Below are 576,716 nucleotides of genomic sequence, written 5' to 3'. Positions count from 1 at the left end.
TCAAAATGCTGACTACCTATAATATTGCCACAGACTCTAAAATTTTAAAGAAAGAATTAAGAAATCTACAATCATCACTACAATGTCAGCTCCATTTATCAGAATGCAAGTTCTGTATGCACAGGGTTCTGTACATTTTGTTCATTATTTTAATCCCAGCTCTCGGAACAGTGCCTAAAAAGTTCTCAATAATACCTATTGAATTAATAGGTTCTATAAAGAACACCTTCCTTCTTTTGGGATTACAGGGAGATGAGACCAGTGTTACTCTCATTTCACCAGGCAACCATGCTTACGTTTCAAAGGTCAAAACCCTTCCTGTATAACCTTGTGTTTAACCCTACTCATCTATTCTAATGGTCATGAAGAATCAGTGTGGTGCTGAATGACTGTTACACAGGGATATTTCAAAGAGGTATGCATGTTTTCCTAAATGAGTATAATCTAGGAATCATAAAATTCCCACTTATGGCATTCCATTCTTGATACTGGCTTTGATTTGTTTTGTTTTGTTTTTCAGTCTTTCTATTACAAGTCAAATGTCTTACTTTTGTTTCTCTTCTAAAGCAATGTAAAAACTGAGTCCTCCTGTTTGTTGACACTGAGAAGATGGTGCTGCACTGTTTAGTGGAGTTTAGTCCATCGGCTTTGTCACCTGTGCTCAAGAGTGTCCTCAAGTATGTCAGGCAACTTTCCTTCCGCCTGTACTATAACTGGTACTTTTTGTAGCTTGAGTACTGCAAGGAGAATGTGAGTAGCAGTGGACTGATGACTTTACAATGTTCTCAGCTTGCTCTGCTTTATCAAAGGCACATGTTTGAAAGGCTGGTTCTCTATCCCTGTGGTAGATAACATATGCCACAGAATATCACTTAAATCAAAAAGGTCCGTATAAGAGTATTGATTGACTCCAAAAGAAATGGAAAATAACAGCACTTTTCCTGTGTGTCTCCATTTATTTATCCACTCAAAGTCAAGGACTTTGCTACTTTTTCAACTTCTTTTTGTTTAAATTCACTTCCTTTTGTTCTGCCTTCAGTCTAGCCAGAGATCATTTGGGTTTTTTTTTTCTCTCACTTGAAGTCTTTCATGTTCTTTACCTTCTAACTCAAAGAACATTTTGTTTAAAATCAATATAGTACATGAAATTATAATAATAACCACAACCCAAAATTTGCATAGCAAACTCACAGTTCAAATGTACTGTCGTTCCTTTTTGGGGGGGTAAACAAGGCAGATTTTTCAGACAAACAAGCTGAGACTTTGTTTAAATGACACACTCAAGTCACATGGCTAGAATGGTGGAAAAGGGACTTTGGTCTACTCTCACAAATCAATTTGCTCTTTTCTTGACACCATTGTGCTGCCCTTGGCCTATTTGCAAGTCAGATGACTCATCTGCACATTTGTTCTCTCCAAGTACAGAGAGAAAGAATATTGAGTCAGGACTTAGAAAACAATGGCATTTTAATAAAAATGACACTTTAGGACTTAAAACATTAATCTTTTCTTTAAACCCACAACTTTGTAGTGTTGACAGTGTGTTAAAATAATGAATATTTTAAAGTTTTATTTTTTTAAATATGGAAATTTTTTTCACAGACTACTTTAAAAATTCTTGAACTTTGAACTCATTCATTCATTCATCCATCCATCAAAACTTTTTAAACCAGATGTTGTGCTAGGAATACAAAGAGGAATGAAACATGGTTTCTGGCAGCAACTCAGGCTCCAGGTCGCTTTTGACTTGCTCCCTGCTGGATTCTGCTGGTATCTTCTGAAGTCTTTTTCCCTTTATTTTTTCAGTCCAGACACTGGTGGTCCTCTGAATGAAGGATTTGGACAGAAATTCACATGCATCTCTAATAGCACTTAACTCAAGTTTTACTTCATTGTAAGCCATAACTGGGAAGCATACAGCACCCTCTGAATGATGAGTAATAGAGAAATATGATATTGACTGTAAATATTATTTTTAAATCAAAGAAAGGTAGGGATAATATAATTCAGAGAACTGTCATTTTCAGTAGACTGCTTTGAAAAATATCTGATTTATCTTCTCATTAAGATTCTAGAGAGAATGCATTTATATAACTTGAATAAACAATTATGAAAATCTGAAGTAATGAAGGATTGCTTGAATTTGAAAAACACGACTGCCAAGTCTAAAAGAGACAGAAATGGCCAATGGGAGGAGAATATTGCAGAAAATCAATTAATGAAGGAGAAAGAATTTGCAAAACTCTCCCACAACACAAAAAGAAATGGATAAAAGATTAAAGTGATGATGGAAATAATTTTAAAAACATGGGGAAAATATCATGGAGATCCAACCAAGGAATATAGAATTCCCAAAGGAGAGAATGAAATAGATGGACCAGAAACCAAGATCAAAGAGCTAATGGGAGAAAACTTTGCTGACTCAAAGGAATTCAGTCTAGACATCTAAAGATCAAAGTATGAATAATAATCCCAGTCAAATGCCATAGGAACAATATTCAATAATATTTGACAATTTTCATTCCCGATAAGGGTATGTAAAAATCCTACACATTTTCAGTCCTCCCACTACACACATACACAAATTAAAACCAACAACAACAAGTCAAGTTATCCAGTGTCAGTTGTGATACCTGTAGGAAACAGGAACAAGTTCTGATGGTTCAGTGAAGAACCTTTAATAAAGGCACCACTTACAGGGAGGATTCATGGTATGAAAAAGGAAGTTGAAGCACCCAGAGATTAACAACAATGGGAAGTTGTCAGTACCTTGGGCTGAAGGAGCGAGGGGAGAAAGTGAAGTTAGCAGAATCCAGTTAGCTGGAACCCTGGAGGAGGGACCCTATGTGGGTTCTAAAATTGCAATCGGATACAGCTACTACCAGAGATGCTGCACTGAGCAGTGGGGAATGGGAAAAAGCTGACTTTGACCTCTCCCCTCTGACCCTCTGACCTCCTGCTGCTACCTCTCATTGGCTAAACTCCATCAGGGAAACAGCCAACAAGAATACCAACAGAGGCAGAAAACAATTGTCAGAAAACAGTGATCAGAAATGGGTAGAAAAATAGAGTAGATGAAGAGAATAAGCTGAGGATGCAGAGAAGGAGAATGTTGGTATATCTAACAAGGATTAAATACTAGTGCAATCAAGAAATGTCCAGTTAGCTTTGTGGGGGAAGAAAGACTGTAGTACACAGATTCTAATTCCAATTAATTTGTTGTTCATGTTTTAATGAAGTGAAAAAATAGTCAAGGATAAACACAGGTTTTGGGAACCGTCTAGGAGATACAGTGAGTACAAGGCAGACTCAATCTCTGCTTTCAGTGGGCTTACCGTCATGTTAAAACCAACTTGTAATAAACAGTGCTATACATTGAGAAGAAAAACTTTTCTACCAACCTAGTCAGACTATTCAAGGGCCTGCAAATTAACTGATAACAGAAAGATTAACAGGAGAAAAATTATTATACATGGGGACGACCCTAATAAAGATAGCAGCTCCTAGAACAGCTAAGAGTAAAATTTTATATACCAGTTTAATAAAGGCTGGGATGGGAAGGAGTTTAAGAGCTTCAGGGGATGGACGCTCCTGATGATGCTTGTTTACACAAATTTTTGGAATATTCTGGTCCCCAGGGTCAGCGTCTCCCTGACTGGAGACCTCCCTGAAGGGGAGTATTTGTGGCACCTGACTCTCATAAAGTTCCATTCTAGTCAGATAAAGGAAGTTCAGATAAGAATTCTTTCTGCATCTTCTGTAATGCAGATTTTTTCACTTTGAAGTAATTTCAATACCAGTTTGGTGGGTAGTTGGCCTCTTCATTCGGCTTTGGAAGCAGAAGCCCAGGGAAATAAGGGAACGCCTTGGAGGGGAACAACCCAGTCCAGGATGATCAGGAAGACTCCTGGTCTTAGTTTAGACTCCAGGTCTTGGTTGAGACTGAAGGATGAGTAAATACTACTGAGGCAAAGCAACTCAGAAGAAGTCTAGGCAAAGGCATCAGATGTATGTACTATCAGGTTGGCACACAATAGGTATTGTGCAACCATGAAACAAGAGTTAATTAAAACAGCCTAATTAAAAGTCCTAAGAAAATGTTCATAGAGAACTGTCTTAGTCTGTGTGGGCTGCTATAACAAAATGCCAGAGATTGGGTGGCTTACAAACAACACACTTTATTTCTCACAGTTCTGGAGATAGTGAAGTCCAAGATCATGGCACCAGTAGATTCAGTGTCTGGTGAGGACCCACATCCTAGATGGCTATCTTTTCACTATAATGTCACATGGTAGAAGGAGTGAGCTGGCTCTCCGGGATCTCTTTTATAAGAGCACTGATCCCACCTCCAAAGGCCCCACTATCAAATACAACCACACTGAGAATTAAGTTTTAACATATAATTTTGGGGAGATAGAAACATTCAGATTATAGCTGGAACTGATGCTATATCTACATTTAAGAAACATTTCCTTTTTTGTTTGTTTATTTAGAATTTAAAATCCCAATTTATCCCTTCTCATCTCCTTCCCCTCCTGATAACCATAAGTTCATTTTCTATGTCTATGAGTCTGTTTCTGTTTTGTAAATAAATTAGTTTGTCTTTTTTTTAAGTGATATCATATGGTATTTTTCTTTCTCTTCTTGGCTTACTTCACTTAGAATGACAGTCTCCAGGTCTATCCATGTTGCTGCAAATGGCATTATTTTATTATTTTTTTATGGCTGAATAGTATTCTGTTGTATAAATATACCACTACTTCTTTATCCAGTCATCTGTTGATGGATATTTAGGTTGTTTCCATGTCTTGGCTATTGTAAATAGTAAGAAGCATTTCCTGATCATCCATCAAAGTAGCTGCCACTGGGAACCCCAAAACAAGTAAAATATATTCAGTTTCATGCATTTGACTGAACCGTCCCAAAGAGAAACAGGTAAGCATAACACCAAAGTACTCTGATGAAAGCTTGTGTGTTCAAAGTGCCATGGGAGAGTGTGAATGCTGGGAGGTACCCCCATCTTCTCACTCTTGTGCTGGCAAGGTTTGATTTGGTGTACTGCTCTTGGCCCCAGATCATCTTGTCCTCAAAACTTGGATGCTATGTTTAGAAGGACTCTAAATAAAATGTCACTAGTAAATTTCATGTTAATATCCTCCTTGTCAATGAGAATCATATTCTCCAAGTGTATCAGCGAGTTGGCAATACTGACTCTACTTTTTGTTCTCTTTTCACCACTGAGATTTATCACAGTAAGACAAACAGTACAGCTAACATTGTTAAGTTTCCCAGAAATTTTAATAAACAAAGTTACTGTGAGAATGCCTTGTCAAAAACATTTTTAACCATTTATTTAAATGAAAAAGACATTGGGAGTACTTCAAATATTTCTACATAAAAATATGCCATGCATTGGCACTTGTTTTAGTAGACGTTATCCTTAACAATTCTTTGAGGGATTTGCAAGGGAAAAAAAGCACAAAGAAAGCAAATAGTCAGAAAACTGTACTTGGTAATAAACTACACATAGCCTGAAATTCAGATCAGTAATTAATTAGAACTGTTCAAAGTATTTTGCTCCTGGACAAACAAGACTTTTATTATATTTATAATTCAATTTACAACAAATACTTTATGCATGTCAGGTATAAAGGCATGTGTATACAATGTAATTTTAATCATTTTTAGATTACTTCTCAATAAAAATAAGAAAAATGCAAGAGGGCTTCGGTGTTTAATATACAGAATTGTAGCTTTCACATGCTGTCACTTTTGTGGGAAAATGTAAACTGATTGGCTAAGAAATATGCTGATTTGGCTTAGTTTTAAGTTATGAGAATGTGTGATTTTTTGGTAGCTCTAAAAATGGAGTAATCTTTAATGAAATATATGCATGAAGGGAGCCATTAAGTCATACTTTATCTTCTTTATCTAGGCTTGTGATGAAATGTTCCATGGTAGAAAAAAAAAAGTGCTGTGAATTGAAGAGCTGAGCTCTCTCTATCAAGGGACTAATGATTCTTGTGCTAAAATGTAAATGGAGCAGTCTCGAGTGCTTTAAAATTTGTGAGGAAAGACTGTGGAATTGTCATTACTGGGTCATTACTGTGGTTCCCCCATGGGAGCTGTTGTAAAGGTGGGGGTGGGGGTTGTGTACTGAATCGCTAAGTGCCTGGGACTCTCTTCCTGCAGAGTCGAGACTCCAAGAGGATCCTGGCAGGATTTCTGAGGATTCGAGGATTCCGGAAGATGGCAAATTAGGAAGAAAGAACAGGGAACACATTTTAGAGACTCAGGTTAGAGAAAAATCAAAACTAGAGGCAGAAGCCCATGGCCACTGGCTGGGTGTGTGAGGCCAGGGCTGAAAAGATTGATTCTTTTGGAAGTCAGATTGAATCGGCTGGAGTTAGGCTCAATCCAGGAAGAATTTTATTCTTCCAGAAGCAGAGAGGAGCTCAGTAAATTGCCTTTGGACTGGGAAGTAACAATAGAATGAAAGAGAGTAAGCGGTCCATGGCTCTCTGGAATTGTGTATGAAAATGTGTGTGTCTCTGCATTTTTTCCTGGGGAAGAGCTGAGACCCTTAAGCAGGCATCAGATTCTCAAAGGAAACAATGACTCCTCCCTCCTCCTTTCCTTCTTCCTTTCCCAAAATAAACAAAGCCCAAAACAAAACAAAACAAAACAAAAAACAACAAAAAGCCACTTGCCTAGAAATGAAACTTTACCTGTAAAGAGTACTTACCATCTGAAAATGAAATGTCATCAGGGACCACCTAAAAGCATTTATTGTTTTAGATTTGTGCCAAGAAAACCCAAAATTATATTTGTGATTTTTTTTTCCTCTTCAACCATGTTGTTCATTTCTAAATTCCCTCACACCGTAGTGAAAGTCAATTGTGTATTTGAAAAGAATGTCTTAAACGAATGGATGAGTTGGAATGAAAGCATGTCTTCTGAGAAGAAATGAAAGTCCAGAGCTCAAAGATTAGAACTTCAATGCATCCTGCTCCCATTTTCCTCCTCTCTCCCCCCCCAACTCCCCCAGCCCAGGTGTGGTTCCAACACGAACCAGCTTTTTCCTACCAAACTGTCCTACCTACACTCCTTTAATCTTTATTTGTGAGATTCATTTTCCATTCCAGTACATATATATATATATATATATATATATATACATGGACCCTTCTCCCTCTGTCCTGTTTAATGTGGAGTGACAAAACCCAAGCACTACATTCGAACAAGATGTCATTTTCCGTGTGATATTTGCTGTCCATGACAAGTTGGGTTTGCTAGATGGCTTGAGGTCCAAGCATATAACAACTGCTCTTCTTGCAAGTTTGCATCCTTTCTCAGTTCTAAGCCACTTTCTTAGGAGGCATCAGAGGCCACTTAGAAATGGAAATGTTGGGCACTGAACTTGGGGACTGGGCTCCTTTTAGATCAGTTAAGGATTTATTCATCATCTAGCTGGAGGGGAAATGTATATGTGTTCTCAATAGTTATGAGTTAAATGCCAAAATATAGGCACACACATTGCTGGCAGTCCTTTTAATGATAGGATGAAAAGCTTTCAGAGATGAGAAGGTAATGGTGGGGAGCAAGAGACTGTGACAAAAATAGAGACTTCATAATTTGTCTCTCCTCCACACTCCTGAATTAGAATGTATGGGAAATTGACTCTGGGGTAAAGCTATTTCTGCTCTTCTCTGCTCTCATCCATTTGAAAATGGATGGAAATGCATTGTACAGATGAAAATGCTGAAAAATTATGAACCCAGAAATCTTAATGCACCATGACATAATGAAATATACAAAAAATGAGCAAGGACGTCTAAAAAATATTTTATTTGACACAAATCTGATACAACCAGGAAATTTGATAAGGTTGGAAATTAATCAGCATATTATTCTGGAAATAAAACTAGTTACGTTAAGGATCCAGTGATTAATGTAGAAAAAAAAGCCTTTTTCCCTGTCTGGAAATATTGTTATTCAAAATGGGTTTTCAAATTTTTAAAAATGAAAATTGATATTAGAATTTTATGTACACATATCCTTCCTGTTTAAGACTTTTAAAGCAAAAAAATTTAATATACTCCCTGAATTTTATATTTCTTACAAAGGATATTGAATTAAGTATATTTATTTTCAGTGGAATTACACTTTTCCAAAATCATTTGTGGTGTATGTACTTTTTCATTCTCTTTTATATTTCTACCAAATGTAATTGTATATTTATTTTAGTTTAAAATGATTTTGTACTATGGGCAGTTCTACTTTTTATAAATTCATTTGTAAGATTTTTAATATGTCTTTCAACTGATGAGTTCGTTTAAAGGAGGGGCCTCATATTAGAAAAACAATTGTTCAAAAGAAATTCTTTTCTCATATATGATCTCCCACTATTGTAGCTTGAAGTTTGGAAGTCATTAATAATGTCGCCCAAAAGTACATGTTAAAATATTCCAAAAATCAGACAGCTTGAGTAAAATATATGAAAAGCATTAACCATATTTGTCTATATTTGCAAAATAAATATATTTTTCATGCTCATTCTAGCTACTAAAAAGACCTAGAAACAGTGACTAATCCAATGGTAATGAACACCTCTGGTGCCCAGATTGTGGTCTCTAAATAACCATTTCCCACTAAGACGAACCAAGGCTTGTTGGAGAAATGGCCAGTTTCAAGTCAAGGGCAAGATAAGCCTGGCATATCATATATGACAGGTAGAGGGTTATTAAAGTCTATTGAAGTTGTATCAAAAAATCTCAGGAGCCAACTTATAGAAGCTCCCAACCATCCATGAGATCACTGGAATATCAAATATATTAGATGCTCAAATTAAAACACATCAAATATATTTAAATTCTTAAGTTCATAATGACACTGGGAAAAAAAAACTCATTGGGACAAAAACTCACCAGTCAACTTTGGAGACTAAGTAATCAATTTATTATTTTGAAAACTGGTAAATAAGAGGAAAGTGTCAAGCATATATTTTGATTCTTCAGGACAACCAAATGTTTGACGAGGGTAAGTTTCTTTTGACAAGATTGCAATCCATAATTGTAGAAGAAATAATAAAATTAGAATATCACCATTTTGCGATTCCTAATGAAATAGTAGGTCTAAGCAATGATTATCATGAGCTGCTGAAACCGACACTCAGATGCTACATGCCTCCTGACGGAAGTACACATCTCCAATCATGAAGTATTCCTGCCAAAAGCTGAACCTGAATCCAATTAGCCTCCATATACAGCTACCAAATTACAGGAAATATGTACATGTTAAACTGCCTCACAGGAATGCAATCAGCAAACTGAGAAACCAGGGTACAACAAATAAACCAAAGCTCAAAATTTATTTCAGTAAATAAATTGCAAGAGAAAAAGAAAGTTAGAAGCACCTATTAAAATAAATGAGAGGTTTGAGATACAAACCAACTGCAGTGCATGGACCTTATCTGATGCTGATTCAAATAAACTATTTAAAAATTTTTGGATAAAAGGAGAAATTTGAACACTAATAGATATTTGAAGATAGTAAGGAATTATCGGTAATTTTTAGCTGTGGTCATAGTATTGTTTTGGTTATAGTTTTTTAAATAGGTCTTATCTTTTGGAATCTTACATTTACAGACAAGATTTGCTTCAAAACAATCCTGGTGGTCAGCAGGGATTGGAGCTGTGAGTGGGTTTGAAATGAAACAAATCTGGCCATGAGTTGATGATCATTGAAGCTGGTTTCTTGTCCATGAAGATTCACTATTCTACTTTATTTATTCTTATATATGTTTGAAATTTCCCATAATTCAAAACTTACCAAATATTTTGAAGTTTTTCTTAAAAATTGTTTAAATACCTTTTCTTACCTATGTATACTGAATTTGAAAAAATATGACCAAGTAAGATGATCTCCAGAAGAGATGACTCAGAAATTTTCTTTCTGTTAAATAGTAAACAGTCAAAACTAAGCTCTATTTCTGAAACTCTTTTTCCTCTGCCAAGACTTCTGTCAGTCACTGTCAACCCTGAGCGGTTAGAGAAAGTATGCACTTTGCACTTTTTCAAAGGGAGACAAGCCTGGTTACAAAAGCAAGCTCTGTTCCTGCAGCATACAGAATATATCCTTTTACTCTTGTGTGGTTTCTCAGGAAGTACTGAACAGTAAGGATACTAATTTAATAATGTATGTTCACTTAATAAATGTCCATTTATTTAAAAGTCTTCAGAAGAACACTTTCAAAGGGAAATATAAATACCCTAACTGAACTCCAAATTTCAAAATGACATGAAGGAAAACCTTGTTTATGTATTTATTTATTCATATATCTAACCACAAACTTTCTTTGAGTACCTATCATATTGGGAAACGAGATAAAATCTCTATCCTCAAAGAACTGGAAGTCTTAAGGTTAAAAAAAATAAAATCAATGATTGCAACTTACTGTTACAAATATTATAATAGTGTCTACCTTTTCACCATTTTGCACCTAGCAATATCTGACACATGAAGAGTCTACATAAATATTTCATGGATGGGTGGATGGTATTATGCAGGGATGTGGTGGGAGATAAAGCAGGAGAGACAGAAGAAGGTCAGATCAGAAAGGGTCAGAAATTCCATGCTAGGAAAATAATCTTCATTTTGAAGACTATGGTTTGTTTGTTTAATAGACTTTATTTTATACAGCAGTTGGAGGCTCACAACAAAATTAAGCAGAAGGTAAAGAAATTTTCTGTATACTCCCTGCCTTACATGTGAACAGCTTCCCCCATATTCTGCACCACAGTGGTCCATTTATTGCAATCAATGAACCTACATCATTATCACCCAAAGGCCATAGTTTACATTAGGGTTCACTCTTGGTATTGTACATTCTATGGGGTTTGACAAATGTATAGTGACATGTATTTACCATTATTATATCATACAAAATATTTTCACTGCCCTAAAAATCCTCTGTGATCTGTATACTCAGTCCTTCCTCCCCTAACCCCTCGCAACCACTGATTCCTCCACTGTCTGCACAGTTTTGCCTTTTCCAGAATGTTGTATGATTGGAATCATACAGTATGTAGCCCTTTCAGATTGACTTCTTTCCCTTAGTAATGTGCATGTAAGTTTCCTCCACATCTTTTCATGACTTGATAGTTCATTTCTTTTTAGAGCTGAATAATATTCCATTGTCTGGATGCAACACAGTTTATTTGTTCACCTACTGAAGGATATCTTGATTGCCTCTAAGATTTGGCAGTTATGAACAAAACTTCTATAAATATCCATATGCAGACCTAAGTTTTTAACTGGTTTGAGTAAATATCTAGGAGTGCAATTGTTGGATTATCTGGTAAGAGTATGTGTAATTTTGTAAGGAACTGCTAACCACCTTCCAAAGCAGCTGTACCATTTTGCTTTCCCACCAGCAATGAATGAAGAGTTCCTGTTGTTCCACATCCTTGTCAGCATTTGGTGTTCTTAGTGTTATGGATTTTGGCCATTCTCACAGGTGTGTAGCGGTATCTCATTGTTGTTTAAAATGGCAGTTTCGTGATGACATAGGACGTTGAGCACCTTTTCACATCCTTATTTTCCATTTGTATGTCTTCTTTGGTGATGTGTATGTTCAGTCTTTTGCCAGTTTTTTAAATCAAGTTGTTCATTTCTTATTGTTGAGTTTTAGAGTTCTTTTGTATATTTTGGACAACAGTCCTTTATCAGATATGACTTTTACAAATGTGTTTTCCCACTTTGTGGCTTGTCTTCTTACTCTCTTGAAGATATCTTTTTCAGAGCAGAAGTTTAAATTTTACAGAAGTCCAGTTTATAAATTATTTCATTCGTGAATTGTGCCTTTGGTGTTGATCTAAAAGGTTATCTCCTTACCCAAGGTCATCTAGATTTTCTCCTCTGTTTTGTTCCAGAAGTTTTGTAGTTTTGCATTTTGCGTTTAGGTCTGGATCCATTTTAAGTTAATTTTTGTAAAGTGTGTAAGGTCTGTGTCTAGATTCATTCTTTTTGTATGTAGAGATCTAGTTATTCCAGACTTAGAAGGGATTTTTTTTTCTTTTAATTTTAGGGACAAGATGATATCTCTTAAAAAAAAAAAAAACAAAAGAAGAAACTTTTAAATGATCTTTCACTTAATGTTTCAGGGTAAAAATATACCCTACCATAATCAAATAAGAAACTAACATTAGTATTGGGTAGTAAAGCAATTTAGTTCTCTGTTCCAGTCCTCCCCAAATACTTATTTATATATTCTACTGTCCCTAAAACAGAGATGAACATCACAGTTTTCAGGTGTCATACTGGGCTGAAGCATATTATTATGACTTTAAAAAATATAATTGAATTAATAAAGAAACACTCACATGAGACTTTAAACTCAAAACCACAAAGACATTTTTTAAAATTAAAATATGGGAGAACTGTGGATTCAAAATATGATTGTTGTCTGTAGTAACTATTTCAAATAACAACATAAGATTTGTATTTTACTGTTTGAACAAAAATGCAAGCTATAAAGGATCATTCTTTCTAATAAAGTTACTATCATTAATAACATACAATTGTTGGTGCCACTCAAAAACTATAATAGAAGGGCTAACTCTGTTATTCTAAGCAGAAACAAAAACATTGCCATTAAATACAGTTCACATGGCACCTCGACCTCAGATTGCAGAACCTGAAGTTCACATTCACAGTTACTTAAGATATAATAGAAATAAAGCTAGTTCAGAACATGGCCAATTTTTTTCCACTAAGATTCGGGAACAAAAAGGAAAAGTAATATTCATTCATTGATTCGATATTTATTAGGTCCCTGGCACAACTAAATAAATGAAGAGACAGTATTAATAGTAGAGACAAAGATGGATTAAACAGAGATCCACTCTCAAGGAGCAAATATTCTACTAGGATAGATAAGAACCTACAGAAATGACTTACAGTTAAAATAGAAAATGATCTGGGAGATAAAAGAGACACAAATTAGTTGTTAGAGATTTCAAGGAAGAAAAGAATTATTGCCAGGTGGGCCAATCAGGATATTTTCCGTGGAGGAGAAAATATCTGAGTTAAATCTTAGAAAAGGAAGATGTCCTATCATCTCCCACAGCCCTTTCATGTGAAGTCTGCTTGTTTTCCAAATCCCAAATACACTGGTGTGAGGAGGTGGGGGTGATGCCCTCTCCTTGCATTCTATTCTCGCTTCTGCACCACTAGTACTCCTCCCTTTGTAAAGTTATGTTCCCCTGAAGCTCTTGCCATTGTATTTGTCACCCTCTCCCCCTCCTTGCTGTCAACTAACAGCCTCTGGTCATGATCTTTTAATCACCACCAGCCTTGGTTCCTGGAACATCTTCTCCCTCTTCCCCTGACCTCCTGTTATTCTCTCTGGATTCAACACATACAAACAAGGCTGCCACTTAGAGTTTCACAAGTCCAGCGGGCTGTCTCCATCAACATCTCTACCACTGATTTCCTTAGTTATTTTGACAAATTTTGGCAGATGATCTTAAAGAAGAAGAGGTCCCTTTTTCTAATTTGCACAAAGTCACCACATTGACTAGTAGCAGGGTTGTATATGGATAATTCATTCAGTACCCTGGTCCCTTTGTTCTCTGACCTCCTTCTCATCAATTACCTTGACCACCATTACATTTCAGCCATTTGAGCCCACAGTCACACCCTGGATTTTATCATCCTCAGAGATTAGACAGTGAATCTAGAGACCCTATTTTTCTACCATATCCTCCTGTCTTTCTAGCTCAATTACTCAAGTGTTTCTTTGAAAGAATCCTTCTATCTAGTTGATGTCATTAATTCAATCTCTCTTCAGTTTTCTCTCTGTTCTTTAGTGTCAGTCATCTCTTATTCTTTCCTATCCAGCTGAGATTTCATGCTCTATTGTGAAAACAATTCTGTTACAAAAATTCTCAACATTCTTGCCCTCTCTCTCTCTTTCACATTCCCTAGAGGAGGAAAAAACAATCCTAGATGAACTCAATATCTGCCTTCTGTGGGCTGGCACTCATGCAACTGAGCATTGCTGGAGAAGCCCCCCGCCCCCAGATGGTTATCTCCCTCCCCATCCTATAGCAGACGTCCCCTCACTCATGCAATTTCAGCCACACCTTTTGCTAGATCCTACAACAAACTGTGCTCTATTGCCTTTGTACATGCTGTTTCTTCTTGTTGGAATGCTTTCCCCCCAAACTCTTACCATGATTAACTCTTACTTGGCCATCAAACCTCAGCTTAATAGCAATAATAATTAGTAGCTACTATTTCCTGAGCATGTTCTTTGTGCCAGAAGTTTTGTATAAATTAGTTCAATCTTCTTGGTATCTTTAGGAGCAGATAGTGTTACCATCTTCATTTTATAGATGAGATCAGGTAACTTACTTAAGATCACACTTAGAGAGTGGTAACTACAGAATTTGGATCCATGCTAGCTGATACTGGGTCTGCGTGCTTAAGGAAACTCCTATTCTGTCTCCCAGTTCTGGGCTGTCTCCCACTCTCTCCTGTTACTCCTCCACAGATATGTCTTCCCAATGACACCGTAATAATAATTTTCTCAATTTGTTACCATCGTTTATTTACTTCCAAATGCCTCGCATTTTCATTGTCTCCCTCCTCTAACTAAAGCTCCATGGCGTCACGTGTCCATTTCACTCAACACCGTGTCTTCAGGGCCGAGCAATATGCCTGGCCTATAACAACCGTTAGTTAATGCTTGTTAAATAAGTGGAAAAACTGAGGACAAGCAAGCAGAGGAGGGCCTTCCTGGAAAAGCTAGGCATGAACAAAAGCCCTGCAGGAAGATTTGGGACATGCTGATGTGATGGCCTCATGTGGTTGGGACTTGATAGACTTGATAGATTTTTCCACCCTGTCTGCTGGCATTGGTGAGATTAACAAGGTGAAAGAATTGACAAATACTGTGAAAGAGTAAAATGTGTAAGGCATCTTCTCTTCCAGGGCTGAGGACCAGTTGTGAGGTCACTGTCATTGCTGGGGAAGACAAGGCCAGCTCACTCCACCCAGAGGCCCTCCTTCAGCCTCCCATGTGGGTTCCTGTGGAGACTCAAGGTACTTCCCCAACAAGTCAGAATGGAGCTATTGGGGCACAGATCGCCACAGTGGCACCTTCTGTAGACTAGGCAGTAGGCACGAGATGGATAAGAGAGGCAAGGTAAGTAAGCTGCAATAGGGTAGGATTTTATTACATTTGACCAAAGTCATTCCCACACACTTAACACAGTGAAAGGAAGGTACATGTAATCTTTAAAATAACTTACAAGGATCAAAGTGGAACAAAGCTGAAAGGAAATTCTGAGTGTGCAGAAAGGGGACACTGACAGCATTAACGTTATGAGAGGACTCTTCAGGGCAATCGTATATCACCAGGTCACTTTAACTGCAGTGTCCACCATAGATAGCTTGAACTATAAATTTTAAAGTAGCAGGTGCAAAAAGAGAGTCTTGAAAAGTTATGTACATTTTTACGTGCTACAATAAGTTTCTTATCTTTTCTGATCTTTTTAAAGAATTATCATGATTTTATGATGGCCCCAAGAAGACTGCAGCTTGCTACCATGTATATAGGGCAGAAAAAAAAAAAAGGTGCTGAGGATGTGTGAGCTCCACAGGGGGAAGGAAATGTAGACTTGAGCTGAAGTCATAGCAAACATGAAAGCAGGAAAGACGGCAGGTGTGCCTCATAGTGGATTAAACCAGAGTTCTCAGATTTCTACACACATTCTGTGCAGAGCAGCAGCTTCACTCTGGACTCCAGAGCCCATCTTGGCTACTAACAGTGTCTTCTGGGATGATAATGTCCTTAGGATTTTAATTTGCCTTGGCTTTTAGGAGGGGTTTGTGGAGAGAAGAGTCCAGGGAAACTTCCTGCAGGTCTGACCACCCACCACTGACACTGAGTACCATAGGAGGTACCTTCCATGTGGATGATTGCTCCTGAATGCTGCCTTTGGGCTGGTGTGTGCTGGGAAGATTACATTTGGAGCACAGAAGACCCCATCCGGTGTCACATCATAGCTTATTCCTGCAAGCGGCTACAACTCTCGACCACAGGAGTGTGCTTGGCCCAGGCAGGGCAGGCTAAAGTGTTGCGGAGTGAATACCCAGGGGAGCTGGGCGATGGTAGGCAAATGCATCTCTCTGGGACATCACTGAAATGTGTTATACTCCACGGGATTGAGCCCCACGCACCCCCAGCAATCCCCTCTCATTCTTTGGGCTGGCTTCCACGCATCCCTGTCCCTGTCTCATTATCCCAGTGCCCTGTCCGTGCTCCCTGAGATCACCTCCCAAACAGCCTGCACTTGAATCCTTGCCTCAGGCTCCACTTCTGAGAGAATCCAACCTAGGACAGCAAGCAAACAAACATGACTCTGAAAGAAAGAACCCCCGAAAAAAGTAGATGGGTTTGTCTTTCTAATTTTGCAAACAGTGGTGAGGTTCTAGTGATCTGTTATCACTATGGTTAGAGCGTACCTGTCTTAGTCCGTTTGGGCTACTGTAACAAAATACCATAGGTTGGGTGGTTTGTAAACAACAGACACTGCATTTTTCACAGTGCTGGAGGCTGGGAAGTCCAAGATCAAGGGGCCAGCAAACTCTGCGTCTGGTGGGAGCCCGCTTCCAAGTTCGTAGACAGCTGTCTTCTCGCTGTGTCCTCACACAGCCGAAGGGATGCTGGAGCTCTCTGGCTCTCTTTTATAAGGGCACTAATCCCATTCATGAAGGCTCCAGCCTCATGACATAATCACCTCCCCAAATCCCCACCTCAAATACCATCACATTAGGGGTTAGTTTTCAAGATATGAATTTGGGGGGGAAACATTCCTTTTCTAGCAGTGCCTTTCTTTCTTCTTTTCCTTCCTTCCTATCTTCCTTTTTCTTTGCTTTCCTTTTATTCTTTCTTTCTTATAGGTTCTACTTCAGTAGATTTGCAGTAAGCTGGAGCAAAGTCAGTGTGGTAGTTGTTTTGATATTTGAGGGTCAAGGTGATTTCCAGGGGTTCCTAAGTGAGAGTTTCAACAGCTGAGGAGGTTCAAGAGTAATTAGGGTAAAATGAACAAAAACTTACAAAAATTACATCAATCCTCTCCTCTCTCTTGGGTATTATCATTCAATTCTGCAAATATGAAAACTAAAGGTAAAGTAACTAAGTTTTTACAAATAGCTTTATTAGATATAATTCACATTCACATATATTGAGATACAGTGCACTCATGTAGAGTGCACAACTCAGTGGATTCTAGTATATATGCAGAGTCATGCATCCATCACCAGAATCTAATTTTAGACTATTTTTGTCACCCCAAATGGACTTTGTTTTTGCAATAATGAAAAAACAAGCATTTCAGCTGTGTGTGAAGTTCTGCACCAAGATGTGTGCCAGGCACTGGATCATGTGGGTGAACAAGAAAGACATTTTCCAACCCTCATACCCCTTAAATCCCAGCGGGAGGGGCAGACACTTATGTATGAAAATAAGGTAACAAGATAATTGTAGGCTGGGTAATAAACAGGATGAATGAGAAAAAGGGAGATGGGAACGAAGCTTTATGATATAGTGCCAAGGACAGTTCAGCAAGACCAAAAAATATTCAAGATGCATCAGGTAGGTGCAGACGGGGACAAGGATGTTCCAGACTCCGGCAACAGCAAGAGCAGAGGGTAGAGAGTAGAATTGTCTTTGGAGAAATAGAAAGAAGGCAGATTGTGCAGGCTTTTATACACCGCGAGAAGGAGTTTGGAGTTTATTCTAAATGCATGGAAATGCCCTGGAAATATTTTAATCATTACGTGTCATGATCTAATTTATGCTTTTAAAATATTTGTCTAAGTGATAACTAGACTTAATGTGGTGAACTCACTTCACAGTGTATACAATAGTGAATCATTATGTTGTACACCTGAAACTACCATGACGTTATATGTCAATTATATCTCAAGTAAAACAAAACAAAGTAAAAGGAAAATAGTTGTACAGCTGCTCTGGGGAAAATGGATATTAGGCAGGCAAGGGAGGAAATAAGAAGGTGGGATAGGAGGGCACGGCAATTGTCTGGGCAAGAGGTGATGTTGCATGCACCTGTGGTGGCAGTGGAGACCGAGGGCAGAAACTACAGGAGAGAAAGTCTATGAAGTACGTAGAGTTTTCCATAAAGTGGAGCAGAGAAATGTGTGGTAATCCGGAGTCAAGGCAGGAATGTGAGAAAGTGAGAGGTGCTTGAGTCTGTTTGTGCTGTCAGTGAGGATACTACAGCAGAGAGGGTGAGAGCATGCTGGTCCCTGGAGTGAGCAGGGGAGCTGGAGTAGGAGGGGTCCAGGTCAAGCAGCTGGGCAGTGTTAGGGCTGCAATGGGATCCAATCACACCCACAGCCATCAGTGTCCTCTGACGAGGTCTTGGGGGTCCTGGGACCTACTCAGAAGGAGCTGAACACGTAGGACTCTGCAGACCCTACTTCCACTTTAACCAGAGCCGTTCTTGTTTTGTTCACCTTATACTTTGGGCTTATGCTTAAGCTTTCATTTGAAGAAAGTGATCTGGGCTCCATGAACTTTGAGAACTGTGGCACTGCTATGCTACTGGCCAAGAAGTAATTTGCTTGGCTAACATCTCTCTAACTTTGAAGGTATTCAGAATCAACCCTTGAGAAAGCCGTGTTTTCAACAGTTTGTTTGTTTGTTTGTTTGTTTGTTTGTTTGTTTGTTTTTTGGTAGCTAGGGCATTCAGATCAGCCCAGAGTGGAAACACCAGCGTGGGACAAAGAACTCTCAAGAGCGAAGGCCATCAGACTCCAGCCAGCTTGGTTTGTTGGAGGAACTTAAGCAACAAGGTTGCTGGTGCTTCAGACCAGGGGTGTGGGCAAGATGCGGGGGCAGCTGGGGCAACCTCCACCTGGAGGCCATGGGATCCACTTTGGAGATCTGTAGTCCCCTTCAGGAAATGTCTGACTCCCTGACGACTCCCTCAGCAGGGGGCAGCTCTTTCCAGAGGCAACATTTCCAGATGTTACTGAAGTTACTGAATTAGCTTTTTCTTGAGTTCCTCTGTCTAGGCGAGTCAGACACGTGCAGTCACCAGGAGTAGGGCTGTCACCTCCTAGAGCATCCTGACTGTGACTTGGGTAGGCCCTGGTGAGGGGCTCCGCTCTACCCTGGCTCTGATGCTCTCCTCACCCTCATTCTTTAAAAGAACTCTGTCCTGGATTTGCAGGCATTATCAGAGCATACTGGCTGTTCTTTTATTCAATTCCATGAGGCAGGGGACGACTTACAACAAATAATCTGCACACATACACACACATTCCAGTGTGGTAGCAATAAACAAGAGCTTGTAGACCAAAGTTTTATTAACTCTCATAAATTGTATTATTTAGCAAACAAATACTTAATAATTTATTCGGCGAATATTTAAGAAGCACACCATTTGCCAAAACCTGCAAGAGGCAGGCAAAATAAAAAAAAGAATATGATCCCCAATGTCTTCTGGAAGAGACAGATAATTATGGTAGTGTGTATGCTGTAATGGAATTAATTATAGAGAGTTATGAGCGCAGAAAAGCAAGTGAATCACTCTGTCACAGAAACTCAGGGATGACTTCATAGAAGAGGGTTGACTGAACAGGACCATGAAGGGTGCATAGGAATTTGCTAGGTAGAGAAGTAGAATTATGAGGAAGTACCCAATGCCATGGAGACCTTAAAGGAGTCAATGCAGCTGAGACAAATACTTTAGCACACCCTGGTAATGGGGCAGGCTGAGAGACAGGTAGGCATGGGGCTGGAAAGGGAATTTTGGGTCTAGACGATACTCTGTACGTTGGGGTACCACTGAAGGTTTCTAAGCAAAGAGAGAAGCATGATCAGACTAGAATTTTAGGAATATCTCTGTGCAGAAGAGGCTTAAAGTGAAGCTGGGACATCTTAAGGAAATTTGCCCCAGTGGCCAGAGAGAGACATGAAGGTTCTAGGGAAGGCAGGACCTGCTGTATGCTAAGCACCCACTCTAGCACTGGCTATACCCTCTCCCCTGGCCACCATTGATTTTGAGTTCTTTTTCTAGAGATATAGATTTGCACTGAGTCTTCTCCATTCACCTGTCCTTCTCCTTTTGAATCACATGTGTGCAAAATCTGGGACCAAGACCAGGGCTACAATTCATAGAAGAAGAAGCAAGCCAGATGGAACCCCAGCCTTTGGCAGCATTCTTTCCCCCAGGGGTTAATTGACTATGGATAATATCACAAACAATGCATTCCTATTGCCACCGGATTTAAAAAGAATTACCCATTCTGCTATTTCCACATCAAAGCTTATAAGAAATAAGCTGTAAGTGGGTTTCACACCATTTAAGAAGCTCCTGACATTTTCAAAGTTCCCCTGGGGTTTACAATGAGCATCTTTCTAGGAATACTGATCTCTAGGAAATGAGAGGAAAATTCCTTGCAAAATTTTGTCTAAATGAAATAACAAAAGGGACATTCTGTATTCAAACTCTTCAAAGGAATTGCATTTTTTTTTAAAAAAAAAGAAAAGAATAATAGTGGTTGCAGGTTGCAACTTGCTTTTTGCTTTTGCTTTTGTGGCAATGTGCATGCTGAGTGGGGAATCTGATGAGGAGGGGTTGAGCATAAAGAGCAGAAAATTGCAAGTGATAGATCTGTTATATACAGGATCTCGGTGCCTAAGTGAAGAAGAGGGTAGTGAAATTATCTTTTGAAATCAAAACCATGCTAATCATCAATCTAGATAATTTTTCCAGAAGTATGTTTTGTATGCTTAATTATCTAAACTGGCCATCCAGTGACTTCAAATCCATTATGAACCACACAGCCCCCTGCTTTGTTCTTGTTGGGTAGACAAGTATTTCATCTTTCCTTTCAAACAGTGATGTGCTTTTGATATGTTCACTTAATACTTACCTGTCAGAGTGTGATTGAATAAGCAGAGAGCTTACAATGTTTTATCAAGTCTTTGAACTAGAAAAAAAACACGTTGAGAGATCATTTGATTCATGTTTGGTTTGTGTCTGAGAAATAGGTTTGTAGCTTGCTAATCGTTTTTCAGGGACAGGTCCAAGAGTGCGTCTGGGCTGCTCACGACTGTATACGCAGCACTTAACACAGTGCCTGGCATGTGGCTAGAACTTCAGTAAACCTCTGTTGAATGAATGAAGAAATGAATGAATGAAGGAAGGAATGAGTGATGACTTGCTACCCCTGTTCTCTACACCCCTAACTGCTCCAAATATTATCACCGACAAGAGATGTTCATTCGTTGATTTTAGTCCCGTAGTGTCTTAATAAGGTGATCATATCATTCACGGTCCAAACCAGGACACTTTTGAGAGGGAAAGGGATGCTGCGAATGATTACACCAAATCAACTGGCATAAACTGGACCATCTCAGGCCAACTGGGACATATGGTCAATCTATACACAGAGGACCAGAGAGCATTTTTCTTGCCCACATCTCATGTCTTGTCCATCTTCTTGACACCTTGCTTGGCTTGATATAATTGATCTGACCTTTTGAGCTGATTACTAAATATTCCCTAAACTCAATGGTTTTTCTTTTTTGCCTTTTTATTTGATTTTTGCTCTAAAGTGGCAGAAAAAAGTTTTGTGAGGAGACACAAAGAGCCTTTTGGGGGCACTGTTCTGACCCTCATGCTTAGCTGTGTTTAACACATGGTTGGCCAAGAAATTCTTGTTTAGAAAAAAAGAATACAATTCTGCTTTCGAAAGGGCAGAATGTATAACGAGTAAATACTGCTCCCTCATAAAATCCATAGAAATGATTAAACATGCAGAAAAATCAAGAGAAAGTTTTACTTGGTAAGGAACTAATGAAAACTTGAACAATGGAAAGCATGTGATTTAAGGTAAAATTGGAAAACGCTTCTCAGACCATGGATAGGAGTAGCGAAAGAACTCCAGAGCCAGAGGTGGTTAGAGGTAGAGGACAGAGAGGAGACAGGAAGCAGTTAGCAAGGGTACCAGAGTGGCAGCGTCCAGACAAATTGACCCCTACACACACACACACACACACACATACACATCCTGAGCATTTCTGTCTGCACCCAGGAACAGTAGGAGCTTGGGATAGAGTGGCAAGATGTTTCCGCAGGTGTCTAGTGCCCTGGAGAAATCAGATGTGTCTCTACCTCACTAGTGCCAAGGTTCATTCCTTCATCACTCTCACTGAAAACAAAGCAAGCCGCTCCCTCATCACGCTGTGCAAAGAGTTAGAAAATTTAATCAAGAAGCTCAGCTCCCAGAACAAACTTATAAGATAGATGAAAATATTCTCCAAGTTTGAAGAACACAAACACCTTAAAAGGGTGACTTTTCTCAAAAAAACTAGAAACTAGACATATAAAAGAATTTACCCTAGTGGAAATAGTGTAGGACTGTAACATAAGCTTATTTTATGTCATCAAGTAGATAAGGAAAAGTATCACATTCAAAAAACAAAGATGAATGATTATGAAAAAGAACCAATTAGATATTATGGAAGCAAAATAAATAAAACTCTTGAAATTAAAAAAAAAAAACCTCAAAAGTGGGCTGGATAGCAGAATAAACACAATTGTAGAGCAAATTAATGATCTGAAAAACTGCACCAAGAAATTATCCCAGAATGCATCACAAATGGAAAATACTAAACAAAAAAAAGTAGCACAAAAGAAAAGTTTAAAAGAAACCAACAAACATGAGGAACAGGGCTGGAAATCAACATCAATCCATTAGGGAGTCTAAATGGAGGGGATTTGGAAAATGCAAGGAAACAATACTTAGTGACATAAAAGTCAAAAAATTTCCAAACCTGAAGAAGGACTTAAGTCCTCAAATTGAAACGGCCTGCCAAGGGAAAAATGTAACAGCAGCAGCAACAATGGTGGCAAAACCCAATTCTAGACATTTCACAGTTTTATCAAGCCTGAATGAAAATCCTGAAAGCTGGGACAGAGGGAAAAGACCAGAATACCTACAAAAAAATTAGAATCATACTGACATGACATTCAGCAGCAGCATCATTGGACTTAGTATTAGAGCATCACCTTCAAAGAGCTAAGGAGAAACTGCCTCGAGTCTGTACTTTTATATTGAGCGAGATTGTCACTTGAATACGAGAGCAGAATAAAACATTTTCAGACATATAAGTCCTCAGAAAGCGTATTACTGAGATCTTTTTCTAAGAATTAATAGAGGATATACCCCAGGAAGAAGAAAATGAATTCCAAGAGGAAAGATTGAATGCATTAATTGTGTAATTTATAATTGATAATAAAAATGACTTTTTTTCCCTAGGGAAACAGTGTAATTTTTAAAATTGTAAACATGAAATTGGATGCAATTAGAATTCTGTAATTTGCTTCAATTATACAATATCTCACAAGCCCATCGAGGTATGAACTGAGGAATAATCAGTCGCTTGGAATCCTCTGATTAAACCAGACTCTGCTCTTATTGGAGGACCCACTTGTCCTGAGGCCAGAGGAGGGAGGAGGTCAGAGACCAGGACCAGAGCATTATCTAAACTCCCCACAAAGAAGACATGAAAGCTAATGTAGCAGAGAATCCCTGACACACAGTCACCTCTAATCTTTAACATAGCTTTGTGAAGATCTGTATTTCCAATTTCTGTCAACAGCTAGTTCATTCTCTATGCCATTTTCAAAGACTCTTCTAAGGGTAGCAGGATTTTTATAGACTGTACATTTGATAAATCAAATAAAACTGACTGTCAGCAGAATACTGAGATCTCAGAAGCACTTTGAGTTGCACCATAACTCTTTACCTAACTTTCCTCAGTCTTTCCACGTGAAGACATAAGGAGTTCTGAACTGAAACCACAGACAGGGCCTTGTGTCCCTGACCTTTGAAGTGAAAGTCTTTTGCTTTAGTCTCCCAGGCCTCCCCTTAGGTCTCAAAATGCTGGTTCAGAAGTTAATGGTTAGGAAATGTAAAGATGTAGAAACAAAGAATAACTGTTGAGCCAGGAAACTGATAGCAATTTAGACTATAAACCAGCAGAGTCACCAAACTCCCAGTTCCCTGGAAGACGCAGATAAAGGTCTGACACACACTTTTAAGTTGCTTTTATAGGAAGAAGAACCCCACCAGTTGAAAAATGCTGGCCACAGGCACGTAGACTCCAGACCGGTTGAAACCAGAAGATTAGAGGTGCTCGAAACTTCAATTTGATGCCAGCTAGTCCGAGAATTGTGCATGAGCAGGTCACGCACCCTGCAGCACCCTCTCTCACACTGCCTTTAAAAACACTTCCCTGAAAGCCATCGGGGAGTTTGGGTCTTTTGAGCATGAGCTGCCCATTTTTCTTGCTTGGCGCGTTGCAATGATCACTGTACTTTCCTTCACTACAACCGAGTGTCAGTAGATTGGCTTTACTACACACAGGAGAGCAGACTCCAGTCCAGGTTGGGTAACAGGATGACAGAATTTTTTTCCTTTGGGCCCCCTACTATCCAGGTGGCAGATGGCCTCAAGGGAGAGTTCTTTCCCTTGGCAGCACAGTGTAAGAGCAGAAGCTCAGTAAATGTGTGCTGCTTGTAACAACTACCAAAGTTGGGAGAATGTTAGGTTTCTTTCTCATTAATGCCATGCTTGGCATCATGCCTTTGGTGGACATTTGCTGTTTGGACCACCTGGCTTATCCCCATTTCCTGAAAGTGCTGCCCCACATCTTCTCCCTTTCTTACAGCAGGAGCTGCCCTCATCCTGCCTCCCTGGCCTCAGTGATTGGCCCAGGAGATGAGCTCATAATTGGTGGGCCAAAATTCTTCTCCAGAATTGTCTGTTCACCCTTAGAGTTGAGAGAGGTGGGGGCTCTTCCTGTCTGGAAATTTGTGAAGATGTGATCTTGGTCATGATGGGATCTTCAAGTACATGGAAAAAAGACAGTCTGCAGATGGAGGGAATGAAGCCAGAGAGACAGGGACGAGGGGGAGGGTGATGGGGCCCTGGTGGAACGAGCCCCTGGCTCCTGCAGCACTAGTTGCACCTCTACCTATCCTGGATCCTAGGACAGGAAAGTCGCCCCCGTGCCTAGCCAGAGCAAGCTGACTTTCTACCATCTGCAACCAGAAGAGTCCTGTCAAATTCAGTGCCTTCCCCAGAACAGGTGCACTATAACGGTCACTGGATCCAGGGGAGCAGGCCAAGAGCTAATTCAGCATGAGATCAGGCTCTGGAAGAGGAAGATGAGTGGGCCAGGCCACAACAGCCTTGCAGGCACACGTGTGTGGGGGCAGGGTTAGACCATGTGGGAACAATTTTGCCAACAGGAAGCAAATAACCCAGCACATGGCAGCAGCTCATGCCAACAGAGCACAGCAGAGATGACAGTAGGTCCCAGTAGGAAAAAGTCCTTTATCCAGAAATTGAAAGTGACATTTGGGAATTCTGTTTTGACTATTGTAGAATTTGGGACTGCTGTGATCTTTCTGTGGTCAAATGTTTTATTTGCATTACTTTTCCTTTCTCTTAATAACGCTGTCTTTCCTTACTTTGTGCCAATATACTTACGGGTAAGTTTATGTGTATAATTTCAGAAGGGAAGGAGAGAATAGATGTGTCGACATGGGCTTCTGGTGAAGAGATATTCCCAGGGTTCTGGATGAGGAGTCAAGCTAAGAAGAGTGTATCTGCCCAAAAGGTAATTCCAGGCTTTGAGGGCATAAGAATCTCTGACCAAGGGTCATCACTAACCTTTAGTGTTGCTCTCTTTGGAACTACAGTTTTCCCTTGTGACAATAACTAACACTTCCTTTATGCCAGTTTCAAGAATTATTCAAAGATTGGCAGGATTTTTATGTTAGGAACATTGTATGAATCAAATCAAGTTGACTATTAGAAGACTGTTTAAATTCTGGATGTCCTTTGACTTGTCATATATTTCTCTTGCACTCTTTTGGCCTTCACTTCTTCCTTTGTTTATAGGTATTAATTAGCTTTCATCTGAACCAGAAGCATCGTATAACACTGACTATTTAACATGATGTTTTAGGATGAGACTCCTTCTGCCTCAGTTTTGACTGAATTGCCAATAGAAAGCCAGAGTGAGTGTGAGACAAACCCTCATCTGCAGACTTTACAAAGGAAATGATGAAGAACTACGTCTAGGACTTGTAGAACCTCCCTACCAACTAAGAGACATAAATGGAGAAAGTGCATGAAAAGGGGAAAAATTTGGTGATGATATTTCTTCGAGAGTTGTTGCCACTCTGTTCTCTAAGAGAGGGAGTGGGTTCTAGCCTCATCATCTCAAGCTTGTGGGAAAGGCTTTTATGGAATAACTTGGAGAACTTTGAAATGTGTTTGGAATTGGGAGACACAAAGACTGATTCCTGAGAAAGTTAAAGCATCCTTGTGTCAACAGGTTTGGAGGTGGCTATACTGGAGGCAGCCTGAACTTCCAGAGTTTTCTGGGCCAACAGAGACATGAGGATTTCCTGTGGATCAGACATGAGTCATGTGGGAGACAGAATTTCTGGGGGTCATTGAACATCCTGTCCTAAAGGACATCAGGGGTGAGGATTCCTAGTATCAAGAAGCTGGAGATGAATTCAGAATCTCAGGGGCTTTAAGAGGAGTTGCAAGTGACAGCCTAGAATAGAGATGCAACCACCACGTGATGAAAAATGCCATTGGAGAGTTCGATCAGGGAACCTCTGAAGAGACCATGAAAGCATTCTTGGCACAAAGAGATGGCTTTTCTCATCAGCCTAACTCAGAGAACATGAAGATAGCTTACAACAGTACCAATGTGAATAAGACTCTTTTTCTTCTCCTACCGCTCATCCTTCTCCCCATTTCTCCCTTTAGAGGGTCAGGATTTGGCTAGTAAGTGGGGGCAAGGGAAGGAGAAGCCCAGTGTGGAAAAATGGAGAAAACTCCACCCTGCACCTCCTCCTACTGCAAGCTTCCAGCCTCAAGCAGCTCCAAGTTAAAGAAGGGGGGAAGATTTCAGGTTTAATGTTAAGTTGCGGTTAGTGATTTGAATAATATCTCACGCTGGAAGCTGTAATTTTTGATGTAATATTGTTTGGGGACTTCAAGTGACTTTAGGGCTGTCCATTACTTAAGAATGAGTACAAAGCCAAGGTTCCTGACCAAGTTTCCACCCTCAGGCAAGCTAAAATTAGCCCCACCTAGTACATTTAAGAAATAAAGTTGTATATTGAATGTATCACCCCTTAGGTTTGTTTAACGTGGCAGTTGAAGCAACACAGAAAAAACAAGTGTAATACTGACTGAGATATGTGAGCAATCTTGTCAATAAGCATGAAGAGGTCATTTTAGTTATTCTCAGAATTAGTCAGGCATTCTTCAAATGCAGTTGTTATTTCTGGGCTTTATAACTTAAATCGTAGTTTGCCTTTAGAAGCATGATGAAAGGACAGAAAATTAAGGCCAGAAAGAAAAGATAGAAGACTTGGCCTATTTAACAGAGAGAAGTAAAACTTCTAATGCCACCAAATCTTAAAAATTTTATGTCACCTAGAGTTGGAAGTACCAAAGCAATGCACTCATGTTGCAGATGAACTTTAATTACATTCCTAATATAGTGCTGCACTAAACAATCCAAAGAGCTTCAGGTAGGGCAGTAATGAGGAAGAAAATTAATAGAAGCATCAAGTATCCAAGGATCATAATTGACATCCTATGATTAGTTGGTTGCCAACATCTATTATGTATTTATTTAGCAACTATTATATATCAGGCTCTGTAGGTAAGGAGGCAGAGAGGTACAAAGTGACTGAAGAGTCAAAAAGGAATAAAAGTGAATACAAGAGGGGTGAACCTCTGTGGGCACTGGGACAGCTGTACAGGTGAAATTGCCTAAATCCACCTCTATTTAACTGAGCAGCTAGATTTATAGACCCTTTTTTTCCCTCCTCAAAACATACTGACTGAGGCCTTCAGCACTCTGAAATGCTTTCAGCTACTCTCTAATATGCTTGTGCACGTCTGTTCTCATCTGTTGAGTTTCTGTTGTTGACCAAGAGTTAGTTATGTTCATTCCCCAAATTTATTTATGCCAATTATACTTATTATTGTAATGAAATAATTTAAACAAATAATATATGATACAATAAAATAGGAATATAAAAATAAGTACACTTGTTGCTTTTGAAAATTGAACTGAATGCTTTGGAAAGATGCAATAGAAGCAAGTGACTAAAAAGATGACTGTTTAGTAGTCCTGATGATCAGCTAGTTCTTGAAAGTTTATGACTAAATAGCAGTGTGCCTGCCATTCTTTCAACTTTTCTACCCAAAATGCTATGTGAATGAGCCAACTTTGTAGCTCTGTTCAATGCCAAAACAGAACAAACATTGGCAGAGAACATACTGTCATTTTCTCTCATAGAAGAGCACTGTCAATTGCAAAGCCATTGTCTTGGCCACCAGCTAGGAAAAGTAATAACCTCCAGAAATCCTATTATATGTGTGCCAATAGGGCCATATGACCATTGCAAGGCAAGTCTTTCAGCATCACCCACCCCATACGTCATGTCAGTTCATTCATTTATTCAATTAATATTGATTGGACTCCCACAGGGAAACTGGCAGAGAGACAGTGCCTCTTATTAAATAAGCGGGAGAGAAGATCACGTGACCCACCTGACTCCATCAGTATGCTTCAGTGGAGGAATCCTGAAAAGGATGTAGCTTGTGGTGGCCTTTGTCTTACGATAAAGCTCATTGTGCTGAAAGGGTTACTAGCCCAGGACTGGCTTCTGGGGTTAGCATTCAATTATTTATACCCACTCTATCCCCTTCCTGGTAGGAAGATAGGCTTTACACAACACAAGGGAGTGTTAATTACACAGGGGCTTACACACCCCTGGGAATGGCCCCCAACCTGGTGGGTAGTGCAGAGCCAAGAAGCCCTGCCCCGGTAGTGGAGAGGTACCATAGGGACTCTGACTGTGCAGAGAAACAGCTGATTCTTATGCATAAAGCAAACTTCATCATCAACTTCTATGGCATTGATCAATTTCTACTGAATATGCTGACTTAATAACCTTTAAAATATTGTATGTTAATTTTCATGACACTCTATGCTTAAGTATTGAGAAATTCTGATAAATATTTATGATAGAGGCTTTAAGATTACTGACTTCTAATTAACTCTGTTTTTTAACAGAGTTAGAAAAATAATTTAGACATCATGTAAAATTATAGGTCACATCTTTTCCAATCTCAGGAAGGTGTTTTAAATACTGAGACCTTATTCCCATAGCACATATAAGTAAGTGAAAAATAAATTGGTGTATGGATTTGTAAATATTCTTAATAAACTTGGGAATTTAAAAATAATTTCCCCTCTGTGTACCATAAGTTTCTAACTATATGAAATACAATGTCTTAGATAGGCATTGAGGATACATCCTATTTATCTCACACGATGTGGCTACGAGTTTTCATTTTCAACAAGCATCATTAGGACGGGCGAAATTAGAATGGATATTCCACCACCTCTGTGTGTTGTCTCAAGTTAGCTGTTAAAGAAGAGCATATCAACTTGTCCTAATGTTTTCTTACTATTAATATTAAATTCAAATTTTCTTAGTGTTCCTTCTCAGTCTGTTGAATGCCAATCTATATAGGAATAAACTTTATTTGTAAGAACACTGAACTCTTACCAAACATGTACTTGGTGGTGGGAGGAAGGGATGAGTGGGGATATCCAGATACTGGATACTCCCGGTGATTGGCAATCTACACCGGCTCGCTCATCTGCTCTTTAACTGACTCATTCTGTGCAAGTTGTTGCTTATGGAAGAGAAATAGAGGCGCTGAGGAATTCCTTTAGCTCATTCCTGACTCAGTACCTCCAAAAGAGGGATCAAAAGGAAGAGTTTGCAAACATGAGCATGCAAAGTTAGGTTACCCTTTGCTCTGATGAGACATTGCTCATCTACTTGCCTTTGCCCTGTCTCTCCCGGGGGAAGCATCGGTTACCATAGAAATGCAAGTGTTCCTGTATTCCTCACTAGCCCCTCTTCTAGGCTCCTCCCTCCTCTGGGGTGAACTCAGAGGCACTTGTTGTGGTGTGGAGCTGTGAAGACGCCTGGGAGGGCATGTCTGTGCCTCAACTCTCCTTAAACAGAGGGGACCGTTCTGGTAGGAGCAAGTATCCTTGCAATACACACACAGACAACATAGAAAAGTTGATCAGGAAAACTCTCACTAGGCAGAATTTGGTTATAGACACGTGATTTTTAATGTGGTGTGTGGCAGTCAGCAGTAATTGCAAGTGAGAAGAAATAACATGTAAAACTACCATATGGGGGCATTTGACAGATGCCAGGGATGGTACTACGGGTGTTACATACACAGATATATTCTGTCCACACAGCATCCCTATGAGGCTGGTATTTTTTTTCAGTTTGGTATTATTTTTATGGCCACAAGGAAACTAAAGGCCAGAGAGTCTACATAAGGCCCTAGAACTAAGAAAAGGAGAATCTTGACAAAAGTACAGGACTATTTGAATTCAAAATCCACACTATTGCCCTCTACCAGGGATTGTAACTAAATGGGAGACACTCTAAAAGCAATGGTCATTCTTGAAAAGATTTTTCTAGTCTAAAGCAAAGGGGGTATTTATTAGGGTGAAACATATGAAACTGACAATATTCAACTGTTTGACCTACAAAAATGGCCATTTCATATGGTTCAGTCTTATGTATTTATAACTTCTGCAGAAGATACTCGCAGAAGGGGGACATACTGCAGAACATACTCATTTTGAGGACCCCCCCCACACACACACATTTCCTATGATTCACAGACTTTTATTGTTTAAAGGAAAAAGGAAAATAACCATAGCAACACAAATTCACTTAGTGAAATCTATATAATTAAGGCAGAAATTTTCTATGCATTAAAAAATTAAAGTTTTTCCATTTGCAGGTAAAAACTGGGAAGAGTTTGTAATGAATACATCAGTTCTGATAAAAGCTGACAGTTTGACAAGGAGTAGCCCGAAATACCAAAGCAGGACATCAAAACAAGATTATCCGAACCAGGCCTAGGAGAAAGATGTTTTTCTGGCCGCTATTAGTTAGAGTTATTTATAATTTGCTATGCATTTGTTCATGACTAGTTTAACTATTTGGTAACATGAATATAGTTCTTTCATATACAAATCTAGTTAATTTTAGTTAATGTTTTGTCCTTATAAGTTTTCAGAGTAATGGAGTCCTTTCAGGTACTGTGGTTGTCATTCATGCTGTTGGCCAAATATGTCGCTTTTCTCTCTCTCAGACACAAGAAAATGGGAATGGCATTTCCGAGGCCCCTGTGGCTGGGTGAGCCCTGTGATTAGTTCCAGCCAGTGAGTTGTGAGCAGAAGTAACATATGTCACTTCTGGGCTAAACACCGAATTGCTGGTGTGAGACCTTCCAGGGGTCTCTTTTCCCTCTAGCGTGGTGGTTGACAACATTTGATACCAGGCTGCTTTCTCAACCTAGATCCTGGGAGGAGGAGATTTGGAGCATAGATCTTAGCACATCTGTGATGGACATAGACAGAAGAGACAAATAAACCTGATTATAACAAGTCACTAGGATTTGGAGCTTGCTTATTATGAACGCTTACCTTAGCCTATCCTGATCGATATAGATGTTTTGAATGGGTTCAGATACTTCTGCTGGTTCTGAAGGACAGGAGTGCATTGCAACCTGGTATTTAATCATGCCTTTTTTAAAGAATGAGACAGGAGGGAAGGGGGCAGGGCACAACCATTGAAGGAATGACACAGCCATTAAGGACAGGACAAACTGGTTAGATCCAAGATGGCAGAAGATTCTACTTCCAGTAGACTTTGAGCGTCATGGCACACCCACAGGGCCAGGACAGTTCCCAGGCTGACCATAAAAAGTAAAAAAGTGGGTACGGGCCCGATTCCTGGAAATCCCTGCCCCTTCCCCAAAGTAGTTGGAATAATTCTCCTACTCATTTGCATGTGAAATTACTGAGCCCACAAAACCTACAAACTCCACACTTTGTGGTTGGTCTCTCTCTTGCCTTCTGAGACGACTCCCACACTATCTATGGAGTGTGTAGCTCTCTAAATAAACTTACTTGCACTTTACTACACCTTGCTCTTGAATTCTTTCCTGTACAAGGCAAGAACCTATTCTCCAACAACAGTAGGAAGAGTAGAAAGCTTTATAAGAAGTAAAATTTCAGAGGGAACAGAAGCTCCATCTGGGAAGGAATATCGCTCCCTCCCCCATCTACCGTGGAGACAGATCACCCCCATTCATGTCTCTTACTTAATCTGCAACATCGTTAGCAGAAAAGTGTGATAACAAAGATGATGCTTAGAAAGTTGAAAGTCCAACATAACGCCTTCATATATTAGCAAGAGTTGTTTGTTAACTGAAATCCAGATCATAGATGGAATAGGATATCTTATAGATAAATCTCAGTGCAAGAAAGAGCAACCAAAGGTTCGAAGCACCAGGGAACTGCCCAAATGAACTGATTCCACACTGTGAACAATGACACAGGAAAAACTGACTTTGCCAACTTCATGACTTCATCTTGGAGAAGAGTCAGTTTTAACATTGATCCCAAATGTGGTTTTTTCCTGAGAAAAGTCCCTATAATTGGAGATGTATATCAGTAACATGACAGAAGTGGGGAAAGAGTGTTCTGAGAAGATCTCTGAGTCTCTGTAAATAAATTTATATATTTTTAGTTTACTAAGTAAGATTTGCCTATTTATCAATTGTTGCCAGATATGGAGCATTAATTTCAATTTCTAGAAAATTTCTGTTATAATATGTGGCTTTCAGCCTGCCTCTGGAGCCTCCTCGTATCTCTGTAGAACAGTGTGTCTTGTCATAACACCTTGATATCTGCAAGATTCAAAGTACTGTTACAGGTCAGGTCATGCCTAGTCATCATGCGATGAATTGGAGCATTTCATACACAAAAAATTTTTTTACAAAGACAACATTCATCTCAAGAAAAAAGTAAGGGGTAAAACCTGACAACATATTTTGTTGACAAGAAAAATGGGAGTCTCTCCCTCTCTCCTCCCCCACACTCACCATATCTACCAGCGGGGATCTTTGAAAGGCTTGGCTATTGCAACAGATAACTTATGCAGTGCCTGTAACATCCAGACACTAATGCAAATTCCTTATTTAAAAATGCTGACCTTCATGGCACCAAGCCAGAGCCGGGGAACCAGAAATCTCCCTTCAATCTTGCATGGAGGAGTCACATTTTAAAGCCTGTCATTCTGCATAGGGAACTACCATTTAACTGTCATTAATATGGCTTTTACAATTTAAATTGAATAGCATATAAAATACATCTTAGCAGTGGATAATTGTAGTTTATAATTTGTTTCCTCCTTTGAACATTCCACCACAAGATTCTGAACCTTATGCATTGGTTTCGATTGTGAGTTCTCAGTTTTCAGGGATTGGTCAAGAAATATGATTTTATAAATGGTCAAAGGTTAAACCTTTAGGTCCTGAAACTTTTTACTTAAATCACATTGAATTTTTAAAAGATGTATGAAACTTGTTTTTAACTGCTTTGGTGTAATAGTTTGCTATGGCTGCCATAACAAAATACCACCAATTGGGTGGCTTAAACAACAGAATTTATTTTCTCAGTGTTAGAGGCTAGAAGTCCTTGTGTCAGCAGGCTTGGTTTTTCCTGAGGCCTCTCTCTTTGACTTGCAGAAGGCCACCTTCCCTCTATGTCTTCACATGGCCTTTTCTCTGTGCTTTCACGTCCCCGGTGTCTCTCTGTGTGTCCTAGTCTCCTCTTTTTATAAGGACACCCGTCAGCTTAGATTAAGACCCAACCCAACAATCTCATTTTAACTTAATCACCTCTTTAAATACTGTCCCCAAATACAGTCACATTCGGAGATACTGGGGTGGTTAGGGCTTCAACACATGAATGGTGGGGGGTGGTGCACAATTCAGCCCATAACACTTAGCAAATGGAATATATTGTAACCTTTTCTTGATCACTCAGGATCTGAGCTTTGGACATTCATGCATTTTTCTGGGTCATCAACATCTCTAGAAAGAGTTGGGGGCAGATTATAAAATGTACTTTTCTGAGAAATCCTAAGAACTCTTTGGTCACTTTAAAGTCCTAGGCTTTTGCTCTCCAGTACAGCCATCACCAGCCACATGTGATTATTTACATTTAAATTAATTAAACTTAAATAAAATTAAAAATTCACTTCTTCATTTGCACTGGCCACAATTCAAGTGTTCCGTGGCCATCTGTGGCTAGTGCCACATATTGGGTAGTGCAAATACTGAACATTTCTAAAATTATCACAGAATTCTACTATGGCTGCCCTTCTGGACTCTTGCTGTTGTCCTGTTGACAGGAACTCAGCCCTCCTGGTTCTGTGATACCCTTAAGAGACCTTGACACAGCTGGAGTCCTCAAGAACTGCACTGCTTTATTTGCTGTTTCTTGCCTCTTCTCTTCATCACATTCACCTCATTTCCTCACTGTCACTGTTTTTGGTCACTGCCTTTACTCTTCAGCATCTTTTCTCCTAATTCTACTTTCTTGCCTTTTAATCTCCTGTTTGTTTTCCCTTACCACCCATTTTTTTAGGCTTCATCTTCTCCTAGCCTTTTCTTTGATGCAATGGTAAATTTTGCTCTGAAAGATTTTGCCAGAGAGTGAGAAATCTCCTCTCTTCCAGTCAGTAAATGCCATTAATCTTCATGTCCATGGCCTCTCTTGGCATTTTTATTGGTGTTTCTTTCAGATACATCTTAATGTAAGTGGGTTTGATGCCTGAACAATGGATATGATGGAGCCACATAGTCTATCTGGAAAGCACAGCAATCACAGGAATTTTCCTGTTATTCTTCTAGTATCAGCTTTTGGGAGGTGGGTTAGTCTAATAGTTAAGGACTTTGCAGTCAGTCTGCCTAAGCTCAAATTGTGGTGTCATCACCTATTAGCTATTTGGTTCTGACCAAATTTCTTAACTTTGATTTCTTCACCTGTTTTTTGTAAGTTTTAAAACTTCATATTTTCCTGTTGCCTTGACATCCTCACAAACAGGCTCTGAGCACCTGCCTAGATGACCCCTGCAACCAGTTCCCCTTCCTGCCTCCCCTGACTCTGACCTATGACATTCAAATGCACCAATAAAACCCCCTCATGTCTTTTGCTCGTGTACCCACCCTGACCCCTAGGAAAGGCACTTGCTCACAGGCCCTCATTCTGTCTCAGCTTCCTTCCTGCATGGTTGAGCCCATTCCTTCGTGGTGTGCAGTGACTCTGTCCCTCTAGGACCTGTAAGTACAAAAACTTTCTTTTCCTGAACCTATCCTGTGTCATCTCTTGTGGCTGTGACTGACTAACTCAAAAATGTGTAGCATTTGATTAAATGAAAAGAAAAATACCATTCTTTTTGGTAGGGAAAACCATTATGAGTAGAGTACAGAGGCAAGAATAAGCCAGGGCTGTCCTGGATAGTATGAAAAATAGAGAACAGGGTCACACTGAGAAATCCCAAAAGATAAGGTTGTTGGATAGCAAGTTAAAATAGAACCTTCAATGCTAGATTAGTATTTGTTCTCTGAAACACAACTTCTCAAAAACTCTTTACTCCAGGTGCCTAAGCATGACTCCTTGACAAAGTCATTGAAACATTCCAAATGATTCCAAGTGCCTACTGGAATGCAGATATAAGTGGTAGGTGTCACAGTTTTTTAATGGGTGCCCCTTCTCAAAATTAGTAGTCTGTGATGGAGAACTGTACCTCCTAGAATATACTCCCCTTTGTGGCATCTCAGATACCAGTTAGTTTTACCCAATTTTGCTTTATCCATCTTAACATTTCTCTTAAATTCTTATCTTTTTCAGTTTTATTTTTCTATTTCTTTCTTATCAAGCTGCCTTTTTACCATATGTCTCCCTTAGCATCTAGAGATATCCAAGGACATGTTTAGCTCCAAACTAAAGATATTTCTTCTTCCTGATTCATTTATTCAGCAAATATTTATTGAACACCTACTGTGTTCTGAGAAACCAGTCTAGATGCTTGGACAGATTAGTGAACAAAACAGACAAAATCCTTCCCTCAGAAAGCTTTCATTTTGCTAAGTAGAGAGAGACAATAAAAGTAAACCATGAGAGATACTCATTATTCTCCCATTTTACAGGTAAAGAAACATTTAGAGAGCTAGATGAATTTCCCAAGGTTGTACATTTACTGGATGGTAAAATAACACTAACACTCTTAAGTCTTCGACCACAGGTACTCATTGTGAAATAATTGACTATTAAAATGTAGAGATACAGCTCTTCAGCTGGCTTTTGATGTCTAAGATGTACATCTTTTTGCCCTCACCAATTCTACTCATTCTCTATGTCCTGGTTTTGAAATACTGGAGCTAGTGTGTTTTAACGGCTAGAAGGGAAGTAGCATGAAGATCTCCTGGATTAGAGTCTATTACTAATCCTTATCCCTCTGAAAAACGTACATAAGAACAGGTGGTATTTTGAACTCTGATTGTAAAGTCATTGCCCACTTAGCTCCACAATTGTCAGTTCCTGGCTATCAGCACCATGGACAGCTGCTCTCCAGTCAGACTCATTTAAACAGATTTTACAGTAAAATATTGCAATCTTCTGTTCCTCTGCATTTTAAGTAGCATATGGCTATTATGACAATTATTTAAACATTTTTCTATAATTCATCATTCAGAACATTTATTACTTCTACTTTCTCAATTAGGAAGCTGCAAGTAATGCATAAGAATGTCATTTGAAATTAACATTCCAAACAGAGCATCTTCTGGGATTTTTGTTGTTGTTGTGTGTGTGTTATTGAAGTAGAAAAATTTTACACATTCTATAGGATATTATGCTATATTTTTATTAATATACTATTTCTGTTTATTGACCATAGTTTAAAATGAATTATCAAAATGTTACAGTTCCAAAGAAACATTTGGATGTAGATATCAGATGCCAAGGAAATTCCCTTATCTAAATATGCTCTATAAATATGAAAGTTCTCAGCATCATTTCACTGGCTGGCAAGATTATAACTGAGGTAACTTCCTGCAATGAAATTATTAAATAAGCCATTTCAAAAGGGAGACCAGTCTCCCAAAGTAGAAAGGGCTGTTCACAAAGAAACTCAGGAAATAAATGTAAGATAATCAGTCTTCTTCATTTTGACTTGGTGGTGGTTGGGGAATCCTTCATTATTTATAAGTGGAGAAGTAAACTTTCATGCTGGCATTTTGATAAATGGTAAGAATTAGTGGAAAGAAAGCCTGTGAATGCCAAGCAGGGATTTTTACCAGTTATCTATTCATTTCTGGAAGGAATACTTTTATGAACAACCCATGGTATGGTCTGACCTTTGTGACTGGCTGTGATGTGGCTTACACAGAGAAGAACTGATGTTAGTAACTAAACTTTTAGAATCAGTCACCTAAATATAAATCCTTACTAAAAGATAAATAAGTTAGTCAATGCAAAGAAAGGAAGGAAGGATCTTACCTTCCATTGTGGAGAAAGCACAGTAGCAAAATGAATGAAATCAATTTTCTAATTTCTGCAGTGTCATCTAACTTCATGTGCATTATGTGTACAACAAATGATTTTAAGTACTAATATGTGCCAGGCACTGTTATATAATCTGAAATGTTTTTGTAGCCTTGAAATCTGTTTCTTTCAAGTACTAGTTGCTTTGATAGACAATTGACTGCTTCCAAGGTTGGTGATGCCCCTGCATGTGATCAGATTCTCAGAGAGGGTCTCCAATCTCCTATAACCTAGAGAGACAATCTGACCATAAATCAGCTGTGGGATCGGTCACTAAGGTGTCATGACTGTGTCTATGCACTTGAATCTTCCTGCAATTAGTGCCAGTGAGGACTTGCGGCAATAATTGAGAACAGAAATTAGAGAGGATTGAACACTCAGGCAGTACAAAGTGCAGAAATGCCACCCACTGATTCATGGCGCTGCCCTGGGAGGGAGGGGGCAGATATGGACAGGAAAATCGTTTGGAAAGAGCAAATACATTTGGCTCAGTTTGGAATCGTGGCATTGTTTCTTCCTAGCCAAGGCCCTTTGAAGAGTCCCTAAAATTTCGTGAAGCCTCAGTCTCTTCACCTGTAGTCATGCCTACCTCCATTCATCACTGTGAGGATTACACAAAATTGTGTGAAAGCACTATGTAAATTCTAGAAACACTGTGAGAGACAGTATGTTCCTGAACGATGAGCAGAAAGGCTAAGATACAAATGGAATAATGTTTCTTTGCACTTTTTTGTTCCATTGTTAAATGCCATGCAAATCTAAGCCTCCACATTTTACCATGGCTTATATACAATATGCAATATGGGTGGAAAGTTTAGATATATCCGGACAAGATCTCCATTAGAGATTTTTGTTAATGCGTAAGTGGAGAAAAAGTAATAAAATAATAGAATATTCTGCTGAGTCCCTTTCACCTATTAATCTTAGGCTGACAAGTGATTGTGTATAGAAATGTGTGTCTGATGTTTGTATGTGGTGAACGTGTCATGAGTGTATAATGTACATGCGCATAAGTGTGTGATGTGTGTGTATAAGTATATATGTGTGTCTGCTGTGTGTGTGATTTGTGTGGCTGTGAGATATGTGTATGTGTGTGTGGTGAGTGTGTGCCTGGTATCCATGGCAGGAGGGGATGTGTTGTATGTGTTTGTGTGTGTTGGCGGAGGCCTGTGTGTGTGCAATGTGGTGTTGTGTGTGCACATGTCTGACTTGAGGCTCAGGGAATTGACATTTTAACTGAATTCAAATGCTTTCCAGGAGCAGAATTTTCATGAGTCCATATCATTTTTTTATTCTGGTGTCACAACTTGAGTTCCATTCATTTCCCATGTCCTTGGACATGAAGTTGCCTTGGCCCAACAACTATAAACAGTCAATCTCTAAATTAAACATGAAGTTTTGACCTTTCTTCTTCCATTTCATAAAAGACATATAACAGCTAAATGCTAAGATTGTGTAAATAAAGCCTTTCCAAGAAGCAATAATGATTTTGTGCACACTTACATATTTTTCCTAAATGTTCCTGTAAAAAACCCTAAGCCCTTAATGCCTTCAAACCACAGGAGATTTGGGGAGGGTGGTAGACTGTATGCTTAACATGCATGAGGTCTTGGGTTCAATCCCCAGTACCTCCACTAAATATAAACAAACAAACAAACCTAATTACACCCCCCCAAAAAAAAGTTTTTAAAAATCACAAGAGATTTAAAATAATTCACGCATGGTGAAAAACAATGGAGAGAATTTAGCAAACATTTGTTTGATGTGTTTTTTTCAAGTTTCTACCAAATACATTAAAATGATAAATAGCTCTAAATTTTCTAAAGGATCATTTCTTTTTTCATTTTCTTCCTCTGATTTATTTCCTGAAGTAGATAACTATTGATTGATAATCCTACAGCAGGAAGTAGTAAAATGATATACTTAACATTTCCAGCATTAAAGAAAGAGATTTAAGATGTTTCTTGATAGTAACCATTACCTCTTTCAATTTAAAAGTTGTATTTCTAAAAATTAGGCCATTCTGATATCAAATGGCATCCTATTCAGCACTTATGCCACAGTAAAAACCAAACTGAGGTAGAAAGGACATGTACAGAGTTTAGTTTTTATTAGAGATTTTAAAGGGCACTAAGTAGCCAACAGAAAATATGATTTAGATTCTGCATTTGTTTGAAACATTAGGCAAAGTAAATTGAACTGTTTTGCTGATTAAGCCATTGCATAGACTGGTGGCTTTACCCTTATTATATTTCAGGGTCTAAGATTGTACACTCTTTGGTAACATTGTACCAGTGACTGATGTAATATTTCCAAAATCCTTGCAGCATCAAGCAAGGTCAGAAAATGTACTCAAAATAGGCCAGTGAAAATATTCCTAGCCTAGGATTTCCTTTCAGTTATTGCAATATATATACACATTAATACATGTTCATTAGGAAATCAGATATTTTCTATGTGGAGCTGTCAAAAGGAAAGACCGAAAGATCATATTCCTTTGTCCTAATGCATTGCTGATTACCTGCTTATTTTCTGTGTGTGTACATGTGTGCACCCACGTGTGTATGCGTGTGTGTATGCATGTGCACATATGCATGTTTGTTGTATTATTTCACCCTTATTCTTTATTTTCAACTCTTACTACTGCCAAAGATATCCTCAGGTCCACACCCATCATCAAAAGCAAAAATGTTTTCAATATCTTTTGATAAGCAAATTGATAACTTCTCTAAACTCAGTAAGTACCTTTTCTTACCTTATTTAAACAACCAATTAAAGGATTAGAACAACAGAAAAGGGCTTGACAACCTGTGGTGTGTACACTAAGGCTAACATTCTGGCTGGTGAATGGCAAAAGCATTAGCAAGCCCCATCAATATAATACAATGTTCATTGCTTATGCCTAGTGGGCATAGATAAAGAATGTAGTCCATTAAAAAATGTTAAGTTTCCATTTTTATCATACTAGTCTAGGAGGTATTTCTTTCCATTTTCCCTGCCCCTCGTCCCCCCATCACTGCTCCTCAGGTTTTCCCTCAAAATAAAAATCTAATGATAAATACTCATAAAACTGTTGGAAAGAGGTAAATGAAGGTGGTTGCAAATGCCAAGGCACAAATGTAATGATTTGTCCTGTGGGAAACTGAGTGAAGACACTGGTTGCTGAACATATTTTACTCAAAGCCTTCCTCTACCTATACAAATTTTATAATTTCCACGTGTTCATGCTGACAGATGTTTCTTTGATATTTTTAATGCCTGGGGGTCGCAAGTGCTTTGGAGATTATAACATGATTACTGGTTGATTGTTATGAACAATCAGTTCTTTCTCTCCCCACCCTATTGTTTCCCCTAAATCGTGTGCACACATCTCATTTTTTTTTCTCTAAAGGATCCACATGGCAAAAACAGATTAGCTACCAACCATAATCCATTTCCCTGTCTCCTTAGGTTCCCAGATCAACTGTATTTCTCAGGTTCTCTTATGACTAAATAAGGTTATATGACTAAATTCTGGCCAAAGGAGTATGGGGGGAAGTGATGACACTCTTACTGGGCATGACCCATAAATACCTTCAGCCTGATCCTCCACTCTCTCTTTCCCCATCTGCTAGCTGCGTATTGATCCCAGGTCCATCAGGAAGCCATGTGTTGAAAATGGTAGAAAATTTTTCAACCAGTGTCTCAATAACTGTGTGGAGCAGAGACTCTTCTACCGTGACTGGATTTCATGTAAGCAAGAAATAATTATCAATGTTGAGGTGTCAGGTTTACTGGTGGAACAGCTAATATTACTTAACCTATATAATGGACTGCACTCAAATGAATTTAATAAATGGTTCACCTGGTGCTTGGTACATAGAAGATGCTTAATAAATTAAAATTATTATTTTATATAAATATTGGAAAATATTATTTTACCTATTTTGCTTGTATCGGCCTCTGTAAGATTGTAACATGCTATAACAGCAGGAGGCAGAGGCATGCAGTCATGTGGGCTCTGCTTTGCTGTCATACAGGGAAGTTTCGAGATCCAATACTCCTACGGAAAATGAGTACAAATGGGCATAGTCAGGGGTAATACCCAGCCCCTTCATGGTGCCCTTCATATTTTAAGATACTACTCATCACTTTCTCATTGCACTGATGAAAATAATAGCGAATGCCTCCACTGTGCTCCTGATTCCCCTGCCATTAGGTTGTGATGTGGTAACTTCTGCAAAAAACAGTTCAGAAGCTTGAATAGCTATGGTGAAGCTAGGAGCTTAATTAAAAGCAAGGGCTTCAAGTAAGTAAAAACAATTTTACATTAGTAGCAGAAAACAGTTCTATGGTTGACATCTAAGTCATATCTAATTATAAGACTCTAACACACAAAGTAGTATATCAAGTCATAATGGAGAAAATGTCAAAATTCATAGCTTATTTTCGCTTCGGAGAGGCATCTTGTCAAAAAAACTGAAATACATCTTTGAGATTTGGTTGTGTTAGATCTCTAACCTAAATTCACACAAAGTGAACATTCAGTATTAAAGCTTCCTTTCTTTGCAATGTATTACATTGGAAACACAGAGCAGTCATTGTTGTCTTAACACACCATCACTGCACATTCAAACTGTGGAATTAGACAATCGCCTTTTTGAACAGAAATTTTAAATGCATTGATTTGCTGACAGGAAGATTATTTTAGACAAACCAAGATTTTTCACTTAAAAAAGCAATTAGCAAACAGACTCTGCAATTATGCCATTATTTACACACATATAGAAAAATGCACCAATCATAAATCTGCAACTCAATGGATTTTGCAAAACCAGTTCACCAGCGTAACCAGTACTTGGATTGCAAATAGACCATTATCAGCATCCCAGAAGTTTATACCTCCTTCCAGTCACCAACTCTTTGTTCCAAGGATAACAACTGCCCTGACCTCTCAAACTACTGCTTTTGCTTCTTTTTGAACTTTATGTAAATGGCATCATATAGTAACTTTACTATATATTGACAGTTTTCCAAAATGGTTGTACCTAATTATACTCCTATCAGCTGTGCATGAGAGTTCCAGTGCACTCATCATTACCAAGACTTGCTGGTGTTCATGTATTACTTTATAATAACAACAGTAACTATGATGGTTAAAAATTAAAGACCCATCTCAATTCAGAGGAAAAAATATGAAGCCTAGACCATTTACAAGAAAATAGAGTAAAAATCATACACAAGACCCCAGACATTTTATTTGAATTTCTAAGATTTATATTATGGATATGTTTACACGTACAGAAAATTAGAGAAAATCACCTATATTCAATAATAGTTAATATTTTACCACAATGCTTCAACTTTTTTTGCTGAAATATTAAAGTAAATTACAGGTGTTGGGGCATTTCAACCTGGACATTTTAGTATACATCTCTAAAAAGTAAGAAAATGTTCCTACAGAACCACAATGCTATGATGACATCTGATGAAATTTACAATAATTTCCTTGTAACAGTCAATATCTAATCTCTATTCAGATTTCCCCTACTTAGCCAAAATATATCTTTGACAGTTGATTTATTAAACAAGGAATTACTCAAGGACCACATGTTCCATTTGGTTGTTATGTTTCTGAAGTACCTTAATCTGAGTCCATGCCCCAACCTGCTTCTTAATGACAACAGTTGATTTGCTAAGTAAACAAGGCCAGTTGTCCTGCAGGAAATCCCACCTGCTGATTAACCTGTTTCCTCACAGTCTCACTTAACTTGTCCTTCTATTCCATGTATTCTTGTAAATTGAAAGATCAGGAACGCTTCCTAGAGGGGCAGTGACCTGCAACATCTCATCATCTAGGAAGCAGACACCATCCAGTTTCTCACCATTGGAGATGTTAAGACTAATCAATAGATTAAGATGGGGACCCCCAGATCTTTTCATTGTAAAATCACACATTTATCCTTCTAATATTCCATTAATCTGGAGGATAACACCAGCTATTTTTAAATTAACAAAAAAATATTTTTAAGGAATATTAAGATATAAGATTTGCCCTGGCAAAATTCTCAGGAGCTTATCTACAGTATATGTTTCCCCAATTCTGTCTCTTTGACCCTTCTTTTTCTTCTTCCTCAACATATCCTCTGCTCCCTCCTTACTTCCTAGGTGTATAGTGGTGCTAGATGGAAGATGATAACTAGGTAGGAAAGGTAAACCAGAAGACCTCTGGCTCTAAACTCCTGAACACAACCTCCACAGGTTGGAAACAAGGTTATGAACAGCCTTTTTCATTTATCACCTATGCAGTAGCTTTCATTCGTAAGATGTTTTACAAACAGTTTTTGGAGCAAACAATTTCCCCATCTGTGACAATACTCTCTAGAAGCAATTTATTTTACAAATATGGAATAAGCTCTTGAATATTAAAAATAATTATTGTTAATCCTACAATAATATCAAAGTTTGAATAGACTAATAATAATACAAAACATAAGAGCATAAAGAGGGTAGGGTTTTTTTTAACAGTGTTTCAATAGTTTGGAAGAAGCCACAATAAGGAGGCATGATTCTGACTGTGCCAGTACTCATGAGCTGCACAATTACTCACTGAACATTTGTCTCTTTAATGCACTGTGTCAATTCCTGATGTTTTACTGTCCCATGAGGCATATTCTTGGGTCTCAAGGGTGGAAAAATGCTAGAAGAATATTAAGTCCAGAACATAAATGATGGACATTCACCATGTGCTGAGCAGCCTGAGCTGAGCTAAAATTATTGTTTAATATTAATTTATTAGATGATTGCTGAGCCAAAAGGACATAATATCCATTATGTAAATGTTCAGTCTTGGACACTGTGCCCCAAGACTTATTAACTCCAAGCTGAATACTGAATGGCATGCATCCAAAACTAAATATGTTCAAATAGACAAGTACTTTGTCAAGAAAAAGCAAGACCATTCCGTAAGGAGTACATGATGTCCTACAAACGAGAGAGTGGTTTTTCTTGAACAGTATTAAAGACTCAGGGCAGAAAAAGAGGGCAGTGAGGGAAGAAGCAAATAATCTGGTGGAAAGGAAAGAGTGGTCATTGCTCTACATTAGTTCACATTTTCTCCTGCCCCTATTTGAAAAAAATGTCTAAAGGTGCAGTGCAATTCTATGTACAGAGGGCTTACAATTATACTCTGCAAGTCTTTCAAGGGTTTAGAATAGAAATGGTCCTCTTTGTAATGTTTATGCATGACAGAAGGTGATTTGTGTAATTCACTGGTTTATCTGTTCACCTTCGTGTTTTCAAAAAACTGCAGTTGTGACTCTGTGATTCAATTTTTGTGGAGCCTTGAGTTTTATACAGCTGACCTGACAAACCTTTCATATATAGTTGCCCACAGAGAATAAAGAGATTTTTCTCTTTTATGAGCCTTCCTGTGGCTCTGAGGGAGTCCCTGTCACATAGAATTGCCCTCATTAGTTCAAAAACCTACACACCCTTTAAAGGACCAGTAAGGGAAGGACTTTTCACCCCTAGTTCCCATACACAAGGTTTAGCTTTCTTTTCAGATTCTAGAACAGTGTTTAGCATGAAACTGGTGTCCATTAAATGATTACTGAATGATTACACAAGAAAATGAACTGCTGTATTATGTCGATAAAGAGAATGTGTTCTGGGCAGCTTTTGAAGCTTACACGGCAAGAATGTAAACAATTTGGCCAATTGAATAATTTCCTGAGCAATTCAAACTATTTATTCCTTCAGATGATGCCTTTCAGTGGTAGTGGGGACAGGGTATATGAATAGAGTGCTCTAAGGGAGCTATCTCTATCATTCTGTTCTTTTGCTCTCAGAAGGAATCACGGCATATCTGTGAACCTCACATGGGCAATATATGTTTTCAGAAAACACGCAGTAACACGTGACCTAGCAGGAAAGGGCGGGCATAGGAATTTCTGTGGGTGGAGGAACTGGTTAGTAGATGTGGCAGCTAGATATGTGACTTTGCCACATCTTTCATGTGTTTTCTGGGGAGGGTTCTCCTATCCCTGAAATACAGTCCTGGATACCTTTGACTTTGTGCCTTGAAGACAGCTGACTTCTTTGTCTGCAAACTCTTGTGGCACTGTGTCTTACCTCCTGGAGAAGACTCTCTTGTTGCTTTCAGCTAGATCTCTCCAGGACTGGCTGCCTCCTTCTGGTTTTGCTGACAGCCATTCAAATCATCTGCCACAGTCCACCTCAGCCCTTTAGGTCCCAGCCAGCTGTCAACTTTCTAGATGGTGAATTGGCCAAGATGGGAGATAATGACCATTGTAGGAAGGAGCTACATTGTCACTATCTACCTTATTTGGGATGTAATTCCTACCTGCCCTGCATAAGCTTCAGCATTCCATTAACTTTGCTACACCTGGCCATGTTCATTAGCCCCTAACATCCACTCCTGGGCCTGCCATCCCTTGGTCAGAGACATGCCAGGGGCCCCCCAGTGAAAGGTATGCTCACCTGTTCAGGGCCATCTGGATCCTACCAGTCACTCAGCATCAAAGGGTGTTGGATTATGCATGAGGTCTGTCCTTCATATGTTGGATGTGATTGTAATAAAACCACCCCTTTCTGGAGATGAGCCTTCCAAAAGCAATCAAGAGAGGAGGAGAGAATGTGACTATAAAAAGCTTCCAAGACCCCAGAATAAATGATGAATTCAAGAACAAAAGGCCTAAATATTATTTTTAAAAATGCTTCATAGTAAAAGAGAAATCTCTTTACCAGTGGCCAATGTCTCTAAAAGTGAGCCCCAAAGGAAGAAGCAGTAGACAGGAGAGAAGCTGGTAGGGGGAAAAAATGGGAATAAATCAATGGAAATTAGCAGTAAAGGAAGTAGTGGTCAATTAGAAGTGGTGATGGTGGCCAGTCATTGGGAGAAACAGAGCTAATGGTTAGAGAGAGAGAGTTTGGGACCACTCAGGCTGAAACTTGGAAGTCTGAGAGCAGGCCTGGGACAATCTGTTAATCCCATGGAAAAAAAGCTGAAAATTTACCTCTACTTCATGATATCCAGAAAATAAATTCCACATGGATTAAGGACTTTAATGTGAAAGCTAAAACTTAAAAACCTTTAGAAGAAAACATAGGATAAAATGTTTATGACTCCAGGGCAAGGAGAGAGTTCTTAAACAAGTTATAAAAAAGTATACAGCTCTTACAGGAAAAGACTGAAGTTTGAGTCCATTAAAATTAAGAATTTCTGTTCCTCAAAAAAGAGGAGTAGAAAGATAAACCACCAACCAGAAGAAAGTATCTACAACTCATGTAAATAGAGATGTTATTCAAACTATTTAACAAGTGTAGCATAGGCATCACCAATTAGGATGGAATCCAACCACAAACTACTATCACATGAATCCCAGCTTGATACCCCCACATGTCACAAAGGATTAGTATCCAGGGTACATGAAGAACCCATACAAAAATACATGCTATACATTCAAGTAGTGAAGTGGGCAAAAGGTCTAAACAGGCATTTAATAAATAATATAATTTATTATTTATATATGAATATATAATATATGAAAAGAGTGCTACTTTCATTAGCAATCATGAAAATATAAATAATAACCCACAATAAAATCCCATTTCTCAGCCATCAGACCGGCAAAAAAGTTTAAAAGTTCAGTCAGCTGCAGTGCTAGCATAATGTAAAGTAACAATAACACTCTTTCAATTTGATAAAAATGTAAACTAGTTTGATCACTTTGGAAAATAACCTGGCATTACTGAGAATATCTGAACATGCCCAGTATTTCCACTCCTAGATATGAACCCAGGAAAAATTCTTGCCCGTGTGTCCTGTGCTCCATATACAGAACTGTCAGCTAAGGCATTGATTGTAATGGAAAACTGGAAGCAATTCAATTGTCCATTGGTATTAAAATGGACAAATAAACCATGGTATTGTGTGTTCATTCAGTGGAAGCTCCACATACAACAGCAGAAATGAATGAACGGTAGCTACATGAATGAGTCTCAACCACACAGTGTTGAATAAAAAAGTAGGTCATGGAAGACTATATACATTCATTCCATTTATATAAAGTCAAAAGCAACAACACCCAAATAGTTGTATACGGATATGTGCAAAACACAAACAAAACAATAGCTCAAGAAACACAATGAGAACAGTGCCTAACCCCGGGGGCAGCAGGGCAGGGAAGGAGGTAATGCGATCCGGGGGAGGCGGCACACAAAGTAACCTATCATTTGGGTGCAGAGATAGGGTGTTTTATTATTTTTTAAAATATACATATGTGATCTTACTCAAATTTGCATATGTATATTCAAATATACATATATGTGTACTTTAGAATATTCCCATTTGGAATTGTGCACATTTTAAGAGTAAAATAAAACACCAAAAGGTGGTTGTAGAAATATGGATCCAGCATAAACTACTAGCTGCTAAGTGGACCAGCAGTATGTACTCAATAACTTCAGAACACTGACTGCCTGCGTGAAGGGAGAGGTGGAGAACCGTGGGCGGAGACAAGGATGGGGTAGGTATAAAATGGACTTTGCCTGTGTCTATAAGGTTTTATTTCTTTAATAAACTCTGGAGGAAATATGGGAAAATGTTATGATTTTTAAATTTAGATGTGTGACTAGAGTGATGTTTGCTACATATTTTCTGCACTTCTCTTTGCATTTTAGTAAAAAAAGAATAGTTCCATTAAATAAAAGCCAATAACCTATCATGAAAAAGAATATGGAAAGGAATATATGTATGTATACGTATGACTGAAACATTATGCTGTACCCCAGAAATTGACATAACATTGTAAACTGACTATACTTCAATTAAAAGAAAAAAACCAATGTATGGATGTTTTGGCAATTGAACAATGAAGTCTCAATGATTTGGAAAACTCACCTATCTAAAATGACTTGAGATCAGGAAAAAGATCAGGAAAACTGATAGGGATTGGTAGAGGATAGTTTTACAGGAAATCAATTAATTTGAAATGTAATATGTATTTCACCATCACTTACTTAGAGTCCTGAATTTAAATAAAATTGCAGTTGGTTGAATTGAAGAATTTTGTTTGTTTTACACATATTCTATGATCCAAACAAATATGAATATCATTTTAAGAATCTGATTTGAATTATTAGATAAAATATACCACATTTACTAATGTTTGCCTTATAACTAATCTTTTTTATTATAATTTTGATTATAAGTTAAGACAATTAAAATTTTTTTATTTTAAATTGTAGTTTCTATGTTTTAAATATGAAAATAATTTTGTTTTGTGCATTGGGTGACTTCAGTATTTAATACATATAATTATATAACTAATTGGTAAAGGCTATAATTCCTCAGTTTAAAATTAGCATTTACAACTATATGTTAAAGCTTAACACATTTGTTCACAACTAACACAATTATTCCTAACTTAGTTTAATTAAATTTCTAGTGTTGAATATTTTATTGCTTTTATGAGATACTTTAGATTATTTTCAATTGGGTAAATCTACTGAAACATTGAACTTAGTTTTAACACTGAGAAAGTTTATATGCCAATGGCTGACATTTTTAATCTTTCTGTATTCAAACATGGAATAAACTGGCTTGATATAAGATGCTCAAATTGTAAATTGACTTATTAAGTATGAAATTAACATTTATTACATATCTATTAAAATAAGCTTCAAAATCTGTAAGGCAATTATTTTTGAATTATTATAAATCAAACAAAAATATGTAGACTAGAAACATATCCTTGTAATGTTTTTCCCACCTCATAAAAAAAGGTAAAGAAGGATGAGTATTGCTCTAATTAACTAACGTGTTTGAATTTTAGTTTTGATCTAGGATGAGGAGAAAGTTTCTAGTGCTTTCAAGATTTGAATACATTTATTCTACATTTCTGTAAAATATTAGTTTAATATTTTGTAATGAGTTATAATTTTCAATTTGCTAAAAGCATAGCATGCCATAAAATACCCACCTTTTAGTTTACATATGATTTTCTTACATTTATGAGACTTCGACCATTTGCAGTGCAGTGGCATTGTTATATATTTTTTTTAATGTTTTTATGATGAAAAGGCAATGACCACTGTGTTCTCAATTTTCCATTATCAGACATGTAATTTTCCTCTGGCTTTCAAGCATTGCATCTCTTCCAGAAGTGTTGAAAAACTGTCATGTTGTCCATGCATTTTATTCTTACTAAGTCTGGCATTTGGAAACTCCAGAATATACTGTAAGTGAAGCTTTTATCAAATGCAGAATTAACTCTCTATAGAAACAGATTGAGATCTGGGACAAGTGAAAGAAAGAAGACCTACCGTATGGAAATTAAAATAGTCTCTGAAAAACTCAACAATGAAACAGCTCAAATTACACTCCCAGGCAAAAACACCACAAATGGCTCCTGGCTCACAAAGAAAATCAATCCAAGAAGATGTGCTGATTTACATAACTGATACGGTTGGAAAATAGGCATGGGGAGACCATAGCTTTTAACACACAAAAAGGCAGGAGAAGAATTAGATTTGTCCTAGGAGATGCATAATGGAGAAAGGGCTCTTCAGAGTGAGCGCCATACAAAAGGGACGTGGGTCTGGAGCTCGGTCGGGCAAGGGCAGCTCTTCCTGTGTCCCAGCCTGAGAGCTGCTCTGAGAAACCTCCGGTGCAAATGATGCTGTAAGAGGGATTCATTAAGCTGCATAATGGGCACCAGAGGTGATCATAAACCTGCAAAGAAAGTCTGTCACTTGGTGCAGTCTTATTACAGTCTCTACACTCGGTGTTATGCAATTTCCCGTTCCGCTAACAGATTGAAAAAGCACACTTTGATGTCCCTTTTATTAATTTCTCTGGCTTTTAAATTGTCTGAACTGTGGAGACCCACGATAATGTATCAGCCTGTTCATTACAGTTCTTGTGCATTCACAGTTTCTGGAGAATGAATGAAATAGCCTAGAAATTTAAATATGTACAATTGTTAAACTACCCACGACGGCAGTCCTCCTGCATCAGTAAATGTACAGGTATATATATATGCAATGTGCTTGTCATTCCAGGGCAAGGTGGAGAGGGGTAGGACCCCCCACATTTTTTAAAGGCACACATGTATTCCTTTATTTCTAGCAATCCCAAACAGCATATAATGGCTTTTGGGTTACTCTTTTTTAGTTTCCTTTTTCCTTCTCTCCTTGGGAAAGGTAAAAGGGTGAGAGGCGACAGTAATCAGAGTGGGTGAAGACTGCCAACATTTCCAAAACAGCTGTCCTCTCTCCCTGTCACTCATACTGCCATCCAAAGACCAAAAGCCACGGGCCCTAATGTCATCTCAAAGTCTACGGATCAGGTAAAGAAGGGCCCACATGAAGCTTAGTCCCACATCCATAGACCCCATCGTCCTGGCATGAGAAAGACACCTCTGCATTTTCTGATTTTCTAGGTTCAAGTCCTAGACCTGCCATTTACCAGCCTTAGATAAGACACTCAATCTGTTTAAGCCTTACTCGCCTCATTTCCAAATGGCTAAATAACTGACACCCACTGCAGGATTTCTCAGCCTCGGTATCATCAGCATTTGGGCCCTGATGATTCTCTGTTGTGAAGGGCTGTCCCATGCATTGTGGGGTCTTTAGCGACATCCGTGGCCTCTGCTCACTATTGCTGGTAGCATCCCTCCCATCCCCAGCGTGACAACCAAAAACTGTGTCTAGACATTGCCAAATATCCCCTGGGGGAGAGGATCTCTGTTCTATTGAGTATTTTGATGAATGCCAGGCACTTTTCTAAAAGCCCTTAAGCGTTAATTTATCTATTCTTCCCAACATAGACCTGGGTGCTGTTATTAGCTGCATGTCATAGGTGCGGAAATTGAAGCACAGAGAAATTAAGTACCTTCCTGGAGGTTACACAGCTTTAGGAGGCTGAGCTCAGACAGTAAACAGGTATTGGTCTCCAAGTGTGGACATTAAGTGACTTGGTAACTGCACAGGCTATCACTTCTGGTGGTGGCGTCACTTTCAAGAGCACGACTTATTCATCCCACAAGGCAAGGCCTTATCTCGTGGATCTCAGAGCCAGTGGCGACCCCTCCACACCCCCAGCCTGTGCCTCAAGGGAAGGAAGGAGGAAGCATCCTCTCTATCTACCAATTTCCACTTCCAGTCAGTCCCACCGTCACATTTCCATCACTGTTTGATTCAAAGGTTCAGAGAAATCAAAAGAGACTCCATATTCAGAAGCAGAAAGGGACGTGATACAGAACCAGTGGTCCCCAAATTTGGCTGCATGTAGTAATTACCTAGGGAACTTCAATACCAATTGGTGCCCAGGACCCTCACCCAGAGATTCTGATTGAACTTGGGTGAGAGCTGGGTGTTGGGATTTTTCAAAACACCCCCTCAAAGGTGGTTCTGACATGCAGCCAAGGTTCAGAACCACCGACCTAAGACATCTTTGCTGTAATCATCTATTTGTTCATGTGATATTAATATAGTTTATTAATTAAGCATTATAGTTTACTGATTAAATTAAAGTGCTTTTAAAAAATGTCACTACAAGGCAACTAACTTAAAATTTGCTCAATAAAAATAAGCTGGCAATTGGCAATTGATAGGGTAGAAAAAGAAATGAATGCAGGAGAAAAGAATTAAGAGTTTAGATTTGTTGTTTTCATGAACGCTGCCCAGAAGGTGCTCCAATTTCAGATGAATAGCCCTTGTTCTCTGAACAGAAACTCAGCAATAGTGGACCAGGGGGGTTCACCAAGTGAAAAATTAAAATAGAGTCTTTAATGTCTAAAAATAAGGGACTGAATAAATAAAGGTCATATTATGAAATACCCTGCTCCTATCAAGGTGACTATTCTGAAGTAAATATACTGACATATAAAAATGCCCACAGTGTGTTATTCAATGAAAAAGTCAGGTTATAAAATAATATGTACCCAAACGTCTTTTTTTCTTCTTAGAAAAAAAAATAGATACCCACAGAGAACATCCAGAAGGACGTATCCCAAAATGTCAAGAGTGGTAACTGCTGGATGGTGGGGTTGAAAGGGGCTTATTTCTTCTTCATGCCTCTTGATAGCTTATAATTCCTCCATGATACTTCACTATGAGTTGTGTAACAGAAAATACAATTAAAAATAGTAATCCGACTCTCTTGTTCTGATTTCATGCTCATGAAAGCATTCTTCTGGTCTATAACCTGTCAGATTTGGTGGCTCTCGCCCCACACAAACAGCCTGTCCTAGCTGGTTTCCCTCATTCAATCTCAGGCCAGTTACAACTACCAGTAGAATTTTCACAGTGAATTTCCGTTGCAGTCAAGCTCGGGTCTGCACAAGTCCATGAACCAGGTCTAATCTCCCATCCTGCTTGTGGGGAAGCCTGTCTGGAAGCTGCTCTAAAACAGCTAGCGACCTTACCTTCCCTCCTCACACACTTGATCATATGCTCTTTCTGGGCTTTCTTTTAGGGACCTCACCCCAGCACCTGTTTTCCTGGTTGGAACATTTAAAGATTCAGGCCACTTCCGCAAGAGGTAGCTTTTGAGCTAGAGCTGTGCTTTGCCTTCTGGTCAAAGAAAATAGTAAAAGCAGCTGAAGACCTGTTGCTGAAACTGAATAGACACCATCAAAATATAGAAAGCCAGCTTCTGCATTAACAATCTTTTATTTTGAAAGCCAGGGCCTAATAAAACCATATCACCAACACAGAGCTGTGCATGTGATAAATATTTGATGAATGAATACATGAATGAGTGAACAAACAAATACAATCAAAAGGCATCCATGAAGAATGAAAATGAATCTTGCCTAGTGTGGGGCAGCTCCTCAGTGAGCCAGGCTGATCTTTTTTTCTTTGCACTTTTAGATTCAGACTTCTTCACAGATGAGTGACACACGGCTCCTGTGGTTAGAAGCAATTCACAGATTCCTGGTGCCAGAGTTCATACGACAAGCCATGTGAAAATTCCTCCTGAATGAAAGGGAAATGTGAGCAAAATTCCTTTTTCTACAATACGTGCATTTGTGGGATTGTTACATCCTTTTCAGAAGATGTTTTTGTGGTCTACTACATGAACATGCATCATTCTACAAAACGGGCTTAGTCACCACATTCAGGAATTAGAAATCTCTCCAGAAAGTCATTTATTTCAGCCAACTCCTGCCCTCACCCTCCCCTATCTATGAAGAAAAACACCTAACCTCTCATACACAGGATGGCTGATTGAAAGTCAAAGACCTCCAAGGAAGGAGAGCCTATCATTTTTCTTGGTACCCTTTACCAAAGTCTTATTTATCAAGGTGAAATTAAGGGATTATTAATTTGATCCCAGGTATCACAGTTTATAATCATCATAATATGTTTTCATCCTATTGGAAAAACTAAATATAATTTTCTTAATATAGTCTTTCTAATCTGAGGCAAATCTAAAATTAATCATCTATAATTATCAAACCTAATTTAATTAAAACTAGCTGTTCACCATCTGGTCTTATTTGTATAAATTTAAGAATCTACCATTTCATAAGAAATTCCTCTATTTAACCAATTATGTTAAGCCTAATTATTATGTAATTAATCTCAGTTCAAATTACATTTGTTGTCACTTGACAGAAAAGTAATTTATGTGATAAAAAAGTGGTTGACCGACTAATTACTCTGCCAAATTGAGGTCTTTTATCTCAATGTTTCACCATTTTTTTTTTTAAAAATGGTATTTATAGGAAAACAGTCTTTTTGAAATGTAACACTAGCCATTATCATTGCAAAAAAAATAAGACATAATATTTGGAATGAATCATCATTATGTTTTGTACTTTTAAGACCTTTATCTGGATAAATTACAAAGGGCGGGCATAAATAAATGGTGGAAACAGAACACAAATTACAAAGCTAAATGCGGAAGACTGAGAAAATTCTTAAGGGAATAGGAACTAGGTGAGAATGTATGTGCTCCCCAGAGTAAGCTTCTTGCAGGATTCTTGATTGCCCTCCTTGCGACTGAAAAACCTGCTAATAAAAGAGTTGAATAGTTGCTGATTATGAAAAAGATACCTCTATAAATAATGCTTATTTCTATGCATTTCCTTTTGAAGACTTCCAGAAAAATCAATGATGCTGTATCCTAAGGAATCTAAAGAATACATGTTGTTCACTTAAAATCTTATCCAATGGGAGGGAGTTTGATCACTGAAAGAATGGGTGAATTTCTGAATAAGAAGAAACAATCTTAAAGACAAGACTGACTTGTTTGAATAAGGGCCAGGAAGAGAAAACAGAAAGTAAGGCAGAAAAAATAAAATATTTAGTATTTTTGCTCTAGCTACAATCTTATACTAGGTAAGTGGGGCCAAAAAAAGGAGAGAAGTCAGAAATTGACATGCACCCAAATCGGAGAAACACTCTGTAGGACAAAAGAACTTTCTACAAGGTCAGTAAGGAGTCAAGTGTACAGTGTTTCTCCACTTGCCCCACATTTATTTTGTGCTACAAGTAGGCATAAGTGTACTATACATTCAAAACTTAGCAGGTTTCCATAGAAGAAGAGGCCAAGAACAGTTATAAAAATTTTTACCAACCTGATTAAGGGCAGAAACATGGTGGGAAATTTTTGTAATTTTACTTCTGGTTTCAAGTCTTAAAATTTTGACTGCATTTTAGAGAATAGTTTTATGTCACTGGTAAATCTCCTGAAGTTGATCATTGCACCGTGGTTATATAAAAGAATGTCTTGCCCTTAGGAAACAGACCCTGAAATATTTAGGGGTAAATGGGCACAATTTTTAAAATTAACCCCCAAATTGTTCAGGATAAATATATATAAAGCAAATGTGCCAAAATGTAAGTCATTAATGAGCCAGGTAAAGGATATATGGGCATTCTTTGTACAATTCTTGTAATTCAATCATTTGAAATTATTTCTGAATAAAACTTTAATAAGTAAAGATGATAACCTCTAAGAGTTGTCTGCAACTAAAAACCTAGAAATTCGTGACCAGTGTATTGAGCTAAAGACCTTTAGGTTCTGTGGTTGAAGTAGTTGTTTTCACTTCCTCTTTCTCCAACCCACATCCCAGCCCCACTCCACAGAGTGCAGAGGGCTTCCTAACAGTTCTGATAAAACAACTCAAACAACAAAGGTATAAGCTATGAGAAATTTGATACAAAGAACACAACAGCTGATGCTCTGTCCCTAATGGGAGCGGAAAATGTTCCATTTTTTTTCTCTGAACACGCATCTCAGCGGTAAAACATAGACCCCCACTTTTCCACCGGCTTCCGTGAAAACCAGATGGCATCTCTCGGATAGAATACTCATGACTACAAAGGTGGCATATGGGTCAGTGCCAAGATGATCACTTACACGGCATCTGCAGATGGTGGTCCACCACATCCTGAGGCAGGAATAATGAGAACAACATCCACTTCATCATCATCTGAATATCCAAACAAACACCAGGGGAAAGTTAATGAAAACAGCACCAGGGCAGGTCCCAGGAGGGGAGTGGGGGTCGGCTGGCCTACCTGAGATGAAATGAGAACCACAGCAAAACATATGTAAAATACTGAGTTTGGCTTTTAATTGAGAATCAAGGATGGCGGATCTAAAAAAATGTTGCAAACTGTAAAGCACTATACCAAAGGAAGAAATTACTTCTGTCTATGAAGCTGGAAAATGAAAACAAATACATTTCTCAAACGTTGCAGAAGTCAATATATCTTCTCTAAAATTAATAATAAAAACCTTCCATCAGGAGAGATAGGATGGATTCAATGTATTTTCAAAAGCTGAAGTGGCAGTTTCCATAATGTATACCACGAATGCAAAAGGTAAACAGAAAATGTTATTAAATTAAACTTGATAATTATAGCTGATGATCTTTAGTTCTGAACTGCAATGTGGTGAACTAGCTAGATGGCTACCAGGACCATATAAATTATACATCCTCTGACTTGCTGCAAATTACACACCAAAATGCATCCTTGATTTCCAGTGCTATTTATTCATACCTTCTGATTATCAATAAGCAATTAAATTTTGCTGGGGAGGAAAAATTAAAGGGATTATTGGATGAATGGATGGATAGAAGGATGAATGGCTGGATGAAGGGATGGACAGAAGGATGGTTGAACTGAAGGATGGGTGGGTGCTAAAATGGATGCATGAAAAGATGATGTGCAGGATAGAAAGGAGGGTAGATTATAGGATGGCAATCTGGATGGCAGAATAGATGAAAAGAGACTGGATCTAACACCAGCATAATGAAAAGCCTTTGGATTTTAACAAAGTATTTTTTGTGATGAAATACAGTTCTCAAATAATCCACTGTTTCTATAATTAAATAATAGAATTGAATCGACAGTCAACTCATTGAAGGGAAATGGCTACTGGTTTAGCAAAGGTCCTGCTTTTATCTTAATACTATATCAAATTTTCCATTTTCCTTGGTTTTCTTTCAGTTATCCAAATAATTTATTAAATACAACATTGATAACTGCTTTGTGAAAGTTCTATGCCAATGTTTTAATTTCTTCAGTTAAAATTATCCATTCATTTGTTCGTTTGCCATTGTATTCAGTAAATATTGAGTATTTGCTCTGTGCCAGGGACAGAGGTATGACAGCAAGCATGCAAAATCATCCCTTGCCCGCACAGAGCTTAGCTGGGGGTGGGGGCAGGTACGAATCAAAAATTCATATAAATGAAGGCTTAGTTACAAATTGTGATAAATGCTATGAAGAAAGGGCACAGTGAAATGGAATGAGGTAATGGGTTCCTGAGAAATCTGCTCGAGACATCAATTCACAATGAATCCAATGTTGTTTTTAACTAAGCCTGTCTTTGGTGTGCTGAATTTACACACCAGCTGAAATGCTAAATCGCTTCTCTTTTCCAGGGCATTATGTGTTACTGTGATGTCTTCCATGATTTCATGAGGGTTTAGGTATAGATTTTATTCATAATCATGAAGGTATCTATGAAAACAAATGTTACAATCAGCTAGGTCAAGTCAATACTGTTGTTTCTTGTGGCGTCCTGGAAAGGTGATCTAAATCGTCAAATGCGCATACTGCTTTCATGCCTGGCCCTCTCTTTCCCCTTGAAACTGAATCTGGATCTATTATTTTCTGGCTTTTCCAACCTCACTGGCAGGACTTCCTTTCTGAGACACTTGCTACACAAAAAATTCTAAGAGTCCTCTCTTACAGGTTTCCATTAGTTCTTAAATCTGCCTTTTTAATGGTGTGATGGAAAGAGCACAGACAGCATTAAGAATCTGGAGAAGAATGGGTTAAATCCATTAGTCACTTCACCTCTCTACAATTTACCTGTCAGATGCGGATATGGTCTTTCAAGGTGCTATTGTGATAAATGAGATAAAATATATTCAAATTCTGTGAAAAGAAATATGTCATTTAAGGCATTTGTAATGTAATTTTTATGTGTTTGCATTCCTTTCCACTGCCTTTGCCCATTTTGATTAAAGCAATTCAGCAGCCTTCAACAGTGCCAACCACATCATAGGCACTCAACCAGTATTAACTTCCTCTTCCTTCCCTAATAAAAATTTAAAGTGTCAACTCAAATGTAGAATAAACATAGATTAAGAGTTAATTACACTAATTTTCTTAAGATATCTTCTGGCTGCTAAATTTTTGCTCCTGGCAGATAGGTACGTAGCTATGGTGTTCGGTGATAGCTGAACAGGGTAGCTCCTAGCATACACAGCACTTCAGTGCAAATATCAAAGAGTCTCTTCCTCTCAGCTCAGCTCTGCGCTGATTTCATCATCACTAACACCTAGGTGAGTCTCGTTTTTGCAGTGCACAACCTTCACAATCACAGATGGCAGCCCTGTAACCACCCTGGAGCTGGGAGATTAGAAGCTTCTACCATTTAGCCATCCCAGTAATAACATTCAGGCTGAAAATATTGGCCCAGCTATTCCCAATCATACAGATTTTTCACAAACTCTTCTCTTTTACACATGTTGACTTAAAACCACTATAGATAGATAGATATCTCTATCTCTCCTAAGACAAACTTGTTGTCCCAACATGGAACTGTATCTTTTAAGATATTTCTCTCATCATTTTATACTATTATAGCAATCAAAATGGTGCCTTATTAAAACAAAATTAGCTAAGATTAACAACTGCACCTCTCACTTTATTGTTCTTTCAAAAAGTGAAAATATCCCCTCTATTGAAAATGCACAAGAATTTGCAGTGAAGGAATATCACATGGATACCTCTAGCTTGCAAACTTCCCACTGAAACTATTAACTCACAGGTCTGTTTGGTCTAAGCTGAAGGAAGGGGTTTCCTACCCAGAAAGAGCTTGAAAGGAAACAGACAGCATAAGCTCTTTAATTACGTCCTCTGGCCCCTTCCCCACAGGAGCTGCCACGATGGAGACATTCCCTAATGGCTCTATCTCCATTATTTATTAAAGCTGGAATCAAATAAGCATTTGAATACAACTACGAATTTATGGAAAGAGAGCTGCTGTAGGAGCAGCCAGTGTGGATGGGATTTCGGCACAAGGTTTACGGACTCTTTTCAAAAAGAATTTATTTTCAGGGACTCACCACAGCTTAGGCAGGAAATGCGAGTTGAATAGAGGGGAGATGAGAACTCTTAGTGCCATGTGTGCTGGGTGCAGGGTGGATATTCCAAGCAGCCATAGTTCGTTCTGATCGTGTCCAGGGGACGCGGAGAAGACATAGCTACAGTCTGAGGCTCCAAGAGTCCTTCCTCCAATGTTCCAAGCAGCAGAAGCATAAATGATCCCCACGCCTCTGAAGTCCCTCTTTTTTGCTACATGGAGAGATGCAAAGTGGTTAGGTCCGGGACCCGCCTGCGAGAGCCTAACATTTCCGTTACTTTGGGTAAAGTAGTCTCTACAGGCTACGCTGAGGACTTAACCACCACTGGTAACGCTGTTTCTAAGGGAGAATGTGCCATGTATTTCAAAAACTAATTTACAAGTGAATTTCAGAGCAGGGCACATGAGTCTATTGGAATTTACTTTAAAAAATAATCCCTGTTCAGGGTGGAATTAAATAAGCACTTGAATAAAACTATGTATTTATTTGCTATTCCTTACATATTATTTCTGTCAAATTTGTTTTTAGATATAAGTTTAACCAAAAGCACTAACTTTTGATTCCAAGCACCAAAAAAAAAAAAAAGTTAATACTTGCACAGATAATTTAGGATATTTTTAGTTCATGGTACCCTTTGATACCTGAAATTTTCACAACTGGGTAGACTTGTTAATCCCATTTTGTAGGTGAGGAAATTGAGACTCGGCGAGTTTGACTTGCTCAATGTTATACAAGCATTAAGTGAAGAGAACGGGAACCCAATCCCAGATTTTCAGTGGCAAAACCCATGCAAGCTTTTTCTACAACAGCCCACTGTATTGCACAAACCTTCTGATGATAAGAAAGAGAGAAATCAAACGATGCTGTTTGTCTAGAGGAAAGTCCTTGATGGCTTTTTCCAACCAGAAAACTGTTAGCAGGTTGCTTCATTAACTATCTGGAAGACTTCCCCTTTTCTTATAATCAACACTTGGCTCTCTTGTACTATATCCTTTCTTTAGCAATCAGCAGCTTGCCTTTGATGCAGAGCTTGGGCATATTCTGAAAGCAGAAGTATATTTTCAAAAATGAACTATTCAAAACAGCACTTAAACAAAAACTTAAAAGAGTTTTTCTACAGAGTCTTATAGCCACTTACTTCCCTTTGAGTAGTATCCACAGCCTGGTTACCAACAGGCAAAGAAAATAGAAGCCTTGCCTCCAGCAAATGTACTCAGTGGTCACCCACAGACGTGGATCCCAGTGTGAAAACCAATTGAAACAAGACAGACTAAAGCAATCAGGTCAGGAGGTACACTGACTCTCATTAGCATGTATTTTGTTTTGGTCCTGAGTCTAGTGTTTATTTCATGAATAATCAAACTTAAAAATATTCAAGAAAGGAGACTATAAACAAATGTAATATCCTATTCCATTATTAGACAGATGTTGCCATTAACAAGTGCTCCTTTACTGCATTTATTTCTCCACAAATAAAATCATATTTCTCAATCTTTTTATCTGTGAAGTTAGCAGATCAGAAATTCAGAATTCTTCTTTAAAAAAAACTTGATAATCCTTCCTTAAACCATAAGAGCCTTTATTATTCCTTTACCTCCCCTCACCTTTGCCAAGCATATAGTAGGTACTGGATAAATAATTGTTGATTGAATAATGTTGATATTATTTACTAATTCAGTAAATATTTATTCATATTATGCTATCAGTACATTCTATACAAGATACTGGAGTCAGAGAGAACAGTTAAAGTGATTGTTACAGAAGCTTCAACAAAGTGGTGACAATGACAGTCAATGGATGTGAGAGATACTGCAAAGAGATATTGAATTTAGAGAACAGAGAAAAGGGAGAAATACAGGATAGCCAATCTTTTTGAGCATGGGTGACTGGGATGATTAGCAGTGATACTAATAGCCAAGTCGAGGAACATAAGATGTGAAGCAGGTTTTGTGATGAGGAGAGAATACTTTTTTAAACTCCTTAGGCTTGACAGTGGGACATCCAGGAAGAGAGTTTTGTGGACCAATGTGAGGACGGAGCTTGGGAAAGGAGTCAAAGCAAGGCAATGATTTGGGCCCCTCCTCACCGAGGTGTCCGACATGCTGAAATTGTATAAGACAGCCATGTGAAGGAGAGAAGAGAGATGGTGACACTGATGTTGAGGGGCCAAAGGAGGAGGAACGGCCAGAGAAGAAGGGAAAGGAAACAGCAGAGCTGAGGGCCACAGAAACCAGAGGTGACAACCACACCCAGGGGTTGCTAGTGAGCAGTAGCCAACAGAGAACTGAGTGAGGAAAAGCCACTGGGAAAGTGGTCTGGGTAGCTTTCTGTAGAGTGATCTCCAGACATGACGGAGGCTGAAACAGAAGACAGGGAGTCGAGGGTGGGGAGGGGAATGGAGTGTAGACTCTGCTGTCCCATCACTCAGAGATTCAGGGAAGAAGATAAAGGCCATCTCAGAAACCTCAGTTGCATCCATTACTCTAAAGGTTTGCTTCGCCAAAGTTCCAATGTTACTTTTACTACATCCTCTTCTTAAATCTTTTTTTAAAGTCTCCTCTTACTGTTACAAACCAAACTTGAGTCCGCTGGCCCATGCACTGTAAAGCTAATCCACTGTCACCGGGCTGTGGTGAAGGAGGTGCCATGTTTACTGCAGGGCGCCAAGCCAGGAGTCCAGGACGGCTAGTGCTCAAAACCCCCAAACTCCCTGATGGATTTCAGGGAGGCATATTTAAAGGCCAGGTGAGGGAGGGGAAGTCTCAGGGCATGTGATGAGCTCTGATTGGCTGATGGTGAGGTAACAGGGTGGAGTCACAGGGGTTAACATTACCCATCCTTAGGCACCAGTAGGTCTGGGGGGCTACATGCTCATTTCTTCCATTTGGTGGTGGCGGGGTGGGGGCAGATTCAGCGTCAGTAAAGCAACTCAGGACATGTGCATCAGATACTGCTATCTAGGTACTTCAGAGACGAGCTAAAGCAGAGGATGTGGGGGTGGGATCTGTCTGAGGAGGCCCCACTGGGTCCTGGTGGTTACATTATAATCCCTTAAAAATTTCCCCTTTTCTGTTCTCTTTCTGAGCAATTGCCACATTTGCCATCGCTTTCCTGTAGTACTTTCTTCCTCAGCCTCACAGCCAAGACGTTGTTCTGCCCTTGTTATTTCTCGCCTTGAGTAGTGCAACCTCCTGCTCTGTTATTTTTTTCCTGCTCCAGACTCTTTTCTATGAAAATCTGCCCACCTCTTCGGGGATGGATTCTACTTCCAACTACACCCCTACTTAAATCTGGGTTTGTACATTAAATCCTATTCGTGACCCATCGAAGTTTAGCCTAAAAGCTCTAGAAAATGGTAAAACTGATTATTGACCTTCCTTATCATTTCATTTGCTTTCTAGCATTTGCAGAACCAGCATAATAAATATTTACTAGGAATAAAGCTTAGGCAAGTACAATCTCACAAGTGCATCAGTGGTGAGCTCTGACATTCCACATTTTCTGAATTATCTGACTTTATCTCCTTGAGAATTATTTGTAGGAAAAAAAGCCCACATGGTAGTATTATTTAGCTTTTGGTGTAATTTTTACCCATTCTTTAACAAAAAAATAAACTAGTAGACTTACTGTTTGAGCAAACTTACCAATCTATCGGTATTGAACCTTGCAGCATGTAGCTTTCTTTCTTTAAAGACATATGCATGGGCTGTGTATTACAGGACCAGGAAGAGTGGGGTCAAATTTTTACAACTGAAATATTTCATACTTTGACTTTTCTCTTTTGTAAAAAAGATGATATTTGAATTTTGTTTTAAATAACAACTTCATTGACTATTTTGTCTTTTGTAAGCACTCATGATTTTTCTTCAGTTTTCAGTAGATTTTAGGCCAAGCCACGGATAATGGTGATTAGACATAATCTTGAAATATTAAGAGTATGGCTAGTGAATGCAGTATGTTAATAAGCACAATGAATAGCTGGATTACATCCATATTATGTAAATTCAGAAGTCTTTTGTGAATTTTACCTCTGGGGAAAATTTCACAAAAGGGCCCTCCCCCTACTTTGGATTAGCACTTAACAATTGTAAAAGTTGGTTTTCCCCTTGTAAATGATTCAAAAATCTTCTTTACTTTTGCATCCCTGGAGATAGATAGAAAAGTGTTTTATTAAAAAGAATCAGCTGTAGAATTTATTCCAGGCTAATTATGACTGCAGGATTTTCTGAAGAGTAACTTGCTGCCAGGGTTATCATTGGTTCACAGTTTGCTCTTAGCATACGCTAATAAATTCGAAATAAACCTAGCCTAAACCTATTAAGAGACAAAGCTCCATTATTACCCAGCTCTACGCTATCATTTATTCACTGGGAGAAAAAAAAAAATACTTGAGGAAAAGCTTGCCAACGAACCAGATGTCACCATCAGTAGACAATTATGTTCCACAGTTTGGCACCTGGGGCCCACAGTCATCATCCAAGGAGGAGGAGAAATAAAAAGTAGAACATTCTGGCAGGCTATAGATGAAAAGATTCCAAATGGCTTGTAGGGAAAATGGAGGCTGAAGAGCTGTGTCTTCCACCCTCAACAATAAGACCCCAGGACACAAACCTTCTCTGTTTTACCTGTTGAGGATGTTATGAGCCTGACAGACACACAGAGTCTTAAAAAGGCATCCAGTGCTTACCAGGGCTGCCACTAAACAGATAGGTCAGTGTTTCACACCCCGGAAAATTTGCCACCTCATATAGAAGACAGCTTTTTTGGGGCAGATTATCAGTGGAATCCAAGAGGTTTCCTTCTTTGATACAGTTTAAGGCATGGAAAAGGAGTTGTGGTTTGGAACTGGTTTCTGTAAAGTTTTACCCCAAACCTGAGGGACTGCACTGTGTAAAGTATTTCATTTTTAATAAAGACTGTCTCATTCCATAATTAATCTATAATTAAGAAATCAGAGGTTTAGACTGAGAATCTCTTCGAGGCCTCCCATAGGTTCAGTCGAGAAAAAGAAAATGAATTTCCTCTTTGGAAATGTGTTTCAATCTAGAATAGACCCTTTAGTACTCTACCGGGGCTCCAAACGAACACCCAGGTCACCTTATACATATATCTTTTTTTACTTTTATGTAACCTAAGAATTAAATAAGTAAATAAGTTGAAATTATTCATTTTTCTCAAATTTCTGCTTAACACACTTCTTGGGGGTGTGTGTGTGTGTGTGTGTGTGTATTATATATTTTATATATATATAAAATCAGTTTACCCTTACATGCAAACTTCCCATCTGCCTACATTCAGATAAAAATGAAGAGTTGCCATTAGATGTATTGGTTACATCTGCAAGTAAACAGAATGAACAGAATCCTGGGCAAGTTCAAACTACTTGTTCTGTCTTTCCTTGCTTTTATAAGTCACCAAATTCTGCATAGCATCCAAAAAAGTTATAATTTAATTTAAAGATTATGTTTATTGTGCTTATTAGGTGGTTATCATATATTTTCATGATCAGAATCATTTTTTATAAAGTTGAGGACATATTTTTGCTAATTTAGAATAATTCTTAATATTTTCTTTGGGTAGAGCTAACCGGCCCACTGAAATTAGTCTATGAATTCACAAATAGTTCTTTTCCACAAATGAATCTTCCCATGTTTCTTAAGCTGTGCTGCACTTTGGACAAGGGACTAGATTTTCCTTTATTGTATGATATGTATAATGCTAAGCATCTAGTTAATTAATATGTATTAATTAATATAAATAAATAAATATATATTATATAGTTAATATAAACAATGTAATTAATTATTTATGAATGTATGTCCAAAAGTCATGGTTCCAGAGTATAGCTTTCAGACTTTCAATAATTATATTTGTTAATTCATGACGAGGTAGCACATTAGTTTGCTCCTGGAAATGCCATGCTTTTAATACAGTGGTTTTCAAATGCTTTGGTTTGTGAATCATTTTATCAAGGGTTAAAAACACAGCAGTGACCCACAAGTCCCACTCTTACTGAGTCCAAACTCGTTTTGCTCACCGCATGACAGGCCAATAAATTGGGAGACGAGGTGTTGGGGCAAAGAATAATGACTATTCAGAAAGCCGTCAGACAGAGGAGATGGCAGACTAATGGCCGGGAGAACCATCTTCCCCACGTCAGAATTCAGGCTCCTTTTATACCGAAAAGGGATGGGTGTGGTTGATTGTTGCAAACTCATTGGTGTCAGAATCCTCTGTTCTTGCAGCTGACACCATCATGGTGTCCCTGCAAACTTCCAACAAGACAAATGTTATTTTCTATTCTGCAACTTTTTATCTTTATATGAGTGGGAAAGTGTTACACTCTTTAAGATCAGAGCCTTGAGAATGGGCTATCCTGTATATTTCAGGCTATAGGCAACCCTCTTACAAAAGTTGCAGAACCAACATGAGAAGGCACTGGAAAAAGAGCACAAGGTTAGAGCTAAAGGAACAGATCTAATATGGAGTCAGATTTATTCTTCCCTCTGACACCACTGTTACCACCACCTCCTACTTCCTTTGCCATCAGCCCTCCCAACTGAAACCCTTCATGAGCATTACTAAAAAGAACATTGCTGGGTCTTTAAATCATACACATGAATTATATAATAAATAATTTTCTAGTTTGTAACTGATGTGCATAAACATTATGATTCTCTGACAGTTATGAACATTAATGCTATCAGCCTGTGTGGCACGCTTGATAAATGGGAAATTGTTTTCCTAGTGACTGAAAACAAGAAGCTGAGAATCAGAAATCCCCTGTTCTACAGCAGGATGTGCACGAGTTGGTCCAGAGCCTTTCTGTGCATCACAGTTTCCTCAATTTACACAGAGACTTGTTATTCCTGCCCCTGATTCACAGCACAGAAATAATGACCCGCATTCTCAGGGCCGTGGAGAGCGATGCTCCTCCCGCAGACCTGTGGAAGCTGGGAAGGCTTTAGTGACAGCCCCGCAGCAGTCCCTGGGTCTTGCTGCCGAAGCGTCACATCCCCTACTCCCTCCACACCTCCCTATCCTATTTCTAAAGTGAAGGAAAAATGCCTGGAGTTAATGGCCACACTCATGACCAGCTCCAGCTGAACGACTCTTGGAACGGATGGAAAAATAAGAGAGGCAATGCGTTTGCTCCTCCTCAGCTCTCGCGGGAACTCTGTAGCACTCTCTCAAGGTCAAGGAGAGTACAGAAGTGGGTGGAGAATTTCTGCAAAACACTTCAAGGCCCGTTGAAAACTGAAAAGAACATACTTTTATAATAGCAAATTCAGTATTGTAAACTCCTCTGCCAAGTTTCTTGACAGAGATGACAACTTTGATTGCTACCTCTCTGATGTATAGTCTAGAAAAGGTAGGAAGACGGCTAAAATAGAAGAGAAAAATATTATTTAGCCATTCATGTCAGCTTTTTAAAAATTAGTATATATAATCTTTGATTTAAGAAATTCCTACCCTTAGTTTGAAGTTCTGTGGTGAATTTCTTTATATAATTTACCATCTAAAATGCTGTTGGAAGCGCTGCCTCCCTACAGCTGAGTAGCTTTAGTGGAGGAGGGGCAATCCAAAGGAAAGTTTTAAAAGCCTACATAGAGCTAACTATATGGTACAGTGTTTCCTGCCATTAAGAGGATGATTTTCTCAATGTCTCAGTTCCATATCTTGTAGAATGGAAGTAATTGGGATAAATGCAGGGAATTCTTCATAGGACAGCAGAAAGCAGTAGAAATCAGGAGACTTGGATTTTGCTTCCAACATCATCATTGACAATCCGTAGACCATTGGAAAAGCCTTAAACCCCTCCAGACCCTAGTTCATTACTTGGTAAAATGAGTGGCTCATTTATTCATTCCTGTGAAAACATTTGCTAGGCACTCACTATATTGAGGCACTATGCTAGGCTCTGGGATTAAAAAGCCAAATAAGATGCTTTCCTTGCCTTCAAAGAGCATGCAGCCAAGCAGGAGGCGACAGCAACATAGTCAAGTACAGGAAAGGGTTAGGTACTCTCATGGAAAAGTTGATGGGGAGCCAGGGCAACCCAGGAGACACATGGGTTGGAGTGGACATAGAGTCATTTCTAGGGTTGGTGAGCCTAGGAGTCAAGGCTTTAGAATAGATAGGATTAGTCAGCAGACCTGCAGTACAGTGGTTTGGGGGATGCCAAAGAACTTTGCAAGTACAAGAAGCAGTAAGGAGAAGGGCACAGAAGTATGGAACTGTATGGCCCCCTAGGAAATCCACACAGCTTCAGTGCAGCCAGAGAGGACATTAGAAGCCAGATGGCAGAGCATACTAAGGAGTTTTAAGATTTCGTCTATGGGCATAATTTTTCAACATGGTCGAGCAGCGATCTGCATTAGGAATGATAACACTAGCAGCAAAATGGAGGAGACTTGAAGGGAGAATTAAAGGGGCATGGCCTTGCCTCATCTTCTGCCATTCTAGGAGAAGCTGTCCTACCCACTGTCCCTGCTGAGGGCAAATTGGCAATGTTATCTACCATGTGACTCCACCCTTCACTAGCTACACACAATTGGACGAGGTACAAGCACTTGATCCAAGAGTGGCTTATTTTGGATCTGGATGAACTGCCTTGGAGAAAGCTATGTTGCAAGCCCACTTTGGCAAAACACAGAAAGCACTATCGTAAGTATTCATGAGGAAGTAGGAAATGGGAATCCTCAAACACTGTGCATAGGAATATAAATTGGTAAGTCATTCTGGAGAGTAAGTTCACAATACTTAGTAAAATTAATTATGCACATATCTGGCAATCTCACTGCTATATATGTAAAGCAGAAGATTAATGTCACCCATCAATAAATGGACATATACAAAATTGTTTGTGCAGCATTATTTTGGAAGCAGGGAGCTGGAGGCAACCCAGATGTCTATCACTATGGGAATGGATAAGTAAAATATGATAGATGCATACACTGAAAAAGCCTGCAGCCGTCAAAACTAGATGTATATGCAGAAACATGAATTTTAAAAACAGTGTTGAGTGAAAAAAGAAATAGAGAGAAATAATATAGCATCATTTATATATCTTTCAAAAACACATACCATTCAAGGACATCTATTATATATATGAGAGGCAATGCTTTTGATGCATTTCCATCAAAAGATGGAAAGAGTGAGGACAAGAAATGAGAGAAAAAAATTAAAACAATTAATTTGGCCTTGCATAGACAAATTGTAGGGTGAGTAAGATTAACTCAATTCCATACACTTGAGGTCAGGAAAAAGAAGTAAAATGTGAATTTAGAGAGTCACATTCTCTCTTAAGAAACTAAGAAATATGGCAAGAACTTGCATTTTTAATAAGTTTAAAAGGGGGTGTAGTTAAGTCCCATTTATGATGGGACATCAGAATGAAGATCTGCCAATTTGCAAACTCTTGCTTCTAACCTGCAGAGCCTTCTTAAATGCAGAACCACCCTCCAACTCCTATCTCCTTGAGGGCCTTCCCTGCTGTAGCTTCTGTTTCCTGAACTATTTTGAGTAGTTCTCTGTTCCTGCTCTGAAAAAAAGCCAATATAAAATAAAAAGGTACATGAAGATGTCCATAGTCAGAGATACCTGCCAAGACTTTGCTGAATCCAAGAAAGAAAAATGAGTAGCTAAGGAGAGGTCAGTACTAGAGTTATAGATCTGAGGATCAACAGATTACAGAAGATTTTTGAAATCCTAGAAGAATGAGTTAAGACCATGGTTATAAATGTAAAGAAGAGAGTAGTCTTTTAAGGATTGTATCTATAGAGAGAAACCAGCCAAAGAGACTGAAAGGGAACAGCTGGAGAGTGAGAAGAATTAGGAAGGAGCAGCATTATGGAAACCAAAAAAGAGAAAACAAGTGGCCAATTTTCTTCACTGCTAAGTCACCAAATATGTTGAGAAGTCAAAAGATTCCATTGATCTTCCAATTGCAAAAGGTCATCAATTGCATGGTTGACCTTTTCCAGAATAGTTTTTGTGCTGGTGTAGTAGCAGGAGTCCACTAGCCCCCAGTCCAGGGGGTCAAGAACAAATGGCGTGGTCTTGGTATTCATGTTGGCTTACTCAATCCCAAAGGGCAAAATCCAGCCCCTGGCTTTCCTATGATGACACAAGGAAAAAAATTACTGACAGTAAATAAAACCAAACAAGATTAAATAAAATAAAGATACTTCTAATAAAAATGAAGTCAGAATTATTTTAATTGTGACCAGGAGGTAAAACATGGGAGGCAATAAATGTAGACTACTCCATTAAAGGATATGACCAAGAAAGTTGCACTTGAAATCTAAGTCCCTTGCGATTCTAATAGTGAATGATTATAGCTCATAAACTATAGTTCATGCATACAAAAATGACCTTAAATATGTTAATAACTAGAACAGCAATTTACTTCTTTATTTCAGAGTGCTTATTGTAAAAGGAATACATGCTTATGGTAAGTTTAAGCAACACAGAAACATATAAAGTAAAAATTAAGTTCTCACTTCCACTTTTACCCCACCCACACCTCACTCCTGTGAGAAACCACATTTTTCGAGGCACAAACATATATGCATATGTACACAATATTTTATGAAATGGACTCAATCATTCCATTAAAAATATAATACTTATAGGCATGAGTGACATTGAAAAGTATTGTTTAAGTCAGTGTGAGGGGGCACCTACTAGTTGGAGTGGACGCCAGTGGTAAGTGGCTACGCTGGCTGGTGCACCATATTTTCTTTAACCAGTCTCAGCAGAGACACCAGAAAGGCGGCATGGTGGTGAGAGCTCAGTGTCCGACCGTTCTGGTCTCTCCACTGGAGCCATCCTCTGTGTGGTTTGGACGTGTTCCTGGTTGCACATCCTCCCAGCTTCACTCTTTGGTTCTCCAAGATTTTTCTATGTCACACATGATGTGCTTTAATAAATTCCCTTTCTGTGTAAATTAGCCACAGCAGTTCTTTCTTTTTTGCGAGCAAAAACAGAGGTATATTAAGACAGTTAAAAACCAGATTCTCAACGCATTTAAACCAAGAGTTTTGAAGACCAGCAAACTTTGTGACCTGTGGCCATCTGCAAGGAAGTGACTGAATCCCTGAGATTTGTGCTCCTCTTTCTTTTCCACATAAAGAGTTGGCATATGGGAGCTGTTGATTGCCAGACCCTAGCTGGAGACTGAACTATGATCGGGACAACTATTTTGAACAAGACAATTTCTATCCTTTAGTTTAAAAATTTTTTTAAATACGTATTACCTTGTTTTAGATTTTTCTTTTGTAATTTAGAAAGAAAAAGCAATCAAGAGAAAAATAAGGTAAGATTTTCATTTGCATTTGTCTGTTCTGGAGGAAAAACATACTCTTTTTCCTTTTCTTTTTCTTGATTACATCAGCAAAAGGCATTCAGAATACAGTGTTTTCAAATTACTGCTTCAGGTCCTGATTATTTTTGAAGTCTCCATGAAATATTAGTTAAAGAAAAAGTGAAGAAGGAAAATTTCCAAATTTTCTCAAATATACATATGCAATGCATATGTTCATTAAAATCAACTTTTTAATTTTGGATGTAATATAATACATTGAGAATTGTTTTGTATATGAAGAAACAGGGAAGGGAATATTCTGGGCACTGAAATATATTTCATATGTTCGTTGTCTTTGATTTTGATATATGCTTAACTGTATTGCATTCTAGGAGCAGCTAATTTCCATACAAAGTGTAGCTACTTTCAATTTTGCTATGTCTTGTCTGCAGTGGAGGCTTTGATTTGTGTGCCCTAGGCTAGATCAGAGCAATGCATAATTTTTTTTTAAGTTCCTCTGTCATGCACAATTGCTGAGTTCCAACACCGATTATAACATGGACATTTAGAAAGACATGACCCAGAAGGGATCAAGAAAGGTTAATAAACCAAAGCAAAATTATCAGAGAGAACCTGATGGCATTTGTCATGAATTGTATACATTTGGGCCTCAGCCCGCATGTATCTTGGTCTGTTTTGGTGATTATAACAGGTATTTCAAACCTAATAGCAGAAGGGAAATTGTACAGAGTCATAACAAAGAATCTGCCATCATTCAGTCCTTGTGTGACGGTCTGTGCATTGCTGGTAAGGATCTTCTTTGTAGAATGGACTGTGGTGTGCACACAGAATCATCAGGTTCATATGAGGTGTGACTTGAGCAAAAGCATGAGACCTCACCCCCAAATACTTCCCCATGGTGCCCTTTCAGTCAATTTGTTCCTTCAGTTCCCTTTGAAGATGTGCGTTTTTGAAATAGATTAAGGAATTCTATTCCCTGGAGGAACAAAATCAACTAGGCACACAATATCAGCCTATGCCGTAACTTAATAACTTCTCATTACCTCTTAATGGAAAGAGCTCCAAGCTGGGCATCAGGAGACCCGAGCTCTAGTCCTCGCTCTGCAGCTATGCACCTCTGAGCAAATCCCTGGTCTTCTTTGGGTCTCCGCTTCTCCATCTTTAAAATGATGAGATGAACATGAAGATCTCTTATGGTTTGGAAATTCTGACTTCGTGACTAAATTATCACCCTTGTTATTTAGCGCCCTGAAGGAATGGGAATCAGAAGAGTTCAATTTTGATGGATTTGGGCACGAGAGAGGGAAAACAGGAGATAAGTCATCCCCAGGTCAGGAGCAAGTAGGGATTTGTTAAGAAAGAGACACAAACACTGAAAAAAATTAACAGTGGGGAAGAAAACGAACTTCCCTTGCTTCTGAACCTCGAGTTGTCATATATTTTTGAGGTATCTTTCCTTTTTGATAATAGTAATAGCATTGGAATCTGATTGCTTTTCCTTTTAAAAATCTTTATTGGGTTGGATTTATTAGTATTATTATTTTTTTAAAACCTGTGTGTTCCCATCCTGATGACTGTATATCCTCCAAGATAATCATTGTTAATGGTTTGGAGTTTCTTCTTGCAGACTTTCCTTCATGCCTATACAACATGTTAGGAGATATATTTCCACACTCCCCCACCTCATAACTTGGTCCTTTTCATTTAAGACGATAGCAGTACGATTCTCTGCCTGTTATAAGGAATACTGCAGACACACATCCCTGTACATATACTCTGACACATTTTAGTAAACTTGTCCACAGAAATGATTCCAGAAAGTGAGAATGGCAGGCGAGGCACACACACTGTATAGCATACTAGCCAGTACCTGCCTTAGCTGGGTGTCCACAGAGCTTAAGAAAAGGTTTCCTTGTTAGTACTGTCTGAGGAATACGACCCCAGAGAGCAGGAATGAGAGAAAAGAGTGAAGTGGGGAAGGTGGAAAAGTAAGATGCCACTGTAACAGAGGGCAGGTTGCTTAAATACACAGAAATTTCTGAGACACCATATGAAATGTATTTCAAGACCATCCACTTGGACCAGGGGAGGACAGAGTGGGAAAGGGAGAAACATTTATGCATCAGCTCTGTCCCCCACTGGTCAGAGACTTGCCTCATGGGATGGTCACTGCCCAGCACTCTGATTTGCAGACGTGTTGACCCTTGTGCTTGTTCCTGTGGAGTCCTGAGTTGTGGGTCGTCCAAGAAGCCCTCGGGTGAGGCAAGAGATAGGTCAGCTTGCCCCTGAGTCCACACTAAGTCACCACAACCATGGCTAGAATAAGATGCAGGTGAGGTGAAGAAGACCTGAAGTTTCAGATACACTAACAACCTGTCACAGGAAAATGTGCCAATTTACCCCTCCACCCACCATGCCAAAGTGCTCTTTCTTTTAGCTACAGTGGCTTGTCAAAATTTTTTCCAATATGGCAGGTGAACATTGGTGTTATTTCCTTTTCTTCTGCGTTTCTGTGTTATTGATTTGAGGCTCTTTGCCTGTGTCTGTGTACTCTGTCTTCTGTGGGTGATCTACCACATCCGTTCCCTTTGTATATGTTGGGCTGTTCTACAGGGCTTCATTTTTTAAAACAAGAAGCCTACTTGATGTAGCTCATTTTCATGGAGCTTTGTAAGTACTCTCCTTTATAACCTAAAACACGAATGTACTGCCTCCCACTTGCCCAGTTTTTAGCATCTACTGTGAACAGATGACAGTACTTAATCACATACACATTTTTGTATCAGCAAAGTTACTACTATTTTTTTCAGTATTAGAATCAGAACACATAGCACTTCATCTGTAATAGCAGATATGGTTTTTATTTAAGGATGAATGCATTCTACTTACAAATGCTTTCCAGAACCAAATCGTAATGTAGGTTCCTCTTTATATTTTTTTTTTTGTTCCTTGGGATAATGACTGCATATCCTTTTTTTTTTTTCCCTCCTGGTAGAGAAATCTATTATCCTGTCATCTTCCAACTCCACTCCTATTTGCTACTTGTTAAATGGCTTCTGAAAGAATACAAGGACTTTTCTGTAACCTGCTCATGATTTCACTTCAGATCTAATAGAGCAACTGCCACTTATGATCTTGTCATCCAGTTATCAGCCAACCAAGCAGGGTCTTCTTGGTTTTATTCTTTATTCTACAAACCTAATTTTTTGTTCTCTTCTGCTAGTTCCATTGCCATAGGAAAATGTTAAGTGCTTGGAGTTTCAAGCGAAACACACTTATTGCAGTAATGCTATAAAAGATAGAAACAGGGGGAGCCACCATACAATTTTATAAACTGTGTGTTTGTGTGTGTGTGTGTATGTGTGTGTAGTTGTAGGAATATTATATGATGAACCTGATTTTCTAACTATGGGTTAGAACAAAACACCAGAGAGAATTGTGTAGGTGCCATTTTTTAAAAAGTTAAGTACATTCCGATAACACATCTCCTGGTAAATCTTCCTTTGATAAAGAGGATCTATAAATAATCCCTTTTCCTGGCCTAAATAAGTTGGTTTTGACTCAGCGGAAGATGACTCCACCTCCAACTCCAGGTGTGAGAGTAATTCCATCTTCCTTGCCTGTTGCTGGTTCAAGAGTGAGTTTGTTTCTCAACTCTAATTTATAAGACAAAAAAGTGAAGTCTTGCTGAGGGACTTCTGGGGAAATGTTCCTTCTCCCTGAGACAGAACCACAGACATTTCCTTTCTCCCTTCTCTGTGCTGTCATTCTGGATGTTTTGCCTGATGTGGCTGGACTTGACTTGCTACCAGTTTGAGGATGAAGCCGATATTGAGAATAGCAGAGTAGGGGGCATGGAAGGTACCTGATCTCTGATGGTGTCAGTGAATCACTGAGATGACCTGGAAAGCTGCCTTCCCTCTGGGTTTCCTGTGAGATAATACATTTTCTTCTTGCTGGAGCCAGTTTGAGTTGTGGTTTCTGTTTCTTACAACCAAAAGCATCTAACTAAATCAGCTCCTTTCCACACTGGGTCAGAAGGGATATAGGATTAGTCATGAGAAACATCTAGGTGCTCTATTTCTTTTGAGGTCCAGAGAGACCACCTGGGGAAACTGACATATCACAAGGCTTGCAGAGGATAGAGTCTTCACACTTTTCCAAGATAAGACCGCAAGACTCACACTCTGTTATACTGAAGGACTGTGTTACCTTGGGCAAATCACTCTGAGCTTCAGTTTTTTCAGTTGCAACATAGACATAATAGTCATAATAAATATAATTTTCACACCTTGTTATTTATTTTATAATCATATTTAACATATGAGTTTTATGTGTGCTATGATTATTTCTCAATTGCTATTTATGATAAAATCATAAATATTAAGATAATAATATAATAATAACAATAAAATAAGAGATGTCATAAATGTCTTACAGGTTTGTGAAGAGGATCAAATAAGTTAGTATATATGAAAGAAAGACACAAACCCAAAGCACTCATAACTTAATTATCAATGTCATTCATAATAAAGAAATGTTTCTTTAATTCTAAGATTCCATCAATTATAAGGCACATTCCTAAGAGAGCTAACATGCTCCCAATTAAACTATGCCTTTATGTTGTGAAATCAGCATCTTCTGACTTTGACTTTCTTTTTCATGGATTTGGCACTATCTCCTTCAGTTGCCCTGGTTGGCATGTAATAGGCAATCCTTTTGTATGTTTCTCAGGTGAGGAAAAAAAAAACAAAAAAACTTAGCTTCATCTGTTTGTGGGTTCTCCTTAAGTCCCATAAAGCACTTGGCCATTGCTTTGCAAGTAAATGGAACTGTGGTTATTTCTCCAACAATGAATATTTGCTTCATCAATATCAAATTTATGCCCTACTGTTTTCTTTCCATTCATTTCTCTGCACACAAAACTTTCTATTTCAATCTCAAATTAGAATGTTATCTTTAAAAATTCATTTAAAATGACAAACTCAACATGTGTAGTACCAACTGCCCACCATCAACTGTAAGGTGACAAAGGTGACTACGTATCTCCGAATTGATGAAATAGGGTATTCATGAAGTGACTACAAAAGAAGTGGAGGGGCCAAGTAGCAGGGAGGGACTCGAGTTTTTCCCATTGTCTATTTTCTTGAAGGAGAAAATTTAATTGTGTAAAGATGTTAAAACAAATACGAATAAATGATGCTTTTAAAAAAGTTTTTTTAAAGAAAGATACCACTTTCCCCTCTACTAAATTAGCAAAAATGGAGAAAATGAAAAATATTCATTTTGATGCAGAAAAAGAGAAAAGGACATTTCCATGCAAGTATTAATTTTTACAGAAGAAAGATCTGAAGCCTGCCTGACTTTCTTTTGTACTTTGATACCTGACAGAATAATTTCTCTGACTTTAATTTCTTTCTCTAATAGAAAATACAGAAAAGTAGAAGTAATGAGGTGGAGAAGAATATTAACAAGTGGTACCGATTCTCAGGGAGAAAACCAACTTCTGAAAGGTGCTCCAAGACACGTGTGTGGCAGGAGATGCCCCACCCTCACCCCACGTCCTGGGTGCAGGCAGGTGCCGTGGCTTTGCAGGAAGGGAGAACTACTCTTGGCTAGGCAAGGGGAGGAATTTTTTATTTGTTCTTGAAGCTCCCTGCAAGAGGGGAAATGAGGCAGACAGAAATAGAGAGGGAAGGGAAGACGGAGAGAGGCAGCGAGGTGGAGAGTGGCTGGAAGGTGAAATCCACCACGATGAGAGCACAGCGCTTGAAGAGTGGGGACTCATGCTTCCCTGAAGCTGTTTACTTTTCCTCTCCACTTTCCCCAGGAAAGCCTCACTAACGTCAGCTAAACCCACAAAGGCTTGCTGTCGGTGATTTCGGATGGCAGTTTTTTAGGAAACTGAAAAAGAGCCCTAGGAGGTATAAAGGATTGCCATGGTGGGAGCCACGTGCAGGACAGAACCCGGCGATTAGGAGTTAAAGCCCAACACCCCCCCCCCCCCAACCGGCCAGCACTACGCCCCTTTCCCAACCCCTCAGGCAAAACAAGGTCACTGGGTTTTATTCTGAATGTGAGGGAGGAATTAGAAGAGAGGAATGAAGGGGTCAGATTTGCCATTTTAGAAGACCACTCTGGCATCACATGGAGAAGGAATTTAGGTGACACAGGTGGAAACAGGAGGACCAGAGAAGATGATAGAATGATGGATTAGGCATGGATTAAGGGGTAGGCAGAGGAGGTGGTGGGGATAGTTACTCCCTCCTCTGGAGGAGGAACTGACAAGCCTTACGGGTGGATTAGATTTGAGACAGGAGATATGAAAGAAAGAAAAGAATCCAGAGCTATACCTAGGTTAGTTTCCTTTTATTTTTAAAAGAATAATTTATGTTTTAATTACAGTTATAAAAGCAACACACATTCTCTAGAAATCTTAAAGAAGAAAAATTGAAAGAGAAAAATAAATTACTCATAATCACAGCACTTAGAAACATTTTAGGGTGTATCAGGGGTGTGTGTGTGTGTATGTTTGTGTATATATATTTGTGTGTGTATATATGTGTGTGTGTGTGTATATGTATATATGTGTGTACATATATATATATATATATATATATATATATATAATGTATGTACAGATATATATATACATATATATGTGTGTGTATATAAGGGTAATCCCAATTTTCTAACTGTATTTTGTCCCTCTGTAGTTAAAAAATCTGGATGGTGATACTTTGAGGCTACGAAAATCCTGTTTCTCCTCAAACTTTTGCTCTTTAATTTTAACATCCATCAGTGGATAGTGTGTCTGCAAAAATTATTCCTGTGGTGTTTGCCTAATGGTGATTTTTTATTTCTATTCTGATTTTCTTCTTTCCTTCTATATTTATAATTGAAATTCTTCTATAAGGAAGATCTATTTCTTCTACCCCATTTATTTATTATTTATTTACATCAATTCAGATTCATGGATATTTATTTTATTATGGGGTTAAAATTCAATACTGTCATTGTTTATTGTATGGCTCAAATTTTTCAAATTTTTTCTTTTAGGAGTTCCTTTAGGTTGGTTCTTTGTTCTTTAGAGAAGCCCTTAGACTTCTATCTAAAATTATGAAATATTTTATATATACAAAAATAATTAAGAATATGTATAATATATATGATATAAAGAACAATATAATGAAAATTTGTGTATCCAACTCCTAGATGTTTAATCTTAGCAATTGAGTGAAGATATAGGAAAGTGGGAGACAAGCAGGGTACAAGGAAAACCAATAGTTTGGTTTCAGATATGTTAAGTTTGAGATAATTGTTAGCTACCCAGTGAAGGATGCTAAAGAGAGACTGGGGGCTCAGGGCAGTGGTCAAGGCTGATCAATGAAACTGAGGAGCCCAGGATGCAGAAGAAGAAAAACATCACACACAATGCCACCACTCAAAGATAAATGCTCTTAATTAACATTTTATAGTAATTTCCTTCCAATTTATGTTGTTACTTGACTAAGATATATGATGTGTGCGATTTTGCATCTCTTTTTAAAAATTTTAACATTTTAAGGTAATGTTTTCTTATTTTTAGTATATATGTGTGTCTGTTTATAAGGTACATAGTAATATAAACATTTTCCATTTTTTTGCAGTATATATATCTATGACATAATATTCAAATATGTTCACATTCCATCATCTATTCTTAAAATTCAAAAATTTTAGCCCTATATATCTTGGTTTTAGATTTTTTTCCAGTTGTATTGAGAAATGATTGACATACATCACTGTATAAGTTTAAGGGGTACAGCATGACGGTTTGATTTTCATACATTGTAAAGTGATTATCACAGTAGGTTTAATTAGCATCCACCATCTCATGCAGATTCAATAAAAAGAAAAGAGAAAAAAATTTCTCTTTGTGATGAGAACTCTTAGGATCCAGTTTCTTAACAACTCTCCTGTATATTATACAGCAGTGTTAACTACAGTCATCACGCTGTACATTACGTCCTTGGTACTTATTTATCTTGTAATTAGAGGTTTGTACTTTCAGACAACCTTTCTCGATTTCCCCCTTTGGTTTTAGATAATTTTCTCTAAATTTTCCTGACCTCTGGTGGCCCTTTTCAGCTCTAGTCTCATCTGAATGTCCTTTTCTTGGGTTGCTGCTTCGGCTCGTTTGCTCCTGTGTTCTTCTTTGGAAGTGTCTACCATCTGCAGGCTTCACCTCTGTTAGTTATCCTTCAGGGTCATTGTCTTGCCTTTGTTTCCATTTTTTAAGGGTTATTTTGTGTTAACTTTTCTCTTCAGCTCATCTTTAGTTTTTCTTCAAGCCTTGCTAAAAGATCATAAATAATAATTATCAGATATAATTGGTAATACAAGGAAGAGATTTTCTAAGATATTTTTTGTCTCATGGGGTAGGACTGATCAGTAATTTGGGTTCTACCATGGCATTTTTAGATTCCTTTAATATATATACCTCATCTCATCACATCCTTTCTGCTGAAGCCAACACTTAAACCTTTTAGCTTTGTGTCAAATTCAGCCATCTTCTTATTTCAACTCTTCAGAGAAACCGTATCTTTTTGTATTTACCTTTCAGCCAAGTAAAAATAGCTGGAAAAAATTTTTTTGGCTCCTTGTGACTAATCATTTTCAGAGATTTACGTTCTTCCTCTTAGTTTTTAGAAAATGCTCCCTTTCTTAGGACCCATGTCTTCCTCTTTCTTTGCTTCTTTCTTTTTTCTAATATCAGTAACTCATCTTTTTAAAGGGGTGGGGAGTCCCTACATAAATCCAGTTTTGTAGGCGGACATAACCTGTGCATTGCCCTCGCTCTCACTGACTGCTCTCTCTGGACCAGAATGATTGATCTGGAAAGTATGTGCACAGCCTCTCTCCCAGTTCTGTTTATTTGCAGGCTCTGGAGGGCTGGATAAAATTTGCCCCTTACCAGAACCTGCCTATTAGAAGAAAAAGTATTTATATATATATATAAAAGGTTCATAAAAAAAGCTGAGACTGTATTTCCTCTTCTAAAAATCACTGAATGTATAAGTAATTATAATATACATTATAAATACATTTATAATTATCCATAAACAGAAAATATGCTCCTATTATTAAAAAGTATAAATAAAGGCTATATTTTCTGATCACAGTTCAATACATGTAGTTAGTAATAATGCATTCTAAACAAATATCTCACCCTCCTTTTAGGATGTCTTATGAGATACTTTCTATGAAAGTGTAAATTCCTAAGTTCCATTCAGATACAGTTATGGAGAAAAATTCAGATCTAAGTGCTCTGAAGTTCTTTCTCCATAAGCCCATCTTCTTTCCTCCTTAACCTCAACAGGAGAGATACAGGCTAGGATTTAGACTAAACCAGCAGATTCTGAGACACGTCCCCTGGAAGATTAACTGATGCCACCAGAGGAACATGAGGTCTTGGGAGAAAATAATTAGACACTGGAGGATTACAGCTAACATAAAAGAAAAACAGCACACACTCTTCCACACCAGACAGAAATAACAAAACAGGAAAACCAATAATTTAAATGAAACATAATTTTTGCCCTCAAAAGGATGAGGAAAGATATTGGTAAGAAAAAGTAATAACAAGAAGTAAAAAAGATGAACAGGGCAATATGAAAAATTTAATAGGTGAAACAAAAAAGACAATAGTTGGGCAAAATAGCACTATGATTATCATTGATGAGCCAAATGATCAGATTGAAGAACTAACCTGAGAGCAGGGAGGGATGAGAGAGAGAATTTTTTTTAAGTTAAAACACATAGAGAATAGAAGTAGAAGTTCCCATAGTCATATTAATGGAGTTCCTGAAAGGACAGAGGAGAAAGAAAGACACGAACAAGCAAAAGGGAGGAACTAGACAGTAATAAATCTCTCAGAAATGAAGAAAGATGAAGACTCTCCGACTGGAAAGGTCCATAGGGTGCCAAACAGGGTAAAGATAAACACATTATCACTGGACGTATTATGATTAAATTTGATCATCTCCCTTTAGAATGAAATTTAGTAACACCTAAAAACTTCCAGAAAGAGTATATCACTTCTAAAAGGACAAGAATCAGGCTGATGTCTGACTTCTCAATAGCAACACTGACTATAGGGGGACAATAGAGTAATATTTTTTAAAAATATTGATTAGAAAGTGATTTTGCTAGATTAATACCCAGTCTATCAATAAAATGCAAGCATATGTTTAAAAAGAAACATGCTTGATCTTATTCATATGCATTAGTCTATTCCTACTTAGTCTGGAGTCTTAAAAATGTAAGGATGCATTTTTAAATTATCTCAAATTGCATTTGAGATGACAGTTTTATTTTTTCATTTTAAGCACTGGTGAATAGATCTTTAATTGTTGCCAGCAGTTGGATGAAGAAACCAAAGAACCTGTGGCATTATCAACTGTTGTAACTAGCAGAGACACACTTTGATCAATTGTCTCCCAAATGTCAATCTCTTTGAAAACAAGCATATTTCTGTGAATGCAGACTTAGAAAATAATGCAATGTAAAGGAAAAAGGGTAAGCTAAAAACTGGTCATCACAGTAAAATATTCATTCTGTATCATTATTTATACTATCTAATCTGACCCATTGAAACTTCCATAAAATTTATTTAAAATAAATAAATACAATGCAAGGATAAATATCAAGCATATAAAAGTTCAAAAGTTGCCATGTGAAAACACATTTTTAGAACACTCTTTGAAGCAGTGTTTCAGTAACAAAAGAAACAAATCTAGAAAGATGCTACAAGAGCTATGAGGGCTTAAAGCAATGAAGAAACAAAAAAAATCTATTATCTAAAAAAGCAAAGATCAAATGGATAAAAACAAAAACAAAAAAATTCACACAAAAAAATAAACAGGACATCCATAATAACCCAGAGCTTAGGTTCTAGATAATAACATCTGGGAAGGAGGTTTGATAGAGACACCAAAGTAGATGACAGAGGGTTAACCCACTTGTTCTGCCTGGGGAAGGAGATGAGATGGATGGATTAATTAATGCATTTAAGAAATTAAAATTTTAAATATGCGTAAGTCTTAAGTAGTTGGGCACAAACATGAGAATGACAAAAACAGAATGTATAGCTTTCAAACTAAAAGAACAAAAGTTGATCTAGACAATGGAAGTTTTCAGAGAAGGTAAAAAAAAAAAATGAAGTACAGTAAATGTAAAATAGGCGAAGGTCATAGAAACAAACACTAACATAATAATACTTAAACACAGAGGGGAAGTTATAGCTCAACTGGTAGAATGCATGCTTAGCATGCATGAAGTCCTGGGTTCAATCCCCAGTACATCCTCTAAGAATAAATAAATAAACCCAATTACCTCCCCCAACCAAAATAAAAAAATAATAAAATAATACTTAAACACAAATGAGTTAAATTCATTCTGAGTAAAACAGAGAATCTCAGCATGGATTTAAAAGTAAGGTCCAGTAATACACTGTCTGTGAGAGACATACTGTTATAAAAAGAACATGGAAAAGTTGAAAATCAAAGGACGTGAAAAGAGACACCTAACAATTGTGAAAGGTAGAAACTTTAGGATGTAACAATAGAATTCAAGACAAATACAAATCATAGAGAACAATAAAGAAACATTATATTGGTAGAAGAACAAATACATCATGGGAGGTGTAGAAATAGAGATGGGAAGTGTAGGTAACTCGGGCAGTTTGTCCCTACAAGGAAGAGGAGGATTGGGTGGTAACTGGAGGAGGAAATACAAAGGTATTTTTAATATATAATGGTAGATGCTTCTTGAGAAGTGAAAAGGGCCGAACATTGGAAGAGAGATGACTTTTCCAGAAGAAAGAAAAAAGGATAGAAGGGCACACAGAGGGGAACCTACAGATTTCATGGTAGAAGAGGGTGGTCTTCTGTTCTGTTGAGCCTGGGTGGGCTTGTTACCTAAAAACTGGGTTTGCTTCTTAGTGGGTGTGGAGTCAAAAGACGCAACCAAACCAAAGAGTGGGAGAAGGAAGTATTTATTATTACTTGCAGCAAGTAAGGAGAACACTGGGGATCTTTCCGAGAGCAGTGTCTCCCCGAACAGCAAAATTGGGGAAATTTTTTGTTTTTATTTTGTTTTGTTTTCAGTTGAAGTCTAGTTGATTTACAATGTTGTGTTAGTTTCTGGTGTACAGCATAGTGATTTAGTTAGTTTCTGGTATACAGCATAGTGATTCAGATATATATATATATTCTTTCTCATAATATGCTATTACAAGTGATTGAATATAGTTCCCTGTGCTACACAGTAGGACCTTGTTGTCTATCTACTCTGTAGATAGTAGTTTGTATCTGCGAATCCCAAACTCCCCCACATTGGGGAAGTTTTAAGCCAAGGGTACATGCATATTCATGAAGTAACTTGAGCAAAGAATTCAGCACAGAATTGGGGCACAGGTCGTCAGAGTTCAAGCTTTAGTTGATTGAAGTCACAAAGGTTAACACCATCTTTCCATCTTCCTGCTGGGTGGGTGGAGAACTTAGGTTCCTCAAGAACTCAGAGACCTGTATCAGACTGTTATGTGTATCCCCTGAGGAGGGACTAGGACCCTGCTTTATGGCTGAGCTATTGTTTCTTGACTGCTTTTCTTCATTCCTGCCTTCCCTCCCTTCCCTTCAGATCACTGAGAACTGTTCAAGGGCAAGCACAGTGGCCAGGCTTAGATCACAAAATGGCTTAGGTCAAAAATGGCTTCTTTTATGTCAAGAAAGCCACGCCCAGTTCTCTTACTCTGGGACCCCCACCCTATCTGTTTACAGGCTCGCTCATGCCTGTCAGCCCAGCATTTAGATTTGCAGACAGTGGAAGCCCGTGTGCCATACCCCATACACCTATGATGTTCACAGATGAGCTCAAGGAGTCTAATTTACTCTTACCTTGAGCAACAGGTGAAAGAAAAAAAAAAGTTTTACAGTCCACAACCAAAACGCTTATCACGTCTCAATAAACTCACAAAGCTTGCTTTTTATCTCCTTTTTGTACATATACTTTCCCATCACTCTGGTCTCTCCGATATGGTTAAAGATAGAAAAAAATTGAATGTTTAAAATGCTGGCTTAGTCAAGAAGTATAAAATACATAACCCAGGTTTCTGATCCAGTTTTCAAATCCCAGAGACACTGCCAAGCTTTGAAAGCTTGGATATACATGCGAACTAACCCTTTGAAACATCTGATGTTTGCCATCTCTGATGGAAATGGCCACCTCAGGAATGTGCCTTTATTACACTGAGAATGAAAACCATCCGTTACCGTAAGAGGCCTGAAGTCTTCATGAGAGATTTCATAAAGTACATGAAGGAAATCTTGCCCAGTGAACCACAGAATTAGGGGAGCCAGTGCTGAGACACAAAGAGTCAGAGACATTTGGTCTGGCTTCCTTGGTCTAAAAAAAAAAATGGAGTTTTTTTGTTGTTGTTTTGTTTTTGTTTTTGTTTTTTTCCTGGAAACAAAAACCGGTGCAACATGTTGTGCCTGGAGGAGAGAAAAAAGGTTGCTGTTTTTCCTTAATGACAACACTGGGTTCTGAAATTGAGCACAGCAGGTAGGAAGAGTGTGTGTAGATTTCAAAAGATCCTCCCGTAAGAATGAGCAGCACAAAACATCTTAGCAATTTTCTTTATTTTTCAACCCCAAACAAGACATTCTAATTAAAAAAAACCCTTTTCTTGCCTCTCTCTGCCTCACTTTACTGTCAGGAAGGAGAGATTTCGCTCTGATGGAAGCTGGGAGCTGGGAAAGGCTAATCTGCCTGTTGTGGTGAATTCCTACCTTCAATTACTCCCAGCCTAGAGGTGCCTCTCCTGTTTCTCTCTTTGTTTCTATAATTGTCACCATTGTTTGCTAAATGAATCCCTCTGTGCTCTTTACTGCAATACAGTGTTTCGGGATCATAGTGGATTTCTCTTCTCTGGGACATTTCACAAACGGATCCTGGAGACTGAGAAGTGCTGTCTCCCAATCCTGATGCAATTGGACACATTTGTAAGGGACGCTAAGAGAAAAGTTTTTTTTTCACAGCTTTGATCAAATATCCAAAGGATAACCAAAAAATAGGCAACAAGGTAATATTTTTAAAGGATGTTTGTGACAAGAAAATTTGATCTGCATAAATTGGAAACTAGACAGAAGAGAATGGAACTTTTAAAAGTAGATACAGAGGAATTCAAGAGGGACCTGAGAGTCTCTACTGGACGTAAGAAACCAGAGACTGGACCTCAGCAGCGCATCAAAAGACTGTATTGATAGCTGGTGCAAAACTAAAGATAAATATTCAACGCTATGTCATGACTGGTAATGTAAACGTGGTGCTAAAAGGCATAATTCCAGACGTTAGATACTTAAGAAAAGATTTTTTGCTTTATTTATTTGTGGCTAGATTGGCAGACAGATGATGAGTTTTGGGGGAGGGAAGCAGCATGGCAAATGCTTCCCTGAAAGTCATGGCAGAAAGGGGTTGTAAAGGGTGAAGGAATGAAATCTTTCGGGTTTAGCCTAAGAGAGCACATCATTCTGCCAAGGAAGTACATAAACAAAGGTTTCCAAGTGAGGATGGATTAATTTTGCCACAATCAAATGAAATTAAATCATGAAAAATTCTGTTCAGATAAGGGTGAGGTGGATAACAATGAAAACGTGGGGACAGAAAGACAGGTGGATGAAGCTGATCACCAAGATAACCAAAGTAGAGAAAGTAAAACGACTGGAGACGTCTAACACAACCTGACAACTGCGTTTGTGGGATGACCTAGTGCTCCTAGGCTAGTAAGCATCCCTCCTCTCCCCGACCCCCAGAAGTGGGAGAGCAGTGTGAGTGCCCAAGACGTTCTTACGATCCCTGACGATTTTGTGACCTCTCTGTGCACTATAGATATACTTCTTTTTCTCAGCATTGCACTGAGAAAATCCAGTGAGGTTGAATTTCTGACCTGAAGTTTACATCCTTGGAATTGTGGCGATCAGATTCCAGGCTGGCTGTCTCTGGCTGTGTGGATATTAATTGCATCTGTAAACCCCACTGAAGGAGGGTGATGGGGGTGGGGAAGTGGAGGGAGATGTTTGAAACGGTGGTGCCCAGAGGCAAAGTGCTAGGACAGGAGGTATCTGATCTCCAGGAGAACTCTTCAGCATAATCTGGCCTCCTTTATGTTACCCTATTTTCTTTTTCATCTGTGAGCTTTCTCAGATGAGGCAGACAGATGGTATAATGGGAAAGAGGCTGAAATGAATGGGAAAAAAAGTGGGTGGTACTTCAGTAGAAGGTGAAAAAGATGAGAGACTAAAGTAGACCAGATTCCCAGTCTCCTAGATATCATGTCAGCAGCATCTGTTTGTTTTAAAGTCAATTTCCTTCTTATTTCTTCCTCAATGAGACTTTGCTGACTGCTTTCACTTTCGTGTTCAAGTGAAAAAAAAAATAGCATGTGAGTTACCTCATACCTCACCTTAATGAAAAAATATTGCCTTTAATATTTCCTCTGTGTTAACTGACTAACTTCGTTCTTGACATGATGAAAACCGATTATCCAAAGAACCACTCCACTAAACGCAGACACCATTGGACCAAGTGTTCATTCTAATGATTCAACAGCTCAGTTTGCCTCCAGCAGAGGTTAGAACTCACGTAACAGGAAGAAAAATGGTAGTAGGGGTGGGCTGACAATTGTAGCTCCTGCCCAGTGGTTGACATTTCTCAGAACACTGTCACAGGAGAACTGTTTGCTGGGGTTATGATGGTAATATCAAGATTTGACTTAAGACTAAAAAATTACAATAATTTCTATTCTTCTCTCCCAGGGAGCCAGCTAGGTAAACACTGTCATCTATAAAGCAGATGTAACCTTCTGAAAGAGAGAAAAGCTATAGTGGCGAGTATAGGACAAAGGGGTTCTCTGGAATTGAATGTTGAGTGTTTTTATAAACAGAAGAGAAAAAAACAGTTAAAGTTCCCCCCAAAGCCCGTGGCTGTTCTGTTACCTGCACCCCATGGAGAAAAAGAGCACCAGGAAAAGAGCAGAAGACAGGACAAACCAAGAGTGGAGGAAGGTCCGGAAAGGGGCGGTTTCCCAGTGCAAGGTGCTCTTAGGGTCACGGAGAGGACAAGGCTCCTTTGTGCCAGAAAAGAAGTGGGAGGAAATGGGAGGGGGGAAGGGGTAAATAAGGAATTTTAATGCATAAAGGAAGGGGGAGGGGTGGGTTGTGCACTTTTCTCCTACCCCATAGCCTCAATACATAAGGGAAAGGGGAGAGAGGAGGATAAAGATTTCCAGTTGCATTAAATAGAGCTTTTAGATTAAGGGGAGAAGTGAAAGGCAAATAGGGGAAAGGGTTAAAAAAAACATGTACATATATTCATATATATACATGTGCATGTGCCTGACACCTACCCTGTACGGTGAGGGCAGAGTGGCCAGTTCAGCAAAGGGACAACTCTCTTATTCCTCCCACTAAGGATGCTTCACAAGCTGGCCTTTGGTATCCTATTTAAACATGGTACAATTACTCTGATTATGTTTCTGAAAATGGCTTAAAGAACCATCTTCCCAATGACACCCATCAACTGTACAAAGCCAGGAAATAGAAATCCCTCCAATAACTGGTCCTGTTCAGAACTGAATGAGTCTTCTATGGTTAGTTTACCACCTGTAATTAGCTTCACTCTTCTGCTTGTCAGCAAAGGCAAGGAGCTGGAAAGGAACTTGGATACCTGGTAACCATCTCCAAAGGAGGCATGGGATTAAATAGCACTGGCATTGACGTCTTTGCTCCTTAGATCCAGAAGAGGCACAGCTCCATTCTGGAAGGATTTGGAATCAGTAATTTGAGAGCCAGCTTTACCTTAGACATCTTAGTGAATATTCTCATTCACAGAGGCAGGTGGTTATCCCTATTTAAGAATGGCTGATAGCACAGGGAAATATATACAAAATCTTATGGTAGCTCACAGAGAAAAAAATGTGACAATGAATATATATATGTTCATGTATAACTGAAAAATTGTGCTCTACATTGGAATTTGACACAACATTGTAAAATGATTATAAATCAATAAAAAATGGTAAAAAAAAAAAAAAAAAAAAAAAAAGGAATGGCTGAAAAACCAGCTGAATGATCACCAGCTAACTTAGGCAGTATTATGAGTTGAATTGTGTCCTCCAAAAAGATACACTGGAGTCCTAACCCCCAAGACCTCAGTCATGTGACCTTCCCTGGAAGTAGGGTATTTACAGAATTAATCCAGTCAACATGAGATCAGTAGTGTGGATCCTGATCCAGTACAACCGGTTCCCTTATAAAAAGGGGAAATGTGGCATTATGAGTAGCCTGAGAAGCTACATCTGGCTTAGATTTACAAAGAAGGGACATGACATCACAGAATTTCAAAGAAGACTGCATGATAGCACGATGGAAAAAGTGGAGCGACAATACCAAGGAACTATTTAGGCATCAGATTAGTCATCCCCTCATTATTGCACATACTACTCCTCCTGTACTTGGGCCTCATTCAGAAACCAGACTGCTAACAAATTTAAAATAAGCGTGAAGACTTTGGCTTCCACAGGAGTGCCTCCCCTGGGTAGCACATTCTCATCTGTGTCCCAAGGCCACTGATTGCATTTTTTCCCTTAGGTCTTTACCTACTAATGCTCAACCACACAAACGTTGAAAGCACGATTGTATGTGTTGCATCAAACAATTCAGAGATTTAGGAAAAGAGAAATCAAGAGGGAAACCCCAGGCTGCTGGAGGGATTATTTGTGGGGTCACAAATATTGACTTCCTTGGTCACTTGCCTTCCACAGTAACGTATAGACTGAGTTCACCCAACCTGATGCCAATGAGCATGCTCTGCAGGCATTCAGGCACGGGGGTTTTGGAAACCATAATAATAAAAGTCAAACGGTCTTTATGAGTGTGGGGAGAAGGAGTTATTTCTTGAGAAAAATGGCAGTTTTCCACTTCTATTATTCTTTTCATGAGTCAGCGGGCTATAATATGTGGGGGTTTTTAAATTATAGAGAAAAGTAGTAAAAAATAATATTACCAAGAGAAGAAAGCATATTTCAGCTTCAGATTTAAATGTATGCAACAAATATATTTTGTTGTTATTATAAACACAAGGCCATTATTTCTGGCAAAAGGGAAAAAAAATGCTTACCGTTTGTGCTAAGATTAAAAGCAAAGAAGGACTGAATTGTATTATCATTCAGTGAAAATTGGTTGCTTCTCTTGATTGACCTCCAGCATTTTCCCTACAGCTTGTTCAAAAGTAACTTGAAAGCAGTAAAATAGATAAGCCAAACTCTCAAGGTGAAGAGCAGAAGGTTGCAAGTTGAGTTTGCATACTGTTCCGATGCCATCTACTTTCATGGGACTTAGATTCAGCAGGTATCAAAAAAACAAACAAAAAAACAAAACCTTTGTCTCAGAGATAAATGAATCAGCATAAGTCATGCAAAGAAATAAAAGATAAAAGGCTGTCCTGCAGAGAGCACGGGAGAGATGCTGGGGAACCAGGGTTTTAAACCTATTCATCCTGAGACTTCCCTAAGGCTGCTGAAAACTCCCTGTTGTCCAGGTTGCCTCTGAACACAGAGGCCGAACAATAGTTACCGAAATGTCTTGCTTTGAGAAAGAAGGGCTACAGTAGCTTTGTTCTTTGTTCCCGTCCCAGGAGAGAAGGAGGGATCGCAGGGAGGCCCATGTGGTGAGCACGTGATTACAGATAAGCTGCACCCAGCAGGACGAGATCCTCCCGTCACTTATTGGCCAGAGGAAGAGGAGCTAGAAGCGGACCTGGGCTCAGAAATGTGCTGGCGATCTGGTGCAGTGACTGAAACTCAGAAACCCTGAGAGGTAGGTCAAGGTCTATTACTACCAGGCGTGTGACCTTGGGCAGGTCACAGCTGGCTTTCAGCCTCAGTCTCCTCTAAGTCACCACACTCAGAAGTAGTGGTGAGACTGGGCCAATGAAGACTTGCAGGAACATGCACATGCACACGCACACGCACACGCACACGCACATGCACGCATGACGGTGGCAAACAGAGCGGAGACCACTTTATTGTGTGCCGGGTTAGTGCCTGTATCCCATAGTAATCTGGACTGCAGCAAGCTGCGTAAACTCAGCTAAGCTTAGTAGGTCTTCTTCCTCTGTTAGAAGACCAAATTTTACTGCCATCCAGTCCCTAGGGACCAGAACGTTCAGAGTTTACACCTGAAGAAGAAAGTAAAACTAGAGAAATGGCCAACCTACTTCCCAAATCCAGACCTGGCCAAGCTGGCCACCCAAGGCTGGATGAAAAAACCCAAGAGGTAGCATTCTTCTAATGCAAGTATCTTTTAAGACATGCTTACCCTGATCACCAGTAATCGTGGCCCATGCGGTATGGAGATAAGGGAGACAGGAGATAGAGAGGGCAGGAGATTTCTCATCCACCTTCATTCTCCTGCATACTTAAAGAACTGTGGTCCTAATCAGGTCAAACAGTGAGGCGAAATCCCTTTGTAAACTGTAAAGTACTATTAAAAATATCATGGATTATTATTATTATTAGAGGGAGGCATGGGAGAGATTTTGCTAATGAACCACCACGACAAACCACCACGGCAGAAACATGCCTTGAAATGCTGTTGAGCCTCCTACTTTGGGGAATGCCGATCCAGGCTTAGAGGTGAGCCTCTGAAAAATGTTGGATGTTCAATTCTTGGCCATACTAAAAGTAGGAGGTGATTACTTGAAAGCCCAACTCCATACAGAGACATTGATAATAGTATTAACTTGGACATGTAAATTAGAATTCTGGGAACTGGGACCTGGGACCTGGCTCTAGGTCTTGCCTGCTTGCACTTGAAGGGAGGCTGTTGCCATATATGGATGGAGAAACACCATCTGCAGAGAAATGGAAATCAGTGGTTTCTTGGGTACTTTACTTTGAGGAGTAATTCTAATTTACTATTCAAATTTAGGGGTATTCAAATTTAACATTTGAATACTGTGTTCTCTCTCATCCCCTTGGCTTCCTCTTTTCTTTGTTACCAAAAAATCTTAAGGGAATAAGAACCAATCCAAATGTTGAACAACATAGAAGTGGGTAAATACATTATGTCATACCCATACAATGGGACATCACGCAACCGGATATAAGATGATTGCGTTGTAATAGACCGAGTGAGAAAAACATCCAACAACACAGTGGGTAGGCTTTGATTTTGTTTAGTCAGACAAACAAAACCCATAGCTGGATGGAAAAAACTAAAACTATATACATTCCCACAAATGTTAACAGTAGTTACTTATGGCTATGAAATATTTATTTTCTTCTTTTCACTCTTCCCCATCTTCCATATTTCCTTTAAAGAATATATAGCATCGCTTTATTATCAAAAAGAAAGAACTGTAACCTTATAAATCATAAAATTTACAAAGGACTTACAAATCTTTGGTTTTACTTGTTAAAACTTAATTTCAATTGTAAAGTGAATCTTGGGGGAGGGTACAGCTCAGTGGTAGAGCGCCTGCTTAGCATGCACAAGGTCCTGGGTTCAATCCCCAGCACCTCCATTAAAAATAAATAAATAAATAAACCTAACTACCTCACCCTCAAAAGTAAAAAATAAAAATAATTTTAAAAAAAAGTGAACGTGAATCTTGGCAAATGTGGCACCTTAAACCATCAATTTTTTCAGATCAGTTTATATTGACCTGAAAAATACATGGTCATCGCACAAAGAAGTCCTGCATGGTGGGGCCTGATGACTAGGTCTGAGGAGGAGCAGTGAGGTGTGAGGTATCTTCTGGAGGCTGGGAGCAGCCTGACCTGGAAGCCTTCAGCATGACCTCCAGGGAGAGCCAGTGGGGTTCTCCCTTGTGCTGTGAGGGGCTTCAGAGTATGACACCTGAAATATACCACTCTGGCGTAAGGATTATTTTGAGCTGAAGGCAATGAGAAAAAGCAGATACAGGATGAGCGTTCTGTCCCTGACCAACCCCCAACCCCGGCCTGAAAACAGAACATAAATTCCCCTTGGGAGAGTGTCCCCGGCAACTTTCCATACCAGGAAAAGGATAAAAACCTTATCACTGGGGACAGAATGACACTGAAACATGATCTACACACACAAACCTAGCTGACTAGTCCTTACCTTCCATTAGTTGCCGTGTCTATTTAACTTCCCACTATTTGCCAGCCCCAGAAGCTCAAAGTCCTTTTCTGTTGTCTTATCATTTATCTACAAATTTATTGTTTTTTGCTGAGATGCTATATAAGCCCCGCTCTAGCTGCCTTTCTGAGATGCTCATCACTCAGTTCTCCCATGTGTCTGTGTGATGCATGCCTTAATAAACTTCTAGCTGATTTTCCCTCTGGGTAATCTGTCCTTTGTAAGTCTGACTTGCCAGTTCCCATCAGAGAACCTAAGACAGTAGAGGGGAATAGTTTTTCCTCTCATACAGCACCAGGATACAGACATCTTTTGTGAAAACAATGCATTCTTTCATATAACAGCAAGTCCAGAAATAGTGAGTTTGACATGACTGTTGGTTTGGTCAAGAACCCAGAACCATCTCATCTCTGAGCTCTGCCATTCTGTGCTGGGAGCAAGCTGACTGTAACAGCTCCAATCATCATGTCCAGACATGACTCAGTCAGAGGAGAACCGGTAATGTCTGACCCTGTGGCTCCCTAGGAGTGAGGAAGACTTTCTCAGAGGCCCTCCAGCAGGCTTCCTCTCTCACCTTATTGGCCAGATTGGATCACCTGCCTATTCTGCCTCACTGAAAGGGGGACTGGGGTCACCCTTAGACCTGTCGGGCCCCTTAGTTTTCCCTAAGGCATCTTGTGGCTACACAAGAGATTGGCGGATGCCTAACAAAACCAGTGTTCACCAGGAAGGATGAAAGGGTAATTGATTCTGGATGGATAACAGAAGTGTCAACCACACCCCACTCAATCTGAACTCTTTGGATTCTCATGGTGGGTGGGAAACTGTAAGCTTCTATCCACTGGATGCGGATGCTATGGCTTGAAAGCTGGGGACTCTTGCTCCAAAGATGGATGGGAACCTGGCACTATTTTTTTACATGAAAAATTACACATGTAATATATTTTTATTGTTAATGATTCACACAACAGAGAAGAATGCAGAATAAGGCATAAAAATACCTGTGCAGTAGGCTTTCCACTTGCTCCTCCAGACCCACTCTCCGCCCTTTTCACCTGATCTCTGCTCTGTGCAGGCTACATCAGTGGGCCCCCTTACCTCTGACTTCCAGGAGAAAGACAGGAAGAGACTGTAAAGGAGGAGGACTAAGCAGTTGGTCAGAGTATTTATTCTCCTGGCACCTCCCTGAGTGATCCTCATAGACTGTGTCCCTTGACCAAAGGTCGTAGCTCCCCTCAAAGCAGCCCTCATCCCACCACTCTTCCCTACTGGGTTCCAGGGACTACTATTTGCCCTGGTCCCTTGAGACCTTAAGATGGTGACAGTTTTGCTGATTCTAACCCCAGAGCATCATACTAACCCTGAAGTTTCCATACAATCTGCCTATAGCTTAGTAAACAATTAAAGACCCCTCAAATTAGTCTAATTTAAGGGCTTTAAATTAATTTAAGAAAATTAAATTGAATTAATTTCCTGTTAGAAAATTGATACTGCTTCATTCACACTGCCCACTCTTACTCCAGTTACCTATCAGAGGAAACTATAGATGTCAGTTTAATAAACATCCTTCCAGACTATCGTTCTTACATTTACAAATTTATACATGTATATGTGTATGCATTAATATATGTGTGGATATATATATGGAAATACATATATACATGTGTATATAAACCTGTAGATAAATGTGTGTATGTATACATATATATAATTGTTTTGTACTTTAGTAAATTACCATCATGTTATACATATTGCTACTTGCCTTTTTGCACCATAATCTATTAGGAGATAGTTCCATGTTGATGCATATTGATTTATCTCTTTTTCATGGCTGAGTAGTATTCCTTCATGTGGATTAGTATAATTCCTTTAACCACTTATCAATAAATATTTATCTTGCTTATAATTTTTAATTAATACAAACAATATCATAGTATAATCCTTACACTACATGTTTATGCACTTGTATAAGTATTTCTCTAGGAAGGATTCCTAGAAATGGAATTGTTGAGTCAAAGGGCATTGCTTTTAAATTTTGATCAAAACTGCCAAGTTGTCTTCCAAAAGGGAGTCACCAGTTTTCACCCCTGCCAACAGAGGAAGAACGGGCCAATTTCTTCATACTTGCTTAAATTGATATTATCCATCTTTTTCAATTTGGGCATTTTAATGGGTGAAAACTATCTCATTGTTGTTTTGATGTGCATTTTCCTGATTACTATTGTGGTTGAGCATCTTTTCATATGTTTATTGGCCATTTGGGTTTTTTTCTTCTGGGAATTGCCTCTTCAGATCTTTTGTGCATTTGTTTTCTACTGGTTTATTTGTCTTTCTTTTTGATGTAAGGGAGTGTATCAACCTACTTTAAAATATTCTGCACATTAATTGTTTGCCATGTTGCAAGTATTTTCTCCCAGTGTGTTGCTTATCTTATCTTTCATGTTATTTTCTGGCCTAGAGAAATTACTAATTTTGTAAAATCAAATCAGTAAGGGTTTTTTGTTTTTTTTTTTGGAAAGCTTTTTAATCCAGGAGTGTAAGAAAAAAATATTTAAAGAGATGAGTTAAAGTCTCCTAACCCTGCTGTGTATTTATTTCATTTTATTTTAAAAATCAGCATAATGTAAAATGGACTCTTTTCCTTGATGTGCAGCCCTATGAATGTTAACACACACAGAGATTTGTATAACTGAGGCGGAAGGGAAGTGGGTAGGACACAACCGTTAAAAGAATGACATAGCCATTGAGGATACAACAAAAACTGGTTAGAATCTACTAAGCCCAAGATGACCAAAGATTTGGCTCCCAGTAGACCTTGAGCTTCATTATACACTCATTGTAATACATTATTAGCATGCTAAATGACACACCCACAGGCATCATGGCAATTCAGAGGCTGACCATAAACGACCAAAAAGTAAGAAGGAGGCCCAATTCTTGGACATGCCCACCCTTCCCCAAAATAGTTGGGATAATCCTCCCAATTTTTAGCCTATGAAATTACCCAGCCCATAAAAACTAACAACCCCATAACCTGGGGACCTCCTCTCTTGCCTTCTGAGATGGCCCACAATCTGTCTATGGAATATATATCTCCCTGAATAAATCTACTTTCGCTTTACCATGGCTTGCTCTTGAATTCTTTCCTGTGCAAAGCCAAGGACCTCACTTGGTGGGGTGAGTCCCAAGGACTCGCCCAAGACCTGGGACATGACCATCCTCTTATGCCCCATTTTCCTGCAACATAACTACCATCATATTCAGGATAAAAAAATAGCTCTATCACCTCCCCACCCAAATATGTCTGTGCTATCCCATTTTAATCATACTCTTCCCTCACCTCAGAGCCCTGGCAACTTCTGATCTCTTCTTTATCACTGTAGTTTTATCTTTTCCAGAATGTTATATAAATGAACTCGTAGGATCTGTAACCTTTTGAGACTGCTTTCACTGAGCATAATGCCTTTGAAATTCATCTAAGGCATTGCATGTACTAATACTTATTTCTTTTTTATTACTGGGTAGTAGTCCATTGTACGTATATAATCATAGTTTACCTGTTTACCTACTGAAATTTCATTTGAGTTAACTCCAATTTTGGGTGCTTATGACTAGAAGGACCACAAATATTCCTATTTTTAGGAAAAATTTCCTATTTTATTCCTGATTTTTGTGAATATAAGCAGGAGTTTTAAAATTTCATTAAAAATTAAAATTTTCTGATTTTTTCTTTTATGGATTGTGTTTTTGCTGTCATAACTAAGAAATCTTTGCTTAGCCCCTGCCTAAAAATGTATGCTCCTATGTTTTCTTTTAAAAAGCTTATAATTTTATTCTTTACATTTAAATCTATGAATCATTTTTTCAGTTAACTTTTTCTGTAAGTTGTGAAGTTTAAGTCAAGGTTCATTTTTCTGGATTTAGATGTCCAATTCTTTTTTTAAACATTTTTTTGTTGAAAAAATTGTTCTTTCTCCATTGAATTATCTTTGAACATTTATCAAACTCTATTAACTATAATTGTACAGATATATTATTTCTGGACTTTTTTTCTATTTTATTGATCTGTGTTTATCTCTTCAGCAATACACACAGTCATGATTAGCTTAGCTTTACAGTAAATCTTAAACTCAGTTAGTGTGATTCCTTTCACTTTCTTTTTTTCTCCAAAACTATTTTGATGATTCCAATTCCTTTGACTTTATGAATAACTTTTAGAATCAACCTGTCTATATCTCCAAATATTTCTGCTATAGATTAGTATGAAGAGTATTGATATCTTTTATGTTGAGTCTTCTAATCCATGAACACAGTGTTGTTTCTCTTTAATTGAAGTTTAAAATTTTTTTCTTTCATATGCATTTTGCAGTTTTCATGATATAGATTTTACACATGTTTTGTTAGACGCATACCTAAGTATTTCTCTTTTTTTGTTTTTGGAGCTACTGAAATAATATATTTAATCTTTCACTATTGACTGTTAATATGCAGATTATATTGACAGATTTTCAAATATTGGACTAGCCTTGCATTTGCAGATAAACTCCTTTGTCATAGTATATTTTTTAATGTATTGATGGGCTTAACTTGCTAATATTTTATTGGGGACTTTTTACTCAAAAAAATCTTTTTTTGTTTATGTTTACAAAAGATGTTGGTGTGTATTTTTCTCTTTTTTTGAACTGTCTTTGTCATTTTGGTATCAGTGTAATGCTGGCCTCATAAAATCAGTTAGGAAGTGTTCTTTCTCTCTTCTATTTTCTGGAATAGAATGTGTAAAATTGGTGTTATTTATTCTTTAAATGTTTGATAGAATTTGCCATCTGGACCTGAGGATTTCTTTTTCAGAAAGTTTTAAACTACAAATTCAATTTCTTTAATAGTTATAGTACTACTCAAGCTATCTATTTCGTCTTGGGTAAGTTTTGGTAGTTTGTGATTTTTGAGAAATTGATCCGTTTCATTTAACTGGTCAAATTTATGAACATAAAGTTGTTCATAATATTAAATTATTATCCTTTTAGCATATGTGAGGCAGAGTGATATCCTCTCTTTCATTTCTGATAGTGGTAATTTGCATTTTATCTCTTTTCTCCTTTGTCATTTCTGCTAGGGGTTTATCAATTATATTACACTGATACCAAAATGACAAAGAATAGAATAGAAAACAGTAACCAGTTTTTGGTTTCTTTGATTTTCTTTGTCAATAGAGCTTACTGTTTTTTATTCATTGAGTTCATCTCTTTTCTTTATTATTTCCTGTGTTCTGCTTGCTTTGGATTTGTTTTGTTCTTATTTTTCTAGTTTATAAAGGAAAAATCTTAGGATTGTTGAATTAAGACAAGTTTTATTTTAAAATATTTTAAGCATTTAATGCTATAAATTTCCCTTTAAGCTATATCTCACACATTTTGATACTTTTAGTTTTTAATTTTGTTTTATTCAAAATATTTTCTAATTTTCTGTGGCCACCTCTTTGATCAGTGGATTATTTAGGTGTATTTTGTTTAATGTCCTATAATTTATAGAGTTTCTTTTACCTCTTTGCTATTGGTTTCTAGTTTGCTTTCATTATGGTCAGTGAACTTACTTTGCATAATGTTGAATATTTCTAATTTATTAGAATTATGGTCTATATTGGTGAATGTCCCACATGTACTTGAAAAGAATGCTTAGTCAGCTGTTGTTGGGTAAATAACAATTACATTTAGTTATTTGATGCGGTTGTTCAGTATCGCTATAGCTCCACTGATTTTTCTGTGTCTACTAGTTCTATTGATTACTGAGAAAGGAGTACTGGAGTTCCCAAATGTAATTGTAGATTTGTTTATTTTTCCTTTCAGTTCTGTCAGTTCTTGTTTCATTTACTTTGACGCACTGATGCCAGCTGTACAGATATTTAGGACTCATTGTGTCTTATTGAATTGACCATTTTTGCATTGTATCACCTTCTTCTTTATATCTGGAAAATTTATCTGTCTGATATTAATATATGCACACAGTTTTCTTCTAATTAGTGTTTTCAAAATGTGTTTTTTATCCTTTGACCATGATTTACTATATCCAGTTATATCACTTATTCAAAATATGTTTCTTATCTGCTTACTTTATTATATCTAAAGTGTGTATTTTAAAATCAGCAAATAGTTGGGTCACACTAAAAAAAACACAAACTATTCTGACAATATCTGTCTTTCAATTGGTGTATTTTTACCATTTGTATTTAATGTAATTGTTTATATCTTTGTATTTAGATGTGCCACTTTATTGTTTTCTGTTTTTTTCCTCAGTTTTTCATTCATCTGTTTCCCCTTTCCTACTTTCCTTTGGGCTTCTTGAAAATTTTTCTATTCTTTTTTAATTTATCCATTGTGCTTTTTTCTGTATTTCTTTGTATAGTTTTTCAGTGGTTGTGCTTAACTTTTCATAATCTACTTAGAATCAATACGTTACCACTTCAAATAAAAGGTAGAAACCTTACCACCCTATGGGTCCCTCCCCCACTTTATGTTGTAGCTGCATCATATACGACATCTGGATACATTGAAAACACCATCTTTAACAAACGTTTAAACTATTCTTATGTACATATGCTTCCTTATCAACTTTATAATCAGCTTGTCAATATCCTTAAATATTCATCTGGGGTTTTAATTAGAATTGCAAAGAAATTATCGATATTTGGTGGGTGAATTAACATTGCTTAATAAAGTGCTTGGCACATAAGAGATCCTCTATTAATATTTGTTGAGTGAATGAACAATTTGTATTACTGAAAGTTCCCATAGGTGAACATGATATGACTTTCTATTTGCTCTTATAAAGTCCCCTTTTTAAGTATTTAAGTCTATTCTTATGTCATAGTAAATAGTCTACACGTGAGTGCCTCAAGTTAAACCTGCCATAATACTCTGCCTCCTTTGACCATAACTGATTTGTCCAAAGATGGACATCTGACCCATGTTGTGACAACCAAATTTCTCACCAGATTTAAAAATTCAGGACCAGAGAGAAATAGTTGTAGTTTCTCTGAGGTGGGGGGTGGAGTGAAGTGCAGAGCCCTGCCACTGAGGACAGACATGGTGTAGGGAAGCCTGCCAAACACAGGAGAGGGAGCTCTGGGGTCATTCATTCCTTTCTTGGTTCCAGTTATTCTAGAAGCCCAGCTGAATTTTACTCTTCCTGCAAGAGTGTGACAAAATCATTCTTTTTAACCTAATTTTATTCAAGTTGAGTTTCTGTCACTTAAAACCAAAAGAATCTTAACTATTATAAATGTCCATAACGATTCAAAGAGGGTTATCTCTTAGGTGTGAAGTAAATATCACTAGAGAAATTTCCTTCATGAATAAGTAATGATGATTATTATTATAATTATCAACTAAGTATTGATATAAAAGTGGCAGCTTTTAGGGTATTTAAGAGTACTTGAAAACTATTTTCAGAAGTCATTTAAGCATTTTCCTTACAATCTTGCCCAACTTAATTGGTAAATGATAGATAATGCAAATCAGTCAAAGAGAAACTTCAAGCTATTCCCCGTCAAATTATCTAAAATTATGAATTAATTAAATATTATAGTGCTGATTTTTTAAGCTGCTGGAATAAGTAACCATCATTAGAAACCACAAAGATTTTCTAAAAATATGAAAAGTCTTACAAACATTTCAATAGTCACAGACAGGACTGCCAAGTGACTTACTACTGATATTATTCCAATTATACCAATATCATTAATCAAAATAAAATGCTACAAAAAAACCCAATCCAAAAATGGACAGAAGACCTAAACAAGCAATTCTCCAGTGAATATATACAAATGGCCAATAGGCACATGAAAAAATGCTCAATAGTGCTAATTATCAGAGAAATGCAAATCAAAACTACCATGAAGTATCACCTCACACACCAGTCAGAATGGCCATCATTCAAAAGGCCACAAACAATAAATGCTGGAGAGGGTGTGGAGAAAAGGGAGCCCTCAGGCACTGTTGGGCAGCCATTATGGAAAACAGTAGGGAGATTCCTCGAAAAGCTAAAAATAGACCTACCATATGATCCAGCAATCCCACTCCTGGGCATATATCCAGAGGGAACTTTAATCTGAAAAAATACATGCACCCCAATGTTCGTAGCAGCACTATTTACAGTAGGCAAGATATTGTTACAGTAAGAAACAAACTAAATGTTCATCAACAGATGACTGGGTAAAATTGTGGTATATTTATACAATGGAATACTACTCAGCCATAAAAAAGAATAAAATAATGCCATCTGCAGCAACATGGATGGGCCTGGAGATCATTATACTAAGTAAAGTAAGCCAGAAAGAGAAAAATACCACATGATATCACTTATGTGTAGAATCTTAAAAAAAGACAAACAAACTTATTTACAAAACAGAAACAGACTCACAAACATAGAAAACAAACTTACAGTTACCAGAGGCAGAAGGTGCTGAGAAGGGATAATTTGATAGTTCAAAATTTATAGACACTAACTACTATATATAAAATAGATAAACAACAAGTTTATTCTGTATAGCACAGGGAACTATATTCTATATCTTGTAGTAACCTATAATGAAAAAGAATATGAAAACAAATATATGTGTATTTATTCATGACTGGGACATTATGCTGTACACCAGAAATTGACACAACATTGTAAACTGAGCATACCTTAATTAAAAAAATTAAAATTAAAATTAAATGCTAAGTAAACCTTTAGTAGTTAATGTTCTAGGAGGACAAGGAAGAGCCCAGTGAATTACCTATAATGACATATGGAGACTTACTGACTGCCTCTGCTCCCTATAGCTGGGGCTTGTTATTACCTCCTACAGCCTCTGCCTCGTCCTACACCCACACTGACTCAGATTCCAAAGCCAACCCTCTTGCTGCTCAATTTTAAGACAGAATTTAGAAGCCCCTCACCAGAAGAATGGAGGCTCATGCTTATGTCAGTTTTAAGGCTATTCTTGCTCTGATTTGTTCCTTATGATGAACTTAGGGACGAGCTTTAACTACCAAAAACTCTTGCAAATTTCCATCGACTTTGAAGATGAGGACCTGGATTAACTCCTCAGGCTTTTAGGTTCAGGGCCTTGACTCTGAATCCTGGTGCTTGTGTCTGAGCCCCATTGCCTTTGCTACAGCCCTTAGATGCCAACCACCTGCCTGCTGCTTACCCATGGCCAGACTTCCTTGTTGTCGTCCTCACCCACCTGCCAGGGCACCTCCCTGATGCAGATTAACTTGTGTCCTTTACATTCATCTTCTGTCTTCTTCTGGGATCTCCCCAGCTCCTTCACTTTATGTATTCTGATGGGAGCATTTAGATTCCAGAATCAAGCCTTCAATCAGCTGCCTGGAGAGCTACCACCACCACCCTAGTGCCAGCATCCCTGAAGACCTGTTCTTCACTGACAATGCAGATCTTTCCTTGACAATTTGGCAGAATTGTATCTACACCTGGAACTTATATCACTTTCTGTGAGCCTCATAAGATTTAACAAATGTCATTATAATTGTTTACCCAGCGGCACCTTCAAGGTAGACAGAGCATTCTATTCAACCTTACATTCCAAGTGCCTAGGCATACTTCTAAACCTTACTCAGTACTCCATAAATGGGTATAACAGTAAAGCTGAAATGTAATAATGCCTCAAAATTTTTCTCTAGTTACTCAGAAGAACTATTGATCACTTTTGTGATTGGTAATCTTATATGATAAAATTCTCTCCCCCTCCTAAGCACCATGGCATCCAAGAAAAAGAAACAAGACCTCTGTTTCACTCCATTTAAATCTGTCTTGAATACCTGTAATAGTGCCGGCATTCTTCAGACCACAGTGGTAGGGAATTCAAGGTCAACACTGCATTCTTCCAACCTACCTCAGTGCAGGTCTTTCCAACCTACCTCAGTACATGCCTTTGACCTTTTGCTTATGAGCATTCAGCAATTCTAACAATGAATTCTGGCATGTGGGATAACACAGTGATGATGATAAAGCATTAGCACTAAAATGTCAACAACCATTAAAATGATAGGAATATATAATATAAAGTCTAAGACCACCTGTGATAAACTCCGAGTCTGACTATGTAATATTAAGCTCATATGGACTTAACCCCTGTAAGGCTCAGGCTTGTCCTCTTCAGACAGAGACTTGACTAAATGAGGTAATGTGTTTAAAATGTCAAGCATAGTGCCAGGCCAGGCACATAGAAAGTGCTTTAAAAAAAAAAAAGCTATTGCTTATTGTTACTAGCTATTATAGGCTTTTAGAAGCAGTGGAGATTCTTTTCTTCTTGCCTTGGCATTTTCAATTCATAACTGACCACCTTACCAAATGTGAAACACTAAGCAAAGAACTATGGGGAATATGAAGCTATAAAACACATGTGTCTGCTTGCTGGAGTTGATAATCCAAGGCAAGAATAGTACATGGGTGAAAAACTACACATGAGGACAGGCAGTAAATCAGAGGTGCCCCTCCAAAAGCCACCAACCAGATGCTAGGAGAGTTTAACAGATGGAGGGAGAGGACACACATCTCAGAGAGAAAGCGCTTTCTGTGCCCCATGCAATGATATGCACGTAAGAGGTGTCCCTTAAATGCCTGCTTTTTGCCCAATACCAGGAACGTTCTCGACTTGTAAAAAGTAGCTGCTCTAAAAAAAAAGCCAATTGGAGTAACTTGAAGGATTTTTTTTTCTGTTTCTGCTATTTATGATTCTACCAGAGCGATATTTAACTGTATGGTATTCTTTCAGAACATGTAACAGGATCCTTGCAAGTCTGCTTAATAGGTACTCATTAATTCAGCCAAGCTAAATGAACTGTAAATGGAACTGACAAATGCTATTATCCCACTTGCTATATTTTCTATATTTTTCTTTTTATATCCAGCAGAAGACAGTTTGAGGATCTCAAAGCTCCTGACACGGTGCAGGGAGCCAAAGGGCCACAGATAATTAACTTGGACTGGTGCTGAATCCATTTCCCTTTCATCTTTAATGTGCAGTAAAAGCCTCTGCACTCTCAGTCCAGAGGCTTGGATTCAATAGTCTTGATGTCCCTTGAAAGACATGGGATTTAACTATCCCATCCCTGTATCTTCCTCTCCTGGCCTGCTAGCTTTCTGTTGCGGCTTGCCCTCGAGAGAGGTGAAACTTCTGCTCATGGATGAGCAGGAGGAGAGGTTCTTCCCAGAGGTTTATGTCCTTGAGGATGAAAATGACTATTTTAGTTCATACCATGATTATGAAATCCATGCTGGGTTAATATAGAATCAGAGTTTGTAGATGACCATGTGACAAGTTTGGAGGACTTAGAGCTGGTCCCCCACCCGTCTTCAAATGTCAGGGCCTCAAATTATGCCATTCAACATTTATTCTAGGTTCTGCATATCTTCTGTTTGTAGTCCTTGTTTTAAATATGAATGCTTCCCAGGAAGTCTACATTACTGCAGTATTGTTATGCTTTATCAAGTATTTGTCAGTATCCCTCGAAGCATCTCCATCGTGTCAGCCTCATGATCACCACCATCACTTATCCAATGCCTGTCTTACCCCAGGCATACCATATCTGGGTTAGAAATGTTGAGTAAATAGTTTTAAAATCATAATTTTAAAATCATTTGTAGGGAGGTGGGTATAGCTCAGTTGTAAAAAACGCATGCTTAGCATGCACAAGTTCCCGGGTTCAATCCCCAGTACCCCTACTAAAAATAAATACATAAATAAAAATTGTTTTTTTAATTAAAAAATTATTTATAGCAGTTATAGGTGGAGCAAACAATTCTAAAATATTTATCGAGTTTCTTCAAGCCCAGCAAGTTGTTTTTCACTACTAAATTTCTAAATATCCAGTTCTGAAGATTAGCACAAAATAATTTATATTTGGGCTTGAATGCACCTTGTGATTTTGTTTCAATATAAATGTGCCCGTTATTCTGGGAATTCAGGAATATTTCCCCCATGGTTTGAATGTTTGTGAACCCCTTAAAAATCATATGTTGATGTTCTAATACCCAATGGGATGGTCTTAGGAGCTGGGGCCTTGGGAGTTGGTGAGGTGATGAGGAGTGGAGCCCTCAGGAATGGGATTAGTGCTCTTATAAAAGAGACCCCACAGAGCTCCCGAGCCCCTTCCACCATGTGACAAGTTGGCAGTCTGCAACTGGGAAGAGGGCTCTGACCTTGCCATGCTGGCACCCTCACCTCCCTCCATCTTCCTGCCTCCAGAACTGTGAGAAATAAATGTTTGTAAATGTTTGTTGTTTATAAGCCACCCAGTCTGTGGCTTTTTGTTACAGCAGCCCAAAAGGACCAAGATGACTTCTAAGCAAACAAGAACATTGCACTCTATGAATGTTTCTATCCAGAGGAGCTGGGGAAACTGTCCGGGTTCCAAACAACCTTCACAATGCCGACTGGCTCACCACTCCACGTTGGCAGGGAAGAGTACACTGCCTTCCAGACTGGCACAACCTCCCTTCTTACTTGGTTGTCCATGTGGCACACTTCTGGATGCCTGCTGGTGGGAGGTGGGGGAGTGAAAAGAAAAGAAGGAGGGCAATCACACTTTCCCAAGGCAGGCAGGTATTTTGAATGGATGACTATTCTGTCATCTATCTTATCTACCTATCTTTCTTTATCGAGATATATGCTGCAGTGCAATTATCTGTTCTTGTCATAAATCCTTGAGCAGAGATCATAATTGAAATGGTACTTAATACAGTCACAACTGAACAGCCAAGGTTCATTGCAGAGCATCCGTTGGGCTCTTGGCACTTAGGTCCCCATCTAAGCTGCTTTCCATGTGTGCCAGAGATGCTGCCTTTTCTGATTATATGATGATTCCTTAGTTACAGAGTTCTTAAGAATGATTTACTTCTTGAAACCACCTGTGACCACCAGCAAGGATTTGAAATTCAAACACACTCAGTTGAAATGTATACATTTAACCAGCAGAGAGCCTTCTCTTATTTAAAATTGCACTTCCTTCCAGTCCCTTGCATACTATCTCCCTTCCCTGGTTTTCATTCTTTTTTTCCCCCCCAAAACATGCATTACCATCTGACACTGGTTTTTTGGTTTGTTTTCTGTGCCCAACTAGAAACAAGCTCTGAGGTTAAAGGAATTGCCTTGTGTTTATTATTGTGTTATTAGCTTTATCTGGCACATGATGACTGCTCAATAAAGAAAGAATTACTGAGGGTGTAGAATAGATAAACAAGATTGTACTGTGTAGCACAGGGAAATATATACAGGATCTTGTGGTGGCTCACAGCGAAAGAGAATATGACAATGAATGTGTGTATGTTCATGTATAACTGAAAAATTGTGCTCTACACTGGAATTTGACACAGCATTGTGAAATGACTGTAACTCAATTAAGAAAATGTTTAAAAAAAGAATTACTGAGGAAATAAGTAAAAAATTTTACAATTATTTTTTCTCTGAATACAGAAGTAGTACAAGATGGGTGGGAATTTTTAAAAGTACAGAAAAACACCAAGAAAAAAAATAAAACCACCACTCAAAACACTACCAACTAGAAATGTTAATATTGTGGTATAAACACGCACAGCATTTTTTTTTCTGTTTTTTTCTGGACAGGATTAAGATTGCATTGCACATATTAGCTTGTAACTTGTTTGTCTGTGTGAACACTTTCTCATATGATGTTTTCTTCTTCTGCACAGTATTAATGGTTGCATAATATTCCATAGCATAGCCATGCCATGATGTATTTAATTAATCACTTGTTGACTATTGTCTTATTATGGGAGATGTCTTTCAGAATCCCCTTTGCTGTCACGTATCTAATTCTACTTCTCTATAAGAGGCATGTGGAATGAATAAACTGAGACGATGTCTAATATTCTTAAGTAAGATGTACCATAGATGATGTACCATAGACTATGTACCTCTTCCTGGAGGTGCCATGAATTAAGAGAATGTCTACAAATCTCATGTGTTAGAGTTCCTCTTTGTTTAAAAAAGTTTGCTTGTTCACTTGATTGCTTACCTTCAAGATTTTTTTTTTCTTTTAATAAAAGAGGGGAAAATCTTCCCTTGGATTACTAAATGAGGTAAGTAACTTCCCCTTAATTTCTGTCTGAGGAAAAGCAATATCTTCAGTCAGGGGATCAGATCATCCCCCTCTGCCCGTTGCAGGGCACTAGAGGCTTGTAGAGAACCAACGGAGCCTCAGTCAGCAAGGTCAAGGTCCCCTCCATCACTAGGCGAGGCTACCTAGGGCATACGACCACAAGGGTAGGATAGCCTCACACCTTGGGCCAAGGGCAGAGACAATGGGGATGAATTATATGTTACCGGAAATTGCTGGACACATCTTACAAGGGAGTAAAAGCTTTCAAGGGGGTCTATGTCTGCTGGTGTCCTGCAATTTCCATTTGTTTCTATACCAAAAAATGTGATCTTATCCAGAGAAAAAATTATCCCTAATTTTAGCAAACTTCTAATGGGGTGGTTTCTAACTTTTCACATTTATAAATAGTGCTGCATGATTTTCTTTGTAATACATTTTTGTGCACATCTATGATTGTTTTCTTAGGGTAGATTTCTAGAAGATGAATTAATAAGTAAAAGGACATTGAGGTTTTCCAAGCTCTGAATCATATGCTGATGTGCCCCTAGAAAGGTTGGACCAATATTCCCAACCACAGCAGTTGAAGAATTGCCTCTTTTCTTTCACCTTCACCAATATTGCCTGTTATCATTTCAGAAAAAAAAAAAAATTTAAGCCTATCTTTTGTACATATTTAAAAGGTTTGTAGACAGGTTTAAACTCATTTCACAGCATCATTTCTCTGAGTGTGGGTTTCGCAGACCTCAGACGGCACTGTGGTGAGACTAGACCGTGCTACAAATAGCATTCCCAGAGAAATTCCTTAGAGTGCTTTTTCTCTGGCCTCAGGATATATCTTCAAAATGGTTCCCTCATATTTTTCATCTATTTCCAAGGTAGGTAAAAATCAAAATATAAAAGTAGTAGGTAACTTTAAAAGAGAACAGAAGCATGGCCATGGTATTATAGTTAAGCCCAAATCTAAGAATGTCTCTCTATGGACATTGCTACAGGGCTCTTCTTGACAATCCTGAAGGAAGCCCTCTATTTGTAGTCCAATTTTCCTGAACAATTTAGCCAAACACAACATTTTAAGCAGCATATGTGCATTTCTTTTTCTGGGAACAGCCCAAGAACTATGAATCTCAGTTTTTAAGTGGGGTGTGTAGATTCCTGGTGTTCTTTTTAGCTTGGTGAGGTCAATACTGATTGGGTGAGCAGAGAATCTGTTTGCTCTTTCCTTGCCTTCTTGGGAGTTGGTGGGGAGTTCAAATTCGTCCAGCTCTCTTGTTGCTTTTTGGCATATACCCATGCTGACGGCCCTTCTCTCTGAACATTCGCACAAGGCTAACTTCTCCCCATACATCCCATGAGATGGTCTGAACCAAACTGGGCCTAATTTAAGACTTACTTCCTCTGTGAAACAAGATTGCACATCTCAAATCCTGTATTATTGGATTTGAATGAGTAAACCTTTGACATCTCTCATTTGGTTTGGACCTTTGATGTATCATGTTATGGAGGATTAAAGGTATTTTTAATGTGTGTGTCTGTTGCTACATTTCATTTGGTTTTCCAAATTTTTAACCTGGCTTGTTTTCCTCCAGAACCTGCAAGGCTGTCCTTTATATGGTGAGCCTCTTGGTTCTACCAACTTTGGTCTGGGAATGCTGTATAAAAAGTTAAAAGTGTCTATTTCCTGACTCACAACCTCAAATTCACAAAAAGTCTCTAGCAATATTGTGATTTGAAAGGTGTTGTCCAACCAAAAACCTTGCCCCTTATTTGACCTGAAATTCCAAATATGCTCTTTTTTTGTTTTGTCTAAGATATTCTCACCAGAAATTCTTGTTAAAAATGAAAATTTTACCTTTGATGATAACATATTAGTATTTAATAGATTATCATGTTAATTTAGCAAAAACTAGGGCCCTAAGGGAAGGCGGGAAAATGTGAATATTTTGAAGAGGGAGGAGCCAGAGTACTGGAAGCAAGGTCCAAATGGAAAGCTGCAATGAACCCCCCAGGAGAACCCCCCCAGGCAAGAGTATAACAAATGGTAACTAACCCCTTCTACCTTTCACTGAGAACTTTGTATGTTTCAGGAAAGCTACATAATTATTCTATTTATTCAAATTCATACAGCATTACGACCTCTCTGGTATCCATGTGTGATTACTCCCTAGTTAGAAGGGAAGGGAGTAGGGCTCAGCAAAGCCCAGGAAGTGGCCCAGCCTTGAGGGGCGGGTAAGTGTGGAAGTTGAACGGGGGGTGGCCCTGCCTAGCCCATCACCACCATGTGTCCTTTCCATTTCATCACTGGTGCCCCAAATGGGAAGAGAGAGGAAAGGGGGAAAGGGAAGCTTCTGGAGATAAATAAGCAGTTCGCAATGCCTAGTGTCCTCTCTGCCAAAGACTACCTTCCGGGACATTTAGCATCCAAAGAAATATTTCTAAATCAGCTAAAAGCAGGGATTTAAGCCATGTGACTTTCAATGCTTTATATATCCCAAGATTTAGTGTAACCTAATATAAAGTGCAATTATATGTCCTTCAGAGCCAATATTCTTTTGGAGGCAGGTGTAAGAGAATGAACTTACTTAATATTATTGCATCTTGTTACAAAAAGGATTTAAGGCAGATTCAATAGACTGAACATAACATCAACTAGAAATACATAATGACATAATTTGGAGTCACTAATGAGGTTAATACAAAAATAGGACACCATCAGTCTGATAAACTTGTTACAGGTAGACTCAGCTTGCCAGCACAAGACAAAAAAGGAAGCTTGATAATATATTAATTCAATGTGCATAAAATAATTGCTTAGATAGCAATCAGGAAACAAATGTCCATTGGTCCCTTAAATGAAGGAAAAAGTGTTCCAAACAGTATTGACATTTTCCATTAAGACCTAGAAGATAATATATGCTCAATAAATGGCTAGTATTAACATGACCATAGTTTTTTTTTTTTTTTTTTTTAAATGTTGCTTGTGGCTTCTGGTTTACAATGACATCTCTCCATCAGTGACAAAAATAGCTAGGAAGAAGGAAAAATTTTGTATACAAAAGTTTCAAATACTAAAAACTAAATTGACATCTAATCCATTGCAAGTAACAAGAGAACATACCAATTAAACATAAGCCCTGTGAAACTAAATTGAACAAAGCAGTCAGTGCCCACTGCATGCCATGTCGCCAGAAACAGCAAATCAGATGCCCAAAAAGAAAACAAAGATCCGTTGTCTGCTCCCAACTAATTGCCTCTGGCTCAGAATTATAGTCTATGCCAGATAATAACCTAGCAGTCTACTGTTTTAGAAGGGATCAAAATACTATAGTCCAAATAAAAATATCAGTGCCTCAAATCCTAGAAAACAACAGGTGAGAAAGCAGGAGTTGGACTGGCACAGTGCATGGTGCCCTACTAAGTGTAGCTCAAACAAGTCAATATGGAACCAGAAACCATGAGCAGAGAACAAAGAGATGACCAGCAGCCAAAGACGTAGGCTTGGGGAACCCCAGTTACTCACGGCTCAGAAAAACAGTCAACAGAAGTTGAAGATAAACCTATCTCAGTCTGGAAGCACCCACCACATGAGAGGATTACCAGCCAGAGTCTGATGAGAAAGCTAGAACTGGGCATGGCAAGATGACCACCAGCTATAGACTCAAGGACAGTCCCAGGGAGAGTGGGCAGAGCCCAAGGAAGGAGTGTCTATTGTCAATGTCGGGGTCTGGATGGAGGTTGAGGAAGGAAAAGATAGCTCCAAAAAATTACAGAACCAGGAGGATTTTAATAAAAAACAAAAGGAAGAATGCGCTTCTGAAACAGACTCCTAAAACCAGAAACAACTAGAAAACTGGTATGCTCAGTCATACTCTAGGCGGCGTAATCTTTATGACGAAAGAGCAGAAAAGGTTAAAAAAGACCAATTATCAATTAGAACAAAAATAAATTGGTTTAAAAATGTCCTGTTCAAACATAACTAAACCCATCTGCTTAGGTTAAGGGGGGAAAAGTAATCAATTCTATCTACTTATAAAAGATACACCTCAAAGAAAAGAATACTGAAAGGTGAGAAATTATGTACCACAAAGATGAAAGGAGAAAACACACAGAGTATATATATTACGGCAAACAAATGACAAGGCAAGGATGAAAAATATAATACCAAAAAATTCAAGACAAAAGCACTGAACAAGTGAAAAATAATCATTTATGTTGATGAAAAGTAAAACTCATAATAAAGATATTATATATATTAGTCTACAAGCCCTAGATAATATAACATCATTACAAATTCTAAAAACTATTAGATATTCAAAGAAAAAATGCCATTAAAGTGATTTTTTGAAGTTTTAAATGAAAAGCAAATCTTGTACTCCTTAAATTTTTTCTCAAATATCATGCAAATTTTATAAAAATTGTCATATATTCTAGTATCAAAAGCCTCAATAGTTTCCAAAAAAAGAAATTAAAATAGGCTCACCTGCTTACTCTGTATTAAAACAACAAATTAATCACAAAAGTTTAAGCAACAATAAAAACAAGCTTTTTTTTTAACAATGAATACATCTTTTCTTCCCCTAAATGACATTCTTTAAAAGCTACCCAATCAAAACAAAATACAGAATATTTTTTAAGCTACAGTAGTTGAAACAGTAGTTTCAATGTTAAGAAAGAAAATGGATTGAAAATAAATAATTCAACATTATAGGGAAGAATACCAAAAAGAAAACCAAAAGGGTAAAGAAAGAATTAAAGTGAATAAGGTGACTTTTAAATAAACAAACAGGCAAGCTGAACAAAGGAAGCAGCGCAGAGCTGACGGAGCCCTGGCCAGCTTCATCAGGAGAAAAGGGCAGCAGGTTAATAGACATATGTAGAAATGGTAAGAAAATGTGTTGTTAGTCCACATTCATAATAGAAAATTCCAGTGAAATATAAGTTTGTCTTAAAAAACTGTCACTAAAATTGATTCAAGAAGGAGTCCAAATCCAATAGACACACAACCACAGATGACGTGGAAAAGGCGAAAAGAAGAGCTGGCTCTGAAACCAGATGGAGTTTTTTTTTCAAATGTTCAAGGAACAGCTAATGCTACATAAATTGCTCCAAAGAACAGAAAGATATAGATAGCTACAGAATTTGTTTTATAAAGCTAACATATCTCTGATACTCAAACAAAAAGAAGAGTCAATCCCTTTTTGATATATTCAAAAACCTGAAATGAATTGCTAGCAAACCAAATTCAAGAATGTGTTAAAAATCAACCAAGCGAGATTTATCCCCTGAATTCACAGGTCTATTAAATAGATTCAAAAAGAAAAATATTATTGGCTAGATAATAGATACATGCTGAAAGAGATTTTGATACAACCCATTCTTATTTTTTTAAAGATCAGGAAACTAGAAATTGAAGACTTTCTGAAAATTATTAAATCATCAAAGAAGGAACCCAACATCATACATCAGGATAAAACATTTCAGGTACCTCCATTAAAATCAGGAGCAAAGCAAAACTCCCTGCTATAAATGTTATTGTACAAAATTCTACATGGAGTTCATGCCAATAAAATAAAATGGAAACAAAATATGAAGTGTAAAAACTACTGGGAATATAGGAGATAATATTATTATTGCTTACCCATGTGACTACAGGCCAAAAATTAAACAAAATCATGTTTTTAAAATAAAACCTCTTGGAATTAATGAGACAGCTCAATAAATTAGTCAGAAGAGGGAAAAATATGTTTTTTAATATCATTGGCTTTCTCTTACATCAACAATCCCCAGTCAGAAAATGTAATGGAAAAATATCCACTCATTAGTACCACACTAAACTCATGACCTTCAGCCTCAGCTTGACCTCCAAACTCCTGAGGAATCCTATTCCCATGGTCCACTTCCTCTCTCATCATGGTTGTCTCCCCTCATCATGGTCATCACACCTCTGCTGGTGAGCAGGTGCTGCTTCATCAGATGGGAACCCTCTCAGCTTCGTGCCACTCATCCTACACACCTACCCGCCTCTGATCCATCCTCTTCTTTCTTTTCCATGAAATGCTAGTGGTCTTACCCTTTTCCCTATCAAAAGCCAAGCCTCTGTCTGTCCCATCACTTCCCACCTTCTAGGAAACCCCTTATTGACTACCCTCTCTTTCTATTGTACCATTAACCTCTCCTGCCTCTTCCTCTCTGTTTCTGTTCTATTGCCGTTTAACTATGATAAAATCTCTCCTATCTTTCTGCACTCCCTGCTCCTTCTTTTCTAGTTCCATTTCCTCTTCCCCTCCACAGTCTTTTCTCCTTCTAAATAAACCTGGAAAAGTTACTTTCACCTATCACCAGGGAGATCTATTCAATTGGCAAATTGGATCATGTAACTTCTCTCCTTAAAAGTTCTTCCTGGAACGCTACCCCTTTACCCCAACCTTTCACCTGGTTAACTCCTATGCCTTCTTCAGCTCTCAGACCACATGGTGCTGCCTCACATAGCGCCATCCAACATCAAGACTTGAATACATGGAGAAATTATATGCTCCAAGATTGGAACACTGAATACCGACAGTTGGAACTTTTAAAAAAATAATTTGTTAAGTATAACACAAGTCCAGTCAAAATCCCCCAAATCCCACTGTCTTGTCTAATATCAAAGAACAAAGCAACAAGGCCGAAAGAAAAGGAAGGACGTAAATACTGGAGAAGAGGGGATAAAATCCCTGTGGTATACTGATGATAAGGTTGTCTCTCTGTAAGACCAATGAAAGTCAACTGAGTGAGTTCTCGTAAACAGAGTAAGACCAATGCCTTTATGATATGCCATTAAATTCAGTTAAAAGAGTTAAAAAGATTCATTCAGAGTGGAATCAAATATATAGACTATCTAAGAATAAACTTAACACGTAATGTACTACAGCTATATATTTTTTTAAAAACTACAAACAACTTTACTGTGAGGCATAATAGAAGATTTGAATTAATGTAAAGATATATTACATGCCTGAAAGCTTTAATAATACCAAAATAACAATTCCTTTCCAAACAAAATCTCATACAAAAAGAATTTGGCAAGAGTAAAACAGTTTTCTAAAGTTATCTAAAATAAATTTAATGAAAGAGAATAGCTAAATATTTTTGAAAAATAAAATGAGGAATGGGCCTTCCCCTGTAAGAATTTAAAATATATTACAGAATAAAAAAATAAATAAATTTTAGTAGAACTGGCATAGAAGTAGGTTAAAAAAATCAATGAACTGTTATAGAACATTTACAAAATTTTTGTATGATAAATTTCCTATTTCAAAATCATTGAGAAATGATACATTATTTCATAAACAGTATTGAAATAGCTAGCTACTCATTTGAGAAAAAATATCATTTCCACATCACAAAATCAAATAAACCTGAGAGATTAAAATGTTTAAATAGAAAAGTATTATAAGAATATTTACATAAAATTGAAGGAAAGAAATTTTCTAAGCAAAGTGAGAACTTCATGAAAGAAAATATTGGAAATTTAAATACCTAGAAATTAAAAGTGTTCATACATTTAGAAGACAAAAACAAATATAAGGGAAAGAAACAAATAAGAAAGAAATATATGCAACATTTATTACAGGAAGAGTATTTTTCTGTAAAAAGAGACAAAACTTACAAATAATAAAAAGATGAATGGTCTTAAAAGAAAGGGAGAAGGAAGATAAATATACAAATATCCAAAATATTTAACATCACTAACAATGAAAGATCCTAATTGAAATAGCTTTGACATAACTTTATCCATATTAAACTGGCAAATACCTACATAAATTTTAATAATCAATTGTGATGAAGATGTGGTGAGACTAACATTTGATTACAAAATTATAATAATTTGGTAACTTGATATCAGTCCTTTTAAATTAGTTTTTACATTGTATTTCATAGTTTTGATGATTTTTGAAGGAAATAATTTAAAATGTGGGAATAGTTTACATGTTGTTTACATATATTATTATAACATTATTTTTGTTATTGAAAACTCTTAGCAATCATGACCAGTTATAATGAAATGATTAAATCTGTGTGAAACATCCACCATGTATGTATCCATTAAAATTCACATTTTTGAGAAATACGTGGTGATGTGTCAATTGAAATAGTTTCAGTTCAAGTAGTAGAATCTGACTCTATTAATAACCACCATGCTGGAGGGAAACTAGGCTACCTCACAGAGCCAAAATAAACACTGAACAAGGAAGCTTCAGGAAGGACCCAAGCAAGGAACTCCCTGAGGTCCCCAGCAGCAGGACCTAGCAAATCTCGTGAGAGCACAATCATCAGAAGTGTCTGCTCTGACATATTCCAATTCCGAATGGCTCCATGCAATTCTCATAAGAAGATCTGGTTTGTTCAGTTTTGGTAAGTTTTCTCTCTGTTTGATTCAATCAGTCTGGCAATGGTTCAGGGCGGAGATTTCTCTATGAAAAGAGAGCCACTCCAATTTGTGTCTCTTACAACCTATGTAATTTTTCAAGACAGAGTCCAAAAGTGTACTGGCGTTGTTTTATGTGGGTGTATATGTAAGAATATTAGAAGGATACTTGGAAGAAGAGACTTCAAAATGGTGACATTTTTGTCTATGGGTGACCAGTTTTTGAGTGACTTCGGTTTTCTTCACACTTCGTGGATGTACAGTAAAATTCTTCATGCAACAATATGGATTTGGCTACAATGCCATTTGCAATTGGCTATACTCCTCAGCCAAGTCCTCATTTTGCTAAAATTTTTGCATTTTGGGAGTTGGGGGGATAATAAGAAAATTGAAGGAAGAAAGAGTCTGCTAAGGAAATGACAGATAATCCCTTCCTGAGAAATCAAAAGCTTTCAGTGTTCATCCTATTGTCCTGGGGAAGCTCATAGCCTGATTTCTCCAGACTGAATTGACAAAATGGTTATCAGCTCATTAGGAGGTTCCTGGAAGTTACCGCCAGCAGTAGGACCCAGAATCATCCTTGTCAATATTTGTATCGGAGTGGTCGTGTACCACCAGATGGCGCCAAACCACATCTGGGACAAGATGGGATTTGGGTAGCCTGCCTGGTTGGACTTCAGAGTACTAAGTGGACTAGTTACACAAGCTTGCTCAAGCCGTTTTATACGTCTGATTTTTTTTAGAGCCCACTTACTACATTGCAGTGGGTCCTGCTGCATTATTTTTCTGAATTTTTAAAAATTCTCTTTCATTCATTTTTTGAATGGATGATTTATTCACTTAGCTCAGATCCCCTGTGAGATAACAGATTTAGACAAGATTCAGTAATCTCTGTGAATATCACACACAAAAAAAGAAAGATAACTGGGCATTTTGTGTCTCCTGATGGAAGAATTAAACAGCTTATATAAACTCTTCTTGTCAAAATATCAAACCTGTATCTGCTCCAGAACTAACTTTGAGTTTATAGATATGCTGGGGACAGTGGAACATGTAAAGTGACACCATGGAAGCAATCAGAAAATCTAGAATATAGGAAACTGTACTGATCTCTCAAAAAATAAATTTCAAGGGGAAAATGAAAAGAGAAAGGGATAATGCAGATTAAAAGAGACTTAAGAAATTGAGTAATCAAATATCATCCAGGAACTTGCCTGGATCATGACATGAATGAACCAACTGTAAAAAAAAAAAAAAAATTATGAAAAAAGGAGGACATTTTGAAACACTATTTTATGGTATTTGAAATTACTGTTAAAATGTTCCTATGTGATAATAACATTGTGCTTATATTTTTTAATGTGCTCTTGTATTTTAAAGATAAATACTAAGTATTTGTGGATAAAATTGTATGATGTCTAGAGTTTGCTTGAAAACAATCCTGTGGGGGTTGGGAGTATAGATAAAATATGATTGGCCATGAATTGATAAGTGTTAAAGTTGGGTAATGGGTACATGGGGGATTCACTATACTATTCTCTCTACTTTTTCTGTTTTAAAATTTCTGTAATAAAAAGCTGAAAAAGAAACTATAAAGTTTCCATTCTATTCTCCCATCTGCCAAGTTCCCAATTCTCCCTATGTAATAACCATTTGTAGTTTCTTGTGCATCCTTTCAGAGGCTTTATGCAATAAATTATTTTCATAATTAGGAAAACATTAAAATATGTATGTTTTAAAGACAGGATTCTTGGGAAGTATCTGACTTTCAACCTATCAATTGACAGTTATTTGAGTTTGTTTCATAAGACTGAGGCTCATTTCCTTTCTGACTTCCATGGACACAGCACCAGATCACTGGGACCAGGGTAAATGCTTGAAAATAATGACAGCAGAATCATTCCTGGTGACTGTTTCCATGGGAATGGGAATGAATCAGCGGCAGAACACTCAACTTTCAGCCTGAGGGTCACAGAAGGCCATTCTATTTCAAAGGGTTGTGGCTGTTTACAGCTTTTATGTTTGGGGGGAGTGAAAAAATATCAAACATAAATTTATTTTATTGAAGAACATTACCTAATCTTACATATGAAAACCCAGCCATTATTCAGGGAGGTCTGATGAGCATTCTGCCCACATATAGCCTTGGTTGTGAGTGGCTGCATATACCATCATCTTCGATTTGACTCTGATTGTTCTGAAATTTGCCATTCCCATTCCGTAGCATTTTGCAGTGAAGGGTAGATTTATAGAGGCCTTAAAGAGAACTTTGTGTGGTAATGAGTGCACTTTCTGGGGGCTGATTGGAATGCAATGGATGTAAAGCTGAAAATTGGGATTCACTCAAATTAATCTTTGATGAGATGCCATACACAAAGAGTTTGAGGGAGGACTGCCATGTCATAAATTCTTAAATGGAAATAAGTTTTTAGAGAAGCTATTTAAGGATATTTCAAATAATTTAAATAATTATACTCAATCCAAAGGCTGTGTGTACATCTGTCTCTGTATTGTTTAATAATACTAGATTGTGGTTGCAGAACAATACACGATCTCTTCCTTATGCACAGCCAGCAGCATGAATCTTGGCAATTCATCATCTGGGAAAATTGTTTTTTGGGTGATGAATTGCCAGGTTAAGAGTATTATATTCCTGCTATCATGCCTTCATTATCAGAGCACTTTTAGAAAATATGTTTTTTATACGATACAGGGGCCCCATTGTGATAAGAAATAATATAACACTAAGCAAACAGCCTCAGAAAGTCAATGTGTAGTAGCTTTAGATTAGAACTCCACAGTATTATATAGTCAATGTAACTAGTGATATTAATAGCATCTTTAAAAAAAATGCAATTAACACCTATTTCTAGAAGTGGAACACAACCATAGGAACAATATGAAGGCTTTTTTTTTTTTTTTGCTAATTCATTAAAATAGATAAAGGATAAATGAATTTTATGTGTAGCACCAAAGACAATAAAATTAATTTCACTTTCTTGGCTTTGGGAAGTGTGTGTGTGTGTTAAGAAGAGGGGTCAAAGGGAAAAATGCTGCATAAAAGAAAATCATCAACTCATTAAATTTCTTACTCCGGTGGAAAGCAGTAAGTAATCCAGTTATGCAGTGACTGTTTATGTAGGTAAACCTTCAGGACCTCCTTTGAGGCATGAGACATTTAAAACTAATTAACAGTTATTAATACTGAAAAATTCCTTAAGCATTAAAAACTATTTTCTTGTAGAAACACGTAGTGAAGACATGTGTTTGAGAAGAGTGCACTGTTTTCTCCAAGTCAGAGACAGAAGACAACAACTAACAAACAAATGAAACAAACTAATGAAATAAACAGGTAACAGACTCTGGGCAGAGGGACACCTAGGAGCATTCAACAACAGGCTGGCACCACGAAGAATAGGAATGTTTGAAACATGGCATAAACTGGCAGCGGTGTTTCTTAGATTATTGTGTCATTTCTCCATGTTTTCTTATAGTTCCATGTATTTCATTTGGAAAGCACTATACAAATATAAACAAAAGCAATATTATATTTTGCCTTTTATTTACTTGTCCTGAGACTTACTCATAACACATTTTCACAGCCAGCAGCCAAATGTTGTTAAACTGCAAACAAAAAGTATAGAAGTTCAAAATTTACTTACAAATTTTCAAGGTCTTCCAAGTGCATATTTGCATATTTACATGCCTATGTTTAGAGTATTGTTTTTGAGTATTGTTCTGGTAATCTTTGCTTTCATACATTTAAATGTGCAAACTAGGAATTGGTTTGGGGTAGCATTTGAGTTACCTTCTATCAGGAAATAGTCATTTTTAGTCCTTGCCATGTACAATAGAAAAACACCAAAACCCTGGATATTGAGTGGCGGCTGTGTTTCAGTGGGCATTGTCTATGTGAACCCTACAACAGCCCTTTCCTGCAGGCACTTTATTTCCCTGTCTATACAAAGCCTGACACTGGGCTAGCCTGTTGTAGCTACTTGATAAATATTTGTTAATCTGTTGAAGAAACTAAAGCCAAGAATTACATAATTCATCCAAAGTCATCGTCAGTGGCAGAACTAGGATCCAAAACTCAAGTTTCTGACTCCAAACCCATGTCTTTATACTCTCTCGAGTTCCTTGAGAATCAAAATGTGTGCCAAGTATTGGAATGGAGTCCATTTAAAAACAACAGAGTCACTGGAAGAATTGTTTACGAAGGTACTATATCAAAAAAGAAGCAAGGTTTTTTATATAAATGGGACCTATGAGTTTGTCTCTGACTTTGGCTTTAAACTTCAGCAATCACAACTCCCCATCCCAGGAAATCAGTAAATTACCAGTCAACCAAGCTACAAGATCAGGCTTCTTTATGAGAAAATTGTTCAGTGGCATATTACAGGCATATGTCTGGAGTGTGCTTTGGAATCAGAAGATGGACTATGATAATGGAAATGGAAACCTTCTCCAGATCATAAAATGCAACAGTTTATGCCAGAATAACATATGGGGCTGGTGGCCTTCCTCCAGTGAACTAAATTCAGAGGGATATTTCAGGGCCTTATTCCCAGGGAGAGGACTGACTTGTTGGGCACTCATCCATTTCTTATCTTTCATTCAATAAATATTCGTTAAGTGCATTTCAGTGCATTTAATTATGATTTAAGTAACATTTCCCCATAAGGTGTTGGGGGGTGGGCAGAGCCTAAAGCCTGTCTCATAGAGTTGTGAGAATTGCATGAGAGTGTGTGCAGAGGACTTAGACCAATACCTGGCATACAGTAACTCCTCAAAAAATGTTAGCTGTGACTATTAGATTCTTACAATGCCCATTTCACTGTGCTGAGTGCTGCACATTCAAATGAATTTGACATTAGTCCTCTCCTCCAGAAGAGAGAGTTACGTGAAAACTAAAGTCATTTAGACAAACCAGTAGATGGTTCTGTAGGATGCAGAGGAAGCATAAAGGAGGGAGAAGCCACATGCATTGTGGGGTTTAACAAAAACTCCATGCAAGAGGTAACACTGTGAGTCTTTTCTTTTTCTTTCTTCTTTCTTTTTAGTTCTATTCAGTGGTGGATAACTCTCTGTGAGGAATATGTTTTCCTTGAACTTAGTTTCAAAAAGAAGTACCTGGGTTACCCTAGCTGGAAAACACTGGGAAGATTTAATTATGTATGTACAAAATTTATACTTACAAGTACTTGCTTAATTGGAAATTAAAGGAAATCTCACCCTAAAAATGGCCACACTGGTGCTGTTTCAACATTTCAAATTTTGTGTGTGTGAGCACAGCTGGAAAAATCAGGCTTGATAAAACATCTTTTCAGAATTCTGACCTAGAAGGGAAGAAAACACCCTCCAGGAGGAACAAGCATTTCTCTCCCTTTGTTGTTTTGTTTGTTTGTTTGTTTGTTTTTTGAAGTATAGTTGATTTACAACGTTATGTTAGTTTCAGGTGTGTAATTGTGATACATTCCTTTTCAGGTTCTTTTCCATTATAGGTTATTACAAGATATTGAATATAGCTCCCTGTGCTATACAGTAGATCTATTTTATATATATATAGTATATATGTTAATCCCAAACACTCCAAGTCTTGAAGCATAAGTAGATATTCCACAGGCAGGACCGGGAGTGGGGTGGGGATTCCAGACAGAGGGATCTACAGTAGCAGGAACAGTCTCAGAATCATGGAAAGCCTGGTCTTGGGGAACTGCTTGCTTGAGTCTGGCCGAAGATGGGTGCTTCTTGGAGAGAGGAAAGAAATGAAGCCAGAGATTAACCAATTCATGAAAGACTTTGTTCTGTCAGCAATGAGAAACCTCTGAAGCTCTTTCAACAGGAAAGTATTATCAACAGATGTGTGTTTTAGGAAACGCATGAGTGAACATAAAGAAGATAGACTGAGGTGAGGCAGAGACAAAGGTATGAGATGGAAGGTGAGAAGAACAGTCAGGAGACATTGAAACAGATCAGGCAAGATATGAAAATGATTTGAAATAAGAGCAGTGACAGTGGGCTGGGAGAAGATGACAGATTCAAGAGACATGAAGAGAGCAAGATACGCAAGAAGACAAAAAAAGGTAGGATGGGCCCAATTGGGCAGGGTGGCAGTGAAAAACAAGATTGGGCACCAATGTTTCTGACGTAGATGCTGACGCACGTTCAGCAATGGGGGAGTGGAGGAGGAGGAGGAGCAGATGTGCAGAGAGTTAATGAGTTCTGCTCTGAACACAGGAAATTCAAGATGCCAGTAGAACATCCTGGTGAAAATGTGCAATAAGCCATTGGGTGACTTTTGAATGTAAGGGCGAGGTGAGGCTGGAAATATAGATTTGGATGCCATCAGCATATGGGTGGACCTGGAAGCCATCAATAAGAGTCCTCAGAGAGACCAGGTAAGCAGAGAGGAGTGCTAAGGGCCAACCTTTGGAGAACCCAACATGGAAGTGCTGGTGGAGAAAGAGAAGCCTGAAAACAAAGCTAAAAAGAAATAAATAATCAAAAGATGGAGGTTGAAACAATGAAGAGAGGTGTCACCAAAAGCCAAAGGGAGCCTAGAATCCCAAGTTCATCAGTAGCAAACACTGTACAATTACAAGAACCCTAAAAGATGCCTCTAGACTTAAAACTTATGGATATGCAGCTGTTGTTATCTCAGTCTTTACTGGGCAGTTTCAGTGGGAGCCAAACTGCACTAGGTTGCCTGGAATATGTAGTCACGTGTTTGTGTGTGTACATGTGTGTTTGTGTGTGCTTGCATATGTACGTACATATACTTTCTCTTACGTGAATTGCTGCCTTCATAAGACTGCTTAAATATTTCTTATTGTATGTGTCCCTTCTACTCATGTTTTTGTAAGTTTCTCATATATCTCCACCTGCTTTGATTGTCTAAGAATTCATATGTTGAGTTACAAATTTTAGGAGACTAAATGTCAAAATTGGCAGTGTTTTTTAAAGTTTCAGCTGTCAGAAATTTAGACAAGTAAAAGTACTTCCCTCAGGGTGCTTCTTCCTAAGGAAAATGACTTTGAGGAAAGAGCTACTTTTTATGATTTCCATCACATCTACCCTGAAAAGACCCTGTCTTAATAAGAAGATCTGGCACACCTGTTAAGTGTTTGTCAAGTCAGTTCAAGATGATGCAATGTCTTCCAACTTCTACCACAGTATGAGCTGTTTCAAAAAACTGTAAGAAATTCTAAAGAGATGATTGTGGTGTAGATTTCTCCATAGTGGGAGCAGACTCTCAGTACCGTAGACCTCTAGACTCCAATTTAACTCATACAAACTCAAAAAGTTTGTGAACAGAAAATCCACATTTGATTTATTTTATTTTATTTTTTATTAACACATTTGAGTTTTTAACTTTTTAAATAATTAGAGAAGCACTGGAAGTGGGAAAGACAGTCTAGTCCCAGAGAGGTCCCAGGTAGATTTACCCAGTGTTTCCCAATAGTCGCATTTTCCATAACAACAGTACAGTATCAAAACAAGAAAGTTGACTTGGTAAGATGTGTGTGTGTGGTTCTGTGTGGTTTATTACAGGTGTGAATATGATGACACTGTAACTACCATGGCAATCAAGATACAAAATTATTCCACCACCGCAAAAAACTCCCACCCTTTTTGTCATTTCAAAAATGTTACATAAATGGAATCTTACAGTATGTGATCTTTTGAGATTGGGCTTTTTTTTTTTTTTTTTTACTGAGCATAAAGGACTTGAGATGCATCCAAGTTGTTGCAAGTATCAACAGTTTATTCCTTTTTATTCCTTAGTGGTATTTCATGGTGTGGATGTACCACAATATGTTTCACCGTTCACCTGGAGAAAAACATTTGGGTTGTTTCCAGTCTTTCAGCTTTTATGAATAACGTTGCCATGAATGTTCATGCACAGATTCTTGCATGCACTTAAGTTTTCATTTCTCTGAGTTACATGCCCAGGAATGCGACTGCTGAGTTGTATGGTAAGCATATACTTGGTTTTCTTAGGAAACTGAGGAAGTATTTTTCAGAGTGACTGTGTACACTTTACATTCCCAACAGCAGTGTGTGAGAGATCCAGTTTCTCCACCTTCTCAGAAACATCTGGTATTGTCACTATTTTTCATTTCAGCTGTTTGGTTAGGTGTGTGGTAACAGATCACCATGACCTTAATTTGCATTACTCTGATGGCTAGTGATGTTGAACATCTTTTCATGTGCTTGTTTGCCATCTGTATATCTTCTTCAGTGAAATGTCACTTTATGCCTTTTGCTCATTTTCTAATTGAATTGCTAGAGTTTTTTTTTTTAAACTGTTGAGTTTTGAAGATAGATATAGAGATATCTGCATAACCTTTGTCACATTTATCATTTGCAAGTATTTTCTCCCAGTATGTAATTTTGTCTTTTTATCCTCTTAACAGGATCCTTCACAAAGCAAAATTTTTAACTTTAATGAAGTCCAATTTATCATTTTTTCTTTTATGTTTCATTTTTTGGTGTCATGTCATGTTTGGATTTTAGGATGGAAAATTCATTTGAATTTCTGGAGGACAATTAGATGATCAGTGTTGCATCCAAAATATTATTATACCTGAAATGACAGATGGCTGGGATTTGCTTCAAAATACTCCAGTTTGGAAAATGAGGTGGGAAAAGAGTAAATGTGGGTATTAGATGATCAAGATTGGCCATGAGTTGCTCATTGTTGGAGCAAAAGGATGGGTACATCAACTTCATTATGTTATTCTTTCCACTTTTGTATACATTTGAAATTTTCCATAGTAAAAAGTTTTTTAAAAAACAGTGCATATATTTTGACGAAATAATCCAGTTTGGGGAATCTTGCCTAAGGAAAAGATGGAAATGATAGAAAAAGAAAGCTTTTTATACAGAGGTGTTTATAGCAACATTATTTGTGAAAGTGGAAGGAAAAATGAGAAATACAAATAGCTAACGATTAGGGGATGGTGATATAATCTATGGTAGATCATCTCAGGGGAACATTATGGAGCCATTAAAGTGATAAACGTGGAGCTGAAGACACATGAAAAGTTTTTTTTAAGAAATGATCTTAGACAGAAAAACCAAAACACCATCCTTCAACTGCAATTTAGCCAGCCATAGTATTAGAATAATGCGATTTTATATTTCTATAGCAAAGTTTTAGATTATCCCCCTTAAACAATTTAATGATAATTCTGATTGCTATAAATAAAAGAATATGGCAACAAGATTCAGGCCCTTCTAGACAGACTGTACCAGCGGGTCTAAGCAGTAAGACAGGCAAAGGGGTCTATTTTGCTCCATCTCAGTTTGAGGGTAGAAAGCAGCCACACACACAGAACTCACCCCTCAAATATACACCCTTAAGCATCTTGATAATATGTTGAAACTCCTAGCAGTTACATAAGCATCCTACTAAAGCTTGGAAAAATTAAACAAAGGGAAATGCAACTCCAAAAGACATTAAATTTTAAGCCAATAAAGGGCCAATTTAAAAAACTTGCTAAAGAGATACAGTTTACTTTGTAACTCGAAGAAAAAAATATGCCTTAGAGTATTGTATTTCCCACAAATACTTCCTGAATAAATATGGTGAAGAAGAACTCACCAGATCATGTTCTTAAAATCAACAAATCAACTTCGTGTTGGAAATTTTGATGATTTTAAAGATGGCCTCACATTCTTTAATTTTCCTTCATTGCAAAGGCGGAGCCCAATTCTCCTCCCCTTAAGTGTGGGCTGTACTTAGTCATTTGCTTCTAAAGCACAGAAAGAGGCGGAAATAGAGGGATGTGACCTCCAAGACTGGAACGTCAAAGGCATCTGGCTTCCTCCTTGCTCTCCCTCAGACCATTTGCTCTGGGGAACCCAACTACCATTTTGTAAGGATGCTCAACACCCTACTCAGAGGCTCTTGTAAAGAGGAGCTGAGGCCACCAACCAACAGTCACATGAGTGATCTTAAAACCAAATCTCCACACCCAATAAAGCCTTCAGATGACTTCATCCCCAGAAGACATCTTGACAGCAACCCCACGAGAGACCCTGAGCTGGAATCACCCAGCTAAGCTGCTCCTGAATTCATGACCCACAGAAACTGTGAGATAATAATTTGTTCTCTTAAACCATTAAGCTTTGGAGCAACTTGTCATGCTGCAGTAGACAATACAGCAATTTCTAGAAATCTTCTGGAAATTTTACTAAACATAGTTCTTAAGGATATGTGGTTAGTGGAATTTTATTGATTTCTCCTAATCCCTGATAGTCTCCTGTGAGACTGGGATTTTACCAGCAGAAGTTTTGTCAACTAGAAAAGTTTTCAGAAACATAATTCCACAAAGGCAAAAACACTTCTTTATCTGAAATCTATATACCCATATGATATGGCCTGGAAAATGTCAGTGATCTAAACAATAATGTTAGGGTGAAAAGGATTTGTGAGTACGTTTAAGTTGTTTAAACATTAATAACTTAAGGCATCTTTTATAATGCTATTAGCTTCAAAAAATTTTGTCTATAAAATGTTTCACAGTCTGAAATCTGTTTTATTTAAAGTTTTGCCTTTAGTATTTATACTGAAGAGAAGGAAAGAAAAAAGGAAGATGAATAGATTCTAAAGCCTGGGGAAAAAAATCAGACCCTTCAATTGTGAGACTATTTCTCACATGGCTAGTACCACACCTTCTAAGATGCTTAGGACAATGTCCTTCCTTTTCTGAGTGACAAAAATATTATTGTCTAAAATGTGTACCAGCTTTAAATTATTCATTTTTAAGAAAACAACCCAATGTGAAAGTCTTAGCTGTGATCTAAGAATAAATCCCTTTCAATGCTTTCTGTGTCTGTTGGTCAAATTTACATTCCTTCCTTTCATCAGAGTTTCAAGTAATAGTTGAAATGCCAGAGAAGTGTTCTGGGTCTTGAAAGAAAGGCTACCAATCTCAAAGTCTTTGATTCCTTCATACTAGATCATGACCTGGCAGGCTAATTCCAGAAGGACACTGTATTCCACAAGAGAAGCCTTGAATTTCAGCTTAGGAAGTAGTTCAGTGAGAAACAGACTCTCTTTCAAATACCTCCACAGATATAACCTGACGGAAAGTCTTCCCGCTGGGGATGTGAAGATGGATATTCATCCATGTTGGGTTGGAGGAGGGAGGGTGAGATTTGGAAATCAAGATTATGCACCACCAAAGCCAGACTTAGTTAACTCAGGACAAACAAAAGCCTTCTTGATGCTGAACAACTGTGAAAAGGATAAATTCTAATGACAAAAACCAAGCCTGATCAATGTCACTGGGATTAAGAAGCAACTTAATTAATGTAACTGAGCTATGACAGAATAATAAAATGGATAGTGCCAGAAATTATTACATAACTTACATTAAATAACCTAGAAGATACCAGAGTAACTTCTAGAAGAAGGAACATCAGCTTTTGATTCCTGGACTTTGAAGAATACAAAGGTAGGAAAGCCATGCATTGATTGATAGGATGGTGGGGTACCTCCTTGCTGAGTGCCTTTTATTAGTGAGTGAAACTGTGCAGAACATAGGCTTATGCCCACAGATGTTTCCTAAACAGCTTCTATGTCATTGAAATTACACTAATTAAACTTGCAAATAGGTGACTTATCATTCAAAGCATAGGTTTAAACCTCACAATATGGGAGAATTAGAAGCCAATGCAGATTGTCAATAAAAATAATGTAAGCCTCCTTGGGAAAAATAATTAGACACAGAAATAGCAAATGTAGTGTACAATGTGAGGTTTGTCAAGGGCAAAAATATAGGATTAATAGTTGATCAAAGATCACCCTAATTTATTGTTTTTTAAGGAGAAAATACTGGTAAAATGCAAAATTAAGAATGGAACATTTGACACAGCCTTACGATTATATTATGTCTTAAGTCACCCTCAGTATTCTTGTTTGCCAAGCAGTACCAAGCATGCAATACTCTATATTCTATGCCATACTTAATAAAAACTAAAATACAGAGCTAATCTTAAAAATTAGACATAGAAAACAGTGTTTTACAACTGCAGCTTTATAAATTCACATAGTACTTGAAGCAAAGTTCCAAGGAGTAACTAAAATGGCCCCAGGCAGCCTTTTATCCAGGAAGATGATTCTATCGTCCTTCTGTGGGGAGGCTGTGAACTTTGTGCTGTTCCCAGGAGCGGTGTTGGCTTCTCTGGGGTCTTTCTTTTGGCCTATGTCCTGTTTTTATTAGCTGACTGATGAGGTGGAGATGAAGGTCAGCCGTACAGAACAAATGGAGGCCAACTAGGTCCTACCAGGGCCATGTGCCTGCATATTTCACAGAGTTCAAACTAAAGTCTTTGACTGGTAAGGGAACTCTGAAGGAATTGGGTTTACTGAGTTTGGACAGTAAAAAGCCAGGGATGTCCAGATGACCATCTGAACAGTGCATCTGAAGCTGCTGAATAAATATTGCCTTTATTCAACATAAGAGCATGACTTACACCAGAGGAGATGATCTTTAAAACTGTAGCTGAAGACACCCCAGGTGCAACATGAGTAATTATTGCAATGTAGAGGTTAATTTCTTGAAAATGAAGGCATGAATCTCAAGTAACTCTATAATGTCCAGAAGGGCAGACTCCTGCTGCTAAGAGCAAGATGAAATAAGAAGCAACGTTGCTATTGATTTCACACCCTAAAATATCAAGACGCCAGGTGACTTTATGGAAGCCATACTAGTCGTATACAGAGTTTTGTTTTCAGAGTATTTTATTATCTGAAAAATAATTGCCATTTTAGCCATATTGGTTAACATTTTTTTTTTTAAATTAGGCTTTCCTTCCCAGAAGTTGCCTTATATATCTGAATTAGTGGTGATCATTTGGTCGTGGGTGGACACAGATCCCAAAGAGGAAAGGACCTAAAAGAACACCCTGAGAATGAGGATGGCCTTTTCAAACTACCTCCCCACATTCACCCTAGCCCCTTGAAATTCTCTGTAGGGTGAAAAAAGAAATGATGGAACACCACTGATGTTGATCAGTGTCAGATGAAATTTGATTAAGAGCTCAAGCTATGAGGGTGGACAACCTGAGTCCAAATTTTGACTCCACTGCTTCCCAGTTGTGTGACTTTGGGAAGTTACTTGACCTCTCTAAACCTCACTTGCCACATTGGTAAAATGGGGATAATAAGAGAAATGAGCTCTCAAGTGAAGGCAAAGTTCTAGATAAGATAAAGTAAGAAAAGCACTCAGCATTGTGACCAGCATACAGTAACTAGCACTCAATAAGCAACAGTGCAGTTATTGCTCTCAAAAGGATTCAAAAGTTCTCCTAGCTGAGAAGAGAGATTGCTATTCTAAAAATTGCATCTAGGAAGTGTCTACATAGGGGATGAATTATTGGCATTTTCTCTTGGAAACTGTAAAGGAGAGGCTTCTATTGGGTGAGTTTTGACTAAATGGTCTCTAAGTTGGCTTGTTACACTCCGAGATTCTTTGAAATTCAGTAGAATATAGGAACTTTTGCCCCTTGGCAGCATCTACAAAATGAGCTCTGTGTGAGCGAATCATTATGTACTTAGTAATTTCAGTGGACTGCAGAGGTCACGGTCAGGGTCATGCCTGCAATTCCTTATCTCATTCGTCCTCAGCTGGCCTGATTCTCATTAGCTGTGAAGACTCACATGGAATGATGTATCAAACTGAAAACTCCTAAAGGATAGCCAGCTGGTTGAGGAGAAACATCCTCTGCTGAATTTTATTCTGCCTAAAATATCGCCACCCATGCTGTCTTCTTGCCATTGAAGGAGTTCAAAGCCCTTCCCAAGCTGGTCCTAAATTACGTGGCCACATTCACTTCCCTGACTATTCACTCAAGGCTCCAGAACACACCTCGATCCTGTTCCTTCCATCTTCCTCTCTTCATCTCTCTGCTCTTCCCTTCGAGGCCTTGCAAGGGGCAGTGCAAATTCCCTGCTCTGACCTTACATTTTCTTCCTCCATCTCTCCCTTAGTCTGCTAGGGCTGCCGTAACAAAACAGTGGAGACTTGGGGAGCTTAAACAGTATACAATTATTTTGCACAGTTCTGGAAGCTAGAAGTCCAAGATCAAGATGCCACCATGGTCAGTTTCTAATGAGCGCTCTCTACTTGGCCTATGGACGGCCACCTTCTTGCTGTATCCTCACAGAGCAGAGAGAGAAAAGAGAGGATTCTGTGGATTGAATTGTGTCCTTCCCACCCCTGGCTCAAGATTCATTATGTTGAAGCCCTAATCTCCAATGTGACTGGATTGAGCAGTGGAGCCTGGGAGGAAGTGATAAAGGCTAAATGAGGAGGTCATAAGGGTAGAGCCCTAATCTTTCTCTTTCTTCTCTTCTCTCCTTTGAGTTTCCATCGCCTCTATGATCTGTCATATCCCCTTACTGCTTCTGAATACTTTTTTTATGGCTGGATAATTTATTTTATGTCTGAATCTTATCTCCTCAGCTAAACAGTACATTGCCTGAGGAAGGCACTGCAGTGTTTGGCTTCCTCGCAGTCTGGTCAGGTAAAAGAACTGCAATATAGATGTCACGTTGATGACTCATTAAAGAATAACTTCAGTGAAACTATCCACTGCAATATCAAAAAAAAAAAACCGAAAAACTATTACTGGCATTCTTTGGAGCTTTATTATGCACCAGACACTGTTCCAAGTGCTTTAAAAATATTAATTTGGCTAATATAGTAAATTCATTTTATTTAAATATGAACTAAATGCTTACCATAATAAGCCGGGTGTTTTGCATACATGTCTCGTATCTGATTTAATCCTCACCACAACCCTGTAAAGTAGCTATTACAGTGACCATTTTAGAGACGAGGAAACTGAGGTTCAGAGAAAGCAAGTGCCCAAGGTTACGTGGCTAGTTAGAGGTAGACCTGAAAGACAAGGCAGGTGGGTCTGATTCGGAAACCCACATGGTCTCCACTCCACCAGACCGCAGTAGGAGCTACACTATCAGGGAACACAAGCCAGCAATGAATTGACTTCCGGAGAGCTTTGACAGCGCCATCTTGACTGTTCCTGGGACTGAACCATTATTTACACATTTTGGGCTTTTGCCGCTGGCAAAATTCTTGTACAGTATTGAATGTTTTAAACAATCCCACAGTGCATGAGAAATTCATGCTATGCTTATGAGGCTGCCTTCAGTGGCCAAGTTGATTTTTGTCTGATGTGCAGTGTAATTCAGCTCTTCATTAGGAATACTACATGGGGATAATTAGCATTCTGCTGGTTCTGGCACAACAGAATCCTAAGGTGTACAGAAAGAGTGTGTGGAGCCTGGCCATGAGCAGGGATTTCATGCAGAGATGCCAGTGGGCCATCAGGTTGTGAAAAATCCAGTCTGTGTCCAGGTAAGTTACTACCAAACTCCAAACAAAAATGGCACACTTCTGAGTATTGCTCAGTAATTTTATCTCCAAATAATGTAAAAGAAATAAAAAGATAAGTCTAGGGGGTGCAGGGAAATAGCTTCTCTCAATCTTTTGCTGGTGGTTGGATAAATTGGAACCACCTTTCAAGAAACAAATTGGAAATATATATTGAAATCATACTTTGGGCTAGCATTGCAAATGGCCCCTAAGCTAACTAGAGGGAAGGAAACTCACAGAGGAGAGAAACTCATCTCTTTCAGTGGCCCTGTGTCCACCCATGACCAGTCAAATTGAGCACTTATCTGCATATTTGTTGAACTGGAGTTTTGAGAGGGGAGGTATATTTTATGTTATTTTTTATTGTAATGAGCAACTCAAAAAATCAAAAGGATACACAGTGTGTAATGAAAAGTCTCCTGCCCACACTCCATAGCCATTCAGTTCCTCACTCCAGATGCAACCAGTTACTGGCTTTATGGATCCTTCCAGAAATATTCTATGCAAACATACACACACATTTGTTATCCAGGTGATTTATGTTTTCTTCTGTGTTACAGTCAACAGGGATCACAAGAGAGGTGCTAAACTTCAATGTGAAATTTTATATTACAAATGGGCTTCATTGTCTAATCATTGTAGATTTCATCGACCCACTGACTTTCACTATGTCTACCTGGGAAGGGTGACCATGAATACGAAGCCTTATGCAATCTTTGGCCACAAAAGTTTGAAACTTTCCAGGCTAGGTTAGCTGCCCTCTGTCTGGGATCCCTGTTCACCAGTACCCGTTTGCCTCTCCTCTGTGTTTGTGTGCTTTGTTTCCTGTACTGCATTTTCCACTCTCAATATAATTTCTCCTTTTGCTACAGCACATCCTCCAGTAGCCTCTCAAGAAAGTATGAGAGCAAAATTTTTGGATGTCTGAAGATCTCTTTAGTCCACCCTGCCCTTTGATTGACAGTTTGGCCAAGTATAAAATTGTAGGTTAAAAATAATTTTCTTGCTGACTTTCAAGGCATTGCTCTAGTGTTTTCCAAAGTTGCTGTGGAGAACTCAGAAGCTATGCTAATTTCTGATCCTTCACAATCCTCTGTCTGTTAAGAACAAGAACGAAGAAACTAAGCTGCATTCACATATATGCTCGCTATTCTGCTCTAGGTCACAAGGCAAGATGCTCGTGTTCTCCCTCGGGATGGAAACAACTGATAATTTGTGAGGTTTCTTCTAAGCTAGGATTCCATTGAAGAGATAGAGACGGGACCATTCTGAAACCCTCTCTGGGTATGCGAAGTGGGTGAAGTGTATCATCACTGGTCATGCAAAATAATGGTCATGGAAAGTGTTGCTCTTACCCTTCTTAACTTTTTCCAAAGCTCTTCTTGACTCTGTCTAACTTGACTTGGGGGAAATACATTGATTTGGGCTAATTGACCTGACAGGATTAATGAAAAGTCTAAATTACAAAACATATTAACACTGTTACGTCTGTGTTGCAGTGAAGTGGACTTTGGATTATGCATCTGAAAACCTGTATTTAATTAAGTCCCAGTTTTGCCACTTACTAGTAATGTGTCCACAAGCTAGTCTATTAACCCTTCTGAGCTACTGTTTTCCTATCTGTAAAATGGGCATAATGCCTAGCTCACAGGGTAGCTGTGATAATTCAATGTATTATAGGTAACTTTTCAGTAAAGTGTACAATAAAGCACTATACAGACAGAAGGTATCCTTACAGTAGTTTAAACTAGATAAATAATGTTGCCAAGAGTCCCTTAGGAAGCGGTTTTAATGTACAGAAGAGAGTGTGTTATTTGCATCTTTATTTACATTAAAGTCCTTCCAGATTGCTGAGTAAGTGTTGTTCTACATAATTAAAAATTTTGCCATTGTAAGTGGCTTAACAGATCCTGTCTTCTAAAGAATTGTAAAAAATAAACTTTAGCCCAGTTCTTTGTCCAAATTATTAGATATTCCAAATAGGTTTTTTTAAACAAACAAGTTTATTAACATATTTATCTCATATATGCATTGGAAAAACTCAGGCAGGAATAACTCAAAGGGTTGATTAGAACTTGGGGTTAGCAAGGGAATAATGAATTTTTAGAGAAGTTAAACTTATGAGTAAATTCCAAATAAGTTTTATTGCAGTTTTACTTTTTGTTTCATTTAGAAAAACATAAAATTGTCACTTTGAAATAGTAAGACTTTTCTAGGAATAACATCACTGAAATAACAGTGGAGTTTTGGTGATTTAAAATAAATGGAAACCTGTTATTATTTGAAGCTGAATTGGATTTTTTAATGGAAAATAAAATAGGACAGAAATGACTTTAAGGAAGAAGTGACAATTTTATTTTACTTTTTTAGATAGAATTGTACAGACGTTTCTTATAAAAAGTCTCAAACAAGGAAACAATAACTAAACATCCAATTGAGACAGGTTTCGCATGCCAGCTACATCTGACATTGTACACCAAGGACGCTTGCCCTCTCTGTATACTGCTGTTTAGGTCAAAGAAATAAACAAGAAGCATCCGAGAGGTCTGACATTCAGGTAAAAAATTACAGCTGAAAACAGGCAGACCGTGTTTTGTTGCACTTTGCAGATACTGGGCTTTTTACCAATTGAAGTTTTGTGGCAACCCTGCGTTGAGCAAGTCTGTTGGCACCATTTTTCCAACAGCATTTGCTCACTTGGTAATTCTCGAAGCATTTCAAATCCTCCAACAGCTAGAAGATTGACTTGCTGAAGGCTCAGATGATGGTTAGCATTTTTTAGCTATTAGATATTTTTTTAATTAAGGTATGTACATTTTTTAGACATAATACCATTGAACACATGATACACCACACTAGAGTGGGTAAATGCAACTTTTATATGCATAAGGAAACCAAAACATTCATGTGCCTCACTTTCATGTGACATTTGATTTATTGCAGGGGTCTGGACCCAAACCTAAGATATCTCCAAGGTATGCCTGCACTGCTAAATGTATAACAGGGGATTCATCCAAAGTTGAAACCACATGGGAAGGGTATAGGAGTTGTCTTTTTTCTTCCTATCACAGATTTCTCCGGTCAAAATTGCTACTATTACCCCAGATGTATGAAAAGAATTTGGTATAGCTCAGTCTTTGATCAAATCATGTCATTCATTCGTGCCACATGTTTACTGAGCACCTTCTACGCACCAGGTATAGTTCTAGATGCTGTGGGTGCTACAGTGAATGAAATGAACAACATTTCCTGCCCTCCTGCCTTCGGAGCTTCCATCCTAAAAGCACTCAGAGTTGAGTCAGAGGAAAAGCATCAGAGGAAATGATATGTTACTTCTTGAAAGTAGGATCTTTCGGTGCTAGAGGGAACGGAAAGCCTTGGGAACCCTTTGGCTTCAGACCTGATTCCAAAACTTCTACTCCTGCCTACAACTGAAAGGCAAGGAAAAGACCCACGGCATGGGGTTCTGAAGAACCTGGGGGAATATGAAGAAAGCAGCTGATTTAACTGGAAGACCCGCTGGTCCTCTCCTTTCTCCAAAGAATGACAAGTTGCTGAATGGACCTGGTGTAGCCTTAAGTTCTAATTAAGCCTTCATTTCTAATATTCTGTCCTATGAGTAGATTCATAGTTGTCACACCATGTTTCCCTACATTTTGGTTGGGAAGTATGGCCTCTGTCACCATAAAGCAAACACTGGAGCCGCCGCTGAGATATTGTAACGCTGCTCTGCCAACACAGCGCAGCAAGGGCGAAGAGGGGAACAGACTGATTAACAGAGGCCCGAGATCATGAGGCAAATATCCGTAACTCTTAATGTGTCAGGAAGCGCAGTGGTCTCTGGTGAGAAGGGATAACTCTGTGCTTTTGAAAAGAAAGGAATTTCAAAGCATTGCAGACAATACAGAGCTACCTAAAAAGTAACCTTGTCTTCCCGTTTCCTGCGGCTTCCCAGATTGGGCGAGAAAGAACTCTGACCTTCTTACTGGGACTCTCCAGGAGGAATTTCTGGCCCCATCTAGGCTTGTCCGCCCTGCTGATTTCCTATTGCAAACTCAGCATGCAGATTCTCCACTAGGGAATGAGGTCGCAGAGGCGGGACCACAAAAAACATTTGTCCAGTCAGAGAAGCTCCTCAACCTAAAACGGAATCTCTTAGCTTTGTCTCATTTGACTGAAGGCTCCATTTCCTTTTAACAACAAAAATGACAATGTATTTCTACATACCTTGGATTTTTGAAGTCCACTTTGGTTTGTCAAAGAGGGAGATAATTTTGTTCTCCACTCTCCTTGCTGATCACATCCAGAGAGGTGAAGTCTTACTTGTTCAAGTTTTTTGATTCCATTAAGCACCATGTCACAGATGATACAAACAAAAACAGACTTTGCAGGTCACCTAGCCCAGACCCTCATTTTACAGATGAAGAAACTGAGACCCAGGGAAGTTACATGACTCTCCCCTGCTGTAAAGCCAATCAATAGCACAGGCGGGGCCATTGACTCCTACCCCATAGTTATCCCACTAAATACGAGAATACACTCAATAGCATTTCCAACAGACTTCTTGTGTCCCTGAGGCCCTCTACTGCCTTGAGGAGGCATTAGAGTCCCTCTGAGAACACAGTGGGGCAAGAAGCGTCAAGGGCAAGATGCCCCCTGAGGGCCCCTGCAAGCTTGCCATGGCATTGGAGGTGTTTCTGACCACGTTCAGAGCGTTTCTTCAGCCTGCAGACGGCACAGCTGGGCACAGAGTGATGGAAGGCAATCGTCTTTATGACCTCCTGTGTTTGAGGACTTTGATTCCTGTAAGATGTAATAATAATTAATCAGGCTGTAAAATGTCTGATTTCTGATTCTTGACACATATTATGGTCCTAGCCAACAGCGAGGACCTGCTGTCACATGGGGTATAGACAGCTTAACTTGGACAAGTGCGGACAGATATCCCTGTTCATTACAGTGGATTTCTAAAACTGATTTGGTGTAAAGATAACTGCAATGAAATGGGCTGTAGTTACCATAGGAACACAATCTCTGGTGCTTGGTGGCAGTGTTAGTAGTGTATGTGTGTGTATAATTGTGTGTGTAAGGCGGGAGCGGTGGTGGGAGAGAGTATTCTCCACCAAAAAAGAGCCCCAGTAGATGGGTAGCATCTAAAACGAAGAAAGCCGATTTGCTTACACAGTAGTCCTGGATCATTCATCTTAGAGATGACCTATTAACTCTAACATGAATTAATTAAAGGTTTAACTTTTGCCACTGCTTGATTTGCCTCCTTAGAATTTAGAAGGACTTTGAGGTGTTAATCTGAATAGCCTAGTTCTCTTTAATGTGCTGCCCACCAACTTTGAGCTGCTAACTCTTCTGCCCTTGGAAAATGTCTCCATAACAAACAGAACTATTAAAAAATAACTCTGTGGCCCAGATTTTCTTTTAAAGTGGTGAATACTCCACAAATTTCTCTTGGTGATAATAACTGAAAAAGATTTCTGAAAAACATGAGTTAATCGTACAATTCTCCCGATCTTCTTCTCCTGCCTCCTCAATTTATTTACGCTACAAGTTAGGGCAACCCTTCACCAATCAGTCAAAAAGCGCCGTGATCTGGAAAGCGCAAGAGTCGCTGAGTGTCCTTCCTTGTCATAGGACCAACCTGACATTTTATAACTGAGCTTTTTGAGTACTTCACACCCCACTGAACAGCACCAAACCAATAGCCAGACTTTAGAATGGGCCTTTTATAAAAGAGTTCCCACAATCATTAAGACAGCCATAAGCAACAGTCAGGCATGCTACTTTCTTCCAGAGTGGATACATCGTCACTGGAAATGCTGAATAAAGGGGTGCAAACATGGAGAGTTTAATTAAGGGTGTGATTAGGCACCTGGATAACTGAGACTAACTAAAGAGTCTGTACAGCACAAGACAGGAATCAGCCTGGTTGATGTAAAACTGCTACAGTTTGCTGGAAAACTGCTACAGTTTGCTGGGTTTTCTGTCTCTGAAGATCTGAATTATGACAACAATAGTCAAATATGTCCCCCCAGTTGTATGTCCTGTCTATAAATGTATCTGGAAGTATTTTTATCCAGGGATCTCATGAATGCCTCAAAACGTAAATGGTTAGTAAACTTGAAAAGAGGTCAATGTAGTACCTAATAAAGAATACAAATAAAAACAATAATGCTCTAGCTTTTATTCTTACCCATCCAAATACTGCCAAGGATGGGGTTAGCAGGCACACTCTGGTGCATAGGGTACAAATATAAAGAAATATACCTTATTTGCTAAGCCGGGAGAAATGTGTAATGTTTTAGCCAGTATTCACACTTGATACTAGTATTCAGCAATCTGCATGTTTATTATTCTAGGTGAAGAATTACCCTCTCCTCATTAACAATTCAGAAGAACATCATGTTCTAAAGCAGAGTTTCTCAGATTAGGTTCCACAGAACACTCGCCCTGTTCTTTTGACTAGCCATTGGTCAGAAAGAGTTCTGAGCAATATTGAATCCTGGGGACCCTCTATGGACATTCAGAGTGCGTTCTCAACAAATTAAAACTCTAGGAAATCCTGCAGTAAAAACAACTTGACTAATATCATGTAACTTTTTCCCCAAACTTACTTGGCCATGGAATCCATTTGTCAGATTACAGCTACCAACCTCCTCAGGTACTGTGTAAAACCCTATCCTACAGCAGAAAGTCATAAAACGTTGTCATGGAGGGTTTGGTCATCTGGTGCAGTATCAACAGAGGAATCAGCTGACCTTTTGGGGTGATTCATTTAGAGTTGGCCAAGTTAGAGTGAGAAGGCTGGGCTTTTACACCACCACCCCCCCCAACATCATCAGTAAGTTACTGAATGAAGGTCATCCCAGAAAGGGGGACATCTTCTTGGGAAAGGCAGCTCTTTTAGTTGAGGGAATCCCCATAGAGAACTGCCAGCTCAGGACTGGTCACAGGCCACATTCCCAGCAGTTGGGAGAATAAACTTTTTTTTTTTTTAATTTTGTTTGTTTGGGGGGAGGAAGGTGATTAAGTTTTCTAGTCTAATTATTCATTTAATAGAGGTACTGGGGATTGAACCCAGGACCTCATGAATGCTAAGCACATACTCTATCACTGAGGATATCCTCCCCACTAAGCCGTCTATTGTTGAAGGGTATTCTGGGCAGCACATGATGGCATCCACCACCCAGCTCCATCAGGACTTTATAAACTTTGATTAGCACTTTATCCTAAATGCACCTGAAAACCACTGAAGAGTGTAAAGTAGAAGAGTAACATGACTGGCTTTGCATTTTTAACACCTCACTGAGGCTAGTATATAAAAAAAATGAAATGGAACAAGGCTAGAAGCAAGGTGACTAGTTAGGAAGCTCCTGCAGAAGCCTGGATGAGAGATGGTTATGGCTTGACTTCAAATGAATGCAGTGAACATGAAGAGAAGTGACCACAATTGAGATCTATGGCAGGGGTAGAAGATTAGGTCTTGGAAATGGATTGAAGTTAATGTGAAGAGAGGGATGGAGTTAGACATGACTCTGAGGGTGTTGGAATAGCCAGCTGAGTGAATAGAGGTTCTATTCACCAAGATAAGGAATACAGGATGAGGGTCCATAGGGGATAAGGGTAGGTAAGGGTCATGCTAAGTTTGATGAGCATGAGACATCCAAGTCAAAATATAGAGTAAGCAGCTGTAAATACAGACCTGGAGCTCAAAAGAAAAGTCTAGGTTTGGGAGAGTATGTATGCTTACTGGGCCCATGGAAGGAATGGAAACTCCAGAAAAAGTCTATAGAATGAGAAGGGAAGAAAGAGAAGACCTGGGACAGGCCTTGAAGGACCCAGCATTGATGAGATGGATAGCAGAAGGTGAAATACACAAGAGACTGGGAAGGAAGGAGTGGTAAGAGGGACACAGGGGGAAGCCAGAGAAAGAGAGTATTGAAGAAGTGGGAGTTCCTGGAGGCATCAAATGCTGCTGAAGGAAAATGATGTAAGGATGAAAATGGTCAAGGAGGGTTATAGTATAATAAGCATATAGTATATATTCCTGTATGTATGTGTGTATGTGTGTGTGTGTGTATATAGCATATATATATAGTATATATATATACAGTATATATATATAGGTAAGCACTGCTTCTGACAGACATAAAAGATATGTAAGGGAGAGTAGAAAGTGTTTTCACCTTACTTTGTTGTTCTTTTTGTTTTTGTTTGGGGGGATTTTTTGTTTTTAATTATCTTACCAGAACTGCACACATGGTTTTGGTGATGCGTTGTCATCACATCTCAGGTTGGCTGCCTCTGAGATGGCATGGGAACCATGCTGTGCCATTCCCCTACTGTATTAGTTAACAACTGGGTGGCTTAAAACAACAGAAATGTATTGTGTCACAGCTCTGGAGGCCAGAAGTCTGAAATCAAGATGTCAGCAGGCCCACGCTCTCTCTGGAGGTCTGAGGGAGATATCTCTCCTTTGCCTCTTCCAGCTTCTGGTGGCTGTTGGCATCTTTTACCTGTATCTACATCACTCCAATCTCTGCTTCTGTGGTCACATTACCTCCTTATCTTCTGCATAGGGGTCAAATCTCCCTCTATAAGGACACCTATGATGGTGTTTAGGGCCCACATCTTGCTCATTTACATTCAATATTTACACAATCTATTTTTCACTAAACTGTAGGACACAATTCAGCTAAGTTGCTGCCACTCCATAACAAAGACCACCTTTCCTCCAGTTTCCCGTAAAATATTGAGCCCTTATCAGACGTGCCTTTAATATTCGTATTTCTACCATTATTTTGTTCAAGGCGATAAAGCTTTCTTTGCTATCATGCACCTCAAATTTCCCCTAACCTCTGCCTGCTATTCAGTACTGAATCCACTTTCAAATTTTTGGTATTTGTAAGCAGCACTCACTTCCTGGTACCAAACTTTGTATTCGTTTCCTATAGTTAGACTTCTTCTCCAGTCATGGGACTGGTCTGAAGAGAAGACACATGGCCTTAGGGATCTTCTCTAAGATTTTAAAATCTTTACTTCAATAGTGAAAATCCTTATTTATTCTCTAGTTAGGACTGTTAAGCTATCTATCTAGGTCGTGGGCATCCAGATTCCCTGTAATGCTAGATAGAGACAGTCTATCCTCACTGGAAAAGAATGAAGCCAACACACTAAAAACATTGATAAGGGACAGACATGGAGGGAGAAGTGTCATCCTGAATTCTAGTTTCCACATCCTTTTGCCCTTGAGGTCAGGACCAAACAATCTAACTCATTTAGAGGTTGGATAAAAGATGGGGGATCAGCTAAAGAGACTGAAAAGGAGTGGTCAGGGGAGCAGAAGGACACCTGGAGTACATGATCTTTCAGATGCCAAAAGAGAAAGTGGCCCATTAAGAGGGAGATGATGGGGTGGGTCAGCTACCACCCAGAGATCTAGAAGGGAGGACAGGAAAGGCTCTCCTGGCTTCAGCAATCAAGAGTGGCTGCTTAGTACTCAGAAAGCCCATTTTAGGGGATGGTGAGAACTGAGACAGGACTAGAAATGGCTGAAGAGTGAGTGGGAGGTGAGGAGGCAAAGAGGGATCGAGAGCATATGTGGAGAGATGAACTTTTTGGTAAGAGAATGAAGAAAATGGAGTAAATGCTCGTAGGATTGGCAATTTGTTGGCAGGAATATGAAGACTTCTATTTTTTCTGGAACATATGAGGCCAAGTCTATTGTGGGTGAAAAAGAGAAAAGCAATGGATGGAAAAAGTTTGATGGAATAGGAGAGAGGGTGATATACAGCATCTCAGAGAGATTCCCATCCATTTTTGAAGAAAATGGAGAAGATATTAAAGTTATTGAGGATGATGCAAATGTACCTTTCTCAAAAAACACCCAAAATTGCCTAGAAATTTCAAGAGCCTGACTGAGTCACTCTGTAAGCCAAGTCACACTGCTGCTCATGTTAAACTAAAGTCAGAGAAAATCTCAAGGTCTCAGCAAGGGTCATTCATCTCAGCCCCCTTCAACCAGAGTTCTTTCAACTAGAGGACTTTTTCAGATTCCTATTTTTCCTTAACTAACAACCATCTGGGGGCAATATTAGAGTTCTGAACCCTTGGGAAAGGAAGACAAGAATGAATAGAGGACAGAAAAGGTAACTTGGAGGTGCTGAAGACATCCTTAGTTAGGGACAAAAATTCCTAAGATGTGAACGTTCTCAGCCTTTCCACCCTGCTCGCTAAAGAAAATCTGGTCTTGCCATCTCTGTCCTGAGTTTTTGTGATGTTGAATGGAGACTGAAAGAGATAGAGGTGGGGAGATGAAGGCAGAGTTGAGTGGTATACTGTTGAGATTTATTCTTGGTCAAGAATAAAGAATAAGGGCAGAAAGAAAAGGAAGGAAGACCAGAAGTCCATGCTGGCTCTTACAGCTTTGGGGAGCTGAGAGTAAGGAGGATTAAGGGTGCAGTTGCCTGCCAGTGGAGGATATTAAGAATGAAAGCAGTGGAGAGAGATGAGTTTTAAGAGGTTTCATTCTGCATTTAGAATGTATGCCTGTTGGGAGACTATTTTAGATGGATCTTGCATGTTTCTGCATTTCTTGCAGATGTTCCAGGGTATCTTTTCAAGGATGGTTGTCTAGCAAAGAGCCTTAGAGATGGCATCTCCCTGCCTCCCTCCAGAGCAATGAGGAGGCACGCTTACTCCCCAGTGAAGCCAGCCCTTCATAATCGCAGATTTTGACAGGGAGGATATGGAGGGTGGACTATAATGGTCTCTGAGCATCTTCAGACTTTGATATTCACAGGGGGTCCAGAACCAATCCCTGCAGATACGGGGGGATGACTGTATAAAAGATTCAGATTCCTATCCTGTAATGCAGCCCACTGTTGTCTGTAGGTGTCATTTAGCCCTCTCTGCGTCACCAGGTGGGAACTGAAACCAAGGGAACTGGAGTAAAAATGCTAATAGTCTGGCCGCTGCTGTTGCTGAGAGTAATAAACTGCTCCTCCCCTCTGACCCAGGGATCACACGTCTTCTACTAGCACCCATGAAACCTGACAAGTTAACTTGTTAGCTTGCAAGTAGGTTAAATCCCAGACATCTCTCAGTGTTTGACAATAGCACCTATCCATCCATTTGTCAGCTTCTTAAAAGACCAAAGCACAAATTTGAATTTCTTAAGTCATATTTTTCTGCGAAAAGCTATTTCTTTGAGTTGACATCATGAAGAGGCCAGGCTATCCCAGCAATGCTCAGTGGGCCCCACTTATGTTCAGGTTATAGCCCACCTCAGTCTTTCCCTGTAGTCAGATCATATTGGTCCTTAACAGCAAATGATCACCGCAATGTGCTTTTTTATTTCTCTCTTTATGTTTGCTCTGTCATACTCCAACAGAGGACTTGAGGTGCCTTACAAAAAAATTCACCGAATGCAACAAAATAAAAAACAAGCAAGTGAGGAAATCAGGTTAACAGAGAAAATCAGGCCAGGAGAAATCATTACGAAGCCAGGTGTGCCTGCTGTCACATCCTGGAGATGGGTCACAGATTCGGTTCTCAGCCTTCTTGCCATCATTGCAAGGATAAAAATATGTAAGATTCAAATGTGCTTGTTTTTCATGGGCTTCCGTTAATTATCAGATCTTTCCTGCACAAGTCTTACATCTTCAAAAGTCTAGTTTAAGTGTGAATTGCTAAATCCAAAGACTGCTTCCATTTTTCTCACATAAGCATGATTGGAGATAGGAAAACTAGCTCAAGACTTTACTACTTACTATTTACATGAACTTGGTAGAGTCCCTTAGCCTTTCTGAATTGCTATTCTGTTATCTATAAAACTGGGATGGGGCCAAACTCACAAAGCTTATTCATTCATGCATACACTAATACAAATATTTAATAAGTATACTGTGTGTGACTCTGTTCTGAAAACTGGAGGTAAGGAGTAAACGAAGCAAGCGTTCCTGCCCTCATGGAACTTACATCAAGCAGGAGAAATAGGCCATAAACAATATAACTAAGTAAATACAGATTATGCCGGATAATGTTACTGGGGAAAAAAATAAATCAGGGAGAGGGACAGCAAGTGCCAGGAGAAGGCAGAATGGCTGCAATTTTAAACAGAGTGATCAGGAAAAGCCTTATTGAAAAGGTACAATTCATGAGAAGTCTGAAGAAGGGAAAGAGAGAGCCATGTGGATACATGAGGAAGAGCATTCCATGCAGATGAAACCATCAGTGCAAAGGCCCTGAGGCAGGAGAATTCCTAGCTTGTTTGAAAAACAGCCAGGAGGCCAGGGCTATTGGAGTGGAATCAGTAAGCGTGAAAGTTGGACAAGATAAAAGTCAGAGAGGTAACAAGGAGCCTCGTTACATAAGGCCTTCTAAGCCATCATAAGGGCATTTGTTCTGAGTGAGATGGAGAGTCAAGGAGGGCTTTGAATAGAGGAGTGACATGATCTGATTTTTTTTTTAATGGAATCACTCTGGCTGCTGTGTTGAGAATGAAATGATGTGGGGATAAAGGTTGGAACAGGAGGAAAGGCAAAAGCAAGGAGGTCAGTTATGAGGCAACTGCAATAATCTAGGCCAAGACAAACTGGTGACTTGGTCCAAGGTGTCAAAAGTAGAAATGCGGAGACGTGGCAGTGAAGAGCTGGTGAAAAGATTAAAATGAGATGATGCATATATAAAGAAATTTGAAACCTATGAATTCCCATGGAAAGATCAAGAATTATTTTTACATTGTATTTTGAAGGAAACGTCTCAGTAGAGTCACGCCAAGAAGCGGCATCATCAATGTGAATGTCTTTGGGGGGGATTTTTTTTCAAAAGTAAAATTTTGCATTCTGTTTTTGTACATAGCTTTATAGTGAGATCATTTTTATATGCAAGTGTTAAAAATCAGAAGTTAGTGGTAGAAAGGTGAATGAAAGGGGAACTTGGTTGGCTGAACCCAGCACCTTTGGCAGGGGATTGATGGGTGCCGTGAGGCATAGCCATGGAATAGGGGTGGTGGCAGGGGGTGGATAAAGATGGGCCACAGGCGTAACCAAAGACTAGGAGCTTCTAAAATGGACAGACGGGATGAGAATACTTCCCCAGTTGTCCACCACATGGCTCAGTCCTGACTAGGCTCTGAGCAAAATCCCACATGCCCACTTGGTAGTCTGATGCTGTTTCTAAATTAATCTGCTGTCCAACCTTTTCCTGTGGGCTGTCCAGATAAGATTTTATTGTTCATTGCTATACAAACCTCCAGAAGTTGGATTTATGTTTTTGGCTTCACATAGTTCCTCATGTGAAACTCAAAGAAAATAAAAAGCTAGACGGTGTGGGAGGGGAAATGAGATAAGCTTAGAGATTCTCTATTCCGTGAACAACACCCTCATTTTCATTGACTTCAAGGTTCTATTCACTTTCATAGATCAGGAAGCTGGTCTTTACATCGGGACTGCAAGGCAGGCTGCACTTATAAATTAGTAAAATATATGAGTCATGGCAAAGTTGTGTTTGATCCAAGAGTCAGCTACCAGCCTAGCATAACACTTGACATCTGTCCTAAATTCACTGAGCCCTTCATTAAAACACCATTCCTGGAATCCAACCAGTCTTGGGGTTAAACTACAGAATTTTTATTGCTGTCTACATTAATGTTCAATCACTTAAAATGCTGGGATTTTGTTAGAGTTATGATTTGAGACTGTGTAGTCAATGTAAATGCATGGTTGGGTTATTAGGCAGGGCTTACCCAAGGACAACAGCAAGTGTAGTTTTTTAAAAATGAACTTTAGGTAATAACCTTAACCCCTATGTTCCAAAGACATTAGCAAGATGTGAACCACAGTGATGTGTGCTTGTGGCTTTTGGAACAGAATCAATCCATTAGGAATGATAAGGTTCAAGTGGGAAAATCAAGAAGTACTGGATAATTTGGTGGAAAACATTCAGAGACGGGCTCCATTAAACCAGTAGAAAGTTTCTTTCAGTGATAATTAACCTCACAGATCATAAAGGTTATTAAGTTGAATTATTTATTCAAAGGATAATACTCTAAAAGGAGAGGAAAAAGATCTTTAAATGACACTGCTTTGTACAGATTTTAGACAATTATCTAACTTCCCAAACAATTTCACTTATTAATGGCTTAACTTGTGTTAGACGATCAAATCAAGTAGAAGACGGCATATTCCACATTTGGGGCTGAGCTTATGTGTACATTATTGCATTCATGCGTGTCCCTACTGGTTCAGGAAGAAAAGCACGTTTCACAGGTAGAATAATTTTCCAGCTTTTAGTTCAAAACTGACACCAGGCTGACACCAAGAAAATTGGTAGAATATCACTGAAGCTTAAATTCTGTAAATATCAATCTAAATGGTGTGTTCCCTTTGCATCATGTGCAAAAAGAAGGGCTTCTCAGAGATTAGGGTCTGCAGCAGGGGAGTAGGTGGGAGCTTGAGATTGGCAGTTTTGTGCTTTTGTGCAATCAATATTGTTTATGGATTGCTCTGACATGGCTGCATTCATTTGAAGGGGAGAAAAAAGAAACTACAAACACATACACTTGAGGATTTCAGGAAATTACCCAAATGCTCAAATCCTTCCCCGGGGGCGACAGTTTTCAATAGGAGTTTACATGATAAATCCACACGGTGAATACATTTAAAAAATAATAATCTGGCAGCCAAGTGGAACAATAGAACACCCATATCGGCTGCTTACTTTGAAAAGATTCTTTAGTCCAGAATGTGTGTGAAATTAGGCTATCAATAAGGAAACAAGACAAAGGAGGCCCAGAATGACTGAACCAGGCAAGGCAGCTTATCCACCAGTCGCTGACAATGCCACGCACAATGTGGAAACTACTCGGAGCAGGCTTACAAAGAGGCACACAAAGCCAGCGTGGAAACAGGTGATAAGCAGAGATCTGTGGCAATCAAAAAGGGGAGAAGAGGAGGCAGCTGCAAAGACAGGAGGCCGGAAATGATAGAGTCAGATTGTCAATAATTGCATCAATAGTAACAACCCTGTGCGGGCCAGAATTTGCTTGCTGGGTGTCACTGCCCTTAATTTGCTTCTTGCCATCACCACAGCTCATGCACTGCTGACAAACAAGGTCAGCTTCCATGGCCAAAGTTGTGATAGAGTTTTGAACAAGAGAAAAAAGCTATTGCAGATTCTAAATGCGATCTAACAAAATATCATGTCTGAAACTAGAGTAAACACCAAAGGCTAAATTTTCAAAAACAAAAAGCTAGGGCCAGCATTTGTGAGAAAGCCCATTCACACCCACACGCTGGCTGGCACAGGAGATGTGGGCATAACTTGCAGGGAAGATGCTTCCGAAGTGAGAGCCCACTGCCAGCCGTCAGGACTGAGTGCAAGATCGCCATGTTTTCAAGAAATTTTTTTTTTTAACACCGGAGTCATTTCTTTACCACAAGGGACAAGTGTTCCCACAAGACAAATGACATTCAAGGTATAAGCAAGAGAAGATATTTTTTAAAACACTAGGAATGTGCAAGAATCTTATTTCCAAAATCTCTCTGTATTGACACTCTCCATTTGCATGCCTGCAATTTTCTAAAAGTTGCTTGAATGCTCCATTTAAAGAAACTTGCCAGCAAATCCATTTGGTTTTTTTTTTTTTCTCCCCCCACTACTATGGATGGATGAAAAAGCAGGTATAAGGGGGGAGGGTATAGCTCAGGGGTAGAGTGTGTGCTTAGCATGCACAGGGTCCTGGGTTCAGTCCCCAGTACCTCCATTTTAAAAATAAATAAATAAACCTAATTACCCCCCAAAATAATAAAAACAAAGAAAAATTGGTATAAAAAAAGTAATCATTAAAAAAACAAACAAACAAACAGGCATAAACCATCACTGAAGAATCAAGGCCAAAGCACTAAATCAGGACTGGTAGGTACAGCATCAGCCACCCCTTTTGGATTCTCAAATTGATGTGAGCATATGGCAAGTTACTTTATATTTTCGGCGGTAAAAGAATAATCTAACAAAAGCACTGTGAATAGCACAGTTCATTAGCTGGTCAAAAGGTTAAAGGAAAGGAGTAAAGGACTTGCCCTTAAGAAAAAAAGTCTCCCTGATTCTGGTTTTATAAATTGATCCTTAGTGCCAGCACCAGAGAATGATAGGGGAAAAACTGATAAAGAGCATTGTTTTCTTCCCATTATGTCTCACTCCCGGCTCCATATTTATTTGGAGAAAATCTCCTGTTTTATGGCTCTGCGCTGAGTCAACGTCTGCAGAATCACGACTGTGCTGAGCTTTCCCTGCTCAGAGGACGGCAGGGGCATTTAGAGGGGGAGGGGAGAGCATCCCTAATTCAGGAAGGTGGCCGGTCCGGGGTGGGGGGGGGGTGGAGCCGTGTGGGGAGACCTGTGATTGTTGCTTCATGTGCTCAGAGTAAGAATTGCTCTTTGAAGCTCAGTCCTCTTTTCTAAGTGAAAGGCAGTCTTTGAGAAAAGTGTCTGTGTAAGGTAGTCTCCTCTTAACAGCAGGAAATTATTTCCACAGTATTTGGGGCTCTGATGAATTCTACGACATCTCCTCCCAGTTCAGCAGGCCCCATCCGTCCTTGGGATTACAGAAAAGGTGATAGCAGGTCTGGCCTCATTATAACAAGACCCCAGGGGGTGGTGAAAGAGCTTTTCCCCAGTCTATAATAATCGTGTCAGCAGTAAAAGTGTGTTAGGACACCCCCCCCCCTTTTTTTAAAATCTAAGATCATATTGTGATGAAGAGGCATCTTTCTTTCTTTGTTGTAGATTTATCCTCAGCCCTAGAAGAAAAGACTTCCTCGTGTTGTTACCTTGAGGGGGACCTGTGCCGTTAATGACATATTAGCCCAGCCCGATTCTAAACGTTCATAGCCCGGCTGGCCTGGGGGAAGCGGTTCTCGGTGGCCGGGTGGAGAAGTGGGCTGGCAGCGGTCCATCCTGCAGCATTGACTCATGCCTGAATCACAGCCAGCCTGGCAGGATGTTGTTTTGGGGAAGTTCGCAGGCCTGTCAAAAACCTGCTGTTGCCATTGGTTGATATTATGCAAGATGCCAAATGATATTTATTTATATTCTCCTTTTGGGTTTGTTGTGTGGTTTTTTTCTCTCCCCTCTCCACAGACACTAGAGCTTCAAGTGACAATAAATAAATAAATAAATAAATAAATAAATAAATAAATAAATAAATAAATAAATGAATGAATGAATGATAGGCAAGAGTCCATTAAAAATAAAAGGGATTTTTTGCCCCTAGCTCCCTTCAGCTTTCAGGTCAGAGCAGTGCCAAGCAATTTGCTCTAATTCACTAAACCCCTCTCCTCCCTCCTCCAGATGGAGGCAGTTGGGAGACAGGGCTGAGCCTGAATGAGGTGAATGAGGCAGAGCCCCCATTTGGAATTCCATTGATGGCAAATGGAATTTGGCCATGTCCAAGCGCATTCCTTTCCACACTTGGAGAAATCTTTCTAGCTTGCTGGACTAACAGTTTCTTGCATTAAACCTGTAAATTCCCTGTTGAAGTTTGGCTTAAGATTAGGAGGATTTCCTTTGTTGCGTGTCTGACTGATGATGGGGGTGGGGGTGGGAGCAACTTGCAGCTCTTAGAAGATTGAAGGAGACTTAAGCTTTTCAATCTGAGTTGCTCCCACTCCCAGAGTCTGTAGGAGTTTAACTGTAGAGCTGAGGAAATTCTCCCAACTGTATCATGTAGCGTCGATAAGTTCCTTTGCAGAAACTTGGTAGGCAGAGAGAGTGTGAGTGAATTCATTTATGTGCCTAATTTAAGACACAATCGAGAGGCACAGTGTTCTAATAGATGTAGTTCTGGCTGCGGAGTTAAGAAACCTGAGTTCCATTCTTAGCTCAGATGATGGCTCAGCTCCTTGAAACCGAGGATTGGCACTTTGCAGAAGACTTTGAACTCCAGAGACAGTCAATTCAGGACAAAATTATATATAAACACAGCCAAGATCCTCATTACCTAGCACTTTCAAATGTTCTGATAAGACCCAAATTTTGCTCTCCCTAAATTCTTAGATGAGTCCTAATGAAAGATGTTCTTTGAGTTGAACCTCTAAGGGAGAAAGAAGGAATTGTTTAGCATTCACTGAGCAAGGGGGAGATTTCTTTGGAATGTTGTTCAAAGCAGACCTGTGGTGCAGGGGAGGGGCACTCCCCCCACCCTGGCAGAAGAGAGACAAACAGGGTTCTTTCAAGTCCTGCCTAGGGCACTGGACACAGCTGTATCGCTGCCTTGCTGGAGAAAATGACCTTGGCCATTAGTTTGAGTGCTGGGTGGTTGTTTCCATCTGATAACACACTCTGGGAAGATTTTAGATTAAGAAGACAAAACAATCAATGCCCGTAGTTTCACTGACCTTACATCCACTGCCATCTGCTCACTGGCTGAAGTTTACTCTCTCTTTACGATGCCACCATAATGACCTAAAAATCGAAATGAAGTATGGATATAACCGAATTACATCACCAAATTTTCTCCTCAAAATAATGATTATTCAATGAATTAACACAATGCCCCAGTTAATAATACTGTAATACAATGTTTCACTCAATGTAGTCATTCCCTGCTCCAGCATTAAGAACATCCTTTCCCCATGCATTTTCACTTTTTTCAACCATCCAAAAAAAAAATCTGTATTGGTATCTTGTTTGATTTTACCAATGATAAATATTTTATTTTTGTTATGATTAATTGATTCGCTCATTCAATTAATACATATCGACAACTATGGGTCATGCACCTTGTTAGGTATTTGGGAAACAAAGATAAATGTCTGTCCCTGACCTTAAGAAGCTGACAGTCTAGGTGGGAAAACAGACCAATCAGGGTGGGACTGGGTCGCAGGTGTTCTGATACAAATCCGTGCAGGCTCAGGGGGGTGTGCAAAGGCAGGAGGGGATGGAAAATGGGTTAGGAGAGAGGAGTTAATGAAAAAATATTTTCTAGGTGGAGAAATAGGTATTTTCTAGAGCTTGGCTTTCTAAGACTATTCAAAGCATGGTACAGTATGAGGTGTTAGGAGAATCTCAGTGGTTGATGCCAAGGCAGAGTGGGGAGCCAGTGGAGAGGAGATGCAGAACATGAGATGTAGGCAGAGGTCAGATCTTGGAGTGTCGCTCATGCATTCCTAGACTTTATCATGTAGGCAGTGGGAAATTATGGAAGGATTTTATCAAGGGAAGGATGTGATTCAGTGTGCAAAAAAAGATTGCTCTGGTCCCTGGATAGAGCTTGGGTTGGAGAAAGTTTTAATGGACATTTACTCCCAAGTACACATTTCTTTTTCTACTAACAAAACCCCTGATTTTCTTGAGGAACCAACTATTCCCCATGCCCAACTGATGGGGTTTGTGTGGGATGATTTGACCCTTCTCCTGGCTCAATTGGGCATACAACATGGTAGGAACCAAGGAGACCTGATCCCAGGACTTCTGCTATACCATCTAAGCAAGTGGCTGTCTCTGAACTGAGGTTGCTAGAGGAACAGACCTAGAGCTGAGCTGCCAGCACAGTCCACATTGAGATCACACCTGAGAGCCTGCCTGAGAGGGAGCCACAGAGGAGAAAGGAAAGTATAAGACTGGAGCAAGACAGAGATCTAAGTAAGTCTTTCAGACCCTGGATTGAGCTGTCCCTGAGCCTTCTGACTTCTATGTTGCATAAGCCCATTTAGTTGAGTTTTCTGTCACTTGCAGCCAAAAGGTTCTTAATTAATGCAGTGAGGCAAGGAGATCAGTTAGAAGATTAATTCAACAGTCCAGGTGAGAGATGAAAAGAAACTGAACTAAGGCAGTAGAAGCAGGTATGAAGAAAATTAACTTCATTAATTTCATTAATTAAGTTAATGAAATTAAAATTTCATTAACTCCTTTCTCCTAGCCCTTCTTCCATCCTCTCCTGCCTTTGCATATGAAAAAAGTGAATTAAACCCAAGAGGTAGAATCCCAAAATTTAGTGACTGATTAAACGTGAGGGTGAGGAGAGGAAGGCACCTAAAATGATTCTCAGGGTTTTTTTTAACTTGGCTACATGTCAGTACCATTTGCCAACACAGGGGATAATTGAGATGAAAAAGACTGAGCAAGAAGAGGACGAGTTTGACTTTGGACATGCTGAATTAGGTCTTCTGGGATATCCAGATGGACATGTACAGTAAACAGTTGGATAATGACTCTGGAAGTCAGAAAAGAAAAATCTGGATGATCTTGAGATATGAAATATTGAACATAGTTTACAGATTCCTGCAACTCATGACAACTACTAGACACTCAGTGATCCCAAGATGGGAACAATCAATGGATATGAACCAAATAGCTGCTTCTCAAAGAGAGAGCAATTTACATTTTTGGCATGACAACTCTTATTTGTGCAGAATTGTTCAGGATGTTGCTGAATTTTTAACACCCCCTGAAGCAAGGCAGTAAGTGCTGGGCACCTTCCGTCCTTCAGTCAATGTGGCAACTGGAAATGCCCCCACATGGTTCCGAACATCCCCCTGGAGAGGCGGTGTCATCCTCCATACGCTGTGTGAATTACTGTACTAGAGTGTGGATCAGTACACCAGCGTGTGGGTAGTCATGTTCCACTACTGGATTATTCACACAAATATAGATGAAATGGCTTATCTGTAAATACAATTGAAAAGCTACACAGTGACTCTCTGAGTAAGCTGAGCGTTTCCCCACTGTGTCATCCTGCTTGTGTATTCTGTCTTCTCAAGATTTCAGTCGTCTGAGACCACTCAAAAGATCTGTCTCCAGCCATTCTCATCTTCTCTACCACTGGAATGCATCATTTTCAAATGCAAAAATGACCATACATATACAAGTGTGCAAGCAAGCACTGTGATACAACATGCATCTGACTTTGTGTTTGCAGGCGGGCATCCATTTATGGCTTACTCGACGCATTTTGAAGTTTGGGGAAATGAGTAATATCTTTCAAAGCCACACAGTATGGCAGCACGTTCTGAAAGTGAGATTCTAGTAATGTACAAGTCACTTTCTGGCAAATGAGTAGGTTTCCATGTGTGATAGTAATGTACTTATGTGTTGGGAGTGACATGTAATGTGGGGCTTATGGAAACCTCTGACAATGATAAATATATGAAAGATATTACTGAAGTGTGCTATGATTGGCTCCTTGATTCAATGAATAATAGGTGCCTCTCAGACTAATTTGAAAGCCTTCATTTTTTTGACAAGCCCTTTAATTTGCACAGTACCATGAATTAGCTTGTATGTAAACACTGCAATTTGATGAATTAAATAAAATGCATTGAATGCATCCTATTTTATACACTTGCTCTTGAAGTAAGAGTCTCAAGGAAATTAAGATGTCTTTATTTTTTAAAGCAGAAGCAGTGGGAGGTTAATTTTTTCCTCCATTTCTATTGGACTAAGAGAGCCTGAAAATAAAAGCAGAGAAAGAAAAAAGGAAAAGTAACAGAGTGACAGAATTCTGCCAGTGTAGACCCCAGCTCCAGGCTAACAGTGGAGGAAGTGTCATTGTCTGTCAGTGCTGTGTCTACACAGGCTAGAGAGCAGTTTTCAGGCCCAGAACCCGTACAAAACAAAGGACATGAAGGGGGAAAAGAAACCCGACCCAATATGCTTGTGAACAACCTAACATCCAGCCAACATTTGACAGTGTCTTCACTTAAAATTACCATATTGAGTCACCTGTACAAGTGGCTGATTTAGACTTTCCGTCCCAAATCATTACCACTGAAACAAGGACAATGGGTGGAAACAGAAAGCAGAAAATGTCTTCTTTCCGTCAGATTTGGTAGGGTGTGTTCTACAACGTGGCAGAGAGACTGGAGCCAAATACACTTACTTCCGGGTATAAAAAGGAAGCGAAGAAGAGCAAGGCATTTCCTCTGATCCTTTATTTCCAGGTGGGGAGTTCTCCAAGTGCAGAGCCACTTACCAGAAAAGAGGATGGCTTATAAGTGAGAAGTGGAGAGAGGTGGGCAACTCTTTGAATCTTGCATCTACTAAAGCATGAAAGAAGGCCAAAAAAATAGGGGTGCAAAAATGGTTTTGATGCACGCTCAGTCATTTTCTTCAAAGATTGTTCTTGCTCTTTATTCAGCAGTGTCATCTTCAAAGTCCCAGGACATGCTGTATGTCCTATGCCGAGCAGAATTTTATTCAGGATAAGTTGCCACATGGCAATGTTCTCATCAACAAGGAAAGCTTCCCATGAATGGACAAAGCCAGAAATATTTTTAAACATGCTTCATGACTAAATAAATGGAAACAGTTCCATTTTTGTGACATCTCATAGACCAAAGAGAATTCTTAACCTCTCATTTATTTCAGTGAGAACTAGATTTCCAAATCTCATTTTATTTATAAAATGATTAACTACAGCGATTGTTCTTATTTATTGTTGAGAAAACTCAACATTCAAATCAAGAGACTTGCCCAAGATTATCCAACTAGGAAGTGGCAAAGCAAGGATTAAGGCTAACTCCAAAGACTGTATTTTTTCTGCTACAATGCTTCCTATGCCAGTGGTTCTCAAACTTGAGCGTGTATAGTAATTACCTAGAAGACTTGTTAAAACACAGGTTGCTGAACGCACCCCAGAGTTTTTTTCTCAGTAGGTCTCATTGGGGACCCAAGAATTTGCATTTTTAACCAGTGTCCCAGTGGTATTGATACTTTTGGTCCAGAGATTGCCCTGCACTTTGAGGACTGCTGACTTATTTCCTATGTATTTTTTTTTTTTTTTTGTCATCCTTTGGTTCTTTGAAAGTTGGCTGCCCTTGTGTCCAGAAAGCAAAAGTACTAATTACTACCTGGAATTGCTTCCTCCAATGGAATCTGGGGACAAAAATAAAATATGAGTCCATACTAAATACGGAAAAGTGTTTGGGAATAAGGCCCTACCAATAATAAATGTCTCTGATGTTTACCACGTACCTAGACTATGAAAGGCAATTGGATATATGAGTCTCAATAAAGTTGTTCCTTCAAAGAAGTCCTTTGGGAAATACATGCTAATTCCAAAGATAATGTTATTGAATATCCTATAATAGTAAATCTGTATCTTTTGAGGAAAAAAAACCAAAAACCACTTAAAGTCTAATGTAGTAGGTAAATAATCAAAACAGTATATATCATTTTGGATTTTTAAAAAGATCTGTTTCCTTGTATGCCCCTTTGACTAATCATGAATAAAATTTTGAAGGAAGAGGCTCAAACACCCATAGAATAATAGCAGGTTTCCAAAGTAACTGCTTTGTGTATGTAGAAGGATTTTGGCCTAAGTAACTGTTAAGTTTCCTTCAAACTCTGAAATACTGTGCAATCCAATAGCAGGCTAGCTCAAAATTTCTTGATTTTTATTGCTTTTCTCTTGTCAATTGCAGGATCCACAAATTTCATAGGAAATCAGTTTCTTGGAATATTTTATTTTATTGACATTTGGATGATTTATGATGTATTAATTTTTGGTGTACAGCAAAGTGATTCAGTTTTATATGTATGTATATTCTTTTTCATATTTTTCATTATAGGTTATTACGAATTCTTGACTATAGTTCCATGTGCTATACAGTAGGACCTTGTTGTTTATCTATTCTACATATAGTAGTTAGTATCTGCTAATCCAAATTTATCCTTTCCTCTTCCCTTTCCCCTTTGGTAACCGTAAGTTTGTTTTCTATGTCTGTGATTCTCTTTCTGTTGTGTAAATCAGTTCATTTGTATCATTTTTTAGTTTCCACATATAAGTGATACGTGATATTTGTCTTTGTCTGGCTTACTTAGTATGATTGTCTCTAGGTCCACCCATGTTGCTGCAAATGGCATCATGGAATATTTTAAAGTAACCAGTTACTGAAGCAAAACATACATATGGAATGTAAGCAAATTATAAGTGTGCGGGTCAATGAATTTTCAGAATGAATACATCCGTGTACCCAAAACCAGGTCAAGAATAAGCTTGCATCACTAGCATCCTGGAAGTCTCCACTTTTGTGTCTGCTGCCTGTCACAGCTCCTCTTAAGGTAACCTCTCTCCTGACTTATCACAATTGACTAATTTTGCTTATTTTTGGACTTTCAGTATTCTTTCGTGTCTGATTTATACCACTCAATATTATGTTTAAGAAACTCATCCAAACTGTTGATGTAGCAGTAGTGGTTCACTCTCGTTGCAATATAGTATTCCATTGTATGTATATACCACAATTTATTTATCCTTTCTGCTGTTAAAGGGTATTTAAGTTGTTTCCAGTTTGAGGATATTACAAACAGCACTTCTAGGAACATTCTTGTGCATGTCTTTTGGTGCCTACTCCACACATTTCCCACCCAAGGATGGAGTTGTTGGGTCTGCATATGTTCAACTGGAGTGGATAATATTAAACAGTTTTCCAAAGAGTTGTATCAATTTAGCCTCCCTTCAGAAACAGTGTACAAGACACGACCACACATCCTTGCCAGCACATGACGTTTTCTGCATTTTTAAGTATATTCATTCTGATAGTTGCATGATGGTATCTTGTAGTTTCACTTGAATTGCCCTGTTAACTAAGGACAAGTAATCCTTTCATATGTTTACTGATATTGTTGGATATTCTCTGTTGTGAAGAGTCTCTTTAAAGTCTTCTGCCTATTTTTCTACTGGTTTTTTAATGCCTTTTTCTTATTTACTTTTAGGATTTTCTAAATATGTTTTGGGTATGAGTCTGGGTCAGATACATGTTTTGAAAATATATCTCAGCTGCTTGCCTTTTCGCTCTCTTAATGGCGATTTTTAATAATCAGAAATCTTTCGTTTTAATATAGTCCAATACATTATTCTTTTCCTTTATGATTTGTGATTTGTTTATCCTATTTAAGACAGCTCTGTCTATCCTAATAGCAGGAAGATACCTCCTAGTTTGCTTTCAGAAGCCTTAATATTTTGCCTTTTACATTTTAATCAATAGTCCATCTGGAATTAACTTTTCCTTGTGGTGTGAGATTGGGGGTCAATATTTGATTTTTTTCTTCATTATGATACCTAATTGATGCAGAACCATTTACTGAAAAGATAATTTTTTTCTTTACTGCACTGCAGTGTTACTTTTGTGTATATACAAGTGTGTCACTTTTTGGATTTTTAAATTGGTCTTCTCAACCACCCTTTTGCCAGTACAGACCTTCCATGACTTTTGATGGGATGTGTCCCAATAAACCCATCATAAGTTAAAAATAGCTTTAAGTTGAAAACACATTTAATATGCTTAGCCAACCAAACATCATGGCTTAGCCTAGCTTACCTTAAACATGCTCAGAACACTTAACATTAGCCTACAGTCGGGCAATATCATCTAACACGAAGCCTACTTTATAATACAGTCCTGCATATCTCATGTAACATTGTATACTGTACTGAAAGTGAAAAGAAGAATGGCTGTATGGGTGCAGAATGGTTGTGAGTGCATCCGATTTCTATCCCTGGGATCTCATGGCTGACTGGGAGCTACTGGCTTGTTGCTACTGCAACGAGAAAATCACAAGGGAATATCACACCACCTATTGCTAGCATGGGAAAAATATCAAAATTCAAATTCTGAAGTACAGTTTCTACTGTATGTATATAGCTTTTGCACCATTATAAAACTGAAAAATCATAAGTCAAATCATTTTAAGTCACATACCACGTTGTTTTAATTACTCTAACTTTGTGATAAGCTTTGCCACCTGCAAGTGTAAGTTCTTCAGCTGTTTTCTTTTTCAGTATTGTCATTGGCCACCCCTTGTATTTGCAGATAAATTGGAGAATCAGCTTGTCGGTTTGGATTAAAAATATTATCCTGGTAGGATTTTAATTTGTGATTGCAATGAATTTATGGGTATTTGAAATGGAGGGAAGAACTAGTATCTTAACCATTTAAACTTCCAACTCGTGAATATGTTATGCCTTTTATTTATTTAGATCTTCTTTAATGACGTTTAATAATATTTTGTAGTTTTCTGTATGGAAAACAAAAGCCTGTCTTTTTGTCAATTGATTTGTAGGAATTTTTTTCTTTTTTAAAGGCGTTTATAAAAAGTACTTTTACTTAATTTTCATTTTTGATTCTTATATGCTGCTATATAGAAATATAGTTGACTTTTGCATATTGATCTTGTATCTGGCAACATTAATAAATTTACTTATTAATCCTAATAGTTGGTCTACAGACTATTTTGGAATTTCTATATACTCAGTTATGTTATTTGCCCATTTAGGCAATTTTGTTTCTTTCTATCTAATCCCTCTTTTTTTTTTTCCCACTTGACTTACCGCACTTGCTAGAACTTCTAATACAACACAGAAAAGAAATGGTGATAGCAGGCATTCTTATCTCATGTCAGATCTCAGAAAGAAAGGTATAAATATTTCACCATGATATGTTATTTTTATTAGAGATTTTTAAAATTATATTAAGGACATTTGCTTCCATTTCAAATCTGCCAAGAGTTGACGATGATCTTGGTGGTGATGATGGTGGTGGTGATAATGATGAATGGATGCTGAATTTTTCAAATGCTTCATCAGTAATTCTTGAAATGATTACATGATTTTTCTCCTTTATTTGGTTGCTATAGTTAAGTACATTGATTTTCAAATGTTAAACAAATCTGATATTACTGAAATATACTCAAATTAGTTAAACTTTTTGCCTCTTTCATTTATGGATGGATACGAATTGCTAATATTTTGCTTTGGATTTTTGTATCTAAGTTTATGAGAAAAACTGACCAGGTTTTATCAGGTTTTAGTATCAAGGTTATATTAACCTTATAAAATGTTTTCTCTTTCTCTGTTCCCTGGAAGAGTTGTGTAAGATTGAAGTTACTTCCTCCTTAAATGTTTGGTAGAATCCACAAGTGAAATCTTCATGGACTGGAATTTTCTTTGTTAGTAGTTTTTTAATTCCAGATTAATTTAAGGCATATGTCCTTCAGATGTTTTGCTAAGATGTGCACTTTTAGGGCGTTGACAATTTCATCTGAATTTTCAAACTTATTGACATTGCTTATATTTTTATCCTTATCTTACATGCAGGATCTGTAATGATGTCTCCTTTTTATTCCTTATGTTTGTTATTTGTGCCTAATCTCTTTTTCCCTGTGTTGAAAGTTAACAATTATATCAGTCTTTTTAAGGCTTCAACTTTTGTCTTTCTTCGAAGGATTTTTTTGTGAACTGTAGTATGTATTAAACTATAAATTCTGTAATCACAAAGAAAAATGCAGAACAAGAGAAATCTCAAACTACGAACATTAAAGAGTAAAGCTGAAGGGACACCATGAAGTGGGTTATAGACAAGAGTCAAGCTGAAGTTATTAGTTGCTTTCTTTATATTTTCATTTCAGTACCTTTACTATAAAATGGTTGTTATTCATCTAAAATCCCAAATTCAAATCTATTATCACATTAAATTAAGCTTTCTGTCCATTACTGATGTCAAATGTCTCATTTCTCTCTTTGTTCTGTTTCCTTATATGAATGATAATTTCCTATTGAATGCCAAAATTTGTGATTGAAATACTGTAGAGAGTCAATGTTACCTTCCTCCACAGGGAATCTACTCGCTCCTTTGCCAGGAAGTGAGCAGACGATCTTTGCACTCTGACAGCTTACTCTATTTAGTCCTTACGGTGTGGTCAACTCGGAGCCTAGGGGATTGACTAGTGCCCACATTTCTGGCAGGTCTTGGATTCCAATTTTTATCTCCTTAGCATCAAGAGACTGTTAAAACAAAAATCAAACAAACAAAGAAAACCCTTTACTCTATACTTTATCTGATTTCTGCTCAATTTCATAGCCCCTGACCCTGCTCAGTTTAAGAATCAGAAAATGCCTCAAGGGGAAGACTGGTGCAACATGTGAACTTACTTCTCTGTATCTCCTTGCTCTCTGGGAACTTGGCCCTTCAAAACCAAGCTGCTTTAGGAGGCCCAAACTCTAATTTGCCATCCCAGCTCTATGAGATTGCCTACAGCCTGCTTAGCAACTCAGCCTCTTTCTCTGTCCCAAGAATTTAAAAAATGCCCCAGGAGAAAATCAACATGCAGAATATTTGGCTGTCCATGGTTAACTTTTCTTCCTTTTTAGATATTGGTCCCTCAAATCTTGGCTGTTATGGCAATGTTTTTGTTTTTTCCCCCACTCTAAATTTTCTAGTTATTGTCAATGGAACCATCAGCCTTTTATAAACCACTCCATCATACCCAGAAACAAAATCCTCAATTTCATAGAATATTTTTGTTATGTAACACCTGCCTTCCTACCCATGCTAACTCCAACACTTCCATAGAAGATAAGGAGTTGAAATATATCTATAGCACAGGATAATGCTCTACATACCTCTTCTGACAACATGGTTACCCCAGATTTATGATGAACTAACCCTTATGAAATAAATACAGAACTATAAATATAGTAAATTTTAAGACTGGAACTTGCATAAGGAAGCTGAGTTTCCTACAAGGCAGCCATGTAAGTGTGTCTTCAGGATCTACTGTAGCATTTGAATTAATGACACATGCAACCCTGGACAATGACAGATCATGACAGGTGTACCAGATCCTGGCCATTTCTACCCAACATGGGATTTTTCTGCAGAGAATCTTCCATTAGCCTAGACACTCTTAAACACCCGTGTCTTAGGCACGTCCTATACAAACATCCTTCCTTTCTTTTATTGTTTCACAGCTGTCAAACCTGCATTGCAGTCTGAAGACTTCTCCTGTCTACTCCTGGTCCCACTCCCTTTATCCTTCATAGGTGTTACTCCAAAAAAGCGTTTGTACTTCTGACTCCATCTTGGTGTCTGCTTCCTAGGGGACTTGAACTGACACACACTTACATAAATCCCCGTCTTGTAGCTATGTCTCCTTAACTTGTTGATGATGGATGAAGAAGTAGAAATCTTCTTGGTTGTGCTTTCCCACTGGTTTTTGTTGCATGGAGTATGGTGAGATTTATCTCACTTCTCTGGGAACCCAACGGTGAGCACTTCTCAAATAGTAACGTCTCTTTTCTACATAGTTTATTGTGTTGTTGTTGCTGTTGTTGTTGTGAATAAATGTATATATTAATCTGTTCTACCCTTTATTCTCTCATTAAAAAAGAGATCTTCTTGAGTATCTAACACATGCTAGATGCTTTGCTAGATTTTCTTCTCGGGAAAAAAACACCCTAAAAATACAAGACAAAACTTACTAGCCAGGGGGTCATGTTCACTTCTTTTTGATGTCTCTCTTATCCATCAGACCTAGGCTCCTCTATTCTTTCCTATCCATGTTACAGCTTTTGTCATCCTGAGCTTTTAGTCTATAAGTAGGCTTACTATTTACAGCCCAGTGGAAGCCATGTTTCAGAAAAAACACCTCAAGCACTTTTCCTGAAGCTATGTGAGTGGTTCTGGAAGTTTGAGTATCACTTCTTTCTATTGTCAAACAGCATCTAGCCAGTCCTGTGTTCCTTTGCTCTTATGATGCTGATATGAATTACACAGTCAGGGCAGTGGAGGGATGTGGCTAAGAAAGAAATTATAGGACAACTGCACCAACAGAAAATCTGAGAAAAAGCCTTGCCAGGAAGCAGGATTTAAAGGGAAGGAAACATCAGGCAACTACCACAAAGCTGGTCATTTCCACAGTACTGGCATTTCCCCTGGAAGTGTAGCCGGGGAGAAGGCACCTGATGGCCTGTGGGACACCCATAATGACTTCCCAGTTCCATTCCATTACCCATGTTAAAATGACTCTCATTTCAGAAAACACTTTTCTGTCATTCTCCTAAAATCCATGGGAATCAGGCTGCACAGCTTCATTATCATTATGTGGCAGAGAGGAAAAATAGGTCTCTGACTAAAATGCCTGCTCTAAGGCAGTCGTGAGCACAAATGGGGCAGTGACAGAACTGAAAAGAGAGTGATATTATTCTAACACATTGTACATCTCGAGGCTTCCCTATCCCTCCCGTGGTCTCATGGCCAACTCCGCACTACTGAATAATTTTAACAAAAAATCTGGGCTTTGACAGCCCAAGTAAGATGAGTTTTCGTTCTTTCACAGTGTCTAACACCAGCATTTCAGTTTAGATTGGCTTACCTGGATCATTAATTTCCTTCCTTCTTAACAGGGACCCCACACTGAAGCCTGCTAAATTGTACATGGTCAAGTGTGCAAATACAAATCCAATAAACTCCAATGAGAAGACTGAAAATATAGCTGAGAAGTTGAAGGATCTCAAGGTAAAGAATTGAAATGCCACAAGGAAATGAGGATTGCAGAAGGGCTACATATTTAGAAGACCAGCACTGTTTAAAGTTCATGGATTCATTTTCCCAGCCCCGAAAGGACAATAAATCAGAAATATTCCAGACACTAAAGATGAGAGGATACTGAAGCAATTTCACAGTCTTAGTTACAGTGAAGTCTTTCTTTTTTCGCCTTTCATTCTTCTGTAGATGAGTGAATGCTTCTTCTGCCTTTTAAATTCAGTAGGAAATTTATGATCAAGCTAGATGAGAAAAGCGTGCAGGATTTGTCTGTTTTACCACTGGTGTTTGCGTTACTAGAGAGAGTGTGTGTGTGAGGGAATACTCCCTACCTAACAGTGAGGTAACCATGTGTGGTACCTTTTACCCTCCCTTTCAGAGCTCCTTCTGGTGAAACACCCAGGTGTTCCCACCCCAGGGAACCAATTCTGTGTGCTCTTCTTACTCTCCACTCCATATAATCCTCGACCTGCTGAGGTGTTAATTCTACCAAGCTGTCAGATCAGAGCACCACATTTTGGCCTCCAAACCTTGGCTCAACCCCCTCCCTGCCTAGAATTCCTCCCCATCCTCTCCATCTGTTTAATTTCTGCATTTTCTTAAAGGCACACATATTGGCCCAGACTCTTTTGATCATAAGTTGCTAAAATCATACTCAGCTTAGGTCACAAGGGCAATTCTTGACCTCAGCTACTCAAGCCATGGGCAGAGTAGCATCTAGGTGGGGGGCCACACGGTGTCTGGAACCAGGCCCTCAAATGCTGTCAAGACCCACTATCTCCATTTTCTGTCTTCAATACCTTCAAGAATTTGGTTTCATTCTCTTAACAAAGTGTTCACATAATGTGGGAGACATGGTCTTCTGCAGTCCAACTCTTCCCAGCTTTGCCAACAGGGGATAACTGCTTCCTTTCCTTAGGTCAGTTTTTAAAATTCTTTAGAAGGCTACTGGGTGGCCTAAATTAGATCACATACACACATTCATGCATGTGGCAACAGGTCAGTGTGGTTTTCAGCCCTTATTAGGGCTACATGGTTAGAGAAGACTAGAGGGAGAATTCCCTAAAATAATTTCCTAAAAAGATGGAGCTTTTTGTTTCCAGAGGAAGGAAAATGTGATGGGTGAATCAGAAAAAAAAAAAAGAGCATCCTCCTATATCTCAGTTTAGCTCTGTCTCTCTTCAAAATAGTAGCCTTAAATGAGTCACTTTGACTTTCTTGGCCTCAATCTCTTCATCTATAAAATTAAGAAGTTGAGTTGAATTGTTTTTAGGACACTGTAAGCATTAAAGTTTTATAACTCTGTGTTTCTAATTCCCTCTTGAGCATCTTATGTTACTCTCTCCCTTCTCTGAATCTCAGCATTGCTGATATAATTTTTATGGACTATATAAAAGAGTTTATGTTGAACTTTATAATAAGCCTGAGTTAACTATTTGGAGTGTTAATTTAGGATAATAAGAGTGTCAAATGTATATGACCTCTGAAAAACAAGTTGATAAATCACTCAGAGAATCTGTAGAGGCAATAGGAGTTAAATAAAAACAATTAAGATAAAGCTGCCACCATGAAAAGAAGGAGTTAGAGAGAAAGGAATTCCTCTTGCAATCACAAAGTAGGAAGGCACCTGAGTCCAGGTATTAAATTGCTCCCCAGATCATCACCATGTTCAGAATGGAATAACCAGTGGAATGGAGGGGATAGGGATATGGAAGAAATTTCACCTCAGCCATGGAAAAATTAAAATTGGACTATCTATGAGGCACAAACTCCAAAGAATGTTAGCTAGACATATTGCAAATAGTAACAGAATTTTGAAAGATATTGACACCTTCCTGATAAAGCAATGATAAACTGTAAGAAAAAAAAAAAGAAGAAAGATCAGAAAAGTCCCCACAAACGTCATAATTTTGGCTAAAAGCTAGTAAAAAAATAAGAGATAGATAGAAATCAATTCTTTGGGGACTCATTTCAACAATTTGGGTCAGCAATATCCAGTAGTATTACCTTTACATGCTACTGAATAAAACTGATGGAAGCTTATAAGAGGAGCTGCTTAATGAAACAAGATTTTCCTGTGAGGTAGCAGCTAGTAGAACTAGGGTACAGGCAGACAATCTTATCCTGAGTATCGGGAGTGGAGACTGGGACAAAATTGGGAACTAGATGCAATGAGCCAGTTCCCAGTGTTCTAGCGTCACTAACAGAGATGCTATACAGAGATAAAGCTTATCATTAGAAAATGCAGAGGAAATGGAATTAGAGATAAAAAGAACTAGATAGATACTGTGGGCAATGAACAGAAATCAGAAAACAGGTACAAGTGCTCATGAGAATCCACTAGAAAAAAAGAATAAAATAATTAGTAAAGATATAAGCCAGAAAGAGAAAGAAAAATACCATATGATATCACTTAAATGTGGAATCTTAAAAAAAAAAAGACAAACGAACTTATTTACAAAACTGAAGCAGACTCACAGACATAGAAAACATACTTATGGTTACCAGGATGGGAAGTGGGTGGGAAGGGATAAATTGGGAGTTCAAGATTTGTAGATACTAACTAATATATATAATACAGATATACAACAATTTTATACTGTATAGCCCAGGGAACTCTATTCAATATCTTGTAGTAACTTACAGTGAAAGAGAATATAAAAATGAATAGATATATGTGTATGTATGATTGAAGCATTGTGCTGTACACCAGAAATTGACACAACATTGTAAACTGACTATACCTCAATATATATATATATGTAAACAAAAAATGATATAATAAGAGCAAATTTAACGAAGATGAAGAAAGTTGAATTTAGAGACTAAAACAATTCTTCATTACCAAGCAGAATCCATGAAAGGGGAATCACATTTAGACATGTTCTGGTAAATTGTTGAATAAAAGATAGAAAAAAACTATGACTGTCAAGACAAAAGTGATCATCAAAGTGACAAAATAATGTCTTTTTTTTTTTTTTGTACATGGACATTTAAAGATCCAAGAATAGTAAAGGCATTCTCAAACGACTAGTCTGGAAAACTTATGACAGTAGCTATCAAGATTGATTATAAAGCTACAGTCATGGTACAAGGATATGCAGATAGACCAAAGGAACAGAAGAGAGACTACAGAAAGAAACCCACTGTTATAGGGTCATTTAATTTATGGTAAAAGTGAAACTGCATAAGAAGATGGTCTTTTCAACATAGAGAAAAACAAACAAATCATGACTTCACATTGTACTTAAAATCAATTAAATATCATTCCCAGATGAAACCTAGATCTAAATGTGAAAATCTATTAAAAACCTCTACATTTTTAGATTGGATGATAATAACATGGAATAAGCAAAGCTTTTTTTAATAACACAAAAAGCCACAAAAATAAAGGAAATAATTGATAATTATGGATATTAAAATTTAGGATCTTTGTTTATCCAAAGGCACCTATAAGAGAGTCAAATTCAAGACAAGGTATAGAAGAAAATATTAATATACATCTATCTGACAAATGACTCCTACTCAAAATATATAAAATTCCTAACAATAAACTTTTAAAATGTGTCCCAGTAGAAAAATGAGCAAAACGCTTAAACAGTTACCTCACAAAACGTATCTAGTCATAAATATATGTATATGTATATATTTAAAGTGCTCTGTCTTTTCAATCTCAAGGAAATACAGATAACCACAATAAGATGCTAACACACACCTAGCATAATATTAAAATCACCAAGAGTTGATAACGATGTGCAGTGACTGAAAATCTCACACAGCACTTCTAGGGGTATAAACTGGTACCAACACTTGGGAAAACTTTCTTGGCATTATCTCCTAAAGCTGAGCATGTGCATACCTGTGGCCCAGCAATTCCACTCCTTAGTATATAGCCAACAAAAATGCATACATATTTACTCCCAAAGACATGTATGCAAATGTTCATGGCAACACTGTTTATAACAACCCCAACTGGAATTACACCAAATATCCATTCATGGTAGAAAGGATAAACAAATGGTGGTGTAGTCAAACAATGGAATACTGTGCAATAACAAAAATGAACACTGCTAACAACAATGATATGGACGAACCTCACAAATCCAATACTGTACAAGAGAAGCTACCACAAAAGGATGCACCGTGCTTGGCTCATTCACATCAAGTTCAAAAATGGTCAAAGTTAATGGGTAGTAGAGAGGTCAGGGGTGTGGTCACTCAGGGGAGGGAACTGGTTGTTCGGGGTCAGGGGGTGCATGGGAGGCCTCCAAAGAGCTGGTAATAGTCTTCTTTCTACTCTGCATGATGGTTACCCAGATGGATTCACTTCATGAAAAATTAATCAAATTCACACTTATGACTGGTATATCTTGTTCTATACATCAATATAAAATTACTTTAATCAGCTTGTAGTATAACATCAGTTTTAAGGACAGAATGATGATGTGTATACAAGAAAAAGAAAAGTCAAAATGTGGTTGTTTCTGTGTATCAGAAGTACTGAAGAATTAATTACTTCAGATTTAGTTGCTTTAGAATTAATTTAAATAGTACCATTTTTTTTCATTTTGTTTACTGTGTCGTTCTCTATCTTCAATTTTTCTGCAGTGCCCAAGAATCACTCCTCTATTTTAAAAGAAAATTAGAAGTATTTTTAATACAGGAAGAAGACCTCTTCAGTCTGGACCCATCAGATGGCTTGACCGAGAAGGCTGTAGTTAACAGATGGATCTAGAAAAGAGGGTGCTTCTCAAAGAAATTACCAAGTGGAGCAGGAATGACTGATGAGCAAATAAAAAAATGAATCCAACCAGATAAGTATAAAACATTGTACTTCAAGTTAAACTCAGTAAGAAATGATAACATCTCATATTTCAGTGGCTCTTTCTGGTTTCAATGTCCTTTCATGTCCATTTTCTAATTTTAGCCTCACAAAAGTCTGTGAAATAACTGGGACAAGGACTATTATCATCATTTTGTGAATAAGTGAATCCTAGAGAGATAAAGTAACATGCCAAAACCTAGAACTTGGTAAGTGACTGTCTGAGGGAAGATAATAGTGACCCAGAAATTTTTGTCCCAATTAAATCGTCTTTCATGAGAAATGGTGATTGAAACTTTTAAATATTCCAAGACACCTAAAATATACCCCTCAAGTAGCCATTCCAAAAAAGGACTCAAAAACCAATTCTACACAAAAAAGCAGTAAGTAATAGTTAAAGAGCAGTAAGTAGTAACAAGAATTTAGGCACTAAAAAGTAAGCATTAAAATTACTGTGAAAAGACACACATCAACATTAAAACCAAATAAACTTACGGTGTTAAATATAAATAACTATAATAAATATTAACAAATTGAATCTAGAAAGTTTTTTAAATTCTTAATAAGCCTTGTATTTGTAAGTATATAATAGTCTGAGTCCATAACCATTCATATACTTAATATTGGCATGTGTTTGACATATCAGGACATCAACATTTACTCCTTTATTTTTAAACTTTGAAAATGAAAGATATGCTTAAGGTATTTTCTAACACTTTTAAAAAATTACAACAGAATCTGAAACAAGATATCCTCTTTATTATATTCTGCATGGAGTGAAAGAGATAAAAGAAAAAGCAAATGCAAAAGGCACAAGAAACATAAAGCAAGGTGACAGGAATGAAAATGAGTGGCTCACCTAAGTCAATGCAAATGACTTAAACTTTAAGTTAAAAACCAAAATTCTAAGATTGGATTAGAAAATAAATTCTACACTCAAAAATGATGTTGAAACTTTAAAAAATTTCAAATGGGTTTATATCAGGCAAAAAAAAAAAAAGTCAAGAGCAGGTTATCAATATGTACAAAGTAGATTCCAAGCCAAAGACACTGAATGTAGTAAAAAGAATTATTTTACCGTGAAATATCTTCATAATGAATATACAGCAGTTTTAAAATACATAAAATGAATCAAGAAGTATATATAATAAAGCCTTTTTGAGAAAAGAGATTGTCAGAGAGGCAATTACAGTGAAAGGTTTAACACAGCAGCCTTAGTCTCTGACAGGATAAAGAGGGTAATAAATAAAGACATGAAGCTTTAAATAATTTAATACTAACCCAGAACTAATAAATCTATAACATTTGTTCCCTAAAGGTAATATACTATTTTTTTTAACTGTCTATGGTTCATTTACAAAAATTGACTACAAACACAACTTTTGAATTTAAAAAGTAGACTTTCTATGACCCACATATTCAGGAAGTCAGGGCAATATGTCAACAGCCAGTAACAAATGCTTAAGCCAAAAATCTCAAACAACCTGAACATTTTTTCTCAACTCTGTCCTAAATAAGTATTGGGTCAACAGGGACATCAAAATTAAAATCACAGACTTTTTAAAATAGTAAAATTGAAAACATTATCTTTCAGAATTTTGGAAATGGGGATAAGAGCTGTACTTAGTATTTTAAAAATTAAAGAATTTTTTCTCTATGTCTAATAAAAGGGGTAAACCTTTTTTTTAAAAGATCTGCATCTTTCTGATTATGTTCTCTTAACTGATGGGATTTAAGCTCACTCACCTAATTGTCACTAATAAAAGTTGGAAAATGAGACTACATTCTCTCAGAGTATCTGGATCCACAACTGAACTGAAGAGCCAACTGGACTTTTGCAATTGGGCTGTAAAGCAGGTGCTGGAGATGACCCTGTACAGAGTTTGTATCCAGTGACTAGAACAGTCATCCCTAATAAAAATGCTCTATGCTCTTCACATAAGTTTCTTAGCTGCCTACAAAACTTGAGAGTGACACCTGCCTTTCTTGAAATGATGCTCTCAGAAGACATCGTCAGGGGGATGGCAGGGAGGAGGGGAGAAGGGGAGTATTGTCTAGCTGAGGCTAGTTTAACGCCACTGGTACCAGATTCACCTGAGCAGCAGGGCTGCAGTGGCCCGTGGGGTCCCGCTCTGGCCAGGCAGTGATAATGTACATGGGGCAGAGAGGAAAGATGGTACATCCAGCTGGATGGCTCTGATAACCGAGGAAGTCAGCTCTGGCGTGTGGCCACCCGTTGACAGACATAACAGTCCTGTAATGAAATTCACTAAGTACAATGATAAGCAAGTTTCATCTGCTCCATTTCAAAAGAGGAGTTAGGAAATCTGAATCTAAGGGACTCTTTCACACTCCATTGAAGGCAATAATCTCAGTATCAGACAGGGCCAAATTTTCTCCATACAATTTGGAATGAGAAAATGCTTCTGCTTCTGGAATATCTAATATCCCTATGCTTGCTTAACGTCTACAAAACACAGGTCACTCGGGGCCATTTCCATAGTGATCACAGCAAGAGGGCCCCTGAATCCAAAAAGCTCCCAGCATCTACCTCCGGTTCCCTTCAAGGGACAGCTCAGAGTTATTTCTTAGTGTGACTGAGAGATTGCAGAGTAGAAAAGAGTCTGGACATGTCCCTTAAAATGTGACCTGCCTTGGGAACCCTGGGTCAAAAGTCAAAAATCGAATTAGGGTATTTTACTATCAAGGCTAAAAATGCTTTTAGATAGTTAACAGACAGAAGGTAAGTAAAGTGATTATGAAACTACAGTTTGTAAAGTGCCTCCAAATATTAAGATGTGAATGGAAATCAGTGTCCCTTCATTGGGGAGAGAAGGGGCGACGCTGTTTTTGCAGAAACCCCTAGTTTGCTGTCCAAACATTAACCTGGTTTATGACCTGGTACTGCTAAGTACAAAACCAAACAAAACTTGGTTTCCTGTGTAATACTCGTACCTCTTAGCAAACTCTCTCCCATTTACTCATTAAATATATAATTTTTCATCGGTAAACAGTGTGACATCATGCCTTAGATTTTCCTACCCATTTTATTCTTGACTTTCATGGTTTATATGAATTGCACTATTCCCTTATCTCCCTTGAAGACAAGTGTTCTGACCCATCCTCATTGTTTTGCTGAGCCTGCTGGGATGAAAGTCCCCAAAAGTTTTGAGGTGATTAGCTGTAGTCACGGGAGGGGGGAGAGTCTGAGTTTAACCTTGGAGCAGTTTCTCTTCCAAGAAAACTCAGTTGGCTGGTGTGGGCACTGAAGGAAGATTCTGAGCCTATGAATTTCTCTTGTTGTGTTCTGACCTGTAATTCCTTTCATTATTTCTTCTATTGCACTTGGAATTCTGTAGAAGGTGGTTTATGGTTCACTACACTTGTAAAGTTGTAAAATTACATTGCAAAGTAAGATAACTATGGATGAATCGAAAGTTCTACATAGTCTCATGGCATTGAGAGAAAATATATTTGTGTCATGAATTCCTAGAAATGGACACTGTCTAACAAGAGCCGTATGGACCTCTATAACTTGTGTGTGAAAAGTGCTAGACTCTTGGAAAGTATTTGCAAAAGTAATTTTATTTTTGTCTTCCACTGTCACTTTAAATTTATTCTATAGAGAATTTCCCTTTTCTTTTCCCTTGATTACTATTGGGCCAGGCCCCGTGATCTTTCTGTTTGCTTTTTAAAATAGTTTTATTAAAGTATAATTTACACACCATAAAAAGACCCATTGTGAATGTACAACTCAATGACATTGTTAGTAAGTTTTAGCGAGTCATACGTACATCATGACGAGTCAATTTTAGAACATTTCCATGACTCTCTCAAAATTCCTTCAAGCCCATTTGCAGTGAATCCCTGCTCCCTCCCTAGCCCCAGGAACCACTGGCCTACTTTTGATCTCTATAAATTTGCCTTTTCTGGACACTTTATATACATGGAATTATACAACTTATTGTCTTTTGTGTCTGGCTTGTTTCATTTGCCACAGTGCTTGCAAAATTTACCCATGTTGCAGCATTTATTCTGTATTTCATTTCTTTTTATTACTAAATAGTATTTTATTCCATGGATATGCCACAGTTTTGTTTATGCATTCAACAATCATTGGACATTTAGTCTATTTTCATTTGGGGCCATTATGAATAATGATACTATGAATATCCATGTACAAGGCTTTATGTGTTCATAGATTTGCATCATCAATTGACCATAATAGAATTAATTTTTGGAGCCTCAATTCTTTTTTTTAATTGAAGTATAGTCAGTTACAATGTGTGAATTTCTAGTGTACAGCATAATGTCCCAGTTTTTATATATATATATATATATTTGTTTTCATATTCTTTTTCATTAAAGGTTATTGCAAGACACTGAATATAGTTCCCTGTGCTATACAGAAGAAATTTGTTTTTTATTTATTTTTACATACAATATTTAATATTTGCAAATCTCAAACTCCCAAATTTATCCCTTCCCACCCACTTCCCCCCAGGTAACCATAAGATTGTTAACTATGTTTGGACCCTCAATTCTGTCTTATACACCATCCTTACACCCATACCAAACTTTCATAATTACTGTAACTTTATATTAAGTTTTGCAATTGGGTAATATAAGTCCTCCAGTTTTGTTCTGTTCTAAAATTGTTTTGTCTAATCTGAACTCTTTGCATTTCCATATAAATTATTTTATCAGTGTGTCAGTCAGAGTTCAACAAGAGAAGCAGAAGCAGTAGGACAGATCTATATTAAGAGATTTATTACAGGAAATTGACTTAGAGGATTGCATGGGCTGACTAAGCAAATCTGAAACCACAGGCAGGCAGGAAAGTCAGCCTGGAACTCATGGACATGGGCTGAAGCTGCTGTCTGCAGATAGAATTTCTTCTTTTTCTCAGGAAAGCATCAGCCCTGATTTTGAGACTTGCCAACCAACTGAATCAAGCCGACCAAAACTGTCCACCATAATCTCTCCTACTTAAAGTCAAACCAGTAAGGCATCATTTACATCTGCAAGTTTCCTTCACAGCAACACCTAAATTACTGTTCTATTTGAGTAGCTGGAGACTATAGGCTAGCAAAGTTTACACATCAAAAAAAAAAAAAAAAAAACGAAAAATCTACAATCTGTCCATTTTTACAATAAAAGTGTGCTAGGATTTTGAAAGGGATTGTGTTGTTTCTATAGGTCAATTTGGAAAGAACTTCCATCTTAACAATGTGAGTCTTCCAAACCAAAAAAAAGGTCTCCCCACTTATTTCTGTCTTTGTAATTTATCTTAACAATGTTTTGTAGTTTCCCATGTGGGATTTGTTTTATTTGTTTTATTTTTGTTTTAATTTTTATTGGTTTATAACATTATATAGGTTTAATATGTACAATATTATATTTCAACTTCTGTATACACTACAGTGTGCTCACCACCAAAAATTGTTTCCATCTATCACTGTACAGTTGATCCCCTTTACTCATTTTTCATTCTCTTCACTCCTTTTCCCCTCTGGTAACCACTGCTGTGTTCTCTGTATCTATGGAGGTTTTTGGTTTGGTTTGGTTTGGTTTGGTTTATTCCTTTATTTGGGATTTTGTTGTTGTTGTTTTATTCCTCATATGATTAAAATCATACAGTATTTTTCTTTCTTCATCTGACTTATTGCACTTCACATAATATCCTCAAGGGCCATCCATGTTGTTGCAAATGACAAGATCTTACCTTTTTATGGCTGAGTAGTATTCCATTGTGTATATATACCACATCTTCTTTGTCCATATATCTACTGATGGGCACTTAGGTCATTTCTGTATCATGTAATCATATTGTAAAAAATGCTGCTGTGAACATAGGGGTCCATATGTCTTTTAAAATAAGAGTTTTTGTATTCTTTAGATAAATACCCAGAAATGGAATAGGTGGATTGTATGGTAGTCCTATTCTTATCTTTTTTGTGGAATCTCCATACTGTTTTCCATAGTGAGCACACCAATTTATATTCCACCAACAGTGTATGAAGGTTCTCTTTGCTCCATGCCCTCTCCAACACTTGCTATTTCTTGCCTTTTAGATTATAGTCATTCTAACTGCTTTAGGTAATATCTCATGGTTTTGATATGCATTTTCCTAATATTTAGTGATGTTGAGTATCTTTTCATGTACCTGTTGTCTATCTGTATGTCTTCTTTGGAAAAATGTATATTCAACTACTCTGCCATTTTTTAACTGAGTTATTTGGATTTTTGTAGTTGAGTTGTATGAGTTCTTTATGTATATTTGGATATTAACCCCTTAGCAGATATATTGTTTGCAAATATCTTCTCCCATTCAGTAGGCTGCCTTTGTTTTGTTGATTGTTTCCTTTGCTGTACAGAAGCTTTCTAGTTTGATGTTAGTCCCATTAGTTTGTTTTTGCTTTTATTTCCCTTGCCCAAGGAGATATATCCAGAAAGATATCTAAGATCAATGTCAAAGAGCATACTGCTTATGTTTCCTTCTAGGACTTTTATGGTTTCAGTTATTACATTCAAGTCTTAATCCATTTTGAGTTGATTTTTGTGTAAAATGTGTGATAGTGATCTAGTTTCATTCCTTTGTATGTGGCTGTCCAGTTTTTCCAACACCATTTATTGAAGAGATTATCCCTTCTCTATTTTATAGAGAAATGAGCAAAAAGTTCTTTGTTCTTTTGTCATAAATTAATTATCCATACATGTGGTCTTTTTTCTGGACTCTCAATTCTGTTCCAACGATCTGTGTGTTTGTTTTTCTGCCAATACCATGCTGTTTTGATTACTAAAGCTTTATAATTTAATTTGAAATCAGAGAGTGTGATGCCTGCAGCTTTGTTCTTTTTTTTCCAGGATTGCCTTGGTTATTCAGGGTCTTTTGTGGTTTGACATAAATTTTAAGATTTTTTATTCTATTTCTGTGAAAAATGTTATTGGGATTTTGATAAGTATTGCACTGAATCTATAGAATGCTTTAGTAATACAGACATTTTAACAATGTTAATTCTTCCAATCCATGAGCACAGACTATCTTTCCATTTCTTTTGTATCTTCTTTGATTTCTTTCAAAAATGTCTTACAGTTTTCAGTACACAAGTCCTGTAACCCTCTTGGTTAAATTTATTCCTAGGTACTTTGTTCTTTTTGTTGAAATTGTATAAGGGATTATTTTCTTTCTTTTTTTAACATTTTTTATTGATTTATAGTCATTTTACAATGTTTGGGATTATTTTCTTAATTTCTCTTTCTACTAGTTCACTGTTAGTGTACAAAAATGCAACAGATTTTTGTGTATTGATTTTGTACCCTGCAAATTTACTATATTTGTTTATTATTTCTAATAATTTTTGGTGGACTCTTTAGGATTTTCTGTATGTAAAATCATGTCATCTGTAAATAATGACAGTTTACTTCTTTCCCAATTGAATGGCCTTTATTCCTTTTTTTGCCTGATTGCTCTGGCTCGGACTTCTAACATCAAGTTGAATAAGGGTGTCAAGAGTGGACATCTTTGTCTTGTTCCTGATCTTAGAGGGATAACTTTTGGCTTTTCACCTTTGAGTATGAATGTTAGCTGTGAATTTGTCATATGGACTTTATTATGTTAAGTTATATTTCTTCTATTTCTATTTTATTGAGAGTTTTTATTATAAATGGGTGTTGAATTTTGTCAACTGCTTTTTCTGCATCCATTGAGATGATTATATGATTTTTATGTTTTATTTTGTTAATATGGGGTATCACATTGATTGATTAGAAGATATCAAACCATTCTTGCATCCCTGGAAGATATCCTATTTGATCATAGTTTATAATAGTTTAACCATGTGGAAAGATTTTTAATTACTAATTTAATTTCTTTCCTTGTTATAGGTCTATTCAGATTTCCAATACTTCTTGCATTAGTTTTGTTAATTTGTGTTTTTCTAGTGCCTAGTCCATTTCATCTAAGTTGTCTATTTTATTGGCATAAAATATTTTATAATATTATCTTGTAGTCATTTTAATTTATATAGCACCAGTAGTGAGTTCCTCTCTTTCATTTCTGATTTTGGTAATCTGTGTCTTCCTTCTTATTTTCTCTGTCACTCCAGCTACAGGTTTGCCAATTTTGTTCATCTTATTAAAGAACCAAGTTTTGGTTTTATTAGTTTTCTGTACTTTTTTTTCTTTCTATTTCCATAATTTCTACTATACTCTTTGTTATTTTCTTCTGTTTGCTTTCAGTTTAGATTGCTCTTCTTTGTCCAGTTGTAAAGGTGGCTCTTTATCAGTTTTCTGGTTAACATTACTTTAGATTTTTTTTAATATTTTTATGTGTTGTGTTTTTGTTTCATTCAGTTCAAAATATGCTTACTTTTCCTTTTGATTTTTTTTTGACCTATGGGTTATTCAGAAATGTGTTATTTAATTTCCAAAGAGATTGGAAATTTACTAGCTATTTTTCTGTTGTGAATCTTCCATTTAATTCTGTTCTGCTTTAGTGTATGATCTAACCTAGAGAATGTTGCATGTGCACTTGAAAATAATTTGTATTCTGAAGTCTGTGATGTTCTATAAATGCCAGTTAGATCAAGTTGGTTGATAGTGTTGTTCAGGACTTATAAAACCTTGTTGATTTTCTGTCTAGTTGTTTTATCATTTATTGAGAGTGTGCTGTATAGATTGTAACTATTATTATTAAATTGCCAATTTCTCCTTTCTTTTCTGTCAATTTTTACTTCATGTATTTTGAGGTTCTGTTATAAGGTGTATATATACACTTTTTTCTATTGCAAACTTTTTATTTTTATTTTTTAATTGAAGTGTAGTAGATTTATAATACTATATTAGTTTCAGGTATACAGCATCTGATTCAGTATTTTTACAGATTATTCTCCATTAAAAGTTATTATAAGACAATAGCTATAATTCCTAAACATTTTTAATCACTATATCTTGATATGTTGATCCTTTTATTATTATGAAATATCCCCTTTTCCTTCAATATTTCTGGCCTTAAAGTCTATTTTATCTAATATCATTATAGCCACTTCAGCTCTCTTATAGTTACTGTTTCACAATGTATTTTTTCCATCCTTTTCCATCCAAACTATTAATGTCTTTGAAACGAAGGTGTGTTTCTTGTATAGAATATACAGTTAAGTCTTGCTTTTTTGTCCAGCCTGACAATCTCTGCCTTTTGAGCAGGGTGTTTTAGTTTATCCACATTTATGTAATTACTGATATCACTGGTATAAGTATATACAACTTTGCTAATTGGTCTCTATTTGTCTCAGGTTGTTTTTATTCCTCTGCTCTTCCTTGCTAACTTCTTTTGTATTAAATAAATATTTAATTGTTCTAACCCAAGAGGAAAATACTTCTGGACGTAGAGCTAGGTTAAGAATATTAAATATGAATCCAAAAACATAGTTCCTAAGAAAGAAAAAAATAACAAATTTGACTTCCTTGAAATTAAAATCTTTTCTCTGTGAAATACCTTTTTAAGAGAATGAAAAGTTAAGTTACAGACGGAGAAAACATTTGCAAACTATTTGACAGATAACTTGTATCTGGAATACGTAAAGATACCTCAAAATTCAACAAGTGAAAAAAACAATCTAATTAGAAAATGGAAAGACATGAACAGACATTTCACCAAAAAGGAGATATGGATGACAAAGAAACACACAAAAAGATGTTCAACATCATTAGCCATTAGGAAAATGCAAACTAAAACTACAAGATGTTACAACACACTTATTAGGATAACTAAGCTAAAAAATAATAACTCCAAATGCTGACAAATATGCAGAGATACTGGATCTTTTATACATTGCCAGTAGGAATGTAAGATGATGCAACTACTCTGGAAAACAGTTTGCCATTTTCTTGTAAAACTAAATATGCACTTATCACACAACCAAGCAATGTTTGGGCATTTATTCCAGAGAAATGGAAACTTATGTTTATTTAATAACTTGTACATAATGTTTATAACAAACATGAAAGTTTATTTGTAATGGCCCAATACTGAAACAACTCAAATGTTTTTCAGCAGGTGAATGGTTACATTGGAACAATCATACAATGGAAAACTACTCAGTAATAAGAAAGAACAAGCTATTGATATAGCCAACAATTTGGATGGATCTCAAGGGCATTATGCTTAGTGAAAAAAGCCAATTTCATAGTGTAACATACAATATGATTTCATTTATATGCTATCCTCAAATTGACAAAGCTATAGAAATAGAGAACAAATTAGTGATTTTCAGGAAACAGGATGGTATGGGGACTCAGTGACTATAAATGTGTAGCACACAGAGTTCCTTTATGGGGTTAGAACAGTTCTGTATTCTGACGTATTTTTATTATGATGGTGAGGACACACATTTATACTTGAGGTCAAATTGCACAGAACTACACATAAACACGTATACACATGAGTTATGAAACCCAGTGAAAACCAAATGTAGTCTATAGTTTAGTTAAACAATATTATGCCAATGTCAAGTTCTTGGTTTCTCACACTGTACTAGTTATATAAGGTGTCACCATCGGGGAAAGCTGGGTGAAGGGTACTATCTATGTACTATTTTTGCACCTTCCTGTAAGCCTAAAACAATTCAAAATAAAAAGTTAAAAACAGAACACACACACGTATACAAGAAGCATCTTGTCCAATGTATTAATTTATACTTCAGTTTTCATTCTGATCACACTTCTTGGAGGTTTTCCTCTTCTCCTGGTTTGCTAAACTGATCTCTTCCTCCAACAGAGTCAAAGTTAGGGGTTAGGGAGGGTTGTGGGTTCAGAGTAGGGAGGAAAGCAAGAAGGGAAGAGAGGAGAGGACAGTTCCTATGGGACTGGAACTGCAGTAGGATGGCCTCATCTTCTTCCCTGGGTTGGCATATTTGAAAGTGGATGCTGTCTCATCTGCGCTTCCATGGGTTCTGCGGAGACTCCCCTGTTGGGTCCTCAGACCATGACTTCCTGAGTTAAGGCAGAGTCTCTTCATTGGCTGCCCAGCCCAGTCCCTTCTCTGCCTTGGCTCCCACTGATACATCCACAACTTCTGAGTGCGGACCCCTGGCAGCTCACTCCTTGGGGTCCCTGTGCCAATATTCTTTGTGGTTTTCACCTCAGGTAACGGACTCCCATACTTGCGATCTGCTGAAAAAAGTGGGTGAAGTTACCGCCCAAAAGCTGTGTCGACTGTGTGGCCACAGGCCTCTTGAGCTTTCTCAGAAGTGCATCGGTCATGGAAGAGAGATTAAAATTTTTTTAATGTTAAATGACATTTTATATTTTCAGCTTTACAGAAGATTCACAAAACACTCTTCCAGGAGTCCTCATGTCTTAATACCAGGTAAGAGAGAGCCATATTTTTATTCTTACCACTCTGGTTAAGATCTTCCTAGAATTCTCATGGAATACTCATAACAATGTGAACATGAGATACCACCAGTAACTCAGCAAACATCCGTATCACTTCTCATATCATGACTGCATTTGGTCTTAAAAACAAAACTCAGGGGCTTGGTTGATTAGTTTTAATGGCAACTTGTCTGATTCATTTCCCGTACCTGATAGAGAAATAGGGCAACATCTTGAATTCAGAGTGTGTGGACCATTTTTTTCATACTATGAAACATGCCACCAATCCTGAAATGCATTTCTTGATCAGTGTAACTCTGCAGTTGAGCAACCAATTAAACACACAGGCATACACATCAATGTTAACCAGACACACTGTACATAAGCAGAGATCTTTGCAGAGCCTGAAGACTGCATGGAACTCTGAGGCTTGAGCAACACTCTGTAAAATGACACACTAATAAGGAAAAAGAAAAGGGTTACAGCGAACGATCCAGCAGAGCTAGGGGGAACTAACAGGCGGAGCCCTAAATTGGATATGTCACATTTTGGCAATAGCAGCCACTTATGATTAGTGTGAAACAAGGTGCTAACAGGCTAATGGGCCCACAAGAAGCCAAAATAAGTGGAAAACAAATGAACCTCCAACAAAGGATGAAAATGAAGACAACTCAATCACTGCAGGCTTCCTTTTCTTGTCAGCAGTTCCACGACTCCCCAGTATACAGATTTAAACTTGTTTTTTTCGTTCTTTCCTCACCTTCACACTGTGCCCTGAATTTACCGCCTCAAGCCCACCTCCTGCCCCTCTACTGGGGCTTGTCCTTGCCAGCCTGGTCTCTCTGTGTTTCATCCACTCCCTCTGATTTCTCCTGTACAAATCATCAAACATTCCTCAAATGCCACGTTTTCATCATCACTTCTGGGTCAAGAACTCACACTTTCTCATTGCTACCCTACCTAACTCTGAAAAATTCTTGAACTCAATTTTAGGAGAAAAGCAGATTTTCTCTACGAGCGTGTTCATTTGCATTAAGGCACAGACTCATGGAGAATACGTGAAAACTCAAGAATATTTGAATGCTGTTTGGTATTTTGAAGACCCAATCAGGGAGAAAAGTAAGCTGTCTAGCCAGAGGGGGTGTTTAGGGCTTCAGAATCTCAGCATCCTAGGCAAGATGCAGCTCATGCTGATGGCACAGAAGGACATGGGCATGGTTCCACCATCTGGGTCCTCCCCATCCAGCCCTTGTGCTTTGCTAGCCAGCTCCAGCAGCACAACAGCAGCAGCACAAGTGTCCAATGTTTGTTCTACTGTCTCAGGATGTCTTCAAAAGTTGGCCAACATAAGCCTCCTTCTTGTGGCTCAAGAAGCTTGCATAGAGACATCAGTCCAGCTGTCCATAGCAGCAGTATTTACAGTCACCCCAGTGTCCACCAACAAATAAACGGGGAAACACAATGTGATATGCATATACAATGGAATGTTATTCAGCCATAAATAGGAAAGAAATCCTGACATATGGATGAACCTTGCAGACATTACACTAAGTGAAGTAAGCCAGTCACAAAAAGATAAAAACTCTATGATTCTGCTTACTTGAGGTCCCTGGAGTTGTCAAATTCACAGAGACAGAAAGCAGAATGGTGGTTGCAGGGGTGGGTGGAGGTGGGGACAAGGAATTACCGTTTAATGGGGACAGTTTCAATTTTGCAAGATGAAAAGAATTCTGGAGGTGGGTTAATGGTGTTGGTAGCGCAACAATCGTAATGTACTTAATCCACTGAACTGTACACTTAAAAACAGTTAAAAAGGTAAACTTTGTGTGTATTTCATGACAATTTTAAGAAGAGTAGAAAAGAAAATCCTATTGCCCCTAAATGAAGACTTTTCTGTCCAAACACTGACAATGTCCAATCATGTGCAACATTTTCTCTGTGGATTTCTGAACACTCTCATAAAGAACAGAATATGTTTATATAGCCAAAAATTTCACTTTATCCTACAGTTTCAGCCTCATTCTCCAAAGAGTTTTGGCCAGGCCGGTAACTGATAGCCTATGTAGAGTGTTCATTTCTGTCTTCCTCCTAACACCGCTAAACCAATAGGGCCATGAGGACTCCAGTTAGAAGTCTGGAGAATCAGCAAAGGGCATGAAAAAATGCATAGTCTGACCCAAAGTCACAGAAAATGGATTCAATCACTTCCTGGGTAATGACGTCTTCTGGATCACACCTCTCCTACAAGGCCCTGACAACTTAAGCTATGAAAACTGGGTACCTGCAGCCATCGGTACTTGGTGGATCACACCTACATCTACTGAAATGTGTGCATACCGCAGCAGGAATGCATTCTCAGCCCATGTGAGCAAACAGTGTGCCGCCTAAGTTCAAGCTGTGTGACTGTCTTTCCTGGTGTGTCTGAGAAGACTAAAGGCCAGGGATGGCCAGGTGGAACAAGAAGTCCAGAAGGTGCTAGAGGGACTTCCCCAGAAGTAAAAAGAGCCACAAGGACACCTAGGAGGCTCCCATCATCCTGCACTTTGTATAGGTTTTGACCCAGTCTTTTCCTACTATTTAAAAACTGAGTCAAGTGGTATTGGTTTACTTTACAAAAAGTAGAAGAAGGAGGAAGAGAAGGAGGAGGAGGGTAAAATAGGAGGAGGAGGAGAGGAATGCTTTGGTAGTGACAGTGAAAAGGGGAAAGGCAAAAATAACATCAATTTTACTCTTTCAAATATTGGATAGGTAAACAAGGAAAAAGGGACACTATATTTCTTGGTCTCCTCCTAGATTTGCAAAATAGCTTTTCTTGAAGGAGAGTAAAACGCCTTTTAAACGTAGGCTGAAAGTAGATTCTCACGTACTAATGAAAGAGTAAGATGGAAACTCATGGTGCCAGACCTATGTCTTCCTTTCCTGTAGTCAGTGGAAGAGGGTGATTTCACTAGGACCCCCTGCAACCCTTGATCTACAGAAGTGTGAACTCAGGGGGGAAAAAGAGTTATTTCCATCTTTTGTTTTTCTTGAGACTTTTTATTTTACAAAGCATGATATTTGAGTAATACTTAGAGGAAATAAAAATACTAATGATCATATATAAGAAAGTAAAAACCACTCATAATCCTACCACCCAGATATTGTCAATATTTTAATGTTCAATATTATTTTAGAAAGAGATGGACCAATCCTCTACATGCTATGTGATTTCATTTTTCTAGCATTTTAAAATTAAGGTGTGTGTTGTATACAAAGCACATCATTTATCTACTGCTGCATTAAAAATAAATGCCCCCAGTGCAGGGAGTATAGCTCAAGTGGTAGAGCGCATGCTTAGCATACACAAGGTCCTGAGTTCAATCCCCAGCACCTCCTCTAAAAATAATTAAATAAGTAAACCTAACTACCTCTCCCCACCACAAAACAAAACAAAAATTTTTTAAATGCCCCCAAAATTTAGCAGCTTAAAAAACAAAAAACATTTATCATCTTACACAGTTCCTATGAGTCAGGAATCTGGGAGTAGCTTAGCTGGGTTGGTTCTGGCTCAGGGTCTCCCAGGAGGATGCAGTGAAGACACCAAGGGACAGTCATCTGAAGACTGGCCCAGCCATTTCCAAGCTCCCTCTCTGGGCATTGGCAGGCTTCAGCTACTCACTGGTTTTTGAACTGGCGGGGTTAGCTCCTTTCATTTACCTGTTGACTAACATTGGGTGTCTGAAGTTTGTGGCTAATATGAATAAATGTTATGCTTATAGTTGGTGCTTCTGTGACTTAAGATTAAGAAATCTTTGCCTCTTCCAATATTGCAAAGATATTCTTCTATGTTTTCCTCTGGAAGCTTTATGGTTTGGGCTTTTTGGTTAGGCCTTTTCATCCATCTTGAATAATTTTTTTAGTGTGTGGTGTGAGGGAAAGACTGAGGTACATTTCTTTTTTCATAAGGTTATCTAGTCCTTCTGGCATTATTTATGGAAAGGCTTTTCTTTTCCTTTTCATGTGCTCTGTGCCTTTTTTGAAAATCAATACACTGTCTATATGTGAACGTATATCTGGTCTTACACGACTTACAATCAGAACGTGTATCTACTTGTCTTACACCACTACCACACATGCTCCTGATCACTATAGCTTTACAGTCTGTCTTATTATAATCTGGTTTTAACACAAAACAATAAGTCATGGATATCTTCCCAGGACAACAATTCTACTGTGACATTTCAGCTTTCATGAATGCATACATAGTATTCTGTACTATGGATGAATTACAATTTAGTAAAGAAATTCCTCATTGTTGTACTTTCTTAGCCTTTATATTTTTAAGACTCACTTAAGATTCTGCAGAGAACATCCTTTGCATTGTTCTAAATTATTTCCTAAGAATAAACTCCTAGAAGTGGAATTGCTAAATTAAAATGCGTATGGATTTTTAAGGATTTTCATACATATTGCCAAAATACTCTGTAAAAGCTGTGTCAGTTTATAGCTGCCAGCAGTAGAGTATGAAGGAACCAATGCTGTGTATTATTATTTTAAATAAAAATTACTGTGTAATTTTACTTGATAGACAACACTGGTATATCATTCATGTTTTAATGTGCATTTGTAATTTGTAATTTGTATTTCTAGTAAAATTGAAAGAATATTTTATGCATATTGGCCATGCAAATAACCATGCAAATACAAATTTCCTTCTTTTTGAATTGCCTGTTCATGCCATTTAGTCTTTTTTCTATTGCCTTTACCTCCTTTGTAACGGACTAATGGTCAGAGCTAATTGTAGCTTCAGTGTAGAAGTCCTTTCAGGCCAATTACAGGATAAATAAATATGTCGCTTTTTCTAGAAATAGCATAAATGAGATGCAGTCACAGGAGAAGTTTTATTAAATGCAGCTATTAAAATAATTTATTCATTATAATTATATTACCACCCTGTCCCAAGTATGAGCTCATTCTCTTATCTTTTGAGTGGAACTCAGGCTGTGCCACTTCAGGGCTTTGGCAGCACACTCAGTCTGTCCAGATGGTTTCTGACTTCCTATTTTGCCCTTGCTTTGCCCTGAAAACTTGTCATTTCTGGACTTTTGGCCTATTCCTTGTCGATGTGCTTCTTTGCCAAACCCTAGTTGTCCCTTTCAAATTCCCCCTAAAATTAATTTTTTACTTACCCAAGGTTTTGACCAATATGACCTCACTGCCGTCTTTTTGTTATTGAAAAATAGAATGGAGAAAGAAATACAAAAATATCTCAAAAACATTAAAGGGGAGAATTGTATGTCACTTATTCAACTGTTGTGCCTGCTTCTCTTAATCACTTGAGTGTCATTGTTTAGAACAGAAAATTTCTCTCTGATCTTACTGCCAAGAATAGTTATGCTTTTGAGCAGTTGGGGTTTTTTTACGTATAGACTTCGTGAATCATTTAACCGACCATACTCTCCTGAGCTGGCTGCTAGAAATCTCAGAGTCAGATTTCAGTCCATCTGTAGCAAGAGGATTGCATCTCAAGACATACTTTCTGGCTATTAATTCCACTCTTGTTTTTCATCATCTTATTTTTTCTACTTTTCTCTTATTTTTTCTACTACTTATTGTCCACTTACCCTGATTTTTTTTTACTGAAAAAATTAGTCTTACCTAGTTTGAACACTGACTTAAAACTCAGAATAATAGGGAGTATCTATAAATAAACATTTTCTATTTTCTAAGAGAAAAAAAGGAAAATTTGCTGTAGCCTAATGCCATAACTCATGTCTCATCCATCACAGGTTAAATGCTCCTCAAAGCAGCCCCTCTTGCAGCCCAGTCTTACCCCCATTTGCAAATACAGAGGTGGCTGTTAAGAAGTTAAGTGAACTGCCCAAGAGCACAGATTGAGTCAGTGACAAGGATTCATAATGGACCTTCACTTCCTCACCCAACACAGTGTTTTTGAGTCCAACACTCCAGCTGCACTCATAACTATTTAGAGTAGTAAATTACTTTGAAAATTTATTCGAAGGACATCAGTCCGTGGTTTTCAGATGTATAGGTTTTAGGTTTATGGAGATATGGCCTAAGGTTTTTACAAAGATAATTGTTTTGAAGTTGTTTTTTTTTTTTTTTTTTTTGAGTGGCCATAGTGAAGCAAAAAAAATCATTCTGTCTTGACTTTTCTATCACTCAGAATTAGAAAAAAATTACTGTGATTTTGTTGGTTCTCACTGCTCAAAGTGCAAAGTACTGATATTCCAAAGGAAAAATGCTATTGTATGACCTAAAGTGTTAACCTGGTATGTTAAAACATACAGAGATGCTTAGGAAATTCAAAAGTTAGGCCAAAGATGACTGGCGTTAGTTGTCAGGGGAGTGTACTTGAGTTAGGATTTGAGATAAGTGAAGGACTTGAGTTATTTAAGTCAGGGGAAAAGTCTTCCAGAAGATAGTGAAGGAGCAGAAACAAGAATGAAGAGGCATTTTGGAGACTTAAGAAGGACATCATTTGGCCAAAGTGGAGGGACCATTTGGGGGATTGTGGGTTTGAACTGTATTTCCCACCTTCCTGGGGCAAAATGAAAGGCAAGGGACTTATCCATTTTCTCACAGGAGCCTGAAATCACCATAGGTTCCTGAATAAGACAATAAGGGGCTGACTTTTCTGTCGTTGGAAAACACAGCTCAGAGCAGAATGGGAGGGGCTGTGTTCATCAGGATTTCCTCACAGTGACCCTGTGAATGGAAGAGGAATGTTCAATGTCAAACTCATTGCCCAGAAGAACTAGAGAGAACTTAATGACTGAGTAGATGAGAAGAAAGTGGGAGAAAGATCATTGTAAGGCCTCAAATGCTGGCAATGAGACAGTTTTGAGATGTTTAGAAAGCATTTGGAGACATGGGCCTGGCGACCTGATACAAAGTCAAAACTGGATGTGATGACATGACATTTTGAAATCATTCAATTTGGCAGTTCAGCTGCTGAGTTTCCCCTTAATATGTAATCCTATGCTAGACACTATAGAAGGTAAAGAAGAAAGGTAAGATGGTAAGGCCAGGCTTAAGTACAAACTGGTGTGCAGATGAGAGTGAGGAACATGGATCTGAATTAGGAGTCAGCTGAAGTATGAAAAGACATAAATAGAAGAAATCTCTGGGCAGCAAAGAAAACAACCAATAGAATGAAAAGGCAGCCTACAGAATGGGAGCAAATATTTGCAAACCATGTATTTGACAAGGGTTAATATCCAGAATATGTATTTTTAAAAACTCCTAGAATTCAGTAACAACAACAACAAAAAAACCAAATAACTCGATTTGAAAATGGGCAAAGGACTTGAATAGCCACCTCTCCAAAGAAGGTATACAAATGACCAATAAGCACATGAAAAGATGCTCAACATCCCTAATCATCAGGGAAACGCAAATCAAAGCCACAATGAGGTATCACCTCACACTCATTAGGATGGCCACTACCTAAACGGAATGAAACAGAAAATAACAGGTGTTTGATGAGAATGTGGAGAAACTGGAACCTTCGTGCACTGTTGGAAGGAATAGAAAATGGTGCAGCTGTGTGGAAAACTGTGCAGATTCCTCAAAAAAATTACAGTATGACCTAATAATCCCACTTCTGGGTTTATGTGCAGAAGAATTGAAAACATGATCTTAAAGGGGTATTTGCACATTCATTTTCATTGCAACGTTATCCACAAGCCTGAGATAAAGGCAACTTACAGGTAAATTGGCAGATGAATGGATACAGAAAATGCGGTGTCTATATGTAATGGAATACTATTCAACCTTTAAAAAGAAGGAAATCTTAATGTATGCCACAACATGGATGAAACTTGAGGATATTAAGTTAGGTGAAATAAGCCAGTCACAAAAAGACAAATATGGCACTATTTCACTTACATGAGGTATCTAAAGTGGTCAAACTTATAGAAAGAGAAAGTCCAGTGATGGTTGCCAGGGGCTGGGGGAAGCAGGGAAAGAGGAGTTATTATGCAAAGAATATAGACTTTCAGTTTTGCAAGAGGAAAAAGTTTCTAGAGGTCTGTTGTGCAAGAAGGGGGAGTTTTTACTGTTTGTTTTTTTTAGGAAAAGTGGTATGTAAATATTTGGGGGGTAAAGTTTTATTTTCCTCTCCAGGAAGAGATAGAGGGAGCTTTCAAATGGGAGGGAATTATTACAGAAGCAAAACTTCCTTCAAAAAGAAGTAAAAATTGAAATTGAAGACAGAGTTCAAGATAGGAAAAAGGGAAAAATGCCTTCCTTCCTCCAGAGACCCCGGGGTAAGATCCAAGAATAAAACCGTGGCCACTGATGCCTGCTTTCAGCATCTGCTTCTATACAGCTAACCCAAAAAATCTATATATAAATACAAAGTCAGACAGTATAGATTCAACTCAAATAGGAGACAGATGGTCCTAGAAGTCCATAGGCATAGATAGATATTTGAGGTGATTCATTAGGGCCAAGGAAAGGAAGCTTTTAGTTGTCGACTTAATAAATTACTACAGGATCTTTATAAAACCTTAGGGTTGACTAGATATGGGTTTAATAAGTTTGGTAATCATCACAAGGAAAGGAGAAATGGTTTGATCTCCTTTTTCCTTAAGGCTTCTAAAAGGATTGAAATCATCTTAAAAGAAATTCAAAATGAATACTTCATAATAATTTAGAAAGTTCACAAACACACTAGGATATATTAGCAGAATGAGTCTATGGGAAAAATCATGCCAGGTAAAATTAAAAACTCTAAGAAAAACCAAAAACCACACTGTGACTTAAAAAAATGTTTGAGAGATTCAAATAATATTTGACCATACTATTCAACATTAGGAATTTAGTTTAAACAGTCTTAGGATCATGGCCCTTCTGTCCTGAAAAGTTTTGCCGTAAACAAGGTACTTCACATTTGTGATAAATAGGCAACACACGTCTTGAAATTGAATGTGCAGGCTGGTTTAATTGACTAAAGCTAAGACCCAATACCAAAAACCATTAGAAAAAAGGACAAGGAAGATGAGAAACAAAGTAACAGCATAGTGTCCTTCTGTCAACCACAGTGCAATACCTACCAAGTATAAGAATGACTCTTGGTACTGTTAATACCAGCCTGTAACTTCATTAATATTTGTTTAAATTGTGAAACATAGCATCCCTACAAAAAGATGCATAAAACATATATATGCAGTTTAATAAATGGTCACCATCATGCTCCCTTCTCTCTCCCCTCAGGGATGACTGCAATCCTGAATTTTGCATTATCCATTCCTTCACCCTTTTTTATAGAGTTTCCACCTACATAGGCGTTCTCAAATAGCATATGGTTTCACATTAGCATTGGATGAGGGATCCTGTTTGATCTACGTCCTGCTGTTGACCAACTTTTAGATCTTGACCCTTCCTATGAGTGAGAAATTTTACCTCATTATGGTTTTAATTTGTATTTCTCAATTACTGAGTTTGAGCATCTTTTTACTTCTTTTTAGGGACAGTTGAAATGACTCTTCTGATAGTAACTTGTCTCATTTTCATATGGGCTGCTTACTCTTTTCCTTGTTGATTTCTAGGAGTTATATGTCTTGCAGATGTCTTCTCCTAGTTTTTGACCTGCTTTTTCACTCTCTTTTCGATGTATTTCAGTAAACAGCCATTCTTAGTATTACTGTAGCCAACATTTACCAATTTCCCCCTAGGGTTTTAGGCTTTTCTAATTCTAACTTAATGCATGAGGTTCAGAGGACAATTACAAATTGTTAGGTTGGCTCTTGTCCTAGCAAGAATTCAGTTTTTATAAATGTTATATGTGGGCTACACATTAGTATATAGAATGTGTGTTTTCAAACCATTAAAAGTACTGCTTTTTAAATGTTCACAAGATCAAGCTTAATTGTTCAGTTAATATCTCCTATATTATTACTAATTTTTGTCTACTTGATCTATAAGTATTTTAGAGAGTACTATTGTAGTAGGTTTGTCAATTGTTTTTTGTAGTTGTCAGCTTTTGATTTACATATATTGAAACTATGTTATTTTGTGCATAAATCTTAGATTTGCTATAACTATAGAGTAAATTAAAATTTTTAGTGTTATGTTGTGGCTCTATTTCTTATTTCCTTCAGTTGTTTTTATCTAATATTAAGATAGCCATCCTAGGTTTTCTTTGATTATTTAGCTAATATATCTTTTTTATATCTCTTGGTTCAAATATTTATGTATCTTTGTCATGCATGTGGTCTATCATAAATAGTATATAGCAGGATTTTTTTTAAACCTGTCCTAGCCATCCTTATATTTTACCTATAGTGCTTAATACATTTACATTTATTGTAGTTAATCATATAAAGGATGTATCTATCTGTCATTATCCATCGACATAAAGATATTTATTATAAGAAGTTGGCTCACATGATTGTGGAAGCTAAGTCTCAGAATCTTCTCTCTGCAAGCTGGAGGACTAGGAAAAGTGAGTGGAGTAATTCAATCCAAATCCGAAGGCCTAAGAGCAAGAGTAAGTCTCAGTCCAATGGCACAAGACCAGTGTCCAGCTCAAAAGGTCAGGAAGGAAAGGTAAATTCTACCTCCCTCAGCCATGCTGTTCTATTCAGACCTTCAACTGATTTGATGATGGCCACCTTCATAGGGGAGTGCAATCTACTTTACTCAGTCTACAAATCCAAATGCTAACGTAACCCAAAAAGATTTTCACTGATGCATGAAGAAATAATGCTTAGCCAAATGTCTGGACACCCTGTGATCCAGTCAAGTTGACACAAAAAATTAACCATCATACCTTCTAATGTCAATAATACATCCCTAAAATATCTGATATTTTGCAGAAAACACTGAGAGTCTATTTCCTGGTAGTTTAAATGAGAAAAGTGTATAATGTATTTTATGTTAACCTTACCTCCCAACCAATTACCTTTTTTTTTTTTAACTGAAGTATAGTCAGTTATAATCTCTGGTGTACAGCACAATGTCCCAGTGATGCATATACATACATATATTTGTTTTCATTTTTTTTCCATTAGAGGTTATTACAAGATATTGAACATAGTTCCCTGTGCTATACAGAAGAAACTTTTTTTAATCCATTTTAATATATAGTGGCTAACATTTGTAAATCTCAAATTTCTGTTTTGTAGATGAGTTCATGGTGTCCTCTTTTTTTTTTCAGATTCCACATATGAGTAATATCATATGGTATTTTTCTTTCTTTTTCTGGCTTAGTTTGCTTAGAATGACAACCTCTAGGTCCATCCATGTTGCTGCAAATAGCATTATTTTATTCTTTTTATGGCAAAGTAGTATTCCATTGTGTAAATATACCACAGCTTCTTTATCCAGTCATCTGTCAATAGACATTTAAGTTGGTTCCATGTCTTGGCTATTGTATATATTGTTGCTATAAACATTGGGGTGCATGTATCTTTTCGCATTAGAGTTCCCTCCAGATATATACCTAGAAGTGGGATTGTTGGATCATAGGGTAAGTCTATTTTTAGTTTTTTGAAGAATCTCTATACTGTTTTCCGTGGAGAGTAGCAAGCAACCAAAGGAACCATAAGTGATTTAATGAGCCATTCACAATTTCACTGTACTGGCCATGCATACTTAGACATGCATGGCTTAATCTTTGAGAAAAGCATATGCTACTGGCAGAATCAACCAGGTACCAACCAATTTTCTTAAGTAAAATACTTAAATACAAATAGCAAACTATCATACAGGGATGTAAAATGCTTAAAACATTGTTTTGTGGTTACCAAACATGAAAGTCTGCATGCACACCATAAACTTCTTGCTTGCAAGATGGCAAAACAAAAGACTGCAATAAATAAGTTTGTTAGGAAAAAATGCAGTGAAAATTTTCTAATAAAAACAAGACAATTACCTGTAGTAAACTGTAACTCACCTAGTGAAGAGAAAATGTAATACTCTGAAGAAAACTGAGAAGGCAGCAGGACCGAAGCAGTAAATGTCACTGGTTATTAGAGAGTGCTGATATGCATGAGTGGGTTGATAACTGGTAATTTCAAGCAAACTATCCAACTCAGAAGCTGATAGAATTTCTCTATCATTTAGAACTGCTGAAGAGGCTCCTGAACAAGAAAGCCGTGAGAAATTTTCAAAGGAGGTGTTCTCCATTCTCCACACTTCTCTTCAGTGCTTTTATAGATTGTGTGTGTGTGTGTAACTCACTCATCACTAGTCCAAAATGTGGGCTAAATATGAAAGTCACTTTGGAAATGTGCTCCAGGCAAGCACACAATGGCGACGGGTGGTTCCCACTGAGCGTGATGCTGTGATGTTCACTTAGGGCCAGCATCCCTTTGTTGGAACTCTGCATGCTTTTCAAAAAATCTTCCTGTGATTCTGATGATTTAGCCATTGTACTTGGAATGTAACCTGATATCTTTCCAGCACATCATTTTGTTAAAAATAGATTGACTAATTTGGAACGTAATTTGACATTGCTCCTGTATAACCACTGGCTGATAAAAAAATGTATTCAAAGATATGTAAGTAAGTTCTGTGACATTTGGCTATTAACAACCAAAAGGTATTCTACTGGAAAGATGTCAGTTAAGGACAATTCTACAATGTATACTTGTATTTTAACCTTACTTTCACAATCTTACTATTTTTCCATTTATATCTCAATTCTCTGTTCTCCTCCCTCCCTACTTCTTTCTTGCCTTCAGAGCCCAAATATGGAGGATGGGGGGGTTATAGCTCAGTGGTAGAATGTGTGCTTAGCATGCACAAGGTCTTGGGTTCAATCCCAATAAATAAATAAAACTAATTACCTCCCCCCACCAAAAAAAATGTAGGCTGGTTTGTGGTGATGAATTATTAGGGAAGATGCTAGACATTGTTTTTCTCATTCCCAACACCAAATTCAAGTCAGTGAAATTACCCTGTTGCCCCTTCTGCAAGGCAGGCTTCATTTCCCATTCTCCATTGCCTTGAAAGAGTAGCGTTTCAATTCCTGGCTTGTTTGGCATCACCTCTTAAAATTTCCCTAGCTCTCATCTGTTTCCTGCATCCGCACCTTGGCCAAAACACAAATACAGGCTCTGAGTACAGAAGCCAGCCTGGATGCTCCCATGCACCCAAGGTTTTGCATTTATTTCAGTCCTCACCTTGGAGAAGCCCTGACTTCATGCCAGCTTAATAATGGATTTTAGAAGATTTTTAAAATTACTTATTATGTAACTTGGTTCCATTAAGAGGGCTGTTCAGGGCATCTCATCTACCAGTGCTGGGGGAAACAGAAGTCACCCCTCCTTTTTTAACATAATTATTTTTGTCCACACCCAGGGACTCAGAAGGCTGTCAGTTAACATCTCAATTGACGCTAACTAAATGCAGAAAATAAACCAAACAGGTCAAAAAGGGCCACAATGTTCTAACATGACAAAATGTGACTTAAATCATTAAGAGTAAAATTAAGGTGAATACATACCCAACAGTCACAGATGGCTTATGTGCTTAGAGGGGCTTGCTGTTCACCAAACCCAGCAGGTTTACTGCTCCTGGGAGTTGGAATAGGACTGCTGGTATTTGGGAAGAAGTCTAAAGAAATGTTATCCTGTGTTTGTTTAAAATAAAAATCCTATGGGCATAGAAAACAGGCCAGAAAAAGACAGTGACCTTTTGGTGATGGGAACTATAGCTTATTAGTTATTTTATTTCTGCTTATCTTTTTTTTCTACAATTTTTACAATAAACACTTTATTTTGGTTTAAAAATGGCAATAAGTTTTTTTAAGGCAAAGATAGATGAAATACAGCATTTAAAGGACTAGGAAGCAAGGTCTACAAAGGGGCTTCAGAAGGTCACTGATTTGCTGTAGACATGACAGTGCAGACAGGTGCCTTTGATCAGAAGGAGCAGAAAAAAATGATAAAATTACTTATGGGAGTAAATGGTGTGAAAAAGTTTAAGTAGGCAAACATGGCAGAGAATGGTTTCTAAATGTTAAAGGTCTAAACACTTAGGACGACGTATTCCTTTAACTCACAATGAAATGCTGTCACTAGAAAATGTAAAATGAAAGCAGTTCTTTTGAAGGCTAACAATGGAACATAAAACACTTCCTGAAATTGCCCCAGATTAGAAAATACATTTAAATTTTAATTAGGATGATTAATCAGCTCAATATTCTTACACATGCAGGAAGGTGCAGAAAGAAAAGCAGGCTTTTAAGGATGCCCATGCTGATGTCAGCAAAGAAGTTACTGTAAACAATTCATCCATTCATTCAATGAGCAAACATCACTGAGTACCTACTATGAGCCAGGTACCATCGTAGAGCCTGGAATCCACAGACAGCTAGTCTACCATTTTTACCCTCAAGGATCTTAAGCTCTTTTTAGGAAGACAGATTTGTACATGAGCTACAGTGTAGCATGTTCACTGGGGACAGAATCCTTTCACAAGTTTGCTTCACCCATCTCTTACCAGGCTGTCAAGGGACCAGTTTCTAGTCTTGGTTATCTGACCTATATTCTCCCATCCAGACCCACAGGTTTCATTTTACTTGGTATATATTTGCTGGAAGCAATAGAAACAATCCTGTCACCTATCTCATGAACAAGAGGCTTTAACTAAATTTACATTAGGGGAGCTAGGGTCCCAGTTTGTGGTAGATTTCCCTAGTCCAAGCCCTGCTGTCCTAGCTATACTGCACAGTCATTGATGGTTAAAATATTTGGTCCCCAAATGCGGCCAAGAAAGAGAACTCAGATGCTGGTGTTTTGAAGTAGAGAACGTAACAGATTGACAGCCTCTGACCTAGAAACTTCCAGAGACTGCTTCAATTTAAGTTTCTGCAGAACTGAAAAGCTGTAAGTCCATGGCAGCTGGGTGTTTATTCAAGAGTACAGGCATATGATATAATTGCTCCTATTTCCAAAGTAGCTTGAAGAAGTCATTCCAAGACAAAAGACGAAGTCAGAGTAAGCTCACGACTTGTTGGGTTTCATGGTCTGTGCTTCTTAGGGCCCCCTCTAGAGAACCTGCTCTGTCCGTGGGTCTTGGAAATTGCATCCCTGAGGTGACATCCCCATGGAGAAGGTAGGCCAACCAGATGCTCAGGAGAAGAGTTTGAACTTAGCAATGGAGTCCAAAGTGAGGTACAGGTCATGATATAGAGTTGGAGTTGTGACCTTATTGGGCCTTGGGCAAGATGAGTAAGAGAAGAAGCTGGCCAAAAGAGCAAGAGGAGACAGAGGAGAGTCCTGAGGAACTGGGGAAATGTTGGCTTTTCATGTCAGTCCATGAATCCATGCATAGCCATGGAATGACCTGACATTTTTCTGTAAGAGCTCCCTCTTTACTTGGGCTAGCTTGAATGGGTTTGATTTCTTTGGACTCTAAAGAGCCTTGTCTAAGACAAATCAGAACACAGTTGAGCAGAACCATTTTATCACTTGGCGTAAGTCACGTTCAAATGCTTCAGTGGGTAAACAAACTCTATTAGTGAAAATCAACAGAAGACTGCAAAGCACATGGTGAAAAATGTACTACTAGCTCCCGTGGTACCTAAACATGAGGGTGAAATGGATTGCATGTTCAACATGAGATTCAATAGGGAACCAAAAGACATGCCACGGGGGACATCTGAAGCCCTCATCTCTGATGGAAGTAACAGCCTGAGTGCCTTGATCGACTACTGGGCTCAAAAATATTATGAAATCAGCTGCTTCCCACAGTGGCAGTAGTGATATTAATTTAAGGGTAATTCGTAGCTCAGGCCAACAGGCTGGGGCTTCATGAAAGTCCTCTGGATTTTCCAAATCATGGTGTGGTCTAATGGACTGAATCCATTAGTGTCTGTTGTCTGCCTTACCTGCCAATATCAGAACAGTGCTTATGTGCCTGAGTCATGAATACAGTTACACAGTCTTTTTTGATACTTACAGCTCATCCATTAAATGGTAATGGTCTATTCCTCCAATAAAGGCAAATTGGCCTTTCGCTTAGGAGATAAACCTATAAAGTGGTTTCTTGTCTACACCATTCATCCATTATAGAACGTGTGCCTGCTGAAAGATGAATAATTACAGTCCCTGAGGAGATTTGCTATATATATATATTGCTGTGGTAGTCATCAAATTGGAAGGCGGGTTGATAGGTGTGGCCAACCATGATAAAAATGAACAGCCCTCTTGTCTGTCAGGCAGCAAAGTAAATCAGTAAGAACAGCCCTCATTACCACAATGGGAGTGGGGTGGGGGGACGTGTGGCCAACCCATTTCTGGACATGTGCTCTCTCTCTTTGATAAAATAAATACTATGCCATAAAGACTTACTCACCATAAATAAATTCATCTAATGAGTAAGTAAAAGAAAGATCATATATGACTTATGGATGAGTTCATTTGAGGCTCCATTTTATATAAATAGCCTGCCCTTTAAAATAAAATAGCCATATTATTTTTGCCACACCCGGAAGTCTCTATTCCTTGGGGGGAAATGGCAGATCAGAAATCAGAATCTAACAAGCTGTGCATAATAAATGTGTAGCATATGTTACGGCTGAATTCATTCCTACCGTTTGCAGCATATACATTCTACCTAGAGTGGCAGAAGGGCTTGTTATCTTGATGGCGCTGAGGCAGGGAGAGAAGATGACAAGAAGAATGTCATAGACAGCTCAAGATACCGCCTCCTGGGACCACGTCAGGATTTCTGGCCATAAATCCATGGGAATAGATTCAGGAATCACTAGAGTTTAAAATTGCCATATCCTAATTACAGGCTGTTCTTAGCAGTCCCATAGGTTCTGTGGATTCATTTTATAAATTATGCTGATTTCATGATAACACATATCCTTTACAAAATGTCGATTACACATGATCTGCACTTCCTGTGAATTCAATATATTCTTTGGATGATTCTGTCCTACCAGTTCTTACTGGTAAAGCAAATCCTTCTCTCTCCTGCTTCAAAATCCCCAGTTTCTTCTCTTTAAGATGTCTGCATGATTTATCATCTTGTCCTTCATTCAGCAAATATTTATTGACTGCCAACTATGTGTATAGCATTATGCTCAACACTAGGAAAGATGGAAAGATGTATAATGCGTACTTGCAGCCCTCTAGAAAATTCATCTCTTTCAGGCCAAGAAGACATGCACACATGAAAGGTTAAAAAACAATGCAGAAGTTAAAATAATGCAAGACAATAAAACAGATATCTCAAAGCAGTACATTTTGAAATGCCAAATAACTGGTATAGACAAAAAATGAAAGAGGAGAGTAGAAGAAGCAATCATCATTCAGGGCTTAGTGGTCAGAAAAGGCTTCCTGGGAAAGGAGTAGAGAAGATCTGAACCATTGTAAAAGAAGGAGTCTGAGCATGGACAAGGGTTTGGGTCAACACACAGAGGAGACAGAGGCATGGAATGTTGGAAGAAAATGGACCACTCCTCCCAATGGGGGCATGTCTAACTGAAATGCAGGAGAGCAGTTGAGGGTAGTCTGTAGAGCACCTTGACTAGCAGCCTGTGCTTCATCTTAAAGGTAACAGGTACCCATAGAAAGTTCAATTATTAAATCAACTGTATTGAGCGTACTTTATATACAATCAAGTGCACACATTTTGAATGTACTGTTAGTTGAGTTTTCACACATGGGTACCGTCATGGAACCATCACTGCAAATAAGATGCAGAACATCTCCATCACTCCAGAAAGTTCTCTTGTGAGTCCTTCCAGTCGATTGCTCCCAAAGCCCTTCTTTTTCGTTAACACACCCTAGTCCACTACTTACCCATCACTGGACATTTTGAATAGTTCCATTTTTAAGAGCTAATAATTAAAACTGCTCTAATTTTTTTCATGCAGCTATAAACACTTTCAAACAGAAGGTTTTTAAAAAGTTTTGAGAATTGTTTTCTTAAGCCTGGGCCTCGCCAGTGGTATTTCTGGATTAAACCATAGGATACTCCATTCACCTACAAGGTTTTAAGTGTGGTGTGGCAGCCGATACCAGATTTCTACCTTGACTGGACTCCAAGCTTCCCAGGGGACATGCTAGGTTTCTTCGTTGGTATTATTATCAGCATCAATAAGCCTTCAAGTTCAACACAGCGGACTGATTATATACATATGCCTCTCACTCTCAAGACCCTGAAAAAAGGAAAAGAAAAGAATAAAAGTATAGATAACTTATTTATCCAGAGGAATAAAGAGAATGGAGGATAAATTATGAGCAGACAAAAAATCACAACACGTCGTGGGGAGACAGAAGGCAGATAGAGCCACAGTGACTGATTCAGCAGAGAAAGCCACACCTGAAAGAGCCTTAGGGATGAGAAACCACTTTATCCAGAGAATCTCTGAGATTCTCAGACTGTCAGTTGGATACTGCACAAGTAGAGGCAAGGCATAGGGTAGGGTTAAAAAAAGACTGGTTGAAAGTCTGCATGTTTGGAGTGGCTACATCCCCGGGCTCTCTATCCCATATTATTTTGTCAAACAATTAAGCAACATCTATCCACCCCAAATTCTGCCTCAAGCAGGAGAAGGGAGATTTAATTTATTGAAAACTTAAAGAAGAAACACGGAAGTCACAGATCCTAGACCTAGGGGAGGACAAAAAATGAAGGAATTAAATGAAGGAGAGAATACTGCATGGTGGGCGGTCCTTATCTGCTCGCTCCCATGACCTTGGCAGCCAGGCGCGGGGCTCACCACAGGAAACTGAAGGACTCTTCTTACAGAAACCAAAGCCCTCAGAAAACAAAACTCCAGAGAACGGCTGTCAGGTTTCACTTCAAACTCAGATGGTCACTACTGCCGATCTTCCTGCGAGGAAGCCTTCCTGCTGACAAATCTCACCTGTGCATACAGAACTTCCGAGAAACTTCATTGCTTTCTTTTTTATAGAAATGGACGTGCCATTATAGGGAGAGATGAAAACAAAGAGTAAAAAGGAACTCAGAGGAAGGAAAAGAGAGTGCAGAAAACAGAGGAAATTTTCCCCTTAAGAAGTAAATATCCTTAGAGAGATAAATGAATATGTTGCATTAATAAAATAAGAATCGAAGATTTTCAAAAAGGAATAATTAAGCATCAGAAAGTACTCTTGAAAATTAAAAACTAGATAAAGCCAATGGAATCTCCCAGAAAATTAAGCACAAAGGCAAAGAGGTGGAAAAATAAGAGAAAAAAAATACGTTAATGGTTCAACCTGGGAAGTACATATGAGTTCTGGAAAGAGGAAACAGACCAAATGAGAGGAAGAAAATTACCAAAGAAATAATGTGAGAAAATTGTGTGAATATCTATTTGGAAAGAGCTGCTTAATAAATTGCAAACAGACTCCTATTAACACATGCTAACATATTAACATAACTCATATAACATAGTAATTGGAAAATTCCAGAATGCCAGAGATGAAGAGGTTAATGTTAATTTTTCAAAAAGCTTTCAGAGAGAAAAACAATACCATAGACAAAGGAACACCGATCAGAATGGCATTGGATTTTTCAATAGCTACACTGGACACCAGAAAATAACAGAGCAATCTCCTAAAAATTCTGAAGGAAAACTATTCCGAATCATGCGATGTATACTCAGTCAAACTGTTAATCAAGGGTCCGAATAAAAGGAAGATATGGTCAAAAGGGTGAGGTCTCAAAAACTGACCTCCTGGGCACCCTTTCTTAAGAAACAGCTGCAGGACGTTCCTGGTAGAAATAGGGAAAATCATCAATATAGTGCAAGACTATTCAGAAAATAGGGGAATTCAACAGGAAAGTAGTGAATGAAATTCCGAAGATGGTGTTGAAGGGAGGATCCCTTTGCCTGCTGAGCGGGATGTCTGAAGACCAGCAAGCCCAGGGTGGGTCCGAAGCACCGATGGTTCCGGGAGGGAGTCTCCAAGAAAAGGAAAAAAAAAAAAAGAAAGAAATAGATGGGCTAGCTGAAATGTTGACATGTCTTTATAGAAAGTTATACAAGAAAAGAAAGGAAGCAGTTAATAAATTCAGGTCTAGGGTACGGCAAGGGCAAGTTAGAAATTAAAGTGAAATAACCAGGCGAAGGAGGCTTTAAATAAGGGGACCTGCAGTGAGTGGGGAGTGGGAGTAACGGCAGATGCAGGTGTGGAAATGTGCCCGCACGCATGCGCAGACGTGTGTGTGTCACAGGAGAGAGAAGTGAGGACAAAGCAAGAAGGGAGAGATGACACTGTATTCAGAGGTCTTATTGCTGACATAAATCTCAGGTTCCTAAATAGAATTGTCCTTCCAGTGATTTACGTGTTTTTTCAGTTTGCTGTAAGGTTAGAGGTCGCTGCTCATTCTGCCAAGTGGCCTGCGCTGTGTTGTGCCTCCTGGGAGCTGGGATTCCCCGAGCGTGCCACCCCAACAGCGCAGCCCCTGACTGAGGGCTGGGGGACTGATGGCCTTCCGGAGTCTGCGGACACGAAAGGGCTTCCCAGAGGGCCCAGAGCACAGCCCTCATGCAGAAGTCTGTTGTCACATCCACATCCTGGAGCTCAGTTGTGTAAAGGAGAGTAAGTCAGATCTGTCTCAGATGCGACCTTTTTAAAGCCTCCATGTGGTGCGTCCACTGGTTAAAAGGATTTCAGTGAAGAGTACAGGAGAAAGGGAGGCTTCCTGCCGATTTTGTTTGAAAACAGACGACTCTGCCTTTTTAAAGTCTGGGCGCAAGCCACGGTGGGAATGCTATTCTGCGAAAGTGTTTGCTTTTTTTTTCTTTCACTCCCTTGACTATGATTACTGATTGTTGTTATTTGTCATGAAGATCTGGGACACACACAAACATAAACTCTTTAAACTATTCTTTATTTCGCACAGCATAATCTTAGGGGATGACAGAGATGATGACACCAGGATGGAGGTGGGAGAGCTGCCTGGCCAAAAAGAACAGAGGGCATGTGGAGGGCATTGGCCTCCGGATGGCACCAGACAGCTGAGGAGGGTCCTAAAAGGGTGTGACAATTGAGAAGTGTCCCCTGGAGCCTGGGATCAGAGACCTGGGTTCAGGTCCTGGCTGTGAACACAGCCTGGGCCTCAGTTTTCTCGCCTGTAAAATAGAAATAATTACTTGTAGCATGAAATTCATTCAAGGATGGCATATGTGAAAGATTTTTAAATGTAAGGAACCATGAAAGTACAATTTATTATTATTATAATTTGTACCAATAATACATTATATAATATATAATTGATATGATATGTGACATATAATTGGTATGATATGTAACATATAATTAAGTCATATTTTATAACATTGTATATTGCATATATATTAAGTATCTTCCCATTTTTCAGAATTATTTTGATGCATTTTTCTCAACATGGAGATGAACTGTGACTGGTGTATAACTGGAACCACGAAGGTGACAGTTCTTTTATGATGCATTTGGTGCAAAGACCAATTTCTCAGCTGAGTAGTGAGCAAAGAGGAGCTACCAAGTAGTGAACGGAATGGAGCACTGGAAATCCTCAGGCTCCAGGACCAGTCACCTTGATTCTGCTCCACAGCCTGGTCAGGTCACCCCTCCACTCTGAGCCTGAGCTTGTACCTTGTACATCTGCACAATGAAGGAGTTAGATGGATGGCCTCCAATGTTCTCTACTAGCTCAGAAATTCTGTGTCTCATGTGAGGCATCTGGGCTAGGCACTAGGATAGTGAGCAACTGTGTTAGTCATCAATCACTGCACCACAAGTTATCCTAACACTTAGCAGCTTCAGCAACATTTATTATCTCGCAGTTTCTGTGGGTCAGGAATCCAGGCTCAGCTTAGCAGAGAGCCTCTGACTCAGGATCTCTCCCAGCCTTCCATCAAGCTCTTGGCCAGAACTGAGGTCACCCCTGTACTCAATGCGGGGAGGACCCACTTCCAAGCTCACTTCTGGGACTATCAGTAGAATTCAATTCCTCCAGGGTTGTTGGACTGATGGCTTCAGGTCCTTGCTGGCAGCTAGCCAGAGACACCCATCCCTTACCACGTGGGCTTCTCCATAGGGCTCTTCAAAACAAGGCAGGTGGCTTTTTCCAGAGTGAGAGCTGTGAGACAGAGAGAGAGTAGGGGAGAAAGGGAGAGAGAGAGAGAGAGAGAGAGAGAGAGAGAGAGAGAGAGAGAGAGAGAATGTGCTCAAAATAGAAAACACAGTCTTTTTGTAACCAGATCTCAGAAGTGACGTCCTATTGCTTCTGCCAAATTCTATTCATTAGAGGCAAGTCAGTAGGTCTAGCTCACATTTAAGGGGAGGGGGTTATACAAAGCCACATCCAGGGGGAAGCAAGGACCAGTGGCACATTTTAGAGTTGGCCAATTGCAGCAACTAAGGTGGAATCATCCGAGAATTGCCACAGAGCTGGAATTCCATGATACTGTTTATCCATTGGTTCATTCCTGCAATGAACATTCTTCATTGCCTTCTATGACAAGGCCTTGTGTTTGTGTTCTGAGACAGCAAAGACAGCCACTAAGAAAGTCCTTGTCCCCCTCCTCTTACATTTGTTCTCAGTGAAGTGGAGGTGTGACCTGGAGCTGCTTCTCGACTGTGTGTGCCCAGAGAGCCCTCCACCCACACTGATTCTCATATGCTTTCCTGTGAAGAATGACTAGGAAGAGAGAAGCTAAAATTGGTTCTCAAAGGACCATTGGATAAAGTAGAAATGGAGAAGGACTGTAAGGACTCCTGCTGCCAGATCTGGAAGTGCTCCTTCCAGTGGCTGCCCCTGAGAGATGCTACTGGAAGAAGCAAATGCTTTATGTGTAATGCCAGTTTCCAATAAGGAACCAGGTGGCTGCTTCCTAACCAAACACTCCCAGTGTCTTCCCTATTTCATTGTCTTCATTTATCATTTTCTATGCCCATTTTCCCCAACAGATAGCAAACTCTATTAAGGACAATGTCTCAGCCATTTTTACATCCCCTCCCCCATCATCCCCCAGCCCTGCCCCAATGAGTCTCCTTCTGGTCAGTCTTCCTCTTTAGCTTATTTAGATTAATGTTTTGCATGTGGTACATGTTCAATGAATTGATGTTAACTTTCAAAGTAAGATAAAATGAGAAACAAAGTACTAGAGGATTTGAGAGGAGGTAATATACTTAACTGAGAATATCATTTGAAGTCTTTCCAAGAAAGAGATGGAATTTATATTTGGTTTCCTTTGAAATTCATTTTTGCCAGTGAAATTTTGTCACCAATCTCTGTTGGGAAGTGAGCTCCTTATGAAAAGCAGTGGTGTCAGAAGGGGACAAGTGCTGCTTATTCTTTCAGTTTTAAGCATCCTGACCTTTGGGGTTTTCTACCTCCCTTTATCTTTCTTGATGCCAAGACCCAAAGGAAAAATGGTGTCTTCATCAAACACTAATTCCGGTTGTTGAGGGGAGAGGGGGGCATGTGTTAACAGCCACATGAGAGGGTTCTTCATGGCACAAATGTCCCTAAGTGGGTCAGACAGTATCCTCCCCCCCACAAAAGAATTCACGTCCACCCAAAACCTCAGAATGTGAAGTAGAGTCTTAGCAGACATAATCAGTTAAGGATCTAGAGAGGAAATCAGCCTGGATTTAGAGTGATTCATGGATCACTTGGTGATCCACTGGTGTCCAATGGATCCATTGGTGACCAATCCACTGACTGGTGTCTTTAGGAAGAAAAGAAGACACAGAGACATAAAGGAGGCCTCGTGAAGACAGAGGCAGAGGTGAGAGTGATGCCCCCATGAGCCAAGGAATGCCTGGAGACACCAGAAGCTGGAAGAGGCAAGGAGCGATTCTCTTTTACAGCCTTTGATGGGAGAGCAGCCCTGCAACACCTTGATTTTATTCTTCTGAACTCCAGGCCTGTGAGAGAAGAATTTCTATTGTTTTAAGTCATCAAGTTATGATAATGTGTTACAGGACCCTCAGGAAACTAATACAGTCCCCAAACATTCACAGAACTCTGGGTAACTCAAGGAAAAATATATACATCAATAATTATCTCCGTGGAACAAGTGAAAACTTTTCAAGTCCTCCTAAACCCCAGGTGGATTGTTTTCTGCTTTGGGGACACTGCACAAGAAGGGAAGAGGAGCAAAGACAAGTGAAGTGTTCGCAGAGCTTTGGTGTTCTGGCCGAGGGCGTGACCGGGTATCACCCTGCCCTGCTGCTCCCAGGAGGTGTGGTCACGGCAGAACATGCGGGGATCACTAGAGGGCGCTGTGCAGGCGGGACAGTGAGCTCATGGGGCCAGTATGTCCCGGTTAGACCTAGAGGGTTATAGGTGTGAGGAGGGTTATTCCTTCACAGAAATGGAAGGATTAGCCAGTTTTACAAAGCGTCGGCTATCTATGTGATCACAGAGGATCAGAGAAGGAGCTGATTGGGTAAGCTTTTGGAGGAATACGGACGACGGCAGATCAGCGGCCACGGAGAGAGGAGAGGCAGACAGCGCCTGTGCAAGTTAGCCGCGCAGACCTCGGAGCCAGATCAGCTCTGGCTTTGAATCCCTAGCTGATTTCTTACTACCTGCATAATCTGAGCTGACTCTAAAACTTTCTAATCTCCAAGTTTGGGAGAGTAGTAGTGCCTATCTCACCTTTTTACTACAAGAGTTGATTTAATAATGTTCAGAGAATATAGGATTATGTGTTTAATACATAGCTGAATCAATTAATCATCATCATCATTATTCTTATGAACTAAGACACAGTATTAGCAAATCAGAGCTTTCCTGACACACGTGATTAATGAGATGAGAAATGCTGCATGGGCCAAGGCCCTTCAGGCTCAGGAATGAGATTTTGTTTCTTTGGACCCTAAACTATTCCCTTGAAATTCACTCAGTTGAAATACAAACAGGTATTTACTTTTGCAAAACTGAAGTTCCGAAATAATTGATAATTCAGAAAACTGTTTTATGTGTAAAACAATTATTAAGAACTTTCAAATAGTTAAATAGGGAAATAGAGGCAGTCATTTTATTTCATAAGACAATGAGCTAGCTAGCTTATTTTAGAAAGAATGTAACTTTACTTTTGGGACAACATGTTGCAAAAATTGAAATACAAGTAGAGGCAGACCACAGGTCTGCACCATCCAACACAGTAGCCACTAATCACCTATGGCTGTTGAAAACTTGAAACATGGCTTGTCTGAATTGAAAGGTGATGTAATTGTAAAATTCACTCTGGAGTTGGAAGACTTACTATTTAGAAAAAAAAGAATTTAAAATATCTCAACTTTTATATTGATTACATATGGAGACTATTTTGGATGGACTGGGTTAAATGAAATAGATTGCTAAAGTTAATTTCACTTGTATCCTTTTCCTTTTTTATTGTGGCTACAAGAAATTTTTAAATTACATACATGTCTTGCATTGGCATTTCCCATTATACCTTTATTAGCTATCCTTGCATGAGAGTATGAGAGGCAGAAGCTCCATCTGCTTATTCATTCATAGATTTATTCTGCCATTATCAGTCCTTTGTACTGGGTGTGCTCAGATAAGCGGGGCAGTCTTTGTCCATGGTACAGGGTTTAGAGTTTATTGAAGTCGGGTAGGATGCATGGAGCCTGCAGCCCCAGACACCTGTGTGCTGGGCTGGGTGAGCCACCCCTTGTCTCATCCCTGTTCTTGGCCCCACCCCACCCGTTCTTTGTCGCCGATCTTGCTCTTAATCTTGATCACAGACATTTGTTTCTTTATACTCCTTTCTCTACCACTGCCTCTCCTAGCTCCTGCGGGAATTTGACACTCAGATCTGTACTCACAGGAAACACACACACACAGAACCACCTTCATTCTTCTGTAAACCACTCCCAAAGAGCCAGGGGTCTTCCCTGCTGCAGTTTAGTCTCTATAGTCTGTAGTTCTTCTCACAGTGGGGAAAACAGCCTCCCCTGTCAAGTTCTAGCCACTCTTCTGTGTTTGCAAACAGTGATTTCCTCTTTCTCCTTTTTTCATGGCGAATAAATACAATATTTTTAGTGTTTCTTTGGTTTTTTGTTTGTTTCATTTTGCTTTCTTACACCCTCAACTTATTCAACATAGGTTTTGAGATGGTAAGTTATTTCATATACTTTCAAGTTCTTATCTTTCTAAAACTTCTAATGTTGGTCTTTTTAGAGCCCCCATCCTTCCCTCCGCAAATGTCTTAATATTCCATTAAATAAGTGAAAACGGTGCTTTAAAGTGCGGCACATATTGTGAAAAAAGACCCCCTGGCTTCCACTCTTTATACTTTTCTTTTTCTTCACGCAGTATTCCCTATTGTAGTAACAAGGCTACAGTCTTGATTCATGTTTGACTTCCCGGCCACCCCCACCCCTGTCTGTCATTCCTGTATTATCTGCAACTCCCAACACAGTATTTGCTTCGCTGTTTTTTCCCTGTTACCCTGCAGTTTTTTCTTATCTTAGATTCCATTCTACTTGCTTTAAAATTGGCAAAGAAAAAATATTAAGAATGATTGTTTTTAGGTTTTAAGTGACATTGTGTAAAATGGGAGCTCTAATGTTTTTTGTTTAGCTTATCTTATTCCCCAAAGTGAAAAATGCACCTGCTACTTAAATTATAATTCTTTTGGCAGTGATTTCTTGGTCAGAATCAAATTCCTTCCTTTGCCTTCAAAAATAGCAAATACATCAAAAGTGTTGTTTCACTCTATATATTGAATTGTGGAATGCTCGTATTTCCTGGCCCTAAAGATTTCTTGATGTTTGCAGGATATAGTTCCAGAACACTGTTGTTTCCAGACAACTCAGCAAGCGAGACATAAAGAGCATGTGAAGTTGGAGTCAGAGAAAGACACTGATATACACTGTTTTTATTTTCAGCATGTTGATACATAAGGCCAATTTTTGAGTTGTAGCTCACAGGCTTTTACTGTGACAGAAAATGAAATTGATCATTAAAATAGCTTTGGCTAGTTGACAAGAGTTTTTCGATCAAAAGGTAAATTACAAAAATGTTAAAACCATACATAAAACAAAGATGAATTTTTTAAAAAAAAAAAGGAAAGAAAGGCAACTCAAGACTTTACATCTTTTAATAACCTTAATTGAAAGGTCCTAGCTTTAAAATATATATACATCTCCATTATAGAAAATATGACCAGGTAAAGGCACAAAAAATAAATAAAATGATTTTAATGATTTTTTTTACTTTTATATTCTTAATTTCCAAAGTGCTTTCAGTGTCTGAGAATCCTTCTTGTTTCCATTTCCCCTTTTGCTCCGAAACCTGTTCTTTTTTTAAGAGATGTCATATACTTTCAACACTGCTACTTGGATTTCTTTTCAATCCTTTAATATCCACCATTAATTCTCTTTCCCAGGAGCAATTACCCTGATTGTCCAGCTAGATTTTCTTCTAGACTAGCTACTGATTCTCCTCAAATGCCTAGTGATTTTTCTAATAATTGTGCATATTCATAGATTTTAGTGTTAGTGGAGAGTGTGAAGTGGGTCCCTCTGGTGACTATGGAAATCGTGCTGGTTAACTTCCCTTGGCTGGCCTATGCCCAAGTTTATTTTCACAGGAATGCTTTATTTCTAGAAGCAGACAAGATCTGGGATCATTTCACACATCCCAAACCGCATTACAGCTCTGCCTCAGCCAGCTTCCGTGTAACTCTGACAGGGATTCAGGGAATCCGTAACTTGCTGCACCAGTTGGGTGGAAACTCATCCAATCTAACAAGCTAGTCTTTTAACCACCATCACCCTTCCCCACACTGTGAACTTGAGAAAGTCCCAGAAAAACTAAGGTGCTGCCAGGGTGCTATAAATGCAAATACATCAGTCAGCTCTACTTTTAAAGAGAAACTAGAAAGTCAGTCACCAAGTAGCAATGCTAGAGCGCTTGAATTCAACCTCACAGTCACGATACCCCTGTGCAGCACAATGAATTGGCACCAGAAATTCAAAAGGAAAGCGTGTACTTGTCAGGAAATTCTTTACACCTTGACCTCCAGTGAGGTCATTCCAAGAATACTGGTAATGCCATTTCCTGCCAAAGATAAATGTAAGATGATGTCAACATGAAGCCTTACATCGCAGTGGGGAGAGACACAAGAATTTTAGTTACACGGACAAATGATTGTATCAAAATGGCAGCAAACACCCAGGAGGCTCTGTTACTCATTTTTCAAATGTATTTTTGTCAAAAGTTACAAAGACTTTGTGTCTCACACCTTTGTTTTTCCCCCCACATCTGTCTTCTCTTTGAAGACATCCTGCATTATCTTCCATTGCATTGTCAGCCTGACTCCACTGCCCTCTTGATCTCTGTTCCCATTCTGATCCTGCTTTTGAAGAAACAAAGCAAAGCTCGCGTTGGCCGGGCGAACACAGAGCATGGGTTGGGAATCTGACGTATTTAGGTTTCCATGGCGGCTCTATCCCTTACAAACTGCGTGACCTTCGGAAATTATCTGACCTCTCTTACCCTCAGTTTCCTCATCTGTAAAATGTTAATGATAATGCGCAAGGTATGGGCAACAACGTGACCAAAGAACCAGGAATAGGGGCCCAATTAGAGACGAGATGAGTATGAATCCTCTAGTCTTTGACTGGAGCCTTTAGAAATGGGAGAGTTCCAGAGGTTCCTTTCATGTACAACACCCTGCATGGGTGCTCGGAGGAGCACTAAACCTCCAGCCTGATCACATCCCTGCTCTCGAGGTGGGCACATAAGCCCAGCCTGATCAAAATGGAGCTGTGAATAGAAGTGGAATAAAAGTTCTTTTTGCAGAGACAGCTCTCCTGGAGACGGTGCTGAAGCTTAGTGCCAAATCTTTTCTGTATTCCTCTGCTGGAGGCCACGGCAGGTGGCAGTTTGGCTGAGCTCTGAAAGCCATTTAATCTCCTTTTGGGAAGTATTTAAGGTGACCTTGCTCCGTCGCCCAGGCTCCTCTCTGGGGGACATGGGTATTCAAGGCTATCTTCTTCTAGTTCTGAAAACTCCTGGCTCTGGAACACACCAGGGCCTCCTTTGCCACGGGAGAGAGTCTTCTTCAAATGATGTCTTCTTCAAATTAGAATCTGATTCACCAAGCTTGGATTTCTTACCAATACTCATAAGGAAGTTTCGATACAAAACTAATTCAGGTACTATATAGGGCAGGGGTTGGTAGGGGGATTACAGGCTTCCTTCTTAATTTGACCCTGCAACTTCTGCTTTTTGATTTAATATTGATTATACTGAAATGAAACACACATCCATGCACCAGAACATGAAATAAACAAAACCCAAATATAAGGCAAAGAGGAATGTTGACTTCTACTAATTACTTCCCGCCTACTTCTATGACTCCAAAAAAGATTTTTCTTCAGCGCCCTTTGCTATCAAATTGGGACCCTCCCACCAGGTTATAGTCTGAACCAAAAAAAACAAAAAACAAAAAACAAAAAAAAAAACGGTTCCAAATTCTCCCTGTGCTGGTATTTGGGAGAGGTTTGGCAGACTCACATTCTGTTGGGTGACAAGTGATTTCAGGGAAGTGGACCTCTGGTCTTGTGTGGTTGGCCTGACAGAGAAACCAGGGAAAGTGTGAGAGGCCTGGAGACAGTCACTGTCCCTCCAGCTGCCTCGAGTCCTGGTGGCTCTTCGTGTCCATTACCGTCCAGTCCACGTGTACGTCACTCTCTGCGGCAAAGCCAATACTCTCAACAGAACCAGCTGTTCTCTGCGCCCACCTGAGCTCCCCAGCCATCTCCATCTGGGCAGGGCCCTGGGACGGTGTGTCTCACTTCTGGGCAGGAGGCGCGGCACTCCTTTCTCTCCTGCCTTGCTCCAGCGGCCTGTGCCGCGCCAGCCTTCCAGAGGACAGCACCTCTAAGTGACAGCAGCCAGTGGAGTCCCTTCAGCCACTACCACCCTTCTAGTTCACAATGGCTTTGTCATGTGTGCAAGCAATAAATCTTTGGGACTGCAGGCTGTTTTGTTACCACAGCATAACCTAGCCTATCCTACCTAATATATCCTAAAATTCGAACCTTTGTCCCTGCTCCAGACTAGGAGAATTTCTGTGCCTTAGAGCCAGCAGTCTAAGCCACCCAACCACCACCAAGAGCTGACAGTCACAAGAGTGCTGAAATAACACCTGAGCAAAATGCGTATTGTGTGTGAATTAGTGGTTGGGAATGTTCACAAGAATGTTGTCTGGATGGTAGGATTATGGGCAAATTTTGTTTCTGGTCTTTATACCTTTCTGTATTTTTCCAGTTTTGTTCAGTGGACGAGCATTCCTTTTATAATCAGAAAATAATGTTAATTAATATTTTTTAAAGAAATTTGTTGCCTTCATATTGGCAAAACATATTAGGATAGATAGTCATTAAAAAAAAAAAAGGTCCTTCACTGCTGCTGACACCATTTGCCCACCCCCTCCCTGCCCTGGCTTCTGCCTTACCCATTCCTTGTGTGCGCTCCCTGCGTGGCCGTGGGGTCTCACCACTCCAACTGTATGTCACATATTTGTCTCTGCCCTGAACTAGACCACAAGCTCCTTGAGGGATGACCAAGATCATGTGTTGAAACACAGAGTCAGCAGGGCCATACCCCCTCCGAAGACTCTGGAGAGAATCTGTCCCATAGCTCTCTCCTAGTTTCTGGAGATGCCCAGCATTCTTTGGCTTGTAATCACATGGCTCCAGTCCCTGCCTCTGTCTACACGTTGCCTTCTCCTCTCTTATAAGGATACGTGGGATTATTTTTAGGGCCCACTCAGATAATCCAGGATGAACCTCCTCTCACGATCCTTATCATAATCACATCTTTTGCCACATGAGGTAATATTCAGGGGATTAGGACATAGACATATAGTTGGCAGGGCTACCATTTAGCCACTACATCTAGCATAAGGTGAAATTGGCATTCCACGTTATTTGTTAAATGGATCAACAAACTATAAATAAGTAAATGACTCCTCCAGGCTCAACCCCCTCCGTGAACTCTGGCTTATTCTTCCCCAGGCTTCACTAAGCACATCTTGCCTACTCCATATGCACTATGCCAGCCCTCCCAACACACACTAGAATAGCATGTCGGAAAAAAAAGTGCATTTGGACCTGAACCTGGGGTCCTTGACTGGCTAACCCATGGTTGGCACAATTCTCTTTTGGAAGAGGAAAGGTCTTGTTTCCCTTTGTCCAGTTGGTTGTTTAAAAAGCCGGGAGCATGCTGAGCAAATCTACATGAGGTCTGCAGCCCTGTCTCTCAAGGCAATGGGAGGATTAATCTCCATTGGTGATACTTCTTTCTTCTTCAGTCAAGCCGGTGGGAGCTCTTGGCCCAGAATCTCACCAGATGGAAGGCTGGAGGTCCAGGAACTGCCTAACACAGAACTAACTGTATTACTAGTCACACTGAAGAATCAGTCATTGAGTCGAGAGGCCTGCTATGGAAACCAGTATGAGGACAACCAATGGAGGGAAAGAATGCACTTCTCTTCATTAACATTAAAACCATTCTCCTCCTCCTAGGTGAATCAGAGCTCATCCAGGATCGTGGATCCAGATAATCAGAGCTGATCCAGGGCCCTCACTTCTTCTGGGACCTGGGAGCCCCTCCGGCATTGTCCAAGATCTGCATTTCTGATCAGGCTGGTTCCATTATAATGTTAATGTTATCAACTCAAACCATAGATTGCATGTAAGACATATCTCTCCCTGTGTCAAATCTCAAATTTTATATTAGTGTGAACTCTCATCATCTTTGAAACATAATAAGTCAGTAAATAATGAAGGAAGGCTTGTGCAAGAGCCAGAATCGGGATCCCGCTTCTCCCTGCAGTGTCCGGTTGAGGACAGAACGGGTGAGTTGGAGCGCTGACATTTGACAGCTGTACATGCACCCCCCTTGTCCAGGCAGACGTGACACAGAGACACAACTGCTGCTGACATGCGTCCTCCCTGAGGAGTCCCCGTGTTCGGAGATCAAAGCGGAGGTCAGCACCCCTCCTGTCAGGGGAGTCAGGACCACTGAGAGGAAAACACAAGCGAAATGACCTTTCAGCAGTGAGACAGCTGGAGAGAGCTGCGCTTCTCCACATGCAATGTGATGGCCAGGGCTGTGCAGAAACCCAGGGGACACAGGGCAGGGAGGAAAGAACCCCAGGGGAGCAAAGGGGTGCTCCCCAGTGAATGTGACCATCCCTGCTGATTCCAGGCAGGCTCCAGATCCCACCCTCTGATGAGAGGGCTGTGCCATGGATGTCCCCCCACCATTAAATGCGAGGGTGGCTCGCGTGTCCTCCGGTCACTTTCATTTCCATTTCATGACTTTGGCTCCTGCCTTCCTGCACATGCTCACTTGTTAAGAAAGCTGTTGCACATGGATGAACCCGAAGATTGTCATTCTAAGTGAAGGAAGCCAGAAAGAGAAAGAAAAATACCATATGATACCACTTATATGTGGAATCTAAAAAAAAATGAGATAAATGAACTTATTTACAAAACAGAAACAGACTCACAGACAGAAAACAAACTTATGGTTACTGGAGGGAAAGGGGGTGAGAAGAGATAAATTGGGAGCTTGGGATTTGCAGATAAACACTACCATATGTAAAACAGATAAAGAACAAGGTCCTCCGGTGTAGCACAGGCAACTATATTCAATATCTTGTTGTAACCTATAATAAAAAAGGATAGGAAAAGGAATATATGTGCATAACTGAAACACTTTGCTGTACACTAGAAATTAACACAACATTGTAAACTGACTATACTTCAATTTAAAAAAATTTGAAAAACAACAACAAACTCAGGTCTTCAATTTAATATCCAAAAGTTGTCCACTTACTAGTAGTTTTGTTATTTTTGTGTCTTACAAAAATATTTCTATTCATTTTAAAATGAATTGACTTCCTATCTTAAATCTACTAATATAACAAATCTATATCATTGGGTAGCATTACACTGAAAACCTCACTATAATAAAAATATTTCCAAATCTCAAAAAAATAAAAAAAGCTGTTGCAGCTTCTTTTTGGCTTCCTGTCTCTTGCTTCATCCATCATAGCAGCAAAGCCTTGTGCTGCCAAGAGAAAAGAAAGTGATCTCCACTAATCCATCGCGTCAAAACTACTTGTCAGTTATGTTAGCCTGTCATCTGAGTTTTTAAAAATTAAAATACATATTCTTTTTCGTATAGATTTAAGAAACTAGAAGAATGTACACTAAAATGCAATCGGTGGTCCTATGATGAGGGGTTGGGAGGAGAAAAAGAGCGGACTTTTTACAATGTTCTTGTTTTGCTTGATTTTTTTTTTTTTGCCATAATTCTGTATTACTTTTGTAGTTAGAAGAAATCAATAAAGATATCTTCTATTTTAAAAAAGTCCCGAGCAGGTTCATTTTTGCTCCCTGCTTTGCGCAGGGAAAATTGGAAGATCGCATTGAAATTGCTAAGTGTGAAGAAACGGGTGTGTTTGGATGTGTGTGCACACTTGCTCTGCACAGAATGACAAAGTGAGCACGCACGAGGCACTGGGGACAACAGAGCCACTGAGGGCGGCCGCCTCCCGTCTGTAAGAGCCTGAAGTGGGACTGCTTCACCCGCCCTCCCCTGGAGGTGCCGAAGAAACAGTCAACACCGCCTCTGCCTCTCACAGCTGTGCAGCAGGGACCTCTGTGCCGCCAGGGAGGAGCGCTCCTTCTGGTGAATGCCGGGGCCTTCACGGAGAAGGCAGTGCCTTGCGCCTGATGACTGGCGCCATACAGATGTAACAAAAATGACCCATGGGGACGCGCAAACACACACACATTTACCCAACCCAGTCAACTAACGCATATATGGAAATAAAACATTAAAACAAGGAAATGGAAAAAAAGTAAAGCGGGACTAGATGGAGTTGATCTCAAGATGCCCTAGTGTTAAGGAGGATGAGAAAAGAGGTAGGAAATGGGAGGAGGGCGGGCAGAATTTCCCCTTCCTGATTTCTTGCCCTAAAATCATGGCTTGGAAATATAACAATTCTCCAAAAGCCATTGCTATTTCCAGTTGCACGTTGGACACCTAGAAAGCTGGAAAGAACCGTGCAGTCACACTTAGAACAAGAAAAACTGGGACAGAAAAAAAAAATTGAAAACTTTTCCTGAACCCATGAGAGAACTGTGGTCACAGGGCAAACATCCAACCTAAAGTCTGGGGAGAAACAGGCCCTTACAGGGAGAAAGGAGAAACAAAGCCAGGTATCTGTCTGCCTGGGGCAAATACTGCCGTCTGCCAAATAAGCCGATAAGAAGGTTTGGTTGAATTTTAAAGAATTACTAAAGGCTGAGTCTGGGCTAGTTGGACAGTGTAAAGTCTCTGGGAGCCACAGACCTGGGCAAATCCCACAAATCCCACAGTTCCCAGCAGACACTTCCAGGGAAGGCTGGGGAGAACCCTGAGAAAGCTTTTGTCCAAATGCTGGCTGGAATTGGGGGACAGCAGGCACTGCTAAAACTCCACCCAGACCCATTTTCTCCATCTCCCCTGTGGAACAAAAGCTTTAATTTGCAGGGGGAAGGGCAACAAAGTTTGACACCTTGCATCACTGGTAGAAACCTGCTGCAGCTGTGAGACGGGGATAGATGTTTACCACACTCTGCCCTCGGGGGAACAGCAAGGTCGTGTGCCGGCACCTGCTCTGCTCCTAGGAGGACAGGAGCACTCGTGACAGCCACCCTCCCAGGCTCACAGGGCCTGCCTAAAACTGAAGCTAAATCAAAACCACAGAAAGCAACCTCCGTCCCTCACCCAGCAGAAGGGTGACATCCTAGTGGTGCACTGGAAGGTCACCGACATCATGGTAAAGATACATACCAAAAGCTGGACATTTCTGGCTCATTCTGATTGAATTATGGCAGAATATTGTTCAGTTCTTAATTTATGGTGTGTTCTAGTATTTTTCTCTCCTGTCTCCCATCTGAGCAGGTAGACAGACTTTTGTTGGCCCTTGTCTCAAAGGAGGTTGGAGCAGGGAAGTGCAGAAGCAGGCTGAAGTCTTCCTGGCTTTGGTTTGCTGTTGCCTGAGCCAAATGTGGGTACAGAACTCAGGGTCAGGGGTGATAGGGAGCTGTTCGAATTCCTTTGGAGGGAACAGCATCGGTCAGAGGAGAGGAGAGGATGCAAACTGTCAGATTCCAGCAAATGACGGCCCGTGGCCAATTGCCTTCCAGGGCCCAGAGGTGAATTTGGGATTAAGGGGAAAACCTAACATATCTGAGGAGGCAAATTTTTAGCACTGGCAGTCCTAATCACCCCAAAGCTTTCCAGATCCAAGGAAGCAACAAACTTCCAAACATATAGGAATCATTCTATCTAAATAATGGTGTTGTGATGACCAGGGTTCTCCACATAGTTTGCATGAGTTTCCTGGAAATTTTGCCCAGCCTTGAAAACAGTCAGGATGAATTCTATTAATAGGTGACTTTTTATTTTTTGACAGGCTAGCTAGATGAGGGCTTGGAATTAGGTTAAATCTCAGTTAAAGAAAATGAAATATTGTAACATTTCTCAACTACATCAGGGCTATCAGGACCCCACCCATATACCTTTAGCACGTACGGATTCTATGCTTGCTGGCCCAGTTTCTGTCCAAACCCCCAAGCCTATGCCTAAGAGCTCTCTGGCTGCAGGAGACAGCTCTGCCTGCATGAGGCATAGGCTTGAAGTTCCGAAAAACTCAATGCTGCCAATAACAACCTTCACTCAATGGCTAGTGGATCAACACCCTAGCTCCCTTTCCCCCGGAGGCAGGATAACTCCAAAGCATGTCTTTATATTGTTTCTCAGAGTTCTCTAGTAAGATTAAATGGCAGTTGCTCACAGTGGTAAATTTCTTGATAAAACACCCACATTGCCTTCCTTCCTTCCTTTCTCTGTCTCACTTCCCCAGCATTTCTTGAGCTCAATTCCTAAATGCTATATATGCTAAAGTTAATACGCCGTATGTTGAGGTTTGATCCCCTTCAAAATTCACGTGTTAAAACTTAATTTACCATGTGATGATATCTGGAGGTGGGGGCCTTTGGGCGGGGGTGGTTGCGTCATGAATAGGATTAGTGTCCTTAGAAAGGAGACCCCAGAGAGCTCCCTCACCCCTTCTGCCACACGAGGGTTCAGCAAAAAGATGGCAGTCTATGACCCAGGAAACAGGCTCTCGCCAGACACTGAGTCTGCTGGCACCTTGAACTTGAACTTCCCAGCCCAGGAGAGGTAAGTTTCTGTTGTTTGTAAGCCACCCAATCTCTGGTGTTTCATTTCAGCAGCCTGAGTGAACTAAAACACCATATAAACCACTTACACTCAAATCCCTGTCTCACAGTCTGCTTCTAGACAGCGCTAAATGAAGACTTCCAAGGTTTGGCTGCAAATTATTACCAATTACATTTCTTTCATTTAAGAATATGATCTTTTTCCTGATTGTTAGTGGGGAGAACATTAATTCCTCCACGACTCCTATTTCCATAGGTGGAAGGAGAGTCAAAACACTTGCGGGTTCTTGTTGTCCACACACAGCTCTATACAGTAGGAGCAAGTTATCCAGCTGTTGATTTCAGGAAAAGGAATTGACCATGTTTGGCTCAATTCAGCCCATCTGGGCTTTGTCATCTTTTCAGATCTACCTGCCCTCAGAGAGGGTGACTTCTGGTCTTCTGGTCCAGCCCAGTGGCAATTATCTGGGCATCATATGCCCATCACTGCACAAGGGAGGTGTCTCATTCAGAGGTGAAGGATTAATACTTAACCCAGTATGGTATTGATCCAAGCCATTCTCTAATTCTCTAATCAACCTTATCGGTAATAGAGCTCATTACTCATCTCTATCTGTCTACGTCTTGTGTTTTGGTTCTTAATTGAGTCCAAATTTAGGAGCGGAAGAGAGCAAAAATGATCTGTAATTGTTTTTTTAAATGTTGTCCCAACTGTTGTTGAAAAGAATGCATTTCATTTGTTTACTGATAATTTGTATCACTATAGAATTCTAGGTTGACAGTGTTGGTTTTTTTTTCTTTCAGTTCTTTAAAGACGTTGTTCCACTGTTGTTTCCGGTTAGAAAACTGCCATTATTCTTAATTTTTTGTTCCTTTTTATGTGTCATGTCTCTTTTCCAGCCACTTCTAACAGTTTCTAAGTTGCTGGTTTTGAGCAATTAGAATGGTACGTATCTTGGTTAGACTTTTTTCATGTTTCTTGTGCTTGGAGCTTACTGAATTTCTTGGACCTATAGATATAATTTTTGACAAATTTGGAAATTTTTCGGCCATTATTATTTCTTCAAATTATGTTTCTGTTCTCTTCCCTCCTTCAGAACTCTAATTACACATTCATTAGACCATTTGATGTTATCTCATAGCTCACTAATATTCTTTTAGTATTTGTTGGGTTTTGGGGGTTTTTTTCATCTTTTTAATTTTTTTTATGGAGGTACTAGAGATTAAACCCAGGACCTCATGTGTGCTAAGCACACACTCTACCTCTGAGCTATACTCCCACCACCTTTAGTGTTTTTTAATCCTCTTTTTTCCTGTTTCATTTCGGGTAGTTTCTATGACTGTGTCTTTAAGTTCACCAGTTTTTCCTTCTGCAGTGTCTAATGTAACACCAGTTCCATCTAGAGTCTCTTTCATCTCAAACAGTGTAGTTTTAATCTCTAGAAGTTTAATTTGGGTGACTTTTACATCTTCTGTGACTCATTTAATGTTTTGAACATCTAGATTACTTATAATAATTATTTTAATGTCCTTGTGTGCTAATTTGAACATCTGTGCCAGTTCTCAGTTGGTTGTTCTTGGTCGATTTTTTTTTCCTCTTCATTGTTGGTTGTATTTTCCTGCATCTTTGCATGCCTAATACTCTTTGGGTACCAGAGATTATAAATTGTTCCTTGCTGGGTGCTGGATATTCTTATATTCCTATAAATATTCTTGAACAGCTTTGCTCTGGAATGCAGTTAAGTTTCTTAGAAAATGATCCTTTTTCCCCTTAGCTTTACTGAGGAATAATTAACAAATAAAAACGTGTATATTTAAAGCATACAATGTGCTGATCTGATTTACAGATACCTGTGAAAGAATTCCCCCATCAAATTAATTAACACTCCTTCGCTTCACATATTTATCCTTTTTTATTTTTTGGTAAGAATATTTAAGTTCTATTCTCTTAGCAAATTTCAGTTACACAATACAGCGTGGCCAATTACAGTCACCATGATGTACATTAGATTCCCAGAGTTTATGCATCAATCGTATAACTGAAGTTTTTTCATGTCTTTACACTTCTCCCTATTTCAATCCCTCAACCACTTTTCAACTCTCTTTTTATGAGTTGCACAATTTTTTTTAGATTCCATATCTAAGTGAAGCCCTGGGAAACTGATTCTTTTGGCTCTTGCTCTTAAGACTTTTTAAGTGGGTCAAGAGTAGCTTTTAAACAAGTGCTTATAAATTCCCACAGCTGCGGCAAGACCCTTCTGAGTCCTCTCTCCCATGAATTGTGAGTTTTCCCATCCGGCTTGTAGGAAGAGGCTTTGTGCCACCATTCTCGCTTGCCCTTTTGGGCACTTTTTCCCAGGTCTTCCAGTATTTCCTCATGTATGTGTGCTGATCGGTACTGTGCTGAAGACCCAGGGGGCTGCTCACATCTCTAGAGTTCTCTCTCCAGCAGTCCTCTCCTCTCCAAGGCTTTGTTCTGTGCACAAAGAACAAAGCTGGTCTCCCCAGACTTCATTTCCAGGACACCTTCCGGGTCTGCTTAGGTTACCCTCTTGTGTTGTGGCCTGAAAACTCAAGACTGTAAGCTAGGGCATTTGTAAGTTTCACCTGGCTTGGTTCCCATCTGTCAGGGAGTACTGTCCTTTGTTTCAAAAACAAAGATGGAACAAAGACTTTGTCAGGCAAAAAACAACAATAACAACAAAAGCTGAGAGAACTCAGCAGCAGCAAATCTTTAACAAAAATGTTAAAAGAAGTTCCTCTGGCAGAAGGAAAATGGTACCAGATGGAAATCTGGATTTACACGAGGGAATGAAGAATGTCATAAATGGTAAATATCTGGGTAAATATAAAACCCTTTTATTCAAATGGATAGCCAGTCCCAGTACCACTGACAGAGTAGTTTATTATATTCCCACTGAAATGAAATGCCTCCTTTATTATATGTCAAATTCCTTAAATATACTCGAGTCTGTTTGCATACTCTGTTTTATTCCAGTGACCTATTTGTCCATAACTATATAATGGTACTATTCTGTTTTTATCTCAATCACTATATCATTTGTTTATTTGTTAAGGCCAATTCACCTCGTTGATCTTCATTTTCAAAATTTCCTTGATAATTTCCCCATGTTGGCCCTATGATATATACTTTAAAATCAACAATCCACTTCCCACCCACCTCAAAAAATAACTGTAAGTTCCCATTGGGATTTTGACTAGTTATAATAAGTCCTTATGTTAATTTGCTTGCAAGCGTTAGCTGAGAATTGGGAGAGACCCTGGATAGAACCATGAGATGCTACATTTCATGCCGAAGCAGCGGCAGCCCCTGAGAGTCACTTGGGAAATGCTCTGTGGGATCCCCGCTGGGCAGGAGATGGTGCTGAAGGGGGTGCATCAGGGCAGCCAAGGGAGTCGGGATAAAGGAGGGTGCGCATGTGAAGGTCTTTCTGGTTGACCCAGTTCAGTGCTCTCTCTTAGAATCTTGGTCAGCTTTCCTTTGAGGGCTAACTTTACTGCTGAAAGATTCATCTAAGGAAGAAATGCCATGAACCTAATTAAGTACGTAAACCCAGAGAGAAAGGCTTCAATCCTTGGTCATGAACTCGCCTGTGGCTCTGCAGCTCATGCTGTATCACTGTTGACATTCTCAGGTAAAGATAAAAGAGAACATGAAACCATGATTTTTGAAGAACAGGTGAAGAAATGTATATTATACTATAAATATATTAATAATTTTTAAAAACAAACAGCTAAAAAGATAACGTGTTCCAAGATTTTAAATGTCCCCAGTGTGCATGGAGTGCCCTTTCAATCAAGGAGCTGCAACCTTCCCCATGGGTAGATAAACTGGACCAGCCGCTGCCTGCGGCTACCTGGGGGCCGGCTGCCGTGGTGAGGAGGGCGCGCACCGGGCTACCTGAGCTTCTGGGCAGGTGTGGCTGAGCTCGCCACCTTCGTGAGAGGAGGGGCACCTAAAGTCAACCCTGCTTTAGTCTTAGCTGTGCTGAGAGCTGACAGTCCTCCATCCCTAAGGTGATTTTATTTCCCAGCTGAAACTAAACTGTGAAGTCTCTGAGATAAAAGCTTATAACACTCTGTATAAATAGGCTCATATTTTGCCTAAATCCTTTCATACAAGGATTTCAGAGCACTAGAAAAACTACGAGGTGTCAGGGTTCACGCCTTCCAGTCTTTCATGTGAAGGAACAGAGAGGAGAGGGAAACGCTGAAGTCGCTTTGAGCTGGAGGATGACTCGAAGCTGAGAGCGGAACTTACACTTGGAACATGCGCTTGGAACCTCCCCGCTCTGACTGCAGCTCTCACCCAGCTTGAGTGGCAGTTCAAAAATATTCTGTTTGGTTTGGAGCTGTGCCCAGGAAGTGGCCTGGTAACTACAAATATCAAGTATTCCTTGAGCTGAAGCTCAGCTCTACACTAGTTACTGGGCAGATTCAAAACAAGGGGCTTATAGCCTGGTATTCAAGGGAGAAAAGACATAAACACATGTAAAAATTAGTAAACAGAAACCCAATTAAAGAGAGGCAGGAGACCAGAAGGGGGAGCTGTCACATCCTGAGACCACTGCAGAGCCCAACAAGAAAAAGAAAGACCCCTCTTCTTTCCTGACAAGGACTCAGCCAATGAAAAGCCACAGACTCTTTGTTTACTACAGCCCTTCCTACTTCCTTGTCTCCTCTATAAAAGCGCTCTCCTTCCCTTGCTGTAAGGGGAACTTACACGCGGCTCACCATGATTGCAGACCGCCAGTTGCAGTTCTCTACTGATGCCAAATAAACCCATCTTTGCTGGAGAAATATCTGGCAGCCTATTTGTTTCAGGTCATGTATAACGTAGGTGTGTCTCACCATGGGGTCCTTGAGGGTGGAAACTGTTTTACTCAACTTTGTCCCCCCAGAACCTGACTCCCCCCCAAAAATGAGCAAGATGGGTAATCAATGCTGAATGGTCCCAAAAATCCATGGTTCATGCTAGATTAAGTGGAGAGGGAAGCCTGCAGGTTAGAGGAAGGATGTGACCCAAACCGTGAAATTTTTTGACTATGAATTCCTCTGTGACTATTGATCTTAAATTCTTCCTTCTCACTCTGTTATGTGGAATACAAGTGGGAGACTGATGTCCCAATGGACTCTTCTCTACCCCATGAGAACCAGCTTGTTCGTTTATTCTACAAGCGATTTTGAGCACATACTATCTACCTGGTGTTGCCCCAAGGCCTAGAAATACAAAAGCGAGGAAGTCAGGCAGTTCCTGCCCCTGACACTCCAGGCAGCCACGGGGCCATGTGCTCAGTACGCTGGCCTCCCCTGGCTTCTAACCTACCTCTTGTGTTGGGCTACAAGACCATCTTCACATCAGAGGCTAATAGATCCTTTTCTTTCTCCTTCTAGAGAAAGAAAGAGAGAAGAAAGCCCATAGGACCCCTCAGTGTAGTGAGAAGGTTAGCAATGACTGTAAACAGCACATTATTCCCAGGCCTTTGGGAATTTCTAATGAGAAGAAACTCACGCTCAAATTCTCTGGTGTCAGTTTCTTTGGGGAGCTTCCCTTAGGAAATGTTGACTGGACAAAATACACTTTTTGTACTATGCCTAATCCATTACTCCCAGGAGAAAGGTGCAGCTGGAAACAGCTCTAGGACACGATAATCGGCAGCATGGTTCTCACAGCAACAAGGAGATCAGATGGGGAACCCAGTCCCAGCGGCTCGCCCCCGCCTTGTGCCTTCCTGCTTAGATCTGAGCTCCATCTTCACTGCCTCCCCTCTGAGTGTCCCTCCCCGCTTTATGAGTCCTGTCGTGTCCCAGATCCATTCTGTGACTTCATGGACTGCAGACCTGGCCTCTGACCTTGTTCACTGAAATCCAGCATATTCTCAGATTACCATGGAATAACGTCACCATAAAGGAGGAACTGGAAGACTATGCCACACAGTCCAACTCTGGCCAACTGCTTATTTTTGTACATAAAGTTTTATTGGAACACAACTGAACCCATTCATTTATATATAGTCTAAGGTTGCTTTTGCACTACAACAGCAGAGTTGAATAGTTAAGGGGACTCATGGCCCAAAAAACCCAAAATATTTACTAATTGGCCCTTTACAGAAAACATTTGCTAACTCCAGCTACAGAGTGAGAGAAATTTAGGACACACATTCTGTGCTTTCCATTGTATCAAAAATGCAATTGACTGTGTAAGTAAAATTGTGTTTCTGTCTAGTCTTTTCAGATAACATGAATTTTATACATAGTTTTGGGTAATTTATCTTTTAGCATAAGAATCCAGTGGGATCTGTATTTCCCAGGGTGACTGAGGCTAATGGGTGGGCACTCCTCCCACTGGTAGTCACTCCAAAGCCCTGCCTCCTAGGACCTTTTCCATCAAGAAATCATTCCACTCCACTTAGTTCTTCTTCTGGAGTTTTCCCTTGTTCCTCTGTCTGGGACCTATTTCTCTGTCACTGCATTTTTACCTAACTTGCTGTTATTATTTTTATGTATCTGGTAGGTTGGTTACGTTTCTCGTCCTTGGAGAAATGGCCCTTTGTAGGAGATGTCCTCTGTGTCCCAGCAGCTTATATGTGGAATCTAAAAAATTGAACAAATTAGTGAATATAACAAAAAAGAAGCAGACTCACAGATACAGAGATCAAGCTAGCAATTACCAGCAGGGAGATGGAAGGTGGGGAGGGGCACGATAGGGGGAGCAGATTAAGAGGAACAAACTACTATGATTAAAATAAATAAACTACCAGGATGTATTGTACAGCACAGGGAAATATAGTCAATAGTTCATAATAGCTATAGATGGAGTATAGCCTTTAAAATTTGTGAATCACTATGTTGTTCACCTGAAATTTACATAACATTGTATATCAACTACACTTCAATAAAATTAAAAAAGAAAAAGAAATCATTCAACTGATGCTGCCTGAGAGCACAGATGCAAAGGAGGGCACTCTGCCTGTAACTGGGGCTTCCATTTGTTTGTCATGCTACTTTGTCCCCTAAAAAGGTTGGCAGGGACTGCTGGTTCACAATGACAGACTAGACACATATATTTACCTGCCATCCCTCTTGGGAGACTCCCTATCACCAAAACATAAATGTGCCAACAATGTCCCCCTCCCCGAGACCGCCAGCAATGTGATGCAAGAACGCGGCAGAGTGAGAGAGGAACCCACTTGCCAGGGGTCCTTACAGAGTTTTGTTAGGGGAAGACTTAGAGTAGAAATTAAAGAGCATGGTTTAAGGGGGGAACACAGAACAGAACAGAAATGGAGAGTCACCAGTAAATGAGGCATTGCAGCAAATTTCTAGAAAACAAGAACAAAATGAGAGTGGTTTAACAGATGAAACAGGTGGAGAAGAGGCAGCCTAGAATACTCTGGGTAGAGTTACCAAAGAGAGACCACCTTCGTGTGCGACCAGACATCAGCTAGTAACAGCTTCTGTGTGGTCAAGTGCTTAGGGGGCCACGTGCTTGCCACACATCATCTCATTTAATCCTTGCAATCACCTGATGCAGTTGGAATTACTGCCCATATCTTACAGGCTGAGAATCTGAGACTCAGAAAAAATGAAATAACTGCCTAATTTCTCACAGTTAGCAAGTGTCAGAGCTTGGAGTCAAACTCAACAGAACTTGACTGCAAGCTCTACAAGGCAAGGATTGCATCTCTGGCTCATTACCACATCCTTAGCTCTCTCTCTATTTTTCTCTCTCTCTCTCTAGATATATATCAATATATGGATCTATCTAGAGAGAGAGATCTAGAGAGAGAGGGTATTGGAGTATTGGATGGAAGGGTGGATGGATAATTGGACCAACCCAAATCCGAATGACTCCAAAGCCACCACACCGTATTGCCTCCCCAGGGCTCTCAAGTGCCATGTAAATAAGACTATATCCAGAGAGGTTAAAGCCAGAGGAACCCAGAGACTATGGGACCTTAGAAAGCCAAGTCCAGACATGGGGTGAGGAGGAGGTGGGCAACAGGGAAGCAGGACACAGGAGGTTGTGGTTGGACAACAAGGGACTAGGCATCGCAACCAAAGTGTTTAAGCAAAATGAAGCCAGGAATTGAGAGAAGTCCCCAGCGGCAGGCCTGGGGCACCATTCCTGCGCAGGAGCAAAGCGTATTGCCTTGTGCTTGGATTGAGCCAAAAGGCCAAGGAGCAGCGAAGCACAGTACGGAGCCAGAGACTGGGGGAGCCAGGTGCTTGCTTGTATTTATTCCTGTGTTTATACCCTGCCTGGCTCCAGGAAAAACATAAGGCACCTTACAAGGACACAGAAAGTACAAGGTAAGACAAACAAGAGTTGAGTGAGAGAGAAGAAGGCAAATGATAAGGACTGGGGCATAAGAGGAGGCCAGGAGGGATGCAAACGTGCATGCCTTAAAGCCCTGTGCACTGACTGGGAGACAATCTCACGTCTGCCTCGTCACTTTCTAAAGGAAAGGTCTCAGGAGGAGACCCAGTAGGCCCTTTCTTCCCTACCCAGGTATAGAATTACTTAAGATACAGACGTGGAAATCAGACAGAGAGAAATGAAAATGACAACAGCAGTAGCGTACATAGCTAAGGTGTGCAAACCAATCAGCTGGCCAGCGCTCTCCACCCGCACGCCTCCCCTCCAGCCGGGCCCTCGGGACTGCCCTCTCGTGGGAGAGTTTGGGTCTGCAACAGGCGAACTCAGCCAAGAGGTCTGGGGCCCAGGAGGTGGGTGCAAAGAACCCAGATGCTCACAGCCCTTTCCAAGGTAAGCTTTACCCAAACAGGAAACATTAACTGCTGGCCATCCGTCCCCCCACCAGCAGCGACTCCCCTACACTTGGAGGGAGTGAGAGCACCCACCTGGTCTGTGAGATGGAAAAAAACCCACTGCTCAGGAGAAGCCCAATTCTGGTACTAAAACCAGACAAGACTGTATCCCTTGGGAAGACACTCTGAATGTCCTCAGACACATCCTTGTGAAAGCGCTCACCCCAAGTTCCTCATCAGCCCAGGCTCGGCTCTGGTCCCGGGCACATGGTTCTCCCCTGACTGAAGCAGCAAGACAAGGCAAGATTCCAGGTCTTTCTGCACGTGGTGCTGAGGAGAGTCACGGTGGCCCTTCCGCACGGAGCCAAGTCTCTCTATCCCAGATGGGACCAAACCAGCTTTTCCCAATGGACCCTGGTGCCCATTTACTGCCAACAGTTAGAAGGAGAGCAGGTGAAAAAAGAACAGAGAAAAGAACAAAAAAAGATGAGAAAGTGAGCAAGCCCCTTCACTTATGGGCCTGTGGGGCATGTTGACAGCAAGCGCATAGCCCCATTCCTTGTGTCTGCACATGGGGGACGGCCACTGGAGGGGTGCTCTGGGGTCGTCCCCCACTCCTCTCTCTCACTCTCTCACAGTGTAGGAGGAGTCGCTGGCTGCTGGGGGGATGGAGGGTTACCTGATGGTAATGTTTCTTCCTTGGATAAAGCTCACCTTCAGCATCAAGGATCTGGGTACTTTGCATCTCTCTCCTCCGCCCCAGACCTCTTGGCTGAGTGCACCCGCTGTAGATGCAAACTTTCCCACCAGAGCGCAGTCCCAAGGGCCAGGCTGGAGGGGAGGGGTGCCGGTGGAGAGCATCGGCAAGCTGATTTGTCTGCACTCCTTAGCCATCTACTCTACTGCTGCTGTCACTTCATTTCCATCTGTCTGAGTTCCACGTCTATATCTGAAGTAATTCTGTACTTGGGCAGGGACGAGAGGGTCTATTGGCTCTCCTCAAACCCCTGCAAGAAGATGAACAAGATTTCTCTATCTGAAAGATGTTAAACCCAAGAACGAGCTACTCCAGGATGGGCGCCATGCTTTATTTTTGTATTGCCGTTGATTATCAAAGTGCCATGCACCTAGCAGTGTTCAGTTGCTCTTCATTTCAACCCCCTTGTGATTTTCTGTGAGCTGTTATACTGTATTTAAGAAACATGGCATCTGAGAGTTACCCAACTTTCACCATCAAACTCTAAGTTTTTGTGCATCCCATCCCTGAAATACCTGTGGTGAGGGTAATGGAGACAACACAGCAGGTGAGAGGAAGATGGTTCTGCATGATGGTCAGAGCTTAAATTATATGGCTCCTGGTATCATGGATACTTTTCCATAAAGTCTGACTCAGAACATTAAGGAACATTTCCTAGAGTAAATGCAGGAGCTATACTTAAAATCTGCGGGGGGACAGGAAACTGGAGTTCTTAAGCATGAGACAAATCTCTCTCTCCCACTGCTTCTCTTGAGAAAACTCAGAGATCCTCATTTGACCTGAGTTTTTATCTATTTCTGGATCCATGTAGAATACCAAATCTGCTCATAGGGAGCATTATCATTGTGTTATTTTTAATGTATTGGCACTAAAACTTCCCTGACTAATCAATTATTTGCAGCTCAGCAAAGCCTCCCACCTAAGACTCTCCAGCTCTGTTATCTGTCAGCCCTCCTTGCTCTGTTGCACCTCAGAGCCCGTAGAGCAGACAGGAAGCGTCGGCCCTTCATTTGTGAAGTTCTTCTCCCAAAGAGAAGAGCTAAGAGGAACTTCTGGAGGACAGGGAGTAACTTCCCACTCTACTACCAGCTTTCCTCAAAATCTTTTCTTAATTATCCCCTCCCTCAAGGAATTATAATCATTAAGCTGATTTAATGAACACATTGTTTACTACCACAGGGGGGAAATTAAAAAATAGTAAAGTCGAGTCAATTCCATACATACAATTGAAAAAATAACAAATGAATATCTACCTACCACCCAATAAATGGTTGTGCCACCAATTTACAAATAAGGAAATAGAGGCAGCAAATTAACAAGGACAGAAATGCTTGCCTCAACAGCAGTGAAACAGGTGCCAATTTAAATAACTTCAGGTTATCATTACTCCTCTGTTTAAACAATCATTAAGCCTTGCTGATGGATCTGTTCAGAAACAGATATTCTGGTGTCTTTTGGGAGAGCAATTCATCAACACTGATCAAAAGTGATGAAACTTTGATGCCACTTAATTCCACTTTGTGAAATTCACCACAAGCAAAAACTAACAAAAACCAAAATAATGTCTAAAATTTTTACAGGAGTGTCATTTATAATTGTAGAAATTTGTAAATAACCTGATTCCTAGCAACGAGAGAATGGCTGGGCAAATAGTGACAAAGCATCACACTTGCGCCCCTACTACCTCAAAGCTCTTTAAAAATATGTGTTTAGTCATCCACATTTGACATGATCATTGATAAGCAATTTGTTTCTCTGTCTTGTGTCTTTCATCATTTCTCTGTTCCCCTCTTACTGCTCTCTCTTGTGTTAAACAAACGTGTCTTAGTGTTCCATTTTAATGCCTCTGTTGTTTTTATAGCTATATTTTTTAAGTTATTTTATTAGACGTTGCTCTTGGGATTATAATGTGAATATTTACTTTATCACAGTTGACTACAGATTGATACTGACTTCATCTGGGTTTAAAAAAAGCAACTCTATTCCAGTGTAGCTCCATTTCTTCCCTCTTTGTGTGATTATTGTTTTATATACTACGTATTGTTATAGGTATCATATATACTGACATATAGTCATACATAATATATATATAACCTTATATGAGATATATGCTCTTATATCATAAGTAATCATATATTATATATATCATATTATACATGGTACATCACATATGTTATAAATGCAATAATATAGTAGTGTAATTATCACTTTAAGCAGTCATTCTTTTAAAATTAAGAAATGAAAAGAGAGAAAAAACTATTTTACAGTCCTTTGAAATACTTGTGCAAGTTATACATTATCACCAACTTTCTTAAGAAACAAAAATTCAATATTTAATATTTCATAGCACATGCACTTTTGTTTTTTTAAACTCATTGCCAACAACAGTTTATTGCAAAATTAACAGGTAACCCCAAGCAATAAAATAAAGTGATATGTACATACAGTGGAATATTATTCAGCCTTAAAAAGGGAAGAAATTCTGTCACATGCTACATGGATGAAACTTGAAGACATTATGCTCAGTGAAATAAGCCCATCAGAAAAGGACAAACATTGTATGATTTCACTTGTATGAAGCATCTAGAATAGTCAAATTCTTAGAGACAGAAACAATGGTGTTTGCCAGGAGCTGAGGGGAAAAAAGGAACAGAAAGTTAGTGTTTACTTGGGTAGAGTTTCCATTTAGAAAGAAGAAAAAAGTCCTGGAGCTGGATGGTGGTAATGATTGCAGAACAATGTGAATATACTCAATGACACTGAACTATACACTTAAAAGTGGTCAAAATGGTAAATTTACGTTACATATATTTTGCCACAATAAAAAAAAGTAAATAAATAAGCTGATGTGTATTTATTCCATATACTCAATGACAAACCATTGTTAAAGAGAGATTCAGAATACGTGTCCTGCGGAAGGACTGCTCTGTCCCCATATCTTGTACATATTTTGCTTGTTACACATAACCTGTAATTTTCTGAGTTCCCCACTGACCCCAGCAAATGGAAGCCTGGTGGCTTTATGAAACCGACTCATACGAGCAGCCAGTTGGCACACAAGGTCACTGGTCAGAGTCAGTAGCAGTACCAAATACTTCTCCCATCAAGCTGGAGAGAGATGGCCATCTCTAGAATCTGGGTGCACTTTGTTATATTGGCAAGCATGTCCTCGTTGGGCATGCTGCACTTAAAAGGGGGGTGTTAGGTACTTTGCATCACGTCTGGGTTAGGAAAAAAGAAAAGTATTATCACTGTTCATCTTTCAGATTTAGCACATGTTAAGGTGAGAATTCTGTTTCCTGTACATGTTCCTTACCCACTATTAGACAGGACCATGACAGAGGTGAGAAGTGCTCCACGGAGATGGTACCAACCTATACCAGCTTATTTTAATGCAACTATTAGTAATAATGCTCTCTCTAAAAATGAAAATGTGGGGAAAATATTAAATGGAGGAGGAGGGGAATTTGGACAATAGCATCACACAGGACTGCCCAGGGATACTGGAACTTATGGGCACCCAAAAATGGGGATAATAATAAAAACATACCTCATTATAAAAGCCATTATAAGAATTAAATGGGATAATGATGCAAAAGCACCTTGTATGAAGTAATACATAAATATCTTTCTATAGATTGATGCATATATGCATTCTCATCCACTGATTACTTCAAAAAGAGTGTTACCATCATTTTGTAAATTTCCATGAAGTATCTTGCTGTGACTTTAATAGGCATGGCATTAAATCCACGTATTAACCTAGGGATTGTTGTCATTTTCACTGTTTTTACTCTTTTAAATAAATGGTAGAGTATAGCTCCCTATTTACTCAAGTCTGCCTTTACTGTCTTCATTAGAGCTTCATAGATTCTTCAAATCAATCTCTTTGTCCTGGATTATATTAATAGCCAAAGGTTTAATATCCTGTTGCTATTTTAACAGAGTCTACATTTTCATTGCATTTTCCAGCCTTGCATCACTAGTGTATAAGATGTTTTCGGTGTGGTAAATTAATCTGACATCCTTTCCTCACATTTACCCCATTTAATATCTTTTGCCTCCTATGGTTCCAATTCTAAAGTTTCTACCCCAAGTTTGTTCCCTGAATGTCAAACACATCTATACAACTCCCTGCTGCCTAGACATCCCACAGGCACCTGAGACTTATTATAACAGAAGAAATTCATCCTCCTCCCAGAACCTCCTCCTCCTCCTCCTTTGGTATTCCAAATTTCAGTGAGCCACATATCCTGTCGTACTTGTTGGAAACTCAGAAGTCGACCTTGACCCTGTCATCTCTTTCACGATCACATCTCATCGCACACCAAGTCCTGTGCCCTCCACGTCCTTCATAGGTCTTGAATCCAATGTCTTCTCTCTCTCCTTCCAAGTTCAGGCCTAGGAACAGAGATAATTTTTGCTTGTCTGTTTCTAACGATTCTCCCTCCTTCCATTTTTGTCTGACTCTCCCCTTCCCCCAATCCCTCCTCACCCTTACACACACTTAAGTTATGCTTCATACTTCAGCCGAAGGGATCTTTCTGAAACCATGCCACTCCTACACTTAAAATCCTTCCAAAGTTACCCATAATTTTTAGGAGAAAATACAAGCTTCATCCTCCTCTTAGGAGGATACACAAGACCAGTGGCTTGGTGCCAGCCTGTATCTGCATCTTCATCTCTCAACCCTGAAACACCTGGCCAGCCCTCATCCTCTTTATCACAGTCACATTGGCTTACTTCTGCTACCCAAAGCAGCCATTCTGTTCTCTGGGCTCAGTGTGATACCCCTTTCCTCCATCCGGGAACACCCAAGTTCTTTAGGTCTCCTTCACAAGATATGTGTAAATCTGCTTACTTGTCTTTCTCCAGAAGCAAAACTCGTGTGTGGGCTTCCCTGAGGTGGGTTTCCACCGGGGACAACCAATATGCTCTCTGCTCTTGACGTCTTGACACCCCAGAGGAAAAGCAGATCACAGCTGAAACAGATCAGACCTTGAGACTTGACGGTACATGGAATCGACTACCAACACTGGGAAGTGCAGATTACTTTTGTATTTGTTTGACATGCATGGCAAGAAGAGTGGTCTTATTTGTCACCGTGGACTGAAAGCAAAGAGCAACTATGGAGACAACCCTCGGTTCTGCGTGCCAGATCAAGGCTCCTCCCAACGCTGCCAGAGTTGCTGATCAGGGAAACAGATGGTCAGTATAGCCGACTATGAAATAAGGATCAGAGGGTCCGTGACATACCCTCGCTGACAGGGGAAATCCATTGTTTGTTGCTCATCCGTTCATTTTTAATTACCAGCTTAAAGAACAGGGTATATCATTCCGGGGTTATCATCTCCAGCAGTACAATGATTACTCGTGGTTCAGAGGGAATGAGCCCAGGGTAGTCAACTGGATTCCAGGGGGGTCACGATGGAGGGTGGGAGTAGCAAAGATGCTAGCGAAAGATGTTTTTAACTTGATTTTTGTAGTGAGCTTCTATATTTAAATGTTTTAAAAGCAGAATGCATGAACAAACCCTAGTTTCTCTGGTTATCTATCAGTTTTCCAGCTAATTCTAGCATGGCATTGGGAGAAAGGCCACTAATATGTTACATCGTAATGTTACATTCCCCTTGGACCACTTACTATTACATTTCCTGTGCTGCTGACCTCTGCCCTGACAAAGCAAGGGTGGTCAGGGAGGGCAGCTCATTTTATTCAAACCACCACATGCGCTTGCTTGAGACTGCATTCTAACTTGCCGTCTGTGTTAGTTTTGAGAGTATTCCTTGTATTTGGCTACATGCTTGCTACTGAAATTGTCATCGCTGTTGTTTAAACCAGCAATCAGCCCCACTTTTTCTATACTAATGGCTCCATCTGATTAAGCTTATGTAATATTCTCTATATTGCCCTATAAACGTCACCATTTAAATTTGTTTCTCTTTTTATTTTACATAGACAGAATGCAAAAATATGTTAGACTCTGTTTTATTTTACAAATGGAGTTGGAATATCATCTCTTTTTTCTAACCTAATCTTATTACTTTCACTCCTGTTAAGTAAACATCTGGCAGAAATAAGGCATGTAGCTGTTTGAATTTCTACCACTTTTCACTTTCCCTAATTGCCTCTTGTGATTATACCTTTTTTGAAATTTTATCTTAACACCTGTTAGTTTTCAAAGCATGTAACCTAATTCAGTGATTTACAAACTCAGTCAAGTGGCAAGCCTTTTGTAAGTAGTTATGATTTTCTTATATTCATCATCATATTTACTGGCTGGAGTCTGAGGGTAAGAAATTGTCCAGGGCCCTCTATTTCCCTCTAATTCTGCTTCTAAAATAAAGAGTTCCTTCTTCAATTCATCTCTTTCTTGCAACATTTCATTACGTACATCGAGAAGCACCCTGACCCTTTCAGGTTTCTGTCTGAAAATCTTCTGGGCCACAAATCCTTTCTTTCCCTGTATCCAGGTCCTTCCAATGGGACTATGTAGATCCAGTTGACCCCAGATACATGAACTAGCTCAGGAGAGATCAGCTGAGGCAACCCAGATCAGAACTGACCCGCACACCAGAAATAATCAATGTTTGTTGTTTGAAGTCTCTAAGTTTTGAGGTGGTTTGGTTTACAACAAAAGCTGCATATGTTACTGCAATATGCAAAGTAATATGCAGTGGTAGGCAAAACAGACCTTCCAAAAATAATTGTATTAACCAAAAATGTAGACAATATAAAAATCACAAAAAAAGAATGAATATATGTCCATAAGAATTAAACCGTTCAATTTAATAATGATTGTATTTTCCTGAGACTTTTTCCAATAAGATTTAATTCCTATCTATTCTCTCACGTAGCAGGAATGGAAGTTTTAACAGAGAATTTGACGAGGGAGGGAAGGTGAGCGTTAAATTCATGAATGTATGTTCTTTAACTTATTTTTCTGCACGTTGGAAAAATATTGTTTTATTAGTGGGACACATTTATTTTAGAGTAGGGCATTTGAGAGTGATATGTCTAATTTACTTATTGATTTCATTTTATAACACTAATCTTGCCCTTTGGGGAAGTTCTGGTCTACTTACCGCTTTTTAGTGTCTTTCATTTACTTTCAAATCCATAAAACCTTCTGTAATGACCTTCCCACTGTAAAACTTTGTTGATAACCCACGTGGGCTTCTCTAGCCCTTGAAATCATCTTCTTCTACTCTAAGAGAGTGTTGTCATTGTGATGATAACCCTAGTTCTCTTTATTTGCAGAGGTCATTTTCCCCTCAAGCCCTTCTTTTCAACAAAGCTGAGGCTCAATAAAATCATTTCTATTTTAACATATTTAGAAGTTTTTCTGTTTTCTTCTTAACAATTTGTAAATGCCCTTTAAAGTTTTTAATATTGTGACAAGGGCGTGTCTGCTGAGTGGAATGCTGGGCTCCCCGTGAGATCAGAAGGGTTTTTTTCCCACGCACTTAATTAACAGGTATTCATTGAGCATCTACAAAATGAAAGACATTTTGCTAGACATGTGGGAGTCACCAAGATGCCTTGTAGGACCCTAACCATATGACCACACGCTTATTCTACTGACTCTTCTGTTTTTTTCTCATACTCTGATTATTCATAGATTCTACCTTTTGTGTCTATTTTCTTTGTACTAGTTCTCTCCTGAAAACGTAGCTCTGATGGAGCTTTGCTGAGTTGTGATATTGAACATCATCAATTCTTCATGAGGCAGTGCCTGTCTCTGCTACTCTTAGGGATTTTTTTCTATTATCATCGAACATAATTTGAATTGCAAATGCCATTTCTGTTGTAACAGAATGGTGAAGTGTTGACTATTCACTAGAAGAGCTGAGCACTAAGTTTTAGAAAGGCTCTCTAGGCTTAAGTCCTAAAGAGAATATAGAGTGTATGATCCTACCCAGAGGCAGGAACATGACTACAGTCCTTTCCAGGAAAAGAAAAAAAAATTTTTGTTTTAAATTTTATATTGTATTAATGCTTACACTACTGTTTCCCAAGCTGGTTGACAATGATAACACTGCAGTTGAATGCTGAGGCTCTAGAGTTCAAATTTTAGTTTCATTCCTTGCCTGTTATATGATACTTGCTTTCTAAGTCTCAGTTTCCTCATCTGTATAATGGGGGTGATCATGGGATCCAGTTTAGAAGACTGTTGTGAGGAGTTAATGAGATAATCCTTGTGTTGCGTTTAACATTGTACTTAAGATGAATTAAACATTTAATAAATAATAATTACTTCTATGTCTGCCCCCAATACTGGCCTTTAATAAATGAATGTCATTTGATTTTTTTCAGAAGTGTTTCATTATAGATTATGAATTTGGCCTCATCAACTAGTCTCATAATATATTCATATCTCTGATCAGGAGGAATTCATGAATGACTAAGCTTTGAGAATGTAAATATGAAAAGAAGTCAAGTATTTAGTCCATCCATATTGTGAGCACCAGTCATTGTTTAGCCGCTGGGCACATAAGTCTTTAACTGAATGTGAATAGTACTCCAAACAAAGACATAAATATTCATTACTTGATAAATGCTATTTTATAAATCATTTAAAAAGTAACATCCCAAGAGTCATATAATAAGATGGAAGAAAATTCTAGCATTTCTGATTTGCTTACAGATCTTTAGAAACGAATCTGGAAAGAGCATGATTTTCAAAATTCACATGAAAAACAAAATGATGACAATATTTAGCTTTTAGAATTTGGACTGAAAAGCTTTAATACAATTTACAATTCTTTTTTTTAAAAAAAACAACATTATTGTACACAGAGATAATAAGCTTATAAAACCGTAACAGTAAAATTAAATGGCCAATATAAATTCTGAGAACAGCCAAAGAGAAAATGAAATGAAACAAAAATTTGTATTACTGGGTTTTCTCATTCATAGCAAAGCTGTTCAGTTTCTGCAATATTTGGAAGCTATGAGAACGTTTTTCACACCAGTGTTTTTCCATTTAAATATGCAAAATGCACCTGACAAATCCAGAGGAGACAGAGAAGACAGAAGTGAGTTTACTGAGAGACAGAATTCCCCTCCCAACCAAGTGGCTAATCCTACGGTTTTACTAAGGTTTCTGTGCCTGAGGGAGGAGTTTAACGCTGCAATTTCCCTCAAGTCCCCAAATCAAGTCTGAGGTGAAGCACTGAAGCGTCTGCATGCAACTGCAGGGACATAGTTTCTCAGAGAGGAACACAGATGTAGTTAAGAACTTTATCCCCCAGTGGAGTTTGAAAGAGAAGACCTGATGTTTGAAGACACTAAGAAGATTAAAGCCTTAGATTTTTTTTTAAGCTCCAAAACACTATCATCCAGATGGTCCTTATTTAGAGTACAGAGTTTGTTGGCTTAAAATGTATAAGAAAAGAAATCTTTAGACTCCCAGAGCGTGACCCTCACCGAACATGACTTTTATTTTCACTTCCTGGGCAAAGCTCTTGTCTGTGTCCACCAGTGCAGACTGAAGCCTCAGAGAAACTCCACACGGAGTCCCCCACTGTCTGGAGGAAGGGGTGCCGTACCCAGAGGGAGGCCAACATGTCAAGCAGTTGTCAGCGATTGTCAGTGGGATTCAAGAAGCTACCACCAAATTCAAGACATGAAAAATAAACCCCATCATCACTCCCACTGATTCAATCATTGTTCTCTTTGCCAGTTATCTAGGCCAGAATGGAGAGGAAAGTCTGCTTTTATTCATGTCTATATAGGACAAAGGTCCAAAGGCCAAGCTGTCTATGCGTTTGAGGTGGGGCTTCTATCCAAGGAGGTGAGGAAGGAGATGACTTCAGGTACAGCGAAGAACAAAAAGAAGACTGGATGTGAAAGGGGCTTTCATCAGTGTAATGTAGGACATGGTGACTAAAGTTGATAACACTGTATCATACCATCTTAAAAAACTTCATTCAGGTCTCTCCTCAGAGCAGACCACCGAACATAAGATAGTAGCGCCCGTCACTCTCTGCACTTTTGCCCTGCTTAGTATGTCTCTGTACCACTTATCACTCCCCAAGTTTTATTATGTAGTATTTGTCTATTGACTTTTTTTGTGTCCATTCATCAGTCTTTAATAGACCAACTCTGGCAGGTGAATTCTAGGCACTGAGAGATTGCAGCACTAAATATCATAGACCGAGTGCCTGCGCTTATGAAATTTACATCCCAATGAGGAGCAGGGAGAAAGACTGACAATGAGCAAATAAACAAGTAAATAGATAGTCTGCCAGATAATAATAAATGCTCTAGAGAAGAAAGAATGCAGGAAGAATAGGGCATGATAGCACAGAGAGAGTGGCAATTCAGACAGAATCATCAGGGAAGACCTCCCTGAAAATACAACAATTGAATAGTGCTACAGGAAGTGAGAGAGAGAGACACATGTGACTGCCTGGAAAGGAAGAGTATTCCAGGCAGAGGGAACAAGTGCAAAGGTCCTGAGGCAGGAATGTGCTTAGTACATTCAAGGCACCCCAAGAGGGCAGTGGGTAGGGAAGAGGAGGCAGCCGAGAGTGATGAGTGATGAGATCAGAGAGATACAGGCAACCAGATCATACAGAGCTGCTGCAAGGACTCGATCTTTAGCTTTGAGTGACATGGGAAATCCCTGGTGGAGGGTTACAAGTTAAAACACAGGACACCTAGTAAATGTGAACTGTAGGTGGACAATTTTTTTAGCATAATTATATCCCAGATATTGCATGGGGCATACCTATATTTTAAAGAATTTATTGTTTATCTAAAATTGGAATTCAATTGGTCATCCTGTGTTTCCATTGGCTAAATATGGCAATCCTACACACCAGACAGTTTTGAGCAGAGAGGACTGACACAGTCTTATTTAAGTTTCAAACAGGATTCTGCTGGTTGCTGAGGTGAGAATAGACAACAGAGGCAAAAATGGAAGCAGAAGGACCTCTTAGGGGCTATTGGATCATTTGAGAAGATGAGGCTTTTCCGAACGTTGAAGGAACGAACCAAGGCATGGGTGGATAGATGGATGGTACTTTAGCTTGACTAGAGTGTGGGGCAAATTAAAGTGGGCAATAGAAATCATGCTGGAAATGTCCAGAAGAGCCACATCAGAGTGGGGAACTTTTAGTTTCAGGGAAGGGATTTGGACTCTGCATTTTAGGGAATGGGAAGAAGACCTTAGAGATTCTGGAGCAGGTAAGAGATAGCAGAGCCAGGTTTTAGAAGGACCCTCTGCTCTCACTGCACTGAGAGCGATCAGTTACAGGACACTTGCATCTCTGGCTTAGAGACATCCAGGGCGTGAGTCAGCGTGGGGCCTGCAGGATTATTATTCAGTAACTCTAAAAAGATGTTCTTCCCTACAAATAGGCCCAATACCAAAAGCATTAAATATGTCTGGGTTTCTGCAACAAAAGCAAAATATTTCAAGAATTCATCAATCCAAGTAATGGGAAGACCTCCCCCCATAAACACACACCCTTCCATGGGTATACACCCATCTGTACACCCCAAATGCCCTCATGGCTGCCCACAAATGCCAACATTCCCTCCCAGATAAGGAATCAGACAAGGTGAAATAGGGGATGATTTATGAGAAACCGTTTGTTGATCTGCCCCTAATATCTGTTTCAAAACCTCCACTGGAGAAGGAAGTTCTGAAGGTTGACGCCAGGGCTGCCGGAGGCCAGGCATGTGCCCACTTTCTAATCTCACCCTGGCTGTGTGCTGGCCTCTTCTCCCTTCCCCCGCGTGGCCATGGTCTTGGGGAAGCAGCTCTTATCCCAGCCCTAGGGGAGGGGCTGCCTGGTCTCACGGCAGTTCCACTCGCCTCGTGTGTGATGGAGGAAGAGTGGGAAGTGACTGTTTCTCACAAGCAAGTTAACAGGAGGGTAGTTCTGGGAAAAGTGTCCTTCTCAAACAGAGCTTCAGGAAGAGGCACTCCGCTTTGATTCTGGACAGTGTAGTGTCTGGAGGTGAAGAGGCCAGCTCAGAGGAGGGTAGGATGGAGAGAAGGAAAGAATCTGGTCCTTGACAAATGGCTAGGCCCCTGACCCAGCAGCCCGGCAGTCATCCTGCCCAGGCGCTCCCTGCTGGGTGAGACACTAAATGCCTTGCCCTTTGTACCGCTAGGTTCGAAGTCCTAGACTTGCCGCTACCAGCGTCTTTACCGCTAGACCCAGGTTCTGAGCCCAGCAGCTCTCAGATGCTGGTCTAGACCCACCAGGACTAGACCTCACTGGTTCAATTCCAGCCCCTGTGCCCACTGGCAGGGCACTGGCCACGTGAGAGGGGGCGCCCTGTTCTCCACATCTAGGAGGGGCCTCCATGATGGGACACCTCCTCACCTCTCCCCACCTACCTCTTACTGTGCCCCAGGAGATGGAGAATGATCTGATTGGGGAGTTTGGGAGAAAAAAAGAGAACTCTTGGCTCGGCCTCTTCTCTCCCTCCTGGGGGTACTATCCCCGCCCCTGTGCTGTGCGGGGGAAGAGGTAAGTCTAACTCAGGAGTGGAGTATCAGCAAGGCCACTTGGCCACAGTTTAAAGCCACTTCTCCAGCCTGTGTCAGAGGCACAGGTAGTATTTTGACAAGCATCTGGGTCCAGCACCCCCACCTCTCCACTGAGTTTTGGGGGGTTTTTTAATGGAGGTACTGGGGACTGACCCCAGGATCTCGTGCATGCCCCACATTCGCTCTACCACTAAGCTATGCTCATCCCATCCCCCCTATCCTGGTTCATAGGTTTTACACTCAGGAAAGGAAGACAGGGCTGTGGTTTCACTCCTTTGTATTAGTTACAGTAAAGGCTAAATTGCTGTAACAACGCCACCCAACAGAACAGTGGCTTAAATACAGGCGATTTCTCTCACACATAGGACAGGTGAGTGCTGTAGATTTCCATCCATTTGGGGACCCAGGCTCTCCCACCTTGTGGCTTTGCTGTCCCCCATGTTAGTCCCACATGCATAATGGAAGCTGTGTCTGGCCCTCATCAGCACCTGCACACAGGCCCCCAGGCTCTGGGCCCCATGGCTCTTGGTGGTTGAGCCCCAGCCACAAGCTGTCACAGGAGCCATAGTGAGGCTGGACTCAACAAGACACCCTGTCTTTGGCCAGGTGCTCAAGACAGAGAGACAGAGAGACAGAGACAGAGAGAGAACCCCCTAAGCAGAGTAACAGAGAGGTTCCACTCCAGCCAGCCAGCCGAGACCTATCAGAAGATATTCCTCCATTAATTTGAGATAAACTAGTCATTCATCTCATTGATTTTCAATGAATTGACAAGAGCCCTCCATCAAAACCCCCGTACGTTATCCTGGCATCCTGTCCCCTCTAAGGTGGAGCACAAGTCCTGCTGCCCTGTGAATGCTCCTCACTTCCATCCTGCAGTGGACTGTGAGTCTTTCAAGGGAAGGGGCCCCCTTCCACTTTTGAACCTCCAACAACCAACACAATAGCTCTCTTATTATTAGGGTGACCATAACATTTATCACTCAGCCCAGGAAACGTTGAGGGTAGGAAGGGGGGCTAGCTCAGTGGAATACTAGGACAAGTGGCATCAACCAGGAGGTCCTGAGCAGTAGGCATCACGGTCGCTCTATTCGTAGTAGACCCTCAAATACTGGTTGGATTAATAAAAATCACTCAAATAAAAGACATTCACAGGATTGGCTACTTCCTGTCAATTGTACCATCTGGGGGTCTCTCAGTGGAAACAGTGCTTTCCATGACAAACTGTGAGTGCCCCCCAACTGAGTGCTGAAGGAACCTACTCCAAATCTACTCCCTCTGCCCAGTTTCCACTGAAAGGCTGATGATATGGTGCCCAGCACAGAGCAAGTACTTGTTGAATTGAATTAACACACTTAGTTAAAACATTCATGTGGTTGAGGTCAAGGATGGTGTGGTGGGTTGAATTGTGTCCCCTTATAAGGTATGTTCAAGTCCTAACTCCTGCTAACTGGAAGTGAGACTTTAGTTGGAAATAAGATAATAGGGTCTTTGAGGATGTAATCAAAGTGAGATGAGGTTATACTGGGTTAGGCTGGGCCCTGATTCAATGACTGGCATCCATATAAGAAGAAGGAAATTTTGAAAGAAAAATACCATGTGATATCACCTATATGGAATTTTTTAAAAAAAGACGCAAATGAACAAATTTACAAAATAGAAAACGACTCACAGACAGAAAACAAACTTCATGGTTGCCAGGAGGGAAAGGGGGTGGAAAGGGATAAATTGGGAGTTCGAGATTTGCAGATACTAACTACTATATATAAAATAGATAAACAACAAGTCTCTACTGTACAGCACAGGGAACTATATTCAGTATCTTGTAGTAACCTATAATGAAAAAGACTATGAAAACAAACATATGTATGTATACGGATGGCTGAACTATTATGCTGTACACCAGAAATTGACACAACACTGTAAACTGACTATACTTCAATAAAAAAAAAAAAAGAAGGAAATTTGAACACTGACATCTACCCAGGGGAAGATGCTATGTGAAGACAGAGGCAGAGATGGGACTAATATATCCACAAGCCAACCAATGCCAAGGATTGCCAGCAACCACCAGGAGCTGGAACACATTACCCCTCAGAGCCTCCAATAGGAACAAACCCTGCTGACATCTTGATTTTTTATTTCCCGCCTCCAGAACTGTGAAAGAATAAATTTGTATTGTTTTCAAGCCACCTAGTTTGTGGCAATTTATTTACAGCAGCCCAAGGAAACTAATATAGATGGCACACGGTCGCTGTGAATGAGAATAAAAATGGCAGTACAAACAGCACCTGGCATACACCATTTTTCACACTCGTACCCACCACCTACCTCTCCCGCCTCCTTTCCTCCTACTACACTCCTCTGGGCATCCTCTACTCCAGCCTTGTGGACTTGCTCGTGGCCCAAGGGCACGCTCTGCCATTTCGTAATTCTGTGCCTTCTCACATGCTGCTCCCTCTGCTCTGGTATTTCACACCCTAGCTGGACAGCTAACTCCTCTAGAGACCTTCTCTAGGCCTCTCAGGGAGAACGAAAGCTCCCTTTTTGAAGCCCTGCAGGATGTTCTTGTCCTCCTCCTGCTGTCCCTCGTCATGATCTCTATTCTTGCCTATTTACCCCCTTTGGGTGCTGAGTGCTTCCAGGAGCTGGGCCCTACTCCTTTCCTAGCAGAGTGCTTGGCATGAGTAATAGCATCACAACATTTCAAATGACAGACAGGACAGAGTGGAGAGTGCCATTTTTTGAGGGAAGGTAAGGCTAGAAAGGTCGGTTGGAGCTAGACTGGGATGGGTCTGAGACGCCACAAGGAGGACTTCAGACGTCATCTGCAGACTTCTTGGAGCCTGTGGAAGTGCCTTATCTGTGTCCTGAAAGGATCTGAGCTATGCAGCACTGGCTCCTACAGGATAAAGAAGACAGACCAGCATGGAGGCCATGGAGGTGCCCAAAAGCTGGGCTGGGAGGCCTTTGTCCATCCAGGTGAGAGATGGCTAGTGAACGAACGAGAGTGGAAGCGGTTCAGATGGAGTCCAGAGATAAGTCGGAGATACCACTGGGAGTCTTCATGGCCAAATCTTTGGGCAAAACAGTACAGAAAAGGAACCAAAGAGAATTCTGAGGTCTCCAGCCTATGAATACGGTAGGCGATGCTCCTGTCCATCATGAGAGGGCCCCTCAGGAGAAGAGCATGTTTGGGGACAGGACTGAGGGTGTCTGGAAAGTGAGTTCTGGACATGCCTGGGGACTCCCAGGAGGCTGATGTGTAAGTGGTTCTGGAGCTCGGGGTGACAGCTGGTTGGAGATACAACCGTGGGAGGTGCCGAGGTACAGACAGGGGTTGGGAGAAAGAGTAGGTGAGGTCCTCCAAGGAGAGTGTACACTGAAAAGGCAAAGACGGTTTCCACAGACCCCTGAAGACCACCAAGAGCCCTTCCATTAAGGCATCTCCTGGATTTCCCTGCTCTGAACCAGCAAGGAGGCTGCCTCATGGTTCTGCAGCTGTCTGTCCTCAGACCCTCTGGGCCACCTCGGAAACAGCTCTCCAATGAGGAACCAGGCTTTCAGTCTGCCACCTCTCTGAATTATTTTCCCATTTGCTAATATTCAGGCACAAAAAAAATCTCTGGCTCACAAGCTGGGTTTAATGTGATGAAAATCCATATTCACCTTGAACAGGCTGTGTCAGATAACAGACATTTATTTGATCGGACTCCATTATGCCCTCAGCACTATTCCTGCCTACAAGGAAGAAGGTTTAGCCCAAGGTTCTGGAGACCATTGTTTGGGGTCCTTCAGTCCCTGGAACATAGTAACCACAAGAAGAGACAGATGAAAAATTAATGAATGTGCTATGCTAGATGTCTTGCAGTCAAGGATATTTATGTAGATAAAAGAGCAGAGGGGAGGGAATGATTTCATTGCTTATGTTTTTTCTTTATAATTATTAGGTCGGGGAAATTGGTGAAGAAATTGGGGGAAGGGACAGGGTGACTGAGACAAAATTGAAGACCTGCAATAGGAAACAAGACAAGCAGAGATGAGGCTGTGCAGACACGTGATCTTTTTAGGCTTGTGTCGCGTGGAGGGCAGTACAAAATGAAGTGTGGGGTACTTCAGGGTAAGGAAGGAAAAAAGCTCCCACCCAGGCAGATTTGCCCAAAGCCTGGCCAGCCCTGACTTGAGCAATGAGGTTGTTTGGACCAGCCCGAGGCCAGTAGCAGGGACTTACGTAACACAACAAAGTCTTGGCTTCTCTACCTTTCTCAAAGAAAATCTGCATTGTAATTTTTTGTGGCCATGGAGTAGTTTTGTGCAGGTGCTGTGTTGTGGTTACCACCAAAAGAAATGTGTGTTTCCTAATAAAAAATGAATTAAAACGCCAATAAAAAACAATTCCCCTCTACACACACACACACACACACACACACAGTCTTGAAACAAACCAACACTTTCATTTTTATGAACTGCAAGATGAATAGATTTTCCCCCAAAAGAGTGCCTAGTGAATTAGAAGCAAATCTACATATTTTCTAAAACGACTGAAGTATCACAACCCCAGAATATGAAGAAGCTTTCCAAAAGCAAGCCCAAAGCAAAGATTGCATTTAGTTCAAGTCGTGCATCACAAAACATACTACTATGCTATTTTAAGGAGATGTCAACTGAAAAAAAATGCACAACCTACAAGTTGAGAGTTGTGTTTTATTCAGTGGACTTTCTGAGGACCTCAACCCAGAAAGCAGCCTCTCAGATGGCTCTAAGAGACTGTTCTGCAGAGGCAAGGAAGGAGCCAGGATATATAGTTTTTGCAACAAAGACCAGGTAGTTGGAATATTTAAATATTACTGTTAGTTAAAGAAAGCCAGATAGCTCAGGGTAAGGAATTAGTGCTTTTCTATGTATGCGAAGGTGCAAAGGTCTGGGCTCATTGAAATCATTCCTTTGATATGCACCTGGCTCTCTACGTCCAGTATCCTGTGATTCCAACCTTAAGTCCCCTCAGGGGGCACCGCTGGGCGCTGCCTGCTTGTCTGCATCCTGAATTCCCTCTGCTCACTGTCAGGGATGGCGGTAGTGGCTAATGACTTAATGGCCACAGCATTCCTTGTTTACTGATATGGCTGACAATATTATTCATTCACAGAGATAACTGAAATTGTATGGATTAAATCTCTACAGAAAACAGAATATACTTATCTAGGATGAGGAATCAGTTCAACGTTAAAACATTATCCATGAGACAGAGTAGCTTTTGGCAGGTTAGATCAATGGATACAGCTCACAGAGCAGCAGAGCCAAGATTAGGGCTGTAAGGGCCACAGGGCCAGCTGGTCACTGTTCTGTTTGGGACCATGAACCAAAGGACCACCAGGGCGACTGGCCCTGTGCTTCCCACGAGGTGGGGCTGGTGTGAGTGCCCTGTTCACAGCACATAATCCGTCCCAAAGTACAGAGCCTGCTGGGTCCCCCAGCACAGAGGGTTGTGACGCTCCCTGATCATCAGAATCACCCAGGGGAGCTTTGTAAAGCTCCAGACACTCAGACCTCACCCAGAGACCAAGACCCATGGCTGGAGGCGGGTGTGCAGCTCTGGCGTCTGTGGCGTCTAACCCCTCTGTACCCACGTGCAGTCACCACGAGAGCCCTGCCTTGGCCCATCTGAGCTCGTGGTTGAGTCCTCCTCCTTCGATTACATCTCCTCCTGGGTCAGGGGACGCCTTAAGAACCCCTCCTCCTCCACCAAGTGTCTGCAGATGGTGCAACACCCGGTTACACTGAAAGCTGGGAGAGATGGCCATTGTCCCTAAGTGAGGAGTCCTAGGATCAGATTTGTATTTTAGGAAAAGACGCTGTAGGCAGGATGGCAGGAGTGAAGAAGGGGAGCCTGAGGCCAAGGATATGAGTCGGGCAAGTGACCCAAGCGAGGGGAGAGGCCAGGGGGTGGAGTCTCTGGGAGGGAGTCTGAGATTGAACCACAAAGTGTGTTGACTGTGTCAGCGAGGGCGAGGGCAAGGAAGGAGTGGAGGGCAAAAATACGAGAGGGGAAAGTAAGGTTAAGAGTGACAAGATTAACTAAGAAGACCAACTGCTCTGGGGAAGGAGAAAGCGCATCCTTCTACCCGGAGTGTCTGCCCTCCTTTCTCACCCACGGCCCTGGAGGGGCTGGAGCAGATTACACAGAGCTGCCACTAGACCCGGTGCTACGGACTTGGATTGCAATCGTCTGGGTTTGTGTCTTGACTCTGCACTGCTGAAGGACAGAGACTGGTATTGTTCATCTTTTTTAAGTCTCAGCACCTAGCATAGTAAGCACGGAATAGGCATGTAACACATTTTTTGCTAAAAAGATGAGTGACAAGATGGGGTTGGGAACAGCCTCCTTGGGAAATCTCACTGGTATCAAGACAGCCTGATGACAAAGACTGTTTCACATAAAATGTAGCCAACATGCCTTATTCACCTGGGCTGCAAATGGCTTACATGACACGGTGATTCCAGCAACGTCCTTTGGGAGGAGGTGTTAATGAGGAAAGGTTTTTAGGCTCGAGTTGTCATATTTTGATGCAGTGTGTGTCTTCCAGAGCGGGCGCCCTCTGACAAAAGCTGTTGTCCATGGGAGATGCTGTCTTTCTGAATGTAGGGGAGGAGGCTGCAGATGGGGGAGCCAAGACACAGCGGGGGTGGGGGTGGTGATGATGGGGGACGAGGAGGGGCAAGAAGTGAACTTGACCAGCATAACCTGGGGAGACGAGAGATCCGCCGCTCAGCTCAATAATAGAGAAAACTCCCTTAGAATGGGAGGCAATGATGGTAATGATAGCCAGAGACAGGGAGCAATAATTTCCTAGAGCACAGGGAAAGAGATTCTATGGCTCTTTGTCAGACTGCCATTCTTTGCTTTCAGATCTCCCTGCAATACTCTTTCCCCAAGTTCCCTGAAATGACACAATGAATATGGTTAATTAAGCAATCAATAGCCAGGGATATTCAGACGGCTGCTAGATGCCTACCAGAGAGGAATCCACCAGCTTGAGAACCGGGGGGTAACCCAGACATGGGCACGTCTGACCCCAAATGTGCCTGGGGCAGCATTTAACCAGCCACCCCATCCCATCTCTCCTTGCAGATGCTTTCTATGTAGTTAGATCCCTCTTGCACCAAGAAATTCTTCACATCAGCTACAGTTATATTTTTTGTGTAAAATCTCCCCATGTGACTTTTTACTGCGAGCCATCTCCCTCTCCCCACCATCACCCACCCATGGCAGTCCCCGAGGGGGACAGCACCGCATTGCCAATTAGAAGTATGCTCTCTGGACGTCTTTGTCTGCAGTGCTGTGAAGACTCCATTTTCACATTTCTCTTTGGCAGGAAGTGTTAACTCCTAGTTTCAGAAGTTCAAAGTGGGTTTTCCTGTCCATTTCTATGAAATTCAGTACAAATGTGGACTCGCTTTCCCTGCCCTGCTGGTTTTCCTCTTCCATTTCTTATTTCCCTCATCACCAAAATTCTGTGCTAGGCAGTGTCTCTGGCACTGTTGTTGGCAGCTTGGGAAGGAAGATAAGAAAAAAAAGAAGAGAAGTAAAGAGACCAATAGGAAAAAGGACACTTGAGGCCGAAGGGAGTTGTCCAAATGGTTTTGGAAACAACCCCCTGCCTCCTGTTGTCTGCCGTGGGCTTTTGCTTTCAGTGTCTTGAATTCAGTCGCCACCTTATTCATTCAGTTCTGAGAGCCTGATTCAGCTTTAAAATTATCTGCTACATGTCTAGCACACTTTACCAAGGCATCCACCGTGGAAATGAAGCCATGTTATGGGAAAGCACACTAAAGAACACTAAACTAAAGAAAGAACACCAAAACGGAAGGGGCGAATTTAAGGTATGAGACAGGAAAAAACATATAAATATTCAGAGCCTTATCGTCTACCCCACCTGAAATAGTCCTGGGCTTTTTCTACGTGGGAAACAGAGGCTGCTGGAGGACATCCTTGAAGCCTGGCCAGGTTCGCTTTAGAAAGAGCAGAGAATAGGTATTTAAAGGTGCAGGGAGTGAGGGACCCAACCAGTGGTTTATAGCACAACTGGGGAGAGAGGCCGGGGAGAAGATGTTGTACTGGGGGGAATGGAGAAAAAAAGAATTTTTTGAAATTTTCTGGGCATTAGGGCTATAATCTGCCCTCGGCATTTTTTCAATAAACTATAGTAAAGATGCAAGTTACTTTGAAGTATTTTGGGGTAATGGTCAGATTTTACCTTGAAAGTGAGCCCACACGGCAACTCATCTTTATGTAGGTTACAGACAGGCATGTCTGACAGTGTTGTGGAAGCTAAGGCTGAGTAAGAGCTGGCAAGGAACGTGGTTGGTCCAGGACGGGTGTCCAGGGAAAAAAACAGTGGGGGAAGTAAGACTCTCAGAATGGTATGAAGAAGTCAGTCAATGTTTTTACCAGACAGTCCTTGAATACTAAACTGTCATGGAGTAATGCCAGTCAGCAAAGAGCCCCAAGGCCCCAGAACTCCTCTGCGTAAAACAACCTCCTTCTTGTTCCCAAATACTAAATGTTATTTTGTGGTTTCCTGTGTGTCCACAGTAGCAATGCTGACCCCAATCAAAGGCTAATTGGAGACCTCACAGCAGTGAGGACAGGGCTCGTCTGCCCGCAAGGCTGTTCACCACACTTCACGGGAGATTAGCAGCGTCCGCTCTGCTCTCTCTTGGCAGTTTGTCTGGATGTACCCACCATCTTGAGGGCTAAAGGGAACCTCTGAGAGACCTAGAGTGTATTGAAATACTAACAAATTACCACAGGTGAGAAGTCACTTGATAACAAAAAGAAATGACCAGGGGGGAGGGGATAGCTCAACTGGTAGAGCACGTGCTTACCATGCATGAGGTTCTGGGTTCAATCCCCAGTATCTCCTCTAAAAAAATTAAATAAACTTAATTACCACCCCCTCACTGCCAAAATAAAACAATTTAAAATATAATAACAAATAAAAAGAAATGACCAGTTTCCAAAAATCACCATTCAGGATATTTGAGAAAAGAACTGGGAGTTGCTGGGGAGGTGGGCAGGGATGGTGTCTGGCCTTGACCCCACAATTCCAGGTTCCTGATTTTGAAAACTGCACACGTGGGGTTGTATCCTGGCCCGCTGAGGGGGAAAAAAAAAAAGCCTGCCCTGCAGGAGGCAGGGAGCTGTGGAAGCTGGGCGGAGAGCCCAACCCAGAACCTGCAGGCTCCAATCCTCAGCCCTGCCCCCGCCACCTCAGGAGCTCCTCCACCCCACGGGCTGTCATTTTGTCAGAACAGTCACTGCAATCCAACCCCACACTAATCTCAGCCCCCGGAGTGGTGCTGGGAGCCCTGAATTTTCCCTGAGGTCTGGGATCAAATCTTGGTGCCCAGTATTTAAAACTGTATAATCACCATGATTTCTGTTCAACTCTGTGAAATAGATGCACAACATAAAAGATTAGAAACACAATCCGCATCCACGTTAGAGCTATTCCTATTTTCTCCATCAAATAAAACTTGTTCTATTTTCCCAATTTTCAGCCACAATCATTTGTAACTTTTATGACCAGAAAATACCTCTTTTAATTGTGAAAATAATTACAAGTTACAAGTCCTTGCTCTCCCCCTGATTACCTCCAGGCAATAACCTCTCCAAGCCTTGGTTTTCGCATCTACAGAATGAGAAGGCTGTGTGTGTGACTTGCTCACTAAGGTCCCATTTAGCACCAATGGTCTGGAAATCTGTGAGAAATTTCATTACATGTTATACTAATTTAGCCACAAGAGAGTACAGTCTTTACAAACCTGTTAGGAGTTCCAAGTATTTGTATCTAGCTTGAGAGAACAAAATTAAACCTGGCTTGACATAAGGAAAAATCATCATATGTACTAATTCTATTTTCTCTTTTGGAGAACTTAATGGTGCATTAATTTATCAGACTGTGTTAGGGCTTATTATGCACCAGGAACTCTGCCAATAGTTGTTATAATCTGCACAACAGCACACACTTCTATGGGAAGTTCATTAGTTAAGGTAATGCTAGCTGCTGTAACAGAGAAACCCCCAACTATCAGGGGCTTACTACAAGAGACGATTATTTCTCACTTACTTGAAACCCCAAATGGCTGTTCCTAATTGGGGCAGAAAGAAATGCTCTTCCAAGTCATGATTCAGGGACTAAGGCTCCCCCAACTTATGTCTCTGCTGCCTTCGAGACACAGCTTATTTGTCACAGTTTTCAACTACCTTAATCTGACAACGGAGTGAAAAGCACACAGGTTTTCTTAAGGGCCATCATTGTAAGTGTACCTCATAACTCCTGCTTGTATTCCATTGGCTCTCCTCAGTCACATGACCATGCACCACTGCAGGGGAGGCTGAGCAATACAATCGCACTGCGTGCCCAGGGGAAGAGGAACAAGTCTGGTCATCAGCTGTCAGTCTTTGCATCCACAGGTGTTATCCCCATTTTGAAGATGAGGAAACTGAGGCTCAGCAACTAAAGTGGCAGCTTCAGAATTTGAACCCAGGACCCTTGACTGCAACACAAATGCCACATTCGCATAAACAGCAAATGGACTATAATTGTGAATGCTGTGATAGTGGCAAGGGAAGGGAAAATGACAACGAAGCTTGTTGGGGAGGGAGATTACCCTTGCCTGGTGGAGGATGTGAGGGACAGAGGATCAGAGAAGTTAAGTAAACTGTTAAGACCAGACAAACAACCAGTGGCTAAGCTGAGACTCCAAGCCCAAAGCCCTCTCTCTGCTGAGCTGCCAGACTGCCTTAAATTCCATCTTGAAGGAGGAATGTGTGTTTGCGGGCCCACAAGAAGGGGCAGGGCACTGTGGGCAGAAGGAACGTCAGGGATTTAAGCCTACAGGCAAGATAAAGCCTCCAGAGACAGAGCAAGTCACTTCATGTGGTCAGTTACCTGTTACTAAAGCAATCAAACTATCTACAGCCAGCCCGAAAGTAGATCATGTCTGTGGAATATTATTTCTTGAATAGCCCAATTGTTATATTGCCTGTCATTTTTACTTTTGCATAAAATTGAACTTTATGGTTCTATGGTAATAAAATTCTTTCATTTATACCATGTTCCTACCCACTAAGCTTTTACTAAGATATATTCTTTTATGTTACAGCTATATACTTTGATTAAAGCAGTTACAGATTCATCTAATTCCACATTCAAATAACTGCCCTGATCAATTTTTATTTTCCATACTTTCCCTTTTGATCCATTATCTCATTTCTCCAAAATGGCTCTAAGATAATTTAAAACGTCTGATATTTCACTCTATGTATAGGGATTGACCTATCTGTTTAATAGTTGTGCAAATCAGCGTGGCTTGATCTGTGCTATTCGTCATTATTTGCAGCCTGATTAAAGTCATGAATCTCTAAAGTATAACCATGTTTTCAAGATTGTCATCTAAATTATGTAAATAACTAGCCCCATAATTAGCTCTCACTTTTGATGAGTTTCTGTGCAGGTTCAAAGTATGTTCATCTATATTTATGAGGTTCAAGGTGTGCTAATCTCCCAGACAGGCAAGTCTCTGCAGGAAGTGAGCCTCCCGGGAAAGAGCCACGTCCACATCCTGACCAGGATGGCCGGGCCACCGTCCCTCATCTTCATGCTCAACTCACACACTTGAGTCCTCAGATCTGGAAGGTTCTTCAAGGCATGAAAAACAGCTGAATCCTTTTTCTTCCCAACTACTTGTCAGGATCCTAAAGTTGACCACTGTGTTTCTTTTTCCACATTCTTTCTAACTCTGCCAGGGATAACTTTTCAGATCCTTCTAGAGAAAATCTTCATATTTCTTACCTTCACTTATAAATAAGAAAACCACTAAGCAATTTCCCCTTAAGAATCAGAGGCTTTTCTTTCCAGCTGGATAAGAACTGAGGCTTCCAGGTTGACCTTTGGAAGGACTTGGTCGTTGGTTCCACTCTTGGCAGCATCTTGAGCATGCTTAACCTGGGTTTGAATCCTGGCTCTGTCACCTGTGAGTTTACATGATGGCTCATCTCTCTGAGCACTGAGTTCCTCATCAGGAAAATGGGGTGATTTTCACCTTCCAGAGTTGTCCAGAGAACTAAGGGAGGTTCATGTAAGTCAGATCACCTGGCAGTGTTCCCCAGGGAAGTGGTGTTATGCAATGGATACACACGCAGGTTCTGGACCAAAATCCCACTCCACTACTTTTCAGTGACCTTGAGCAACTTAATTAATTCTTCTAGGTCTCAGTTCTTCATCTCTAAAATGGACATAGTGATAGCATCTATCTCATCAAGTTGTTTTGAGAATTAAGCGTGTGTAATTTTCATGCCCACAAGGCACTCTTTGAGGCCCAGGACAGATCAGCCAACAAACCATATTACTGTCCACTAAGTGCTGGCTTGAGTGCTTGATGGGAAGGGGTCTGCCCTGGCAAGCTCCTTCTGCCAAAGAAGAACTGCCATGCAGCTACAGCTGTGATTGGCTCCACAACTGGGAGGAAAAGCACCCTGGGGGGATGGTTAGACCATTGGACTAGAAAGGAAGCCAGGGAAGGCTTCCTGGAAGAAGAGAATCTTGAGTTGAACTTTAAAGCAAAATTAAAAATACCAAAAGGGGAAGAGAAGTTACTGGGTCAGAAGAAGGGACTCTGTCCACATTAGCTATTAGGTTTTCAAGCCTAATATCTCACCTCTAAGAAAGGAGCTCTATAAATCCAAAAGACAGAAAGGAGATGAGTGGTTGCCAGGGACAGGAAATGGGGTGTGACTGCTTATGGGTATGGAGTTTCTTTGGGAGGGGAATGAAAATGTTCTAAAATTAAATAGTGGGAGTGGTTGCACAACTCTGCGAATATACTAAAAACGACTGAATTGTATACTTTAAAAGGGTAGATTTTATGGAATATAAATTATATCTCAATAAAGCTGTTACTTACAAAATAGAAGAAAAATGGAGTCTTAATAAGATCCTATTGCGGAGAGGTCCCTCTGTTCTGCCAGTGCCTCCGTCCCCCACCCCCAGGCCTGGGAGCTGCTGGGAAGCAGATGTTCTCTTGATACGATGCCACAGACCATGAGGACGAGCACAAATATTAATTGATGATAGCATTTTTTCATCTAGCTCAGTAATTTTCAGTTGTGTGTGATTTTGTCCCAAAGGACATTTGGCAATGTCTGGAGACATCTTTGGTCGTCACGACTTGAGGGTAGAGGCCAGGGAAGCTGCAAAGCATCCTGCAATACACCAGCCAGCTCCTGCACCCCTGCTCCCCCAGCAAAGCTCATCCAGCCCAAAATGCCAATAGCACCGAGGTTGAGAAACTAGATCCAGCCCAACTTCTACAAGTTCCTCTTACCATCTCCCCTTTAATGCAAAAATTTTAAGGCCCAGAAATGAATATCTAAAACAACTCAAAAGTTCTCTCTCCAAAGAATTTTTTCCTATACATAATTGTAGCAGTAATAATCCCAATTTCAATTTGTTCCAGATTCATAAGGAAAACAGTCTTTTCCTGTAATTTCCTGGTTTATTTCTCTCTTGAAAGCAAAACTAGGTAACATCTTTACAGGAACATGATATTTTCACTAAGTTAAAAAGTTTGTGGTTTTGATTCAATTATTTTCCAAAGTTTCCTGGGTATTTCTCTGGACACAAAACCACTTTTACTTAGCTGAATGACAACAATAACAAAAATCTGCTTTTCCCTTTAAATGAAATCTAGAAGAAAACTATCCTATTGGAAACATGGGCGGGTGTGTTCATCACCAGTGGGGTGTCAGGTCCGAGAGGTAGGGGCACAGGAGATCCGAGTCAGCCTGGGTTTGGTTCAGCCGTATGGGCTGGGCTGCTCACTGCTCTCTCTAAACCTCAGTTTCCTCTCCTATAAAAACTGGGATGTAATGCCCATCCTTCCAGGTTATCGTGAGTCCATTGTGTTTGGTACTCACCCAATGCTTGTCCCCCACACCCTAGAGCAGCCCTTGCCTTGGGCCAGCCTGGACCACCCCACCCCCAACCCACCCCACACATTAGTCAATACAGGGCCCTTTGCTCCTTAGCAGACACGAGTAGTAGTTTCTAGAAATGCCAAGGAAATAGGTTTCCGTGGCTCTGTCTATTGCCAGGCCTGGAGTAGGGGTGGTTGGTGACAGTTCCTGTTTCTTCCAAGGCCCGGTGTCCGGGGCTCAGCCATCCTTTCTCTGTGGTCAGTCAGGTATCCCCGGGTACCTGCGCCGTGTCTGCTCTGAACGCACAGACATTGTGTCTCTCAGGTCCTTACTTCAGACTCCATATCCGCTGGGGGTGCCTTCAGGAAGGGGGTGTTAACCCTTGTGGAGCACCTACCAAGTGCTTGCACCCTGCTGGGCTCTTCACATCATCACATGTCAGTCTGCAGTGAGTAACTCTAGTCACGATCATGACCTTTAATGATTGCTTGATTATGTGCTCAGCACTTGACGTGTACTGACTCATTTTCATTTTATAGCAACACATGAAGAAGCCACAATCCCCATTTTACAGGTGAGATAAATAAACACAGATGGGTCACATCATTTGCCCAGCGACACAGGAGAGGTGAGTCAGGACATGCACCTTGCACACCGTGAGATGTGACATCATGCCAGCAGTATCTGTTTCCCTCACCCTGACCCACCTTACTCTAACCCAGCTCCTTTCTGTTTGACAGTGACCTACTTTCAAGGTGGAAACTAAAATTAACCTTCTTTGGCTTAAGTCAGCATAGTTGGAGTACTGTCCACAGTTCTAATGTCTCAGGACGAAGTCTGTCTGCCTCTAGTTGGATTGTGCAATGCCAGGAATTAAGTGCAGGTGCTTAAACTCAGATGCCCAAACCACCTTAAGTCAAAAGCATACATTTCAAAATTGAATAATACCACAGTCTCAGCCTTCAAAACACTTTTAACTTTAAAATGAGGCAGTCATACTAGTTTTCCACTCTCCTTGGGGCAGAGAAACTGTTACAGTCCTCCATGGGCCAGTGCACCTTAAGAAGAATCTACTGGACCTTTCTCTGCATATTACTAGAGCCTTTGAGTGTCCTGATCTGTGCCCCACGATCCCAGGAGAGTTCTGAACCTAAGTCTGCATTTAATGGACCCAGGGGCCCTGCTCTACTTAGAGAAAAAGTACTTCGTACTCTTCCCTTCCAGCAAGTCATGTATCCATGGGCAGTCCTAGATTCAAGATGGTGCCTCTGTACCTCCCAGACCAAGGAAGACCACACCTCTTGGGACAGCGCTGGGCTATAATCAGTTCCCGTGCTCACCGCAGTCCAGACTTCAAACCCAGAAATGACCTTTGGGAAAATGGAATGTAGGTAATGGAATGCACTGAACAGTCCAATATTTCATCACATGTCACAGGAGCAAAAGTAAGTGCAATAAACGATAGCTCACTGGTGAATCATCCATCAGAGATCCATCCCAAATGACATTTTCCTTCTGCTTCGAGAGCCTGTTCCATTTTCCTCCCATCTTCATCTCACTCATGCTTCAAGACATGCAGCTCAAATGCTCCCACCTCTGGGGAAATCTCCCCATACACCCACTGAATTAATTGTTCCCTCTTCTGGATTCCCACAGCTCTTTGTACTGACAGCAACTCCACACCTACTGTACTTTGAAATTACCTACGTAGGTCTGTCTCCCCCACCAAGGAGCTGAAGGCAGACCCCATGTTGACCTGTCTTGAAGTCCCCCTGCATGAGCAGAGACAATAGTGAAGACCTTTGGGAGGGAAGGGGGAGATGGGGGAAAAGAGAGGGAAGGAAGGATGCAAGGGGAAAGAAAGGAATGGAGTCCAGTAGAGTGGAATCCATGCAGCTGGACGTTTTCTACAAAAAGAAGATGGCAAGATGGAGACTGCATTAGTGTCCCAGGGCCACCACAACAAATTACCACAAACCTGGCAGCTTCAAATAGCAGAAATTTATTCTTTCCCATTTCTGGAGGCCCAAACTCCAAAGTTAAGGTAATGGCAAGGCTGACTTCTTCCAAAGACTCTCGGGGAGAATTCCTTCCTGCCTCTTCCAGCTGGCATTCCTTGGCTTGTGGCCACATAACTTCAGTCTCAGGGGTTGAAATGTGGACATATCTTTGGGGAGGAGGGGGACACAATCTGACGCATCGCAGAAATCAACTCCACGTCTTCAACACCCCCAAATCCCACCACCCAGGTGTTCCCAGGGGGAGGCATTCAATTCCAAGGCTTCCCAACTTGGTTCACCACCAAGCGCACATTAAAAACGATCATATTTCAGCATTGCACCAGAGCGAGGATGCGGCCGCTCATGGCCTGAGCCCCCCATGGGGATCTGGCTGCCCCAGGCCTGCCCCTTGGCCCTGAGCTGAGGGGATCATTAGCTCACAACCCTGTGACCCATCCCCGGCAGCTGCAGCCCACCAGCAATGCTCTGTAAACACATAAGAGCCACAAAACATGGGGTCACCACCTCCAACCTCCTATTATCTAAAGCTGGCAGGAGGCACCAAAGCAACGCTCCCCTCCCAGGAGCCCCTTCCTCTTCTTCCACATCCACCCACCAGACTTTCTCACGCTCCTCTCTCGACCTCTGAACCAGAGAGACGAGGCAGGCCAGGCTCCTCCTCTGACTGTGAAATACCAGGAAGGGTCAGGAGCACCCCGTTTTGCCTGTGAACTTTCTCCTCCCAAGTGGCATAGATCTTACCTCTGTGGCCGCAAGCCCAGTTTCGAGCCTACACATCTTCATCTTCTCTCATCACGCCAAGTGGGTTTCTAATTATGAGCAGGGCACGCCCAGGACCACGCAGGAGACTGATACGTCCTCTATTCTTTGGCTTCTGTGTGTGTGTTGAGTGGGGGCTGTTCCTCAGCAGGGATGTGGGGGTTTTGGCCTGAGGTCACGGGGAGAGGAAGGTCTGATTTCTCTTTATGTAGAACAGTTCTGCCCAGCCCCGACACGGGCTTCCTAGATAGAATTCACTTCACATCTCTGTTTTGTATTCTGACGGTGAATGGAGTATAATCTGTCCTTCCTGAAACACCCTAATCAACCAACTTGGCCAAGTTCTTTTCTAAACAAGCCCTGTGCAGCTTCCAGTGCTTTTTCTGCAAGAAATACCAAATTAGCTGCTTTGTGGTTTGCTGGTGAGCCCTGGGACCTTTATTTCATTATTAGGCACTCCCTGGCCCACAGGGAGAACTGCCTGGAATATCTAAAACTGTCTATTGTTGAAGTTCATTTCATTTCACTCCTGTGCCTGATTCCACTGGTGATCTCGAACATGGGCTGTATATCAAAACGGTACCAGATAGGGAAAAAATACATGAATAAGATGATTATGATGGCAAAAGAATTCAATTCATTTAAAATACCCCCACACTTCCTTTCAGGTTTAATCATTCATTCTTTCATCTGTGCAAGGATGGTAGTCAATGTTGGCTGATCTTAAAGACAATCAGTGAAATTTTCTGGAAACACATCCTCAAACATGCTGCAAAATATACGTGGCTCAGCTTTCCGTATTCGAATGGGAAGGTAATTTTTATGAAAGCAATTTTTGCAGAGAATATTCCAAGTCTCATTTACAGAGCTGAGGAGGTAATTTCGGTGAGTCGAAGTCAGTCTGCCCTGGCTGGGCTCACATCTCAGCGAGGACCCTGACACCCTGAGAATTTGACAGGGTTCATTTGCAGCTTCAAAGACAGGAACAATTTAAATACACAGCATTCATAGCAGCTGGAGGTAAGGAATTGTGATGCTGACATTTTGCCCCTTAATTCAGCTCTGAGTCAGAGCACAAAGTATCGCAGCACCAAAATTTTCAAGGGGTGACTTTAATATTCCTCATTGGATTAAGACGGGCTATAGACATGCTTGTCCTATGCCCCATGACCCTCTGGGGCAGTTATACAATTTATTATCCAAATGGAGACACTCCTGAGAATAAAAGGGTCTACACTTTTAATAATTTACCGGGGTCTGGTACCTATAAATCAGATCTATCCCAGGCAAATTGGGAGGTGTGGTCAATCTCACTTCTCACCCTCCCTCCAGGTCCCCATTTAATCCCCACCTCGTCCGTGGACATTTACCCGTCCTCCCTCACCCCCCAGTGACTTTGTGGATAGCAGGGTTTGTGGGGGTAGGGGTGGGAGGGGGCTACTGCCAACCATCTTCACAGCACCTCCCCTCAGTCTCTCATTCAGATTCTGCCATTGTCAGAATATGAGAGCACATGAGGATGGCTGAAGAGTAGGTACGGAATGTATGGACACAGGAATGTATGTGGCTCCCAAATGTACATAGGAAACAATTCTCCATCCTCAGTCTACTCCTCAGTTGCCAGCACCTGCCTCCTTGCACCATGACTCACCACCACCAGCTCCTTCAACCCACTCACATCATAGAACCTGGAAGCTCCCAGACTTACACTAGGCAAACCATACCTAGTAATTCTTCTGGTTAACCAGTGTTTGGCCTTGATGGCAGAGAGAGATTTAGAGTCACAGATTTGGGAGAGCCCTGGAGGACATGGCTGCCCCAGTCACTGACCTCAAAGGAAACGGTTTCAGTCACATAAGAGTAAAGTTTGTTGTTAGAATTTGTCTAGAGATGAAGCTTCCAAAATCTATTTCAACAAGTCTATTCTTATATTTGCCAACAGAAGGAACCAGAAACTCCTTGTGTTTCACATGCTCTGCAGTTTAGGGCTTATTTCCTCTTGTCCACCAGTGCAGAGTATCTTCTGTAGGACAACCCCTTCTCTGTTCTTTTCTTTCTGGCCTTTAATTGTCTTTCTTAGTTCCAAGTGTTCCAAGTGGTTTCATAATCATTTCTGGTTACACAGACAATCAGAGAGATGACTTAAGAGGGCTAGTTTTCCTGCCTGATGCTTCTAGATCCTGAATCTCTGACTGATAGTGACAACACAACATTCGTGGTTTTCCACCAGGACACCTCAGTGCTGTTCTTCCTCGCTTGGCCATAGTGCCCCTTTACCAGTTATGTTTAAATTTGGATTTCCCATCTAGAGAGTTCAAGGCTATCGCGTCCTGGGGTTTTTTCCCACTTGGTCTTTGGCTTCCAACCCCTCTTCCGGGGTATCAAGGACATTTGGGTTCATTATTACATCTCCATGCCTTAATTAAACCAGTTAAGAGGAAAGGTATCAGGGAGGAGGGTATAGCTCAAGTGGCAGAGCACAAGCTTAGCATGCATGAGGTCCTGGGTTCAATCCCCAGCACCTCCTCTAAAAATAAATCAATAAGTAAACCTACTTACCTCCTCCCACCAAAAAAAAATTTTTTTAATTTAATTTAATTAAAAAAAAGATATTGGACAGAGCTCTTGGCTGGGGACCCAGCTCTGTAACCTTAAGAAAATCACTTCATTTCTCTGGGCTCTGTGTCTTCATTCATAAAATGTTGAGTATAAACTAGACTCATACTCTTATCTCTCAGGTCATAAATTCCATGATCCTATCCTTCTGTTCGAGTAAATAATGCAATTCTTTATATTCTTTTTAAAAAATTTGTTCACATGAAACATTTAAAATATACAAAATTACAAAAAGCACTATAACAACTATTTACCATCCACCCATTTTTAACACATCTTAAAATTTTGCCATATTTCTTTAAAATTTTCTCTTAAAAAAAAAAGAAATAAAACAAGGCAAATACATTTGAAGCCCTGTTTGAAGACTTCCCTGATCCCCTTCCATACCCTCTCCCCAGAGCAGAGCGCTAGCCTAAGACTAATGTGCTTTTTGTTTCCATCTTTTTTGTTGTACTTTCATAACATGTGTGATACCTCACATGTCAAATCCCTTATCCTCACTAATCATTTTTGTTGTTCTCTTGGGAGTTCATTTTGATTTCTATTCAACTTCATTTAACTATTTGTTCTTCCTTGTCACTATCTAAAAGTATGCATTCTTGAAAGGGGAAGAAAAATCCTCATTCAAAATTCCAGAACTTAACTACTAAATGAGAGTAACAATTACAGGATATTAGACCATTTTGTTGTGCCATTTCTCTAAAGAATCCTTAGCAACCTCTCCCAGTTCACTTGCCCTCTGGAGAAATAATTTCTACAGGGTACAGACAAAAGAATAATGGTTTCATTTCATTCAAAAAGCAAGGTCCTTTGGGAAGGCTCACAAAAAGACGTGCTAAACACTTGGATGGACTGGTAAATTTCTCACACTTACTCACCAACCTTGTCTCTCTTACAAGGTAAGCGCAGGGGAAACCTCTGTCTTGCAGAGTGCTGCAGAAAATACCAGCGTGTAATAAAAGTTCTGCAATAAAAGTGATGACAGTCACTGTTCTGGATATAAAGCACTGGGGAAAAAAGGACTGACACAAATCAAGACAAATATTAACCTTTATTTGGACTAGAATCACATACCCTATAATTATCAGACCAAAAGAAAATTAGAGTCAGCATTATTAAATCCCCTTCTGCTAAAAATGGGTGAGGGTGGTAATAATCACTTACTTGGGAACATTTTACATTAATATCAGAGTACAAAGCAATATTCCAATATCCAGTGGATAATATAACTTTCTGCATTTTATAAATATTGTTACTGTAGGGTACCGAGAGTCTGAGCCATTTGATAAAATTATGTAAGTCAATGAATGGTCAAACCAGGATTTGAACTCTGATGGGAAGAACAATATTAACTATTCAAAGAAGATCTTGCTGGTAAGCAACAGGAAATATTTCTAAAGCAAATGAACTACCATGCATCTGAAATAATGAGCAAATTAATTTCCCATTTGGGGAACATTTGCCAGGTTGGTTGATATCCACCTGGGAAAATGGTCTTGTCTACAGTCCTAAGAGAATGAGGCCACATGAGAAAACTCAGATTAGTATACAGTGAAGTGTGTCTGACTGGAGCATCTTGTTGTTATGATGTCAAACTATGTGCCATCCTGCATCTGATACTCCAAAATCAAAATTCAAAAGAAAAGCTTCTCTGAACACCTTTTCTAGCTTGAGAAGAGGGTCTGACAAAAAAAAATCAGAGATGATGAGAATTCCTTAAGCATGAAAAAATAATCTTTACCCATGAGGCGCTGTTATTGATCCTCTAAGAAATAACAAAGGAAAGTCCGGCATCAGAAGTAGACCTTGGTATATTTCCCTCCTACTATCCCGGTTCTCATCATTCATTACTGCACAGAACAAGCATTTCACAGCTTTTCTTAACTGCTGGAAAAAACTATCACTTAAAATGTTTAAATTGATTTAATCTCTTTCTACCATCACCCTAATAATAGCTAACATTTATTGAGTAATTCCTTCATGTAAAGGCACTGTGTTAAGCACCTCATGTGCATTTCCCTTGTCATCTTTATAACAACTTGCATAAAGTGGTATTTGGGGAGTGGAGGGATAACCCAGTGAAAATAGATCTAAGCGAAAAAAGTATACCGCTAAAAGACCACGTAACAAAAAGCCCTGGGCTAGCTTTAGATGTAGCTCGACGCAGGGCTCAGTGGTAGGACCCACCTTCCTCTCTCACCATTCCCTGGCTCCACTCTCTCTGGGTTAACCCTATTCTCCACATGACTTGTGTCTCATAATTTCAAGATGGTAGCCAGTAGCTCCAAATCTTTCTTCCACTCACCTTCAGTCTCAGAAGGAAGTGCCCACCTCTAATCCAGCATTCTCAGCAAAAGTCTGTGAGTTCTGAGGGGGTCCAGTGCTGATCCCTGTCCCAGTGACTGAGGCCCAGGAAAGTAGGATGCTGTTTTCTTAGGTCCAGGTACCATGATGCATCCTGAGTGGTCAAGTGAAGTCCCGTCCAGAGCACCTGGGCTGAGAGCAGGGAAGGAAAGGTGTGGTTCCTCAAGGAAATTTCCAAAAGAAGGGTAAATGGATACTAAAAAAAAAAAAAAAATAACTGATACATGCAAAATGTATAAGATAGGACAGAAAAGTCAAAAATATTCTGGGTGAGAGAAATAGTGTGATGCAAAAGTGGGGAGGAAGATAAATGTGGTTTCTGTATAAGAAGACAGAGTTCCTTACCCCAGCAGAATACAGCATAGAGCAGTGGAGACAACACTGGAAATGTAGGATACATCCAAATGGTGGAAAGCCTTCAGTTAGACCTGGATGTTGAGACTGGATTCAATAGGCAATAGAGTCATTGTATAGACTTGGGGAAATAAGATGAAAAGTAATTGTGAGGAAATGGGCTTTCTGGAATACCAGAAAATTGGATGCAGAGATGTGATTCAGAAATACCTGGATATTAACTCTGCTTTCATGAACACCCTACCCTGCAGTCTGAGCCTTGTTAATGCTGGGTTTGGCTTAGGAACAAGGGAAAACTTAGGGATGTTTATAAACCTTCTCTTAAAAGGAAGCACCTAAACTATTAGTGTGAATTTTCCTGGACTATTGATACAATGCTTGAGATTAAAGGAGCAAGGTCTTAATAGAAAACAAACTTACGGCTACCAAAGGGGAATGGGGTGGGAGAGAGACAAATAAGGAGTTTGGTATTAGCAGATACAAACTACTATACATAACATAGGTGAACAACAAGGACCTCCTGGACAGCAGTACAGGGAACTATATTCAATATCTTGTGATAACCTAAATTGGAAAAGAATCTAAACATGTGTGTATATATATATATATATATATATATATATATATATACACACACACACACATATATAACTGAATTACTTTATTGTACACTTGAAACTAGCACAACATTGTAAATCAACTACACTTCAATTTTTAAAAAAAGAGCAAGAACCTAGCAAGAATTGTGCTTTTGTGATCTAGAGTAAACTAGACAATACTGCTAGAAACTTCAGGGCCCCGTTAAGTATTTCAGGGGCCAAGAGAAGCTATACCAAGTTATGTTTTATGTGTTCCTCCCTTGCATGGCCTCGGCCTCGCTGATTGCAATAGAATTGTGTATCTATTGAAGTGAGGGACTTAACATAACATTACAACTGACGGTAGTGCGGGGGAGTCTGTGGCAGGGGGAATGCATGCACGTATGAGGACGGTCTTTTTCCACCAATCCACACCCCCAACAGCAACATCACAGTTGGTGTCAAAAGTAGGATTGGTACAGAGACTCCTGTTACCATATTGAACTTTTAAAGGGTTGTTGAGAGGTTGCAGGAAGGGGAAAAAAAAGAGCAAAAAATATCTGGATACAGACTTCATAGTCCTTAATATGAGACTGTAAATGTTTTGAGGGGCATTTTGAGGGAGAGATGTATTCCTGGAATTCATCAATTTCTTTACCACCAACTAGTCAGCCCCAGTGGATAATTTTCAAAGTCATTTCTCAGGGTAAGCTATTCCAAGGCATCATTCTCTGGCTTTTCCTAAATACGCCAGCCCTGGCACTGGGGAGGATGGAAGATCAACAGAGATAAGGAAGGACTAGGAACCAGCAGGATTTCTCTTCTCTGTCATCTGGGACTATAACCTTAAGGACCCCCTTGAGATCCCACCAAGCAGAGATTGGAAAATGGCTGAGGTTTTAGAAATAAGAAGGAGAGAGCATGGGGCAGAAAGGTACTTTAACCCTGGCTCACTTAACTGTCACCGTAGAAAGGGCGACAAAACCAGGGAGGATTAAGTCCACTCAAAAGAGTTTAAACACCTCTTTGCTGACCTTTCCAAAAAAGTGGCCAAGGAGAATGCAGGTTCTGATTTTAAAATCTTTACCGTGAATTTCTTAAAGAGTGTGTAAATAGTTCCCGTAGCATGAAAATCTGACCCTGAGACAGATTTGGACAAATATCCTAGAAACGAATTGGATTAAATTTTGTGTTCTGAAGTTTTACATTTTTCTTAAACAAGAAGATAGCATTTTTAAGAACAAGAAAACAAATATATGTATATATGCATGACCGGGACATTGTGCTGTACACCAGAAATTGACACACTGTAACTGACTATACTTCAATTAAAACTAAAAAAGAAAGATTGAAGAACATAGCATTTTTATTAGGAAAAAGATAAGCCATCACTTTCTGAAACTTCTACTTGAAACAACTATGCATGGTCATGTGATGCAGCAGCGTATTTGCGTGTCCAGCGAAATGCAGAAGAAAGAGAGTATAAAGCATTGCTTTCACGATGTTCATGGTTTCCAAGAATACTGAATTAAAATGATCTCAAGGCAGGAGGGTATAGCTCAGTGGTAGAGCACATGCTTGGCTTACACAAGGTCCTAGGGTCAATCCCCAGTACCGCCTCTAAAAATGAGTACATAAGCAAACCTAATTACCTGCCCCCCAAAAAAATTAAAAATAAATAAATCCATCATTATTTAAAAAAAAACTCAAGATAATTTAGCTAAAGCATTAAATATCTAATTTCTGTGTTTCAGACGTTATTCTGTTTGGGGCATAAATAAACTTTCTGGACCAGAGCCAATGAAGATGAGGGAAGCAGACCCTGTGCCCGGCATCTCCAAAGAGAGAAATCATAGGAAAATAAGTGTTTTTCCTTTCTGTGAGGTCACCTTAGAATCTTGACTTGAGGTCACAATTTCTTTGGTAGCTAAAGGGGGTGAGGTGCAAGTGCCCCCCTCCTTCCTTCAGTAAAATGTAGGGGACGCTGTGGAAGATGAAGTGTGTAGAAGTTGGGGGGCTACAATTGGCTACAATTGAATAGAGGGTGCAGTGCGGAGCACAGGAAGAGAAAAACATCAAGGTTTTTTATTAGAAAATATGTATTTTAAGGAGAGAAGAACTAAAGGGAGTTGAGAAAGAGGTAATACACAGAGACTCTCCGGAAAGACTGTGCGTCGTTGCTTTAAACACTAGTACTAGGGACAGAGCCAGGCAGATAGGGCGACAGGAGGGGCGTGGGTGGGGAGAGCCCCTGGTCGCTGCCCGCAGTAGAATCCACGCCCACCCCACCTCCCCATCCCGGAGAAATCAAGGTGGCAGCCCGTGCCCAGCCTGGACCTACACAAGCTGGATGAGCCAGGCAGTGAGAGGGAAAGGAGTCCCCTGAGACTTGAGTGGAACAAGGAGATGAAGAACCCAGCTTTCCAGTGAAAGAAAGTGCAGGGTAGAAAGCTGCCCTTAGACCCGGGTGAGATGTGCCCCTAGGGCCCACACTTTAGAGGCCCTGGATATTGGCTCGCCAATGCATTGCCTGAGATACACTGTCTGATGACAGCAAATGCAAAAACCAACAAACAAATCTCTAGCTAGCTACCCAGGCTCAGGGGGTATACTTCAGCCAAACAGATTTGTAATCAAGTCCTCAGACCAAACTATCAAAACACCACAAAAAGGAACATACTCAGAGTCAGAGGGTGGCCCAGTCTGTGTCCCTAAAAGGCTGGAAGCCAAAAGAATGTCAGGGACCCCAGGGCCCTGACTCTGTTCTATAAGACAGCAGTCTTGGAGATTATATGTGACTGTTCCTTAAAGGGAATGCATGGTTGCTTGAGTAACACCTTCTGGAATGGTGATATGAACTCTGGTCTGATGTCGGTGCAGCAGCAGGAATGATGGGGATCTGGATGTGTGGACAGTGTTGCCAGGTGCTGTGTGTCCCAGCAGGAAATCCAAGGACACAGGAAGCCAGTCCTGCGTGGCCCTCTCCTCTGCCCTGTGTCCCCTGCCATCTCTTAAGACTTTGTGTTCTTGGCTGATCAAACCAAGAATCTAATGGAACCTCACTGTGAATGTGAGTGGGGTGGGGTGGGGTGGGACCTCTTTCAGCCCATCTCTAACCCATGTGACATCTTACATACCTTATCTTGAAAAAAAAAAAATGCTCCCAAAACAAAATGAGTGTCATTTTTGGAGCAAAAAGTCAGACATCTCTGGGATTTATCTTCTATCTGTTTCAAACTTCAACACTCCTCCCCAAGTGCTTCTGTTTCTTAGACTGAAAAGTAAATTCGAGCTTACAAATATTTTCCGCTTCCAGCTCAAAGAAGGCTGTGAAATTTAACTAGAAGAAATTTAGGATCTCTAATGAAAGGTACCCATTAAATATAATTGTTATCATTACCTGAGTCTATTTTTACTTTCCTCATGTTTTATATTTAGAGATGGCATGATGTGGTCCAGGAGAACAAGCATCCTTACCCACTCGCCTGCCTCAGTGCCTGTTATTTCAGAGCCCCAGGTCTCTGGGCACCGGGCCTCAGGGCAGCCCTAGATCCCGTGCTCCTGTGGGTGGTACTCTCTGACAAGCATCAAATTTCCTTCCAAAACAAATGTGCCGATAGTTGGCTTGCAGTGGGTACAATTAGTCACTTTTTCAGAATGAGGAGCAAAGGGCTAATTGTTCTGCAAGTGGACAATTGCTGCTGTAATTATTAGCCCCTGTAATTTCTCATCTATACATAATTGCGCATGCAGATGAGGAGATCTCGGACTGTCTTCTTGCATTTCCACCCATGAGGCTGCTCATTGTTATGCTCAGGTTTTTTTCCACTTGTATCGGTCACAGTTGGTTACGCTTTTCCATGATTGTCTTTTCTTACTCCATAAATTATCAATGCAAAGGCAGTTTTTAAAGTTTTTCCAGAACAATTTAAATACTGAATCAGCCTTCTAGTCACTGGGCTTGTGTTCAATGTAACTTGAGGATTTACAAAGGCAAGAAAGTTTCTGGCTGAACTTGATGAAATCAGAGAAAAGAAGGAAGTGGCAGTTGCCCCTCGCCTCCCCCGTATCTGCTCTCCCTTGCAGTCTCTGCTCTTCTCAAAGTCTCAGAATTTCGTGGCCTCCCTTTGGAACTTCATTTCAGTGTATGTCTCCAACGAAAATCTCCAAGCCTTGTATGTTTCCAAACCAAACTCAGCAGTTTGAGAATCACCATGGTGGCAGTAAGTTCATCGTTAGTTTCTTGGGGCACGGTGGAACCAAATTTGTTATACCTACTCTAGTAGCCAGAAACCATCTTGAGAGGTAGACGAATCTCTTTTAGGTTTCCAAGTGAAGTTTTAAAGAAAATGCTTTTGGAAGCAGCCGATCTTTTTCCTGAGGCTTTTGACCAAAATCCACCCAGCTTTATTTCACCTACATCAGCAAACCCTCAGCTTGTGGCAGAAATGTATCTGGATGTCAGAGGAAGTTATGTAGAAGACTAGCCTCCTTCCAATTTGCAAAGCGGCTTGAGAACTCCGTGTACCGAGGGGCACCCCACTGCTCCCCTGTTCCTGGAGCATGGCTGGGGGTCCTAGACAAACATGTTTCTCTGACACCCCTGGTGCTTCGGCGGCTCTTCAGATAAAATCCCTGAATACTCAAGAAAATTCTTTCCAGCTTTATGAACTCTCATAATGCAAGAAGTCACAAAGCTTGGTAATGCTGGGAAAGGCAAGACTGATTTAAAGGATTTGGGGAGAGTCACATCATTAGGCAATGCTTTGATTTTTCTTTTTTGTGTGCTTTCGCGGGTTCCTAATAAAAGTGAAACTCCCTGAAAAATATAATATCTACCTGCTGAAGTTGAGAAATAGGCTCCGGTGAAATCATTTGCTATTAAATGTAAATCTGTCTGTTTGCAGACAGCAAATGTGTGCCTCCACGCCTACAGAGCCTTCCAGAAGCTTCAGAAAAACTTCAGCTGCTCCCTACCTCATGATCCCTAAGAGCTGAGGCCCAGACCACACCCCCAGCCATCTAAGAATATTATTAACCACTGCCCGGATCATGCATTGCATTTCCAGTGCCCAGATACCCCTTTCCTTCTGCTCAAAGTGAATAGCATCCTAAATGCGCCCTGGGAGGGTGCCTTTGCCAGTCGTCCTCAGTGCAAGCCCGAGTGCTTCAACAGCATTAATAAAGGGGTGGTGCTCTGAAGAGCCTTATTTTTGTCCCTCACATTCACCCCCAAAGAAAATGTGCTTCTTACTAATAACAGAGGATGTGACCAAAAGCATTCAGTATATTTATCTGTTCCTAGTTCATTTGCCAAGGCTGATATTTCCCATCAGAGCTCTTTGAGAAAGGCTGAAACAATCACCCTCTTTCCCACTTGTCCTGCCAAGCACCAAGGTCTGGCCGTTCTTGTCTAGGAGATGTAACTGGAGTCCAGCCCCTCCTCCCCTGACCCACAAACCAAGTTAATACATTGTAGTGTTTAGGAGTGAACATTGACAGAGCGAGGCGCCAGGCGCTGTGTAATCCTTTACAAAGGTTAACTCAACTAATCCTCCCAACAACCCTGTGAGGCTGGTCTCAGTAGGATCCCTGTTTATCATGTGGTCAGTGAGATACAGAAGCATTAAGTAACTTGCCCAAGATCACACAGCTGATAGGTGACGCTGCCTGACAGACACTGCCCTCGGCCACTATGTGACTGGCCTCTGAGTGGATGCTGCTTTACATTTTATGGTGACATAGGCTGACCTGTTGCCCTCCAGCTGGTATCCAGGAGCCGGAGGCTAAGAAAGGGCAGAACTGGCTCCCCTCATTCCTTAAAACCCATGACCCCCTTATGCCGCCTACTGTCATGTAGCTCATTTGTGGTTTGGCTGGATTTCTGACTTCCAAATCAGATGTGCTTAAAAAAAAAAAGCCCTGGGCCCTGGTCCAATACAGATTCTTCCAGATTCACTTAGAAGTCTCTGAATCAGTCTACAATAGAGCACGTGTATCAGACAGACAAGCTCATTATCAGACTTTGTGTCTAAAGAAATAACGAGCAACACACTAGAGCCAGTCACATCAAATTTATAACCATCAGCCATTTGTCAGTGACAGTCACCAACTCCAATGCTCACTGGTAATCTTCCATGAACCGTGCGACACTAGCAAACAGGAAGGCAGCTATACATAAGCCTTTTTGCCATGCACTTCAATCTTTTGTGATCTGGCCCATCTCCACATACCATCTATTAATGACTTTTTTGGTTAATCTGTACATCAATATCTCTATTATTTTTAAATTCGCTTTCAGAAGCTATTAGCCCTTGTAATAATTTGAAGGGCACTTGTTTGTCACAGTTTTGTTTGCTTCTTAAACGAAAGCTAAATTTAAGAATTTTTTTTTCATCCTGATGAAAGTTTTACACCCTCATTTTTAATGCCTTCAGCCAGCTCTGTATAGGCAAGGAGCTGAAAATAGAATTTGGCACTGAACAATATTCTAGAACATGAAAATGCTTCCCTTGGGTTAGAAAAAAAAGTCACAGGCAACTTTTCTCCACATTCAATTTGATAACTGAAGTCCAAGAAAATGCAAACGGGAAGATAGATTTCTGTTGTACATGATTTACTGGGTGTGTGTCCCCATCGCGGTCCCTTTCCTCCTCCTCCTGCCAGTCAACCCACTGCCGTGGCTGACCCACTCCCAGCTCAAAATCTGACTGAGAGGAGGGGTGGGTTCAGGAAGACCCCCAGCTCTGAGTGAAGAGCGCGTCTCTCTGGGTTGAATTCACAGTAGGTTTTATAAATGTCCATAGTGGGTGAGTTCATCGTGCTTTTTTTAGGCCACAGAATGTTCTCCTCCTCGTAAGAAGCTTGTAAACAATATGTAAACATGCTTCCAGGTCCCTAGCCCATGGCCTTCCAAGCCTTCTTCTCATGACTGGTATTGTTTCTCCCTAGAGTAATTAATTCAAGGAGAAACCAGCAACCTGCCTTTAGTTTCACCTTCACTGATTTCCAACCAAAACCAAAAGGAGAAGAATCCAGCCTTTGGCCAGTGGCCCGGCCAACCACTTCCCTTGCCAGAAGGGTTTTCAGCAGGTGCCATCCCCCCATCCTGCTCTCTGAGAGCCTAGAGATGCGAATTTTGAGAAGAAAGCCCTGTTTTCTTTGTGCCTGTGGCTTCCCTCTGGGTCCTGAGATGACTGTGTTTAACCCGAGACTTACATCACAGAAGATTTTTTCCTCCACTCTGAGCAAAAAAAAGCACCAGCCCAGGTTTATCAAAAAGGCAATTTCCAGCAGCACTTTAATTAAATGTTAACCTTTCTGTGAAGATTTATAAATTGCATTAGAACATAAACGTCAACTGATGACATTTGAGACCTGAACTGAACTTCTGTAACGTTTCCAATAATAAGTGTGTCTATTTCAGATGTCACTTAAAAGTTCAAAACTTTGATATGTGGGCGCCAACCAAGAGAACCGTGAGAACCATTCCCTGGGGTCTTCAGGAAGAATTTCCAGAAAGCTGATAGATTTTGACCAGAATTGAAGCATACTTTTGGCTTACAGATCTGTTTGCTTTCTGTTCTCCTGGGCCTCCCAGATTGCTCGGGGAAAATCTTAATAATACTAGACGTGTTTACAAGTCAGACTCAGCCCATTTTAGATTCAGGATTTATAATGCTCTTTTCCCTTGCCTTAACAAGCTGATGGGTGACATACCTGCTCCTCCGAGTGACGCTGGCGCTGGTTCTGATCTCAATTCCTCTCAGTCCGTGACTGGCCAAAGATGACTTTCCCTTCCATCAGGCTGACAGATGCCATAAACTGCCCATTACTTTGTCAGCCCTGAAGCCAGGGCATCGATAACTTCCATGGGGACAAGGTTGATAATAATCTCTTGGTATAAAATTGTCTTTGAGAGAATTAGATAAATGTGAAACTCTCCACAATGTCGGAACATCACTCAAGGCTGCTTCCCGCATTTTGACAGCCCCGATGGCCAGACACGGTGAGCACCTGAGACAGGGATGTTTGTTTTCAGGTCTGTACTTCTAGCAACTGGTCTCCCTCTGCTTCATCTCAGGCACCAAACTCAGCTGCACAAAGCCCCTGTTGGCCACATCCTTATACCTGAGCAGGGTGGAGCCCTAGGCGCGAGGGACACCTGCATCTCAGGGTCTGGCCTTCACATCCTGCTCTGAAGTCTGCTGACTCTGCAGAGTAAATCATGCATCTCACTCTGCTGGTATCTCTGTTTACAGAGATTTCTGTGGTAGAGCCTTGGCAGTGGCCGTGTTCATCCTGATAGTTAATCCAAAGAGAGAAGAAGGACTGGGGAGGGGGCTAGCATTCCAAAGTCCTGTCACCGTCAACATTGGAAATTATTTTCCCGAAAGGAAATAAATGGATTTATAGGGCTTCTGGCCTGGCAGTTGCTGGAAGAGTCTGTTTACACTACTCCAGGGCTCGGGCAGGACCGTGCCCTGGCTGGTCAAGAGAGATCCTGGCCTTCTAAATACCCTTTCAGCAGCTACTTCTGGTTTTTAGTCTTCCAGAAAGTGGTCTCTTTCCAGTGGGTCAAAACTCTGTCTCTTGCTCCAGATGAGGTTTCACGCTGGAGGTTTGTCCTTTTCCGTGCCCTCCAGGAGCTCCTGACCCGTCCCCCTCCCTTCCCTCCCTCCCTCAAGTATCTGAAGTGTTCAGGGAGCCTGTGCCACCTGGATCCCTCAGACCCCGGCCTTGCCGGTGGGAGCTGATCAGCTGAGATTTAAGATCTCGTGGGTTTACAAAGATCCCAGGGCAGACACAGCAAAGCCTTGCAATGGTTCTTCATTTCACCCTCAATAAAACCAAAGTCCTGGGAGGGAAGGTATAGCTCAGCGGTTAGTGTGTGCTTAGCATGCACGAGGTCCTGGGTCCAATCCCCAGTACCTCCATTAAAAATTAAATAAAAATTATTTTTTAAAAAAAGTTCACAAGGCCTGCATAGCCCACCACCAACCCCCCAACATACACACAAACTGTGACCTTATCCTTCTCTCCAACCTTCTCTCCTCACTCACCTGGCTCTAGACCCATCACCTACCTGCCTCAGACCAACGCTCGCCTCAGGGCCTCTGCACCGATGCTCCCTCTTTCTGGAACTCTCTTCCCCAGGTGGCCACTTGGCTGACCCCCTCCACCTCCTCCACCTCCCTCAGATCTTTGTTCAACTCTCACCTTTGCACTGAGACCCAGCCTGACTCCCCTTACTCTCAGACTGTGACCTCACCACATCCCACAACCGCACCACGCTCCTGACCCTCTGACTTGGCTCTGTGGTCTGACACAGTATACTGTTTACTTAGTTATTATGTTTCTTCATAGCCAGTGCTTCCCCCAGCTAGAATATCAGCCAGGAGGACTGAGATTTTTGTTTGTTTCCTTCACTGCCATAACCCCAGCCCTTACAGCGGTGCCTGGCACATAGTAGGTCCTCAGGAGATATTTGCTAAATGCATGGACAGGCACACATCAGACCAGTGATGCCTTCTCAGCTCTGGCAGGGGAGGCCAAGGAGCAGATTGCTGGGGGAGACAGCCTTCCAGCCCTGTTTGCTGGGGTGGAGGGAGCCGAGAGCCCTGGGCACCCTCTGCAGAGACCCTGAGCCTCCAGGAGGCCTCGCCCCCTCCCTGCCAGCTCCAACACAGCGGTTTCTGAGCTCCTCACACTCTGGTCTCTCAGAAGCACTTCTCCCAGCTTTGCTTGTGGGCCCCACCCAGCATCTGTCCAACCGAACTTTCTAAACACAAATCGAATCATTTCCTCCGCAACATTCAGGGAGCTCCTACTGTGTGCCAGGAATGCTCTCTGTGCTGGGGATACTGCAGTGAACCAAAGGGACAGAACTCCTCAAGGGAAGCTTCCTGGAAGGTGTGGGGAACAATCAGCAAGATAAGGAAGGAAAACCTATCCTGTTAGATGATGCTGTGGAGAGCTGTGTTCCTCGCTTGGTTCCCTGCCGTCTCCAGGATAAACCCAAGCACCTCACATCCAGGGGCAGACAGCTCTTCCACGCCCGCTGCCCCAGTGCAGTGCCTGCTGCACGCGCTCCACCTTCCAGGCAGAGTGAACTTGAAGTCACCTGTTGTGCCTTCTCCTCTCACAATCTGTGCCTCTGCACATGCCATTCTTTCCACCAGCAGCCCCCTTCTCCCTTCCCTCCACTTTGTCTGCCAGTTTAACTTGCACTCAGTACCTGCCTTAAGCATTGTGTCTTCTAGTGGTGTTTCTCTGTCACCCCCATCCCACCACCCCACCCCATCTCAGTGGGGTGCCCTTTTTCTGATCTTCATCTTCTCACTGGAATGCCCCATCCCGGTCCTCTCCCAGCCAGGTTATAGCTGTCGATTTCTGCGCTGTCTGGGGCCATCTTTGACATTTATATCCCTATTTAATCAGTCAATAAATATTTGCTGAATAGATCAATGGATGAGTGGAAGGAAGGAAGGACAGGTAGATGAATGGAAAGGGAAATGGATGGAAGGAAAATGTTAGGGACTGAACTGTGTCCCCTCAAAATTTATGTGTTGAAGCTGCTCTGACCTCCAGTATCTCAGAATGTGACCATATTTGGGTCTTCAAAGAGGTAATAAAGGTAAATGTGGTCACACGTTCAGTATGACTGGCGTCCTTCCAAGAAGAGGAGGTTTGGAGACACACAGAGATGAGTCCTTGGGAAGACGCGGGAGAGGAAGGCCATCTGGAAGCTAAGGAGACAGGCCTCTGAGGAAACCAGTTCTGCCGACCTTAGTCTTCCAGCCTCCACAGCTGGGGAGAAGGTAAGTTCCTGCGGTAAAGCCGCCCGCCCCGCGGTACTCTGCTGCGGCAGCCCTCCAGACTCACACAGGAGGATGGATAGACGGACGAAGGGGTGAGTGAAATGACGGAAGGAAGGAGTGAGTGGGTGGAAGTTACCCTCCCCACAGTCACTGTGGCTCCAGCTCAGTGTCTTTTCTCAAATTTCTGACCCTGCCGGTGACACTGACCCTTCCCAGTAGGTCACAGCTCTTCTCAGGGCGCAGTATAGAAGACTCAGTCTTTGGCCTCCACTCCTCACCCCTCTCTTGGTCCTCAGCCTCCTCTTCTTTCCTGGATGTCTTCCCTAAAGCATCTTCTCCTGTTTCCCCAGCATTGTCTCCCCATCCCCAAAGCCCTGTTCCCTTGTGATCCCTTTTCACAGCCTCCTCAGCCCCAGATCCCAGGCTCCTGGAATCCCCAGAAGACTTTAGCTCCCTCTTTACCTCCACTGGGTCCCATTTCCAGCACTTCCCTGGTCCTCTGCTGCCATTCCAGGACCCGGGCACTTCCGATGGCTGCACTGGCCCTGCCTGTGAGGCTCCTGGGGGCCAGGCTTCTGCTCTCTCTCCCTCTCGTCCTCTTAGTGCTGGAGTGGGAGTGTGTACTCCAGAGTTGGACAGCCTGAACCTGAACTCAGCTCTGTTACCTCCTTAACTGTGTGACCTTGGTTGGGCTGCTCACCAATCCCTCTGCCTCGACTCCCATATCTGTGTAATGGGGATGAGAGCTGTACCTGCTTCGTAGCATCATGGTGGAGACTGAGTGAGTTCACATGCCGAGCGCACTCAGAACGGCACCTGCACGCGGTAAGAGTCCTGTTGACACCCTATTATCAGGATCCATCCCAACTTTTCACAAATGCCCTCGTTGCCCCTGAGCCCCCTCACTGATGCCATTTTTTGCATCTCCTCCCCACATACCTCCATTTCTCCTGCTTCTTTTAGCTTAGGCAACACGAGGGATTTCTGTGGGCTCACATAACTGGAAGGAGCCCAGAAGCACATGGTCCCTCTGCCCCTACCTTGCTGCCTATATGCTGCAGCCTCTTTTTCCCCAGCCCAGCTTCTGCCCTGAGATGAGAGACTGGCGTGGCCTCTGATTTTTCAATTACCTCCTCACAGCTTTGGTCCCAGGGCCTGCCTGGGAATGGTCTGCTCCGACTGTCCCCAGGTTTTTAGAGGCAGCTCTATTGCCCAGCTAAAAAATGCACAGTGACTGGAAGGCAGGCGATGAGGCTGGACCACAGAGGGGACGGCTGCTTTCCAGCTCAGCACTATTTGGCTATTTAGACTGGGGTGCAGGTATTATTGCCATGATAAAGATTTAAGTAAAATAAAATGTTTCCTCTCAACTGGCAACAGTGAAAAGACAACCTAACTGAAAAGCATGGCCGGGTCATCTTTCTGGTTTTTAGTGATGGTAAAATACACAGAACATAAAATTTACCATCTGAACCATGTTTTAGTGTAGAGTTCAGTGGCGTTAAGTATATTCACGTGGTTGTGTAACCATCACCATCAGCCATCTCTAGATTTTTTTTCATCTTGCAAAGCTAAAACTCCGTACATTAGACAATAATTCCCCATTCTTTGCCCACCTCCCCAGCTTTCTGCCACCACCATTCTACTTTCTGTACCTGTAAATTTGACTAGTCTGGGTATAAGTAGAATCATACAGTATTCATCTTTTTGTGACTGGCTTATTTCACTTACTATAACATCGTCAAGGTTCATCCATGTAGCGAGTGTTAGAATTTCACTCTTTTTTAAGGCTGAATACTACTCCATTGTATGGATATACCACTTCTTGTTTATCCACTCATCTGTCAATGGACACTGGGTCCACCCTTTGGCTGTTGTTCATAACGTTTCTGTGGACATGGATGTACAACCAGCTCAGCTTTTAAAAGTACATTTTTAGGGGCTTCTCTTGTTTTTATTATGAAGATTAGGAAGCAAAGGGAGGCCAGGGAGCCTGGGAAGTAAGTTATCCCTCCATCACCTGGCCATCAACGGGCTCCATTTTGTGTTGTTTGGGTGTCCTCTGAAGCAAAGATTTTTATCCCCATTTCATGCTGAGACATGAGGCTCAGAGAGGTTAATTAAGTTGCCCAAGGTAACACAGCTAGAAAGGGGCTGAGATTCAACCCTAGTCTAACTCTATGGCCCAAAACTTTTGTGCTGTCTTGTGAACCTGGTGTGCTTGCAAATGGGGGAAAGGCAGGAGACTGAAACTCTGTCCCTCCCTCCCCTGTACCTGAGGGACAAATTTATTTTAGAGCCAACGGAAAAGAGAGAAAAGTACAGCAAAACGGAGCCTATAGGGTACAGACAGGAAGCCTGATTCTCAGACCAGAACACACTTCGCTACTTACAACAATGCTGATGGGGGTGGGGGGCGGTGGTTCTCAGAGGAACTGTTGAGCAGAAGGGATCAAACCACAAAAAATATTTCAAAGCCAGGAGTGGACAGTGAAACTGCAGGTGAGTTTTAGGAGGGGAAAATGCCTGAAACTGCCCTCAGGGAAAATCACCCAAACCGGACTAATAGGTTGCTCTGAGCGAGTAAAGCAGCTTCAGTGCAGGTCAGGGTTGATGTGGGCCGAGCTGCTGAATGGCTCCTGGCTGAGGAAGGCAGCAAAAAATCCGGATATCTTTGGGAGAACATCGTTCACAAAGTAGAGAGCAAAAATAATCCAATAGTAAAAACCCTTATCAAGATGGAAGAATAAGGCTTGCATTAGGTGAATGAGTAGATTCCACCATGTATAAGGGGCAAAGGGGAAGGAGGAGTTCTCCTCTGACAATATCGGGGCTGCCTGTTGTGGGCACCAGAAAGATCAGTAAAATCCTGAGCATCGTCAGAGAGGGCTCCCTGGGCAACCTGAGAGCCACCACCTCGCACACCCTTGGACCACTGCCAGTGCCTCCCTGTGGCTTCTCAGGAAAGTGGCATGGATGTGACGAGGGTGCAGGAAAAGAGGTTTGGCCGCAGAGACTCAGGCTGAATCATATGAATGAGCTCAGGAGTCTGGGGTTTTCACAGCCCCATGGCCCTCCTCGAAGGTCTGACCATGAGATGAGGGAAGACGCCACTGTCCCTGGACAGGTTCCATCCAGGAGCCCTCCTGGCTCAGGCTTCATTTTCATTTGCCTGTCTTTGTGTTGTGAGGGCAGAGGAAAGGGAGGGGCTTGGGGTAGATATTCTGACCCATTATTGGGTCTTAAAGTATCTTTGTGGAGTGTCTCTCTGAGACAGACCTGGGCCAGGATGTGGCCAGACTCCCAAGACATATTCAAACCCCCCAGGCCATTCCTCGCCCTGGCTCCGGGGTCCATAGCTGCTGGGGGAGGGGCCCCAGGCTGAGCTCAAGGAGGCAGAATAGTCCAGGGATCTTTCCTTTGAGACATTTTGCTGAAATTTTGAAAACCAAAGTGATGCCTCTGCCACGCTGAGCAAGACTCTCAGGTAAGGACAGTGATGGAGGCTGTGATTTCCTGGGTCCCACTGGGTCCACGTGTCAGTACCACCACCACCCTTGCCACCGAGCACTCAGAAGCAGGGCTTCCCTGCTCCCCAGGTCGGGCGCACGAGCCCCACAAAGCCCTGATCCAGGGGCCAGACCCTAAGCTCAGCATTAAGTAGCCTCACTCAGGGCATCCACAGGCCCCTCTGAATTGTACTCAGCCCCCAGGGAAGGGGCTGCCCATGACCTGGTGGGGCTCCAGTTTGGGGAAAGAGAAGGGAGTGCGTGCAGGAGACAGGAGGGCATGAGGATGCACTGGGGAGTGGGGAAAGCACATTGTGAAGGAAAAAATCCTAGGCAGCCAGTCACAGTCCTCCAGTGCTAGTAGTGACTGAGGGGGCCCAGTCCAGTAGAGCAGCTCCCGCACTGCACAAGGCGCCCCCAGAGGAGGGGAGCGGAGGCGGAGCTGCGTGTGGAGGCTGCTTGCCCAGACCTTGGCCCTACACAGGGCTGGGTCCACCAGGAAGATAGGGACTCTTTTATTCACCTGCATGCAGATTCAGCCCACACAAGTGGACAGCCCCAGGCTTCTCACAAAGGGGACACTCAGTACACGTGGCTGGAGTGACTGTGAGATGGTTGATGAAAGCACACGGCCCCCCTTCCTCTGGGGAACGGGTTACACACAATAAGCTGCATCTGCCCAGGCTTTGCTCAGCTAGCTCTGGCTCAACAAAGCCACATCCTTGGCTGGCAATGGGGGAAAACATTATACGTGAGCTCGGCTTGTCATCCAAAGGGCAGGTACCCACCGGACGTTAGCCCAGGGGCTGGGCATCAGGACTTTGCCTTTAACCGGAGTCCACTCAGCAGGACTGAAGCATGCAGAACAGAGCAACGTGCCCCTGACGAGAGCAGCCTGCCCCCTCCTCTCCCCACCCACAGGCATAAGAATCCGTCACTGCCATTAACCAGCAGGCTCCCAGGGGGCAGGGGTAAGACCGTCCCTGTGGCCGCCCCATAGGGATGACATATAAGAACCATCCAAAGTGCGAGGGGATTGACCCTGCTCCGCAGTGCTCTTCCTGCTTAATAGGAACAGCTGGTCAGTGAAGTGTTTGCTAGCAATTTAACAAGGCTCAAACAGCAAGAGGCATCTGCCGATAAATCAAAAGGGAGCACCCGGCTAAATGAGGTTTAATTTAAATTCTTCTCTCAGGCTGAGAGAGGAGCGTGGTGAAGCTTTCCAGTTGTATGAGCACCAGCAAGGCCCCAGGCAGACCGAGTGTGGTTGGAGCTCGCCCCTAGGCCACCTTGGGGTGTGATGGCCCCAACAAGACAGAGTTGGGAAACCCAGCCCACTGCCGAGAGACAGAGAGGGCAAGAGAAAGGAGATGAGATGTCATTTCTTCTCTTGCAGAAGCCAAACAAAACGAACAAATCTCCACACCATTTGGAAGCCATAGAACTCATCATAAGCCCATCCTCTGTGGTGCCCCAGGACAGCAGAGGGCGGGAGCCCACGCAGGGAAGTGCAAATGAGCCTGGCAGGGAGGAGGACTTGCTCAGTGGAAATGTCACCAGTCAGAGCTACAATGACACCTGGGGAAAGAAGAGCTGTTTCCTTCCCATTGTTTCCTTGCACAAAGGGCTGGACACAGACTTTGCAGCCTCTCTGCAAGTCCTCTGCCTTGAGCTGTCTTCAGCCTTGCACGTCCATATGTAAATGCCCAACCCCCAACGGGCCTGATCCTTCCCTCCCTGCACATCCTATTTCCTTTTAAAATCAGAGCCCTGGACTTAATGTCAGGCAAAAGCTGCCTGCTGCCTGTCACGCCCTCCCTGCGAGAGCCCTGGGAAGTTAAGCAGTGAGTCACCAAGGATTCGTCCTTCAAGGAAGCCTATCCCAGCTGCCCTTCTCCCACATTTCATTTTCCAGGGGCCAGAGATGCCTTTCCTACAGGGAGGGCCTGGAGAGTGTTGCAGAGCTCAGTTCCCAGGGCCTGTTCCATGGAGGGGTGACTCAGAAAGCACTGGGACGGAGAAGAAGGAGACCCCCTCCTCACTGATGCCCAGAGCGTGGCTTAAAGTTCATGCACATTCAGTTAATTCTCACTCCCCCCTCTTCCCAGGGCAAAGGCTGTCCTCTCCTCCTTCTCCAGGCTCCTGTCTGCTATTCTTCCAGGACGGTGTAAGGTTACGCACCCCCCCCCCCACCTCCGTGGGGCTTGTCTCTAGCAGCTACTCCTTTTCCGTCCAGTGACTTACACTGCCAAACCAGTTAGGCAATAAAAAGAAATAAAGGCGTCCAATTTGGAAAGGAAAAAGTGAAATTATCTCTGTTCACAGATAATACGATTTTTATGTAGAAAACTCTTAAGGATTACACACACACACAAATGTTAGAACTAATAAAAGAATTCATGAAAGTAACCGGATGCAAATGCAACACACAAAAATCAGCTGCATTTTTAGAAATTTATTTTTTGGGGGTAATTAGGTCTATTTATTTATTTTTTTTTAATGATGGCACTGGGGAATGAACCCAGGACCTCACGCATGCTAGGCATGTGCTCTACTGCTAAGCTATGCCCTCTTCACTTCAGTTACATTTTTCTATGCAAACAATGAACAACCTGAAAATTAAATTACAAAAATAATTCCATCAAAAAGAATAAAATACCTCGGAATTAACTTAATCAAGGAAGACAAAGATTTGAACAATCAAAACTACAAAACAATGCTGAAAGAAATTAAAGACATAAATACATGGAAACACAACCCATGTTCATGGATTGGAAGAGTTAATTTTATTAAAATATCAACACTACCTGAAATGATCTACAGATTCAATGCAATTCTTATCAAAGTCCCAATGACTTCTTTACAGAAATAGAAAAACCCAATCTAACATCATATGGAATCTCAAGGGACCCTTAAAAGCCAAAACAAATCTACAGTAATCAAAATGGTGTAGTATTGGCAAAAAGACAAACATATGGACCAACAGAAAAGAATCAAGTCCAGAAATAAACCCTCACATGTACGATCAAATTATTTTTGGCAAAGGTGCCAAGACCATGCAATGGGGAAAAATGGTCTTTTTAACACACACACACACACACAAACACACACACACACCCCTCACCTCTGAGTTATTCTCAAATCCCCAGATCTGTCCTATCTTCCTTCCTGCATCTTTCAGAGTCCTCTGGTTGTTAGTGCCTTGTATTTTGGTCCAGGGTTTTTAGTTGTAATTAGCAGGAGGAACAGGTAGAATGCTCTTAGTCTCTTTTGTCTGGAATCAGAAGCCCCTGTTGAGTTTTAATGGGAAGTGCTGTGCTCGGGCACCAAGGTAAACTCAACTTTGTAAACAGATGCTCTCTGAAGCAAGGCTTAATCTGCAGACTCTGAGCCAGGGCAGCCTCCCCGTCACAAAGGATATCCCTGTTGTCTGTGAGTCACATTTGGTGATGACTGCATCTGCTCTTACTTCTCTACCAACCGAAGAGGATCACTAGGTTTTGGCTTGGGAGTTTTGTACATCACAATGAGAAGAAAATTAATTCTCCTTGTCAGACAGCATCAGGGCACAGACTAGCTTTTGGTGAGATTTGGGGGATGATGCAGTTACAGACAAAGCAGTAACAAACCCACGGAGACTTTGCTGTGCTCAGAGGAGGATGCGTGAAAGGAGCACGTTTGCAACTTCCCACTTGCACATGTTGGGAGCAGGCGAAGGAGCACAGTGGGCGCCGCTGCGATGGGAGAGCTGTGGCTCTAGCTGGTACGCGCCACGTCCAGACCATCTCTGAAGAGAGGACCTGTGTGACAGTGTTACAGATGGACACACGCTTTCCCCCTTGCCGAGGGAGGCCAGCTTGGCTTTGAATTTGAATACAGATTGGCTCTAGTGACTCACCACAGGCAGTAAGCAAAATGAAATAAGCAAGAGCAGAAAACGTGATAGGGGGAAGCCAGTCCCTTTGTCCCTGCAGATTTGTAGGGAAGGAGAGTGGTTTGAACAACTCAGCCCATCACGCCAGGGGCTGATCACCACACCAGAGCCAGGTCTCTGGGGCTGCTGAGTAAAGATGTCCAACCTTTAGGGGACCAGCCCCTCTGACAAAGCACAGAGCCTTCCTGAGCTGCGAGGCAAGTGCCGCAAACTCTGCTGAGAACACACAGGGCGTCCTGACTTGGCATCTGAAGAGAGGTGGTTTTTCTTCTCTCTCTCTCTGCACTTGCAAGTGGATTTGCATTTCCACTGTTGATGTGTCTGAAAAGCCAACATCTTCAAGTGTGTTTTCGGTGTGGAAAATGATCATCCCACAATTGGCACGGTGAGATTATTTCCCAGGCGAGGCATTTCCTTTGAGACTGCACTGCCATTTGTACAGTTTCGTTATTTAAGACCACACATTGCCTGGGTGCTCGGGAACAGAACGTGAGTAAACTGACAAACTTTCTCAGGAACGTGAGAGCCAGTCTCAGCGCCTGGTGAGAGTGAGAGCTGGATCTGGGTGAACACCAGGCAGAGAACACCCACCCGCTTCCCTGTTCCCCAGGTTCTATCCACGTCTGCACGGCACCTCCCTGGCAGGGGTGACGGTGGGGTGGCTGCGTGTCACATGTGCCCCTTTATCCCTGCTTGCTCCCAAAGACGGCTTCCTGCTTGGGCCACTGACAGCAAAACTGGCTCAGAGTCCAAGGACAAAAAATGGCCTTTTCTTGAGCCAAATCTAAAAGAACTCAAACTCTGTGCAAAATATGTGGGCACATTTCCTGTTTTAGTCACCCAGGGAGGTGTTAGTGCTCCTCTCACACATCCTTCATGCCTCTCCCCTTCCCTTCTTCAATCTTCATGGCTTTAGAATGTTTTCCTGAGGAAGACAGTTAGGCAGTAAGCTTAAAAGTACAGACACACTCAACAGTGAAAGAAATAGAGTTGGGGTGTGTAAGCTGCAAAATGAACTTCTTGTGTCATGTTTGGTGATAATATCCCTACAGGTGAAAGCATAAACTCAGGGTATTGGAGGATTTTTACAAAATAGATAGATGGGTGGGTGGGTGGATGGATGGATGAGTGGATGGATAATGGGTGGGTAGGTAGGTGGGTGGATAGATAGATGAATAGGTGGGTGGATAGATAGATGAATGAGTGGGTGGGTAGGTAGATGAATGTATGGGTGAGTGGGTGGATGGATGGATGGTTGTGTAGGTGGATGAGTAGTTGGTTGGGTGAGTGGATAAACAGATGGGCGGATTGATGGATGGGTAGGTGCGTGGATGGGTGAGTGGTAAAAAGGGAACCACAGCAGGCTCCATGGCCCTGTGAAGCCCCTGTCCAGTGAGTGATGTGGGGACCCTACCAGCACTCCTGTCTTCATTGTTTGGTAGGAAAAGCCACTTCTTTCCCAGCCTCGGCCCTGATGACCAGTGCATAAGTGGCAAGCAGGACTTGGCACACGCTTTGCCCACACTGGCATCCGTGTCTCTGCCTTGGCAAGAACAAGGTTTCTCCCAAGAAAGGAATATAGTAATAGGAAAAGGCCCTCAGCTGACTAAAGACACAGAGCTATTTAGTTTCAAGGCCAAAATCAACCAGCTACCACTGCCCTATTCTTATTTTATTTTTTGTTTGTTTTTCACTTTTTTTAATTGAAGTATAGTCAGTTTACAATGTTTTGTCAATTTCTGCTGTATAGCATAATATTTCAGTCATACAAATACACACATATTTTCATTTTCTTTTTTATTATAAGTTACTACAAGATATTGAATATAGTTCCCTGTGCTGTACAGCATAAACGTGTTTATTAGTTAACAGAGGCACTCAGGATTAAACCCAGGACCTTGCGCATGCCGAGCATGCGCTCTACCACTGGGCTATGCCCCACAAACCCCCACTGCCATCTTGAGCTATGTCTTCCACAGCCTCTTGGGTCCCCAAGGCGTGTCTCTGCATGCTTTTCTCTCCCCACCCTGCACCCATTGGGCACCAGGCCCTGTTGACTCTACATCTCAAATTTCTCTAAAATTCTCTGCTTCTCTCCATCCCTTCTGCCACTGCCTTGTCTGGGCCTCCATTGTGTCCTCTGGGTCACTGCCAACCTCCTTCCTCCCTCCTGGGGCACTCGGGCCACCACTGGAATGCACCTCAGACCATACCATGGCCCTTCAGTTTCCCAGGTAGGAACCTGAGTGCCAGACAGCTGAAGGGGCTTACCCAAAGTCACACAGCTGCCTGGAGCCAGAGGTGGGCTAGACCTCAGGGCTGCTGGCCACTGCGGCTGGGCACCTTCGTCCACGCTCACTGTCTTGAGGATGAATCTTTGGCTGTTCTTGGAAGGCATTCTCCCATCAGAGGCTTGGGACAGTCTCTGCCTCTTTATTCCAGGCCCAAAATATGGTCTTGATTGCTGGATTTTGCAAATAAATTATAGCTAGAGAAATAAATGACTGCTTTTATTATTTTTCTTTATTTCAATTTTACCAATTTACTGTTTAAATAGGCATTGCCAGATCTCTGGGTGTCATCATCTCATGAAGGAACTATTCTTGCGGTTAAGGAACTTCCATTCTAAAATTATACAAGACACAGACAGAGAAGATAGACACAGAGAGAAAGACACTAGGTTTTTCTTTTTTTGGTAAGGGCTGGGGGAAGTGCAGGGAAAGGAGAGAAAATAGAAAAGGATAGAGAAAGATCAGCACTGTTTGGTGGATGAAAATAGCTTGAGAGACAGCAAAGAACTTAGCGGGATCTGTCCCCAAGAAGAAGGGATTTCGAAGCTGCACAACTATTTATTTATTTTTGCATATGGAATCAGCCATTTTATGCAACTGATAAAATCAAGGACAATTAGACCAAATTGAGCTTTAATTTTGGATTGAAAGTGTGATTCTTCCACCAAGAACTCCCTCCCACAACATCTGAAATTACTGACTAGCTGTGGAAAGCACCCGGAGCCATCAGCCCAGATAAGTGTGGGCTTATTGCTTGTCAAAAATGTAGACACTGATAAGATCCACGTGCTCCTGCAGGGGCATTAGAAAGTCTAGACAGGATGCAGATTAAGGTCACACCTCAGGGAGCATTATTTAAAGCACTTGCTTGTTTACACTTGATTTAACTTTGGAACCGAGAAAGAAAAAGTCACCCAGAACCCCTGGAGTATCGAGGCTGCTGGTTGTGTGGGTTTGGGAGCAAGGCGGTTGGGGGGAGTGTTGGTGGGACACACTCCAACCAAAACCTAGATTTCCCTTAAATTTCATTCTCCAAAATGTGCTGAGTGTCCCCTAACCTTATTTAAAAAAAAATGCTAGAACCTCTTTTCTCCTCCCTACATCTCCCATCCTTTACCAACCTGGTCCACAGAAGCATACCATCTAAGTTAAAAGTTCAGAATCTTTGAGGCCAGACAGTCCTGGGTGAGATCCACCTCACCTAACAAGGGAGTTCTCTCTGAGCCTCGGCCACGTCTGCCAGGCGCCCGGAGACGACAGCTTCTGCCTCACAGCCTGTTGGCAGGATAATGAGATGTTGAATGTAAGGTATTTAGCGCCATGCCTGGCACAAAACCAGCCTTCAAAAACCACTTGCCATCATTGTATTTCTTACTGTGGTCCTACGGCCTCTGGCTCCCTGTCTCCTGGGCCTGCTGAGGGCAACTTCCGGCACCTCAGCTGGACTGCCCTTCGAAAGGCTCAGTCCCTGCTGGGGAGCTGGCAGGCAGGGCTGGGATAGGTGACCCCATGTGAGGAGTGGGAGGACCCACCCCCTCCCCTGCGAGGGCCCTCTTGGCCAGACAGAGGGCAGGAAGAATCTTTCCCCAGGTGCAGCAAGGCTGGGCCTGGTAAAGGCCAGGGAGAGGGCAGACAGAGTTCATAGCTGTCAGTCCCTCCACCCCATACACCCACAGGTGTGGTGTCAGGCTTGCGGCTCCCTGAAAGGGCTCAGGGAGCACAAGGGGCCTGTGTCATGAGAGACCCCTGAGTGGGGGACGCATAGGCAGGCCTTCAAAATCTTCCCGTCTGCTCTAGGCTGGTGTCTGGGCTTGAAAATCCGGATGGAGTCCAGCTTCACAGGGCTTCCCTCCACCCTCTTTGAGATGCACCTGACCCCCCTCCCCGCCCCGCAGTCGGTCCTGATCCTCTCCTGCAGGGGAGGGAGAGGCAGGGGCTGAGTGCACTCTTGGTGACCACAGGGGCCTGGCTGGCCAGAGGAGCTGGACAGAGGGAGGGAAAGGAAGACGCTGCAGGGTTTGCCCTCAGCCTTTAGACAGTCCCTGGGGTGGTCGTATTCACTTACGCAACTTGTATTGGGCGCAGTTCCTGCCCCAGGTTCCCGAGGTGGGGGGAAAGGGTTCTAGAAAACAAGAGAGAGAAGCACCGGGTGAGCTGGGAGCCCACGGGAGGAGGGGTCCGAAAAGGCTTCAAGGTCATTTGCAGCAACACGGATGGATCTGGAGATCATCATACTAAGTGAAGCCAGAAAGAGAAAGAAAAATACCGCATGATATCACTGATATGTGGAATCTTAAAAAAAAAAAAAAAGGTGGGTGGGGGGTGGGGACACAAATGAAGTTATTTGCAAAACAGAGACAGACTCTCAGACACAGAAAACAAACTTATGATTACCAAGGTGGGGAAGTGGGTGGGAAGGGAGAAATTGGGAGTCCGGGATTTGCAGACACTAACTACTATATATAAGGTAGATAAACAACAAAATCCTACTGTATAGCACAGGGAACTAACTATATTCAAGATCTGTAATAGCCTGTAATGAAAAAGAATGTGTGTGTATATATATATTTATATATATATAAAAAAACTGAATCACTATGCTGTACACTTGAAATTAACATTGTACATTGACTATACTTCAATTAAAAAAGAAACACAGGGGGGAGGAGGGTGGGAAGGGATAAACTGGGAGTTCGAGATTTGCAGGTACTGACTGGTATATATAAAATGGATAAACAAGTTTATACTGTATAGCACAGGGAACTATATTCAATATCTTGTCATAGCTTATGGTGAAAAAGAATATGAAAATGAACATATGTATATTCATGTATGATGAAGAATTATGCTGTACACCAGAAATTGACACAACATTGTAAACTGACTATAACTCAAAAAAAAAAAAAGGAAGGAAGGAAGGAAGGAAAGAAAGGAAGGAAGGAAGGAAGGAAGGAAGGTAGGAAGGAAGGAAGGAAGGAAGGAAAGAAGGAAGGACTTTAGAAGGAAAGGTGTGAACCCAGATGTCAAGGGAGATGAGCAGGAGTTAGGGGTTAACCAGGTTTCAGGTGTTAGAAGAACAGGCCGGCCTCGTGGGTGTGTGTGTGCAGCAGTGCTATGATACATTTAGGGGTGCGATGGGGTGAATGTTAGGAAGTGGAGAGGCTGGCAGGAGCCACATCACAGAGGCCCTGAAGGCCCATGTTACAGAACTGGGGTTTTCTCAGATAGGTGATGGGAAGCCAGGTGGGGCCCCTGCTGGACTGTATCTGAGATCTGCCAGCGCTGCCTCTGTCCCGTGTCAACCGAAATAAATGCACAACCTAAAAGTTGAGAGTTACATTTTATTTGGCAGACATTTCTGAGGACTCAAACCCCTTCGAGCCCGTGATGACAGCCTCTCAGATCACTCTGAGGGACTGCTCCAAAGAGGTTGGGCAGAAGCCAGGATATATAGGAGTTTTACAACAAAGACCAGGTAGTTGGAACATTAAAGATTACTGTTAAAGAAAACCAGACATCTCAAGTTAAAGAATTTAGCGCTTTTCTGTGTACAGGCAGGAGCAAATGTCTGGGCTCACTGAAATCATTCCTTTGACAAGCACCTAGCCTTGTAGGGCCAGTGTCCTGTCCTTTCCCATCCTGAGTCCCCTCAGGGAGCACTGCTGGGGGCGGCTGCAGAGGCGAGCTGCCTGTTTGTCTACATCCTGAGTTGGTGGCAGCGGCTGATGACTTGAAGGCCACAACGTTCTTTGTCTGCTGATAGGGCTTGCAGTATTTTTCATTCACACCCAGGAAGTGGCACCTGTGCCTGCCTCTATGGTCACACGCCCGGCTGCCACATTTCTGCTTTGCTAAGTGCAGGAGACAGAAGGCAACGTTTTTGCTGTTGCTCTTCATGCCTTTGTTTAGCAGTGGAATTAAAACAAACTCGCCTTCCCTGTGATCACAGGCACTTTAAAGTGCATTCTTATGTTTTGTCGAAGTAGCACGGGTACAGAGGTTAGGAAAGTCCCACGTGACTACAGGGTGTATGGCAAAGAGCAACTGTCCCTGCCCCCTCGGTCTCCCTGATTCTCATTCCCCAGATTCAACATCTTTCTTCTTCTGGTCCTTACCGCCCCGTGTGCATTTTTTTCAGTTTTCAATTCACTGTGGACGACCCTGCCATCCCTCCCATATACGTGCAGTTGCTGTCTCTATTTTCAAGGTACAGTGGTGTCCTGCTTTTAGCCAAATCAGTGGCTAGCTTAGTGTTTCCACACAACTGAGCCACTTTGTAAACTAAAACAACATTTCCTTTTGTTGTCTGTTTTCCTGAAGTTAGTTGTCATTTTGCTTGGTTTTGCCATGCAACTGTCACTGATTCATTCCTAGCCTCTTCTTCCGAACCCCAAATCTCCTTCCATAACCTCAAGTAAAGCAAGCCTTCCGGAGGGGCCCTTGTCCTGGGCCTTTCCTCCTGGACCCTCCGTCTCCCACTCTGGTGGGAGATCCAGCATGCAGGGGCTCCTCGCTCTCAGCCTGGAAAGCCCCTTTGCCTCCAGGGAGCCTCTTGGGGGCCATCTGGGGGCCCCACTTTCTCAGTAGAAGGAGCTATACAAAACTTAAAAAAAAAACAAAACAGAATTAGAACAATGTTGGATTTTCCTTTGTAACTACACTGGAAACTACCGTGACCCACATGCCTGCCTTGGCTTTTTGAAAGTGCAAAATCAAATGTCTTTTTTGGTTTTTAGTTCACTAAAGCCTCTGCTCCGCCTGCCTGATTCCTACAACAGCACACAAGACACGCCGAGGAGGCGAGACACGCAGCTGTTATTTTTTCCAGGTGCACACACAGTAATTTAACTAAACGCTCTCATAGCCTTTCTAGGTAAAAAGGCCTCCGGGGCTTGTTGTAATGAATAGATAAAGCTAATTTGTAATTGGTGCATTTAGTTGTTAATATGCAAAAGAGGCCTGCTGGTATCTGTAATTAGCACCAAATTCTTGATTGCTAAGGATGCCGCCAAAATACTCAGGAAAGTGTCATCCTCAACGTCTCCAGGCACCTGAGGCTTTCCTGCACCTCGCCTCCAGCCCAGCCTTCCCCTCTGTGCTCCCCTGCCGGACCCCTTGTCTCTAGGTTCCAGAAGCACCTTGGACTAGTCTAACGCTGGATGCATCAAAGTCTGCTCCCTCCCAACACTCACATCCCTTTCTAAGGAGGCCAGTCCTGGGTCTTCCCCCCCCCACCCCCACCCCGTCCTCCTCCATCCCCAGCAGGCTCGCCCTGTCGAGGAATAGACAGCACCAGGCAGACCAGAAACACGGGCCTCCTCATGAACCCTCTCCTCTCGCTGCACACCCTGCCCATTTCCAAGGCCGCTGCCTCTTCCACGCACACGCCCTCGCTCGGTCAGGCCACACCACCGCCTCCCTGGGGACCTACACGCCTTCCCACGGTCTCCCCTCCTCCCTTCTCGGCAGCCCCAGCCATTTCCTGTGTTGCACCCAATAATGATTTTTCCAAACCATCTCTTCACTTTACATTTCAACATGGTGTCCAAGATCCTCCTTTCTCCAAGGCCGAGGCAAGCACCCTTCCCACCAGCCCCCTCAGCACCGCACGGTATCTGGTGTAGCATTTAAGCACTCAGCGTGGTATTTGTGCGTTCATTTGTCTGCTTCACTCCTTCATCACAGGGATATGTGTTGCTACCGTCATCAACTGACACAGTAGACCATCAACAAATACTTTCAAGAGAATGACTTGAGTTTGTCTTCATAGATTATTTTTAAAAGTTCTCCATCAATTCTTGTCATTTGATTAATTTGCCGGCAAAACGACTCCTACACTCTGCATGCAAAAGAAACTTTTGTGTTGACTTTGATCGACTGACCGATTGACGGTGAGCACCAAATCAGGAAGGCGCCAATGGGCTCTGGTGTCTGGTCTTAGTGCTGCCCCCAGGCAAACGCACAGTCCGCTCTGGGAGGCTGGGTGGTACAGGGGCCAGTGCCTTGCCTGGAGTCAAGAGAGTAGGATCTTCCCCTCTGGGCTGTGACACCTTGGACCACTGCCCTCCCCTCGCCCCCATCTGGCCTGGGTGGCTTCAGTGATGCGGGCAGGGGGCCGGCCAGCTCTAATTCTTCTGCCTCCCCTGCTCACATCTGCAGCCACGGCCCCAAATGCAGATTAAGTCCATTGACGGCCGGCTTTGAAAACAGGAAGATTTTCTTTCGGTAGGAACATTTGAAATAACATCTTTTCAAGTGTGTGGAAGATCAGAATATGAATAGGATGGGGGTAGGGTAGGAAGGGGTTGTGAAAGGAGGGGGCTGGGGCCTGCAGCTTGGTCTATTCTGAAAGGGGCGGTGGTGAAACTCACTTTCTTTTCTCTACAAAATGACAAAATCACTGTAGGGACATTTACAGCCAGAATCTCTCTGACATTTTTAAATCTTCAAAATCATCAAAAATAAAGCATGATAGCACGTGCGTTGGCAAGGGAAATGCTTTATGTCGGGGGGTTGTATAAAAGGCTTCGACAGATCCTGGTTAGTTAGCTTCCTCAAGACTGTCTGAGTTTTTCGGTGGTTGAAAGGTTGGTTAGTTTCCTGGGCAGTGTCTCTGTCATGTGGAATGTGGGGGGGGGGGGGGGACCAGCATTGACTTAAAAGTCATGCAGACAGCGTGTCTGGTTCACATCGTCCCTCTTGGAATGGAGGGGAAGGGATAGAAATGGAAATATTTGAGGTGCAGAACACTGTCCAACCACCATTCACTGACTGAGCCCAGCCTTCTCGGTTGGGTGTTGGAGGCCAGTCCTTGACCCACACCTCACCCTTAAGAATCTAGGAAAATAAAAGAGCTTCAGTTTCTCACTAGGCACAAGGAATTGAGCCCAGCAATCCTTGGTGAAGCCTAGAGCCTTTGGCTCCACCCCTTCCACCCCTCTGGACCCTTGGGGTGCTGCCTTATTGGGCAAAGCTCATGAACAAGCACTTGGCCCAGAAGGCAAAGAAACGATAACCCTGGAGTCCCAGTGAGGAGGCATTTGGATGCCCATACATAAATCACCTGCTTCCCCCATTCTCCACATGCCGGTCCATCACAGTATCAGTCTCAGCCCTTGTTGCCCAGTTAATTGTCCTTTAAGGTCTGAGACAGGAGGGAAGGGGGCAGGGCACAGCCATTAAAAGAGTGACACAGCTCTTGAGAATACAATATAAACTGGTTAGAACCAACTAGGCTCAAGATGGTGGAAGATTCAACTTCCAGTAGACCTTGCGCCTCATTATACACTCACTGTAATAATTAACATACCAAATGACACATCCACAGGCACCAGGACAGTTCCCAGGCTACCATAAAAGGCCAAAAAGTGGGTGGTGGCCTAATTCCTGGAAATCCCCACCCCTTCCCCTAGATAGTTGGAATGATCCTCCCATGTGTTAGAATATGAATTTACACAACCCATGAAAACTAACCCCACCCCCCCATTCCCAAACACTGGGGCCACTCTTCCTTCCGTCTACGGAATGTGTCTCTCTCTAAACTTGCTTTCGCTTTGCTATAGCTTGCTCTTTAATTCTTTCCTGCATGAAGCCAAGGAACCTCACTTGGCTGCCCATCCCATGGACTTGCCCAGGACCTGGGATGTGACCATCCTCTCACCCCCTGTTCTCCTAACAACAGATCCAGTGTGAAGTCAAAACCTAGCAACCCACCTGCACTTAATGACAACTCCCAGCAAAGATGCTGACAACAGGGGACACCTTCTGCCTTGCTGAATATGCTATTCCTTGCATGGAAGAGACAAAAAGGAGGGAGAAGAGGAGCCAGGGCCTTGCAACTCCAACCTCAGAGGATGGGCCAAGATGGGCAGTGCAGCTGGAGCCTGAAACAGACTCTTCAGCACAGCTGGACCCTGGACTGTACCCTTTTAGGGAGCCCCTATTATGGGCTGGTTCTGAAGCAGCAATATTAAACCAACCATGCTAGAGCTTTGTATTTTCAGAATCATAATGTCTAGTCTAAGAGGGGCTCTGAGTGGTGTAACCCTATGTAATGAATGTGGGTTGGTCATTCCATTTGAAAAGCTGGAGACAAGATCAGCTTTGTATGTGGGATTCCTTCTCTGTCGTCTCCACAAATGAACACAAACAGGGCTGACAACTTGCTAGGTGCCAAGAATAAGGGAGTCACCTGACTGGAATTGTTTCGTGGCTGCCACCCGTATAAGGGACAGTTCTGACTTCTGGAACAGGTTGGCATGAATATCCCAGCTCCAAACTTGTCCCCAAACTGCTCCTGGTCCCTGAGCTTTGAGGGACTCTAGAAAAATTTGAGTATTAATTAGGCAGAATCTCAGGACCCTCTTTCCGGAAAAAAAAGTACACATATACAAATTTTGCCTCTAATTTCCCTAGAAAGCAGGGAATCTTTGGAGCTCATTTAGAGCCTCCAGTTTAAGAGCATGGTTTAGGAGTTGACAAAAGAAGTCCCTCCACGGAGAAGATTCTTCACTGTGACGTGCAAAATCCTGCGTTCTCTCTGAATGCTGTAACGTTATAAACACATAAGTGATCGGTTTTTACCAAAATTCAAATTATTTACATCTCAGGAATATCTCTGCAGATAAAGCAATATACACCTGTGGCATCAAGAGAAAGGTTGTCTCGGGGGAACAGCCCGGAGGGGCCCGGTTTTCTCCAGCACACACACCCACCCCAGTCCTCACTGACTCAAGAGACTGTCTGAGTTGGAGCATGTCACAGGCATTTTCTTCAGCATCCCGTCTGCTTCTGATAATTGATTTGAGCGGTGTTTGTCGAGGGTGTGTTAGTGATGGGTTCTGGGCAGGTTTGCTCACCCGGCTGTGATTTCTTGCCAACTAGCTGAGTTCTGACTCGGTGTAGCTGCAACAGGCCTGGGGTGGGCAGGGACTGGCTCCCGGTGTCCATCTACTTGGTCACCACCTTTTCCTTCCCCAGCACCACAGAGACACTCTCCATAGTGGTCACCCAAATGAGAGCTTTTAGGAATCACGGTCCAATCCAAATTCTTAGCCAGGATGTTGGAAGGGCTGGGTTTGGGGAGAACATTTCTCCCGGGACAATGGGAACACTGAGCTGCTTTGCGGGGTGTCGGCTGGCTGGCTCCAGGGAGAGCTGGGTGGGGTGGCCGGGTCACTCGGTGCCGCGCAGTTGGTGCCCTGCCAGGGCGCGGGAGGGCCTGCGAGCCCGCTGACTCTCGGCTTAGAAGCTCTGCAGGGAGGCGGTTTTTCTAATCCCCACGGAGGCACCCAGTGGGTGAGCAGGGCCCCAGGAATGACCCCCTCCTGAGGGGTAGACGCTGGGCCCAGGTCAGAGGTGGTGGAGGAGGCTCCTGGGCGTGTGTCCCTGTCTGACTGCCGTCCAGGACCGAGGCCCCACAGATAGGACAGGCAAGACAAGGCCAAGCCATCTGTTCTGCATTAGTATTTGGGACAGGTTTGCTGTCACATCAAAAGCACTGAGGCCTCTCCAGGGAAGGCACTGCCTTCTGCCAGGAATCCTTGAGTTAGTGGCAGATATGAATCAATAGTCTTTCTGCTTACAAGTCGCCGCAAATCATTTTCCAGAGTTTTCCTACTGGGCGTCTTGTCTTCTCAACCATGGGATAAGTTCCAGAAGAACTGTGGCTTCTATTTGTCTAAGGTCCACCCATGATTCTAAGCCTGGCCTTGAACTTGTGGAATTCAGTGTCTCTGGGCACTTGCTTTTGCTCATGTAGTCATGAGTCCCCCGAAAATGTGTCTGTGTCCACCAGCAAAGCATGAAATGACCAGAATACACCTGACCGGGAAGACTCACCTCAACCGGCACCACAAGGCCAGGTGGAGAAAGAGAAGGAGGGACCAGGCCCCAGCCCCACCCCCTCCTTACCACGTGACCTTGAGCAAGTCATTCAGATGCTCTGAGCCCCAGGTGACTCCCCTGCACAATGGGAGTAACGATGACCCCTTCCCAGAGCTGCCGCAGGGGCTGGATGTGGTTGGCCAAGTTCTCTACAGTGGTTGCTCAAGATTCTGGCCTTTCCTCCAGGAAGCAGTTTCCTGAAACCAACCAAAGACCCTCCCCAGCCTCTCTCAAACCTTTGTAGCAATTCGTACCCTCACATCTCACACTTCTTCTGTCTGGTATTGTTACTCAACTGTGCAGTATATTCTTGCTGTCTACCCCCACCCTGACCCTTGGCTCTAATACATCTTCACTTTTTAAATAAATTTTTTCTTTATTGAAGTATAGTTGGTTTACAATATTATGTAAGTTTCAGGTGTACGACACAGTGATTCACAAGTTTTAAAGGCTGTTCTCCATTTATAGTCATTATAAAATATTGGCTATGTTCCTTGTGTTGTACAGTGTATCCTTGTAGCTTTTCTATTTTATACATAGTAGTTTGTACCTCTTAATCCTGTGCCCCTCTGTCCCCCTTCCCACTTCTCTCTCCACTGGTAACCACTAGTTTGTTCTCTATATCTGTAAGTCTGTTTCCTTTTTGTTATAGTCACTAGTTTGCTTTATTTTTTAGATTTCACATATAAGTGATACCATACAGTATTTGTCTTTCTCTGTCTGACTTATTTCACTTAGCACACTGCCCTCCAAATCCATCCATGTTGCTGCAAATGGCAAATTTTCATTCATTTTTATGGCTGAATAGTATCTCATTGTATGTATAGACCACATCTTCTTTATCCAGTCATGTGGATGGACATTTAGGTTGTTTCCATGTCTTGGCTATTGTAAATAGTGCTGCAGTGAACACTGGGGTGCATATATCTTTTCAAATTAGTGTTTTTGTTATTTCTGGATATATGCCCAGGAGTAGGATTGCTGGGTCTTGTGGTAGTTCTATTTTGAGGAACTTCCATAGCAATTTCCATACTGGCTGCACCAATTTACATTTCCACTAACAGTGCCTGAGGTTTCCCTTTTCTCCACCTCCTCACCATAAACATTCACCTTTGTAAGCTTCTGAGGGCCAAGTTGACAGCTAGTTCAGATTTACACACACTAGAGCCTCCAGCACACATGAGGATTAAAGGAACACCACCTAGATTGAATCATTTAGTGCTGAGGGATAAATATTCAAGTCCTAAGAAGAAAGTCACACCGACTCACACAGTGGTGAGGTTTCAAACTTGAAGATTTCCTCTACAACAAAACTCAGTTTTTCTATCAGCAGCAGGCTTAGCCAGTCATGTGAATAATTTTAAACAGCCTGAAAAATTACCATTGATTTCAAAGCATTGATTTTCCACACCACAGTAACATATTAAATCTCTTTTCAGAAAAAGACAAAAGAGAACTGAAAGAATAAACTTTCACTCCAAAGGGTGGGGGTAAGGGAGTAATTCTACAGCAAAATTAATTTAATACGTTGCCTATTTTTATAGTGGAGGACCTGCAAAGGACATCTTGCTTCTATCCAGAAAATCCTGTTATGTAATAAGTGAAAGCTCAGCTGTGCCCCCAAAGAAGGAGGCAGCTGATGTGTCACTGGCCACCAGAATGACACTATGTGACACAGACAACGGGGTGGAGGCTCTGGAACCCGCAGGCTGGCAAGGGAGACTTGAGACCGCCTGCCTGGGTCCAAGCCCCCGGGGTTCGCATCCACATGTGGTTACCCCGCCCCATGGCAGATGCTGCACTTCCAAATCCGAGTCCTGGGAGTCAGGTAAACTCTGGGTTTGACTTGTTTTGTTATTGAAATTACAGGTTTAAAATGGGAGTGTTGGTTTCCTACTCAGAAGAAGAAATCTCCTCAGGCATATGTGTGCCGATCTACACGTATAACCACCATTCATAATTTTCCCCAAGCCAACCTTGTTTCTGTGACCTTTAGTAACCTTGTTATTCCTGGTAGAAAACACTCAGAGCTCAGTCTCGTTATAACTCAGTCTTTACACTGAGAAAAAAATTTTTTCTCACCATCCTTTACCTCACTGTCCCCTGAATACCCCGCCACACCAAAACAAACAAATAAACAAGAGACCCTGAAACCTCTATACTTGGTTTCAAGCTCCAAGCAGATTTTATTTATTTATTTATTTTTAGAACGCATCAGTTAAATTTGTTCATCTTTTTTGAGTTGAGGGACTGGAAGAAATCACACATCGTTTCTGATGTGATATACCCATGGGCGGTTCTGCATCCTACCCAAAGATAGCTCAACTTCATTTTAAGATGTTTTGCCTTCTATGGCAATCAAAATCAAAACTTTTCTAAGTAGACGTGGGTTTGCGGGTTATGCAACTCCCGCCAGCGGTGTCTGTGGTCTTTGTCTGACCTTGGATAAACGTCTAAGCCTCCTCGGAGTGGGCTGTGTGCTCCAGAGCTGTCCACGGCAGACAAGGGTCCCAGGTCACTCAAGCGCCAGGATGAGAAGAGGGTAAAGGGCAGTCACCTCTGGGCTACATACGGTCTTTGTGAAAGGTCACACTGTCTGCCTAATTGAAGGCAACTTCTTTTCACCTCCGTTTTTATCTCCACGAGGAGTAATGCCAAATGAACTGGGAAGCAGGAAGTCGGGGGACCAGCTGTGCAACCTCGTTGAAGTCACCTCATATTTGGGGGCTCACTTTGCTCACCTCTAAAATGGGACCAGATGCTTTCAATGGCAACTGCCAGCTCAGACTCAGCCTTGCTTTTCTTCTCTCTGGGAAGATCCCAGGAGGGGATCAGGGTCCAAGAATTTGCTCCCTCCTCCCCAAACTTCATCCATCTAGCCGCCCACATGTTGTTACATTTTTCCTGCCACGAGAACAGCATCTCTGTTTCTCACCCCAGGGCAGTGTCTTCCCATCTGCCCACACCTCCCTGGGCTCCCTCTAGTCCTGGCAACCCCATGAGCAGCGCCCTCCACTGGATCCCATCAACAAAATATCTGGGGTAACATATTTGTAACCAGGACAAACTTCAGAAAAAACTTTGTCACTGTTCCAGGAAAAGGTGACTGTGTTTATCATAAACTCCCTTAGAGTCTTACCTGTTTCCTCAAACTTTCCACTTACCTCTTCTCCTTAAATGAAACTTGATCTTTCTCCAATGTAATATTTCCTGTGCAGCCCTTTTAAAGGAGGCCACTTCATTGCATTCATTCAAATAAAATTATTTAGGACCTACTATTTGCTGGGCTCAAGAAATGATTGCTGAGTGAATAAGTGAATGGACAAATGGACCTGGTTGGGCACTGTAGGAGATTCAGAAACAAACAAGACCTCTTTCCAACTTTAGAAGGGTGTCTGTGGGGGTGGAAAGGATTAAACACACAAAAATAATTGAAAACAAGCAGTGCCAATATTCGTGGTATAGCAACACTGCTTGTTAATACTGAAAGCCAATACCAGCTGAATGTTAGATGGGAAATAGCCACTTCCCTAACCACCTCCTACAAGTGTCTTTCTCCTCCCAGCTATCTTGCCTCTTCCTTGGAACCCCCAGTTCTCCCCAAAACCTAGCAACCAAGAGGATTAACACCTGGCTTGGCAGGGAACCTCTAGAGCTGTTCCAATTTGTCAGTACCTGTGCCCATCAGTTAATATTTAGACTCTCGCTACTGAATGAGTAAAGATCAGGTAACTGCCAAAAAGAAACGATAAAAGGAAATATTGCGGGAGCTGGTTCCATTCTCTGCTATGGCAGAAGGCACGAGCCATAAGAGGGTATTACATTCCCTGGCCACAGTGACTGGCTCAGCAATGGGCAAATGACCCAAACAGGTGCAGTAAGATGGAACAAAACTTTTGCTAGGAAGTTGGTAGAGAGATATTTGTTCTTTATGATGGATGTGAACTGAGATGTAATTTATTTTTTTGGTTGGGGGAGGGTATACTGTTTTATTCACATTTAAATTTCAGCATCAAACACTGAGCTCAAGTATGTACTGGCCTTAAGTTTAGATTTTTGAAATAAAGATTGATGGACAGTTTTAAGCGTTCAACATGTTAAACACTGCACAATATATTCAACAATCTGAAAAAATCTAGAGGGTGGTACAACTATATATACCCTTATACATTTAGTAAACAAGAATAGGGACAAGCCCTGCAACTTGAGAAAAAAAACCATTCAAGACTGAGAGGTCCTTGGCTGCTGACAGAATCTCCCCTTGACTTTCAGACAAGACAAACCAAAGAGTCTGCCAGTATACAAAACCTGCTGAATTCAGAAAAGTAGCAACAGGAGAGATAAAGCAGTTGGCTCATGCCAATTTAGATTGTGGGGACCAGTCTGAAGTGAGCGAGGTTGTCTGGAGGCAGGAAGTGTTGCAGCTCAAGTCCCAGATCTATAGAATAGACCAGCAGTCTAGAGACAGAATGGTTAGTGCAGTCTTCAAGAATCCCTGGTTTTCCAAACAAGCTCCTAAGATGCTTTCCCCAAAAAGGGTGAGATGCGATTCTTGAGGGACCATGGACTGCCATGTGGAGCCTGACAATGCTAGGAATTGAGAGATGGGAAGCTCCTTGATCAAGCCATACCTGAAGTCATGCCTGTCTTCTGGACTATTCAGTTATCTAGAGTATGTAAGTTTGTTGTTCTGTCATTTTATAACAAAAAATCCTGATACTGGGGTGAGGCAGCCGAGAAAACACAAGAGTAAGAGAGATGGAAAATGGTGCCCTGTCAATCTCAATTCCCTTTTTCCTCAGATTTTTGGAGCCAGCTCTACATGATCCTGGGATCTGGTCCCCTTACTTTCTCTTTCACCCAGGCCATCATCCTCTTCTGACTTTTACTTGATATCCTACCCAGTAAGAGGTAAAATCCCTCAGCTTTTCAAACTTCCTTTGTTTTCACCTTGCCAATTTCCAACCCTGGGCCAACAGAACAACTCTCCTTAGCTCTTTCCACATCATGGCAAACCCAGAATATGACAATCTTTGAAGGGCACCCTGGGGTAAACTAGAGAAGTAGGGTATTTTATAGGTCTTGGGGGCAGTGGGGAAAGTACATTATATTTTTTTTATATTATGAAATTGTGATTAAAAAAAAATAAAATACAAAGTCCCAGGGAAGAGATAGCTTTGTATGAAACTTCAAAATAAAATCTGTTGAATCTTGACAATTCTCGCTGCTGAATGCCTGTCATATCCACCTCGATTTCGGTAGATGCCACCGTTTGCCTTTACAATGGTCTCCCAGCTGGCCCCCTACCATCTTGCTTTTCTTTCTCTTGCCACCTTTGACAGATTATTACCAGCTTACTCTCACACACACACACACACACAAATTCCCTTGTTTAAAAGCTTTCAATAGTTCTTTATTGTTGCCCAAATTTAGCTTAACGTCTTAGCCGGACATTCAAATCCCTTCATAATTTGTCCCCAGCTTGTCTAGGTAACCTGAGTTCATTTATAGATTCTAGAAACGTATTTACTGAACTCCTACACTTTGTGCCAGACTGGCCTCGGTGCTGGAAAAGCAGCAATGAATGCGATCAAATTCTCGGTTCGCATGGAACTTAAATTCCAGAGAGGAGAGTCAGACAACAGGCAGACAAACACGTATGTTAGATCATAACTCTTTGCAGAAAAAGAAATTTCAGTGAGAGAGGGTAGATGCTGATGGGGGTGGCATTTTAGCTGGGATGGTCAGGAAGGACTTGTTAATGAGGTGCCCTTTGTCTAGAGACTTGAATGAAATGAGTGAGCCTGACAACTATCTAGGGGAAGAGCATTTCAGGCAGAGGGCAAGAAAGTTCAAAGTCCTTAAAGTCGGAGCCTGCTCGGCAAGGTGGGGAAACTGCAAAGGGGCCCGTATGGATGAGCTGAGTGAACAAGGAGGCGGACGAAAGATGAGACCAGAGGTGGCCGGGGCCAGGCTATGTAGGCCTAGTGGACGGTGGCAGGCATTTAGGATTTAATTCTGAGTGACACAGACATAGAAAACAAACTCACGAGTTACCAGGGGGGAAGGGGTGGGGAGGGATTTGGGACTTGCAGGCACTAACTACTCTATATAAAATAGATAACCAACAAGGACCTACTGTATAGCACAGGGAACTGTATTCAATACCTTGCAATAGCCTATAATGAAAAAGAATATGAAAAGGAATATATATATATATAACTGAATCACTATGCTATATACCAGAAATTAACACAACATTGTAAATCAACTATTCTTCAATAAAAAAAAAGAGAAAGAAAAGTGCTAATTCTGAGTGAGGTGGAAGGCACTGGAAGGTTTTGAGTAGTTAGTGCTGTTCTGAAAAATCCTACAGACAGCTGTGGGGAGAACAGCTCGAGGAGGGGTCGAGGGAGAGTGAAGACTGGGACACCAGTCAGGAGGCTATTGAGATAATCTTGGCTAGAGAGGAGATGAGAGGCTTGGAGAGGTTGAGAAGTTGTCAAATTCTGGTTCCAGTTGGGAGGTCGTGCCGCCGGCATTTGCTGATGGATTGGATGTGAAGTGTCAGAGGAAGAAAAGAAAGATTCTGAAGCAACTGGAAAAATGCGATTGTCATTAACAAAGCTCTCTAAGAAGACTGTGGGGAGAGTAGGAAGTTTGGAGAAGGGAGAAGGTTCAGTCTGGGGTATATTCAGTTTGGGTGACTATCAGACATCCAACTGGAGACATCAAGTTGTCAGTTGAATATCTGAGTTTAGAATTCACGAGAGATCCAGGCTAGAAATAAATGTGGAAATTGTGTGTGGATGGTATCAGCGTTCAGAGGTTAGGAGAGATCTCTTAGAGAGCACAGATGGAGGCCAGCAGACTGAGCCTGGGTCCTACAGCATGGAGAGGTTGAGAAGGTAAAGAGGGCTCAGCAAGGGAGACCAAAAGGGAGGAGGAAGGAAAACCAAGAGACCACAGCGACCTGGAAACCAAGAGCAGAAAGGGTTCAACAAGCAAGAGTGCAGCTTGTGATTTGTTTAAAAATAATCATGTCTGTGTGTGCATCTGTGCAAGTGTGTGTACACACATGCGTGTAAAGGAAGGTGGTAGGTAGCTGGTGTATAAACAGGAATTGCCACAGATCAACCACCGTTGAATCTGGGTAGGTAGGAATTCATTTTTACCATTTTCCTTATTTTTGTACATGCTTGAAATATTCCATTAAAAAGAAGTAAACAAAACAAAGCAAAACAGGGGGTGAGACACACTGTGCGAGATGCTGACAGTGCTGCTAAGTCAGTTAGGAGAGCGGACTGGACCCTATAGAGGGCACCCGCCGTAGTAACAGGAGCAGTCCCAGTAAACACGAGAACCTGCATGCAGTGGGTTCAAGAGACTAGACGGAAAGGATGTGGAGCCGGCAAGTACAGTCACTTCCTCCTAGGAATTCTGCAGGAAGGGAACAGAGAAATGGGTCAGGAGCTGGAAGGCGATCAGGAGACCAGGGATGGGGTGGGTGGCTGGTTAGCTTAGGAAGGAAGGAACCACCATGGTTCACTGTAGACGCACCCTTAGAAAGCACCCTTCCCTGTGTTGTCTACCCCCCTCTCCTCCCCCATTCATCCCACCCACCCAGCGAGGCCTGGACCACCTCCCATCTCCTGCATCATCGCAATTGTATGTGATGTTTCCAGGTGTACAGCTTCTACCTACAGGCAGAATTTTCAAGAACAGATTTTATAGGAAAGTTTTGGTTGTGGTGCTCAGTTCAGGTCTCTGCAGCCTTCATCTTGGGGGTGCATCAGAGCACACCATGGGTTTATACTGTGGATCAAAATGATACAACTCCCCTGATGGCCTTCAGAGGGGGAGCAGAACTTCTACAGAAACTGTCAAGTTTCGTATTCCTTTAGATCCTGGAAGATAGCATTCGATCATAGCAACAAGAATAATATCTTTCACTTGCCTTTCCCACTCTTGGAGACATGGCTAGAATTCACGCTAAGGGATCACGGACTGGTATTTATTTTTAAAACTCACTGAAAAGCCTTGGCTGTTACCAAAGGACTTCCATTTGAAAACATCAGAAGTTGAGTGGAAGTAGGTGGGGAGGGGGAAGGAGGCTTCCAGTGTAAGATGTGGCAAGCTTGGTGAAACTGCACGAAAAAGTAAGACGTGATTAAGGACATATGAAAATAGATTTTAAACAACTTTCTTCTGTATAGCACAGGGAACCCTGTTCAATATCTTGTAATAACCTTCAATGAAAAAGAATATGAATGAATATATGTATGCATATGCATGACTGGGACATTGTGCTGTACACCAGAAATGACACATTGTAACTGACTGTACATCAGTTTAAAAAAAAAAAAAGACGCTGCTCTCCTCACACCTGCCTCAGAGTGTATCACAGCCAGGGGACCAGGGCACTTTCTTCAGATTCTTCCTGCTGAGAAGTTTCCCTCAGAAGCACTCACTTTCAGTGCAAAAAGCAGAAGCTGAGAACAGACGAGATGCTTCTAATCAGGATTAAATACAAGATGCATCAGAGATGGGCACTGAAGAAATTCTTAAGAAATGAGATGTTATCAGTGCTTCTGTTACGATGAAAAGGCTAGAGTGACAGAAAGTGGATGCTCCTATTTAGCTACACGGAGGGAGACAAGAGCAAACACATCTTGACTCTCAACAGCTAATACAAAAACGGCTTGTGAACCTCCTACCCTGATGACTACCGAGCGCCCACCACTGCCAAGCCCTGTGCTGTGGGCTGGGGTCCCTGCACCCACCAAGCCCAGGGGAACCCAGCACAACGCAGTGTGAGATCTGCAGCAGGAAAGCCTCCTTAACCTTAGAGTAAGGGAGACTGGGGCTTTCTGACACCGAGCAGTGGTCCCTGGGTGTAGAGAGCCTGGAATTCTGATATGTCCGGGAGTCACACCTCTGTGAGACCCACACCTGGATGGATACACAGGCAGAGTCTGGGTCATTGAGGGACTTTGATGTCATGGGCCAGGGAGCTCTTACTGGAGGAGTTACAGGAGCAGGTCTGCAGTTTTGAAAGCTCATTCCGGTAGCAGCAATCTGAAGGGAAAATAGACTGTATGGTGACTTCAAAGTTGTGAAGATTGGTGACTCTGATGGTCTGATTTGTTGCCAAAGCCAAATTCTGCTTTTCTGTTTTGTATTTGGTTGTGCTTATTTTTGTACCTCAAATAGCTGAGGTTTCCCTTTATTTGGGTATTTTTAAACATTCAGATAATTTCATTGTTCCCCTATATTCCGTTCTATCACAAGAGCACAATATAATCAACTATTGTGAGGTCACTGGACTATGGTCAACTCTGGCTATGAAAACAGCCTTTAGCTCTGGAACCAGGGCCTGCTTCTCCCCTGGGGTTTTCTTTCTGCTTTTTTCTTTTGTTCAACAAGAACATATTGTACAGCACAGGGAACATAGCTAGTGTTTTCAATTTACTTATTTTAATTGCAGTATAGTTGATTTATAATGTGTTAGTTTCGGGTGTATAGCAAAGTGATATATATATATTCTTTTTCAGAATTTTTTCCATTTTAGGTTATTACAAGATAATGAATAGTTTCCTGTACTATACAGGAAGCCCTTGTTGTTTATCTATTTTATATATAGTAGTGTGTATTAATCCCAGATTCCTCATTCATCCCTCCCCCAGGCATTTTCTTGCCCCTCTCCCCACGTACAAGGCCCCGTCTGGAATTTCACCTATGCAACGATTCCAAACAGTGGTCCATGGAAAAGTTTCCACTGGTTTGGGGTTAAATGTAGAAGCAAAGGACAGTGTAATGAGTCTTTAGTAAAACAAAATTTGTCCTATGTAAATGAATGTCTTTGTTTCGTAAAACAAAATTTGTCCTACGTAAATGCATGTCTTTCATTTTATTTTATGAAACAATGGCAGTGTAGCTTTATGAAATGGCCTTTCATGGCAAAACAGTTGGCAACCCCAGATGACGGCAATGACTTTTTTGAAATGTGAAATCTTAGAAGCCTGGGAGGCACCTACTTTGAGTGTCCTCCATCACCCCTTGCTCGGCAGGCATGAGGGTCACCTGAGAGCTGAGTCCAGGGAGGGGAGGGGCACATCTGGGGTAACCAAGGCTGACACTGACCTGCCAGAGCATCTGAGTTGACAGCTAACTATGCGACAATCAGGGAATGGTGGCCCAGTGTGTGATTCAATCACTTATTTCTTCCTAATTGCATCTTTGGAATTTAGCATCTTAATGAGAATTAAACTTCTTTTCACGGCCTCTGTGTCACTCACATTTAAATACTGTTAAATAACTAGTTAAACAAGATCCTAAAAATGAATTTACTTTCCTGCTCCCACATTCATCTTATTTTGGAGAGAGATGCTTGAAGCCTATTACCTGTTAGCATCAAAGAAACAACTTAAATAGTCTGGACCCTCACACAGAATCAGTCCCCCAACAGGGACCCAAACAGAGCCTTTCAACGAGTACTTAATTTAGGTGTTGGAGTCGGAAAGACCTGTGTTTGGATCTCAGCTCACAACTAACTAGCTGTGTTACCCTGGGTCAGAGCTTCCTTAACTCCAAAATGAGGTTAATGATGGTACCCACCTACACAGAGCGGTTGTGTTCAGGACAGTCTTGGTGTTTGATGAACGGTCAGTAATGGTACTGTTGCTATTACTATGAATACACGACATTCACAAAGCACTGGCTTTTACACAAGAATCAGGTCAGACCTGAGAAGATTCTTTTTGATCCTCTGGCCCAATCCTGGCATTTTATGGATGGAGGAGGGGAGAAAGGAGTTCTAGAAAAGGACAGAGAACCAACAGGAGGTAGAGCCTAGACTCGGGACTAGCCCAGGGTTTTCTCCACCACCTTAGTTTCCCCGCCTGGAAGTATTTGATTCTTAACTTTTAAGTTTCTTGGTTTCCCGGTTAGAAAAACAGGATTTTCCAAGTCTTTATGATAAGCTCTAGAATGCAACAAAGCCAGATGGATTTTGATGGGTTCAGCTGACAGCAGTGGGATCTGATGCCAGCGATAAAAGGGACACAAAGGCATCACCAGTAAAACAAAGCAGATACACTTTGTTATTTTAAATCAGTAGTTTTATTACAATGCGCACTGACACACAATTAGAGAAGGAATGTCCTGACATCTTCCGGGCAATTCATGGAAAGCAAATGTAACCATCCAGGCAGTCGAGTCAGCCATGTCTTTTCCGAACACAAGGCAGAGCTTTTATACGTGATAACTCTGGAAAGTAAACTTTTCTTATTCTCGTCTACAGAACTTCAGTGTCAGAAAATAGTTATTATGAAGTGGGCTGAGAAAGAAAGAGTTTCCTTCATGATCTTCCAAATCCCACCTCGACATTTCCAACCCCCTGACTTTCTGGATGACTTTTTATGATAACGCAGATGGTAATGTGTCCAAGGGCTAGATAGCATCTACTTATTATTCTTCGCTACAATTGAAAGGGAAAAGATAAATCAAGAAAATTAAGTCCTGGAAAATGCACAAAGGCAAGGAGAAAATATCTGGGTGTATTAAAAATGAGATGCTCTTTTCACGAAACTCATTTAAAAGGTTACAATTACCATAAACATTTTAACTCCATTAAAGATCATGGACAAAAGCTTGCTCTTACATCTGCAAAAGGCTTCTGCATTACACAGGCTTGGAAGAAAGCACTGGACTGCGTGAAAAGAGCCACTAATCCCGGTGGCGCAGGCATCAGGCTATTTGGAGTTGCATAGGCATTTTTTTAGATCCACTCTGTACAAGACACCATGAAGCCTTACCAATTTCTGTCTTTCAACAGCCACTGTGGCAATCAGATGTTTTAATTCCTGTAGCACTCACACCCACAAAAGTACTCTAGGAAAGAAATGCTAAAATGGCCTTTTGAATAAATTCACTGTACATTCCAGAACCTGGGACCAATAAAGAAAGAAGCCCGAGCAGGACTCTAGTATTTCATCTAGAAAAGCACTGCAGGAGAAAATTTTGCTTAAAAACACAAAAACTCAGGTGCATATAAATACATTTTTGGTTAATCTGTGCTATTTCAGATAGAAATCCTATCAGATATCCAGTCTACCAGGTGACTCATTTGGATTTTCATGTCTATTAGTAGAAGAATATACACTGTTGCATATACTCACATGTATATGCATATACATATATAAAATTCAGATCATGAAAATTTGTTTTAAATACACACACTTAAAACCTGTACCTCTAAAAATAAATACGTTAGCCTCTAGTAGGCTAATTCTCAGAGTTCCTTCTCAAACCAATCAGAACACGGTTTCTCGACAATGGCTTATGACCAATTAGCTGCTCTTTCAATCCATTATCTATCAGTAAACGTTTTAAAATTCAGATGTACAACAGAAATAGCACTCCCAGAATAGAATATGATAGAATTCTGGCTTTGAAAATGAATGTCTTGGCTTCCTTGATGTTCAGTTCCTACAGATGTCTAGTCTTTGCCTCTGCATTTATCTAGCAGTGGGAGAGCATTTTCTGGTGACAGCACTCTCTTGCGTTGACATTACCTTCTAATCAAAGGAGTCAGTTGGCATTTCCTTTGCTGTTTTGTGCAAGGGAACTAACACAACACTGTGTGTATTTGGTATCACTCCCATAATCACAGTGAGCTGTGTGTTTCAACGTAATTGACAATGCGCTGATAATGCTGAGGTAAAGCAGAAGTAGCCCTGGCACTGGGAAAAAAAAAAAAAGTCTTCTGGGAGAACAACCAATAACAGGACCGGGCAGTGTGCCTGTAAGTCCCATGAAGTAACTCGAGACCACTGCCAGAGTGGACACACTGGCTACCTGATACTGTATCCCAAACAACAGAAACAGATGAAAACACTCAACATACTTTCTTTAGAAAGGATGAAATTCACAAAAATGGAGCTTTACTTTTTTGCTTTTACATTTCCAAAAAAAAAAAAAAACTTCTTAAAATGATATAAGCCAGACCAAGCTGTTTAGTATAGTACAATATTTAACAACCTTGATACTTGTTTTTGAATACAAGAATTTCAGAAATGTAGGAAAAATCCATGTTAAATGACAGCAAGAATGTTTAATGCCATTGCCTAAATTTTGTAAAAGGAAAATTTACCATAGTTGAAAGACAACTTCTAAAAAAGACAGTGTTCTATGTGCTCACAGTTCCAGATTGCTAAATTTATAAATTAAAGCGAAAGTTACCCATATATAAACAAGGCCTCTTTTTCATTGATTTCGATCTCATTTAAACCTTTGGATATTTCAATCTTCAGATTCCACAAGGTAAGGCTGAGTTTATCAGATATAAATAAAATGTTTAAGTCCATGACGTACTGTAGCACTGAGGAAACAAATGCATCAAATATTTACAGGCTGGCTACAATACTTTTCTTTTTTTTTTTAAAAAAAAAGTCAAATGTGTATCAACATTAAGCTGCACTCTTTTTTGAATTTCTCTGGTTGCCAAAAAATGGGGCAACTGTATTCTTCCTCACTCATCTTTCCTCTCAGTCCTGAAGTCAGAGGCAGGTCTTAGGTCAAAGGGCGAGGTCTTTTGGGAGGTGGTGGAGGCATGAGCTCTGTGTCCGGGTCCAGATGATGTCTGCGCTTCTGTCCTTGAGAAGCTGCCGCACATCTGTCGATGAACTCAAATAGGATCTCCTTGGTGACAGGGTTTGAGATACTGTTGCACACAGCTGGACAAAAGGAGACAGGCGTCTCACGTGAGGAGGGTTCCTTAAGGGAGCTGATTCACCTCAGGGAGAAGACGATGGGGAGAGGTTTCCCTCCCAACACACTAAACACTCCCACCTTCCCTGACTTGCTTGGAATTAAGCCTCCCCCACCCCGATGTGAGTGGCCATCCTTCACTATTAATTCTAGACCAAAACTTTAAGCATTTGGGTTTTCACTCTGCATGCACTGAGCATGGCTTCACTCTGGTTTTTTATCCCACCACAACAGTTTTCACGGGGTATTATTCAGCACAGCGCATCACATTATGCTCCATGTCCAAACACGATTTCTAAAGAAGACGTGTACCCTAGCCCCTCAGCCTTCCTCTGCGAGGTAACAGCAGACTGTGACGCGTGCGACACAGAACCGGCCACCATCCCCCTGGAAGGGCAGGCTTCGCTGTAGCTGGCAAAGCATCTTAGTTTTTATTTTAATAACCTGTTCAAAGGCATTATAACAAAACTACTAATAAATAAAATATTTTACATGGTCAAAATTCTATTTACTTATTTGGTTTGGGGGGGAAAAAAGACACTGGCTTAATTAGTTCTCCTTCAAAATTAACTCATCTTATTTGAACACAGAAGTCAGTTATCCAACAAGAAACTCTGAGTGTCCAATAGTAACTTTTAAGCCGCAAAACTCAAAATGGCAATTTCTATATCTTCTTATCATCATCTGATCATCATCACCACCGACCGAGCACTCAAGGTACACACTACTATAAACCTTTAATCTTGGTTTTTATCTAGTTTTTGTCCCCCAATTCCACTATAAATGCAATCCAGAACTGTTACTAGTAGCAGTTTCCCTTATAAGCTTAGTTAATATATGTTGTTCCTCATGAAAGAAACTTCCTCTTCTCAATTCCCAAAGCATTCCTTGTACGCAAAGCACACCATGAAGCATAGCGGGGTTTAGGGTTTGCTTTTTTTTTTTAAGGTTTTCATTTACTTTGTTCTCCACTGTTTGTAAAACTATTTTAGGAGCTGGAAATTACATTTTCCCCTGCTAATTTTGTCTTTTACCATCTGGCAAACAATGGTTTTTATAGTTTTGAATAGATCTGAAATTATCATGGCTTTTGTTGTTGTTGCTCAACAAATTCAACTTGCCTTTGGCCCATTCTCCTGCCCTCCAAGCTCCCCTCCTGGGCGCCCAGGTCGAGAGAGGACTGAAGCCAAACAGGGCCCAGACCTGACACCCCCAGAGAGGACGGGGGTTGGGTGATTCTGCCCTGCAAGCTGAGCAACGAAAGATAGCACGTTTTGGTTCTAACACCTTAATTTTTTCTTTTTCTTTTTTTTTTTACTGTCACATCCCCTGGGAGGCTGTCATACTCACCCATGGCAGTGTTGTAGGCATTAGGAAAACTTTTGTCTGTTCTCTGTCTCATAAAGACCCAGCTGTTGTTCTCAAATTTGCATTCTATAATTTTGTTGTCATACTGTTTTAGCTCTTTTGTCACCTGTTTTAAAAGAGAATTGAGGAAAATATTTAAATCATCTGACAGGCTTTTCGCCTCCATGACGTGACAGACGCACAAGGGGATGCCAACAACACCTCGGTGACTTCGCGCAGCTCTGTCATCTGAGGCGTCTAATCAAGTCCACGGACAAGGTGCGCACTCCCTGTACGCAGGCTCATTACTCTGACATTTTATAAATAGTCGTGAAAACAGCTGTCAATATATAGCAATTAAAAGAAGCTAAGCAGAAACCAGCCACTTCTGGGCCAAATGCAAATATGTTACCATAGGGACCAATGCCTTTGATACTGTCTGTGTCCCTCTGGCTTTCAGAAACTCAGTGTGCTGCTAAGGTTTCCACAGTTTTCAGAAAGGTCTCGCCATCTAAATTCAAAACCTGAGAAATTCCCTTAAAAGAAAAACTTACACATAAAGAGTAAACATTAGGAGCAAATTCAGGCAATGTGCATCCTAAATATTTTGCTTTTCAAGCAGTGATAATTAAACAAAAATCCAATCTTCAGGCTATTTATCCTTTCCATTTTCAAACCAGTAAGAATTTAGAAGTGAAGCTACTTTTGGTATTAGTTGGTATGTTTTTTTGGCTACTTCACCTCAGATGATTGAATATACATTACAACTTACTCGATCAAAGCTAACAAGTAGCCATGGTAACTAGAGAACCTTTTAAAAGATATTTCATCAGGCTGTGAGGATGGTTTTTGTAAGTAGGAACCTAAGCTTATCTTTGCAGTATTCAAATCAAATGCTAGTCATGGTAATATTTTAATTCTGTCCCCGTCTTTCACAGCTCACAACTTTTCTTCACAATATGGTAGATTGCAATCATTTAACTTCATTAGCATTATTTGAAATGCACTCGTTTTTCTACCCACATATTCACTACCACCTAGGAATATGAAGGGAAGCAAATTTTTAAAAGATGCTTTCAATTCACAGATTAGGCAGTGCATGTCTTCGTAAAAACTTTCAAATTGTATTCCTTTTCCCTTCATGAGTATTATTACACTTGATTGGACTATTTGCATTTTCATTCAACAAATCTGACAGGACCAACACATTCAGTGTATTGGAACCAGATCTGCCCCCAAAAGTGATGTTCTACTTATCAAACTTGCTAAATTTATTCTTAAATATTCATTATTCTGTCTCAACTCCCCTCCTTTCCTTCCTAGGGGTCTACTTCCTTTCACTTAAAAGAAAATTTTCAGTCTCTTTTTATTTTTGATACATTATCTACATCCAAGTATTAGGCAATTCGTGCAATTAGGTAACCACTTACGTTATACCATGTGTAGAGTCTAATAGAGATAACTTTCTAAACCTTTCAGATTCCCCATTTTCTTACTGCTCAAAGGGGCAAAGGAGTTTCTAACTTACTGGAGCAATAATAAATGAAAGTGCCCAGCACACAGTAGCCACCAGTACAATTCTTACCTGAATATAAAATTAGGAACTGAAAAATTGCTTATTTTAAAAAAACTTTACCAGCAAATTCACTAAAGAAACCAAGATGACATGGAAAGGCAAACTTTGAAAACAGCTCTCAAGAAAATCATACCACACACATTGCCTTGCTAGCAATAACGTGCAGTCTGTACTTTTACTGACTAGCAAATGTAGTATGTCTTTATCATACATCCGATCACTCTTGTGTTAGAATTGCTACAAATCATGGTTGTGCAATCTGACTACAGCAATTAGGTAGTATTTTTTAAGTATCTGTGTATCTACCTGGGCATGCATTAACAATCCAGGAAACAGCTTTCCAGAAAATGCATGCACCTGCCATAGTGCCAACCTAACCATACTGCCATGTTCAAGAACAGTCTACTGTTCTTCATTGATCACACCAGTTTTATTCCCAAGAGAGACACCCCACAAGGCACTCATCTGGTTAGGTAATAAAATATATTTAACTGATAAAAACAATACCTCTCACATGTGTACAAACTAAAGGCAGTTTTCACTAATGGTCAGATCGAGAGAATGACTGGCATACCGGGGAGGAGTTTAATTTAATATCCAAATTCTAATTTGTTTCTATGACAATAATCATCCCCAGCCGATCACATATTATTATTTACTAAAACAGGATCTGGTTAGGCCTTCTACAATCAGCCCTGTTATCCTAGTTTTAGTTAATGAGAGTTTGAAAGTAGTAAGAATAAAATATTTATAAATCAGGATTTCACATCTGTACCCATAATTACATTGAATTATTGAGGTTTTACTATTTTTGGAAAAAAGAAGAGAAAAAGAAAAAGAAAATACAGTGTATTTTATATAGAAAATGTTTTTTTTTTCACATATCCTTCTTACTGAGTACCACACACTTGTTATACCATTTGAATCTGAATCTACTGATAATCTGGGGTTAAGAGACAGTCAGATGAAACCAGGTCTAGTCCCTCTGAGGATTTTCGATTAGCAGGTCAACGATAATACCTGAATGAAGGGCCCAAAACGAGAGGCAGGCAGAAGCACGGCTGCTCCCCTCTGCACTTTTTTTTTTTTTACAGAATACGTTTTGTAACCCAAATGCTGGCCACACCACCAAGTCACAAAAGGCAAACCCTCAGTGTTGGCTGAACCGACCTGCACAGAGCAAGCAAAGATGCATTTCTGTGTCTAGTGGTGGGACGCAAGTCTCTAGAATTTACTGTCCCTGCTCCGTGAAGGCTGTTGTGTTACCCAGAGCTCTTCTTTCTTTCACAGAGGGATTTACAGAGGCCTGGGGGAAGGCGATTTCTCTGAACTAATCTGCTCTGGAGACACTTTAACAAATATCCTTAGATTGAGAAAGTATCAGTAAGTAGGGTTTTTTAAAACTTTTAATATTGAAATAATTTTAGATCCACAGAAAAGTTGTACAGATAGTAGAGCGTTCCAGTATTCCCATCACCCAACTTGCCCTCATGTTCATACTTTATATGGCACGTTTATCAACTCTAAGAAATCAACACTGGTACAACACAATCAGCTAAGCGACACACTTGATTCAGACATCATCTGTTTTCCACTAACGTCTTTACCCGCGCCAGGATCCAATTGAGGAAATGGCACTGCACTTAACTATTAAGTCTGCTTAGCCTCTTCTGATCTGTGACAGTTTCTTAGACCTTTCTTGATACTTTTGAAAAGTGCTAGTCAGATATATTGTAGAATGTTCCTCAATTTGGGACTGTCTGATGTCTTCTCATGATTAGACTGAGGTTATAAATTTGGGGAAAGAATGTTAGAGAGGTGAAGTGCCCATCTCACTGTGTAGTATCCAGGGGAAGATGAGATCAACACAGTTTCTTCCTGGTGGTGGTAACCCTGATCACTTGGCTATGGTATCTGCCAGGTTTCTCTGTGATAAAGCTATCATCTTCCCCCGTCCATGCTCATTAGTTACGAGTCACTATGTCCAGCCTCACCCAAGGAGAAGGGAATTAAGCCACTTCCTGGAAGGAAGGGTACCAAAGAATTTGTGGACATTTATTAAAACCACCACAGAAATCAATACATTTCCTGGGAGAGAGATTTTAAGGCTATACAATATACCTTCGCTTCTTAAAGTTTCGCTTATTAATTTTAGCATTCATCCGTGAACCCTGCCTGCAGCAACTATCACTGTGGTGTTCTAATGCAAGTTTCTATTTTCTCCATTCCTTCTACATTTTTTATCTGGGCTTCTTCTGTAAGGAAGATTTGTCCCTTTTCCCTCATTGATTTATTTGCTTGTTTGTATGAAGAACTCATGGATATTTATTTTATTCTTTGGCTTATAAAATACTATTGTCATTTATTTTCTTGCTCAAAATGCTCCAGTTTCAGCCACTGGGAACTCTCTCAAGTTGGTTCCTGTGTCCTTTTAACTTGCCTCCACTTTCACTTACTTATCTTTAGCATTTCTGGCAACAAAAGATACTACTCCAGGATCATCTTGTATTTTCTCTGCCTCAGCTCTAGAGTCAGCCATGGGGTCCTCTACCAGGATTTTATAAGAAAAAAAAATGACTCTTCAACAGTCCAGGCTATGCTAAGAAAGTATTAACACACACCACTTGTGATGGTCATAATTTTAAACTATTATTGAGAGAAAGAGGGAGGGAGAAAGAGGAGGGAGTATGAGAGAGAAAAAGAATCATAATCAGACTCTAAATGTGAATATCTGTATATACTTAGAAGTTTCTAACCAATCTTTTGTGAACGGCTATCTGGAGCTAAACTAAGTGGGCCACTTTTTTTTTTTTTTCTGAACTTACGATTCTGCTCAAGCTCTAATTCTGTAGTGTGACATAAGGTTAATTTTTGAAACATATTTCAAGTAGATGAACGGAAAAAAAATCTTATTTCCGTGTAAACAAATTCAGTCTGTAGTACTTACGAATGAAGGCAGAGAAAACAAAACAATAAATATAACAGAAGTGAAATGGAATTACAAAACTTTTCCTTGTGGTGTCAGAATAACACGAACAGCTTAAATTTTTAATTTATTACTAGATAAATAATCTTTTAGAACTACTATCTTATAGTAGGGCCTTGATAAACCACTCTTGGAAGATGCATCCATCTACTGGAGGAAGTAAAACCCTTGATAATTTACCCTTTGCAAAAATATGCTAGACTTAACCACTTTCCTTCACTAAAATCCATTTGTGTTTGTGCCTGTGTAATGAAGAACTACTGTGTAAATAACACGCCTCACGTTTGCGAGGTTAGAAGCACGGCGGCAGGAAGTCTCTCTCTCGTGAATGGTGGGGTCTTCAGGCCCTCCAATCTGGAGCTCAACTAATGAAGGTGGCCGATAAAAAGAAAGCAGCCAGAACTCTGTCTTATTTATCGCAAAGGTCATCACAGACAAGTCACAACTTCAGGTTACAAAATTCCCGCTGAACTACAGAATATTACCTTTTAATGAAAGCAGAGTTAGTTACAGTTATTATTCAAAATACAATAAATCTTCATATAAAATAACTGGGCAGATAAAACAACAACATGTTAGTAGTGGCTATTGGTAGATGGTAAAATTAGAAATGACTTTTATTTTCTTCTCTGTGTTTTGCTGTATTTTTCCAAACTTTCTACATAATACATGCTTAACTTCCATAATAAAAAATTTCCTAAAGCAAACTTTGTTTCATAAAAGATGACAAACATTAGATTGGTTTTTAATGTAGAGGTACAAAAAATAAGAAGAGATAAACATTTAAATAGAACACAAAAAGTCTTGGAACAAGTCCACAGTTCCCAAAGGGTGCAGTGAGGCACCCCCGGCCATGGCAGAGAACTCACAGAGGCACTGTGGGGTAGTTCACATTTCTAGGAAACTCGGTGGCATGTGCTGGACACCATGCAAACTACTATTTGGAGGAAGTTCACAGTTTCAACATGAGATTCCTTTGGGTAACATATCTTTGTGAAGCTGAAGATCCCACAGTTATTGTTATTGATAAAAACCAAGTATCACCACAATCAATGTGGAAAGTAGATGAGGTCAGTGGTGTATAATCTGATTCCAGGGTTTAAGAATTTATGCAGTCAACACATGCTAAGCTGTTAGGACATAAAAACAAACACTTATTGAGTAGTTTGGATCAATCCACTAAATAAATGGAATTGTTATGTATTTCTTTTGGATTAGAAGTGTTGTGTAGGAGGCAAAATGAACCAAGAAAGTCTGATGTCTGCCCTATGTCCTTTTCATTCATCCTTCCCCAGATCCTAGTCTCTAAATCCACGCATAGGTTTACATCTAGCACTTAGTGGAAACCAACCAGAGGAGTGAAAGGCTTTGCTTGAGGTGCAGAGAACAGAGGATGGTACAGGAGGAGAATTTCTATCAAGTTAATTTCATTCGTCTTGACCTAGATCACTAAGATATGTACTCCTCATTGATCTCACATTGTCAGCATGGTACTCAATCCAGGGTAGATCCTCAGGGAGGATGTTTACTGAGCCTCAGCTTATCAACCAGTTTGCCCTGTGGATGGTGGCTGAGTAAAGTAAGTCACTACTATCTCTATACTTGTCGGCCTCCTTCCTCCTTCCCACCCTTTCTTTCTTTCCCCCCAAACAAAACAAAAGGTTGTAAGGCTGAAATATCCACAGTTTTTCATCTGAATTAATATAATGCATCCGTACTCTCCTTCTGCGTCCTAAGGTGCAGGTGATGTTGCCGTTCATCTTGCTCTCACGGTCTAAAATGCAGCATTTCCCCCTTAGACAGCGAAGGACAAGCAGAGGAAAGGGAAATATAAAGGAAGATTTCTTGGTGCTCACCCTCCTTTATTGGTCAGGCAACAGCAACCATTTCTAGAACTGTATGATTCACCTTTATATAAATAAATATTAGTAGCTTCTTTACTGAGTACTTAGTATGTGTCAAGCATTATATCCACATATATAATCTCATTTAATTTGTACCACAATCTTAGGAATTAGATCACTCCCTTTTGGCAGGCTCAGGAAATGAAACTTAGAGTAGTTAAATATTTCACCCAAAGTCAAAAACCTAGAAAATGGAACAGCCAAGCCTCAAATATAGGTCTCCCTGTCCAATGTCACAATGCCACTTCATATCACACCAGCTATTACAGAACTTGGCACTCTGTGGACAACAAACGTAGAATGAAACAAGTTATCTTCCTGCTCAGATTTTGGCTGAAATTGCGTACAGAAGCCTCTGCACATGTAAGTGTAAAAAAAGTCAGTCTTAAGAAAACACAGAGACATTTTAACTTGGCCACAGCACTGAGTGTAGATTCATCCTTTCTGCCATCTGGTAAGTATTACTGAGCAGCCATGCACCAGGCACAAGGTGCTGGGCTGGTGATACAGACACTGTCCCTGCCCTTCGAAGCGTGCAGCCTAGGAACAGCCAAATAAATAATTACAAATTCTGTTAATGGCTATGAAGAAAACAGATATGTAAGAGCGGCTAAAGTAGGGAGAAAGACACCTGGTTTTAGGCTGCGTAGTCTGAGGAGATGACAGTTCAGGTGAGACAGGATGATAAGCCAGCTTACAGAAAGAGAGGGAAAAAAGGGGGGGGGGCAGGGAAGGAGAGAGACACACCCTTCAGGCAGTGATGAACTGCGTGTCCAAGGCCTAAGGCGAAAAGATCTTATGATTTTGGCACGTTATAAAGGAACTAAAAATAAACAATGTTCCTTACAAGCCTTTGAAGGGGGTCCCATGTAAGCCTGACTTATTCCACACTCTAGCTTTTATCTGCTGTATGCTGTAATTTACCCTTTCATACCATACAGAGCCTGGTGCCTGCTGGACACCTTTGTGTGAAGGTCCCATAGATTCCTCAAGCCCAGCATGTTCAAAACTCTACTCTTTACCTTCCCCCAAATCCATTTCTTCTCTCTCTCAGTAAATGGTTAACTCCACTCACCCAGTTCCTCCTGACGGAAACTCTGGTGTCCTCCTGTTCCCGTCCCCTTTCACTCTCCCTCAGGGTCAATGCATTTCCAATTCTACCTCCAAAATGCATTCTGAATATCTGACTTCTCCCTCACTACCATCATCATAGCCCAGGCCCTCACTGTCTCTCAGATTCCTGCAACAGCCTCCACACTGCTCTCTTCTTCCACATTTTCCCCATCCAATCAATTCTTTACAAGGCAGCCAGATTGGTCTTTGAAAAATGTAAATCCAATCAAATCATTCCCTTGCTTAAAAGAAAAACAAATAAGACAGGTGGGTTGGAAAGGGAGAAAATAAGACTGTCTATTCACAGAAGACATGATTACTTACATAGATGGAATCTGCAAAGATGCTCCTAGAACTAGTAAGTTTAACAATGCTGCAGAATACAAGGTTAATATACTAAAACCAAGTGTATTTCCACATACTAGAAATTTCCAAAGAAGAGTTGGAAATTTAAAAAATTTAAAGTATCACTTACAGTAACATTCAAAAACATGACATAGGTATAAAAATATGCAGGATATGTATGCTGATAACTACAAAACAACAATGAAAGAAAGCTATCAAAGAGGATCTAAATAAATGGAAAGATATACCATGGTCATGAACTAGAAGATTCAATACTGTTAAGATATTAATACTACAGATTCAACATAATCATAAGCAAAACCTCAACAGGATTTTTTATAGATATAGACAACTTGATTCTAATATCTACATGGAAAGCCCAAGACACTCAAACAACCAAAACAAAAAGAACAAAGTTGGATAACTGACACTGATTTCAAGACTTAGTATAAAGCTACAGTAATCAAGACAGTATGGTATTGGTGAGTAGACATACTGATCGGTGGAACAGAACAGAGAGCCCAGAAGTAGATCCATAATTATAAGATCAATTAATATTTGATAGAGGTACAAAGGCAATGCAACGAAGAAAAAACAGTCTTTTCACCAAACAATGCTAGAACAATTGGATATTCACATGCAAAATGATGGACTTCAACCCTATCTCTCACCTTACACAAAATAAACTCAAAACAGAAAATACACACAAAGATAAAACCTAAAAATATAAAATTCTGCTCTGCATTAAAAATGATGTTAAGAGAATGAAAAGGCAAGACACAGATTAGGATAAAATATTCACAAATAATGTATCTGACAGAGGACTTCCATCCAGAATACATAGAGAACTCTTAAAACTCAATAATAAGAAAACAACACAGTTTTTAAAATGGGCAAACAATCTGAATAGATATTCCACCAAAGAAGATATATGAAAAAAAAGAAGATATATGAATGGCAAATAAGCACATGAAAATATGCTCAACACATCATTAGTCATTTGGAAAATGCAAATTTAAATCACGAGATACTACTATGCACTTATTAAAATGTCTACAATTAAAAATACTAACAATATCAAGTGATGACAACAATGCCAAGCAACAGAACTCTTACACGTTGCTGGTGGGAATGCAAAATAGTATAAACATTTTGGAAGACAGTTTAGCAGTTCCTTTATAAAGTTAAGCATACACTTACCAAAAGTGCCAGCAAACCCACTCTTAAGTATTTACTCAAGAGAAATGAAAACGTATGTTTGCATCAAAACCTGAATAGAAGTGTTTACAGTAGTTCTACTCAAAGTCACCCCAAATTGGAATGAACTCAAATGCCCTTCAACCACTGAAGAGATAAACAAATTTTGGTACAGCCTTAGCTAAATTAAAGGAGGCAAAGGTAAATTAACACTTGCGGAAGATTTTACTTCTAGTTTAATAAACCATAATTTAAGGAATTATTTTCAAGGATTACTTTTCACCCCGGAGTGGGAGATGTGATGGGTGACAGATGAAGGGCAGAAGAACATAACATTGGCTTGAACCAAGCATGATGTCTATCGAGTTTCTTTTCCTTCACTTTCCAAATGCACGCCACTCTGACCTGCATCATCTCTGCTGTTTGCTATTCTGGTTGTGTGAGCACAAACCACAGATCATAGCAAATTGCAGAATTTCTCAATCATTAAGGATTTACAATAGGTTAATTTTAAAATGGGCTGCACTTCACAGCTGCAAAGCTTTTGTCTGATTTCTAGACCAAATGAGAAGCCATTATTGGACTGAAGACCTTTCCATGGGCACGACTAGCAAAAGGAAAAGGTCATGTGGGCAAAACAGGCAGTCTGCCAGGTAAGGTGAGGTAATGACAATGGCTTGCAAAACAGAGCGCCAAACTCTGTGGCACAATGTATTGCTCTGTCTGTTTTGTACCAAGCATGATAAGAATTATAAGCAGCTCATGGGTTCAGTGCATGCTTGGGATAATAAAAACGATACACAACCAAGGAAAGCTTTATAATCTACAGGCAGATCTCATTTGTCTGCACTTCACTTTATTTCACTCTACAGATACTGTGTTTTTTACAAATTGAAGGTCTGTAGCAACCCTGCTTTGTCAGAGTTTGGTTAGTGTTTATTAGCAAAAAAGTATTTTAAGTTAAAGTATGTACTTTTTAAAAGACATAATGCTATTATTGCACACTTAATAAACTACAGTTTAATGTAAACATAACTTTTGTATGTACTGAGAAACCAAAAAATTTGTTGACTTGCTCAATTGCGATATTTGCTTTATTTCTGTGGTCTGAAACCAAACCCAAAATATCTCGGAGATCTATCTGTACCATCAACATGGGGAAGAGACTAAAATACAACATGCATGTCTGACATTTTTGTCCTTTTTAAATAGCTGTAAGAATGATGACAGACTAAACTGATGTTGCCTTTTTTAAAAGATGTCTGTCTCACAGCCAGTACAAACAATTCATAAAGTATATTTGTCAGATTGAATTTAATAAATGGTCTATCCACTGGCAGTAACAAATACCTAACTTAAAATCATTTGAAGCATGGTCATTAAATATCTATGCTTAACAAAGTTCACGATATACTGGATCTAATGTTCGAGCTAGGCAATTCATTAAAATGCCAATGCATAGTTCAAATTTACTTCAGTGAATCCTTTAGCTACTTTCTAAGGGCTTGCTAACAATTTAGATCCAATAATATTCTTTTTTTATTCCTTTAGCAATTTGTGCTGTTTACGTATAACTTTATGTTCTTTCTCACACCCATTTTAAACCCAACTATTCAACTATGCACTTTTTATAGAGAACTAAAAAAACGGTCCTTTAGATAGATCAATGTGGCACATGGCAATAAACCAAAATGCTACCATAATAAACGAAGATTTCCTTCCCACTCTACCTACCATTTAGAACACCGAGGGGGGAAAAAAAAAGCTGAACTTCTTCCCTTTGATCATCTCCTAGAGTAAACTTTCTTTAAAAATGATGGTTTGCTCTAGTGGCACTAACAGGCACTGAAACCCACAGACCCACAACACCTTCGAATCATTAGCTTAGGGACACAGAGCTCCTTAGTTTAGTGACAATGCTCTTGTGACAACTGGGACCCATCTGAGCAAACAAGGCTTTCCGGGATTCCCTTCTTACAAGTCTGTACCTCAGGTCAATCCAATCAGCCATTCAGAGTCATTCTCTCACTCGATGCCATGCGCACTGCATTCCACTTTTATACACGCTTTCTCAACAATTCTTATGTCTTCTTCTTTGAGTAAGAAATCCTAGAGTTGTTGACAAAATCATTACACAAACAGTGACAATACACTGCTCAGAAGTGCAGTTCTGTTTTGTATCCCTAAGAATCCTTTGAATGATATTCATCAGGAATTTATTTAAATCTGCCTCAACAGCTCCAGGTATTGGGGATATCAAAACCACTTGGAAGAAGCTGAAAGTTTGAAACTAATTACAATAAATTATTTGCATCAGATGTCACAGTCTCTAAATACCTTCCTCAAAAAAAAAAAAAATTTCCCTCAAACACACTACAAATACCTTTCATAAAATCCAGTATTTTGAAGTTGATAGGAAACTTGAGATCATCAAATCAAATACTTTTATTCTGAAATACCCAAGTACTAAAGTGTGTCCCCCACTATCTCTATTAATGTGTCTTTCTAGGTGTGACCATATGTATTGTATGTGTGTTGTAGATTGCATATGTACATATGCATTGAGGAGATTATAAAACCAAGAGAAATAGTAAATTCATTACTTTGATAACATGTACTCAGAACTAAATGTTTTTACTTAAGATATTTACTTTCATTCAGAGATATTTACTTTAAAGATAACTAAGATTTTTTTTTTCCTTCATAGGGAAGGGAAGGGGAGGGAACTAAATTTTTGAATATCTGCTATGTGCAGGGTACTTTTTATATATTATTGTCCTTTTTATGCTAATGAGGAAATTATAAGGATCAGAGAATTTAGCTAATTCTTTAAAGGTTGTGTTTGGATCTAGAGCTCTTCATCACACTGTCTCTTGGAAATACCTAGGAAATTCAACATGCTAGAGGAAAAGGAAAATTTTATTATTGTTCACTCCTAATCAAGAAATTACTAAGTAACTAAACCAAAGAGCTCATGGAGTATCCTCTGCAGTCACCATAAACTATAGGCTACGTGTGGATGCTTTAGGTCATGTTAAGTTTAATGAAATACAGTCTTCTAAAACAGAAATGACAAGAAACACAAGCTGCATGTGAAAAAAATAAACAAAAACAGACAAAAAACTCACCAGCCTCAAGTGCCACGGGTGGGCCAATACTAGTGTGGAAAAAAGAGGCCAGGAAAGAAGTCAGGAGGAACAAAGTGGGAGAGATCTCAAAAGTGGGCACGGAAAAGATGTGGAGGAGACAAAGGAAGTTCCCAGTGTCCTAAGCCACATCTGTGAAATGAAGATAAAGTGCTTTCAGCTAAGTAACATACAACAGCGAGCGATGTCAGTGATGATTAGAGCTCTTTAAATTTTTAGTAGGCTCCAGTGATTTAAAAGTCTTTCCTGTCCTGGCAACTGGTTTATCTGCTTTTATTTGCAAACTTGGTGGGGTGGTGGGTGGGGAGGATCTTTGCAAAGAATTATGCACGCATGTAAAATGCACAAAAATACTATTATCTGAAGATTTCTTCATTTAGAAGTCATCTGATTGCCTGGTTTTTGCGAGATCAGAATTGTCACAATTTACAACCCCTGAAGATTACATTTGGATCCAGATTAAATATCTCATTTAGCCTCCACCACCCCACCCTCACACTCTGTCAGGTGTCTGTTCCAGCCCTGTCCTGGTGAGGGTAACGGCAATGTTGTCTAGTGGGAATAAAGAACAAAAACCAACATTACGTGGGCACCCCCCGCCCCCCTATCTCTGGACATTCACCACTCAGCTGCTCTTACCAAGCCTCCAGAGACTCTATTCTGAAGAAGGAAGCTGTGGTTACCTATTAGGAAGGAAATTATTTTGTGGGCTATAGCGCTGAATTATTTGGAATTAAGTCTGAAGATAAATAAGCTAGGGGGCTTTTCATACTTCCTCTAAAAAGTATCTACCACAGCCTTGGTGCTTAATAAAAACAATGTATCAGATAAATCGCATGCTTGGCAGGAACACTTGTAAGTCATCTATTACAGGACACTGTCACACTGGTGTGCCTCCCTCTAATTTGGGGCTCTGTGACTTTCGGAAATCACTCAGTGAGTTGTCGATGATGTACCTCCTACAAGTGCCAGGCTGTGCTCATGCCAACCTTCAGGCCAGGACACCCACTACCCTGAGCTCCCATGGCTTCCACTGCAGGGCAAGCAGCATGCTCGCTACATGCGGGTCTGCCCTGGCCACACGCTGACACAGGAAGGATGTCTGTTTGGGAGGAAGGGTTTATTCAGAACTGGAGTGTTAGAAAGGAACAAGCTGAGAACACACCATCATCTGCCTGGCACGCCAGCTGCCAGCTGCCGCACAAGACAGGGTGATCACCTCCTGGTACTGTTCTGTGCCCAGAGGCTCCAAATTATCACTGCTTTAACTGCCTTGCCACCAGACTTCAGATGTCACCACCATCATTTCCATTTTTGCTTTTGAAATATTTCAGGAACAACAGAATCCTATCCATCTAATTGGTGCTAAATTTACATAGAGTCATGCTCCCTGTGCTCTGATGTTAAGTGGACATTCTAGTCTTTTTCTGTCCATAGGAAGGAGTGTGTGGTGGTGGTGGTGGTGGTGGGTCATCCCATTTTAACTACCGCACAGCACAGCCCAGAGTTTCACTAGCGGATGAATGCTGTGTAGCCCTACTCCGGAGCCTGCCGAAGGCAGGGAGAACAGCTGAGTTTAACCTCAAATTAATCATGAAATATGAACTCTGCATTGAACAGGTTGGCAATGATTTGGTAAATTGGGGGAAGTGGCAGAGTGAACATCTGGGACTTTTTTTTTAATCTGATATGATAAAAGGAAGAGAGGCTCATTCTTAGTTACATTTCTTTTTGCCTTTTTTTTTTTTTTTTGCTTAAATAACTTTTCAGAACTCAAAATCCAACAGAGAATGATTATGTTAATAATGCCAGGAAATTTGTTTGCTTTGTTAAATTGAGCTTCAAAAGCACTTCAACTGAACATACATTTGTGATCACAAGTAATGCCTATTCTTCTATCCATTTAAAATGTTTACTTTATTATAGCTCATTATAAATGTGAATCTGAAATGCAGTGCCATGGCTGCTCAATTTCCAGGCCACAATTTTCTGCTAATCATATGAAATGGATTCATGTGTCAACAGAACTGCCTAACAATGCCCCAAATGGGGCTGTTCGCAGTGCGGTGTTTCCGATGGCCACACAGTTCTTTGCTCCATGACCTTAAGAAACTGCTTTGAGAATTTTTGAGAATTTTCACTGCGTTTGTAAAATGTACTATGTTTCTACACTTAGCTCAGTTTAATTACTATGATCTCAGAATACTGTATGTGAGCTCCTACAAGAAAACTAAACCTAAATGCCCAAACATATGACTGGGAAAAATGGGTTCTGTTACTTTGTGTTAAGGTTGGATTTTCTTTTTAGTCAGCCTTCAAGTCCCAGAGAGGATGAGACCGGAGAATCCTTCTGTTCTTGATACCCTCTACTGCACGCAGTGATAAAAACGTACCTGGAAGATACCTTTTGTCACCCTGGCATCTCGCAAAGGAGCAAGGAAATACGTGTAACATACGCAGATCCAACAACCAGAAATGGATAATGGGTCGGGAGGTGCCCCTGGCTCTCAAGTATTGGTTTCTACACGTTCTTGCCTTCCTCACTTTTGTGACAAGTAGCCCATATAACTATCTAGTGTAGGAGCTGAGATCTCAAGCAACATTTTCTCAACTCACCATTTTTAGGCTCTTAAAGTTGACAATTCACTTTTTATACCCAACTGCTTTAGTAAGAGTACCAAGTCCAGAACTGTGGTTGGAAGGAAGCATAGGAGCTCACCTAGGCCAATTCTCTTTTTAGACTGAAAACACTGAGGTTCACAGAAAGCCTGTAAGTTGTCCAAAGCATATGCCTCCATAGGGGCAGAGTCAGAACGAGTGTCCAGACTTCAGGCATTTCAGTCCAGTGCACTGACTCTGGTCTACAAGACAATCCTTCATCAGCAAAATGGATAACTTTGCAGGCCAAGTTCTTATTTGTAGTCATACAGGTTTCACCAAGAGAAGAAAAATGTTTGACCCAGTTTATCTAATACAAGAAAAATAGTTTATATCTCAGCCTACTATAGACATACACACGTTTCATAAAACGATTTATTTCCTGACTTGGTGCACTTTGCTATTTTCTCTTCTATTTGATTTCACTAAAACAAAAACAAACACAACTAGTTGAGATCCACTAAAATGCTTTCAAGATCAACCACCAAAGTTAGAAAAAAACTTCACAGAGTATACTAAGAATAATATGTCAATTTCAAACAATTTGCAAGGAAGTGGAGGGGGCATTTTAACTTTTCTGGTCTTGAATTATGTGAGAAATGGAGGTAGACAACTCTCAGAACACCAAGCTAGACCCCAGCTCACATCATCTCCTTTCCCAGAGTGAATATGCTATGAAGAGGCAGCCCTGGGCCAGGCAAACACTCTCACCCAACCCTTCATAATTCCTTTGGTACAACATGCTGAAAGAACAGCTGGTGCTTGACTTTAATAATTTCAGATGACATTTTTCTCTAGAGAAGTGAGTCTATCTTGTCAGCTCCTGAAATACCACATGATCTATTATTTCAGACTGTGAGTTCTTCCTTCTGTTTACATTCTCTCCCATTAGATGGTAAGCTCCTTGAGCACAAAACAAGGGTCTTTGTTTTGGCCACTGCCAGAGCCCCACTGAATACATAATAGGTGTTCAATAAATATGTGTTAAAAAAGAACAACTTGATGAACATTATACAAAGAAGTTACAGAAATGACATCAGATGTTGAAACATTCCAGCCATTATTAAGTGATTTTCATCCCCTGGACTGATCAGGCTCTCCCATCATCCTCTCTTCCCCTCTGGCTAACTACTTCTCTTTTACCAGGATCACTTTCTCTGGGAAGCCTGCTCTGATTCCACAGATTCTCGTGTTTCACTCTTATGCTTTCACAATACCTTCTTCTTTCTTTATCTTAGAAAGTGGCCTATTGAATTCTCTACATCTCCCATTTGACAACAAACTGTAGGTCAACAATCAGGATGGAACATTAATACAGTGTCTCACACATAGTATGTGCTCAATAAAAATGATTGCCTGCAAACATGCATGAAAGTTATGTCCTGGCCTGAAAACAGAACCAAACCAAAATAGGATGAACCCAATCTAATGACCCAATCATATGGGTAATCACATTAACCACAGCTTTCGGAATAGACGTCCCTTTAAACCATGTTGCCACATAAAAGTAGGCTTCTCCTTTCTGGATGTGGGTATGATTTCTAGTGAAAGTGGAAATAGGATGTTAGCTCTTAGGGAGAACTGAAGGGGCAAACAGGGAGGAGAAAGTAAGCAAGCAAACCATCTCCCATGCATTTTTATGTTAGATGGAAAACATACAAAATAATTAAGGCATCCCATTGCATCATGTTCATTATAAACCAAGAATTTTCTGCTTCTTAAAATCTGAAAGATAATGATGCATCCACCCAGTAGTTATCAATATTGTTCACAGCAGGAAAAAAGAGAAATCTATCATTCCCTTTTGTATCAAGTGTACAAATAGGAGAAGCAGGAGATAATACACACTGTAAATATATAAATTTTAAATAAGTAACTCATTTACACAGCTTACTGACTGGAACTCAAACATCTCTCTAAACATTAACCCTTCACATTCTTGTGAGTTAGTTTTGCAAGACTCCTGTTTTAAATAGTGACTTAGGACCCATGTAAATAAGGATAAATTAAAAATAGGTTTCTGCCTTCTTGTCTGCCACTCTAAAATGAGCCTCTGTTTCCTTCTTAAAATAATTTTCCATGTATTTCCCACAATAAGTCTTAAGAAATATCTTCATCAAAATTTCCTACCAAATCTGCAGATAGTAGGATCAGCAAATTCTCTCAAAAAATAAGACTTGTCAAATTAGTTCAAAATGTCCTCGATAAAAATATTAAGTAGGACTACATAAAGCTGAAAGGCTACAGACATATGAAAAGCCACTGAGAGTCTGCCTTAAATGCACAAAGGGTTGGCTTCAGGTCTCTAAAAATTTATCACTTTACTAATGACCCATAGAGGACTTAATGAATAGCCTACTAATAAGGTCTAAATTCAAATTTGAAGGTTCTTTTGAATATCTATTTTAAAAAGCAATAGAATGTAAGAATTTTAGAGGAGGTATTTTGGGGAGGGGGTAAATTTACCTACATATCTATCTATCTATCTATCTATCTATCTATCTATCTATCTATCTATCTATCTGTCTTATTGAGGTGCTATTAGGTATTGAAACCAGGACCCTGTGCATGCTAAGCATGTGCCCTAATCACTTGAGCTATATTATATTCCCTCTCCCCTTGAGGAAGAACTTTTGCCAAAAAAAAAAAAAAAAAAGGCAGAAAATGAAATACAACTTGGAAAAAATACAAAAGATGAAGTTCTGGTAAATATTTAATATGTAAGAGAAAATGGAAAAGCTGTAATCACTGTGGAGAAAGACATGATAGTTGACAGATTATCAGAAAAAGATTTAAAATGAGAAATTCCATTATTTTTATATACTACTATTATTAATAGTTCTCACCCCCAGAAAGAGTCTTATTACTGTAGCAGGAGGCTGAATTTGAGGAAAGACTCTTGAAGGAAGTATCCTACTGATGGATGAAGAACTGGGGTTAAGTTTGAGTAGTTTGCTAGACTCTCTTCCTTCCTCCTCTCTATATTTACCCAGAAAACAAAATGCCTAGAAAAAGTAACAGGGCAGAAATAAACACAGAAACATTCATTCCATTTATTTGTTTTCAGTGTTTGTGTGTGTGTGTGTGTGTATGTGTGTGTGTGTGTGTGTGTATGCATACATACTTGCAAATATGTGTGTATGTATATGACACACATGTATATATGTATTTTTTTTCAGATTTTAAATATCAAATCCAGAGCTTTTAGAAAGAATTTAGTTCATATTTGGATACAAAAAATTTTTAAATGTAGCCAGAGTAACAAATCAAACTGCAGTTGAGGACAGGCTAGGAACAGAAGGCTCCTCTGTCATTTTTGAACCTTCCAAGGCCTAGAAAGATGAACAAATCCCAGCCCTCAATGCACATTTACACAGCTGCCTGTGTAGTCAGAAAATGACACATTCAGGAAGAGAATCCTTTCTTGATGATCAGTTCTGCAATCTTCCCTCTATACCGCATGGACCAACATATAATTGAACTTCATCATTTGGATGTATGTGATTATTCTTATTTATAGCCTCTAAATCCACAGATATAGAACCTGTGGTTTCTAGTACTTACTCTAGCTGAAGATTCAACCCTCTCCTGCTCTTCGGCATGGGCATAGGGGCACATTCTCCTTTTAAGAGATACAGGCCATTTACACAATGAGTATTTCTTTAGCTCGTATTATTATGCAATCATATTCTGATGAGTTCAAAGAGCTTCCCCTATCCCCACCTCAGAGGGGGAGGTAGGTGTGAGGACATTTTTATCAGAAAGAGACCATACCAACCACAATTCTTCTATGGTCGGGGCCACCTCTGGCACCTGCCCTGCAGGATGAGACAGAAGGCCTCCTCTGACCGTTTGCTGTCTCTGATACGCACGGTGCTGAGCACCTTAGAGTACATCCAGTTCTTTTAGGAAAGCCAGCATGACTGCAGCAGCTTAGAGACCTAACTTCTTCTGAATTCTGTTCTATGAGGTAGACTGCTTTAGGGTAACTCTAATTTATTGTTGCTAATTAATGTATCATCCTTTGGTAAACTAGATCAAATTTATAAGGAAGAGCAGGCATGTGTTACCATGAGGTCAGACAGTGTTTACAAAATTCAGACAGCTAGTCACAGAACGTTTCAAGCTTACTTTCCCTTGGCTCCAAAGCTCTTAACCATATAATCCGAATATAATTCTCAAAGTATTTATTTGACTTGAAATATTTTCACCTTTCTTTTATAAATCCTTACAGTCAAATCATCATAAATGACTGTATGTTAGCTTTGGTTAAAAAAAAAAACAACAGAATGGATGCTAGACATGATTTAATTAAAACTGTATTTTTTTAATTAAAAAAAAAAAACTATTTTAAGACAAAGAGGAGAACCCCCAAATCTCATATCCAATTCTGAGCTCCTCTCAACATACCACGCTTCCTTTTTACTTCTTCTGAGCATACAGCATGCAATTTAAGGACAATCTTGTAAAGCATCTTCCTCATCTTGCTGGATTACTGAGACAATTTAGGAAAGAGCACTACCAAAAAATAAAAGGAATTGTGGAGTAGATAGAACCAGATAAAAACCCCGACTCCAGTGCTGTTGAAACGTGCACTGTGCTCGTGCTGCACAAGCCGTAGGCTCTATGCTACAAAGCTCCGTGCTGTTCAGTTTTTAAGCCACATTGTAACCTGGAGCACAATGCTTGGAACCTGCCAGATGGCTGCTGTTGGGTCTGAACGAGTTAGCCTGTGTAAACCATTTGGTAGACATTGGGGGACGCAATTCTGTTAGCCTGCTTTCCTGTTATTTCCTGGGGTTATTCTGCACTCAATTTACATAGGAAAATATGATAATGTATTACATAAACACAAGAAATCTCCTGCCATTCTGTTTCTGTTAACTTCCACTTTAAACAACAAGAATATAAAACTAAATAAACTGCAGAAACTAAACCCTATGCAGTTCACCCTGACTTACTCAGTATCTGCTTTAGCATAAAACTACTAACAGCAATAAATGAAGGCAAATAATAGACTATTTGATTTACTTTCATTCTTTGTCAACCTGAATTGGAAAAGGCTGGCTAGTCCATGAGGTTATTTATGAATTAAAACCAAAGTGATACGTGGCTTTGAAACAATACTGTGAGCTCAAAATCAAAATGTCTCCTGAAATTAGAACTCTGCATCACAGACGTGAGCTCCTGAGCTCAGCACTTCACGTGCTCTACTTTTTCAGGAGAGACAAACCATGTTTTAGGTAGCCCAGTTTTCTATAACAAATATCCAATAAACATACCTGCAGCTTTAGTTATTTGCTCACTCAGTTTCTCAGGTCACAATTTCTCACATAAAAGGAAAGTGTAAAAAGAAAGTACATTAGAAGATCCTCATGATCTGGGAGCCCAAGGTGATGAAAGATTAAGGCAGCTATTTGTAATGGCTTATTAAATGCTTTGGAGAAGGAGTGATACTTTATCCACACTGTTCTATTCAATTCCTACAATAATTCTAAGAAGCAGACATTGTCATTCCCATTTTATAGATGAAAAACCAAGGTACACAAACTGGATGGGAATCCTACCAGGTTTGTCTAGTTCTAAAGTCTATCCCAAGATTCAAGGATTAGTTTGTTTTTCAAATTGAATGGCAAATCATCCTTGTGCATTTTAATAGATTCATGAAAAAATTTCCATAAAGATTTCTAAAAGCTAATTATGAAAGTTAATCCCACACCCCATAAAGGACATAAACATGTCTCACCCACCAGCCTGCCACATTTCTCACAAACACATCTCAGCAAAAAAGCACAAGAGACAAAACAAACGAAAAAACCAAAGGGTTCTATTCTTTTGGATAACATATACTTTTTCTCTTGTCTGCCAGATTTCTCTACTGGTTACGTAGCATGAGCAATTTTCTCACAGGAAATCTCTTGTATTTATAGCAAGCTAATTACTCTCTAGAAGTGACTGTCCTAAGTATGTGGATGGTTTCAGGATTCAATTTTGTCAAAAGCTGAAAAATTAATTCATGCCCCATCCCATGCAAGCCTTATGTTTTAAGAGATTAAAAGCTACTGCAAAGACCTATTACCAGAGCATTTCTGAAGACTACCCTTAATTTAAAAATCCATTAATCTACATTTTTGGGATGATATAATCTATGAGACATATTGTTTGACATGTTTAAGTTCAATGTTCTACCTAATAAGGAAGGCAATATCTGATTATTAGAAATTAGTTCTATACTCTAAAGTTTAGGCCCCCAAAAGCTTACATTTTAATCATGAATGTGCTATATTAAGACACAAAAACAAAAGATTCTAGCAATTAAGATGCTCACTAATTTTATATACCAAAAGCTACAATATGCTATTTACTACACAATAACAGTTTTCTCTCAAGAAATGTAAGCAACATTCTGAAAACTTCATTTTGTTGAAAGATGGAACCGTCTGCTGAGCTTATTTTGTACCAGCCAAAGTGAATACGCTGCTTTTGCTACCATCAAACAAAAAGCATTTAAATGATTACCAATTCTGAGTCTCTTGTTAATAATTTTTTCAGCTAAATATGGTAATATGTTTCAAAATGATGTCAAGGATGCCACTTTACTACAGCAAAATATTAAAACAGACATTTGGCGTTATCAACATATGGTGCATCCCTGAAGAATAATATGGGAAACATTTTTTATTTGAGAGGAGGCAACATGTATTTCTTAACCTATATTGAGTCCCTCTAAAGCATGTGATAATATACAATTATAATAAAGGTCTCCAGCAGTTACAAGGCTTTTGTATAAGCAACTCTAACAAGTTTAGTAGGTTTCCAAACACCATTCACTAACATACAGAGCACCTACTATCCATATACTTCAGTCTGTGAGATACATGCTTTCTTGATTCAAGCGTGACAAGTTTCAGTGGCAAGTAAAGAAATACGCACGTAAAATTTTAGAAGTTAAAAAAAGGATCTAGGAAAATATAAGATTTCACAGGCAGTATATGATTATTTGCCAAATAAGTGACACAAATCATATCCCACTCCCAGAAAGACAGGATTGCTCCTTCCCAGAAATTGTCTCATATCTCCCTTATGGCTCTTACTGTATTATTTGTTTTTTAGCAATTTGTATATATCACTTAAGTTCCTTGAAAAGGTAGATTTTTTATTTTTTAATTTCTGAATCCCACCACAGTACTGAAAAATACCTAGCACTTGGTACATGCTCAATCAATGTTGATCTGAATACCTGAATTGATGAATGACTTATGACGATGATAAGAGTGATGAAGGCAGCAGCCACACGCGGGGCCAGGCACTGTTCTAGGTGCTTCACATGCATCAACTAATTTACTGTTAGTTTTCTTGTCGTACCTCCACCTTACACACGAGGGAACTGAGGCACCAGGAGAACAGTTTGCCCCTACACATCTAACTCCTTTACACCCTTCAATTCTGGGCTTAAAGGTGACTTCATTAGGGAAGTCTTCCCAATCCACTAGACAAGGCTATATACACTTGCCCTCCATCCATACAACCCCCTTTATTTCCCCTATCATTATAGTCACCACTCCTGAACAACTTTTCCAATCAGTAGTCTTGTACACCACACAGTCAGCTCCACGAAGGCAGGGCCATGTCAGCCTTACTCACTGCTTTATTCCCAGGGCCTATCAAAGTCTGTGGCACAAAATTCATACCTCAATAATTTAAGTTTAATGATTGAGTGATGCCAGTATTCATTAAATGTTCATTTAAAGAATAAGTGACAGAAATGAGTGAATCTGGGGTGATACTGAAATAATCAATGTAACGGTCCAGTATGCATCTGAAGCTACAAAACTGTGGTTTAAGAGAAGAATGAGTATCAGAGGTAAAGATTTAAGAGTCATCTGCAGACTGTTATTCCATGGTTATAAGTGATTATGCCAAAACTGTGGCATTCTGGTTGACCCACTTCTGAATACATATTATCTATATATTCAGGAGAACCCAACATCATATGTTTAAGTTGCAAGCCTCCAAAATAAAAATTCAGAAAGGAGTCTTATTAATTGTAAATGTAACAAAGATGAAGCCATTCTTTAAGAGGTTCCTCTTAATAATAATATAGTGCTTTTATGAGAGTGCCTGGAATCTGCCATTAGCATATTTCTAGTTGGGAAGAAAAGCTACTATGTGTTTTCTTTAAGATGACCAAGGTGAAGCTGAAATACACTGCTACCATGATTATGTACCATAGCACTCAGGCATTAGATGAGCTCTCTGTTGTAGAGACAAGCAAAGCATCCAAATCTGCATTTGGACCTAAAAAAGGCATATGGATTATAAACCACACTGCACTGCTACTGCGACAACAACCGTGAACACTCCTCCAAGGCACTGAATGACAAGAGACTAGAAAGCAGAACTGGTTCAGTCACTTTGCTTGAGAAACTTGAATACACATGTGCTCTAGGAAAAGTATTTTGAGTTTCAAACCTGTTTTACATCACTACAGCTGTGAGTAGCAGTGACAGAGACATCAACTACTGCCACAGTGAAGAAAGAGAGACTGTGAATAAAGGCAGCAGGTTCATTGAAGAAAAGAAACCACCGCCAGTGAAAGAACATTCTAAGCATAGCTGCGGATGCTTTTTGCCTTCCTGGCAGTATGCACACATACACAGCCAGGAAGCAGAATCGCATTCAAATATTTAGGATCATGAGAGCAATGTACGTAATTAAAAGAAATAAAGGGTAAGTCTGCAGGATCTTTCAACAAACAAAACATGACCAGCAGTGTAGTGCTCTCTTAAGAAGAATTTGCATCTCCTTTTAAAAAATAGAAAAAAACAGGAATGCAGTAAGTGAAAGTACTACACTTTTCTAGGAGGATGTAAAGACACTTTTAGGCCCTCTGGTCAAACCTTATAGATATACATAATAGGGTGCAAATTAAGGTTACTGATTTAACAAGTTTAGTCATCTGATTTTCCCTAGAAATTTTGGCATTTCTTAAGTTTTTGGCAAAAGAATAAATGAATGAATGAATGAATAAAAGCAGCAATAAAGGAACTGCCTGAATTTGACTTTAAGGAATAGCAGCTAGCAGCAAATCACCAACCCCAAAGCACAGTCATCTTGGGCCACTCTCAGAGGTAGTAACTGACTTAAGGGGTATTAACAATTCCTGAGGCCATCATTTTATTAAAGCCCAGGCAAACAGCCCAAGAGGATACTCAAAGTAAAAGTTACATAAACTATAGAACAGTTTAAGAAGGTAGGGATACTTATAACAAAGGAAAAAAATTACATAAATGCTTGCTTAGAAAAGCTACATAGGAAAATTTCATTAAATGATGATGATGCTGGGTAACTGAAATCCTTACTGTCGTACGTTTCTACAGAGCTTTTTCTCTTCAATGCATTGTTGTAGGGGCTGACTCCCTTGAGATCCTTGAACACCACCACCAATGGAAAATTTAACTTAGCAATATTCACACAAAAATAGTGTTATACAGAACAAAGAGAGTGGGCTTAGGTAGTCAGAAGAACTGGGTTCCAATCCCAATTATGTCATGTACTGCTTGCATGACCACAGGCAAGTTATTTAACCTCTCTGTGTCTCAATTTTCTCATCTGTAAATAATATTTACTTTATAAGACTGCTATAAATACTAGATGGTATAATTTGTCCTGAGCACATACTATGCGCTCAATGAAAATTATTTCTTTTGCTCTTTATAAAAATACCTTATTTTTTCTATTCCTAGTATAAAGTTATATGTTACCATTCCATTTATGTCAGTGCTGTTGTTTTAAATTGCCATTGATCTTAACAAAAACATCTAACTTTGAAAATAATGCCAAAGGTTCTTATTTCCAAAAGGAAGAATACATATTGAACCAGAATATGCAAATTCTATTATTGGACAGTATTATCACTAGAGTACAGGTTTCTGCCTCCAGATTACCACGCAGAAACACTGAAAGAAATGTTGAATGAAAATGGTATACCATAGGAAATAGATACTTAGATTTATTTACATATTATTTATGATTACTCTATTTTTAACTCAATAGGAGAGTCTTGATGCTATGTTTTCAAAGTCACAATTTTGAAGATAATTCTCTAAAAAGCTGTGACTGCAACAACAAAGAGTAGTTATCACTTTCAGTGCAGAAAAGGGTGTAATGAACTGATTTCTTTTTCACAATAAAAATCTGCACTGAACAAAGATGAACCAATCAATCCGTTGTCTTTTTACAGAATACAATTCTCCTGGAAAAACTGTATCTAACTGTCTTAGGCTTAATCTTAACTTCTCAAAACACAGAAAGAGGAGATGAAAATAACTGAAATAACAGCTATGGAAAGGCAAGATCTTCATGACTTGAACTGTTAGATTCAAAAGCCTAACTAGTCCCACTAAGAAAGGTTCTCTAGTCACAAATAATAGTTCAACTTGAGCAGCAACAGAATGTCAGAAAAAACAAATAGAAACATTAATTTGAACTGTTTTTATAGTAGTTCTACTTCTTTGCTTCTCTTAGAAACTAACACTTCAAATAATATGAAGAAATATAAAAATATTTTACTACCTGACAGTTCTGACTTCAGGAATCCAGGACCCTTCCGTCATTGTCCGTGGCAGTGAGCACTAGTTATTAGCTAGACCTAAAGAAGCCATTGCAAACACTGATATGAATCACCAAGAAAATGTCAGGTCTTGAGGCTGAGTTTGGTTCTTACCTAAAATTTTGATGTTTCACTAAAAAAGGTTTTAAGGTGCCCCTCCCCACCCCAGCTCCAAATCAGAAATTACTAAAGTGGTCTGTATAGTCTTGATGTTAATAAAAGATGTTTAAAAAATTCTCGAACACCAATTCACCTCTTCAATCATATCTCATATTATTTCCTTACATAAACGTTTGCTCTTATACTTAAGGCAAGTCTTTATAGCTCCACTCCACACTTTTGTGTTTTCTGTTTTCCTAAAACACCTGTTATCTTCCCACTCCTATGGGGTTAAACAGAAAGACAAAGTCTCTCTCTCTCTCTCTCTCTCTCTCTCTCACACACACACACACACACACACACACACACACACGACTAATCCTCCTAATTGGAAGGACAACACAGTTCTTACTTCCTTTGTGAATCCCACTTCAACTGCCCAAGTCCACAGCTCTTCCTCAGCTTCTGACATCTGGAGCTAATTCCAAGTATCTGACACATCATGTTCTACCTGTGTTGTTACTTATCTTTTTACAAAGAGATTTCTTTCATCTCACCAATCAGAGTATAAATAAGTTGGGGGCAGATAAAATATCTTATTAATCTTTATATCCCTGTCTTCACCAAAATACCTTGTACAGATATACCTAATCAGTGTTTCTTTTTATCTAGTAGGTATGTTTTGAGATAAATAATGGAAGAGAGAATACAGTATGCACAGTCAAAAGAACAGGGAATTGTAAACAGAGAGGAGTGGGAGTTAGGGAAAGTAAGAGTACAGGAGGTGGGAAAACCCGATGGAAAGAATTTACTTGCAACATTGGGCAATAGGAAACCACTTGGTGATAATTTAAAAACAGACAAACAAACAAACAAAAAACCCCAGCAAACTAGTGCAGGATAAACTTATGAAAGGCTCTGAAGGCCAGAAATAGGAGGCTGAATTCATGCTAGAGAGGGTCAAGATGCCCAACACAGAGACTATCAAGGAGCATAAGATTTGAAGGAAGAAAATGACGTAGCTCCATCTCCAGTCACTCAGAAGAGGTAGCCGTTAACAGTCAACAGAACTGAGTGAAGCAGAGACCTGGCCTCAAGAAAGGCCGATCTATTAAGGACATTTGGGACTCCACCAAGAATGAGAAGAATTCAAAAGAACAGACTTGCCTTTACTTTTTTTCTCCCAAACTATAATTTTTCATAATTTTATTGATTTAATAATTCAAGCCAGTAAAGGCATTTGAAAATCCTGAACAGACTTAAGATTTTATTTATTATGGATAAGAATGACCCCCATGACAGCATAGGAGTCTATATCTTTTAATAAGATACAAGAAAATGAAGGTGTTCATCACTAAAAGTAACTCACCCTCACCAATACAATTTCTACCTTTTCCTTGTGTGGCTCTATTTCATTCCAGAAATCTCCACTTTGTGATATCCAATGACCTATATCATATGCATACTACCTTATTTCATTCATCCTTTTGCTAAACCATAACCACCCTGAGAACACCTCCTTGCTTATTTTCACTGTTACAGCCTTGTACATCATCCAATTACCCCTGTGCTATGCAACCAACCTACTCATCCAGAAACTTAGAAAACATCTGTTCCTTCTCCGTGCAATTCTGCTGCAGTTCTTTCTGCAGCTAAAACCAGTCCTGAGTCATCAAAATGCCTCCAGCATACACTAGTCTTGAAAAACATTTAAATGTTTTAATTCAAGCTATGCTCACAGAGCATACTCAACTTTCAGCCAGAAAATGAGAAACTGTTTTTCACTATATCTAGCAAAACTCACACCTGGTTGGAAAAAAAAATCTTGGAAAAGAGGTATTAACTTTTTCTTTCTGAGCTAGTCAGAGCACACAAAATGCTCAGGTGATTTGTTTATATACCTAATTTCCTACCAGCTGATTCTTTCTTAAAGAAATAGATTTCTAGAGACTGTTTCAAATTAATAACCATATGATACTCTCACCCAGATCTCTTGGATATTAAGAAGTAATAAAAGTAAATAAAGAGCATTTAATTAATACAAAAGGAAAAACAACAAGGAGGGTTGGCCCTTCTAAAAAATGATGGCTGAGAGAAATAGATAACAGAATAAACTTTAAAATACATGCTCTGGGAACAAAAAGGAAAACACTTCATAACGATATCAGAAGATACCGTAATTAGAAGCCTTTTAATATCTCAGAGATTCACAAATGTTCCCAGTACAAGAACTCTCAGCTCTTACCATTAACAACTAGTGAACACAGACACTCAACAATGACTAAATAAGCAGCTGAGGTAAGATTATAACCTTGAGCTCTTTATCCTCCCATCTCTCTGCATATAAATAAACCACAATAACTCTACCTTGATCCTTGTGGTGGAATCACATTTCCTTTGGTCAAGTCACTTAGTCCAGTCAGTGTCTTAACTAGTACTGTATCAATTACACTGATAATTTTGGCCTACTGTACAAGCAACACTCAGAAGGGCTTCAAGAATTATAGTCATATGCTGTATCTGATAATGCAACATAAATAGTAACTAGTACACTTAACAGTATACACTAAAGTAATACTCCATAGGAGGCAACCTAATGTAAACTACCTGTTGGCAGTGTCACCTTGGGTTTGTCACTCAGTCTTCGATGTCTTCCTAATCTGCAAAACTGGACATGCTAAAAGTGCCTGTGTTTTACAGGTTGTTTGGGAATTAATTAGAAGAGTGCTTGGCACATGGTGCTCAACAAGTGCTGGCTATGATACTTGCTTGTTTAATAATGGTACTAACTGAATGGTTCACGCTTTTGGTTTTAAACAAGTAAATTATCCCATTTTCCTTTTTCATGTTAGAAAGTTTTAAAATACTGACAAAAAAGAAAAAAAGATGAGATATCCAAAGAGCTATCAACGTGGTCATCACATTTGATGATAAAATGAAAAAGATATATATTAGGGGTACATTTAATTTAAATATCCTTTTACACCATTTGTTTTTCAAAGTCTCAGCCTCCTTTGACCAAAAAAAAAAAAAAAGTCATATTAAGTGAGTTTTCCACTAGATAACTGCTTTTATTAGTTGACTTAGAGAGTTGAATCTGATTCTAAAATACTGCACTCTATTGAGATGAAATTCTTGACTGTCAAATAACCTAAAATATCACTTTATGTGTCTATCCACAGACTGAATTGATATACATATGTGTGTGTGTGTTCACTGCTAATATTTTGAGTATTACCAGACTTAAAACCTAGCAGACAACAATTAAAAGTACTTTAATATCAGAAAGAACATATTATTTTAGCAAGTGAAAGATCACTTGTAAAGCTATTTCCTGGGTATCACAAATGTTCTGATCTGGTGACATTATAAAAAGAATTTAAATAGTAACAACTAAAATATTTTAGTAAAACTGTAAATCTCCAAATGGCATCTTAATGCTAACTTGTATTTGCAATGTAAAACTTAAATTTATAATAGTTTTCCCAAATCTTATAGTTCATTGCATTTACCACAGTTTGTGAATTTCCTCAACTACAAACTTGTCATTTTTACTTACTGGAAAATAATTACATAGAAAATGAAATTTGGGGATATGAAGAAAACAAATAGCTCACTACTTTAAAAAACTATTTTAAGAACTAATAAGATTTACTGGACTGTATTTTTAAATTCCCGTTGTAGAAAATTAAAGATCCCTTCTACCCACACCTTACAATACCTATCTATGACAGGGTATCACATACTGCAATAGTCTCAAACTTCTAAAGGTGCTTGAGGTAGCAACTTTAATAGTTTCGAGTACAATTTTGGCAACATTGATGGATTTGTATTACCTAGAGTCAGTTTCATAGCCCGCTACAGTTCTTGAAGAGTCAACAAAGAGAACACCAGTCTGGACCTTTCCTAACAGCCTGAATCATGGCCATGGAACACTTGAAATAGGTCTTTAATGCCATCTCTGCGTTAGCAGGTGGGGGAACAGGGGTGGCATGTTTTTGAAACTTTATTAAGGCAAGAGGACAAGTAAATATTCCTTCCTAACTATTTACAGGGGAGATTACTTTTCTCCTTTTGTGGGAAGAAAGTGAAATATGTAACTTCTAGATGTCTTATATAAAATCTAAATCAGAAACTGTGGCATGTGTCAGAAATATGACTTCAACAATAGTCATTTTAGATGTACACTCTTACATTTACATGGTTATCAGTGCCTTTGAAATTCTTTTTAGAAGTAAAATATTGGTAGGGAAAAAAAAAACCAACAAGATAAGAAATACCATATTATTTCCTTTCACCAAAATAGGATGTCCACTGCGTTATAAATATCTAAGTGAGCATAACACCACTGTTATTTTCGAGAACATTTCAAAGTTACAAAAAATAATTGTTTAGTCTTTTTCTCTCCAAACTTCCTTCAACAAGAACTCAGCTTCATATATAAATCTGGTTTGCAAAAAGAACTAGAATATGCTAAAATTATTTCTAATATTTTTCTATAAAGTGTCGAGCTCAAGAGAGATTGAAAGTAATTCAAATTTCCAGCTAAGAAAAATGCTAACTTTCCTAATTGGAAAATAATTTGAGGACTATATTTAAAATGTTTTCAGAATAATGTATTCACAAAATCTACATTTCAAATAAAGCTGCTGGTGTTAATAATAATTTACAACCACAATTTTATATTAGAAAATAAAATTAATTTATATTGCCTTGAAGATATCCCACCTCAAGATGTAATAGAGATCAGAAAATAAAATTTTAAAGCAGTAAATATGTATGTAATTAGAACCGGAGTTTTAAATACTTCGATGAACTTCATAGTAAATACTTATTGGTTAAAAATACAAAAACAAAACCAAAACAAAACCAAGCCTGTAGATACAGAGAACAGATTGGTGGTTGCCACAAGCAGGGGGTGAGGGTGGGAAAAATGAATAAAAGGGATCAAAGGTACAAACTTCAATTATAAGGTAAAGTCCTGGGGCATAACATAACGGCACGGTAATTACAGTTAATAATACCATATTGTATATTCGACAGTTGTTAAAAGAGTAGATGTTAAAAATTCTCATCACAAGAGAAATATGTTTTGTAACTGTAAGGTGATGGGTATTAACTACATTTATTCTGATGATCATTTTGCAACGTATACAAATATTTGGATCATTATGTTATCACCTGAAACGAAAAGAATGTTATGTATCAACTATACCGCAACTAAAAAACCAAATACTTGGTTGTCTAAGCGTTCTTCAATAATAATGTTAGTAAATATTTATTTAGTGCCTTTATGTCTCAGGCTCTAGGCTAGTTGCTGGGGATACTGAAGTACACAAGACACAGCCCAGCCCTATGGGACTTATAGTCTTGTAGATAAGTTTTTTAAGAACGTGAAGAATACTGAAACTGAAACATGTATGACTAGAGGCCTTAAGTGTTACTCAGTTTTGGCAATGACACTGCCAAAAGCGCCTTGGTAAAAATGGCAGGAAAACACTACTACTGAATACTTTTTGGAACCTTACGTCTGCAGTTACTATGCGACTTGTTGGAAACAATGCATGACTTTTAACACCCAGAGAGTTACAGTACTGGCTCATGAAAGAGCCAGTGGTGGCCCTGAAGCACTCTGTCAGCAAGTGTGCAGGATAAAATGTTGTCAGCACTTAACAGCTACTATACAGAAGTAGAGAGACTTTCGGCTTCTGTAACAGTTTGTGGGTATTTTTTAAAGCTTCTTTCACTTTTTGAATCTGCTTTCAACAAAGAAATAACCACGTCTGCCCCTACTACTGCAATATGAGACAATGAAAATCTGCCTCTTCATTTACAGTACTACAGAAAATTCAGCCATTATTCAATGAGTATGTCACACAAATCTAGATCCACGTCCACTACTTTCTCTAAAGTTTGCACCTCCATTTCTTTCTGCTTTTTCATCTAAGGGGCTCTTACCTTTCTTTCTTTCTCTGTCCTCAAAATACACAACATCACTTGGAAGACAGAGTAGGCGTAGAAGGCTCCCTTCTGTTCTTGAGAATTAGGATTTTTTGAAACAGAATATAGCTTTGCTTGGCTCCATAAAGCATCTTAATTCACTTCTCATTTATCTTCTCCCATACCCTCTTCCTCTCTCTCCCAGCAACTATGCCATCTCATCGTCTTCCCCTCCAAAGTCACTCGGGGGTTTATCCTCAACTCTGGGGCAGGTAAGCCTTCTCATCGTCACTTGCACTGCACAAACACGGCATATGGCAGCATCAGCTGGATGGTCCTACCCTGCAGCAGTGTTTGCCGAACTGTGAGTCGTGGCCCATTTTCCAAGAGAGAAGTTAATTTAGTGAGTTGTGGACAGCACTTAAAAATCAACAGGAAAATAAACAGAACAGAATGGAAAATATAGTTGTTACATCACTCTTACTTTGAAACTTTGGTTTACATTGTGTGTGTGTAAATATATATATGTGTATGTGTATTAGAACTCAGTGAAAATACACTTACTTCTTACACTTCTACAAGTCATGGTGAAAAGTTTGGAAGTCACTAAACTAGAACTCTCAGTTTTAGAGCCTGCATCTTTATCTGATGTAACACTTCAGGTATTTTAGAGATTTAAAATATGGGCGTTAAATAATTTCTTTCAGTAAAAAGTTCTGATCTAATAAGCCACATATTTTCTAAAACATCATCAATCAGTAAACAAACCAAATCAGTTTCCCTAGTTTTTTCAGTATTTCATAAAAGACCCCAAATAAATATTTTATCTTTAAATTTAATTTACCCTAAAAATTAAAATTGACGAGCTATTTGCCATTTCAAAAATATTTTTAAGTAACAAATCACAATCTAAGCTCAATATATCTATAAAGGAAACAGTCTACATTTTTCCACTGAAAAAAGTCTGAGGGAATGGTATGACGGATTTTCAAATATGATTTTAAAAATGGAGAAGAGATCATTATTTCTTTGCATCCATTGCATAGGCATATGGGTATAAACGCCGATCTTATATTTCCTTGGCTGTAAAGAGATTTTTTAAATGTAAGCTCAGAAAGCTTAGAGTCTGAGGCTGTGACTAATGGCACCAGCCCCTCAGAAGGATGGGAGCAGGCTCTGAGGCAGAGAATAATTCAGCTGCACTGACTGTAAAAGAACTGACTGGGAATAATGGTTATACTCCTTACTTTTCACATACAGCTACTGCATGGAATTCAGAGTTGAAAGACAGGAGGCATTTTTTAGCCGTTCTGCGGTGTCAAAGTGGAAACTGTCTGTGACTCAGCCTCACAGCTTTGCACACTTCTTGGGCTGTCAGAACTGCAAGAGACAACTCATACCACGCCCTGCAGGGAGGGCCAGCCCTGTGGCCTTGAGACTTTTCATAACAACCCCTGAGTTGATTAACAGTGATGCTGACAGGCTTCAGTCCTACTTGGCTTTATAGATTCTGGCTGCTAAGTGGAGCCTCTGGGACTATAAGCCCATGAGAATAGCATTAGGATTTTTACTGGACTGTAAAATGCTTTCAAAAACAATGCAGAATAATAGGTATAAAGTGTAAACTACTGTTTAAACTTGACCATCTCTACAAAAATAAGCTATGAATAATACTGTATATATACACTGAATTAAGATAAAGGTATAATGCAAAGATATACAGAAATAACCACCCCTCTGCCCCAGAAAACTCCTGACAACTTGAAAGCATACAAATAGGAATTAAGCAATTTATTTAATCAAAACTTTTTAATTTCAAAGGCTGCATATGAAGATATAGTGAACCATATCTCTTACTTAAGAAAACCCGAAGTCACATACAGCCCAGTTATGTTTAATCTTAACAAAGTTGAAAGAAATCGGTCTTGGATGAGGATGAAATCTGCTTCATTTACTGCACTAGACAATAGCTGTGGATATGTGAGGCAATTCTTTCCTTACTCTGTATTACAACTCATAAAATGATCAGTGTTTTATTTAGTTTATCATCTTTTAGGATAAAGTAAAAGAATCATCATGCATGCTTAAAATCAAGTTCTTCAGATGACAAATTTCCCTTGAAAACTTAAGGACTAAGCTTATTTGAAAAAAGAGCCTTCCAATGACTTATAGAAGATGTTAAGAGATAAAAGGTAAAGTTGAAAGTAGAGAGACTTCTGCTTCCATGATGGTTTCCATAACTTCCCCTAAGAAACCTGAAACGAGCATAAAGATGTACTAGCTAAGATCATAATGAAGTCCCATGTTTGCACATATTTGTATCTTTATCTAAGACTTGGACAGAAAACTAAAACTAAAAGATGGGTAATAATAAGAGAGGCAGGGAGAAAGAGACAGAGAGAGAAAGAATGGTTGTAACAACTCACATTATATACTAATAGTACAGGTATCTACTGTAATGCTATAGCAGATTCTGAACTCATTTAACACTTGTCCAAATATCTATCATCCTTCTTGTGTTTTTCTCTTTCTGATATTTATAAATTGGAGCTCCTTTTCAGGAATACGACTGTAAAATGCCTCTTAAACAAACACAGCCTCTAACATCAAGCCACTCACACACTTAGTCCTGTGATATTAATGAATGAGAATTCCTTTTCCTAAATATTCAGACAACTTCCTATCTTGATTTGTTAAAAAAAATCTTTTTTCAACAACCAATATTCTTTTAAGGAAAGGAAAGAAGTTTCCATTTATTAAAGTTACATCTGATATCTATGCCACACAACAAAGTATCATTATACTTAGTTTAATGGGAGAAAAATGAACATAATAAATACTGGTATTTCATGTCCAAAGCAAGTCAGATGCAAGGCAAGGGGAGGGGAATAAACCTTAAATTTCTAGTCTAATCTTAAGCACTGAAACTATGATTTTTTTACTGTTTTCCGATTAATTTACAATTATCCTAATTAGGTAGGGATCAATATAGCATTCTCATAAAAGCCACAGGAATTATAAAAGAACTTCAATAATTAATGAGGATAAGAAATCTTTCCACAGTATATGAGAAAAACCTTTTCTGCAGCAACATCAAAGGAAAAAGATGACCTAAAATAATAGACTTTTTTCTACTGAGTTGATCATCCAGGCATAAAGGGTTGACAAAGGATTGACCTCTGTCACTGGACTTATTAGAAGGGGCCTGGATAAAGAAAATGTTATGTTAATGAATCAGGTGAGTGATGGAGGAATCATCCTCATACATCCACTTACACATTTTTGAGACAACTTGTAACACGCGCACACGCACACGCACACGCACACACACACACACACACATTCTACCCTTCCCTAAACATATCGGAGAAGCCTGTCACTTTTTCATTATTTCAGTTCTAATACAGAGAAACAGGATTTTCCAAACCAATGGACAGAAAAAAAAATTGGGCTTTCAGAAATGTTCCTGCTGAAACTTATTAGGATTCCTGGCTATACTGTTGAATTTGGTGAACAGGATAGTGAGGGAGGTTTGTGAAGAGACTCTTGCCAACTCCACTTGTTTTCCAGGGATATTAAAAATAGAAACAAAAACATATCTGAATGCTTGTCATTACTTAGGGAATCAGAAAAGTTCAAGAGGATCCACAACTTAAGCTGCTGATGTGGACTTAAGAGTATCTTAAGTAAAATTAATGAAGGTATTTAAAGAGATGCTGATGCTATGGTATCTAAATAAGATTTTTCATTTTAAAATGTCAATAATATGACTAAACCTTCTCAGTGTTAAATATCTTGTATGTCCTCTTCAGGCTTAGTCTATTCTGAAAAATCTTTGTTTTTCAAAGCATAAAAATGTCATACACGCAGGTGGAAAGGAATTTAAAATCACATCCTACAAATGAACATGAGAAAAATAATTCATGGCGCCAAGAAACAAACGTGAAGAAAAAGCAGAAAACTAAACAAAAAACACAAAATACATTCTACAGGTCTGTCAGAAAACATTAATAAAAGTTACAATAACAAAGAAAAAGGATGACCGCAAACCTTTCTTTTTATTTACTGCCTTGAACGTTCATAATATTACTCCATTTTTAACAAGAGAGCCTAGTTGGAATCTGTGATTCAACCCTCAACTATTACTAATACTAAAAACTATTTTTGATGAAAAATTGGATGCTTTCCCTCTATGATCAGGACCAAGGCAAGGATGCCTATTCTCACCATTTCTATTCAACTCTGTACTGCGGGTTTTAGCCAATGCAGTAAAGGAAGAAAAAGCAATACAAGGTATTCAGATCAGAAAAGAAAAAGGAAAACTGTCTATTAGTAGGTGACATAATCATTTATGTAGAAAATCCTATGAAATCTAAAAAAAGGTTCTAGAATTAATAATTGAATATAGAAAAACTATAGATTTTAAAGTAGGCACATAAAATTTAATCATCTTTTTATGTACTACCAATGAACAATTAGAAACTAAAATTAAAAAATACTTTATAATAGCATCACAGATATAAAATGTTTACAGATAAATTTATTTTAAGTGTACAAGACCAACACACTGAAACAACAAAATATTGCTGAGAGACATTTAATATCTAAATGAATGGAGAAATATGTGGTCTTTATGAATTGTAAGATTCAATATTGTTATGATGTCACTTCTCTTCAAATAGATCTACAGATTCAATGTGATCCAAACCAAAATTCCAGGCATTTTTATAAAAATTGACAAGATGATTCAAACATTCACATGGAAATTAAAGGAACCTACAGTAACCTAAGCAACTCTGAAAAAGAACACAGTTGAAGGATTTACACTACCTGACTCCATGACTTACTCTACAGCTACAAAAAGTCGAGATAGTGTGATATTGCTAGAGGGACAGACACACAGGTCAATGCAACAGAATAAAGAGTCCAGAAATAGATTCACACACAAAGGATGAACTGATTTTCAACAAGATGTAAAGGCACTTCAACAATGGAAAGAATAGTCTTTTTAACAAGTGGTTTTGGAACAACTGAATATCCATGTGCCAAAAAAGGTTGGGTTGTGGGGGGACAACATTCCTCTATACCTTGAACCTTGCATCCTATACAAAATTGAACTCAATTGGATAATAGACCTAAATAAGGCCTAAAACTATAAAGATTCTAGAAAAACACATAGGAGAAAAATCTCTGTGACTTTGGGTTAGGTAAATATTTCCTTAGATCAACACTAAAAGAATGAGCCATAAAAAAAAATGAACAAACTGAACTTCATCAATGTTAAGAATTTTTGCTCTTTCAGGACCCTGTTAAGAAAAATCCCATATCTGATAAAGGACTTACATCCAGAATATAAAGAATGCTCAAAACTCAACGGTAAGAAAGCAAAATACCCAATTAAAACACGGCAAGTTTTGAATATGCACTTCACTAGAGATGTACAGATGGCAAATAAGCATATGAGAAGATGCTCAACATTCATTTAATTCATTTAATCAGAAATGCAAATTAAAACTACAGTGAAATACTCTATACCTATAAGAATGGCTGAACCCTTAAAAAGACTGACCACACCAAATGCTGATGAGGATATGGAAGAACTGGCACTCACTCTGCCGGTGGGGAAACAGTTTTGTAGTTTCTGAGAAAGTTATAACATACAACTGCCATTTAACTCAGCCATTTTGGTCTTAGGTATTTACTCAAGAGAAATGAAAGTATATGTCCATCCCGAGACTTGTATACAAATGTTCACAGCACCTTTTTTTATAATAACCAAAAAGTAGGAACAACCCAAATGTCCACCAATGTGTGAAAAGGATAAAGAAATTGTGCTATAACCATATAATGAAATACTACTCGGCAATAAAAAAGAATGGACCACTAAAGTGTAACAACATGGGTGAATCTCAAAATTATTACGCTGAATGAAAGAAGCTGAAAGAGAGAGAGAAAGAAATATTGTATGATTCTATTTATATAAAATTCTGGAAAGTGCAAATTAACCTATAATGATTAGATCAGTGGTTGCCCTGGGAACTCAAAGGGAAGAAGGAGGGGCAAAAGGAAGGTACTCAAAGGGCCACAAGGAAACTGTTGGGGGTGATAGATATGTTCATTATCTTGATTGTGGTGATGGTTTCACAAGTATAAGGGTAACAATGTCAAATTGTACAGTTTAAATATGTACATTTTATTGTATGACTATTATATCTCAATAAAGCAGTCAAAAAATTCTATTGTCAAAAGGGTAATGTGGTTCTAAATTGTACTCTTCTTAACTAATCACTGAAGTGCTTTGGTCAAAGTCAGTTCTACTATGGGCAAGATTATTAAATTAATCAATTCACTGAAAAAATGAATTACTTTTTCAGCAGATATGCAAAAGCAAGTGAAATTAATAATTCACATTCACAGTATTTTCGAGGTAGTTATTTGCAGGGTTTGGGTGGGTTTTGGACAAGTGAACTATATCTAGAAAAAGTATATTGGAAAATAAACAATCATACCTTGATTTGCGCAAAGGGTCTGTCATAACCTCCAACATAGAGAAGGCCAATGTTTTGAGGAAGTAACCTACAAAGGAAAAAAAAAGCATTACTTATAAAATACTCTTCATTAAATATAAAGTTCTATAATTATCAAAATTTGTGTAACATAATTTCTATGAAAAATTAATCTCTATGTAATTATTCTTGTCTTCTGCATGATGGGATAGTAATAAGCAAAGAAATAATTCTTATATTTCAGAAAATATTGGGTAAATATTGAGAATAGCAACTTAAATGTAAAACAACCTAACATATTAGTAATTTTAGTAAAATTACTACATAGGGGAGGATTAAAAGAATAATGCATAAAATCAAAACTACAATGAGGTATCACCTTACACCACTCAGAATGGCCATCATTAAAAAAACTGCAAACAATAAATGCTGGAGAGGGTGTGGAGAAAAAGGAACCCTCCTGCACTGTTGGTGGGGATGTAAATTGGTGCAGTCACTATGGAGGGCAGCATGGAGGTTCCTTAAAAAATTAAAAATAGAGTTACCATAAGATCCAGCAAAACCACTCCTGGGCATATATCTGGAGAAAATATAATTTGAAGATATGTACACCCCAATGTTCACAGCAGCACTATTTACAATAGCCAAGGCATGGAAACAATCCAAATGCCCACTGACAGCTGACTGGATAAAGAAGACGTGGTATATGTACATGTACACACACACACACACACACACACACACACACACACACACACACACACACACTGGAATACTACTCAGCCATAAAAAAGAATAAAATAATGCCATTTGCAGCAACATGGAAGAAACTAGAGATGGTCATTCTAAGTGAAATAAGCCAGAAAGAGAAAGAAAAATACCATATGAATCTTAAAAAAAGGACACAAATGAACTTATCTAAAAAAAGGAAACAAACTCACAGACATAGAGAACAAATACATGGTTATCCAGGGGTAAAGGGAGTAGGAAGAAGACGAAGAAGTGCATTTGTGGAGTGTGGAGTTGTGCAGGGTATGAGAAGGGCATAATTAAAGTTATTACTCAATGGTATCTTATAATCATTGTCACCAGGTTATAGTGTGAGGTGATTGTGTGATTACTGAGGGGGAGGACAGGCCACCCCAAAATATGCCACTTTGACGTTGATTATTTTGAGCTGAAGGCAATTAAGATCCAGCAGACTCAGAAAAAAACTTTTACCTCTCCCTTAACTTAGAATTTAGATAGGGGGCCTGGTTCAGAAGAACTATTCCCAGAGATAACTTTTTTATCTGAAAGACCTATCTGCACAGCAGGGCAGACTTCTAATCACCAAACATCTGCTCTTCTCACCTCCCTTGTGAAGACTGGGCCCCATCCCACTCCTTAGCTCGGGATGGCACATAAGCCCAACTTGCCTTTGAGCCTCTTCTCTTTGGGGACACCATACATACTAAATTACATTTGTAATTCTTCTCCTGCTAATCTGTCGTATGTCAATTTAATTATTAGACTAAAGAACCTAGAAGAAAAGAAGGGAAAGTCCCCATCCCACCCTACATTACCTTCTATTGACTTGGTCTTGTAAGATTAGTAAAGCACACTCTTAAAGCACCTCAGATTTTATGAAATAAGATAGATAGATATTCAGTTTCCCAGGAACATCCTCTGTGCCCTGCATTCTTTAAAGGCCTAGAAAGCATTAAAGGCCACTAAATGCAAATAGATGATAAACACAATAATAAATTAAAATTAAACCAATTTAGCAAAAAGCTACTTAAGTTTGGAATGTGATACCTGTAGTAATGTATTTCAGCATGTTGCTAAAGGTTATAAACATGACTAAAGGCACTTGTTCACTGGATGCAAGTAGAAAGTATAAGAAAAGTCCCCAAATCTCAACTGTGAAATGGAGAGTTTCTTAGCCATCATTTGACAAATAAGAAATTAATCCAACCAACAAAACTTCAAATCTCTCATAAATTGCTAGTATCACAAATTTAATGTTAGCTATATATAGCAGTGGTAATTTATTCCCTACATAACAAATGTTCACAAAAAGCTTGATAAACCCCTTTTAGAAGTAAGAATAGTTGCTGTTCATACAAATAGACACTCAAAAAGGAAGAGAATAAAAGCTGGCTGACATTTAAAAATCAATATGCCTCTAATTACTGTGCATATGCATTTTAGGCAGCTTGCCAATATACTATTTAGTGTGTTCTCCTTCCTCCACTTGCCTATCTAATAACTACCCTCTAAACAAGAAATATCTTAAATACATCAGTTACAGAGCATACATACATTTCACTTTTAAAATACTGCTCTTTCTCATTCATGTCCGTATAATTCCTTACCATCAATTATATTACCACCTTCATGTGAGTAGGTTTTAATATGTATCATAATTTAAAGGCCCGCTATGTTGAAAATAATACTTTGAGAATACAAATTTCAACTTTTAAAATGAGACACTTCTTTATATGTTTTTGCCTTTCAAAAATTATTTTGGCAAATTGTATACATAATTATTGTCAAACAATAGGCAGGCACCATTTTATTATGACAGGGTACTTACATGGAATATAGCAATCACACATTTTAAATCCCCAGAGTAAAGGCATTAATTCAGCACTAATAGTTGCATTTATACGTGTATGTTAAAATAGAACCCATGGCTCACTAACTACCAGGTAACTGATTTCCCTTCCGTTAAGTGAACATTAACTTAACCTTTATTCATGGGCTAATAACTCTCAAAATATTTGCTTGTAGCTAAATGCTTCTATAGTGTGACTACCAAAGACATTTTTGGAAAGTAGCAATAAGAAGGCACTGCTAGAAAAAAAAGAAAATATATTAGAGCTTTTGAAGAAAGTAAAGATAGGCAAGAATAATGTTCATTTTGCTTCAATTTCCCAAATACAAATATCAGTAAGTATCTGCCCTGCAAAGAAAGCCACAAGATTATTTCCAGAAAAGTTTCTCACATAAAGGATAAATAAAACTTGCCAGGTAATAGAATGAACATTATTTAAAAGAACCTCATTCACCATCATTCACTGATGATATATGGGGCTTAGAAAAAACTGCTTTAGAAGGAAATTGAGTCTATAATTATTTCAAATTAAAAGTTAAAAAAGGCAAAGGGGATCTTTCTAAAAATAAGCTCAATAACTCAAAATTAACTGTTCTGTCTACGGGCCATAATTACATTACCCACTAACTGATATGTTTTTCCACTGCAACAAAATACTTTGAAAAAACTTGCAGTATCTTGAACACTGACTGACTTAAACAAAATCCTACTTCTACACCAAAGAGCAAGTTCTCCAAAGAGCAGACTCTATCCAATACACTTACTACTAGGAAAAAAAAGAGAAAGCAAATGCACTTAATATGGGATCAATAGGGCTCTTCTGAATTTGAGAAAATGCACATTATTGAGAAGGCCTGCATTATTCTGAGACTTCTAGTCAAATGTAAGTAAAAGCAGCATATACTATTAGGCCCTGATGAAACTCGGATGAACCAATGAGTTTATTATTATCCTTACAGACTTTTCATAGCCTATACTTTTCTCTTTTGGTTTGCTTTCTAAACACTGGTGCAAGAATAACAAAATGCTCTAGATTTTCATGAAGAAAAAAAAAAAAAGCAGAAAACCACCATCAATAGCAATAACATGCTTAAATAAAGAATCTGTGTGCCAATAGGAATAAATTACCTGAAAGTGATGCCTGTGAAATATACATTGGGTGAAATAAATAACAGAAATAATAAATAAGAAGGATAAATACAATTCTGAAGTAAACAACAGAAAGTTAAATCATTTTGCAAAGGTATGTAAGAAATGTTGAGCAACCAACACTCAGAGAATTAATGCCAACATAATGTGTAACTAGATACAAATGAGTAATATCCCACATTATTAAGGAGGATGGGGATGAAAAAGAACTAACTTGAGTAACTTCAGAAAACAGAATTTTGATGATAATCTGTAAGGCTACAGATAAAAAGAACTGTACACAAATATAGTCCTTGAGTTTGTAAACTTGTTTCTCACAGGGTTATGGGTTAGTTACTGAAAATACTTCATTGTACGCAAGGATTTAACAAACAAGTAAATATATCATGGATAAGGAGATGCAGATTGCTCACTGTACAAAGGACTCTAAATAAGAAAAGGGGAAAGGATAGAATTAACATGATGATGCTGGGATACAATCAGAGCTATTAGTAGGAACTCCTGGTTTTTAATATAGTCACAGATAAAGAAATATATATAAGTGTGTGTGGAGGTGCATGTCAGTATATGATACAACTGTGAGGGTCTGTAATAGCCCCTAGCAGCAACGACCAAGCCTAGAACCTAGATCTGTGCTTCTAACCATCATTCTCCAATTAAAAAGGGGAAGAAAAAAACAAAACAAAACTGGGCTCCTTGGAGAAAGGGCTGATTCCTAGACACAGGGAAGGAAAGTTTAAGATAAGCCCAGAAGATAAGCCCAGGAGGTATGAAACGTGAAGAGGGTACGTCAAAAAGACACAGAAACCAAACTGAAGGTGCTCCCAATGACCTAAGTCAAAATAGCAAAATAAAATCACAGTGCTGGGTTATAACCCATGGAGTAAAATATTCCTAAGTCCTTACTAATGTAAATAAATATAGGACGAAGAGGGGACAGTTGTTCTTTACAGTTCAATCCCAATTAATGCACTGAAGAAAATGAAGGAAACTGAATTCATCATATTTTAAATATTCATCAAATTGAAACTGAAAAACACCGCAGTAATGATTGTTACAGGCAAAAACCATTGAAAGACAAAGGTAGGATGAGAAACATGTTATTTGCCTAGCCTCATAGTTTCTCCCCAGAAAATACTCATTGATTATTACATATATATTATATATATAGCAACTTTAGAGTACAGAAACTCAGCAGACTAACTTAACTGAATAATCAAAATTACCAACAAGACCCTTCCACCCCCTAAACACCATATAATGCACCTAGAAGGGCACATTATCACATCCATTGTGTTCCTGCCAAAAAATATCCTCCCCCCAAAATCAAACTGAGGGGCATTCCATACAATAACTGACTAGTATTCTTCAAAAAGTGTCAAGATCATGAAAAGCAAAAGTGAGATACTGTCACAGATTATATTAAGGAGACGTGAAAACTAACTAAGTGCAGTGTGGGATCCTGGGTTGGATCCTTGAGAAAAAGGATATTAGTGGGGAAAGCAGCAAAATTAGAATAAGGAATGTAGAGAAGTTCTTAGTATTGTAGCAAGGTTTATTTCTCAAAGTTAACAATAAGGGAAACATATGTGAGATATACAGGAATACTCTGTACTATTTTTGCAACTTTTCTATATGTCTAAAATTATTTTAAAATAAAAAATACCACATCACCTCACTTATTTATATGTGGACTCTAAAAAGACCAAAGTCATAGAAAAAGAACAGATCAGTGATGGTCAAAAGTGGGGAGTGAAGGAAATGGGTGAAGGCAGTCAAAAGTCACAAACTTTCTGTTAAAAGACAAATAAATTCTAGGGATGTAACATACAGCATGGTGACTACAGTTAACAATATTATATTGTATATTTGAAAGTTGTTAAAAGATTAGATCTAAAAGTTCTCATCACGAGAAAAAAAAAACTGTAGCCATGTGAGGTGATGGATGTTAACTAAACTTATTGTGGTGATCATTTCACAATATCAAATCATTATGTTGTACACCTTAACCTAATACAATGTTATATGTCAACTATATCTCAATAAAATTGGGGGGGGTGAGGGAGATAGAATTTTTTTTAGAGAGACATTATAATGACACTGAAAGAAGCCACCAAGTAGAAGAAATCTATAACACACATTATCTCCTAAGCTGAATATACACATACCCTAGGACCCGGCAATTCCAATTTTAGGTACCCAACAGACATGTGCGTGCACGTGTCCTGAAGCTCACATACAAATATGACTGGCTATTGTGAGTAATCACCCCCAAGTGCCATCCATCCAAATGCCTATATATAAAATTGTTACATATATATAACAGTGAAAAGAAATGAATTCCATACATTATGGATGATTTCAAAATCATAACACTGAGCAAAAGTCAAATATAAATAGGGTTGCATTCATGTAAGGTTAAAAACCAGGCAAAACCAAACCCTAAAGATTAGAGATGCATATCTAAGTAACAGAAGTATAAAAAAGAGCAGGAAATCAAAAAAAAAATCATGGAAGTACAGATAACTGGTATATCTTTGCTGGAAGAGAGAAGTTTGTGAATAAGAAAGAGCATAATGGAGGTATTTAGGATGCTGGCAATATTTCCTTTCTTGTTCTGAGTAGTGGTTCAATGTGTGTTGGATACATGAAAGTTCATTAAGTTGTACATTTATCATTTATGTTTTATGTACTTTTCTGTATGTGTATTATATTTCATAGTATAAAAGGTCTTAATATAAAAAGCACAAAGACCAACATAAGCAATCAGTAAGAGAGTAAGAGTGACTCCTAAATGAGGGGTACAATATTAATTGGTATATTAACATATTTTAATATTCCTTATAAATAGATGAGTATTTTAAGAAATACTTAAATCTTTAAAGAAAGCTTCTAGGGAATCCACAAGCCACTCATCCCCTTCTTAGTAATAGAGCTATATAGTCTACGGCATAAAGATAATACGAAAATACAGAACTCACATGTCTGGGCATAACGGTTTTAAACAGAAAGGCATTAAAATTGCAAAAAGAAACATAAGTGCATTAAAAATGTATAGACAAATTTTCCACTCCGAGCCAACATATGAGTAACAAGAGCTGACCTAGGCCCTACTCCCACTAAACAACTAAAACTATAACGTCATACAATGGTTTTCAGAAACCAGACAAGAGGTAGCACAGTGGTACCCGAGAGAAGGGAAACAAAAGAAGTGGCTCTGGGACCACAGTGCCCATAAAGCCTGAAATATTTACTATCTGGTCCTTTAGTGAAAAAAAAATTGCCAACCCCATTTCAAGACAAATGAAAGCATATGTCTATGGAAAGACTTGTACCCAAGTTTCACGGTGACTTGATTCAAAATAGCCAAAGACTGAAAACATCTCAAATGTCCATTCACACACATTAGAATGGATAAGTAACCTGTGATGTATCTATACGACAATAAAGAAATGGACTACTAACACATGTAACAACATGGATGAATCTAATGTTGAAGGAAGCCAAAGTGGGAAGAGGGGAGGGACACACACATATTGTATGTTTCCATTTCTGTGAGATTCTAGAAAATGGATATCCAATAGCAGTAGCTGCCAGAAAACAGAGTAAAGGGTGTAGGAGGAGACAGGGAGGGAGGGCTTAGGGCTTAACAAGCAGCAGGAGGCAACTTTTGGGGTGATGGACATGTTCATCACCTTGTTCTGGGAGTGATGATTTCACACTTAAAAATCAAATGTATACTTTAACTATCTGCAATTTACCATATATTAATTACTCCTCAATAAAGCTATAAAAATACATAAACTTCATCTTCCAAATTTTGTTAAACATATTTTTTAAAAAAGAAAGTCTACAAATGTTCACAGGCCATATTGTAAACTGAGTCTACAAATAATTCTAAATCCATCCACCCTGATCATTCTAAATGGATAGCTGAGTTCTTATTTGAAGAATTGTCTGTGTAAACATGAAACAGAATAGTTTGAAAAGTGGATTTTAACAGGGAAATCGTTAAACATATTGAGCTCCATACCTAGTTTTTTGCTTTAGCTTATTTCTACCTACAAAAGAAGAGAGGGGAGAATGATTTATGTAGGGATTAGCTTCCAATCTAAACACCTGAAATCACCTGAATCACCATCATACCCATAAATTTTCATCTCCTTGACACTGATCCCATGATGTATGTGTAAAGCGTATTTGTTAAAAGGTTAATAAAATAAAATAAATAAAATGTTCATTTCCTATATTGGGAAATTCTGAACCTTATTTTATTTTTCCCCCTCTATTTTTATTGTATGAGTTTCCCTTGAATACTTTGAACAAGAATTTGACTGTGAAGTCCTCCTTTTCCCCTGGGAAAATGTAGGAACATTATGTTAAGAAGCCATTTCTGCAGAAAAGTATAAAAGATGCTGCAGAGACTAGAAACAGAAGTTTTAAGCTGAGTGGATACAATTCACAATTTCATTTTTTTCAGTCTAAATTATAGCACCATGTCACATGTTACCAGCTATTTCAATAATAGCTATGATCAATCAAAGAGAAAAATGTTGTTTTTTAAATCACACATCCCAGAATGACTGAGGCTGTTATATTCCACGTTGAAAAGAATTACTGCAGATCTGAATTTCAGCTTCACAGAACTCTCCACAAAATGATGACTGACACATGAACCATAACCGAAACTACAGAGAACTGCCTCAGTGCCTCACTGATAGGACTACACAGTATACCGAGCTTCCCTCTACTATTAATTTTAATTTGACAACTCCCCTAGTAAATATTACATATGCATCCCTCTTCTTAAAATATAGATTACAGCAGGTATTGAATTAGTATTTTTTCATTGCTGGTCATGTACTAGCTATCATTATTTTTTAAAGTAATTAATTCTTTATCATTTTCAGGACTCTATAAATATGAATGAGCCTATTGTGAGTTAACGGACAGTTCCTGCCTTAAGTCAATCAGTATGTTCCTTTGTTCAAAGAAACTGTTGACTGGTTTAGTTTGTAAAGCCCCTGAAGGAACTTTTTACCTAGCTGAATAGCTCATGTAAAAGAATCTGAACTATGACAGTTCATTTTATCCTTTATTTTGATATCTATTCAAAACATATTGATGACAAATGACATAATATTAGAACTATTTTTAATGACTTCAGATTTAAATGTGACTAGAACACTGAATTGCACATAAATTACTTTGCTTATAAATCACTGTATTTATCCTCTACATATGCCTTGATCAACTAACAAAAGTTAACATAACGTGCGAGACAGTTCAACCTCAGTAATGTAGCAACTATAATCTAGTCTAAGTATTCAAGACAAAGGTCCAGAATCTCACGGCTGATTCTAGGAAATCATGAGATATCTGTAAGAAAGATACTTTCACTAGACAGTGCTGGCAGTGCTATAAAATATGATAATTTTAACATTTCTTAAAAACCACAAATATAAACTAAAAGTTACCAAGCTGTCTAGGACCACATTTTATAAATGACTGAAAATCCTCATATCCTTATTGTGAAACTAATTCAGTTATTCCCAAAAAGTGGGATGGAGGTTGCCTAACAATCACAATACTTTTCCATTCATTTTTTCCACTCTGTTAAGTGACTGATATGAATTCAAGTGGGTTATGGACATTATAACCTCAGAATGTGCTCAGCAAATCCATGAGGGGTTGTCATACAATGCTATCTCTTCCTCAAATAATCTAACCAGGTTTTCAGAAAGAGTTAAACAGTATGGAAGTATAATTAAGTAGTCATTTCATAAGATTTTTTAAGATGTAGTTTTAAAACCCATTCCTTTCTGCACCAGTGTTCACAGCAGCATTGTTCACAACAACGTTATAATCCATACGACCATTAACAACTGAAAAACAAAATGTGGTATATATTTTGTTTATGGAATATTATTCAGTCTTAAAAAGGAATGAAATGAAATACCAACATGCTACAACACTGATGAACCGTGAAAACCCTATGCTAAGAGAAATAAGTCACAAAAGGACAAATACTGTATGACTCCACTTATATGAGGTACCCAGCACAGTCAAAATCATAGAAAGGAATAGTGGTTACCAGAGACCAAGGTGAAAAAGGAACAGGGAGTTATTGTTTAATGGGTACAGAATTTCTGTTTGAGACGATAAAAAAAGCTCTGTAAACTGTTGCACAACACTGAGAATGTACTTAGCATCACTGATTTGTACACTTAGAAATGGTTAAAATGGTACATTTTATGCATGTTTTATCACAATTTTAGAAAGCTCCAAAATATCTATTCCTAAAATACAAGTCTGTCAACAACTTCAAACATTCTTCTCTTCTTGATTCCGCCAGAGCTTGTTCCAGACCTCCTCCTCTCTCTAAATTTCTCAGCCCCATTCTTTTCTCTTCTCACTCCAAAAAACACTTTCGTTTCCCACTGGATGGAGAAGATCCAGTCTTGAGGGTACAAGTTTATCCACCTTTCAATTCATCTGTATTGCTATACATACATTCTTGAGCTCTCCTAGTCTCCTTGCTAAAGCTACCTGGCCCTCCATTTATCTGATACCTTCCCAACTTCAACACTTTTTCTTTTCTCAGAGATCTGTAACTTTTTATTTTTTCCCAACTCTGCCCGTTAACAAGAAGGGTTACAAGGTTAGGAATGATCATTCTGAAGTTGAATCAACTAAAAATCACTAGAGAATGGACACTATTTATGGAAGTAATCTACTCTCAGACAGATGACTCACCAATGAAGATTTCTAGGTCCTTTTTGTTCAGGCTGTTATGATGCTGTGTAAAGGGTGGCTTGAAATCACACTGTAAGTCCGATCCTTAACTGCGGTGCTTATTACTTGCATAACCTGAGGCAACTCACTTAACTCCTCAGTAGCTTCAATATTTTGTTGGGCAAATAGTTATGACTTACTTCACAGAAATCTTTTGAGGATTACATGAAATAATGTATTCCTTAATTAATGTCTGCTCAATCTAAATCAGTTGAATACATTAAATTACCAAGGTATATATTTCCAACACACAGGATGTTTTAAAAAAAAGAAAACATTAATTGCCTTTTACAAAATACTGAAGTTTTTTTAATGACAAATAATTGAGTTAAAAAATATAAACCTGTCAGAATGTGTGTCTGCATGTATGAAAGAGGGAGAAAAAGAGAAGTGGATCGTCAGAGGGGGAAATAGAGACCAACTGACATAATTAGCAGAGATGAGTTATCTGGATGCTATAAAAGTATCCACTAACGTGGAAGTTATAATTTTCCAAGCTCTATTACAGCCTGGGTGAAATATCTCTCAAGAAAACCTAACTCTTTTTCTTTGATCACATAGTAACAAAATAATCTTCTGAGGAGTAAGTAAATCTCTGAGTAGTTAGATTAGAAATGAGATGCTGTAAATAGTGAGCTGAGTATGTACATATTTGTGTGTATTACAGGTGTGTGTGTATACACATATACATGAAATGATACACAGTTGACCCTTGAACCACACAGAGATTAGGGGCACCGACCCTCAACAAAGTCAAAAAGCTGAGTATAACTCACAGTCCACCCTCCCTATACATATTCCTCATACACAGATTCAACCAACCATGGATCCTGTAGGATGGTAGTATTTACTCTTGAAAAAAATCTGCAAATAAGTGGACCTGGGCAGTTCAAACCTGTGTTGTTTAAAGGCCGACTGTATTACTATAAATTAGTGCTGAGAGTTACAATGGCAACAATAATAATAATAATTACAGTTGTTATTCCCTGAGAACTTCAGTGTGCAAGGCCCTTGTGCTAAGCTCAATTTTACATTACATTGGTCTTCTCTCTGGTATTAATTTTAATTTGATTACTTCTTTAGTGTTAGGAATTTAGAATTGTCATTTAATCTTGTCATAGAATCCCATGAGTTAGGTACCATTATTATCTCCATTTAATAGATATGGAAGCTAATATTAATTACTAATTTGCCTAAGGGTACACAGCTTGTAAAAGGTCGAACTGGGAATCAAACTTCTCTTCCTATGGCTCTTTGTTCTTAATTCTCATGCTGTATAGGCACCGTTTTAATAATTAAGAAGTTTGGTTAAGGATAATTAATTCCCCACATGATCAACTCTGAGTGATAAAATCAGTTCGGGGCTTGCAAAACGCTATCCAACCTCTTCAGGTGTGCAGAGTACCCCTTAAATCAACATGGCCTACTTCTTTGAAAGGAGGAACAAGAAGGGAAAAAAGAGAAAGTCAACAAGAGAAGAAAATTAGGTCAAACCTCTATTCAATGTTGGCTCTTCCCTACCTTCTTTCTCTTTATAAAATTGAATCGTTTCTTATATATCATGTATTTATAGTGTATGCCAGACTCTAGGCCAGCTATCAGAGACAAAAAGATGATCCCTGCCTTGGGAACCCATAGTCTTAAAAAGGCAGCAGGTGTGAGGCAGTTAAACCACGAGAAACTGAGACAAACTGGCAAATTCTACAACAGGCTCACAGGAACTATGTAGTGCAGTAATCTTCTGACTACTGAAGACTTTTCAATCCTGAAAGTAGAGGCTTGCATATTAAGTGCAAACTCACATGCAAGTATTCAGGGAATTTCTCCAGATGTGTGCTCTCAATATACAACTCAACATTGGAACCACTGATAAAAGTTTTCATATTTTAAGACTCTCTTATCAAATGCCATGAAATGTCACCATATAACATTTTATATTATAATCCCAAGCCTCTAGTACAGTGCCTGACACAAGGTGAGTGATCAATGGATGCTTGGTAAGTAAAAAACAAAAGGAAAAAAAAAACAGAAGGAAAAAACCAAAAAACAACACACCTCCTTAGGGAAGAACTAATCACTGATATTAAGTCAGCTTAAAAAAATACTGAGAAATATCATGTAGAGTTTTTAGTGGATATGAAGCAAATTTATATGTAGATTACTTTGCCATAAAATAGTTTGATATGCAAAACCAAAACCGACAGCTGAAGTTCTAGCTCGATCTAAACAAGATAAAGATTACCCGGTCTCGGAAAATTTAAAGTAGGATTTCTACAAATGAGATGACAGATGAGGCATAACAGAAATAATGAAGAAGCTTAACAGCTTCCTAAAATTAAAATTCTTCTTCAGTCTAGTTTCAGAAAAATAAACTTGAGGTATTCATGCAAATTTTAAAAGTATTGCTGTATTACACCCTTAGCTAGAACTAAAACACCTGAAAGCATCTGTGCCACAACAGTCAGCAAACATTGTTTTGTAAATGTTCTGATTATGATTAGTAGAGCCCAAGTGAATTTATTTCTAAGATCAAACTTAAATATTTCACTTCACTGCCTAAAGTCTGGTTATTATTTTAGAGCTCACAAGTTCAGAGTCTCCTTTCACTTTCTAGCAAGTGATACTCAAAATAATTTTAATTTTAAAATAGCCTCTTTCTAAGACTAGAATTTCTGCATCAGGAGTCTGATTTGATACGTGAATTACCGGGATGAGAATAGGAAGGATGAGAGAGCAGAGAAGACAAGAGAAGTCAACAGAACAACATAAGAGAGTCCAACAATAGAAAGACTTCAGTTAACCAGCTAAGAGAGATTTAACCTGCTTATACTCGCTGACTGCAAAAACATAAAAGTTGTTCTCATGACTTTTTCTTTAATTAAGAAAAGCAAGGCGGCAGCTGCAGACAGGTAGCATGAGGCAAGTCTTAGAACTGTGATGAATATTGAGATATGAACATGGACGCACTGAAAAGCCCTTTTTGTGGGGAGAGAGAGGAACAGTAAGTCTTCTTTGGGTAATTCAATGAGGTAAAGCAATGTACTGCCTCTGGGACCAGATAATTTTATAAGAAAGTGTTGATGCCTTCACATTTTATGTTGCAAGGTACAATGCTTACAAGAATAACAATCTTTACCATCAGGGAAAATACATAGCTAATGAGAAGGAAAGGATGCTGTGGATTTATCTATTATATATACATAACCTAGAGATGGATGTAAAGAAATGTTATTATATATGAGAAACAGCACTCAGATTTCCCAGTCGGGTATCAGGTAAGAAGGGCATATTAGTACAATTCTTTAATTTAAATGGTTCCAAGCAGCAAACTGAAAGCTGAAAAAACATTTTCAACTAGTACTGGTTTTAAATAGAATTTTACCAAAATACCTGAAAAGGGCAAGCACATTTCAACTATTTTATAAGGTAAAACATAATTTAGTAAGGCAAAATCAAAGTAGCTTAAAATAAAGTAAAACAACTCCGTATGTGTACATGGCATGAATAAAAGTAAAACCTAAAGATGCATAGCTACTAAGGGAAACTATTTCATAAGTACTTAAGTTAAATTTCAACAGTTTGTCATTCATTAGAGAGGTACTCAAAAGATTATAAAGTATAGTAATCTAAAGTGAAGACATCCTGAAAAGAAATGGCAAATTAGATTTTATTTATCTGCTACTGCCATTATTGAAATCACCCAAAATACCTTGCTTCATTTTTTCAGAGTCCACATAATGTTGTTTATAAACTACCTACCAATGTTGCTTATAAAGTACATAAATAAATTTATATTTATTGAAAATTTTAACTATAATTTTAAAAGTAGTCTGACAAAGTGAAACTCAAATTATGCAGTTGCTTATCAACTAGGAAGAGTTCAATACTTTCAATTATCACCATTCTAGGATATGAAGAACACTATTATAAAAATAACCTCATACATGTAATACAGTTTGAAATGAAATTTCCAATGGATCAAGTGTATGTTAATACAAATAACTGACTATAAATACAGTGGTTCACTTTAAGCTACTGATTCTTCATATCTCTCTGTATGAAGGGAAGGGAGAGTTGTTGGGTGTCAGGAGCACTATGAAAGGAAAAGAATCCATTTAGACAAGGATTCTTTGTAAGACAGTTAATATATTAGAAATAACATTATTTATAATTCACAAAATTTGCTGAGTAGAAATTCATTCAGGAAAAAGAGCCCAGTGGTCATATCAACTAGATTCTTTTACCTTAAAAGTTAGAATTAGATTTTTTTTTCATTTATCAAATGTTCTGACCAATAAAAATACTTTAAAATACTAAGTTAGTCATAGGTATTAAAAAAATTAGGAATTATACCTGACTTATAGGACATATAAGATGTAAAAGATATAGCTTATATCTGCTATCTTTGTATTCCAAACTAAGGTGTTGACTGGTTGTGCTAGAAAGAAAGAAATCATATTTCAGGGACCATTTATCATTTGGTTTAAGCAGAATTAGATCAATAGGAGTAATTTCATCAAAGAATTCAGAAAATTATTATAGTGAACTCTTTGACTTCTTAGGGAGAGAGAGGGTGAGAGGGAAAGGGCGAGTGCAGAAGTCTTAGGGTTTTCATTCTCTTGAGCAAGGAAATAGGTAAGAAGTGTTTCTCAGAAGATAGTTAAACAATTCTCTGAAATATGAAGCTACAAACCAGGGGAAATCCTAGTTGACACCACTTTATCTTAATTTAGAGAGATTTTGATGGCAGTCCTTTTCCAAATCATGACAAATGCTGTTATCTAAAGTATTCACCCCCTCTCCAAAGTGCAAAAGGTCTTCAAGGCCATGGGTACTATGTTTTCTGCTGGAACAACAGACTCTATCCTCAAGAACAATTTTTTAGCGAAAGACACCAAAAAACCAAGCTCCATCATTCAAGGTAATATGCTGAAGACACAGAGGACCGATGGACTCAGGTACAAGGAGTCCACCACGTAAGATTTCATCTGCCAGTACAGTTTGCTTCTCTTTCTCATGTTTTTTTCTTTCCTCTTTTTTACAGTAGTATGTTTGAATTGATGCCATATCAGTACATTTTGTAATTTGGGTTGATGGGCTCAGATTTTCCTGGACCAGGCAGGAGGTTCCAGAAGGGCTGGGGAAAGGAGGAAGTCTTTCAGATTGTGCAATCTAAAGGCCCTCTCTTTCATGCCACAGTGACAAACTATTTCTTTCAAATCCTTTTTTTGTATCACTGAGTTCCAGAGGGCTTCTGCAGACAGCACAGTTCACCTTGGTTGCCTGGTTACCTTACTGACCACTATCCCAAGGGTAAAAGACCTACTTTCTAGGCCACAAACTAAGGAAGCCCATGTGAGGACACAATAAGGAAGAGGGCTCTCACCGAGAACCCAACCACACTGGCAACCTGATCTTGGTCTTCCAGCCTCCAGAATGGTTACGAAATAAATGTTGTTTAGGCTACCCAGGCTGTCAAGTATACTATGGTAACCTTAACTAAGACACCCTCAGCAAGATTAAATATACTTTTAAAAATGTATTTATAATATGAATTTTTTAGGTAATAAAATTGAACTTCTACTCAACTTGTGTACAAACTACATCCAGAATCCTAAAAGAGCCTAATCTAAAATAACGAAGTTTTATTATATGTATGTATTTAAATGCACAATATATGGGCTAAAGGTTAAGACTGCTGCCTTTATCCATCTGAAATCATAAGTAGGTTCTTTTAGAAAAAAAAAGGACCAATAGATTTATTATTACGATAAAGTGATCAAAATATAAATAAAAATGATATTTGCATTAAAATGGCTATTTTATATATTAGACACCAGATTTTAATTATCCTTCATATTTTCCAAGCATGATATTTAAAATTATTTTTTAAATGATGCCTTGCAGCCATATTAATCTCAATAGTTAAGTACAATCTGTTCATGACTGCTGGTAAAATAAAGGTCTAGACAACAAAGGATCTCTGAAAGGACATGTTTCCTTTGAATAATAAGTCTACAGTACTTTGTACTATCCTATTACATACAAATGTTAGGGGACAACAAAATAACATCAGTGAAAGAAAAATTTTATAGAAAAAGGTATACTCCCTCTCCTTGTACAAGTTAAGAGAAAAATTATGTAGCCTTCTAAAGATTCAAAATTATAACCTAAGAAACAGAAGATTTCACAGCGACTTTTTAAAGTCAGATTATTCTTAGTAAATTACTTTTGGCTTAAAAGAGTCAGATATTACTAACATACTTAAATGTTTTCTTGGGTGGAATTGGAAATCTTTTTCAATGACACAATACATTTTCATCTAGAAAGAAACTGCTCGACTTGTTTCCTTCATTGTCTTACTTAAAATAAACAGAAAAATCTAGCCATATTCTTGAATAATCGCATGACAAGTTTTAATCTTTCAATGTTCAGCCTTTCAATATTTTGTACAAATAAAACCACACTACTAATGTTTAATCCAAAATGATTTCCCTCAAAACTTCAATTACAAAAAAAAGATTTCAATTATAGCTTTGACATTGAGAAATTTGTTTTCTAATAATTATCTATCAAGATTATATACTATATAGTTATTCTTTGTAATTTTTCTTATGATTGCATATTTCTAATTATTTAGGAACACCTAAAGACATCTTGCCGAGAATAATATATAGCTTAGCCTATATCTTGACAATCTATACAATCCAGTATATATGCTCAAATATACATTGCATTTTCTAAGAAATGAAGTTATAGTACAGTAGTATTATTTAGCATGTATTACTGGTTCCATTTTAATAATAAAAGCTTGCCTAATAAATGAACTACACTTTGCATAGTCATTTACACTCTGTAGACTCCCTTCACACATGTTATATCTCATTAACAATTCTATGCAATTCTGTTCAATGGGGCCTAACCTATCAACCCACTTTGGATAACTTTAGATGTAACAAGTTAATAGTTAACAGGCTTCATGTAGCATGTTCAAGCAGAGAAGCAGCTTTTAGCACCAGGGAGTATAAATTAAACTTAAGAATTTTTAACAGATAACTTGAATATGATCTTACCTATAAATAAGTGGACAAACCATTAAACAGAAAGGTTATAAGAACCATTCGTTAGTTCTTTCATTCATCCAATTATTCATTTTTTGAGCACCTACAATGTGGCAGGCACTCTTCTGGATGAACTAGTTATTTAGATGGCATTTGTTACAGTGGAATTTATATTTTAAAATAATTGATTAATAACCATCTGATTTTTCACCATGCAAATGAAAAGATTATTGGAGAAACAAAATCTTATGATCCAACCAGGTGAAATAAACTATGGATAGACAATAAAGCTAAAAATGAACACGTAATTTGACAGCACAAAAAGAAGCAAGGGGAATAGAAAGAAAATCAACATACCCATATTAAAACCTAGATATCAGAAAGGAGTCACGTGCTTATCATGTCTTTAGGGAAATGAATTTGATTCAAAATACGTACTTGAGAATAGGCAGTATAAAACAATGTATTACGTACTGCAAGGCTAAAGTTAACAGCTCACTATAATACGAGACAAAATACAACAAATTTTACTAACAAAAAAACGTAAGGAACTTCAAAGGTAGAGGGGAATTAGTTTGGATTTGAGGAATAAAGTTTTTAATAATTTAGTTTTGTTATAGGCATTCCTAATCTTGGACAACTGAGACACAGACTTTAATTTTGAACTTTTTTAGTATCACCTTGAACTGAGCCATTTTAAATAAAATACCCACTGTGAAAAATATAAGCACTGAATGGGAAAGCGTACATTATTACCCAGTTTAACCAGACGTTGGCTAGAATTTTAATAATAGAGTATAAAAGGAGAATCTTAGGAATAGTGGAAAAGGTGAAAAGAAAAAAAAAATTGCAGAGAAAAATTCTCCATGGTGCTACATTATCAATAATGAACTGCGACATGAGGATTCCAGTTTCCAAAGACAAATCTGTAAATATGCTTCCATGATCAATATATTTAGCAAAATATGAGCTAACTCAAGAACCTAGACTCTTAATGTTTAGTAATAAATTCTTCCCAACATAGTATAACAAACTACTATAAGATATTTTATACAAATATTTAAAACTAATAGAAGATGAATATAGAATTTAATTTTAATAAACCAGTTTCCATGTTCCAACTTAATTTTATAGTTAGTAGTTTTTAATATGATAAGCATTGATAGTTTGTAAACCTACCATACATTTTGAGTAAGTGTTATATTGCATATGTACAATATGTTAAGATGTAGATATGTAATATATTTAATGGCAAGTATATATACTACATTTACATGTTTGTTATACATATCACTTTTCAGTATTTCTTTAAATTATAAAAAATTCAAATAATGATCATATTTCTTGCTAAGGAGAAATCCGTATTTTCTTGAAATTACTGTCTTGTATTATGGACTTTTTATTATGCTGCATATGAAAAAGGGGATATGATAATGATGAAACATTCTTGATGCATCAGACTGAAAAATTAGATATTTACGAACCATGTCTGAAGCTAAAGTTCTAAATGGATAACCTTTTTCCCCTCTTGCTCTCATTTTGAAAGATATATAAATTTAATTTGGTTACCGGCATGGTCTATTGGGCTGAGCACAAGATGGTGGTAAAAAAAATATTTAGCGTTCCAGTTTTGGCCTCTTACTCCAGACTAATCTCAATTCACTGAATGCTCTTGGATAAGTCATAAACTAAATGATATTTCTCAATTTCCCCATCTGTAAAATGGAGATAACTATCCTACCTCATGAAGACATTATTTACTTTAACTGGGTAAAATATTGTGAAAATAAAAAAATGATCAAAATGCTCAGTCCAATTAAAATTTAAACTTAAGTCATTATTCAAACTGAAATTCTGAAAATGCACCTTTAAAAATCTACACTGAATACTCTAACAGCATTTGATGAAAATTACCTGACTCATCTGCACCTTCGTCTTTCAAAGGATATAGAGTAGCGTGAAAGTAAGTGACAACTTATAATTTAGAATAGATGCTCTGGCCAGCTCACTGGCTCCAAAGGTGATCTGTGGTTATGTAACAAAAGCCCAGAATCCACAGAACAATTAAAAGATAAATGATCATCCAAGAGAAACTGAATGTAACAGAACCAGTTTCCGGAGATAACAATGAAAATTATAGGAAAAGACTGAAGTTATTGTCAGTATAATACACTCTAACTTTCCTCATCTAAATCAAAAACTATGTTTACTAAGTAGTGTAGAAACTGATACAGTTAAAAACTAACTTGGCATAAATGCATCAAGTGTTTATCTTATTTGCACCTTCTTTTTCTCAATTCACAAAGCTCTTGGCTGGAAACAACCTTTCTAAAGAACTATGCACCACTTTTAATTCAATAAGTAATTAGCAAGCAACTACAGCGTCAATTCTTCTTAAAAGTTACACAAAATTAAATTTTGTAAATTAAACTACATGTTACTGGGACTTCTGCTTCCAGGAAGACGGTAGACAAACTTTTCCCTATTTCTCCCACTAAGTACAACTAAAAACCAGGGGCATTGTATATATGAACAGAAGAAGACATTAAAGGGTAGAGAGAACAAGGTATACCAAGTAGGGAGCTTAAGACCCAAGGAACATGGTAATAAATACCCTAGGTGTTTTTATTTTTTGCTTCATGCATTTTAGACTGGGAACAAGAGAAGCCAATAAGCCAACGGGAGAAGACCAGAAAAAAGCCCCAAGAAAAGCCTGCTCTCTCCATCCAGGAAATGGACAGCCTAGCAAGACAGAAAACTTTTAGGTAATCACCACTCTACTCTAGCAAACCACCACAGAAAAAACTTTGTGCCATCCCCAGCCCTAACAGCAAAGCCCAAGTAGGGGGCCTGGACGTCCATCCTCACCAGACTTTAACAAGGAGCTCCAAACCTTTGCCAGGATGTGGACAGAGAAAGCTGACTAGGGAGCCATGAGAGACATCCTCCTCCACAACCACAATGATAGTGAAGACCATGGAAGAACTAGACTTCCACCCCCATCCACAAGGGGATTCTGAACTTAGACCCCTGATCAGCAGAAATAAGGAGCATCTCCCAGTCTTCCCCACCAAACGCTGCCCCCTCCCCACACCATTCTACAGAGGTCAAGAGGGGAAACTGGGCTTCCACTTCCACCTGGCAGTAACAAGGCAGCACCTCCTTCCCCTTGATGGACAGGTGTCAGGGAGGAGTCTACTTTTAGAATGACAAGCCATTGACTTATCTAGGTAACTTAAGTACAGTTAGTTATTAAAAGGTTTAATATCTATGCTTCTGCTAGACTGTATAGTGAGGGTCAAAAATTCTGGGTTTTAGAGCTTTCAATGAGCAGAAATACACAATGCATCAAAACATTCTAGTATGTATAATACAAGATATACATGAAAAATGGACTTAAAAAAAAGAAAACCAAATGACAGGTATACTTTGAAAAAGTTCCAAGGAGCAACTTACATAATTATAAATTAGCCAGTGAAATTTTGGCAGACAAACATAATCACAGGGAATTTTGCCAGAACATTTCTAATGCTATTGTTTCAAAAATACTTCCAGGACTTTTTGTCAGCATAAGGATTCCAAATCTAAGGTACTTTCAAAATGACATCTTTGATCTCACAGAATCATAACAATATTCTAGGACATTAGAGGAAAAAAAGTCCCTTCATCAATAACAATGGTATCTGTCTGTATACAGCTCTAAAACGCAAAGAAGTCTAATCTTATTTCTTAAATACAACAAAATAAAATTCTAAAATGAAAGTAACATTCTAGTCTAGTATCTTTTGTAGGCAAATATAAATTATTCAGTACTAATTATTCAACAAAAATGTACAGTCCCCACTTGGTATCCCCAGGGGACTGGTTCCAGGACCCCCCCACCCCATGGATACCAAAATCCAAAGATGCTCGAGTCCCTCATATACTATTTATGGCACAGGACAGTCGGCCCTCCTCAGGATGCAGAACCCAGGGATGCAAAGGGCCGACTGTATTAGTCATCTATTGTGTGAGAGACATGAAGATTCATTTATTCAGTGAACAGGTATTTATTAAGTGTCGCCAATGTGCAGAATGGTAGATCCTAGGGAAAAAAGAAGAGCTTATTATTCCAAGGAGCATAAGGACAAGGTAAAAGAAAAAAGTATTCAGTCCTTCTTGTCATTCTCAGTAGTTATGTTCTATAAAATCACCAGGAACACTGAATTAGTGAATACTGAACCATTGCTCCTGGGGGAAATAAAGCATTTATGTTCCTGCAATCCTCTGATCGTAATGTTTTTGTCAACCAAATAACATATAACTTTGCTTTCTGTGTGTTTTTGTTTAAAGATTTATTATTTAACATATATTGTTGATCCATTAACATTGAACTTATGGCCAGTAACGCTGTAACTCCTGCCTGAATGAAGCTTATCTAACATACATGTTTTCTCTGGAAGGCACATCATAGCTTTCTTGCACTTCAGAACACTAGACAGCACTTTAGCACTATAGTTTGGAGGCCATTTAAACAGTGAAACCACACACACAGACACACACACAAAGCACCAAAATGTGAAAAACACAGCACCACAAAAAAGACACTTGTTTACAGTATGAGAGTTAAAACAAGAAAGCAGAGCAATGCCTTGTTCGACTTCAGCTGGGAACATGTACATCAGATGACTCCTAATTTTTGTCACTCTATGCATACCCATGAGTGACTGTGAAGGCATTGCAAGTATTAATTTTGAGATTACAAATAAATTGTAGCTAGTAGGTGAACCCACAAGTGCAGAATCTGTGAATAATAAGCATCAATTGTATATACTCAATCATGCAAATGCAGAGCAGAAAGTTACTTTACAAGTGATCTTTCCAAAGCTCTCAATGTTCAGACGTGAAAAGGGGTGGAAGAGCTGCATGACACAGACTAGGTCAGAATCTAACTAATGAACACCCCCAAACCCAAAACACGGGCACTTCAGAGAATGAAGACTATCAGGATAGCTTAACTGCAGTAAACTAAAGCCTTATTAAATGCTCACAATCATTATACACTTCATTATGTGGCTAGGCTTACTTTCCACCACTCCTTTTTCTTTAAATATTAGAAAGACTGCTGTATAAAAAGCAAAATGTTCCATTTAAAAGACAAAATATAACCAAAAGAGAATCAATCCAGCTAAGTGCCGTTTACAAGACATAAATCTAAACTATGAGGAAAGAGAATTACTCAAGTTAAAAGGTAAAACAATATATACCAGGGGTATTGGTTTCCTAGGACAGCCATAACAACGTACCACAAAGTGGGTGGCTTAAAACAACGGAAACATATCGTCTTACAGTTCTTAGGGCCAGAGGTCTGAAATCAAGGTGTTGACAGCATCACGCCCACTCTGAAACCCATAGGTGAGAAATCCTTTCTTGCCTCTTCCTAGCTTCTGGTAGTTTGCCAACAATCCTCGGCTTTCCTTGGCTTAGAGCTGCAGCACGTCAACCCTAGTCTCCCTCATCACATGGAATTCTCTCCTCCTGTATCTCTGTGTCCTTTCTCCTCTTACCAATCTCTCTAACGACACCAGTCTACAGGATTAAGGGCCCACCCTATTCCAGTATGACCTCACCTTAATTTACACTTTGATTCCATCTACAAAGACTATTTCCAAACAGGGTCACATTCATAGGCACCAAAGCATTCAACATACCTTTCTGAGGGAAACTTTTCAACCTACTGCACCAGGCAAACGCTAACCTAAAAGGGGTGCGGTGGGGGAGAGGCGATGGCAGTGGTGTGGACAGGGTTCTAGTAATGCCTACTAATGTCAGACAATGTACTAGGTGAGAATAAGGGTAGTACAATAAGACCGGTAAGAGGCTACTGCGGTAGTCCAGGAAATACAGTGCTAGTCTGAACTGAGATCATGACTATGGAACAAAAGAAAGTCTGCAGATTTAAGCAATATCTAAGTAAAACTAACAGGACTTCATTGTATAACCTAGGTAAGGGAGACAAAGATGATTCCTAGGTTTCTGGCTTGTAAAATTGACTAGACTACGTGGGTGATCTCTATCTTCTAGCCAGCTACTTTCTAAAGCAGAGATAATATCAATTCTTCTTATTGATCGCTAACTCTCCAAGGTCAGTCCTAATTCTCTACTCTGGTTTTCTTGATCTATCACAATCTGGTCCTGGTCGACTTTATTCAAGTCTCCACTACCATACACTCTAGTTATTTAATCAATATATCGTGTAATTTCATGACTTTTTTCAGACTAAATATCTTGAATGCCTTGTTTATATATTTACAAAGTTCTACTCAAATGAACCATCTTCTATGGAACCTTCTTTGTGCTATTACTGACAAAATATTTTACACGTAATATAAGACTCCTGCAATACCTTATTCACACTGATAGTACAGCATCTGTCACGCTGATATGTATCTGTATCTGTCTCTCCAGTCAAGATACTCTTACCTTCAGAGTAGGGCTTATCCATCTTTTAATTCCCAGCACCTAACAATGTGGTTTGCACACAGATGGTTTTCAAGAAACGGTTACTGAATAGTGATTAATCAGTTTTAACTACCATAGCTACTTACTATGCTGAAAGTCTAAAAATAAATGGAGGACAAGTAGGATAGCGATTTTTTTTTTCATTTTTATAAATTAGATTCTGAAAAAGATGAATAAAGTCCTTTGTTTCTTAGTAATGAATTCATGTAATTTACAGTTAATGTATTCTTAAATCCCTTGAGATTATATAATATGGTCTATACTTTCTATAATAAATCCATATTTAAATGCTGAAGCAATTTTAAAATCTGAATAATACAAATTCCAGCTCTTGTTATAAAAATTAAAACATTACCCAAAAGAGGTAAATTTGATAATATTTGAGGAACTTGTCTAAATGTATAATGGTTAGTAAAAATATTCGATACTAACAAATATTATTAATTTGTTAATTAATTTGATACTAAGATGTTAACATACAATTTACCTACATACAATTTAGATCATCAATTTTCAAACAGTTAAATAAAAATAAAATGTACTTTTTTAAAAAGCTGCATAATCTAGACTTCCTTTGATGACTGAAAACATGTTTATGAAACCTCAATGACTTTTGTTTATCAATAGGAACATGAACTATCTTTGAGCTGCAGTTGTAGAAAACATCTAGTTGATAAAGGTTTCTAATTAAAATATTGTAAGGTGGTAAATTATTATAAACATAACTGTTAAATCTGTAGTGTTTACATTGAACAATGCTGGTATAGTGTATGAGCGTTTAGAAAACCTAAAGCTTAAGTTGCAATTACACAGTGAAATATGTTTCCTATGATTAAGAATAAATTTTTTAAACAAAAGTCATATGTAACAGGCACCAATATAATAACATTAAAATATTAAAAAAAAAACCACTAGCAATACTGCTACATGAAGCTTAGAAAAAATGATGGGTCATAATTGTTCTTACTATCCCATTATTCAACACTTGGAAGTCCAGTTTGCCAAGACAGTTTTCTTATGTATACAAAGAACAAAATGAGCTCCTTCCATACCCTTCCCCCATATTCTTTCCCCTGAGATTCAAAGCTTAATATGAGTTCCATTTTCCAGAGATAAAAGGACTGCATTAACAATGATGTGCCCGAGCTTTCTTCTTTTTACAATAAATTACCATATTTATATTTTGAAGCTGTCATATGCTAGAGGATATTAAATATCCTCTTGTCATAATTAACTCTTTAAACCAAATTAAATGGCTTGGTTCAAAACAGACTGTGAAAGTTAAAAGAATATAATTTTATCATTAATTATTTTGCAATTATTTTAATAATCAGAGCTATTTAATTTATTCCATAATAGATTTTAACAGAGAAATGCACTGTGGCTAAAAAGCTCAAATTTTTCTTCCATTTACCCTTAAGAAATAAGCAAGAATTTGAACTTGGGATGTTTACCAATAAATGTATAGTAACTTCATAAATACTTCAGGCCAAATCCTAACACAGCAAGCTATAACAAATTGCTAATTTTTAAAATTCCATCCATAATTGTATCAAATGAACCCCAGTAGACTACAACATAAATACTTCATTGTCTGAAGGCTTAGGTAATATTTTTGTTATAAACACTATTTTTTCTGCAGCAGACTAATATAATGGCATGGAAAGTAACTCTCCTTCACGTATACAATACAAACTCAAGAAGGTCTACAGTAAAATACTGGGTTCACAAGTTACCTAGATTAGTTTGAATCTCATTCTCTTCAATGTGATTCAAAGTAGGAAATGCACTAGTATTTAATCTACACAAAATTCTTCAGAGATATCCACAGGTAACAAGCTTCTTATAGCACAAAAGCTAACTTAGAAAAACTGCAATTAAGGAAAACATGTTAAATTAGAACAAATGATACAAGCAAAAGATTCTCGTTTTAAAGAATTTTAAATGAATAAATATGAAAGTTAAATTCCAGAGAACCAAATGATGAAACAAAGGTGATACCAATTTCTCCTTAGTAAATTAACAAGTGAAAAGTATTTTGACTTCAGTGAGGTTGTAAATACACGTTTTGAGACCACATGCTTCTTTTCTCCTAGGTGTATTGAATATGGTATTTATTTTTGGTAGATGGCCCAAGAAAGATTTTCTGTAGGAAGTAGGGAAGATAAAATGAAAGCGTTAACAGGGATTACCAGTAACTAATAGACAGCAGGGCAGAAGAATTGAAAAGCCAGCTACAGCTCCTCTTTCCTCTCCCAGCCCACATTGGAAATGAAGTATAGACAAGAATTTGACAGAGTAACCACTCAAAGGACTGAAACCTAAGGAAGCATTTGTCTTAAAAAATTTCTGCGTGGTGAGAATATTTTCAAATAGGATAGCCAAAGCAGATACCATGGGCCATTTGCTAAAAGATAAAAGTGGCCATGGTTATACCCCTGAAAATATAACCAGCTATATGCCAAATCACAGTCATTAAATGTACTACATAATAACATAGGTTATACTACTGTTCTTACCTCTAATTTCACTTATTTAAAATAATTTTTTAATGAAATGTAGATAAAAGAGTGAAGCATTTCATTTTAAAACAGAGCAGATGGGGAAAAAAGAAAAAGAAATAAGATTTTTTCCCCCAATAGTTTATTACCTATATTCTTGCTGACTTAATCCTTTCTTGTATAAGAACTTTTTTCCAACATTTGGAATATTTTACCAGTATAATTTCTTTCTTAAAAATAATAACACTAGTTCAAATAAGCATGAGAAATGGAATTAATCATTCTTCTCTAAAAACAAATCTAAGCAAAAGGAAAATATACACTTTAGTCAGCAGAATGAGAGGACTTCTTTATACATTTTCAAGTAAAGTAGAATCGTGTGGTTGATTCTACTTACTTCATTGTGCTTATTACTTAGCTAGCATTTCTCAACTTCAAATGCCCAGACCTGAAATGCATCATTTTATTTAATCCCTACAAAACCTCATAAAGCAATAATTTTTTTTTGCATTTTAGCCCACTAGCTTGTAATCGCAAAGTCAATAAGGGCAGAAACCGTATTTACTTTGTTCACTTCTACAATTAAACACAGGGTCTGAATAAATCTTCCCAATAATCTATGTGCTAAGCACTATTACTGTGGACATTTTACAGATGAAGAAGCTTAGAAAATTTAAGGAACAAGACTACAACAGCAAGTTAGTAGCAGACCTAAGATTTGGTTCTGTGCAGTCTTGGCCAATAATCCATGTTCTTAACCACTATACGTACTGTCAACCACTATTTTAAGACATTTGTTATCAAAAAATTCTATAAATAAGTTTTGTGACTTTGTTATGTTCTTGCTCTCCAGGTGTTTTAACAATTTATAATTAATTACACAAATAAATTGAAGATATATGCATTTTAAAAGGGAAAACTTAACAGAGATTGGAATCAAACAGGAAATGATTCACATTGAAAAGTGAATTTACACGGTTCAGCAAACCACAGAATTACAGGACCGGCAAAAAGGGAATATGGACTTTTAAATCTATCTTACTGAAAACAACAAAAATAATAGCAAACAGAGAAACACTTACCATGTGCTACCTGTTCTAAAATATTTTACATATATTAGTTCATTTAATCCTCACAAAAGTCTTGTGAATCCCATTTTCCTGATGAGGAATTAGAGGCACAGAAAAAAGGAATGTGCTCAAGGTCACACAGCTGACAAGATTTAAACCTAGAACCTATGCTCTAAACTATGCTACACAAACAGCAAGTTTATCCTGCTCACTGTAAGTCACTGACATCGTACTCTAGAGTTTGCACTTTCCAGAACACAACCTTTGTAATCCTAGCTTCTGACAATGACCACAGGTTTTGGTTGTAGATTGGTTAATATAAAGCCACAATACTTTTAAAGCAATGTAAAGCTCTCAGATGAAAATCTGTATTGTATGTCTATAAAGGTCAACACAATGTAAACTGCTAAGATATACACAAGTTATTTCAGGCCATGATAAATCAACATTAAATAAACACACCTCAAATTTTCAGAAATGACACTACAAGAAGTGAAAAGAGCAAACTTTAGATTTTAATTGCCACCAAAAGGGCATTTAATAGATTTTTTATTTGCATTAAATTTTAATCTAACAGGAATCTATACTACAATCACCTTATTATACCAGCTGAGGGAGGTTCAAAACTATACTTTGAAAGCCTAAAACTGCATTTAAAAAAAATCATTGCAGATATTTTCAAAGATTGGTATGTATATCTTTCAAGACATTCCACTCTATACTAAGCCTTGTAGAAATATTTAGAAGTACAATCAAGAAAAGAAATTAGCTTCTCTCATGGTATTTCAGTATCCTAGTCCCACTTCACTAGGCACATGCTTGGATTCTTATCATTCAGACACATAGATACTCTGCTTTCAAACTACTACAGGCATGTTTCTTATTATGCTCTCTAAAAAACCGCACCTAACATAAGCATTAGATATAAACTCATTTATTTTGTGAAAACTGCTATAATACATAACATTCTTTACATGAAAAAAAACACATTACTCAGGCTAACTGAATAATACATATTTTATGCAATAGTTATCACATTATATTTCATATTAAAAACCCCATTTTTGAGAACTGACACTCATGTTACATAAATTAATCATGTGCCTCCACCAATGTAACTTGCATATTCATATCCGAAAAAAATCACTGTAAATGCTGATATTTCAGTGTGTTTTAAAGATTTAAAGATACAGTAGAATAAAAAATGATTCATTTTTATAAGACATTTAAATTGGTAAAGGTTTTAAAAAATAAAATACACTTAAAAATGTACTAAGAACAAAAGCAAATGACAAACTATTGAACAGAATTACATTTTGCTATACTTAATTGCAATGGACAATTACAAGGAAAAAATTAATAATATCATTTTTACTACTTAGAAAAATGGACATTCTACATTTAGCCTCGGGTAGCTTTTAAGTCCTGCTAAGAATTACAATCCGTAAAAACCAAAACAAAATCATCTTTCAAAACTCAATGAAGCAATCAATAAAAACACACAAGAGTTTATACTCCTTAATGAAATACCATAAATAAAGCATTAGGCAAATTAGAAGATTTAGTAATGAAGCAATTTAACAAATTTTACTTCAGCTTTGAAGTCTTATTTCCAAAGAACCATATTCATCTGTGTCTTTTAAGGAAAAAAAAAAAGATGCAGGCAGCCCCATTCAAATTAATCCCTCAGCCACCACCACTAGAAGTGAAAATGTCTCTAAGACATTTTCATAAAAACACACCAGGCCTACACTCAGCTTGCATAACTACTGATGTGGAGGTTTCACTGTGAACCAGCAACCCAGAATACCTGTACACCAAGTACTTTGTCAGGAATAATGATCTGGAGCTTACTACTTGTCAATACTTATCCAAAGATATTATGTAGGGAACCACAGTTTCCAAAAATATTGATTAATAATATTCAATGATTCATCTAATTAATAATTAATAGTATCACATTAATATAATACATTATATTGATGATATTGCTTAGTAATTAATAAATATTGATATTAATATTGATGCCAATGCATAGCTAGGATTAAATTAAAGAAATAATATTTTTGGCTAAGAACTGGTAAGTAGTAAACCCAACACTATTCTTCGTGACAAAGTATACAGATATTTGGTGTACAGATATTCTGGGTTGCCAACATTATTTCTCTTATCTGATCTTTGTTATTATTGTATGGAACATATATATATAATATAATGTTATTATTATTATTGTATGGAATATATATTTATATATTTTATATATATATATATATATATATATATATTCCATACAATCCTATACAGTCGAAAGTTATCCATCTATCCTTGGATTAAACCAGACTAATACAGAACAAAATACCTAAAACAACACTATTTGGGACCCCAGATAACTGTTCTGCCTAAACTGTACTTTGTTATTAAGTCACAAATTCTTATTTAAAGATAAAAATACTAACTACTCTATTTTTTGAAAACTGATACCCATAAGATTTAATAAACTCCTTTTTGTAGTTAGGACTCACCACACTACACAGTGTCCTTTATTTAAGACAGTACAGTCTCTTAAGAGACTTAATCCTCTGGAATTTGGATTCATATAACTGATCATACATCCTTCATTACAAAAGACCAAGTCTATAGTTCATCTTTGGCAAGTAAAAAGTATTTCATGGCATGCACTGGGAAACTTTTAATCTCTCTGACAGCATTACCTTATTCATTTTCTCTTTATGATTTCCTTGATTAAACATCTGTTTTGTTGTTATGTATTCACTCATATACGATGCCATAAAATATTGTGGAACAAAGTAAAATAAAACAAAGCTTTGGAAAAATAATGAAAATATTCATGCTAAAGCATCTTTTATTCTAAAATAGCAACCAATGAAGTCACAAAAGATTAACCAATAAATGAAAAAACTTAACAATTAATGAACATTATGAAAAAATCTTAATGAAATTCAACAATTAAAACCTTATCCCAATAATATATAGATAAATGTTTGCTATGCAAATGTAAACGTGAAGTAGTTCCCTTCAAAGGAAAAAAGGCTTGTTTCAAAACATTTTAATAATAATAATAATAATAATAATAATAATAATAATAATAATAATAATAATAAATAATAATAATAATATCTTAGGCTTATTATTCACTTGACAGGATTACTTTCAAGTAAAATTTATTTTCACTTACAATGTAACAAAGTTCATTCTCTATTTACTAAAATTAGTGAAGATTAAAGGATGCTACAAAATGTTAGCTGTAATAGGTCAAAGAAGTAATCCATATTTTGGAGTACATATATAAAATATATAATAAAAATATGTTTACTTTTTTTTAAAGTGTATGTAAAATACCTAGTAAACAGTGAAGCCTTATACAAACAGCATTATTTCATGTAAAAAATGATGGGGGAACAAAAGTGCACACTTACCCTTCTCCTCCCATTCTTGTTATTTTTAGGCGAAAATCCACAGAATTCAGACTGGGAGGCTTCCATTTCAAAATATCATCACATCGACCAGGTTTATATTTCTGAAGTGATTAAAATCATAATAATAGTTAATAATAAGCTGAAAATTTAAACATTTGATTTATTAAATATTAATTATTTTTATTAAGCAAAATCACTGCTTCTTTTCTGAATATAATTTTTGTTATTTTCAACGGATGAGTGGAGTTGGATATCTGCCATCTTACTGAGGACTGTTCTCCTTTTTCTGCCAGAGGATGCAGACCCTTGCTTGTGAAAGTCTCAAAGAAGAATGAAACCTATTATTTCCCTCTGATCCCACTATGCCTTAAAGGAAGTTAAATCATTTAAATTCTTTTTGTTTTTTCTTATTCAGTTTTACTGTGGAATAACTGACAACGAATAAAATTAACCAACGAATTTTGACAAACGGATACAACCATGCAATCATCACCAAAATCATGATATATATAGCACTTCCATCACCCCAAAAAGTTCCCTCTTGTCATCTGCAGTCAATTCCCTCCCACCAATTCTCTGGGAACAGTGACCTTCTATCACTATAGTTATGTCCTTTCTGGAATTCACAAGAAATTCTTAACACAGGTTCTGCAATAGGTTGGTGCATATATTAGTAGCCTGTTCCTTTGTATTAAACTGAGTAGGATTCCATTCTACATCTATATAACAAATTGTTAATGCATTTACCAAGTTGATGAATATCTGGGATGTTCCCATTTTAAGGTTATCATGAATGATGCTGCTCTGAACATCTGTGTGGACACATGTTTTCAAAACTTTGAGGTAAACAGGAGTAGGATGGCTGGGTCACATGGTAATGTACGTTTAACTTTATAGGATACTGTCAAATTGTTTTCCAAAGTGGCAATAACATCTTCCATTCCCACCAGTAATATATGAGAGATCAATCTGCTCCACACCCACCCTCCGAAGCACAAACTAACAACTGTGTAACCAGTGAACTTTGGAGTGAAGACCAATCTTGTACTTGGTGAAGAATGCACTCTGGACCCCAAGGCAGAAGCCAGTTACCTACTGGCTAAAATGCTCCTGCACAGGCCACTGAGGAAGAGGATTTGGCAGACACTGAGGGAATTATGTGGCTTTTATGCTTCTTGATCACAGAGGCTGTGCTTTGTCCCTTCAGCAAGGAGGATCCTGCCAATATCTCCAAGGGGCAGGATGCAGTAGCCTATATTGTCCCCAAGCCTTTGGCTGAAAGGACTCCTTGAGCTCATCGACTCCTTCAGTGGTTACTGGGTCATATCCTCTCATTTCTGTGATTAGCTCAGAGCATCTCTATGAAATCTAACCCTTTCCCCAACGATAAAGAAATTTCCCTGCCAATGGTGTAGCCAATGAGAAAGGCAACCATAGGAAGAAAACTTCCAACTAAACTAACATGAAACACATTTGTTAATTGTGGGGGAAAATAAAGCTTTTAAATTAATTTTAAATAAATTTTCACTCTAAATTTTTAATTCTAAAGTATGTCTCATAACTTTAATATGCATTTCTCTAATGATAAAAGATGCTGAAGATCTTTTAATTTGCTTATTGGCTATCTGTGAATCTTCTTTAGTGAAGTGTCTGTTCAAAATTTTACCCTTGTTTTTACTGCGTTATCTTCTTATAAAAAGTTGCTTGTATATTCTGGATAAATAGCTTTGTTTGGATATATGCACTGCAAATTTTTTCTCCTAGTTTTTGTCTTACCTTTTCATTTTCTTAGCAATTCTTTGAAGATATTTTAATGAAGTCCAATTATCTATTTTCTTCCAGCCTTATTGAGGTATGGTTGAGAAATAAAAAAATTTAAGGCATACAATATGATGTTTTGATATATGTATACACTGTGAAATGATTACCACAATCAAGCTAATTAGCATATCCATCATCTCACAGTTACTTCTTTGTGTGTGTTGTAAGAACATTTAAGATCTATTCCCTGAGGAAATTTCAAGTATACTTCATTATTAACCACAGTCGCCATGCTATACCTTAGGTCTCCAGAACTTATCCATCTTATAACTAAAACTTTCTACCCTTTGGTCAATAGCTCCCCTCTTCCCTTAGCCCCCAGCCCCTGGTAACCACCATTCCACACTCTTAAGTTTGACTTTTTTTTTCCTCACATTTCATACATATGTGAGATCATGAGACCTTTCTAGGTCTGCTTATTTCACTTAGTATAATATATTCCAGATTCATTCATGTTGTCACAAATGGCAGAATTTCCTTCTTAAGGCTGAATAATATTCCTCTGTATATACATACAGTATTTTCTTTATCCATTTATCCATTGACCGACACGTAGCTTGTTTCCATATTCTGGCTACTGTGAATACCTCTGCAATAAAGATGGGAATGTAGATATCTCTTCGAGATGCTGATTTTACTTCTTTTAGCTACAAGCCCAAAAGTGGAATTGCCATTTTTTGAGGAACCTCCATACTTTTTTTTTTTTTGTAAGAGCAGTATCAATTTACATTCCTACTAACAGTGCACAAGGGTTCCCTTATCTCCACATGCTCAGCAGCATGTTATCTTTTCACTTTCTGATAATGGCCACCCTAACTGGTGTGAGGTGATAGCTCAGGGTGGTTTTGATTTGCATTTCCCTGATGATTAGTGATGTTAAGCATCGTTTCAAAATCGTCAATTTTAAACTTTTATAATTTGTGCTTTTTGTGCCCTCTTTAAGGAATCTTTGCCTATCCTAAGGTCACTGCAATTTTCACTACATTTTCTTAAGGAAATTTTATAGTTTTACCTCTTATTTTTAGATATATGATCCATTTGAGGTTAATTTATTTATATGGTGTGTTAAAGAGACAGTGACAGTGATTGTTTGGCAGATGGATATCAAATTGATCCAGTATCATTTGTTGAAAAGATTTTACTTCCCTCACTGAATGAATTGCCTTGGCATCTCTGTCAAAAATCAACTGTTTATAGATATAGATATATTTCTATTCTCACTAATCTGTTGCATTAATAAATATGCCTTTCTTCCTGCTAATAACATAGTCTTGATTACTGCAGCTTTATATTAAGTTTTGAAACCAGGTTGTATATTTCAAATTTTGATCTTTTTCCAAACTTTCTTAGCTATTGTAGCATTTATATTTCCAGATATATTTTAAAATCATGTGGTCAATTTCTATGAAAAGTAAGTCTACTGGGATTTTAAGTAAGAGCACACTGAATCAATAGATCAATTAAGGGAGAAATAACATCCTAACAATATTGAATCTTTCAGTTCATTAACTGCAAATCTCCATTTATTTAGCTCTTCCTAAATTTCTCTCAGCAATGTTTTGTAGTTCTCAGTGTACAGGTCTTACACAACTTTTGTTAAATTTATTCCTAAAAATGTAATATTTTGGTGGTATTATCAACACAGAAAAATCAGTTGTTTCTATACAACAGCAATGAACAATTCAAAAAAGGAAATTAGGAAACCAATGATATCTACAATAGCATCTGAAAGAACAAATACCTAAGAAAAAATTAATCCAAGGAAATGAATGATCTGTACACTGAAAATTACAAAACATTACTGAAAAAGTTTTAAAAGACCTAAAACTAGGAAGACATCCCATATCCATAGATAGGAAAAGTGACATTGTGATTTATAATAAATATATATTTGGTCTTATTCCCCATTTCTGGCGTAGAACTCCTAAAACCCTGGAATTTCCAAAATGATAAGAGTGATAATGGTCTTTTATTATATTAATTAATAAGGTGACTCTGGGGAAACACCTAAGAATGACGGCTGGTTGTCAGGTGAGCCAACCAAGTAATAAGAGGGTTGGAACTTTGATTCCCACCCCTCTGACCTCCAGGGAGGGGAGAGGGGCTAGAGGCTGGATCAAATGCCAATGGCAGTGATTTCATCAATCATGCGTGTGTAATCAAGCCTCCATAAAAAACAAAAAAAGGGGGGGGGTGAAGTGTTTAGAGAGCTTATGAGTTGGTGAACACATGAATATTCGAGAAGTGTAGCACACCTGGAAAGGCACGGAAGCTCCATACTCCTCCCTCTTATCTTGCCTTATGTATCTCTTCTCTCTGGCTGTTTCTCAGTTATATTCTTTTATAATAAACCAGGAAACTAGTAAGTCTTATGTTTTTCTGAATTATGTGAGCCACTCTAGCAAACTAATCAAACCTGAGAAGGGGGTCATGGGAACCTCTGATTTATAGCCAGTAGGTCAGAAGTACCAGCAGCAATCTGGACTTTAAGTAGTGTCTGAAGTCCAAGGAGAGGGTCATTAGAATCTCCAATCTACAGCTGGTCAACTAGAAGCACCTGAACTTACGACTGGCATCTGAAGTTGGGGATGGAGGGGAGATGGAAGAGGGACAGTCTTCAAGGCTGAGCCCCTAACCTCTGGGATCTGATGCCATCCCTGGGTAGATAGTGTTAGAATTGAGTTGAATTGTAGAACACTAAGCTGGTGTCAGAGAATTGCTTGTTAGTGTAGGGAAACCCCATCCTACATTGGAACTGGTTTCAGAACACCAATTAGGAAGAATTAGTATTGCTAAAATGTCAATATTAACCAAAGCAATCTACAGAATCAATGCAATCCCTATCAAAATTCCAACAGCTTTTTTTTTACGTAAATAGAAAAGCCAATCCTCAAATTCATATGGAGTTACAAGAGGCCCTGAAGAGCCAAAACAATCTTGAAAAAAGAACAAAGTTGGAAGACTAACACTTTCTAATTTCAAAACTTACTATAAAGCTACAGTAGTTAAAACAGAGGTGTTGACATGAGGACAGACATATAGACCAACGGAATAAAATTGAGAGTATAGAAATAACTCATACACCAATAACCAATTTTTTTCTTTACAAGGGTGCCAAGTCCATACAATGGGGAGAGAATACTCTCTTCAACAAACGATGCTGGGACAGCTGGATTTCCACATGTAAAAGAATGAAGATTGGAACCATACGTCCCACCATGTACAAACACTAACTAAAAATGGACCAACAATCTAAATATAACAGGTAAAATCATAAACTTCTTAGAAGAAAATATAGGGATAAATTTTCATAATCTTGGATTTGGTGGTAGATTCTAAGATATGACATCAAAAGCGTGAGCAATAAAAGAAAACAAAGATAAACTGGACTTTATCAAACCAAAAAATCTTTTGTGCATCACAAGACATCATCAAGAAACTGAACCTACAGAATGGGAAAACATATGCATAAATCATATATCTGATAAGGATTTAATATCCAAAATGCATAAAGAACTCCGACTCCAACACAACAACAAAAAGATAAACAACTCATTTTTAAAAACTGTAGAAGAATGAGAATAGAAATTTCTTCCACAGAAGAGATACAAATGGTGGATAAGCACATAAAAAGATGCTCACTATCATTAGCCATGAGGGAAACGCAAATCAAAACCACAGTGAAATACCACTTCATATCTACTAGGGTGCCTGTAATTTAAAAAATAAAAAGGAAAATAACAAGTGTTGGAGAGGATGTGAATAAATTAAAATCCATGTACATTGCTGTAAGGAATGTAGTGATACAGACACTAAGGATCACAGTTTAATGGTTTCTCAGAAAGTTAAACACAGAATTACCATATGATTCTGCGCATGGTACACAGCAAAAAAAGAGAAAACAGGGACTCAGATATAAATGTCAATGGTGGGGAGGGGGCATGGAGTAGGGGAAAGAGGGGTTACTGCTTAATCGTTACTGAATTTCTGTTTGCAGTGATATAAAAGTTGTGGAAACTGTTCTGCAACATTGTCCATGTAACTAGACTACAGCGTAGGAAAAACATGTTTTAGTGTATTCTAGGAATATCGTAAAAAGAGAAACTATTTTACTTGAGTGGCTTTGGACATACTATACAGGAATGAACACTGTAATCTTTGAAAAAATGGGTAATATCCACCGATGCAGACTTACAGCACGAAGGAAATATCGGCATAACACAGGAGTAGAAAAATATAGCATCTCCCAAAGGAGAGGAAAGTATGTGGAGACTCAGCGAGGGCGTTATGGGGAACGGCGCCTTATTATGAGAGAAACACTCAGGAAGGAAAAACTGGTCAGTGTTCTCACTAATAATTTTTAAAATTACAAGTAAATAAATTTGAAAAAAAAAAACTTCAAAAACCCTAGTCACAGGATCATGTATTTCAAACAGAAGTCTATATAATGACAAATTTAGTATAACAAGGTTTGCTAAGACAACAATTGGAGTTGACAAGACATTTTATCTGCAGCAAATTTAAGAACATAACATACACTATTTTCCCCCAAGCCTTGTGTTTAACATGAATGAATATAAAATCAAATATATAGTATTTCAGTAAGTTTCTGTCCATTTATTTGCCCCAAGAGATTCATGTAGGTAACCTATATCCTTCAGGATGATCACAAGTAAATCTCTTTAAACTTACTAAGTATAAATGTTTTTATAAATGTTAAAACTGCTAAATTTTCCAGCAGTGAATCCATTAAGAAAAAGAATCATAAAACTTAGTCTTTTTTGTAATAAAGCGTATCTGACAGAAGCATCACAGACCTTTTACAAGAGCAGTTCCCTATGGTAAGGAGGGATAAAAGCGACGGGGGAAAGGAGTGTCAGCATCCCACGTCCACCCCTGTACGTCCCCCCAGGGAAAGGCGTATGTTCAGACAAACCATCACTTACTTCTGCTCCCCATTTATTTATATGACTAGGAGTATGAGACCAGTTAGCAACCGTATCAATCTCAGTTATTAAACTTAAGAAATGTTAAAGATTATGCACCTTGGACAAATTCTAAAAATAATTTTAATATAATATTATTTGTAAAGTAAATATTAACTATCCTTCACATTCTTTTCTCTAAAAATCAAGACTCAATCTTGTCCAGTGGAAAAGAGCAGATACTAACTCTTCTGTTTTTATACAGCAATAATTCAGAAGTGTTAAATCACTCCTCATCTGACTGTACACCAAACCATTTATATTAATCTGAAATACTAGACTTGATATGATTGAGAATTTCAAAGTAACTTCATGAAAATTAACAAAATGTCTGACAAAATTTTTTAGAAAATTGTATTTTTAAAATAGCATAGTTCTCGATGACTGAATGTAAATAAAACAATGACAGAGATTCCATGAATAAAATGTGTTTAGATACCTATTAGAATGTAAATAAATAGAATGTCTCAGGTGTACTTAAATTTATATTTTTAAATTTAGATTATGAAATGACTTAAATTAGCACTAGTCACAAAAGACTGTATATAGCAATAACTATCAAAAAATACCCTTTTTCAATGATCCCGAAAATAATAAGGGCAAAGATATTATATACTTCAGGAACTTAAGCCTTTTAAAAATAAATATTTGTAAGATATCAAACTTGAAATACATAATCTTGCTGAATATAAACAAGAATATAAAAACATCCTCTCAAGCTACATGTTCTAATGTATAATTAGGGAGTAACGCATTTTAATTTCATTAAATTCACCAGCATGTACTGACTAAAATAATTATCACCAGCATGTATCTAGACTAAAATAATTATCAAAGCTATATTTAATTGATTCGTATAATACTTAGTTCTACAAAAATAAATCTGATTTTACCAGGTGAGTTATTAAATTAAAAAAATTAGGGATCGTTTATGTCTGAAAGCAATTACCAGTATAACCTGAGATGTCCATTATCATCTTAAAGAGAAAATGTAAATGAATGCAGATGTCAGGCAACAAAGTAAGATGTTTAGTAAAGAGTTTACCAAATGAGAGCAGAACCTGGCTTAAAGGTGGAGGATGGCCATCTGCCAAAAAAGTCCTCTAAAACCAAAATACAGAGAAAATGAAATAGAGGCAAAAGTGGTATATCTGTTGAATAAAGCAGTGTTCTCAATTAGGGATTTTACCCCCCAAGGGCTATCTGGCAATGCCTACATTTTTGGCTGTCACACGGGAGAGGGAAGGGTGAGCTACTGCCATCTAGTGGGTAGAGGCCAGGGATGTTTCTAACATCCTACAATGCACAGGGCAGCTGCCCACAAGAGAGAATTATCCAGCCCAAAATGTCAGTTGTACCAAAGTTGAGAAACTCTGATGTAAAGGAAGCTAGCAGTCATAACAGTAAAGAGGACAAGGTCTCTGGTTCTTATTTGCCTCTACTAACTACTGACTTCTTGATTTTAAGCAAGTTCAAAATGTGGGCATCATCCATCTTGCTTACAAAAATGCAATAGCATCTTGCTTGCTTAAAAGAGCACATCGATACCAGAGATATCTAAAATGTTTTGCAGCCCCATGCTACTTTGTGATTTCCACTAGTAAAATGTGAGCAGTTATGTTATCACAATACATATTCCAGGCCCTACACTAAAACCTGAGACATAATGCCCTCTTCAGAAGGACCACATGCTGAAGAAAGATCCTTGGCCTGACCACATATTAGTTTACTTTTTGTTGTTGTTCTCGCATTTAGCTTTCAAGAAAGCAGAAGAAATCCTATTTGGTAATTCTACCAGACAGAAGAGTAAAACAACTGTCGATTTAGTGACTTGATTAGATCCTCTGTCCACGTTTCACTGAGAAGCAGTTAACAAATACCTATTGTGCAAAATAAGACATATAAATACGCTGTATGGAGGGAAAGTTCTTCATCACCAAGTACCTACTATGTGCCCAGACCCATGCTATTTGGGGAAGATACAAAAACTAACAAGACAGTGAGTTTGACCACAATGAGGTTTTTAACAGTCTCCAAGGGACATGAGAGAGGACCCCAAAGAACATAAACAAGAGTTGCTGAGGAACTACCGCAGAGAAACACCAAAATCAGGGGGTGAGGGTAAAGGAAGTTTTCTTCAATGAGAAAAATGCATGAATTGAATTTTGAAGAATAACTGGGTTACAAGAAAGTTCTAGGCAATGAGACCACAAATATACCTGAGCTAAAGGGAAGTCTGCCCAAGTTTTCTAAGCTGGCTCACTGCTCTACACTGTTCTTGCTTATGTAGAGGGAAGAGCTGATCTTTTACAAAAATATCTCAGGGCAACCACTTGGTATTCCATTTCTGAAAAGTCACAAACGTGGTAGAGATAGCAGGGAGTGATATCACAGAAAGAAGCAGGAGAAGAAAAGAAAATGGAGAACTCCATTTTAAAAAGCTTGCTGACATTTCTTGTTTACTTATAAAAGTTTTACTACTACTTATGGAAAGTGAAGTTGTGATTTGAAGTAAAATTTAACATTAGAGAATTAATGTAGTTTCTTGGCTTATTGGGGTTGGAAAATTACTCAAAAACACAGTTATATTACTATTTCTAATATCTAACTCACAAGGCTGATTAATTTTTTCTTGTTGTTATTTTAGTATTAAATAACCTAATGAAAAATTTCTGAAAAAATTATAGTTACACAAAGACTTCTGAAACTTCAGCTTTAGTTTATCTGGGCAGTTCCACAGAACTACTAGTGATTTTAAATTTTAACCAATAAGGAAACAGAGATAAAGACAGATTACATGAAAATATCCAGTTAGTATCAAGATCAGTTAATACACTGAGTAAGAATACTAGAAAGATAAGGGACACTGAAAACAAGCAGTAAACTCCCTCTTTTTACAGATACACAAATTGATAACCAAATGGTTAGACTTGTCCAAATAATTCCCAAATCACAATAATAGTGAAATCTTTCTACCATTAACAAAATAAAATATATCATTTGTCCAAAAGCAAATGATGAAAGGTTGGGTTAGATGACTTCATGAGATATTATAAACTGTTCCAAAGGGAACCAATTTTAAGTCAGTTGTACTTTTAGTCTAATTCTGTTTGGCGTGGTGAGTAGGCGGGGAAGCAACTGGCAAGGCCCTGGCTAGTGGGAAAAGAGAGCTCAGACAACCTAATAAACTTCAGTGCCTAAACCAAGACTTACCTAATCTCGACCACTCAGGCACCGCGGAAGTCTATTGAATCAAGTTCCCTGTCCTATCTTGAGCACAGACCTTATCTCCCAATGCACCCTGGTGTACTCTCTGGACCCACCAAAGTGCCTCCATCATCCATTGGCCTGCACTCATCTCACCTTGCTGCTGTGTTAAGGGTCTTCATACAATGTAAGCCCTTTGAGGGCAGAAACCCTGCCTTTATCCACTTTTATTATTACCAAAACTCAGCAATGTGTATGACACATAGCAGACACCCAATTTATTAGATGAAGGAATGAGCTAATAGATTCTAAAAACTCAGGAATATCCGGGACTACTGCCATCTGGTATAAAATTCCATTAACTTTTAGAGCTAGCAGATTCTCCCAGAGTTACTCCTCTTCCCTGGCAGACACAAGTCTGAATAAAAGCAGTCTACTGATAGTGGATCAAACTCTAGATACAAGTAACATCTGCAGCCTCATTACTTTCTATATCAACTACGATACCCTCTCTTTTTGCTAATTTGTGCTGCGGAGTATCACTGAAATAATTTTCAATGCTCCTAGTGCCGGTATGAAGAAGAGCATTGTAAGAGCACAGGGGAGAGTCACACTCACCTAGTCAGCCGGGCTTCCCCAAAGAAGCCATACTTAATTTGATATTCAAAGGATGAATGGGAGTAATACAGGAAGAAAGAAAACAGTTTGCTGCAGAAGAAACAGCTTGTGTCAAGATGTACTCATTATAGAATATTTCAATTTGCAGCTTTTACAAAATGAATTGGTCTACCAGTAAAAAGCGCCACTAAAGTTATCAATGAACTTCGACAACAAAAGGAAAATTCATTCTACATTGACAAAACGTATGTTTTTAAATATGTCCTTCTACAAGTCCAAACTGCCACAAGCTTAAGGGATGGGAGATATCAATAATAAGCCCCATCTTTCTGCTGATTCTAAAATGTCTCGTGATGCTCAAATTAGAACACTAACAAAATACACATTAAAATATTTGGCTGGACAAGTCCTGAAAAGCACAGTGCAAAATAATGTGCTACCTTCCTTGAAAAGTGGAGTGGAAATAATAATGTATTAACAAATTTGTATCTGCCTATAAATGCATAAAGAAACTATGAGAAGATAAGTTAAAATTAAGAATATACCACTGTAAAATACAATTTTTAAAAAATATCTACCATTAACGTTGCAACATTAAACGTAAGTTATCAATAAAAAGGAACTATCCTTAATTCACTGTGTTTAATATGTATTAATTAAATGAAAATTGATTTTTGTACTTTATCCTCTTGGAATTCACAGATTCTTTCATTTTTGTAGAGTCTTTATTTATACTTATTTCTCCTTTTCTATGCTACCAATACAGCATCATCATCAGTGTCTTTTTGTTGTACAGTAACATTATGTATCTACATCCAGTTAAGAATGATTACAAGTTATTCATCTTTAGCTGTTTATTTTGTCAATGAAACTTGATGGAAAAGCAAATGCTTTATTTATTAAGAAAACCAGAACAATAATATTCTTCTGCTTTCTCTTCCTTACACAAAGCAAGCTAAGAATATTTTGCTGTCTTCCAAAAGTTGAACAAGAAAAAAATTTTTAAATAAACAAGGTGTATTTTCTTTCTTGGCAGTTCACTATTACAATTCCTTGGAAATTATTATTTATTTTTCAATAAAAAATAACATACTTGGGGAAAAGATAGAATGACACTTTTCCAGTCTGCCAAGAAACAGAGCCCTTCTTCAACTGAAGACCTATCAAAATATGCAAGCAAATGTCATGGCAACAGAAGCTCTCACCATGGTAACATCATCTCTGCTACAGAGGAAAACCACTCTAATTCGTCATGTACTTCAAGACAAGGCATTAGACTAATTCCAATTTTCATTTTACAATCTATCCATAACATTCAATATACCTGGCAGTAGTAAAGATTTAATAAAAACATTAATATTTCACAAGGAAGCAATATTAAAATCAAAGCTGACTCAATTTACATGCAAACTGATTAATGTGTGAGACATAAAATCAAGCTGACCCACCTTACAGAAAATCAAGATAGTGATGAAAACATAAAAAAAAAAAATCACTAATGCTTGAGAGTAAATAGTCTAGACTCAATATAGCAACAATTATATGCTTTACTAATCACAAAATAGCTGGCAGATAAAACAAGAAAAAGTCTTTTTTAATAAAACAAAGAAAATATTTCAAGTTTTATTACCACCTCTATTTTATAATTCATTACATATAATTCACTTTTTATTTCATAGTGAGGGATTATTAATGGCACAAAAATTCCTATCTAGAAACATGTGTCTCCAGATGACAAAAATAAAAACAAATATGATTTTTAAAAGTTAGAAATTAATCAGTTATTACCACAAATAAAAATTTACCATGCTACATAAATCATTAAAACCCTCTTCTAAAAGCTAGTAAACCAATAAGTATTATCAACTTTGTAAATTAAATTGAAAGATCTAATAGCTGTCAAGTAAAAGATCTACTACCTATAGTATATTAAAATGCCAAATGGCCATCTTAAAATATTCATTTTCAGGTTGCAAACCACAAAAGATTAGCAATTCAAAATGTCAATAAAATGTAAAACTGAAAACCTTATATATAAGAGTCTAATAAAACTTATCTAGTTTATGGTATAGACTAATAACCAGATGGAAAATTCAATTTGAAAATGCTTCTTTTTAAAGATGATCACTTCAGTTTGAACTAAATTTGAGCTTTAAATCTTAGAAAGAATATAGGTTTATAATATAATAAACCACCAATTTCTTCTTTGAAGAAAATACCCAATTTTCTCAAAATATTTAATATTAATATTTAATATTTGTCAAGTATAACTTACAGTTCAATTTTTTAAACACTATTTATGAATGAAGTAATATAAGTAAGTCACCTTTAAATAAAAATGAGTTATTTTTGTATCAACAGCAAAACACAAGGGGAAACCAAAAGGCAGCATGTAATAGAGTTAACTGGTTTCTAATCTTTGGTCTTTAACCTGAAAGCAAGGGGAAATTACCAGAGATTAAGAGCAACGATCACTCTGGATGTAGTATGGAGATAGGACTGGAGGGTGACAAAGAAGGATGCTGCAGGACCAGTTAGGACGCCACTCCAGTGGTCCAGGAAACAGGCAATGAATGACAAGTCAGACTGGAGTTGTGGCGGTGGTAGTGAAGAGAAATGGGAATAATTTAAGAGATATTTAGGAAACAAAGCAAGACTTGGAGATGGATTAAAGGGATAAAAGAGGGGAAAGGTGTCGAAGATGACATCTGGACTTCTCATTCAAGTAACTGCATTTAAGTAACAGAGGTAGAAAATGTTGGGAAAGGACTGTTTTGTAGTTTGTGTGTTGGCTTGTTTGGGGAGTAGAGATGGAGTTCAGCTTTCAAGGATATTGAGCTTCTGGTGTTTTTGAGAAATGTATAAGGTAATATCAGGGTAGGCAATTAGATATACAAATCTGGAGCTTAAATAGAAATCGAAAATCTGAGGCACAGGCTGACAAGAGATAACTAAAGCCACGGGTGTGGATGAGATTTCTAGGGAGAGAGCAGAGCAGGAGAAAGAATTAAGGTCCAGCACACTGAGCCTTGAGAAACTCCAAACCTCAATGGCTAGTAGAAGATGCAGAGCCTGAATGAGACAGAAGAAACGGCCCAAGACTAGAAGTAATCAGGAGCCTGTAATATCACAGACGCCATGTAAGAGAGTATCTCAGGGAAGCGTGGACAGCAGGGTAGACTGCCATTTAGATGATCAAGTGAGAAAGGGGCTGAAAAATTATCTTGATTTTGCAATGAAGAAAGATCACTGGTGACCTTTCAAAAAAGCAACTGATTCCAATGGTATTTACTTGGGTGAAGCCCTTTTTAAACCACAATCTTATCTAGAAGTATACTACATAAAAGAAATAAATCAGGGCTACTGTGATATAAACAGAATGCTCCCCTAGTAACCTATCCCTGCACGTGGTCCCAAGGCAGTTCACGGAAACCCAGAACTTTGAAAATTCATGTTTTGAAACCACTGGGCTAGAGAATCTTCAAGTGCTTTTCAGCTCCAATTTTCCATAATTCTATAAATGCAATTTAACCTACTTTTTTTTTAAACTGAGGCTTTCATGATAATTAATGGCTGCTTTGCATTTTAGTAAATATCAAATTTTGGTACATTTCTTTATAAACACGAAGAAATATCCTAAACTTAATTTTCCTGAATATATCATCGATCAACTTTGCTTTTCCTTTTTCTTATAAAAGTAACAAGCTAAGTGACATTCTGAATGTGTTACAAGGTTGTCTCTGAAAAACTGAACTTTAAATCAAAAGGTAAACAAAATCTAAGTTGGTGTTTGGGGTTTTGCCCTCTACAGAATCATCACTTCAATATAGCACCTTTATCACTGCTCTTCAATATTTTGCCAGGATATTTTTTCCTTTTTTTTTAAATCAGCAGTAATATCTTCTACCTTTTGTTCAACTTTAGTTCACTCACTGTAATTAATATAATGGAGCAGAATTAACTTCTTGCTAATTTTTATGTAACCAGCACCAAACAAATGTAGGCCAAGGAGTTTTTTCACAAGTAGATGTACCAGGAATCCTCATTTTTTGCCATTCATTTGTTTTTGGAATATTTCTGTGGTATTAGAGAATGGACTGCGATTAAAAATCAAGCTTTGCCCACCCCTGACCAGGACTTTCTCTCCACTTTATATAGACTCACTCAGATCACTGGTGAGTCTGGTCACTCAAAATAGTCCCTTTCTTCATTTATTTGAATTGTTGGCTCAAGGAAGCCAACAGATGCAACACCACATTGTGAGAAGTCTGGGGGATTTTCTGATAAATGTGGTGAATTAAACATGTGCGTTTATATCCACTCTGATTTGAAATCTCCCTAAATGGGACTTACAGAAAAGAGGTACCAATAGAAAAGGAAAAATAGGAGAGAAGACAACAGCAAAAAACAGCATGTTGAATTTTTGAAAGACAGAAAGTAGATGCAGAAGTTAACAGAGAAAAGAGCAAAGAAAACTGGATACTAAGTGCCTGCAGAGAAGGATGCCAAGGCAGAGGAATGCATGCTGCGGTCACAGAAGAACGGATACAGACAAGGCTGCAAGGGACATGGGGTGGGGGGTAGATTGTGCGCCTCATACTGGAAATAGAAGACTGGGTGAAAATCTGTATAAGGAGCATTTAAACCTCTAGGTTCCCTCCCAACCTGGGAAAAAGGCAGGAGGTATGTTTCTTCTATGGAAAAACTGAAGGACAGAAGCTCCATTCCAGAAGATTCAAGAATCACAGAAGAGGAAAAGTGAAACTTCGGAGAGCTAAATGAAGAGTTTACCTACAGAAAAGCACACACTTGCCCCTTTATCTTCTCAATTCCAAGAATGCGAACACCCAGGCAAATACCACCAAGCAAAGACTAGAGGGTTGGTCTCTGCACAGGCTGAAAAATTCCAGAGAAAAGAACTATAGATTCTAATACTTGGATATCCTCCAGTTCAAAAATAAAGGGTGGAAAAAATTATATTTTAACATGACAAAAAACACAGGTTACCTCTAATACACTGTATTTTGTCGTAAGAGTCTATTACTTAACCTGCCTGCACTTAATTATTAAAGTTGAGTCCATCAAGATTTTAGACTTCCCCAGAAGAAAAATTTAGAAATGTTGGTAATTTTTTACATTAAAAAGTTCTTGGACTAAACAAGGGTCCTAAATTTCTCATTCAGAACTTGCTTTTAAATAGAAACCCTATGGAAGGAAGGTAACTTACAAATCTTACAAGGACAGAATAAGACATTACATGGGGTATTAGGGTCTATGACTATTAACTGGAAATGCCATATAAAGCTGGATAATTGTGGTAGGCTGAAAAATGCCTCCCCCCTGCAAGATATTCAGGAAACTTTATACCAAATGGTATACATATACCATTTACACCAAACATAGAAAATGGTATCCTTTACCCTAAATAAGTAGTCTTAAATATTAGATACGATGGAAATGAATCAACCCAGCAGAGAATGTTGCCTTTTGAACAGTGTAAAACTAAGTTCACACTCATCTTGTTGAAAAGGGAAAGATTAGCAAGCCTTAGATATTAAAAACTAGAAATAAATACACTTTCTCTTTATAAACTGAGAGAATGAATAAAAAAACTGAAACAGGACTAAATTCTCATCATGTAATGCAAATATCATTAATGCCCTGTCTCTGGACCATTTAAAATCGTATCTCCTCCCACCACTGGAAGCTATACCTGTCTGTAATCAACTGTCTTCTCACCTCCTCACACAGAAGACTTAGAGTGGCTGAAAAGGAAAATTAAGGTCTTTCTTTTGAACATGCAATAACAATCATAAAAAGTCCATTTCACTTGGTAAAGAAAAGGAACTTGATGACAACATCTAAGTACAGTGGTTTCAATTTCAAAGAATGAGGTGAGAGAAAAGCTTAAGTATTCTTTTTTTGAAAGTCACAAATAGAAATTGTAAGAGTCATGAATTATTAAAAAAAAATATCTTAAACTCTACTTTCTTTAGCAGGATATCATAAATATGGTGTTTAACATTGCTAGTCAAGATCATTTATTTAATCACCTCATATCAGTCAGAATGGCCATCATTAAAAAGTCCACAAATGATAAATGTTGGATGGAGTGTGAAGAAAAGGGAACCCTCCTACACTGCTGGTAGGAAGGCAGTTTGGTGCAGTCGTTATGGAAACTAGTATAGAGATTCCTCAAAAAAACTAAAAACAGACAACCATATGATCCTGCAATCTTACTCCTGGGCATATACCTAGAGGAGACTCTTATTTGAAAAGATACATGCACCCCAATGTTCATAGCAGCACTATATACAATAGGCAAGACATAGAAGTAACATAAATGTCCACTGACAGATGACTGGATAAAGAAGTTGTGGCATATATTTATCCAATGGAATACTACTCGGGTCATAAAAAAGAATAAAATAATGCCACTTGCAGCCACATGGATGGACCTAGAGATCATCATTCTAAGGGAAGTAAGCCAGAAAGAGAAAGAAATATACCATATGATATCATTCATATGTGGAATAAGAAAGAAAGAAAGAAAAAAAGGAAGAAGGAAAGAAAAAGAAAGGAAGAAAGGAAGAAAAGAGAAGAGAAGAGAAGAGAAAACAGAAAAGAGAAAAGAGAAAAGAGAAAAGAGAAAAGAGAAAAGAGAAAAGGGAAGGGAAGGGAAGGGAAGGGAAGGGAAGGGAAGGGAAGGGAAGGGAAGGGAAGGAAAAAAGAGGACACTAATAAACTTACCTACAAAAGAAACAGACTCACAAGACACCATAAACAATCTTATGGTTCAGGCAAAGGGGTAGAAATGGATAAATTTGGGAGTTTGAGATTTGCAAATGTTAACCACTATATACAAAAATAGATAAACAAATTTCTTCTGTACAGCACAGTATCCTGTAATAACCTTTAATGAAAAAGAATATGAAAACAAATATACATATGTATATGTATGACTGGGACATTGTGCTGGATACCAGAAATTGACACATTGTAACTGACTATACTTAAATTTAAAAAAAGATCATCTATTTAATGAAAACTTTTATTTTCACTTTTTATAAGAGGTAGAAAAGTCATAAATCTCTCCACAGAAGCTAGGTACAGTCTCACCGCTGGCTTTGGCAAATCAAAAGTTTGAAAATGGAATACACAAGACCACTCCTGTGATGGGGCCTAAAGTCAGGACACAGTAACAACAGAAAAGTCAGGCTGAATTGCAAAAGCAAAATCATGAAAAAATAACAAAGGCTACAAAGCTGAATATAATGAAAGTCTGTGTATGAGTGAGAAAATTGCCTCCTGCTTACCCAGAACGGAGTCATGCTAAAATGAAGCCCGTTCTGGAGGGCAGCGTCAATATATCATATACTCAGAATACCCTTTAGAAGATTTAACACAAGTACAGTAGGAATGCAAAAAGAATCACTGGATTAAATAGAATGGACAGACATGTAACTTAGTACCAACCACATCCTTCTTACAGCCAGATGCCATTTCATCCACTAACACTGAACTCCCTCCCACTAAAGGGCACACTGCAAACACTATGAAAGATGTAATACTGGTGGTAAAAATTAAGAGAATTAAAGTGGGTAAAATGTACCTTTAAGAAATAAGAAACTAGCCAAAAATTTATCATAAGAAATTACAATTACAAATGAAACATATCAAGAAATAAAGACTGAAATCATTAAAACTTCATGGAAACTGAAAAGGAGTACTAAACAGTAGTACAGTATAGTATAGTGCTGTATCATCGATTAAACTTTACCAAAATAGGCAGTTGTGAATTATTTTTTCTTAATGAAGTGAGTCTTTTGCAGTTATACACTAATTTAAGTATCTGTTACACTAAATTAAAAAGAAACTGGCATGTGCCCTGATGAACAAAATGTGACCCTTTCAGAGCCTTTCCACATACCATATAATCTTAATATTCTAGGAAGTAAAGTATCTAAACATGAAAAGTCTATTGAAATGATGGCAGGAGAAAAAAAATTAAGAGATACACAGTCATGTAATAGTGATATTAATAAAATTCATAAAAAGTCTATTTTAACTATTGCAACTGTCTAAACTTCCATGTAGAAGATATATTGGTTTTAGGAAAGTAAAATAAGAGTAAGAGTTTATTCTCTCTTATTAAGAATTCCCAGAATGCAAGGATGGATCAACATGAGAAAATCATTATAATTTACTACATGAAATTCATTAAATGGAATATGACATGATAATTTCAATGGATCAGGAAAGACATCTGTTAACTCCCAAAACCTGTTACTTATGATTGGAAAACAAAAACAAAAACCTCTGTAAAATCTTTGTTAAAACAAAAATTTCTTAACATGATAAAAGGTATCCAATAGAAATCTACCAAAACTATACTTAATGGAGAAAATTTAGTCATATAACTTTTGAGGTATAAATGTCTCCCGCTCCTCCATCCAATGAGAGTCATGTTTAAGCCAGTACTAGAGGTCCTGACCAATATATAAAATTAGACAATTATTAGAACTAAGGTTGTTCAGCAAGAGTGTTGAATCAACAAAATAAATCACTCAACAATGTGGCAGGTACAGTAGAAGTACCAAATTTTAAAAAATACCGTTTACTATAAAAACAGGAAATAATAAGTATCTAGAAATTAGACTAACAACAACAATTAAAAACTTAAACTATATTAGAGAACAGAAAAAGACCTGATAAGAGCTCTACCTTATTTATTGAGAAGATGACTTAACATTTTAAACACACTGATTTTCTCCATATTAATCTAAATTCAAAGCATTTCCAATTAAACTTCCAAGAAGAATTTTTGGGTAACCTGACAAACTGATTGAAACTTGTGTTAAACCAAATGCCCACAAATACTTAAGAAAAGCCTGGCAAAGAACAGGGGGACTTGCCTTAGCAGATGTCAATTACAGAGTCACTGTACTAACACGTGCGGTTACTGGAACGGGAAGAGACTAATAAATCAACTGACTACACTAGACACATCACAAGGCCACTTCTCTTACACATACCAAAATCTCGTATATGCATGGGTCTGAACCATGAGTTTAACACAATGAAACTTACTGTAATTACTGTTATAATTAAATTTTCTTTCAACCCACAGAGATTAGACCTGGAAAACACTGGAACTAAAAGATCTAACTAACTCTCTCTTCCTAAAACAGCACTTATTACAATTTCTGTCCCCAGCCTCTAACACTTGCCCATCTCCTCCCCCTTCGACCAGAGAAGATGTTCCCTCCACCTGTTTAGCATGACGGGCTGGGAGGAAGACAAGAGCCAATCACATATCACATTACATGTAAATTTGCATAATAGCAGAGTTTTACTATACATGTAAAGCATATGTAACATAGTGTTTAATACACAGTGTTCAAAAATATTAGTTTTTCTCCAGGTACCCAGTTTGATGTCTCTCTATATAACTTCACAACTAGCTCATACCCTAATGTCTAAGGATAGTTAGTGAAGGTAAAATGCAGCATATGACAAGGTGTGGCACATGCAATACATCTCTTTCGTATAAGACCAGTGGTTCTCATATCTGAACATGCATCAGAGTCACTTGGAGATGCTTGTTAAAGCACAAATTGCTGGACTCCATTCCCAGAGTTTGTCATCAGTAGGTCTGGGGTGAATGACATTTATAACAACTTTCTGGGTGGTGTTAATGTTCCTTGTCCACAGGCCACAGTTTTGTTTTTTGTTTCTATTGGGGTTTTTTTTTTTTTTCAGTCTCCATAGAGACTGTCAAAAACTGCCAACGCTGACTATATTTCAAGGCACCATGGTGGGTATTGGGAAAGTTTTCAATTAGCAATAATTGCACCTCGGATAAACATCATTGGCTACCATACTGCCACTGCAAAAAGCTCGGGTCACAGTTTTAAGAAACACTGCCCTATTAAGCACAGGTTCTCAACTGAAGGCAAATTTGCTCTTCAGGGGAAATAAAGCAGTGAATGTATATATTTTTGGTTATCACAACCTGGAGGGGTGAGAGGGAGAGGTAATACTACCATTTACGAAGTATAGACCAAGGATGCTGCAAAACTTCCTGCTACATACAGGAGAGCTCCCCACAGCAACGAATTATGTGCAGAGGGTAAGAAACTTTACCAGAGTAAAACATAGCTTACTCCAAATACATAATTTGACCATTAAGCTGGTGAAAGTTTTTCAGTGAGTTTCAGAAATCTGACATGGAATAAATACTCTAAGAATTGTATCTTTCTTCAAGTATTGATAACTCTTTGAATTTTACTCATCCATAGCAAAATGAGGTTTTAAAAACAGTAATACTTAAAGATATATTAGGCTACAGAAAGGAATAAGCATTTATGTAAGGTTGTTGGTATAGTTCTAGTGAAGAAACAAAGTAACATTCATTTTGCAAGAACAGTAAGAAAACTAATTGTATTAAAAGACTAATAACTTCCTTTAAAATTATGATCAGTGATACTAATTTCTTAAGCTAAGTTAAAAGCAAACAACTGTTCATTTTATTATTATAATTAGTATATATGAAATATTTTATAATGAACAATTTGTTTTAAGAAAAGCAGTGATTGTAGCAGTAATTAATCCTAAGTAAATATATCTAAGGAAAATGTACTTAACACACACATGCACACACACATACACACACACACACACACACACACAGACAAATGAACTTACTCCAATGGGCTGAAAAATGAGTCCATCCATTTCATGGCTAACTTCTTTGGCAAAATTTCCTTCAAGTAGCTGTAAAATAAACACACATACTTTTAGAAAGGCAATAATCAATACATAAATCACCTTAAAAGTTTTTTTAATTTTTTGTATGCTTTCTAAGAACTTCTTAATACATAAATTTTAAAAACTGAAATACAAAATGGGAGAGAGGGGTGAACCAGAGGGGTCTAGGTGAATATATTGTTAAGTTTTTTAAAAATATATGAAGATTTCCATTCCACACGGCAGGCTAGATATCCTGATAGTCCAAACTACAACAAACAAAATGATGGATAAAATATTAAAAACGTATTTTTATATGAAAACAAATATATGTATGTATATGTATGACTGGGACATTGTGCTGTACACCAGAGATTGACACACTGACTGTACTTCAATTTTAAAAAAAGAGTTTAAATTCAGCTCAAATGAAAAAAAAATTTTTTTTCTTCTTCCAGTTAAGATATAATTAGCACACAGCACTGTGTAAGTTTAAGGTGTACAGCATAATGATCTGACTTAAATACCTGAAATGATTTCCACAGTACTTTAGTGAACATCCATCATCTCATATAGATACAAAATTAAAATACGTGTTTCTTCCTTGTGATGAGAACTCAGGATTTATCCTCTTAACAACTTTCATATATAACATAAGGAGCATTAATTATATTAATCATGTTGCACATTAGATTCCTAGTACTTATTTATGTTACAAAAGTGGTCAAAAGGTACAAATTTCCAGTTATAAAACATATTTGTAAATGCATGAAGCTGAGCCAGCATAAAAGGAAGGAAGACACAGAGGTCAAGACTAAAATGAATGTAGAAACTCTGGGGAGTAATAAATAAAGAATAAAAATAAACGTATACAAAAAAGGAAAGAGTGGAGTATCCTGCCTGGGATAGGTGGAGGGGTGGGGGATGTTCTGAGAATCTGTAACCACAAGCTAGCTCAGACATGGGGACTGTTGCCCCAAAATGCATTATCTATGTTTTCCCTAAACCCTCAAGCAGAAAAAAAATTTAACATTTCTTTTTTTTCCCTACTTCTGTCTCATTTTTTGTCTTTTTCATATTTTTTCAAGCAAAAATTGCATTGCAGGGAATACACATTATGAAATACAAACAGTGTTTTCAATGCCACTATCTACTGAAGAGTGGAGTTCCAGGCCCAATGCTGTCTAATTACTTCTGAACAAATAGTTTTAAATGCTTCTCTTTCACAGATTTTTATTATTCTCAAGAATTGAATATGTGTATCACTGACTAAGGGCCTAAACACTGGTTTCTGCATCTCACGGAAAAGAACAGAATATACTTTCACAGAGCCAGGTAACAATGTCATGTTACCCAGCGTCTGGCCAACTGACAAACATTCAGGATGGTCCTGGGATTCAAATATGGCCACCAAAATTTCAGATATGCTGTGTTATCCAATCACAATCTATGATCACAATCACATTCTAGTGTTTGATGGGTACAGAGCTTCAGTTTGGAAAGATGAAAAAGACCTGGAGATAAATGACGTCAATGGCTGCACAGCAATGTGAATGTACTTACTGCCACTGAAATGCATGCTTAAGATGGTAAGTGCTCAATTTTATACTATGTATATTTTATTACAATTTTTTCACTGTAATGCTCTTGATGTTTTCTTTTTTGTTTTGTTTTGTTCTTTCCTCTTATTATGACATTAAGCAAGTGGGGAGCTTGTAGATTGGGACTCTTAAAGCCTCACTATCTAGAGCTTAGCCAAATAGGCAGAAATTTCAGGGCAGATCTGAAATTGATCTCCAATTCGCTCATAGGTTCAAATGACTGAGCCATCTGAGGGGGAAATTTACCTAAGTAAAAATTCAATACGGATTAAAAGTACTGATTTCTTTAAATGAAATAATGATGAGTAAAGGTTCAAACAAGAAAAAAATGTAAAACATTGATACTTCTTGTAATTCATCACATAAGAAAAGGTAACCTGTTAAATTCATAGCACAAATCCTGCTGCTGAGGAATGATGCAATGAAAACCAAATAGCACAATCATCTTTTTAAAAAATTTCTAAAAGGTTAAACAATTTGTGCTTTTATAGTAGGTACATCATTTATGACAAGTAAATATAGCTTTTCCATTCTCAGACCGAACTTCTCTAATTCATACACTGGACCATCCCTGGATATAAAGTGTGCACAAACAGTATAAAGTACAGTGCTGGCAAGACTCTAGATAATATGATGCTACCTGCTGCAGAAGTGAAAGTAATTTCATTTTTTATTTTACTCTAACTTTCTAAGAATCAGAGAATTTAAGGGACTATGAAACTTCTTAGGTCAAAAGAAGAAATATTCCTTATTTTCACTTTTATTCCTTGTTGATTACTCCAGACAATATTTCTTTCTTGACTTACCATATTTATGATACCACCTATCATTTGTTAAAGACCTAAAAGGTGGTGTTGTGCTGAGTTCTTACCGTATATCATTCAAAACACACAACTCCTGATGAGATGTATAATTTTGCATTTTATATCATTATTCACTTCACCAGAAAAGTAAACTGAGGCCTGGAGAAATTAAGTAACTAGTTTCAAGTCAGACAGCTTAAAAATTTAAAATCACTCAGAACAGATTTCAATCAGACTTTAACTAAAATTGAGAAAATAACCAAAGAAAGTCTGTGACTCTCTGAAGCAAATGCCCCAAAGATTTCTGAAACTTTCCACATATATAGGTCCTCCAATCATCATTTAAAACTTACAAACTTTAAATGTACTTTAGCATGTACTATATGAATAAGATACATAGAAAGGGAGGTAAAATTCTTGTGATGGAGGGAAGGCTTTACGGGGATAAAGAGAAAAATCTAAAATTGTTAATTTATAATTCATTTATTTATTCTGATTAGAAATCAGATATGTAAAATAGCACATTAAATTTTAAATACTGCTTTTTTCTAGTTATAATTCCTGAAAGAAAATTTATCCAAACTTGTTATGAGCATCTTTACATATCAGTGTCTTTATCACTAGGGCCAATACTTAGTCACTTAACACATTTCCATCATATTCACTGCTGTCTTTGAGTTACAGCATACTTCAAATTATACATGAGACTGTCACTACAGATGTTATCACAAGCTACAAGTACTGACTGAATAATATTAGCAAAGCTTTTTCCCTCCTCACCCATTCCTTAGATCTATATTCATAATTGTAAAGTGCTTAATGCCTTTAAGTTTATCTTTAAAAGACTAGTTTACAGGAAAGTTCCACTCTTTTTTTTTTAACATTTTTTATTGATTTATAATCATTTTACAATGTTGTGTGAAATTCCAGTGTTCAGCACAATTTTTCAGTTATTCATGGACATATACACACTCATTGTCACATTTTTTTCTCTGTGAGTTATCATAACATTTTGTGTATATTTCCCTGTGCTATACAGTGTAGTCTATTCTACAATTTTGAAATCCCAGTCTATCCCTTCCCACCCTCCACCCCCCTGGTAACCACAAGTCTGTATTCTCTGTCTGTGAGTCTATTTCTGTCCTTTATTTAAGCTTTGTTTTTGTTTGTTTGTTTTTGTTTTTGTTTTTTAGATTCCACATATGAGTGATCTCATATGGTATTTTTCTTTCTCTTTCTGGCTTACTTCACTTAGAATGACATTCTCCAGGAGCATCCATGTTGCTGCAAATGGCATTATGTTGTCGGTTTTTATGGCTGAGTAGTATTCCATTGTATAAATATACCACTGCTTCTTTATCCAGTCACCTGTTGATGGACATTTAGGCTGTTTCCATGTTTTGGCTATTGTAAATAGTGCTGCTATGAACATTGGGGTGCAGGTGTCATCCTGAAGTAGATTTCCTTCTGGATACAAGCCCAGGAGTGGGATTCCTGGGTCATATGGTAAGTCTATTCCTAGTCTTTTGAGGAATCTCCACACTGTTTTCCATAGTGGCTGCACCAAACTGCATTCCCACCAGCAGTGTAGCAGGGTTCCCCTTTCTCCACAGCCTCTCCAGCATTTGTCATTTGTGGATTTTTGAATGACGGCCATTCTGACTGGTGTGAGGTGATACCTCATTGTAGTTTTGATTTGCATTTCTCTGATAATTAGTGATATTGAGCATTTTTTCATGCGCTTTTTGATCATTCGTATGTCTTCCTTGGAGAATTGCTTGTTTAGGTCTTCTGCCCATTTTTGGATTGGGTTGTTTATTTTTTTCTTATTGAGTCGTATCAGCTGCTTATATATTCTGGAGATCAAGCCTTTGTCGGTTTCACTTGCAAAAATTTTCTCCCATTCCGTAGGTTTTCTTCTTGTTTTATTTCTGGTTTCCTTTGCTGTGTAGAAGCTTGTAAGTTTCATTAGGTCCCATTTGTTTATTCTTGCTTTTATTTCTTCTAGGAGAAAATTTTTTAAATGTATGTCAGATAATGTTTTGCCTATGTTTTCCTCCAGGAGGTTTATTGTATCTTGTCTTATGTTTAAGTCTTTAATCCATTTTGAGTTGATTTTTGTATATGGTGTAAGGGAGTGTTCTAGCTTCATTGTTTTACATGCTGCTGTCCAGTTTTCCCAACACCATTTGCTGAAGAGACTGTCTTTATTCCAATGTATATTCTTGCCTCCTTTGTCAAAGATGAGTTGACCAAAAGTTTGTGGGTTCATTTCTGAGCTCTCTATTCTGTTCCATTGGTCTATATGTCTGTTTTGGTACCAATACCATGCTGTCTTGATGACTGTAGCTCTATAGTATTGTCTGAAGTCTGGGAGGTTATCCCTCCAGCCTCTTCCTTTCTCTTCAGTAATGCTTTGGCAATTCTAGGTCTTTGATGGTTCCATATGAATTTTATTATGATTTTTTCTAGTTCTGTGAAATATGTCCTGGGTAATTGGATAGGGATTGCATTAAATCTGTAGATTGCCTTGGGCAGTGCGACCATTTTAACAATATTGATTCTTCCAATCCAAGGGCATGGAATAGCTTTCCATTTTTTAAAGTCTTCTTTAATTTCCTTCATCAATGGTTTATAGTTTTCTGTGTATAATTCTTTCACCTCCTTGGTTAGATTTATTCCCAGATATTTTATTACTTTGGGTGCTATTTTAAAGGGGATTGTTTCTTTACTTTCTTCTTCTGTTGATTTATCGTTAGTGTAAAGAAATGCAACTGATTTTTGAATGTTAATTTTGTAACCTGCTACCTTGCTGAATTCTTCAATCAGCTCTAGTAGCTTTTGTGTGGACCTTTTAGGGTTTTCTATATATAGTAACATGTCATCAGCATATAATGACACTTTTACCTCTTCTTTTCCAATTTGGATCCCTTTTATTTCTTTCTCTTGCCTGACTGCTGTGGCTAGGACTTCCAGGACTATGTTGAATAGGAGTGGTGATAGTGGGCATCCTTGTCTTGTCCCAGATTTTAGTGGGAAGCTTTTGAGTTTTTCACCGTTGAGTACTATGCTGGCTGTAGGTTTGTCATATATAGCTTTTATTATGTTGAGATATGTTCCCTCTATACCCACTTTGGCGAGAGTTTTTATCATAAATGGGTGTTGAATTTTATCAAATGCTTTTTCTGCATCGATTGAGATGATCATGTGGTTTTTGTCCTTTCTCTTGTTGATGTGATGTATTACACTGATTGATTTGCGTATGTTGAACCAGCCTTGTGTCCCTGGGATGAACCCCACTTGGTCATGATGTATAATCTTTTTTATATGGAAAGTTCCACTCTTGCAATGTAAAATATGGCAAGAGAATGCCTCTTCTAACCTGATAATACATTTTTAAAAAGCAGATAATCTATAAAAACATAGCTTTTCTTAAGGCCATTAGAGGGCTGAGGTCTACAGTAAACCAGGTAAACTGAACCCCAAGCCCCTCCAAAGGAAGATGAGACACATGAACTGATTGCCTTTGGGAAAGCATAAGAGGGAAAAATGGCAGCCCTAAAAGTGAGTACAAAGAAAAACTGAAAGTTTGACCAATTCTTAAAAACCAAGTGTGGGCAAGTTTAGAATCCCTGGAAGCCCCAAACACAAGAGAAATCCAAACATGTTTACTAGCTCTATTCCCCAGGCTTCTCGGATTCACAGGAAAGACTGAGGGCAAGACAGGAAAGATGAGAAAGCCTCATCTTAGTTGCAAACAGACATAAAACCCTTTACAGACCCTTCTGATATGAAGCAAAGGCCATCTGAGGATAAAGTCGGCTGTAGCTATACAAGGGGCCAGAAACAGCCTTGGTCCATGGATATTAGGTCGATAAAAAACAGAAAAATTTGCTCCTGCCAAAACTTCCTACCCATGCAAGGCAAAATTCAGCTGCCAAGAGGGAAAGGTCAGCCCACTGAGGGGAAACCCATCCCTGAGACTGAGGTGCTCAGGCTCTGCTTAATACCAGGACTTGAGGAGGAAAACTAAGAAAACTCCACCGTCCCCACAAGTCAGGCATTGAGTGCCAAGAAACTGTCAATTACATATGAGGGAGAACACAACAGCATGAAAACAGACCACCACGTGGTACAGGTGAGCAGCGCCCAAGTGAAGCAGGAACACTGGGAAAACCCATTTCACACTACAGGCCTCTCAATAAGCTCAACCAACAGAAGTCATTTGCTTAAGGATTACTGAAGGCTTTGGGGCCCTGAAGATAACTATATAGCAATACAAACCCATCTCAAATACAGAACAAAACTGTTTCAACCACTAACCTCCCCCACCCCAAAATGAGGCTTAATAAACTGAAAGGAGAGGTATGCCTAGTACTAAGCACAACGGTATTTACCTCAGTCTCTACTGTTCAACCAGGAAAAAATGACCAGCATCCAATAAAAAATTATCATACACACGTAAAACCAAAAAAAAGACCTGCATTCAACAGTTTAGGCGGTCAATAGAACAAGACACAAGGATGGCCCACATTTTGTAATTATCAAAGTCTTTAAAATAAACTTAATATTTTAAAGGAAAAGGTGGAAAACATGCATGAGCAAATGTGGAATTTCAGCAAAGAGATGAAAACTATAAAAATGACACAATGGAAATGCAAGAAATACAAAACACAGTATCAAAGAAAAAGAATGCCAATCAGTGGGAAGGATAATAATGGGCTTATCAGGAGACTGGATATAACAAAGGAAAGCATCACTGAACTTGAAGAACAAAAAACTGTAGCACTTTTTCCAAATGAAATACAAAAAGGAAAAAGTAGGGAGGTCAGGGGTGGGGGCAACGTGGAACAGAACTATGAAACAAGGAGCAGGGGTAAAAAGACGTCTTGAAAATACTTACAGAACACACGTAGACACAAAATCAGTAAGAATATGGAAGACTATAACAACATCGAAACAACCTGAACTTGTTGACACTTTACAGAACACTCCACTCAACAACAGAGAAAACACTTCTTTTCCAAGTGCATACAACACATTTATAGGTGAGAGTCATAGAATGCTCTCTGACAATAATGAATTAAATTAATTATCAGTAAGAGAAAGATATCTGCTAAATCCTCCAGTGTTTAGAAACTTAATAACACTTTCATATAAACCATGAATCAAAAGAAGTCATAAGGAAAATGTTAAAGTATTTCAAACAATGAAAATGAAAATACAGTAGATAAATATGAGGGATGCAACTAACGTCTGTTACAGGAAAATTTATTGCACTAAATTACTAATTAGAAAAGAAGGTTACAAATCAATGATAACAACTTCCACCTTAAGAAACTAAGGGGAATTCAGGAATCGCAGATATAAGATACAAGATACAAAATACACTTGAGCTGAGACTGTGCTCGCAATGAAGAGCACTCCCTCTAAGACTAAAACCCAGACGTAGCTGAAGAAAGAACATCTATGGCTCACAGATGGTGAAGAAGTTGATAAAATGTCTTGATGAGGCATCTCATCAGTTTTTAAAGATGGAAGTTATGGTTAGAAAGCAGTATGTCTGAATTTAAAATATTAAAGGAGGAATAATAGCCAAGGATAAGTTGTCAACGTGAAAACGACTAAGTCAAAAGAAAGTCATTGAAATGAAATTTTCAAAGAAATAGAAACCCAGGGTTATAAACAGATCAAACCAAACATAGAAAAGTTCTGTTCAGCAAAGATGTGCTATGAGCAGCCTTTGAGATAAGAGTTTCAGTTAGGCACGGTTTCTAGGGTAGAAGGAATCCTTATCAAGAAGCCAAAAAGAGGCTCAATACATTTAGTTAAAATAGTATGGCTTGAAAAGTTAATTTTATTTTAATAACTTAAATATCAGATCATTTTAAAACTCACTTTGGCATGCTTTTGTCTCTGATATTATATTCCAAAATAGAATATCCTATACTTTTAAGCTAGTCTGCTTTCTTTCCCTTTCTATATTTTACATAAAACTTATTTATGAGTTGCATTTATATTCTTAGGTAAGAAGTGCTAAGTTTTTCTTAGATAATTTGTTGGATGATAAAATCTCAATAAAAATAAAATTTCATTTGGTGTTCACTAGGTAGATATTTCCTGACTGCCTACCAATGCTAGAAACCCACCTAGCACTAGGGATAGGGACCCAGTGATAATATAAACCTAGGCTGATATCCCTAAATAATACCTTAATTTTAATTTAGCAGTAAAAATATCAAATGCAATGATGTAATTAGCCGTTTCTCCTTATCAGTCTTTCTTCAGAAACACAGAAACACTTAAATTACCTAAGACATTTTTAAAATACCTCTAACAAAACTTTTTAAAAGATATCTCACTTTTTAAATACTTAACTACAAAACCTTGGAGAAGCTTCAAAGTGGAGCATGTGGTGAATTACCCTAAAGATCCTAGGATGTCTATGGCCATACTACCCTGAATGTGCCCAATCTCATCTGAAGATCCTAGGATACATTGTTTCAGAACTACAATTTTCTTGATTATTTTCCACCACATAAAATTAGAATATAATTAGAATAAAAGGTAAACTAGTAGACATAATATATCAAATAGTTATTAATAAAGCATGATAGTATTTCATAAAGTTTTACTTACAAAAGTTTACATTTGCTTACCTATAAACATAATCTCATCACTTGAATATCCTACAGAAGGCATGTGACTTTCCACTGATCAAAGACTGGTGGAACTGACAAAGGTTATACCAGGTGATTTGACTCTGAACTGATATTTTATATGTCTATGAACCAGGAAGTAATTGGAAATCAAATCATTATAAATGCATAAGCAGAGAGAGATAACACAAAAGGGCTTGAAATTGGAAACATGAGAAGTTGTAAAGTTACAAAGCATAGAAAGGAATCTTTTAGAAATAGCAAAATGATAGCTTAAGACTACAATGAAGAAGGAAATGAATCTGCAATGTAACTGGGAATAGAAATGGGCAAAATCAATTCATCATAGTATAGAAAAATAATATTCTTTTCTTAAACAAGAAAAGAATTAACTATCTCCACCTTTCTATACTGGACTCTTCTACTCATACCAGATGTTTTCTGAGCAGATATTCCCTACATAGCCCCAAATGACTGTCTGAAAATACTCAACATAGTAGCTTGTATCTGCTGATGTTTTTTTTTTAACATGCTTTCATAATTCTCCTAAAGTTCAAGGTTTAGTTTTACCAATCCCCCCAAAATGGAAACTTCCACTTACCTAGATATTACTATTTGTTTTTTCATTCCCAAAGTCTACCTCCTAGTTTAGATTAAGATTATTCAATGCTTCTGTACCCTCTACATATTCCTTTAATAAGCAAAAAATCATTCTACAAAACTCTCTTTCTTGCTTACAAACCAGTATCATTACCTTCTTTTAAAAACAATGGTTTGATTCTCTTTTTTAACCAATGATACCTACACAACAATATCGCTGAAGTTAGCTAATAAAAATGCAAATGCTTCTAGAACACTGTCATTGGCTCTTGCATTAACCCATATTACTGCAATTAAAATTAAGCACAATAATTCTAGTGAATCCTATTTGACAAGTTAGAAAATCTAAAAACAAAATTTCTCTAGGAAATATACTTTCCTTATTTTTTGGTGGTTGGTAGTCTTATTTCTACCAAAATTCCCTCATATTCTACATAAGTGAAGTCACCTCACCCTCATGGAACAATCAAAGCTCTTTTTGCCAGATTTCTAATTTTTCTTTTTAATCTCATAATTGAGACATCAATCATTCACTCAACAAACACTTGTTTAGTGCCAATAATTGACAGCCACTCTATTAAGTGCTTGAGATTTAAAAGATATCAATCAGCACAATAATAAATAAATAAAATACAAAAAATAAAATGTTAAAAAATTTTTTAAAAATTGGGAGAGGGCATATATAGCTCAAGTGGTAGAGTGCATGATTAGTATGCATGAGGTCCTGGGTTCAATCCCCTGTACCTCCTCTAAAAATAAATAAACCTAATTACCTCTCCCCCTAGCCAAAACAAAATAATTAAATAATAAATAAATAAAATACAAAAAATACAATGTTAAAAAAAATTAAAAGAGATCAATCAATCTTTATCCTGGAAGGGCTAGTGTCAGGAGGTCCCAAACTCAAATGGGTATAGGTACCAGGCCATGAACTTGAACTGGACAGAGTATAAGATAACAGGGACTTGTGATAACTATGACAAAGTGGAGAGCACATCTTCATCAACAAGCAAATTCAATACTGTTTAAGTTTTATATGAGCTTAATCTTTCTGGGACCTACCAGTTAATGACTTCTGGTTAATATGGACCTAAGTACACATAAAATAAGTCATTTTACAGTTAAGTGCTTTTAATAGAGATGTTTAAAGACTTCTGACAGAACAAAAAAGTAATTATTATCTCATCTATCATTCACAGTTTTATTCAAATGTTTACTGAGTACTAATTATCCATGAAAAAGAAAAAAAAAGTTGAGAACAGGAAGCAAGAAGGAGGAGGTAATACATATGACACTGCATGCCAGGCACTGCTTTAAACATTTTACATATACAGCTGGCCCTCCATATCCACAAATGTGGAACCCACAGATACAGAGGGCCAATGGTACGACATCATTTTATATAAGGGACTTAAGCATCCGGATTTTGGCATTCATTGGGGTCCTGGAACCAATCCCCTGCAGATACTGAGAGATAACTGTATTAATTCATTATATCCTCATAACAATCTTATGAAGTAGGGACCATTATCCCATTTTAATGGCAAAGCTTAGAACATGCCCATGGACACAAAGCAAGGAACTAAAGTCTAAAAGCATTCTGGCTCCAGAGTCCACGTTCTTGATAGCTTTTCTAAACTAAATTGTCACATTCTCAGAAATCTCCCCATCTCTAGTCTAGGTTATACACTCCATCAACAAACCCTGACAGCATCCAGTGCTACCCTCCATCACAGGATTTCCTCTTTAATTGTCTGACTACCAGATTGAGCTGTGGGATTTTTGAGGTCAGGAATTATATCTTATTATCGCTGTATCCTCAGCATCTATTACAGTAATTTGGTGTACAGTAAGCTCTCACTTCAATAAACATGTGCTATATAAATATAAAAGGAATAGCACAGTGACAGGACTGACTGAAAAAAAAAAAGCCAGTAAGAATAGGTCAGGTAGCAGGGAGGGTATAGCTCAAGTGGCAGAGCACTCGCTTAGCATACACAAGGTCCTGGGTTCAATCCCCAGTACTTCCTCTAAAAATATATAAATAAATAAGTTAGCTTAATTATCCCCCCAAAAAATTTGGTTTTTTTTCATTTTTAAGTTTTACTAGGTAGAACTGTTACAATTTGACTGCACATATACAATATATTGCATGTAAATACTTAAACACAATATACTGCACATATTTTCTAATTTACATATATATACTGTTCATTGTTTCTAAGAATGTTTAGAGCTTTAGCTTTTTAAACTTACATAGTTATCAAAAGGAATAAAGCCAACCACAAAACAAGAATTAATTCAAAAAGATACATACACTCACTTTTCATTTAAAAAAAAAAAGATTTGGTCAGGTAGAAAATATATGGGATGTATTATTCCAAGTTGTATAAAAACATAAAGAATCTTAAGAGAAGTTTAAAAGCTGTTGATTTAATGCATACACAGATTATTAAAGGGGTAAGTTTTTTTTTTTAAAGCTAAAATCATCATTCATAGTTAATAACTTTCTCACAAACCATCCCTTGTAACTTTCATTATCTCCGGTGGGGACAACAGTAACAGGCTCCTGACTGGTCTTGATTGTAGGTTAACTTCTTCCCTCCAAACTACTTCTACTCACTACTGCTAAAACTAACTTTCTAAAACAATTTGTTGTATCACAGTCACGTGTAACAATCTTTGAAAGTTCCTCACTGCCTACAGTCCAAGTTTCCTTAGCCTGGTTTTTGAAGTGTTTTTTGTGTTTTTTTTCTCAGAGCAACCTCTCCTAAATGCTTCCCAGAATGTTTATCCAGATTGCTGCTGGTAAGAAGTATAAATGAATATTTTCCTTCATGGGTAGAAAAGCATGACCTACTAATTTTGGAAGAATATTAAGCACTTTTGGAAGGAATACAAGACTAAAATGGAAACTTAGCCATAAAATTTTTATTGTGTAAGTGACACAATAAAAATAAAAATAAACTACATAGGTGGCTGGTCTGAATGTCAGAATAAAAGGGACAAAAATTAGAGAGATAAAGAAACCAAACAAGAAATTAAATATTTGTAATTTGAGCATAAAGAGAAATCATATTTATTTGTAAAATATAATTTGAGACTTCGAACAAAGAGCAATATGGTAAATTGCAAAACAATTTATCTCATTCAAAAATGCATTGTCTGTTTGCATAGGTATGTACTGAAGAATTAACTTTACCCAAAGAGAGATCTGACCTTTGCCCCCCGCTACTGGGAGATGGTCTCTAGACCCTTGGAATGTCCTGCCTGATGAAAGTATCTTTGCTTGCCTGAAGGGTTTGCCACCGGAAAGTCTAACAGTATGATTTTTGATGAGGGTTTGGAACATGCCGTGTCAGTTCTGACCTCCAGAGGAACTGGAGACTAAATGAATCAGCCCGAACCCCTGGGAGGGACTGAAGGCTCACTAAAGGTCAGCCATGCCGGTGGTGTGTGATTGAACCACAACATAAACTCTGGACACCAAAGGCTCAGATGAGCTTTCCTGGTTGGCAACACTCTGAGCACTGTCACAGGTCTTAGCCAGGAGCAGGTAACACCACCCATGACTCCCCAGAGAAGACAAAGAGAAGCTCTGCAATTGGGCCACTCCCAGATTTTGCAGTACTCGGCTTAGGCTCTTCCTTTTGCTGGATTTAATTTGTATCCTTTTGTTACAGTAAAACTGTAATCATAACCATAGTGCTTTTTTGAGTTCTGTGAGTCCTTCTAGTAATCTATCAAACCTGAGAGAGACCCTGGGGACCCCAGAATTTGTAACCAGCAGCTCTTAATTCAGGGGGGAGGGGGGGCTCAGGGGGAGGTAATTAGGTTTGTTTATTTATTTTTAGAGGCGGTACTGGCGATTGAACCCGGACCTCATGCGTGCTAAGCATGCACTCTATCACTTGAGCTATACCCTCTCCCCCATGTAATCAGCAGATCTGAAGTGTAGGTGGCCTTGGGGACCCCCAAACTTACAGCCGGTGTCTAAGTCAGGGCAGTCTTGTGGGGACTATGTAGCTGGCCTGAAATCATTACAATAAATTTTGGTCACTGTATTTCTGTAGTTGATGCAATTTAAACTGTCCTCAAAGTCATACCCCCTCAGCAGGAAAGCAAATGACTTCCCCTGTTGGGCATTATTGCCAAGAGGCTCTTCAAGAAGTGGCAGACTGCAGAATGATGTCATAGTTGCCCTGTCAGGTAATGGGTAAAGTGACCCAGTTAGCCACCACAGAGGAGACCTTTAATAGACACTGAATATCTCTGGATGAGGACAACCCATACTGCGATACCAAATGGCATTTATCTGTAAACTAAATCTGCTTCATAGCCCAGTAAAGTACCAGAAAAATGGAATAAGATGTTAAGAAGTAAACTTCGTTTCCACAATATAAAAAGCATAAACATTCCCTTTATTCTTTATATCAATGTTAAGCTAGCAGAGAAAGTTCCAAAGCATATACCTAAGATTTATATCTAGACAACTGTATAAAACACTTCATAAACAAAACAGCAAAATGTACCTCTGTTACAGTCAAATGACTGCACTTACTATTACTCATTTATCAACAATTCAATGCAGCAAAGAAACCACATGGTTCACTAGAATTTTATATGACACCTTTAAATACTTGCGTTCACTAATTATATTGTCATTAGCCTCCTATGTCCAACTTGAAGCTCTTATTAGTTCTCTTCTATGCATCTACCTACATACTCTCTCCTAGAAAGGTCCCATCTTACTACAGCTTAGTGAGCCATACTCTTCCTCTCATAAGGAGCACACATGTGTATACAGTGTATGTGGACATCAATGTGTACTCACAGTTCCTAGCCTAAGCTAAGGAATTGTAAGGACATACAAAAAAAAAAAAAAAAAAGGCAAAGGATAAAACTAGGGAAAGAAATGAAAATCCTTGTGAATGAGAAAAGGGAATGGATTGAACTGGTAGAAGAAACCCACAGCTTATGATGGGGTATTTGACACAAAATAATAGGTTTCAGAGGTAAGACTAAGCAAAGTAAATTGTAGGTACTGGAAAGCAATGCACTTAAACCAACAATATCATCATTCTGGACATATTACTCTTGTTCCAAAATATATAAAACTATGAGTCATTCAAGACTCTACTTGAAAATACCATTCAAAAAAATTGGGGGGAGTCTACTAGAATTAGTGATCAAATCTACTCTAATTATATCTTGATAAAACACTGAATTACAATACACCAACTTTAGAAAAGGTGACCCAGATAAGATGAGTATTTAAAATTTCATTTTTTTTTCCTGGATGAAATCAGTCTAAATGATGGGGGAAAGGGAGAAGCCCACAGGACAGGTTGGGGGAGACTCTGTTGTCTCCCCCAAGAATACAGAGGTCACACAGTCTACAGCATGAACAACTCTGGTCTAATATGCCTAAAAGGAATCCTAAACATATATAAGGCTTTCACTGAAATTCCTGTCTTCTCTGACACCAAAAATAATGTACAGGTATTCTGAACCTCCTCATGCCACACATTTGGATTTAGTACAGTTATCTCACCTCATACATATCAACCGGACAAAAAGCTACATTCTTGGCTCTTTTACAGTTTGGTTTTTCTGGTCATTTCATCAAAAGTAATGGGTAGCCATATTTTTTTTTCTTCTAGTTGTTTAAAACACACACATTCTCTCTCTCTCTCTCTCTTCCCCCTCTCCCTCTTCAACATAAACAATACCTAACTCATCCTATCACTACACCTCCTTCACCACCCAAGTCTATCTCCCCAACCTGTGCCCCCACTGCCTTCAGATTTAAAACATTCTATCTGTTCAGAGGTAAGATGATTCAACAATTTAATTTCCTCTATTCAAATGTAACCTCTGTGATGTTAAGGATCATGTCTAATTGTCCCTGTATTTTAAGCACCTAAAAACACAGTCAAATATACTATCATAAAAAAAAAGTCAACAGATTAAGAACATAAGCTCAAGGTGTCAGGTTAACCAGAAGCATAACTTAACTTTATTTCATCCATATGGAACCAAAACTAGTCATCCTAAAGATTAATGCACATTTACTGACAAAATAAGGCTGTGAAATTAGCAACCAATTAATTGTGTATGATAACACAGTTTAAAAATGTTTGCTGCAAAAAACTTAATCAACAGGAAAAAATAATTTGGGTAAATAAATACTGAGAATAACTTTAATAAAATTAAGTTAGCCTCTGCTCAAATCAGTAACAAATATAATTTTGCAAAGTTTAATTGTTCTTTTCTAAAGAGAATCCTGTTTAGATCTCCAAAACCATTTATGTGACTAGACATTTTCTTTTCCTTTTCAGGTTCATAGTAAATAGAAGAATAGTAGACTTCTGTTAATTTGTAAATGAGTAAAATTATATCCACAATAATGCATTCAATAAAGATAATTATCCTATTCCTTTAAAGTCATCAACCTATTTTCTTTTGGTTTATAATTCAACAGACCTGGCAAATTTTAATTCATGGCAAGATTTTAATTCAGAAATATACAGCTGTTATTATAACACCTATGAACTAGAGCAAATTATTTAATATTTAGAGTACTGTTCTTCTCCACTTTAAGTATCCTCCAAAAGTATATTTTTTACAAACATTCAGATGATAAAGGAGGTAACAGAAATCATCTTTTTTTCCTACAATGACTTCTTAGCATTTCAAATGAACTACAGAGAAGAGAAGGGCATTAAGAAAAAAGTTTCAAGTAGGAAGAGTCTATTACACTAAGACACCATAACAGAGAAGGCAAAATAGGGCTCATGGATTAAAAAGCTCCAAGAAGAAAGAATAAAAGGAGCAAATCCTAAAAGGAGTGCTTAATGACCTCATGCAACTAATAAACACATGCCCAACCCCCATCCAGATGGTAGAATCTCATAGCAATTTAAAATTATTTCCAAGAATTTACCTTTTACTTTCATACAAAGAGTCCCAATCCTCTGGTCATATCCACCAGCTACTCTAACCCTAATTTTTCAATGACATCTATCAAACTCACAACACAGACTTTAACGTGTGAGTCATGGTCTTCTCCACATGTGCCACCATCCTGAGGGTCTACTTACATGCAGATTTTTTTTCAATAAATACATACTACAGTACTACACAACCCATAATTGGTTGAATCCAAGGATGGAGAACCGCGAATACAGAGGGCTAGCCAATTGTGATGTTATACTGGAATTTGACTCTGTGGAGAGTGGGAACCATTAATCCTTGTGTAATTCAAGGGTCAACTATATTCTATACTGATCTTCTTTCATAATAGTACACTACTGCTTCCCAGAAAACACTGACTATACAATACTGTTCTTTCTGATTATGACCACTGCTCTTAAATGTTTCCTTTGCACATCACACTTATGATTGCCATATTCCATGTGTTCATAGAAACTTCATTTAAATATCCCTCTATCTTCCACCCCACTGTGAACCCAGCACACATGTTTAACAAAGTGAGCAAGACTGATGGCATAATGGCACACACTGGTGGAAAACAAGAGAAAAACAATAGATGCTCTGATCTCAGCCTAATCTATTCAAATACTTAGTTTATTTGAACCAATTTTATGAGCTAGCACGGAGAAAATAGAGTCCTTCTCTCTATCAGGAAAGATATACTTGCCTATTTCACAGCCCACATTTTTTTCACATCTCTGAAAACAGGATATATCTTACAATTGATGACATATCCAATTTAATTGGTAGAGGTCGCTCTAATTCAGCAGTACGTAAAATAAGGGCATAATCTTATAACTAATAGCATCTTATTTGGTAAAATGAGGTACAAAAAACACAGTTCTGTGTGAACAATAGGGTTCTCTGATAACCTGAAACTTCATTACTTAAAGCTGCAGAACGAAATACAATCCCCAACTTATAATGATTCTACTTATACTTTGACTTCGCAGTGGTGCAAAGTGATACACGTTTAGTAGAAACAGTACTTCAAATTCTGAATTTTGATCTTCTTCCCTTTTCCCAAGACATCAAAATGTGGTATGTACTCTCCTGTGATGCTGGCAGTGGCAACTAGCTACAGCTCCCAGTCAGCCATGTAATCATGAAGGTACACAACTTAGATACTTACAACCATCATGTACCCATACAACCATTCTGTCTTTTCACCTTTGAAACAGTTTTTAATAAATTACATGAACTATTCAACATTCTATTACAAAATAGGCTTTGTGTTACATGATTTTGTCCAAATGCAAGCTAATCTGTAATTCTAAGCACGTTTAAGGTAGGCTAGGCTAAGCTATGATGTTTGGTAGGTTAGGTGTATTAAACGTATTTTTTCCTCCTGATATTTTCAATGTACAGTGGGTTTACCACACTGTAACCCCACCACAAGTCAAGGAAGATTTCTAGGCACTAGAATCACACCTGTGCTTTACAATTTGTTCTCATGCATCTGTCCTCAGTATCTCAAGCCTTAGCAAGAATGCTGTCACTGATGAGTTTAAAGCTTCTCTAAATCGACTTAGTATTTGTAAAATCACACCCAATTAACTAGATAACAGGATTATGCCACATATTAGGAGTAGTTAATCTGTGACTCTACAATCAAATCAGGTTCTCCAATGATTTGCGTGCATCCTGTGAAATCATCACCCACAGACTAAATATTGTATGACTAAACATTATACAATACATATTCAAATATATTTACTGCTGCAATAAGAAGTAAAGCACCTAAAATGAGAAATCCTAGATCCATTTTCCTAGCAACTTTATAAATTATTTTAAAATTTTATTGCAATCCTTCAACAATGACATGTTTTTATATTTTACTTTTGGTAAGACTGGCTCTATTTGGGGTATAAAAATGACAAGATGGGTGTTCAATAATTAAGAAATACAATCCAACTAAAAAATGTTATGTCCCTGGTGAGGAGGGATATAGTTCTGTGGTAAAGTGCATGCTTAGCATGCACGAGGTCCTGGGTTCAATCCCCAGACATCCATTTACAAAAAAAAAAAAAAAAGATATGTCCCTGGTTTTCCTAATCCACTCCAAAATATTACATTTTCACAACCATGTTTCCACTCCAATTTACAGTCATCTTTTTAGTACTTGGGGGAGAACTGAAATATATATTGCAGGGTTTAAGGAAAGTCTGAAACTGTTAATTATCTACTCTTTCAGCAAAGTGATGAGGGTAGTGAACTTTTTTTCTTTAGTTAAAACAAAACAAGATGTACTTTTAAAAGTTACTTTTAAACTCACATGCTAGGATGAAGTATCCTCTATCAGTTCCACAATGACAGAAGGTTCACTTAATTTTCTATGCAACAGGAAAGAGCAAAAGCTATTATTTAACTTCTGTCTTTTGCTTTAAAATCCTAATAAAACTACTAGCTCAGATACTAATACCAAAGTATTGGCTCACACTGTTGAGAGCCACACACTTTAAAAAAAGAAAAAGCGTTCAACTGATTTGAAACATTTGTGCAATAAGTCAATCCTGTGCCTTTGTTAACCTACAGTAAAGTCACAACCACAGTTGGTTAGAACAATTAATCTACTAGATTCTTTAGGGAAAAAAATGCCTCCTAATCACTTTAGTGGCCAATAATCTTTTTTTTTCTTCTGAATCTACTAATACATATTTCCTTAATGCTAATAATAAAAACAAATTATTTAAGCTGTGATATTGAACATTCAGAAATTTCCTCACGTTACAACTGAGTCCATAGAAATATTTAAAATATATTTGGTACCAGATATAATGATTCTTCATGTTTCAGTGAACAAGATTTACTGCACCAGAAGTCTCCTCAGACAATAAATCTTGAGGCTCACTATAAAGCAATTAAGAATTCGCTTTACTATGTATTACTGTGATTTTCTTAAATTCTCCTCTGAAATGGTAAATGAATGAGACTAAAAAGATCCATCGGCCATATTCAATTTCAGTGATGAATGACATTAATAGACTAGATAATATAAAACTGAACGCCAGAAATATGAGAATACATAGTTATCCTCATTTTCTCTTGTGTCTGCCTTTAAACCAAAATAGTTTCACCATTGTATCTGTAATTACATAAAAAATTAGGCATAATCATTGAAAACCTCTATGTGTGAAGAACAGATCTTCAAATCCAAGCAGAGATTCTTCTCTTCAACCACAGTTGCAAAAACAAACTCTCAAAGGTACTTTTTCCTCTTACTAAGATGCAAACAATACGACACTGATAAAGTCATATAACACTTGTACATACAAATAACAAACCTTATGGCTAGATATTCTTTATGAACTACTGGCCTTAGACAAACACTTAAGAACTATAAATTTATATTTAAGGATAAAACAAGAAAAGAAAGAAAAGTAAGGCAATACCTAGAAAATAAATCTGAATGCCAAATGAAATACATAAATACACATAAAAACCTAAATTTCCTATCTAGCAAACTATGCAAGAAAAATATGAATATTTATAAAATTCTTATTAAAGTAGACGAGTACATGCCCTTGAAAAATTAAATGTAGTAAAAAAAAAAGAGGCTTTTGTAATTTTCTATTTAATCTACTCAACAATTAGAAAGGAGATCTTCACATTTATTACTCATTCATCCTACAGAGCAAATATTTTACTTTCAACATAGCAACAAACAAATCATTGTAAAAATATTTTCCACAGAATTTTAATAAAGCAGTCAAACTGGATGGACATGAGAAAGGAAAAGGACTCCAAGCAGAGAAAAACAAGTTTATTGTTAGAAACTTTTAAGACATTATTAGGCCTTTCTTCTTTTCTTTTCTTTTTTTTTGAGTGTGTGAGATGAAAAAGAAGGGTGGAGTCTTGCATATTTTTTTTAATCAAGCACAATTTCCTAAAATCACTCAAGATCAATTTCTTGCATGTTCTTTGACTAAATCCTAACTTTGTTCAACCCTGCAGGGAACATAATTAACTACCCCCAAGGGAAAAACATGGAGTTGAGAGAAGCAAATGAACAGGAAATGAAGAAAGACAACTTAGTAGAAATAACTTAGCAGAAACAGATCTTTGCAAATGGGAAATAATTCAAGTTTAGGCTTAATCATATTAAAGTAAAATTGAGGAATTTACCAAAGAAGAAGACTATGCACACGTGGTGGCAGTAAGTATGAGAAGTCTCTGTACCTTCCTTTCAATTTTGTTGTGAACCTAAAACTGCTCTAAAAAAAAAAGGCTTTTCAAAAAAATAAATTAATAATAGCAATAACATATTAACACTAAGTAGGGCTTACCCCAGGAACAAAAGAAAGCCTTGGTATTAGGATATATTTTCATTTAATTCATAAAATAAAGATTTAAGCAAGAAAAAAAAAGTATTATATCTACAGTAGATAAAAAGCTATTTGACAACACTGAAAACCTATTCTTGATTAAAAGTAAAATGACTCAGTAAAACAGAACCAAACCTACATTTGTTGAACCTGATAAAGTAGATATCAGACTCAAAGACAACATACAATAAAGAAACACTAGAAGCATTCTCACTCAAATCAGGAACAAGTCAAGGATCCCAATAACTATTACTACAATTTAAAATTGTACTTACGTGTAACTGAATTAGACAAGACAAAAATTAACATATGAAAAAAACTAAAGAATAAAACTATGTCAATTTACACTTACTATGACTGAACACCCAGAAAATCAAAGAGAATCAACTGAAAAATTATTACAAACAATGACAAAATGCAGTAAGAGAGTTCAATGAAAATGCAAAGGCCTACAATAGCCAAACAACTTCAAAGAAGAAGTACAAAGCTGGAAGATTAATTCTATCTGATTTCAAGATTTATTATAAATAAAAGTAATCAAGACAATATAGTACTACCTCAAAGACAGACAACTAAATCAAAAGCATAGAAGACAGCATCTAGCAGTAGACCTAGACATGCATCACAACTTATTTTTTATAAAGATGCAAAAGAAATTCAATGAAAAAAAGAACCATCTCTTCAATACCTGGTGCGGAAACAACTGGATATCCATATGCAAAACAAACAAACGATAACCTATCAACAGACTAAAACAATGCAAATGTCTATGACTATGGAAGAGTTAAATAAATTATGGTACACTGATAAGATGGAAATCTGTGCATCTACAAAAAAAAAAATACTGAAGGCAATCCATATGTACCAATACTGAGGCCAGGGGACTCAAATTGTTAACTTAAAAAAAAAAAAGGCAAAGTACAGAAAAGGGTGTTAAGAATCACCTCTTGTTGTAGTAACCTATAATGAAAAAGAATATGAAAATGAATATATGTATGTATATGTATGACTGAACGATTATGCTGTACACCAGAAATTGATACAACATTAAAAACTGACTATACTTAAATAAAAAAATAAATAAATAAAAAACAAATTGCCTTTTGGGTTAAGAGTGGTAAGAATATAAATAAATGTATTTGCTTACACGTACATAAAGAAATGGTTGATAACTCTTCTGAGAAGATGATACATAGAAAACTATCTACTGTCTGACTTTAAAATTTTGTTAACCATATTTAATCGATTCAAACAATTCTTTTTTAATTAGCCTTCAAATGGTAAATGCAAATAAAATTATAATTTAAGAAATTGCTACTTGTTATTACATTTAGGATGCTGCATTCTAACATCTATGCATGTATATTAAGTTAAAAATTGAACAACTCATTATCCCTTCACTAGTATGACAGATCAAATTAGACAAAATGAAGAGCTTGTTTAAAGAGCTATGTTAATAAAGTCCTAAAATCAAAGTTATCTTCAAGATTTTATAGACAGAAATGAAATTCTATTATTTTCTACCAAAAAGTGCATTTTCATGGTTGTAGATTTTATTTAAAACTATATAAAAACTAGCCTTCTTCTAAATCAATGAAGCTAGAACACTCCCTTACACCATACACAAAAATAAACTCAAAATGGATCAAAGACTTAAACATAAGACAAGATACAATACACCTCCTAGAAGAAAATATAGGCAAAACATTATCTGACATACATCTCAAAAATGTCCTCCTAGGGCAGTCTACACAAGCAATAGAAATAAAAGCAAGAATAAACAAGTGAGACCTAATGAAACTTACAAGCTTCTGCACAGCAAAGGAAACCAGAAATAAAACAAGAAGAAAACCTACGGAATGGGAGAAAATTTTTGCAAATTAAACTGACAAAGGCTTGATCTCCAGAATATATAAGCAGCTCAAATGACTTAATAAGAAAAAACCAAACAACCCAATCCAAAAATGGGCAGAAGACCTAAATAAGCAATTCTTCAAGGAAGAAATACAAATGATCAATAGGCACATAAAAAAATGTTCAATATCACTAATTATCAGAGAAATGCAAATCAAAACTACAATGAGGTATCACCTCACACCAGTCAGAATGGCCGTCATTCAAAAGTCCACAAATGACAAATGCTGGAGAGGCTGTGGAGAAAAGAGAACCCTCCTACACTGCTGGTGGGAATGCAGTTTGGTGCAGCCACTGTGGAAAACAGTATGGAGATTCCTCAAAAGACTAGGAATAGACTTACCATATGACCCAGGAATCCTGCTCCAAGGCATATATCCAGAAGGAGCCCTACTTCAAAAAGTTACCTGCACCCCAATGTTCATAGCAGCACTATTTACAATAGCCAAGACATGGAAACAGCCTAACTGTCCATCAACAGATGACTGGATAAAGAAGATGTGGTATATTTATACAACGGAATACTATTCAGCCATAAAAAATGACAACATAATGCCATTTGCAGCAACATGGATGTTCCTGGAGAATGTCATTCTAAGTGAAGTAAGCCAGAAAGAGAAAGAAAAACACCATATGAGATTGCTCATATGAGGAATCTTAAAAAATAAATAAATACACAAATAAATACAAAACAGAAACAGACTCATAGACATAGAATACAAACTTGTGGTTGCCAAGGGGACGGGGGGTGGGAAGGGACAGAATGGGATTTCAAAATTTATAAATACTGACAGGCACATGTAGAATAGATAAACAAGATTATACTATATAGCACAGGGAAATATATACAAGACCTTGTGGTAGCTCACAGCAGAAAAAAAAGTGACAATGAATATATGTATGTTCATGTATAACTGAAAAATTGTGCTCTACACTGGAATTTAACACAACATTGTAAAATGACTATAACTCAATAAAAAAAATGTTTAAAAAATTAACTGGAAAAAAAAACTAGCCTTCTTCATAAAAATGATACATACTTCCCTAACAAATGTTTTATCATTTGTAATATCACTATTTCACAACTCCCATTGGCAAAGATAAACATAATAAGGTTGCAGGACTCAAGTTTTATCTTTCTTTAGTTTTTTTCATACATTAATCTCTACAGCAACAACCTGTCAAGTGTAGCTGCTATTCTATAACTGGTGTTACCATGTCTTACCCTTTAGACCGTCTCTGCAATACAATGTGCTTCCCCCTCTGTATTCTACAGCTTTATACTTTGGGAAGAGAAATTGAAAACAAAAAATAAGGGTAAAAAGTGAAAAGGTGGGAAAAGGGAATCTATATTTACAATTCCAAATATTAGAACTGCTTAAAAAAAAAGAATATCCAATGATGATTTCAAAGGGGGGATTATATAAGCATAAAGGAAAAAAAGTAAGAGCATGACGTTTTTCTAGTGAAAGACTACATGAAGAGTTGCTCTACATAACCACTTTAACTCCCTTAAGGACAGTTTTCTAAGCATTTCTAAGTAGCACTGAGTTAAACTAATAAAACTACACCAAGACACAGTTTCTTAAATGCTGAACTTTGAATTATGACAACACAAGCTGTCAAATTCATTTTTTTTTAAAACAAATGCAAACTGAAACAATTTGGCTTCTCCCCAACGTTGACACTGTATAATAATTTAGAAAATATTTCTATGAGAGTACATAGCTCCAATAGCAGATTTCCACTAAGGGTGTAGCCCATTTTAAGTATTAACATTATCCTCACCCCACCGACTGGGCAGGGCAGAGGAGTGCACAGGCTCTTGTAGGCACCCCTGTAATATTCCTGCTGCCAAAACAAACACAAAAGGCAAACAGTGAACTGTGGGAAGACCATGGCACCAGTCGCATGCCAAGAAGGCATTTATGCAAAATATTAAAGAAAGTAGAAGGATAACTTGGTAGACAAAAAAAGATAGGCATTCAACAGTGCTGAGATTACTGCTAAAATTATATCCAAGAGCTAATACCAAATTGAGTGGACTTGAGCAGAAGCAGTTAAAATACAACAAAAACACATCATCTAACATGTGAGATTATACTAGAAAAAAGTTTAAAACTTTTGTAATTGTTTATGTTGCTTTATCTCCTGTATTATTCAATCATAACCACCCCTCCTCCAAAACATAATAATTCCATGGTGGTACATCTTTACTGTCAAATACAATGCAGCAGTTAAAAAATGGTAGCAAATCTCTTTGCAGGACATGGAAATATCTCCAAGTCATATTGTTAAGTGAAATAGTAAGTCCCATACTAAATAATAATATTTAGCATGATGCATTTTAAGTGTCAAAACAACAAAGATAAATAAAAGACCTTCCATGTATATGTATGTGTGTGTATATATATATGTAAATTAATTGTTTAAATAAGACTATGTACCAAACACTATTGACCTTTAGAAGGCCTAATAGGTGATTTTCACTCTATATAATTCTATATTGTTTACAGCTTTTTAAAAAACATAATATGAACCAACAGCCATGAATCAAAAACTATTATGAGAAATAAGAAAGCAACCCAGTTTATGTTTCCACCACTAAGAATCTTACTAAAATAAAACAGATAAACAAGGACCTAATGTATAATACAGTTAACTATATTCAATATCTTGTAATAACCTATAATGGAAAAGAATCTGAAAAAGAATATATATACACACACATATATACACATATACATACATATATACACTCATCTATATACATACAAATATACACACATGTGTGTTTAGACACACACATACAAAAATCACTTTGCTGTACTACCTGAAACTAACACAACATTGTAAATCAACTATACTTCAATTAAAAAAAAAAGCCTTACTAAAGAGCAGATCAGGGAATTATTCATATTTGTCCAAAATAGCACTATATTCAATTCAAGTAATTTCTGGAAAAACCAAGACAAGAGGGCAGCAAAATGTCATTCATAATCCTTTTGCAAGCTGAATTCTGATACATTGTGAAGTGCTAATTAGAAAACTTTACCTTTCTTGAAGCATGGATGTCAAAAAATGGCTTATTTCTGACACTAAATGGTTCCTGTGTTTTGTCAATGAGCCCCGACTTCATTTTTTCATGTCGAGGATTTATTATTTCTCGTTCTATACACTGTAGACGAATATTAAAATCACAATCTCCAACCGGCTGTGCCTGAATTAAACAAAACAATTATTTAAATTTCAACACTAAAAACTATTTTCTCAGCGTAATTATCAAAGCTGTCACACTGTACATAGCAGTCTATGTAAATAGCATCTTTTGGAGCTGCCCAGTACAAAGCCTGCACAACCACACATGCCAGCCCTGATAACTGATCCAAAGTTTTCACATCTGAATTAAAGTGTTAATATATTCGCTAATCATTTTTATTATTTTTATGAATTAGTAATCCTCTAATGAAAACTAAAATCCAGGGGGGTAGGTATAGCTCAGTAGTGGTAGAGTGCATGTATAGCATGCACAAGGTCCTAGGTTCAGTCCCCAGTACCTCCAGTAAAAAAAAAAAAAACAACTAAACCCTAAGATTCATGTAGTTCAGGCAAGTACAAGGAAACAATACACAAAAATAAGCAACAAAGTCACCTATGATATTTTTTGTTGTTTAAAGTGTTAACACTTCACAGGCATCAAGAAGCAGAAGATATCTATTAGACAAATACATTCTCAAACTCCGAAAACTAATATAGAACAAGGTTTATGTAATATATTTAATTACACAGTTATAGAGAAAGTTCTCTTCTCCCCCATATGTATATATACAGTATATACATTATGATATACATATACAGCATATATATGGTTTGAACCATGACATAAAAAGCACATCTATGCTTTTGTATGAGTTGAGGGTAGGGGCTTGCCCTCTCCCAATAGTATATACAAATATAGCTATAACACATCATCTGGGTGACATTAATGGTCCAGGTTAGCAGCTTCACCTCAATAGCATATCAAGTAACCTCTTCTTTACCCTACAACTGGATACCCTTCCATGTATTTTCCCCATCTTTTCTGTCTTCTTCCTCTTCTCTAATCTATATTACTCAACCCAACATTTACCCAACCTAATGTTTACAAAGGGGTGGTAACATTTGCTTAATCTGTGAACAATAAATATGCCTCAAGGATGACTTTTTCTCAGCTTTGGAAGCATGACAATTTTGATACTTGGCAAAGAATAAAGAGCAAGACAAAGTGAGCAAAAGCTCGGTATGAGGCAGAAAATGTTCCCTTTACATAAAGGCATACAACTGTTTGTAAAGGGTATTTATCGAGGAAATGCTAGTTAGTAAATAACCACACAGTCCATGCACAATCTTTTCCATGTCACCTATGTCATTAACAAGGTTGAAAACCTAAAATGTGAGGCTTATTTATTAGATGAATTCAGACCCCTATAAAATTAAAGTGAAACAAGAAAGCCCTCTTATTTTTTTTTTTAAGAAATAAAATTAAAAGTCTAGTAACTGTTTAAAAATAGGTAAGTAATCTAAATTCCCTCCTGGATACTTTCCACATTAAAATATACATAAACTCACCAAAACAAGAATAGATTGAAAGTAAGTTCACCTTCACATCTCTGCTGCCTATCATAAAGGAAGTTCCTGAGAGAGAGGTGTTGAATCACTGAGAACAGACTACAGGAAGCACTCAGTAACTACTGATGAACAGGCCTCCCTGTTTTGAGTTCTTTCTCACTTCAAAACACTATCTACGCTACCAGTGGAGTTCTTCAAAACAATAAAGGTATGATCATATCATCACCATAACTAAAACCCTTCAATAGTGTCCTATTATGTACAGAACTAAGTTAAAATGCCTTGTTCAAGTAATCTGGCTGCCTACCCACCAATCCATTCTCATTTCCTGCTATGTCTCACATCTCACCACACATCAAGTACACTAACAACCATCCAACATTCCTGACCTCTAAGACTCAATCCTTCAAAATTAATTTGTGTCACTTCCTTTGTCTGCAATTCCGTGTTTCAATGACTCAACTATACCCACAGTAAGCTGGAAAACTCTCTAGTACCTCTCATATATTTCTGTATCTCTCATATATCTTTGATACTATACTGAAAGTACTATTATAACTATTTCTTTACATTCACATTCTCATTCATAAGACCAGTGGTCTGCAATTTTCTTTTGATTTTGTATCCAATCTAAACACATATCCTAACAATTGTATATAATACATGCATATTAATTTTAATAAATTGCATACATGTACAACTCTATAATGTTATAAAGCAGACAAAAATTAAATAATAGATTAAGAATAAACAGAAGTTCTCCTATTTTCTTCCTAAATCCCAGTGAACTGTTGTGGAACTGTTGTCCTTCTTTGGAGGTCAATCAACTAAATTATGAACTTCCTGAAGGCAAGAAATTATGTCCTACTCATCTGTGTATACTCAATACCTAGAATAATACTTGACACATAAAAAAATTATCAGTGAAATTCTTGCTGGACAAAATAATAAATTAAGGAACTTAAAAGTTTTAAACTACCATTTCAAAAAAAATTTTCTAATAGTGACCTTGACTTGGTGATTCAAAATAAACAAAGTAGTTAACTATCAATGAAAGCTCCATAGTAAATTTAAAAATTAAATTACATGACACTTTCAATTACAAATATACTTTAACATCAGAAAAAAATGTGACCTGGGAGGAGGGAATAGCTCAAGTGATAGAGCGCATGCTTACACACATGGTCCTGGGTTCAATCCCCAGAACTTCCTCAAAAAAAATAAGTAAGAAACCTAATGATCTCCTCTCCCAAAAAAGTAAATTAAAAAAATTAAAAAGAAAAAAATGTGACTTTAACGTCAATGAAATATGGTAGCAGGCACTCAATAAATACTTATTGAATGAATCATTGTAGACCTAGAGATAAGCATAAATGAATCATTTTTACAGCAATATGTTGATGAATTTCCTAAAGAAGACACAAAAGCACAAACTTTAGGATCTAGTGAGTTTGATTTTACTAAAATGAAAAACAACTGTGCATCAACAGATAATAATTTGGAAAAGATATTGTTTGCCAGATACATAACTAAGGAAGGATTAGAATCCAGAAAAGAAAGCTATTAGCAGATTACTTGGATCTGCAATTAAATCACAAAAGAAAAATCCAAACAAGTTCATAAACATGAAATATGCTTAACTTCATTAGTAGTCATGGAAAAGCAAATTAAAACAATCCAACTGGCAAAAAATTTTAAGTCTGATAATACCAACTGTGGTAAAGTGGCACAACTACTTCTGAGGGAAATTTAGCAATACAGCAAAATAGCTGAAGTTGCCAGTTTAATCAGAATCCTCATGATGTAGAGATGAGGAACTGAACTTTTTAAAACATTTCCCAGGTGATCACTTCCCAGGAATGAGGACTGTCCTAGAGAAACTTGGACACATATGCACAACAAAAAGTATATAAAATTGTTCTAGGGGCATGGGTATAGCTCAGTGGTAGAGCACATACTTAGTATACACAAGGTCTTGGGTTCAATCTCCAGTACCTCCACTAAAAAGAAAAAGAAAGAAAGGAAAAAAAAGAAAAAAGTTGCTCCATACAATAATAGTATAACAGTAGCAAAATATGGAAACTCAAATATCCATCAAAGGGAAAAAAGATAAATTCTGTAAATTTATACAATGTAATATTCAATAGTAATTACAGTGAATGAACTAAACACATGTATTAACACAAATAAATCTCAACAAAATCAGGTGTAGCAAATATTAGGTACCATAGTATAGTACAACGACATATATATAATCTGGAAACCTTGCAAAAGAAGATCACATATTTTTCATAGATCTACACCTAGCTGGTAAAGATATTAAAAACATTCCTGGGAATAACAAACACCAAATTCAGGGTAGAAGCTGCTTCTGGATAAAGGGTCAAGAATAGGATAAGAGAGGTGTGCACAAGAAATTTCTACTGAATCTGCAGTGACCTATTTCTTATTAAAAAGACAGTGGAGTAAAAATGACACACTGTTAAACTTCAACAAATCTGGAAGTCAGTACATGAGTATTCCTTATGTTATTCTCTATATTTTTTGTGTATGCTAAAATTTTTCATATTTTTTTAAAGAATTAGAAAACTGTTGTCTAAGACAAAGTTCCCAGGCTGAGATGTGAGCTTGCACTGAACAGTATTAAAGTAGAGCTCATTATGAAGAGGCAAAGGAGACAGCGTGCCCCCCTTCTCAAAGAAACAAGGCCACCCCACCCTTTATGTCTCGTTACAAGCCAATGAACATTATTCCAGATCTGTGATAAAGAATAAGTCAATTCTGGAATGCACTGCTTTTGGGGAATATAGTTCTCACAAAGAGAACAAAATTAAAATTTGATGGTTTCTGACCTTGAGTTTCTTAAATTCGAAACTCTGAAATATAACAAAAAAATGAGATATGTACATGGAAAGTATCCAGTAAAAAGTAATCTGGATTAATGCAATCCTGAATGTTAATACTGCAATTTAAAATGTATATCCCCAAAAAGAGATTTTTTTTTAAATTTTGTTATAAATTTTCAAAACCTTAAAATTTAACACTTCTAATCCCAGAAATCTTAACTGCTTTCAGTCTGTTTGAATACTAAGTAACTGTGTAGTTTGAATAACATATGTCTAGAGGAACGATTATATCTTTTCATGGATATACATACAATATTGAAAAAACTTCCTGCATTTATTTACAGAAGCCATCTTGTACTGTCGAAATAATTTAGACATTTATACTATAATTAAACATTAACAGGCAGACTCTTGGTGAGTCTAAAATTGTAGGAAAGGGTAGAGAATATAATTCCTATTTTTTATATCTATTTACAACAGGCAAGTTTATATCCTGTTTTTAAGTTTCCTGCTTGTACTCATTAATAACATATTTGTACCTCCATGTTATACTGTCAACACTCATGGTTTTTGGGTCTTTTTTAAGTGATAAACAGTAATAAAATCTTGAGACTTTTTTTAATTGAGTACAGGATAACTAACACAGAGAATTTTTCCATTTTACAAAATGCTGTATTATTTTATCACAATTTAACTGTTTTTCTTTACTCACTTGAGGTTCCTAAAGAATCCAAAGACAAAGAAATGTGCAAAATATTAGGCAATAAAGAGAAAAGAAAAGGAGATGTAAAAGTATCAAGTAACTTGAAAGAGTCATCATTTTTCTTTCCTACTATTTCTAAGGCAGTAACACTTTTTATTTGTTAAAAACCAATTACCTTGGTGACAATTTTTATTTTATAAGTCATAAAAGGTACTTACATTGAATTTAATTATGTCATATATCAAGTATCTAGGAACGGCCTGTCCATTTACTCTGTCAATAATCATTTCCTTGAAAGAGAAAAGAGGGTAAGTTTATTCATACGTTGATAGCAATTTCTTTAGCATGATTAAAATATAACATTCATACAGAAAGCACATAAATTGTAAATATACAACTTGATGAAATTTCAAAGTAAACATACCCACATTCAGATCAAATCAACAGACTGTCAGCACCCCCAAAAATCCCCATCATGAATTTATTCTCTATGGCGATAAAATCATATCATAATATCTCCTTATTTTTTTTATATTTGAATTACTATGATACATTTTATGTTTGAATTACTAAGCAACTATCAGGATGAAGGGACTACAGTTTTTAAATTCCAAGTATCAGGAACATTTTAAAAATTAATTTTGTTAAATCATTATTGCTTCAAGTTTTGTTATATGCCAATTGCTTTAATTATAAAATCCATAGGTATAAACGGTGCCCTTATTATAGATAAAACTCCCACGTGACCCACATGGTCTTTCTTAGTTCCCTATCACTCTACTACAAACAAAGGGAACAGGACAAGAGAGTATGATATATCACAGCCATTAAGTGAAAAAAAACTTAAATTCTGCACTCTGACAGAAAAGAGATAAAGGACACTAAAGGATGATTACATGTATAAAACGTATTATTTTATAAAATTTTAATTCTTAATAATAGGTTTATACCTAAAATTATTTTTCTTTCCTCATATTCTTCCTAGAAAACCAAGCAGTATTCTGTTAACCAGTTTCATGACAGAATATCCATACATAACCATCTAAAATTACAAAGAACACACTGATTTAGGACAAATAATTTAATAGTTAAGAAACTATTACCCATGGATTTCTTTCTCAAACATATATTCATTAAGCTATAGACATTTATTTATGGTTATCATCTTGAATCCAACACATGATATAAATCACTTGTTATTTTAAACTGTTTACTGACGCAAACTCAGTGGTTATTCTTGTCTTCATTTTCCCCCCTCTTCTGATGAAGAGTAATTAAAATAGCAGAACACTCTTTCTGCCTGAAATAAAGGCTAAAGGACTCCATACTGAATTGGAGAAATAATCTGAGCACTATTGGAGTAAAGTATGGCTTCCAACTAGCTGAAGAAAACAATCACCCAAAGAGAACAGACCCCAGAGATTCTAACAAAGACCCCATACCTAGGCTGCATTCTTCCCAACAACCTCCTCACCACAATGTCTCCCTTCCCTACAGCTGCCACTATCACCCTAGGTTACAGAAAAAAAGTAGGTAAACATAAACTACCTAAGTCTAAAATTTAGTTAAGAAAACTGGACTGCAGTATTGGTGGGACTATAAAATGGGACAACCACTATGGGATAAGTACAATAGTTCTCTCAAAAAAAACAACAATAAAACTACCACAGGACCCAGTAATCCCACTTCTAGGTATATAGCCAAAAGAATTAAAATCAATATCCTGAAGAGATATTTGTACAGCCATGTTGATAGCAGCATTATTCCAATAGCTAAGAGGTAGAAGCAACCCAAATGTCCATCAACAGATAAATGGATAAATAAATATGGCATACACATATAGCAGACTATTACTCAACCTTGAAAAGGAAGGAAATCTATCACGTGCTGTAACATGGATAAACCTTGAGGACATTATACTAAGTGAAATAAGCCAGTAACAAAAAGACAAATACTATATGATTTCAGTTACATGAGGTATCTACAGTAGTTAAATTCAAAGAAATAGAAACTAGAATGGTGGTTGCCACAGGCTAGGGGTAGTGGGGAGCTGTTTAACTGGTATAGAGTTTAAGTTTTACAGAACAAAAAAGTTCCAGAGATCTCCTGCACAACAATGTGCATATAGTTACCACTGGACTGTATCCCTAAAATTGGTTAAGATAGTAAGTTTTATGTTACGTAGTTTTTACCACACTTACAAATAAAAATTAAAAATAAATAAATAAAATCTAGTTAAGAAGTGTAAAACACATTTTCTCTTCTGACCAAACTGGAGAAACAGGACCTAGATTTACCCTCCTGCCTGAAACAACCAAAGATGTGGACAAAATACATGAAGAAATCATCTTCAAGGTACTGGACATCCAGCAACAAAGGACAGTAACCCCTGCAAGACAGTAAATGAACTATATGAGCCCTACAATTGTCCCAGCTTATTGGTCGAGGAGAGTTTCCAGGCTTCAATGCAGGTAGGGGGATCTCAGTAGTCCCTGTAGAGCCAGTCTCCCTGAATTGAGAACACAAAACAGATTGTCTGGGGGGACCAATGAGGAAGGAGTTTTCAGTACAGAGTATGAGAGAGGGGGAGAAAGGGTGAGGAAGGGAGGAAGGAAGAGAGAGAGAGAGGGAGGGAAGGAGGGAAGGGGAAGGAGAGAGAGAGAGAGGGAGAGAGAGGGAGGGAGGGAGGGAGAGAGAGAGAGAGAGAGAGAGAGAGAGAGAGAGAGAGAGAGAGAGAGAGAGAGAGAGAGAGAGAGAGGTGGCTGCCCAGAGAAAGAACTCCAGAGATCTGCAGATAGACCCCCGTGAATATTCAGCAGAGTATGCATATAAGGAAGCCATTTAGGGCCAGGCAAAGAAGCACCCTCAAAATCTTAGAAAGACCCAAGAAGGTTGGCAACAATGCCTGTTCCCACTAGCCAGATTAGAAACTCTCATAACTCACAGGGCACTGAGTACTTAGAAAGCTCTTGTTTCAGTAGTGGAGAGTAATTATCCCTAGACTAAAGACTGCTCTAGTCCATCCAGTAAATCTTTAAAACAAGACTCAAAAGCTGCAAGTAAATTAACTGCATGTCAGAACAAAGATCAAAAATATTAATAGAAATACAAAAATATCAAGCCCTCAACAAGGTAAAATTCAAAATGTCTGGCATCCAATCAAAAATTATCAGGTATGTAAAGAGGCAAAAATATACAACCTATAAAGAGGAGAAAAATCAATCAAAATAGGCCTAAACCTGTGAGAGATGTTAGAGACAGCAGCCAAGAATATGAGGATGGCTTATTATAACAGTATTCCATACATTCAAAAAGGTAAGTAAGGGCAAAGAAGACATAAAAAAGGCTAAAAATGAATTTCCAGAGGTGAAAAATACCATGGTTGAGATGAACAGCAATTTAGACACTGCAGAAGAAAATATCAGTGAACTTGAAGACAAAGGAATAGAAACTATCCAAAAAGAAACACAGAAAGGTTGTTTTGTTTTAATGAAAACATTAGTAATTAAATCTTCAAAGGGAGGAAGGGTAGAAATGCACAAAAAAGGTCTACTTTTGATGAAAATTGTACACCCACATTTAAAAGATGCTCAACAAACCCTAAGCATAAGAAACCTGAAGAAAACTACACCAAGGCACATCAATTGTCTATCCCTCAGGAACTTGTCAGAAATTCTTCCACCATCTTTTGGCACCAAATATTGCTATGGAGAAACCTGAAGCTTAAATCCTTCATTATGGGCCCTCCCCCAACAAAGAAAAGAAAGAAAAAAAAATTCCTGCATGCTTGACTTTCCTATCCTCTGTACTTTTCTATATTCCATTCCCTTTGGTTGAAGTCCACAGGCATCCAGTGTTCTGCCTATCTATCCAGTATTTCCTGAACCCAAACCATAATACACATTCTTAATTCCTGCAGAAGTTAAGTACATAGTCCCTATCTTCAAGGGACTTTGTTGCAGGAAGAGAGGAAAATATGTAAGTAGCTAGGTCCAAGGAAAAGTTATAGTTTTAATGATAGATGGCCATATATATAGAATGACCATGTAGCTTATTGTCTAAACCAGGATACTTTTAAGAGTGAAATAGATTACTATTAATAACTGTACTAAGACAAAGTATACACCTATACTATTCCAGCCAAATAAGGACATATGGAATAAACTTATGGAGAAGGAATAGCTATTTCCACTTGAAGAGTAAGAGAAAGGTTTGAAAATAAGGTGAATGATCCATTAGTTGAATCCTGGAAAACATGGTAGATATTTTCTAGGATTGTGGATGAGCCAAATGGTATTAAAAAGGCATGAAAAAAGTGGTAAGCTGTCCAAAGCTCAGTATAGGTGGAATTTATGGTTCAAGGGCTCACAGTCAAAGATGATGCTAAAGACTTACACATGGCCCATAGCAGGGAGGGATAAATTACGAATTTGGGATTAACAGATACATGCTACTATATATAAAATAGATAAACAACAAGGACCTACTGTATAGCACAGGGAACTTTATTCAATAGCTTGTAATAACATATAGTAGAAAAGATCCAAAAAAGAATGTGTATATGTGTGTGTGTGTGCAAAACTGAATCACTTTGCTCTATGCCTGAAACATTGCACAGCAACAAAGGAAGGAAGGAGGGAAGGAAGGAAGACAGAGAGACTGACTTAGGCATGACCCACCCAGGATATAAGGAATATTATGCTGAGTAGTCTTTCATGCTTTGGGCAATGGAGAACCACTGAAGGGTTTTTAATAAGAGGAAGTAATTAACTGCCCTCTGGAAAACCTGTGGGCCTTCAAAGCTCATCTCAAAGGTAGTTCATTCCTTGAAATCCTTTCAGATAAGGCCCACTTGATTCTAATTATCATAGTCCATCTGGGTGATCACATGTTCCAGAATTAGCAATGATGGTTACACAAGTTTGTGAATACTAAAAAACACTGAATTAGTCACCTAAAATGGTGAATTATATTTCAATTTTTTAAATAAAATCAAAATTAAAAAACCCTAAAATCAGTTCTTCAGATTGAAAGGAAATGATGGAATTGCAGATATACAGCATATACTGAATGTCAGCTATGTACATGTTGATTATATGCATTCTATAAATGTATGTGCAACAAAATGACTAAAAGGAAATACATCAAAATGTTAAAATGTAATCTCTTCTTGACATCTGTATTTTATAACATACAGGCTTTCTAAAATTTTAACAATAAGCATGCATATTCCTTTAAAAAAATTAATAGTTGAAAAGACATGACATTTTTCCAAAATTTCTGCTATTAACTTTAATGATTAACTGTTATATCCTCCTTTTAGCCTCAGTGTGAAATTGATTGAATTTTCACTAATTTGTTCCAAGTGAATAAATGCCGTATTTCTTAACTCCTATCTTCCACATTTTGTGGGTCAAAAAACATAATTTAGAGAGCAAAACAAAAGCTTCAATGCTCACATCTGACAGCCAGACAATTAGGTAGTTTGAGTTATTCCTGGATTTGGAATTTTACAAAAACAATTTGCAAATGAAAATGTAGAAGAAACAGGAAACTACAGAGAACTGTTTTAATTAACTAACTGAAAAAAACAGATATGGCAACTATAATTCTGGTCCAAGTAAACTGACATCATGAATCATATTGCTATTTTAAAACCTCTTAAGAGTCTATTATGTTGCTCTCAGTTATCCAGGTTTGGGGTGAAAATAATAGTATTGCTAAGTGAAATCTGCAGATGGTTAAATATCTTATTTTTAAGCATTATTTCCTACCTGGAATGCCCTCAGCCCAGGTCCAACAAAAATCTAAAGAAATCTTCCCATATCTAATGACAACTCCTCTATAAAACATCTTCAGTTCCTAACTAACTAGATGTAATTTATTTCTCCTCTAAACCACCAAAGGACTTGTTTTAAATACCATCCCTCAGGTTACTGTTTTATTCACTACCTATCATTCTCCACGACTAGGCAACGAAGTGAACGTCTCAAGAGTGATGCGTTCTCCTCAATCTTCTAGGCAATGCCTGCACTTTTGGCACAGCACATGATAGAAATGATAAACTACACTAAACTTTGGCAAATGCTATTACTTAAGAATCTTTTTCTTCCTTTTATTTTATTAATTACAATGCTTTAAAAAAAAAACTGTCTTAAATAAAATGAAGGTAACAAAAATCAGAACAAATGTTCTTGCTGTTCCCATGAACTACCTACCAGAGCTGCTGTACTGGCTATGCAGTTAACCTAAAGCACAACTCCAGGGGTGCCAGTCACAACAACTACAGTGAGAATGGACTACAGTGGACTATCTCTCCAACCTTATGCAGTGGCTCCATCAACCACAAGGGGGTGTGTGTGTGCACACATAGCACGCACCTACACACACACACAAACACACCCAAATATTTAAAAGTTTACATATATAAAAAGTTTACAAAATGATATTTTACTACACACACTGTCACAGGAAAAAATTTACTAGTAGCCCCTAGTATAGATAACTCTTTGTGACTTGATCATTACTCTGCTCAGTCTCTGTTTGCCAATCAGTCTCATTCAACTATACTACCTTCTTTCCTCTTTCTACTCTCTAGTACCTGGCTGGCTATAGTCTTCCCCTCTACCTGGACTTCTGTCATCACTCATTATGATCCATCTAAACTTTTCCTTGAGTTCATTTCCACTGCTCTTCTCCACACAACCTCAAACTCACTCTCTCTAGGCCACATCCTGAACCTTCTCATCCCCCAAAACTATACCTCAGAAGTGACTAATTCAAACATCCCATTCTCCAATCACAGTCTTCCATCTTCTGGCTTGCACACTCCAATAGTTAGCTGGTAAATTTTTTAAAAAGCACAAAGGATGGGGGCAACAAGCATTCAGGTCAACTCTGTTAAACAAATAAATACATACTTTATGCATGTGGTTTTCATTAGGATAATTCTTTCATTAAGAGTTCAAGTGAACATTCGCAAGCTACTCCCTATCATCCCCATATCTGTTGATATAAATCAGAAATAGAGAAGCAAATTTCATCTTGTTTAAGACAGGAAGTGTTCTCATATGAATTCCAGAAAATATTAGCCAGATAAAATTCAACCCACCTTGGGAAAAAGGTTCAATGTTGAAAAAGTGAAGAAATGTTAAAGAACATGAGTAGTATCCTTGTAGAAAAGAGACTTAAAGTTGTAGGAAGTTATAAGAAAGATGTAGAGTCCTTTTTCCCTCCAAAGAAAAACAGTGAAGGTGCAGCAGAGAGATGAACCATATCACCAAACAGCAAACAGAAAGCTTGTCTCTCTGGAGACAAGCTTACCAGAGATCTCTCTGCAGAGAGAAATACAAGCTTCTTGTTGTACAGATCTGCACATAAAGTGTAACACACTAATTCAGCCTAACTTCTCAATCAAATAGCCTTGCTCATCCAAAAGCTAAAAAAAGAGAGCAAATTCTAAGTGACAAACTTCAGAACAGCCAGGAGACTGGGTGCCCTTGGATTATCAGACATTAAAACGTATGCGAAAGTTAGAGCATTTAAATCAACCTAAAACTACCACTGGAAGACCAAGATATTAATGGAATGGGAAAGCAAATCAAGAAACAAACAATGAGATAAGGGAATTCCTATTACAATAAAAATGATATATCTAATTAAAAAAGAAAGATAGGTTAGCTGAATGGTGCTGAGGCAACATTTTAGACATCTGGAAATAAAACTGTGTCCCTATCTCATTTCTTTTATCAAAATGTACTGTAGACAGATCAAATATTTAAATATACAAATGAAACCATAAACGTATTAGAAGGAAATACAGCTATGTATTATGATAATTCTAAGGTAAAAATATCTTTTTTAATGACACAAAAGCCAAATATTAAAAAACAAGGTATATATAATTTACCTACATAAATTTAAACTTGTGCCACAACAAAAAACAGAAAAAGTGAAAATACATTTATTTCAAAATGTGTCATAAATACCCCAACAGACAAAAACTTCTCTTAAGTCAGTAAGAAAAAGATGAACACCCAATAGAAAAATGTATAAAAGATTTGAATGAGCAACTCACGGAAGAAATACAGTAACTCTAAACTCTGCTAAATACACTAATAAAGAAATGAAAAAATGTTAAACCTCCTTAACAATTCACATAAACGCAAATTAAAAGAGGTAAATACATTATTTCACTATGTACCAGACACTATTACCAGCACTTTAAAAACTATCTGACTTAATCTTCACAACAGCATCAAGAACTAAGTACTATTTTTAGTCTAACTTCACTACAGATGAGGAAACTGAGTAAATGATTTAAGGGTGCTCATGTAATAACTGAAGAAGCCAGTAAGGCACCATCAGTTAGAGTTAAGGCTCTTAACCACTGTGCTCTATTGTCCCTTAACATGAGAAAGTCATCCCTTTCCTCATCAAATCAGAAGGTTTTAAATTTTCAAACCCAGTGTTTAAGACAATGTACAGATCATTTACATACAGCTGGCAGAACTGTACATGTGTTCAAATTTTCTGGAAAGTAGGGTGGCAATTATACATGTCAGTGTTCAATATGAGCATGTCCTCCAATCCAGCCCAGTGAACACAGTGCAATATAGCCTGTTACCGTCCCTTCCTTGGTAACACTACTCCTCTTGCACTCCAGGTGGTCCTGCTACCAGGGTTCCTGGCCTCCACTGTCACTCTTCCAGGGGTACGAAACTCAGGCAAGACCCTGTGGAATCTTCCCTGGGATTGATATATTGATATCGGGAGAAAAGGTTCCCTTCCTGCTTGGGTTGCAAAGCAGCTTGCCTCCCACATGGAAAAAGCCTTCATGAAGAGGAGGAAAGACAGACAAGTAAAGCAAAGAAAGAGAGAAAGACAGAGCCTGACCAACATCATTTGAGACTCCAGATCCGGCCTGAAGCAGGCCAAGCCAAAACCTAATTATTTGTGCCAATTTAGTTCTTTTTTTCCCTCAGTTACTTTAAGTTGGAGTTCAGTTACTTATATTTAAAAGACTCTTAAATACACATTACAATCTTACTTCTAAGAATCTTAATTATAAAACTTCACAATTGTGAAAGGAAAAAGTATTAAGGCTATGCATTCAAGTGTGTCTTACAACAGAAAAAACTACAAAAAAAAAATCCAAATGTCCACCAAAAGAGGATTGGCTAAATAAATCATAAAATTGTTTCTCAAATTGATTAGAATCACTTGGACACTTATTAAAAATACAGATACCATGGCCCCTGAGACAATCTAATTCATTAATTAGGTCTAGGATAGGCTATTGGGATAGGTCGTTCGTGTCTTTAACAAGTATCCTCTATAATTTTCACAATCAAGATAGTTTGGAAACCCCAAATTCCAGTGTTTACATACACAGTGGTCTATCATTCAGACTTTAATGTGTAAAAGGTCCAAAACATATTGCTAAATGAAAAAAAAAGTTACAAAACACATGTAACATTCAGCTCTTTTCACACAAAATTATGTAACTATCCATGTGTGTACATATTTGACCAAAGCACTCATTTTCAACCAGGGCAGAGGTACCTGTATTCAGAATCTATGCCATGAGTTGCTATTACTAATATGAATGTGAATCCCTCAGGAACAGATGTAAGATTGAATATTTCAGCACAGAGGAAAGTCTGGAATAATGTTCATCAAAATGGTAACAGAATTTATTCCAACGATAGAAGTTCAGGTGATTTTTGCCAGTTTTGTTTGTAATATTCTATGTTATTTTAATTTTTATTTACAATGAACCAATATTTTTAGAATTAGGGAGAAGAAAGCAGTTTGCATGGCAGAAAGCTAAAACATTTTTAAAAAGTAATTTTATAATTATTAAATATAGATTTTCTGAATGGGAAAACTCTCACCAGCTTTCAAAATTCAAATGGAAAAGTACAGTGGTTGCTTTTAAAGGCACGATTCTCTTTCAGCAAGAACTATTAGTCCATATAGCTAAAGAACCAAGGGAAAATGTGATATGTCATATCACATAATTAAAATTCAATTGACAAACAAACAATAAAATAAAATGTTTTATTCAATAAGAATCTTTTTTTCAATCACACAAAAAAATTAATATTTAATTTTCTTTGCTTACTCTGTATCTAAGACAATGATCAAGTGACAGTAAGCACAGGTAAGTGATAAATGAAATTTAACAACCTAATAAAAAAACTAGGTTCAATTTTTTGTCAATTATACATCAATAAAAAAACTTTCTTAAAAAACTAGATTTGATTTAAAATTTAATTAATAAAATTATCTGTCTAATTAATAAAAATACACATTTACCTGCACAAAGAAAGCAAAACAGTAATGTTTAATTTTTTTAAAAGATAAAATACAACTTACCCCATCTAAGAGAGTATTTGATAAATGTATACGAAGGTCTTTACGAAATGGAAATTCCAGATTTGAAACATGAAACACTGAATTATCTCTATCAATCATAAAAACTTCATTTGTGCCATCAATCAACATCATATACCTGTAAATGAAACATTAAAAAGGTAATACTGCCAGAAAGAGAAGGAAAAATGCCATGATATTTATAGGTGGAATCTAAAAAAAAGGACACAAGTGAACTACTTATTATTTATAACTTAGATGACTGATTTCTTAAATATGTGTAAGCACATTTGACTGTCCTTTCTGACTGGATTACTGCATTCTGTTGATTCTTATTTTGTGGCTGGCTTTATTCCTTTGATAACTATGTAAGTTTAAAAATCTAAAGCTCTAAACTGTTCTTAGAAACAAAGAACAGTACATATATGTAAATTTTAAAAATACATGTACAGTATATTGTATACATGTATTTACATGCAATGTATTGTATACGTGCAAATTGTACCAATTCTACCTAATAAAACTGAAAAATGAAAAATAAATAATGCTAGCAGTATAATTCAAGAACCGGATTGTAAGAAATAACAGTTAAATTGTGTTTCCTTAGATTTACAACAGCTTCCTGGAATAATGTTCACCAGAGTCTCCCCCCTCCACCATCATGCAGATTAAAGTACCACAAATAACAAATATTCTTTTTTTTTAAGTCTTTGTTTCCTATTTTAAAACACAGGATACAGAGAAATCAAATCTTTTCACAGAGACAATGTGATGTTCAAGAGCAACCTTATATAACCCAACTTAGGAGAGAACAGTTCTCTAATTTTTATTAGATCTTAAACATAGAAGTTTACAAAACACACATACATGCAATTGCTGCACTTCATTGGTCCAACAACTATACAAATTAGGTATTACTCTACTTTGCAGTAGAAAAAAAGAAAGTGATTTTCAAATGGCCAGCCCTCAAAGTATCCAATGTTCCTTCTCTTACAACTGAGCAGAACAGCTAATTCCTTCCATGTATCACCATTTCAGGTACAATTCCCACTCACTGCTATAAAATTAAAATATTTTTAAACACAAGCTCATGAGCATTTTTATTAGCCAATCAATAGATGGGGAAATTTATAAACTTGAAAATGTGTCATTCTTCAAATGGCCAAGTTACCATCACTGATTCCCAATCAGTGGATCACCAAAAATGGAACTCTGCTTCACATCGTATATAAAGTCCAGACGGATTCAAGTTAAGGAAATTACAGACCAACAGGCTATACTACGAAGCAGATAACAGCAAGATTTAGGGTGAAAATGGAGACTGTATCCAGGTACCATCCTCAAGGAATGAGAAAATTTGACAGCAATAGATTAAGAAATTAAGAGGCATGAGCCTCAAAGGAACAGAACAATCATTGTGTTAAGTTGTTTTGTTTGTTGTTAAATGAAACAGTGGAAGAATAATAGTCTGGATGTACCCCTGGGAATGGAGGAGCATGCTGACTGGTCTGTCTAATCTCCTACCCAGGAGGTATGTCAGAAAGAAAAGAAGCAGCGACTGAAAGATGGAGCTGAATCAAGTTAAGGCCAGAAGAAATGCTCAACGAAGAGATGTAAGCTAATGTAATGCAGTACTTGGTGGCTAACATATTGGAGGGTAATTTGTTTCCCATAAACATGTGTTCAAAAAAGCAAAGAGAGATGTTCAGGATAGGTGAGGAGAAATGGGAGGGCTGATTAAGGTAAAAGAAGCATGTGTCAACAGGTTGAAGGGCAGCAAGGCAAACCAAACAGGCTGACATTTAGAGACTGGACTGGAACCCTGCTGCTACCAGTGTTTCAAAATAATTATTCCCAGCAGGCCCCGGGGGAGGAGGTGGAGAACTTACTACACACTGAAAGAGCTGTAGCCCTAGGAGACAGGGATGGTGGAGACTCAGGTTCACTCAGAAAAAGAAAATCAGCCTCAGTCTGGACTGCTGTGCATCTGAGAGACTCCAGGACCAACTGCCAGGCCAGCAGGCTGGCAGACAATGGGAATACTTAGTTCCCAAAACCTTCCTGCACATGCTTTCCAAAAGCAGCAATTCCCAGTAGACAGGGAGGATCTAGGCTTCTTGGAAGACGTCAACCTTGCACTGGGTTGTGTTTCAAAGAGAATTTAAATCAATACAAGAATAGGTCAAATAAAAAAGCACTGTGATACATTCTGCAACAATGGTACTGAAGGCACAATCTATCATGTTGTTTAAGGGCCTAGGCCAGCATTCTGCAAAGCTTTTTATTTACTTTTAGCATTTCAAGGCAAAATTAATTAGGGAAACAATATATCTTTCTCTTGGAAAGTCAAGATACATACCAGGAACATTAAAGGTTATAAGAAAACATAAAAGGAGTCACCCAGTTTTCCTGGGTCTCTTCCATGTATACAGGAGATATACATTAAACTTTTTCTCCAGTTAAAAAAAAAAATATATATATATATATATATATATATATATATATATATATATATATATATATATATACAGTAAGTCTGTTTATCTTATTTAGCTCATTATTTACTAAACTTAATCCTGATATCTGTTAATATTCAGCAGAATTAGTGTTCTATATTTATAATTTGAGAAAAGATGACTTACGCTAATGAATTTTAGAATTCAGAAAAAAAAATGGTTTACCTCTTTTGATCATACGATGAAGACAGAAATTACATTTTTCTTTTCACTGGCTGCCCAGAAGCTCAGAATTAAATATAATGTTCAAATAGAATAAGTATTAAATCCCAGGGTGCTGGTACATTTGCTTTTCCTGTCATAATTATTCTCTATTCATTTTTTAACACACTTATTTGATATATATGTATGTGTATGTATCTTACTATCAGACCTTTCTTTTTACTTCAGATGGAATATTTATTAAAAGAAAATACTGTCTGCATACACTTATGTGTAAACAGATTTAAAAGACCAAGGAAGAGAAGGCTTTAGAAGATGGAATTCACTATAAAGGATTGCTCATGGGAAACACAGCTTACATCTGCAGAGGTACAAGAGAAATTATTTAGCAGTTGGTATTTAGGGATTCTTCTGCACATATCAATTTTCCAACTTTGAAACAAAAGTTTCTGGGATGTGATTTTTGGTTTGAACTCCAGACGTTCCAAATCACAAGTTCTTTTGTTAAGTGATACTCATGAAAAATGAGGAGCTAATTTCACATTAGGGAAGGAAAGTAAGGCATGTGGAAATATTTTCATATCACTCCAAAGTCTCTGGATGAATAGAATCTTTAAAAAAAAAAAAAGGAAATCATCCCATATACTTTCAGATGCTGGCTTAGTATATAATAATGCTTCTACCTGCAGTGGACGTGGATCACTAGTGTAATATAATTTCCTATTAATTATGAAATTACCTCAACTGCAAACTTAATATTCAGAATTACTAAATTATCTGTATTCTATCCATCCTCATTAAAAGACAAATATTAATTCAGAAGTTTCACTGAATTAGAGAACACTGATTCACTTTTTATACTAAAGTATATATACCAAAGCTATATAGATAACAGAAAAGCCAAATTTATAAACTGCTTTACTTTAAATGCTGGTTTTCCAGCTTAACTAGAAACCATCTTTTGGGGCAGTCACTGAGATGTAAGTTAGCTAATTGAGTAAAACCACTGATTTTACATTAATACAATTTAGGAAGTATATAATAAAAGAAAACTGGTAAAAAAAAAAATATTGATAACTAATAGCATCTTAGAGTCCTAATTCACATTCCTAAGAGTAAAATAGTCTTTAAACATCTTATAATTTAAATTTATCACCAATATTCATTATTGAAATATTCATTAATAAGGGAAGAGATTCATAATATATTAAATGAAGAAAAAGCAAGTTAAAAATCAGACTGTATAATTACAAGGAATAGGGAGATAAAACTTTGTATCTATAATAAAATAGACAGGGAAGCCTATACCAAAGGATTAAGAATTATCTCTATGTGGAATTATCAATGATATTTGCTTTCCTCACTATACGTTTTTGGACTTTAAGAAATTTTAGAAACAAGCATAAACAGCCTTTTCAAGGATGACTTCCAAGCTTCTGGCAGGAGAAACTGGGTGCATTTTATTTACTGAGCCACAGAGCACTGGAGGAGGAAGAAGTACTTGCTCAGTTTAGTCGGGGAGAAGTGACAAATAGGCTACAGACATGGATCTTTTCATTTTTACATTGGAAACCAACAGGCCCAGATTTTCTCCATCCCTGTCTCTAGCAGGTTGGAAATAGGCTCAGGATCTAAGTCAGACAATCAAATACTCCATACCCAAAACTTTTAACTTGAGTGACAGTGGGGCACAGGAGTAGCTGAAAAATTATTCAGAGCACCAGCAGAGGCATCGTCAGCAAGTGTCAATGGTGGCTTCCAACTCAAAGTGCTCCTGTGTCTGACCTTGCCTCTGGTCCTTGCTGCTGGGCTTCCCAGGATTCTTATCCATTTTCCGAGACTGGTTCTCTTGACAGCCTTCATTTATATAATATATATATTCTTTTATACCTTTGCTTAAATTAGCCAAAGTTGATTTCTACTGCTTGCAGTCAATGTAATGCTAATGGATATGCTGGTTCTGTTTTTTTTTTTTTTTTTCCCATTTTGCCCACCACCTGCAGCTCAACTCAAGTAAGTTAAATGTGCCTATGACATAATCCCACTGTAATGTCCCTCAAAATGTCCTCAATACCAAAAGTTACAGGATACTAGCTCTTTACATAGTAACTTCATACCAAGAGACATGCCATCTATTTCCTGTCCTTCAACAGAGGTAAGTGTATAATGTTAAGCCCAGAGTTTACTTGCCCTTTGTACCTTTTCTCTCATGAGAATTCACTGCCAAACCTCTACTGTTCTGAAACCAGCTACATACAGTTCCTCTCATTCCTATTCCAAACAGAATTGGTACACAGTCCCTGAAACTTCATTCTCGAGACTGTAGAGATATACAGAAATAAATTCAGGTCCATTAAAATTTCCTATAAAGAGAATTCACAGTTTAGAGCCACTTCCTCAGATACAATTATAAACCTTTCTGACATAAGAGCAGTTGGTTGGACTCTACCCCCTACCCACCAACACCTGGCAGACCTTACTTCACAAATGATACAAGAAGAGCTGACTTGCTAAACCCCAGCTTTCTTCCTTCTCCAAAGGGGCTGATGCACACACTTTGGCTTTTTCTCTCACTAGTTCACTGCTCAGTAAATTTTATCTCCGGTAAATCTCTTTTGCAAAGCATATCCATGTCCTCTTTAACCCATTTTCCCCCATTTCTTTCAACTCTTAGAGAAAAAGGAAATTTATATTCCATACATTTTACCACAGGTTTGTTAAATGAAAAAACATTTTCCTCCTCCTCGCCTCAGTCACTTAGTTCCATTAATGCGCCTAAGAAAGCCCTGATCAAGGCTAGTGATCTGCATGGAGCACCTGTACTGAGCAAAATTAAAAGTCATAATTTGCTCCATGTAGACAGAATAAAGAATCAGTGTTAGAGTCCCCTTCACAATCTCCATCATACTCTCAATCTACCTCCTTCTTATTTTATAAAAGCTAATCAACAGTTTTTAAACAAGTCAAAATAGAGTTCTTATAAACTTCTTAAATTTGTCACAATTATAGTTCGTTTAGTTACCTGCGTTGTCACTTTTCTCAGCAGACATACATCATAAGTAATTTAGCTACCTTGGGAATTAAGCAAGATTTATAGGCTAGGTTAGAAACCTAACCACCATTCAGAATTCTATGAAAACACAACCTGAAGTCCACCAACATATATTAAGGAATCTCAGAAAGACTTCAGATAACTTTAAACATCATTGTTTGCCTTGTGTCCACAAAAAAGACCAATATTTGATGATAAAACAATGTAATCCTACACATGAACTTTACTTTGAAACACAATGGCTATTATCTGTTTATCTGGCAAAAATAACATTTCAACCTTTGAAAACAAAAACAATTTGAAGAAGTACAGCTCTACTTTTTTTCATCTTCCCAGAAATTTCAAAGAACTCATATCAAGGTCATTCTTATTTTCACATTATCAAATTAACGCGAATATATACACAAACAGTAATACCACAACCGCCTAATCTTTTCTAAAAGTTTTATTTCTGCTGTTAACAATCACTGAAATGAAGACATAGTTCTAACACAGTTATGTGAAGACCCAGTTCTTCTCATCAAAAACTATCAAAAACTTCATTCAACATTATAAAAGATTCCAACCCAACAGGTATTTTTATCTTGATTTATTGATTCTATAAGCACATCAGACTTCTTCAAAAGATTAGCTTGTTTTTAATCTTCATATCACATCAATTTAAAGTCATTAAACAGATGTGATTAAAGTTTTATAGTCTTAAAATCATTTTAAGCCCACAGCTTCATTCTATTATGTGAACAGTTATATACACACAACAGTAATTAAACAGACAACATGTATTATTTAATTTTAAACTGCAAAGCCCATTCACTTCCCCACCAATTTAATTATCTAACTTGTCTAACCAGCCTTTGATCTTAGAATGTTAATTGTGTATTAAATGGTATGCCAAAAGCATGCCACTGAACATTTGAACAATTTGCCAACATTTAACTGTCTTCCACCTAAACATAGTCATCTTTGTTTCATATGTTGTTTATACAGTAAATTTTCCACTACGTTATCTTCATCCAAGTTTTGTTTAAGCTTGCTACTTGGTCAACTTTGTCTACGGAAAAATCATCAGTCAAAAGACTCTGACTTTTATTTCAACTTAGATAACTCATCACAAATAAATCACGAAGATCAAAGGGCATCTACCATTAAAAAAACATCACAAATCCTCCAAGCCTTCTCACTAACATATCATGTCTGCCTATTTCTACTAACAGATATTGAATAATTTTCAAAGCATAGATGTTTCTGTTTCAAGAAACCCCCTTCAAACCAGCAACTTTTCATCTTACGCAAAGCTGAAAAATCAACCCTATAAAAAATCTGGGAAGACATAGAGCCAGTGTCAGTTTCTAGATTCCTCCCTGCCATTCCACAGAATTAATGATACGAAATACAAACAGTCAAGTGCACAATAAGATTTAGAGCAAATTTGTTCCAAACCACTCAACAATTTAAAAATTTAATTTGCTTACTTTGTTTACATGCTGTCACTATGGGTTCTTAGAAAATTCCAGGTCAGAGCCTGTCATACCAGATTCAATCATGCTTGCCATCTAGACCACTTAAAAAACAGACTGGAACTAAAAATCTCATCAAATATCATAAAATGATTCTAACTGTCCAACTCCTAAGTATGTGCTTTACCTTCAGAATTGCAGCCTCCTTATCCCTTTCTCATTTTGCCATCCTCCACTGCCCAGAAATCTGTACACATCTATTGCTAAGCCTGTGTATCTGTACTACGACACCACCTTGTCCTAAAATACATTATCTTCAAACTCTTACTCAAAACTCCCTTCCATGAACTCTCTCACAGTCTAAATAACAAGTTCTTTTCAAATCACTCTATCACTCCAAGTTTTCTAAAAATTATAAATTTAAGGTGGGGAGGATATAACTCAGTGGTAGAGCACATGCTTGGCATGCACAAGGTCTTGGGTTCAATCCCCAGCACCTTCATTAAAATAAATAAACTAATTAATTAAAAAATTTAATTACTTCCCCCCTCAAAAAATAAATATATTTAATATGTACAAAAAATAATCACTTCTGGTAGAAGAGAAGCAAATGGGAGACTTAAAGTCCATTTTAAGGAATTTCAACTTTACTCTGTAATCGAGCTGATTTACAGCTGAAATACAGCAAATAGTAAAAGATAAAACAATATACTATGTCATTTGTGAACATTAGTAATAAAAGGTATTTTATTACATACCATTAATTATATATTAATATACAGTATATAGGGGTGAAGATATCAGTAGGCGAAACAGAAGGTACCAACATAGAAAGATACATCGGCATCTACTGTGGTGGTTAAGAACATTTATCCCAGACAGGCTCTTCCTAGCTGCGTGATTTTGCACAAATCACATGACTGCTCTAAGATGTGGTTTCCTCATCAAAAATCTCCACCTCCTAAGGTGGTTGCAAGAATTAAATGAGTTAGTACCCCCATGCTTAGAGCACCATTAGTCACAATAGCAAAAGTGTGGAAGCAACCCAAGCGTCCACTGACAGATAAATGGATAAGCAAAATGTGGTATATACATTAAATGGAATAGTAGTCAGCCTTTAAAAAGGAAGGAAATCCTGACATTCTACAATACAAATGAAACTTGAGGACATTGTGATAAGCCTGTCACAAAAAGACAACTACGGTATGATTCTACCTATACAAGATACCTAGAGTAGTGAAAAATCAAAGAGTCCAAAAGTAGGCCAAAATGTTACCAGGGACTGGAAGAATTGGGGAATGGGGAATTATCACTTAATGGGTATAGAGTTTTAGTTTTGCAAGATGAAAAGAGTTTTGGACATGAATGGCAGTGATGTTTGCACACATTATGAACATATTTAATACCACTGAACTATATACTTTAAAATAGTTAAGATGGAAAATTGCATGTTATGTGTATTTTACCATAAAAAAAATTGAAAAAGAATTAAATGAGTTAATACACAAAGGGTACAGAACAATACCTGGAACACGGTAATAAAATGTAAGCTATTGTTATTATATTATGTCCAAAGCACATAGTAAGTACTTAACTAATGCTGGATATCATTATTATTAATACTACAACTACTACTTTACACAATCCAAAAAGGAGTTGAGGTCATTGATAAACCAAGCCTGAATAAGACAGAAAGAATTCGTTTCCTGTAGTCAGGAAAGAAGAGGACATCCCTCTGAACAGAGGGGAGGCAGAGATGAGTGAACCAGGAATTTTGAAATGTAGAAAAATAAACCATAGGTAATTCCCTATGAAGGTTACTCACAGCCCACAACCCCAAGTTCACAAGCATATTTACACAAAGGCAGATGACAACTACAATAACACTTTCTTAGTTCACTTTTCCATGAATAACTATAACCCAAGAAAATTTTGTAAAATCAGAAGCTGCACTACTTGAGCGATAACTCAAAACAAAGAGCTCAAATAAAAGAACCTGAACCAGGTGGCTCTCCCAATCTGTCTAGGAAACTTTTCTAAACACTAAAATGATAAAAATAAACCTAAGCCTAAAGTATTCCAATGTACTGAAGCAGCTTAAGGTTTACTAACAATGACGGTACATATAAATAAATACACAATTACTCCAAAAGCTACTGCACATAATGGAAAGTTATTGTCTTTTTGTCCTACAATCTAGATCATTAGATAAAAATTAGTAACAGCATAATTTAAATGAAATTATAATTAAATTTATATGGGTTCATATTTCCCTTAGCAACCTAAAAGAAACATAACAATAAGAGTAGACTGATCAAGTAAACTGACTATACTTAAATTAAAAAAAAAACTCAAAAAAAAAAACACCTCACTTTTGCAAAGGAGAAAAAAAAAGGGTAGACTGATGGGAGTCTCTTCCTACTGTACAAGTTTAAGAAGTCAACTAATTAACAGAGTTTGGGGAAGTGTAAGAAACAAAATATTAAAGCATACCTTTCAACTAGTAAAAAGACTGTCAAATCAGGATTGAATGTATTTGCTACCAGGAACATGCATCTTGCTAAGTGCTACTTCTGTGGGCTAGAGTATGTTCCCTCCTCCTTTCCACCACTCTACAAAGAATTAGAGAATTATAGGATTTTAAAGGGCTGGAAAGGTTCTTACATAGTTCCACTTCACCCAAGTAGTGTGTGCACATATACACACAGGTACACACAGACAAACATATCCCACCCCCAGCCCTGCAACAATCCTAAACAGCACTTATGGCACAAGAAAAGCCAGGCTAGATTCAAACGCAAGTGAGAACAGAAAGTATTCATACAGGCACTGCCAAAGACACAAAAACTATCTGATTATTAACTCCACCAATTCGTAACTGTCTGAGAGTAAAGCATATGTTAACAGTCACTTTACATAAATACATAAAATTTACCCTTCTATAGGAAGAAGCTTCTACCTCAAACCAGGTTTGAATATAATATAGGTATTTTTAATATCTTCTAAGTTCACTTAAATTTTTTTCTTAATGGTCACCTAAAGTCTCAAATGCAAGAACTCTAAAACAATAACTGAATACAGACATAGTTGAATAAATCAATTTCTTCAAATCCTCAAAAGTGATAAGGTTATTAGCAAGAGAAAATCTTAAGATACATCTTTAACATTCAAACTGAGTAAAGGTGGCTGATAAATAAATGAGCTGCCATCTAATTAGGGGGAGAGGAAGATTTCTCCTGATTTGTAAATATTTCTTTGTGCTAAGAAATATGACTTTTCATCACACTAAAAAATAAAAGCCCACAATTGTTAATTAGGTATAGGTTGTTGAACAAACTTATCTCTCTTTGGTATCCTCAATCTCAGAAAAAAATAGCAGATTCTTGCTATTTGCTACAAGTGTGGTCCTTGGACCAGTAGCATTGGCATCATCTGGGAACTTGTTAAAAATGCAGAATCTTGGGCCACCTCAGACTTACTGAATCAGAACTTACATTTTAACAAGATCCCCAGGCAATTCATACGCACGTTAAAGTTATGAAAAGCACTGGAATAATAACCCCTAACCACCTTTAACACTCCAACTGCAAAAGAAAACAGGAAACCAAACAGAAGTCAAAATAAGCAAAAGGAATTAAAATTTTTAGAAACATATGGGGGGGAAAAAGAGCTTCCACCAAAATGCCTATTCAAAAGTTATATTCAATAGATTTTTTTCTCTTCTTAGTTATGAGAAATACTCTTGTTTTGATGCTAGTAACGGGTAAAAGGAGAAAAGAAAACTAAAAAGAGAAGGAAAAGAAGACGAAGGATCACAATTTAGTTCCAATCATAATCCTAGTTTTCACATTTTACATTATGCAACTTTCGAAACGCACTGTTGACTAGACTAACCTGAGTGAATACTAATATGACCTACTTTCAATAAAAGCTTTCACTAAGTCCCCCAGAAAGATTCACCTAATAGTCCTTGAATTATAACTGATAATGAGAAATATCGTTGCTGGAGGGTCTTGCTGTGCCTCCTGACATGAAAACCCCTCAAGGAGTCTTGGTGGGGCTGGCTTTCTGGGACATCACCTCTTTCTTTTTTCCCTCCAGTCACAGAAGTTGTCTGCTTTCCCTTCCACAGCAACTCTTCAAGTGTTCATTCCCTGCCTTCTGTATCATCATGAAAAACATTCTCCTACCACATTCTGCATTTGAAAAACAGCTCTTTTAAGTCCCTCAAAGGCGGCTGGGCTAACCAACTGACTCAGTAATCCCAGGTGGCCTTAAACTTCAAGAAAACTGAGATAAAGGATCTCCCACCTAACAACTTCCTAAGAACAATTCAAGAAGAGGTAGGAGTTCGTGAAACAGTCAAAGTTTAAATCAAAGACCTGGTTCAGCAATCATTAAAACTCTTGACATATTTAAAAATATAAACATTTGAGTGTTCAACCAGTCACCAATGTAACAATTGTCTTCCTTTAGCCTTAGCACCTAACTGTCCAACAGTCAGAACTTAGAGATTCTGGATTTACACCAATTATCAGGTCAGCCCAGATCAGTCAGCCTGTTTCCATCTCATGACTTCCTTCCTGTAGCTCCTCTTGTCCATGTTACTCACTCTCCACTAGCCATCCTCCTCCTAAGAACTCCTATGTTCTAGAGTCTCCGCCTATGTCACTTATAGGCAATTATATTTCATATTGCTCCCTCACGTATTCCATTTTAATTCTGCAATCAGATCTTCGCTCATTTAAGGGCATGGACCATGTCTAAAATTTTCTTTTTTTTAAATAGGTACAGTTTTAAAAATTGAATTTTAACATGACTATGGAATTTCTCTTTAGAAATTTACAGTTTGGCTTATTTCATTTTAATGAGTCTATTAATTTGGTAGAAAGTGTAACTATCAAAATTTACCAAGCACTTACTAGGTGGTAAGCTTTATTCTAAGTGCTTTGGATGAAATTACTTAATCCCACAACATCTATAAAGTAGTTAATATTATCTTTATTTTTCAGGTGGGCAACTTGGGATACAGAGGGTTATATAACTTTCCTAAGGTCACATGACTATCAAGTACAGGAGCTTCAGGATTTGAGCCCAAGTAGTTCAGTTTCAAGGCCCAAGCTCTTAACCACTATACTATACTGCTTCCCAAAATTATACTTGTTTTACAAACTAATATACTTAAGTATTTTTGTTTTTAGAATTTTATAACATTATCATCTTTATATGTCCGTGGTTTTATTAACTACAGAATATCTAATACATGCTCACATTCTCTCTTATTTGAAAACTTTGAAGTTAGATGTATTTCAGAATTTTCAACTTAAAAAAAGATTCAGATAAATAATCTTAAAGTATATCAAAATAAAATAGGTACAAACTAATTTTCCTCTCAAAACTTTATTGCCATTGAATTGACCATACATTATACGATGTGTAAATATGATGCATATTTAATGGTACAGAACAGCTACCATTAAAACTTGTCAAGAATTAGAAAGCTTTTTTAAAGCAAGCAATATCTTTTTTGTGTGTTATTTCTACTAGAACAATGAATATTTTTCTTAATTAGTTCAGTGAAAGGGAGAAAAAGACCTAACCTACAAGAAACTTGAAATAATTTTACTTCTAACACAGATATTATACTTTGCCATTATATATTTTACTACAAAAATCCCATTATTTATTTTAAATTTATAAACGGACTAAAAGCACCACTGAGGTTATTTTTAAGAAAGATAATTAAAAGCACACTGAAGCATTATGCTGTACACTAGAAACTGACACAATTGTAAACTGACTATACTTCAATTGAAAAAAATATATATATATATAAAGCACATGTAGAAGATGCATAACACGATGATACTTGATTTTATTTAATATTGCTTCATGCACAAGAGGAAATATAAATAAATACAATTATATTTAAGTGTACCAGATATTTTAAATGACTTCTAATTTCCCCATTTTTTTAGTACCTAATGTTTAATGGATCACACTTTTAGAAATTAACTGGTTTCCACTAGTCTCTGTTCATGTTCACATAAAAGTACCAGGAAAAATTCTAGATGCAATAATCTCCACAGCTAAATACTAAATATAGTAGCTAAACACTGGACTAAATAAATATAATATGGACTCACAATATTAAGGCAACTACCAAAGCCAGATCACAGAGTAGACTCCTTGCAGTTGCTTAAAGTTTACAATTTAAGCAGCAATTTTATTTGTTATGTGCTGTATTCTATACCTCTAACCAGTAGTTTAACATTTTAGCAGACTAATATAACAGTTAAAAGGCTTAAAAGCCATTTTAAATAATTCATGGGGAGACAATTTAGTTCTCTGCCCATGCAAAAATATTTTAAAAATTAAATTCTCTGAAGTCTAAGATGTTACTAAAATAAAATCTATCCAAAAAAGCTCACCTGCCAGCAAAAACATCAGCAACAGCAGCAACATTAGAGCTGGGCTGAAAGCCAGGAACATACTGTACTAAGACGGGCTGCATATAAAATCCTCAAATCAGATCTCACAAGCTAAAAAAGAGCTGTCAAAATTACTTATTTTCAATTTCTTTACCTAGTTTCGGAGATACTAATGCTTGCTTTTTGGGAACCAGATTGCCATAAACATGCAAAAATTAAAAGCAGTTCCTAAAGAAAGTAAAAATACTATAATGACATAAGATTTTTTAAAAAGAAAGCATATGGTTATAGAAACTTCTTTCCCAAAATATAATTGAAGCACATGTATCAAAACCACTATTCTTCACATACCACATACAAGTTAAACAACTTTTCTACCCCTGTGAACATAAAATTCACTATGGAAAATAGAAGTTACTTTCCAACACAGAGTTTTCTATAGACTCCTTTACTCCCAACACAAACAGCTGAGCAAAACCCCTGTGGGATAAAAAGAGAATCTTCACATCATTCTTTTACTCCCTGTGACTCCAAAAAAAGAACATCAGTTTTCTGAAGCAAACATAACACTTTCTGAGACTTTAATATGGCAGACTCGTTCTTAAAAAAGTAGTTCCAAAATGACACTACACAGTCATCTACAAATATCATAATTCAGATGCAATGCACAAAAGAACACAGCAACATTCTCAAAACTGCTATGCTTTCAATACTGTTGTATGCATGATTCCCCCTAATCCTTAATGAATTCTTAAAAATCCCAAACTAATATTTTGGGATTTAAAAATCCCAAACTAATACAGTGCACTGGGTATTAGAATTCTCCTGCATCACAAAAGCAGCCTGAATTAAAGCTAGTCCTCTGCTGCCATCTAGTGCAGTCATAAAATGCCAAAACTAAACCAAAAGTGACTGAAAAAAATGTTTCACTGATGAATCTATTTAATGTCATTAAAAACACTAGTTCAAAGATAGTCCTTACGTATCACTGCAGAAAATGCTACAAAAATTTTTTTAGTTTAAAAAAATGTGATGCATTCTCACAAATGCATTCTAGAGCATACAGAATAGAGCAATAAAGGATTATAATGAACTATCAGGTAATAATTACTCATAAGGAAAAAGTTACCTAGAATAATACTATCACATGCTGTTTGTTATAAAAATAAAAATTTTCAAAATAATCTAAATCTTTCATCCACACGGAATTTCTCAAATAAATTGTGATGCAGTCATACAAGGGAATATAATAATCATGTATGGCTCCTTTTCCTCTCAAGATACTACCAAAATGATAACAAAGTTGGGTATTTTTTTTTAATCATAAACCCCCACAACTCACAGAAAAGACATGTAGGCAGGTAGGTAGATAGATAAGATAAGACAGACATTAGAAGGACACATAGGTAGTAAATAAGTATCAGAAGGACCTTCTCTAAAAACTGAACCAAACCCTGCAGTAAAGCAATTCCATGGGCAATGGTGCCCAGAAGCAAAGATCTCTCCATATCATAGGACTGCAGGGCTCTTCAGCACAACTGCTTATCATAAAGCAAAGGACACAAGTCGACAAACCCCACCCACATTTAGAGCTTCCAAGCAGTTTTTCTGCCTCATTTTTACATGTAAACAGCCAACCAAAGATCACCATACATTTGAGGAAAACCAGAAACATGAAGAAGAAAGATTCAAGAAAGAGAAGGTCACTCTATACCCTATACTTAGTATTCTCAGAAGAAGAGTCGGGAAGCTATTACGTCCATAAATTAAGTACACATTGTCATGAAAAGGTATTAAGTAGAGAGTAAGAATATATGTACTCTTGAAAATTAAAAGCATAATTACTGAAATTAGTAAATCATTAGAAAGATAGAAAGAAAATGAGAAAACCTCCCAGAAAGCTGAAAAAGAGATCAGCAGATGAAAAGTATGACAGAAAAGATTAGAGAAGAAAAAGAATCTCAATTCTAACAGGTGTAACAACCAATAGTAGCTCTAAAAAGGGGAAATAGGAGGGGGAAAAGAGGAAATAAAACATCAGACAAGATAAAATCACCCTGTACAGAAGAACCCAGGTTTTCAGATTTAGAGATCACCAAGTACTCAGCACAATGAATGAAAAGGTGGAGAGGGCAGGGAGGAACCCACATAATTAGACATCTACTGGGAAACTTTAGGACAAAAATAAAGAGAAAATGCTAAAAGTTTCCAGGGGCAGACCACTTACAAGGAACTAGAATCAAAGTAATATCAGTCCTTTCATCAGTGGTGAAGGTTAAAAGAAGATATAGAAATAAGGTTTTCAATATTCTGAGGGTAAATCATTTCTAATCTAAAATTTTATATACAGCCAAAGTACTAAATACAGGACCAGAGCAACAGCATTTTCATACACCTAAGCATGCTTATAGGTTACTTCCTACACATACTTTCTTAGGAAGTGATTTAAGGAGGTATCCCTCCCTGCACAGTGAGAGGAAGGAAGGAAGGAAGGAAGAAGGAAGGGAAAGAAAGGAAAGAAAGGAAGAAAGAAAGAAAGAAAGGAAGAGAGAGAGAGGGAGGAAGAGAGAGGGAGGGAGGGAGGGAGGAAGGAAGGAAAGAAGCAAGGAAGCAAGGAAGGAAGGAAGAGGGAGGATGGAAAGAAAGGAGAGGAAAGAAAAACATGGAATCCAGAAAGCTAGATCCAACCAGGATAAAAGTTAGGAACAGAGATTTATACAGAGGCTAGAAATCATAGAAGGATCTAAAAGAGAAAAACTGGGGAATAAAAAAAAATTATTGAAAAGGGTTGAAAAAACTTAAGTAGAGGGGAAAGGAAATTATTAGAGTAAAAAAGAACCTATTTAACTCAACAAAAGGAACATTTTACTTGAAATGGCAGAGAAGTCATGACTTTGAACTCTGGGCAAGTTAGCTGTCTTTTGATGGTCAGCTCCATCTCTGTCCCTGTATGCTCTCAGTGTACCTATGTTTAAGCAGTAAGCAAATGACACTTTCCAGACTACCTTGCCAGCTCCCTAGAAGGAGACTGAGAAAAACCTATTGATCTGCCCCTGGCAGCATCGCAGGCGGCACTGAAGGCAGCAGCCACAGGATGATGGGCACCGCTCCTCAGTGGAGAGCCCCTCGGTGAGTGGATGCTATGCTGCAACAGAAGTGAGTTCCAACAGCAGCAGCCAGGGAGGCGGGACCCCCTCCAGCACCTCGGCAGCAAGTGCTAACCAGGCTCCAACCAGAGACAGGAGCAGCTTGCTGAACTCCAGGTGACCCTTTTGCTTCTCCATCCTGAAAGGCCTTTGTAACCAATTATATGTATTAAATTTCTACATGTTTGAAATATTAGAGTGATTTCGTTTCATTCCATAAAAAAAGGAAATCTATTCCTTTCCGCTAATCTAAACAATAGTTCCAGTGGAAAAAAAATTTAAGTATTTTCACCACTTAAATTTAACCATACACTTACAGAAAACAAAAACCCTGTGTTTAACAAACAGGATGTAAATGTAAACAGAGTTGACAATATTAAAGCTAGAGAGGACATAAGGAAGTAGATGGAAGACAGGGAATGCTGAAGTCCTCATCTTACAAGAGCTAAGAAATACTACATGAGGGTTATTAGAGTAACGGGAAGATTAAATATACGGGAATGATCAATGAAGAGCTAACAATAATAGTTCACATACTGAGAATCTAAAAGAAAGAAAATATGGACACAGAGATTTTGGTGAGTTACGTCCTCAGTGACCACAATAGGAACTTACCTAAAGTTGACTAATAAACAGTAACATAAATATATTATTTTGAGATTTGGGGATAACTACAGAATAAGATTAAAAGAATGGTTAAAAGTTTTTGCCTTTAGGGAGCAAAACCAACTGAAGGAGGGGATAGGGAAGGGATCTCCATCATTAACTTTCCAGTAATAATTTATTTAACCATAAACAAGGATTATCTTAATAAAGAATTTATTTTATTTTAGTCATCTAATAGAAAAATGTTTAATGAAAAAGAAAAATATTTAGAATGCATTAATTAAAAACAGAAGATTACCATTCTATAAATCACAGATACTAAACAGTTTGTGTAGAAAACATATTTCATCTAATAGAAGCTCCATTATAGCAGGGACCACTGCAATTTCCAGCACCTAGAATGATACATGGCACACAATATACACTAAAAAATACTGTGAAGTGAATACATTTTCACTTAACAAAATAATACATATACTCAGACACAGGTCTGAAAGTATACATACCAAAACCATTAGCAGACATCTCTCTAACTCGTGAGATTACAGACAATTTCATTTTTTTCCTTTTCCTTATCTTCACTTACTAAATTTTCCACAATGAATACAAAGTACTTTTATAATGGGGAAAAGTATTTTTAAAGTCATTATCAGCTGTTCATTAAAAGTCTTCATTTTGGGACCAGAATCACACACACACAAAATTTTTTTAATGAAATTATTTATATATATAGTCCAAGATAGAAAAAGTCACAACCACTAATAATGGAAAAGGTTTAGTAAGGTATAGACATATTCACTGATCTTGACCTAATTATGAGGATTTGAAAATCTTTCAAGGTAACAAAATACAGCAAAATTATTATTCATTGCACAAATTGGGTAATTAGTTCCAATACTAGTAAACAAATCTCATGAATCTATCTGTTCTGTGGGTAAGAAGCCTCTCTTGGTTATTCTAATTAGTTACTTTTAGATTAAGTAGCTCTGTTCATAATGAAAATACTGAGTATCATTATAGACTTCAAAGTGCAAAATCAAATGATATATTATTCATTTGTACTAATTACCATGAATGTTACAGGTTATGCTTTATAGAACTTCATAGCCACACAAAATTAAATACGTGAAATACAGTATGCTTTTAACTGGTCTTCCATGAGAGAGTAATGCCACATCGATTACTCAGAATTGCCTTGATCTGGAATAAAATTTAAAAGCCACTTAAAATGGCTTGGGCAGCACTTAAGATCAAAAGGCAGAAAGGTGTGGAAAACATTTTGATCTTCATAAAACAATCAGTCTTCATGAGAAGAAAAGATCAAAAGAAATATTCCAAAGACTGTTTTACTTTACTTTTATCCTTGACCTAGGCGATTACGTTCAATTTTCTTTTGTATAAAACATACTTTCTGAAAAAAAATCAATTATAATTCTTTCAAACAATTTTCTACTGATTCATAAAGAAGAACAGATCTGTTTTCTCTTTTTTACCCAACCTAGTACTTGCCATTTCTATAATCGTACATACTGGACTAGTACATGTGAGCAAATAACTAGCTCTTAAAGTATCACAAAATTGCAAAAAAAAAAAAAAAAAAAAAATAAGAATGAAAATCCACTTACTATCTCATCCAACAGATAGCTCTGTGGGGGGAGCCTTAGAATGCATGCCTAGCATGTAGGAGGTCCTGGGTTCAATCCCCAGTATCTTCATTAAAAATAAATAAACAAACAAATAAACCTAATTACCTCCCCCCGCCAAAACAAAAACAAAAACAAAACAACAGACAGCTCTATATTTGAGATGAGAGTAGGGGGCAAATGTCCTCCAGTGTGGTCAGTAGTACTATTTGACATTAAATAACAAATGTGTCTGTATCTCTTTATACCACTACGAAAGGTAAAAATCCGTCTAGGACACCCATTATCATACTCCTAAAATCAAAATAAGCCCTCATATTTCACATGGAATATCAAGCAATGCTCCTTAGCAGTTCTCTGTTATCTCTCTTTATGTATTCTGCTTTGTGCTATACATAGTTTTACTACATCTCTCACTACATCTTAGAGCTGCTTCAAGGGCAGGAAGTGTGTTTTGTTTTCCTACAGCGTCTTGTATCATCTTTTGAGACCACCTAACGCCTACAACAGCTTAAGAGTTATCTAGTAAAGCAATAAACATTACTTCTGCAAAGATACTGATTTTCCCTTTAAGTGAAAGGTGCAATGCAAGTCCAATTACCATCACAAAGCGATCTGAAGGAAAACCAATACAGTTTTCTACAGTGTATTAAAGAATAGCACAAATCACATCTGTCCATACTGAGGATCAGACAGTAGGCAGGAAGCAAAACATCATCAGAATAAGTATATTTTAAGACAAAAATTCACCTGTAATAATTAAACAGTAAAAATAATCAAAGAAATACTGAAAATGAATAATGAATACAGTATCTGGCAACACAGGAAAAAGAATACATGACTAACACAGTCCAATGGTAAAGATCCTAGGTTCTGGAGCCAGACTCACCACATTCAATCCCAGTCTTATTACTTACAAAAATATGTGGGTTTGGAAAACTGACTTGCCTCTATATGCCTCATTTTCCTAATTTATAAAATGGGGATGATAAACAGTACCTACACCTCAGACTTGTGCACAGTACATGAGATGCTCTGTAAAATACTCAGAACAATGTCTAGTAGACCTAAGTCCTCCACACGTGTTATCTGTTAAAATATAACTGTTGCCATAGCCAAAATACACAATAGACTTATGCCATTCCCCCCAAATGCTAATTAAATCAATAACAAATTTCATTTCCGATTGTCAACTTGGCTACATTATTATTTATACTAAGTGAAACTACGCAGAATTGCCCAGGATTCAGCAAAATGGGCTCTTTTATAGCAATGATGTTTGGGGTATATCACATAACCTTTGTCAAGATTTAGCAAAGATTTTAGAAGTTTCCATACTCTTTATCCAAGTAATACTATTTTCACCATAACCTATACAAAGATGGGTATAAGGAGTTACTTATAAAAGAAAAAACTAGAAACAGTCCAAATGCCTCAATGATAGAGAGCAAACAATTTTATTATGGCAGCAACTAAGTAGTATTTTTTAAAAGTATGGTCTAAAAATGGAAAATGCTCATATTAAGACAATAATAATAATAATAATAATAATCATATTAAACAGGCTAGTTCTAATCACCTGCTAAGTCCAGCAAAACCTCTGGTATACAGTAGATGGCCAATAAGTATCTGTGGACTGTATGAATAAACAGAGAGACAAATTCACCTCATATATTTGGGTCCCACAGCCTAGCTCTATTTAAATATATATCTATTAAGAAATATTAACAAAAAGGAACTATTTTAACGTTTCAAAGTCCTAGATATTTGCTACCCCTAGGATATGGGCAATCTCAAATTCTAACAAAGGACTGCACCTACATTTGCAACATATGTTTTAACTGTTTAATAAGTAGTAACTCTCTCACTTAGGATTTAATAAAAGAAACTAATATTTAAAGGATCTTTTTATCCTTCAATAAATTCTAAAAATGTGGACTAGCTGATATCTGTTCAAAAGTTTTGTTTTAAAATATTAGATTGTTTTTGTCCTATACCTGCTTTCCTTACTGTACAGTAACTACCCCACAACCTAAGAGAATTTTGAATGGATCCTGGGAAACCAAATGTAGGTTTGTAAAAATGATTTTCCAAGAAGTCTTAAACTAAAATAAAAATAACTAACATTTACTGAATACCAGTAATAAGCATTTTATATGAATCTCCTTTAATCATTTAATGGACAAATTCTCAGCTACATCTTTAACGCAATGGCTGGCTAAACATTGCTCTGGTTTGGGTCACTGATTTTTAAAATGTTCAACAGGGCATTAAGGGTAGTGGTTCCCAAATCTGGCTAGAAGTCAGAATCAACTTTGCTTTTCAAAAACGCAAACCCTCAGAGCCAACTAAAGCCTGCTGAATTTGCATCTCTGAATTTCTTTTTTTTTAACAAAAGCTTACTATGATGGTAACATAATCATGACGGTAACATAACCCAAACAATAAAAAGTTCCACAGTGACCTTAGAGACCACCCAAAATGCAACCCCACATGCTGTCCCAAACTGTTCAACAAACAAAGCAGTCCCAATTTTGTCTATTTTATATAATGAGACTCCAAGTAAGATTTGGGCTTGGAGAAGGAGTAAGAGTAAAATTACTTTCTTTTTTTAACCTATTTACTACCAGATATCATCAAAAGTATAGCTTCAGATCAGTAAACAGTGATTCTGACTGACCTCTAATCATTCTTTGTCTTCCTTCTCAATGATTAAAAAAAAAAAAAGAAGAAAGAAGGAAACACAGGAGTCACAGCTTTATTGTGCTCCTCCCAGATGCAAGAAAACTGGCCTGGATCCCTCAGAGTAGTTCTAACGAAACTACTGTTAAAAAACAAGGCTGGAGTCTTTAAATGATGTAACTGGTCTGGTCAACACTCTCTCAAAGGGTTTTTGGTTATCATCAGTGGTATGGTGCTAAACTTTCAGGTCCTAAAATTAGTCAACCATATAATGAGGAAAAACTACCTTAAGCCATATTTCAGAAGTTCAAATTCTAGAATACAGAACAATGGGGGAAAAAAGAGCTGGAGAATCAGGGTTGTACCGCTGCTTATGCCACTACCTAGTTACATGATTAAAGCAAATATTTTATTCTCTGGATTCTGGCCCCTCAAACACATCCACAAAAACTCTAAGTCTCCCTAGAATAGTTCAAAATTAAAAATCCTTTCCAGGGATAACTTTACTTACTAGTGAGTTTCTAAATACTAGATATAATGTTATGGCTCTAATTAATACTTACTAGTAAATAACTTAGAAGATACATTCTTATTTAATAGGAATACAGTCAAAATTCTTATGTTATACAGCATAAAAAACGATTTACTTTGCAGTCAAAAGAAAATCAGAGCTAAACAGAAATTTCTATTTGCTCTGATCTCTTCCCTCAAGTGGAACTGAAAAATAGCTGAATAACTGAACAAATATTACTTATAGTAGTATACACATCACTTACTTCATCATAATTTGATTTACTCATTCTGTTCCTATAGAGCATAAAACATAGTTTGGTTTTTGTTCGCATTTCACTGAAAATTATTCCAAAGACATCTGAAACCTCTTTAATATTCCTCTCAGTACATAAAACTTTCCAGCGTAGCATCTCATTACCTTATCTACACTATTCCTGTCTGAACATTCAGCTCCACTCATTAGAATAAACATCTGCTGCAAACATTATTAATGAGATTCTTATCAAGAGACCCAAGCAAGTTACTAACTACCTGGGGTAATTTTACTGTTCTGTATAAAAACCATTAGAGCAGCAAATAGAGAAGCTACCTGAACATATTATAGATAGTTTATCCCTACAATAGCTATTTCTACAAGTCACTAAGTACATTTATCAGGACATACACAGCATGACCACATGTCGAACACTCATTCATAACAAAGGAATAGGACATGGTTTTTAATGAGGAAAAATAAAAAGACAATTTACCTTTCACATTTATACATTTAGTCAATTATATAAAAAACCCTGTCAAAGTACCAGGGGCTAAGCAATAACATAATTGATGAGAAGAAAAACATTTCTTCTTGTTTACTGAAGTAAATTTTCTTTTTATTGAAGTATAGTTAGTTTACAATATTGTATCAATTTCTGGTACACACCATAATGTTTCGGTCATACATATACATACATATATCCCCTTTCAAACTCTTTTTCATTATAGGTTATTACAAGACACTGACTATAGTTCCCAGTGCTATACAGTAGAAACTTGTTTATCTATTTTATATTTAGTAGTTAGTATTTGCAAATCTCAAACTCCCAAATTATCCCTTCCCACCCGCCTCCCCCACAGTAACCATAAATTTCTATGGATTTTTTCTAGTTCTATGAGACCATTCATGTTTTGTAAATAAGTTCATTTGTTTCTTTTTTTAAGATTCCACATATAAGTGATATCATATGGTATTTGTCTATCCCTTTCTGGCTTACTTCACTTAGAATGACAATCTCCAGGTCCATCCATGTTGCTGCAAATAGCATCATTTTACTCTTTTTTATGGCTGAGTAGTATTCCATTGTATAGATATACCACATCTTCTTTATCTAGTCATCTGTCAGTGGACATTTAGGTTGTTTCTATGTCATGGCTATTGTAAATAGTGCCGCTATGAACATCAGGTGCATGTATCTTTTTGAATTAGAGTTCCCTCCAGATACACGCCCAGGAATGTGATGGCTAGATCATATGGTAAATCTATTTTTAGTTTTTTAAGGAATTTCTATACTGTTTTCCATAATGACTGCACTGAACTACATTCCCACCAACAGTGTAGGAGAGTTCCCTTTTTTCCATACCCTCTTCAGCATTTACCATTTATGGACTTTAATGATGGCCATTCTGACTGGTGTAAGGTAATACCTCACTGGAGTTTTGAGAATTGCTTATTTAGGTCTTCTGCTCATTTTTTGATTGCGTTGTTGTTGTTGTTGTTGTTGTTGTTGCTGTTAAGCTGTATGAGCTGTCTGTACAGCCTGGAGATTAAGCCCTTGTCAGTTGCATCATTTGCAAATATTTTTTCCCATTCTATAGGTTGTCTTTTTGTTTTGTTTACAGTTTCCTTTGCTGTGCAAAAGCTTGTAAGTTTAATTAGGTCCCATTTGTTTATTTTGCTTTTATTTCTATTGCCTGGGTAGACTGCCCTGGGAGAACATTGCTAAGATTTATGAAAGAAAATGATTTGCCTATGTTTTCTTATAGGAGCTTTAATAGTGTTTTGTCTTCTGTTTAAGTCTTTAAGCCATTTTGAGTTTATTTTTGTGTATGGTGTGAGGGAGTGTTCTAACTTCACTGATTTACATGCAGCTGTCCACATTTCTCAACTCCAATTGTTGAAGAGATTGTCTTTTCTCCATTGTATATTCTTGCCTTCTTTGTTGAAGATTAATTGACCAAAAGTGTGTGAGTGTATTTCTGGGCCCTCTATTCTGTTCCATTGATCTATATGTCTGTTTTTGTGCCAATACCACACTGTTTTGATTACTGTAGCTCTGTAGTATTGTCTGAAGTCTGGGAGGGTTATTCTTCCAGCTTTGTTCTTTTCCTTCAGTACTGCTTTGTCAATTCTGGATCTTTTGTGACTCCACATAAATTAGGATTATTTGTTCTAGTTCAGTGGAAAATGTCCTGGGTAATTTAATAGGGACTGCACTAAATATGTAGATTGCTTTGGGTACGGCCATTGCCATTGTAACAATATTGATTCTTCCAATTGTAACAAAATTGATTCTTCCAATCCAAGAGCATGGGATATTATTTCATTTCTTTAAATCATCTTTACATTCCTTAATCAACGTTTTGTAGTTTTCCACATATAAGTTTTTCACCTCCTTTGTCAGGTTTATTCCTATTTGTTTTTTCTGATGTGACTTTAAAAGGGATTTTTTTTTACTTTCCATTTCTGATATTTCATTGTTAATGTAAAGAAATGTAACTGATTTCTATATGTTAATCTTGTATCCTGCTACCTTGCCAAATTCTTTTATCCGCTACTGAAGTAAATTTTTTTTAATCTTTATGTTAAACTTGTTTCCCTACCTTAAGTCCACTTTTACACATTTTTACTTAAAAAAAGGAAATAAATTTGTGATGTAAAAACAGTCTTTTTAAGGACAATATATTCAATCACAGGTTGGCAAACTATGACCAAAGGGCCAAGTCTGGCCTGCCACCTGTTTCTGTAAATAAAGTTTTATTATAACAAAGTTATTCTCATTTTATGTGAGAGCAGTAGAATACAGCTGCTTTTGTGTTACTATCGCAGAGCTGAGTAATTGAAATAGAGTTCACATGGTCACATAGCCTTAAAATATTTACTATCTGGCCCTAACAGAAAACATTTGGTGGGGGAGGGTATAGCTCAGTGGTAGAGTGTGTGCTTAGCATGCATGAGGTCCTGGGTTCGATCTCCAGTACCTCCTTTAAAATAAATATATAAACTTAATTACCTTCCCCCAAAAGAAAAATAAATAAATTAATTAATTAATTAAATGTTGAGGGAGGAAGGGAGGGAGAGAGAGAGAGAGAGAGAGAAAGAGAGAGAGAGAGAGAGAGAGAGAAAGAGAGAAAGAAAGAAAGAAAAGAAAAGAAAAGAAAAGAAAAGAAAAGAAAGAGAGAAAGAAAGAAAGAAAAGAAAAGAAAAGAAAAGAAAAGAAAAGAAAAAAGAAAGAAGGAAAGAAAAGGAAACATTTGCTGAACTGCGAATCAGATGAAAAACTTAAGAGATGGGGGTTCTGTCTTAAGCACTCTTGATCCATTCAGCACTGACACAGAGCCCTGGAGGTAACAAGTTCTCAATATAATTTCTAAATGAAAGAAAGAAGGGGATTCCCAGACCAGGGTTCAGGAAGAATGAATCTGTCATAAATTTTCTCCAAGGAGCATTATACAAATGTATCTAACTCCCTTACTTGATTTTTATAAATTACATTTCCATGAATGCTTAAGTGGCTTTTCTTTTTAATTCCTGCAATAATTTTCCTTGTAAGCCAAGTCCCACATTTACCTTTTTCTCAAAGTAGGGATACACACACACACACACATACAAGACAGAAGGTAAGTATATGCACGTATAAATCAGTAGCTATCTGTTACTGTGTATCTACTATATGATAATTGTTTTAAATTACTTCATTTACTCCTTTTACAACAATTTTATGGGGGTATCAGATCATCCTTATCTTATATAAACTCAAACAAAAGTTCTTTCTTAGGGTCATCTAGCTTTATTCTGCCCCAGTGTGTCATTTTCCTTGAAATAGTCTTCTTTTGGGGGGTTAGGGGGCCACAGGGAGGAGGCTAAATGGTTTACATTTTTGTTTGGAAACTAAATGTGACAAAGAGTTGTAATCTTTTAAAACCTAAGAAATTTCACAACCACCCCACGTGTTTCCATATCTTTCATGCGAAGACATTGGCAGCTTTTCACTGACTAATTCACTCAATAAATATTTATCAAGTGCCTACCATGTGCCAGGAACTATTCTAGGCACTGAGGACACAGTGGTTAAAAAGACAAAAGTCCCAGCCCTCATGAAGTTTGTTTTCATTATAATCATCAATTCACTGCAGGGCTTTTGCTTTTCCATTACAAATGATTCCCATAAAGTTACATTTTTCTTATGTCAAATTTATACTCTGAGTTATTTTCTTTTATTTTATTATCTGCATTACTATAGTGGTTACAAAAAAATAATAATTTGGTTTTCTCTTAGATAATAATTCAGAAACCATTTAAATTTGTAGTGTTTAATCTTCAGATTAAAAAGAATTAAAATAAATTGTGAGATTAATTCTAAAAACTTAGAATACTTATAAATCACCACTTTCACAAAGTTGCTGAACTGATTTTGAATGAATGCATTTTGAAGATTGTTTCTTTACAAATTCTGCTAATTAAGCAAGTACACAGAAAAATTCTATTGTTAAAGTTCTAATTATCTTTTCCCAGAATATTCTACAGAATCTCTGAAAAAGCAGTATTTCCCAATTACAAGACAGTTCAATTCCAATTGTATCTGCAGCACTTTTTCATCAATTCTCCTGGTATTGCATTTCACCCAAGGAAAACTGACTCTCCCTTCCACTGCATCTCCACTACGACCAGTACAGATTCTCTTTCTAGATCCCACCTTTGAAATTCTCCCAAAGGTCAAACTATATGTAGGTTCTCTGGAAACATCACACTTTGTTCATACTGTTTGATTTAAGTATTGTATTATATATCTTTTTTCCCATTTTTATTGCAGCTTTATACACAATAGCCAAGATACGAAAACAACCTAAGTATCCACCAACAGATGAATGGTTAAAGAAGATGTGGTGTGTGTATATGTGTGTGTGTGTGTGTATATATATATAAAATGGAATATATATACATAATGGAATATTATTCAGCCATAAAAAAGAAGGAAATCCTGTCATTTGTAACAACATAGAACTTGAGGGTATTATGCTGAGTGGAGTAAGTCAGATAGAAAGACAAACTGTATGATATCACTTACATACGGAATCTAAAAAAAGCAAACTCATAGAAACAGAGACTAGAATGACAGTTACTAGGGACTGAGTGGGTGGGGAAAAATGCGGAGGTGCTGCTCAAAGAGTACAAATTACCAGTTATAAGAAATATAAGTTCTAAGGATCTAATATACAACATGGTGATTATAGTTAATAATACTGTATTATATACTTGAAAGTCGCTAAGATGATAGATCTTAAATGTTCTTACCACAAAAAAAGAAATGGTAATTATGAAAATCAATCGAGGTGTTAGCTAATAATACAGCAATAATTATTTTGCAGTATATAACTGCATCCAATCAAGTTGTACCCTTTAAATTTATACATTATCACGTCAATTATATCTCAATAAAGTTGGGAAAAAACTGAAATATATGTATTTATGAGTGTGTGTATATATGCACTCATATATACACGTACTCCAAATTATTCTAAAACATTTTCTTTATTATGAAGTTAATAGGACTTCTATATTAATATCTGTTAAAATAATTACTTCAACTATTATAACATCTTGCTAAATGAATTAATACATATAGTAAAGCTATAAAAAATGGCTTACAAAAAAAATAAAAAGTTAAATATTACTGAAGAAACAAAATTTATACTAATAAATATTTTTAAGCTTAGGAAGATGAATATGAGGCTAAGCTTTGTTGTAAGAACACACATTAAAAATGTATAAAATTACAAAAGCTATTAGCAAGGGTTAAGCAAAAAAGAAAAACTATTGAAGGAAAAAAATACAGAATGAATCAGGGAGACTTGGTAATTTTTAGATTATAAACTAATAATACATCTGTTAATTTTAGAAGTGCCCATCAACCATAGAAAACAAGGTAGTAGACAGCAGACATACCAAAAAACACAGCATTATTAACAAAAAACACTATCAGATTTAAATTTGTACAGATTTATGTCAAACTAACATAACTCTGAGACCAAAAATGTAGCAGAATCAGAGATAATTATATTACACAGCTAAGAATACTAGCAAAACAAAAACTGTACAATATATGAAACATGCTTCTTTTGCTGTCCAAGTCACTCCCAGGAGTGCAAACCTTCTCCAACAACAAAGCAATACTCTTCAAGCATTCAGGTTATTAGTACAACTTTTTTTAGAAGTCTAACTTACCGAGTACCATCTGCTTTCCAGCTTACTTTATATGGCTTCTGCTCCAAAAGTTTAATATTTTGCTTGTCCATGGAAACAGGCTGTGCTCCAGGGAATCCAGACCTTAGAAAAGAACACTGTATTACTATTATGGCTGGTATCCATACAAAGCAATATATGTCTTAAACCAACCTCACATGAGTCAAACATTTATCACAATGTTCTCCCTATCATGAGATTAATGTCACTTGGAATAATATCAGCTTTCACTAGAATGCTAACAAAAGGTTATCATTTTCTTGACATTTTACAAGGCAAGTTAACAAGATGCTAACTGCCACTACTATACTATGACTATTGGGCTATAATTTTTAAATGTTAGTCACATGATCTAAGTAGTAAAGCAGGTATGTCTACAAGTTTCTTACTTCAGGAAGAAGTTTAAATATTGCCTTATTATCTTACATTGCTCTAGACCCCATACTCCTCCATCACAACACTGCAAACTTAGCATAACTCTGCAGGGTTGGCAAGTCTCTGCTCAAAAGATGACCAGAAGTGACAAAACAAGAGAAATTTAGGTCAAGATTAAAGTACACTGGCAAGAGTTTAACAGAACACTGAAACTGATAATAATTCAACACCATTTTCATCTTTTGGTTAAAATTATTTCTAGCTGACTGATCTGCCTATATCAGTCCAAAGATTTCTTTATACTAGTAATTTTTAACAATAACCTTGTTTCATCATGTTCCAGCTGTATTATAATCTTCTGTCACAGGCAGCAATGATCACTAGATGACCACAGACCAAGACTTGAGAACAACAGATAAGAGCAGTGAACTCTCTCCTGAATCCTCTCCCATGAAATGTCTGATAAATATCTTCAAGGCGTGGTAAGGGGTAGAATATATTTATAGCTGATTCTCCCAGGTGTCTTATTACAGATAAATTGGGAAATGAGACACATCCAAGTTTCGCCTCTTCTCCATTAATAAAATAAGGGCAACCGAAACATTAATCAGCAACAGTAGAATCAAACCCACAAAGTAAATACTAGACAGTGACAACAGTAATTTTCTATTCCTTTAGGAAGACGTGTGAGTCATCTAATTTTGGCTCAACTGTCTAGTTATTACACTGTTTATTTTGAGAAAAACCTAATAAATTCTTGCTTGATATCTTTTTAAGAACTCGATGTAAACACACAAACTTCAAGAAACAAAGAAGGTATGTCACTGTTTGCATTAATGTTAAGTATTGCAGAGTAATAACAAATTTTATTTAAAACTTTAAAATGTTTATTACCCTTCCCAGCCACAGAACTGATGACACTTCTGCTGTACTTCTCCTAACTTTGGTTGAGTTGTTACTTGAGTTACACCTTTAACAGTTACACCTTCCAAGAAAATAGCACCCTGAAAATTAAAGGAAAAGAAAAGTATATTAGAGTTTAAATCCTTTCACAAAGACCAAACTGAGAGACAGATTCATCTATTTCCACAAATCTAAGCAAATATATACAACAAATGGTCTGCTACAGGAGGTTCTATAAATTCCCCTGGGATGGTACACTCATTTCCTTTATCCAGCATATGATTTTCAATGTTGTATATATACAGCCCAGTGTCTATATCATGTTGTCAAACCATCCATAAGTATTACTCAGTAACTATAACATCAATTATAACTTACCTACCACTTACTCAGAGCCAGGAAAAGTATCTGGCATTTTACAGTTCCTCTAACCCTTATACCAATTCTGAAAAGTGGTAAAAACAGAATTTGAACTCAGGTCTATACTATACCATTCACCAATGATTATACTTTGGGGAGGGGGAGGAAAGTTGTATGGCTTATGAAGTTTGGATTTTAAGGGGATAACACCTACAATATGTATCTTTGTAAACTAAAATAAGAACGTAACAGTAGACAAAGTGGCTAAGCTACAGTCATCAAATGTATCAACATAAAATTAAATATTACTCATCACAAAATTTTTAATCTAAATTCTTTAACTCAGAACTACGTAAATTATCTTATTATATTTCATAGCAAGCACATATTTTTAAAATATCACAGAGAAGTGAAGCAGACAGAATTTATATATCAAATAAATAAAGAACACCCCTGGAAATTTTAAAGACTGAAAAAAAATAGTCTAGATTCACACTAAAATTACTTTCAGACTCATAAGAGGGCTGGCATCAGTCTTAAGAAAAATCTATAAAACAACTCTAGCTATTAATTAGGGAATAAAAAATATGGTCTGTAAGCTGCAATGATCAACCTTCTGGCAAAGATCTGACAACTGAACTACTTGGGAAAGGAAAAAAAAGAATATAAGATTTAGCCCACATACATCCCTGTCAAATCTAGAAGAGTCTTGAGCTGATGCAGCAGACACTGGTCCTACCTTTTGCCCCTAATTCTGAATCATATTTTATAGTTATCAAAAATGCCATCTACTTTGTTTTCCTTAAATAGAGGTTCCATGGGCCAAAGGATCAAAGAGTATCATTCCTCTCCTATTACACTATCACCTCTCTTTACTAGCCAATGAAATTTCTATTGTAGAACCATTTCTTTCATTAAATATAGTAACTAAAGAGGGAAAGTATTTTTAAAGGAAAGCTTAATCAATAACTAGATGGTTAAGATTTTTTTAACATATTTAGTTATTGAGATACTCAGATAACTTCAACATCCTGATAAAATTACATCTTGTATATACTAATTAAAAAGAGAAAGCATTCTAAAAGTTCAATATTCAGCATCTTTATTCTGAAGATATTAATAGCATAGAATTTTTTTAAGTTTTACATGAGGAAGGTATCTAACTTCACTTATGAGTATGTATTCCCTAAGCAAAGTCAAAACAATCAATGATAATTTCTGAAAAGCAAAGTTCAAATTAGTATAACTTAATCCTAAAAACACAAACATTGCCTCCTTTTTTAAACAAATAGCAAAAAGGACAAAAGCAGAGGAATATGATCAACATTCAATCCAGTGCTTTCCTACAATATTACTACAGAAAAACTTTAATAGGTCTACACAGTTGAACAAGCTAAATATTTTTTAATTTAACAGAACAAATGAATATTGAGTCTCAGTACAGACTTAACAACTACTGAGTCTGCTTATAAAAACATAACTCCAATCATCTAGCAAATGTCCATCATCCATTTATTTTTCTTCTTCCTGAGTTGTTCCTACATTGCACCAATTTCTTTTTCATTTTTAGTTTTCCCTATTTTTTTCTGCAATAATTATTGAGTAAAAAGAAAGATAGGAGTAAGTCCAATAAAAACAGCAAGCATGATGTACTCCATGCACAAATAACATTCAGTAACTTTAACTCTGGGATAATGTAATTTGCTGTTTAATGTCATTATAAGTTTCTTCTGATGAAAATATAATTTTGCATTATCTAAAATGATGTAATAATTCCTAGAATGATCACTAATCCCAAATATAAACAGCAATGTCTTAAGTCTCAAACGATTTTCAAACATACAGTAATTGAGCTTTAAAGTCATTGACATTTACTTTCACTTTTTAACAAATTACCATTTGTGGGAATTTTAAAAAAAATCAAAAGTAAAAAGAAGATAATGTTTACTTAAGATGAAAGACGTGTATTTCATAAACAGCCTTAAAATGGAAATTTGTATGGATATCCCAAACAGAACAAAAGGAATGAATGATTGATCAGAGGGAAATGAGGAAATTACTACAGAAGATGGGGACCAATCTATACGTGAGAGAGAGGGGTGTGCACATATAAAGAGAGTAAGTAAGTATGTATGTAATGTATAATAAAGACATGTTAGTAATGAAGAAAATTCATTAATAGACTTATTCAAAGAGATGATCCTAGATTAATCCATTCAAAGAAGCAAGTAGCAATACCTGTAAGTCATACTCTTTCAATTCGATAGCAGCATGTGCTCAAAAGATGAATAAAGGTGTCTTAGGACTATGAGGGCCAAGTATAGGACATGTACCACTGTTACAAACCCCGAAAGAACCATCAGAATTGACTACAAGAAGTACATTACTTCAAATCATAATCATATCAATACAAGGGTCAGGAAAGAGAAACTCTAACAAAAATAAATTCTCATACCAAAATAAGTTCATTGCGTTAAGAGCTGTGAGCTACAAAGAATTAATCACTCTTAGATTGCCTCCATTAACTACTAACTACCATCAACCTCAACTGAAACAAAAGGAAAATGAAAGCTTTCCAACCATGAATCTGCCAATTAACTACAGCTACACTTGTTATCCTCTCAACCATACTGCTGATATCACTCAAGTCAACCCTCCAGTCACCCTTCCTCTCTGATGGTCTTGTCCTCATTGCTTTGGAGCCCCTTCTTGATTCATCTTTTCACTAACCACCCTCCCAAAGAGTTCCAATGTAAACCCTAGAATCTCTTTTTCATAAATAACCTTCCCTATAACCTCAACTTTTTTCATGAACACCTATACCCTATGTCTTAACTAAAAGCTAGCTCTCCACCAAGAAGGCCACTCACTTTTTAGGTGAAAGCTACTCATTCTCCCACTGCCCAAGTCCCATGGGGGTAATGTAAACAATTCCCTTATATCCTCACTGGTTTCCTGGCCTCTTTCAAGAGCTCCTCTTCCATTTAGACCAAATCCATTCAGCTTTATCACTCAGCTGTGGTAGAGCAGATATCCACTGTGGCTGGATTTATTTCTTTAAGAGCTGCCTTTTCCATCCACAAAGACAGGACCCTAACAGCTATGTGATATGATATTAGAAGATAACATCCCAGGCCAGCCAAAGTTAATGGGAGCATGAGTGAACCCCTAACTCTATCTGAACCCATCAGGTTCTCTCTTCTGGTAACTTTGAATCTGCACTCAGAGAGTGAAAGTCTCTGCATGTGGCTAAAATTATAACATGTAAACTTAGAAGATGTAAGATAGTAAAATCTCCCAGGTAAACAAGGAATCAGCTATATTCCTGTGCTTGAGTTGTACTCATTTACTCATAATAAATCCCTCTTATTATTTAAGCTAGTTTGAGTTAGTTTCTGTTACTTGCAACTAGATAATCTAAACTAATAAAACACTCTATCCTTCATACATTGACCTCCAGTCATTTCTCCACATTCATCAAAAACAGTATTTCTCACTCACCATGCTAACTTCTATCATTATATTGCTAACATGAACATCCATTGAGATAATTTGAGCCATCAAACAACCTAAGCTTCACAGTTAGGTAATTTCATTTTTGATGACCTGCATCTTTGCTTAACTTGAGCGCATTGCTCCATGGTCACACCACCCTCATTCCAGACTGCTCCACCTTTTGATTCCTCAATTCAACCCACATTGATTGAGTACCCTCAACATTCTAAAACCAACCTGCCACTCTCACCTCTTTCATTAAATGGCTTAACTCTTTTACTCTCACTATGCTCACTTTGCAATTTCACCAAGACTAACAGCCCGTCACTCCCTTTTCAGTCAAACAGGTCCCCCACCGACCTTATTTCCTATTCAATCTAGATCCTACGGCTGATTACTTCCATTATTTTTCACCCGATACCCTTAGTACTTCTCACTCTCCTCTCCTTCCATCACACCCATACTAAGTATACTCAGTCTTGTGTCAACTGGCCATTAATATTCCCCACCTCCATACAGAGACAGCTGAAATTTACTGAGGAAAAATCACAATCTCAGTGCTAAGGATGAGACTTCCCTCCTCTTGCTGAAGACCTGTTTCTCTATCTGCTCTTAAACTCCATTTCCTCTCATCTCCTCAGAAACTGCTCTATCATTTATTCCCCAACCTTCATTTTCAACTTCATTGACTCCACTAGCTCCTTATCTACAAGTATTAATATGCTTGAGTTTATTCCATACCAAAAAGGATCTCTGACTATGTCAGCAGCAAGTTATCACTCTTAAGTCACCCTTTTTGATCATAACCAAATTATTCAAATAGTCTGTATCAGTGTGCAGAAAAGAGTTAACATAAAAGGACTGCTTGCAAGGTTGGCCCCTGGGTGGCATCTGAGAACACAACTCTCAGTGATCTCAGTCAACTAATAAGGCTGGTTGACCATGCCGAAACTATCTGAACAAATGCTTTCCTTCAGGGATTCTGGAATTTTGGTACATGCTAGGCACAAGCTGCTTGCATGACCAACCATGAATTAAAACCTTGGGCACTGAGACTCTACTGAGCTTCCACAGACAGAAACATCACACATACGCCACTGCATTTCCACCACTGTGGGAAGAGTGAGCTCTGTACAACCCCTCATGTTAGGAGAGTGCATAAGGAAGCCTGCACATGGACTCCTCTAAACTCCACTTGTCTTTCTCCCTTATGATCCAGCTGGATATCCTTAGCACATTGCGGCATTAAATCTAGGCTGTGAGTACAACTATACGCTGAGTCCTTCTAGCGAATCTCCAGAAGCAGAAGTGGTACAAAGGACCCCTAACACAACTGTGTCCTTTTGTCACCTCCTGTTAGCTTCTCAAAATCACTAGTCTGACCTGGCACAACTGCACCACAGAAAATAATCCTCAGGTGAACACTTCCAATCCTTCTTGTATTTGTCCACTCTGTGAGTTTTCATATTTATTAAGTCATTCACATAAATCACTACAGAACTCTAAACTATTTCTATTTCTTTGTCCTTTTATGCTACATCCAGAAAGAATTTATTAGCTAGATCTTCTGGCTTGATAATCTCTTCCACAGCTAACCTCAGTCTGCTATCCAACCCATCTACTGACTTTTTTTTTTTAATCATCATTTCCAGGGTCTCTAACTGGTTCTTCTTCATAATAGCTTGCCATTATTTTATAGATTGATGACAGCCTCTCTTATCTTCTAAAGAAATGTTCTGTTTGCTTTTTATAAACTGTTCCCTCTGGTGCTAGCTAAAAAGAATGAGGTAGTTCTATATGTACTAAAAAAAAAGATAACCAAGTGGGAAAAAAAAAGCCAAAGAAAAATACATTTATGTTAAAAAGGGGTGGGGGGAACAAGATCAAAACTGAATATATGTATGCAAATGCATAGCAAAATTAGTATCTAGAAGGATCACCAAAAAGTAAAGAGCAGATGGAGTTGGAATGAAGGGATAACTGCACTTCTTACCCTATATACTTCCAGGTGTTCACATTTTTATTTTACAAAGAAAATTGATCTTTATGTTACTTGTGTACACTTTTCAAGTAAAGAGATAAACAGGTAAGTAAATGGGGAAAAGTTGTTTTAAGATGACAAAATGCCAACGGTAGGATGAAAGTTAAAGCGTTATTAGTTTTCACACTTTATTTAATGTTAAGTATATTATTTTATAAATTAAAAAAGATAACAATTTTAGTATTTACTAATTATGATTTAAAAAGAGGAAAAATGCGTAAGGCTTTAGAATTTTCTTTTTTCATAACTCTGCCTTTGGAAGTATAAGCACAAATATTGTTGAAAATCAACATTTCCTCATTGTCAGAAATCAAACCTAACTGCTTTCTCCAAAAACAGAGAAGAGAAGCTTTCTGCTTTTGGCAATGGCAGACCAGCTTAACAAGACTGATTCTACAGCCATGAGAAAATGCTAGACAAAATGTTAACAGTACCTGTTTGAAGACACTGGAGAATTAAAAAGGCAGTAAGGACTTGAAGGGCCAAGAACTGAGAGAGAAGGGAAGCCCAGAGAGCTTAGCTGGACTTCTGGTGTAGCTTTCCTCCTCTAGGATTTTCCTCTACAGGCACTGTTTCAAAAATGATAGCTGAGAGGCTAAGAAACTGAATAGAGCTTTCAGCAATTTTCATAGAAATGGGAAAACAAAAACTGTAATTCTAGGCCACCAAGGAGGAAGGGTCTTGCTTAATTAATTGTTCAGGCTTTCAGTGAGAATTCCTAAAGGGGCATAATGAACTAGGATGAACCAAAAACAGAGCAGCCCCCCAAAACCAAAGCCTAGCTTCTAAACAGTTCAATTCTTAACTGAGTTAAGACGTTCTATCGCTAATCCTGTGTAGGAACAAAAGAAAATCTTCTCTGAAGGAAGACAACAGGATGCAGAGCTTCACATTATTTCCACAATTTTTCATACATAGTGTCTAGTGAGCAGAAATACCCATATATGGGGAGGGAGAAAATCTACAATTGACTGGAAATCAAAAGGGCACAAGAAAAACTAAAAAAAGACCCAGAGGATATCTACGTATTAGTTTTAGAGTTATCTGACATAGGCTTTAGAATAGGCTTAATAAATTCAAAAACCTAAATGACAAGATGTAGAATTCCAGCAGAGAACTGAATGCTATTTTAAAACTCAAACTGAAATTCCAGAAGGAAGGTGAAATAACTGAAATTAAATGCTCAATGGATCAATTTAATAGCAGCTTAGACAAACCTAAAGACAGAATGAACACACTGGAAGATAGGTTCAGAAGAAAATATCCAGACTGAAAAATAAAAGAATAAAAAAATACAGAAAAGGACACAGGAGATTTTTTTTTAATAATAAAGTTTAAAAGGTCTCTTAGGTTAAGTCTCAGAAGGAGAAAGGAGAAGTAATGGATCTAAAACAATACTTGAAGAGAAAATGGCTAAGAAATGTCTATGACTGGGGAAAAAAAAAATCCAACCACAGATTCAAGAATCACTATTAATAGAAAGCAGGATAAATATGAAGAAAAGCACAGGTAGAAATATCACAGTAAAACTGCTGAAAATCAAAAACAATAACCTTCAAAGAAGCAACTTCTCAACAGAAATGAGTTATAGAATAATATCAACACGCCAACCCAGAATTCTAGAATCTGGGTTTTGAAGAACAAATATTCTTAAAAATGACAGGAAAAACAAAGACATTTTCACACAAATACTGAGAAAATGTGTCACAGCAGACCCACATTAAACAAAACACGGAGGAGAGCTCTTCAGTTAAAAGGAAAACTATGCAAGTAGAACTACAAAAAAAAAAAATGAACAGCAGAAAGGATAAATACATGGGTGTATCTAATAAACTGTAACTGTATTAAGTAATGATGATGATGATGTTTCATGGGATTTAAAATATAGAGAGAATTCAAATAAGCAATACCAAAAGGGCAAGAAAAGGTTAATGGATTCAAAGTTTCTAAACTTTGTCTAAAATATGGCAAAAGAACTAACATTTACCGGACTTTAACAGTCAAAAATGCATACTGAAATGTTGGGTAGCCACTAAAAAAACAGGAAAGGAAAGTATAACAAGCAATAGGATGGGGTGAGAGAACAGTTAACAATTAAGCATAAAGAAGGAAAGAAAGGAAGATAAAAACAATCATACCACAAGTGGGATAAACAAACAAAAAAGACAGTGAGTGTAAATATAATTACATCAGTAAAATAAATGTACACAGACTAAATACTCCAATAAGGCAAAAGCTGTTGACTAGGTAAATAAAGCCAAAAACATGATGCTCATAAGAGATATACCTTAAATAAAAGATTAATAAAGAGTGAAAGTAAAAGGACAGAAAAAAGATATTCCATACAAACACCATCCAAAAGAACACCTGTAACATCCTACTAATATCAGATATTTTACAATGCTAAAAGTTAAAAGACACTGTAAAGATAAAATCATCATTTACACATATTTGTATAAACCAAGTAACACCTCAAAATACATAAAGCAAAATCTGATAGAACTATAAAGAGAAACAGGCAAATCCACAATCATAGTGGGGAATTTTTAAACACTCCTCTTTGTAACTGACAAAATACAACAGGGGAAACAAGGTTTGGGATTTTATTTTATATGTCATTTACTCCCCTAAAGAAACATGGCCATCTTGGCTATTTCTCTCTTAATGCTACTGGAGCTCATTTGCAACTAGAGGGATTTACTGGCACCTGATATTTTAAAATAAATGTCTTTTTTAAATAAATTTTAAAATAAATGTCTGCTGGCAAAGAAAAACAAACCCTGCAAACCTGACCCCATTTTGTAAAATAGTAACTCTTTCTTTTAAACTCCTATACACAAAGAAATATGAGATCATAATTCAAAAACATATTAAACATGTGCTCATGATTAATGTTATTCTTAAAAAATATAGCTGAATTCTCTCTCAAAAATGATATAAAGTAATCATCTATATGTTACATCATGCTATTAGACTTTCTTTAGGATCTGATTCTTATTTTTCTAGGTAGGTAATTCCAAAATTTCAGACATTTAAATCCGGAAAATAATGAGTTAGACTAAAAAAATAAGTTATTTTTGAAATTATTTTCATGTTTCAAAGCAGTTTACCCTTCTCAGTGGTCGTACAGTTTTGAAGTCTGAAATGTGTAAACACATATTAAAACAATGCTTTTCAAACTAGAGACTTTTTTTAAGCCCAAAATAACTGTATTTTATGATTTATATAAAACAAGGCATTTTCTTCCTTGCTTCTGAATCAATGCCTATTAATAAATGAGTTGTGGTGTTTACTCCTCAATCATGATATCCCACACACCTTAATTATTAACTTTATTAACACTTAAACCTCCCTACACTTTCCCTAACTCTCCCCTTTGGCCTACACCGTATATTTGCGAATGTACAAGTATAACCAGCATTTTTCTTCTCAAAATCTCTCCTAGTCTCCCAAGAAAAGGAGGTAACACCTAATGTTTTTTGTTAGGCCCTTTATTTCTAGAAGTGTAAGAAGAATTGGCTATAGAAAAAATCAGAATCTTCTGAGCTCAACTTTACAGAAAATTATGAAAATACCACCCATGGAAAGGAACAGAATTTATATGCAAAGTTAAACTACGAGGCAATTTTGCAAAGCATTAGTAAAAACTTTCACTCAGTATTTAATTGGAATTTCACAATATTTTGCAAAGAAAACAATAAATTCTCACTCTACCATTTAAGAGTTCTTTGGTTTACTTAAAGGGGAAAAAAAAACCCAGGATGAATTTACGTAAGTGAAACTTTTCTTGTAGAAAAGGCAAAGATCCATGGCTATCAAGAATGAAATAACCTTACAAATCTAGCTAAACAAACATAGTCAACATTCCATCTGCATAAATCTCAAGAGACCTGTAGAAGAAAAAGGAAAAGACTATATAATAATATTTTTAAACATTACCAGTTTTAACCGTTCTTTTCTCCTTTTGCCAAAGGAGGCACTTGACCCAGGTTCTGATTCCTTTTTTCCATCTTCATCCTCATCTTCATCTTCATCATCCTCAAAACACCAATCTGGCAATAGAGGTGGGGGTGGTGCTTCCTCTATATCACCATAGCGACGAAAAAGTTCTTTCAAATAATCACCCTTATAAATTCCTGGTGGTCTGGCTTGAGCAAAAGTAGCAACTGCTGCTTCAATACTATGGAAAATAAACACCATGCAATTTCCTCACTACTCTCCATTTATGTAGATTTATCAAAATTCACTTATTATATTTAAGGCACCATACAAAGCACAATAGAGGTTTTATAAAATGGACAAATCACGGTCCCCCTACTCTCAAGCCACTCAATTTATTAAGAGATAAATTCATTCTGAAAGTGTTATTATAATGTACACTGGTATTTCCTAAACTCTAGAGGTAAACTGTAATGAGTGTACAGACAAGACGTGGGGAGAGTCTGTGAAGAATTTAAGTAAAGCCTTGAAGGTTGAGGTCTGATGCTAAGCAAAAATATCAGTCAAAGAACGTGAATAGCAATTTGAAAAAAAAAAAGGAAAGAAAAGCATGCTTGTTCTTCAGTAACTTTCAACAGACCCAGGCAATAAGAGCAAGTCATTTGAGAAAGGCTAAGCACAGACTGAGTCTGACAGGAGTCTGGGGTTATTGTGCAGAGCATCTGTAGGCCAGAAAGGCAGAGCTAGAAGCTGATTATATTCAGAGAAGGACCTACTGCATGAAAGGCTCTGTAAACAAAAATAACGATGATCCTCAAAGTAAATGAAGAAATTCAGTTAGTGATACCCCATTCTCTCAGGTATTTCGGGTAACTAAGGTTCTAATCTCTGAGAATCTAAAAAGGCATTTCACAAACAGGTGCTCATAAAGACATGCTGATTGGTTTAAAAAGAGTAACTCTGTCCCCAAAAATACCTTTTCCACATAGCATTTAAGTTTTTGCTAGTACTCAACAGCTATTAAAAAAGGAAATACTAAAAATGAAAAGAAATACAAGAGTAACCTCCAGGGTGAAAACATACACAAACTATAGGGAGAATTTGTCTCTGGTAATTCTGTAAGATGTGAAAAAAAAAAATCTGGAAAAGAAAACACATCCTATATGCGATCCACAAGCACTCAAAAAGTGCTACTTAGTACAAAATGAATGGTAACGAATGGTATTCTAAAGATTAACCAAATCTAAAATGGAAACCACTGCAAATCATGTTAATCATGACTTCACCAAAAACGTGGCAATATAAAATGCTAAAACTGAAAAAAATCAATAAAGAAGTTTATCAGTTACTAAGTATCAATCACTAAATACAAGAAACAAATACCTCCAATCCATTTTCTCCACCAAAAAGGCACATATGAGGAAACCAGTACGATTGAAACCATGGGTACAATGAACACCTAGAAAATAAAGCAGTTTTGATTTAAAATTAATAAATCACTTCAGAGGCCACATTTCACTTTAAAATTCCAATGTGCACTCAAAATACTTCAACCATTTTATAAAATAACTACATTTTTAAAACTTGGCCCTCTCATAACTATTAAACTTGTCAGTTTAAGTTACAAGCATAACTTATAGCACTAGCTAGAAGTTTAAATATAATAAATATATTTATACTTATAATATTATATATTAATAAATATACTGTCATACATTTATAAATATAATAAATATATTAAATATTATATATTGATTTATATGCAATTAACTGATTGACAGTTATATATAAGGTCTAAAGTTTTATCTTAAAACTAAAAGATTCCAAGCACTTTAAATAAGGTGGTATTTCATCAAACACACAACTCTAAAGGACACACACACACACACATTCAGGACAATTGACCAGATACAGAAAATAACTGATGGATACACAGCACAATAAAAATAAAACTACTTTAAAGTTATCTAGAGACCAACAGACTGAAAGTCACTATTTGTTTAAGAGTGCAGAGGGGGGAACTCCAGATTGCAATGCAGTGAATGAGAATAAATGAATTCAAGTCTCACTCTTTTAGAAAGCTAGGAAGGGGAAAGAGAAATATAAAACAGAAAGAAACATGTGGGGTTTTAGGGGGGCAGTTTGGGGGAGGTATAGTTTAATATGAAAGGCTTAGATACACTTATAGGCTGAGAGGACCTGGTTAAATTACGAGGTCGAAAGTAATAAAGAACAAGGCTATAACTGGACAAAGTTTCTGAAGAGAAGAGATAAAAAATGAAGAGACAAGCCTTGAACATAAAAAGATAACCTTAGAAATAAATTGCTATAATCACGAAAACTATAAATTCAGCATCTCCATTGCTTCATAAGAAAAGGTGCCTCAAAAGTACTCAAAGATGTCAGCTGTAAACAGACTTTTTTACTCAACATGTATTTTTTATAAATTTTATTTATTCTTACTATAATTTTTTAATGGAGGTGCTAGGGATTGAACCCAGGACCTCATGCATGCTAAGGATGCACTCTACACTGATCTATACCCTCCCCTTCTAACATGTATCTTAACCAACATGAAATTTCCTGCCTACTTTATTTCAGACCAATTTAAGAGACAAATATTCTAACTTTAGATATGTTTCTCACCTACACCACTACTATTTTTGCATCCAATTTTTACTCTAGCAAAATTTACTAAATATTTAATGAATAGGAACTGTAAGAATGCCAGTTAAGTGATTAAGTCATATAATGATACATAATTTAAAAAAGTACCAATGTTCTTTTAATACTCATTGTTATGTAAATACATAAAGTTTTACCTTATTGTTATCTTACACTTCAAAACATTACTAGATGACTGGATTCTTTTTTCTTATAAAACCATTTTAAAATTTACTTATATGTACTGTTCATTGTTTCTAAGAACAGTTTAGAGCTTTAGCTTTTTAGCCTTACATAATTATCAAAGGAATAAAACCAACCACAAAATAACAATCAACAGAATGCAGTAATCCAATCATAAAGGACAGAGATGACCAGATTTTTTAAGTGAGATAAGGGTTAAGTAAAATAGATTACAGAAACCTGCATTAAAATAAATTCTACAAAAAAATTTGGAAGATTATAGATTTGATGCTAAAAAATGCCATAAATAAATATACCATAAGCCAAGTCTGATACGACTTCAATGTTTAAAAAACAAAAAAGCTTTTTGTTTTCAGTTTTCCTCAGTTCATTGTGAGAATGAGTCCATCTAGTGGCAAGTAAAGCACAGTTTATAACTAAAGATTAGCTTACTCTTAACTATCTCAAGTCTCTTCTCATTTAAATTTGTCTTCATTTTCTAGGTAGGGTAATATAATGAAATAAACTTATACATTTCAAAAAATATTAACATCAATCTACATATTAAGGGAAAACTATAGCTCTTTTAAAATCAAATCAAGACAGGAAACAATCTCCCCAACAAAAGAAGAAAAAGATGAGCTATAACTATAGAAATATACATGCCAGAATATAAGTATAAATTAAGAAAGGTGACTTCATATAGGGCTGGTGGCAACATATCTTTTTAAATAAAGCCTGATCTCAATATACCCAATTTCCTTTCTATCTCACTACTCAGATAAATTAATTTTTAGAATCAAAAAATGTATCTGACCGAACTAAATAAATGGTTCTTGACTGGGGGGATTTTGCCTGCCCCATCCCCAGAGGACATCTGGCAATGTCAGGAGACATTTATAACTGTCACTACTGGTGGGGTGCCACTAACATCTAACGGGTAGAGGCCAGGAATGCTATTAAACATCCTACAATGCACAGGAGAGTCCCCCAAAATAAAGAATTATCCAATTCACAACGTCAGCAGTGCTGAGGTCGAAACACCCCCTGGTCTAAATGAGAAAAAAAAAGTAAGAACAGAAAAAGGAAACAAACAATTATTTAGAACTTACTATGTGTCAAGTTATCTTAAATATTTTCATTTAATCAAAGAAATGTTTTTTAACAAAATAAACATGTATTACTCACGAAAATACATACTCACAAATCTGTCTCAGGTATTTATAACTAGAAAAACCTAAAGTAGTTAGAAGCATTAGTTATGTACCTATTACAGTCTACCATTTTACCAAGAAATCAGCCACTTCTCTTTTAACACAAAACAGATTTGTCCATTTCTCCAGTCCACAAAATTCTTATCCTCAAAACAGTCATATCTGTACATGCAAATAAACGTACTATATAGATCTATAATCTCTTATTTGTAATCATAATTTCAAAAAAGCTCTTAAAAATTAAGATTTTTGGTAGATCATTTGGGGACAAAACCTGACCTGAACTGATGTGATGTTATTTATACTCTATTTTTCTCACTGAGTGTGAATGAATATTCATATATTTAACTGCAGAAATGTTAATGTGTTTAATTATGGAATGCTCTCTACACCCAGATTATTTCTAAATACTATTTTCCACTATAACGAACCAGGGTCCTTAGAGAAATAACTGATTCCAAGTTTGGAAAACATGTTGTACCGGGACCACGAGCTTGCCTCTCCTCGCGACAATGAAACCACAACTGACTGCTAAATTACCATCGAAAAAAAGACCAGAACCAACAAAAAAGATCTTCAACCGGAAACATAAAGAGGGAACCACAGCGAGACAATAGAAGGGGCGTGCTCATGATATAATCAGGCTCTATATCCATACCCCACCCCGGGTGGGCAACCCACAAGCTGAAGGATAATTAAGTCGCAGAGGCCCTCGCACAGGAGTGAGGGTTCTAAGCCCCATGTCAGGCTCCCCAGCCCGGGTTCTGGCATTGGGAGAAGAAAGAGACCCCAGGACATCCGGTTTTGAAGGCCAGCGGGGCTTAGCTCCAGGAGCCCCACAGGACTGAGGGAAACGGAGACTTCATTCTCTTGGGAAGCATACACAATCATTATAGGGAACCCAGAAAGAGAAGAGAAAGAAAGGACCTGAGAAAAATTTTGGAGAGATAGTAACAATAAACTTCCCTAACCTGGGAAAGGAAACAATCACCCAAGTCCAGGAAGCGCAGAGAGTTCCACACAGGATCAACCCAAAGAGGAACATACTGAGGCACGCAGTAACTTATAACCAAGAATACTCTATCCAGCAAGGCTCTTATTCAGATTTGATGAAGAAATCAAAAGCTTCACAGATAAACAAAAGCTAAAGAATTCAGCACCACCAAATTAGCTTTACAACAAATGTTAAAGGAACTTCTCTAGTCATCAAACCATAAGAAAAGAGAACCAAAAGGAGAAAGAGAAAAAAAATAATAAACCTACAAAAGATTGCTTTGGTGGTTCGGGGTCTTTTATAGTTCCATATAAATTTTGGAATTGTTTGTTCTAGTTCTGTGAAAAATGTAAATATTTTGACAGGGGTTGCACTGGATACGTAGATTGCTTTGGGTGGTGTGGCCATTTTGATAATGTTGATTCTTCCAATCCAAGAGCATAAGACATCTTTCAATTTCTTTGTATCAACTTCAATTTCTTTCACTAATATTTTACAGTTTTCAGAAGACAGGTAACCTCCTTGGTTAAGTTTATTTCTAGGCATTTTGTAGTTTTTGATGCAATGGAAATGTTTATGCCAGTTATAAAATTCTGGTTTTTTAAGTGAAAAAAAAAAAAAAGTGAAGGGCTGCAAATGGCAAAATATCCTTCTTTCTTATGTGTGAGTTGTATTCCATTAGATATATGCTGCAACTTCTTCATCCATTCATCTATTGATGTGCACTTAGGATGCTTCCATATCTTGGCAATTATAAATAATGTTACTGTTGATAGCAGGATGTAGCTTTTTGAATTAATTTTTATTTTGCAGTTGGCTTTATTCCTTTGATAACTCTGTAAGTTTAAAAAGCTAAAGCTCTAAAAGTTCTTAGAAACAATGAACAGTACATATACGTAAATTTTAAAAATGTGCAGTATATTGTGTATCTGTATTTACATGCAATGTATTGTATATGTGCAGTCAAACTGTAATAATTCCACCTAATAAAACTGAAAAAAAAAGAAAAACATGTTGTACCAGAAAACAAGGAAACCATCAAAGACTGATGGGGTGATACTGAAAGGATACAGAAACCAACTTGAATGAGCTCCCAATGACCTAGGACAGAGCAATTTGGGCGCAAGAATAAATACTGACTGCAACTGATTTACATACATCAACCATATAAAAACTCATCGGTTCATACAGATACTCCAAAAAAATGAAATTAATCAGTCACCACTGAAGATTGGTAAAATACCAATTCATCATTCTGGAAATGGAAAAACAAAAGAATCAAACATTTAACTTGCCTTTCCAGTACAAACTGCATTTCAGAATAACCACAAATTATTGAGAAGGAATAGTTCTTTACTAAAGAATTCCAGCTAATCCATGAAGAAATGAGAGAATCAGAAAAATCATTATTTTGCAACTCCAAATGAAATACTGGATTAAGGCAACAATCATCAATGGATAATAAAGTCATTTGACAAAAGACAGATGGAAAAGTTTACAACAGAGGAAACAAGATGCCACCACCTGAGCCTACTTACGCATCTTCGTACCACTAAGAGTGGGGCAACCAGACATTCTGTGCCTCCTGATGTGGTGTGAAAGGAACTATACAATGCCACCTATGAAGTATTCTTGCCTAAAACATATAATTATGCCTCTAGATTTAACTACCAGTTTACAGGACAAACAGAAGACAAAGGAAAATGTTAACTAATATCATGAGGAAGCAATCAGATAAATCCAGAATGTGGAATATTTTATAGGACAAATGACCTACTTTCTCCAAGAAGTGGATGGGCATTAAAAAAAAAAGAGAATCAGAGAGATTTAGAAGACATACCAACAAAATGCAATATGTGGACACTGTTGAATCCTGGTTTGAAAATCTAACTTTAAAAAGGCATTTTGTAGATAACTGAGAAAACCCGAAAATGTACTAGGCTTTAGATGACCTTCAGGAATTTCTCATTATTCTGTTTGACATAACTGCATGGTGGTTATATAAAAACCAAAAATCTTTATCAGTTAGAGATGCATACTGAAATATTTTTAGTGAAATGACATGACATCTGTGGTTTGCTTTAAAATACTCAATAACAAATTTAAGGGAAAAAGAGGAAAAATGGAAAAAAAATCAGTAAAATGACAATTACTGAAGCTGAGTTATGGATACGTGAGGTATCATTTTACTATTCTCCCTACTTATGGTATGTTTGAGAATTTCTACAACAAAGAAAAATTAGGGTGTACTGCCCCTAGGAGAAGGTAACATATGGGAAGGACTGGAAACATCTGACCCCACAGGTTTCAGATGAAGGATTATGAAGCTATAGCTCTTTCTAAGTGTCAGAAAACGTTTGACGCTTCTGTATGAAGTGTTGCAAGAACGTAACATTTCCACTAAGTCTACAGTATTATCCCACAACCAGGCTAACTGAATGAATTAACAATTACATCAGCTAATTTAAAAACAATTTTTTTTAAAAGAGTAGCTTTGAAAGTAAATCCAAGTCTAACTTTTGCTATGTCACAAATGTGTGTCAAGAACGTGTGCAAGGCTGATGAAAATTCCATCTGTGATCCTAAAACACAATTAAAATACTGTAAAAGCAGGCCAATATTTTCAGATCCTAAGAACACAAACTTGATTCTTTATTCCTTTTGTTTGGAAAAGCGTCACCAGCAACCAGCTCTAAGACCAGCTTCTGTTACTGTCTTCAGAGTATCACTGCAATAAATAACTGCCACTGCAATCTGTGCTCCCAAACTGGGTGGGCCCAAAGCAAATGTTTCCACTTCAATCCACATGAATCGCTACTACTGATGTAAAATAATATATACAATACATTGTAGCAGAGTTCTATAATTTTTGTAACTCATAAAACACTCAATTTAGAAAATTTTCCCATCAGTTCTACCAAGAATACAAATGGACAATTTATAACAAGGGTCAGTGTGTTTTCCTAAACCTAGGAGTGTTAATCCTTCTGAAATCATGACATCCAATTCCAGATGTTAAGATGTCTTGGTATTCTTCTTGAATTCTTCAAGTATATTTAGCATTTACCCCTACAATGGCTTCTCTCAAATGAAAAAAGTTGTTTTTAATTATTCAAATAAAAGCTTCAATGCTATTTTAGGCTGTATATCTTCTAGTTGTATCCTAAATATATAGGTATTTGTTACATATATTCATGTGAATGTGTAAATATATATACATATCACAGTATCATGTCATATATTCCCATAATACTATCCTTTTGTTAAATAATTGTTCATACTGTACAATATAAAGATCTGCTTCTATCAGATATGTAAGCTGTTTCATTTTTTAATTACAAAGCTGTGATTAAATTCCTTTCACATATATGTTTATGTCCATCTCTGACTACTTCCTTTAAATAAATTCTTAGATGTAGTCTTGATGAGACAAAGTGTATGAACACTTTAAAGGATCTTGAGAAGTATCACCAAATTGTCCTTCCAGAGAGGCTGTACCAATTAATACTCTAACAATGTGTGTGTATAACCATTTTATCCAGTCCTTAACACTGTATTTTTTCTAATCTTTGCCAATTTGATGGGGGAAGGTAACAACATATTTGAATTTGTATCTCTTGTTAAGAAGTAAAAATGAAAATTTTTTCATGTTTCTTGGCTATTTATATTTCATCTTTCATAAACTACATTTCCATTGTTTTCTGTATTTTTCTATGGAGGAATGCCTCTTTTGCCTGTTGGATTATAAAATCTTTTTGTCTATAAGAATATTAACTTTGAATCTGTCATATATATGCTTCAAATATTGCTCCCAATTTGTCAAATATCTTTTTGCTCTGCTTCTGTTGTATTTTGTAATACAGAATCTTTTTTTTTCTCTCTCTTTTATCTAGAAACCTGTGTAGCAAGCAATTAAAGATCTGGACTTTGAAGTCAGAAACTAGATTACAAACCTGGCTTAAATACTTATTAGATGTGTGACCTTGGGCAACCTACTTAATTTCTCTGAGGCTCAGTTTTCTTATCTGTAAAATAGGGATACCACCACATACTACACAGAGTGGTTGTGAAAAGACTGCATTCTTTCATTCCTTCATTTGTTCATTTAAAGTTTCCCACCAAGTCTGCCGGGAAATAATAAGCATTCATTAATAGCAGCTGTTACTATTATCATTGATAGGCATTAATTCTTGACAGTGTTCTCAAACTTAAGTGTACATAAAAATCACCTCAGACCCTTGTGGTTTTTGTTTTTTTTTTGTTTTTTTTTTTTCTTTTTGGTTTTTGGTTTTTTGGAGTAAAGGTAGATTTATTTAAAGATACATACTACATAGAGTATAGGCTGTTTCAGAAGGCACAAACCCTTGTTTTTAAAAAGGTTAGGTTCCTAGGCTTCATTCCCAGGGTTTTTGATTATGCAGGTCCAGGATGGGGCCCTAAAACATGCATTTCTAATAAGGATCCTCAGATAATTCTGATGCAGGTGGTCCAGGAACACTCCTAAAAAAATACTTATTTATGGGTTCTGCCTTTGATGATATACTTGGAATATCCTTTCTTACCTCAGAGTTAAATAAATACTGACCTATATTTTCCCCTGTATTACAATGGGTCCTTTCAAAAATATATGAACCTAAAATATATTTTATTATATAGCTGGCTAAGGGTCTCAACATCATTTGTTGAATAATCACACCCTCCCCCTCCATCTCTACCACCAGGAAACAACTATAGTTTCCACTGCTTTACCATATGCTTTAATAACTGGTAAGGAAAACCCCCTTATTCTTTTGTTTTTCAAATTTTTTCTTGCTCATAATCTTGCCTGATGATCTGCCAAACAATTGTTTTCTGTGCTCAATAAATGTTTACTGACTTAATGGAGGAAGTGGATTTTACAAATAGAAATTCACTTCATAGTAATTCTTCCAGTCTCATTGGGATTTTGCTCAGAATTACATTAAAAATCTGAAATTAATTTGAAAACAATCTCTCTATTTCTTCAGTCTTTTAATATCCAAGTACATTTTTCTTAATAAAGAACTTCTACATTTCTTAATAACTTTATTCCTTGGTGTTTTGTACTTCTTTTACAGAAGACAGAAATAGTTTAGAGTGTAAACTGTCAACTCAGATTACTTAGGATCTGATCTAAACTCTAACTCTTTCCAATTGTGTGAATGATGTTGAGCAAGTCACTTAACCTTCTCAAGCCTGTTTCTTATAAAATGAGGGTGACAATATCTACCTAACAGAATTGAGAAGAAAATGAGATAGTGTATATAAAGTGATTTACAGAGTGACTAGCAGAGAGGAAATGTTTAATGTTAGCCAATATTATTAACATTAATGAGATCACTCTAACTATATATTCTAACTAGTTGCTGTTTATTTGCAGAAAAGTTATTGATGTTTTCTTATTTATCTGTATCCAACTATTTTATCTTCTGAATTTTACTATTCCTAAAATTTTTTCAGTCAATTCTTTAAATGGGGAAAATATTAGCTACTTAAAATTTTAAAAAGAAATCACAAAAGAAAATATACTAACAACGAGAGTTTTTAAATATTAGCAAAAAGATTAAAAGGCAAATGAACTGGAAAAAAATTCCAATAGTACATATAAGAAGTTAATTTATGGCATCTAACTATAGAGAAAAAATTATTCAATAAACTGTGCTGAAACAAATGACTGACTATATAGAAAAATTTAAATTAGATCCTCAATTCAAACCATATACCAATATAAATACCAGAAAGAGCAAAGAATCAAAGCTAAAAATCATAAACCTTAAAATTTCTATAAAACCACTCCTAGTAACATTGTTTATAATAGTAAAAAATAACTGAAAATAACACAAATACTTTAAGTACTTATTGTTTTAAGAACATTTACTTATTTATTACATTTATGTTTATTGCCTGCCTTCCCTCCCTCCACCCCCACCAATCCCTATTTTCTGTTTTCTCCACTGAGATGTGTTAAGAACTTGTATCTGGCAAAGAGTAGAATCAACATATATCTGCTGAAAGAACTATCCATCAACAGGAGAAAAGATAAACTAATAGTATACTCATATGATGGAATCTACACCACAGCAAATAAACAAGTTACATACATCATCATGGATCATGCTCAGAAATATAATATGAGAGAAAAAAGGAAAGTTCAGAATGATACATACAGTATAAAATCCAAAATTATAAAAATTAAATATATAGTGTTTAAGGTACAGTACAACTGAAAAGGGACTATTAGGGCTTTATCTCAAAAATATAAAAATTAGAAAAATACATCTATTTTATAGTTCACAAAAGTTAGTCTACTACTCTAATAAACACTCTTGGTGATTACATAAAAATGAAAAAAAAAAAAAACTCACCAACTCACTTGTGAAAAAGAGAATCAAAACCCAATCACAAAATAAAACATTCAACAGTGGTAAAGCCAAACATACCTATAAGTTCAGGTGGGTTTCTTTCATTAAACCGCTCACACAGACGAATAAATGTCTCAGTATTCTCCGCTGTAGGGCACTCACCATGTCTAGTAATACAGAAACATCCCTTTTTAAAAGAAGAGATTATAAATTTCAATGAAAGGTTTCATTATTAAAGAAACTTAATACATGACTTACCCTTTGCATTGAAGTTTTATATATTTGATTCCTTCTTTTTCTATGTCATTTCTGTCATAGAACCTTGAAGTGTTTGTCAGGTCCACCAACAAGCCCATTTTAACCTTTAGAAAAAGAAAGAAAGAAAGAAAGAAAGAAAGAAAGAAAGGAAGAAAAAAGGGCAGATTTACTCGTAACTGAATTTGTTCCAAAACAAGTTGACTGAATGGCAATATTTGAGGCCAGTTTATCCAGCTCCACTGAGGGAGATTGTATGTTCACTCTGGCAATGAACTATTAACAATGAAAGCATCACTTACCCAAGTCTTATTCAAAGCACAGAACTTTGGCAGGCACTAAGTGAGATAAATTAACCCCTAAATAATGATGAAACAAGAACATGAGCAAAAGACTCCACTTCAACATTACGAAAGTTTACCTAAAAACACAAACGCTAATATAGTTTTCTGCATCTGCCATTCCAGTGATTATTAGACAAGAAGCCAGAACAGGGATAGCCTCTATCTGAAATACAGCCAACCCAAGCTCCAGGCACACACCAAATCAACACTCCAAGCAGCCATCACATCACTACACCACGTTAGGCAGTTAAATTCTAAAGTGAGGATGTAGGGTAAAAAGTGTGTACAGTCAAAATTCCCTTGTAAATCCCTTAAATAATCAATAAAGAACAGGACACATGGCCATTTTTATGCATCTCATTGAAGACTCACTCCCATTTCTCAGCCAGTTTTTCCTCTTGTATTGAAACAAAACCATTATTTATTCCATTGAGCAGTAACTAAAGTAGTTGGTTTGTGTTCAGGGGCCATAGGTTTGAGAAATCTTTAACAACTAGAATCACATTCAGCCTAGCAAGATAGTCTCACTAAGAAATGCACACCTGAACTGTGCGAGGTAAAAGAACAGTTAAGCCACATATCTTCCACCTCATTCTAAAGCATATACTCTCTAAGAAGAATGGCAAGAAAAACAATGTGTACTTTTTAAATTATTTTTCTCTCTTTTGTTGTTATTGATTTTATTGAGTAACTGTTGTCAGCTTTTCCTAAAGGAGACTAGTCTACAGAAAAATTCAACTCCATTGTCATAGGGGGAAAAATGGCAAAAATATTTAAATTTCATAAATCACAAAACAGACAAAATTATGTGCTTCTAAAATACAACTAGCTGCCTTAATGTGCTCTGTTGATTCCTCCCAATTTCTCAGGTCCTGTATGGATAAGGGACAGGTCTACCAATCAAGCAAGCTCGCACTTACAGGAAATGTACTTTTGATGGCATTTTTTGCAATCTCTACCCCTGAGCCTACTTCTCTTCCCTTTTCCGACATAGCTTCTGCAGTGATCTTATTGCCACACACGAAGCTTTAGATGCCATAATACAGTGTCTCAGTTAGAATTAGAACCCATGCTGTTTGTCTCCAGGTCCAAAATAAGAAGTGAATGAAAAGTGGACATGAGCAAGAAAATATGAATTTTCTAAATACATATGAATACTTTGGCTAAGGAAACTGAGAAACTGTATTGTGTGACTAAGCCGCCCTGAGCCCATATATATATGTATAAATGTGTTTATGTGCATGTGATGTGTCTGTGTGAATAATGTGTTTGCGTGTGAAGGTATCTGTAGGTATATACATACATTCATACATCTATTACACAGACAAATTTATTTCTCTTAATAGACTCCCGATCCATGAAATAAGGATAATAATAGAATTTACCTCATACAGTTGTTGTTGAGATTTAAATGAAGTCCTTACTCTGTGCCAAGCAGTATTCTATGTGCTTTATATGCATTAATTTTATTTGCAAATGAGAAAACTGAAACATGAAGAGATTATGCAACTTCACCACAAAAGCAGTAAGTGGCAAACTGGAACTGAAACCCAGACTAACTGGCTTCCAAGCCCAAGCTCTCAGCACTCTGCCTGGGAAATACTTAATGCTCTATAAATGTTAAGTATAACTTTCAACATGTAATTAGTAGTGAAGGTTAAAAATTGAAAGTTTACAAGTGAGCTAAAATAAAAAATATATAAATAAATAAAGACCCAAAACTACACCAAGAGTAGGAATGAGTTAACAGGTTACCAAAAACCAAGTGGTAACTTCACTATCCCATGATAGGAGCCTTGCACGTAATAGGCACCAATATTTGAATGTACTAATATAGCATACAATAACAGACTACCAAGAGTATAAAATAGAACAGTAACGATGGTTGGTGTTATGGGTTGAATTCTGCCCCCTAAAAACGTATGTTCAAGTCCTAACTCCCTGTGAATGTGACCTTATTTGGAAACAGGGTTAGAGGGTCTTTGCAAATATAATCAAGATGAAGTCATACTGGATTAGCGTGTCCTTATAAGAGGGAAATTTGGATACTAACACACAGGAGAATGTCAAGAATGAAGCAGAGACCACTGATGGAGCTGCAAGCAAGGAATACCAAGCACTGCTGGCCATGCTTGGAGTAAAGAATGGAAAAGACTCTCCTCCCAGCCTCCAGGACGAACCAACCTTGCCAATACCTTGATGTGGAACTTCTAGCCTCCAGGACTGTTAGAGAATAAATGTCTGCTATTTTAAGTCACCCTGTTTTTGGTAATTCGTTAGAGCAGCCCTAGGAAACTAATATAATTAGTATCATGTCAGAATAACATTTAAAATCACAACTTTCATCTAGAAAAAGTTTGGCAATTTCCTGTAAAACTAACCATGCCTGCAATCATCATACCATTGGGTATGGTACGACTGCTTGGGTATTCAGTCCAGAAAAATGAAAACTTACGTTCATATAAACACTTGTAATGAATATTCATAGCAACTGTATTTGCGATACCCCATAACTGGAAACAACTCAAATTGATTAAATTGTTATTTAAGCACTCAGCAAGAGAATGGTTAAATAAATTCTGGCACATCCATACAACTGAATACTCAGCAATAAAAAGGAACAAAATTTTTGTTGATTCATACAATAACCTGGATGGACCTCAAGGGCATTATGCTTAGTGATAACAGCCAATCCCAAAAGGTCACATATTGTATCATTCCATTTATATAACATTCTCAAAATGACAAAACTACAGAGATAGGGAATAGGTTAGCTATGAGTTTCCAGCCTATAGGGATGGGGGTGTGAAGAGGGTCTGACTCTAAAGGACTAGCATGAGGGAGTTCTTTTGAGGAGAAGGAACAGTTCTGTAACTATCACCATGAATCTATACATTAGGTCAAACTATATACTATGTACATATACATACAAATTAATGAATGTAAAAACTAAATCAGGTCTACAATCTAATCAACAGTACTACACCCACAACACTATAAACTGACTATACTTCAATTAAAAAATATATATATATATATATATATAAAACACCAGTACCATACCAACATCAATTTCCTGCTTTTGATGCTGTAATACAGTATATAAGTTGTCACAATTGGGAAAAGCTGGGGAAAGGTTCACAGAATGCTATGCACAATTTTTGCAACTTCCTCTTAGTCAACTAATTATTTCAAAATAAAAAGGTTTACTTTAAAAAGTCACCTGAAGAACAAACGAGAGAGAAAATATGTTAAAGCAGTTTTAAAAATGTTTTGATTCTTACCTTCAGACTCTTTAGATAATTTGATAGCATACTGGGATGGAACCGATTTTCTTCAGCAACTTGACTATCATACCTTGGTCCCAACATTGTCTTCAGAGGTAAGAATCTTCCTAAACAACATTAAGATGGATAACAATTTTCATTAATGAAAATGTTCCAGGTTAAAACTCTGTAATTAGCAATTATCAAAATCACTTTCTTACAATGTTTTAAATGGAACACTCTCAATTTACACTATACTTTAAAAAAGGTACTGCGTTGGAACCTTTAAGGACAACATAAATTCTAGAAATTAACAATCAAATATAACAGCAAAAGAAAATTACCAGTGAATGGAACTTCCATAAAAACTCTTAAGTTCTAAACTACCACACTAAAAAGTTACTACCTTAAGCAAAAACAAACAAATGGAACCTAATCAAATTTACAAGCTTTTGCACAACAAAGGAAATCATAAACAAAATGAAATAACCTACAGAATGGGAGAAAATTATCTGCAAACGAGGCAACTGAAAAGGGCTTAGTTTACAAAATACATGAACAACTCATACAACTCAAAAATTTTTTTAAAAAAGCCCCAATCAAAAAATGGGCAGAAGACCTAAACAGACCTTTCTCCAAAGAAGACATACAAATGGCCAATAGGCACGTGAAAAGATGCTCAATATTGTTAATTATCAGAGAAATGCAAATCAAAACTACAATGAGGTATCACCTCACACCAGTCAGAATGGCCATCATTCAAAAGCCCACAAACAAAAAAATGCTGGGGAGGGTGCAGAGAAAAGGGAACCCTCCTACTCTGTTGGTGGGAATGTAATTTATTGCAGCCACTATGGAAAACAGTATGGAGATTCCTTAAAAAACTAAAAATAAGAGTTACCATGTGATCCACTCCTCGGCATATATCCAGAGGAAACTCTAATTCAAAAAGATACATGAATCCCAATGTTCACAGCAGCACTATTTACAATAGCCAAGACATGGAAACAACCTAAATGTCCATCAACATGACTGGATAAAGAAGACATGATACAAACACACACACACACAGACACTAGAATACTACTCAGCCATAAGAAAGAATGAAATAATTCCATTTGCAGCAACATAGATGGACCTAGAGATTACCATACTAGGTGAAGTCAGAAAGACAAAGACAAATATCATATGATATCACTTATATGTGGAATCTTAAAAAATTATACAAATGAACTTATTTACAAAACAGAAGTAGATTCATAGACATAGAAAAAAAAACTTACAGTTACCAAAGGGGAAAAGGGTAGGGGCAGGGAGGCGAGAGATAAATTAGGAGTTTAGAATTAGCAGATACAAACTACTACAGATAAACAGATAAAGAGCAAGATCCTACTGTACAGCAGAGGGAAATATATTCAATATCTTGTAATAATCTATAATGAAAAAGAATATGAAAATGAATGTATATTTGTATGACTGAATCACTATGCTATACACCAGAAAGTAACACATTGTAAATCAACTATACTTCAATTAAAAAAAAAGTTTAATTAAAAAAAATAAAGTTACTGCCATAAAACCTTTAAAGATAATGGTACTAGAAAACTGATAATGGAGTGAATTAAATCAATTCCTTAAAATTCCTATTACACTATTTTGATATGAAATTGGAACGCTCTCCATTTTACGGACCTGAAACATCTCAGGAAAAGGATCATGTTACGAAGCATAGTAACCAAAATCACTCTCCAAACAACTATCAGTGATTCTAATTTCAGCAAGGCTGACTAACTTTTGGCCTTTTTTTCTGAACTACCATATAAGCATATGGGAAGTCATCTTCCATAACCAATTTTAAAACCACCTATTTTAGCATATAAATCAGTATTCTAAAATACCATAAAATCAGTAAGAATATCTACCTAAAATAATATCTAAGTGAAATCTTAACATCTGTCCAGAGACGGTAACCTAAATTTCATTAAAAAAAACATTTTTTTCTATTTTTATTTTCTTCAAAACTATTCAGGGTCACCAGTAACCTCCACAATTGCTAAAACCAATGGTCAATTCTCAGTTCTCAGAGAATTGATCATTGTTAATTCAAGAGGAAGCTCCTGAATCACCTTTTTCTCATGGCTTCCAGGATCCTACATCCTCCTGGCTTTCCCCCCTCTCCCTCTGGCCTCTCCTTCTCAGTCTCCTTTACTGGCTCCCTCTTATCTCCCTGACCCCTCTGTTTTATCCCAGGGCTCTGTCCTTACACCTCCTTTCTAACTACATTCACTCCTTTGGTGTCTCATCTAGTCTCACTGCTTTAAAAGCCATGAATGTGCTGATGACTCACAAATGTGTATCTCCAGGCCAAAACTCTCCCTTAACTCTAGACTCAAATATCAAATTGCCTACCTGACTTGGTCTCTACTTGATGTCTAACAGACATCCCAGGCTTATATTCAAATCTGAGTTCTCAATGTTCAACCTCCACAAGCTGCTCCTCTCCTGGTCTTCCCCATCTCAGCAAATGGTAACACCACTGTTTTTAGAAGTCCAGGCATAAACCTTTGGAGTTATCCTTGACCCGTCTCTTTCCTGCACACCCCCCATCCAATCCATCAGCAAATCCTATCAGACCTATCTTCAAAATATATCCAGAATCTGACCAATTCTTATCACTTCCACCATCACCTCACCTAGATTATGATACTTCATTTAGTTTATTTAACAGACATTTAATGAGTGCCTATTATGTACCAGGCATTATTCTAGGTGTCTGGAATACAGCAGTGAAAAGAAAAAAACAGATAAAAATCTATGCCCTCATGGAGCCTACTTTCCATTGGGGAGAAATACACCACAAACAATAAACATAATAAATAATTTGGTAGATGTTTCATCCCAGTAGTCTTAGAGGTCCAATTCTGTTTCCTCTAAATACCCTTAGCCTCCTTGCTCCTCCCCCATTACTCAGTCACATTCTCCTGAGAAAAACCCAGACCTTAATAAGCCCAACCACCTGATTTCTTTGGGCCCACACCTATGCAGCTCAAGGCTCCTAGAGAAATCTCACAGCACAGGAGATGGGCAACACTATAAATCATAATCACCCATCTCAAAGGCACTCCTATGATAAATAACTGTTTCATATCTTTTCCTCATTTGTAAAGTATACAAGCTCCCCTATCCCCTTTTCAACTGACAGCCTCTCATTAAACCTCACTAAAAAGAAAAGGTAAAGAGAAACTGAAGCTAACTTTATTTACACATATCAGACACGGTTTAAAACATTTTACAAAGAATTAATTCATTTACTCCTAATGGAAATGTATGCAATGTTATTATGCCCATTTTACAGATGAGGAAACCAAGGCAAGAGAGATTAAGTAACTTGCCCATTGTCACACTTCTAGTAAATGAGAGAACAAGGCCCTGGTAATATGGACATAAAGCCCATGGATGTAACTGCTATTCAACAACACCTCACCCCATCGGGCAGAAACCTGCCTCACCTTTGCAGTTATAAGCCTTTCTGTTTCTGAGTCCATTTTCTCTTTCATCCCTTGTCCTTCCTCCCATTAAAGGCAAGTTCCTTCCCTTCTTCTCTGGACTCCTTTCCATTTTGCCTTCTCAAGGACGATCAATCAACCCTTCCTCCCTTTCATGTTGTTACCAACTTTCCTAGTATCTTAAAAATCTCACAGGCATCTCATACTTCTGATAACTCCTTCCTTCTTGAAAAGTTCTCTTGGCTTCCATGACACCAGACTCCTTCAGTTTCTACCACCCACCTAACACCACTCCCGATTTCTGACTATTCCTTCTCAACTTCTTTGTTCCCTCTTTTTCCTCTAACTGACTTCTAAATGCCAGGTTTTGTAGGCTCCATCTTGGAATCTTCTCTTCTATTCTTTCTACATTCTCTGCCCAGAAGGTCTTCTCCACTGCATGGCAGAAACAATGCTATCTGTTCACCAAACTCTAATTATTTTCCTCTGCCACAGCACACAGAATGACTACATTTCTCAGCTTCTCTTTTGTTAGATGAGGGCCACGTGACTGGATTGCGGCCAGTGGGATATGGGGAGGAGTGAGATATAACACTACCAAGGTTGGTCAGCAAACCCCCTGAGAGATCATCCATTCCTGCTCTTCCCTTTCCATGGCAACCTTAGAGGTCACAAGTTTAAGAGGACAGCATCATAAGATGGAAAGAGCCCACAGAGTCAACACTTGGAGAAGAGTTGCCCAGGAAGGCTGCCTAACACACAAGGCATTGTGCTATAAGCAAGAAATAAAGACAGTATGTTGATAGGAACTGATGGGAACCCTTGAGTTTGGAGAATGGTTTGTTAGAGAAACCAGCATTACTTACCCCACCTAATCAACTAGTGTGTTTTTAAATATTGTCTTTAGGCTGATGATCCTTAACTGTAAAACTCCAACCTGTTTGAATTCCAAACCATATATCCAATCGTACACTCAACATCTCTGCTTGAGCAATCAGGATCTAAAGGATACCTCTTCCAACCTACTTCCCCTACAATAACCTTAATGATAGCAGTCATCCCACTGCATAAGCAGAAAGTTAGGACAAAGTTTTGACTCTCTTTCATTCTAAATTCAACACCAAGTCCTTTCCATTTTCCCTAATTGATCTTTCAAATCAGCCTACTATGCTGCAACTCTACTTCTAAACCATTACCATTATCTTTCACCTGGACTACCATGACAAGTTCCTAACTAGTCTCTCCACTTCCATTCTTGTCTCTTTCAAATCATTAAACACAGAGCAATTAAAGTAAGCTTTTTAGAACTGAAGTCAAATCATCTCATCCCAATGCTTAAGAAATGGCAACGGTTTGCCAGTGCAATTTAAAAGTATGTAAATGTTAAAATTCCTCATCACACCCTAAAGCCTATATGATCTGGCTCACACTCTCCAACCTCATACCCACATCTGCATTTTAAGTCCAAGCTATCTCTCCATCATCATCCTAAGAGAAGTCCTTTAAAAAAAAAAACTATCTAGGAAACTTCTATTTATTCAAGATAATTCATATACACCTCCTCTGGGAAGCCTTCCCTGAGCCCCTTTTTCCCTAACATCAAACAAAGAATTAGGTTTATTACCTCTAGTATCCCATAACATTCTATAATAGAGTCATTACCGCACTTGTTACAACAGAACTGTGTTTTAAAATTATGGTTTGCTACTCCATGAAACTATGTGTTCTTTAAGGTGAGGGATTATACCTTAATCATCTCCCTAGTCCCAAAAACCAGCACAAAGTAGACACAAGTATTTCTAAGTAAAATGACTTCGAAGTCATCATTATGATCATAAAACTGTATCATATTTATATTCCCACTGTTAGTTTTGAAGTTCTTTACACACAGTGCATACAAAATAATTTTATGTTGAATAATCTATCTTTAAGAAATGAGAAGTCTGTTTTCTTCAAGTGTTCACCTGAAATCTATCACTCAGAAGGAGAAAAAAGGAATTCCTCAGAAGTCAAGCTTGGCCCTATCTCCAGAAGCTCTCTCACAGGAAGTGTGGTTTAATTAGAGAAGGTGACTTCATGGTAGAACAAATTACTATTTATAATTAGTACCATCTTCTTTCTGGTTCAGGAAAATCATGAACTTCTAGTACTTACAATGAGAAAAGCAGTCTTAACACATTTTCTTAAATATTTAGCAAAATAGCAAAGAAATTATATAATAAGCAGGAATTACTTTTATCATCAGAAAACAAAATAAGAGGAAGACAACAGGAAGTAGAAACTGGGAATGTGTATGATTCCTTATTTTCCGCTAAAGCTTATAAGAATATAGCTAGCATTTCTTGTTCTGCTACTATAAAATACTGACAACCCTGCATATCCAAAATACACAATGTGGCATGAACACTTCTAGGACACAGAGAGACAGAATTTTAAGGGAAATTCAGAGACTTATCAAGAATTTTATGTTGTATTCACTTTACTTTCTAATAAGCATCAAAAGCCAACGCAGAACTGAGTATCAGTAAAGATTCAGTTTGGTTTCAGGAGGCCTGGGGTTCTGTCCAGGAACCACAACTGATCAGACAGATGAGCTTAGTGACTCACTGAGCACAGTAACTAACAGTCTAGCTTTTGGGTGTCAAAATATTCCAATACAACAAAAACAAAAAACTTTTTATTCCTGACCCTTCATCCTCAGGAGACAGAGGGAAAAAAGGACTATTTTTTAAGTCTATTTTTTTAAAAACTCTATTTTTTAGACAAGTATAAAACTGCCTAGAGCCTAGCACCTTACCAGCTGCTATCCATCCCCATCAGCACATTTGTCCCATTCATCTAAGAAGTCAGTATTCCGGTATGTGTCTTTGCCATCTGCAGATTATATTAAAATTCTAATTTTTAAACTTTTTTTCTAATTCCAAGTAAAAAATATTCACTCTGACAAGACCTGCTTTATGATTTTGTTTTTCTCACAAATCAGTGTAGCAGGTAACTCTAATGAAAGGATCCTGGAAGCATGCTCCAGGTTAAAAAAGAAGCCAGACATTTAAGTTTAGAGGTTTCTTCATAACTCCACAGAGAGAGAACTACATGTAAAAAGAAAGGATTCAATACTGAGAGATGGCAAGGGGAAAAAAAGGTCAAAATAGGGAGTTGGTATAGCTCAGTGGTAGAGCGCAAGCTTAGCATGCACAGGGTCCTGGGTTCAATCCCCAGTACTTCCATTAAAAAAAAAAAAAAAGAAGTCAAAATGTCTGTAGAGTAAGATCTATAAAGAGAAATGTAAAGAACTGTGATCAATTCATCTATAAAGAGAAATGTAAAGAACTGTGATCAATTCATTTCAAGCAGAAAGTACAATGACTATCAAGTACAATTATTTTCAATACAAGTGAAAATGCCTATAAAAATTGTTAGAACATAAAGAAAATTATTTCATTTTCTGTTAAAGAAAAATATTTCCTCACCCATTTTTCGTTAAAGAAAAACATTTCCTCACCCTAAGACTTGCTTCAATTACCTTACAGTATCACTTTTATCCATTATTTATATGGCTTTATTGACTGAGGATTTTATATAAAATGTGACAAAAAGCTGACTAACTAGAAAAATCAGAAACCCTGAATTAAAAGATGACTACAGAAAAGGGGGCAGGGGATGGGAAGGGACAGAATGGGATTTCAAAATGTAGAATAGATAAACAAGGTTATACTGTATAGCACAGGGAAATATATACAAGATCTTGTGGTAGCTCACAGCAAAAAAAAAGTGACAACTAATACATGTATGTTCATGTATGACTGAAAAATTGTGCTCTACACTGGAATTTGACACAACATTGTAAAATGACTATAACTCAATAAAAAAAAGTTTAAAAAAATGACTACAGAATCTTCTCTTCAAATAGTTTAAAATAACTAGGCAGACATACTATAGATATGCACATAATTAGTAAGTATGCACAGCTCACTACAAAATCCTTTAATTTTTGTTTCAAAACACCTCTACAAAAAGCATTAAGTTGGAATTAGTTAAAATTTAAAACTTCAAAAGAAACTGTCAAAAGAATGAAAAGGCAAGACACGGACAGGAGAAAAGACTTCTAAAAGCACATATACAACAAAGGACTTGTATTTACAATATATAAAAAACACTAACAACTCAAAAATAAGCTAAACAACTGAACTTTAAAAATAAGCAAAAGATTTGGACACTTTGCAAAAGAAGATATGTGAACTGCCAAGAAACACATGAAAAGATGCTCAACATCAAACCACAATTAGATAGTATTAAACACCTATTACAGTGGTTAAAATTAAAGACTGATCAAACCAAATGTTGGAGAGAATATGGAGCAAACAGAACTCTCGTACATTGATGGTGGGAATGCAAAATGTTCGGACTTTAGGAGTTTGCAGTGTTTTAGAAGCTTAAATGTACACCTACCATATGATCCATTCCTCTCCTAGAAATTCACACATGGTAAGTAAAAACATATGTCCACACAAAGAACTGTACATGAATGTCCATAGCAAGTTAGTTTGTAATAGCCAAAAACTGGAAATAATCCAAAGGACCATCAACAAGTGAATGGATAAACAAATCTGTGGTGTATCTTTATCAATGGAATACTACTCAACAATAAAAAAGGGATGAACTATTGACACATACAAGAACATAGGAAAATCTCAACTCCCTCCCAAAAAAGAGTACACACTATGTTTCCATTTATTTTAAAAAGTATACAAAATGCAAACTAAATCTAGTGACAGAAAGCAGATCAACGGCTGCCTGAGGAGGAAGGGATTACAAGGGGCAGAATAGGAAACCTTGAGAGGTAATGATTGTGTTAACTATCTTGATTGTGCTTATGGTTTCAAGTGTGTTTCATGTGGGAAGTCAAAATTTATCAAACTGTACACTTTAAATTTAAAGTTTGTTGTGTCAAATATCTTTATGGAAAAAAATCTCCGTAAAAGTCACTAAAAAAAAAAAAAAAAAAAAAAAACCTTCAGTCTTAGTGTTGACCAATTTCACCGAGGGAAACTGCCCGCCCGCCCTCCTCCATCTCAAGACAAACACTGGTCCCTTCCCCTTCAGGGAACCCTGAAAGGTTCACTAACTCCTGACTGAGCTTCAAAGGATTGTTCACTGGGTTCTTGGGTCTTCGGCTCCAACCAAACAAACCTCTTATCTACGTTCCCGTTCACAATACTTAGCCTTACCGGATAGTGACAAGTGCCCCCACCCAGCGACCCACTCCCTCCAGTCCACGTTCCCAAACACTCATCCACGAAGCAAATCTCGGTCATGAAACCCCACTACCAGGCACTGAACCACGAAAGCTGCGCCCACTCGGCCGACCCCAGGCCTGCCGGTGCGCGGGGGCTCCAAAAGCCCCCGTCCGAGTTACCTGCCACCGGCTGGCCGCGCCGCGGACAGTTTAGCCACCGCGGCGGGATCTTGTTGTGAGCCATCTCTTGGGGCCGCGCAGAACCGTCCCCTCAACCAACGCTCGCCGCGCCTCTGCCGCCGCCTCCTCGCGGTCAGCTCTGCACCCGAGGTCCGAGGCGTCCGAATCCCAGACTGCGTCCGAATCCCAGTCGCCTGGACCTGTTAATGTCAGCGACGGCGCGCCACTTCCATTCAGGATCAACTCCAGGCGAGCCCACAATGCATCGCTACTTCCGTCCCTAAAAGCCCCACCCCCTTCTTTCCGAGGTCAAAGGTGAAGGAAGAGAAGTTCGGTGGAGGGATGGGAGGGCCAAGGCAAATAGGAGGGGCGGGTCTTCCCTCACCCCGCCCCGCCCAGATCCCGGCGCGCTCTCAGGGCGGCTTTGCGCATGCGCAGCTTCCACAGTACGGGGTCCTGCGGAGCGACCCTTACTTTCTTTTTCCATCTAGACAGCGGATGGAAGCCCGAGAGTGAAAGGAAGCCAGCTTCTTTCCACACGTAGATCGGTCCGCAGATTTCATAAAGGCATTTGTTTTAGTGACGAAAGAGGTCTTTCGTCCTCTGTCATAGCTCAAGAGCCTGATCGCCCTTTTTCCGCCAAGTTTGGCGTCCGGACAGGATCTGTGTTTGATTCTGAATTTGGAAATTTCTTCCTGACTTGGATTAAGGGAACAGGCTTTAGCGAAATTCCAAGGGCGAGAGATTCGAGCACAAGAAATGAGGAATTTCTCTTTTGAAGAATACTTCTAGGGATCATGAAGCATATTTAAATTAATCCCAAAACATTTTTATGCGTTTTGTTTGTACATTTCTGGACCAAAGTTTTATAGCGTAATTGGGAGTCTCAGAGGGTCCGTCTCAGAATTATCAACTAATGCGTCTAATTGGCAAAGGGAGGAATTGCCCAATGGAGTACCACTACGTGGCGCTGTTCTCCTTTGCCTTACCGAACCGATAGTCTTTCCCTTCAAGTTAAGCAGGGGTGGTTGGGAGCATTTTACAAACTACGGTAAGAAGACTTCGTGTAATCAGACCAATTTAGCTAAAATATTCAATATAAAGCTGGATGCTGGCAAATTAGTTATGATGTAACAGTTTGGGTTTTAAGCACCAGTGCTGTATTTGAACTGAATGAATTTTAAAAGTTCGGTGGAGAACTTGCCCAGCAGCTCAACCCCTGAATGCCTGGACCCTGGAGAATTCTCCCCCAGAAATAGAGAGCCCAATGGCTGTCTCTGAGACAGCCTGAGTTAGGTCACACTCCTGGTTACATCTGCTGAGACCTTTTAGTGAAAGCATCGCTCCTCTGCTGACAAGCTGACAGGACAGGCTGTGCACTGTTCTAAGGGGAGGGAGGTTATTATACCTACATTTAAAAAAAAAAAAAGCAAAACAACAACAAAAAAAAAACCTTCTTAAGACTCCATTTCCTTACAGACCCCCCAATCTGCCCAAATGATGCCCAATTCTATTCTCTGAAATTCAAAATCAAACCCATATCCTGCCAGGAATTGGTACCATAGCCAGAGTGGTGAAATGTTTGATCCCCCAAAACTCCAAGAATGGAAAAGGTGAGCCTGGTCCTGGGAGAATATTTCACTTTCCCCTCCTGGGTATGACTCCCCTTGGAGACTGTTCTGCTGAGACCCAGGGAGCTCAGTCCTAGGCCATACTTAGTGTCAAACAGTCTGGGTGGACTTTGTGGCTCCCTTCTGTCCACAAGGGAGGGTAGAGTAGCCGAGAGGCATCCAAGTGAGTAGACAATTTCTCCCTACCAGGAATCCTTCACCTGATGACTATTTCTGCCTATATCATGCCTAGTCCTGTAGTGGATAGAGGAAACTCCAAATTGGAAAGCCCACCGAGCCAAGCCCCTTCAAATGTGTCGGTCCTTGCCCACTGACTGAGAAAATTCTCAATATAGGCAGAGGGACAAAGTGAGAAAAAAAAATAGCTGCTTTTATTGCTCAGAAAGAGAGGAAAATACTCAAGTGGGGAGTCGTCAGCCAAGTAGCTCATCGAGACAGCTCCAGCCTTCAATCTTGCCACGGGGTCTTTTATTGGAAGGCTCTACTATCATTATCTTTATTCCGATGGTGCCAAACATCTTCTATTACAGGCTCTTTCCTCCCGTGGAGCCCAGCCCTAAAACAGAAGCTTCGATTGGGGGAAAAGAGAGAGAGAGCAAAGAAAGAGAACAAAGAAAGAGATATTGGGATATGTCCTTGGAATTAATGCAGCAGCTGTGGGACATAAATCGTCCTGTTGTAGGACTATGTCCTTGTAATTAAGGAGTCAGCTGTGGGATAAGAGAAATTTCCTGCCTTTCATCAGCCCAGCACTTTCTGCCCCTTGTTGGAAACCAGTCAGGGTCAGTAAGCCTGTCTAATCACCTCTCTCAGTCCCACATCTCTGCTGTTCTTCAAGAGAGAAAACAGTTGTCCACACAGGGACCAACACGACTCCCTGCTGGCTTCCAGGCACCCACAACATGGTCTCATAAATATGTCTTGGCCTCCTCTTTATTGGCTCTTCATGGGTGAATTCTTCCATGGAACATTTATTTTGTCCCTAAGGAAAGATGTGTAAGGATAAATGAAAGTAAGATTGAATTTTCCCTGTTGACAGAAAAGGAAAGAGACCTTTTACCCCCTCCCTTTTCCTAGTGCATTTCCTTGAGAAAACTTGTATTTGTAAATCCTTCCTCATCACTTTGATATATATGTAAATCTTTCGAACAGCTAAATGAGCCTCTGGCCTGCTTTACAACCCAGGAACTTTTCTTAGGGGCTGGGGAGCATCGCTTTGTAAACGAGAAGGAAGATGGCGCCCCCTATCTCCCCGACTGATATCATGGGAATTTAGCCTAAAGTGCCTGATTCCAAGCTGAGTCACAGGGATAGAAAGTTCTGTTTTCGTTTCAGATAATGGCAATTTACTAACACAGGTGACCAAGCCAATTACCAGGTAAATTTAGGATGAACTATGAAAGAATATATAACAAATGGTGCTTCCAAGCTTCCAAGTCTTCTAACATGAGAACTAGTTATCATTTATCTTGAGAACATGTATGGAATGGATTGTGTATACTTGGCTGTATAAAGGGTGAGATTTCTCTCTTTGCAGTCTCATTAGGGGATTGCCTGTGATGTGTGTCATAGTCTGGTTTGGTGCATATTCGATAATAAAACTGGATTTTTTTTATTTTCTACATTTGTAGAGAAGACATTCCCCCCCCCCCCATGTGTGACTGTCCAAATTTCCCTCTTCATCTGACACCAGTCATTATTGGATTAGGCCCACCCTAATCTAGTATAAACACATTTAGCTTGATTCCATCTGCAAACACTCTATTTCCAAATAAGGTCACATTCACAAGCACCAGAGGCTAGAAGTTAAACATATCTTTTGGGACAGTTCAACCCATAACACCCACCCTTACCTCTGGAGTCATGTCCAGGTTTGCAGAAACACAAGTTTTTCTGAATCCCAGGAATTGACTGCTATATGTCTTCCTTTTTCAGAGAACCATTCAGTTTTTTTGGAAAGTCAGAGGCTAAGACAGAGCCTTGAAAATCACTTTCCATGTCTGTCCCCTTTTTTTGTATATTGTTAGTGTATGGAGCCTTCCTGGGACAGACCCCTGGCCCCACATCCTCTGCTTTACTTCCTCTCTGTAGTACTTAGATAACAGTATCTGATCCTAAGTTGTTTTACAAATGCTGAAACCACCACTCCATCAAATGGAAGACATTAACTACTTGATGACCCTAAGCATGTAGCCCCCTAGACCTACTAGAGCCTAAGGATGGATAATGTTAACCCCGCCCCATTTCCTCACCATCAACGAATCAGAGAATTGTGCACCAGCTGATCACATACACTGTGATTCTCCTCCCTCACCCGGCCTTTAAAAATGCCTCCTTGAAACCCATTGGGAAGTTCGGGGTTTTTGAGCACTCGTTGTCCCAGACTCCTTGTCTGGCTCCTTAAACATGGCACATTCCTTCACCACAACCTGGTATCATTAGATTGGCTTTACTGCACATGAGTGTGTGGACCCAGGTTGTGTTCTGTAACACTAGGAGCTGTGGGGAATGAGACATTGTGAGCAAGTCAAAATCACCCCCTCTTCCTCCTTTCTACCAACTGAATCTTCTTGAAGGATTTTTGTTTTGTTTTGTTTTTTCTTGAAATACAGTCAGTTACAATGTGTCACTCTCTGGGGTAAAGCATAATGTCCCAGTCATGCATATACATACATATATTTGTTTGCTTGAAGGGTTTAAATTCTTCAGTGACACACTTTCGAACCTGGACTCCTCTGAGGCTCCAAGTATTCCCTCAGTGATCAGACTTCTCAAGGCCCAAATTCATGTCTATACATTGTTAAAAGATAAACCAAGGCATATTTTTAAATATTAAGAGCATATTTGAGCAAAAACCCATTTGAATTGAGATGTGCCAAACTAGAAGTGGTTAGGAGCACCCCAGGAGAGGAGATAGCCGAAGGACTTCTATAGAGAAGGTACAGAAGCAAAGAAAAATGATTTGACTGGCTAGATCTTAAAGCCTCTTTAGCTGTCTGTGATTGGTTGTCCTTAGCGTTTTCATTTTCTAACCTGGAGGGATATACAGGGTTAGATTTTGGTTTTCTTCTGTAGGCTTCCATGGCAGGAGACCCACCTCAGAGCCACCTCAGTCAGGTAGCCTTCTCATCTTAACCACATCAATTCCCTAACAAGGTCTCAACGTGAAATGACTCCAGTTCCAGGAATGCAAATATATGCCCAACTCTGAACAGTCTACAAACCTGCGTGCAAGGAGATCTCATCTCTCTATTTTCTATAAATTAACTACATCCTTCTCCAAAGAAGACATACAGATGGCCAATAGGCATATGGAAAGATGCTCAATATCACCAATTATCAGAGAAATACAAATCAAAACTGCAGTGAGGTATCACCTCATACCAGTCAGAATGGTCATCATCAAAATGTCTACAAATAATAAATGCTGGAGAGGGTGTGGAGAAAAAGGAACCCTCCTACACTGTTGGTGGGAATGTAAATTAGTGCAGCCACTCTAGAGAATAGTGTGAAAGTTCCTTAAAGAACTAAAAATGGAGTTTCCTTTCTTAATCCTATAAGAGGTCACAATGACCCACTACTCGCCTTGTTGGACTAAATAAGCTGTCATATCACTTTAATGTGCAATCCTTTGTCTCTAAAATTCTATCACGGTGCTTTAACCTCTAATAGGAGAACAGTGCTCAGGGCTTCCTGAAAGACTGCCCTCAGGTTATAATCCTCAAATTGGTGCAAATAAAATTTTGCATTTCTTTCTTACATTGATTATTTTTTGCATTTTTAAAAATTGAAGTATAGTCAGTTACAATGTGTCAGTTTCTGATATACAGGATAATGTCCCAGTCATGCATATATATACATATATATTCATTTTCAAATTCTTTTTCATTAAAGGTTATTACAAGATATTGAATATAGTTCCCTGTGCTATACAGTAGAAATTTGGTTTTTTCCTATTTTTATATATAGTGGTTAACATTTGCAAATCTCACTCTCCCAAGTTTATTCCTTCCCACTGTCTTAGATTGTTTATTGATTAAATTTTTCATCAACAGAAGCATCAAGGATAACTCCAGTCTTTCTGTTCCAAATAGGAAAGTCTTCAACTTTCCAACCAGCAACAAGAACCCTAAGCCTATTTTTAAAAATTAATAGGCTTTAGTTTTTAGAGCTGTTTTTTGTCTACAGAAAATCGAGCTGAAAATAGAGTTCTCATAACCCTTCCTCCCTCTAGGACACTTACCCCATTATTATCTTGCATTAGTATGTACATTTGAAAGAATCCTAAGCCTAATATTTTAGCATAACAAACAGCATTAAAAATGTATGTATTGGATTGTTTCTTCTCAATAGTGAGAAGGTGAGTGTGTTAGTGTTAAAAGATAAAACTGGAATTCTAGCTAATTTCTCTGTAACCAGAAGTTGAACCATGCATGGCCACTAGATGGAGCAAAACACTAGGTAATCCCGTCTCCTGCTTTGGTGGCCAAGAAAGTAGGTCAGTGAGTCAGGTTCTTCAATTACAGATGTGGGTGCCTGTGCCAAAGGTTGACTTTGGCCCCGGTTCACCTAATTCTTAATAACAGAGATCAGCCTAACCTTCAAGATGATTAAATAACAGTCACTAGCGGAGCGCCTCTGCTGTGCAGCTTATGTAAATTTCTTCACTGGAAAATTGGAACAATTAAAAGGAAAAATAAATAACTGCTTTCTAAACATTACTGTCAAGCATGAAGCTTTTCAGAGATATTAATAACAATCCGCTTCTGGTGCCACAAAAAACTCACTTCTACTGCTTAAATTGTGTGGAACACTGCCTGCCTTTTCATTTGAGAACAATGAACCTTTTCGGGTGAATCGTACCTTACCTAGCACAAAGTGTTCAGAGATTTTTCTAATTAATCCCCACAGTTCTGTGAGGTAGACAATGCAACCTGTTTCCTAGATGTGGAAACAGGCTCAGAGAGGTTCAGTAACTTGCCCTAAGCCTCACAGCTGGAAGCTGAAGAACGAGGCTGTGAGGCCCTGTGTGATACTGGAACCACCAGTAGAGTTGGAAACCTTTGTTTCTAACCCAAGTTCTGCCTCCCATGCCTATTAGACCTTGAGGGGGGAAAAAATTACTCTTAAAGTCCTGTTTTTTTGTTTTTCTGTTTGAAAAATGATTAGACGGTCCCTAAGACAGTGCGCCTTAAATACACTCAATCGCTGAAGGCCTTGTTAAAATCCATAGGTCTGGAGTGGGTCCAAGAGTCTGCATTTTTAACCAGCTTCCCAGCGGATGCCCATGCTGCTGATTGGAGGCCCACACTGTGGAGTCCGCCTACTGTGGGCAGCTAATAACTAACATTTGCAAAGGATGTCCCCAAACTAAGAAACAAGCAAGCCTTGTATTTGCAGCAATGCTTGCAATTTGAGATAGTCACTAGTCGCTGTTTGAAAGAAACTCGGTTGCTTATTATTGATCTACATTTTCAACGTCTAGATTAGTTGGAGATTACCAGCTCCTATCGGGGAATGAAATTTTGTTATTCCAGTTATCAGCCACCAACATGTCCTTATCATTTGTTTCTTAGATAAATTGTTTTTCTATTGCTGATTGATAGCACAACTGATATCACCCCAGATTTCCTATGAGACATCTGATATGAAACTGACGTTTTATGTCTTTGCCGTGCAAAACCATAATCTTTACCTAATTACACGCTGGGAAACAGGGAAGGCATCCTGCTTCCCAAATAAATAGTCCCTAGATTTCTATATCCTCACTATATTGGAACACTTTTTTCATTTTGGGGGGGTGGTAATTAGGTTTATTTGTTTGTTTATTTTTAGAGGAGGTATGGGAGATTGAACCCAGGACCTCCTGCATGCTAAGCACATACGCTACCACTTGAGCCATACGCTCCCCTCTCAGAACACTCTTCTATCTCCTCGCAGATTCCACATGCTAGGAAGTTATTAACTACAGTGTGTGATTGAGGTCCATTTGTCTGAGAGATTTTGCGCTTACTCTATGCAGTCCTTTACAATTTATAAAAGCATTTTCAGCTATGTTAACTCATTTCACGTTACAAAAACGATGAATGAGATAGTGAAGGTATTTTTTCCCATTGCAGAGGAAGAGAAGAAGGCTCCAGAAAGGTTGTGATAGGTAGGAATACAGCCAGTGTCTCCTGACTGAATCCCAAGCACCTTCCACTGCACCACACTGCTCTCTTCTACCTCTTGTCCAGTGTGATGTGAGTCTGTCAGCAAGGAGCGTGTTGATGCTGTTGCTAAAGGCATCACTGTATCAGGAGAAATGAGGAAATAAGAGTAGCACATTGAGGCAGGTTGGTGGCTAGGAAAAATCTTAAGTTTCTGGTAACGTATTTCAAAACTTTAGGTTTGGATTCTCCAGAACCACAACTTCAAAGGTCACTTCTAAAATGAGTATCTTAAATTGGACCCTAGTTTTAGGCTCAGAAGAATGGCACTCAAATCTGGAAATCTAGGGCATGCAAAGATGAAGACACATTTTTTAATTTTTAGTGATTTTATTCTTTAAATATCATACAATAGACTTTTTCTTCCTTTTAGTGTCCAGTTCTACATAATTTAACATATGTACTGATTTATGTAAAAAACATCATAATCAAGATTCAGAAAAGCTTCATCACTCCCCCCAAATCCTTTATTTGATCGCTTCGTAGTCATGCGCTTCTCCCATTTCTAACTCCGAAGGACTGCTGACCTGTTCCCTGTCCAAAGCTTGCCAATAAAGTGTGAAGACACATTCTTGAACCATAAAATGCTTATTATTTAATAGAAAGGGCTTATTATTTCAATTACTCATGTGCTGATTCATTTAAAAACATGATGGAGCTCCTTGCTGGGTGCCAAACACCATCCCAGAGAGAACAATGGCAAAGATTAAAACAAGGCCCCTGATTTGTTTTTGTTTTTGTTTTTCCATTTGAAAAATGATTATATGGTCCCTAAGGCCTTAATCTTAAATGCACTCAATCCCTGGAGATCTTGTTAAAAATGCAGATTTTGGAGGGGAGAGTATAGCTGAGTGGTAGAGTGGGTACTTAGCATGCATAAGGTCCTGGGTTCAGTCACTAGTACCGCCATTAACTAACTAAATAAACAAATGAAATTTTAAAACCTAGTTATCCCCCCCCAAAAAAAACCAAGAATAAGTAAATAATTTTTTAATGCAGATTCTGATTCCATAGATCTGGAGTGAGCCTGACAGTCTGCATTTCTAACCAGCAACACAGTAGATGCCCGTGCTGCTGATTGGAGGACCACACCCTGGAGCACTCCCTGAACTCCAGGACTTCATTTGGCCAGTAGAGGTTACAGGAAAAAAAATCAGTATGATACTTGCCATGGTAGGGGTGCTGCCCAAGATTCCATAGAATTACAGAGAAGGGTATCTATCCCAGTCTTGAAAAATCAGCAGAAGCTTCCAAAAGGAAATGACATTTAAGCTGAACCAAGTTGGGGGGGAGGGAAGAACATATGTGCACAGGCCTAGAAGCAACAGTGTGTGATAAATATTTAATAACCATCTCCCTACGGGTCAGCAAGAAGGCCCTAATTTGTAGATATTGCTACTGTCTTTGATATAAATATTCCCACCAGGGCAGACTTCAGGCTACCAACATGACATCACCGAACACATACTGGGAAGAGATGTGCACTCTCACAGTACTCCCACACCAAAGCACAACTGCCTAGAGGTGGAAGTCCCAGTGCTTCCGGAGAACTCCGAGCAGTCCTATGGGATGGAAACTCTGTGTGTGTGTGTGTGTGTGTGTGTGAGAGAGAGAGAGAGAGAGAGAAGGAGAGAGAGAGAGACTGGGGCAGCAGGCAGGGGAGAGGAGTGCAGGCAGCAAAGGAAGCGTTGGGAGGGAAGACTGGGAAGTGACCACATGCCACTTTAAAGAGTTTGGACTTTATCCCGAGGTAAATATGGAGTCTTTGAATGGTTTTAAGAAGGGAGTGACCTTGCTGAGAGTACTGTCTGCAGAGTGATGGAGACACAGCCTGATCACAGTGCTCTGGAGCGTGAATGAGAGGGAATGAAGGAGACCTGGCGAGTGGAGACAGCACGTACAGACAATGTCTGTGCTTATCTGTGTCACAAAAGGAACAAGGACGGAAAACAGAAACTGTCAGGTAACTTGAAGCCCCAAATCCCTGATTCAGGGATTTTCTTTTTTTTAATATAGAAAAAATCAAGTAATTACATTTCAATGAATATGGCAAAGAGCCAGTGGAAAAAAGAGTGGACAGCTGATGAAGTAAGGTCTCTGAGGGCAGGGAAAGATGAGCCCCTAGTTCAGATGACCTATTACAGGGTACATGGTATCATAAGGACCATGAGATTAAGCACATTTTATTAATGCTAAAAAAAAATGCAAAGAAGTGCTTGGAGGGCAAACCCCTTGTGCATTCTACTCAATGCTGCCTCCCCAGCACCTAGAACAATGCCTGGAACATGGTAGGTGCCCAGCAAGTTCTTGCTGAGTGAATTAATGCATGAATGGATCACAGTAACTCCTGAGTAGGCCAGCACTGGGAAAATGATGTGCGCACATACTCTCTTTAAATTCTTACAACTCCTCTAAGAAAAGAATGATTATTTCTACTTTACAGATAAGGAAAGAGACCTCTAGAGAGATTTAGAAATGAAGGCATTCAGGACATGCCACCGCAAAATATATTGCTTTGGTATGTTGATTATTTTGAGCTGAAGGCATTTGAGAAATGGCAGGTGCAGGAAGGGCTCTCTGATCTAAACTTTTCTACCTAAAAACAGAACGTAAAATTTCCCATGAGGAAGGTGCCCGCCTTGGACCAGGAAGAGAATTCATCCTTGTCACCAGAGACTGAAAATCGAAACTGAAATGTACAATTGATCTGTACAAGCAAACTTAATTAAAATAACCCTTATCTTCTATCTATCTCCTAGTCACTTCCCTATGACTTACTGCCCTGAGCTCAAACCCCTTAATCTTAACATTTTGTCACAAATTTATCATTTCTTTGTTGAAAGGTATAAAAGCTTCCTGCTCTGGTCACTTCTTTGGGTTTTCATTCCTTGTGAATGAACATGTAAAATTTAATAAAATGTGTATGCTTTTTTCCCTGTTATGTCTTATGTCAGTTTAATTCTCAGGCCAAGAGAGCAGAGGAGAATTTTTAACTCCCCTACAGAAACCTGTCCATAATCACACAGCTAATGTGTGGCTTTAACCCAAGTCAATCTGATTCAAAGCCATGCTTTTAAATAATGACTAGGATTTTAAGTGTCTGGCTTTTAAACATTCTGTCTCCTTGCCAGATTACCATATGAGCTAAGTACAGACGCCCGCACTGACTCCAGACCAACTGAAGCAGAGTCCCTCCAGATGGGACCAGATATCAGTAGAGTTTAAAATTTTCTTCAGGTGATTCTAATGGACAAAGAAGGCTGGAAACTACTTGCTTAGCTCATTTCTTAATTTGAGGTTATAGATATTATCTACCTGCCATTTTATTAAATACTGGCAAGTACACCAAAAAAACATTGCCTCTTATTTTCCTCGGTACCAGGAGCACAGTAAGTATCTTGTAATTGAAAAGCGTTGGCTGTAATACTAATCCAATACCTTTATAGAGAAATATTAAATATTTGAAGTAAAAATTAAAAATGTTTGAGAAAGGAAAATGAAAATTTTTTCATGCCTTGTGTCAATTGAATATGTAAAAATAAGCAAATTACAGAGAGACAGAAAAGCATAGCAGTTAAGCAAGTAGCCTGTGGTGCCATAAATCCCAGCTTAAATGCTCACTGTGTGACCTTCAGCAAGTTACTTAACCTCTCTGTGCACTAGTTTCCTGTCTTATGAAATGGACTTGCTGATAGTGCCTACTTCATAGGATTGTTAAGAGAATGAAATGAGTTAACATGTGTAACCACACGGAGCACAGAAGCATTCTGTGTTGGCCAGGGTTGTAATTGCCTATTTTTCCCTACTGGAGAGAGAGAATTTTGTTTTCTTCCCAGCTATAGCTCCACTCCTTAGAACAGAGCCTGCCACCTATGTGGTTTTTTGATAAATGCTTATTATTGTTGTTATTTTTGAAATAAGATAATTATGTGAAATAAATGTATGGCATGTGTGTGTATGCCACTCAAAAATATTCATTGAGTCTGAAGTTAAAAATATAAAATTTACTCATAAATCATGTTATGTCATTATACTTTCAGAGGAACTTGGTAAGCCACTCTAAAATACTGACAGTACCATTTTAAAAATGTGGTTAGAGTGTCAAACCTTAAATTTTACACATGTTATCATCGAAATAATATTGGCCTTAGGGTAGAATAAAAATATGCCCAAATGAAAATAGTTGAGTATTAAGACTATACAATCCCAGTGATTTTACCCTTTCTCTCAGTTTTCTTTGTTGCTACAGCATCATTTTTTACCCTGTTACTTCCCTGCTGATATTAAACTGAGAGCAGCTTCATCTTCTCTTCAGAAGGAGGAAGAAAAGACAGGAAATATTCCAACAGCTGAACTGCACCGAATAGTTTAATGCTGCCCTTTTAACAGCTGGAAATTTTTCATGGAATGGCTTCGGCCACTCCTCGACTTGTGAAAAAAATCATCTAGGAAGCTTCTGCCTTATGAGCAATTCATAACCCTTAGAGAAGTTAGAGCAAAGAAATGTACAATGTGCCTATGAATCATCCTTCGAAGACTCGAATTTTCTTCAATCAGCTACTGTAATGGGGAAAATATTATCATTCCACACCAGCTTCTGAGACCTGTTATCACTTTGCAAATTGAGTAACCCTTGGAGACAAGGCAATCTACTGGCTAGACTGCCTGGAAACAGCCTTCAGACCAATCAAGCCCCTGGAAACAGTTCTTGGACCAATCAGCCACCTAGAAACAGTATCTGGACCAATCGCTGTTTTCTAAGCATTGTTTCTTGTAAAATCTGCCACTGCTGCCTTGCAAACCAAAACCAAAGAGGTCAAACGTACCTGAATTATTTCTATACTGACCTCAGGTGTCCCAGCCCATCTAATGGCCTGTTTGACGAGTACCTGGGACCCTGCCCCTCAGTGGAATTCGTTCCGTACCGAATAATTTTTTAGCCACGTCATGTCCTTTGTGGAATGAGGTAAGGAATAAATACATTTCAGAATATATCATTTTGTACAGTGTAATGGTTTTGATGTTATTTTATGAGTGTTGTTTTTTTTTTTTTAATTCAAACTAGGTGGTTGTCAACCTTGTCTACATGTTAGAATCACCGAAGGAGTTTTTAAAATCCAGGCGTCACCTTAGACCAGTTAAATCAGAATTTCTGTCATCTGTATTTGTTACAGTTCCACAGATGATACTAGTGTGCATCTTACACTGAAAACAACTGCTTAACTAGATCTTAAACTAGATTAAAAGCTTGCCCAAAGCAAGGCAATTTCCTGTAATTTGCTTTATCTCAACCCTGTGCAGCCTAGTAGTTTTTCTGCCTAAACTAGGCAGTCAGTTGATAGTGAATACATACGGAGTTACATTCAGGTACCTGGGTTTGGGGTAAGATCAGAATTATGTCATCCTCCGAGCTCAGGAGGGGACTCTGGAACCCTTGTAAGAACTTATTTATCTGAACTCAGATCTGTGTTTGAGGTCCAACTCTATCACCACTCCCTGTAGTAAAGTAAGTTCATTATAAAAAGGGGAAAATAAAAGTGTCTATTTGAGAAGATGGCATAAGGATTACATTAGGTAATGTAAAGAAAGCACTTAGCTTGGCCCTTGGTTCATACTCCATAGATAGAAAACTAAGAATAAACACAAAATAATTAAGATGCCCATTCACAAAAGTAATCCTTCCTAAGAGACAATGTATACCATTATTTAGAAAGTAACCACAGTGATGGTGTTCAAAATATACACCTGTTATTTCACTGAACAGAAATGTCATCTGATCCACCCACCCACAGCTTGAACACTTCAAGTAATGTATAGTAACGGAAGTGTCATTGCCTACACAGACTATTAAAAAAGAAAGAAAGAAAGAAAATACTGTAGAGATAGAAAAAAAGAAAAGAAAAGAAAGAGGTAGAGTTTACAGTGCATCTCCGGCACTGTATCAGAGAAAGAACCTATCTTCCACGACGGGGGTGTTTTGACCCAGCTTTGGAGATTTTCCTGGATTATTGGAATAACGAGAGAAATTGTGCAGCTCCTCCAGCTGCAACTTAACTTTCTAGAATCGACAGGCCCTTTTGGAAGCAGGAACTCCTTGGGGACTATCAAGCCTTACCTAATTACAGAGCCTCCTGGATCTGGGACTTAGAACCACATAGCAGCCTGATCTTGTATCCCCAAGAAACCCCTCTCAAAACCCCATGTGGAGGAGGTTTCCAAACCTTAATCATATTTACATTTCAGTTTGTTAGGATGGGAGCTTCTCCTTTTGATTAACCTCCCACAGTCGCAGTAATAATGCTGGCTCTCATGTACATGAAGGATTTGATTCTTCCAGTATCTAAAAGAAGCCTTAGAAATAAGCTAACAGAAAACCTATCAACTCTTTCAAGCTCTTCAACTATTGGCTTATGAGATTTCATTTTTGCAAGCATGGAGCACCTGCCCCTCCATTGCCAGCTAGGAGTTTCACAGATACATGTCATTGGTCACGAGTGAAGTTAGAAATTTCTCCTATAGGGATGGACTAAATGCATTCTAAAAACAGAAAGCCATTTTTATTATGCCATCCAGAAAATAAGGCATTATTTAATGAATTCAAACTATTTCCTAAATGATGCCCTTGTGTCCTCAATGTTATTGCAGCCCTTAAACAAGTTTTTCTTGATAAATAATACTCCTGTGGTTTGAGAAAGCTAGTGTAGCAGTAACAGATGCATAATTTATTTCCCTGGACATGGATAACATAAGTTCAAAATTGTAATGTCATACATATATAATGCAAATGTGATATACAATGACAATTTGTTTTTCATACATTGTCTAGTTTTTCCAGTCACATTTGTTGACATGATTATCATTTGTCCCAATGGATTTCCCTGACACCCTTGTTGATAACCAATTCACCGTAGAAGTATGAGTCTATTTCTGGATTCTATTCTATTCCATTGATCTGTTTACACCAATATCACCCTTGTCTTGATGATTGTAGCTTTTTAGTAATTCTTGAATTTACTAAATTTCAGGTAGTGAAGTCCTCTAACTTTATCCTTTCTCAAGCCCATTTTAGCTATTCTCTGTCTTTTGTAATTTTACATAAACTTTACAATCAGCTTGTAAATTTATTTTTAAGTAATCCTGTCATGATTTTGATTGGAATGGTTTTGACTCTGTAGATTGAGTCATGGAGAGTTGACATCATAATAATATGAAGGCTTTCATCATGAGTGATTAGCTACCCCATTTATTTAGATCTTTAATTTCCCCCTATAATATTTTGTATTTTCCAGTATAGATGCTTTGCATATTTTTGTTAAATTTATTTATTGCTATGTATTTTGCTTTGATGCTTTTGTAAATGGCATTATTTTTTAATTTCACATATGGCCCAGTAGTATAAAATATATCTTTTTTTTAAATTTAAGTATCATTAGTTATAATCTGTCAGTTTCTGGTGTATAGCACAATGTCCCAGTCATATACATACATATTTGTATACATACATATACAAATATACATACATATATTTATTTTCATATTCTTTTTCATTAAAGGTTATTACAAGATATTGAGTATAATTCCCTGTGCTATACAGAAGAAATGTGGGTTTTTTTGGAGGGGAGGTTATTTTATTTTTATTTTTTTAATAGACTTTATTCTTTTAGAGCAGTTTCAGGTTCACAACAGAATTGAGCAGAAAATACAGACTTCGCACATAGCCCTCCCCACTCACACATATATACTCCCCTACCTTCAACATCCCTCATCAGTGTGGCATATTTGGTACAGTCGATGAACCAACATGGACACATTATTATCAACCAAAGTCCATAGTTTACATTAGGATTCACTCCTGATGTTGTACATTCTATGGGCTTTGACAAATGCTTAATGACATATAGCCACCACTATAGTATCATACAGAATAATTTCATTGCCCTAAAAATCCCTTGTGTTCCATCTATTCATTCCTCTCTCCCTCCATCTCCCCAAACCCCTGGAAACCATGATCTTTTTATTGTTTTTTTTTTAGCTTTGCCTTTTCCAGAGTATCATTTGGTTGGAATCATACAGTTTGTAGCCTTTTCAGACTGGCTTTTTTCATTTAGTAATATGTCTTTTAAGTTTCTTCCATGTCTTTCATGACTTGATAGATTTTTTTTTTACTGCACATATATTTTTAAATTTACATATATGTACTGTTCATTGTTTCTAAGAACGTTTAGAGCTTTAGCTCCTTAAACTTCCATAGTTATCAAATGAATAAAGCCAACCACAAAATAAGAATTAACTCAAAAAGATACATACACCCCACTGTTAACAGCAACATTATTTATAATTGCCAAGATATGGAAGCATCCTAAGTGCACATCAATAGTTGAATAGATTATGAAGATGCAGCATGCATATATATGTATGTAATGGAATACAACTCACCCATAAAAAAGAAGGATATTTTGCCATTTGTGGCTCTTCATTCACTTTTTTTTTTTCACTTCAAAAACCAGAATTTTATAACTGGCAGAGACATATCCAAGAAATGTGGGGTTTTTTAATCGATTTTTATATATAGTGGCTATTTGCAAATCTCAACTATATCTTGGTGAATGTTCAATGTGCACATGTAAGAAATGTACACTTTGCAATTATTGGATCATCTAAATATGTCAATTAGGTCAAGTTGGTAAGAATGTTATTCAAAGCTTCTATACCCTTATTGATATTTTGTCTATTTATTCCATCACATACTGAAAGAGAAGTATTAAAATCTCCAAGTATGACTAGAGATCTATTTCTCTCTTGTCAATTTTGCTTTCATGTAGTTTGAAGCTCTGGTATTAGGTGCACACACACATTTGGGATTGGTATGTTTTCTTGGCAGATGGACCTTTTATTGTTATAATATCATTCTTTATTCCTAGAAATACTCTGTGTCTTTAAATTTACTTTGCTTGATATATAGAAATACTAGCTTTCTAATGCTTAGTGTTTTCATGGTGTAGAAACATAGGCAGTTTGAAAATTGAAGAATGTAAAAAAAAAAATCTAGCTATGTCTCTATATTTAAGTGCATCTCTTGTACACAGTATATAGTGGGGTCTTGCTTTTTATCCATGCTGATCATCTCTATCTTTCAATTGGAGTATTCAGTCCTTTTGTATCTGGTGTATCTACGTTATAGGTGAATTTACATCTACCATCTTGCTATTTGCTTTTTGTTTGCCCCTCCTCTTCTTTGTTCCTTGATTTTTTGGTCTTCTTTTGGGGTTGAGTATTGTTTTGTTTTGTTTTGTTTGTACTCCAGCTTGTTTCGTCTACTGGCTTTTTGGTTAATATTTTTAAGTGATTACTAGAGTTTACAATATACATCCTTAATTCATCACAATCTACCTTGAATTGATATTATACCACTTCATGTATGATGGAAGGGCCTTGCAAGAGTATATGATGATAATTTTTGATAAAAATTGTTTTTATTTGAAACTTCAAATTTTTATATATGTATTCATGGAAATTCATCAAATGGAATACTTAAGATGTTTGCATGTCACTGTATATGACTTTTACCACACACACAAAAAGAACTATGAACAAGTATTAAACTCCACTTAATGACAGGCACACTGAAGTGTCCAGGAGTGAAGATGACTGATGTCTCTGACTACTTTAATATGCATCAAAAAATAAGATGGATTAATGGGATGGCGAGGGGACTGGCTAGATGGAGAGATGTATGACAAAGTAGAGATAGCAAAACATTAATTGTAGAATATAGACGATTCTTTCCATTTTCTTCTTTGAACATTTTTATAATAAAATGTTGGATTAAAAAGCCAATCTTCTAATTTGACATAAAAATTACATTTTAGTCTACTTTTTAATGTCAGTGAATTATATAATGAGACCTTAAGGGCAGAAAAAATTATGTACATAAACTGTTCATGTGATGGCCTTCAGCTCTATCCCAGTGATTCCTTGATCTTCTTTTTTTTTTTTTTAACATTTTTTATTGATTTATAATCATTTTACAATGTGTCAAATTCCAGTGTTCAGCACAATTTTTCAGTCATTCATGGACATATACACACTCATTGTCACATTTTTTTCTCTGTGAGTTATCATAACATTTTGTGTATATTTCCCTGTGCTATACAGTGTAATCTTGTTTATCTATTCTACAATTTTGAAATCCCAGGCTATCCCTTCCCACCCTCCACCCCCCGGTAACCACAAGTCTGTATTCTCTGTCTGTGCAATTCTCCAAGGAAGACATACAAATGATCAAAAAGCACATGAAAAAATGCTCAATATCACTAATTATCAGAGAAATGCAAATCAAAACTACAATGAGGTATCACCTCACACCAGTCAGAATGGCCATCATTCAAAAATCCTTGATCTTCTTAATTCCAGATCTGGCCTGAATCCTAAATTCACCACACTGTCTGCAAGGCTGTACAAGATCTCAGCCTGCCTCCACTTCCAGTCTCACCTTTTAGTTCCCTGAATGCTTTGGGCTTGTGTTTGCCTGGGGCTTCAAAGCCTCCACAGAAACTGTCTCCTTGCCTGGAATGCCGACCTCCCTAGCCCCCTCCTTCTTTTGGAAAAATCATGCTCATCATTTAGGTTTCGACAGAAATATCATTTCCCCAGTAAAGCAATCCCTCATCTCCCAAAGTAGGTCAGGTTCCTGTCCTGGAGGAACTATAGGAAAGCACCCCTCAGGGCCTGAGTCGCTCTGAAGCCAGCCCGGAACCGTGGAATTTCCTTCTCAAAGTAAGCAGGCAGTGACCTTTGTACCTTATCCTTAAGCAGGGCGTTGGTTTTCTCAGAATGAAGGATTTGTGTGTGTAACACCACAAAATCCCCCACTAAAAGCCTGTTGTGGTTGAGAAATCGTACTTGCTTGCTTTTCCTGTTATATAATAAAAAGAGAACTATGCCCCCTCAGTGTCCTAAATAAGGTAAGACAGTTGTGATTGGATGTTACCATAGACCCACAACTTCTACCCTCAGGAAGCAGATGCAACAGGTCAGAACACCAGCAACACACACACACACACACACACACACACACACACCCCCACACACACACACACCCCCAGTAGTCAGGTAGTTTGTGCGGGAGCTCATCAGCAGTCTGTGAGCAAAACCCTGCTGCCGCCTGCCCCCAGTCTCTCCCATCCCCCCAGTCGGCCAACTCTCCCCTGTAGAACCGTCTGAACAAGTTCAGGGCGCCACCTACAATCCAAGACCTGGAAGCCAGATCACTGGATGGTGACAAACCACTCACAGGGGACAGGGAGCCAGTGAAAACCTTGCCTTGGTTTCTGCCTTTTGCTGTCCTGAGTCGTCTGTCTCGCTGTGAGTAGAAGACATAGAGCACAATCTGACTCGGACACATCCGAATTTGACCAAGCCCAGAACCGCCTTCGACTACAAGACTCCCATAACTCCCTGCACGTCTCTTTGTAAAATAGACTCCGTCCTCTCTTGACTGTGTCTCTTCCTGTCACAGTCTAAGCTCCGCGAAGGCAGAAACACGTCTGTCTTGTTCCCTGTCGCAGCAGCAGGTAGCGCATAGTAAGACCTCAGTAAATATTCGTACAGGGGTATAGCTCAACAATAGAGGCTTTGGGCTCATTCCCCAGTGCCTCCGTTAAGGGGGAAAAGAAAAATAAATAAATAAATGTTCTGAATTTCCATCTCTTCATTATAATGCCATTTTGTGTCTTAATCCCAAATACCATCTATTATATGCATTCTTAACTGCATTCGCTCATTTACTCTTTCACTTAATATCTTTGACATTTATGCAACACCTGCTAAGCACCGAGACCGCAAGTATTAGTATGACAGATTCCCTGCCCACAAGAAGCTCATTATCCACAAGAAGCCCACAGACCAGCAGAGAAACCACCACCAAACCATGCGGAAGTGCCGCACAGAGGGCACCAAGGGGTCTATAGACGTGACAGGTTAAATAGCAACGAAGAACTTTCCTATCGAATTAGCAGACAGAAAAATGAGAGTAACAGTCAATCCCTCCTTGCTCCTTCCTAACAGAATCCCAGTTTTTGGGTGGGTATTCATGCCTCCTCCCCATAGTCAGCTGAAGCCAGAGAAGCTGACTTCATCCTCGGATGCAAAGGCTGATCCCAAATAAACCAAAGGTCATAATCCCACTCAGCGGGATGGCCAGTGATTGGCTCAAGAACTGGAGCATCAGGTTAGAGTTAGATTTCACTAGGAACTAGTCCATGTCCAGGAAAAAGCACCTGACCTAAAAGTGGCCCTGTTGGACTGAAAAGTGGGACTTTATTCCATCATTAGGGTGTCATCTCTCCCGTCCTGGGCAGAGAAGCAGGCTGTCCCAGCCTGTGATGTGAGGCAGTGTCAGCCCACGGGGTGGGGGCAGGGACTGCAGATATGAGATGACTCCCGAAAAATAGAGTAGAAACTCAAATTATCACATGTCTGGATCCTGCCCTACTTCTGTGAGTCCTGTTATAGCAGTGATTATCATACATTCCTTATTGTTTAAGACAGTCAGTTGCTTGTTAACTTAGATCCAAAAGTATCCTAACTGATGAAGCAAAGTTATTGTGAAACTGTGTAATAATATGGGGAAATGTCTATGCTAATACTACTAGCCCCCCAAAAGTAGAAACTACCAAATAATACTCACATCATGATGACAACAGTATTTTCTTTCTTTCTTTCTCTCTTTTTTTTTTGCACATTTTGTTTGTTTTTTTGTTTTGTTTTGAGGGGGAGGTAATTTGGCTTATTTATTTATTTATTGACTTATGTATTTTAATGGAGGTACCAAGGATTGAATTCAAGACCTCATGCATGCTAAGCACGCACTCTACCACTAAACTATACCCTCCCACTTACAGCAGTATTTTAAAATCTATGTGAGGGGAGGATACAGCTAAGTGGTAGAACATGTGCCTAGCAAACATGAGCTCCTGGGTTCAATCCCCAGCACCTCCATTAAAAAAATCAGTAAATGAATAAAAACCCAATTACCTCCTCCCCAAAATAAAAATCATAAATAAAAAATAAAAATAAAAAAATAAAATCTATGCAAATAGCTACAAAAATACTAACAATGATTGTATTTGGATTGAGGTACTACTGAGAACTATTTTTTAGATCCCACAAATTTTTATAAGAAATATACATTACTGCTATAGTACAAAATTGCTTGAAGATTTAATGGAAACATAGAGGAATGATCGCCCAGCTCTATCTAGAGAAGTTGGAGCAGGCTTTACAAGGAAGTGTTGAGCCGACACTGTCAGGACTGTCATTCACCAGAGGAAAAAGAGAGGCAATTCTCGGTCATTCGCACTTCCTTTGTTAGATTTGGGCAAATAAATTAACTCCTACCAGCCTCTATTTCCTCATTTTAAACAAGGGATATTACCTATCCCACAGAGTTTTGGTTGGAGATAATGATGATGGTGATGATGATGATGATGATGGTGGTGACGGTGATTGATGTTATGTCAGAGACAGAATCATGAAAGTACGTGGCTGGTTTGAGTATCTCAGTATGTTTGAAGCACAGGACTCATGCCAGATCACAAAGGACCTCATAGGTCATATGGGGAATAGAGCTTCCAAGAAGATTGAAGCCTTATCCTGTTTGGGAAGGTCACGTTCAGGTGTCACCTGAGATTGTTGAATTCCGCCTGGGCCCATTGTGGTTACTTAGAAATGTACTGAGCCTGCTTCACACCATTTCTAATACCCAGCTGAGAAAATACCTCCAGGGCAGGTGCCATCCTACCGTGAGAAAGTTGATTCATAGTTTGCACCAGCAGGCTGTCAGGAACACAGAACAGCTATTGGCCTCTGAAAACAGCTGGAAGAGGCCATTCTGAGAGGGACTGGGATGTCCCCTCCTTAAGGGACACTGGTCTGGTGGTAACATCAACGCTGGATGCTGTTATGGGAACTTAAGGATGAGGAAATCTTGGCTCACCTATCAGAAGGATGCTGACAAATCTTGTTTTGTTAAGCACAGCATTTACCAGGTTGAAAATTGTACCTTTGGCCTGTGGTGTTTATAGCATCTTTTTTACCACCTCCATCACCCTTTGGACAATCATGTTACTTACCAAGGAACTTCCTTTTCTCCTATAGGTCAGTGGTCCTTCCCTCTTGTTGAGCTGTAGACATTTTTGAGAATGTGATGAAAGCTACACACCCTCTCCTGAGAAATGGACGTATTCATGTCATTTGTCTGCATGTCTTCAGAGTGTTCCTGGCCCCTGGTCCATATCTACCTAATGCCTGTTACCGTGGGTTAAGGATCTCTGCTGCAGAGAATGGTCACCCTTGGAAGGACTTTAAGAAAGGGAGTGACCCATCACTCCAGGAGCATGGCGGGAATGGATTTGGAGGCAGATGGAGAGAAGCTGAGACTGAAGGCAGGAAAAGCACTGATGAGGCCACGACAAAAGTCCAAAGGCCTGAATTAAAGCAGAGTCAATAGCAAAAGAGAGAAGGTGACAGCTTGGAGAGGAAGAATAGATGGTCTTTGTCCTGAAGTATGTAGAGGATGGGGGAGGAGCACATGAGCCAGAGAATGGGTTTGGGGAATCCTCGTTTACCTTCAGTCACCACGGTTGAAGCTTTGGGATGCCAGTAGGGTCAGTTTTAACTGCACCACATTTAGGTCTCCGCATGGCATCTCCCCACAAGGACAGCAACTAATCCCTTCCAATCTGGTAGATGTTTATGATCTACAATGTTTAAAAAAATGAAAATAACACAGACTAAATTTACTGAAAGTTCTGGTCCTCTGGATATACCCTCCATAATAAATCTCCTGAATCAACTTTAAAAATAAAAATAAAAATAGGAACACTTTCTCAGAAAGTATCATTTTATGACAGAAGCCTACTCTTTTTGATAATATTAGTTGAAGTAGCCACCTAGAAACAATCCATTTTAAAAAGAACATAGAGTACTTCTACAAAGATTTATTGCTAATATAGATTTCCTTTTTTAACTTACTGACTCACCAGCAAAATCCTGTAGAATTGGAAGGCTCTGTACTCAGCGAGATTGCCAAAGTTAGCCACTGATTTACTCCCCTAAGTATAATTTGGAAGAACCTGCTGGGTCCATCTGAATACTATAAACCTATAAACCATGAATCTTTTTCAAATCTAGTTTTCCCAAGGCTTGTGAGTAGAATCATGAATGGACTGGGAGAGGGGTACAGGATTCTTACTGTGCTAAACCTTTGTGCAAAAACTTCTACTGAAGGAGGGGCATGCTCGCGATATAATTGGGCCCCATACCCCCTGGAAGGGTGACCCACAAACTGAAGGATAAAGTCGCAGAGGCCCTCGCACAGGAGTGAGAGCTCTAAGCCCCATGTCAGGCTCCCCAGCCCAGGTTCCGGCATTGAGAGGAGGAGGAGACCCCAGCGCATCTGGTTTTGAAGGCCAGCGGGGCTTAGCTCCAGGAGCCCCACAGGACTCAGAGAAACAGAGACTTCATTCTCTTGGGAAGCGTGCACAGAATTTCGCATGTTTCACGTCCAAGGGCAGAAGCAGTAATTTCAAAGGAACCTGGGCCAGACCTGCCTGTTGGTTTTGGAAAGTCTCCTGGAGACACAGGGGATGGTTGCAGGTCACCCAGGGGACATAAAAGCTGGTGTCAAACATTCCAGGAGTGTTCATCTACATGAGCTTTCCTGGAGGCTGACATCTTGATTGGATCATTAGCACCAAGATCTAGCCCCACCCACAGATAAACAAAAGCTAAAAGAATTTAGCACCACCAGACCAACTTTACAACAAATATTAAAGGAACTTCTCTAGTCATCAAACCACAGGAAAGAGAACAAAAAGAAGAAAGAGGGAAAAAAGAAAGATCCACAAAAGATTGCTTTGGCAGTTAGGGGTCTTTTGTGGTCCCATATAAATTTTGGAATTGTTTGTTCTAGCTCTGTGAGGAATGTCATGGGTACTTTGACAGGGGTTGCACTGGGTCTGTAGATTGCTTTGGGTAGTATGGCCATTTTGATAATGTTGATTCTTCCAATCTAAGAGCACAAGACATCTTTCCATTTTTTTGTATTGTCTTCAGTTTCCTTCATTGATGTTTTACAGTTTTTGGAGTATAGGTCACCTTCTTGGTTAAGTTTATTTCTAAGCATTTTACTTCTTTTTTGATGCAATGGAAATGTTTTTGCCAGTTATAAAATTCTGATTTTTGAAGTGAAAAGAAAAAAAAAGTGAATGAAGGGCCACAAATGGCAAAATAGCCTTCTTTCTTATGGGTGAGTTGTATTCCGTTACGTACATATGCTGCATCTTCTTTATCCATTCATCTATTGATGTACACTTACGATACCTCCATATCTTGGCCATTATAAAGAATGTTGCTGTTAATAGTGGGTGTATGTATCTTTTTGCATTTATTCTTATTTTGTGATTGGCTTTATTCTTTTGATAACTATGTAAGTTTAAAAAGCTAAACTCTAAACATTCTTAGAAACAATGAATAGTACATATATGTAAATTTTTTAAACATGCAATATATTGTGTACATGTATTTACATGCAATATATTGTATACGTGCAGTCAAATTGTAGCAATTCTACCTAATAAAGTTGAAAGATGAAATAAAAAAGCACTAACAGACATCAAGATTTCCTGTGTTCTATCTAATACAGATACATCCATGTTCATACCAGCCCTATTCACAATTGCCAAAAAGTTTATCAACAGATGAATGGCTAAACAAATTGTCATATCTCCATGCCATAGAATATTGGTTAGCCATAAAAATGAACGAAGTACTGGTATACACCACAGCACAGATGAACCTCAAAACTGTTGTGCTAAAATGGAGTAAGCCAGACATAAAAGGACACGTACTGACTGATTTCATTTGTATGAAATATCCACAACAGGCACAGTTACTGAGGCCGAATGCAAGTGGCCAGGGGCTGGGTGAAGGACGGGATGGAGAATGCTCAGTAAGTTCGGGGTTTCCTTTTAGGGTGATGAACCGTTTTGAACTAAGTAGAGATGGTGCTTGCACAACACTGTCAAAGTGCTAAGTGTCACTGAATTATTCACTTTAAAATGGTTCTTTTTACATATGCGAATTTCACTCCAATAAAAAGGAAAAGAAAAACCTTTTAAAACAGAAAACAAACAAAACAAACTTCTACTGAACCTACATTTGGAGGATTAGTTGCAAGTTCAGTAGGAAAGGAAGCAGAGAACCAGGCTCTTGGGCAACAGACCTAGCTTTTTTTTTTGTCCCCCAGATGAACCATTTATTTAACATTTCCAGTAGATATATTTTCAATTACAATATTATTGGCCATGTATGGAATATAAATACTTCTTTTTCTATGAAAACCCCTCTTATGAAAGAATCTGATTTCACTACAGTATATGCCTTTGATTTCAATTAAGAAAACTGCTTAGCTTAACTTCCTAAACTTTCTAGATAGTAGGGCTGTCCAACAGAGAAATTAGGGTGCTGTTCTGGGCAAAAGTGAGTGCCTCCTGCAAAGTGAGTTTTTGCTAGAGCAAGAGCACTCCATTGAGAAGGGGGTCAGGCACACAGACACCGTTCTGTCCATTCACTAACTAGTTACCCAACCGTGAGCAAGCTGCTTCTTTATCCATTTATTAATCTAATTAATTTTAGGTAAACTTAATTGGGATAAAATAACAGACCTAACTTTGTGACCACAATTTCAAGGACTGATGCCTTTTAGGTTGGGTAGATATTCCTGGAGTTCCTGAATTTATGACAAGAAAGAGACCCCCAAAAAGAAAGCTACACTACAGAAGGTGAGAAGTGTTGTGAAGGCCAAGTGGGAGAACGTCTAATGGGGGACTGACTTGGTCTAAGGATGTTGGAGGAATTTCCTCGAGGTGACGCTTTCAGCTATCTACTGCTGCACAGCAAACTGCTCCAAAATGCAATGACTTAAAACACCACCTTGAAGAAGAGGACCCTTTTGCTTGCTTGCGGCTTTGGACCTGGGGCTAGACTCAGCTGGTCCATTCCTCTGCTGGTCCTGGGAGTCCCGCCTGTAGCTGCATTCGGCAGGCATGTAGGCTGAGACACAGCTAGGATTCTCTCCTGTCCCCTCTCCACTTCTTTCTCCAGTGGGGGATTCAGTCCTTTTATGTGTTGGCTTAAGCCTTCCAAGAGCGCCAAAGCAGAAGCTGCTAGCTTTCCTTATTAAGGCTTAGGCTTGGAGCTGGCACAGTCCCTTTAGGTGCTGAATTCTATTGGTTACAGCAGACACAGCGTCAACCCAGAGTCCAGGGAAGGGGACTACATGAAAGCACAAATACTGGAAGGTGTAATTCATCTGGGGCCACATAGTAACAAACTACCAGTGTGACGTTATTCAGAGATCTGGAACATGAGTAGGAGTTAAGTGGGCCAAGAGGGCAGGAGCCTGTTCCAGGCAGGGGCAATGGTACATGCAAAGCAATTACGGCAAAGGGGCACCAGAAACTTCTAAGTGACTGAAAGAAAGCCAGGATGGCTGGAGTGCAGAGACCAAGGGGAGAGTGGTTACAGTCAGGAAAGGGCCAGACCATGCCGTGCCGCTGTACCTCTTAGGAATCTTCAGTGTACTAGTAGTAAAACCCCAAGCAAAATGGGCTTAAGCAAAAATCAAAACAAAAACAAGAGAAAGAGGGAGAGAATGTATTAGTTCACGTTCCCGAAAAGGCCAGGGCACACTTCACTCAGGTATTGCTGTATCCGGGGCTTTCAGATGATACCCCCAGGATTTGTCTACCTCTGTCTCTTAGCTCTGCCTTCCTCTTCGTTGCCTTTTTTTGCAGAAAGCTTGTGAAGCTCTAGGCTTACATCCTCCCAGAGTTAAGTCCTGTAGAAGAGAGGCCTCCTTTCTCTTTCTGACGAAACAGTCATCCAGTGCTCCAGGCTGGTATCAGAATCAGTCTGGGGCCAAATAAGACTCAGACAGCACACTCCAATTAGGACAATCTTAAAGGAACTTATTTAGAAAAGGACTATTGCAGTGGGGTGCTGGAGCTGGCTCATAACAACTTACAAAAGCCAACTCTTAGCATTTCCGCTCAAGTCTGTGTTCAGCGACTTCACGTTGGTAGCTTGAAATAGGCCATGATGGAAACCTTTACACCACAGCGACTGGCAAGCGCTACAAATGAAGGCTCTTCTCCCACCTTGCCCCCAGCTCTTTCCCGGCACACCGCTAGACTGTTTACACAGGTGTGGGAGAAGCACAGGGATCCTGCAAGGACCCAAGGATAATCACAGGAGAGGTCCAAAGGGACAAGGGGAGAGAGAGCTTACCAGAATCCAGGAGACAAGAGTAGTGACCTCTAGCTAAGGGACACCAGCAGTCTGAGGGAAGTCATAGGAAAGGAGCTAGAGGATAAATATCCTAACTATGTTTTCTGTACCAAAGAGGGTAGCATTGTTTTATAGATTCTGGAAAGAAAAAGCTACAATGACATTACCAATTGTTACATCAATTCATATCATTAGAACGTAGAGTATTTAGCCTATTATTTGCCAGTTTATTTGCCTAATGCCAAAAAGTACCTTGCTAGCTTTAGAAAGTCCCCACACTTTCCTTGTTGGAAACTCCCATGGCCAGGCAGTTCAGGGAGCCAGTTTCGTTCATGGACTTCCTCCTTCCACTGGTTTCAGATTCACTTCCATATAGAAGCTTAAAATGGCAACTGATTTGGGGATTTAGTAGATGACAAAATGGCGTTTAAAAATGTTAGAGAAAAGATATTCAATAAATAGCAGTGGGACAACTTTCTAGTCATTTGGAAAATAAAATAAAATCAGATCCCTACCTCATACCAAGATCATATGTTCATAATCTTGGCAGGAGAGAAAGCTTTAAATAAAACACAATAAGCAAAAAATATAAAGTAATGACCCAGGGGGAGGGTATAGCTCAGTGGTAGAGTGCATGCTTAGCATGCACGAGGTCCTGGGTTCCATCCCCACTACCTCCATTTAAAAATAAATGAATAAATAACACCCTCCCCCAACAAAAAATTAAATAAATAAATGACTAAGCAGGAAAAACTTGTCTATGTAGATAGATATGGATATATTTACATAGGTATCTATCAAAATACATGTAAATGACTACTAAAGATCAAAAATAAAAAGGCAAACACTTGAATAGGAAAAAGGGGGAAAGCAGGCAATCAATCCTATGAATAGATGTTCAATTTCAAGAGTAATTACAGACACAAAAATCCACTTTCTGCCAATGTGCTTGGCAAAATTTAAATGCTTGTTATATCAAGGGTTATAGCAAATATGCACGTATATATATGTCAAGGTGCAGGGAAATGGGTAGCCTCATTCACTGCCAGAGAGAGTACAAACTGTTAAGGTCACTTCAGCAGCAATTTGACAGTACTTACAAATTAAAATGTGCATATCTTATGATCTAGCTATCCTAGCTTTCGGTGTCTACCCACAAGAAATGTTCAGACATATACACAAGGAGACATCTGCCAGGATGTTCACTTCTGCAGGGGCTGCAAAATGAAATTCTGGGAACAACCTGTTGTGATACACTACAGCAGCCAGTGGGTGACATGTGATGCACAAGTTGGTACAAGAATTTACCAAAGATAAAGTATAAGAATAGAAAAGGAGTTTATAGAGTATGTTGCCATATGTGAGCCCCAAGAGTTGGTTGTTGGGGGTCTTTTATAAGGCAGGGTCACAAGGTGCCTGATCGGCTTGTGCACAAGTCTCTGACTGGCTGTAGGTGAGGTAAGAAGTTTAGGGTCCATGAAGGGCAGTGGGGTTTATGACTCTGGTAAGGTGGGCTGAAACAAGCCAGCCTGAGCAGTTGTAAGATTAGTCATTACTTGGGGCTATTAGTTTGTTAGGGGAAACACGCCCAGTTAAAGAATGTATTCTAGCTGTTGAGGGATCACAGGCCGACATCTGAGAACCCAGGAATGGGGGGTAGTTGGACTTTGAAGGACATCAGTTGGCCCCACACAATCTAAATATCCATCAGTAAGAAAATGCTAAATAAACTAGGGTCTGTCCATACTACGGATACTATTTGGCAATTAAAAAGAATGAGGCCCGCCCATAGGGACTGGCTTGGAAAGCTCTCAGGGATGAAAAAAGCAAGATACAGAATGAAATACAGTATGACAAAATAAAAGTAAAAAACAAATGAAAACCCATGCAAAATGTGAAAAATATAGATTTCTATAAGGAAAAGACCTGAAAGAATTAGTTATTCATCTGTGAGGAGGGTAAAAGGATTGGAGTTATTTATCAAGGGAGAATTTAACTTTATCTGTAATATTTGATTTTTTTCAATAATGAGAATGAGTTATTTCTTATGCAATCAAAACTTTCCAAAAATATTTTCTTTAAATGCCATGTTTTGTCTTTTTGTAAACAGCTTTATTGCGATATAACCCACACACCTACATAATTCATCCATTCAAACTCTTCAATTCAGGGATTTTTAGTATATTCACAGGGATGTGCAGTCATCACTCCTATATAATTTAGGAACATTTCATCACCTCAAAAAGAAATAGTCACTCCTTATCCATCACCCACCCCTTCCACCCTTGGAAACTACAAATCAACTTTCTATTCCCTTTTCCTAGACATTTCATAATATTCCATTATATGGATAAACTGCATTTTGCTCATCCATTCATTAGTTGATAGACATTTAGGTTGTTTCCACCTTTCAGCTAATATAAATAATGTTACTATGAACATTTGTGTACAAGTTTTTGTGTGGACATATGCTTTTGTTTCTCTTGGGTATACACCTTGGAGTGAAATTGCTGGGTCACACGATAACTCTCTGCTTAACATGATGAGGAAGTGTCAGACTGTTTTGCAAAATGACTGCACCATTTTACATTCCCACCACATTTTGTCTTTTGAAAATTGTACAACGGGGTAGGTTATAAGAGACAATCAATGTTTCCCTTCATTTAAACCACCTCAAAAAAAAGTCTGTGTATATATACATAAGTATATATAATATGTATATTATATAGATGTATATATAATTTTTAGTAAAGTGCAAAACCCGAGGTGAGGACCATGTTGGAAGGACCTCCTGGGCTGAGGAGGGGAGGGGAGGGTAACACCTAGAGTCTGGCAGAGCCATTGGCTAGAGCAGTCCAGAAGGGCAAGGGGGCTGACCAAAGACAACCAGAGGAAGGCTCTGGTTGAATCCTGTTTCTCTGCTTTGTAGAGCTCCACGAAGTATTGAATCTGGAGGGCCTGAGGCATAAGAAAGATTATTAGAAACTGGGTCCAAGTTCAGTGGAAGGGACCTGCCAAGAATCAGAGCCAGGTGCAAGGGTTAGAGGAGCCAGTTTTGACAGCCTGTCGACCAGAGATCAAGGCTGGGCTCTAGTCCCCGCATCCCGGGCTGCAGAATATCCGGCATAGGAGCTGTGCCCACTGTAGGTCAGGCATGATGGAGATGGGCGGCCCTCAGACACTAGGCATGCTAGCTCTAGAGAACATTTCCCTCCTGCCTAGCGGGGATAAAACCAAGCAGAGCACTGCGGGACTTTCCTGGGTACAAAAGGCCCTCAGTACCCATCATTATTTGTAGAAAAAGGCTTTAGTCTCCTAGGCCTTCCCTGAGTTCCAAAGACCAGATTCACACAGTTACTAATTAGGGAAGTGAGGGAGTGCAGAGACAAAGGAAAAGTAGTTGAGCAAGAAAAGGAATGATAGTGATATAGCTCAGCGATAAACAAAGCCTTAGTTCCCCCTCAAAGGATGCACATAACAATTGGATACATGTCTTTTTTGAGTGGTTCTGCAGCAACTAAGGCCCCCACCCAGGTGCAGGATGGTGACTACAAGCTGAGACCCTAGACTGGTTGGAACCAGAAGATCAATTGATGATTGAGATTCCTGGAACACCACCTGGTACCTCACCACCAACCAATCAGAAAAGAGTCAGGTGCCTTGCAGCCCTCACCCCAGTGTTGCCTTTAAAAACTCTTCCTTGAAAGTGATCAGGGAGTTCAGGTCTTTTGAGCCAGGGCCACCCATTCTCCTTGCCTGACCCTTGCAATAAACTTTTCCCTGCTCAGAACTCTGATGTTTCGGTTTGTTTGGCTTCAGTGTTCATTGGGCATACGAACTTTGGTTTCACAACAGGGAGAGTCACTTTAATAGAGCAGGCCACATCTTTTCTGTGACCTGGACAGTATGATAATATCATAATCGGCACAGCAGAGTAGAAGGGCTGGAGCAGGTAAAGGCCAGTAGTGTACAGCTTGACAATGACATGTTTCAAAGAATTTTCACTTCAGTTCATTCGTTCACAGCCTGGTGGGCTGGCTTACTCAAGTGCCGTCAAACCCAAGTCCATGTGCCTGATGATGCACAGTGAGGCCAAACAAACTGAAACGTGGGCGTCTGGAACAGAGACAGATTTATTGCCAGGCCAAGCAAGAACAGGTTGCTCATGCTCAAAAAAACTGAACTCCTCAATGGTATTAGGGGTAGAGTTTTTAAAGGCAACATTTGGGGTGAGGGCTGCAGAGTTTGTGACTGTCTTTTTTTTTTTTTTTTTTTTAGTTTTATTTGAGGGGGGTAATTAGGTCAACTTTTTCTTAATGGAGGTACTAGGGATTGAACCTAGGACCTCACACATGCTGAGCACGCGCTTTGCCACTTGAGCTATATCGTCCCCCTGTGACTGTCTTCTGATTGGTTCGTGGTGAGGTAATAAGGTAGTGCTCCAGGAATCTTATCCTCAACCTGAAGTTACCATCCTCCACCTGGGTGGGGGCCTTAGTTCCTGCAGAAGAACTCAAAGATACATTGTTAAGTATATTCCTTGAGGAGGAGCTAGGACTTTGCTTTATTGCTGCACTATAGTTTGACTGTTCCCCCTTTGTCTCTGCACTCCCTCCCTCCCCTGATTAGCAGCTGCTTGCATCTGCCCTTTGGAACTCAGGGAAGGCCTAGGAGGCTGAAGTCTTTTTTCCTACAAGCAAGAAACAGGGGACGTGCAGGAGCTTTGGTACCGGGGAGGGCCCCGCGGGGTCCTGCTCCATTTCACAAGGATTGTTATGATCTCAAAATGTCTCAAAACATTTTTACTTTATGATTTATAACTCAATATGAATTTGTACAACTCTTTTCCTAAGCCTATAGTTAAGATGTAATTGAGAAAGTCAGCTCCCCAGAAAGGCAGCCTCTCAAAATAATAATCTTTAAACAGCTGTACAACATTTCTAAATGCAAATGTATCAAGTGGTTTTTCATCAATAAAAATTTTTTACTTAAGATTAATTTGGTCTTTTATTTCCACTAGTCCCTGGATTGTTAAATGTCCTGAAAACAACTGCACAATAATTCCCACTTTTCTGTGGTCCTTATCCTCACTGTAGTTTCCTTACATGATTTTTTTTTGAACCAGATAACTTCATGTAAGGCATGTTAAGAAGATTAAAATGGGGATAAGAAAATGCATCATTTGCTTAGGGTAACAGCACTAAGGCCATCCATTTTCTTCATCCCAAAAGTTTCACTGATGAGGCTCCTTATATGTGTAATTCAAAAGCTTTCCAAGGGAGAGAAATCCAAATGGTGAGATTTTTCTTTTTCTTCTCTTTAAATTCCACTCAAGGGCACTGATTATTTTAACAAGGGCAGGCAAATTTTACAGATGTAAAATTATAAGAAGCTTATGTCGGAAACCTGTTAATGGACACCATATCCTAATGTATTCAGCAATGATTTGTGCCTCTTGTGGTACTTCAGGTACCTGCTGGCTGGCTTGACCCTTTTCCAGCTCTGTCTGCAGTATTTACATTTTTGGTAGGCATGGCCTCTTGGAGTAATGAATTCTATGTTTTAATGCATGCTATATATATAAAAAGGTATTTCCTTTTATTTTTATTGGAAGGACTGTCAGGTTTCAAGAAATGTTACCTATTTCTGTTATATTCTGATTTGAGAAAATAGTCTATGATTATTCTTCATGAATTTACTACTTTTACTTTTTTTGCAGATGTAATCTTTTTTTTTATTTTTACCACCATACCTAATTCTTTCTGTCCTTGACCATTCTGAATGTCCTTCTCTGGATCTTTTCTAGCTCTATTACATCTTTGAGACACCAGAAGCCCTATTCATCATATAAAATATTCCAGGACCAGGCACTCCTTCAATTACAGACACCCCCCTTTTTCTACAACAATCCCAGACCTGTTTTCTATCATTTCCCCAGACACATCTCCCAGACCTGTGCTTGCTAGAGACAGAAACTTATTTGAACATCTGCAACTGATCCCTCCATTTTGACATGCACTGAATCCAACCAAAACAAAAATCACACTTGAGACCATAATATTTCCTTCATCAAATATTTATAGGAGTTTAAGACTGTGCCAGGCATTGTGCTAGGTATGCAGATGTGGGGATGGTTTAAAACATTAATAAGAAGTGGAGAAGGGGTCTAGCTCAGTGGTAGAGTGTTTGCTTAGCATGCACGAGGTCCTGGGTTCAAGGCCTAGTACTTCCATTAAAGAAAAAATTTTAAATAAAAGATTTCTTTAAAAAAAAAGTCAATCTCTTAAATAAAAGCAGCAGACCCTAAGAAACACACCATCTAATGGGGAAGACATATGAATCAAAAATTGTATATGTATCTCTATCATGTAAATGCTATGGGACGCAACCCATCTCTAGGAAGTTGTGTTTGTTTCCTATTAATGCTGTAACAAATTAACGTACACTTAGTAGCTTACTTCAACACAAATGTAGTCTCTTACATTTCTGGAGGTCAGAAGTCAGGAGTCTTCAAGGTTAAAGTCAGCGTGTAGACAGGGCTGGTTCTTTCTGGAGGCTCCGGAGGAGAATCTGTCCCTCACCTCTTCCAGTTTTTAGAGGCTGCCAGCATTCTTTGGCTCAGGGCTGCATCGCTCCAATCTCTGCTTCCATCATAACACTATCTTCTCCTCCTCTCTCTGACCACCTGCCTTCCTCTTAGAAGGCCCCTTGTGATTATTTCAGACACACCTGGATAATCCAGCATAATCTCCGGCTCAAGACCCTTAACTTAATCACATCTGCTAAGTTCCTTTACTCTGAAAAAGAATACATAATGTTATTAAATAACTTATCCAACATCCTAGCTAGCAAGCAGAGGAGTCAGAATTCAAATAAGCTGTCTGACCAGAGCCTCTGCTCCAAAGCACTCTGCTGTACTGATGAGAAGAGAAACGAAGGGGAAGGAAATTCCGGGACAAGAAAACAGTATAATAAAAAGCCCAGAAACCTGAAAGAGCACAGAGCCTGCAAGTTATAACTGGGGTGAGGCTGTGAAGGGAAGAATGATGCAACACGCAATTGGGAAGGCAGACTGGGGTTTGAGGGGATGGACTCCACTGGGGGGCGGGGAGGGTGGAATATTTTTCTGTCAGTAATGGCGAATCATTAAAAGATTTTAGGAAGAAGAATAACCTGGTTTGATGGTTGTTTGAGAAGGATAACTGGTAGCAGCGCTTGGAAGAAAATTACAGAGGTGTGGATTTAAGGACAAGGAAACCTACTGTGAGGTTGTTGGAAAGATCCAGATAAGAGATGAGGGGAGCCTGAATTGAGGCCTGGGCGTGGAGAGGACAATGGACAGAAGTCACAGGAGAGGGAGAAGCAACTGGGTCCTGCTGACGCCAATCAGTATGAGTGGGAGGGAGGGAAAGAGGAAGAGTTAAGCATTGCTCATGTTTTTGGCGTGGCACCTGAGTGTCAGTAATTGAGATGAATCATAGAAACTTCACATATGAGACTGTACGGAAAGCCCTCTGTTTTGACTGATAAAGTAAAGGGCTTTCCATCCTCTGAGAAACTGAACTCTTATGAAGCCAGGAGACAGCCCCACACAGTGGTCAGCCAGTGACTCGGGTACCGTAGCCCCATCACAGTGTCCCTGCATCCTGGTCACCTGGTCCGATCCTGTTACCACAACCTAATGGAACTAAAAACAGTGGTGTCAACACACTAAACTGCCCACCAACCATAACTGAGTCCAAACCTGCGTCATCTTGCTCTGGGGCTAAAGTAGATGTTCTAAGAGAACTTTAAAAAAGATTAAAGCTTTTTGTCTCTCCCCAGGGAGAGGTTAGGCTCGCTGAGCATATAAGATAAATACTACATGAAATAGTGGACAAAAATACAAGAGAGTTTATAATAAATTGATGACTTATGAAGTACATTCCATTCAGAGGGAAGTGAGATCATTTTTACTCTCCTAGGATAGCCAGGAAAGGTATTAATTTTTCAAATTGAAGTATAGTTAATTTACAATGTTGTGTTAGTTTAAGGTGTACAGAATAGTGATTCAGTTATACATATATATTCTTTTCCAGATTCTTTTCCATAGGTTATTACAAGATATTGAATATAGTTCCCTGTGCTATACAAGAGGACTCTGTTGTTTATCTATTTTATATATAGCAGTGTGTATCTGTTAATCCCAAACTCCTAATTTATCCCTCCCCCTACTTTCCCCTTTGGTAACCATAAGTTTGTTTTCTATGTCTGTGAGTCTGTTTCTATTTTGTAAATTAGTTCAGTTGTGTCATTTTTTAGATTCCACATATAAGTGATATATGATATTTGTCTTTGTCTGACTTACTTCACTTAATAGGATAATCTCTAGGTCCCTCCATGTTGCTGCAAATGGTACTATTTCAGGAAAAATATTAATTTTAATTGAGCATCTAGTGCCAAAACCCCACCCCAAGAAGTATTGTCCCATTTTCCGGAGGAGGTAAAAGAACTTCCCTAAATCACGCAGATGCTTAAGGGACAGGGCCGGGGCAGGTGCTCAGGAAAGACCGTCTCAGCGCTGGCCCTCCTGCAAGGCACCCAGGGCCTGGTGTGGACAGGCCAATGGGGCAGCCGGGCAGGGAGAATCACATGAGGTAAAGCAGGGAGGCAGGACTTGGCACACGTTGTTCATTATCCCAGAAAGGAGCCGTTGGGCTGCAGACTTTCAGTTCGCCTACCTCTGCTGGGTGTTTTAAACATTTCGGCTTGGCAGTAAACATCAAACGTTTAGTACCACAGGAGTAAGCCTGGAATATTCGGTGACTGTTCACTGCCATGAATAATTATTACAACATAACAGCTGTGAAGAGAGCATGAGGCAGCAGCCCCATCTCAGTGCACTTGTGTCTGAACTGCCAACCACGGGCTTTCCAGTCCCCGGGAACCCGGCCAGCCGCGGAGCGCTTAGCTGGCTGCCCCGTCCCGCTCCAGATATGTCGCTTTGTTGGTGAGAACGCTGACTAACCAGCAGGCTGATTTACATGCAAGTTCCTACTTGGCCTTTTTCCTGTCAGCAAAATTCACTGTCTTCCCACTTCAGCATAAGAAGTGGTTACACTCCCAGCAGCAAAGCACACCCAGCCAAGTGACAGGCCAAGAAAGGTTAGGAGAAGGATGTAGACAGCGTGGGCTGGACTTTGCCAGGAAGGACATGAGCACCTATTGGCCAAGAAGTGTTGCAAGGAAGGAATTTTCTAGAGCCTTACGCCAACTCCAGTTATTACCCTGGGCAGTGTTACAGTTTCACTGCAGGTTTATATTAACTAGTACTAGAAACATATCACAAGTGACCTAATTCTTCTCCAGAGCTGCACCCTAGCAGGCTGCTTGATTTCTTAATTTAATAAATCAACCCTGAGTATGACTTTGAGCTCAACTCTGAATTAAATTTCCAAATATGTCATTACAATATTTAATAAATTGAATTTCGTATTTTTAAGTGTTTTGAGGTATAATTTTTCATTCCATGAAATTCACCATGTTCAGTGTGAACGTTCAGTAACGTTCAGTATATTTATTTCAGAGTTGTGCAACCATCACCACCACAAGAAGTCACTTTTGAGCTGATTTTTTATTTGCATTTTTCAGTAGATGATAATTTTCAAGTGATAAGCCACAGTAAGGTCGGTCATCTAAGTTATTGACTAAACTTTTACTGAGTTTTGTTTAAATGGCCAAAGGTCTCCCTCCCACACTGCCCTTTCAGATGCGTGTTTGGAGAAACAGTGTGTCCAGATAACATGGTTGATTGTTCCAGCTCATCCCCTGGTCTGACTGTTCCTTGATGTTCCCTGAAGTAAATAATCACTAAGTAGGAGGGGACTGTGCCCTCTCCTTACACTGGGCCTCATCGTCACACATGGCAGCCAGTGACCAAACTCCCAATGTCACTAATAAGGGCATTTGGAGAGCCATAGAATCAAGTGTTTTAATGATTCTTTTGTTTGGGGTTTTGTTTTGGTTTTGTTTATTTTGTTTTGCCTTTTTTTTTGTCTTTTAAAAAATTTTTTTTTCTGTTTAAAAAATGTTTTATTTATTTTTTTGGTGGGGGGCAGATTAGGTTTATTTATTTATTTATGTTTAGTGGAGGTACTGGGGATTGAACCCAGGACCTTGTGCCTGCTAAACATGCGCTCTACCATTGAGCTATTCCCTCCCCTTTTAATGGTCCTTGATAGCACTTGTGGGAAGTCCCTGCATGGATCTACAATGATAAGTGTTTCTATTTTTGCTTTCAACACTGATTGCAATTCCCTTCATCCACCTCCATCAGTCCCTGTGACCTTGAAGTATGGGACAAATCTCTCCAGTTTTTTCCTTGTCCACATGAATCTCTATGACCTTGATTTGACTTTTTTATTTCCTTCATGTATGAAACGATTATTAATCCACTTCCCTCTGCCAAACGCATCTTCATTACTGTCTCCTTCTCCATCTCTTCACAAATCCCTCCCTACAGCATATGCCAGAAGTTTTACTTAGGAATGCCTCATACTCCGAAATTCAGATTTTGATCTGTGGAGCTTCTGAACTCAGAGGTTCTATAGCCAGCTCTTTCAGGAGCTGCACTCAAAAATCTCAGCCTTAAGCATCCCAGTCTCTAACCACTGCCTCCTGCCTTTGCAGCTCTGACTTCAGTAATTCTTTTGTCTTGGATGCACAGCCCATTGATCCTCAAAACATTTCACTGTCCATAACATCATCGCGTCTGTCCTAAACCAGCTTCCATCCATGCTTCATTACTACCTACCCGTCTCTCTTCATCAAACATGCCTGGTAAAACCCCAACCCCTGGCAAAACCAATTGTCCACCAGCTCCACGTTTGCACCTGTGCAGTTGAACATGGCTGGAGGAAAACAACCAATCATGTGGAGTGGCTCACATCAAACTATGACCACTAACCTCGAGTTTTCCCTTAGTGCTGCCCCTACAATCCTATTACATTTCCCTAAATTATTCACTCTCCCACTCTCCAAGACAAGTGTTTCACAGCTTATCCTCTCCTCAAACCTTACACAGAATCTTAACTCCCATTTCCCTAAGAAAAGAGGAGCAACCAGAAAAAAAGTCTTCCACGTGCTCCCATCACCACATTTACATGTCCTCTGCCTTACCACATGTTGCCATACATAAACCATCCAAGCTCCTGTCCAAGGTCATCATCTCCACTTGGGCACTAGACCAAATATTCTCTCACCTACTCAGAGATATTGCTTCAGAAATTATTCCTCTCTCCCCTGCATAGCCAGATTCTCCTCTCCACTAGATCATTCCCACCTGCCTATCAACGTGTTCTAAAATAGCCTCATCACATGACAACATTTACCTCTCAGTTTCCCATCTGTCTCCCTTCTGACTGCTGCCCTGTCCCTCTGCTTCCCTTTAAACAAAACTTGAAGATATCTATTGTCAGTATATGCTATCTCCAGTTTGTCTCTTCTCATTCTCTTTGGAATCTTCTCCGATCATCTTTGCACTGCTTTTGTCATGATCACTGGTGAGGTCCGTGCTCTTAAGTCCAACAGTCAATCCTGAGTCCCCATCTTACCTGACCTCTTAGCCGCATTTGCACAGCTGATCTTTCTCTGCTGCCTGAAACACTATCTTCCCTTGGCTTCCAAGGTAACACTCCCTCTTACTTCTCCTCCTGTCTCTGGCTGCTCCTTCTGTCTCCTCCGCTAGTTCCCCCCCATCTCCCTGACCTCTGTGGATGCCTACTGCCCGTCCTCATGCAGATTATATTTTAGTGATAATATACAAACAAATAATAGACAAACGAACTTAATATAAAATGGCCAGTAGGGATAAGGGCTGCAAAGAAAATAAATTGTTTAAAGGAGCAGAGACTAGTGGGAGTGCCATTTTAGATGGCATGTTACAGAAATCTTTTCTGAGGAGGTAGCATTCGACAAGAGCCTTGAATAAAGCACGAGAGTGAGCCCTGCAGAGGTCTGGGGGAGAACATTTCAGGGAGAGTCCAGCAGGTTTGGAGCTCCTGAGGCCAGGCCAGTTGTCATGACCAAGGGAAAGCAAAGCCAGTGTGTGGGGACAAGAGAGAGGGAGAATGGGAACAGTGGGGCGAGCCATGGTGGGCCCTTGGAAGTTTTCTCTGACAATACAGGAGGCCATTGGAGGGCTTTGAGCAGGGCAGTCATAGGATCTGATTCACTTTCTAAAGGATCATTCTGGTGCTTTGTGGAGGATAGACTATAGAGCAGTGAAACAAGGCAAAGGGAGACCAGGCAGAGGGCCACTGAAGTAGCAGGTGGGAGTTGAACTTAGGTGGTAGCAATGAAGGTGGGAAACACAGTAAGATAGGATTTGCTGATGACTTGGGTGTAAAATGGGAGATTAAAAGATTGAAAAGATGAGCCGCCCTCCGTTCTGAGTGAGACAGCCCACATTCTGCGGAGTGTGTAACTACTTTTACTTCAAACTAAGCATTCCAACCCCCAAACCTCATGTCCTTTCTCTTGCCTTCTGAAACAGGCTACACTCTGTCTATGGAGTATGTATTTCTCTAAGTAAATCTACCTTTACTCCAAAAAAAATTTAAAAGATGACTCCAAGTTTTGGCCCTGAGCCACTGGAAGAATGTCCTTTACTGAGAGAAGTTTTTAGGAAGGAACAGGTTTGAGGAAGATAGTGTTTAAATCAACATCACATAAGGGAGGGGTGAGATACAGAAAAATGCAAGGATCAAACCCTGGGATGCTTGGGAAAATGAGGAGGGTCAGGCAAGAGACTGAGAGATGCAAGACAGATGGGACAGGGTGCTGGAATCTTAAGTGCGGGGGTGGGAGGGTGAGGGGAGGATGTTTCAAGAAAGAGGAAGTGACCAACTGTGCCAAACACAGCTGAGGACAGAAAACTGATCATTGGATTTGGCAATGGGGAAGTCACTGAAAAAGTACTTTCAGTGGTGTGGTGGGTGGGCAGAAAACCTGATCGTAGTGGGCTGAAATGGATCTGACAGACTCAGAATCAAATAGAACTAATTACAGGAATTGGGAGAATACGTTAACCTCTCCGCCTTTCAATATTCTCATCTGCCAGTTTATCTTCCTCATAACGTGGAACAGTAGTCCCCTATTATTCATGGTTTCATTTTCTGTGCTTTCAGTCACCTGTAGTCCACCACAGCCTAAAAACATTAACTGGAAAATTCCTATAAGTTTCAAACTGCACACCATTCTGAGTAGTGTTATGAAAACGCACTCCAACCTGCCCAGGAACGTGAGTCATCGCTTTGTCCAACGTATCCCAGCCTTTAGTCACTTGTCATTTAGTAACCGTCTTGGTTATCAGATCCACTGTCACAGTATCGCTGTGCCTGGGTCCAAGTGACCTTCATTTTATTTAATAAGGGCCCCAAAGCCCAAGAGTAGTGATGCAGGCAATTCGGATATGACAAAGAGAAGCCATAAAGTGCTTCCTTTAAGAGAAAAAGCAAAAGATCTCAAATTAATAAGGAAAGGAAAAAAAGTCATATGCTGAGGTTGCTAAAATCTATGGTAAGAACAAATCTATCTGTGAAATTGTGACAGAAAAAGAAAGGTGTGCTAGTTTTGCTGTCATACCTCAAACTGCAGAAGTTACGGCCACAATGCATGATAAGTGCTTAGTTAAGATGGAAGAGGCATTACATTTGTGGGTGGAAAACATGAACAGAAAGCGTGTTCTGATTGGTGGCAACATGTTGCACCAGAAGGCAATGAGCCTATAGGAAGACTTGAGTGAGGCCCCCCCTCTGAAATGAGTGACAGCAGCCCTTTACTGCAAGTCAGAGATAATTACACAGACTCAGGAATAGGTTTGGACTCGGGGAGTGGGAGGTACAAACTACCGCGTGTAAGACAGGCTACAAGGATGTATTGTACAACACGGAGAATACAGCCAACAATTTTTAATAACTGTAAATGGAATGCAACTTTAAAATTGTATAAAAAGTAAATAAACTGAAAAAAAAGGAAGGGAGGAAGAGAGAGGAAGGAAGGAAGAGAGAGAAAGGAAGGAAGAGAGAGAAATGAAGGAAGGAAGGAAGGAAGGAAGGAAGGAAGGAAGGAAGGAAGGAAGGAAGGAAGGAAGGAAGGAAGGAAAGGAAAGAAAAGAAGGAAGGAAGGAAGGAAGGAAGGAAGGAAGGAAGGAAGGAAGGAGTCATTGGGGAATCCACCCCCACCCCAAAAAATATTGCTGGAGAGACAAGGTCTCCTGATGAAGAAGCAGCTGCCACATTTCCAGCAGCGTTGAAATTGATTAAGGAGAGAGACCACAAAAAAAGGCAGAAAAAGGAGAGAGACCACAGTTGCGTAACTTTTATCACAGTACAGTTGATGCTTGAACAACATGGGTTTGAAGTGCACTTATACTTGGGTTTTTTTCAACCAACATGTACTACAGTAAGGAATCCACATGCAGACGCAGAGGCCCACTGTAAAGTTACAGTGGATTTTCCACTGTGCAGGGGTCGGTGCCCCTAACCCCCAAGCTGTTCAAGGGTCAGCTGTAGGTATATTGCTCTGTCTGTTCTGGTTTACTATTAGTTGTTGTTAATCTCTTCCTGTGCCTAATGTATAAATTAATTCTAGCATTGGTTTGTAGATACAGGAGAACAAATAGCATATGTGGGTATTTTTAGGGTTGGGTACTACCTGCAGTTTCTGGCATCCACTGGAAGTCTTGGAATGATCCAAGGAAAAGGGAGTGGAGGGGGAGCACTGCACTGATTAAATAAGAATTCAGAAATTCCTAACCTATGTGGAAAATCAACTTGAATATTTTAATGTTACTGTATTTAAAGGTACATATGTTTTTTAAAATGGAGAAGAAACTAAATAGGTATTAAAGGTTTACCATAAGGCAAGTACTTTGCATATCTGATCTTACTTAATTTTGACTAGTCCATATATAAATACACTAAACTCTTGTGGCCTCTTCTTTAAAAAGATAGTACTCAATAAAATTTTTAAAAAAAAGACCAAATAGAGTCACAGAGGAAATGTCTCATTTAATTTTCTGTATATGATCCTGCACATTTCACTTTTATTATTATCAAAATAATCAGTGCTGAAATCTTTCTAAAAGGATTTGTGCCTTACTGAAATCTAGACCTCTGATACTCATTTTAGAGAAAGTAAACACCCACTTAATAACATTTTCAAGTAAGATGACCTTGTGGGTTTTTTTCCTCCAAAAAAAGATCATTTCTTTCAAAGATATCTGACCCAGTCTAGCTATGTACACACACCACTCTGGTATCCATTTGTATACTTGTTTCTGTGGTTCTGTGGTTTTTGCCCTGTTACTTTGTAAGGCTGTTTTTCAGTAAAAAGTCTTTGAGTGTTGTCTGCCTTTTCTGAGAAGGAGCCCCAACCAGACCACCAGATCCACCTTCTTGAACCACACTCTTCAGGGTTCAGAGGCTTTTTTTTTTTTTTTTTTTTTTTGGTTGGGGTAGGTAATTAGGGTTATTTATTTCTTTATTTTTAATGGAGGTACTGGGGATTGAACCCGGGACCTCATGAATACTAAGCATGCATTCTACCACTTGAGCTATACCCTCCCCCTCACTGTGCTTTATTTCTGCGCTTTGTTTTTTAAAAAGCAGTATCTCCCACATAGACCTGGTAGTTTTAGAGGTGGGAAATCATTCAGACCGAGGGCAGACTTCCTGAGTACAGCCTTGCATGGCCGCACAGTGTGGTGGGAAGTGCACCAGCCTGGATACCAAGTGATCCAGCTTCTAATTCCAGCCCCACAGGGGGCTTCCAGCACATCACATGTTCATCCAGGGCTTTAGGTTCCCGAGTGAAACACACAGACCAGCCCTGTCGAGTTCTCGCTGCCCCGATTCCTCAGATGAGGACACTAATGCATGGAGATGGGAAAAGGTAATGATGGACTCCTCTGAGGCTGTCAGAGAATAGAGTGGATATTGAGGATAAATCATTGATGTCTTTTAGCGAAGAAAATTGTACATTGTGAATAAAAATCCATCTACCAGTGTACTATTTCATACTGAGGCAGTCTGGGGAAGAGAAATAGCACCCTGGTACATGTGAGGTTTTTCTTTCCATAAAACCAAATCATGGAAATTTCAGGCATTTCTCAGAAATGCTAGTAACTTGATTTCTTGAGAGTCATTTCAAAATGGTTTAATTTCTTCAGCCGGGGATTAGTGGGTAATTTCAATTTCCTTTTTTATTGTTTTATGTGTTCTCTGAATTTTTTACTAATATATTAATTCTGTAATCAGAATAGGTTGTTTTTTTTTTTAAGAAAGAAGTAACTGGCTTTAACTGTGCAAATGGAAGAGAGCAGAGGGAAACTAAAACTAATAATGATGAAACTGACATTTACTGAATGTCATTTATCATCTACTGGGTAGTAACTGGCTCATTTACTGCTTCTTAACTCTGAACAAGCTATCATTATCCTCATTTTACATACAAGAAAAACAAAGCAGAGAGGGGTTAAATAACTTTCTAAAGTCACAGAGCTGGTAAATGCAGTCACTGGGACTTCACCTCGAGGGGCCAGCATCACGACCTCTGCTCTTTATCACCATGCGCTGCCACCTCCATTTAGGTCTAAAAATTAGGCATAGCACTGTTTGATTTGGGGGCACAGATTTTTTTCATACAAACTACATTTTTTAAAATTTTTGTTTCTTTGGGGTGGGGAGGTAATTAGGTCTGTTTACTTATTATTAGGTTTTGGGGTTTTTTGTTTTTTTTTAATGGAGGTACTGGGGATGGAACCCGGACCTCACACATGCTAAGCATATACTCTACCACTGAGCTATACCCTTCAAACTACATTTTATTTAGGTTAATATTGCCTGAACACACATGAACAGAAGTCAAATGGTTTGAAATGGTGGGTCTGTGACTGCAATTTGGATAAACCAGAGTGGATAAGCCAGCTCCTTGCTGGGGTTAGTTGTGTAGACAATACTGGTCTTTCCGGTGCTCAATTAAACAAGGAGGCCTTTTGACTGAGGGGGTCCTAATGCCTCAGAGCCCTAAGTAAATGTACCTGAGCCTATAAATACCTCAAGGTTAAAAAACCTGAACCTCAGGACTCCCAATCGCAAACGTAAACACCGAAGCAGTCTTTTCCAAATAAGGCAAAGGTGTAAACTATAGCCAATAGAATAATTTTCCTGCTTTGCTTCCGCCTTTTAACTGTAAAAGTCTCCCCCTAGTTCCTGCTGGGGGTGGGGGCGCTCCTAACTACTTCCACTCTGCTGCTGCCTGATTCCAACTGATTTTTGCTCAAATAAACTCTTAAAATGTTTAATAAGCTTCAGTTTGCCTTTTAACAGCTCCATCTGCGTCATTTTGTCTAGGCACCTCAATGAAAGTTGAAAGAAGGTGATTCGAATTGCTGGGGGAACTTTGGAAAAATGCAAACAGCTTCTAAAAATAAATCTTGTAAAAAGCACAATCTATCAACATTTTGTAGTAACTTATAGTGAAAAAGAATATGAAAACGAATATACGTATATTCATGTATGACTGAAGCATTGTGCTGTACACCAGAAACTAACACATTGTAAACTGATTATACTTCAATTTTTTAAAAAAAATCAAAAGTAAACTTTTTAAAAAAGGAAAAAAGTTAAAAAAAAAAAAAAAAAAAAAAGGCAGTCTAGCCACAGGATGAGATTCCACCAGCACAGCAACAGTCAAGGAGAAACCACACGGCAAAGGGTGGTCTCACCACCACTATCAAATTTCGTGTAAACAGCGCAGTCCCTGTCCTGCTCACAGCCAGGAATGGCAGCTCCTTTAGGGCTGTTGCTGGTTTGTCTTTCTCCTCTCATCCTCCACCTCCTGACTTTCCAAATCATTCCCCTCCTGTGGCTGGATCCATTTCACTGCATATCACATTTCAGGAAATGATCACAGAAGTGATTTCAGGGCTCAGAACTGAGGAAAGTCCTCAAGTTCAATAAACATTAGCTGATGTATGAATAATGACCATAGGTGTGGCCCCTCGTGACAGATAAGTTCATTAATATCCCAGGGCGGGAAAGGACATGGGACTGCATGATGCAAGAAAGATTAGGTATACTAACCAAATCAGGCTCTTATTGTGAAGGGTAGGGGGGCTTGTGGGGGCAGTGGCATGATTCAATGGAAACTGGTTATTCTTTGCAAACAGACAAACCCGGATTCAAAACCTGACCCTGTTCCTTCCTTAGCGGATGACTTCAGTTTCTTTTCTTGAGTCCCAATTAAGATGCCTATTTAAAATACCTAACTTTCAGTGATATGGATGCTGTGGTTTGGGCTTGAGAAGAGTGTCTGCTTAAGTTCTTCCCTGGTCTTTACTTTCATTCTCAACTCCAAAGAGGAGAGCCTATTCTAATGGGTCATTCTGGTCAGGGATTGGACCACAAGACCATTCTGGTCAGGGATTGGACCACAAGAGAGAGGGTCTCTCTTTCTTTCTTTCTTTAACTGAAGGCCATGGGAGACACCCCCACCCCCCCACACACTTTTTCTCTCTAGCCCACTCTTCTTCCTGTGTGCCTGCTGTATGTGGTAAGCAGCCAGATCTCTCTCTGCTTTTTCCTTCCAGTGACAGAGAAGATGGGAGCCATTTTCTTCTGGAGAAAAGACCTGTCTATTCTGTTCTCTTTTCCTCCTGGTGTCTCTTCTTCTCAACCTCCTGTGTCCCATGTGACCAACTGGTTTTAGGCTTAAGGAGAAGGAAGTGTCTCATTGAGTCACTGTTGCCAGGGTTCCCTGCCACAGGGTTTCACATACAAGCCCAGCAACAATAAAAGATTAGCAAGGAGGCAGGTAGCTCAGTGGTAGAGCACATGCTTAGCATGCAGGAAGTCCTGGGTTCAATCCCCAGTACCTCCATTAAAAAGAAAAAAAAGGAGATAAAATGTTAATGCAGCCAAATTGAAATTTTATCACACATCTCCCAGATGTGCAAAGAAAATGTTGGAGCTTAAAATCACCGATTAAAGTATTTCACGCTTCTAAATTAAAATAGTATTATCCCAGGTCACAACTCTCTAGTAAAGCTGTTTCTCTCCCTTTTTCTGTTCCTCCTTGAGACAGTGTCTGGTAGTTGGTGTTTAGGTGACCTCATGGTGGTTCTTTTCATCATCACCAACCTGTGTCGCAAGGATGCTAGTCTGCTCCTGTCCTTGAGCTGCTCCTGGCTCTCCTCCATCCCCCACTCCCGTGGCTGGCAGGAACTTTTCTTGCATCATACCTGCCTCCTTACCAAGCTGAAATGTGTAAACATCTACTTCCCAGAAGCATACCAGCAGAATGGCTACTGGGGAACATAATTTATGAGATGGAAGAAAACACACATACACCTCCCACCCACCCATAATCTTTGTTACATTTCTTTGCTTTTCTTTATCAGTGGCTGTTGTCTGAATATCACCTTTGGGAACCTTGTGGGGAAAGAAAACTGGAATTTAGGATTATCCCCAAAACTTCATAAAGTCAAGCTCTTACAAATAAATTTTAGTATTATTTCTACCTATGGTTTTATTTCCCACCATCTTCTTTTATACCCTCCCAATACACCCCAGCAGAACACTCAGGGATTTTCTGTTTCGCTTGCTGCTGTAGCCGGAGCATCTAAAATAGTATGCGGCACAAGGTAGGTGCTAAATAAATATTTGTTGAATGAGTTAATGGTAGATCACATCTTCTGTGTATAGATTTATCCAGTTCAATTCTCGGGGCAATCTTATTTCCCTTCTCTCCAGGTCCTTGCAGGGTGGCACACAGAAGCTCATGGGCTGCCCACGGCAATCACCAGCTTGGAGGTGGGAGCTGAAGCAGTGGGGCTCGGTGAGGTCCCTCGGGAAGAGCAAGAAAGAGAAGAAATGGGGGCCAAGAGTAGCCCTAGAGCAGCAGTTCTCAAACGTTTAAATCTCAGATCCCCTTACATTTTGAAAAATGGTTGAGGACTCCAATGAGCTCTCTTTACTTGAGTTATGTCAATATTTATTGTATTAAAATGAAAACAAAGGGGGTGGGTAGAGAGCAATGGTAGAGCGCATGCTTAGCACACACGAGGTCCTAGGTTCAATCTCCAGTACCTCCATTTAAAAAGTATAATAATAAAATGAAAACAAAAATTTAAACACATATTAATGTATTTAAAGTTAACCAAACTATTATGTGTTAGCGTAGATAATATTGTTATTTAAAATACAGCTATATTTTCCAAACCAAAAGTTACTGAGAGGAGCAGCATTTACTTTTTTTTGCCAGTCTCGCGTGTCTAGCTTCATCAAAGGCAGCTGGATTCTCACGTCTGCTTCTCTGTTCAATCTGTTGTGATAAGTTTGTGTTGAAATCTGGCCTTACCCAGGCCTGTAGTTGGCAAAGGGAGGCTCTTAGGGACTGCAGGGGTTTCTGACCACATTCTGAAAACTGCTGTCCCAAAGCGCAAGTGGCTGCAGCAATGATGATCCTTGTCTGTTAAAGAGCCCCCTACCCTCCAGAAACTGCAGACCCTGCAGTAAGAACAGATTCCCCATTTCTCACTTTCCCTGCCTCCCGTTTCTTTGCTTGGGATCGCACAGTTCTTCCATAATGTATAAGACAGCTGGCAGCCTTGAGTAGGACAGTTAGAGAAGACGTAAGTTCCTGAGGGAGGGTGCTGCTCCTGGGAGAAGGGAGTGGAGTGGACTAGACATCCTGGAAGGGGGATGAAGGAAAGAAGACACACTGGGCATCTTCAGTGAGAAGGTATCAGAGGTTGTGCAGCTCCAGCACACTCATGAACAAAGGTGACTCAGTGCCTGGGCTGAAAGAAGGAAACAAACAAGAAAGCCCAGCCTGCTGGGCGTGGAAGGAACTGGTTCTCAGAGGGGGAGGAGCTGGTGTCCATCATCATATTCCCACCTTTCTAGTATCTTCTTGGGCCTGGCTGGCAGGGCCACAGCCTTGTTCCCTTTTGATGGAAAGACAGCAGACTATCAAGTGGAGCTCCGAGCCTAATGAATTCTCAGCAGCTTGGAGTGGCCTTGCTACCATGGGTGGGAAGGTTTCAGGGAGCACCTGTTTACAAACCCTTCCCCATGGGCCAGCACCACCACCTGCACCTTCACTGTGTATCTTGCTTATCTGCTTTCTGGAGGGAAGGCACAGGCAGCAGCTGTCAATGGTCCTGTCCAGGACCATTGATACCACCCATCTTCCATCACAAGTGGTCTAGCTCTACCCGGAAGGATGTGTGTGTGGTTATGTGAGTGCCTGTGTTCAGCTGCAACTAGAGGCAAGAGCCACACCTTGGAGTATGTTAGCAAACAGATAACAAACCCAAACTTGGTACCTAGAGATAAACTTCCCACCTCTACAGCACTTAGTCCTACACTGACTTGCAACATCTTTTGCCTTTTCACTCTACATTGCATTCGGCTGGCCTGGAACCATGACTGTCTTGTTTAGCACAGTAATGCCAAGGCTCATAAAGCACTTAAAACATTTTTAGTGAATGCACTTAAAATGTTTTTAGTGAATGAAAGCACTAAAAGCACTTAAAGATTTTTAGTAAATGAAAGTTAAGTGAGTGAATGCTAGCGGTATTATTTAACGTGTACCAAAAGCATGTGCTTTTCAGACATTGTGCTATTTAATTGAACTGTTCATGTAAAGCTTGCCTTCCCAAGAAGGTATAAGCTCTTTGAAAGTAGGAAATGTATACTTGTGGGGTTTTTAGACATTTTACTCAACACCCTACATCCACCTATCTTATGGGAGTGCTCCACAATTCCTTCTAAAAGGCACATCTTTTATAGTGTTAAAAGCTGTATTTATTTATACTTTTGCTCCAGGGCAGGACTCGCTTACTGTTTTAAGTCCCACTAAGGGTTTTAGGTAGAGACAGTTATTAGTTGGTGATCTAATAATATTCCCTATTATTCAGAAAAAGTTCCAGCTACAAGATTTGTCTTACTGTCTATCATATAACAAAATCAGACTATATATGAAAGCACATGTTTAATATACCGAATCCTGCATGTCATTTCCAACCAAAGAAGCTCTACTTTTACCTATTTAAAATTGAAAGGGTTCCACAGATTTTAACCTAAATCAGGACAATAGTGCCTGGGAAGGGAGATGTGTCACTTTGATGGAAAACTTGACTGACAAATAAAAAGATGAATAAATTTTTTTAATTAAAAAATTTTATTGAAGTATAGTTCATTTACCATATTATGTTAGTTTCAGATGTACAACATGGTGATTCAAAATTTTTATAGATGAATAAATTAAAAGAGACCAGCCAGAGAAGTTTCCCAAGTGGAAACAGAAGAGTTTTGTGTCTCTCCAAGAACTCCTTAACCTATTAGCTCAATGAATAAGTATAATCAAGGACTGAGGTTTTTGTTTTTTAATATAACAGCTTTATTGAGATAAATTTTCATGTCATAAAATTCACACTTTAAAAGTTTACAGTTCAGTGAGTTTTAGTCTGTTACAGAATTATACAACCATCACCACCATCTAATTTTAAAACATTTTTATTAAAGCAAAAACTTTTTTTTCAAAAAGAAACCCCATACTCATTAGTAGTCACGCCCCATTCCCTTATCCTCCCAGCCTTTGTCTACTACTAACCTCCTTCTGTCTCTATGGATTTGCCTTTTTTAGACATTTCATATACACAGAATCATACAGTACGTGGCCTTTTGTGTCTGGCTTCTTTCACTTTGAACATGTTTTCAAGGTTCATCCATGTTGTTGCACATACCAGTATTTTTCTCCTTCTTATGGCCAAATACTATCCCACTGTATGAATATACCCCATCTTACTGGCCCTTTTATTAACTGACAGACACCCATTAATTGACAGACACTTGGGTTGTTCCCACTTTGTGGATATTATAAATAATGCTGCTATGTATATTTATGTACAAGGTTTTGTATGTTTTCACATTCTCTTGGGTATATACTTAAGAGTGGAATTGCTTGTTCATAAAGAACTATATTTAACATTTCGAGAAACTGACAAACTATTTTCCAAAGCAACATTTTACAATCCTACCAACAATGTATGACAGTTCTCGTTTCTCTACATCTTCACCAACATCAGTCATTCTCCTTTATTCCTAGCAACCTAGTGGATGTGAAGTGGTATCACATTATGGCTTTTTATTTTCATCTCACTAATAATTAATGATGTTGAGTATCTTTTCATGTGCTTATTGGCCATTTATATATCTTCTTTGGGGAAATGTCTATTCAAATCAAGTTTTTTAGCTGGGCTTTTTGCCTTTTTATTATTGAGTTGTAAGAGTTCTTTATATGTTCTGGATACAAGTCCCTTATCAGATAGATGATTTACAAATAATTTCTCCCATTCTGTGTACTGGGTTCTATCTTTAACTCTAAACTCTGGGCAAATTATTTCAGTTTTCTCATCAAGAAAGTAAGTGGGTTCAAACGACTCCAGAATTTACAAATGACATCTGGTGTGTATACATCAGATGCCAGTGACCAAGGGGTATTATAAGACACCAAAGGATTCATGTGGTTCATCTTCTAAAATGACAAAATTATTAAAAGATTTGGTATAAACAGAATCTTCTTTTTCCATGTATGAAAGTCTGGAGAAGAGAAAAACTGTATGTGCTGAGCAAATGGAAATTTTGACACTTTTGACAATCTGATGGCAACGCTGCAGTGTGTTAAAGTAATCAGGGTGAGTGGACTTAAGAGATATAAATTATGCCTGACCATTGGAATCTGGGAGCTGAGCTTGTGACTTCTCAGCAAGCCTTCAAAAGCTTTTTTTTTTTTTTTTTTTTGGAAATATGAGCTCATTTTATGACTTTCAACTTTTGATCACTTAAAAATCCCTAACTCACAAAAATTAGACCATCTTCCTGCCGTCATTATTTAATTTTAATTTTTTTTTTTTTTTTTTTACTTTACTGTACTTTACTTTTGTTTTATTTACTAGGTTGTGTTTAGTTCTACTTCCCACCATGGTCAGTTCCCTGAAAACTCAAAAATATCAAAGTTCCTAGTTTTCTTGATTGTTAGCATCATGTTTTGGTTTACCTTTTTATAGTGTAATAATATTAAAAAACTAAATTTTCTAAACCAAACATGGATAGGTAGTTAAAAACAGAAAGTTTCAAATATAAGTTCAAAACAGTTAGAAGAAAGCCAAAGTAACAAGGGAAATTTGGAATAACCTGAAATCACAAAGGGTTGAAATAGACATGTCATTGACTGTCCATGGGGTACCCCAAGATGAATTTGAGAGGACAGAGGATGACAAACACCACTTGTACAGCTGCAGCTACTGAATCATTAGGAAGGAACATAGGGTGTTCTTAGATGGTTATTTAAATTGTGGGTTTTAACCTGCGGTGAGTGTGCACAAACCAAAACCTTGTTTTTTTCTGTTTGTAAATACCCTGACTGAAAAATAGCAAGTGATTTTGCTTCTGCAGCCATATTTAAAAGCCAGTCATATATACCTGATAAGGGCCTAGTATCCAGGATATATAAAGGACACTTACAACTCAACAACAAAAAGATAAACAGCCTAATTTTAAAATGGGTAAAGGACTTAAATAGACATTTATTGGGGTGGGGGAGGGTACAGCTCAGTGGTAGAGTGTGTGCTTTAGCATGCATGAGGTCCTGGGTTCAATCCCCAGTACCCCCATTAAAAAAATTGATAAACTTAATTATGTACCCCTCCAAAAATTAATTAAAATTAAAGTTTTTAAATATAAACAAATAAATAAATAGACATTTATCCAAAGAAGACATACAAATGAGTAATAAGTATATGAAAAGATGCTCAACATCATTAGGCAAAACCAAATCATGATGAGATACCACTTCATACCCACTAAGATGACCATAATCCCCCAAACAAACAAAAAACCAGAAAACAACTTCTTGGTGAAAATGGAAAAGAGAAACTGAAAGCTTCCTTCATTGCTGGTGGGAATGTAAAATGGTGCATCCACTGTGGCAAACAGTTTGGTGGTTCTCCAATAAATATATGACTTCCATATAACTCAGCAATCCCACTCCTGGGTACATACCCAAAAGAATTGAAAACAGGTGTCCAAACCCTTGTACACCAATGGTCATAGCAGCACTATTCACAACAGCCAAGAGATGGAAACAACCCAGACATCTGTCAATTAATGGTTGGATAAACAAGATGTGGTATATCCATACAATGGAGTAGTATTTGGCCATAAAAAGAGATAAAATACTTATATATGCTACAATACAGATCTTTGAAAATATTACAGTCAGTGGAAAAAACCCAGACACTAAAGGCCACGTTTATATGATTGCATTTATACAAAATGTTCAGAAAAGGCAAGTCCACAGAGGTAGAAAGCAGATCAGTGGTTAGCAGGGGTAAAAGGAGGTAGAAATGGAGAGTGACTGCTCAATGGGTAAGGATTCAGAGTGATAAAAATATTCTGGATCTAGGTAGTGGTGGTGATTGAACAACATTGTTAACGTACTAAATGTCACCAAATTGTACACTTTAAAAATGGTTAAAATGGTCAATTTTATGTTATGTATATTTCATGATGATTTTGCAAATAATGCACACTTTATAGGAAAAACACGTTAATTTCTTGACTTAAAAGCCTTAGCAGAAAGCTACTTAGTAAAAAGGACAAAGCGAATAAATTACAAATTGCTTGAAGCTCCACTGACAATTGACTGGGCCAAGAGTGGATACAGGCTGAGTCACTCAGAGCCCTTCCTTGGAAATCTAGAAGAGAGACTCCCGAGGCTGACTTGGCCCTGGGGCAGGGAAGCAGCACCACCCTGAGAGCTACTAGGCTGTGTGGAAGCTGCTCCTGGGCTCCTACTCAGGCTTGGTGAGTTTCCCATGGATTTCTTGAGCTTGGCATTCTTAGAATAAATCCTGTTTGGCTTGAGTTAGCTTGTATGGTTTCTTCTCCTTGAAACCAAACATCTAATCTCATATATAAGACATTTAGGTTATTGGATATTTTAAGACATTTAGGTAATGTAATATTACCAATTATATTAGGTTCCTAATCCTACCATGACAAGTTACCACAAATGTAGTGACTCAAAACAACAGAAATGTATTCTCTCACAGTTCTGGAGGCCGGAAGTACAAAAGACAGGGTCCTGCTCCCTTTGGAAGTTCTTATAAAGACATTTGTCATTGAATTTAGGATCTACCCCAATAAACCAGGATGACGTCCTCAGCTCTAGATCTGTAACTTGATAACCCTGTAAAGACCCTTTTTCCAAATAAGTTAACATTTACAGGTTCTAGAGATTAGGATATGGACATATCGTGGAGGAGAGGAGCATTTAACCCACTACACCAGTATGTAATGTAATATATAATATAATAGAATAATGTCACAGTGAAAGACATGCCCATGTTGAAGCCTGCTGATACATGTTGGCAATGTGTGTCAGTGTTTAGTGCTCCTGATGTTGCTCAAAATGTTTTTTGGAACTTTTAATTTGGCATTGCCCTCAGGAATTGTGTCCCATCCTTTGGAAATTAATAATGGCCAGGAGAGAATCACCAATATTTGTACAGTGTAATAAGCACTTTCACATCCTTGGGACCTCATAACGACCCTGAAATAATGTAGGTAGATCTACCCAGTGGAAAGGTTTTTTTTTCTTTCAGCCAAACTCAGTGCCTTTATTTTCTTAAAGATCAAATATCTTTTAGAGCAAACTCTGGGAAATGAGGAGGACAATTACAATTGGACAGACTAAATTTTGGCATCAGTATCCCACAGATGGCATGGTTAGAAAAATCCAAGTCATTCTTAACTCTCTTTTCTCCCTCCCTCCAGCAATTTATCAGTATACCAAATCCTGTCAACTCCACCTGGAGGATTTCTCACTTACCTAATCCCTTCTACTCCCATCCAAGGTGCCTCAGTTCCCTCGAACCTTATCAGTTAAAATGTTTTCTAACTAGTCTCCTTGCTTTTCTGCTTTGGCTGTTTTAGGTCTCTCTTTCTAACCCCTCCAAAGTACTCTCCACTACACATGGCATCCTTTACGCACTTTTCAGGTTAACCACAGCACAGATGAGGAATTCAAAGTTCATCAGCAGGGCCCTGAGTGCCCCTCTCAGTATGACCTCCATCTAATGTTCCAGTATCTCTGGATTATTTTGTTTCCTACTCATGCCTGCCCTGCACATTCACGCCCCTGTACCTGTACTTTAACTTTGAAATCTTGTCAGTCTACTTTTTTAAAAACCATGTATTTCTTTAAAAAGTAAAGTAAATACAAGACCTAAAATGAAACCAGCCTCCTGGACTCCCTCTGCCCACCCTGGCTTCCTGTCCACATCTCCTCCCCCGAGCAACCTTCTAACCCACTTACCAGTTCTTTTAGTATTAATCTTCATATTTTAAAATAAAATGCTAATAATATATTTATTTTTTGGCTCAATATAAACTGATGACTTTCTACTATGAAGCTGAGATTTTAGCTCTGTGATCATCCAGTGACAATGACATACATGTACTTACACATACACACATTACGTACACTCTCCTTCCCCATCCTCCTAGGAGACTTATATCAGAAGTCTGGGTTCTATTGATATTTGGTGTGTCAGAAAACAAAAGTCAACCGAGTAAATCTGACACTCTACTTGGCTTTATTAAATGACTCATGAATCGGGCAGCATCTCATCTGGCAAGCGGAGAAGTCCTCCTGATGAGTTGTACAAAATGGAAGGTTTCTATAGGCAGAAAGAAGGAGTGACAAAGAAGTTAGCAAGCTTTTGGGGTTGTTGTTTTTTTTTTTCCCTTGGAAGCACTGGGGGTTGAACCCAGGACCTCCTACAAGCCAAGCTCTACCACTGAGCTGTAACCTTTACTCCCTACCCCCAGGACAGGGAAGTTAGAAGAGTGGATTATTTCAAGGAAGATCACCTTCCCTGAGCGGGAGGCAGGGGTCTTAGGCAGGTTGCCTTATTAGTGCTGATCAGAAAATTTCAGACTTAAAACCAAAACTGCAATTAGGCTAGGTGTTAAGTTTTGGTGTGACAATAGTGACTCTACTTGGGTCCTGTTGTCTCTTTTTATCAGGTGTTAACATGTAACTAGTTTTACTATGAAGATAGCCTCTTCCTGGGACTTTTCCTCTTCTCTGGAATTAATAATTGCCTTGCTCTTTCCTTGACTTTCTTTTCCTTGCTTCATTTTCCATTTACCCAGCATTTATTCATTGCCAAGATCCCTGCTAAAAGTGTACACCACTTCTCAATTCCTTCAAACGTATTGCAGATTCTATCAATTTCATTTTTCTCTTGGAAATCCTCCCCTCTGCTCAGAATCATCCATCTTCCTGCTTCAGGCTGAGCTGGTTGCTCTCTAGGCCACAGAACAGCTATCATTCTGAACTCACCTCTCACCCTTGTGCTGGAAATTCCTTCCCCTCCTCACCTATGTGGGATCTCACATTTCCTAGCTTCCATGTCTTATTCTTTCTCAGTTTACTCTCTTTAATGAAATGCCTTTCCTAGTAGTTTCCTGAGGGGGGAAATATGCACAGTAGAAATTTCTTGAATTTTTATGTTTTTGAAAGATCTTTATTTATTTGAAAGATCTTTATCATATCTTTAAGCTTGATTCAATAATTTGAGAGGTGTATTAGTTTAGGGTGTTATAACAAAGCACCACAGACTGAGTGGCTTATAGATAACAGAAGTTTACTTCTAACATTTCTGGAGACTGGAAGTCTGAGATGAGGGTGCCAGCCGGTTGGGTTCCGGTGAGAGCCCTCTTCTGAGTTACAGAATGCAGACTTTTCATTGTATGATAGAGAGCAGAGGAAAGGAAGCAAGCTCTCTCATAACTATTACAAAGGCACTAATCCCATTCGTGAGGGCTCCATGCTCCTGACTAATCACCCTCCAAAGGCCCCACCTCCTAACCTTCACGTTGGGAGGAAGGGTGTTAACTTGAAAATTTCAGAGGGACACAATAACAGGAGGAAACAGACTTCTAAGCTGGAATTCATTTACTCTTGGAATTGAAGTCATCGTTCCATTGCCTTCTAGCTTCAAGCTGATTATTTCAGATACTATTCTAATTCTGATGCTTTGTATGTGACCTGTTTTTCCCTCAGAAAGATTTTAACAGCCATGTCTTTTTTTATTATTATCTTTCTTGGTGTAGGCTTATTTTCATCCATTATGCTGAGCACTCAGTGAGCCATTTCAACCTGCAGCTTCATGTTCTTCAGTTCTCGGAAATTTGCGTGGTTTATTTCCTTGTTAATTTCCTTCTCTCAATTTGCTGTTTTAGCTTTTTGGAATTCTTATTTCGAATATTGGGTCTCCTGGACAGATCTGATCATTTCCCTTTATTTCCTATTTTTCAAACATCTTTAGGTTTTACTTTCTGGAAGACTGCCTTAAATTTACCTTTTTTTTTTCAACTGGAATTTTTATTTTTGCCATGATGTTTTAAATTTGCATAGCTCTTTTTAAATTCTATTTCCTTCTTAAAGTCTCTTGTTTTTGTTTCATGGATGTACTATACTCCTAACACTCTAAAGCTATTAATTAAAGGGGCTTTTTAAAAAAAAAAACTTTCTTCTCTCTGTCTCTGTGTCCTGAAGGTTCTTTTTCATTCCTGTTTGTTTGTTTGTCTGGTGATCCTTGCCTGACTGCTTACACTATATGGTACAGCAATAAGAAGCAGATGGTAAGCTTGGTGTGCACCACATGGATTTTTGGCTAGTGGGCATCGCTATGGGATGACCTAGGAAGGCTGTGTCTTAAAGGACCCGTGATGTCACTGTTTAAACTAATCACATTATATGCAATTGCTGTACACATGCAGAATAACTGTAATATGCTAACTTACTAATTAGGCCAAAATATCATCCTCATCTCTCTTCTGAAACTCAGAAAGCTAATGACATAATTTTAGATATAGCATCTATAGCAGTGAGTCATATTTGGCTGAGAGTCATAATCAATATCTCAGAGAAAACCTGGCAAAATACCAACATCACAGCTTCATCCTGAGCTGCTCTGTGCTTATTCTTTGACTCTGCAATCCAAACATTCTTTTGGTCTTTCTCTGTGTTCAGGAATGTGAAAAAACGATATAACTCAGGGAATTTCAGTTTTATTTTCTTATACAAATCTTAAATTTCAAAGGATACAATAAGGACACAGTAAAGATAACTCAGGCAATGTTGATTGGGTTGTTTTGGACAAATTCTGAATCTTTCTGGATATTATAAGGACATGGAAAATCTTCTTTCTTAGGAAAGATTAATAGAAAATCATTGGCAAAATCTCATTTTATTTTTTGTATTCTGGGGTTACAAACTTCAGGAAAAAAAAAACTCTACACAGTCCCACCTAGACTTGAAAATCATAAGCATTTCTCTAAAACAAGTATTCATTTTTGAACCTTTTACCATTACATAGCTGGAAGAGCCCTAGAGTCTGAAATTCTACTTTATCAGATCACTCTAAGTTCAAATACTGTAAAAATTGGGGCACTGCAGTATTTTGTAAAAATGAAATATGTTATTTTCTTCATAGAATTTTTAGCTGACTAGAAGGACAGGATTGAATGGATTGTTCTGGGATCTGAAAAATAAAGGAGATTTGAGAGAGTATGTTTCAATTCATCTTCTTTAATTTATTTTACATTTCTCAGAAGTAGTTTAACTCCTATTTTCTGGAAATGTCAAATGAAATCGCCAAAGATAACCAGACTGATTAAACAAATGGATTTTCAAGTTTTTGCTGAACAAGAGTAAGAATAATTTTTCTACCATGGGATCAAAGGCAAGTAAAGACAATTGTTTTGAGGTTCTTTTGTTTTGGAGGAACAAAACAAAAAAAATTCAATTAATTTGGCTTTAAAATGAAAATATCAAAAATAAAACCTTACTAAACCCCGACAACTGTATTTTCTTCCCCAAATGCCGCCTCTGGATTTTCTACTCCTGTCAAAGCTATTATTTCTCTACAGGTCAACCAGAGTGGAAAGCCTGGCAGCATTTCTCTTCTTCTCTCATCTCCTTCCCTCTGCTCCCCCTCATACTTCCCACCCTGTCTCATCTCCCCCCGTCTCTGGCTCTGATGTCCATGTCTACCCTTCTACTTCCTCCGAACTATCTTCGTCCGAGACTACAGGTGCCTCACAGCTAAGTTACTGCCATTTGCCTCACTGCCTCCAATCTATTTTTAGAGGCATTTCAAGCTTTTTTGCCTACAGAATCAGGTGAGTAAAGGAGTTAAATGATCTGGATGAGCATGGGCCTTATTTTAAAAGGGCCACCTCTACTCAACCCCAGCCAACTGTTGCTCCACCAAGGATGATGGAACAGTATAGTTAGAAATCCAACTTTCCAAGAAAAATCAGAGATCTCCAGAGTTTCCATATATTCTCTCGCTTCCCCTGGATTTCTGGGAACGTACATCCGAGAAGAGGGATGTCTGGTGCCTGGAAGACAGGTTATACAGTGCACTGGGCGGCCAAGCCTCTCCATGCTTGTCATGTCCACAGTCCCTGAACTGGTTCTAAGTGGTTCCTTATGTACATGCCTTTCGCCATCCGCATCCTGCCTCATCATCCTCACCAGGAAGTGCCCAGAGAAGGTCTGATCTAGTAAGAAAGTTCTGTTGAACCAGGATGATGGTGATGAGTCATTCAAACATCCAGTGAAAACCAATCCAAACTAGACCAATCAGTTCCTCCCTCTGGAATTTGAACTTTAGATAAATAGTGAGTTAACTGGTAGCGGTGGTAGAAGAAGAAACACAAAAAGCATAAACAGAAAGTGGTTGAGTCATGGGAATGACAGGACATTAAAGCAAGAAAACATCTTCTGTGAAGGGATGACCAAATAACCTAGTAACTAGGGCTGCACTGGATCCTGAAGAAATTTTGTGTTTCCAAACCTCATTCCAGGTCTGTTAGGCATGATACAGTAATTCTGGTTCTTCCCATGAATTTCTTGGGATCCTATGAGGCCTGGTTTGTGATCACTCTTATCTCCCTTATGTCTGTGTGTTTATATCTCTAAAACAAACATCCCATTACTTTAGGTAACCTGAGTGAATTCTTGCTACGAAAAAAACTAACAATGTATTCAATACTCTTTTTTTTTTAATTTGTTTTATTTTTTATGTTTTGGGGGGAGGTAATTAGGTTTACTTATTTTTAGAGGTACTGGGGATCGAACCCAGTACATTGTGCATTCTAACTGAGCATGTGCTCTACCACTTAGGCTATACCGTTCTCCTTCGATGCTCTTTTTTTTTAAAGAGATAATTTTACTCAAACCTTGATTAATTGTAAACTGCTTGTCCTAAGTTCTTTTCTGTGGTCGTCTGCTTTTCTCCTCTATTTGTTTTGATGTGTAAGACTGTTCTGGAATACTTACTGAGAACACTGGTTGCTGAAGTAAATGTATATCAATAAGTCAATAAAAATGTGCCAATATTCTACAGAGTGCATTGCCACACACACAAATGGCATTAAGTTTTTGATGACTTGATCAAGAATAGTTGCAAGTAGGGATGGGCCTGGATGTCCCCAGTTTGACAGGGAGCTTAAATCATGAGGCAGCACTGAGTCTGCAGTTACAAAACACTCCAGAGCAGGGGTTATGCTTTACTTCCAGGGTTTGAGTATTTAAGCGAGGGGGAATGAAATAGAATCATGATGAGAACAACAGAAAAAAATGAAAAAATGAGAAGGGGAGAAAGACATGAGAGACAAAGTAGACAGACTAAGACATCAAAGTTAATGAAGTGAATGATGACTGATGGGATACCGAAGGATTATACATGAGGGCACAACTGCAGTTTGGGTGAGGGGTTAAAAATTTAGGATTATGTTGGGTAGAAAAATAATTTTTTTTTTACAATGGAATAAATGTTCTAAATGATTTCATAGTATTTGACTTAAATTAGAATTTTTAAAAAATCAACATAGGTGCATGACTTTAAAAAGAAATGTCTTCCAACTTTTTGAAAAAAAAAATTGGTCTAGCATTGATATTATCCTAATCCCAATCTGTACTCATTCAGAACAATCTGATATTCATCCCTGGTTTCCAGATTTTGCCACTAGTAGTTTTCTTCATTTAAAGGAAATAAGATTCCTTATAAAATAGCTCATTCCATGTTTTCAGTTAGAGAAAGAAGATAATCTGGAACATCTTGCTATACAAAGAAAGAATGTTTTCAAAAATGTTTGGGAGAAATGCTGAAGAGACAAGAGGACCATCTTAAAAGGCCTTTTACTGGCCAAGGTCTAAAGATTTGAGCCAAAAAAGGGAAATGATTATAGATCATTGACATGTTAATCTATGAAAGTCCATAATGATTCTCCAAAGGAAAAAGTTTACAATTTAGTCTTAGGCAGTTTGGCTATAAAAGACAGTGAATGTGATAATATAGATCTGTTAATTTTTAAAAATTTGAATAAATACAGAAAATTATATGTATGGGGTTTTATAAAACTCTAAACCATATTATTAGTTGATAAAGCACAAACATGCCTTGTCTCTAATTGTGAAAGTAGAAAAGGATGAATGGAGGAATTGGGAATCAGTCAAGCAATCCTGGAAAAAAAAATTAACTATATCAAGAACAGAAAGAACTGCTTCACACCATTTGTCACACACAACAACCAGGCAGAATGGAGATTCAACAAATAGACAATTCAATGCTGTGTTTCAAGATGCTGATTTGCCAAACCTACTGAGGAAGACAGAAGACAGTTAATTGTGTGGACTCCTCCATCACTGTCTCATGAAAGATGATATTTCAGTGTTCTTACTTACTATAATTAATTAATGAGACAAAAATCAGTTTGCAAAAATGAACTGTCTAGGTCAATATATAATGATAAGAAACTAGGTTCTGGTGGGAGGGTATAGCTCAGTGGTAGAGTGCATAAGCATGCACAAGGTGCTGGGTTCAATTCCCAGTAGATAAATAAATAAATATAATTACCTCTCCCACCCACAACCCCTGCCAAAAAAAGAAGTTTACATTGTTTAAAAAGAAAAAGAAAAAAAAAGAAACTGGGTTCTGTAAGTAGCCAAGTGAAACAAAAAATATTTCAGGACAGGCATTAGGTTGCATTCTATGAGTAGCAAAGATTTTTAAAGTTTTAGCAATGTATATAAAAGGAGAGCCAGCCGGAAAGCACAACCAGGCCTGTGACCCAGCTAAGATTCAATTGGTTGAAACCTCAGCTGGTTGAAATAACAGGCTTTTTTCCTTTGGTTTCCTTTCTAGGATGAAACAGAATCAAGTATCCATAATATTATTGTACCCCAGGGCTGCCACTAGTTCTTTTGAAACCTTTGTACCAGTACGAAAAAGAGATCCCTTTCTCCAGGTGGCCCCAGCCTCTGGGAGGATGGCTTTTAACTGCAGAGTGAGAGCTGTATTTCAGCTCCTCCTGTCCCTTCAGCCAGGCACCCATGTGCAGAGCACAACCTGCAAAGGCTTGCTGTCCTTCTTAGGAAAGTTTAAGAAATAAACAAGTGGTAAAATTCCTGCAAATCCAGAAAGATGTAAGCGGAGGGATAATGAAGACATTAATTTCGACCTATAGTAATAATACTTTACCAACAATTTAAGTGTCAGTATAAATTTTGTCACTGCTGTGAAAATTTGTGCATATTTTGTTTGCTTTTAAATACAAACCTTAAATTTTAAGTGAACTTTTCAGAATATCTTCATAAAATAAGGTCTGTGATCAATGCTTAAATGTCAGGGAAAATAATTTGTAAAGTATAAATATTTTGATTTCATATTTATGTTCAATGTTTATAAGAATATTATTTCACAGATCTGAAAGATTAATAATTTGAGAATAAAGCAAAGTATAAATTGGAGTAATTGTTCCTCTCTTCACACAGGTGTCCTTTAGAGATCAGATATTTAAGATCTAAGCAACAACAGGTAGAGAAAATGGAGATAAAGTCACAGTGAGTGAGGAAGAAAGACATTCAGAGCAGGAGGAAAGATGATATTCCAGGTAGAGCGAGAGAGAGGAGGAGGACAGAAGTAAAAAGTGAGAAACACAAAGGTAGGCAGAAAAGAAGGCAGAGGAATTCATAGGGCTGTGATGCATTAACGCAAGTAAACTGGTTATTTCACAAATGGGCTTTACCTCTTTTCCCTGCTCTTTAATACCTGGTTTACTTTCTAATTGTTTATTAAAAACAACAACAACAACAATAACAGCAGCAAAACTCCTCTAAAGAAACTGTTGACTTAACAAAAATAAAACCAAGACATGCACTGGAACAAAAATTTTCAGAACCCTAAAGTCCTTTCAGGAGTTACTTTACCCTTGGAATGCCTTGCTACCTCCAAGATTGGCTCTTTGGGCTCAGACAAGAGCATTTGACCTTTTCCTTTGTATCATATAGCACAGATAAAACTAGGTTTGAATATTAAATTTAGAACTTACTGAAGACTAAGGGTCTATAGGAACTATACACAAAGGGTAACATGAAATCCAATAATCTGGTTTATAAAACCCGGACTGCTGTCTTCCAATGGTCCATTTCAGCTCCCAGTCTCTTGGTGGTGGGCACCATCTTAGCCCCTAACACTCAAGTGGCCACAGCTGCAAGGCTACAGAATCCAGGGTCTAACACAAGGCCTACCCTTCAGGTCTCAAATGCAAAAAAAACAATAACCCCAACACTCACCCAAGAGACACACGCACAGACAATAATAGCTGTCCTTATCTAGGGCCCCTCTGAATTGACTATAAATTAGCAGCTCCCTGAAGGGTAAATTATTCTTCAGGACAGTTTGATAGCACCCCCTACCAACCCCCCCCCAACAAAGTCAAATCTTAGGCCCTGGGATGCAGTGAAAAGAGCAGAGCGTCAGGCTTTAGGAGTTAAAGTGATTTAGTCCCTAAATTCTCGTGAGTTACGTTATCCTTAAAGGCTTTATTTACACCATTTACATATCTTTATTTACTTTAAAGGATTAGAGCAAGAATAAAATGAGATAACACATGAAAAAGTGCTTTGAAAGTAGGAATTCTTACCAAAAGAACAAGTTACCTCATTCCAGAGGTTCCGTACTCTTTGCCTGCTCTCCTCCATCAACTCTTGCCAGGCCATTCTCCTCATGGGATCACTCTTGCCAGACCATTCTCCTCAAGGGATCTGAACTCCCAACTTCAATTTTCAAGACCTGACGTCAAGTGAAAGGCTAAGATCTTTTACAGCTCTGGAAGTGTATGATTCCCATTCATCCAACGATCAGGAGCACTTACTATGTTTTAAGTGTTGGAAACACAGAAGTGAGTAAAATCCAGCAAAAATGAGGAAGTCCAGCAATCAGTAACGATGGAACGTAGTATTAAATGTTTACATAAAGTTATTGGGAAGCATTTCTCTGGATATTTCGTCAAACTTGGAGTTCAGATCCTGCCGTTAGCTTATTGTATGGTGTTTGACAAGTTCTTTTTGCCTCCCTAAGCCCGTTCTCTCCTGTAAACTGGAGATAAAATATAGTACCTTTTCCTTAGAGTTGTTTCGAGGTTCAAATGAGATAATTTATGTAAAGAACAGTTCGCGGTACGTAAGTGCTTAATAAATAGCCACAATTCTTTTTGTGTGAGAGCATAGTTCGGGCAGATGATGAGATTTCTATCAACACAGCTAGCAAAATGCACTGCATGTCGCAAACCTGTTTCACTTTCTGAGACGCAAGCCTCCTCCTTTGCTTCCTTCTCAGTATCAGTCACTGATTCGCGATCCCAAAGTCCCACAGTACGAAAGCAGTAACATTTCCAATGCCCAATTACGGATTTATGGAGAACTTTGCATAAATTAAGAGGCCAATTTCAATCAGTAAGTCACTCCCTTCTTACTCCAATTACCATAGTTAATGAGCGGCGTTTCTCAGCCGAGTTAATGAAAAAAAGTGAGTCACACTTCATCAAATGTAACTTAAATGTGTACTGGTTTTCTTTATGATTGAGAAGAATGAAATCACTACAATGTACTTTGAAATCTTAAATAAAAATAATAACGTTATTATGTTGAGCTTGAAATAAATACTTCCCCAAGGTCAGCGGCCGAAGAGTCGTCAGTGGCCTTGATGCTTCCAGATTCTTTTCCCCTAGCTCCCGCCCCAACTCCCATTCCCAAATTCAGCCTTGATCTTGCAGTCTGACCGAAGCCTTCAGGGCGAGGTGCGGGGGTGCGGAACGAGAAGAGTGGGGGAGGTAGGGCAGGTGGGGCTGAAACGGAACTTCATTGTTCGCGGGACCGACTCTTCCCGAAAGAGCCCGTTGGCAGCGCCTGCGCAGTGCGCACTCTTTGTGCAGGGCTGCAGCAAGCGAGTTGTTTGTGTGTCTCTCTCCGAGGCGGCGGAGGCGGGGCCAGAGGGGCGTGGCATCCCCTTTCGCATTCCGATTGGGTCTTCGTAGAGGATGGGCGGGCACAGGGCGGAGCTTCTGATAACAACACTCAAAGCGGAGGCTGAGGCTATTTGTTGCTGCGCCGCCACCGCCCGAACCATGGTCCATGCTTCTCTCGGGTTCTCTTAGCAGCAGCCGCCGCCTTCGCTGCCCTGTGATTTCTGGCCTCACTTCCTCCTTCTACTCCTCTGAGCCACTTTTCCTCTTAGCGCTATGACCGTCGTTTCTGTCCCGCAGCGGGAGCCGCTTGTTCTGGGCGGCCGCCTTGCGCCTATGGGCTTTTCCGCCCGCGGTTACTTCGGGGCCCTCCCGATGGTGACCACGGCTCCACCGTCTTTACCCCGGATCCCGGACCCCAGGGCGCTGCCCCCTACCCTTTTCCTCCCTCACTTCCTAGGGGGAGACGGTCCGTGTCTGACCCCTCAGCCTCGCGCCCCGGCACCTCTGCCCAGCTGCAGCCTCGCCACGGTGGGGGGCACCCCTCGGGCAGCACCGAAGAAGCGGCGAAAGAAGAAAGTGAGGGCCAGCCCGTCGGGGCAGCTTCCCAGCCGCTTCCACCAGTACCAGCAGCACCGGCCAAGCCTGGAGGGCAGGCGGAGCCCCGCGACGGGCCACAGCGCAGCGCAGCAAGTCTCGGACCAGGCCGCCGCCTGGGCCCCGGCTCCTGCGACCGCAACCCGAACTGAGGAAGCCAGCCCTTTCCTTGGCCCGCTGCCGCCCGCGGCTCCCGGACAGCCCTCGTTCAGAAGAGAGGTAAGGGCCGCGAGGGGCACGGCCGGGGACTGTTGGCGTCCCGGCCCCTAGACGGACACAGCCGGGCCCCGAGGTTTGGGGCCTTGCGCTGAGGGGTCGAGACGGGGGGGGGGGGCCAGGTTAAGGGACGGCTGTTTACTCGGGAGGGAAGTTTCCGTGACGCCTGCTCTCTTCTTGCTGGGGGCCGAAGGGGGAGGGGGAAGGCTTGCGCTGGCGCTGCTGATTGGCTCCTCGGAGCCAGCCAATGAGATGAGCGTGTGCGCCCCAGCAACAGCCCGGATTTAGAAGGCTGGCGGCGTTCCAGGGGGTTTTGGCGTTCTGGGCGCGCGCGGGGGTGGGGGAGCTTGGTGGGGGGAGCATGGTGGGGGACGCGGCCCGCGGGAGGCTGACGTCAGCGCGCGCTACGTGCTAAGCGGTCCGGCGCCCATGAAGGAGGCGAGCAGGGTTGGGGTGGGAGGGCGAGGGTTAAGGGCCCGCTGGCGGCTTCCGACCGTTGGTAACGCCGAGACTAGTCGGGACGCGCGTATGGCCCCGCGCCGCCCGTTGTAGGGTTTGCAGTGGGCCGCCGGCCGCCCGGTTCCGGTTGGCTTCTTGATGAGTTGTGAGGTGCCCCGGGTGGGGCGCCGATCCAACTGGGGCTCGGCTCCTCGCCGGGCCGACCTACTTACATGTACTTTTCAACTTGGAAAGTTGGCAGGAGCGACGGCAGAGTTGTTGCCTCTTAGGAGCGCTAGATTTTGTATGCTAGTCTATCGGATGAGCGGAATGTATTAACAACCCGTGCTGAATACTGTTCCCTGCTTTCTTTACGGAAAGCAGTTTTACTTGTGTCCAGAATGAAATTTTTGAAAGTTACCAATTTACATTATGCTGCCCGATTTGCTGTTGGACTAGGATAAAACTGATGAAAACTCAAACGGCATAAAGTTGCTAAAATGACTTAAAGTAACCTTTATCAAAATAAAACATTGGCTTTAATTTTTAAGGCTTTCATAATAATGATGAAAATAAGTTACTGACATTTGTTGAAAGAATATTGGCCTGAGAGATTTGCAGCCTATCTAGCCGTGCTCTTGGGAAAAGTTAAATTTGCCTACCTTGATCTCTTAAATTATCATCGATTCCTTTCAGTTCCATGGCTCTCCTTAAATTTTAGTGATAGTCTAAAAAAGAGCTTTTGTACTTGTCCTAGTCAGAGTCCTTTATGTTCTAGAACAGTATTAAAACCAGGGAGCTCTGTTGGCAGTTAACTTTATTGACATGGATTATGTTACCTTGTGCTCCGGCTTTCTGTATTTGTGTCTTGTTTTCCTACCGTATTGCAAGTGTTGAAAGGGCAGTGATCTAATAGATTACCGTGTCTTTCCATCTCCTCCTGGCTTCCTATAAGGATCCCTTGAGTTAGGAAAATGGGTGGAATTCGTGCAGTAAAGTTCTTGAAGCAGTTAAATCAGAAGGTAGGGGACTGGCAGAAAGCATTCCTTAGTATGTATTGTACGTATAACTGGGCAAGGTGGTAGAAAGTGGTAAGTATTTTAGTATTTAAAATTATGAAATTTTGCTTTTAGAAGCTGGGAGATAATTTTTATGTGTGTACTTAGTAACCATTATCAAAACACTTCCTCACTTAAAATCTAGCTCCTGCTAATCAAATTTTTATTCTGAAATAATTTTTTCAAGTACTTACCTTAAAAGGTAAATAGTGTATCTATTAACATAGCCCTTTTCTTGATTAAATGCTTAATTAACCAAAGCTTTTGAAAATTTCTCTTGGCAACATCCTACTGTAAAAACACTGACCTTTAGTTTAGCAGGAAGAGGTTGGCACAGAGGTTTGGAAGATAGCCCATTGCTCTTATAGAAAGATGGACCTGGTTACCTTGGGCTTTTTATATTTTAGAATCACCTCACACTGCATCCTGGTAACAGTGATGATTAACTGTTTCTAGTGTACAATTATACGTGTGCCTATTTGGACATCCAGTAATAAGTGTAGCAAGCACATTTAATCAAGACAGTGAATGAGAAAGTCCAGGGGAACTTTTTATAAGAAAATAGATATATGGTGAGATTCATGACTGATTTTTATCATGAGACTGTATTCATTTTTATGTTCCTTGTCTTTGTAGGTTTTAAAATCAAAGATGGGAAAATCGGAGAAAATTGCCATTCCCCACGGCCAGCTTGTTCATGGTATACACTTGTGTGAACAACCAAAGATAAACAGACAGAAAAGCAAATATAATTTACCACTAACCAAGATCACCTCTGCAAAAAGAAATGAAAATAACTTTTGGCAGGATTCTGTTTCATCTGATATAATTCAGAAGCAGGAAAAAAAGCCTTTTAAAAATACCGAGAACATTAAAAATAAGCATTTGAAGAAATCAGCATTGCTAACTGAAGTGAGCCAAAAGGAAAATTATGCTGGGGCAAAGTTTAGTGATCCACCTTCTCCTAGTGTTCTTCCAAAGCCTCCTAGTCACTGGATGGGAAGTACCATTGAAAATTCCAACCAGAATAGGGAGTTGATGGCAGTACACTTAAAAACTCTCCTAAAAGTTCAAAGTTAGATTTCAGTATGTATGTAAAACATAGTTTTTCCAAAATCCCTGGACTCTTGAAAAAGAAATGTGGTACAGAAATGGAAAGTTGCCTTGTTGCAACATACAAGTGCAAAAGATGAGTTTTAAAAATTACAAACAGCTTGTATTATATTTTATATTTTGTAAATACTGTATACCATGTATTATGTGTATATTGTTCATACTTGAGAGGTACATTATAGTTTTGTTATGAAAGTATGTATTTTGCCCTGCCCAAATGGTAGGTGTTTTGTATATAAACAGTGGAGAAATTTTAAGTGTGCTAAGGCACATGGAAGACCGATCTATTTGCACAAGGTACTGAGATTTTTTTTCAAGAAACAGCTGTCGAATCTCAAGGTGAAGATCTAAATGTGAACAGTTTACTAATGCACTACTGAAGTTTAAATCTGTGGCACAATCATTGTAAACATGGAGTTTGTCTGTGTTTCTCTAAATTGATTTCTGCCTTCTAATAATCTGTAATTACTGGAAAACAACTTCCCATTTTTTACCAAATTTAGTTTCTGGTTTTTGGTTTATATCCATTCAAATTTAAAAATTTAATGCCAACAAAATCGGTTGTAATCAAATTTTTAAATAATAATAATTTGGCCCCCCCCTTTTAAACTAGTCTTGACTCTTTGTGTGTGGCTGTTTTTTCATGTTTGAATGTGTGACTAGGAGATGGATTTTAAGTTTGCATTTTACTGGCTAAATGTCTGTACTAATTGTACCTCCTCCCTCTGAAATTTGAAGAGTCCAGTTTGACACCACTACCTCTAAGGGGAGGTATTCCCCATCTCATGAATGGAAATGGTTGTGGGCAAAAGTAAGGCTGACTAGTTTATAGCTTATATGTTTTTATGCATGAACTGTTTCATAAAATACCATTTGACTTACCATATATTTACAATGAAAGAAAATGGCACTTGTTTGGTGTGCAAAATTTGTTGATACTGAATGGGATACTTGAACCAAAGCAAATATAGTTGATGTTAAAATAATAGATGGAGATTTTGGATTCTGAAGCTTGAAGTTGGCAGCGTATGTATTTTTACTTTGAAATTCAAACTTCTACTCAGTAGTGTATTTATAAGGTCTTATTCCAGTAAGAAATTCTAGAACACAATTTCCCCTGTATGGTTTTTCGTTATACAAAGCCAAAGTTCATCTCAAATAACAAAGGAAAAGTTTTTCTGAGTAATTGGGCAATATTTAGACATGAGAAAAGGTAAAGGTGTTAAGAGGCTATATGTGATTCCATACGGTAGATTGTATAGGTCAGAAAGGTGCTACCATCCTGGGGAAAAAATGAGTTGTTCCCATCTTGTTTCACACAGGAAGGGTGACACTTAAGACGCTTAAATATCCTTACTTAGAATCACTGTTGACTTGATAAGCAGTGCCACGATGGTATGACTCACATAGCCACTACAAAACCAAGATGTGTATTAGATGTGTGGTATGGTATACAGCTTGTAAACAATGCATCCAAACCATTTTTGGGGACACTATGATATACTTCATTATTACAAACAAGTATATGTAGCTGGCTTTAAAAAAAGCTTTTAGAGAAATCTTAACAATATAACTGAGCTTTGAACCCTGTTGAAGTTATGACTAAGAAGTGCTAACATGTTGGTAAAGAGAATGGTTAAATTTTTTAAAGGAATGATGTGAGGAAAGGTTATGTTATAAAGTAACAGGGTTTATAGCTTGAAGAGTGGTTGAATTAGTCTACAGAAAGTACAGTGAGGAGGTATTAAACTTAAAAATTTAGTTTTGGTGAAAATACTTAACCTAGCAGCCTATTGTTGGGCTAGCCTGTTGGGCTGCTGTAACAAAATACTGGCATATAAACAAATTTCTCAGTTCTGTAGGCTGGGAAGTCCAAGATAAAGGCGCCAGCAGACTTGCTGTCTAGAGAGAGCCCACTTAGAGGTTCACAGATGGTGTCTTTTTGCTGTGGATGCACATGGCAGAAGTGAGAGAGCTTTCTGGGGCCCCTTTTAATGCCGTTCATGAAGGTTCCTGCTGTTAGGTCCTAATCAATTCCCAAAGTCTACCTCCTAGAACCGTCACCTTGGGGGTTGGGTTTCAACATAGGAATTCAGACCATAGTCCAGCCCAATTATTCGGCCATTGTTTTTCTCTCATTTGAAATCTCTTGAAACATTTCCTCCAGTGTTCCTGTAATTTATTTTGTTTTGTGGCTATATAAAGCAAACATTGTGTTTGCAGTCACCAGCTTGAGTCCTGAATTTTAACTAATGGCCTGGTTAAAAAATTGTAATTGCAAAGAGTTAAAAGGTTTATAACTATGAGTGGAAAAAACTTGCATGCAGTGGTATTTCCCTATAGAACAAATACCAATATGTGGTTTAGTGTTCTATACTTAAGTTGCTTTTAGGTAGATTTGTACAATTTGATACCAGGTTTATTCAACTCATACTATTGATGTAGTGACACTATAGAAAGCTGCTTTTATTTGCACTCATCTTGGTGCTAGTTCTCAAAAGCAGTTAGATGTCTGGGGGAGGGTTAGGGCTGTCCTAGCTCAGGGCAACCAACCTTCCCTATTCCTGTTCTTCCAGAAGCAGTGCTGTGGAGAGAGCCATGCATGGTTATTAAAAGATTTGAGATTACCCAAAAAAGTGGGATGGGGTGGGGGAGGAGGAGCCTGGTTTTGAGATTAAGGAGGCCTTCAAGAGGCAGTATAAGGGCAGGTAAATTTTGAGTGGGGACATTAAGCAATCAGTTCTAGAAAGGAAGGGAACGGGTTTGAAGATGCAAAGGAACTTCTGTTTGACATTGGCATTTTGTATGAGTCTCCATTCCTCCCTACATAAATGCAGATATCTTACAAATAGATGGGAAAACTCATTTTAGAAGTTCAAGGCCATAGTGAAACTACAGTCCCCATCTTGGATAAAAACTGCCTCAACTACCTCTCCCCTCCTTGTTTGAAATATCCTTTTGTGTCATATTTGAGCAGCATGTCTAGAATTTAATGTGTAGGGGCTTATGTGTGAAGTTACGTTCAAGAGATAGTTGATCCTTGAACAACACAGGTTCAAACTGCACAGGTCCACTTGTACGTAGATGTTTTTAAGAAATAGTACATGCTACAGTACCACATGATCCGAGATTGGTTGAATCTGACGATCTGCAATCTTGGATGTGGAGGAACCTGATATAGGGGGCAGACTATATAATTTATATGCATATTTTCAACTGCAAGGGGTTGGTGCCCCTAACCTGGAGTTGTTCAAGGATCAAATACAAGGATAATTGGCAGAGCTGAATATTAACAGCGTAGGTGGGCGAGGAAGAAGTGACCAACATAACTGAAATGGAGATGTGTTCCCCCTCCCTCACAACAAATGTTTTTAGAGGAGGTAAAAACAAAAGTCAAGTCATTGCCTCTTCCAGCAGGTAGTGACTAATTCTGGTGAGTAGGGATTATTAATCGGCAATCAGACACATAAGCAGCATTGAGTGGAGCCTTAAAATACTCAGTAGTATTTGACGTGCAAAGAAGAATTGAATAATTGTCAGAGGTAGAAGTTTTAGCAGTGTTAGGAAAAGATGTGGAATATCCAGTAGCTTAAAAGAAGTGCAAGGAAGGAAGGTTCAGTGTATTGAACGGTGTATTGGGGGAATAGGTTCAGTGTATTGAACGGTGTATTGGGGGAATAACATGAAGGGCTTTGAATGTCATACTGAAGAGTTTCCACTTTATTCTGTAAGCTTGGCAGAGTCATCAAAGGTTTATGAGAAAGGTAATGAGATTCCTACTCCAAAAGAAACTGGTAAAAATGGAGAGCAGTTTGGAAAGGGAAAGCTTGAGACGTGAAAGCCACTTGAGGATATTTCAGTAGATTAAAGGAGAAAAGAGCCTAAAGGACGGTATCAGAGGGAAAAACAGAGGCATCAACTTATTTGGGAGGTGTTTTGCAGGTCGAAGTAAGAATTGAGCAACTAAATGAAGAGTTAAGAAAATAATTTTTAAATTGAGCAATTAGGAAGATAAAGACACAAATTGGGGAACTCTGGAGGGGATTGAAATTATAGAGGAGGATAATTTTGATGTGTATGTTGAACTTTGAGATGCATGTAGGATATTCATGTGGAAATACACAGCAAGTAGAAGATAGGTCAGGCCAAGCAGTACAGATTTGGTAATAGTGCGCAGAAGCACTAATTACAACGTGAATATGGAACTGAAATACTGTATTTTCCTATATTCTCTCCTCTTTCCCTCCTAAGACTTAACACCTTTACCAGTACGCTTGACCTCATCCTTTATGCTTTCTATGGACTCTCAACTTCATCTATAGTAATAAATTAGTTCTTGAATTAGTAAGTGTTTCCACTGAAACAGTGTTAAATGGTTATTGGTTATCTACCAACTTATAAAAGCCTATGTTAGTGGACTGTTCTAAGTTCTGGGATTCAGATAGCAGGGGCCCAGTTGGTGAAAAGGGGGAACAATGTTTCCTTCCCTTTTCTTGGTCCAAAATTTGAAACTGGGTAAAACGGATCTTTTATCATTCTATTTCTCTTTTTGTAAACTACCCCCTTCTAATGACTCTCCCGTCATGCTGCTGAATACATTATCCCTTATTCAGAGGGTGGAAGGCACCCCAACTCCTATGCCCTCTATGCAATTGATACCTACTTCAGGTTAAGGAAGTCAAACATAATGTACTTACACTTGGGTATATAAATTTTTGAAGGATATTGCTGAACAAAGACATTTTAAAATCACAGACCTGCTTTTTTAGCCCTGAGCTATCTCCTCCAAGTTGTTTTTTGTACTTTATTCCTTTCTTTTCTGAATCCATACATCTTTCAAAAACTCCCAAATACGACAGACTCCAAATGGGGAAAGAGTATGTCTGTGTTACGAGAGATGGCGTAGGAGGCAGAATTGTGTAAGCACAAATCTTGTGTAATTCAGGAACTACTTGTTTTTGTATCTGAAAGAAAATTTGAGCGTACATTTTAGAGTGCTGTTTATATAAACACTCATAAAAATTTATCTTTGAAACTTTCTTGAAAATTTTGGATAGGATCCTCTGAAGCTAATGGGGTGGATGAAGTTTTGAGTTAGGGACAATGTATTTTATGCTTGAACTAAATCCTTTCTCTTTAAATCTCTTGGATTAGATTGTCATGAATTAATTTCTGACAGTTTTCAGATTAAGTTACTTTTCTTATCCTTTGCAATTCTCTTGGAATTCTAAATTAAATATGCTAAAATGCATAAGTAATATTCCTCGTAGCCAGGAATTGTATTTGCCAGACTTAAACTTGTGAATTACAATTTAAGACTTATATAGGTGTTGCATTTACTGAAGTTTCATTGTTGAGATCTTACAATGCATTTTCTAAAGCAGAGTTTATTAATGTTTCCTTCATGTAGAACTGGTGACACAAATTTAAAATACCCTCTGTTAGAAGAATAGTTTATCATAAGTAATGGTAGAAAGGGACAAAATGGGAGGATTGGCAGAAAGCAACCTACATGGATAATCATGGAAAATCAGATGCACATTTGTCAACGGAGGCTACAGTTTCTATCCAAGTTCCATTTAGTCAGAAGAGATCATATATCTTGAATGTATGTATAATAGCCCAAAAGACAAAATGACATTCTTGACAAAATGACAGTAATGTTGAAAATACTTCATTTCTGTAGTCATTCACACAATGATGACTTTTATGCAAGTGTGAAAAAGGATTCAGGAAAGTTAAGTTTCTACTACATAAAGTAAGCAACAGAAAAAAATAGGATATTTTATATATGATTGCAAAGATAATAGATACTAATCAATCGCCTTCAAAGCTGGTCATATTTACATAGCTACTCCTAAATTAATTACAGATAGTTCCTTTACTCTAAGATTAGCGGTTAACCTGTCAAAACTGAATTACAACTGTGTTCTTAAGAGTCTAGAATCTTGAGGGGATGATAGGTCGAAGACATTTTGATGACTTTTGATTATTTCCAACAGGCAAATGTCTGATTTAACTGAACTCAAAATTGCCTTCTAACAGAAATACTTTTAAACAGGAAGATCTTTCTTATTTCACTTTACTTGGCAATATGGAATCAGAGGGCTTTGGTTCTTATCAAAACCTTGGAGACATCTACAATTTGGAGGATCTTGCTATAAAATAAGGGCTCTCAATGGTCCCTTCTAATGTTGAGATTACCCTTACTCTTCAAGTGATCAAACATGAAGGGCTTTCAAAGTTTAAAACAAAAAGATGAAAATCAAAGATTGGACTGTTCTTTTCCATCAGCCTTCCAAGGGACCTAGTCACTGTGTATTCAGTCCAGTCTCTTTAACCATCTGTGTCTATTTAAGTTCCTGTAAATCATCTGATGTGTGAAACCAGATCCTGAATTTCAAAACTAGGAAAACAGAATCACATTTATGAAAATATTCAACCAAGATTTTTTAAAGTCAGTCTTGAGCACTTTATCATTCTAATTGGAATAGCCCATTTATGAACATAACAATTTTCAGAAATTTACTATATGTTAAATTCAAAATAACTGGGGAATAGTTGGATGGAAGTATGTAATAAAGCAACCATAATTTACTGTTATTTGGACAGTCTACATAGTGATATTTGGTGTTCACTGTAAAATTACTTATTAAATATTTTTAAAACAAAATGTTAATAGAATTGGGGAGAATTGGGGTTGCTTTACTAGCTCACTCCAACATAATACATAACTTGAGTATTTGCCAATAATTCCAAAAGCTCACATACATGTAGCATAAAACACAAATAAGTTAACCTTTTGGGGTCTAAAACTTTGAATCTCCTGAATATTTTCCTTTGCCCTTTCAACTAGTCTGGTTAGTTGGTTATAACACTTCTAAAACAACAGAACAACTCTAGTCAATGAGTGAAACACTAAAACCATTGTAAATAAGAACTGAAAGATTACAGAAAGGATAATGTATTTAAGCATTGGCTTATTTGGGAAATGTGACAGTTGACATTTAATGTTAATGTTGACATAAATGTTAAAGCTTGAAGAAACTTTAGGGGATGATAAAGAGGAAGGGTGGAGACTAAAGATTCTGAAGGGGACTTATAATAACCACCCACAGTTTGAGAGGAAAGTTAAAGAAATTAAAGTGGAATAACTTGAACTTTAAGCAGTGAAAGGAAGTAAGTGTGTTGGTATGAGATTCCCAGAAGAGAAGCAAGGGGATGGCTGAAGGCTAGTTAGCACAGAAATGACTGGGAGGTAGAGTGCAAGGCAGGGTGCAACTCTGAACACCCTGCTCTTTAAAGCCTTTAATGCTGAATTAACATCAGTGGAGCTAATGGAAAGCTAAAAGCATTTAAAACTATTCCTTAAGTGTAGTTCCACTTTTCATGATAGACATTCATATACAACCACAACCTTTTAGTCAAAATAGATAAAAGAGTGGACAAAAGTGTGGTCACAAAACCTCTTAAAAGTATCAGTTATATCTGACTCCTGCAGGCAGCTCAAAGCACCTTGTACAAGTGCTTTTTTTATATGAGATTTTAGAATAAAAATTTTTCACCTAGGTTTTGAATCCTATTTAGTAGATTATATGGCAAGAGTAGGGAATTAAAATGTATAAAACAATAACAAAAATGGTTAGGCTTTATATACATTAAAAATTATAATGAAAATTCTAACAAAACTAGAACATTAGTATTTCTAATTCAGCTACATTTAACATTTTCAAGACCCAAATTTTAAGGTTTACTGACAATGATGAATGTTAATGCTTTTCCTTAAGGTTTTTATGAAATTATACAAATATTTCACAATGTGTTCAAGTAACAGTTCATCTTTTTTTTTTAAATGTAAGATTGCCCAGAAGAGTCTGCCCAGAATTGACATATAGTTTATGTCAATTCTTCAATTCTGAAAAAAGGTCAACAGAGCACTTTTTCTCAAGGTGTAAGGTAGTGTTCCCACAAAGCAGATGCTGCCTCACCAATGTAACAGGAATGGTTTTTAATTTCCCCCCAACAAAAGAAATCCACTATGTTTTTCTTACTATTGAATAAAATAGGCTATCACTTGGGACTGGGAGTCTATTTTATATTGAGACTTTTGTTGAAATTAGTCAATTTAACAGCACTTTAAGTCTATAAAATCAGGAGTAAGCTAAGGAAAGTAGAACATAGTTATTCCTCAGTCTCCTCTATGGAGCCATTTCTAAAAAGCATACAGTTCTTAGGCATTTAGTTCACAGAATTATATTCCTAAATCAGAGAACTTGTAATTTTGCTTCTTGTTTCAATTACACTTTTTCTGAGGAACTACTCATCCTACACAAGCTGTAATACGTAAGATCAAACAGTAATGAACATGCAATCAGTCCATTTCTAGCACTACACACTGATTACTGGCTAGGCATTCTCTCACCTGGAGAGACGGATCCTTTAAATTTTCCATCCGCATTCTGAAAGAACCTGAAACTTCACATACAGTGAGATATCCTTGATTTTAATTTGTAACCCATTTACTACTTTATAAACTAAAAGGTAGGTTGAATATAGTGTTTTGAATTATGTGAACCAAATATATGCTTGAAATCATACATTTAAAAAATGGTACCCATCAACCCACTGAGCATGCATCTACCTGCACAAGTTGATACTATTTCTTTTCATAAATTCAGAATTGTGGTGGTATATTCCTAAAATACAAGATTAAAAAAAGACCAATCATATAACCCTTTCCTCAAAATAAAATAAAAACATTATACCATTTGGGGGGAGGGAAATACTACCAATGGGTTATATTAGTCTATATTTAATCCAATCTTTCTTCACATGATTCCTTTAGATAAAAGAAATGGTATTTGTCGTTGTAAAGTACTGTTTTAACTTGAAAGAAGTTGATTCAACCTGGAATATCTTAACATGTCTATCAGGGAATATTTTATTTCTAAAAAGGTTTTTGACTCAAATATCTTTATACTTAATTGGTTAATTCTTTTAAAAAGATGTACCAAATTTAATTCCATAATCACAGTCCATCAGTTACAGTCCGTCCACCCTCCCAGTGGGCTGTCCTGAGCTCTACTGTGTTCCTGGGATGGGATCAGTACATTAGGGGCATTTTCTAAGTAGCAGGGGCCAGGCCCAGTCAGGAATAAAGTGCTCACTCCCCTAAGGTTGTTTTCGTGAGGTAATGGGTCCTGGTCTGGGATACACAAAGCTATGGTTAATTTGCCTAGTTTTAAGAAAATCTTTTTAAAGGTACAAGATAAATTTTCCAGCAGGCCTAAATTAACCTGGTAGACCAATGCTGGAGCTAATGCTATGATCCTAAATACCCTATTTTCATCAAGAGAGTGATTTAGATGTTACAGTTCAAAATCCTCATTTAATACTTGTATGTTTTCTAATCAAATACATGAGTTTTAAGACTAAAACCCATGTTTCACTGAACCACACGTTCTTAAACTACTGGGAGTCATGGAGTGGTCTGAAAATCTACAGGGCCTAGATCTGAAGCTTTGGTCCCATGATGCCAGATTAAGATCCTCTGCATAAATAGCATATATTTATTCATATTAAGTACCCCCAAATTTTCTACCACCTTGTTTGGAAGACAAATTTAATATTTGGCTCTAAATATGAAATTACAATTTTAATGTAGCTTAGAAGAATTATGTAAGTATTTCTAAATACTTCTTCCTTTAAACTTTGACTAATTTTGCCTCATGCAATGGGATTAGAATAAAAGCAGAAGTCCATATTTGTAATAATACAACAGTGTGTCTTAGAATAGTTGTGTCTCAAGCAATATATATATGTATCTCAGATAA

General features: G+C 38.4%; 2 protein-coding genes and 2 non-coding genes across 7 annotated transcripts; 2 read left to right on the top strand and 2 right to left on the bottom strand.

Annotated features, from left to right (window-relative positions):
• The first annotated feature begins 243,408 nt into the window (after positions 1-243,408).
• Positions 243,409-243,483, top strand: TRNAG-ACC (transfer RNA glycine (anticodon ACC)). Its single transcript has one exon. It is a non-coding gene; the product is annotated as a tRNA-Gly (tRNA).
• Positions 243,484-298,767: 55,284 nt separating this feature from the next.
• On the bottom strand, positions 298,768-563,544 carry RNGTT (RNA guanylyltransferase and 5'-phosphatase). 4 transcript variants are annotated; one of them, XM_064486867.1, is made up of 16 exons: positions 562,142-563,544; positions 489,932-490,041; positions 486,307-486,410; positions 486,127-486,215; positions 475,997-476,072; positions 474,614-474,854; positions 464,770-464,879; positions 463,483-463,584; positions 434,797-434,932; positions 424,635-424,706; positions 419,315-419,479; positions 393,320-393,388; positions 371,982-372,082; positions 340,872-340,938; positions 302,790-302,913; positions 298,768-301,405 (listed from the first exon to the last, which is right to left on the bottom strand). In XM_064486867.1, exons 1-16 carry the CDS (start codon positions 562,224-562,226, stop codon positions 301,242-301,244), a joined length of 1,815 nt encoding a protein of 604 aa, XP_064342937.1. In that variant the 5' UTR covers positions 562,227-563,544; the 3' UTR covers positions 298,768-301,241. The 4 variants fall into 4 exon arrangements, 3 of the variants coding, with proteins under 3 accessions (XP_064342937.1, XP_031311885.1, XP_010986007.2); XM_031456025.2 differs by having other exon boundaries at positions 562,158-563,544; XM_010987705.3 differs by lacking the exon at positions 562,142-563,544 and adding an exon at positions 498,836-499,104.
• LOC116154508 (U4 spliceosomal RNA) lies at positions 392,375-392,513 on the bottom strand. The gene has a single exon (XR_004138484.1). It is a non-coding gene; the product is annotated as a U4 spliceosomal RNA (small nuclear RNA).
• Positions 563,545-563,737: 193 nt separating the features above from the next.
• PNRC1 (proline rich nuclear receptor coactivator 1) lies at positions 563,738-567,495 on the top strand. The gene is made up of 2 exons (XM_031456026.2): positions 563,738-564,277; positions 566,407-567,495. Exons 1-2 carry the CDS (start codon positions 563,738-563,740, stop codon positions 566,848-566,850), a joined length of 984 nt encoding a protein of 327 aa, XP_031311886.1. The 3' UTR covers positions 566,851-567,495.
• Positions 567,496-576,716: the final 9,221 nt, after the last annotated feature.

Source organism: Camelus dromedarius, chromosome 6 (assembly GCF_036321535.1).
Source record: "Camelus dromedarius isolate mCamDro1 chromosome 6, mCamDro1.pat, whole genome shotgun sequence".
NCBI lineage: Eukaryota > Metazoa > Chordata > Mammalia > Artiodactyla > Camelidae > Camelus > Camelus dromedarius.
This window is presented reverse-complemented; position numbering and strand designations above follow the sequence as displayed.

Bases quoted from the DNA above. Each gene is read 5' to 3' on its own strand.
- PNRC1 (XM_031456026.2), top strand. From the start codon at position 563,738: ATGACCGTCGTTTCTGTCCCGCAGCGGGAGCCGCTTGTTCTGGGCGGC. The intron at 564,278-566,406 runs GTAAGGGCCGCG...TTGTCTTTGTAG, and splicing joins AGCCCTCGTTCAGAAGAGAG to GTTTTAAAATCAAAGATGGG.
- RNGTT (XM_064486867.1), bottom strand. From the start codon at position 562,226: ATGAGGAGAATGGCCTGGCAAGAGTTGATGGAGGAGAGCAGGCAAAGA. The intron at 474,855-475,996 runs GTATTTGTTTCT...TATTTTCCATAG, and splicing joins GTGGAGAAAATGGATTGGAG to TATTGAAGCAGCAGTTGCTA. The intron at 463,585-464,769 runs GTAATAAACATT...TTCTTTTCTAAG, and splicing joins CAGTTCTGTGGCTGGGAAGG to GTCTGGATTCCCTGGAGCAC.